General features: G+C 36.0%; 1 protein-coding gene, 1 long non-coding RNA gene and 2 pseudogenes across 2 annotated transcripts; 2 read left to right on the top strand and 2 right to left on the bottom strand.

Moving 5' to 3' along the window:
* Window positions 1-4,712: 4,712 nt before the first annotated feature.
* Window positions 4,713-245,832, top strand: LOC141277842 (uncharacterized). Its single transcript, XR_012329702.1, has 7 exons — window positions 4,713-4,860; window positions 69,835-70,023; window positions 198,051-198,170; window positions 208,066-208,122; window positions 218,209-218,436; window positions 243,661-243,778; window positions 245,519-245,832. It is a non-coding gene; the product is annotated as an uncharacterized lncRNA (long non-coding RNA).
* An 11,227-nt stretch (window positions 245,833-257,059) lies between these two features.
* Window positions 257,060-261,064, top strand: LOC101320850 (ubiquitin-conjugating enzyme E2 E3 pseudogene; annotated as a pseudogene).
* Window positions 261,065-298,435: 37,371 nt separating this feature from the next.
* Window positions 298,436-301,135, bottom strand: FOXG1 (forkhead box G1). Its single transcript, XM_019924315.3, has one exon. It carries the CDS (start codon window positions 300,803-300,805, stop codon window positions 299,351-299,353), a length of 1,455 nt encoding a protein of 484 aa, XP_019779874.1. The 5' UTR covers window positions 300,806-301,135; the 3' UTR covers window positions 298,436-299,350.
* An 88,609-nt stretch (window positions 301,136-389,744) lies between these two features.
* LOC101337172 (adiponectin receptor protein 1 pseudogene) lies at window positions 389,745-391,021 on the bottom strand (annotated as a pseudogene).
* Window positions 391,022-576,716: the final 185,695 nt, after the last annotated feature.

A 576,716-nucleotide genomic window follows, 5' to 3' on the forward strand; every position in this document is an offset into this window, starting at 1 on the left:
AAGAGCTGAAGTAAATATCACCAATATGGCAAAATGTTAATATAGATATCTGTTGTGCAACTGTCAGTTGTTTTTGTTTTTGTTTGAAATATTTCAGAGTAAAATTTAAAATATTTGAAAAGGAAGAACATTTCTTTCACAGTTTATTTGGCTACTTTAAAGAGAAATAATAAACAGCTTTGAATGGCTGTATATTAAATATTAATATATTTAATATATTTATTACATATTTAATTATTTATATGCTTGAAAGGAACTATTCATATTCTTTCGAGATACTGTCTATAATACCTTCATCAAGGTTATTTGCCGTTTGAGGATCACTTCTATAAGATGCTGGAAATGACAGTAAAAAACAATCAAAGTTCAAGCAATAGGAAAATTGGACAGCTTGGAAAGATGCAGCAAAAGGCAAAACCCTCTCTGACAAAGCGCAATTATTCCATTCCCTGTAAGTCCAACCAGAGATGGAGAAAATTCGCTATGTTTATCCTGTACATTTCTTATTCAATATTGTTTTAGTTTTTGTTTTGTATCATAAATGGCAGCTTAGACAGATGGCCCACAAGTAATATTTAAGGCTCCTGATGTGAATTATCATCAGAATTATAAACTTTCAGTTCTCTACTCATCAAATTCATGTGTTATTAGTTTGTAAATACTGGTTTTGTCGATAAATTTTTTTAATGCCAACCAATGTTGTTTCAGTTTTGGAAAGTTTCAAATGTAGATTCCACTATGTAATCATAGAATAAAAGTCATTATTTAGAACTAATAATAGTTCTCATATTCTCATAGACTTTCTGAGTGTCAGTCACTATGCTTTAATGATATTTCTTTTCCTTACAATACTGAATAATAATTTTGTAGTTGAGGATGTTGAGGATATTAATCAGTATTGCCCAGGGCACATCACTAGTATATAGGGTTTTATCTATTCAGATCCAGGGAGTGAGTGTTACAATATATGGCTGTATTCAGTAATGAGTTGGTTTTGTTTATTGAACAGATAGAAAGATGAGTGGAGGGTTGATGGATAGATGGATAGAGGGATGGATGAATATATAGCTTCAAACCATGGCTCTGTTTACTGCACCACATTGTTTTTCTCATAATTAGCTCTCATAATGAGCATGAGTATATTGGTGACTTGTTATCTATCTAAAAGGCTAATTGAATCATGAGAAGTACATTTTTAATCAGATTTCTAAACTGTATGAGAATCTCAGTGGGTAAACTGACACATCTATATACCTCAAACTGAAAATGTTCCTGTCAACTTATTGCTCAGTTAATTCCATCTAAAACTAAACATAAGATTCCCACTTATTTCCCAAATAAGGCATGTAACTCTTAGCGTGTATATCTTGTTTTACTCCATAGGTGGTTTTTCTTTTGATAGTATCTGGCTAAATATCATATACATATGATACATATAGTTGCTTAATATGTTTTTTAATTGATTTACTGAAAATTAGATGAATATGTAGCAAGACGTTCATCTCCAACTTATACCATTTACTCAATGTATTTATTCATTCACTTATTGAACAAATATATATTAAACATCAGGTGTATTATGTAGAATATGGTGGAGATCCAAAAGATACCATTTTTTACCCACAAAACTTAAGGGCTAGTGAGGGAACCAAACAAAAAAGTTGACAAAGAAAGAAAGCAATTAATAATTACAAATAATGCTAAGTTCCATGAAGAAAATAAACATTGTGGAATGATATATAATAAAATAAGAGTATGCTTACTCAGATAAGGCAGTTAGGGAAGGCTTTTCTGAGGATGTGTCACTGAGACTGATGGAAGTTTAGTAACCGCACCCACCTAGTTAGCAATAAAATACGGAACTAATGTCAATAGGGAAGATGTTTAATAAACTGAGAGATGGAGTTTCATAGACTTATTGATGGAGATTTTACAGGTTGTTCTTAACCAAGAGTCTGTAAGAGTCCTGCCAAAGTGCCACGTCCACATAACAAGCCAGAGACAGTGGGAGCTCTAGCCAAATGTGTTGCAAGATCATATTATGGAGAAGAATAAAAATCCTTGTAAGTATAATTTAAAATCCTTGTAAGTGTAACTGTGAATTGAGCAACTGCAGATAGATTAAAATATTTATACAACTAATATAAAAACCACATGTACATCATTATTTTGTATACCTGAAACTAATATGTTATATAGCAATTGTATCTCAATTTTAAAAAAGGAAAAAATAAAAAACCCATCTTATAAAAAGAAAAAACAAATATGATATAGCATACAGTGAGGCCTGTGCAGGAGGTATGTGAAACACAGAAGAGGAGCAGCGAAAGACGAACCCCAAAACGAAAATAAGAATAGGAGGAATTGACCTGAAAGTGATTGAGAGCCATTCCCGTAGTTTAATCTAATGAGGAGAAACTTAAATTTAATTCTAGAACATTATATTGCTTGCATTAACTTCTAGTTGCAACTTTGTGAATACACTGTCTTTGATTTACTTGGCCTCAAATGTATTCATGGGTTTGTATTTCAGGGACACAGAATTGGTGTGTTAATTAGGTTGTTTTGTTGACTTTCGGAGTCCTAAATTAACCTGTAAGGTTTTCATATAATGAAATAGTTGAAGACCTCTAGGTGAAATGGCCATGCTGATTCTAATAATCATTTCTTTTCTAGATTCTCATGGTAATAATCTAGGGAATAAAATGTTTAAAATGTGTACCATTATTGTGCAATTTTTAAAAAGTGTAGAATGTGACGCACAAACTAGAAATTCTAGTAAGTTGTAGTACAGCAAGAAGGAAGAGACGAGAGACTAACCCTCAGCTCTATCTCCTAAAAAATCAGCACAGCATCAGTTAAGATACGACTGGGGCAAAAGACTTAAAGTGACCTCTAATGAGAAAAGTGAGGACTGAGGGCAAGGGCAGGTTATGGATAGACTGAGTAGTACTAAAAATTATACCTTTCCCAACCAGAGACCAAAATATTCAATGCATCCACACAGAACAGTCTCAGGATTCTCACAAAGGAGAAATGGGGAAAAACCTGCATTGTGGGGCCCTCCATCTGATATAGCAGGATACTTTGGTGGGCATAATGCCAGGAAGCAGGACAGATACAACCATACTTTGTAAATTGTGTGGAGTTTAAGGCAAATTGGAAACTAGATATGAACCTCAACTTGTAGTTACCTATTGAACAAGATACATTCCATGTAGAAACACTCGAAACTTCTGATGCTTCTGTTCTTTTTGAAAAGCTATCATGATGACATTCATCGGACCACACTTTTCCAGTACATGGTGTCATCCGGATCAATCTTCTTTGATCACTCTTAACTGTCTGTCCCTTCGGTCTTGGTGTCCTCTCCTACAACCTCATCTCTTCTTGTTCCCCACATTCTTCTGGGTGAAGAATAGCCACATGGTTTCAACTGTTCTACATATAGAAATCTAGATGTCTTTCTGGAGCCACGGCATGTCTATGTGCACACACACACGCACACAAACACACCCCTGAATATCAATAGGTCTGAATATGAAATTCCTCCATCTCCATCCTATTCCCACTCACCTACATCTTGAATGCTACCTTTTATTCTGAATTATTCCAAATAGTATACACTTTGGCCTCTGGGCTTTGAACATATTTTTTCTCACTACTTAACTCAAAGCTTCCTCTGCCCTCTGTCCTCAGATTTTTCTCATCCCTAAGTATTTAGCTTAGGTATCACCTCCCCAAGAGACCTCCTCTTGCATCTCCTTCTGCCAAAGCAGATGTTTTGTATGCCTCCATTGGTAAGCAGACTACCTGCCATTATGCACCACTTACAATTATTATCATTGCTTTAAATGCTTTCCCCCTGCAAGAATGAGTTCCATGAGCACTGTAATGCTGTCTGGCAGTTCACAGTTGTGTCATCAGTGCCCAACATATTTCTTGTTTTGTTGAAGGTTCTCAATAAATATTTGTTGGGTGAATGAAGAAATAGAAAACAAAAGAAAATCACAATGAAACCTTCAAGAAAAATTTAGAAGATGACAGTCATAAACAAACATATCAATTATGGCAATAAATATAAATTAAAATCCTCCACAAAATGATTGACTCTTAGGTTAGACTAAAAAATAAATTCTAACTCCTGTTGTATAATCTACACCTAAAATAAGGTAACAACACAATTAAAACTAATTGATGAGCAAAAATACTTATCATGAAAAATAAAGAAAGAACGTAAAGTGATATTAGCATTAGGAAAAATAATAATTTAAGAAAAAGAGTATTAAATAGAACGGTAAAGTTTTCATAAGTTATAATCTACAATGACTATATAGCTACATTAATATTTGCATTCCAAATTAATATCAACAAAATATTTTTAAAATTTATCAGGTTACCAACCCTTTGTCGGGCCCCAACAACGGTCTTCCTGCAGGGTGCCGGGTGTTGTGAGCCAAAGGAGACCACGTTTGGTTCAGAAGCAAAGGAGAGCTTTATTCTTCGGTGAAAGAAAGGAGAGGTGCGAGCCCAAGCTCTGCAGCACACTCTCTAGCCGAAAGGCTGTGGGTGGGGCTACTTGATCGAGTTCTCTTCAGTGCGGGAGGAGGCGAAGTTCTCGCGGTCGGTCAGGTTGACACATGCTCAGAGAGCCGTGCGGTGTATCGTCTCTGCGCATGACCTTCCACCGCCATCTTGAGTTGCCGCGTCAGAGGCAGCGCTTCCGAGCTGAGGTGTCAGCGCTGCCGTTTCTCGCTAGGCGTTCTGTTCTGAAGTGCCCGGTGCGAGGCCTCTGCATGAAGCAAGCGCCCTGGGAACAAGTGAAACTAGTCGAAGCACAAAGGAAAAGAAAAAAAAGAGGTTAGACTTTATTTTATTACCCAGATTCTATTTTTATTTGCTGAGAACTGTTAATGGGCTTTGCTGGTGACAAAATCTCTCCGGGAGCCAGACCTGGAGTCTCCAATATTCTGGCCCTCATTCCTCCTTGAAATGTAAATTCCTAGGGAGATAGTGCACCTTAGGGGATGTACTTTGGACTGTAACTATTTGGTCCTCCTGAGGAGATGAAACATGAATCCTTTCAGATGAGAGCGGTTAACTAGATGAATGGTTGTAGATCTAAATCTCATACTGCTTGAAGTCTTAGAGGCCTAGGGCTTTTTACAGGACCACTGAGAAATCCTAGGAAATTTTATTTCCCAATTCCACCCCTTGTTCCTGAAAGAGTTTTAGCCCCTGGGGTATTTTACCAAGTGTATGCCACGACATCAGCTACTCTCTCTCACCAGCCAAACCAAGATTGAAATCAGCTGGCACCAAATCCTCTTGGCTTCTCTTAGGCAACATATAATCAGAGCTATAATCAACAGGACCCTTAGCAAAAGATGAGATGAACCTGGAGTGTCGGTCTCAATTGAACACTCCCAAATCTCAGATTCAGGTATCTGAGGCCCCCAAACCATTAGGGACTATCTTGGGAAGCCAGGTAGCTTCCTCCTTGTGTTTCTGTGTTAACCTCTTCTACCTGGCCCAAGGCACTGTAGGGAAGCAAAATTTGCCACCCCAAAATGTGTCTCTTTGGCGTGAGAATAATTTTAAGCTTATTATTTTTAAGAAATGGAAAACTCAGGAAGTCTTTTTACCACACTCTTAACTGTCTAAGGAATTAAGATAAAGAGCTTGAGCCAACAATAGCACTATTACCAGAGATATCTGCAAAGAATATGGACTAGGTGTGGTAAGGAGAACTCCAGATATTTGCAGGACTATCAGTCATTTGCTTTTCCATCTCCATGTGAATTGCCTTCTTCCACTTTGAAGTCCCAAACCACTACCCCCAACACTCTCATTTGTCTTTAGCTGAGGATGGTATTTAAGGTGAAAGCTTCAGCCATTTTGATGAGTTATTCCGTTTTTCTGGGTCTCTTCCATGTGTACATGTTATTAAACTTTGTTTTTCTCCTGTTAAAAAATAAGTAAAAAAAATGTATCAATAGGTGGAAACACATTTTTAGAAGAGATTGTAAGTTTGCACGCAGGTGTATATGTTATATAAATTAGGCAGGGTATATAAAACAATGTTATATATGAATATATATAATTTAGTGTAACAGAAAAACTACACTTTTTAATGCAGCCACAGTTACTTATTAAAATAATCATATTTTAAGCAACAAATATAATTTTAATACATTAAGAAGATAGATGATAAATGGTCACATTTTTAAGAAATAAAAAGGAGATTGTGATATAATAGCAAAAGTTTAAAGTAAGGTCAACTTGGAAATCAACAATCATTATTATAATTCTTGAATCAAATGATAAATTAAAATTGCAAAGTGAATATTTCAAAAATAAGGGCAATGAGGAAAGTACACATCAGAACTGTTATCTGAAAACTGGGTTTACCTCTTAGTGGGTGTCAAGCCAATAGACAACCAAGCCAAAGATCAGGAGAAGGAAGGATTTATTATTACTTGCAGCAAGTAAGGAGAACACATGGATCTTTCCCAAAGCAGTGTCTCCCTGAACAGCAAAACTGGGGAGGTTTTAACCTAAGGTTTTAAGCCCATATTCATGATGGGGCTTGAGCTGGAGAATTCAGTGTAGAATTGGGGCAAAGGTCAACAGAGTTCAAGTCTTAGTTGACTGAAGTCCAGAGGATCAGCATCATCATTTCCATCCTCCACCTGAGTGGTGCCTTTGTTCCTGCAGAACTCAAAGATATATTATTATGTATATCCCTTGAGGAAGAACTAGGACTCTGCTTTATCACTGCACTATTGTTTTTCTGTTCCTGCATTCCTCTATTCCCTTAAGATCATTAATTACTGAGACCTGTTTAAGGGCAAGCCTTGTGGCCAGGCTTAGATCACAAAAATGGCTTAGGCCAGAATTGATTCTCTTATGTTAAGAAAGCCATCCCTTGTTCTCTTTCTCTGGGGATACCCTAACCTATTGGCTTATAAAAGTAGTAAGATATAATTAAAGCTGTAAGCAGAGGCAAATTCACAGCCCAAAATGCTTTCAATGTTAGGCAAAAAATAATATAAATAAGTTAAAATTTTATTTCAAGATTTCAGATATCAAAACATGTTGATAGGAATATTAAGGAAAAAATTAATAAAGACAAAACCAGAAATAATAAAGTAAAAAATAGAATTGATAAATATATTTAAGAACTGATTTGAAAACAGCGTAGATAGAACAACTTTAAATAGGCAAAGCAAGAAAATTTAAAGAGAGAAATACAAATTCAAAAGAATTTAAGTGAGATGTAACAATCACAGCCACAGAGAGGATTAATATGCTAAGTGAAACTGTGATGGTAAATTTGAGCATGTAGATGAAAGAGAAAACCATCTGGAAAAACATGATGTGCTAAAATTTATAAAAGTAGAAAATCTGAAGAAGTTAAAACCATACAAGGCATCAAATGTATTATTTCCTTTTTCAAAGGTATGAGATAGATAATTTTACAAGTGAAATTTTTCACCTTTCTCATTTTCAAAGATGAGATTATTGCTATGCCTGTCTATAAAATGTTTCAGAACATATAACGTTTGCAAATCTTTCTAAATAAACTAAAGCTAACATATTACTATATCAAAGTCAGTATTAGCACAAAGAAAACTACCTTCTAAAATCATCCATGAATAAATAGAAATAACAAAGTAATATCAAATTAAACCTATTGCTTTTTAGAAAATTAATTCAATAAACAGAAGGTGTTAGTTTTACAACTGCAGTTCAGTACTAGGAAATATGTTAATAATATTATTTTTCAGTATATCAAAGAAGATGTAATAGGATCACCTCAATCTATGACAAAAAGGAATTTGGACTTTTTCCTAAACTTTTTTAGAAGAGCAGTTTGATGGAAAAATTATAAAAATGCATATCTATCTAAATTCAACAGTTAAAATTGTGGTGAATTTTGAAAACACTTTTCTCATTTAGAAAAGTGAGGAAAAGATGAGAATGAGGCAACTGCCACCATTATTTAAAATTCTTCTCAGTCTAGCCAAAGCAATGGCAGGTACTCACATGCAGGCGCGTGTACACACACACACACACACACACACACACACACAAACACAAACACACGCACACACAAACCTAAATAAGAAATGAACAAAACCACTCATACCAAGACACATTATTAAAGCCTAGAACACTAAAGATAAGGAGACATAATTAGACTAAAAGTAGGAGGTGGAGAGAGTTACAGATTACCTATAAAGGATTAATAATTTTAGGCTGGTATGAAGCTTCTCATGACAATGCCACCTGCTAACAGACGTTAAAACTTTTGAAGATTAGAGAAAGAATTGTTTGTTTGTTTTGTTTTGTTTTTTTGTGGTACGTGGGCCTCTCACTGTTGTGGCCTCTCCCATTGAGGAGCACAGGCTCCGGACGCGCAGGCTTAGCGGCCATGGCTCACGGGCCCAGCCGCTCCGCGGCATGTGGGATCTTCCCAGACCGGGGCACGAACCCGTGTCCTCTGCATCGGCAGGTGGACTCTCAACCACTACGCCACCAGGGAAGCCCGAGAGAATTGTTTTTAATCTTAAGTTTTCTACCCAACCAAACTGGCAACCAAGATGAAAGAAAAGTTAAATCATTTTCAGATCCATCGTGACGTCAAAATTCAATTGTATATATCCATTTAGAGAGGAAAAGCAACAAAGTAAAAAACTGGATAGAAGAGTCCCAAAAGCAATGGTGACTACACTTGTGGATCTTAATGCTCCTCCCTTGCCCTAGAGAATCTTCTCTTTTTCTCCCTTTCTGCAGTCCCAGCAAGCTGCAAACCTTCTGAAAAAAATGCCTCTGCACCTCTAGGTCTTGTGGAGGTTGGTGTCTTCAGTGGAGTCTCCTATTGTAGGGGGACCTTCAAGGTGGCTGAGGAGTAATGTGTAGAGATCATCTTCCTCCCCACAAATACATCAAAAATACATCTACATGTGGAATAACTCCTACAGAACATCTACTGAACACTGGCAGAAGACCTCAGACCTCCCAAAAGGCAAGAAAATCCCCACGTACCTGGCCGTGTGGCTGACAGGGTCTTGGTGCTCGGGCCTGGTGTCAGGCCTGAGCCTCCGAGGTGGGAAAGCCGAGTTCAGGACATTGGACCACCAGAGACCTCCCAGCCCCATGTAATATCAATCAGTGACAGTTCTCCCAGAGATCTCCATCTGAATGTTAAGACCCAGCTCCACCCAATGGCCAGCAAGCTCCAATGTTGGATGCCCCATGCCAAACAAGTAGCAAGACAGGAATACGACACCACCCATTAGCAGAGAGGCTGCCTAAAATCATACTAAGTTCACAGACAACTCAAAACACACCATCTGACCTGGCCCTGCCCACCAGAAAGACAAGATCCAGCCCCACCCACCAGAACACAGGCACCAGTCCCCTCCACCAGGAAGTCTACACAAGCCACTGAACCAACCTTACCCATGGGAGCAGACACCAAAAACAATGGGAATATGAACCTGCAGCCTGTGAAAAGGAGACCCCTAAACAAAGTAAGTTAAACAAAATGAGAAGACAGAGAAATATGCAGCAGATGAAGGAGCAAGGTAAAAACCCACCAGACCAAACAAATGAAGAGGAAGTAGGCAGTCTACCTGTAAAAGAATTCAGAATAATGATAGTAAAGATGATCCAAAATCTTGGAAATAGAATGGGGAAAATACTAGAAACATTTAACAAGGAACTAGAAGAACTAAAGAGCAAACAAACATGATGAACAACAAAATAAATGAAATTAAAAATACTCTAGAAGGAACCAGTAGCAGAATAACTGAGGCAGAAGAACAGATAAGTGACCTGGAAGATAAAATAGTGGAAATAACTACCACAGAGCAGAATAAAGAAAAAAGAATGAAGAATTGAGGGCATTCTCAGAGACGTATGGGGCAACATTTAATGCACCAACATTCGAATTATGGGGGTCCCAGAAGAAGGAGAGAAAAAGTAAGGGTCTGAGAAAATATTTGAAGAGATTATAGTCGAAAACTTCCCTAACATGGGAAAGGAAATAGTCATTCAAGTCCAAGAAGTGCAGAGAGTCCCATACAGGATAAACCCAAGGAGAAACACACCAAGACACATATTAGTCAAACTATCAAAAATTAAATAAAAAGAAAAAATATTAAAAGCTTCAAGGGAAAAGCAACAAATAACATAAAAGGGAATCCCCACAAGGTTAAGAGCTGATCTTTCAGCAGAAACAACAAGTGAGAAGGGAGTGACAAGACATATTTACAGTGATAAAAGAGAAAAACCTACAACCAAGATTACGTTACCCAGGAAGGATCTCATTCAGATTCGAAGATGAAATTAAAACTTTTACAAACAAGTAAAAGTTAACAGAATTTAGCACCACTAAACCAGCCTTAAAACAAATGCTAAAGGAAATTCTCTAGGCAGGAAACACAAGAAAAGGAAAAGACCTACAGAAACAAACCCAAAACAATTAAGAAAATGGTAATAGGAACGTACATATCGAAAATTACCTTAAGTGTAAATGGATTAAATGCTACAACCAAAGGACATAGACTGGCTGAATGGATACTAAAAAAAGACCCAGGGCTTCCCTGGTGGTGCAGTGGTTGAGAGTCCGCCTGCCAATGCAGGGCATACGGGTTCGTGCCCCGGTCCGGGAAGATCCCACATGCTGCGGAGCGACTAGGCCCGTGAGCCATGGCTGCTGAGCCTGCGTGTCCGGAGCCTGTGCTCCACAACGGGAGAGGCCACAACAGTGAGAGGCCCACGTACCACAAAAAAAAAAAAAAAGACCCATATATATGCTGTCTACAAGAGACCCACTTCAGACCTAGGGATACATACAGACTGAAAGTGAGGGGATGGAAAAAGATATTCCATGCAGATGGAAATCAAAAGAAAGCTTGAGTGGCAATTCTCATATCAGACAAAAGAGACTTTAAAATAAAGACTATTACAAGAGACAAAGAAGGACACTACATAATGATCAAGGGATCAATCCAAGAATGAGATATAACAATTGTAAATATTTATGCACCCAACATAGGAGCACCTCAATACATAAGGCAAATGCTAACAGCCAGAAAAGGGGAAGTCAACCATAGCACAATCATAGTAGGGGACTTTAACACCCCACTTTCACCAGTGGTTAGATCATCCAAAATGAGAATAATAAGGAAACACAAGCTTTAAATGACACATAAGACAAGATGGACTTAATTGATATTTAAAGTACATTCTATCCAAAAACAACAGAATATACTTTCCTCTCAAGTGCTCATGGACATTCTCCAGGATAGGTCATATCTTGGGTCACAAATCAAACCTTGGTAAATTTAAGAAAACTGAAATCGTATCAAGTATCTTTTCTGACCACAATGCTATGAGACTACATATCAGTTAGAGGAAAAATCTGTAAAAAACAGAAACACATGGAGGCTAAACAATACACTACTAAATAACCAAGAGATCACTGAAGAAATCAAAGAGGAAATCAAAAATTGCCAAGAATCAAATCACATTGAAAACACAATGACCCAAAACCTATGGGATGCAGCAAAAGCAGTTCTAAGAGGGAAGTTTAGAGCAATACAATCCTACCTCAAGAAACAAGAAACATCTCAAACAACCTAATCTTACACCTGGCCGCTGGGCCTGCGCGTCCGGAGCCTGTGCTCCACGACGGGAGAGGCCACAGCAGTGAAAGGCCCGCGTACCAAAAAAAAAAAAAAAAAAAAAAAAAAAGCTTTTGACAAAATTCAACACCCATTTATGATAAAAACTCTCCAGAAAGTAGGCATAGAGGGAACCTACCTCAACATAGTAAAGGCCATATATGACAAACCCACAGCCAACATCATTCTCAGTGGTGAAAAGCTGAAACCATTTCCTCTAAGATCAGGAACAAGACAAGGTTGTCCACTCTCACCACTATTATTCAACATAGTTTAGTAAGTTTTAGGCATGGCAATCAGAGAAGAAAAAGAAATAAAAGGAATCCGAATCAGAAAAGAAGAAGTAACACTGTCACTGTTTGCAGATGACATGATACTATATATAGAGAATCCTAAAGATGCTACCAGAAAACTACTAGAGCTAATCAATGAATCTGGTAGAGTAGCGGGATACAAAATTAATGCACAGAAGTCTCTTGCATTCCTATATGCTAATGATAAAAAACCTGAAAGAGAAATTAAGGAAACGCTCCTATTTACCATTGCAACAAAAAGAATAAAATACCTAGGAATAAACCTATGTAAGGAGACAAAAGACCTGTATGCAGAAAACTATAAGACATTGATGAAAGAAATTAAAGATGATACAAACAGATGGAGAGACATACCATGTTCTTGGATTGGAAGAATCAACATTGTGAAAATGTCTCTACTACCCAAAGCAATCTACAGATTCAATGCAATCCCTATCAAACTACCACTGGCATTTTTCACAGAACTAGAACAAAAAATTTCACAATTTATATGGAAACACAAAAGACCCCGAATAGCCAAAGCAATCTTGAGAACGAAAAACGGAGTTGGAGGAATCAGACTCCCTGACTTCAGACTATACTACAAAGCTATAGTAATCAAGACAGTATGGTACTGGCACAAAAACAGAAATATAGATCAATGGAACAGGATAGAAAGCCCAGAGATAAACCCATGCACATATGGTCACCTCATCTGATAAATGAGGCAAAAATACACAATGGAGAAAAGACAGCTTTTTCAGTAAGTGGTGCTGGGAAAACTGGACAGCTACATGTAAAAGAAGGAAATTAGGACACTTCCTAACACCGTACACAAAAATAAACTCAAAATGGATTAAGACCTAAATGTAAGGCCAGACACTATAAAACTCTTAGAGGAAGACATAGGCAGGACACTCTGTGACACCAATCACAGCAAGATCCTTTTTGACCCACCTCCTAGAGAAATTGAAATAAAAGCAAAAATAAACAAATGGGACCTAATGAAACTTAAAAGCTTTTGCACAGCAAAGGAAAACCTAAACAAGACGAATAGACAACCCTCAATATGGGAGAAAATATTTGCAAATGAAGTAACTGACAAAGGATTATTCTCCAAAATGTAGAAGCAACTCATGTAGCTCAATATCAAAAAAATAACCCAATCCAAAAATGGGCAGAAGACCTAAATAGACACTTCTCCAAAGAAGATATACAGATTGCTAACAAACACATGAACGGATGCTCAACATCAGTAATCATTAGAAAAATGAAAATCAAAACTACAATGAGGTATCAGCTCACACCAGCCAGAACGACCATCATCAAAAAAATCTACATACAATAAATGCTGGAGAGGGTGTGGAGAAAAGGGAACCCTCTTGCCCTGTTGGTGGGAATGTAAATTGTTACAGCCACTATGGAGAACAGTATGGCGGTTCCTTAAAACACTAAAAATAGAACTACCATATGACTCAGCAATCCCACTACTGGGCATATGCCCTGAGAAAACCATAATTCCAAAAGCGTCACATACCACAATGGTCATTGCAGCTCTGTCTACAATAGCCAGGTCATGGAAGCAACCTAAGTGTCCATAAACAGATGAATGGATAAAAGAAGATGTGGCACATAAATACAATGGACCATTACTCAGCCATAAAAAGAAATGAAATTGAGTTATTTATAGTGAGGTGGACGGACCACCTCACTCTGTATATCTGTCATACAGAGTGAAGTATGTCAGAAAGAGAAAAACAAATACCGTATGCTAACACATATTTATGGAATCTAAAACAAGAAAAGGTTCTAATGAACCTAGTGGCAGGACAGGAATAAAGATGCAGATGTAGAAAATGGGCTTGACACGGGGCGGGGAAGGGTAAGCTGGGACTAAGTGAGAGTAGCATTGTCATATATACACTACCAAATGTAAAATAGGCAGCTAGTGGGAAGCAGCCGCATAGCACAGGGAGATCAGCTCGGTGCTTTGTGACCACCTAGATGGGTGGGATAGGGAGGTTAGGAGGGAGACACAAGAGGGAGGAGATATGGGGATATATGTATATGTGTAGCTGATTCACTTTGTTATACAGCAGCAACTAACACAACATTGTAAAGCAATTATAGTCCAATTAAGATGTTTTAAAAAAAACTATATTACAAAAACAAAACAAACTGTACAAGAAAGAATGGAACTAACTTCCATACTAGGTCTAGAAAACAACTAATCCATATATAGTAAGGTTATAAGAGTTCAAGAATAATGATTTTGAAAAGAATAATAGATTGATTAGGGAACTGGATGGTATTAGACATATTCAGTTAGAAACTCTGGTAAAACATATTAAAAAATGGAATGAAATGCTCCAAATATGAAGCAAAGTAAAAAAGATTTGAGTTTGAACAGTTGGAATAATGTGAGAAAAGAAAAGACTATCAAGCCTGACTCTAGGAACATTCTATTTTGAGTGTTAGCGCTGTATCATCAACCCATAAGAAAGGAAATGCAGCAGAAGCACACATGTAAACAATATTTACAAAACCATGTGATGTCAATGCTGATTAGCAACTTTTGGTATTGATCTATAGAGAAGGTTAAGGAATTTAATTATGGTTGTAAAATAGAATGCAGATATTATTGATTTTGGCAACAGATAAGGGTAAAGTTGATAAAATGTTAGAGACAGAAGAGGAAAAGAAAACTGGGAGAATATAGTGTGCTAATATTCCCTTTTTTTCAAAATGTGGAGGTAATAATTACAGTCTGAAATTGATGAAATAATATGTTATATAAAATATGTATTTGTTATATATGTATTATTTATATAGTATATAATAAATATTTAATTATATTGTTTAAAATTTTTAACTGCCACAAAAATTTAAAATGGAAACTCAGGGTGTGGTGGATAAGTGATATAAGTGAGCTAAATCTTCATTCATCATGTTCAGAAGAACTAGCTAATATCTCAATTTAATAAATCAAGAACTGGTAATTAAAGCTTATTATTTAGAGCCATGAAAGATTCTACATGTAACTGGTTAAAACTGTCTTGAGCAGTAGAACTAAGGATACAGAAAAGCAGATGAGGAGGCTTGCTTACCATTAAATAGCCTTCTGTACTATTTTTAAAAGTATATTCATGTGTTATTCTGATAATTTTTTTAGAGATTCCTGGATCAGATAGATATTAAGTGAAAATTGCAGTGCATAGATACACACTAGTATTGTAGCCAGGTTGGAAGGGACTGAGTATACGGAGCCCCTTGTAAAATGATGCCTTATAACTGTGTGTTGCCACACATGTGTCTCCTCCAGCATTCACAAGGTTCATGTGAATAAAGAGTTAAAAATGATCTTATAGCCACAGGTTATCAATCACTAGGGAAATCGTAGACTAGGAACTTAACAACACTCTAAGGTCATCGTTCAAGCAAACAGTGCAGTAGGCACTTGTGTAATGCTATTATTCAATTGTTTTGTTGGAACTAAAATGTGACAAAAATAAGGGAAGCTGGAGAAACAAGTGCAGAATAAAGAAAGTTAATAATTGGTTGAAAACTGCAGTATAAGGCGGTAGGGGGGAAAAATCCAACAACCCCTAAAAACTTATTTTCTTTTCTTGCTTAAGAACAGGTCATGTCAGATAAACAAAGGCTCAAATCAATGCCCATATGACCGACTCACAGAAGGAATGAACATGAATTACAGTCTCTCATCTCCAGCTTTTAGTGACACCTCCATATGGTTTATCCTTCAGTGAGACCATGGAGTTCTGTTAATGAGCTTGCAAGAGTTGGCTGGTTAGTTGGCAAGAGTTACCTGCCATTAGCTATTTAGAGTTTTGTAAATCAAATTACAGTTTCTGAGAGACCCCTCCCCCTTCACCCTAAAACGTGAGTGAGTCATTCTCTCATTAGTGGCTTGCTTTCAGCAATTCGTAATTACAGATTGTGTCTCTGTTAATCGCTTGACAAATGATACTTCTCTGCCAACAGGTTTACTGAACTTAGTTTATTTTGAAATCATGTCAAATGAATCTGATGTAAAAGTTTGATTTTGATTGCTTACTTCAGTCCTCCAGATATGCAACCTGAATTTTAACTTTTCTTTCCCTCTCCAAAGGAAACCAGTGTAACTTGCATTTCACAAATAATTTCACTCTAGGAATATAGTCTTTGAGGTATGCTTAGATGCACATTACTATACGCTAGTACATATCAGTGTTTTCTGGCTAAGAGAGCGTTTGACAAGATTCTGTCCATAAATTGCTTTAATGTGCTTTCAGTTTCATAATTCACATCTCTTTCTCAAATCTTGTGCCCCCCCGCTACACCCAAGAGCTGGGGGACGGGTGGGTAGTGGAGTAAAGAATATAGCGTGCTACAAAAAATGTCTTTTAGTAAGCCTGGCAGCACCCTCAATTTTTCCAGGCAGGCCTTCATTTCAAACAAAAGACCAGAAATTATGACTGTCTGAAAATCTAAGAACAAGAGCAATAGAATGTATGCCCCAGCTTTATAAATAAGAAAAGCACTATATAGTACATAAGCAACTGCACTCACAAAGCTCTGGACTCTTTGATGTATTGGAGTCTATGTGACATCATATGATTTCAACACCTAATTTGCGTCCTTACCCCACCCATATATGGTAGCTGCTTGGATGCTGAAACAGTGAGTCTAAATTAAGCACATGCACTAACTTTGCAAAGAAACTACCAAGGTTCTAGTGTGTACTTTAGCAGACAAATAGATATACACTTAATCCCTTTAGTCTTAGTCCAGGTTGTGAGTTTTAGAAGCTCCCCTTTCCCCCCTGCTTTTTATTCCATTTGTATTGTTTATCTCAGCGCATTAAGGCCCCCATCCTTCCAATGACAACATCCCATGGGGCATTATCATTGTGAAGAAGAAAGTAAATGACTGCCTTTTGTTCTGGAGCATCTTGTTTGCAATTCAGATTGAACAGGAAAGGTGCTAATATCAAGAGGACAGAAGGTCAAGGTACTAGGCTCCTGAAAGTATATGATGGCATCTTTTTTTCACACAAATGAGATGCAGTTTAGAGCTATCTTCATTTAAATTGGCCCCAAATAAACCACAAACTTGTAAGATATCATGAGGACATCCATAGGAGAGAAGTAGCTATTTAAAGACTAAAACTTCAATTTCTTAAAATTAATCAGAAATCTGACAGTCATTGAATCACAATAGAGGAAAAGTTCCTTGTCTTACTGTGCAGTGTTAGAAAATAGATAGCTGATTGCTCTACAAAGAACAAGGTGGGAGGACATAAAAAGAGAATGAGTGACTCTTCTGAAAGGGAGAATTAATCTAGACTACATATTGCAAACACATGCTTTAAAAAATTAGCATTGTTTCAGTTTTTATCCATTGGTCAAACTTTTCCATACTTACGTATTAAATGGCAAAAATTGCCAGGTATGACAGACACACAGGTCCAGAGTCTCTATATATTTTCAAGGCTTGAATATAATAATTTGTACCAAATAGGTTCAAAATACTGCATTTCCCAAAGTCAGACTATCATAATAACATACTTCTTAGTGAATAGGCCCAAACAATCTCTGTTTTTATTTGGAAATGAAGTTGAACAAATGTTCTTGAAATACTTTTCATACGGTTTACCTCTAAGGTATCTAATACTGTTTCTAATTATCTTCTTTTTGATGGTTCCAGTGTAGACTTTTTTGATTTTTATTAGACTCAATTAATCACATCACTCTCAGACTATTGCTGAATTGCTAGTACAAAATATATCCCATTCCTTTTCTTCATTTGCTTATATTCAAATCTCTAAAGGAAATTTGTATTTAATACAAATAAAGGAACATCTCAAGGAAAAAGGGAGACTTACAGAATAAATCAAAGAACATTTGATCTTATTGGCCTGAAATTACACAAGCAGGTAATAATATTTCATCCCATTTCCAGGCTGAAATAATTAGGGAAATAAATAGATAATTGCCTCTGATGTTTCTCAATTCAGGTCTCTGTTAAGTTACCACCTGCTCAGAGAGGTGTTTCCTGACTCTGTTATCTAAAAGAGAAGTCTCCTTCCCTCCTTCCCTTGGTTAGTCTCTGTCCTCTTAAACTGCTTTTACTTTTTAGCTCTTTAACACCACCTGACACTGTTGTTTATTATTTGTCTCTTAATTTGAACTTAAGCTCCATGAGGTCAGTGACTTTGGTCCTTTGTGGATCCTTACGATTCATTAGGCCCAAAACAGCATGTGACACCAACTAGAGGCTCAACATACATTTGTTGAATGAGGGGATGTGTGTAGTCCATTTGGATATGTAAAATCAGTGCACATCATTTTGTATAGTCATATGTAAGTTTACCAAATGTTTGTCCTATGGCTCATTTTTCTGTTTGGACACCTAGATCTGCTACTGGTTTTGTATAAATGTAGATGGTGAGTGAAGGAATGACTGAACACCCCATCGTATTTTATGAACCCCATAGAAGAAAGTTATTTCAGGTTTTGATATTAGGAATATTCTCCTGAGTAACCGATTTGCTTTTGTTTAACTGATTAATTGATCAAGTTTACCTTTTTAAATTGGCTGCTGAAAAACTGGGCTTTATTACATGCATTTTTAATTAGCCTAATTAAGAACTCCGTTTTATGATCTCAACTGCTTTTTCTTATTACCTTCTCCTATTTCCTTTTTTTGTTTCCTTGCTGTGTTAGGTATTCAGGCAGTCAGAGTCATGGCCAGAAGTACTAGCTCTGGAATCAGCTGGCTGAGGCCAATCCCAGGGTTGCTCTTTACCAGGCTGACCTTGGGCAAGTTAATTAACATCTCTGCACCTCCATTTCTTCACTTGCAAAACAGGGATAATATTAGTACCTACATGACAAGCTCACTCATCCATAACGCTTTTACGAGGATTAACTGAGTTAAAACGCGTGAGGCACTTGGAACAATGCCTGGCACAAGTTAAAGGCTCGATGATGTTAGCTATTATTTCTATCAAGCACTTTAAATCCTTTCTGGAACACAGTGAGGCAAAATAAGTTTTTTTAATACTAAACATCTATGATGAGCCAGGTAATTTATTAAGTACTTGAGGAGGTAGAGATGAATAAAGTAAACACATAAGGACATTTTGCATGTGGTATGGGAACACAGAGGGAGACATGACTATAAACTGAGACGTCACAGAAAGCATGGCCTGAAGAATGAGGGGAGGAGTTGGGAGAGGAAACAGCAGCACACCCATGGGCTGGGAGGAGCATGGCTGTTTCTGAAAAGTCAGAAATGGCCTGGAAAGAAAGGAGGACAGAGATGTGGCTGATATGGTAAGCCTGGACTGGATCTCAAAACAATTGCTAAATTTTAGTTCCTGCATATTCAGATAGTCTTCCCCTCTTTCTGGATAGAGAAGAACCTTCCAACATTCACTTCCTTTCCTCAAAGCCAGAGGCCAACCTCACTAGGAAGGTAGCTCCTGTGATTTAGTCTGACTTGTTCCCAGGGTATAAGAGAAACCTCTCCCTTAAAATAGACTTGCAGTATAGCTGGTGCTCCTGATAAATGCAAAAGGTGCCATTTCAATAAGAGGTTAGAACCTTAACACTTTGCTTTGTGAGTGTGCTTTCATTTCACCCTCCTGCTTCTCACTCCACTAATCCACTGCCTCCAGAAACAAATCCAGGTGTTTCTTGAACTCTTTGAATCATCTCCTGTAGTAATTTATTCCATATGTTTATTGCTCTGTGTGTGAAATAATTTCATCAAGTTCCTTTTTTTTTCTTTGTTGCTGCATTCAAATCAGCCAGCAGTAGAATCCCGATCTATGAGTAACACTTTTAAAAACACCAGCTCCTGTGCTGAGGGAAGCCAAGGGATGTTGTAGCACATGAGCAGAACAAGGAGAAAAGAACAACAAGCAATTGGGACTTGATGACATTAGTTGCGGAGGAAAAGAGAATTTCAGGAATACCTAGCAGGGGTTGCAGGAGCAGCTCACTAAAGTTCCTACTCTATTTTGCATTTCCCCAGGGTGTCAATTTTATGAAACAAAGTGACGGGATGATTTCTATCACTTGAGAAGCTGTGTTAAAAAAATTTGATGCACTGGCAACAGCAAAAATTGTTATGGTAGGAATCAAATTGGTGCTTCCTTGCTGGAAATGAACGAAGCACTAGTGCCTGTCAGTTTATTTCTGAGCTCTGCATTTCAAATTTTAATTTGAGAGGGTGGGAGGAGGTTTAATGGAAATCTGAATCGCTGTTAGAAGAGGACTATATTTTAAACTTCGATTTCGTAGTTGTCTCTATGTTCAGAAGAAAATTATTCTTTATACTGAGAAGTGAAAGCACTGTCAGTTCTAAATCTATTAATGAGGGGGGTAAGGAGAGGGGAAAGACAGGGAGTGCAGTGTGTATAAAACGAATGGATTCTGTAATTAGTAAATAAAATTTATTCTTAGATCTATGTACTGCCTGTGCTGTATTATAGCATAAAAAATCTTAAATGATTTACCTTTTAAAATGATCAAAATTTTGCTTTATAATCAACTTCTGCTGATATTCTCAACAGTGAGGTTAAATTTACTAACAAACATTTCACTCTTATCCTTTTGGTTTTTTTTTTTTTAATATAAATTTATTTATTTATTTACTTTATTTTTGGCTGCGTTGGGTCTTCCGTCCTGCGCGCAGGCTTTCTCTAGTTGCGGTGAGCGGGGTCTACTCTTCGGTGCAGTGCGCAGGCTTCTCGTTGCGGTAGCTTCTCTTGTTGCAGAACATGGGCTCCAGGTGCGTGGGCTTCAGTAGTTGTGGCACGTGAGCTCAGTAGTTGTGGCTTGCGGGTTCTAGAGCGCGGGCTCAGTAGTTGTGGCCCATGGGCTTAGTTGCTCCGTGGCATGTGGGATCTTCCCGGACCAGGGCTCGAACCCGTGTCCCCTGCCTTGACAGGCGGATTCTTAACCACTGAGCCATCAGGGAAGCCCTATCCTTTTGTTAAGGAAACTCTTACTAAAATAATACCATTGTCATTTTTATCTGCTTCTCTCTCTGCCAGGGAGAGAGGGTACCGATGCAACAGAAATCATGGTAACCACTGGATTCATGTTGCACATGGAAAATTAAAAGAATGCTGAGATGCCAGTTTACTGTTGAAAATCTCACAAAACATATATCTAAGTGCCAGTTTACTGTTGGAAATCTCGCAAAACATACATCTAAGTCTTGATGCTTGAAAATTATAATCAGTATGAAAAATAATTATTACTGATTTGTTGAGCAACTTGTTAGTTAGGCACTGTGTTCAGCACTGCATATACATTATTTCACTAGACACTTTCATCAAAACCTCTATGATGCCATTTTAATTACTATCCCCATTTTACAGATTAAAAAACTAAAGCACAAAGTAAAACAGCTAATAAGTGGCAAAACTGGCATTCCAAACCAAGTCCATCTCCATCTGGAGCTTAAACTTAGTTAAATTGTGCTCAAAAGTGTATTGCAATAATATTATTTCAGAGATGATTCTTATGCAAATAACTGAATCTGGCTCATAACTTTCTTAAAATGTTCCTTTGAGGTTGAAATTTTCTATACTTGGTGTCCATCCAACTGTGTGGTGGCAGGAGGCAAAGAAAATACAGCAAGTTCTGGTAGAGGCAGGAAGAGACTTTAGGATTCTGTTTGGATTTTGAGACAGGCTGGAGCCTGGACCGGAATCCAAAGCCTGTTGAAACAGAGTTGTCTCTTTATAACAGCATGAAATAAGAATTTCCATAGACACTTAACTCAAGCACAAAACTTGACCTCGAACTAACTAATTGAATAAATAGACAAAATTTATGCTTATCTTTTGGTTTGCATTGATGTTTAGATGACAGACTTGATTGGGTTGGTTTTCACCATCCCAGTCCCAAACTGTGAGCAGTGGACTAGAACTCTCCAATCCCAAAGCGTGAGTGAGCATTTACTCTCTTACGTAACTACCGATTCACATTTGCTCTGTGTTCTGCTCCTAGATTAGAGGAGGTCATAGTCAGTGCTGCGGTCTATGCTGAGAAGTATAAATATGGCATCACGTGAGCTCCCAACAAAGGCAAGAGGGTCATTTCCCTCTTGTTTCTCTTCCTCTCCCCCTTCACCTATGGTACCCTGTCCTGACCCACATGTTAGCCCCGAGCTGTTCATGTGCTTTTGTCCAAAGTCTGGCCTAAATGAAGCTGGAATACTCAAAGAACAGAGTGGTGGAGGGGCCATTGTGTTCAGATATTCTTTACAGGATAAAACAGACAAAATTTCAGATCCTCATTTATGTTTCCTGTTCTAAAGAGTTACTTTGAAGGTACCTGGATCATGTTCTAACATCAGCAGTGTCTACCTTTTTGCGGAATCACTCTCTTGCTTGTCACTGCTGCTTCTCGTGCATGATTCTACTACTTCACCTACCAACCTATATTGCGTTCCTTTGTTTCCAAGCCAATCTCCTTCGCCCAACATTGATATTTCTGAGATATGACTTACCCAACTTATACCTCAAATACACAACAGAAGGGAGGTGCTCATTAAATGTTGTTCACCAAACCAAGGCATTCATTCATTCAAATGAAAACCTTCTTTTATTAAACATCCTAACATTTCCTTAACCATATTACACCAAAAAATAATTTATTTCCTCATGTGCTCAGCTTAGAAACTTGTAATTAAAATTCTGTAAGTATGTGCAGGGGCTTCCCTGGTGGCGCAGTGGTTGAGAGTCCGCCTGCCAATGCAGGGGACACGGGTTCGTGCCCCGGTCTGGGAAGATCCCACATGCCGTGGAGCGGCTGGGCCTGTGAGCCATGGCCACTGAGCCTGTGCGTCCGGAGCCTGTGTTCCACAACGGGAGAGGCCACAACAGTGAGAGGCCCGTGTACCGCAAAAAAAAAAAAAAAAAAATTCTACAAGTATGTGCATGTATATGTTTGCAACATTTATTAGAAATGGAAAATACAATCCACCATTTTCAGTTAATTGCACAGTGTTCATTCTTTAGCAAAATGTTTATTGATCGTCTACTATGTACAAGCTCCTTCTTAGGGATTGACCAGCAAAGTTAGACAAAGATCCCAACCTTCAGAGAACTTATATTTTGGTAAGGGAGATAGACAATAAAAATAAGAAATAACTAAATTAGATTGTATGCACGGTGGTAAGTGCTATAGGCAAAAGTAAAAATGGGTAATTAGGACAGCCAGGTGAGGGGATGATGTTTGGGGTGGGAAGTTAGGATGTGGGCAAGTTCAGTATTAAGTAGGATGGTCAAAGTAAGCCTTACTAAGTAAAGACGGGGAAGTTTACCAAGCACATATCTAAGGAAAGAGCATTCCAGGCAGACGGAAGACTTTAGGTGGAAGAGTGTCAATAAAGTCTCAATGCTGATGGAGCTGGATGAACTAAGGGAGAGCAACTGGACCGTAGGACAGAGAGGTGAGAGGAACAAGACCATTTAGAACCTGGAGGGCAATTCAAAAACTTTGCTTTTTAACCTGAGGGAAATGAGGAGCCACCAGAACATCTGAGTGACTGATGTGAGCTACTTTTTAAAAAATTAACTCTATATGCTGTGTTGAGAACAGACAGAGACAAGGGGATAAGCAAGGAAAATGGTTAGGAGAGCAAACATGTTGGCTTGGCAGTGAGGGTGGTGCCAGAGGAGGTGATGAAAGTGGTGCGATTCTGAATACATTTCAGAAGTTTCATTCTTAGATTGGTGGGCCTTTTACAATATAAACAACTCTATCACCTGTCATATTACCAAGAATTATCAGTTTTTACTTAAAACTCATTGCAAAAAGCAAACATAGTTAACATAGGAGATGTTCCTTTAATAAATAGGCATTTATTGTATAGGAACCTAAAACTACATCCTCAGAGAAAATAGCTTTAGGATTGGGGAAAAGAAAAATAAATACATACATTTGTAAATATACACACATAGGTGTTCACACATACATACATCTGTATTTGCATACATACATATATATATATACATGCATATACAGATATATATCAACAGGTAGAAATAATCAAGTACAATATCCACACATAGAAATTCCTTTATTATTTTGGGGGGTTTTTTGAGTGCCTCTTTGATGAGTGGAATTGATGAAACAAAAGTGCTGAACCCCTGAACACTGACAGGGTGATTTTCATGACAATCTATATTGCCTTAGCTGGGAAGAGCACAAAGCTTATTCCTAAGGATCTGAGAATAGGACAGGGCAGCTTTAATAGAAGGGCAAATAAACTTGGAGGACAGCCAGACAGGGAGAAGCAGAAGAGTAGGCACTGACAGGTAGGGAACTATACCCAGGAGTGTCTGGCCAGGCTTCATAGCTGGGTGGGAGGTGGATGGACGATGTACTTACCTGCTTGCCAGTTTGATGTCAGGTCATCTATGGAGGCACGTGGGCTAGGACAGGCTATCAGAGTTTGATTTGCTTCAAAAAAATTCCTTGGCTGGAGAGACCTGAGTCAACCTCCATGGGTGGAAGCTGTACTCTGAAACCAGGCAGGAATTGAGTGTTTGACAAATTTGTGGTAGTTTGACTATTAAAATCCCTGGTCACGGGTAATAATGCAAAGCTGCTTAGAGGGCAAAATGAAAAGCTATCAGAATAATATTTGCTTTCATCTGCGCAGATATAATGTCGAAAGCACACGATTGTTTGTGGTTTCTCCCTGGGAAGCATTCTGAATCCTATCAATTTCAGTTCCAGAGAGAGCACAGTAGAGCAGTGCTGAGGTGGAGAAAAAAGCCGAAATTTCTCTTGTCTGATTTAAAAACTATACCCCACAGTGAGCTTCTCTGTTTGTTAAAATCTCTAATTGGTGTTTTCTCAACTTGCTGCTTGGCTGGTTTCTTTTTATTGATTTCATTTTGGGCTTGTAAGGCTGTATTTGGAGCCCTTTCCAGAGTTTGTTTGGAAGCTCATTTTTAATTTTAATGAAAATGCATTTTTTTAAATGTATATTACACCACCCTGCCGATTTTGCTCAAATAAACCTGCTACTGTTTTCAGTGATTTCCAACCATTTTAGTGCCCTTAGTCTCACTTGCTAAAGGGACCCCTGTGCTATTCCTGGCAGAGTAACAAAATCAAGGAGAAAAATGAATGTTCTTCATTGCTTTTGAAGGCTCTTATACAACAAAGGAAAAAGATTCATTCAGGAGACTGCCTTGGGGAATAATACATCATGATTCAAAAAGGAGAGGGTTTTCCCCCTCATTTCAGTTCTAAACAACTTTGTTTCCCAAACAGAACTCTTTCATTATTCTGAAGAACCTTGATCCAAAGCCATCAGTCAAGGAAGAAATTAAAATCAGTTATCAACATTAGATTTAGACTTAAAATATGATACCCATATTTCAATAAATTTGGTAACTGAAAAATGTTCAAAATACATGTTCAATATTTTTTGTTTTTTGAGGCTCGGGGAGAGAGTTTGAACCCCATGACAGAATATAATGTCAGCATGACACAGATAACAGCATAAAGGGTCCATTTTTAAAACATAACAGCTCTGGGATTTTCCCCAATTCTGCCATTTTCTTGACCTCAAAGTTACCCTGTCATGGGAATCTCCATTATGTCAGGTGTCCAAACTGAACAATATGAAATCAGCTTCAACTCTTCTGTCTCTTCCATCTGCCAAGTGGTCCTGAATCCTGGACATCCTGTTTGAAATATCTGTGAAATCTAACCTCATTTCTCCTCTCCTATCACCACCTTAGATCAGGCCCTTACCATCTCTCCTACAGGTTATCACAGGAGATCCTCAACAATCTTTTTCTTCTCTAATCTATCTTTAATGTTGTCATTATTGTCTTTCTTAAACGAAATCTGATAATATCTCTGCCTTGTCTTTTTTTTTTTTTTTTTGCAGTATGCGGGCTTCTCACTGTTGGGGCCTCTCTCTCCCGTTGCGGAGCACAGGCTCCGGACACGCAGGCTCAGCAGCCATGGCTTACAGGCCCAGCCGCTCTGCGGCATGTGGGATCTTCCCGGACCGGGGCATGAACCTGCGTCCCCTGCATCAGCAGGCGGACTCTCAACCACTGCACCACCAGGGAAGTCCTCTGCCTTGTCTTTTAAAAAGCTTAATAGAAAAGAGAACAAATACTCTCCATTGTAACTAAATCAGGTTCAAATTTCCCCACCATTACAGGTCCTTCAGGAGCTCACCCTAACCTACTCTCAAGCTTCTTTTTTATGAAGCTTTCTCCTGTGAGCTCCTTTCCCCAGCTACATGGAAGGGATACAGGGCCTCAGAACATCCACCGCCCTTTCCTGCCTCTTTGAGCTTTTATACATGCAATTCTCTTTTTGAAATGCAATGTGACGTAAAGAAAAAATGACCTTGGAACAAGATCTGGGTCAGAATATCAGGTCTACCACTTACTAGTTGCTAATAGCCCTGCGTGAGTCTGAGCCTTAATTTCTTCAGCTGTAAATGGGCATAATAACATCCACTTACGAGGAATATTGAGAGGAATTCAGTGAAGTAATTTATGTGAACTCACTAAATAGAGTTGCCTGAGCGTATTAGGCATTTATACAATTTGACTTCCTTACTTGTAACAAAATTTGAGTTAAATGAAACCAAAAAAACAAAAGGGGGGGAGGGATAAAGAAAAAAGAGAAGGAAAAGGAAATTATCATAAAGTAAAAGGAATAGCTAATGGAACCCAAGGCTAATGGCCTCAGGAATACTTGGAGGTGGGCACTTAAACGCTGTGAAGATTATTTTTTTCACCTCACATCTCTGTTTCCTGGGCCGATCTAATTAATCTTTGCTCTTTCTGTGTACTGGATGCTTCTGTGATTAAGCTTAAATAGTAGGACATGGCTTATTGTATCTCCCAATTTTTATATGCATCATTCCAGACAGCTAAAAAATTCAAATGCCTTAAGTTCAAATGCCTGGAGAACTCTTTTGTACATCTTGGTTTAGGTGGTTACCAAAAAGAGCATCGTCTGCTGCTCCGAAGTTGTAGGCATGAGGAAATGTCTTTTTTGGAAAACACTGCTGGCAGTGATACCATGGGTGCGTCGCACATCTGTAAATGTTCTTTTCCTCCCCTTTTCTTCCCCAACTGTACTTTTATGCTGTGACATTGATATCAAGTTCAAATAACATCTCTTCTGAAATATTTTGCCCAGTTCCCTCCAATGCCCAGCAGTTTCCTAACATCACCATTGAACCTCATAACACTTTTCAGAACACTTAACATAAAGAAACAGTCAGTTTACAAAATGATGTCAGTCTTACACTTGGGTTAGTGAGCACCTTGAGGGCAAATATGTCATCTTGTTTATCTTTTTCTCCCAAGCACCAGGATAGTCCCTGGTGCAGAGTCATTCTCAATTCATGTTTGTTGAGTTGGTGCATCAGTATTTTGGGAATGTGTGCCCTGGTAGTTCCTCTGCCTTTTTTTCAAAGAATTACATCTTGCCTTTGGTTTTAAAGTCAGATGAAGATGTCATGGTGTTGAAACAGGAATACTGATCAAATTGCTGCTTAGACAATTTTGACTTATAAAATAGAAATTTAAAGTATTTTCCTTAAACTGTTTTCTTTTTATTTCCTTCTCTTATTCAAGGACACTGCTATTATTATTTCATCATCAAAGGCTGAAATCTTGGAGTCATACTTGATTAGTTTTTCTGTCACTCCTTACATCTGTTTATCAGGTTCCATCAACTTTTTCCTTAAAAATCCATTTCATTTCCTATATTTCCTTTTATTTTCTTTACAGCATGCATTTATTGTATCCTTCTCTATGTATAGTACAATTCTAGTCTCTAGCGGTACAAAGGGAAGGGAGATCCCGAGGGACTTACAATATGGTTGTTTTGTTATAAATCTCACTATGAAGCAGCATATGCCTAGGCTGAGCCTTTACTTTCTCTTCCAGGAATGCTTCAACAGCACACCTTCCTTATTTTCTTCTCCATTATGAACATAGACAACGCCTCCTTCCACAGCACATTGCTCTCCTCCCCACAAAATCTTCAGAGACTCCTAGTTTTCTCTCTCATCAAACTTGAACTCTTGTACCTGGCATTCTAGGCCCATTATAATCTTCTAGTATACCTGTTGCTCTCCTCCAAGCACACTTCTCTATATTCCTTCCCCTTTTTTCAGACATCACCTCACTTAACCTTGCTTACTCACTCCAGCCTCATTTCACTTCCTGTTGTTGTGTTCACTGATCTATTTCTTTTATCTGTGATACCCTGCTCCCTCCTCCAGCCCATCTGTATTACCTCTGGTCTCCTTCCTCCAGGCTGTCCTCCGGGACTATTTTCATTGGCTTCCTATTTTCTGACATTACATTAAAAGTCCATACCACAACTTTTAGCACTTGAATACTTCCTGTCCTGTATTACTCAAGAATTATTTCCTTTGTTAGTCTCTCTAAATAGCTGGTTCCTTGACCCCTTGACCTTATGCTCAGCTTTCCCCTCTATGCTCAGATATCATCTCAGTTGCTTTGTGGTGAAAACCTATAGACTGATAGATTACTGGCCCCAAATCTGACCTCTGTGGATTTAACTTCAGCTTAATTTTTCAATTTGTATTTCCTTAACTTAATATGAAATTTGGTCAAAGAGTATGTGAAAAGAACAACCTGAGCCAGGTTAAGTATTCATAGTCTTAATTCTCTTTCAGATTGTTCTAATATGTTGTTGCCAAAGCTAAGATAGAACTTCCCCTGCCTCACCACTATACTTACCACTATCCTGTGATTGAATTTTTATTGTCTTCCTACTACTCCTGAATTTCTTTTATATGTATTTTTAGTCCTTTTTAATATATGTATTAGCTGATCTTAGGGATGGTAATGGTTCTTGTTACTGTTTTTTGCTGGGTTTATTTTTTTAAACTTTGTATTAAATAGACTTTCTCAAATTGTGAAAGATAATTGTAGCAAGTCAAACTGTATATATATAAAACTTCTTAGTCTCCACAATCACTCTCCTTTAAGGCAAACTCTCTTCTCTCAGTAAAAGTAGAAATAGTTATGATTCATTCCATACATATCTCTATGCTCATGCAAATGTATGCAAATATTTTTATGTATATGCATATGTGAATACACACATATATACACATATATATATGTTTATGTGTGAGATTTTTTTTTCCTTTTTTATAGAATGAAATCACATATACACATTGGTCTGCAATTTCACTTTTTCTCCTTAAAAATAAAACATGAACACATTTCAGACTAGTACACAAACCTCATTATTTTATTTTGTAATAACTGCATAATATTATGGACACACCATAATTTGTTCAATTATTCCCCATGGATGACCATTAAGATTGTTTCTAATTTTTTGCTATTATAAAATAAAATGCTATAATAAACATCATTGGTTATAGGTCCCTACATACTGGTGATTTTGTTTCTGTGGGAAAGATTTCTCATCTTTATATCACAGGTAACTAGTAGCATTGCTAGTTTAAAGTATGTTCGTATTTTCAATGTCACAATAACAAATTACTGTCTTAAAAAGGGTTCCAATGATTTATAATCCCCACAAACTGAATGTTCATTATCTTTAAAAATTTTGCTACTCTGTTGGGCACCTTCTTTCCCCAGTCTACCAGTGAAGTTGAAACAAGATTTGGCTTCAATCTGCATGTCATATAGTATATGCCAAGTGTTATTCACTGCTTTTATTCCTGTAATTGGCAATAGACTCAAATTTATTTATTGTCTGTTGAGAATTGTGTAATTTAGGACTTAAAACTCAATGCTACTCAGTGGTAATCAATCCCCTATGGTGAATTTATGCTCCCAGACTTAAAACAGCAAAAGGGATTATGAAGAAATCACATATCTTATTAATAAAAAATTCTTTTGTACACACATACAGACATGTGCGCGCGCGCGCACACACACACACACACACACACACACACACACTAGTAGTTTTCTCTTGAGAGTATTTGGGATTCTCTAAATTTTACCACAAATCCTATGGAATCCATGATGATAATAGACACAAAGCATTGAGACCATTAAAAGGAGGAAGTCATATTAGCTCAGTATGAATCTGAGACCTGATGAAATTTTCTGACAACCGGTTCTACGTGTGGTTCTTCTCAGTGTGTTCCCATAGAGTTGAAGCCTACCCCACCAAGGCTAGTTATCCCGGCTAATATTTCCAACAGCTTTACATCATGAGAGCAAGTCTGGTGACAGGCATTCCTAGTGTTAATCTCAAGACAGTCAAGAATTTTCTAGGAAAAAATTTGTACTTTATTTCTTCAAATACAAGATGGAGATGACCATATTTACCTTTCTCGCGAAGATATGTAGGGATACACTACTTGAAATGGTTGCGTGGTCCTCTGATAAATGATGATATGTAGATGTAAAACATTTTTATAAGCACTGAAAATATTACATGAAAATCCTGCACATATTTTTTATACCCATTCTCTAAAATAGTAAAATATATAATTTCAAGTTAAATAATTGATAATCTTGAAAGCATTTAAAGTAATAATTTTATATTATTAAACTTAATACAATTACAATTAATCATTATAATAAATAATTATTAATGTATTTAATGGTTATAAGTTTTAAAAGAAATTAAAATAATAAGGATAGTTACTGATATTTGCTCAGTCAGAAATAAATTGACAGAAAAATAAACATACACTACAAATAAAAAACACAAGAAAGAATTAACCAAAAATACTTTCTTGGCTTCCAAAAGATAACCTCTAGTAGTAAAACTTTAATAGAAAATATTAATATTACATTTGTTAAAAAAACAAATATTTTCTTCCATTCATTTATTTAAACAAATGTTATTGAATAACATCTATGTGCCAGGCCTCAAGGAACTTGCAAGACTCTAGTTGTGGAAAACAAATTCAAAGAAAGAACTATAATAAAATGCCAGTTGTGGAATAAAAGTGTCTGAAAGTTACCGTGGTAGCACAAAGGTAGCACAAAGGAGAGTTTCACAGGCAGGGTGACACTCAACCCGGGTACGGATGGTTGAGCAGAAGGCACCTTGGCAGGAAAATGCGGAGAAGTCCACTCCAGAGAATAACATGTACAAAACTCTGTTTTCAGAGAATCACAAGTTATCTGGATGAGTCTGGAGCACGGTTTTCAACTGGGTATTATTTACCCCCAGGGAATATTTGGCAATATCTGGTAACATTTTGGGTTGTCACAACTTGGGGGAAGGGTGCTGTGAGCATGGAAAAGGGCCAGTGCTATTGCTAAACATCTTATAATACACAGACAGTCCCAAGGAACAAAAAGAACTATCCAGCCCCAAATGTCAGTAGTGTGGAGGTTAGGAAACCCTGGTCTGGAATATGGGATCAATGGTACAATGCAGGTCGAGAGGTCCCCAGGGAATTTTAATGTGTATTTGGATCTGTGATAAAGGACGGACCTACAGCCATACAGTTTTGGCACCACTGCAGACTCCTTCTTCCTTTGGAATCCATGTACTCCCTTCCATGACACTGCAATCTCCAGGTTCCTGTACTTTTTAGTCCTTTTCTACCTCTGTCTTCTTCTTAGTCTCCCTCTTTCTACCTTCATTCCCACATACACTGGGGTGTTTCAAGGGGCTCTGCCTTTGACCTGCTGATTTTATCACTTCACACTCTCTCCCTGGATGATGTCATTCCCTCTCATGGGCTCATTTACTACAAATATGTGAGAACTAGTATGGTGGAGTGGTAAAGAACACAGATGCTAGAACTAGGGTTCAAATCCTGGTTCCTATACCTACCATCTATGGGGCTTTTTGCAAGTTAGTGTGAAATGGCAACAATGATACTACTTATTTCATAAGGTTGTAGGGAGGAATAAGTTGAGCTAATATATACAGAGGACTTAGACCACATAGTAAATTCTATGTCCACATCAGACTTTTCTAAAATTTCTAAGCTCATATGACTGAACTGCTGGATTTTCTCTGTCCGAATCTCTTACCAGTTTTTAAAATGGAATTGAACTTATTATCTTTCTTGCTCCCTTTGCCATTGATGCTATACATTCTGCTATCGATGGCACCGTCACTATTAAGGAGACCTAGCAGGCACCCCAGAAGAGTCTCTCTCCCTGATGTCTCATCGAATTAACCATTAAGTTCTATTGATTTTATCTCCTATACACTTCTTTTTTTTTTAAATTTTATTTATTTATTTTTGGCTGTGTTGGGTCTTCGTTTCTGTGCAAGGGCTTTCTCTAGTTGCGGCGAGCGGGGGCCACTCTTCATCACGGTGCACGGGTCTCTCACTGTCGTGGGCTCTCTTGTTGCAGAGCACGGGCCCCAGACGCGCAGGCTCAGTAGTTGTGGCTCACGGGCCCAGTTGCTCCGTGGCATGTGGGATCTTCCCAGACCAGGGCTCGAACCCGTGTCCCCTGCATTGGTAGGCAGATTGTCAACCACTGCGCCACCAGGGAAGCCCTCTCCTATACACTTCTTGAACCTGCCCCCTTCTCTCCATCCCACTACCACAGATCTGTTAAGTCAACCTCTTGTTGTCTTTCACATTAACTACCAACCAGAATCCTAAATAATTCCTGACTCTGGTATTGTCGCTTTCTAATTATCCCTTCATGTAGCTGATGGAGTAATTGGCACTTCAGTAACTGCTCATGGTCTATAAAATAAAATCTTACTCCTTGGACCTAGAGATTATCATACTAAGTGAAGTAAGTCAGAAATACAAAGACAAATACCATATGATATCACTTATATGTGGAATCTAAAATACTACACAAATGAACATATCTGTGAAACAGAAACAGACTCACAGATATAGAGAACAGATTTGTGGTTGCCAAGAGGCTGTGGGGGAGGGAAGGATTGGGAGTTTGGGATTAGCAGATGCAAACTATTAGGTATAGAATAGATAAACAACAAGGTCCTACTGTATAGCACAGGGAACTATATTCAATATCCTGTGATAAACCATAATGGAAAAGAATATGAAAAAGAATATGTATATATATATGTGTGTGTGTGTAATTGAATCACTTTGCTGTACAGCAGAAATTAACACAACATTGTAAATCAGCTATACGTCAATAAAATTTTTTTTAAAATCTGAGCTCCTTAACAAGTCATACAAAGCCCTCCTTCATCTGAACCCTGCCTTCTTTACAACTTCATTGCTTGCCATGCTCTATCCTGAATCCTGATAAAGAATGAAATTCAAGGCATAGGTAATTCCACTTTTTCCCAATTCCTTCTGCCAGAAATGTATCCCTTAGCATAACCAACTTCTACGCATCTTTTACCCCTCACAAAAGGTTTATAATTTTCCTCTGTCGTCCCATAACATCCTCCTATTGAACTTTCCCCACATCTCTTTGAAGTGAATAGAAGTTTACTCCTTGTGGAAAGGGACTAGATATACTTGTGACAACATCTCAGTATGTAGTGTAGGGTCTGGAATAAGGTAGGTGCTTAGAAAGTGTTTGTTGACTGAATCACTAATTGGAGTCATCAGCAGATTCCCTGTGATTAGTAACATAGAAGTGAATGAGATAGCTTGATGAACTGAGAAGGGGCTGGGGCAGAAATACAGAACCATGGAAAAACCAGCATTTAAGGAAGGAGATGAGGAGAAGCAACATGGAACCTGAAGAAAAAGTTGTCAAGGAAGTAGTATACTAACCTTGAAAGAATATGACATGGAAGCTGAAGGAAGGCGGAGTTGCAGGAGAGAAAGTGGTCAGCCATATCAAATGCCACAAAAGGTATGCAAATGACCTATAAAGCACCCATGAGGTTAGACAGTTTCTGGAATAGTAAAAATATAATGGCATACCCAGAAATCTAACTGCTGTGTATTTAGAAGTAAATGAAATGTAAGGTTATAGAGAAATCAAGAATAAATTGCCTTTCAATATGAAGCAGTAAAATTAAAATAGAACATAGATAAACCAACTATTTTGTACACATCTTTAATTTCTATTAAGTGGCAAAACTCTTTATAATGGCAGTCAATAGTCATATGAATTATTATCTTTCAAACATTCAATATGTGACGAAAACTTCTCTGCTGCTGTCTCATTTGGGGGCTCTAAGCTTTTCTTTCTCAATCTCATTTAACATTGTTAGATCCCGTCTCCAGAGCCTCACTCTCCAACCCATTCTCCAAAAATCCCCAGCATTATTGCCTTTAAAACATCAAAGGTAATCTTGTCATTCCCAAATTTAAATATGTCCAGAAGTTATACAATATCTACAGGTTACGTTCTAAATTCTGTAATTCTGCATGTAGGGTGTGCAAAATCGACCTTTATCTGCCTCTCTGGTCTCATCTCTGGTCACTTGGGCTATACTCTTTCCTATCAGTGTCCAGTCTCAGGCATCCCACACACTCAGCACCTTTATAATTCACGGTAACTGTTCATGCTGTGCCCTCTCCTCTCCTCGTGCTGATCTTAGCACAGGTATCACTTCTTTTAGGAAGTTTTCAGGGGCTTCCCTATATGGAGTTAATTGTTCAGACCTATGCATTACAAGCACTTTGCTTAGCACACGGCACATTTTATTGCCCTTTTCAAGATGTCCTCCAATGGACTTGGCACTCCTAGAGCGTCCACTGAGCACAATACTTGATTAGCACTCAAGTTTTTGACTGAATGTATGAATGAACGAATGATTGGGTACAAGCTGCTAGAAGCAAGGGTAGAAAAACTCATTTGTTCCTGTTTATGTGAAACTGTTATATATATAAAATATTTTACAGCTGTATATTTTTTCTTAGATTGCTTTTCCTACTTTATAAAAGGAAGTGTAATTTCAGTTGCATGTGTGCGTGCGTGTAAAGCTCCATGGTATAGCCGCACTGTCTGTTCCTATGTCTCTGAGTATGAATCCAGGAAAGTGGTATCACTTATCAATCAATGAAGAAAAGTGCTGGGTCTTGAAGTGCTGACTCTGCACCTGGGAGGGCAGCCAAACTGACGGTACCCGTTAGAGGATTCAGAATGTTGATTTACTCTTGGGAAAGTCTTTGACATGAAGGTATAAATGAATAGAAAAATCTGAACCAGGAGACAGAGTGGTCCAGGTTTTAAATCACAGCATCTGACCAGATAGTAAAAATAACAATTATTTATATTTTCCAACAGAAGATATATGTTTATAAATACCGCTTAAGAATTGTTGCCTATAAAACTTTTAGTTCATGAGGAATTTGTGGAAGTTGAGTGGACTCCTGAATATTCATAAGTGTCTCTTTACCTGTTTGAGCAAATTTGGTACCTTCCCATGGAGCATATTCCATGAATTAGCTCAAGCCTACTTCTTGGAATCAGCATAACTGAGAAATAGAATAGATACACCTTCAAGTCTCATGACTATGTTTATTGTTTACAATGAGAATCCAAAATAGAAAATTTACTGTGCTGTGTATGAATTGGAGGTTCCATTGGTATTTTTGTCCTGGCTGCGATCAGCCTCATCAGCTTGGTTGCAGAGCCTAGGACCAAACCTCAAATCTTAGCACCTTCTATTTGTTTCCCAGAGCTTCTAGACTCAGTTGCAAGGCCCAGTGCTCTCAGCCCTGCCTCTAGGGCAGTGGTCCCCAACCTTTTTGGCACCAGGGACCCGTTTCATGGAAGACAATTTTTCCACGGACGGGGTGGCGGGGGGATGATTCATGCAGTAGTGCGAGTGATGGGGAGCGGCTGTAAACGCAGATGAAGCTTTGCTTGCTTGCCCGCCACTCACCTCCTGCTGTGCAGCCCGGTTCCTAACAGGCACCAGTCGGCAGGCCAGGGGTTGGGGACCCCTGCTCCAGGGGGTACTCGTAGTAGAAACCTATGAATTAGTTCTCTAGTGCCACTGGCAGAGTTGCCCAGTTCTTTCAAGATACTTGATCAAAATTTTCTAGTTATCCTAAGGTATCAAACTGATACGTAATTCTCAATATTTTAATTCATATAGCTTCTCCTTTCTGCAGTCCTATGAAGAAGCATGACACAGGTTCAGCTGTTATTTTTGTGACAGTCAGATGAACCTGTGCCTTACTTCAGAATACTGCAAAAAAGTTACTGAGTAGAAGACAGAAATAAGCATTTTTACTGTTTTTATGTTTATTTCTTTAATGTATTTCTGTAGTAGCTCATGTAGGTCGACGTTAAACAAAGAAACTCTGGAATAATCAAGATCTGTTCAACATAATGGCTTGTTTTATTTTACTATCTGTTGACGCTATACACTCTCACTTGTGTCAGGATTAATCCCAGCACTGCCTAAGGAAAGTCCTAGAGCAGAGCCATGATCCCCAAACTCTGAGCTGCTAGCTCTTGGAGGCAGGGCATGGAGTGTTTCCAAGGGACAATGAATCAAATTCCTTCACTGTTGTTAGTAGATTGAATAAAAAATGTCTCCTGTCTATTTAATAGATAAATTTATCGAGCTGTCTTTACATGTCACATAATAATTCTCATAAATTTCCTATGAGATAGGAAATGTTTTCTGCCCATTTGAACAGATGAAGAAACTGGGACACAGAGAGGTTAAATAACTTGCCCAAAGTATGTCAGATAGTAATTAGTGGATGTTAATGTAGCATGATTTGAACACATACCATCTTAATGTAGATTCCATGGCTATATACAAATACCATTGGATAAGTGAAAATGAAATTTATGTTTAAGTATTTCTGAATTATTGGAAGTTTTTATTGTATCTTTTGACATCACAGAACATGTATTACCATACCCAAATAGAACGAAAGTCTAGGATAAAGCTCATAACTTCTGAAAAATACCCGAATAAGATATCCTAAAGTTGTCTGTAATAGCTGCAAAGTACTTCCTGAGTGACTCTCCTGCCCACTGTCATCAGGTACTAAATCACATGTGCAGAATGAAACTCGTAAGACGAATCTCTATGTTATATAATTCTCCAAGGTAAATTATGAACTAAGCTTTAATGATCCTGGGGAATGATAGATATGGTCAAATTATGGTGCTATATGAAGACACATTAGACTGGACCAGGCATGAGGTCTACCTTGGGGAGCATGTGTAGTCTATCCTTGTTAAATTTAGAGAAGGTAGCAGTAAAAACATAACACGTAAGGCAGACAACTTGCCAGAACCTGCATGGATTCCTATTGCTTGTGCCTCTTTTTTTTTTTTCTTATGCCCTTTATCTCTTTTTCTATGACTCAATCTTTTCAACGTAATTCTGGGGGAAATTTCACTTTGATTTGCATTTCCGTCTTTTTCTAAATATAAAGCATCCTGATCTCCTTGGAGGAAAGGTGCTATAGGACTGTAATGTAGGGATAGACTAAAATTAGAAATATCATCACATTAACATCTTTCCCAATAGTTTGGTACTTTTGACAATGTACTATTTTAGTGTATCATGGGATTTCACAGTGATTGTAAATTAAAGCTTTCTTTATGAAGACTGAAAATGTGCCTGACTTGGTAAATTCTTGACTTTCTGAAAACTCCATTTAAGGGAATCAGTGTTCACTGTCTCTCTTTTTTTAACCTTAATAGGTTAATGACTGAAATGAATGATAGAAAAAAGAAAAGAAAAGAAATGGAAAAAGTATAAACAGCAGGCTAGTTCACTGAGCCAGGTGAATCGTGATAAATTTTTGGACCATCGATTCCAACTAATGTTTTTAGACATAGATTTTGTTTCAGACAAAGAACTGAGGCAGTACAAACAGGTTCGTGCCCTTTTTCTCACCCTCCCTGAGACCTGGCACTTAAGCAGCAAATGAAGAACTGAAGCTCTCTATTTTCTGTTATGTCTTGTCAGTAAAACAGGGCATCAGATGGATCAAGCAAGGATATTTTTTCAGCATGTGTATGTTTATTTTTCTGCCTACTTGAAGTAATCCATTTTACTTAAAATTAGCAATACATTCTTTGACTTTCAAACTTCCAAATTAGCATTTGGAAACATAAAATTGTTTATTGGCCTGCTTTGCAGGATAAATAAATGTCTGTTCAGCCCCATTAGTTTTAAACCCATGATTTAGGATTCTTTTAAATGTGCTAAAATTAACAAGACTTAACTCTGGGGGTACAGAAAATGACAATACGAAATAATAAGTCATGCTGAGAATTGGACAATTGACAAGATTTCAGTTTTTAATCTGGTCTCCCAGTTTGAGTGATCCTTCCTTTGTGGCAAGAGAACAGAAAAGATTTGCTTGTCAATAAATGTCGGCCATTGCTACACCACAGCAGACCTGGGTAAGTCTGAAATTTAGAAGGTAATGCCAAGCCAGGAGAATAGCTGGAAAGAATATGGTTTGATTTTCTAAACCATCGAGTGATTTGGTAATTGTAGTTTATATTGGCAACTGAATTCAAGATGTCACAGTTTAGTACATGGCTAAGGTCAGTTATTACTTCATTATAATTATCCAGGGGCATCATTATACTATGTTTGATTTTCTTTCTTCTCAGTGCTAAAGAACTATAAATCTTTCTCAGTCTGTATTATATGCATATTTATGTTAAGGTACCTAAAAGAAAATGTTAATTTGAATTTCTGTTATATGGCACTTAAAGGAATTCATAATAAAGTGAGCTTGGGCTTCCTGTATGTGAATTATGTTAAACACTCATATAGAGGAAATTCATAATATAGTTAATAATTTTACAGAAATAATTATCTAATGAAGAGAATGAACCACTTTTGGAACTTTACAATTACCCTTTACATTCAGCCAATTAATATAACAGTTAGAACTCATTCTTATCTATTAGTTAATATTGAGCCACTTGGAGACACTACTTCAAAACAATGTCTTCCTTTTTAAAAAAAAGTCTTCATTTTTGAAAAAAATATGCAGGATATTTCTATTTACGGAAGTACCACATTGTACAAAATTTAATTTGACTGGATTAGCAGATTGCTATTAATGTTATATAACTAATTTCCCTCATTTGTTTGGATAAAGTGGTAGCGGATTGCCAGTAGTCTGTGGTGTGAAGGAAATGGGATTTTTTCAGTGTAAGGAGAGTTCACAAACACAAGTTTAATCGATATTGCTAACACTTTTTAGCAACGACTTCAACCCCACCCCTAGTAACTGGCAAACTGAGTAGCAGTAGAAGCACATACTAGAACAAGCGCTGGGGCCAGGGACCCCGGGTTCTAATCCTGCCTCCTCTGCCCCCTTTGTGCTGCTGTGTCTGAGCCCTGTGCTTGGGCCTTCACCCATTCTTGCTGGGAATGCAAGGTCTCTGGAAATGTTCCTGCTTAGAGAACCCCACTTGATTTAAACTTAGCAGTAATTTTTCTGACTTTTAAACTTCCAAATTAGTATAAAATTGTGTACTGGCCAGTTCGACAGGACAAAAAAATTGTGTTTTCAGTCGGTCCTGACAGTTTAGGAGTCTACCACTAATGAGCTCTGTGCATCTGAACAACTCACTTAAAATCCCCAGAACTGAGTTTTCTTGTCTGTAAAATGGGGAATATAGTAAATCCTAGACATGCTATAGATCGTAAATATTATTGTACGTTTTGTTTTCCTTTTGAAAAATGTTCTGACTCTTCTGTACTAGAGTTGTGATGAGGCAATAAACAGTCAAAGACAGGAAAAAAAATTAAAGTGTTAAAAACAGAACTTTGAACAATCTGAGGTTAGGCCATCCCCTCTTGAAAAACCAAAATTTATATATGGGCCAATTTCAGATATAAAGATAAATAATACAGTCATGCTTCAAATAAGAAAGTATTCTCTTTTTGTTAATTAGAATTTTAAACTCTAAAGAGCATCCTAATTTAATGTTTATTGATGATACTTTAAAACAATATTTAAAATATTAATTATTCTAATAACTTATATTTACTGGAAGACATTCAAGCATATTCTAAATCATCCAAAATAAGAGGATTAAAGATATTTAGGATATGAGTATATTGTGTTTATTTCCCATATTCACCGTCTTTGAAATTGAATACATCACACATTATATATAATAAATCTCAGTTAAGCCAAATATAGCATTTACTTAATCAGAGTAGCTTATGTTCCAACCATTCTGAGAAAAATGAATTTTAATATTTTGTATATTCAAAACAGTGAGATTCTGTATTTAAAGATATATATGTATATATATTTTTGTGTGTATATATACACATATATACTTATATGTATATCCATATATATTTATAGTTAAAATGTATAAGACTCTATTGTGATTGAGGTAGTAGGAAATGAAGTTAAAAAAGTCCAGCTTTTTATTGTGTTGTCAGATATAGTGAAGCATAACTGACAGGTTTGCTTCTTTGATAGTATTTTCTCTATGCCTAGGGTTTAGACAGTACTTCCTTTTAGTCACATTTTTGTTAGTTTGTTTGTTTTGGCTTTTCCTTTTTTCTGGCTCTGTTAGTTTGCCTGTAACCCCTTTCTGCTGAGAATGAGATGTCTCTGGAAGTACTGTCATTTCCACAGAAATTCACAACAAAAACATTTGGATTTCTGTGGAATTTCTTATAGCAGTCGTTGTTCAGTGAGTAACATATGAATCATATATATACACATACAAAAACATATATAACTTTCTTTTAAATTTAACACTGCTTGGTTGCCAAAATGACAACTGCCATTTTTTGTTTGTTTGTTTTTTGTAAAAACAGCTGCACTTTGCCTTGAGGAATCTTGAATGGCATTTTTACCTTCCGAATTTCCTTTTGAGAATAATAGTGAACATTGAAAAAGACATAGCCCTTTATTAATATGCTTTAGTATATTTCAATCCACCTTCCCTAATACAACTCTAAAAATTCTCTTGTAGCATGTCAGTGTATAGTTTAAAGTCATCAGCAGAGTAAAGACACAGTTTCTAACAGTTTCAGTGACAGAGACTCTTCTTCTGGGGACGCCAATGCTCTCGGGTGACCATTTACAATGACATGATCTGCAAATGTTTCTCCGTGCAGAATGCCCCCACCCGTTGAAAGAAGAACGTCTCACTTTCTGTGACCATCAGACAACATGTATCACTCTTGTCTATTCAGCCTCTCCTTTGCAAGTGTCCTGACACATATATCGTAGCTCCAGGCTCTCCCAGAGGAAACTCCCTGGACTCCAGAGGGAGATCACACCCTGCAATTTTGTCAATCTGGGAGCATATCAATTTCCAGAAGCCCTCGATAGGGGGCAGTTCCCACCATATGTGCCGAAGTGCACCCTTTTCACTGCATCCTCCTCCATGATTGTCAGCACTGTTAATCAAATATTTCCCTGATATTAGTAGATGTTAGGAACCACTGACTCCATAGGGTGAACTCTGGATCTAAGAGCAGTTTTGTTCCATTTCTATAATATACAGAATAACTTTTGCCTTCAATTTCACTGCTATATTCAGTTTAGGAGAAATATGTCATTTTTTAGGAAAAATGTGATTTTTGGAAAAGGCCTTGATTTAATATATCCCTTCTTAGCGTCACTTATAAATTGCAGTGAATTAATTTCTTCTCATAGTTTTGGGAATAGTGAGTTGGAAGAAAGAAGGCCAAATATTTAAGGCAGCTCACTTTGATATTTTGGGTGTAGTCTTCTCTTTTTTGCAAGCAGTTGTGGATTTTGCTTATCAGAGTTAATAAAAATCAGAAATAACAATACTACGTGACATTTAGATATTATTTTGAATCTGTTAATGTGAGATCTATTTCAAATAAGTTGTACTTTTGCATAAATTCAAAATAATTTTTTCAGGAATAGACAAATTCTTAATGCTTTTAAATGAAGATTTTATGGTCATTAACATTTCATGTCTCCATTTATATCTGTTCTCAGATGTTCTAAGTACTAATAAAGCTGAGGAAATATAAAAGAAAATAGCCCTATCAATTTGTTGCAATGCTATCCTCTCTCAATAATAATAACCATGATTAAGAATTTTAACTCTTTAAAGTTGTGAATGATTTCTAGAAAATACTCACTATGACCATGCTAATTGCATTTGTTCAAGTAGTTATCTACATAAAGACACGTATTCTGACCACAGTGCTCTATTTGTTTTAAATTTCACACTCTATTATCAGCTGATTCTCTATATTGTAAACTCAAATTTAGGGTTTTCTAAGGAGTAGAGAGGGCACTATTCATTCAACATATATTTGCTGAGCATCTAAATATCCTATGGCAGGAATCTGGAACGCCTTAGAAATCCTGCTGGAATCAAGGCCAAGGCAGTCAAGGTCCTCACCATCACTTCTTTACCTTTGGTGAGGAGCACACACAGGCAAGTATCCAGGCAATCAAGTATTGTGTGATAAAGGGTCATGGAGGAAGTATAGGTTGCTGTGGCAACATATCCGAGAAAGAGGGAAAGAATTCAACTAGGACGTCAAAGGGACCAGGAAGACTGCCTGGGAGAAATACTCAAGTTGAGACCTGAAGGGAGAGTAGAAATGAACCAAGTACAAAAAATAAGGAGATGAGGAAGAATACAGTGTGTATGTGGCAGGGGATGGGGGGTGCATGGTGGGGAACTTTACAAGGATGGGCTAGATATTGATGAAGCTAGAGAATGAAGTAATGGAGCTTTGGGAATCACATTAAACAACTTGCAATTCATCCAGAGGACAATGGGAGACACTAAAATAAAGATGGTTCCTTAATCAGTATTAAGAAATGTTACTCAAGCTGCAGTGAAAGGATCATAAGACAGGAGGAAAAAAAAAAAATGAAGTGAGGCCAGTCAAAAGGTGGCTGCAGTTGGCTAGGTCAGAGATGACAGCACCCTGAACTAGGGGGTATCAGTCGATGTGGATTGAAACATATTCAGGGCACATTTAGGACTTGGCTGGTGTGCGGGACAGGTGGGAGGAACATCTAATGAGATATGCAGCTTTCTCTTTGAGCATTGGGTATTTGAGAAAGACAAAATAAGAGCCAGAGAAAGGTTAGAAGAGAAAGATTTATTCATCCAACTCATATTTATTTAGTGACTACTACTTTCCACTTACTACTGGACTAGGTGCTGGGAATATAGCAATGAAATGTAAAAGACAGAATTGTCTGCCCTCAAGCAGTTTACCATATTAAGTAGTGCTGAGTGCTAAGTAGAAAAAAAAAGCCAGGAAAGGAAGATGGGGAAGTGAATAGTAGCGGGGAGGGGACATTACAATTTTGCATAAGGTGGCCAAGAAAAACTTCACTGAGAAGGTGAGTTGAGTAAGGGAGGTGAAGGAGTCAGCCATGTGCATAGACAGGAGAACAGCATTCCAAAGAGGGAACAGCAAGAACAGGTTCTGATAAATACTTCTTAATTTAAAGTAGTCAAATTTATCTGTTTATCTTAAAATTTGTGTCCTATTTGAGAACCAGTTCCCAACACCAAAGTTATTAAAAATATTTTTTATATTATCTATGTATATTGTCTTCTAAATGCTTATTGTTTTGCCTTAAACATTAGGTCTAAAAGTTACCTGGATTTGATTTTTAAGTGTAGTGTAGGGTACTTTTTATCTTCCTAAATGTATACTAATTTTCCAGCTTCATGTATTGAAATACGAGCCTTTCCTCCACTGCTCAGTACTTCTATCTTCATCTTAAACATATGAATATGTGTGAATTTGTTTTGGGGTTCTCTGTTCTATTCCATTTGTCTGTTTATAGCTGAACCAATACCAGACTGTCTTACTGTGACTTTAGTAGGTCTTAATATCCAGTAGAACAGGATTTTCTACCATGTTCTTGCCTCATTTCTGTAGTGTAGTAGGTGTCACATTTGCCTCACACCCTGTTTTTTTTCAAGAGTGGCCTGGCTATTCTTGATCTTTGCATTTTCCTAGTACAGAATCATATTATCAAGTAAACCACCTGAGTTGGAGAAGATATGATAGGGGTGTGTGTGTGTGTGTGTGTGTGTGTGTGTGTGTGTGTGTGTGTCTGTTTGTGTATACACACAGCATAAAGGGGACTTATGTCCAGAATGTGTTATAATAATAAAAAAAAAAAACTACACATCAATTTTTAAAAGATAAACAATCCAGTAGAAACATAGTCAAAAGATTTGCAGTTATTTCATGAAAGAATAAATTCAAGTGACTAATAAATGTAGAAAAATATAGACAATCTCATTAGTAATGAGAGAAATGCAAATTAAAATAATGAAATTTCACTGTCATCAATCAGAATGGCTAAAATTTAAAAGCCTGATAATATCTAGTGCTGACAAGAATATGAAAGAATGAAAGCTTTTATACATGGTGGTGGGCATACAAATGGGAAAAATCATTTAAGGAAATATTTTGGCATCTTCTCTAGATTTAAAGGTGATGATTTACAGCAATTCCACTCCAGTTATACATCCTTGAGGAAGTGTGCATAAATTTACATTAGTAGTTCTCAACCAGGGGTAATTTTCCCCCCAGAGGACATTAGGCATTATCTGGAGATGTATTTTTTTTTCCCCCACAACTTGGAAGGAAAGTGCTACCGGCGTTTAATTATTTGGCCACGTTGTCAATAGTGCCAAAGTCAAGATAATTCTAATGTACATTAAGATATAGGTACAAGATTACTTATGAAAAATATTAATATTAGAAAAGGAATAAAAACAAATACCTGGTACAATAACAATAGATTAATTGTGGTATATTTATATATTAGAAAACTATACAGCAACAACCCAAATAACAAATTATACCTCACATAACAACTGTTAAAGAGTCTGAAAAATATAATATTGAGAAAGTTCAAAAATGGGAAAAGCTATTGTATAGTGTTTAAGATTCATATTTAAATGAGGTGATTACTATAAAAATCCCAATAGTGGTTACGTTTAGGAGGGAAGGAAGAGGTTTGTTGTGAAGTGTCACACGGGGGCATTCCAGAGTGTTGAAAACGTTCTATTTCTGAAATTAGGTGATATTCATGTGAGTATTTACTTTATAATAAGCTGCACATTTATAATTCATGTACTCTGTATGTGTTTCACAATTATAAAGATCATTAAAAGTTTTTAAATTTTTTGAGATAATTGTAGATTCACATGAAGTTGTAAAAATAATGTGTACCCATTACACAATTTCCCTCCAGTAACATCTTGTAAAAAAAAAAAAAGTATAGTACAATATCACAACTGGGAAATTGACATTAACATAATTCATTGAGCTTATTTTGATTTCTCCAATTTTCCGTGTAATTGTGTCTCTGTGTAATTAGTTCTATGTAATTTTATCACGTGTAGATATAAACACCTCTGCAGTAAAGATGTAGAACTGTTCTATTACATCAAGGATCCCTCATGCTTCCTTTTAATAACCATACCCTCCTCCCTCCTGCCATCTCTCCCATCTCTAACTTTTGGTAATCGCTAATATTTTCTCCATCTTTATAATTTTGTCAATTAAGAATGTCATATAAATGGAATTATACACTATGTAGCCTTTTAGGACTGGCATTTTTCCACTCAGCATAATTCCCTTGAGATTCATCCATGTGGTTGCATTTATCAATAGTTTGTTCCTTTATATTTCAGAATAATATTCTGTGGTATGGTTATAACACAGTTTATCCCATGAATAAAGCTGCTGTGAACATTTGTGTACAGTTCTTGTTTGAACATAAGTTTTTATTTCTCTGGAATTAATGCTTAAGAGAGCAATTGCTGGATTGCATGTGTAGTTCTATAAAGTAAAAAATTTTAAAAACCTGCCAGACTGTTTTCCAGAGTGTACCATTTTACATTCCCACCAGCAGTGTGTGAGTGATCCAGTTTCTCTGCATCCTTGCCAGTATTTGGTATTGTCACTATAATTTATTGAACCATTCTGTAGGAGTGTAGTGATGTCTCACTATGGTTCAGTTTATTATTCCCTGAAGACTAGTGATGTACATATTTTCACGTGCTTATTTGCCAACTGTATGAAAGATTTCTTTTTTAAGTTTTGAGGTAAGGATTTTCCTAAGCATGTTTTTTGATAGCCAGTGTGGCTAGAGATGAGATACTGAGAAGGAAAGCAGTAGGAAATGATGTCAGTGAAGTAGTGCGGCTTTTGCTCTGAGTGAGAGCTGATGAGTGAGTGGCATAAGCTGAATTATCTTTTTACTGGATCATTCTGTGTTGAGCATAAACCAAAGGGAGATAGAAGGTAAAGAGAGAGACTATTTATGAAGCTATTGCAATTAGCCAGTTGAGTAATATTGGTGACTTAGATGGGGAAAGTAGCAGTGAAAATGGTGAGAAGTGGTTGAATTCAGTACATATGTCAAAAGTAGAGTCTAAGGAAATTTCCTGATAGATGAGTGTGTGTTTAGAGAGGACTCAAGGATGACTCAAACTTTTTAGAGCTTCTTGTGGGACATTAAAGTGGCCATAACTATGAAACCAACAGAATATTTCAACAGTTCTCAGCAGAATTCAGTATTTTTCACGCAACTGGCTATTGCATTATTCCTGAAACATTCTCTTCTCTGGTTTTCCATGAGAGAGCACTCTACTGGTCTTCTCTACTGCAACGGATGCTCCCCTAAGATCTCTTTGCTGGTTCCCTCTTCTTTACTCCACTCTAATATGCTCAGAGTCTATCCTACATCCTCTTATCCTAAGTAAACCCTCAATGATTAGGTATCCTCTATAAAATAGAGGATAAAATCTATAAAATCTTGACTCCTAAATATGTATCTCCAGTTTAGATCAAAATGCTGAGTTACAAACTACATATTAGTTACATGGATGTGTTCAATGTATAAAACTTCAGCGAGCTGTACGCTCATGGTATCGGTCTCTAGTTCTACTTTATGTAAATTAAAAAGTGGATTTTCTAATTCATTTATTTCTCTCTTGCTAAAAATACTTCAGTGACTTCTCATTGTCTTTGAAATAAAGTCTAAACTCTAGATGTTGGGCCACAAAGACCTCTGTGGCTCCAGTGTACTTCAACCTCATGTCATATGACTTCTATCCTACTTTCTATAACCAGACTCACTGATCTTTGTTTACTTCCTTAAACACATTAACTTCTTTTCTGCCTCAAAACATTTTCACTTCATGGAAAACTCTCCAACAGGGATTTTTTTTTATTTTAACATCTTTATTGGAGTATAATTCCTTTACAATGGTGTGTTAGTTTCTGCTTTATAACAAAGTGAGTCAGCTATACGTATACATATATCACCATATATCTTCCCTCTTGCATCTCCCTCCCACCCTCCCTATCCCACCCCTCTAGGTGGTCACAAAGCCCTGAGCTGATCTCCCTGTGCTATGTGGCTGCTTCCCAATAGCTATCTATTTTACATTGGTTAGTATATATAAGTCCATGCCACTCTCTCACTTCATCCCAGCTTACCCTTCCCCCTCCCCATGTCCTCAAGTCCATTCTCTAGGTCTGAGTCTTTATTCTTGTTCTGCCTTTAGATTCTTAAGAACCTTTTTTTGTTTTTAGATTCCATATATATGTGTTAGCATACGGTATTTGTTTTTCTCTTTCTGACTTACTTCACTCTGTATGACAGACTCTAGGTCTAACCACCTCACTACAAATAACTCAATTTCATTTCTTTTTATGGCTGACTAATATTCCATTGTATATATGTGCCACATCTTCTTTATCCATTCATCTGTCGATGGACTCTTAGGTTGCTTCCATGTCCTGACTATTGTAAATAGAGCTGCACTGACCATTGTGGTACATGACACTTTTTGAATTATGGTTTTCTCAGGGTATATGCCCAGTAGTGGGATTGCTGGGTTGTATGGTAGTTCTATGTTTAGTTTTTTAAGGAACCTCCATACTGTTTTCAATAGTGGCTGTATCAATTTAAATTCCCACCAACAGTGCAAGAGGGTTCCCTTTTCTCCACACCCTCTGCAGCATTTATTGTTTGTAGATTTTTTGATGATGGCCATTCTGACCGGTGTGAGGTGATACCTCATTGTAGTTTCGACTTGCATTTCTCTAATGATTAATGATGTTGAGCATACATACATGTGTTTGTTGGCAATCTGTATATCTTCTTTAGAGAAATGTCTATTTAGGTCTTCTGCCCATTTTTGGATTGGGTTGTTTGTTTTTTTGATATTGAGCTGCATGAACTGCTTGTAAATTTTGGAGATTAATCCTTTGTCAGTTACTTCAATTGCAAATATTTTCTCCCATTCTGAGAGTTGTCTTTTAGTCTTGCTTAGGTTTTCCTTTGCTGTGCAGAAGCTTTTAAGTTTCATTAGGTCCCATTTGTTTATTTTTGTTTTTATTTCCATTTCTCTAGAAAGTGGGTCAAAAAGGATCTTGCTGTGATTTATGTCATAGAATGTACTGCCTATGTTTTCCTCTAAGAGTTTGATGGTGTCTGGCCTTATATTTAGGTCTCTAATCCATTTTGAGTTTATTTTTGTGTATGGTATTAGGGAGTGTTCTAATTTCATTCTTTTACATGTACCTGTCCAGTTTTCCCAGCACCACTTACTGAAAAGGCTGTCTTTTCTCCATTGTATATTCTTTTTTTTTTTTTAACATCTTTATTGGGGTATAATTGCTTTACAATGGTGTGTTAGTTTCTGCTTTATAACAAAGTGAATCAGTTATATATGTTCCCATCTCTCTTACCTCTTGCATCTCCCTCCTTCCCACCCTCCCTATCCCACCCCTCCATGCAGTCACAAAGCACGAGCCGATATCCCTGTGCCGTGCGGCTGCTTCCCACTAGCTATCTACCTTACGTTTGTTAGTGTATATATGTCCATGACTCTCTCGCCCTGTCACAGCTCACCCTTCTCCCTCCCCATATCCTCAAGTCCAATCTCCAGTAGGTCTGTGTCTTTATTCCTGTCTTACCCCTAGGTTCTTCATGACATTTTTTTTTCTTAAATTCCATATATATGTGTTAGCATACGGTATTTGTCTTTTTCTTTCTAACATACTTCACTCTGTATGACAGACTCTAGGTCTATCCACCTCATTACAAATAGCTCAATTTCGTTTCTTTTTATGGCTGAGTAATATTCCATTGTATATATGTGCCACATCTTCTTTATCCATTCATCTGATGATGGGCACTTAGGTTGTTTCCATCTCTGGGCTACTGTAAATAGAGCTGCAATGAACATTTTGGTACATGACTCTTTTTGAATTTTGGTTTTCTCAGGGTATATGCCCAGTAGTGGGATTGCTGGGTCATATGGTAGTTCTATTTGTAGTTTTTTAAGGAACCTCCATACTGTTCTCCATAGTGGCTGAACCAATTCACATTCCCACCAGCAGTGCAAGAGGGTTCCCTTTTCTCCACACCCTCTCCAGCATTTATTGTTTCTAGATATTTTGACGATGGCCATTCTGACAGGTGTGAGATGATATCTCATTGTAGTTTTGATTTGCATTTCTCTAATGATTAATGATGTTGAGCATTCTTTCATGTGTTTGTTGGTACTCTGTATATCTTCTTTGGAGAAATGTCTATTTAGGTCTTCTCCCCATTTTTGGATTGGGTTGTTTGTTTTCTTGTTATTGAGCTGCATGAGCTGCTTGTAAATTTTGGAGATTAATCCTTTGTCAGTTGCTTCATTTGCAAATATTTTCTCCCATTCTGAGGGTTGTCTTTTGGTCTTGTTTATGGTTTCCTTTGCTGTGCAAAAGCTTTGAAGTTTCATTAGGTCCCATTTGTTTATTTTTGTTTTTATTTCCATTACTCTAGGAGGTGGGTCAGAAAGGATCTTGCTGTGATCTATGTCACAGAGTGTCCTGCCTATGTTTTCCTCTAAGAGTTTGATAGTTTCTGGCCTTACATTTAGGTTTTAATCCATTTTGAGCTTATTTTTGTGTATGGTGTTAGGGAGTGATCTATTCTCATACTTTTACATGTATCTGTACAGTTTTCCCAGCACCACTTATTGAAGAGGCTGTCCTTCCTCCACTGTACATTCCTGTCACCTTTATCAAAGATAAGGTGTCCATATGTGCGTGGGTTTATCTCTGGGCTTTCTATCGTGTTCCATTGATCTATCTTTCTGTTTTTGTGCCAGTACCATACTGTCTTGATTACTGTAGCTTTGTAGTATAGTCTGAAGTCAGGGAGTCTGATTCCTCCAGCTCCGTTTTTCGTTCTCAAGGTTGCTTTGGCTATTCGGGGTCTTTTGTGTTTCCATACAAATTGCGAAATTTTTTGTTATAGTTCTGTCAAAAATGCCAGTGGTAGTTTGATAGGGATTGCATTGAATGTATAGATTGCTTTGGGTGGTAGAGTCATTTTCACAATGTTGATTTTTCCAATCCAAGAACATGGTATATCTCTCCATCTATTTGTATCATCTTTAATTTCTTTCATCAGTGTTTTATAATTTTCTGCATACAGGTCTTTTGTCTCCTTAGGTAGGTTTATTCCTAGATATTTTATTCTTTTTGTTGCAATGGTAAATGGGAGTGTTTTCTTGATTTCACTTTCAGATTTTTCATCATTAGTATATAGGAATGCAAGAGATTTCTGTGCATTAATTTTGTATCCTGCTACTTTCCCAAATTCATTGATTAGCTCTAATACTTTTCTGGTAGCATCTTTAGGATTCTCTATGTATAGTATCATTGTTATTTGCAAACAGTCACAGTTCTACTTCTTCTTTTCCGATTTGGATTCCTTTTATTTCCTTTTCTTCTCTGATTGCAGTGGCTAAAACTTCCAAAACTATGTTGAATAATAGTGGTGAGAGTGGGCAACCTTGTCTTGTTCCTGATCTTAGTGGAAATGCTTTCAGTTTTTCACCATTGAGGATGATGTTTGCTGTGGGCTTGTCATATATGGCCTTTATTATGTTGAGGAAAGTTCCCTCTATGCCTTTCCGCAGGGTTTTTATCATAAATGGGTGTTGAATTTTGTCAAAAGCTTTCTCTGCATCTATTGAGATGATCATATGGTTTTTCTCCTTCAATTTGTTAATATGGTTTATCACATTGATAGATTTGCATATATTGAAGAATCCTTGCATTCCTGGAATAAACCCCACTTGATCATGGTGTATGATCCTTTTAATGTGCTGTTGGATTCTGTTTCCTAGTATTTTGTTGCAGATGTTTGCATCTATGTTCATCAGTGATATTGGCCTGTAGTTTTATTTCTTTGTGACATCCTTGTCTGGTTTTGGTATCAAGGTGATGGCAGCCTCGTAGAAGGAATTTGGGAGTGTTCCTCCCTCTGCTATATTTTGGAAGAGTTTGAGAAGGATAGGTGTTAGCTCTTCTCTAAATGTTTGATAGAATTCGCCTGTGAAGCCATCTGGTCCTGGGCTTTTGTTTGTTGGACGATTTTTAATCACAGTTTCAATTTCAGTGCTTGTGATTGGTCTGTTCATATTTTCTATTTCTTCCTGATTCAGTCTTGGCAGGTTGTGCATTTCTAAGAATTTGTCCATTTCTTCCAGATTGTTCATTTTATTGGCATAGAGTTGCTTGTAGTAATCTCTCATGATCTTTTGTCTTTCTGCAGTGTCAGTTGTTACTTCTCCTTTTTCATTTCTAATTCTATTGATTTGAGTCTTCTCCCTTTTGTTCTTGATGAGTCTGGCTAGTGGTTTATCTATTTTGTTTATCTTCTCAAAGAACCAGCTTTTAGTTTTATTGATCTTTGCTATTGTTTCCTTCATTTCTTTTTCATTTATTTCTGATCTGATCTTTATGATTTCTTTCCTTGTGCTAACTTTTGGGGTTTTTTTGTTATTCTTTCTCTAATTGCTTGAGGTGCAAGGTTAGGTTGTTTATTTGAGATGTTTCCTGCTTCTTAAGGTGGGCTTGTATTGCTATAAACTTCCCCCTTAGAACTGCTTTTGCTGCATCCCATAGGTTTTGGGTCGTTGTGTCTCCATTGTCATTTGTTTCTAGGTATTTTTTTATTTCCTCTTTGATTTCTTCAGTGATCACTTCATTATTAAGTAGTGTATTGTTTAGCCTCCATCTCTTTGTAGTTTTTACAGATCTTTTCCTGTAATTGATATCTAGTCTCATGGCGTTGTGGTCGGAAAAGATACTTGATACAATTTGAATTTTCTTAAATTTACCAAGGCTTGATTTGTGACCCAAGATATGATCTATCCTGGAGAATGTTCCATGAGCACTTGAGAAAAATGTGTATTCTGTTGTTTTTGGATGGAGTGTCCTATAAATATCAATTAAGTCCATCTTGTTTAATGTATCATTTAAAGCTTGTGTTTCCTTATTTATTTTCATTTTGGATGATCTGTCCATGGGTGAAAGTGGGGTGTTAAAGTCCCCTCTATGAATGTGTTACTGTCGATTTCCCCTTTTATGGCTGTTAGTATTTGCCTTATGTATTGAGGTGCTCCTATGTTGGGTGCTTACATATTTACAATTGTTATATTTTCTTCTTGGATCGATCCCTTGATCATTATGTAGTGTCCTTCTTTGTCTCTTCTAATACTCTTTCTTTTAAAGTCTATTTTGTCTGATATGAGAATTGCTACTCCAGCTTTGTTTTGGTTTCCATTTGCATGGAATCTTTTTTTCCATCCCCTTACTTTCAGTCTGTATGTGTCTCTAGGTCTGAAGTGGGTCTCTTGTAGACAGCATATATAAGGGTCTTGTTTTTGTATCCATTCAGCCAGTCTGTGTCTTTTGGTGGGAGCGTTTAGTCCATTTACATTTAAGGTAATTATTGATATGTCTGTTCCTATTCCCATTTTCTAAATTGTTTTGGGTTTGTTATTATAGGTCTTTTCCTTCTCTTGTGTTTCTTGTCTAGAGAAGTTCCTTTAGCATTTGTTGTAAAGCTGGTTTGGTGGTGCTGAACTCTCAGCTTTTGCTTGTCTGTAAAGGTTTTAATTTCTCCATCAAATCTGAATGAGATCCTTGCTGGGTAGAGTAATCTTGGTTGCAGGTTTTTCTCCTTCATCACTTTCAGTATGTCCTGCCACTCCCTTCTGGCTTGTAGGGTTTCTGCTGAGAGATCAGCTGTTAACCTTATGGGGATTCCCTTGTGTGTTATTTGTTGTTTTTCCCTTGCTGCTTTTAATATGCTTTCTTTGTATTTAATTTTTGACAGTTTGATTAATATGTGTCTTGGCATATTTCTCCTTGGATTTATCCTGTATGGGACTCCCTGTGCTTCCTGGACTTGATTAACTATTTCCTTTCCCATATTAGGGAAGTGTTCAACTATAATCTCTTCAAATATTTTCTCAGTCCCTTTCTTTTTCTCTTCTTCTTCTGGAACCCCTATAATTCGAATGTTGGTGTGTTTAATGTTGTCCTAGAGGTCTCTGAGACTGTCCTCAGTTCTTTTCATTCTGTTTTCTTTATTCTGCTCTGCAGTAGTTATTTCCACTATTTTATCTTCCAGGTCACTTATCCGTTTTTCTGCCTCAGTTATTCTGCTATTGATCCCATCTAGAGTACTTTTAATTTCATTTATTGTGTTGTTCATCGTTGCTTGTTTCATCTTTATTTCTTCTAGGTCCTTGTTAACTGTTTCTTGCATTTTGTCCATTCTATTTCCAAGATTTTGGATCATCCTTACTATCATTATTCTGAATTCTTTTTCAGGTAGACTGCCTATTTCCTCTTCATTTGTTAGGTCTGGTGCATTTTTATCTTGCTCCTTTATCTGCTGTGTGTTTTTCTGTCTTCTCATTTTGCTTATCTTACTGTGTTTGGGGTCTCCTTTTTGCAGGCTGCAGGTTCGTAGTTCCCGCTGTTTTTGATGTCTGTCTCCAGTGGCTAAGGTTGGTTCAGTGGGTTGTGTAGGTTTCCTCGTGGAGGGGACTACTGCCTGTGTAGTGGTGGATGAGGCTGGATCTTGTCTCTCTAGTGGGCAGGTTCACGTCTGGTGGTGTGTTTTGGGGTGTCTGTGGCCTTATTATGATTTTAGGCAGCCTCTCTGCTAATGGGTGGGGTTGTGTTCCTGTTTTGCTAGTTGTTTGGCATAGGGTGTCCAACACTGTAGCTTGCTGGTCGTTGAGTGTAGCTTGGTGCTGGTGTTAAGATGGAGGTCTCTGGGAGATTTTCGCCGTTTGATATTATGTGGAGCTGGGAGGCCTCTTGTTGACCAGTGTCCTGAAGTTGGCTCTCCCACCTCAGAGGCAGAGCCCTGACTCCTGGCTGGAGCACCAAGAGCCGTTCATCCACACAGCTCAGAATAAAAGGGAGAAAAAGTAGAGAGAATTAGTAGAAGTATGAAGAAAGAAAGAAAGAAAGAAAAAGAAAGAAGGAGGGAAGGAAGGAAGAAAGGAAGATAGGAAGAAAGAAAGAAAGAAGCAAAGAAGGAAAGAAGGCAAGAAGGAAATAAAGGAGGGAGGCAGGGAGGAAGGAAGGAGGGAAGGAAGGAAAAAAGACAGAAAGAAAGAAGATACAATAGAATAAAATAAAGTATAATAAAGTTATTGAATTAAAAAATAATTATTTAAAAAAAAAAGGACGGATAGAACCTTAGGACAAATGTTGGAAGCAAAGCTATACAGACAAAATCTTACACAGAAGCATACACATACACCCTCACAAAAAGAGGTAAAGGGGAAAAAATCATAAATATTGCTCTCAGAGACCACCTCCTCAATTTGGGATGATTCGTTGTCTAAAGGAGGGGAAGGAAGGAAGGAAGGAAGGAAGAGTATAATAAAGTTATTAAAATTAATTATTAAGAAAAAAATTTTTTAAAAAAACCATGGACGGATAGAACCCTAGGACAAATGGTGGAAGCAAAGGTATACAGACAAGATCTCACACAGAAGCATACACATACACACTCAGAAAAAGAGGAAAAGGGGAAAAAATCATAGATCTTGCTCTCGAAGCCCACCTCCTCAATTTGGGATGATTCGTTGTCTATTCACGTATTCCACAGATGCAGGGTACATCAAGTTGATTGTGGAGCTTTAATCCGCTGCTTCTGAGGCTGCTGGGAGAGATTTCCCTTTCTCTTCTTTGTTCTCACAGCTCACAGGGGCTCAGCTTTGGATTTGGCCCTGCCTCTGCGTGTAGGTCACTGGAGGGCATCTGTTTTTTGCTCAGACAGGACGGGGTTAAAGGAGCCGCTGATTCGGGGGCTCTGGCGCACTCAGGCGGGGCGGGGGGGGGGAGGGAGGGGCACTGTGTGCAGGGCGGGCCTGCGGCGGCAGAGGCCGGTGTGACGTTGCACCAGCCTGAGGCCCGCCGTGTGTTCTCCCGGGGAAGTTGTCCCTGGATCCCGGGAACCTGGCAGTGGCGGGCTGCACAGGCTCCCCGGAAGAGGGGTGTGGATAGTGACCTGTGCTCGCCCACAGGCCCCTTGGTGGCGGCAGCAGCAGCCTTAGCCTCTCCCGCCCGTCCCTGGGGTCCGTGCTTTTAGCCGCGGCTCGCGCCCGTCTCTGGGGTTCGCGCTTTTAGCCGCGGCTCGCACCCGTCTCTGGAGTTCCTTTAAGCAGCGCTCGTAAATCCCTCTCCTTGCGCACCAGGAAACAAAGAGGGAAGAAAAAGTCTCTTGCTTCTTCGGCAGGTGCAGACTTTTCCCAGGACTACCTCCCGGCTAGCCGTGGTGCACTACCCCCTTCAGGCTATGTTCAAGCGCCAACCTCTCCCTGTGCTCCAACCGAAACCCGAGCCTCAGCTCGCCACCCTGCCCGCCCCGGCAGGTGAGCAGACAAGCCTCTCAGGCTGGTGAGTGCCGGTCGGCACCGTTCTTCTGCGTGGGAATCTCCCCGCTTTGCCGGCCACACCCCTGTTGCTGTGCACTCCTCCGCGGCTCCGGAGCTTCCGCCTTCCGCCTCCCGCAGTCTCCGCCCGCGAAGGGGCTTCCTAGCGTGTCGAAACTTTTCCTCCTTCACAGCTCCCTCCCACTGGTGCAGGTGCCGTCCCTATTCTTTTGTCTCTGTTTTTTCTTTTTTTCTTTTGCCCTACCCAGGTATGTGGGGAGTTTCTTGCCTTTTTGGAGGTCTGAGGACTTTTGCCAGCCTTCAGTAGGTGTTCTGTAGGAGTTGTTCCACGTGTAGATGTATTTCTGGTGTATCTGTGAGGAGGAAGGTGATCTCTGTGTCTTACTTTTCCGCCATGTTCAAGATCCCCCCTCCATTGTATATCCTTGACTTCTTTATCAAAAATAAGGTGACCCTATGTGTGTGAGTTTATCTCTGGTCTTTCTATCCTGTTCCATTGATCTATATTTCTGTTTTTGTGCCAGTACCATACTGTCTTGATTACTGTAGCTTTGTAGTATAGTCTGAAGTCTGGGAGCCTGATTCCTCCAGCTCCGTTTTTCTTTCTCAGGATTGCTTTGGCTATTCGGGGTCTTTTGTGTTTCCATAGAAATTGTGAAATTTTTTGTTCTAGTTCTGTGAAAAATGCCAGTGGTAGTTTGATAGGGATTGCATTGAATCTGTAGATTTCTTTGGGTAGTAGAGTCATTTTCACAATGTTGATTCTTCCAATCCAAGAACATGGTATATCTCTCCATCTATTTGTATCATCTTTAATTTTCTCTCATCAGTGTCTTATAGTTTTCTGCATACAGGTCTTTTGTCTCCTTAGGTAGGTTTATTCCTAGGTATTTTATTCTTTTTGTTGCAGTGGTAAATAGGAGTGTTTCCTTAATTTCTGTTTCAGATTTTTCATCATTAGTGTATAGGAATGTAAGAGATTTCTGTGCATTAATTTTGTATCCTGCTACTTTACCAAATTCATTGATTAGCTCTAGTACTTTTCTGGTAGCATCTTTAGGATTCTCTATGTATAGTATCATTGTTATTTGCAAACAGTCACAGTTTTACTTCTTCTTTTCCGATTTGGATTCCTTTTATTTCTTTTTCTTCTCTGATTGCTGTGGCTGAAACTTCCAAAACTATGTTGAATAATAGTGGTGAGAGTGGACAACTTTGTCTGGTTCCTGATCTTAGAGGAAATGGTTTCAGTTTTCACCATTGAGAACGATTTTGTCTGTGGGTTTGTCATATATGGCCTTTATTATGTTGAGGAAAGTTCCCTCTATGCCTACTTTCTGGAGGGTTTTATCATAAATGGGTGTTGAATTTTGTCAAAAGTTATTTCTGCATCTGTTGAGATGATCATATGGTTTTTCTTCTTCAATTAGTTAATATGGTGTATCACATTGATTAGTTTGCGTATATTGAAGAATCCTTGCATTCCTGGGATAAATCCCACTTGATCGTGGTGTGTGATCCTTTTAATGTGCTGTTGGATTCTGTTTGCTAGTATTTTGTTGAGGATTTTTGCGTCTGTTTTCATCAGTGATATTGGCCTGTAGTTTTCTTTTTTTGTGACATCTTTGTCTGGTTTTGGCATCAGGGTGATGGTGGTCTCGTAGAATGAGTTTGGGAGTGTTCCTCCCTCTGCTATATTTTGGAAGAGTTTGAGAAGCACAGGTGTTAGCTCTTCTGTAAATGTTTGATAGAATTCGCCTGTGAAGCCATCTGGTCCTGGGCGTCTGTTTTTTTGGAAGATTTTTAGTCACAGTCTCAATTGCAGTGCTTGTGATTGGTCTGTTTAGATTTTCTATTTCTTCCTGGTTCAGTCTCGGAAGATCGTGCTTTTCTAAGAATTTGTCCATTTCTTCCAGGTTGTCCATTTTATTGGCATATAGTTGCTTGTAGTACTCTCTCATGATCCTTTGTATTTCTGCAGTGTCAGTTGTTACTTCTCCTTTTTCATTTGTAATTCTATTGATTTGAGTCTTCTCCCTTTTTGTCTTGGTGAGTCTAGCTAATGGTTTATCAATTTTGTTTATCTTCTCAAAGAACCAGCTTTTAGTTTTATTGGTATTTTCTATCGTTTCCTTCATTTCTTTTTCATTTATTTCAGATGTGATCTTTTTGATTTCTTTCCATGTGCTAACTTTGGGGGTTTTTTGTTCTTCTTTCTCTACTTGCGTTAGCTGTAACGTTATGTTGTTTATTTGAGATGTTTCTTGTTTCTTGAGGTAAGATTGTATTGCTCTAAACTTCCCTCTTAGAACTGCTTTTGCTGCATCCCATAGGTTTTGGGTAGTCGTGTTTTCATTGTCAGTTGTTTCTAGGTATTTTTTGATTTCCTCTTTGATATCTTCAGTGATCTCTTGGTTATTTAGTAGTGTATTGTTTAGCCTCCGTGTGTTTCTGTTTTTTACAGATTTTTTCCTATAATTGATATCTAGTCTCATAGCCTTGTGGTTGGAAAAGATACTTGATACGATGTCAATTTTCTTAAATTTACCAAGGCTTAATCTGTGACCCAAGATATGATCTATCTTGGAAAATGTTCCATGAGCACTTGAGAAGAAAGTGTATTTTGTTGTTTTTGGATGAAATGTCCTGTAAATATCAATTTAATCCATTTTGTCTAATGTGTCATTTAAAGCTTGTGTTTCCTTATTTATTTTTATTTTGGATGATCTGTCCATTGATGAAAGTGGGGTGTTAAAGTCCCCTACTATGCTTGTGTTCCTGTTGATTTCCCGTTTTATGGCTGTTAGCATTTGCCTTATGTATTGAGGTGCTCCTATATTGGGTGCATAAATATTTACAATTGTTATATATTCTTCTTGGATTGATCCCTTGATCATTATGTAGTGCCCTTCTTTGTCTCTTGTAATAGTCTTTATTTTAAAGTCTATTTTGTCTGATATGAGAATTCCTATTCCACCTTTCTTTTGATTTCCATGAATATCCATGGAATATCTTTTTCCATCCCCTCACTTTCAGTCTGTATGTGTCCCTAGGTCTGAAGTGGGTCTCTCGTAGACAGCATATATAAGGGTCTTGTTTTTGTATCCATTCAACCAGTCTGTGTCTTTTGGTGGGAGCATTTAATCCATTTACATTTAAGGTAATTATGGATATGTATGTTCCTATTCCCATTTTCTTAATTGTTTTGGTTTTGTTATTGTAGGTGTTTTCCTTCTCTTGTTTTTCCTGCCTAGAGAAGTTCCTTTAGCATTTGTTGTAAAGCTGGTTTGGTGCTGCTGAATTCTCTTAGCTTTTGCTTGCCTGTAAAGGTTTTAATTTCTCCATCGATTCTGAATGAGATCCTTGCTGGGAGAGTAATCTTGGCTGTAGGTTTTTCCCTTTTTCAGGTAGACTGTCTATTTTCTCTTCATTTGTTTGGTCTGGTGAGTTTTTACCCTGCTCCTTCATCTGCTGTGTGTTTGTCTGTCTTCTCATTTTACTTAACTTACTGTGTTTGGGGTCTCCTTTCTCAGGCTGCAGATTCGTAGTTCCCTTTGTTTTTGGTGTCTGCCCCCAGTGGCTAAGGTTGGTTCAGTAGGTTGTGTAGGCTTCCTGGTGGAAGGGACTAGTGCCTGTGTTCTGGTGGATGAGGCTGGATCTTCTGTTTCTGGTGGGCAGGACTACGTCTGGTGGTGTGTTTTGGGGTGTCTGTGACCTTATTATGATTTTAGGCAGCTTCTCTGCTAATGGGTGGGGTTGTGTTCCTGTCTAGCTAGTTGTTTGGTGTAGGGTGTCCAGCACCGTAGCTTGCTGGTCATTGAGTAGAGCTGGGTCTTAACATTGAGATGGAGATCTCTGCGAGAGCTTTCACCCTTTGATATTTCGTGGAGCCATGAGGTCTTTATGGACTAATGTTCTCAACTTGGCTCTCCCACCTCAGAGGCACAGGCCTGACACCTGGCTGGAGTACCAAGACCCTGTCAGCCACATGGCTCAGAAGAAATGGGAGAAAAAAAGAAAGAAAAAGTAAAGAAATATAAAGTTATTAAAATAAAAATTAAAAATATCAAAAAGTAATTTTAAAAAAAGAAAGAAAGAAAGAAGAGAGCAGCCAGACCAAAAAACAAATCTGCCAATGATAACAAGTGCTAAAAAAGTATACTAAAACAACCAAAAAAACGAAAAAAAAAACGGACAGACAGAACCCTAGGACAAATGGTAAAAGCAAAGCTATACAGACAAAATCACACAAGTCCATCGCCTCAGTTTGGGATGATTCGTTGTCTATTCAGGTATTCCACAGATGCAGGGCACATCAAGTTGATTGTGGAGATTTAATCCGCTGCTCCTGAGTCTGCTGGGAGAGATTTTCCTTTCTCTTCTTTGTTCACACAGCTCCTGGGGTTCAGCTTTAGATTTGGCCCCGCCTCTGCGTGTAGGTTGCCTGAAGGAGTCTCTTCTTCAGCCAGAGAGGATGGGGTTAAAGTTGCAGCTGATTAGGGGGCTCTGGCTCACTCAAGCCGGGGGGAGGGAGAGGTATGGAATGTGGGGTGAGCCTGCGACGGCAGAGGCCGTAGTGACGTTGCACCAGCCTGAGGTGCGCCGTGTGTTCTCCTGGGGAAGTTGTCCCTGGATCACAGGACCCTGGCAGTGGCGGACTGCACAGGCTCCCGGGAGGGGAGGTGTGGAGAGTGACCTGTGCTTGCCCAAAAGCTTCTTGGTGGCTGCAGAAGCCGCCTTAGCGTTTCATGCCCGTCTCTTTGTCCACGCTGATAGCCGCGGCTCGCAGCTGTCTCTGGAGCTTGTTTAGGCGGTGCTCTGAATCCCCTCTCCTTGCGCACCCCGAAACAATGGTCTCTTGCCTCTTAGGCAGGTCCAGACTTTTTTCCAGACCCCCTTCTGGCTAGCTGTCCAACAGGTATTTTTGCCTGATTTCATCTTTTTTCAGCTTCAAGGCTACTTTCTCCAAACTAATCCACCATCTCTCCGATTATTCAATCACATCATTTTCTGAGTCCCATTCTAGTCTTTATAACCATAGAAACTGCATTTAAATTTTTTATTTGCTGGTTTATTTGTTGTCTATATTCATCACCAACATTTAAGCTCTTGTCCCTTGCTTATCATTGTATTCTCAGCATGTAGCAATTTGTTTAACACAAATTAGGCACCCATTGAAGACTTTTTTTAAATGAGTGGGTGTTTATCAAGCTCGGGAGAACCATGTGGAATAAAGCTTTGAACTTTTGTGGTCATTAACAAATAAATAAAAAGTTTTGGAACTATAGAAAATTGTGTAGAATAAGACTTAAAAGGGGCCTTGCCCAGATCTCTGAGAACCAGACAGATTTAAGGGGCAGGCAGAGGAAGAAAGCATAAAATATATGGAACTGGAGAGGCCACAGAGAGAACTTAGTAGCCAGGCCATACAGAAAACAAAAATAAATAAAACCAAACAAAATAAGACAAGCAAACAAACAAAAAACAGTAAATGTGGTATCACGGCAGCCAAGAAGGATGACAAATGCTATCAGCTATGGCTGAATTTCAGAATGAAGGAGTTGCCAGTGACCTTGCTAAGAATAGGTCACTGGAGCAGACAGATTGTAGGGGGCTGAAGAGTGAGGGAGAGATGAGGACCGAGGACAGTAAAAGGATGCCTCTCTTTCAAAACATTCTATTGTGCACAGAAACACGATGGGTCAGTAATTAGAGAACTAGGATACAAGGAGAGAATTTTTGTTTATTTGTTTGTTTTGTTTTAAGATGGAAGAAACTTAGCAAGTTTAAATGCTGATTGGAGAGCATCATTGCTCCTACAGAAGCAGAAAGGGAAGGGAACCAGAGCAGAGGTGGGATAATTAGCCATAGATGGAAGGGTGAGAAGAGTGGAGGTTGGAAATGTAAAGAGTTAAAGGTGTGAAATAAAACAACATGAGTATAGGTGCCCCTGGACCCTATGCTAAGAATTAGTATTAGTATGCAGGGAACACAAAAATGGGGTATAAAGAGGGAGGAGGAGAGGGAAGTACATCACAGTAAAGACACTGAAGTATAATGGTGCATGCTTGACACCAACAACATTATATTATAACAGAAATATCTACAATTAACCTGAGCTATTCATTTGGGAAATAAATATTTTGGTTTGACATTAACTCCTTTCTTTTTTAGTTGCCATTAATTTTTTTTCCCAGTTATTGGGTATTTACTGTGCATCTAGCTTAGATAGAACATTGTGGGACTGTTATATAATTGTTAAAAAATTATGTTCTGTTTAAATATGCTTCAGAGTGTTTTAGGTTAATACCATTATTACAAATGAGTCATATGAAATCATTTTAAAACCATGGGCAAATGTTTATTATAAAAATATAGAAGGTTTCCCTGGTGGCACAGTGGTTGGGAATCCGCCTGCCAATACAGGGGACACGGGTTCAAGCCCTGGTCCGGGAAGATCCCACATGCCGCAGAGCAACTAAGCCCATGTGCCACAACTGAGCCTGCGCTCTAGAGCCCGCGAGCCACAACTACTGAGCCCATGTGCCACAACTACTGAAGCCCATGCACCTAGAGCCCATGCTGTGCAATAAGAGAAGCCACCGCAATGAGAAGCCCACACACTGCAATGAAGAGTAACCCCTGCTCACTGCAACTAGAGAAAGCCCGTGCGCAGCAACAAAGACCTAGTGCAGCCAAAAATAAATCAATAAATTAATTAAAAAAATATATAGAGAAAATTCCAGTACAAGTAGTGTAATTTTATTTTTTTTAATATATAAATATTTCATATATAATATAAATAGTCTGTTGTGGCAGTGCTGCTAACTTATTTTCTACATATTTTCAAGTGTTTTCTAAATTTCTACAAAAATGAATAGATCTGTAAAATAAGAAAAATATTAGCACATATTCATAATTATTGCATTAGGAAAAGCATCTTGAGGTAGACTCATGTGGGCCAAAGGGCATGCATTTGTTTGCTACACATTACCAAATTTCCTTACAGAAATATTGCACCAATTTAGTATAATGCTAGCAAAAACAAACACTTATTATGAAGAAAGCACATGTGATTCTTAAAAAGAAAGATCTTCAGAGGTCATAGCAGAAAAACAAAAACAAAACAGGACAAAATCATTCAGTAAGAAAAGCCTCAGGATTTTCTTTTGACACTTCTTAGTGGTGGGAGTTGCACTTAAGTGAATCTCTAGCTAATGAGGAACAGAAGTTTGTATATGAGTAAGCCTTGCCCATTGGTGGCACAATCCTGAAGTTATGTTTAATACAGCCTTTCAGAGGATCTCCAGCAGGATTGAGACCAGTGGTCATTCATTAATTTAAAAACTCTTTACTGGCTTTTCTCCCTTCCCTGTCTTACCTTCCCATGACTTTACCATACATCCCAGGTTTACCTCCAAAGTTATGACCTTGCACCTAAACCTGGGTCTGCTTTTGAGGAAACCCAATATAAGACATATGGAGGAATCGCATTAGAAAATATAAGTTTTGCTTTTGTATTCTTTTTCTTTTCTGTTTCTAACCATGGAAACAGATATTCTAAGATATATCTAAGAATAGCTCACATCTTAATTGAGCAACTACTATATTCCTAGCACTGTGCTAAACATATTGCATTGGATTAACTTATTTAAATCTCACAGGAAATGCTAAATGTGGTACAGGATTTGTGAATAGACAGATATTTCATCTATTTATACAACTAATAATGATTGCCTACTGTGTGAAAGGCACTCTGCTTGATGATGACAGTCTGTGCCATTATGGAGCTTATAGAATAGTGGGACAGACAGATACACAAATAAACCAAAATTCAAATAGTTATTTAATTGCAATAATGAAAAGTTCTAGAGGAAAACGGCAGAGTGCCATGAGGCAGAAGTTTAAGCGGGGATTTAATGTCATCTTATGGAGGTCATTGCCTGACAGTGACATTTAATCTGAGATGAAAATGATGGATGAGAATTTATCAGTTGAAAATAGAAGGAAACACATTCTAAGTCGAGACAATAACGTGTGCAAATATCTGAGGGGGAGGAGCTTAGCACTTCTGAGGAACTAGAAGACTGTTGAGGGTAGACTGCGCAAGCAGAAAGGAAGGTGGCATGACAGGGAGCCTGAGATTTGGGAAGTTGACAGATCACATGTGGCCTTGCAGGCTATGAAAAACACTGGATTTCATGCCAGTCAGAATTCAGAGCCATTGAAGGATTTTAAACAGCATTAGGGTTTTTTTTTTTCCTGCTATTGTTGATACATTTCAGTTATAGGCTAAGCTCTTTGGCTAGCCTCAGAGAAAAAGCTCTTCTGGTCTTCTAAGAAAGGCTGTTCACCTGACTGCTAGAGAGCCAAATAGGGACCACAGACCTGTTTGGTTCCCAATGGATTGGCCCACTTTTAAAAGTTCAAATTCGTTGTTAGCTAACATCTGGATTTCCAGGATTTCTGGGAAAGGAGAATATCAGACAGTGTTAGGTTGGCATTTCTCATGACATCAATCTGTAGTAGACCTGATAAGAGGCAGTCATATTTAAATCGTGCACCCCAATGCTCATTGCAGCACTATTTACAATAGCCAGGACATAGAAGCAACCTAAATGTCCATCAAAAGAGGAATGGTTAAAGAAGATGTGGTACATATATACAATGGACTATTACTCAGCCATAAGAAGGAACGAAATTGTGTCATTTGTAGAGACGTGGATGGATCTAGAGATCACTTCATACAGAGTGAAGTAAGTCAGAAAGAGAAAAACAAATATCGTTTATTAACGTGTATATGTGGAATCTAGAAAAGTGGTACAGACAAACCTATTTGCAAAGCAGAAATAAAGACACAGATGTAGAGAACAAATGTATGGACACCAAGGAGGGAAGGGGGGTGGTGGGATGAATTCGGAGATTGGGAATGACATATATACACTACTATGTATAAAATAGATAACTACTGAGAACCTACTGTACAGCACAGGGAACTCTACTCAGTGCTCTGTGGTAACCTAAATGGGAAGGAAATCCAAAAAGGAGGGGATCTATGTATACATATAGCTGATCCACTTTGCTGTACAGCAGAAAATAACACATTTTAAAGCAACTGTACTCCGATAAAAAGAAATTTTTAAGTGGTACATTGTACTCTGGATTTCACAAGCTCCATATGCATCATAAAGCTACTGTATCACAGAGTATCATTGAGCTACTGATTTATGTTGCTGTCTGATCTTTGTACATAGCTGAGTTTGCAAAGCCTGCATTATAACATCTGGTAGTGCACACTCCTGAGTCTTTGAGTAAACTAGCTTCTGAACTAGATTATGGATTTATTATAGATGATGTTTAACAGGCTGTCCTGGAAGCACAATGTAGAACAGTTAAGAGCACAGGTTTTAGATTCAGATGCACTTGAATTCTGCAAGAGGCCCCAACCTACATGACCAGTGCCATTTCTAACCACTTGTCTTCCAAGCCTACACTCTGGTTACATCTAGATATTTGACACCCTTCTCTATGTCAAGTTTTTCATACCTTCCGAGCTTGTATCCTTGCTGTTCCCTGTCCTCTAAAGCCCTTTGCCACATTTCCCTGTTTATCCCTCAATATCTAGTTGAAATGTCACATGTTCCTGGCAAAGTTACTATTCTCCCCCTGCTCCCCTCCAAATTCCTCTGGGCTCCTGTAGGATTTGAAACATTCTGCCATCACAAAACTTACTACATCATAACTATTTATTTCTCACCCTGCTGGATTGCAAACTCCACAAGGCAGTATCTTTGTTTACAAAGCAAAGAAAATAAGTGGATTAATGAATAAAGTGCTTGTTTTTGAAGATGCTTTTACTTACTCTCGTAATTTGAAAGTTGCTCTTGCAGAACTACGATAGGAGAAGAAGGAAAAGGAATTGGAATAAAATATCCTAACTAGAAGGTGATGACAGGGAGATGAGAGGGAATATGTATTAAAATCCTGAAAGGGCCTTGAGGGATGAGGGCAAAAGTGAGGGAGAAATTAGAGCAGCTCAGCCAGGTGGGGCAACAGAGAGTGACAAAATGCCAAGAAGCTTGCTAGTGGTGTGTTCATACAATTGACCCAAAGTAGAATTCAGCAGGAACTTAGAAGCTGCAGCAAGTGAGAGCTGGGAGCATTGATGTGTAAATGATGTACAGTGTGAGAGAGAAGATGAGCAGGACAAGAAACTAGGATCACAGACCTTACCAACAATATCCTGAGATCTGGAAGCAAAAGCAGGAAAAGCAAACTGTGTGAGGGATCCAGGAATGCAGACCGATGAAGTTCATACACCTGAGAGCTGATAAGGAGCAGGGATTAGGAGATATTGTTCAGATGGTAATTTAAAACTTTGAGGTAGATTCTAGGTTCTTAGATTGGGGGCGCAATCACTGAGAAGTGTCTCTAATTCTATGAAATTATAGTATAGTAAGAAAGCCACACCAACAACTGGGAGTTGGGGAAGAGGAAAATAAGGTTTAAAGTTCTGTTTTTTAAATGGTACAGATTTTTCTGATTTTAAAACCACTGAAAACAAATAGTAGAGTCAAATATATTTTTCCTTCTTTTTGGGTGTTTTTAGGCTCAAATGAGATGATTATAATAATATCTCACACGTGTATTATTCTATAGTATTTACAAAATATGTTGGCATATATTATTATCGTTATCACTGCCTTATATAACTTGAACATTTAATGGTACTGCTTGGGTTGTTTTGTATCCTGTTAACAATAAAAACAACCCACAGTGCACACCCACCCACACCCACACACATATTTTTCTCATCCTACTCACTTAATTTTTGTCATGCTGTTTTTTAGCTTGTGCTACTTTATTCCATTTTATATACCTTTACAACTCCCTGGAAATCCTTTCTGGAACAGAGTAGTGGTACAAATATACAAGTGCCATTTGACATTATGAGGTTTATCTTCTGGAAGATTTTGATTATTTTAGCTATCATCCATAGATTTACAAAGGAAATAATGGCAACCTTGAAAAGGTTTATGAAAGATCTTCTTTCCAGTTAAACTTCATTGTTTATCTGAGGTTACCAAATGTAATAATAATCACCACAGAGATTTAAAATATTAGGAAATGTTAACAGGCCTCAAATGTTGAAATATACATGAGCACATGAGCTTTTGAACATGTTCAAAAATATGCTTACAGATTTCGTCCTTGCAGATGATTTCACCATATAATTTTTGGTCTTGTTACTCTGTATCATTACACTAAATGAAGATGATCCTTGTTCTTTATCACGGTTATAGGGCACAAGAAGAGAAAGCAGGAAACATCCCTGAGCCCTTCACCTCCAGTAAAGTCCCAGTATATCTCCTTCAAGGGTGTGACTGACTTAGTTGGTATTCTAAGCAAGAGTTATAAATAATTGTTAAATATCTTTACTCCATTGAGTTAGTAGCATTTGATGAGTCATGCAACACAAATCAACAGGGTATATACCTCAATGAACCAAAATACTGGAGCATGCCACCCATCTCATCAGGTTTGGAATCTAGACCAAACTGTCAAATCGAGAATTTTAAAAAAAAGGGAAGGTGGCTAGCAAAGTTGCAGAGATATTTAGGATACATAGACTAGATTAAGAAATCAAACAGCTTATGACCCTTACTAAACCTGCAAATTGAAACCATTAACATCTTCTTTGTCACAACATCGTGTTCAAATCTATATGACATCGCTTGGCTCCATTTTTAGTCAGCATAATTTTGGCTTCTATTCTTACATGGCTAACAGCCAAATTCATCTGTCTTCTGTGTCCAATCCCAGCATCTTTGTTTAGTTCCTCGACTGAGAGTCTGTTTTAAATAGCCCGAAACATTACTGTAAAGGAAGAGATTTTCCTGAGCAATTTGAAATGTCTTTGTCAAATCATATAGTTATCATCTGAAGCTTTGTTTTCAATTCAGTGGTTTGAAGAGTATAGCTGTCTTCCTGCAACTTGCTTAGAGATTTCCATGCCTCCTTTCACCAGAAATTGCTTTGATTAATATAATTCTCTTTCTGCTATGATTTCTCTTGCTATTCTCTGCCCTCTTTGAGGAGTGACAAATGCAGGTGCTAGAATTCTCAGGAGGGCTAAGCTGGAGGGCGATGTGTGCATCCCTATCTTTACTGTCACAAATTGCTTTTAAAACCTTAGTTTTTACATTTGTTTATAAAAACCTGGAAGATTATTTTGAAGGTCCTGGGACTGTTTGCCAGCAGCTCGATTCCTCCCCTTCTGACCCCTGAAGGCTGATTTTCTTGGCTCCCCTGCTAGCTGACTTCACTACTGGGTAGTAAAGATGAGGGATGGAGGGCAGGATGAGGGAGGCAGCTAGAACAGCCCTGTCTTAAGCAGTTTCACTGGGAGCAGCTTGTCTCTTCTGTGACTCCAGCTGCCACCATCCAGGCCCACCATGGTCTATCATCCAGCCCAAGAGGCACACAGGTGTTAATCTATAAGTTACTCTATCCCTATTGTTACCAGTTATTGTTCTCAGCTAGTCCATCACTTGTGCAGTTAATTCCCTGCATTAAATTCCCCTTCTTATAAACTATTGAAGTGGATTATGTTTTGCTGGATAGGCCCCAGTTGAACAAGCATCAGTTCTCAGCTAAATATAAATAGGAAGATTTTAAGTACAACAAATTTATCACTGGCAGTTGCATAAGAGGATTTATGAAGGCTATGGTATAATGGGGATAAATCTATTCATATTTATAATGCAAGTTACTGTTTGGAATAATCCTACAAAAAAGTTCCTAATAATGAGATTGCAGTTCAGAAGGGGATTAATTTAGAAATACTTGAGACATGTAAAACTTATTAAGAAAAACAACTGAGTCCTTTGTAAGATATTCTTATATGGCATATACAATCTTATTTACCTTTTCTAATTTCTAAAGTCAGATTTTGTGTCCAAGCATTTCCCCCTGAATTTTTTCATCCTAGGAAGAAAACCTCAATTGAACTGATATAAAACATAAACAATGACAATGAACTCTTATCTAACTATAACTAGATTTGAAAACTGATATATAAAGACTAAAAAAGACGTGCAAAAACTAAAAAGTCTATGCCTAATTAAATCAAATAATTACTAATAAAATAACTGGATCAAGTTCCAGAAATAGAGCTTTTTCCTTTGTAACTATTTGTTATTTTCCTAATTTGGCTCCAGATAATAACTGTTATATCACAAAGATCTTTGCCTTTTGAGGTATGTCACAATGTAAATGTGGTAAGCGTTAGGAAGAATTATTTTTCAATAATTTAATGCCTCCACGTGCCCTGAAAAGTACTGGCTCTGCTTTTACGTTTGTATCCGTGTCTTACCTATGGAATCATGAATTAATATGCCATACACTTTGTCAGCCTTTATATGTGATTCTTACATGTCATTTATTTGTATATACAGACATAATCAGAAAAAGTATTTCGTAAGGTATCCCTTATTTGGTCTTCCATGTGGAAGAGAGAACATTCAAACACACCAGTATAACACGTAAAGGCAAAGTGGAGAATATGCTTATTCCCTGACTCTCTCCCGGCCACAATCAACATGTTCACAGTATCCTGAATGGAGAAGACAATGGGAAGAGGCAGAGGGAGAGTGGCCAAGCAAGGTATTGATACGGACAAGCACTGCTGTGACCTTCTTAGTTCCTGTAACTATTTGAAGCTTTGCAAACAACATGAAAATGATTTTAAATGCTTCAGTTTCAAAATGATCATCTTTATATGAACTGGTTCCACTGGTGTGGTCTGGGTTGAGATCTTGAGGTAGAAAACTTTCCTGCACTCATAACTGAATAACTGCAGTAACTGACAAAACTATTCTTACAAGCTACCATGATCACTCATTTCTCTGTAAATCATAGGATAGATAAAAGTAAAACTTCCCTTTGATGTGGGTTTATATGATTATATTTCTGTTAGACTGACATTGTCAACAGTGATGTGACTGTTTTTCTAAATGATACGTAAATCAGAAACATTCAAAAACAAATATTCCTTTATAAACATTTATTTTAATGCCAGTAAAAGGTGCCAGACTGGTGGTCTCTCCTCTATTTGAAGAGCAAAGTGCAGGCACTAAGATCGTTCCATCCCATCTCACTACGTTCTTATCTTCAAACTTCTCCATCTCTTTGTTTCTTCTAGGTTTTATGACAGTAACCCTGCTCATGTTTGAATTAGAATGGTGTTTCTCGAATTCTAATGTGCATACAAATCACCTGGGGATTCTGTGAAATGCACATTCCACTTCAGTAGGTCTGGCCTGAGATTCTACAGTTTTAATGAGCTGCCAGATGATGCCCACGTGCTGGTCTTAAGATCACATTTTGAATAGTAAGTAATTAAATTTTTGTCTCTCTTCCCTAAAAACTGTATGTTCCTTGAAGACAAGAACTGTGTTCTTGCTTATCTCTGCTACACAGTAAAACATAGTGAATATATTTCAGTGATGCATTTATTACATGAGTGTTCTAATCATTCTCTGTCCCCTGAGAGAATATAAAGTTTTCTATAAATACAGAAAAAGAGCTAGAAAAACAAGTGTATTCCTATGTGAGATAAATATATCAAACATATTAGATTTAAATATATATATATATATTTATATATGGTTCTGGCTTTGAAACATTGGTATTGGGACTCCTATGGAGGAATCCTAGCTGAATGCTTTATCCCTAAACGCTAGTATTGTAAAGGTACACTGCAATGAAAAGTAAGTAATAAGTATGAAAAGTCTTGTCTTAGAAGGAAGATATAATTGGTGACATATTGAAGCATTAATTATTTTTACCTGTATATACCATTATATTTTAAGAATATAGAAACCTATAAAATATAAAGGATCATAGAATTAATAAATTGTAGCTCAACCAATCTAGTATTTTTCCTAGTTTTCAAATCAGAATTGCAAAACAGAATTTATGCCTTAGGGAAACCAAAATCTTCTGTATCAGAACTTTTCTGTGGAGGGGTATGAAAGAGGTTAGCATAGTCCACCTGATAGAGCTTTCTTTTTCTAATTTAATAAATTCCTGGATTCTTTTGACTTTCCACACAAAAGATGAAATCTGTATTAATGTTCTATGTGAATCGTGATTCCAGAACATCCTTTAAATTAAGGCATAACTTGGGGTACATGATGAGTGTACATACTTTCTCAATAGTTCCCTTTTCTGCTTCTTTTCCCCCACAGAGACCAACAGTAAATCCCATTGCTAACAGAAACCAACTTGATCACAGGGAATTCTGAGACCCACACTCCCTGTTGCCTTTAGTATTTCTTGACTTTTCTGATTCCTTCTCCCTCTTGCTCTCACTCCCTTTTCCCTCTCCTTTTCCCTCTCCCTGTCTTAGCAAAAAGAAAAAGAGGATATTGATATATAATCTATAGGGCTCTGGTCAAAAAGGAGGTGGAAGAAAGATAGTAAAGATTCAGAGACTGAAAATTGCTCTTTTACTTAATCTGTTAGTATCCATATGCCGGTTAGTATGAAGTTGAATTGTTTCTGTTGGAAAGTTGTTTTCTAAAATGCTAAGGTTTTGTGGATGTTGATGACTGAAGTACGACAGCTCATATGTACCGTTGAATACTCTGACAGCATGAAAAAATTTACTGGCTCCTGGATGTTTTATCTTAATGTACCTACAAGTGCCACATATATTACAGTTTCTTCATGCTTAAAAGGTTTTTCATTGTTGTAAAGGAGTGTTGTCTGTTTTCAACTCATGATTTCCTCGCTGGGGCTTTCTCCCCTGTCACCGAAGTAATTTACTTTCATAATAAGTCCCAATCACTGTTTGTGGCAGTATTTTCCTCTACATGTTTAAAAGTGATTAATTGATTTCTATCAGTCATTTTTATAGAATGTAATTCTTTACTGCAAATAAAAACAAAATGTATCTGTGCTATCACCAATTCATGTCTGAAAACTTAGAAACAAACTATATGACTATATTTGGAGTATTTATTCCAGAGCACAAGAATCACTATCCATGTATGCATATCATAACGCTATCAATGTATTAGCTTCTCAATATTTGATGTTGACAAAAATGATGAGGAATGTCCATATCTCATTAACATTACTCAGTAAATCATTTAGTTTTTAGTTCCCCCAATCTAAACTTTTTAGTAAAGTGAGTAATTTCTGAGATATACAGATAATAAGATCAAATAAAGTCCCATTTAGAATTATCTTGTCATCAGTTTTTAGAATTTGGTAACACAACTTCTATTCAAGGACGTAGTAATTAAGATCTTAGATATAAAACTAAAGTATTCTAAGCAGGAATGGGTTGGCTTATATCAAGATAAACTAAAAATCTCAAACACTCCATTTCCAAGATTACCTCATAGAAATAGAACAGCACTTAACAGCTAGGAAATTCTATCCCGTAGGATCACAAAAAAGAAATGGCTATTCAGATTGAAAGATATGGGGTACTGCTTTTTCCTTCCAATATGTCTGAATAGGTTTTATTTACAAAGACACTCCTCAAATAGCAGTATACATTTTACATATTCAAGAGTACTTATGAAAAAGGTAATTATCCAACATTTCCTTGACTCTTCAGGAAAAAAGAGCAAACAATGCTCATAATGTGGCTACAACATAAACTTTATTTCATTCACATATTTGAGGTAAATTGCTGAAAACAAATATGATTTACATTGCAAACAATTTTATCTTTACATTATTTAGACACAAACAGATGTTACTGAATGTCTGATTTCTGATAGCATAGAAGACTTTTAAAAATCTTTGTAATAAAATATTTGATGAGTTATTATAAGTGACAAGAACTACATCAGCCATGTAGAAGCCATTTTGATGGAGAAAAATGCCAAACTTTTCTGGATGATTTGTGGCTGAGCTGCCCTCTCTGCTGTGGATCTTTTTGTTGTGGAATTGACAGAGAATTAATTTTCCAGGGTGAGAGAGAAAGAGAAGAAAAGGTGTTTTGGTCAAATTAGGCAAGTATGGCTGTGAAAAATTTAGGATATTAGACTGCCATATTTGGATCTGGAACTATTCAAAACAGTAACTTCTGTAAGAAGTTACCAGGGAATTAACATTCCAAGCTGACTTCCTCCATCGCTGTGGCTATTCATACAGTCTTAAACTGATTGAAGAATTAACTGATTTAAGAATCTGGGCTCAAATATAGTATGATAGAAAGCCTCAGAATTCTTCCTACAGTCAAATGTTATATATTAATACTCATTTTATAACTTTCACTATAACTTAGTTACTCTGTGTGTGTGTGTGTGTGTATGTGTGTGTGTATAATTATATATTTAACCTATTGGTAAAATAGCATCAACAAAGATCCTGAATGGAAGAAATTTTACATAGTTTAAAAAAAAAAGAAAAAAAAAAGAAAGGGAAGGAGCCCTCTGACATTTAGTTCAACTAAATGACCCTTCTCAACTGGGGTATCCAGTGAATATTATTCTCGTAAGTATATTTTATTTTCTATAGTAAATCACAGAATTCATTAGATCAGTATGGTTGAATAATCTGAACTGGTCCTAGCACTTTCTTAATTCAATCCCTCTCTTCTATGAACTTACACAGCTGTTTAGTTCTTTTGTAAACAGGGAAGGCTAGGCACTCATGCACAGATCTTTTTAGCATATGAAACATATTGACATGAATATAACATATGTGCCAAAGCAATATTATTCAGTTAACATTTCAATGAAATGCAACATAAAATTTTAAATTACATATTTCTGCATGTGTTTGATCCTTGTTTACTGTATCTGATCCAGAAAAAAAAAACTCTTATTATGAAAAAATATCTCTAATATCTTTGCATTTTAATACCATGAGAAAAGAATGGTTATAAGCAGTCGTTTATTTCTAATTGCTCCAAAGTCATGAGGTATCAACACAGCAATTTTAGCTGATCAGGAATTTTGATACATATGGCAGATGTCCAGGAGAAGGGCAGTGACAGACACGAGTATGTCAAACACAGAAAGCAGGTAGGATCATTTCGTGTCTTGAAGCAGCAAAGCGGAAGACAGGTTCCCACTCTGGTTGAAGTACATCACCTTCAGCAAATCTGTCGCGTCTTATCACCTTAGTTCTTCAAATAGAACGCACAAGCTCTTTTCCTTTCTTAGGTAGAATGGTGTGATTATTGATTACTTGCTCTTTACAATAAAATACTCATAATATGTAGTATATTAAATTATATATTTTCTTTTAATCTTATTTCTAAGTCTCCATTAATGAAATATTTTTATGATTTAATACCTATCTTCTGTTCTCAGAAATATAGAACTATTAAAATCTAAATATTTATCTACTAAAATATTTTAGAAATATCTTTTGCCTTTTATTCATTGTGTAAGTATGCGGAGTTGTCAATCCTGTAACTGGAACATAGTGTTACACTTCTGTTTATAATTGCACAACAATTGTATATTCCACTAGAATGTAAATTTCATAACACTATGTATAACTGTCTTAATGCATACTTAAATGTCTTAATACATACTTAAACAATATATCCTTTCATTACTACAATTCTCTACATAAGCAAATATTTCAGAGTAGAGCACAAAAGAGTTTTACAAGTGGAGTTCCTAGAAGTCAAAAGTAGGCAGTTTTTTTTTTCTGAAATGTTAGTATCAATTTTCAGATGTTGGATACAGACTAAATGAGGAAGAAAACCTAGACAGGAACATGGAGTGTGTATTATGTCAACTGCATATGAAATTTCAGATTAAGGTTCATGTCATTTTTACATGCTCATGCAAACAACGATTCATATGTATGTCCTCTGGATCATAATACTTTTACTTTTCTTCCCTTACCTAAAAAGTAAAACAAACAAACAAAATAAAATTCAAACCATATATTACAATCTGACCCAAACAACAAGGAGGGGTGAGGAACTGATACCAACTAAGCACTTGACTCCCCAGGAAGAGGAGGTAAATTGTCTCTCTATGCATGAAAGAATTGAAGGGAGGCACAAGCATATTAGATATTTTGCAATATGCTGTAAAAGCTCCCATAGAAAGTGCTGCTGCAATCAGATCTCTTTTTCTTTCTTTTTTTATTAATAAAAGTGAAGTACTGGCTGGCTTCCTTGCTTATATGACTAGTCTGAGTCCCTAATCTTCAGAAGGTATCAGTCCTGCTGACTTAACTCACACTGGTTATCATTTAGCCCCTGTGCTTCCTGGAGGGGACTTGACAAGAAACAGGAAATTTTAGGTAAATGAAATTTATGCTGACATTCTCTGCAGTGGAGCTGATTTTAAAGTCTGATTAAGAGAAGGAAGGGCCTCTTTGGGGCAGGTCTCTGACTTATGTTATTTCTTGAACAATCATCCCTCAGGTTTTGCTGGCTCTAAGGGATTCTTTATGGCTTTATTTGAACACCAATAGGTACTAATAAAAAGCCTGAGAAATACCCCTTCTAGGAATTTCCAGCCCTGATGGGCCTGAGAAGTAAAATTTTTAAATGCATCAGGTTTAGTAAAAAAAAAAAAAATAATAATGATTCATCATTCATTCATCCTCCCTAGCAATCATTTGAATAACAGGAATTATTTTCAAAAAAGCTCCATGCAGTTTAATTGGATATTTTTCTTCAGGGAAGAGTTGAAATGGCAATTCGACTTCAGCTTCAGTCAAAAACTTCATGATTTTTCACTCAGTCTTTATTGCTCCATAGGGTCATTAGCTTGCTAAGGAGCTGCTGATGCCATTACACAGTTTTGTGCCGTGTGAAAGCAGGGACCCAAATGTTTGGGCAATTCTACAGTTGGACTAGAGTTTCTGGTTTGCTTCCTGGAAGGAGCTTTGTTACACCTAAAGTGAGGTGGCTTTAATGAAACTCCATTGCTGATGGCTAAAGGGCTTCCTGTGTCTAGTTAGAACTTGGAGAGGAGGTGAATTGAGACCCTTCTCACTATGCCCCGGGGAAGCATTGTTAGCATCCGGGAGAATTTGGTTTCTGGAGTTTTCGTTTGCACAGATTCCACACTGTGTTATCCACTGCCAGTGGGATAAAAGGGGTTTTTGAAGAGAATTGATACCATGATTCTCATATGAACAATGCTTCATGTGATAGGCATGACCAATCTAAAGATAAGTATTTCAAAAGGAAAGAAAAAGTTAATTCTGTTCTTTGGAGTAAAGCATACCAAGGGCGGGAAAATATTAGAAATGGAATAAATTTGTATCATAGGTATTAATTCATAAGAATAGCAACAGCAACAAAATATTCTGATTTGTGAAAAGCAACTTCAAATTTGTGCATTGTTGTCTCTTATTTATCAATGAAAATCTTGGTTTCATATAAACTTTTAATCTTGTCAAATTGCTCTCCATTTGAATAAGCTAACACACACACACACACTCACACACAAGCGTCTGTCTTTAGAAATGTTTGAGTGTTCACACAGAGAACAATGATTTAAAATATGTGGATTCCACATTTCTTTTAGGCTAGTAATCTACTGTACAAGTTTCACTAAGGCAGTTCTTTAATTCTTTCTACAAGATCCTAAGTAGTTTTAGATAAATTTATAGATAATTTCCCAAGTGTTACAGATTACTTCATCAGGAAGTACTTTTAGTAATTATTCTAATTTTTCAACAGTTAATTCCAGTCCAGTCATTCATTCCCATTGGATGTGCAGATTAACTAATGGTTGTTCTGCCTATGGCAACCAGTTACATTAGTGAATTGCCTTATGAAACTGTCCCTTGGTTCTTTTGCAGTTATATTTAAAATCAGTTATTCTCTTACTAATCATAATACATTTCCCCACCATCTTAATAAATTCCCCCACCATCTTTGGGGAAACATAATCATAAATACATTCCCTTGCTTTCCTCTCACTCATGAACATTGACACAGGAAAAAATGTAGAAACTGATGAGGGATTTGGAAGTCTCACTTATATTTTTTAGTAACAGACACATGTTTACATGTTGATGGTGCACATTCTCCATCAGCACTCATACATCTACCTCTGGTCAGATGTCAATATGATGTTTGCCCCACTGTGATAAACAGTGAGGAGAATAGATTCAAGAAAAAAATTATTTTCATATGTCTTTCCTATAGAGTCAAATTTGAACTCAGTTAATTCTGACTCTCCAATTCAGCATGGTAGCCAGGAGTTTCACTTATTAGAACTCCCTGCCCACTTCTAACATTTTGACGTATTCAACTCAAATAATGAGTCAAAAATCAAGAAGCAATTAAGCTGAGTGCAGTTAAATTCAGTCTTATATTCAGGTCAGAACAGAAATGAAAATTAGAGAAAGTGACAAATTTGACGGATCATTGAAAAAGATAAAGTCTAAGATTTTAAGTTTAACTGCTGTACAGTAATTTAAACCTCAAACTCTTATAGACATAATGTTTTGAAATATTGAAATGATTCTTTTCTTTTTAGAAAAATAAAAGATTTCAAGCAAGTATAAATTTCATATTTTTCTTACCTGTCCAACTTCTCCTGTACTTTATTCCCCATATCAGTGGTCATCTCCCTTTCAGAACTCTTCTTGATTATGCTCACTTACCATATTTTCCTCTTGTCATATGTCAACATGATTCAAATACCTGTCCTAATCACATATTTTCATATAATCACATGCTGTCAGGTACAAAGTTTCTTATAATAACTCCTTCATCTACTGTTTTAGAGTAACAAACTAATCCACTTACATTTTCTCTATATCCTTCGAATTTAGGGCTTTTTGGTTGCATAGGTAGATATATCTAAGCCCTTAAATATTGACATTGAAAGCCCACCAGAGAGGAAGGACTCTCACCTCTAGTCTTCAAGTTGGAACTCTGAAGGTTTATACTCAAGAATTAAGGACACACCAGAGCTAAACTAACTCTCACAAAACTGAAATCCAGCCACAGATCAGCTGAATCCACTGATATTAGGATCCTACCTGATGAAGTCTGATGTTCTTTCTCTAGACTTATACCAAGAAGCAGTCTCACAGAGTTGAGGGGTCAATAACTGGGTTGAGTTAGGGCAATCTGCCCATGGCCTGGCTGCCTACCAGAATCAGAAGTAAATATTCTCTGGGGAAAGAGTATGTAAGTCAGAGTCTGTGCCACAAATTGTCTCTACTGATTTTCATACACAATGTCTGACATTTAACAAAAAGTTGTCTGGTATACCAGGGCACAAAAACCAAAGGGCCCAAAACTAAGAGAAAAAATAGACAATACAATTAGATCCACAGGTGATCCAGATACTGGAGTTAACAGACAGGTTTTTAAACAAATGTAAATAACATTTTCAAGAAAGTAAGACATATTCTTGAAATTTTCAGAAGGAAACTGGTCTGTGTAAAATAAGCAAATGTATATGCTAAAGCAGAAAAATAACAATAATTTATTCAGAACTCAATAGATGAGTTTTATGGCAGATAAATTTAACTGTTTTACCTTCTGTAGAGTGATAATTTAGCCAGAGTTGGGCAAAGATTTCTTCAGCAGGACATAGCTTCTGTAGAAAAGAGGATTAGTAAAGAGAAATTTAAGTCAGGAGAAAATATCCAAACTGAAGCACAGAGAGAATGAAGAATGTAAAATACAGAAAACAATATAATAGCCATATGGGATGTGACTAAATGTCTAAATCATGTGTATATGTAGTATCAGAAAAAGAGAAAAACAGGAATAAGGAAAAGGAATATTCAAAGAGTCAATAAAAGAGAATGTTCCAAAACTAAACAATGACACTGAAACAAAAAAGAATTTGTACTATCAACCTCAAGAAGAATAAATACTAAGAAAAGCACACTATGATATATCATAGTCTAACTGCTGAAAATCGAAGACAAAGAAAATGTCTTAAAGTATCCAGAGATTCTGATATATTATATTCAAAGCAGTAATAGTAAGACTAATAACCTATTCTCAGTAGTTACAGTGGAAGCCAGAGAACAGTGAAATGACATCTTTTTCAGTGGGCCAATCTAGATTCTATCAACATAGAAGATACTCCTTATAAATAAAGGTTAGAGACAGTTTCATAAACTGAGCAGACCCATATTAAAAAAATATCTCAATAAGTTCTTCAGAAAGACATAAGCAAGGGTCTACAGAAAGAAATATAAAATAAAAAGGGTAAAAATGTGGGTAAATCCAAATGGCTATTGACTATCTCAATCAATAATGCTAATATCCCTCAGAGTTAAAAAATACATTTATCTAACACAAGATATAAGGCCTCAACACTAAAAATTACAAAACACCATTGAAAGAAATTAAAGAAGACAATCAAACAGAGGAATATGCCATCTTTACCAATTAGAAGACTCATTATTGTTATGTCAATTGTTACTCAAGGCGTATAAAATTCAGTAGAATCCCAATAAAAATTCCAGAAGATTTTTTGTGTGTGGAAATTTAAAAACTGATTTTAATGTTTCTATGGAAAGACATAAAATCTTAAAAAAAGCAACCTTGAAGAAGAAGAAGAAAGCTAGAGAATGTACACTACCAGATACCAAGACTTATTATAAAGTTAGAATAATTAGATAGTGTGGTATTGGCACAAGGATTGGCACAAAGGCATCACTACAATTCAGGGTGGGAAGTATAGTCTTTCTAAATAAATTGTGGTAAATTAATTGGATAATTAATTTGTCCAGTTAATGCATGGAAAACATAAATTCTTCCCTACTTTACACTGTAGACAAAGATTAGTTCAAAGTGAATGGATCATAGCAAAATGTGAAAACTGAAAGTCTAAATCATCTAGAAGGAAACAGAGGAAACTATATTTATGACTTTGAGATACGCAAATGTTTCTTATGTGGGATATAAAAAACCTAACCATTAAATAAGAATTAGATAAATTAGATTTAATTAAAATATATAACATCTGTTCATCAAATATATTGTTAAGAGAGTGCAAGGCAAGTCAGAAACTAGGGAAAGGTATTTGCAATGTCTCTGTCCAAGAAAGGGCTCGAATTTGTAATGTATATGGAATTCCAACCAAAAAAAAAAAAGACTCAATTTTAAAACGAGCAAAAAAACTCAACAGGCATTTCACAAACACAAAGCTCTCCAAATGGACAATAAGCATATAAAAACATACTTAACATCATTAAGCAGGGAAACTAAACCCACAATATTATGCCACAATATACCCACAAGAATGGCTAAAGAAGAATGTGCAATATCAAATAATAGGAAGAATGGATCAATTGTAAATTAACACGTCATTGGTGGGAATATTGGTTGGTACTAACACGTTTGAAATCTATATGGCAGTATCTACTGAAACTAAATATGCACCTAGTCTATCATCCAAAAATTCCACTCCTATGTGTATGTGTACCCAACAGAAAATGTGTGCTGATGTCCACCAGAAGACATATATACATGAACAGATTGATATATAGATTATAGCTAGCTAGCTAGCTAGCTAGAGTGAGATAGATAGATATATATATATATATACACATATGAACACACATACATACCAACAATAAAAAAAACTGGAAGGGGCTTCAGGGCAATAAAGATAGAGTTGATATCAGTGTAACTTGGAACAACTGAGTGACATGAATACATAAGCAGAATTGGTCATGCTTTCCAGTAGCTCTGGCGCTGGAATGCATAAAGCAATAAATCACCTCTTTGTGTCTACAAACCCCAAATTTAAGCTCATAGAAGAAAGAGAGGCAGACAAGATGAGGCCAGAATGAACAATTCAATGTGAAGATGGGCATGGAGATAGTAATAATTTTCCTACTCCATCTATTCCATATCCCACCATAAGACTTCCTCCACAAGGCCAATAAAAGCAGGGTAAAGTGGAAAAAATGTATTATCTGGGTGGGTGGGGGGAGAAGCACTGCAAAACTATTTTTAACCATATTAAAAATGTGAAAAAAAAATCTATCTGAAACCAGGTTGTTTGCAGTGATTCCCTCTCAGGGATACATTTCCAATATTGTACACTTCTATAGTGATGGAACTTTTTATAAGAAGCACTTTTTATATTATCATACAAGTTACAATAAGTTCTTTTAAAGACTAAAATATATGTAGAATTTCATGATAGCAAGAGCAAAGAAGCAGAAAATGATAAATGGTCTTAAAATGTTTCAAATGTTCTAAAGTCCTTGCATTGTCTGGCAAGTAGAAGTATCAATATACATTAGTCTTCGATAAGTTAAGATGAATATTGTAATCTTTAGAATACCCATTAAAAGAGTAGTGAAAAATGGGTATGAGTAATAGCATGGGAGAAACTGAATAATTAAAAGTACTTGAATTACCCAAAAGAAGGCAAAAAAGGAAAAATAAAAGGAACCCAGAACAGTTGGAACAAACAGAAAACAAATAGTAGATTAAACCCAAATTTGTCAGTAGTTATAAAAAATTTAAGTGAACTAAATACTCCAATTAAAATACAACAATTAAACTAGATTTTTAAAATATGTGCGGCTTACAGAAGACACACATTAAATGTAAGGTTGCAGGAAAATTGAAAGAGAAAGGGTGTAAAAAGATATACCATGTAAACACCAAAAGGAAGTACAACTGGTATAATTATATTTATATTAAACAAAGTAGACTTTAAGACCAGTAGTATTGCTAGAAATAAAGAAATTTTGCAATAAGTCCATAAAGACTTCAAAATTCTAAATTTTATGCACCCATACAAATAAAGAAGTCTAATTATGTAGACTTCTTGGCAAAGTAATAATAAAACTAACAAGGTCCAAGATTCTTTCTTATGAAGTAAAATACTTGGGATCTGTGGTAGATATTTTTCCTACACAAAATTTTTTTTTTAACCGCCTGTTGATTCAAAGCTATGTTCCAAAAAATAGAGGCTGGCATTCTTCTAAGTGCCAGATGCATAATGATATTATATATGCTTTTTGGTCTGATTTGTCTCACCATATTATAAGATCTTTGAGTGTGGATCTGGTTTTATAACTATTTGTATCTTTCACGTCATGTAGCAGAGTACTTACACATAATAAATGCTCAAAAAATAATAGCTGTTTAATTAAATAGATGAAACTTTGTGGTATTTTCCATGATACCTACTATCTTTCTCCTGCTATGGAGCTTTCAAAATCTATTTTTTGCTTTGTAATAATTAACCGTAATTAGACAACATAGGTGTTATATTTTCATATTACAGATGAATAGGTTATACTGATTGGCCATTAAACATCCAAAAATTAGAAAGGGCTTAGTTAACTTGTAAATAAACAAAAATGATTTTCAAATCTACTCTTTCTGTTTTCTTGCATATAGTAGATATCCAATACAATAGTTATTGTTAATTTCCATATATAGGTTGTCTGTATTCACCAAATATAAAAATTATTATCAATCATCAATCAGAATTTTAATAACATTTTTACAGCTATTCTACGTCTTCTGTATACCCAACATCTCCCTTTCAAAAGGAGATGTTGGTAATATATAAACCCAGTAAATCCTACCCTCATTTGAAAATCAGAAATAAAAAGAGGGTCAATAAAACCTTATTTTTCAATCCACTATTTTTCTCAAGAGTTTTAAATCTGCTCTGAAAAAAATAGTATGTTTTCATTATCCCTTTTTCATTCCTTGAAATTTTGCCAACGGGTTTCTGTTCCCAACAATGTTAATGTCCAACCTCCTAAACTCATGATGTCTTCTAGTTTTTCTCCTATCTCATTCTAGCCAAACTGTCCCTTGAAACTTTCCCCATTGCCGTAATTTTTCCTTGTATGCCTATTATACTCTATCTACTTTTTAGTTTACTAGGAAATCTCTTTTCCCTTTGTCTGGTCCTTCCAAGTAGGCAGACCTCCAAAGTTGAAGATAGAATTCCCTTCTCTTCTCACACTGCACAGACTGTCTCTGAAACCTCATCGACCTTGGCAACATCATATATTTATTTCTGTGTGAATGATTCCCAAATTTCACTTACAGCCCTGCCTTCTGAACATTGCTATATGAATGTCTTTCTAATTACTCACCAAAGTCCATTTATTCTACCCCTTAAAATACCTCTGGAGTCTTTGTAACTTTTTCCCCAGCATCCCTACTGTAGCTTAGATCTCAGTAATCTAATGTAAAGGTTATTTATTTATTTTTCTGGCCATTAGCCTTGCATCTCCAAACTAAGGTCAGTAGAACTTCACTTTCCCAAGATAAATTTTTTATAGAAGATTCATATCAAGAGATATTCCCTGAAGAAAAAAACTCAAGGATCAAAAATATTTGAGTAATGCTACATCTTGGTGCCTGTTTGCAACGAATCATAATGAATACTAGCACATGAAAGGCTCTAGGAAATGTCTTTAAGAATCCAGTATTTAATCATGTATTCTGTAGAATATACTTTGGCAAAAGCTGTGCTGGAGTTGCTAAAGTTGTTCCTCCATGCCCCTCATCAATAGAACCAAACCTCCTACCTCAGTCCTCTAAGGCTCTCATTCTACCACGCATCACAGTCCATTTAACATAGCATCGTTTCTTTTCTTTTTTTTTAATTAATTCTTATTGGAGCATAGTTGCTTTACAATGTTGTGTTAGTTTCTACTGTTGAGCAAGATGAATCAGCTATACATGTACATATATCCCCTCTTTTTTGGAGTTTCTTCCCATTTAGGTCACTACAGTGTATTAAGTAGAGTTCCCTGTGCTATACAGTATGTTCTCATTCATTGTCTATTTTATACATAGTATCAATAGTATATATGTGTCAATCCCAATCTCCGAATTCCTCCCACACCCCCGTTCCCCCCTTGGTATCCAGACATTTGTTCTCTACGTCTGTGTCTCTATTTCTGTGTTGCAGATAAGATCATCTATACCATTTTTGTAGATTCCACATATATGTGTTAATATACGATATTTGTTTTACTCTTTCTGACTTCACTCTGTATGACAGTCTGTAGGTCCATCCATGTCTCTGCAAATGACCTAGTTATTTTAATCCTTTTAATGGCTGAGTAATATTCCTTTGTATATATATACCACATCTTCTTAAGAGAGAGGAGTCTGTCTCATTCATCTTTTATTTTTCCGTGGTGCCGATCATGATCTACTCTGGCCATAAATAATGAATATTTTGGATTCACAATTTTGGATTGAATTTTCTTTACAGATTAATTAAAAGAGTAATACCTTACTATTTGTGAAATTTAGGGTGTTTTCATTAATATTTAATGATCAAGATATTATTCATGACCTTGTCCATGAAAGTGTCAGACATTTTGAAAAAGTTCTTAATCCAGGCCACCAAAAAAGCGTAGTATAAATTTCAGGATATTAAGCAGTTCTATACTGAACTGAATGAGTTAAACTTACTCCCAAAGCACCTAAAACTCCGTAAGGAAGCGGTTTACTTACTTTCATGAACACATTAATTAAGTGCTCTAGGCTTTTTTTTACCAAAAATAGAGATGATTCAGTCTCTTTCTGAAGAGACCATCTTCAGTTTCTGTCTGTTATTATTAGAACACTGATGCGGCTTATTTGTATCTGCCCCCCCCCCCGGGGGACAATGAAGCATATCACGAAGAGAAAATATTGACAAAATGGTTGTCTTCAGCTAAAATTGCCTAAGAAACAGAAGTTGCTGTCAAATAGGTTGATGTGTGCTGGCAGAGTTCCCTGAGAAGTTTGAATTGCCTCTTCCTGCAGTATGTCTAGTGTGTCAAGCTCTTAGTTTCATAGGGGTAGGTGTGGTCTATCACGCCTTTGAGCTAACTCAAGATAACCCAAAGCAACAAGTTTCCTGATGGTAATACTGTGATTATGTAGGCAGATATGGTAGTATGATAACGTTTCTAAGAGAAGCAATGTTAGGACACTAGAGATGCTTCTGTTTCTTCCTGAGCTATGCCATGACATTTCCCTTCTATCTACTGAAGATGCCGTTTCTATGCTATGGATTGAAAATGGCTGTACTTTTAAAAGACTAAGTCTTTTCTTATATGAGCATCTTTAGGTATTCAGTGGAAATTAAATCAGTTGGGAAAATGAGGTTAATTTCTCAGTCCTGAACATGAGAAATTAGATACTCAATCTTGCTGAATTCCTAATGGAATCTGTGACTCTAAATGTTTTATGCCATTACCTATTTACTGTAAAGCTATGGGAAGTAGGGAAGTTTAAATATTTCAGCAATTTATTTTGGAAAACTTTCTTGTGCATTTTAAATTCATAGAATTGCAGGGGAAGGAAAAATAGTTCTCCTGTAAATTAAGTCATGATGCTTTTGATGATCAGGTCAGACCAGCTGATAAGTTCTCGATAGGAATGCAGCACAGCAATTGACTGTCATAAAGATTAACATCCATTTGCTTAGCTAATGAGTTCCATATGTACAGCATATCCAAAGCTCATGCTTTAAAAGGTTGTATCCATTTTTATCATCACATCTGGAAGCACATCCAGTGTGGTATACAGCTGCATGACTGATTTTCATGTTTGTGGTTAGTAATCAGTCTCGTTAATTTTTAGTCATATTCCATATATATTGGTGTACTTGGAAATATATATTATTGGACATCTGGAAAAATTGACTTTTCAGGTGTTTATAAATGCATTTCAGCACTATCCTTCTTTCTCTTTCACCTTAAATGATTTTCTCTTGCTAATTTTGACATGTATAATATCTTACAAAGGATAGTCCTTCATAGGTGATAATGCAATGAAGGTTTGCACAGGGATTGCTTTAAATAGACATTTTCAATTGCAGAAGAGTCACATGACCCCATTTGGTCTTTTCCAGTGCTATTAAAGTAAGAAAAAAAAAAAGAAATGCATTCACAAAATGTTAAATTAAATGTTTAAAATTAGCCTTTGCTATATTTTGCTTTGAAATACCTGCATGTGTACTTTTAAAGATGTCTAAATGATGTGTCATGTTATGTTGAGTATCTTCTTTCAAAATAAATCCTGCCCCTCAAGGATATCTATATCCAAAGTAGCTATGCCGTAATGTAGACTATAATAGCCCTTCTGTGCTAAGAAGAACAGGGATAGAAATAGATACTGTATGACTAAATGCTGATTGACAGCTCCATCACAGGCATGGTACTTCTTTAGCTAAACTGCAATAAAGAGACTTCATATCATACCATTCAACAGATAATAAAATAGCGTAAACAGATGTAACCTTGTGGAAAAAAATTGTCTACTCCATTATAATGATAACAAATTGAACATTTACTTTTTAAATATCTTAGATAAAGATCACAAAAGTGTTTATTCACAAGGCAAACTTTCTTCTCAATTATCCTTTTAAATGTTGTTTCTAATAGAAAATAACCCTACATCTGGATACTCTTTAAATACATGAAGGCAAAATATTTTCTTAGAATATAAGAACTTCAAAAATGTAAATGCTGATTGAATGTCTCCAAATTACAGGTTGGAGACAGCTTAAAAGCTCCTGCAAAATGAAACTTCACTTTCTAACCTATCAAAGTTTACTGCATTGATTTATTGTCGGGGGGAAAAACCTGAAAAATTGTTGTCATCAAAAGTTTTCCAAGAAATAAGTAGGATGATTTCAAAAGCAAAGGGCTTTACTACTCATAGAATCACACATGGCGATGAATGGCATCATTATTATGAGTAACACAAACTCATTATCTAAATGTACCCTTAGAATTACAGAGCCCTCAAGAGCTCCTTATCGGTTGCAAGACTCTGTATAAAAATTTATGGAGTAGAAAATAACAATTTAAGCTCCTGGTGTTGACCATACTTAGTAACTTTGTCATGTATACAATATATGCCTCTGATTTATTTTAATTCTATTATGACTCCTAATAACCATATCTCTAACATCATCAAGAGTTACTACTGGGTCCACTGTGACCCACATAATCAGTATAATTCACCTTCCATCCAAAATGATGAGAGATTTGATGCAAAACACATGTGATTATGTCCATTTCTGATTTCATTTCACTCTAATGGCAATACTCATCCATGATCTTTTTGTTAATGCTAAATATTTCTTTCAACTAAAGTTAACAGGTTCTGAAGTTAAAATTCATATCTGTTTTGATCCACGTGAGGGAACTGAATTGAGACAGAGTAGAAAGGAGTGTAATTAATGGCATCCACACAGAATCCTTGGGACATATAGGGTTTCTGAATCTCTGATTTCAGCAATGCTGTCAGTGTTTTGGCTGGCAGCCTATAACCCCCTTTTAACCTGAGCCCGGCTTACTCAGCAAGCTATGGCAAATGACTGCTGAGCTGTTACTTTCTTATTTCAAAATACACCTCCAGTTGAGAGAGGGACACTCTCTTTTACATATGGTATGGGATTTTGTTTGGGAACTCAGTTTTTCTGTTATGAGTTTTTTAAAGAAATGTGCAGCAGCGGCAGTGGCAAAAAAAAAATCAGAAACTTTGGAAAGGAAAGAGAGAGGGTGAACTCACAGAGACTGAGATGCAGTACTTGTTTTGGCCAGGCACAGAGAAGTTGAGAAACACTGTAGGTGGGCCAACAAAATCTATCATGTAGGACAGGGACGACAGAGTTCTGAACTAAAGTCCTTCCATGTAGTCTGTCATACCACCACCATTCACAGCTAAACAAGGACAGCTTTATTCTACTCTTCCATGTGTTTACATAGCTAAAGAAGTAGTATTAGAGGGTTGGTGAAGAGAGGCAGGGATTATCCTGACCCTGTGTAGATAAGAGGGTATGTAAGGAGGAGGGAGGAGAAAGTAGTGATAAAAGTGATGAGCCATTTCCTAAAGAGTGTTGATTACAAACACAGTGACTACAAATTCCCCACACTGTCTGGGAAACACCTATGCTTTCAAACCTAATTGCTGAATAGTCAAGTAGAACATTCAAGCAATATACTGCATCTATTCATTCATTTCACAAATATTTATTGAGAACAAACTATGTTCAAGACATTCTTGTAGTGTTGTGAATATAGTGCTGAACAAGATGAAGACCTTGCCCTCTTGAAGCTTACAATCTAGTTGGGAAACAGATAGTAAATAAATAAATACACAATGTATTTCGAGCAGTGACTAATGCTATTAAGAAACATAAGAAAAGATAACAAAGGGCATAGATACTGACAATATGTAGTGAGGGAGGTGGACATTATTTCTTTTAAAAAAACTGTTTTTAATTTAATTTTTATTTTACGTTGGGGTATAGTTGATTTACAATGTCATGTTAGTTTCAGGTGTACAGCAAAGTGGTTTACTTATCCATATAAATATACCCATTCTTTTTCAGATTCTTTTCCCATATAGGTTATTACAGAATATTGGGTAGAGCTCCCTGTGCTCTCCCTGTGTGTGTCCTTGTTGATTATCTATTTTATATATAGTACTGTGTATATGTTAATCCCAACCTCCTAAAACATTTCTATCTTTTTATATTCCACATATAAGTAATATCATATGATATTTGTCTTTCTCTGTCTGACTTACTTCACTTAGTATGATCATTTCCACGTCCATCTGTGTTGCTTCAAGTGGCATTATTTCATTCTTTTCTTATGGCTGAGTAATATTACTTATGGCTGAGTAATATGTACCACATCTTCTTTATCCATTCCTCTGTTGATGTACCTTTACGTTGCTTCCATGTCCTGGCTATAGTAAATAGTGCTGCAATGAACATTAGGGTGCAGATAATTTTTGTATTATGGTTTACTCTGGATATTTGCCCAGCAGTGGGATTGCTGGATCATATGGTAGCTCTATTTTTAGTTTTTTAAGAAACCTCCATACTGTTCTCCATAGTGGTTGTACCAATTTACATTCCCACCAAAAGTGTAGGAGGGTTCCCTTTTCTCCAAACCGTCTCCAGCATATATTGTTTGTAGACTTTTTGATGATGGCCATTCTGACTAGTGTGAGATGATACCTCATCGTAGTTTTGATTTGCATTTCTCTAATAATTAGTGATGTTGAACATCTTTTCATATGCTTTTTGGCCATCAGTACGTCTTCTTTAGAAAAATGTCTATTCAGATCTGCCCATTTTTTGATTGGGGTTTTTTTTTTTTATATTGAGTTGCATGAGCTGTTTATATATTTTGGAGATCAATCCCTTGTTGGTCACATCATTTGCAAATATTTCCTCCCATTCTGTGGCTTGTCTTTTCATTTTGTTTATGGTTTTCTTTGCTGTACAAAAGCTTTTAAGTTTAATTAGGTCCATTTGTTTATTTTTGTTTTTATTTTCTTTACTCTTGGAGGTGGATTCAAAAAGATATTGCTGCAATTTATGTCAAAGAGTGTTCTGTTTTCCTCTCAGAGTTTTATAGTATCCAGTCTTAAATTTAGGTCTTTAATCCATTTTGAGTTTAGTTTTGTGTATGGTGTTAGAGAATGTTCTAATTTCATTGTTTTACATGTAGCTGACTAGTTTTCCCAGCACCACTATTGAAGAGACTGTCTTTTCTTCATTGTATATTCTTAACACCTTTGTCATAGATTAATTGACCATAGGTGCATGGGTTTATTTCTGGGCTTTCTATTCCTTTTCCATTGATCTATGTTTCTGGTTTTGTGCCAGTACCACACTGTTTTGATGACTGTAGCTTCGTAGTATAGTTTGAAGTCAGAGAGCCTGATGCCTCCAGCTCTGTTTTGTTTTGTTTTCCTCAAGATTGCTTTGGCTATTTGGGGTCTTTTGTGTTTCCATACAAATTTTAATTTTTTTTGTTCTAGTTCTGTGAAAATGCCTTTGGTAATCCAATAGGAATTGCATTGAATTTGTAGATTGTCTTGGGTAGTATAGTCATTTTGACAATATTGATTCTTCCAATCCAAGAACATGGTATATCTTTCCATCTGTTTGTGTCATCTTTGATTTCTTTTATCAGCATCTTTTAGTTTCCACATTACAGATCTTTTGCCTCCTTAGGTAGGTTTATTCCTAGGTATTTTATTCTTTTTGATGGAATGGTAAATGTGATTGTTTCCTTAATTTCTCTGGATGATTAGTGAAGACTGATCTAAGGAGATGGAATATGAATAGAAATGTAGAGGTTAGGCAGTGAACCATGTAGAGCTCTCAGGAAGAATTTTCAAGAAAGAGTGAATACAAAGGACCTAAAATCAAAATAAATCTGGTTTCTAGCATTAAAGCAAAAAGTTCACTTTGCTAGGGTGAGAATTAAGCATTGAATGAGTGGAAATTGATAGAAAATTAGGCAAGAGCCATATTATGCATGGCAATGGGTTTGACTTTTATCTTGATGAGAAACCATTAGAGATTTCTATGTAGAGAAGAGATATTAAACAGGTTTAAATTTTTAAATGACTCCAAGGATTTTGGTCTGAGCAAATGGATGAATAGTAGCGTTATTTGCTGAGGTGAGGAAAACTAGAGAGGAACACGTTGTGGGGAGGGGCAGGGGAAGGTGAAAAAAAAGTTCTAATTTAGATTAAATTTGTGATGTGTATTAGACAACAGAAAGGGAATGTTGAGTAGGTAACTGAATATAAAAATCTTGAGCCCAAGGGAGAAGTCTGTACTGGTGGAAAAATTTAGACATCAGCAGCATTTAGATGATATATTTAAGGTCATGACACTAGAAGAGATTGTGTAGAGAGTGACTGTAGACAGAAAAGAAAATACCAAAACTGATTCAGGGCTCTCTAACATAAAGATGAGGAGCCTGCAAAGGCAGACAATCATTAAGGAAGAAGTAAAGGAACCAGTGTGATGTCTCATAAACTGAGTAAATAAGAGTACGCCAATAATGAGACAGTGGTCAACTCTGTCACACGCTGCCAAGAGATCAGGTATGAGGAGGACTGGTCATTGGATTTGGTAAATGATAGGTGTCAATAATGTCCTGGATAAGGTTTCAGTGGCATAGTATGGATGAAAGCCTATTGGAGAGGCTGAGAAGAGAATTAAGTGGAGAAGTGGTGAAAGCAAGACATTTAGTTGGAGCCTCAGGTTCCTCATTAATAAAATGCAGAACTTGATCCATATAATCTGAGATTCCTTCTATCTAAACATTTTTCACATTTTTATCATGAGTTTGAGCTCTTTTATGTCCTCCATTTTGTCAAACCCTAAATTCCTGGTTCATTTCATTCCCTTCCATTGTAATGAAAGATGAGAGAGAAAAAATAATTGGACATTAGCGATTCCCCCCTCCCAGAACTAATTTTTCAGTTTCAGAGGTCAGGTGACATTTTTCATTACCTGATAGAATATGCTAATATTTTTAGGCTGTTATTTTGGATATTTGCCAGTAACAGGAAAATATTTTCATCTCCCGATGCTCAATATTTTCTTAATAAATTATTTTTTAAAAACTACTGCCTTAAGCCATCTCTAAAGAAAAATGTAAAAATTGGCAGCATTGCAAGAAACTTTAAAATATATCTAGTATAGCCTAAAAGGAGTTAATAAAATGCTTTTTAATTCTGATTCAAAATTGGACCAACAACAATTGTTGGACAATTGTTTCAACAGTTAGACATTTTAAATACAATTACCTAGAAGATATTCCTAACTGGTAAAATGAACACTCAAGCCTGTGAATTTTGAAAATTTTCTGAAGGGATTTTCCTTGCTTAGAGGAAATGGCATTTCTTGTTATTTCAAGTCAAAGAAACATATAATTCATAAATAAAAGTAGTGTTATGGAGTAAGTCAGATGTGTTCATATGAAAAAAAATAATCAATTGTCCTTTTGGTCAGATTGTACACATTAAGGACTTCTAGAGCTCAGGATTAACAAAGCAGTATTTTCTAATTAGCCAGTAGGCTGGCAGTCACAGCCCATCTGCTCTTCCCCCAACTCATAACACACTCTGTCTTTCTCTTCCAGCCCTGCATCAAGCTCCTCCTGTTCTCCACTTAGCATCGACTTCCTTTCTGCCCTGCTCCCAACCCATCCTGGTTTGGAGTTGTCAGCTCTGGTTCTTCTGTGACTCAGCACTGAGTTCCTCATACCAGATTAAGTTGAAATCCATTTCCAAGCCATTAACTCTGTATTTGCTTGAGCCAGGAGTCACAACCCCATCTAAACCCTCTGTATTTTCCCCTAGGTCTTGACCCATTCTTTTGTGGAGGTTGTAAGTCCTCCCTAAGTCAGTCACAATAAAGTCCAAATAAAGGTTAAATCCTGACCCTACTTGGATTTGAAAACTTTTCCCACTCCAGATGCACACAGAGAAAGACGAAGCTACAAGGACAAAATCCAATAGAACATCTCTTTACCTAGTCATGTGCAAGGATAGATTAAAGCTAAACATGGCTCAGATCAATCAGAAGTTCAGACTACTGAAAACTGCTCTTTGACTCTGGGAAACTGATGCAGCTTGCTATTAAGTGAAAATCTATGTACTGAGAAAACTACCATTAAAACATTTTTTTAAAGATACCCATCATATCTGATGCGACCATAGATTATGATAGAATCACGCAGTGTTCCTTCAAATATGATGGATAACTCTTATTTGGCAGTGAGAATACAGAAGAAAAAAATATTGCTAGTCTGTTTTGTTTTTAATAGCAAATAGTATGTATGGTGTTTTAATCCATTCATATTCACATATGATGTGTATTATTGCACTTTTTTCTTTTGCTTGCCTATATTTTAGTGGTTAGTTAGTGATAGTGACACCAAAACAAAGATTTGGCACATTTCTGGAGTGGACTATATAACTCAGCTCCTGAAATTTTCCATCTTACTTTGCCACAACGTCTTAAAAAATAAGAATCTGCCCTACTGCTCATAGCTCTTACACATAGTAAGAGGTTGCACAAGATTAAGATCTAATTATTAGAAGAAAATACTCTCCTAAGTTATAGGAAACTTTGTCTCCCATTTCCTTCTGATCTGACTTTTTTTGTATTTTACACATTGCATCATTTCATACTTGCATTTATAATTTAAAAAAACTATCATTCCCAGAAAGTATACAAAGCTTTTTCAAGATACTCTAGAACATTCTTTACCCAGGGTTGTTTTTTTTCCTTAAAAGAAAAAATCCAAGCTTCTTTTTGGCTGCTCCCTCGAGGAATATGTTTATACCAGCAGGATCTTTGAGTCCTCCTCACTTGCTGCTAGCTGTGATGTGGCAGATTGGGTCCAGATTCTGACTTAAATGTCTTGGGTGGAAAAACTCAGAAGGTGTATTTTCAGTGGGGCCTCCATACACTAAAAGCTGCTGCTTAAGTGGCAGTAAATGTAGCAACAAAATTAGAGCCTGTTAGAAAATAGTTTTTAAAAATGTCTTGAACATGAGCATAAATTATGAATAAAGATTAAGTGCCACGTGCTTATAAACCTTCTCTTTCCAAGCAATGTGATGTGTAATTTCTGATTTTAAAATAAGAAATGTCTTTATTTATTGCTCTTACGTCAACAAATATTCAATAATGTTGCTGCTCTATTACCAATACAGCCTACTCCTTTTCTGAGCTGGCTAAACTCTAACCTTGCCTCGGTGCTCACTCTCTTTGACCTACCCCTACAGAGCCCAGTAATCTCACAAAAATAAGCACTGGCTAATTAAAACCAAAGAAATACCATTTTGGGTTATATGCCAATCAGGCAATAATCTGGTAGTGACTCTCCAGACTTTGACAGACAGAAACATTTAGCTGTGATTGTGTATGATGTCATGCGAGTGAGTAAGGATCGTGTTGTGTTCATCAGTCTGTTTACATCAGGAGCTTATAAAGAAGAAAATCACTTTACTTTGTGATGATGACACTCTCTGTTTGACCTTTCCTAGCACCTGCAGAGAACAGATTATTCAGTGATCCCATCAAGCACATTCCTTCATACCACTGTCCCCACCAACTCCACACAACGTAAACTAAGTATTCAAAGAAAAGTGTAACTATCCAGGGATATATATTTAAATTATAAAGCTTGTTTGTTTTTGAAGTCTAAGATGTCATTGATTTTGCAGTAGTAGAATTGCTTCCTTCTCTCATTTGAACTTGAACTTTCTGGATTCATTCTAAGGCAGCAATCTAAATGATGGAAATTATAGATACTAATAACTGGTGACATTATTTTTTAAGTCCAGGGAAAAAATAACCTAATGAGAAAGCAAGAAGACATATTTGTATTGGTAGATTATTTTTGTGGTATCCATCCAATAGACGGATTTTATTGAATATATCTACTAATAATCTTCTCTTTTATTATGTATAGAAAACCTGCACTTCATCAAATTACTTCTGCCAGTTTTCTATACATACAGTAAACGATTTCAGAAATTAACTCAGTAGAGCTCTTTGTTAAAATTTGTCATTTATCTATTAAAATTCTTCAGCTTTTGTCAGACAATGTACTTAGCTCTGTAATAAGAGTCCCTAAAGATATGCGTGTGATTTGTCAAAAGAGAGGCAAAAAGTGTATAAAACTCTAAAATGTCAGCAATCAAGAGATTTAACAGACTTCAGTAAATTTACATAGAATGAATAGAAATCTTTGATATTAATAAACTTAGCTCGGGGGAGTACAATAGAGGGGGCAAAGAATGATAATTTGAAGACAATTTAGACATTACTGCTTCCAAAACTAAAAATTTTTATGGATAAATGTGTGATAGAGTTTAAGTAACATAAATGTAACTGTTTATTACCACCCCAAGTTTTCAAAATATTTTTTTCTGAAATGTACCAGTAAAGTATATAATTGTTCACTTAGTTTATTTTCTCTAACAAAGGTTTTAATATTAAATGAGACAAAGTAGCACAACATCATAAATCAATTATACTTCAATTAAAAAAATAAAGAAAGTGAGACAAGGCATATCATATATTAAAAGATTGTCTGGCAAAGAGTGGTTAGGAAGCAGCTTTACTGAATCCCAAAATATGTTGTACTAGTATACTAGGACTGCCATAAAAAATACCACAGACTGGGTGGATTAAAAAACAGAAATTTATTTTTTCACAGTTCTGGAGGCCAGAAGTCTAAGATCAAGGTTTGATACCTTCTGAAGCCTCTCTCTTTGGCTTGCAGACAGCAGTCTTCTTGCCATGTCCTCGCCTGGTCTTTCCTCTGTGTACATGAATCCCTGGTGTTTCTTTGTGTGTCTAAATTTCTTCTTATAAGGACACTAGTCAGATTGGATTAGGCCCATTCTAATGGGTTCATTTTAACTTAATTGCCTCTTTAAAGGCCTTGTATCCAAAAATAGTTAAATTCTAAAATACTTGGGCTTCAGGGACTTCCCTGGTGGTCCAGTGGTTAAGAATCCACCTTCCAATTCAGGGAACGTGGGTTCAATCCCTGGTTGGGGATCTTAAGATCCCACATGCTGCGGGGCACTAAGCCTGCGTGCTCTGGAGCCTGCGTGCCGCAACTAAGACCCAATGCAGCCAAATAAATAAATACTTTAAAAAAATAAAGTACTAGGGCTTCAAGATATGTATTTGGGGGAACACAATTCAGCCCTTATGTGTTCTGGAGTTAGGAGGCTTATAGCCAGGATCTTGGCAGTGCCCTGAAACAAGGTCAAAGGTGGGACTCTCCTGCTTACATATGGGTAGGACCAAAAGAAGTCCTATTCACAGATATCAGTGAAAGGGAAGTTCATCTGGAAGATTCTAAACCTATAAATGCTTTGATCCAATCCCTTCCTTTCCCTGAGAGAAGAGAACATTGCAGGGCATGAGAGGAATGGTCAGAAGTTTGGATTACCCTTTCATAGCTTCAATTCGAATCCCACATTTCCCATTGACTACAAAGAGTCTCTGAGCATGAAATTCTTCATGTCCTTCACCTTTTTTTTTCCTAGACCCTTCTTTCCGCGATGCTTTTCCTTTTTCTTTCCATTCAGAGTGCCAACAAGCGTATCACTGTGGGACAGTGGCCATGTTGGTGTGTGAGAGTAGGGCAGGGTCATGCAAAATTCAGTCTGTGGAGAGAAGAAAGATCTTCTTTTCTTTTGTTCATTCCTTAACTGCTTTCTTGAACTGAAATCACATGAAAAAATATATTAGTTAATAAATGGAACATGCTAACATATTTTCCCTTAGAACCAAATTTCTGATTTTAGAATGTTATGGAACAGGAAAAAGAAAAGAATGAATAATGTTGGCAAAAATTACTCTGGCATTTGAAATTTTATATCAGCACCATTATCTTAAAAGTTTTACATTGGGCTTAACTTCTCCATCTTAAAGCCTTCCTCTTATAAAACTAATTTATTTGTAAGTGGCTGAACAAAAGTGACTACAGCACCACCACCACTACCACCACCAACAACAAACACACAGAGTTTACTGTGTGCTGGGCATTTTATTTAACATTTTACAATACTAAGCCTTTTGTTCTCACATCAGTCCAGTTAGGTAGATAATGTTATTATGTCCATTTTACAGATGATGAAACTGAGCCACAGAGAGGTTAATTGATTACCCAAGGGAATAGTAAGTGGCAGAGCCAAGAACTGCACCCAGGGAATCTGACTCCAGGGCCCAGATTTTCAGTCATTACTTTATGCATTAGTAACAGAAAGACATATTCCTGTGACTAGTATTCATGACAAATGGTAATTCTAATTTATGAAACAGGTCTGCAGTACGATTAACAGAATAGAGAGGCAATTTTTTCAGAAGGAAAAACATTTTAACTGAAAAACTGAGACCATATGGTCAGGAAATACATGCCTTTGCACTAAAGCCTCCCTCTCTGGTGCTGTTTACTGATGTCCTGTTTGGATATTTGCCGACAACTTTTGCATATCCTATTTGTCCTAATACATATAAAACAATCAGAACATAAATTATCCCTAGATATTTCAAGTCTAGGGCTTAGAATTATAAGGCTAATTTCCTTAATTAGCCTTATAATTCAAAATATTTTTAAATGAAATTAAAATAATTCAAAATATTTTTAAATGAAATTTCTGTCTTCTCATGATTATGCAACTTACCAAGGCATTTTATGTGTGTCCTTAAACATGTTTATTGTCTGAATGTTCAAGTTGTTGCTTTACTGACCAGTATATTGGTTATTAAAAATATATATGGCACAAAGATTGACCTTATTCTTTGCTCAGCGAAGCTATACTGATGGATAAGACTCTAGCTAGTAAAAACATAAAGGAGATTGACATATAAATTAAGTCTTTCTTACTGGGTTGGAGCTATGTATCAGAATATTCCAGAAGGTTCACTGGCCAGTTTGAGCAGAGTCTGTTACTACTCCATGCATGCCTCTACATTTCCCGGCTTCCTTTGCAGTTAGGTTGGAAACATGTGACAAGTTTTAGGCTATAGACTGTCAGCAGAAAGATCAGTTCTGGTTCTAGGCATTTAGGAACAAGTATGCCTCCTCCATTCTTCTCTATGTCTGCAGTGACCTTAGAGTCTATATTTCCAGTGCAGCCACTACAAGATGACAGAGCCTTCTACGTACTCTTGCTAATCCACACTGGACATGTAAGATTGATGCGTTAAGCCACTGAGATTTGGGGATTGATTTGTTACCGCAACATAACTTAGTCATGTCTAACAAAAATGAAGATGACTTCATTTGGACAACTGTGGAAGGTGGGGTGGGATGAGGATTTACCATGCCCTTGTATAGGCAAACTCAGTGAACATTCTGTACATATTTCCCACACCTAAAAACACATCCCTTAAAGATACAAAAGAGTATACTTTTTAACTTATTCCAGATTTCCTTTTCAACTCAAATAGCTGATATTTTCGGATGGATATTATAAAATGTATAATTACAGGTACAAACGTAAAGACAAATTCAAGCGAAAAACTACTTGGAACAAGAAAAATTTGAGCAAAACTTGCATGGCTTTAACTACCAGTGCCTAACAAAATTTCTTCCTTGCCAATTTCACATTCATTCTATGGCCAATTATTGTGCTGAAGGGTTAGCTTCATTTCAGTGGCTGCCGTGGCACAGCAGCCAGATCCCCTTTTAGGACTCGGGTATTCATTCCTCCAGTTGCCAGGGGTTTTCCCTGCTGAGAGTTCACAGCTTAGTCCCTCCCCAGGAACTGCACCCAACTGAAGACCACTGCCTGCTCAAAATATGCCCCCCCGCCCAAAGTAGCCCACTTCCAGTGACTCGTGAAACGTGGCGGGTACAAAGGCCTTGCCTCCGTTTTGAACTGTGATCCTAGTTTGGAAGCTCCCCAATCTGAATCCTTATTCTTTTTAATTGCCTAAGATGAATGGCCTTATTTGTAATTCTTATTTGAATTCTCACAAATAACACTTTTAATATAAAATTATATTAAATAAGCATTGAATTAATTTTAGTTTTCTAAAGAAGTTGCAAAAATAGTATGGAATTCCTGTATACTTTTCACTTAGTTTTCTCTGTTAAAATCTAAACTGAGGCATTTGAGCAAAAAATCTATTTGAATCAGGAAGCATCCAATCTAGCAGATAGAAAGGAACACCAAGGAACTGTACAAAATAAAAGAGATTTTACAGGCAGGAGGGAGAAGGAAGTTGAAAAAAGTGGGTCGGTTATTGCAAAGTTACTTTCCTTTAGGGGGTAGCAGGGATCTTTCAGGCAGATGGCCTATCGAGTGTTGATCAGGCAATTCCTGACTAACTAGTTTAAGATTCCATTTCTGGGATAGCCAAAACTGTAATTAAGTCTTAGTTTGGGGATGTGGAGCTTAGCATAAGCAACTCCATTTTTGTACTGTTGTCATGTTTTTAACATCTCTAACGTTAACATCTCACATTACCGTGGCATGGTTACCAAAACTAAGAAATGAACATTGGTATATAACTATTAACTAACCTCTAGACTTTCTTCAGATTTCTCCTGTTTTTCCATTAATTTCCTCTTTCTGGTCTGGATTGTACCCAGGATACAACATTGCAGAAGATAACTGTCATTTTTATTTGACAAAGTTAGTAAAACACATTGATGCACATATATGTGTGTATATATACAAATAACTTTAAAGTGATTAACAAATACAGGAAATATTTTTCTAAAACCTATATAAAATAGCATACCATCTAGCACTAACTAGCTGTGTGACTTTGTGAATATTTCTTCACTTCTCTGAGCCTCGATCAGCATATCTACAAACAAGATGGGGTTAAATTTGATGATATCTTGGGTTCTTTCCATTTCTTACATTATATGCTTTGATACTGTTAAACATGACATGAAATTTTGCAAAGCACTGTAAAGAAATATTTCCTGTTAGAAAATTACAATTGGAACAGAAGTTTTCTAATTCAGGTAAATGAAGTGGGCATACTTCTCTAACCTTGATGGAGTTCGTTGCAATTTTTATTGTTAATTTGAATTATTAAAAAATACCAGGTAGTTCCTTGAGCAATGAGCATAATCAAAGATTGAGATAGAACAATAAGAAAGAATCTATACAACGAAGAAGATATTTGAAGTAATTCTTAGGAGAGCTTAGTGCATAAAGGTCCACAACTCATTAGTTAAGTATATTTATGTTGGGTCAGCAAAGAAGCACCCTGGATTGGTAGAGCTGGTGATTAGAAAGCCTCAGAAGATGCCACATTCTGATCAACACTTAATTATTTTTTGTAAATATGAAGCTAGTTCAGCAGGTCAAAATGAGAATAATTATTATTCTGAAGAAGAACATTAATTCCTTGAAAATAAATTATGCTAATCTTTAGGCATGTTATTGCAAAAAAAGAAAGAAAATACATAAAGAAGTGCAGTACATGCTTTAATTCAAATCCCTTACATTATGAGAGTCATTTAATGAAACCCTACTTGTAACAGATAATGGTAATTTGTTAATAAACATTACCTTAAATACGAACACTAAATGGTATTACAAACCTTGTTTGAAAAGAAAGACTGTAATATAAAGAGTGATTGCTTATTTAAACATATTCTAAAATTATCAATGGATGTTTTAAGCATTTTCATCTGAGTCTATTTATTTAGAAAAATAATGTAGTGGATTTAGATTACAATACAAATTAATCAGATTACAGTAGAGTTCAGAGTTTAATTTTTAGCAATGAGCGTGCATTGTTTTCCTAGTTTGTAAAAAGCATTTTAAATGTTGCTCCTTTTGCATAATGAAAACCTTATGGAAAATATATATTATCCACGTACCTGTATGTGCAGGTCATGAATTTTTTGAAAGTCAATCATTTGGATACAACTTTGCTAAAAGCTTTCTGTCATTTGGAAATGGACACAATGTTCATGAATATGACGGAATTTTATTTAATTAATAGAATAATAGTATTTATGTGTTCTATATAAGGTGTCCGCAAACCCCGGGCCATGGACTGGTACTGGTCCGCTGCCTGTTAGGAACCGGGCCGCACAGCAGGAGGTGAGCGGTGGGCGAGCGAGCGAAGCTTCATCTGCCGCTCCCCATCGCTCCCCATCGCTGGCATTACCGCCTGAACCATCCCCCATGCCCACCCCCCAACCCCTGGCCGTGGAAAAATTGTCTTCCACGAAACCAGTCCCTGGTGCCCAAAAGGTTGGGGACTGCTGCTCTAGATAACCTACCCAATCCACAAAATCTATAGTGAAATTTTTTAGGTGCCAGAATTTCTGAGAAGAGTGTGTGTGTTTGTGTGTGTGGTTGAGAGCTCTGCAGCCCTTCAGATGTAGGCATGAGCTTCTTTTTAGCTCTGGCTGTTTTCAGCTCGGAAGAGGAATGTGGTCTTAAGTTATGGCCATGGTTCTTTCTGATGATTCTTCTTCTGGGAGAACCTGGAGACGATCGGAAAGGAGTCAGGCTTGCAGCTACTGCTCTGACATAGTCAACCCTTGCAATTCAGTTATTTTGATCAAACCAAATAAGGGAGACCTTTCATAGATTAAATGTCTGTAGCATGATTGGCCCACCTCAATTACCTAAGCATCGCATAGAAACAGTTGTTGGCTATTTCAAAAGGGTAGGTGATATTCAATTCTTTCATATTTGGCTTTGTAATCCACGATATTATTATTTTTCCAGCACATTTGCTTTCCTAATTGTGTTTTGCTTGGATTCATATTAAAAAGAGTTTGTCTCCCCTGAGCACACACCAGCTGGGTAGTGGGAGGAAGGGGCCTCAGAGCTAACCAAGCAGTGGGGCAATACAGCTCTAAGATTCAAAATTAGTCATGAATAATTCACAAAGCAGATAACCCACCCATGGATAAACAAAAGGTACTGGAATCATCCCAGGATTATTTTATCTCCTATTCTGATCCTTAGACTACTAAATTTTTAAAAACTTTTTTCTCCACTGGTTAATAAATATACTAAGATATTTTATTTTAAAAATTGAAAGCTCTTTAAAAACAAAAATATTTATTTTGTTTATTCTTGGTTATATTTCTTGTTTATTTGAAAGAAAGATCTCACAGATGTATGTGTAAATAGATACTAAAGCATGAGGTTAATGTGTTTTCGAGATCATGTGGATGTTGGATTTTCATCTAATTTCCCATTCAAGTAGAAGACAATTGTTTTGCCCCTCTGTGTTTCAGTTACTTCCTCCAGATTGTAGATGAAAATAACAAAACCTTTAAAAGATATTGTGAGATTTAATAAGGTAACATAGGTATATGATATCAATAAACAAAAGGTACTATAAGTCCTTTGACTTTTTTCTTTGCATATTTCCATTGCCCTATATCAGCCTCATTTAGGGCGCTAGAATAATTGTTGCTATAATTATTATTTACTATTCACTGAACAACAGCAGTATTCTTGGTTGGTACAACACAACACATAGAGGAAAATGCACTTTCTGTCCTGGGGAGGGGTAGTGAGCTACAGAAACAATAGAGAAATCTCAGAAACACAAATTGCTCTTCAGTAGTGAGTTACTCTATTCAAAACAAAAAACAAAAAATTGTGATGGCTGCTTTTCTGTCCCTCTTAAAAGTTACAAAACTTTATGAACAAAATTAACAAGGCAAAAAAATTTTAAATATATATAATAAAAGTGCAAATTAGTAAATAAAACATTAAGCCCTTATAGTGTAATGGACAAAGGGCATGAATAAATAATTCAGAAAGGAGAGAATATAAATGGCTAAGAAATATAAAATGTTCAAATTTTCAAGTAATAAAGAAATACAAATTAAAACAGCAATAAGGTACACAAGATACTTAAAAACTACCTATTTAATTATAAATATTCAGAATAGATATAATATTTAACACTTGCAGTGGGATGGTATAATAGGCCTGCTCAAATACCAGTGTAACAAAGATTATAAAAGCACCTGTGGTATTTGACTTAGTAATTCCATTTCTAGGAACCTAACTAAACAAACTAAATGTCCAAAAATATGGTGGTATTTACAGTAAAGAATTATGTAGTCATATAATAAGTTATTATGCAGTGTTTTAATAAAAAGGAGGATTTTTTTTTAACCCAGAAAAGTTACTATGTTAAAATGTTAACGGAAAAAAATCAGGAAACACATAGAAAAAGACAGGTGCTGTAATGACAGCAAAGATGGGTATATCAAATATGTTGGGTGTGTGGATATTATTTTCTTTATTTTTCCAGCCTTTTTACATGCATTGCTTGACTAAAAGATAATCTTCAATAAAAATTGAAGAAGAAATTTTAATTATCAGAAGTTTTTGATGTCTAATAAATTATTATATTATGAAAGATCAGATCAAGTTCATTTACATATTTATATCTGCGTAGAATAATGAATATATTTAGTGGGGTTTTTAAAAAGTAAATATGATTGTGCCACTCACAGCCTAACTCGACCAGTGGAACTTCCTAACATGACCTCTGAAGCAGCACGTCATCTGCCCCTGCCTGGTCTCATCTCCAACTAGCCCTCACCTCCTATGTTCACTGTTTACCATCCACACCACCTTCTTTCAGTTTCCAGAAAATGCCAAACTCCTTCTTCCCTCAGTGTTTTCAGGTGTGCTCTTTTCTTCTTCCTGAAACACTCTTTTCTTTTTCCTTAGCTGACTCCGTTTCAAACTTTAAGTCTAAACTTAAATGTCACTCAGAAAGACTTTCCTTGAAACCAACATAAATCAGGTTCATCCTACCACGCCCATTCCCCATTCTTTTCATTCATAGCACTTACTGTAACTTGGAGGGAAAACAGTTTTAGAAAATTCATTAGAGATATTTTAGAGAAAAAAGAACCCAGTCAATTGAGTGAACATCGTAATAGTCTCTTTCCCTATTAATTTCCATGAGTTGCAGGATTTTATAAACTATTTTGAGAACACAGCAGTCTCAGTATATGAGAGTATATAATGTAAAAACATTGGTGATTTTCAGTTTTCATGACTGAAATGAGTGCACGCAAAGGAACATTTTAGGAATTATACTTCAGAGATATCCAAATAAATGGCAAGGCCTAGAGGGGGGACATTGAAAAAACTTGGAATCAAATTATATTATCTTACTGTTTACTCAAGATATGTTTGGATGGTAAGATTAAATGCTTTCCAGTAATAGGTAATTTTGATGCCTTAGAGCACAATATTTCCTGTGACATAACTCTCGGTAAAGATGGAATCACAAAGTACTTTGCAGATCCTCAACACGAATTCCACCTGCTGATGGCCATATGCAGTTTTCATGTAACTCAAAACCAGGGGTTTATATGCATAAGTCAATGAAGAATCAGTGTAATACTTGAATAGGAATATCAGCAGTGTACTGAGGGGTTAAATGTACTAAAAAATATGAGTATTATAATGGTGTCTTTCCTCTCTTCTTTTTATAAAAATGAAAGAAATACGAGAGACAGTAAGCTGAGGCAGGTCTGCAAGATCCATCTTACTTATTCCCATTTCTTCTCCCACTCCTATCTTCCTATCAGACTTGGAGTTGGGATCTTATTATTGCTAGTCTAAGAGAGATCACCTCTTCATAGTCAATTCTGGAAATTCATTCAACGTTAATTTATTTTTTTAATAGATCTTTATTGGAGTATAATTGCTTCACAATACTGTGTTAGTTTCTGTTGTACAACAAAGTGAATCAGCTATGTGCATACATATATCCCCATATCCCCTCCCTCTTGAGCCTCCCTCCCACCCTCCCTATCCCACCCCTCTAGGTCATTGTAAAACACTGAGCTGATCTCCCTGTGCTATGCAGCTGCTTCCCATAGCTAACTATTTTACATTTGATAGTGTATATATGTCGATGCTACTCTCGCTTCTCCCCAGCTTCCCCCGCCCCACCCCATGTCCTGAAGTCCATTCTCTATGTCTTTATTCCTGCCCTGCCACTAGGTTCATCAGTACTAATTTTTTTTTGTATATTCCATATATATGTGTTAGCATACGGTATTTGTTTTTCTCTTTCTGACTTACTTCCCTCTGTATGACAGACTCTAGGTCCATCCTTAAGCATCCTTTCCTGGCTTGAGGATTACAGTGAACATAGTAAGTGTTGTCGCTGTTTTAGTTGGCTTACATTCTAATTAGAGAATCGGAAAAATAAAAGTTACCAAATAGGCTTCCCTGGTGGCGCAGTGGTTGAGAGTCCACCTGCCGATGCAGGGGACACGGGTTCGTGCCCCGGTCCGGGAGGATCCCACATGCCGCGGAGCGACTGGGCCTGTGAACCATGGCTGCTGAGCCTGCGCGTCCGGAACCTGTGCTCCGCAGCGGGAGAGGCCACAACAGTGAGAGGCCCGCGTACCACAAAAAAAAAAAAAAAAAAAAAAAAGTTACCAAATAAAATTAAAGAGAAAATTATAATAAGTGCTACTCAAGAAACAGAGGGATCAGATAGAGAATAGTGGGTTAAGCTTGCAGGGTTACTTAAGTTCAGGGCACAAAAACAGTGTGTCAGTTATTAATTTACTGCCTTATAAGTCTGGATGAACACTTCAGTAGATTCTCTTTGCTAAGCAACAGAATTCCTTTAAGAATTTTCCCTTTAAATTGAGCAGGATGTTAAGCTTTCCCAGCGGAGGGTGCTGGGGAGATACTGCAGAAAGAAGAGTCTTCCTCTAATTTTTGGCAGGAGGTTGCGGGTGTGGCAGGGGAGAGATGGCTGGTGGTTAGATTGTGACAGTGTGAGGGTATCTCATAGAGCTCGCCCCAGTTAAGGATCCAGAAAACTGTGTCTCTGTGACCTTACAGCCTTGGCTGGCAATAACCTTTCCTCAGCTGTCTGGACCGGATCCCTCATGAGACTAAACATCACAATGGTTTGTCTCCCCGTTAAATAGTTTTCAGGCACCCGAGCATCACACACCTATCAGTCATTCCTCTGTAAACCTTCCCCCCAACTCTTCATGGCCCTCCGGCTCTGAAGGCCTTCTATCATTGCTGACTGCCATACTCCTATTCCATGTTCAGTCACCCATTGCTAACCATCTTCCCCCTTCTATATTCCAGAGGGTTGCGTTTTGTTCACCTAGCAAGTCCACACCCACTATAGTCTGGATACAGCAGCAAACTTCTCTGCTGTCTGGTGGTCAAACCATACTTCTTCCAGTGAAGTCTGAACCACTTCCAAGTATTTCCTTTCTTAAGTACCCTTCTTCGGCCCTAGCGCACCATGTAGAACTTCTTTATATAGCACAGTTATTCTTTTATCATAGTTAATAGGTCTTTAAATTAAGCACCCCCTATTTAACCTACTGTGTGTTTTTATCATGATTGGACCCAAATTGCTATAAGGTGGCCTCTCTGCAACTGAAGGATAAGAAGCAGCTCACCATGTGGAGAATGGCAGAGAATGTTTTGGGCAGATGCTAACATGCAGGGAAACGTGGGCAGAGGAGAATCTGGTATGTGGGAGATGACAGGGGTCAATGTGTCTGAAAGATGTTGAATGATTAGGAAATCAAAATAAGTGAGGTGTGAGAGAGGATATGCCACAGAAAGAACTTTAGTTATATTCTAAGTTCAATGGAAAATTTTTAAATGGAGTCATGTGAGATACAGAGAACAAACTAGTGGTTTCCAGTGGGGAGAAGGAGGGAGTGACAAGACAGGTGTCAATGTATAAATAATGTTGCTTCAACTCATGACCAATCAAATCTTTGGTCCAGTCCTTCTAGAAGCTTTCAATTTTAGATTTAATTAGAACAATTCTATCCAAGTTTCTTGTGTTTCCAATCCCAATAAGAACCTAAGATCATATAAGAATTTGGATTTAGTTATATCTGAGACTCTATAAAGACCAGTGTGCTTGCTCATCTTTCAGCAGACTCATATATCTTGGTTTATCCCACACCACTCACCCCAACACCCTGGCACCTTCTTTTATATATAATTGTGTGCATGGATTGTACCAGGCAAACCATGATTTAGGGGTTCCATAAATCTAAGTTCTGGGCTATTATATATCAACCAAAAATTCTCATTCTTCTTCCATCTAACTCAAAGCATGTAGATTCCTTCTCCATTCTGTACCCAGACAAAAAAGACCCTTATTTAATTTATTCATATATATTTTAAAAGGCTGAATTTTTCATAATCTTCAAAAACAGAATTTCAGGATTTGGTCTTGTATCTCTTTCATGAGAACATTCTGATGCTATACTAAATAGTCCTCTGCATCATTGCCTTACTTCTTTCACAGGTTATGAGTACTTTCATATATATTATCTCATTTGATAGCAGAATATCAGAGATTGGAATCAGATTAAAGATGATGAACTAATCCAAGCTTTTCAATATACAGATAGGAAACTGTAGCTGAAGGCAAAATATTTTTCAAGGCCACATGGCTATAAACTGTTGCACTCACATCAAGAACCTTTGTCTCCCAATAGGCAGTGCAATCCACCTTCTACCTTGCTGCCTTTTCCTTGATGGCCTATATTAAAGTGAAGGCTATGCCTACTTCTCTTTTTTTATAGAGCTTGTAACATAATGCTGCTCTTTATTACCCGCCCCCCGTGTTCTTTCCAAACAGAGAAAAGCAGAAAGAGCCAAATAACATAAGACTCATTTCTACCCTCAAACAAGTTAGATGACCACCCATAATGCAAATTAAAAGTGCAGAAAAGTGGATCTGAAAAGTGGAGGGTGTGGAATTTCTTTGCCGCAAATTCCCTGGGAAGAGCACTGCAACTACCTAAGGTCTATAGGAATTCCCTGGTGATCTTGCTAACATGCAGATTCTAATTCAGTATATTTAAGATAGGGTCTGAGATTCTGCACTTCTAACAAGGTCCTAGGTGGTACAGATCCTGGAGGCCTGCAGACCTCACTTTCAGTAGACCTGGCATGAAGTTGAGACCCTCAGAACTGGTGCTTGAGGGCGCCCTCTGCTGGCAGCAGCTGTGAAGGAAGCATACAAGCGGTTAAATCTTCCAGTTGTCAATCCACGGAAGAGAAACAAGATTTAAGGATTAGGGTTTATAAAAAAGATCTTCTTTTATGTTAATTTTATGTGTCAACTTGTCTAGGCCATGGTGCCCAATTTTTGCTCAAACACCAATCTCCATTTTGCTGTAAAGGTATTTTTTCAGATGTGATTAACATTTAAATCAGTGGACTTGAGTAAAGCAGATTACTATCTATAATGTGGGTGGGCCTCATCCAATCAGTTGAGAGTCTTAAGAGAAAAAACTGAAGTCCCTTAGAAAGGAAGGAATTATGCCTCCAGACTGCCTTCCAACTCAAAACTGCAACATCAAGTCTTGCTGGTCTGCTCTGCAGATCTCAGACTTTCTAACCCCCATGATTACATAAGTCAATTTCTTAAAATAAATCTCCCTCTCTATTAGTTTTGTTTCTCTGGAGAGCCCTGACTAATATATCCCAACATTTATAGGATAATAGTTTCCCAGCATAATACTATTATCAAGTACTAACAAATATAAAGTGAAAACACTAAAAATATTGATCCTTCAGTTATCAAAAATATTTGATCATCTATTCAGTGCCAAAGTCTCTTCCAGGCCTGGGGGAAATAGAAGTAGGGAAGACAAAGTCCCCACCCTCATGGAACATATGTTCTAGTGAGGGAGACGGACTATAAATAATATAAATGTAGACAGCAATAAGTGTCATGAAGAAACATAAAGGAAAGATGAAAGTAGATAGTAAGGGGCTCTCTGAGGAGGTAGTATTTGAGCAGAGACCCTTCACATTAATTCGCCACCCGACCAACAATATCTTTAAGTATTTGCCATATTTCATGTGATTTTTCCAGATGCTAGAGATAAAAAGATAAATAATATCTGCCTTTAAGAAACATGCCCACAGAACATGAAAATCACCCACACCCTCAAAAAAAGAGGGTATTTTATAAAAATTACACCAGAAAGGGTAGCCTGGACTGTAAAATAGCCAGAGAGGATACACAAAGGTTGGATTGGATAAATCCTTTAAGCCAGGTGAGCAGTGAAAGAAATACATAGTGTATGTTGGGATTCAGACCTTAAAATAAGTTGTTTTTTGAACATACTAAATTACCTAATTTATTTTGCTCTCGGCAGTATTTCTTTGAAGATCTAATTTCAGCTCTCATATAACAAATGCTATCTATCTATTGATCCTTCCAACTTTCAAGTCTCAACATTTGTTCTTCTGTTGTTTCTTTATGACTGGTAGCTATTAAGGCTGTCATTACACAGTTCTCCTCTGATACCCATATGAAGTGCAGTACATAAAAGAAGGCATTGTTCAGGGGGTTAGAGTTGATGTTGGTTGGTCCAAATTATGATCTTCTCTACTTACCTCAACCTACTTATTAAGTCAATATAACAAGTTTTCCACATTTTTGTTTTTATTCATAAGATCGGAATTTACTTTTTATATTAAATAAATAACAAGAAGTCAAGAATAAAAAGTATAAAGGTAGATACTAATAATATAGCTATTCAGAACAATATAATAAGACTATAAGTCTTAAATATAAGCTTCAGGTGGATTTTAAAATTTGAAAGTGAATGTACCTTTATGCATAACACATAGTTTTTTGGTAAATGTTTAACGAGAACCTGGTTTGGGAGAGATGGAAGAGGGCTAATGTTTGTCAAGGTTTTTACAAGATCTCTCATTCAGTCCTCACAATGTCATAGAAATGCTGGAATCTGGGTCTATCTCATGCCTGTTCAGCTATAAATTCCGTGTTTTTTTCCTACACCTTATTGATTTCCCTAATTTGTGCAAGAAATTTAACTGTTCTCTGTTTACTCTAGTTCCCCTCCACTCAAGACAGAACGACCTTTAGAAAATGCATATCTCATCATATGACCTGGTCCGGGACTTAAAACCTCCTCTGACTTTCCATCATGCCAAGGTTAAAGGGAAAACTCCATAACGCGATCCATGAGGCCTTGCATTTTCAAGCCCCAATATATATTACTCTTCAGGCTCATCTTATGCCCACTCACACCACACCTTTCTGCTTCTGCCATGTGTGGGTCAGTTTTTATGATCTCTCCCACAGAAACTTTACACATGCCAGATTATTTGTCTGAAATATTCTTCCCTTCACTCTGAATCTAATTAACATCCTTCAGATCCTAGCTCAGGCATCCCCTCATCAGGGCAGGTAGATAAGGAATGGGGAGGAGGTGATTGTGGGAGTTTGGTAGGGAAGGCCAGCCATGACCGAGGGAACAGGAGCTTCCATGTCACCACTGGTCAATCAAAGTTGTAGGTCTCTACTCTGTATTTCTCAGTCTCCTTTGCAGGAATGTCTTCTTCTGCATACCCCTTAAATAGTGATGTTCTCAGGAATTCAGCCTTCATTTCTTTTCCCTCCATGTGATTTCATGAGCAATCATATTCTTCAAGAATGTTTTAACTATCAGTTGTCCACTGATATATCCCATTCAACATTTATTCAATAAGTAGTTACTAAAATTCTTCCAGGTACCAGGTCCTATGTTTGGTGCTAAGGATGTAAAAATTACTGAATATAGACTCTGTCCTCAAAAAGAAAACAGCCAGGTTGGAGAACCACACAGATTTGATAAAATTTATGGTACATGAGGTAAGCACAATGAAGGATGTGCAGAGGTTATTGTGGGGCATCTAACCCTGCTTAGAGGCAAAGTGTCTCCTTTCCTAGATGCTGAGTCGTAAAGAGGAATTCTGGTTGTGTATGTGAAGGAAAGCTTTCAGGAAAAGGGAACACAAGAGAAAAGATCTTGAGGAGAGAATCAGTCACATTGGTATTGCTGGAAATTCAAGCCTGGAAGGGATGTTAGAAGACTTATGGGGCAAGTCACGGATTAGAGCACGAGCAGCCTTGAATCCCATGTAAATAACATTGTGCTTTATTCCATAAGTGATGAGGAAGAACTGAAAGTTTAAAGCAGAACAATTCCATAATCCGATTGCATTGCAAATGCAAGACTCTCACGTGTTGAGGAATAATGGATAAAAATGGTTAGACAGAAGATAGAAAGACTCTTGTATTACCGGAGTGGTAGTGAAGTGGAGAGATTGACATAGATTTATGAAGTACTGTATTTCTTCTAATGTAAGACCCCGTAAACCAGACCATAAGACACAACACTTCTTTTTGTACCACTAAGAGGGAATGAAATCTCTGCTAATCAAACTATAACACTACATCGATTGTTGCTTGTTGAGATGTATCCTGATTTCAGAGCTGTTAAAATGTGAAATCTGCATCTGTAATCGATGAAAAACAGTACTTGGCAGGCTTAAGTTTGGAGAAGAAAAGAGAATGAACAAAGAAGGTCTTCCATCTTAAGTGATGGAATAGAAATTGATATAGGTAAATTAGGCAGAAAATACAGGGTATGAGCTCGTTTAGGGTAAAAATGGTACATTTCATTTCAGACTTGTGTTTGATGCTCTTGTGTAATTGAGAATATATAGTCTGAAGTGCAGTTACAAGTCTGGGCTGGAGATAGAGACTTGGAAATAACCCACATGTAGGTTGGGTATGCTTGAAATCATGATCCTGGATGAAATCTCACCAGACGTGATGTAATGCTTAATAAGAGTTACATAAGGGCCAAACTAAATGAGAGACAGAGAAAGAAAGAAAAAGAGGAACAAGAAGAACGAAGTGAGTGTAGTGTCATGGAAGATAAGGGAATAGAAAAGCGTTAAGAGAGAAAATGATCATTAATATTCACTGAAAAGAATTATCTGGTAAGATAAAGACTGAAGGATTCATTGGGTTTGATCACTATTGAGCTCACCAAGAATAGTCTCTGTAGAGTGATGGGGACAAAAGCTAGGTTGCAGGGCGTTGGAGGATTAATGTGGAATGAATAATAGTCATCTGAGATGAAACCAATTGTTCATTAAGTGTGCATGAGAGGGAAAGAGAAAAGGGACAGAGTTTGCCAAAAGATATATGATTAAGGGAATAGTTTTAGTTCAAGGGAATTGGAAACGTTTTTAGACTATGGAAAGAAACCACTAGAGAGAAAGAGGCTAAGAGACTAGGAGAAAGAAAGCAGATGTTCAGAGGACGAATGGGTAGTTGAGATAAATCATTCCCAATAGCTTTAATTATCTCCCTAAAATAGGGGCAAAGTCTTTTGCTATATAATATTGGTATTGGGAAAGTTTCTGATTAGGACAAATTAAAAGCATTTTCTAACATAATAATCGACTTTTCCTATGTTTTTAAATGCAGAGTTAACCAAACTCCAGATAGCAAAGACATAGCAAAGCTAGAGGGACTGCTCTGATAGAGATGCATCAGACAGATGGGCTTTATTAAATGCTGGGTTTCAGCTGCATAGCACAGGGAGATCAGCTTGGTGCTTTGTGACCACCTAGAGGGGTGGGATAGGGAGGATGGGTGGGAGACCCAAGAGGGAGGAGATGTGGGAACATATGTATATGTATAGCTGATTCACTTTGTTATGAAGCAGAAACTAACACACCATTGTAAAGCAATTATACTCCAATAAAGATGTTTAAATAAATAAATAAATGCTGGGTTTTATTATGTTTACACCAGGCATAAACCATGAACTGCCAAGCCATGAACAACCGAGAACAATAACCCAGGGTTATGCCTGAAATGGTAGTAAGACAAAAATGACAGAATGGTGAAGAGGGCATTGAAGATGACTTATCCTTTCCATGTCACCTTTACTACACAGTGTTTCAGATAAGATAATGCAATGAATACAATTATTTTACCTCCAGAGAGAGCACTAAGAAATGTTCAACTGACTACCGGAGCATTAAGAGAGACTTTTAAAATTACAAAAAAGCAGCTTGACCTTTTGACTTTCTATCATGAAAAATGAGTAATTAGAGTTATTCACCAATTCTAAGAATGAAATGATAAAATGAATTTCTTAAAAATATTCTAAGATTTAAATACTGTATTACCCATGAAAATTTTGCTGGAAATGCATCCTCTAGAATTCTTGAATATAGTAACCATACTGATATCCTCTGCTCTGTTGAAAGGTAAATTCTTATTTTATACCTACTGGTAGGTAGTGGGTAAAGTTCATAATATCAGCAAAAACAATTTTGCTTTAAATAAATCCCCACTAAGTATTAATGAAGACATTAAAGTGATGGTTTTCCTGAGCTCTTCAAAAATTTATTTTATGATCAGGCTTCCCTGGTGGCGCAGTGGTTGGGAGTCCGCCTGCCGATGCAGAGGACGTGGGTTCGTGCCCCGGTCTGGGAGGATCCCATATGCCGCGGAGCGGCTGGGCCCGTGAGCCATGGCCGCTGAGCCTGTGCGTCTGGAGCCTGTGCTCTGCAATGGGAGAGGCCGCGACAGTGAGAGGCCTGCGTACTGCAAAAAGAAAAAAAAAAAATTTATTTTATGATCAATTTAATTATTAAATTAAATATTTTATATGCAATAAAAGAATATTTTAAACAATAGAATTCAAAATGAAAATATTTTATAAACAATAGCTGAGAATCACAATGACTTCTACATAAGTAAGGTAAAGACTTCTTTTCTGCATATATTCAAGATTAGGTTTAAAAATATCTATTTAGGCTTTTATAGATATTGGTTAAAGGACCAAGGTTGAGAAGTTGCATTATTTAATCTATTGAAGGTGATAGCTGTGTATTACATGAATGTGTAGTTTTGGACTTTTGAACATTTATTAACTTGCTTACAAGTCTATAATGGCTTTGAATAGTGCGCTCTGTAAGTATATATTTAGTCATTTCAAAAATGCATATTATTATTATTTGGTAGACTTTATACTAAAGCATGATAAAAGAGGTATTGTTTTCTCAGTACTGTTCTGGGCCATGCCAGGTATTTACAAGCGCGCCTCAAACATATTATTTACTGGTATGAGGCTTGAGATTTCGTGTGTTTACAAAATATGCATTGCTGCCCCAGTATAAACTCTATAGACATTTTTCAGATATATTTATCTAAGTAACGAAAACCCTGATTCCTGTTTGGTTCAACCCTACATTTACCTTTGACCTTGCCCTAGACTGTCTTCTTGAAAAAAATCTAATCTTGACAGCAGTCGATTACTTAATTGCCACCTCATTTCCTGCCTCCCCTTCAACTGATCTCAGAAAGATGTCTACACCTGTACATTGGCATCCTATTTCCAGTTCACAGTTAGTTTCCATCTCCTAAAGTTCAGCCTTTCAAGATCTCACAGCACTGAACTAATTACCAGCAGAGTGCCTACCACCATACTATCTCGAGTTTGTTTTGTAAGATTCAATATGCCTGCCTCACAATCTGCCCTTCTCCCTGCCTTCTTATTCTCCCATTGATTTTAACAGAGCCTGCATTCTCTAATTCACACTGTGAAAATTATCCAAATTTTCTATTAACTTATGTTCATTAGTAACTTGGAATCATTGAATAAATGACAAAAAATAGCAATTTATAAGGGCACCTAACATCATAGAATTTTGGAGTTCTACATACCTCACAGGTCATTTAATGAGATCCTTTCATTGAACAGATGTGGAAAGCTAAGGCAAAAAAAAAAAAGTGACCTTTATTCTATTATTGATGAATGAAAATACCAGGTCTAAAATCAGCTCTTCCTAGTACTTCATTGTTGTATCTACTATAGTTATTCATCACAAAACTTTAGATATACATTCTTTTCATATATTGTATTTTATATGGCCTAAGATAACTTTGATTCCTGATGACACTTCCACCATGCTTTCTTGAGTCTGGACTCCCCACTCAAATTTTCCTTGCTTTTATGGCATGGGGAAGAGACAGTGTGATCAAAGATGCAATGAAGAAAAAATGTAAGATATATTTTAAAATATATTTGGAGAGCATCAGAAAATGAAAAATAGGAATAAATACAAGTAGAACGTTTGACGAAAAAATGGGGAAACTTATGTTCTTGTTAAATCAAAAGGTGCTTTGTGACCGCCTAGAGGGGTGGGATAGGGAGGGTGGGAGGGAGACACAAGAAGGAGGGGATATGGGGATATATGTATATGTATAGCTGATTCACTTTTTTATAAAGCAGAAACTAACACACCATCGTAAAGCAATTATACTCCAATAAAGATGTTAAAAAACAATACTTTATTTGTCCTTTGGCCTCAGATTCTTCCATCAGTGGCTCTTAGAGAATTCTCTAGCACATTTCCTAATGTTTGTTCATTGGCAATTACAAATCTGATAACTATGAACTGTTCATGTTGGGATGTATTACGTTGGCTTTTGTTTCTTTTCATTCTGTAGTCTATTCTCTACCTTAAACCACAAAAATCTTTTTATCTGTGTGTTCTGGAAATGAATTTCTCTTTCTAGGAATTAAACCAACATTTAAGAGATTGTAAGCCTACTATATGTGTGTGTGTGTGTGTGTATACATATATATATATATAAATACACTACATATACATATATATGCATATTTAAATATATATACTCTCTCTTTACATATATACTCCATATACTTTATAAATATGTGTGCATAAAGAAAGACAGAACATCTTAGCCTTGATTGATGCCTACAAATGGCCATTTTTCACACCTATGACTGTAATAGTACAAATTAATATAGACTCAAACAGTTAAAATAAATCGCATTGGCATTAGCTGTATCGCCAAGTTTACTTTTCACTAATTTTTCTACTAATTTTAATATTTAACCACATCTAATTAAGTTAGGCTCAATTTTACATTTACATCTTGACAAATTAATGTTGCTAAGTAAAAAATATAAATACAGTAATTTAAATTTGTGTTGCTTCTTTACACAAAACTGTAAAAAACAGCATTTACCAAAGGCAGTGGAAATTCACGATTGTTGTGTTCGAGTAAAAGTTTTGGAATTCAAGAAGCACTTAGTTGCTGCATTAGGCCATTTAGGATGTTTCAACGTCTCAATTGACTGTAATTCCAATCTGCTCAAGTGCCCTGTTAATGACCTTCCATCTCCAAGCAAGCAGAGGAATTCAATGTTTATACTAAAAAAAAAACAAAAAATCTCTACCACAAACAGATTGAAGGACAGGTTCTTTTCATTCTATCTTTACTATGGCAGGAGAGAGTAAATTGTTACCACGACATCAATTGAGAGGGACTAACCTTCAGTGGCTCTTAATGAAAGCCCTCATTGACAAAATCAACAGATCCAGGTATAAGAAAGCCACTTAAGTGTTTTCCATTTCTTATTGTCTAACATTGAGTAATTATATTCATGAAGTCTAAACAAGTAGTGAAATTTACCACACTTGCACTTTAACTTTGGTGACATGTAGTAAACAGGTCTCTAGGCTTCCTGTAGAAGTGTCACTCCAATATATAAATATATTCACATTTCTATGCAGAGTGAAAAAGTCATAACATCTGGGGATGCTGTTACAAAGAAGTCCCTTGTTCAACCCCCATGCCCAAAATAATCTAGAAACCCAAAATACGCCAATATTTAAAGTGGTACCAAACTAAGAAGACAGCAAAACTTGTTTCAACTTCTCTTAGAGTAGAGAAAAGAGGCTATGCTGACTGTTGGAATCTCATGTAAAAAGCCATTGTGCTTCAAAGACAAGTTGAGGTATTGCATTTAGTATACAAGTCTTTAATGTCAAGCTCTAGGCATCTGATGTCATCTCTCCTTATGAGCATAAAAAAGGCATTTTGCATCTTCTAATATATTTATTCTCAGGTGATTTATTTCCAGCAGTGTACAATATGCTCCTTCTAACCTACAGGAAAAACATTTCATCTTATTTTGTACAACATGATTTTGTATTCAAAGAGGCAAAAACCCTGGAGGCAAAATATCAGTAATAATGACATAAAGTCCTGCAATGTTTCAAGAAAATGTCAAAAACATATATAAAATTTTATACTTTTTCTGTTACAATATTTCTTCATGGATTTAAACAATGGTGTAATGCAATTTCTTTATAGTATAAATAAATACACTGTGAGTGTAACTCAGATTTATCATATTAACATTCTCCCCCTACATTTTCCACATAGAAAATGAACAGATAAATTAAAAAAATAAGGAAGGATAGTGTAGAGCAATACATTATCTAAACCAGGGGTCCCCAACCCCCAGGCCATGGACTGCTACCGGTCCATGGCCTGTAAGGAACCGGACCACACAGCAGGAGGTGAGTGGTGGGCAAGTGAGCGAAGTTTCATCTGTATTTACAGCTACTCCCCATCACTTGCATTACTGCCTGAGCTCCGCCTCCTGTCAGATCAGCGTCAGCATTAGATTCTCACAGGAGCATGAACCCTACTGTGAACTGCGCTTGCGAGTGATCTAGGTTGCGCACTCCTTACGAGAATCTAATGCCTGATGATCTGAGGTGGAGCTGAGGCAGTGATGCTAGCGCTGGGGAGTGGCTGCAAATACAGATTATCATTAGCAGACAGGTTTGACTGCACAGAGACCATAATAAATCAGTTGCTTGCAGACTCATATCAAAACCCTGTCAGTGAGTGGCAAGTGACAATTAGTTGCATCTTACGGAGTAGACTGGACATAAGCAACACACTTCAGATGTCATTGTCTCCCATCACCTCCAGATGGGACCATTTAGTTGCAGGAAAACAAGCTCAGGGCTCCCACTGATTCTGCGTTATGGTGAGCTGTATAATTATTTCATTATATTTTACAATGTAAAAATAATAGAAATAAAGTGCACAATAAATGTAATGCTCTTGAATCATCCCGAAACCACCCACCTCCTCCTCCCATCCATGGAAAAATTGTCTTCCATGGAACCAGTCCCTGGTGCCCAAAATGTTGGGCACTGCTGATCTAAACCCTTCAGAGCAGAAGAGGTGAACTAATTCAGTCTTTTCACTGCCTGAACAGTGTGTTTTCCTCTATACCACAGATAAAAGTGAATCTCAAAAAATACAATACAATGAAAAATTGTCACAAGGAAGTTTTACAACAAATGAATGGTGCCCGTATGAACACAGTAAAGTTTGTTCAGGCATTTTGTGTAGACCACTGCCGAATTTTCACCTGACTAGGAGAGGAGGAGTTGATCTGTGTGGCTGGAGAGGAAAGAGGAAGGATGGGGGAGGGAGGACGTGCTGGTGAGAAGGAGAAAGGGAGAAAGTAGCACAGGATGTAACTAGAGAAATAGATTTGAACCAGACTAAAAAATCCCTTGGGCTTGAGGACATGGGGAGGGAGAAGGGGTAAACTGGGATGAAGTGAGAGAGTGGCATGGACATATATACACTACCAAATGTAAAATAGATAGCTAGTGGGAAGCAGCCGCATAGCACAGGGAGATCAGCTCGGTGCTTTGTGACCACCTAGAGGGGTGGGATAGGGAGGGTGGGAGGGAGATGCAAGAGGGAGGAGATATGGGGATATATATATATATGTATAGCTGATTCACTTTGTTATAAAGCAGAAACTAACACACCTTTGTAAAGCAATTATACTCCAATAAAGATGTTAAAAAAATAAGGCTCAAAAAAATTTTTAAATGCCTTGCATGTGACTTTTCTGAGGTTTAGATTTTATCTGTAAGTCACAGGGAACCAGTGGTGGTTTTTCAAGGTGAAGAGTTATTCTTGGCTTTTATCTTTCTGTCTCAGATTCCACCAGCAAATAAGAAGTGTCATGAAAAGAGTGTCTCTGTGATTTAAAGAGTTTAATGACTATTTTAGAGAAAGTGGGTATTATGATGGTCAGTGGGAAAGTTTCAGTAGAATTGGGAGAAAATGGAAAGCAAAGGAAAAATATCTTAGAAGGGGAAGTGGCTTGCGCAAAATTTGATCCCAAAGAGCAAGTATGCATTTAAGCAATGAGAACCAGAGGTGGGCTTGAGGTTGCAGTCACACTCTAAAACATAATGGTTAAGAACACAAGCTTTGAAGTCATCTAGACTTGAGTTCAAATTTCAGCACTAACACATGCTGTTGCTGAATAACCCTCAGCAAAAGAAATGTACTTCCACTGATTTATGCAAAACATAAAGAAAGGAAGGAAAGGAAAGGAAAGGAAAGGAGAAGGAGGGAGGAAAGGAAAGGAGAAAGAGGGAGGGAAGGAAGGAAAAGAGAAAGGAAGAAAAGTGGGAAAGGGAGGCGGTGGAGGAAGGAGAGAAGTGGAAGGAGAGATAGAGAGAGAGAGAGAGAGAGAAAGAGAGAAAGGAAGGGAAGGGAAGGAAAAGGAAGGGAAGGGAAGGGAAGGGAGGAAATGAATTTATCCACAGAAGTGAGGTAGTAACTAAAGTATTGAAATGGAATCTTGCTCCAATGGCAGGAACCTGGAATCTCTGGTGGGTCTGTAACAGGAACTAATCACTAATAAATATTCTTTCCATCTGCTGCCATCATCAATCTCTTTATTATTACTCTCAAAATTTTTATTCAGGAAGAGTATCTAAAAAGTCTTGCTCCATCCTTTGGCTGAAGAGGGTAAATCACCTCGAATGGTAGACCTTCTAGGATACAAAGTTGGGGAGCTAATACCAGAAGATAGGGAATGAGTACTGGATGGCAAAGCTAGTAAATTTCCAGAACTACAAATATAACTTATAACTTATTCTTACTAAGTCTCTGTTTCTTCATTAGTTTAATGGGAATAATATTAGTACATACTTTAGAGGGTTGGGATAATCAAATAAGACAAATGATATAAAGTGCTGAACAATTTCTTGCAGAGACTGCATAACCAATGCTATTAGCAAATTTTATCATGCTAATATTGGAGATGATCCTGGTTAAGAAGGATTAAGATCAGATTATAGAAGGATATAATGTTAAGCTAAGGATTTTTAACTTTATCTTGTAGGTAAAGGGCAGATTTTTTATTTATTTTTTATCAATGTATAAATACCCTCAATATTGCACAAATCATAGGTATACAACTTGATAAATTTTCACAAATGAGCATACCTCTACTGTCTAAACAGCATGCAAATCAGAACCCCAAATTTCTCCTTCTACATGGGGCAAGTTTTAAGCATGGAAATTCATTTACAAAAATAATATTTAACAAAGGAATCTGTCAGTGGGGTGCAGATCAGAAACAAATTGACAAACTAAATATTTGGATAAAGTTATATAAATATCAGAGACACATAAAATAGCTTTGAGTATGGATGACCAAGAATGAGGATGCCATTGACACAATTAGAAATTCAGAAAAATTCCAAATTTTGGAAGGAAAATAAATGTATTTGTTTTTATTTTTATGTATTTATTGTTTTTTAAATTTATTTGTTTTTAAAATATTTTCTTACTGTAAAATCAAGCACATACGCTCATTATGAAAATAAATGGAAAATACAATAAAGAGAAAGTAGAAAAATTGCCAAGAACTATTCTTTATCCTATGGTGTATACTATCCCAGGCCTCTGTGTCTCTTTCTCTCTCACTCCATATATATATATAATTTATATATACATATATATATATATATATATAAAAAATATTGTGTTACATTCTATATACTGTATCATTGCCTACATTTTTTATTCAACATAATATAAACTTAACACAAACCTACCTTGACTATAAATGTATCAAGAACATCTTTTCACTTCAGAGTTCTGTAACTGCATTTATTTGGCTATATAATATTTTATTGTATGGATTTGCCATAATTTTTAAATAATTCTCTTCTGTGACACAATTACATTATTCTTGATTTTCATTTATATAAACAATACTGTGAATATATATATGTGATATAAATCATACATTTCTTACCCTAAAATATATACTGAGAAATGAAATTACTGGGTTATATTCACTGCAGTATATTAAGGCTTTTGTCACATATTGCCAAATTTCATTTAAGAAAAGTTTTGTCAAGTTACTCTTCTGTCAGCAGTATATGAGTGACCATTTCCTTACACTCTTGCCAGTACTCTGTATTATAATTTTTAAAATAGTCTGACAACTTGATAGGTTGTAAATGGTATGTCTTTTTTGTTTTGATTTGCATTTCTGTGATAACTAGTGATTGTGAACATGTTATGTTTGTTAGTTATTTTGCATTTTGTGCATTTCCTGTTTATGCCTTGACATTTTTTATTGGAGTATATATTAATTTTGGTTTTAGACATGTAGACTTGGATGTAAAAGTAGGATGATGGAGAGGAAGTGACTAATAAATATGTGGAGATATTCTTGTGGTCTTGGGAGAGAGGTCAGAAAAGGAAATGTGAATTTAGTTTTAGCACAGAGCAGGAATACTTAAAGCCATGAGCGTGAATATTTTATTAAGTGCATAAAAAGAAAAGAGCAAAGAGCCAAAGACTTATTCTTGAAAAACATCCACAGCCTTGAGTACAAAAATGAAGCAGAAGGACTCAAAGAAGTAGATGGAGAATGAAGACAGCATTGTTTGTGGAAACATGGAAAAATGTTTTTCAAGGAAGAATATCAGATGTTACAGACAGGAAGAATGGGAAATAAGAAAATGGGTTGACTGGTAGTGAGAAGATCATAGATGACCTTTGAGAGTGAGGTAGCCAACAGTTGAGCCTATTATTGAATGTTTTCTTACATTTAGAGTTTCTTTCTTCATTGACTTTGGCACCGTCCTATGTGGTCCTGTGCAGTTGTCACAACTGGGCAATGAGTTTGACAGAAAGATGCCAACAGATCTTTGCAGAGTGAGAGACACAGTATCAGTCCCAGCCAGGGAACATATTTCCTGATGTTCAGAGACCCTTAGCATGAGTACTGTGTTAAGCGTTCAAGAAGATCCCTTTGCCTTTCTCATGGGCCTTTGTTACCCTCCTGACTCCCCAACTCACTAGTTACATCCTCTGCCTACCCATCAGGTGGATGAAACTATTAACAATTACTGGTTTTTCCTAATTATTTAGCATAACAGAAGGAAAGTTCAGTTTCTAAGTCATATGACCACAGGAATATAGACCTAGAGCCTGCAGGTTTTCAGGTTTTTTATATTCCATTCCACCATAATTAATCATATAAAAAGGGAAGAATGATATTTTCCCTGTGTTTCACTTTTATATTTCCTTGCCTTCTTTCTCTTTACTTCTTTCATCTTTCCTTTTTAAAAAATATAGTGCCTATACTGAGTTACCAGATATTTCGCATAGACACAAGCACAAAAAATTCAAGTTTCTGAAAAATTCCAGAAGAAGTTTAAGAAATTTTTGAATGATAGCATTAGTAATTGCTTCTACTTTTTTTTATAGTTCCTCACTCCACTCTATTTCTGAAACTCAGAATTTGCACTATATAGCAGAAAAAGCACATGCCCAATCTGAATTCAAGTCCAGCTTGCTGTTTAATAACTCTGTGACCCTGGAGAAATTAACTAAACTCTCTTGGCCTCAATTTTTTTATCTACAGTGTAGACATAAAAAATTATCTCACAGAGTTATTAGAAAATATGTAAATTTGTTAGCACAAGGATTGTTCTGGATAAACATCAGTCCCCAACCTCATGTGAATCTAGCTGAAAATTCAAATAACAGAAGCCTAAATATTGAATTGTGTCAATATAGTATCATAATGCATAAACAACTTTTAAACTGTTTTAAATTGTATGATTATTCCTTCAGTCTCTTAACTTATAATATATATTCCTCTTAAATTCTTGACAGTTTTAAAATAACTGTCAATGTTTTCCATTCTCATACTGTATGATATTTTTATACATGAGGTTCTTGAAGAGTTTTTTTGCTTTTCTAACAGCAACCTCTAATAAATTTGAGCTCCAAAAAGTTACTAAAATTGGTCAACTCTAGTGTCAGACATGGCAGAAAGAATTACACCTACTTCCTATGCAATACTCCTATGCCATCAAAAGGAAAACTTCATCTTTTAAACTGCAAAACTATGCCAGCTAAAAATTATATTGATGCTGAATATGAATAAGTTCATTCATTTATAATTTACTTAGGTCATATATCTAATTACAGATAATTGGTAGCTACAGGTAAATTAATCATGAAACAATATAGTCAAAGTTAAATGGGTAGTCTACAGAAAATTATCTTGCAGCCCAAACCTGCATGCTGTCCTAGAAGTATGAGGCTGAACGGGAGCAATGTGGGAGCAAACTGGGTTCATTGTAGTAGATGCAGCCAGCAACTGTTCTCTTGGTCTGTTTTAACTCCTTCCTACCATTTATGGGGTAGGTGGGATTGTTAGAGGGGGCTGCTTGAATTCATGAGTTTGGACTCAGATTTGTTGTTTGAAATGTACTGTCATCTTAAGTTTGAAAGTAAGGTAGAAAAGAGTTAGAGGTCCAAGGTAACCCTTAAGTTGTGTGCGGAAAGAATCACACGGATGAGAGTCTCTTTAATACTTAAGAAGGACTGGGGTCTCACCCAAGCAAAAGCAACAAAGGAGGTGCAATGACAAAAAAGTCTTAATACTGTGAACTGCCCTTTCCTGCAATTTGAGAGTATATCAAGAGACTTTTTTTTTGTCCTGCTTGAAATCAGCTTTAAAGCAGGGTTGAATCCAAGCTCACAGTTCATAATCATCCATCTCCTTCCCCCAAATAAATGGTTTTTTATAAAAAGGGAAATTGACTATCCCTTTTTATTCATGAATAGCATTTTATAAGTTGACAGAAGCTAGATCTATTTTGTTTCTAATTTTATCTTTTTAAAGGTTGGGTCTTAAAATACATGTTTGGGTTTTTCTAATTCTCAAAATTACCTTATTTCCTTTACATCTTATAGTGAGTTCCTTTTTTTATATATATTCAGTTATTTATTTGGCTGTGCCAGGTCTTAGTTGTGGCACGCGGGATCTTCGTTGCCACGTGTGGGATCTTCATTGCTGCATGCCGGATCTTTACTTGTGGTATGTGGACTCTTAGTTGTGGCATGCGGGATCTAGTTCCCTGACGAAGGATTGAACCCAGGCCCCCATCATTGGGAGTGCAGAGTCTTAACCACTGGACCACCAGGGAAGTCCTCGTGGGTTCTTTTTTTAATGAAATGTATGGTAAAGTTTAATAAGGTCAACATTTCTCCCCAATTAATGAATTCATAATAAAGATCTGGGGAAAAAAATACTATAGAGGATGTGTGTCTGGAACTAATTATCTATTAAAAGGCATAGGTTTTATGAGTGGAGGAAAGAATAAAATTACTATCAGTAGGGAAATGAAAGAAGGGAAAGAGGAAGAGGGAAGAAGTGAAAGGAAAGATGGCAGAAAATGGAAAGGAAAGAAGAAAATGAACATACGCATAAGCACAGAAATATGTATATGATGATTAGTGGAGAAAGAAGCACCTATTTAAACTAGAGCAGAAATTTTATTTTAGGATTTGTTTTCTGTTCATAGATTGGACTGGAGAAGGAAGGAAAAAGGCTTCAAGACTAACTATATCTTCCAAATAAAATATAGGGCACTCAATTGAATTTGAATGTAAGATAAATTTTATTTTTCGATTTTTAAAAATTTATTTTATTAAGTATTGTTGATTTACAATGTTGTGTTAATTTCTGCTGTACAGCAGTGATTCAGTTAACATATACATATATTCTTCTTCATATTCTTTTCCTTTATGGTTTGTTATAAGATACTGAATATAGTTCCCTGTGCTATACAGTGGGACTTGTTTATCCATTCTATATATAATAGTGTGCATCTGCTAATCCCAATCTCCCAATCCGTTCCTCCCCCCCCACCCCTCCCCCTTGGCAACCACAAGTCTGTTCTCTATATCTGTGAGTCTGTTTCTGTTTTGTAGATAAGTTCATTTATTTCATATTTTAGATTCCACATATAAATGATGTCACATGGTACTTGTCTTTCTGATTTACTTAGTATGATAATCTCTAGGTCCATCCATGTTGCTGCAAATGGCATTATTTCTTTTTTATGGCTGAGTAGTATTCCATTTTATATATACATAGATACACACACACACACACACACACACACACACATCTTCTTTATCCATTCATCTGTCAATGGACATTTAGGTTGATTCCATGTCTTGGCTATTGTAAATAGTGCTGCTGTGAACATAGGGGTGCATGTATCTTTTCAAATTATAGTTTTGTCCATATATTTGCCCAGGAATGGGATTGCTGGATCATTTGACAACTCTACTTTTATTTTTCTGAGGAATTTTCATACTGTTTTCCATAGTGGCTATACCAATGAATGCAAGATAAATTTTAAATATATTAGTATAAGTATAATCCACAAAATACAGGCATATTTTGTCTATGCAATATTAGACTAAAAAAAATTTTCTTTTTAATCTGAGATTCTAATTTAACTGGGTCCTTATTTGATCTGACAACCCTAAATAAAACTAGAAAAAAAATCAGTTTGTCTTTTAAAGTTAATTGAATTATATTGTATAAATACATACACTTCTAATGGAATTACATTAACAGCTGTAATTTTGATCTAATTTCAAGTCTTGCATGAACATCAGAATTTTGCTTTGTCATTAATACAGGAATAACTCTCCTTTTATTTCTTTACTTAGAGAAAACTCAATTTCAGGAAACTTGTTTTTAGATTGTATATATATTATATTGGGGTTTACCATCTACTAAATCTTTTTTTTAATAATGGAAACTGAAAGCCCAAACAAAAAAATCACACCATGTGAAAATGACATGAAGCTGGAATTCTGCATTTTTGTTAAAGCATTTTGTTAAAAGTGAAACAAGATATTACATGAATAGCCCTTTGTCACAGAAGTGAATTTTGATAGAGCAGGTATATAATACTATTAATCACTTCAATAGTGTTATAACCCAGGCTTTCCAAGTCAACTTTCTTGATTTAAGTAACATTTATAAAAGGCTACTTGACTATCAACTAGCTCTTATCAAACAATGCTTTGATTAGAGAAATTGGAGAAATAATTCATAGGACATTCACAGGTGCCTCTTCATATTCTAAGTGGTATCAGTGCTTTCTATTTTCACTTGGTCTCTGACCTGCAGAGGATTGAAAAGAAATGTTCATAAGTCCAAGCAAGAAGTTTGGCGTTTGCATATCTCTAGATCCCTTAATAGAAACATCATCTATGTTGTATTCTCCAAAAAAAGATCAGAGTAGTGTAGCCCCTAAATTATATGATTATGCGATGCCAGCAAAATCCCCATCAGAAGCAAAATAGCTGTTTCATCCTTCCAGGAACCTGCCATCACCCTCATCTGAAATTATTTCCAGAGATAGAAAGCAGAGGCATACATATTGTCCCTAGATGTCCACTATTAAGATATGCCCACATAACAACTGTGGGGAGGGATAGCCTATAGCTTTTTGATCATGAACACAGTGACTTAGCATATTACGTTATAAGGGTGAGCCAGGGGGTCTGTGGATTACAGGAAGTAAGGAAAGCATTCCAACAAAGACCATGGAGCTCATGTGTGGAGAGGGGAGGAAAGGAAAGGCCTGAATTGACCACTGCAATGAGGAGTCCTGAGCATATGGAGTCAACATAAATAAAGCACTGCAGAAGACTTGAATTAGCTGAGTCCCCGCAAACATCAGAACTCTTAGTTAACCTAGGGTCATGTCTTACTACTCTCTCTAACTCCATCTAACCTGTCATCTTTCCCTCGCCTTTTATCCTTGATCCTCATGTCACCTCTACCTCTGTCATATTTACAGCAGAGAGAAAGTAGGCAAGTAACCATGCTGAAATAATTCTTTAATCAGATCATTAAGATCACAGAGCTAGTAAGTCAGTGTTGAAATTTAGATCCAGGCCTGCCTGATGCAAAGCAAGCACACTTTCTGTTACACACTGCTGGAGAGAGGGAAGATAAGGAATGAGAAAGATTGTGGAATTTTTATAGAGTATGTCTCTAGTATATTAACTGAGATTCATTCATTCAATTTATATTTATTGAACACTTACCCAGCCTCAATTTATTAGGATTAGGTTAAATTCTTAAGAAAATGTAATCATATAAATTATAGTGGAGCAGTATGTATTGGCTTTCATTCCTGCATTGGTCCTTCTCTTTATACTACTTTATACTACATCTTATAGACTTTTTACTTCTATTCACTCTGTTCAATATAACCTTCACCAATTTTGTTTGATTATATATACATTTTGATATTGGTTTTATAATGAAAACTAAAAGCTGTTTTTTTCTGCTTTCATTTTTCTTTGTATCACTCCAGATAAAAACATGTTCCAATATAAATTTGGATTATTACCCAAAATATATTAGCATTTCAGGTTTCTCTGTTTTACTCGTAAAGAGCTTTAAAATGTACTTCTGTGCTTCTTTAAAAGCACACTCTTAAATATAGGCCAACCTTTATCCTAGTAATAAAGTCCTGTCCTCTGAATAGGACCTGAACCTCCCCCTAAAATACCCAGTACCCTACCTGGAAGTACCTCAGTCATTCCTCTGGGTGACATTGACTAAGTAACTTAAAATTTTTAGGCAACAAGTAACTTTTACTGCATTGAACCTGATAGTGTTGACTGTATCTCTTTATTTTCAGGCTTATGTATTGACTTGGAAAGCATTAATTTTTAAATTTTTTTTCCTCAGTTACAGTACATATACTTGGTCTTCTGGTCTACTTTGTTAGAACAATCAACAATAACCACTTGAAAAAAATATCTCAGTGGTTGCATAGTACATATATCTCAGGCACATTTTCTTTTCTGTCTTGAACCCACTCTCTGGTCTCTCTTTTTTTCTCTTTATTTTCCTTCTCTAGAGAATTTTTTCTGAAAGAAATATTTCAGAGGCCATCTCTGATAGCTCTCCTGAATTTCAGCATAAGTAACTAAGGATTCATGATAGCCTCCAGCTTATAATTACTTTTCTCAATAGAACTCTAATCGTTGGCTGTTAGTATTCCTACTGCATTTATTTAATATTGGAGAATAATTTGCTTCAATATAAAAGAAGCTGAATATTTTATATCCTTCATTTATAAGAACTGAATATTCAGTTCTTTAGGATTTGACACATCACCATATGTCTTTTTTTTTCAGAATTCATATTATTCATCTGTTGTGTAGTTGCTATGTAGCTTTAGAGTTAGATGTACAGCATGAGTTAAACCTACCAAAGTTCCCTTGTTTTTATTTATTTATTTATTTATTTATTTATTTTTGGCTCTGTTGGGTCTTCATTGCTGCATGCGGGCTTTCTCTAGTTGCGGTGAGCGGGGGCTACTCTTCATTGCAGTGTGCAGGCTTCTCACTGTGGTGGCTTCTCTTGTTGTGGAGCACAGGCTCTAGGCGCGCGGGCTTCAGTAGTTGTGGCAGGTGGGCTCAGTAGTTGTGGCTTGCGGGCTCTAGAGCACAGGCTCAGTAGTTGTGGCACACGGACTTAGTTGCTCCACGGCATGTGGGACCTTCCTGGACCAGGGCTTGATCCTGTGTCCCCTGCACTGGCAGACGGGTTCTTAACCACTGTGCCACCAGGGAAGCCCTCTCTTGTTTTTAAAAAAGTTTTATTGAGATATAATTCACTTGCTATAATTCTCCCATTTAAATTATACAATTCAGTGGATTTTAGTATATTCACAGATATATGTAACCATCACCCCAGTCAATTAGAACACTTTCATCACCTCAGAAAGAAACTCTAAACCCTTTAACTATTACCCGCACTGCATCCCGTCTTCATTCACCTCTACCCACAGCACTAAGCAACCACTAATCTGCTTTCTTTCTCTCTAGATTTCCTAATTCTGGACTTCCATATTAATGGAATCATATAATATGTGGGCTTTTGTGATGGGCATCTTTCACTTAGGGTAATGTTTTCAAAGTTCATCCAAACAGGCACATGTATCAGTACTTCATTTCTTTCTATGGCTAAAAAGTATTCCACTGCATGTATATATTACATTTCTTCTGTCGATGGACATTTAGGTTGTTTCCATCTTTTGGCTGTTATGAATAATGCTGCTATAAACATTCTTATATATAAGTTTTAGTGTAGATATATGTTTCCATTTCTTTTGGGTTTGTATCTAGGAGTGGAATTGCTTGGTTATATGGTAACTCTATGTATGTTTGAGGAACTACTAGACTGTTATCCAAAGCTTCTGCACCATTTTACATTCCTGCCAACAGAGCTTGAGAACTCTGATTTCTCCGTATTCTCATAAGCACTAGTTAATATCTGACTTTTTGATTCTAGCTATCCTGGTAGGTATGAAATAGTTTCTCATTGTGGTTTTGATTTGCTTCCCTTGCTTGCTAATGATGTTGAGTATCTTTCATGTGCTTTTGGCCATTTTTATATGTTCCTTGGAGAAGTACCTATTGAGACCTTTGCCCATTTTTGTTAGGATTTTTGTCTTTTATTATTCAATTGTAAGGGTCTTATATATATTCTAGATACAGTCCCATATCAAATATTTTTTTGCAGATATTTCCCCTATTTTCTGCAATGTCTTTTCACTTCCTTGGTGGTGTCCTTTGAAAGCACAAAACTTTTTAATTTTGATGAAGTTCAATTTATCCTTTTTTTCATTTGTTGCTCATGCTTTTTTTTTCATATCTAAGAATCCTTTGCCAAGTCAAGGTATTGACTATTTACCCCTGTAATTTCTCCTAAAAGTTTGATCATTTTAACTCTTACACTTGGGATTTTGATTTTTTTTTTGAGTTAATTTTTATATGGTGTGAGGTAAGGATCCAACTTCATTCTTTCACATTTAGATGTACAGTTGTCTCAACACCATTTGTTGAAAAGACAGTTTTTTCCCTATTGAATATTCCTGGCATACCTGTCAAAAATCAGTTTACAATAGACATATGGGTTTATTTCCAAACTCTCAATTCTGTTACATTGATTTATATATCTATCCTTGAGCCAGTGCTACACTGTCATGATTACAATTGCTCTGTAGTAAGTCTTGAAATTGGGAATTGTGAGACCACATACTTTGTTCTTTATCTGTATTGTTTTGGCTAGTCTGCATCTCTTACAATTCCATATGAATTTTAGAATCAGCTTGTCAATTTCTACAAAGAAGTCAGCTGGGATTTTGATAGGGATTGCATTGAATCTGTAAATCAGTTTGGGAAATACCACCATCTTAACAATATTCAACCTTCTGATCCATGCTTTAAAGTCTTTTTCAACTATATTTGTGTAGCAGATTTTTTTTTCCTATTTGCTCTTGCAAATGTGCCTGCCCTGCCATCTTACAAAAGTGCAGAAATATTTCATTCCAGTGACACACTTTCTCTCTTCACTGCTGTCATTATAGGGAAATTGATTTATATACTTTCCTAGTTTGAGATGTAAAGAAAATTTCTGGGCAGAGTATTAGTTATAAAAATCCATCACCACCTCTTTTACCCAGAAAACCTTGTACGCTAAAGATACATACAAGGATTTGTGTTGGATTATTAGCTATCCATATGCATAAGCAACCAAAGGTAACAAGTGTCTACCTGCTACCTCACATTGTTTCTGCATTTCAGTATTTTCTTGCACACTTGTGTGAGGATTACACATATGTAGGTTACCATAGAAATTAGGTGGGGGTTGTATTTAAACTATTGTTCCGTTTATGTTTCATAAAATTTACTATTATGAAAGTATTCTACAGGTTTTACATATTCCCAAACTCTACAGTGCTCTCTTATTCCTATGTAAATCTCTCATGTTCACTTTTGTATTGTGCTAGATTTAATAATTTGATGTCATATGCCAATACCTGCAGAAATAAAACTTGAAATTATGGCTTTCAGTTTCCATTGTTCATCCATGAATTTAATATGCAGTTGGGTTTCTCACTTGAATTGTAACTCTGAAAGCATTGTAGCATGCCTACTTTTTCCATCAACCTGACACATAAGTGTGAAATTACATGTACTTCTTTTGAGCCTTCCATAGATGGTCTGAAACATACCGGAGAGATCAGAAGGAAAAATCATGATGGTTTTGCACATTGTGCAAGATTGTATTGCAGCTAATGGCACTGGCAAAGTTGGTGGTCTGATAATTAAGTAAGAATCAATCCACAGCTCGTGTGTTTGCATACAGTAGTTCTCAATGAGAAGTCCTAAGTGGTCACTTGAACTTTTGTGGCTGGGAGCCAAATTCTTCTCTAAAATATGCACAGGCAATTCTTGCTGCCTTCAGCAAGCATAAATCTTGACTGAGTGGAATATTCTCCTCTTTTCTTCTCTGAAGAAATAATACAAACAATAATTTTTCAACACCCTAGGATACGTTTGTAGAATAGAAAGGATAGATGTAAATAATGGTGAAGGCCAATTCTCGTGCCATTAACTGAAAGTGAAAAAGGAACCAGATGAAATGACTGATTTATCTCTCTTTTATGCAAGCTTATGTTTAAATAATTACATCTCAGTTGCTTAAAATGCTTTCTTCGACTGACTTGAAAAGCAGCTCCAAATTCTTTCATTTAATTTTAGCCTTAAACAACTGTGTTGTTGCTGATAAAACATCATCTTAAACTGTGGGTTTCCTACTTCATTATCTGAGTAAATACAAGTTACAAAACCCACTTACGTGCATGGAGTGGATAAACTCAAACAAGTTTTGATCTAATCTACAGGTCTTTGCTCTTTTTAAATGTCTGTGACAAAGATCATTTTAACTTCTTGGGTTACTTCTTTCAGCTCTTCTGGTTACCCTTGAATAACTACTTCAATGTGGTAAACAATTTAAGCATAACACTTTGAGACACTGGTCTTGCACTTTTCATTGTATATATTGATCTTCCTTTAGAAAGTAGTTTCAGATTTCACTCCAAATGATAAATCGAAACAGAGAATTTTAATTTTTATTATTGATAGAGGAAAAAGAAAAAGTAAATGAATGATTAAAATGTATTCAGTACTTAGTGGAAATAATACCTCAAATGTTAGAATTTATATTATAGTAACTTTATGTATTATTGCATGAAATAAGTAATTGAACAAAATATTGAATGGTTGCATAGTAATATAAATATTTAGTTTGCAGAATTAAAGTCCACTCAATTTTCTGATATGTGAAATGGGGATAATGATAACCCATAAATTCTTGGATCATGGTGAGTAGTAGGCAGGATAATACACAAATTTTCATTTGGAATATTATGTCATGTGCTCTGGTCTCATTAGAAAGAATAAGTCTATCATTTTAGAATACATTTCATAGTAAATCCTTATAACACTAGATAGGCTGATAAATTTTGCTAGAATCCTTCAACACAAAGGCAATTTTGAAATTTGCAAAAGAAGCAAATGCTACCTTAAAAAGTACATTTTATGCAATCAGAAGTAGTAGAACGAAAACCTTATCTGTAGGTATTCAAAAAAATATGCAGAGGCCAATAAATTGTAATGATATCTTGTAGTAAGATATAGGCATCTAAATTATTTTATCATGCCATAACTTTGCTGCATAATATTTTCTTACTTTCAATGTCTCATCTTCTTTGATACCTCCCCACTCCTTGCTTCTTCTCAGTTTTAAAAAAATATCTATACAATCACCATTCATTGAGCTCTACTGTGTACCAGACACCATTGATGAGCTCACTGATTTTCCCAGGAACCACTCAGACACAAAAGTATAATGTGACAAGTGCAAAACACACATATTTATACATACATATGGGTTCAAACTAATCAAGGTCTTCCCAACTCCCTCCATCCCCCATGCCCCGAACCATTGCAAGATGGCTGGGAAATATGGACAAACAAATTTAATGTTTGGTAAATATTATTCAGAAGGGAGATGAAAGCTGGGCCTTAAGGACTGAGTCAAATTTTGACAAATGGGATTGTGAATAAAGGACATTATAAGTAGGGGAAAGAGTGAAATCACAAAGGCAATAAAACCTCATGGTATTTGATGTAGAAATGCTCGTCATTCCCTCTGTGGCTGAGACTAATTGTTATTCTGCCAGTATCTGTTCTTTTCTTTTTCTATAGTAGTAGAAGCTTTAGCTGAGCCTAGATTAATCTATCTAAAGAATTTATTGTGTAGTCTCTTTAACATCTATGTATCACCATGCGAGTAAGATAAGAACTTACTAAAGTTCTAAAGAACTAAACATAAGATAATATGATATATGCAACATGTGGGATGTGCTCCTAAAGGGAAGGAATACGTCATCTTCTTCTCTCTTCTTTCCATCACACTTGCCTATAGATACTTTGGGAAGTCATTTCAGTCACATGTATGAGAACAAACCCTAGCAATAGCAGAGCAAGAAGACAAAGAATAAGAATCCCTGATACCATTAAATCGTCATACCTTTCCTGGCTAGTTACCGGAAGGAGAGAAATAAAATTCTATCTTGTTTAAGCCATATTCTTTTTTTGAAGGGTGGGGGATGTTGGTCAATAAGCAGTTGTGCTGCCCTGGGATTGATACAGAGGCCATAGATTTATTTTAAAAGTGTTTCTTTTAATAGTGATTACACTGGGGAGTGGATCTGGGCAGGGGTGACTTCAGTTCTCCTTTGAAACACTTCCGTATTTTTTTTCTTAAGCCAGTTTCTTTTGGAATCACTTTCTACAGCAACCAAGACTGTATCCCTTATACAGTAAGTCCCCTACACATGAACGAGTGCCATTCCGAGAGCACTTTTATAAGTCCAATTTGTTCATAAGTCTAACAAAGTTAGCCTAGGTACCCAACTAACACAATCGGCTATAATATAGATTCTTCTAGGTAATATCCATTCTCTCTCTCTCTCTCTGTGATATCTTTATAGCTATGAATAGTTTTGCAATGAATATACAATTAAAAATTTAAAGCTTCGAATGCAAAAAAAAGCCCTGCTTTGAAGTTGATTACACTTCCAATATCAAGTTGTGAATATATAGGTTAAATAGTACATTTTATTTCAAAGGTACTGCAGAGGGTTGTAAATTTCTATGCTGTAGGAATGGTGTACAATGGAACAGGTTACACAGAATAACCATCATATTTCAGTAGAATTGTGAGTGGTCCTGTTTGAAAACATATCTATATATCAATATGAGATGACTCCATTACATGATAGAAAATGTAAAAAACATATTGTTTTGTTGGGTAACAGGAAGGGAGGGTGACCAATAACTAAAGAAAATGAAAAAAGGAAATAAGGACCTCCTTCCCAGCAACCTTGTAGTGAATTTTGCAGGATACGAGTCACAAATACCAGAACAGATAACTACACTGCAGGGTCTTCCACAAAATCTACTGTGGAAGAACAGGAAGTATAGAAATGTCAGGGAACCCAAGTTGGAAATGAGTAGCTAAAACACAGAGATGTCCCATGTATTTGGGCTTTAAGAATGAACAGACAAACACAAATTTTGGAATTTGACATTATAAAGTTGGGGAACTTCCAACTTCATATACAATCACTGAATGAATATCTCTTCATATTAATTAAACATTAATTGGGTATTTAATATTCCATGAGATTAATTACCTAGAGAATTTCATGAGACTATGCATTGACACAAGTACTGTGAATTCTACAGCAATAGTAAGGAAAGTGGTCATATTATAACTATAAAATTTTTATGAGGATTAAGTGAGCCATTCCACATAAATTGCTTAACATGGTGGTTAGTATATAGTAAGTACTTAGTAAACTTTAAAAAACAATCCAGGTTATGAACCAGGTTTAGAGTTTGGAGCATCGAAGAAAAGAGATAGAGAATTGGATTTTTTTCAGCAAGTTAGGGACAAAGTTGATTTGTACTACTCTTACCACCTATCTGTGAATCAATCTCCCACCTCAATGCATTGTTTTTATCATTTTTTTCCACTGGAAATGATACCTAAATATTAATGTATATTTTTTCTAGTGGCTGTTTTAAGCCCTCATTTTTTATTAGCTGCAAACAGAAAAATTTTCATGATGTTCCAGAGTAAATCATTACATAATGTATCAAATTTGAATTTCAACTTTTTCATGCTGTTTCATACTCTTGTCCAGTAAAAAAGCCACAAAAAAAATAGTGAGATGCTCTCAGTTTAGAGAAGCATAATGTACAAAATGTCATCTTATGAAAGGTAGGTTTCATGTACATTATATTAAACCACAATATTAGGTCAATTTTTAAAAATAATGGCAATGTTATAAATGTATTACAACATTTAGCTTTAGTGTGCTTGTCTATAAAATAGGGATAATAAATAATCCTATGACCTCAATCCCATTCCTGTCATCTAGTTGTCTACCACTACCACCTACCTACTGACGTATCAGGCGGTTCATGTGGAGATAAAATATGCTAAGGGACATTTGCCAGTACGCACTTTAGCAATAGACTAAAAGCACATTGACTCTGAAGGGGAAAAAAAAAAAAAAAACACTCAGATTTTACATATTTAGGTTACACATATACCCTAAACATACATTATGTTTCTCCTTTTATCACCCCATGTAAAAACTGTTCTATTTCACTCAAATATTCTGTAGCTTCCCCATAACTTTCCTTCCTCCAAAATCATGCTGCTTTGCTCACATTTCTAATAGTTCCACCCTCAGAAATATCATTCATGCAGGTAGTTGTATATCATTTAATTTCCCTTCCTTCTTCCATTGCTCCAACATACAAAAACCAAAACAAAAACTCTATTGCATCTGTGAGCTAAACAGCAACTTTGTAATATAAAAGCTAGTGATATGCCTGCATACTAATAAAGGCAAACCACATGTTCTGAAATAAAATTAGAATAATAAAGAACCACTAAATCAGTATTCCACAAACCTCAGTGAACATGAGAAGCTCTGAGGAACTTGTTATTAAAGCGTATTCTCAGGCCCTAGCCCAAGTGCTTCTAATTTATTCTCTCTGGTTAAGTTCTAAAAATTTGTGTTATTAATCATTGCCGTCCACACCGATAATTCTGATGCAAGTGCTTCAGAGGTCACTCTTGAGAAACACTATACTGGATTATAAATTTTGTGAAGGCATGGATATCTTTACCTCTGCATTCCTAGAGTGACATCTGGAATTTAGTAGACCCTCAAAAAATGTGTGTTCCTGACCTCCCCAGTCTTTGCCATCTCAGCAAATGGAAATTTCATCCTACCAGTTGCTGAAACCCAATTCTTTAAAGTAATCCCTGATTCCTCTTTTCCTTGCACATTCCATATCCAATTCATCAGCAAATCGTATCAGCACCACCTTGGAAACAAATTCCTAATCTTACCTCTTCTCGCTATATCCCCCATCATCACTCTTGTGCAGGCCATCACCATCCCCAGACTCCAGCCTCTCAGCTAGCCTTCCAGGTTGTACTTTTGCTCCCTATATTCGTTTCCTGTAACTGCTATAACAAATGGCTGTGAACTTAGTGGTTTAAAGCAACATAAGTTTATTCCCCTACAATTTTGGAGGTCTGAAGTCCAAAATTAGCTCTCATTGGGCTAACTTTAAGGTGTTGGCAGGGTTGGTTCCTTCTGGAAGTTCTGGAAGGAGAATCCGTTTCCTTGTCTTTTGTGGTTTCTAGAGGTCACCTGCATTCCTTGTTACGTAACCCTTTCCTCTCATCACTCCAACTTCTTGTTTCCCTTCTCATACCATCTACTACTCACTCTGATCTCCTGCCTTCCTCTTATGAGGACCGTTGTGGTTACATCAGCCCATCCTGATAATACGCAGGATAATCTCCCCATCTCAAAATTCTTAGTTTAATCACATCTGCAAAGTCTTTTTTTGCCACATAAAGTAACATTCAGAGATTCTAGAAATTAGGAAATGGACATTTTGGGGGGAGACAATTATTGAGACTATCACACTCCCTTAAAATTGATTCCTGTAAGAACTGCCAAAATGAAAAAAAATCAGCTGATAATCAGTCATAGGCTCCAAATCTTCCATTTGCTTGACATTTTACACAGCATGAAATATGAAGCGTTTACTATAGTCCAAAGGCTCTGCATGATCTGACCCTCTATAATCTCGTCCACACTGCCTAACACCGCAAATCCTTTATTAACTGTGTTCCAGACACATCGGCCTCTATCTTTGCTGTTCCTCGAATATCCAAACACACTTTCATCTCAGGGCTTTTGTACTTGCTCTTCTCTCTGCCTGGAAATCTTCTACCTTCAGATATTCACATGCTTGGCTTTCCAAATTCATTCAGGTTTATGATTAAATGTCATCTAATTGCAGGTCGTCTGTGAGTATCACATGGAAAATAGCAACCCCTACTCTCAATCATCCAACCCTTGTCCTGCTTTGTTATTTTTCATACCACTTTATGTCCATATGAAATAATGTGTATTTGATTGCTTATTGTCTTCTCCCCACTTCAAGTACAGTGTTTTGTTGTTACTATTATTCACTGTTGTGTTCCTAGTACCTAGAATAATGTCTGACACAGAGATATACTCAAATATTTTTCTTAAATAACTAATGAAGGAATAAATGTTGAATGAATGATTTCTAAACCAGTGTCATTGGCTACCCTCTTAAAAATCTTCATATTCTTTTTGCTATTGTCTCATTCTTTTCTTATTAAATGTGAAATGTAAGGATAACTTATCATCTCCACAATAAAACCAAAACCATTTTCTAATATTTTTACTTCAAATGCATATTACAAGACAGATATAACATTACAGGCTTGCCTAGATGACTGTTGACACTGTTTCTATAAGAAAACCTATCCCAAATTAAAAATAAGTGACCTTTCAATAAATTTTTAAAATATGGTCTGTTTATAAGTTTGTAAGACTATTGGCATATACCTGATTGGAGAAAACATGTACAATGTGTATTTATAGTCTAATCAACGAGCATATTTGAATTCATGGGAGGTTCCTTATACGAACCAACTGTGTTAAATAATAATAATAATGTTTAGAATTACTGTAACACTTTACCAACATTAATTACTCTTCATACTATCATTGCATTGTCATCTCTCCCTTACAGATTTAGAACCTAAAAGATAAGGAAGTGACTTGCTTAAGTCACTGAGGAACCTGGTGTTGAGATCAGAACTCAGTGTTTCCTGGCTCTTAGAATGTGTGCTGCTACCACTAGGCCACACTCTTCTCTCGAGAGAGAAGACGTGTCAGCAGGGAATTGTACTGCAGCGGAGATGTGAAATGGAGCTCTTACATACCTATCTAGGGGGAAGGTGCTACCAGTGCTAACAGAGGCAAACCATATGACACCACTATATGTAGAAATCCCATTGACTATCCCTGCAAAGTAAAGCTGGGAGAGATGAAAAATAATCTACACCACTTAGAAAACACAGCCACCCCACAACCTTGGAAAAAGTATATTAAACGTTCTTCATTTGATTTGGCCTCTAATAATATGGATAATTACCTTATAACTCACTTGCTTACTTCTTGATTGTTTTGCAGATCCAGAATGTATAAGTAAACCATGATCAAGTTGACTCATTAAACTGCTCATTAGATTTTGCTTACATAGAGAAAGTAGTAGTTTAGCACTCTTTCCCATTAATAGCATGCAAAAGACTTAAGGCTATAGTCTAACTTCAACTATTAAAATTATACACAGACATGTGATTTTATTAAGCAGTGATTCTTTATACTTTTCCTCTTAGAAGACACCCACACTTCTTTAAAAATAAGTTGGGCAAACAGTAACTGTGAATGTGTTTTTGTTTTCTTAAGGAATATCAATGGGAGTTGTACACACAGATCAAGAGCTGTACACATGTTATTATCTCCAGATAATTAATATTTGTGTATTATTTCCCCTGGGCTGGCTATGCATGAATACAGAGGCACAGGTAGTACTGATCACAAAATACAATGCTAGCTAGTTCCCAGGATGCCTTTGTGAATACTCCCTGCCAGTGGTTGAAGGGTCTAAGGAAGCGCCCTGCTGAGTCCCCTCCGGTCCTCCTCAGGGAGTATGCGCTCATTCTATCTTCTACTGGGAAAGCAGCCAAAGGCAGAAGCAGGAAGGACAGCCCTGTATTCCTAGAGAGAGTAAGGTGCCAACAGTCAGGAATGGAGAAGAAAAATGTGAATGTTATAGAATAAGGATAATGGAAACAGTGATTAAAGCCTCCATCTTTCTATTACAGTCAAAGAGGGAAGTCTCCCTCCTGTGACTGGTAGATAAGGTAACAGAATCCAGTTGCAGCCTTATGTTTGCACTATACACATGAAGTAAGTTAGAGAAAGGAAATCACTTAAAGGATATAAACTATGGGACAGGGACTGAAATGAACTTATTATCTGGTAGTGTCTGTGTCCCACCTCTGCAAGATCTCATAGGCTGGGTTTTCTGCTTGCTTTTGACCTTGGAAGTTAGGCCAGTAATTTAGTGTCTATCACTGAGGGAGGAAAACTAGCTATTTTAAAAAAAGAAAATAGGAGTTATTTCAAATACTTATTTATATATACAGGTTCATTAATAGAACAAGCTCTACAAGATATTTGGTTCGTATGAAGTGGGAAAAGCAGATGGTGGATGGAGGAGATGTCTACTTTTAAATGAGCTTTTTTAAAATGAGAGAGTTTGAAATATGTCCAGTGGCAAATTACCCTTCATAGAATACTACCTTGTTGGAAAATATAACTAATTATGTGTCATATATAAGTTCACCTGAGCATGACTGTCTTTTAACATCATTATGGTATAGAAAAAAATATGACTGCACGGTTATTTCTCAGTGTTTACATTAAAGGAGAGGTGATTATTAAATCTAGTTTGGAAATTATAACATTCCTTTAAACAGCTGAAAACATTTCACTATTGTAAGAACATTAAATAGAATCTAAAGGATCATTATATATACAAATATATCAATGCTACAATAGAAGTGGCTTTTTCCTTTAAACACGTTGCTTAAAAAATCCATAAAATGAAGGAAAATTAATATTTAAAAATTCTTTTTAAATTAAAATCTCTCAGTTCCATGATAACAATGTATTACAACGTTAAGCAGCAATCACATGTACAATTAAAGCAGTAATTACATGTATATTTAGATCATCCATATACAGTCCTCAATTTATTTAACAGAAAACAGAAAACATTGCAAAAATAAGAAATTTTGTGATGTTTTTCTTCATTTAATTCTGAGCTTTAATCCCCCTCCCCAATTGTAATTTATAAACTCTATAATGTTACCCCAACCCAAAATCCAGGAAAGGAAATATTTGGGATGCTGAGAATACATTCAAAGGAGGTAAAAATATTAGCTGTGTAATATTTCCAAGGCAATCAAAAAATGAAGGCACTGGTATTTGAAAGTGGAAAGTAGCCACAATTTTAGGCTTTTAAATGAAAAACTCTAAAAGAGAGAATGTAAACTTGAAAAACTATCCATAGGAACTAAAATGTATTTTCTTTATTTTGACCTTTTCTGTAGGATAGAGCACCAAAGTCATATTCTGTGTCTGCTGATTTGAAATTTTGTCTCTTGTGAAATCTAAAAGGAGCTGCTGTTCTGTGGTCTGGCCTATTTGTATTCATGATTAAAGAGTACTTCAATACCATGAGGCTAGACAAAGGTCACTGGAAGAGATCCTTTCTGTGGAAAAGATGGTTCTACCAACCTTCATAATGATGGCAGCCTGGTTGGTGGATCTCAAGACAGTGGTCTCCAGGAATAAACTGTCTCAAACTATATCTTGTGATCCAATAAGCAGACAATGTAAAAAGACTTTGAAGTCTGAGACCAGAATTCAAATCACAGCTCCTCATTTTTCAAAATAGGGAAAGATATCTAACCTCTCAATGCCGCAGTTTCCTTATCCGAAATAAAGTGGATAATAGCAGAATATATTTAATAAGTATTTTTGAGAGGATCAGATCAGATGATTATAGAAAGGTCTTGGCAATGAGGCTTATTTAAATATTGTTAAATTCATGTTGATGCTCTTACATGAAATTCCAAAGTTTGCTTAAGTATAATCATTTACAGTTCAGGACAGCCCTTATTATTTCCTGAATGAGTGGATTGTCAATATAGCATAATATGGTATGATACAATACAATATAATATATCAAATAATGCTAGACCCAGAAGAAACCAACACAATCACATAGGAAGTTGAGGCCCAGAGATGTGAAGTGTCTTATGCAAAATCAAAGTTTTTTTTTTTTTAAGTGTAACAGATAAATTTCTAAAACTAAAATTTATATCACTTTTTTTTCCCCTCAGAATCATTAAATAATTTGAAAGTTTGCTGTTCCATGGGACTTTGTGTTAACTCTTTCTACTCAGCCTGTTTTTATCAAAGTAATCAACCTCTGTATAAACTGACTGATGGAACAATTTACTATTTCTTGTGAAAGACCTGTGCTTGTGTTAATGATGTCAGATGGTGGGGTTAAAAACAGCCAGCAGAGATGCCCACTGGCAGCTGAGATATTCTCATATTATTAAACACATCTATAAAATTATCTTAGGGAAGTAGAATTAATATTCCCACATGCATTGGAAAATCTAAATTGTTAATAGCTTCCCCAGGGCTTTGATTCTTTCTATGACACCTTCAATGATTTTGTTGCTGTTTAAATATTATAAACTATCACAATATATCCTCATAAAAATGAAACTCAGTGCTTTGAAAACCTCAGTTGCTTTAAAATAAAGGATGATTATCTGCTTAACAATTAGCAAATGATTGAACCATATAAATCAAGTTCACAAAGATAAAACTGTGGAGATTAAATTATACAGACCAGAGTAATCAAATAATCTGGATAACTGCCAAGTTTCTCCTTCATTTCATTCTTTTATCTAATGCTGCATTCTGTATTATCATCACATATTAAGTAGAAACAGATTATAACACATTCTAGTTTGAAGAAAAGTAAATTCATGAATGATACACTTGATTAATAAAAAGATAGATAGAATGTAGATTTTACAATAAAAGTAAATTTTTAGTAGAAAAATTAGCACAGGCATTAAAAGGATTGTGAATATCTTGAATGTGGTACATGTCAGAATGAATGTACATTACAATATTAGTGTTCAGGCTTTAGATGAATAGCATTTTCATTGGATTATAAATTGGGATGTAACTGGATTGGGGAGGCAACCTAATGAGCTTGATAGAGAAAAGTATGATTTAAAAGCTCAAGCAGACTCCGAGGTTGGAACAAAATGAGGGCACCTGAACAGGAGAGAATCCATTAAGCAGTCAATCTATTACCAATAGGTTGATGGATAGATAGATGGAAGGACAAGGATTCATGCTCCCCATGACTGTACCAATAATTGATGTTCATTCCTTATAGCCACTATTTGATAAATCATTTCTGGTTAGATCAAAATATTTTACTCCTATCCAAATAGGGAGAATAAACTTTACAATGTAAATTTCCAGTATAGATACATAAGGCATCATTTTTACTCCAACTAATTCCAATATTTTTTACTTTTCAAATTTGTTGTTGTGAGTTTTTAATGTAAAGGCTTTTTTAAAATTTACCTAACATTTTTCAGTGCTGGCATTATCCATCATAATATAAGGGCTATTATAGAACAAAAAAGAGAATGTTTGTTTGTTTGTTTGAGCTCTAATAATCCTTAATCAGTGAATTAGAATCAGTGAGAAATAGGTGGACCTTTTGAAATACATATTCTTCCAAGATTAATTAGTTGTTGTGGCTATAGAGATGAACCACATAAAAACATGTCCCAAAGCCCTGCAAACAGATAACACAAAGTGTTAAACCCAAATCTCAATATATTTTCCTTCCTTCTCTCATTCTTTCATTCCTTCCTCTTTCCCTTCTTCATCTCTTTGTGCTCTGTACCTCTTCCTTTCCATCCTTCTCACACTTGCTATCACAAACCTCTGCTGGATAAAGTTGAATAACATAAGATTCTTTCAATAGAATGTTCACAGTTCATCGGAGATAACAGACATATAAATAATATGTTTACAAAGAATAATGATTGCACAGAGGAGACAGTGGTTATTAAATGAGTCTGAAGGAGGGCCAGGAGAGGCTGCAAAAGCAGCCAATATGAGTTGGACATTGAAAGATGTCACCAGGTGAACATGTCAGGCAAAAGAAACAATTCTTACAGTCTTCTCAGGGAACAGAATTAATTGCCTCTTCCTTGTACTACATTCATCTGTATGAACCTTTCAGGATTTACATGCTGTCCTACCACAGTTGCCATCTGTATCATATTTCTAGATTCCACATATAAGCGATATTATACGATATTTGTTTTTCTCTTTCTGACTTGCTTCACTCTGTATGACAGTCTCTAGGTCCATCCACAATTGCCATGTAACCAATGTGGTAGCAGTTGGGTTAAGCCTTACTCATTCAAGACAGCATATACTTTGGGGATCCATTTTCTTCTAGTAGTAGGGCTTATTGGCTTCCTAGACTGCTCTTCCCAGGAATTGAAGCTTGTAAAGTAAACAGAAAAGAGAGATTGATTACTGTTTGTAGCTACGTGAGAATCAATCTAAGTAATGCCATAGACTAAGAAGAAACTTGGGGGGAAAGTTCACAAACGTCAGGGAGAGTTAATTTTCCAGGACTTGGCATTCAAGTAGTCATTGCCCTTCCTTTCTGAGAAAAGGTAAAAGAAGGAAGAAACTATTAAGTGCCAGAATTTTAGAATATAACTTTGCACATGCTTTATAATATACTATGTGAATCTAAAATCGGCTCAAATCAAACGCAACTCAGAGTGAGAGAGGTTTTTTTAATTTTATAAGCTAAATTGCCTACTCTACTCCCAATTTCACCCTGCTCTGAATAAATGTCAATGATGGAGGATGTTGGTGGTGAAGATTTTAGATAACTTTATAAGTAATGGTACAATAAGACAACTTACAACTAAAACCTATAACAGGGTCTGGAACATAGTAAGTGCTAAATAAATATTTATGCATGAATACATGTATGTTCATCCCCATAGGGCTAGAAAAAGAAGTTTCTGGTGCTATCTTGTCTCTTTTGACATTGATTTTCTGTCAGCTCCATGGAAGTGAATGGAGAAGGGAGTAAGCTAGCAAGCTTTCTGACTACTTGAAAAATAAGGTTTCTTGTATTCTATGTTGAGATTAAGATTTTCAGCTAGGTGGTACTCAGGGGATAATTAAATTATAGGAATTGGGTAATAGAAAACATGAAGGGGTGAATATATTTTATTCAATATATATAAATAAATAAATATAAATGTATGTATAAATATACATATAATAATAACACACATATGTTATATATACATAACAGGAGTTTTCATATATGTAAATATAAAAATATATATATAATTTTATACATAAATATATTACACATTATATATTATATGTGTAATTGTATAAAAAATAACTTTTTATATTATAAATATATATGTTTATTTACTTATAAATAGAGAGAGAGATTCCAAAAGACCTGTTTTGAAGTACATCAAATCCATAAAAGGCAGTCTTCTTTTTCTTTTATTATATGTACAAAAAGATTTTGGTGATCTTAAACTGGTTCTAAAAATGATCTCAAACTATTTAACTTCTTTTTAAACTAATAATTTTAGGGATTATTTTAAAGAATTGTCTTGGGCCAAAGTTAGATAGATGATAGGTAAGTAGATGGAGTTTTTTTCGGACATTGATATAGGGCATTGTAAAAGGAATTCTGATTTGATTATAGAGGTTGAAATGATATATAATATCAGGCAAATTAAACAGTCTTCTTAAAAGTTTAGTTACCTTCATGTAGAGGATGGTTGTCTCAGCATATGAAAAAGCACCACTTTTCTATTATTTTTCCCCAGTGATGGGAGATTGAGCTTAGTGTATGGAGAAAATTTTCACAAAGGAAACAGAGCCTTGATTCCTAGCAAATTGATGTTTTTTTTATTTGCATTAAAGTCATATTACTCCATTTTCTCATTCAGCAAACAGTTTTTGAGCTCTATAGATAAAGTTAACTTTTTTAATTTTTAAAAGTAACATTAACTTGGGATTTTACTTTTTATTCAGCCACCTCTCGGATGGAAGCCATGTAGTTAAGAAGAGTGTCTAGGACTAGAGTGAAAGTTCATTTGGGGGATGCTAAGAAGTCTTTGAAGAGAAAACAGCATACAAGGATCATGGCTAACCAATGAGTCACTCTCTTTGGGTTGATAGCCTTGTTTTGATTTTAAAAATAATAGCAACCATAATACTAATACAGTAGGTTAACGCTAAAAAAGGAGATTCTTAAAGGGTAAATGTTTTCAAAGTGAACAAAGCAACACCACCAATTAAGATTGGGGCTAAAATCTGCAGCCATGAATGCAACTTCTGGTACCTTGAAGTTATTTGCCTAGGAGGCTTTCTTGGAGGTCACTTTGAAGAGGTTTCTATCCAGCAACAAAACTTCATGAAAGGAGCTGATGTGAATAATCCAGATAGATAGCTCTAGGCAACATCTTGTGCTTTCTCCTTTATATTTTATACTGAGAAAGAGAAGATGTAAACAATCAATTATTTAAAATTCAAACATTTTGCTGTCTCTCTCTCTCTCTCTCTCTCTCTCTCTCTCTCTCTCTCTCTCGCTCTCGCTCTCTCGCTCTCTCTCTCTCTCTCTCTCTCTCTCTCTCTCTCTCTCGCTCTCGCTCTCTCTCTCTCTCTCTCTCACACACACACACACACAAGAAAAAAATGAGAAACAAAATAAATAGGAAATGACCCAGAATTCTTGTTCTCTAACTAAAGCCCTTAGTTAAAATATATGGATTTAGGAGGCTAAGTCATCAGGGTAGAAAACCTTGCTTTCCCATTTATTATGTGATAATTTTCTGTGATCCCCAGTTTCCTCATTTGTCTAAATGAGGCTAATGGTATTTTTAGTATTGTTTACATGAATTAAAAGCAGTGTATGTTGAAAGATATACACAGTCCCTGTACCTCCTAGGAATTATTATTTGACCAGAGGTCTTATCTAATAAAACAAAAGGTATCCATCCAACTAATAATATTTTCTTAGAGAAGCAGGATATATCCAGCAGAGCTAAGAGATTATTTTTCCTGTTCCTACACAGACATACATTTATCAGCTAAAATCTATGGTGTAATAAGTTAACAGTGGCTGGACATAAAAATTAGTATGTGAAAACTCTTCATTTGTTTGATTTCAAAGTTCACTCATGTGTTGTTTTAAATTCATACTAATCTACAGCTGTATTAATCACCTGAGCTTTTGAACGGTTTTGTAGAAAAGAATTTTACAGAAGATTTGCATTTTACCCTGTAGATCCTTTTGTTAATTTCAGTTCATTTCAGAAAATGCCTAAAGTCTTTAATGAAGTACTATCTTCATTTATTAGTGCACTGTAATTTGGTGAACTTCAGAAGCTTAAAGTACAAGGGTGACATAATCAATTATAACTGTTTTAGAAATGTTTTTGTCTTAATGTTTTTTTTCAAAAAAGCTCCAAGGTAATAATAGCACTTTTCATCAGCAAAATACCTTATAAAGGTTAACTAATAGGAAAGGAGTGTTCTCTGGTTGTTCAACAAGAAATTGAGAGTTCAGAGAACTGAGTTCTATTTCTGGTCCTTCTATTGACTTCAGTGATTTTAGATAAGTCACCTAACATAGGCTGTGCTTTTCATATATAATGTTTCTTGCTTTAAAAGAGGTCAAAGAAGTACTTCTTGACGATTTCTGTTGTGTATGGAATAATTAGATAATCCCGCCCCCATCCATGTCAGCCTGTTTCTTACTTGTCCTTTCTTTTTTATCTTCCAGTTTGTGTATCTTTCAGTATTTTACATATGGGGGATGGGGCAGGTAATGTTGGATAATACTCTGAAATAAGGATTCCAACTTGGAGACAGAAGCACATGAGTTCCAATTCTGATTCTCCTTTTAATTAGCTGTATAGCCTTGGGCATGTCACTTCATTATTCTCAACTGTGTCCTTGCAATTAAAGTATAGTTAGTGATATCTGCTTCTCAGGGTAGTTCTAAGGAGTCAATTAAATTATATTTGATATACATTGTATCTCCTTGCCTAACTAGGCTTCTGATTGGCTTCCCCAGTTGGTACACTCTTTATAAAAATCTGGTCTTTACAATGAACCACGAATACTTGAAATTTCACCTACCTCTTCTCCAAAAAAAGAAAAAGAAAAAAAACAAACAGACAGACACACATATGCGGCTTCTCCTTATATTTTTTTGATCTAATTTCTTGACCATTTCTCTCTCTCTCACTAGTTCCTTTTTAGCCACACTGGCAACCTTGCATTCTCTAATATTACAGAATTACTTCTACCTCAGAGCATTTGAACTTGTTGTTCCTCTTTCCTGCAAACTTCTTCCTTCAGACATTAATACGGTTTACCCTCCCACTTCCTTCAGGTTTTTGCTTAAACCTTATGATGTGAGTGAGTCCTTTTGTGACCTTGCTATTTAAATTTGCCATGTGTTCCTCACTTCACCCTTCCAGTACTATCTCTCTTCTTTACCTATTTTCTCTTCTCTCTTCTTTAATTAATTATCCATTATTGTATACCATACCAACTTACCCCAAAACATAGTGGCTTAAAACAACAAACATTTACTTTGTCACATTTTCTGTGGGTTAGGATTCCTGGCATAGCTTAGCTAGGTGCCTGTGTTTTGAAGTCTGTCATGAGAATTCAGTCAAGCTTATAGCTGCGGTTATGGCCGTTTGTAAAGGTTTGCTCAAGGAAGAATACATTTCCAAGTTCACGCACACGGTTCTTAGCAGGACTCAGTTCCTTGTGGACCGTTGGACTGATGGCCTCAGTTCTTTGCTGGCTGTTGACCACAGGCCTCCCTCAGTTCCTTGCCATGCACACCTTCCCATAAAGCAACTCACAACGTGGTAGCTGGCTTTCCTCAAAGAGTGCAAGCAAAAGAGTGAAGAAGAATTCCAAGATGGAAGCCACAGTATGTTTGTAACCTAATGTCTGAAGTGACACTTTTGCCATATTCTATTAAAAGTAAGTCACTAGGTCCAGCCAACATTCAAGGGAAGGGTTTTGCACAGGTAGGTGAGCACAGGGAAGTGAGGATCATTGCAGGCCATTTTAGAGGCTGCCTACCACATCATGCAAGTAGAGAATTTTGTCTGTTTTTGTTCACTGTTATATTCCAAGAGTTTATAAAAAATGCCTAGAAAATAGTTTGTTTTCCGTATATATTTATTGACTTAGTGAGCCTAATCCAGAATCTGCACATAGTTAGTGTTTAATAAATGATTGCTACTATTATCCATTCTTGAATATGCTTTTTAATAGTCATTCCTATTATTCCTTTTTCTGTTAGATTTGAATACCTATAACGTCACTGAATTAGACAATAAGAAAGAGCACTCTAGGGTGCTTGCTCTAAAATTTTCATGATTTGGAAACAATACATCTCCTCTGGTTATCAGACATGCAAAGAATAGGAAAACCAGAATGACTACATGAAAAACTGTGAGACCAGTAAGAAAGAAAACTAAAGATTGATAGTATCCATCAAATTACACTGTACAGCAGTTGCTGGAAAATGAGGTTCATGGGAAAAAATTGGGGGAAATTATTGATTCTTTCCTGGTATACAGTTCTATGTTTCTATTATTTTTATTTCTGGAGAGTCAAAATTGCTGTTACAAAATAAGTACTTATTCCTAAAGGCTCTTCTCCTTCATGAAAACAGGGTCATGCCCTTACAACAGACATAGTTTACTGGGGATTTTATGCCTTTTAATACCATTGAGCTGAGACCTGAGAAAATCATAAGAATTAGAAATTAGCAGTAGAAGAACATCCATAGCAGAAAGAACGTCTTGTTCCCATTTGAAGCTAGATGAGATTCAACTGAAGAAAAGTGCACAGTTTGATGAGTTCAACACCTGTTTCTCTTGTTTTTAACTGTTCCTGTGAGTAAATGAACAAATGACAGGAGCCGAAGAAGAGGAGGAATGTCAGTAAAGCTCTGACTAGGGATGGGGTGCTGTCCTGTCCTTAATGGCAACAGTGGAATGACAGAAAGCCAGCTTCTCCTATGCCAGCCTTAGGATACCAAGCACCTGTCCTGTGAGAGAGATCCTGTGTGTGAACCAAAATAGCAGGCCCTGAGGGGAAGCTGAGAAATCAGACCTCAAATGGTTCCTGCGACTGTTTCTGAGGGAATAGGAAAACAATCTCCTTTGCATTTTCACTTTGGTTCACCTTTGCTTTTTGTAGCTATTACTTCAGGTTAATAATCTGGGTGCTTCTCATTTATGAAAAGGAAAGGAGGTAGTCGTATGTTCAGGAACTGACACTTCTACCTTTCAGTTATGCTGGAACTGTGACTACTTAAAGACCTTGTTATCAACAGAGCAGATGAAGGTGTTTTTGTTTTTCTTTTTTTGCCCCGAATGACCATTGGCCCCAAGATATGGACACCAAATTTTATGCCCAAAGTAGCTGGGTGTTCATGGTTGAACACCTACTTTTCTGGGATCACTGAGTGAGCTAAATCAACTGCACAAACAACCCCACTCCAGTACTGATGTGGCCTGGGTACAAGCTTTCACTGGAAAGGAGTGGGGGCTCTCACTGACTGTAACCCAGATGGAGGGAGTTGGTAGGGTTGAAGCCCCCTTCGCTTCCTCCGTGGACCCTAGACTACAAGGAGTGTTTCTCTAATATGTCTTCCTTTAGAGAAACAAAAGCCTAGAGGAGATTAAGTGACTTTTCTTAGAACGATACAGCTTATTAACACCTGAATTGTAATTTTAAACAAGCAATCAGGAAGTGCTAGAGAAAAAAATATTTAAATGATCGTATCAAGAATAAAAATAAATATTCTATCAGCCATGAGATTATAAAGATGACATTTTTTTCTTTGATATTATCTAGAAGTTAAACTGATGAGTGTCGAAAGAGAATACACTTAGTTTCTCAGCAAACAAGTGAGATATTAGATCGTTTTAATTATATTAGAATAACTCGTGTATGAGCTACAATAGCATTTGTGCAGCAGCGATGGGATTCGCAGAAGTATAAGTGCAGGGGAGTTGAAGGCTTTAATTAGAATTGAAAAACAGGAACACTGCTGTACCATTCCTTTTAGAATAGATCCCAGCTCCATTTAATTTAGAATTAGAAGATTTTCAAAAGAATGAGACAAATATGGTTAGGCTAGAGGGTAGCAAAAAAGTGTAAAAACAGTCAGCAAGAATATGCTAAATAAAAGCTGTATTTACATTAGCACTTAACAGAGTAAACAAGCAAAAAGATTGTTTTACTAATAAAGACAAAGGTAACAATGCAGTTGTAACAATTCAGGTTTTTAAAACTATATTTCAATCATTTAAGAGGCATTAATGAAAACTGCTGTTAAAACCACATATAAACAACTGTGAAAGCAAAGAGGTAGTGAGTGTGCTCTAATGGGTAGAGCATTGAGCTAGAAATGCCTGGCCTTGAAAATTATATTCAGCTGGGCCTCTGATTCTTCATGAGACTCAGGGAAAGGCACTTTATTTCTCAGTGCTGCCGTTGTCTCCTCTGCAAAACAGAGCCCATGAAAATCTTAACTATATATAACTCCAAAATATACTATGTGATATATTGGTTCAATTTCAGATATGCAGAAACTTGCAAAAAAAATTATCTAAATACTTTGTACCAATTTATTTAGTCCTGCTACTCTTTCTTCAAAATAAGGCCAGGGAAGCTCCAGTATATCAAACAAATCAAAGTCGAGTTGCTCTTGTGGAATTGAGGAATGTGCAGACCACCACCCTCTCACCCTCTATACCCTCATCTGTTCCCCTCTGGCTGCTACGAAAGGGAGTCCAGAGATCCCACAGCTCTGTTGATCACAGCTGAAAAATTCTCATCTTCATGATGTTACCAGCTAGATATCGGGGGTGATTCAAATAAAGAGCTGGTTTTTTCTCCACTTTTCATTCAGCTTCTCATGTATACGGTTTTAATGGAATGATAATTTTAAAGTACATTAAACTATAAAAGGCATTGTACAGATTCAAGCTTCAGTATCTCCACTGTTTTTCTTCTCAATCAAAAGGTAAGTACAAAACAAAATTATTGAATCCTGAATTCAATATATTTCAATTTGTTAGGTAAGACCAAACAATAAACATCTCCAGGCATGCATTCCTATTTTTAAGGAAGTCAATTCAAAGAAAGGTTGAGTGACAGTAAAAGCTCTCCACACTAATAATTGAAAGATCTGTGTTCCTGGATTCTAGCTCCAGTTCCTTCATTTATTGTCCATATAGTTTTGAAAACTTCATATAATCTATTTCCTCCTGTGTAAAATGGGAATCATATCCAAAAGATGGGCTTAATAGAGATAGTGTTACAATGATTAGCAAAGTCAAGGCCCTCTTTGGTTATTTCAGTAAGCACATAGCATTTTGATCAAATCCTTTATCAATGGGAGAAAGAAAAGGAGAGAAAAAAATACATTATTCTCTACCAATAGATTTCTAATATGGAGATTCCCCATGCCTCTCTGAACTAAGACTGATTCTTGCATTCATTATTGTTGACTGAAAGAAACAAGACCATCAAGTGAAGCAAGAAACAAGAATAGTTTACCTGAGAACAGTAGTGTGCTTGGAATCCCTGTACATCTGAGGGGAAGACATTTTAAGTTATAAGATTTCATTCTGTATTCAAATTTTTAATATGTTATTTTTCACCAGTTCCTCCATACCATCTTCTGACTCTCCACTGACTCACAGCCCCTCAAGTCACCCCCTCTTCCTCTTGCCACCTTTATTTTCTTCAGTGAACTTTGCAGCTCATGTATCACAGCTTTAATTGGGTTCTGGATTTTCTGCAAACCTACAGTTGACTTTTTCTTAATTTTGCCCACACAGTTACAGGATAAGTTACGGCCATATAATATACTAAAATGGGGATAATGGATAAGTCAGGTAAAAGAATTAATGCATATTCCATTAGATAAGAAGCTATTAGATGAGTAGCAGCAAAGTGGGTGTTGGCATTTTTACACTTCTCTACTTAAATCCTGGAAAATTAAAATCATCAAAAGAGAGAGCAGTTTGACTGTCAATACTATATTATTACTCATGTCCTGACCAACTCTTCTTTATATAACATTCACTTTGTTATAATTATGACTAGAGAAAAGACATTGCATTAGCACTCTCTTTATCAGATCTTAAGAGTATTTTAAATTAAATGCCTTAAAATTGTTTGAATGCAAAAATCAGTTAGTTTGGTTATGTAGATGACATCTTTGTCATTTGAAAGTATGAAAACAAAAATTCCTAAACTTTACACTTAAATATGCTCTTTTCTTCAGTTGCAAAGAAAATGCAACACATTATTTTTTAATATACACAAAAATTTTCACCATGTTTTCTACAAAAACACTTCACAGCTTAATATATTGGCTACTTGTAAATAACTCAGCTGAAGATAAAAGTTCTCAGGTTTAATTTAAGAAGTACATTTAAGATCATAGTGATTTTAGTTATACATTGGAGTAATTTATTTTTCTTAACAATGGCATGCTAGGGTTAACACTGGCTGTAGATATCACCGCATAAGACTTCAACTAACTTCTTAAACCTCTACCCTACACATTAGTTCCTAATTTCAGTTATTTAAAAATCCTGTTGTTACTAAGAGGAAACTCTACAATTGTGTCAAATACTTTAAGAAATACGAGTGCACCCAAACTTGAAAAACAAATATTGTTGTTTGAGTCTACTGGTTTCCATTATTACCTTATATAACGTCATTATTAACATAAATACTATGGTTAAATGTGGAGAAACTATATCAGAATTCAGTGTAAGCCGTGGCCAAAGATAGTGTTGCTCAGTTTGACCCAAAAGCTTACTGTGACCAAACCTTGAAAAGATTACTGGATTTTTTTCTCTCCGGTTTCTTTAAGCAAAGGTCCACTGACCCAGAGTTGTTTTCACATCTTTTTCTGCCCTAACAATATTACATTTTCACATCATTCTTCCTTGTTGTTCACATTTAGTAGATCATTATAATAGGTTCAGTCAAACATGACCTTCTAACCTGAACACTTCCAAATGAAGGAGAAAGACATTAGCCACCTACTTTCCATGTTACTGAGGAGCAACATCTGGTGAATGATGGTCCCTTTCCTAATTGCATAGTTCCAGTCAACTTGCATAAAACATAAAAAGCATATGCATTCCACTAGTCACCTTGGAATAGAATTTTTGGAGGACGGCAGCAGTCTTACACTTGCACTGTTCAATGCAGCACCTAGCACTTCCTGGGTGCTTAATAAATATTGAACAACCCAGCAATCAAGCCCTCCAGGCAATGGCTGCAGTTGTTAGTTGACACATATGCAGACTCTACACAGTAGGAATTGCCAATCAAACAGCCAGATCTGAACACACAGAAAATAGCAGAGACGATAATGGCAGCATCACCTTCAAATAAAGGACAATCTATATGTATATATTGTGCTACATATGAATTTAAAAGTATTCATAGTTTCCTTTGCATTCCACTGTGCATTTACATAGCTCGCTGCCTGTGAAATTAGCCAAATGCACACTCTTCAGTGAATACACTTAACAAAAGGTCAACGGTCTCACACTATCTTTTTAAATAAGTCATTCCTTTGCCTGACCTAAATCCAAAATTGTCCTGGGTACAGGATGTCTAACCTTTCTGTGCCATCAAAAGTGGAATTCCCTCCAGCTCTACATACTTACAGTTATACTCACTTATGAACTCCACAGGCCTGAGAGTGCAGTGTGTGAAATATGTCCCTTCGCTAACAGGTCTACTTAAGAATGAGATGCGTAAACTTTACCTTTAGCACAAAGTGGTCACTTTGAAATTTACACCTTTATAATTAAAAACTATCATTTGGATTTCAGACAATTAAGATACCATCTAGTAAATTATATTATTGCCCTTTTTACAACGTCATCTTCCTGGTGGCCTCGGAGGGTTAATGACTCTCAGTATCCCTAGGTTTAGCTTGTCCTAAGGGATCTGACCCAGTTTTTAAAAATAAAAATTAAACCCCATGTAAAAAGCAAGATAAATGAAGATATGACTGTAGTGAAGTGATGGAAAAAGGCTTGGCATGCCTGTCGTTTCCTTCTCACCTACATATTCCTGTGATCCTTGTTCTTGTGTCAACCGTTTAGTGAATACTGCTTGAACTGCTTAAAATTATACATTTAATGTCAGCTTTATGCTCTAAGGAATATTTAATGTGAAACATCATTCACTTTTGCATAGAAATTAGCTCTGCAGTGTGAAAACTGGCTTCAGGTGAATTCTACTTTAAAAAAAATGCAAGTGAAAACGGGAAGAACCTGAAAGCAAGCACCACAGTCATAAGAGAATCACCACCAGCAGCTGGAGGGTCCAGTATATTCAGAAAATTGTCTTATATCCAGATGAGTGGAGTCTATTTACTCTACAAAAAATTACATGCAAACTAGGTAAAATAAGAGTCCTGGCATCTCTAAGGCATGCACAGAATTTTTTTTCTTCCTTAGATTCTCAGGAACACTGTGAACTTGATTCACCCTTTGACATTTAAGAAGGCACTGAAAACACACTCAGCACAGTGAAGAGCTTGTCTTTTATTTGCTCTTTAATGCGTCTTGATACACTATTATTCCTCCTGACCAGCGGGTAATATTGAGTCACCTCACCCAAACACAACGCTTGGCTGACTTGGATCATTTGTTCAGTATTTACTGAGTGCTTATGATGTGCCAGGGATGGTAACAATTGCAAAGTGTAAATGAGGATGATATGCCCCCTCTGCTCCTAGGAAAGGTACACTCCAGAGGAGAAGTTAGACGTGTATAGATCATTAAAATGCAACATGGTAAAGGCTAAAATAGAGGCATGAACAAAGTACCGTGGAAGCACAGAGTAGGGAGCAGCTAATCAGGGATGGCAAATGAGAAGACAGAGTAAGTAGGTTCTGAGTGGAGTTGAAAGAATGAACAAAGTAGGGTATACATTCCAAGGAGAAAGAGTATTTATTCGTGACCTCTAATACCTTCTTCACTAGTTCTTTCAGAATATCTCCCTGAGGGGCCACAGAGATTTCCCTCTCAGGTGGATGGTGGTGTAGTTATTCTTCACTCTAAAAGGTAAAAATACCTAGGATATCTCTGAAGGACTTGATATTAATCTGTTTGTCACTTAATAGGAAGTGGATTTCTACCAATTCCCTAATGTCAGGAAAAGTGGTAGAGGTCACTCTGAGCTTGGCACTAGGTATAGAAAGATGATTAGAATTTGACCTGGAATTCCAACATTAACTGTTAAGTGCAATTATAGAAAGATGCACTGGGGGCAATGTGAACATGAAGGAAGGACAATTAGCCCATCTAGGAAGGCATCAGGGGAGGAAGGTGTCTTAAAGCACATGATGTCTGACTTGAGTCTTAAAGGAGGATAAGACATAGACAAACAAAGATGGAAGGGGAAACCAGGCAGAGAAAGTAGGTGATGTAATACACGAAAGCATCAGACAGCACTGTGTGTACCACGCTGTTCAAAAAGTTAAGTATCATAGAACATAAGGACGAGAGCAGAAGAGAGAGGTGAACCCGAGGAGGTGAATTGACATCAGATGCTTGAGAGATAGTACGTGCCTTTGGAAAGAACTTGATGTTAAATTATAGTCAGTGGGCAGACATTTCACAAATAAAGCCAATATCTTGAAAGTTTAGTCACTTGCCAAGGTTGCAGAAGAAACAAGTAGCAGAGCCAGAGGTCAGATTCAGGTCTGTTATCTTCTAGAGCCCACCTTCTTGACCACTACTCCATAAATAACTATCCTAGAATTAGGGGGGTATTTTCAGATCTTCCATTAACTCAACTTTCCTTTTCATTACTCTTGTTATCCATCTATGATAGGGTGGGAGGAACAGAGTTGGGGTGGGGAAAAAAACATGCTAAACCAGGAACGTGTTTGGGATTAACAAAAAGGAAAGGGAGGTGTGAAATTGTTGGGAAGAAGTCCTTATGTGATATCAGAAGCCAGTGATTTTATTTTCCTGCTAAAGCAACAGAGTATTATGAAATTAAAGTCATAATTGGGCCCAAAATGCTAATAGGTGCAGCTGTATAACCCAATCAGTAAACAAAGAAGACTACAAACAGAGAGAAAGGAAATAGAATGTAAGAATGCATGGGAACTGAATACGCAGTCTAGATAATTTGAAGGGGAAGAGGGATGGATGTATTGTTAGCATAAAATATATAAAATAATGCTTCTCAGATGGAAGGAAATTATTTTTATTCCCTGGCAATGATATAATCAGAAATATTGGATTTAAATTGATAAAGAACACTAGTTTACATAATTGAAAGCACTTTAGCAGAAAGGCCAACTGCAGAATATAAGAACTTTAATATATGTGGAAGGAAGAAAACACTTAAAATTTTCAATTTGTAGTTTTTCAGACTAATTGGATGCATTCCACACATACTAGAATCCTTCGTCATTCAGCAGGGGCTAGATGACTTTAACAGGGTCCCTTTCTGTCCTAACTTTCAATGATGCTCTGACACCACATCAAGTTTCACAAAAATACTGTCCAAGAAAATGGTTTGCTGCACTCTTTGAAAAAGCAACATCGTGTCAATAATAGCTGACAATTTAAGGAAACCATGATTACTCTAAAATACAAAGATAACCTATCCCTCCCTTTTCCTCCTTCTCTCAATGAAATATGGGAGGGAAAAAAAGGTGTTGAAGTTAAAACACGAATTTATGAATCTGTAAGAGCTACATATGCTCTTTGAGCTTGTGTTGGTTAGTTATCTCTTCTGTCCAGAAATTGGTCAGATTGTAAATCTGAAAGGATTAAAGTGTCTATTTAAGGAATACAGATAGAGTTTTAAAGCTTCCAGTTTGAACACAAAACATGTGTTATTAAGCTGGAGTTTGTCAAAGAGGAACATCCTCCTGAAACCAATTTGCTACGGATTTATTTGAAAATGTACTGACAAATACAGCATTCCAATCTGTGCATACATATTCATCTATTTATTTAGGAAAATATTGCAGGTGACACTAAGAGAAATTTGTATTTTGGCATTGATCTTATCATTTCTTAGATGCAATGTGTTATATACAGAGCCTAGGTCAGTTGGACTATAAATCATTCCCCAAAATAGTTATTGAATGCCTTCCATTTAAAGGCATTGTTAGGGATAGCAGAGCATATGATGACGTACAAGACATCATCTGTATCCTCAAGGAACTTATAAAAATTGGAGAGAAATTGTTAAATACATTTAAAGATTTTAATGTAAAGTAGTACAAATAACTGCTATAGAAAATAAGAGTCAGCAAAAGGATCAAGACAATTATTCTTTACAGTACAGTTCATAGTGTGCTTGAAATGACAGTGATTTGATCCTGTACACATGAGTCTCAACTAGACTTCAGTTTTGCTTGAGCATGCTCATTTTCCACAGTTTCCAAAAGAACCATTTTGTATTCTCCTCCTCAAACCATCTGCATTCCTCCCCAACTCAACCCCATACTTCATTAACAAAATAGAGGTCCTTATAACTCAGACTGCCTCACTCTCCTGCTTAAAACTATATAATAGCTTCCACTGCTTTAAAATAGAATTCAAGCTTTGACCATGGCCTGCAAAGTTGCAGATATTTTGTCACCTGCCTGCCTCTCTTCCCTTTTTATACCTCTTTCTCTTTAGCCCTCTTGGCTCCAGCCTCATCGAACTGTTTTGCTTCCTTGCATGGGCCCTCCTCACCGCTGTCTTATGTCTCTGCACCTGCAGTTCTGTCTGCCCAGAACATCCTTCCCTGCGACTTTCTCATGGTCAGCCATTTCTCATCGTTCAGTTCTCAGCTCAAATGTCACCTCTTAAGAAAGACGTTCCCTTAACATCTTATCTAAAGAAGCTCCCACTGTACTCCTTCCCCTAAATAAAACATTTTCTACCATGTAAGCTTAGCTTTAAAGAAAAAAAAAAACAGTTCCAAACTAAGGTTTTATTGGAGTAATTTTGATATATTCACTTCACGTTAAAACATAGGAGTAAAGGGCTTCCCTGGTGGCGCAGTGGTTGAGGGTCCGCCTGCAGATGCAGGGGACGCGGGTTCGTGCCCTGGTCCGGGAGGATCCCGCGTGCTGCGGAGCGGCTGGGCCCGTGAGCCGTGGCGGCTGAGCTTGCACATCCGGAGCCTGTGCTCCGCGGCGGAAGAGGCCACGGCAGTGAGAGGCCCGCATACCGCAAAAAAAAAAAAAAAAAAAAAAAAATAGGAGTAAATATAGTAAAAGTTATTTTACTATATTTGCTATGAGTACATTATTTCAAGATTTGTAGATGTGATATTTCTCTTTAGTCCCCAGTATCACATCAAAGTCTTTTCTCAAAAAATTTTATGCCAATCATTTATATCTTACTGTTTTATAGATTAAAATTATGTATATTTAAGGTGTACAACATGGTGTTTTGATATACATGGTGAAATGATTACTACAGTCAAGCTAATTAACATATCCATCTCCTCCCATGGTTACTATTTGTGTGTGTCCCTGTGTGATGAGAGCACTTGAGATCTAGTCTCTTAGTAAATTTCCAGTACATAATGCAGTGTTATTAACTATAATCACCATGTTGGACCTTATATCTCTAGAACTTATTCTTCCTACATAATTGCAACTTTGTACTCCTTTACCAACATCTCATTTCCCTCACCTCCCCGCCCCTTGTAACCACTGTACTACTCTCTGCTTTTATGAATTTGACTTTTGTAGATTCTACATACAAGTGAGATCATGCAGTATTTTTCTCTCTGTGTCTGGCTTCTATCTTGTTTCTCCTTAGCACTATGGCTCTTTGAAACTATCTTTAGTTGCTTACTTTTGCTTTGCCTGCCTTGTCCTACTGAATGGAAGCTATATTGGGAAAAGGATCTGTCTGACACCCTCAGTACCTCACCCTATGCCTGGCACATGGAGCTCAAAAAAATACCTGCTGATTGAATGAACCAATGCATAACTAAAAGAATGGCAAAGCTTAAAGAAAGATGTGCAAAAGAGAGAACTAGAAAGTGTGTTCTTTGTAGGTTAATCCTTACACAGGCATTAGAGTGGTATAGGCTTCCAACTCAAATATTCAGGTGTGTAGAAAATATTCCACCTTTATTGTCAGTCCTGTGCATACTTATTCTAAAGCACTAGATAAATCCAATTTATCTGTGGTTTGAGTTGATAGAGAAGTAGAAAGATTAAAGGATACTTATAAAATGATACTGACTTTAATTTACATAATTTCCACCCACTAATTTTACATCCATGTATTCTTTTTTGTAACATTTTCCTGCTGTCCAGCTGACTTGGACAGATCATCCACCAATAACAAATTTTTGAGGGTGATACAGCATAATTACATGTTCATAAATTTGTTAAAGAATGTAAACACAGTTGAGTAGCTAACATTCTCTCCATTATCCAGCAATCAATGGTGTGACACTCTCTTGTAAGACCTTAAAACATAAGTAGATTCTAATTTACCCAAGCTATGCTACCACAAAGCTAAAAGAGAATACTTACTGTTATAGTATATACTAGGATTTATTGCTTTCTTAATAGGAGTAAAGTTTACATTCAGTGAAATATGTGTTCCTTTTAATGTTTCTTAGTTTAATATTTAACATTTCTTTAATGTGAACTTAGGGAGAGAAAAAAGAAATCTAAGGGTCAAAATCAGAGCAAGTAGGCAAGATTATTAAAATAATTCTTTACATTTTTCTTTGCACACATTAAATTTAACATGAATCTCAGCAAAGCTTCAAAAAGTGAGTACCTCTTAAGAGACTTTTAGTTACTTTTAAAACCATTCTCTGGGTTTATGTAGCTTCTTTAAAATTAAGGTGGCTTAGGGAAAAACTCCTACCATTCCTGAAAAGAAGCTTTTTAAGTAAAAATCTTTTTTTCTTAATTTTATTCTTCTAGCTATTTCCTTTAATGTACTTACTGATATAATGCAGGATAATGTCGCTCATAAGTTCTGCACATGTAGTTATGGACTGATAATTTCATAGGTTAGAACATTCGGTCAGAACACTCATTTGATTATCATGTCCTCTATCCTATTCTATAATTTTTCATATATCCATATGTCTATCTAAACACAAAAGATAGTGGCTGCTCTCTGCTGAGAGATGAAACGGAAATCTCCATTACAATACATTGTCTCCTGTATGAATGCTCTACATTTTCAGCTGTCTTCACTGTATTAACTGATGTCATCTTGTGAATTTTCAGCCTTGTCTAAACTGCTCTTGCAATGACACTAATAATGAAAAGATACATCATGAGCAGCAGTTATTAATATATAGTACTAATTACATAAAACACTGTTTTGTCTAGTACTACTATATTACATGAAAAACTGCCCTATCATGTTCATTTAATGTCAACATAGTCTGTACATGGAGAAATATATTTTGAAAGGGAAGTTGGTTAACTCTTTTTAACGTCTTATGAAAAGTGGTTTTGAAATTACTATATATCACCAACCAAGCCATTATATAAATTTGCTTTTGTGAATGAAAATCAATCTGAGAAGCAAAAGTTTAATAATACAAAATGAACGAATATGAATTATTCAAAAAAGAGCAGGCATTTAATGTTTTCCTTTAATGAAAATGCTGATAATAAAAGTGGAAATGTCTTACCAATTTGGAGCTTTTTGTACTTCCCACTCATGTAACTATAACAAAATGCTCTGTAATATGAAAAGAACTTGGAAACCACCATATTTGAAATATACTGAATCAATACATGCCTTTGTTGGCTAGAATTTTTCTTGCAAATTCAAGCCTTTTGCAGTCAAGAGATAAGATTAGAAAGGGAGACAATGGAACCAAATTTTACTAATCAATAACTAACAGTAGAACATGAAATGTTTAAAGTTGTGTTAGGGACCCTGGTGAAATGTGTAAAATGGTCATGGCCTTTAAGAAACTGTTCTTTTAGTGAGCTAATCCTCCACTAGCAAGGCTGCAGGGGGGACTGCAAGAAGACACTCCAGTTTTTGGCACCAGAATTCCTTTATGCTGTCTCCCACTTCTCTGTCCCACTAAGTCTCACTGTTGGCTTTCCTGGTTTCCCCACCCTTAAGTTTACCCCTTAGATCTTGGTCCCTGCACACCCATACCCTGTGGTTTGGCCAAGTCATTTCAATTACTTATCCTAGCAGATCTCAGCATCCTGAAGGGCATGATTTCCAGGGTCTACCTGGTGACTTTATGAACCTAATCATAGGCAAGAGGAGAGGTTGTATCCTTCCTCATCCTTTCACTTCTTCCTTATGGGCCCTCTCCAGCCCAAACTGGTTCAGTGGTTCCTCAACTTGGTCCTAGCTGGTCCTTCCTATGATAGAGAGGAGCAGAAAAATGCATGTAGCTCTCAGCATGGTGGAGCCCTCTGTAGAGGGCTGTAGGTGAAATGAAGGGCTGTCTCAGGAGCACTGCCAGAATATGTGGTGGGTAATTGATTAGAGCCTGAGGAATTTTCAGTGACTCAAACATACTTTGCTGATAGAGAGGAAATGTGTCATAACTGTCTGCAAATGGCATATGAGGCACTGGACAAAAGTTCTGCAGAAAAAAAGGGGACAACCAACAGGACTTCCGTTTCCATAAAAAAGCTACTTATGATATATGTTTTAGATTAATTGCTGTATTTTTGAGTCTATAGCAAAGGATCAGCATCTATCTCAGGTTGAATTCAGGTAGAAAGAAGAATAAAGCAAATATTGCTTGAGGAACTATGAGCCTAGACAATTTTGTATCTCTAGTTCTTAGCAGTGACCTGGCTTCTGTAGGATATCTATGAAGTTAATAAATGCTACATGAAAAATAAGTGAATGAAGACAAGGCAGTCTAAGAAGAAATAATTTCAACAAATAGGGTGTTTGAAGAAAATGTTTTTCAAATAAAAAATAGAGAAATTGCAAAAGAGATAATTTAGATAATAAGAAAATAAAGCAAGAATAAGGTAATATGATCTGTGTACATAGAAATAAATGCAAGTGTAGTTTTAAAATCAAGGAGCAAAATATAGAACTGCCTACAGAAATGAATGTGGCATAATGTTCATTTTCATCCTATGAGCAGATTAACAATAACTTTTATTTATTCTGTGCACTCTGAAAGACTGAGCTCTGAGGAGGTAGATTCAGTAAGGGCAAAGAATCTGTGAGTCACTAAAAAAAAAAGAAAGAAAAATTAAAGAGTAAGATGGATCTTGATTAGCCTGAGAATGTGTGTCTCAGAAGTAGACCACAAAATTCAGGCTCTTTAAAAGTAATAACAGTTATACTGCACACTTACCTCAAAGGCTGCTGCTTATAGTAAAAATTTTAAAATTCAGAGAATATCTCAAAGTAACTAAAAATTATAACTTTATCAGTCTGATAAGTTGTCTGTCAGGACTGATTCATTTGCTATTTATTGTATTTGCTCATTTGCTATTCACTGCTATTGGTACTTTTATCATCATAACAGCATTAATTACCAGAGCATTAAAATAAAATGCCATTGTAATTCTATATTCAGGGCATAAATTGCAAAGTGACATCCATGCTTAGCAATTTGTCTACCAAACAGAAGTCCATTTATACTTTCAAGACCTTTCCTATAAATTAATATATTAATTATTTTGTTATCCAATTAATATAGATATTAAAGTATCTTCACACTTTTAAAAAGTTAGAAATTTGCCATTCTATCATCTAATTAGAACCAGAATTCCATCATTAATTGAATTTTGATCTTATAAGTGAGGAGAGAGAAAATAGTTTGTGTTTGGAGAGGAGCATTATCTTTTTCCCACTGGAATACATTTAGTTAATCCTATTCTCTATCTAACCAAGTATAAATTATCTTCTCTAGTGGTTTTTTTTCAATATGACTTAGAGGTGTTCCTAAAATTAAGTACTACTATAATTCATCTCTCTGTTATGGCCACCCATTATAAATGTAGAATCTAACACATTCACTGTTCCTCCTAAGATGTTCTTTATTTTGGCGTCCATTCCTTTTGCAAACATGACCCATCAGCATATTATTTATCTTTTGTCTGACTCTAATCTTAATGCAGTGATACAGCTGACTGTCAGATAGTGGGGTATCGCAATAGGACTCACTTATTGCAGCTTTCATTTTGTGAGTGATCCCTTGGGTGCACCATAACCCCTGGACTTGGGAAACCCAAGAGCACTGTGTCAAAGATGCACATCCATTGGGCCAAGAGTCCAGATCCAAAAGAATATGAATAGCAAACTCAGCAACTTCAAACTGATACCCACCCACTATCTAAATGCATTCTATCATGTACACTTTAACCACCTCTTATTTTTCTGTTAGTAATTACCAAACCGTGGAGTATGAAAGAATCACCAAGTTCCACTGCCAGACGTTCTGATACATAGGTCTGTGGGTAAGGTCCAGGAGCTGCATCTTTACCAATGAGTCGTGTAATGCCAACACAGATGATTAATGCTCAGCACATTGAGAAATATCCTGATACTCTAGAAGATAAAGGGTTGTTACTGGAATACATCCATTTTATGAGGATGTGCAAATGAGTCATAATTTGTTCAGAATCTTGTGAGACTAAACTACAGCTTGATCACATTGCTCAAGGATCAGAATAAGCTAGCTAATAGGAAATGCTGCAGAAAGGCATGTGGTCCCACGGTGAGAACCAGAGCCTCTGGACCTGAAGGAAAGAGCAGAATTCAGAAGAATTTTCATAAAGACCATTCCCTTCTCCATATACTAAGGTACTTAGGCCTTTCTGAAATTAGTTTTAAAACACAGGGATGGGCAAAGACTCTCGAGAAGTGACTCTTATTTGTGACTCTAAACTTCTGCAAGTAATTTTGAGGAAACAAAATATGTTTAAAGTTTTTAAGTAATATTAATTGACAAATATTACAGGACTCTATAGAACGTAGTGTGAAGACTTACACCAAGTGTGTGTGAATGCACTCATCAGTCCTGCCACCTCACCTTTGTTTTACAGGTACAAGGACCTAAAAAAGAAGACATCACCACTTCACACTATGAAATGGTCCAATTATACCTTGTTACCTGTATCAAAAATTGACAATTGCAGAGACATAGAAGTATAGGTTTACAGTTATATGTTGTTAATTGATTTATGTGTGAATATGCTAATACCATCCTGATTTTGTTTCACGATTTCTAATGAGATTGAGCTTGAATACTTACTGTTTATGACCTAAATTATTTTAAAGTAAGTTTGAAAATCTACAGCTACTATTCCACTTCCCCTAAAACATAAACAGTATCTAACCATAGGCTAAGATATGTGTATGTGTATCCTGGCAGAAGTTAAAATAAATTTTCTTATAGTCTAGATAAGTTAAATGAATAAGTATGACTGAGAAGTAAGAAAAAAGCAGTTCAGTATGTACATAATTATTCATTTAATTTCTGGAAGAAGAGAAGTTACTGGCAATTTCTCCTTTTAAGAACTGGATAGATGTGGGCAGCAAATAAGGAATCAACTAGTACATTCCAAAGTGTTTTCCCCAAATAAACTACACATTTTAATGCATGTGTGTGTGGATACATAGATATATAGATATAACATATTTGCATATGTGTGTGGCTATTTAGATATATACAGTATTACATTATATATAGTCATATTGATCATTATATATTATTTTATAGACTACATAATCTTATATGGACCACTAACAGTTTCTTTCTTAAAATCTTGAGCCAGATTGGCCCCAGTCACCAACCAAGGCATAAAGAAAATAGTAATGTGCAAAAAGAATTTTCACTCAAATTATTTTGGAATAAATATTACTAGATATTTTAGAAGCAGTGTTAGGAAGGAAGTAATATTATGATTTGTTTTTCTCTCCCTTTTATGAAGAGATTTGACTTCCTGAAGCCCACTAAGCAGGAAAGAGAAAAAAAGGAATCAATTACTGCCTAAATGTGCTTTTAAAAAGTCTTTAAAAAACTAATTTTGGGGCTTCCCTGGTGGCGCAGTGGTTGAGAGTCTGCCTGCCGATGCAGGGGACACGGGTTCGTGCCCTGGTCCGGGAGGATCCCACATGCCGTGGAGTGGCTGGGCCCGTGCGCTGTGGCCGTGGCCGCTGAGCCTGCGCGTCCGGAGCCTGTGCTCCGCGGCGGGAGAGGCCACAGCCGTGAGAGGCCACAGCGGTGAGAGGCCCGCGTAACGCAAAAAAAAAACCCCAAAAAACTAATTTTTCCTTTGTGGAATAATCCTTGAATTCAAAAGAACTAAACAATGAAACTGGCAACATAAAGTATAATAATGTTGTTAGTAGCTGAAATTTTTTTTTTAATACTTACCTATTTGGTATTTACAAGGTTGTATACTTGGATGGCAAAGTAAAATATATTTGAACCCATAAAACCTCACTTTATTTCTTTAAATTTATGCTTCAATCTGCAGTGTGGTGTATAATTTATAAGTGTGTGAGTTAGGTTTGTATGATTTGTGTCTCTGTAGCCAACATTCAACTGCAACTTTTTTTATAATATAAGAGAATCATAATAACTGTGAGAACTTTTACACGTAGAGTGCTGTTCTATGTTTATCAGGCTATACATTTTCCTATCCCCATAGATCCAGTTAATTGACTATGCATGTGATAGCACTGAGTAAATAATTGTTGAATGAAAAAAATAAGGGGAAGTTATTATACTTACATAAAGGAGACAAGATTAATATAAATGAAATATTCAAGAATAAAGATGTCAAGAATATTTAATAAAATATACCAATTAGAACCGAATATATATGCGACATTTGGCTAAAGATAATTATCAATATAAAGGATTGTTCCTTGAATTAGGTAGCCAAACTCTCAGAGAGTAGGCCTAGGAAAACTTCATTTGGAAAGTTATTAATTGAGGGACAAGCACAGTTTTTATAGAGAACAATGAGGAAGATGCAAGTAAGGGCCATGGGGGCATGATAACTTGAGGTGACCCACTGCAGACAGAATGATATTAAAAGCTTGGTTGTCAAATGTAGAAATTCAAATATGACAGAGTCTTTGCTGGCAGGAGCAAAATTAAGATCTAGAGTAGGGGCTTCCCCGGTGGCACAGTGGTTGAGAGTCCGCCTGCCGATGCATGGGACATGGGTTCGTGCCCCGGTCCGGGAAGATCCCATATGCCGCGGAGCAACTGGGCCCGTGAGCCACAACTACTGAGCCTGCGCATCTGGAGCCCGTGCTCCACAACGGGAGAGGCCACAATAGTGAGAGGGCCGCGTACTGCAAAAAAAAAAAAAAAAAAAAAAGATCTAGAGTAAAGCAAGAAATAAAGGCAGTTGAATAAATGGGAAACAAATTTGGGAAAAGAAAGGGGGAAAAAGATTTTATGCCATTTTGAAATTAAGCAGAAAAATAATTCATCAATTTTGGCTTTTGGAATTGGACGACCCATGGCCCATGACCTGAATTTAAAAGAACGTTACAGGGGTAAAATTACATGGTGTGGTGGATAGGATTAATTGGAACATCCATTTCACATTCCTTCTACTGTATTATATTTTCCAGACTTTCTTGAAATAAGGTCTAGCTGTGATCTGGTTTCAAATAATCAGAGGTACTCACATGAGATTTGAAGGCAGAAGCAAGGTGGAGCTATGCTTCCACTGTATCTTCTGGTTTCTTGGGGGGGGGGGGGGTTGTTTGTTTGTTTGTTTTTGACAAGCATGGTCATGATGACATTGGACTTCTCTGTGGCAACATTAGCAGAGGTCTCAGTGTTACGTTATCAGCTTCACAGGTCTTGAGAGCTAAGGTATAGGGCATTCATTTTGGCACATTTTCTCCTATGATAAGAATATATAATATGGAATTTGAGGGTGAGTCCTCTTATAAAAATTTCCTTATTCTTCTCACAATTTTGACCTTTCCTGCAGTAGAGGCCTTAATATCCAAAAAAGCAATGCTTCTATCAGATAACACACTGGTTCCTAGAAGTAGAAGTAGAAGGCCATCTGTGGCTCCTTATGACCTAAAAGTCATGGGGGAAAAAAAGAGTTTTCTCTGTTGAATAGGAAGATTAGTTTTGATTTTTAAGGGGACATAGGGCTACTCTTAAAAAGTTTGTCAGCGAGGATTATGTATGTGTCTGGAATGGAGGGGATATTTTGAGATGTGTCCTTATATTCCCATATCCTGAAGCAAAAAGTTCATGTACAATTCCAGCAATCCAAGCATGACTACCAATGGCTCTGGTCCAACAGGAATGAAGGTTTGCTTTAACCCACCCACCATTTAATGCCAGACAACTGAAGCCAATGAAAGCATGGAATTCAAAGTAGAAAAAAGATGCTATAAACACAAATAGGGTCTTATAACGTTTTGGAGAAAAAAAGGCTGCAGTAGTCTCTTGTTCTTTATGTATTTATTTCTGTTTAAACATATTTCCTTTTTTTACTCCATTTCTCTCATTTTGTACTGTATATTTTTCTTTGATAACTTTGTAAGGTATGTAAATGGGAATCACCTCAGAAAGGATTCTATGACTAACAAGAAGTTTGGGTTTCTTCTCCTGGGTACAGTGTAAATATGTTTTTATTTGTATGGAGGAATTGTTGCATTTTATTGGGTGGAAATCAATTGTTGCTCTTGCTCCTGTTGGGAAACATGTATGGGAAGATAGGCGTGAATGGTCAGGGAACAGACAAACAGATGGACAGCAAGAATTATTGTGCATTGCTGCTCAATAACCATTCACCCTCTTTCTAGTATACTTAAACTTCTGAGGTTGAGAAACCAAAATCTACATTTCTAAGTCTCTTTTGAAGACAGGGCTCAGAATGTGGTTTAGATTTGGACAGTTAGTTAAATTCATGTGGTATTTGGAAAGAGGAATATAGTGGAGATCACAGGTCTACATTTCTGTTGGTCATCACAATCATAAAGGCCCTGGATTCTTCTCAATCAACATTTGCAAGGATCCCAGTGTCTCATAATTAATTTGTGCAATTGAGAGGGCTCAGGACATCCATTTTTGCCTATGCCAATATATAGGTATAATGTGGCTCTGGAGTCAACAGTGCATAATTTTCCAACCTAAGGATTGCAACAGCTAAACTAATACATTCCTGGACCCTATGGTTGCAATGACAGTGCCATAGATTCTTAATTATAACAAAGGTAGAGATTTGCCTGGTGATTTACTTCTATGACACTGGAGTCTGCCCTCCAGGCTTTCCAATAAGTTTGTATGAACTTAATTCCTGTATTAAATCCTCTCCTGCTTAAAATAGACAGAGTAGTTTCAGTTATGTACAATTTAACTCTGACTCAAACAGATGGTATATTGAGAAAGAAGCACAATTGATCAAATTAAACCATTATATGTGATGAAAATCCATTCTCCCTGAACATAACATGAACTGGAGACAGTCATGTATAGGAAGAAGAGATAATTTCAATACAAAGATATGGACTGATTTATCAAAAACCAAATGTAGTTTATAGGTTTCAATAAGTTTTTGCTTTTTGCTTTTTTATTGTCTTATAGGCATAGCTAGGTAAAATGACTTCACCAACAGAACTAGTTCATTTCTAATCTGAACCTGGGCCATTAGCATTATTTATTAGACCACACATACTTTTTATTTGAATTTCATGTTAGTTTAATAGTCACAGTTGGTTACTTGCCACTTATATGCTTCTTATAAACTATATATTTATCAACAAATTTTGACACCTGAAAAGCAATGATGAATATCCATATGGATGTTTTCACAGTATAGAAATAAAAAGATGTATGTCATACAAATGATAAAATCTAACAGTTTAAGAGAAGATGACCGTATCTGTAAACAGAAAGAACACTCATAATTAGGTTCAGCTCAGATCAAGCATTAAATATTTATATATTGATTTAATTTTTGTTGTACTATTTTTCAGGTCAGACTGAGATATTTAAAGAGACAGACACAGAGATGCAGTCATAGGTCATGCACATTTCTGAAATAGATTACTGAGGCTTATTACTAAGGTCCAATCTAGGTACAGGTAGGGTAAGTTATCCACAGGTCACTCAGAAGAGCAAATGTCCAATCAACCTAAAAGCTAATTATGTTGTGTAGATTTTGTCTGGATCTCCTGCTTCTGTTTCTTTCATTCTCAAGCATGACAAAAACTTGGAGTTGTGCAATATTCATACACTACTGAGGCACATAGAATCACAGATATTTGAACAATTTGGTTGGATGGAGCATATATTAACTTTATTTAGCTTTGCAAACCTGACCTGTAACAGAATTGGCTTTCAGATTTAAATAGGAATAGAAGTCAACATCCACCTTCAGTTGCAATTCAGAATCTGTTTTCCACGAATTGTGAAGACCCATATTACTGATAATTTTAGCATAGAAATAATTTTGGTCAGTGTAAATTGTGTACATTTAAAGACAGTTCACCCCTGCCCACCATACTGCTCACAAGGCCCAACATGAGGGAGGGGGTGAGCACCCTGCCTCCACAGTTCTGCTTCCATGGCCCCGCCCAGAAACATACAATCCTAGAAATATACAATCTTCTAAGACTGACTCAGTAAGAAATCAAAAATCTTAATAGATTGATTACTAGTAAGGAGGTTGAAACAGTAATTTAAAAATCCCAACAAACAAAAGTTCAGGACCAAATGTCTTCACTGGTTAATTCTACCAAACATTCAAAGAATACCAGTCCTTCTTAAACTCTTCCAAAAAGAAGAAGAGAAGGGAACTCTTTCAGACTCATTTTATGAGTTCAGCGTTATGCTGATACCAAAACTAGACAAAGACACCACAAAAAAAGAGAAAATTATAGGCCAATGTCTCTGATGAAATAGATGCAGAAATCCTCAACAAAATATTAGCAGACAGAATGTGACAATACATTAAAAGGCTCGTATACCACAATCAAGTGGGATTTATTTCAGGGGTGAAGGATAGTTCAACATCTGCAAATCAATTGCAATACACCACATTAAAAAGTTGAAGAATAAAAATCATATTATCACCTCAATAGATGCAGAAAAAAGCATTTGACAAAACATATCCATTTGTGATAAAAAAAAACTCTCAACAAAATGGGTATGGAGGGAACGTACCTCAACATATAAAGGCCATGTATGACAAGTCCATAGTTAATATTATACTCAGTAGTGAAAAGTTGAAAGCTTTTCCCTCAAGATTAGGAACAGGGCAAAGATGCCCCCTCTGCCACTATTTTAGCATAGTATTGGAAGTCCTAACCAGAGCAATTAGCCTGGAAACAAAAAATAAAAGGCATTCACATGGGACAGAAAGAAGTAAAACTATAACTATGCCGTTGACATGAATTTATATATAGATAACCCTAAAGGCTCCACCAAAAAGCTGTTAGAACTAATAAATGAATGCAGTAAAGTTGAGGGTACAAAATCAATATACAAAAATCTGTAGCATTTCTATACACTAACAATGAACTATCAGAAAGAGAAATTAAGAAAGCAATCCCATTTAAAATTGCATCAAAAAGAATAAAATACCTAGGAATAAATTTCACCAAGAAGGATAAAGACTTGTACACTAAAAACTATAAGACATTGATGAAAGAAATTGAAGAAGACACACAACCATGGAAAGATATTCCATGCTCATGGATTGGAAGTATTAATATAAAAATGTCCATGTTACCCAAGGCATCTATAGGCAATCTCTATCAAAATTCCAGGACATTTTCCTCAGAAATAGAACAAACAATCCTAAAACCTGTGTGGAACCATAAAAGATCCCCAAAAGCCAAAGCAATACTGAGAAAGAAAAACAAAGCTGGAGGCACCATGTTGCCTGATTTCAAACTATATTACAGAGCTATAGTAATCAAAACAGTATGGTATTGGAATAAAAACAGACATATAGATCAATGGAACAGAATAGAGAGCCCAGAAATAAACCCAAGTATATATGGTCAATTAATTTATGACAAAGTAGGCAAGGATATACACTGAGCAAAAGACAGTCTATTCAATAGACGGTGTTGGGAAAACTGGACAGCCACATGCAAAGAATAAAACTGGACCACTATCTTAAACAATACATAAAAATTAACTCAAAATGCATTAAAGACTTGAATGTAAGACCTTAAACCACAAAACTCCCAGAAGAAAAGACAGTAAACTCCTTGATATTGCTCTTGGTAATGACTAAGTAAAAAGACAACATACTGAGTAGGAAAAGAAATTTGCAAGTCATGTCCAATCAAGGATTAATAACCAAAATGTATAAAGAACTCACCCAACTCAACATCAAAAAAAAAAAAAACAACCAATTTTAAAAATGGAGACAGAGGATCGGAATAAACATTTTTTCAAAGAAGACATACAGATGGCCAACAGACACATTTAAAGATTCTCAAGATCGCTAATCATCAGGGAAATACAAATCAAAACCACAGTGTGATATCACCTCACACCTGCCCAGAACAGCTATTATCAAAAATATAAGAAATAACAAGTGTTGACTAGGATGTAGAGAAAAGAGAACCCTATTTTTAGTTTTTTAAGGAACTTCCATACTGTTCTCCATAGTGGCTGTATCAGTTTACATTCCCACCAACAGTGCAAGAGGATTCCCTTTTCTCCACACCCTCTCCAGCATTTATTGTTTCTAGATTTTTTGATGATGGCCATTCTGACCGCTGTGGTTTTGGTTTGCATTTCTCTAATGATTAGTGATGTTGAGCATCTTTTCATGTGTTTGTTGGCAATCTGTATGTCTACCATATGACCCAGCAATCCCACTACTGGGCATATATCCTGATAAACCATAATTCAAAAAGATACATGTACCACAGTGTTCATTGTAGCACTATTTATAATAGCCAGGACATGGAAGCAACCTAAGTGTCCATCAACAGATGAATGGATAAAGAAGATGTGGTACATATATACAACACAATATTACTTAGCCATAAAAAGGAATGAAATTGCATTATTTGTAGTGAGGTGGATGGACCTAGAGTCTGTCATACAGAGTGTAGTAAGTCAGAAAGAGAAAAACAAATACCGTATGCTAACACGTATATATGGAATCTAAAAAAAATGGTACTGATGAACTTAGTGCCAGGGCAGGAATAAAGATGCAGACATAGAGAACGGACTTGAGGACATGCGGAGGAGGGGGAAGCTGGGATGAAGTGAGAAAGCAGCATTGACATATATACACTACCAAATGTAAAATGGATGGCTAGTGGGAAGCTGCTGCATAGCACAGGGACATCAACTCGGTGCTTTGTGACAACCTAGAGGGGTGGGAGGGAGGCTCAAGAGGGAAGGGATATGGAGATATATGTATACATATAGCTGATTAACTTTGTTGTACAGCAGAAACTAACACAACAACGTAAAGCAATTATACTCCAATAAAGATGTGAGAAAAAAAAAAAGAGAGAACACTAGTGTACTGTTGCTTGGAATGTAAATTGGTTCCATCACTATGGAAAACAGTATGGAGGTTTCTCAAAACAATTAAAAATAGAGCTACCATGTGATCCAGTAATTTCACTTCTTGGTATTTATCAGAAGTAAGTGAAAACACTAACTTGGAAATATATATGCACCCTATGTTGATTGCAGCATTATTTACCATAGCCAAGATATGGAAGCAACCTAAGTGCCCATCTGGAATACTATTCAGCCATAAAACAGAATGAACTCCTGCCATTTGTGATGACATGGATAGATCTTTAGGGTACTATGCTAAGAGAAATAAGTTAAACTAAGAAAGACAAATACCATGTGATTTCAGTTATATGTGGAATCTGATAAACAAAACTAACTAAACCAGGCTAAACTCACTGATACAGAGAATAGATTGGTGGTTGCTGAAGAGGTGGGTGATTGGGGGGTGGGTGAAATAGGTGAAGGGAATTAAGAGGTACAAACTTACAGCTATAAAATAAAGCATAGGGATGTAATGTACAGCATGGTAACTATAGTCAATAATATTGTATTGCAAATTTGAAAGTTACTAAGAAAATAAATCTTAAAAGTTCTCATTCACAAGAAAAAAATTGTAACTCTGTGTGGTGACAGATGGTAACTAGACTTATTGTGGTGATCATTTCACAACGTATACAAATGTTGAATCATTATGTTGTACATCTGAAACTACTATAATGTTGTGTGCCAATCAAACTTCAATAAAGAAAGAAAACAAATGTTTTCTAAACAGCTGATTTGCTGGGTTTCAAAAAGTTTATTAAAAAAATTCAAACTTCCAAGAAAAAAAGTCACTTCTAGTATGTTATTTACTTACTATTTTGATATTTTTACAGCCCCCCAAACCTCAAAATCCATTGAATCTTAACCAAATAATACTGAAAATATTAGTATAAAAGACCAGCAAAATGGTAACAGGAAAAAAAAAAAACAGTTCACCAACATCATAACTGCAGAACATCTATATTTTCCATCTTTCCCATATAAGATCTAATGTGAAGTGTCCACTATAGTTATTTAGAGTTGCAAATAATGATTTATTATATCTTTATATATGAATTTATATATTCACCCTTAATTTATGTAAGGCTGACCTTCTTTCCCTGTCCTGGGGAGGACAGGCTCATACGTATGTTTGGGAAACAGCAGTTTTTTAAATATTTAATTATAGGTACAAATCTGTCCTCTGAGCCAGGCATAACACTTGTGAAAGATTAAAGTGTTGATACATTATTTATCAAGCTGATATCTTCTTTTGTTACGTATTGTTGGAAGTACAGCATAAGAAAAATGCTATAATTTCAAAAAAGGGTGAAAATCAATCAGAATATTTATTAAAAATAGAAGAATAAAATATTTTTATCTAAACAAGTCAAAAAGTTTCCCCCAAAAAAGCTAGCCCACAGATAGAAAATAATTAGCTGTTGAATTAATGAAAAGTGTATCATTAGAAGACAATTTATACATGATGGATTCAGGGACCTTCCCTTTACCCAAAGCTTTGTTTCCTTTTTAGAGGATTTTGGCAGCTTGTAGGATAGAAGTAAATTTTATGATAAAAATTACTTCTAAATATATTGGAGCAAACAGTACTCACTGTGACTTCATGTTTTCTCATCCCTCTGTGTCCACAGACAGCAGGAAACCCTCTTGTTGACTAAGGCAGTGTTTGATAATAACCTTTCTCTCCTTGTTATTTTACTTGGAGTGTTCATCATTTGAGAGATGTAATGTGTTGGGAATCTCCTACAGTCTACTTCAATTGCCAGGCACCATACCTTCCATATTCTCTCTGCACGCCATTTTTTGAAATCCAACTTTCCAGCTGAGTAGATTGAGGCACATACTATTTTCTGAGTATCCCATGAATTTCACGTATGGAATTGGCAACAAAATGTGTGCTGACCTATCTACCCTCCCCCCGATCCCCTGCATATAGTCATACAGAATGAGAAAAAACATTTTACACTTGATGTTTTCCTCCTTTATCCATAGTGCCTCCAAACACTTAGAAAATTAAATAACATATTCAAAAGAGAAAACAAAATTGAAACTAGAAGACAAAAGTAAGTCACATAAACTTCCAGGAAGAGCAGTAGCTTTTTATATAAGATTTTAAATAAGACTAGGAGTAAGTAAATAGAGAAATGCCTTGGAGGCATTTAAATTTTGGCACTAAATGTGGTGTAATTGTCTGAATAATTATGTGACAATTCAGTTTTTGGCTAGCTGGTCAAAAGAATAATGCTGTTGAAAGAGACATATCTAGACTCTCTTAGGGTAACAAAGCATAATTTTGAACTAGATCCTGAAGTCAAGATATTGCTAACATAAGGCACTCCTAAATTTTCAACACACAACTATTTGTTCATACAGCTTGTGGGAAAAAGACAAGATTTCTTCCTGAGTTTTTACTCCATTGCACATAAACACACAAACATGCATAAACAAACACATATACACACTCACACATATGTACATATTAACACACACACCTAGATACACACATAAATATGCATATATTTGACCACACGTAAATATGTACACAGTACACTCATCCATCTATACACACACACACACACACATACACAAGTATACACAGACTTGCTCTCTCTCAGAAGAACATATGGCAGGATATCAGCCTGGCCCTAGGTTTATACCTTCTATGAAACATTTATTCCTCTCCTCCTTCCACCCTCTCTAGATTTTACATAGCACTAAGATCAAGAATCAGCAAACCTCAGCCTATGAGTGGAATATGGTCTGCCACCTGTTGTAATATGGTCTGAGAGCTAAGAGTGGTGTGTACATTTTTAAATCATTTGAAAAAATTTTAACATGATATGTTAAAATTGTATGAAATTCATATTGTAGTGTCCATAAATAGTTTTCTTGGAACACAGCCATACTCATTTATCTCAGATTATCTAAGGCTGTTTGGGCTACAACAGGAGAGCTGAGTAGTTGCTACAGAGACCACATGTGGCTCTCTCATCGCTTCACACTGCTACTCAGGACACTACCAATCACAGTGATGCAGTTACAAATCCACAGTGTTTCAAGTGCCACAAATGTCTCCATCCTATGACCTTTTACTATTTTTTAAAATTACCAGTATATATGCATTATGTTGAAACAGAAGAAGAAAGGTGGACTTCTTATGTTGTATTTTTAAGACATACTAGAGTATGGGTTATTTTGTTATTGAATTAGATCAATAAATAACAAATTAATAAGGCATCAACATCATACTGGAAGTTCTAGCAAGAATAAAATGCAAGAAAAGAAATAAAAGACATGCAAACTGGAAAGGAAGGAATAAAATGGTCCTTATTTGCAGATGATATGATTGTCTATATAGAAAATCTCATAGAAGCTACAAAACTATATGATAAATGAATTTAGCAAGGTTACAGAATAAAGACCAACATGAAAGGTCAATTTTACTCTTATATGCTAGAAGGGAACAATTAGAATCTGAAATTTAAAAACCAAAAACCCTTAAAATAGCACCCACCCAAAAAATACTTGGGTATACACCTACTATACAGAAAACTATAAAACACTGATTAAAAAAAACATAGAATATCTAAACAAATGGAGAGATATTGCACATGCACAGATTGGAAGGCTCAATATTGTTAAGATGGCAGTTCTCCCCAATTTTGTCTATTGATTCGATGTAATCCCCAGTCAAAATCCCAGCAAGCTTTTTTGCTGACATCAATAAGCTGATTCTAAAATTCATAGTAAAAAGCAAAGAACTAAAACAACCAAGACAATTCTGAAAAAGAACAAAATTGGAATATTCACATTACCTGATTTCAAGACTTATTAAAAGACTACACTAATGTAAACAGTGTGGTACTGGCAAAAGGATAGACACATAAATCAACGGAACAGAATAAAGAGCCCACAAAAATATAGTCAATTGATTTTTGGCAAAGGGTAAAATGTAATTCGGTGGTTAAAGATAGTTTTTCAACAAATGTTGCAGGGAAAATTGGATGTGAATATGCAAAAACAATGAACATAGACACATATTTAACAACTTAAATAAAAGTTGAATCAAAATAGATCATAGACCTAACTTAAAATGTAAAAATTTTAAATTTCTAGAAGAAGATATAGGAGAAAATCTGCGTGACCTTGAGTTTGGCAATAGAGTTTTAGATACAATACCTAAAGTACAATTCATGAAAGAAAAATAATTGATTGAATTGAAAAACTCTTGGACTTTATCAAGCTTAAATATTTTTGCTCTGTGAAAGATGAAAAAAATGAAAAGACAGATCATGGACTGACAGAAAATATTTGCAAATGATATACTTGATGAATGACTTTCATCAAGAATACATAAAAACTTTTAAATTTCAATAATAAAACATTTTAAAAATTTAATAATAAAAACTAATTTTAAAATGCCAAGTTATATGAACACTTTACTGAAAATAATATAAGGATGGCAAATAAGCATATGAAAAGATTCTCAACATCATCTGTCATTATACACATGCAAATCAAAACCACAGTGAGATTCCACTACACACCTATTAGAATCGCTAAAATCCGAAAAATTGACAGTAACAAATGCTGACTAGGATGTGGAGCAATAGAAACTCTCATTCATTTCTAGTGAGGAAGGAAAACAGTACAGTCACTTTAGAAGGCAATTTGGCAGTTTCTTATAAATTAAACATAGACTTCCTACACAACCCAGAAATTGCACTCCTAAATATTTACCAAGTGTTTTGTATGTTTAGATCCACACAAACACTTCTTTTGTGAATGTATATTGCTTCCATGTCTTAGCAGTGGTAAAGTTTTATTGTGTTATATATATATATATATATATATATATATATATATATTTAGGTCAGGGACAAAATGTAATTTTTCTGAATGAGAAGAACCACCCTCAACTACTGTTACTGAATACTGAATGAGTTTGGAATTAGCTATTGCTGGAGATTTGGTAATGTTTATTACAGAATTCAACTTAAAATTACAAGGCCAACAGTGTTTTTACATGAGAAACATATAGTATGGTAAAATTAATTCAAGGACAACTAACATTATTTGGATTACAGGTAAATCAAGCTGCTTTATACACTTCTTGCAATAACAAAAGTTAAAACAAGGTGTGAGATTATCCATTTCCAAAAAATATTTTAGTGGTTCTATTTTATTTTTTTTTATATTTTTATTTTTTGTGGTACGCGGGCCCCTCACCGCCGTGGCCTCTCCCGTTGCGGAGCACAGGCTCTGGACGTGCAGGCTCAGCGGCCATGGCTCACAGGCCCAGCCTTTCCGCGGCACGTGGGATCCTCCCGGACCAGGGCACGAACCCACGTCCCCTGCATCGGCAGGCGGACTCTCAACCACTGCGCCACCAGGGAAGCCCTAGTGGTCCTATTTTATGAATGCAACTGTAGTTTCAGTAGCATTTTTCAGACCTCAATTCACGTGCCACATCTGTCATTGGACATTTAGGTTGTTTCCATGTCCTGGCTATTGTAAGTAGTGCTGCAATGAACATTGGGGCACATGTGTCCTTTTGAATTATGTTTTTTTCAGGGTATATGCCCAGTAGTAGGATTGCTGGGTCATATGGTAGTTCTATTTTTAGTTTTTTTAACCTCCATACTGTTCTCCACAGTGGCTGTATCAAATTACATTTCCACCAATAGTGAAAGAGGGTTCCCTTTTCTCCACACCCTCTTCAGCATTTATTGTTTGTAGATTTTTTGATGACGGTCATTTTGACCAGTGTGAGGTGATACCTCATTGTAATTTTGATTTGCATTTCTCTAATAATTAGTGATGTTGACCATCCCTTCATGTGCCCCTTGGCCTTATGTATTTCCTCTTTGGAGAAATGTCTATTTAGGTCTTCTGCCCATTTTTTGATTGGGTTGTTTGTTTTTTTGTTATTGAGCTCCATGAATGGTTTGTATATTTTGGAGATTAATCCTTTGTGTATTGCTTTGTTTGCAAATATTTTCTCCGATTATGAGGGTTATCTTTTTGTCTTCTTTATGGTTTCCTTTGCTGTGTAAAAGCTTTTAAGTTTAATTAGGTCCCATCTGTTTATTTTTGTTTTTATTTTCATTACTCTAGGCGGTGGGTCAAAAAAGATCTTGCTGTGGTTTATGTCAGAGTGTTTTTCCTATGTTTTCCTTTAAGAGTTTTATAGTATCCTGTCTTACCTTTAGGTCTTTAATCCATTTTGAGTTTATTTTTGTGTATGGTGTTAGGGAGTGTTCAAATTTCATTCTTTTACATGTAGCTGTCCAGTTTTCCCAGCACCACTTATTGAAGAGACTGTCTTTTCTCCATTGTATGTTCTTGCCTCCTTTGTCATGAATTAGGTGACCATACTGCGTGGGTTTATCTCTGGGCTTTCTATCCTGTACCATTGATCTATATTTCAGTTTTTGTGCCAGTACCATACTGTCTTGATTACTGTAGCTTTGTAATATAGTTTGAAGTCAGGAAGCCTGAGTCTTCCAGCTCCGTTTTTCTTTCTCAAGATTGCTTTGGCTATTCAGGGTCTTTGGTGTTTCCATACAAATTGTAAATTTTTTTTTTTTCTGATTCTGTGAAGAATGCCATTGGTAATTTGATAGTGATTGCATTGAATCTGTAGATTGCTTTGGGTGGTATAGTCCTTTTCACAATATTGATTCTTCTAATCCAAGAACATGGTATATTTCTCCATCTGTTTGTGTAATCTTTGATTTCTTTCATCAGTGTTTTATAGTTTTCTGAGTACAGGTCTTTTGCCCCTTAGGTAGGTTTATTCCTAGGTATCTTATTCTTTTTGTTGCGATGGTAAATGGGATTGTTTCCTTAATTTCTCTGGGTGATATTTTTTAAGACGACACATGTAAAATCTCCTCAAAGATCAGCTTTAACAGATGAATATTTGCAATTGATATTGGTGATAGGGAATACTAACTGAACTGAAAATCAAGCAAAATAATATCCTAAATTGAATTCCATTCTTCTCATTAGTAGACCTGAATTACAAAAAGTACTCAATCATTATTACTATATTTTTATTTATATTTTAATATTTGCCAATAAAAGTGTGGAAGTTTGTTTTCTCTTGTTTATGAGTACCTACATAATAGTACCTACATTTTGCCTCTTGGCTCACAAAGCCAAGATATTTACTATCTGTCCTTTTACATAAAAAGTTTGCCAACCTGTGCCCTAGAGTATTTGACACCTTTGCCCTCCTGACTAGAACTGTTACTACTCTCTAGGGACCAGAAAAGAATATAATTCTCTTCTCTGGATGGGAGTTAAGGGGGTATGGAATGGGTTTCTTTTCTCAGTGGCATATATTCTGATATCAAAGTTGATAATTTGGAATATATTTTTCCATAAAATAACTGGAATTAGTTTGTATGAAATAGGTTTATTACTGTCATTCCAGCCCATTAAACAGTAAATGTGCTTTGGTAGACCTGAGTACCTAAACAGCATTTTAAGTAGATTTCCCAAGAAAATGAATACTGGATTCCTTACAAATGACTAGTAACCACACTTTCATAACAGAGCTCTACTGCAATTCAAAAACTACCTATAATTTTTTAAGTTTCCTTTAAATAAGATGGCATCATGGATAGTTTACACTAGTCCTCATCCAGTTTCTAATTCCAGTGCAGTCTTCTAACTTCCCTGGCTTTTACTGTCAAAAAGCAACTTTTTCACATTAGTGACTGGATGGTCACATCAGCAAACAACACTGTTAAATATAAATCAGTTAATGTTGATAAAATGCACTAAAAATTATAAGCATGATATTAGGTCATTTATATTATCATATCTAAGTAGAATTGAACTGCTGGGGTGAAATGATGCTACTCTTCATTCAGGTAGCCAGATTGACTTCCAGGCAGGAAACCACCTCACTCCCTTAAGGTGGATAATTACACACTGGAACCCACATGAGTCTCATTAATGAGCAGGTCAAGGTAATAAACAGAGCCACCAACATTCTTATTAGGCTAATACAACTGCACTTGGGATAAAAAATAATGCCACATTGAGTAAACCTGATAATCAAGAGTCTTGAGTTAAGCAAAAGTGTTAGGCTGGGAATGTGAAAGAAAAATATAAAACCAACGACAGAAAAATAAGCATACATGTAATAAAAATTACTTATTTATTCATCTATCCATCCACAAATCTAATTATTTTATAAAAGTTTTTCTTATTTCCTGTAGATACAAGTCAACATCCATTTTTAAAATTTATTTTACATTTTATAGTCATTTGTTCATTTGACAAATATTTATTGTTTTTACTAGATTCTAGGCAAGTTGTTGAGACATATAACCATATCATCAATATACAATTGGGAAACAGGTAATAAATGTCTAATTATGGAAATATATGAATGGAGGGTAATTAATTTCTTACATTGAAGAGCTTTTACACTTTAAGATTATTTTACCTACATTACATCATTTGTGACCTATAACAACCCTCTTAGATAAGGAAGAATTATTTACTTTAAATTTGAGAAAATTGATACTCTTAAGTTAAATGACTTGTGAAATGTTCTACAGTAAACTCAAATCTTCTGATTCAAGGTCCAGAACTTTTTTCACTATATCAAATCTTTTTTTTAACATTTTTATTGGAGTATAATTGCTTTACAATGGTGTGTTAGTTTCTGCTTTAGAACAAAGTGAATCAGTTGTACTATATCAAATGTTTTTTATTCTTTTTGATAATATTGATTTTGAATAGACTGCTGTCTCTTCAACCTCAACACTTGAATAACAACTTTATCAAATTTTTTCCTCACTATTTGAAGAACCATAGTTTCCTTGTTTTTAGTACCTCTACAGCATCTTTGAAGTCCTCTTCATTCACCTTCTCCTCAAATCAAATGTAGCAAATGCTACTGCCTTTATTATGATCTTACATTCAATACCTTCTTCTCTGTCCCTTTGGTGAATTGCTCCTCTACATTTTCACTTATTAACTTTACTACCGTGTTGGAACCCTCTCTTTCACTACAACTCAGCCTAAATGATTTTGGACATTTTGTGGGAAAAAAGTATTAATAAAACTACAATTTCTAATATTCAATAAGTGTGTAGTATGTGCTAGGAATTGTGTTAATCACTTCTCGTATATTATCACTTGTAATCCTCAATAAACCCCTTTAAGGCAGATATTCTCACTCTTAAAATAAAGAGGTGGCCCCAAAATACTGTGGTTAATAACATGAGCTCCATAGCCAGACTATCAGGCTATGAACCCTACTTACCTCACCCTTTACCTTCTATGAAAATCCTGGTTTTAATCCTTTTGGACTTTGCCAGCTCTTCTTCTGAAAGAGGACAGGTGTGTGTGTTTGTATGTGTGTGTATCTTTTTATGTGCATGTGCAAACATATGAGTATATGTGTGTGTTCATGTGTATTTAAATGTATGTGTTTGTGTGTGTTTGTATGTGTGTACTTGTGAGTGGATGTATATGTTTTATGTGCATGCATGTGTTTTTGTGTGATTGAGTGAGCACTCAGGAGGAACTAATGTCACCCTTCTTCCACAAAGCACATGTATAGATGGTGAGTTGTGTGCTGTTAATTTGGAGATGCCCATGCATTAGCTGTATCTTGGCTTCAGAATTTAGTTCAAAGTACATCATACAAATGCACCATAAATTTGAAATCGGTGAGGAAAAAGTGGAGCTACCAGCTTCCAGTATTTCTGCCTCTAAACTGTTGGTTTCCATGTATACCATGATATTTAGTTGTTTATAAAGACTCTTGTTATTTTATAATTTTATTGCCTTGGATAATTTTTTATTTTCTTGTGTTTAGGTATGTAATAATTTTATTTGCAGGAAGCTTTTTCTCTATATATATTTTTTATTGTTCTATATTTATATCAATTATTTTCCTTTTTTTTTTTTTTTTTTTTGTGGTATGCGAGCCTCTCACTGTTGTGGCCTCTCCTGTTGCGGAGCACAGGCTCCAGACACGCAGGCTCAGCGGCCATGGCTCACGAGCCTAGCCTCTTCGCGGCATGTGGGATCCTCCCGGACCGGGGCACGAACCCGTGTCGCCTGCATTGGCAGACAGACTCTCAACCACTGCGCTACCAGGGAAGCCCTATTTTCCTTTTTGAATAGCTATGGCTCAGTATGTTTTGGTTGTTGTTAAGTAAATTCCTATTTTTAAAAGGAATAACAATAACCATAATGTTTTTCCATTAAGTATAATGTTAGCTCCAGGTTTTAAATATGTACTTTGTCATGCTAAGAGAGGAATACTCCAAACATAGTTTTTAGTGTTTTAATCAAGAATAGATGCAGAATTTTAGCATTTCTTATCATCTATTGAGATAATTATATAATTTTTTACCATCTTTCCTACTAATGTGATGAATTATATTAATAACCTCTCCTGTGCTATACCAGAATTTCTTGGCTGCACTAAATCCTACTCAGTCATAATGGAAACATATGGTTTAATTTAAACTATTTTACTCTTTGAAGTGAGCTAAAGTGTTATTTCTAATTTTAATATCTCTATTTACAGGTGAAGTTACCTGTGGCTTTCTTTGGATTGGTCTTTTTATGTGATTTAATATTTTTATTTCTAAATGTGATCAAGATAAGATATATATCCTTTCTATGTACTAGCATCATTTTCTGTTTACAGAAATAATGTCCTTAATAAAAGGATATTTTTCCTTTGGAAAATTAAATAACAATTCTTCAGTAAATCTATTTGGGTCAGGACTAAAGCAGAAGCATCTAGCGCAGTTTCTCAAATGTTGTCCTAAGGGGCACCTTCTTCAAAATCATTTCAGGAGGTTCTTAAGTATGTCCAACTCAGTCTTACTAACAGGGCCACTTCATGAGTGGGCTTTAGGCACTTTTTCCTTCGTGGGCACTTTTCTCCGTAGGAAATATTAAAATTTATATTTCACTTATGTGTTAGTCTAAATACAAGTATATTAATATTATTATATTAATATTATATATTTTAATATATAATTATATTAATATTGTATATTTTAATATATAAAATATTATATTTTTATATAATTTATATATTTTACACTTTTTCTTTGACCTAATAGTTCATAACTGTTTCTTCTGTTTTTTTTTTTTTTTTTTTTTTGTGGTACGCAGGCCTCTCACTGCTGTGGCCTCTCCCGTTGCGGAGCACAGGCTCCAGACGCGCAGGCTCAGCGGCCATGGCTCATGGGCCCAGCCGCTCCACGGCATGTCGGATCTTCCCGGACCGGGGCACGAACCCGTGTCCCCTGCATCAGCAGGCGGACTCTTAACCACTGCTCCACCCTCTTCTGATTTTTTTAAAAAAAACTTTCATAGGCCCCTAAGAGTGTGTGGGCCCTAGGCCCTGTGCCTCTTGAGGCTAATAGGTACATGAGCCCCACATACTGGATAGAGTCTTCAGGTGTAGGAGCCAGAAATGTGCATTTGAACAAGCAGTTTCTGGGGTTCAAGTGCAAAATGATGTAGTGACCAATCTAAACTTTTTCACTAACTGTCAACTAGTAGCAGCTATTTCTATTAGTTAATAATAGATAACTAACAGGGCTAGTCTCTTAACCTCTTCAGATGTTAATGGTTTTGTCTGTAATGTCTCTATATTCCTCATGCTACAAATTTTTATGAGGAGTACTTCATTGAGAACTGATGACTTTCTCATCTCCTTATGTATTCTTTAATTCAACATCCAGGTAAATGGATGCATCAGAAACTGTGCCAAGCAGCGTATGAGGCACTAGGAATACGAGTCACTGAATAAGATGTATTTGGTCCCTAACCCCTTTGGACTTATAGTATAGTGGGGGAAAAAAGACATACACTAAATAAATACAACTGTGGATGTTAAAATAAGAAAGTATGGGATGATAAGAAGAAGACTTAATCTAGTCTGGAAAACCAGTGTCTGCTTGACAATGAGTGGAACTTGGCAGGTCAGGGATGATGTTGAGGTTACAGATGGAGAAAACACTATACTTGAATACATTAAGGCAATGGAATATGATGCATTTGAAGATTTAAAAGACAAGTAGGATGGCTGGAACAGAAAGGTAAAGAGGAAGAATAGCATTTCATGTGCATTGAGAAGTTCCATTGTTTGTTTTATTTCATTCCAAAAAGAATCCAAGATGACTGGTTTAATCTGTTCTTATTGTGCCCAATCCGTTTATTTAGGCAGTATTCACTCAGAGCATATCATGTTACACATACTGCTACAATAAGCGTTCTAATGGGCCTTACAACCTTTGGGTGAGACAGACATTAAACAACTAATTAGGCAAATAATTATGTAATTAAGCTTTTACTAAGTGCTGTAGAAGAAAATCACAGCCTGTTATAAGGACATATAAGAAGAAAAACTGACTGAGTCGACTTGAACGCTGAAACCTGGAAGGTGAATAGAAATCTGTCTGGATTTCTAGAGAAATGTGAAAAAGGCCTTCTAAGAGAGAGAATAACATGGGGTAAGAACATGAAATAGAAAGAGCTTAGCAAGCTCTGGTTGTATTTTGTAAATTTTTAACAGTTTCGTCTTTTCATATTCATATATAGCTAAGTCATGTTATACTGTGGAAATAACATTTGATCAATAATCATAGAACTAGTCTTGATAATGCAAACAACTAGCTATTCAATTAATTAAACTCTCTTCATGTGTAAACTGTATATTGGACTAGATATTTCAAAGACTATTATATCAATAAATTAACTGTTGTAAAGCATTTTCTATGTGCCAAACACTATATTAAATTATTTCATTTATTCCTACAGTAACCTAATGAAACAGGCATCTTTTTCTGTGTGTATTTTTATGAGTGTCTGCTTTAATTCTTTTGTGTATGTATGTACCCAGGAGTGGAATTGCTGAATCATGTGATAATTCTATTTTTTTATATTTTGAGAAACTATCATACTGTTTTCCATCTAAGCTGTACTTTTTTTACATTCCCACCAGCATTGCATAAGCGGTCCATTTTCTCCACATCCTTGCCAACACTGGATATTTTCTTTGTTTTGGTAATAGCTATTCTGTTGGGTGTAAAGTGGTATCGTATTGTGGTTTTGATTTGCATTTCCCTAGTGATTAGTGGTGTCCTTTAGCGATATAGACATTCCTTAGAAATAGTCTGGTTTCTTTCCATAATGTTTTGGTTTATTTTCCACTATTTGCTTTTATTTTTCTTGTTTGCTGCTCTCTATAATGTTTCTACTTATATTTACAAGTATATAAACTGACATACTGATTTTGGATTAAAGATCTCAAAAATTATATTTCTGTTTCCTTCTAGTAGTTTTTTGTTTTTCCTTTTATGTCTTTTGTTACTGTTATTTGGAATATATAGTTCAATATTGCTAGGTTTTTTAATTTGTACCTCTATTATATAGTCAACTTTTGATTTCTTTTAATGTTCAAAACAATGAAATCTACCATACCATACAGCATTATATATAACTCCTTCTCTCCATTTTTTTTTTTTTTTTTTTTTTTTTTTCCCTTACGCGGGCCTCTCACTGCTGTGGCCTCTTCCATTGCGGAGCACAGGCTCCCGACGCGCAGGCTCAGTGGCCATGGCTCATGGGCCCAGCCGCTCCACGGCATGTGGGATCCTCCCGGACCGGGGCATGAACCCGTGTCCCCTGCATCGGCAGGCGGACTCCCAACCACTGCGCCACCAGGGAAGCCCTCTCCATTATTTTTTATAGGTAAAATAGATGATCCTAAAATATTTCTCCCATTTGATTTTAATAGTATCCCTTAAAGGCAAAAGATTGCTGGAATTTGTTTGCAATTCAGCCAATTATTTTTCTCTTCCAAGAGAACTGTCTCTTTATATTTAGTGGAATAGATACATTTATGTCACTTCCGTCATAGCTATTGTTTTATATTGTTATCCCTCTTTATTTCATTTTTTCCTACCATTTTTCAAGTTCTCCTACTATTTATATATTTAGGACAGCAGTTCCAAATATTTTAGAGTTTATTTCTATTAACTTAAAAAACTTTGAACTCTGTCCCCAGAAAGATAAGGAATCTAGCATCTTGAATCTATCATATTCACCTCAAAACCCATTTTGAGCTTTTTATATTTATATAATATTTAAACACCTAAAACTTAGTCTAAATTAAAATTAATTTTACTTTATTGCATTAATCTTTCTTTTATTAATGTTATAATTCCTTTATCTCTTGTAGATGTCTCATTTATTTTAACAATTCCATTGTCTCTCTACTGATCTTTAATCTGTGAGACTTTAATGTTAAATTGTCAAATTAATTTTTATTCTAAATTCAATAAGAAAAACTGTATTCCTGGGTACTGTTTTGTGGTCGATAGTCCCACTTCTCTTAACGTTAAGATTTTCTCTTATCATATTCTTTTATTCAAAGTTAATGAGTATCAAAAACATGATTTATCTTTTCTATCTGTTAAATGATTTCACTTTTTTTTGCAATTTATAAAGATTACTACTATTGTTTTTAAACCTAACAACTTGCCAGATAGTTGTCTACAGCAGGGGTCCACAAATTATAGCCTGAGCCCAAATCTAAAGTCAAAATTAAGTTTAAACAACTAAGCCATACAACCAATAACCAATGGGATCTGGAACAAAATGTGGCATCTGTTTTTTGGGAGGCAAAATTTGTGATCATTTTTCACAATCATAAACCAGAAAACAAAAATTGTGAGTCTCATTTTGGATTGAGGTATAATTAGGCTGGATCCCCAATCAAATGTCATATTTGAAGGGAATGAAATGGCTAGTAGAAGTGATTTGTTTATCTTTGAATTAGCCTCCTTTTAATGAGTTTAATGAAGACTGCAAATATTCATGCATATAGTGTTTATTATATATGTATATAAAAATAATCAAAGCAATTATTTCAGCATGTGTGTGTTCATGAAACAAGTCATCCAGGATCTTAAGAAACAACAGACACGTTGTTTATTTTTCCAAGAAAGGAGAAATGAATGTAAATTATTAAAAATATGAAATGTTTAACTACTCTAATATTTATGTATTGTCTTTTATTATCACTTCTGTAAATAAACAGTGTGAATGGTAATGGTTATAAATAAAGTACAATAATGACTACTGAAAGTTTTGTTCTGCCCCGTGGAATTTGAGGGTGTTTGAAAGAAGTAAAAACAAATCTGCATTATGATGCTATGTGTCCATAGGTAGAAACTCAACAGAATAATCTTTATCCACCTGCCACAATATATGACTATACATATACTCCTATATGTATGAATGTGGAGTATATGATTTGAATATAAAATACTTGCTTAGTGTTTATAAAAATTTCTTTAAAAACTTTTAGTAAATAAAAAGTAGATATTACATAAATTAATACTAATCAGAGCCATTATTAAGCTATAGACTTTTAGTCCCTTACTCTGTTTTTTTCACAAGAAAATATACATAAGTTGTCAAAACTACTCTTTAAAAAATTGTTTTGGTTCTTTCTTTTTTCATTTATTTTTGTCAGTTGTGTGAAATTCTGATCTTATAGTCTATTTCCTGTTGCTATTAATGTAAGTGCTTTTGTGGTCAAATTTCCTTTGTTCTGCCATAATACGATGAGCACATTTTATTTAGCATTTAATTCCACCTTGGTATAACTCTTTATCTTGGCCATTTTTTTCTTGCAAACTATGATCTTCTTGAGGGTAGGAACGGTGCCTAGAATGGCATCTGGTATTAAGAAGAATCACAATAAATATTTCTTTAATTAGGAATTAATCAAATATTTTATTAACTTCCCTCTTGATTATAACAAGCATGGTTAACAAATATCAAGTGGCTAGAATGTATCAGACACATTGAGTAACACATTGACAACAATACTGTGAGGTAGGTACCACTACTACAAATGTACAAATAAGAAAAGTAGTGCAGATAAGAAAAGGCTTAACAGTCAGTAAGTGGCAGAACCAAGAAATGATGCTACATAGACTTATCCTCCTTAATCACTGCCCTGGGCTTATACATTAGAACACCTTCTCACATAGGCCTTATCTACACAGACAAGGTGAAATGATGAGTGGAGGTTACTCTGAATCATTTCATTAAAACACTTTCATCCTGGAGAAAGGGAACATTCCAACTCCCTTGATATATGACTTTATTTAAATGTACCATACTGGAGCCCTATTCATGTCTACAAAATAGCAATAATCAGAGTGTCCTTCAATGTTACAAGAGTGATGGTCAGAGAAAGAAGGGGACCTTAGGAACATTTAAGTATTAGGAAATATAATACCTGAAATAAAATCTCCTAAAAATAGCTATGTCATCAATTTACTATGCTACTGTGTGCTTAGCACAATATCCCAAAGAATACTGTCAGTTTTTATAACCTCACCTTTGAGGGTCATAAGAAAAATAAAACATATTTGTTATAATATCAATGTAAAAATAATCAAAGTTCCTAGAAATTATCCAGTTGGAAAAATAAAGAACGATTTGTTTTTGTCACAGCAAGAGTACACTGAATTATATTTTAATTTCTCAGTGAAATATAAATGACTCCAGGCATTATTCCAAATAAACTTTATAATAATTGCAATGCTCATCCTTACTGGTAAATACAAGAGTAAGTTCATAAAAATCAGTTCTTCTTCGTGACTTATCTAAGATTAAAATTATTCCATCATTGATATCTAATGTACATACACCAGCTTATTTGGCATTTTCTCTCATGTAACCTTCAGAAATTTGTAAGGGTACCTTCCACAGAACATGTCACAATTATAAAAGCATCTCCACACACTTTCTTTGGAGACATATATTTCTGTCAGTATGAGACCTAAATATTCCTCCTCTGAAGATTTATTACTATATCCATTTCAACCAGAAATGCTATATCTTTTCATTTCTTTGTGTCCTTTCTTATATCATTACTTTCTTTCAAGCCTATAATAAACTTTGTGATTATTGTTCTCTATGGGAATTTTCCCATTGCCTCATTGATACTGTAGCCTATAATGGTAACTCCGCATTTCTTAAGCATTTATTGGTTTAAAGGCATCATTCACCAAAACTCTTTAAATTAAACATTATGATACTGCCCTCACCTAAAGAAATAGTATCTCCATCCTTATGTTGTTCTACTGAACAGAGTGCAGATATAACCCATATCTGTCCAGAACTCAGTAGGTGAAAAGCAGTTAGTTGAGAATGTATTTGGGGATTGGATAACACAATCAATTAACTGTGTATTTATACCCAGGATTTTTTAATGGAAAGGATAATAGGTGTTGATGTATTTTTGACAGTATTCTCATTGCTAAGAGGAAAAAGAATGAATAAAGAACAGCAAGTTTGGAGGAAGATGTAGAAAGAGCACTGAGTGGGAATGAGAAGAGAGAAAACAAGTTCAATTTTTCTAATCTAAATGCTAAGAAGTTCATGTGCGGCAAACTGAATATTTATGTATCCTGCATATTTATATTAAATGTCTCTATAGGAGATGAAAAAGCACTGTGCCAGATGCTTTGGAGGGATATAAACTTGGGTAAGAAAAAACTCCTATTCTAGACTCTAGGAATCAGTGGTTCAGAGGCTGAACACAAATAGCTAAAATATCAATAGAATTCAGCAAGTGAAGCTGATAATCTCTCTTTACTTAAACCTTGAGATTTGACATTGTAAGTAGGTCACAAATATGAAAAAGCTAAAAGAATATTGAAAATTCAGAGGAAAGGGGTATTACATCCTGCTCAGGAAGAATTCAAGGTAGGAGGCACATGAACTCACCCTTGAAGAGCCAGAAGAGTACTACAGTGTTTAAAAAAGAGAAGATGTTGTATGAGCAAATAGAAAGTAAAGAAAAAGACTCGTTTAGAGAAAAACAAAATTGTTAAATTTAACTAAGAGTGTCAAAGGCATAAAGGGGCTACTTACTGTGAAATGTGAATAGCCTTCAAGTTATAGGCTTCAAGTTATAGTGGAAGGCCTTAAATGCTTTAATGAATTAAAGGTTTTGAGTAAATAAGTAATACATTCAGCAGATAACTGAAGAATCACATTTAGATCTGGAGATAGTGATTTGGAGACTATGTAGGCATGATAACTATACATAGAGAAAATACAGAGAGAAGGTAGCAAGCATTGAAAGAAAAGAGAGGAAGGCTGAGAACAAGATTCAGAATAAATATCTGTTTACCAGGGCAACAATAGAAAAGGATACAAAGAAGGAGACATAAAAATAATTACTAATTAGTGAATGGAGGATAGTATAGGGCAGAATATACTTCAAGTGCCTTTTATTTTAAAAATAGGAGATGAAATACTTTGTAGTCTATGTATGACGAGAATAAGTTTGGGTTTTAAAGGTTATACAAACTTCTGAGTTCACTGTGGTGGAAAATTTAATGGGGAATAAAAAACTTTCTGAGAAATAAAAATGTTATTGTGTTGATGTGGATCATGATGAAATTAGCTAATATGCATTGTAGTAGACTTTATGTATATGGTTAATAACATTTTTAAATACAGCTGTCCACCTTGGACATGGAGTATAACACATGGAAGGTGGATATTATTTGAGGTAATGTTGGTAATAATAAGAATTCTGAACATATAAAATAGGTAGAAGAGATAATAGACTCTATAATGCTGAGTTTTGTTGAATAATTGATAATAATAAAGTTTCCAGATAAGCAAAAGTAGAGCAACAGATTGTGCAAATGGAGAAGCTGAAGTTCATAGTGAGGATGAGAAATAGGTTCTACAAAAGTGAAAGAAATGAAGGAGCTGGGATAGCAACCAATAAATATAGAGGCATTTGCCCTCTATGCATTGCATAGGAGAGTTAGTTTAAAGATAAGCAAAGAGTCAACATGGTGGGATAAAAAATTAATCACATTAAACTGCAAAATGTAAAATCACTTAATGACTTCCAATATCCCCAGTGATAGAAATGGCTGAGGTGTAGTTATTTAGAGGCTACATAAAATCTGGAGTAACTCACCTCCTGCCAGGTACAAAGTGTCCTTAGAAAATGGTTAAGTTATGGTTGATTTGTTTTTTGAATGAATGATTATGTGGAAGTTTGACTGCCAAATAGATATTCTCAGGTATCAAAAATGGACACTAGGTAAAAATAAGGAGATTATTCAACTTAAAATTTATTTCCAAATCAAAGCCATTTGAAAGAGTATAAAATTGCCTTGAAAGATTTCTCCTTGTATCCAAAAATAGCCTTCTAAGTGTGAATCCCAGTTTAGATCTTCGAATACCTGGGGAAGGGGAGGAAAGAAAAACTGTCCTGCAAATAAAGTGGAAAAAGTTCTTGCTCTATACATTTGAAATAATAGATACAGCCTGGTGATTGTGTGATATTGTATTGCATGGAAACATTTTGTTTTAGAGTGTTTTTCAATTATTTTCAAAAACAGTATGCATTTTTTAAAGTGTGTCAAAGCAATGAAAGCTTCTTAATAACAGAAACTGGAAACTGCCTGACAAAGTGAAACATTTTAATGATGTCAGCTTTTCTGAAGCAAAACCCAGGCATTGTTAAAATAGAGACAATTTATCTTTTAATTCAATTCTAGTCAATTTTAAGCTATATTCTTTCATAATTCTAACAATAAAAGGTAGTTTGCTGAATTAATATTACTTTAAAAGAATATTTCTTTATCTTTTTCCTACTGCATTTTTACAGCAAAGAACATTTAACACAGTTATCTTTGGTGAATTATACAAAATTAGTATTTTACCATTCCAGAAGTCACACACATTTTGGTCTCCATTCAAGATACTTGAGAGCAGCATGAAATTAAATTCTTAGTAATAGAAGACTACTTCAAAATGGTGGGGAATCCAGAAAAAAAGAGATAGGCTTGAACAAATTGCATGAAATAACAACTTAGAACAAATTACATAAAATAATTCAATAAACAACCAGCATGATATTTTGGTGATGTAATCTTGGGAAAAGTAATTTTGGTAGGGAGAAGATGCACACAGCAAAGCTTAGGTCTAATAAACTCACTGAGAGCTTAGATTCAAAATTCTACTTATGAAAACTGGATTCTGCCTTTAACACTGAGCAAGTGAATATATAGATATACAAACAAGATATAAGTAGAACTTAAGAGTTTATAATAATTGGCTCTCAAAATTGAGGACCTATATTCATTTAATCATACAAGTATTTGTTTAGGTCTGCTGTACATCAGACACTATGGTTGGCCTGGAAGCGGTCAAATTTAGTAATCCATGAATTCTACTTTCAACTTGCTCATATTTTAGTAAAGGAGAAAGACAAAAAAATATAATTTAAATTTCTGTTTAGCTTCCTGATTACTTTTATTTGTTATACTTATATGTATATGTAAAATATAGTATACCGTGAAAGTAAAATACTAGATATATATGAAACAATACAGTGTAGAAATTACATCTATAGGCTATAACTGCTAACAGTCTGGGCTCAACTCCCAGTTCCATTGGTAATCAGTTGTAAGTTACTTTAGGTTTCTCATCTGTAAAATAGTATATCTACCTCAAAGCTGTTATAATGTGGGTTAATGGAATAATGCATTCAATACATATATTAAAGTACATTTGGTATTTAATAATTGCTTGATAAATGTTGGTTAAATAGAGGTAGTGTTATGTTACAGGTGATGAATAGAAGCTTGCCAGACAGATTGTGGAGGAGTTACTGTGCAAGAAATAGATGTAGAAAAATAATATGGCAAATGTGGTGACACCCTTGATAGCCCTCTTCTTTCTGTCAAACTTGAAAAACCGGAGTTCCTCCCTTCATTTTTCTCCATATTTTTTTCCTAGAACATTGCAATTATTCCCTTGGTCATAAGTGCCAGCAAAATGATGGCATTTGATTATTTTCAAATTTATATCTCTAATGCAAACCTCCCTTTTAAACTCCAGGGTCGAATCTATAATGTCTCACCACCCAGTTCATAAACTGGCATCAGTATCCACCCAGGAGCTCAAGCCAAAGGCAATCATCCTAATTGCTTCCTTTCCCCCATTCTCCATGGCCATTCATCAGTAAATCATCTTGGTACCTGATTTTATCCCCACAACGTAGCTCCACTGCAACTATCCTCTCTGCTGGCCTTCTTCAATAGCATCCTTGTTTTCACAATTTCCTTCCAGTCCTTCCACTAAGAAGTCTGTCCTTATCTTTGCAAACATAAATTGGGTTATATAATGCCCCTGCTTAAAACTGTCCAGTCGTCTCATTATAGCTAATAAAAAATCACCACCCATTATCAGATGAAGGTCTAATAAGATCTGTTCTCTGCTTAATTTCCCAGCTACCTTTAAAGCTCTAGACACACAGGCCATCTGAGTTTTGTGAAACAGGCAAGAGCTTTTTCTTTCCAGAGATCCTCTGTCTGGAATTCTTTGCACACAGTCTTCACCATAGTAGCTCCTTCTCAGTCTACCAGTGTCAATTTAAAATACACCTACACAGTGTAGACATCCTTAGCCATCTGGTTTTACGTATTGTGTATCTATCACTTCCTAGTTATTCTCTCTCATAATACCCTGTTCTTTTAATTCACAGTAAGCTCATAAACTTAAGACAATATCTGCTTTTCTTAAACTGCTAAGGTTCTATGCCACCCAATTAATATCATACCTATTCATTCATTCAACAAATATTTATTGAAAAGCTACCGTGCGCTCAGCATGAAGTTATATGTAACATAGTTTATGTTTCAGAGGGATTATTTGAGCAGATAGATAAAGATGAATTGCAAAAGAGCAAGAGAGGGACAGGAGGACTTGCTAGTCCATAACACCAGATGAGAAGTGATGATCTCCCTGACTAGGCTGATTGCAATGGAGATTCAGAAAAGTGGATGGGTTTAAACTATTTACTCGGGTAGAACAAATAGGAATTGCTGATGGAATGAATGTGAAAGTAAGAGAAAGTAAAGAATGAAGAATTACTCCAAGGTTTTTTACTGGAGCAATTGAACTGATGATGGTAAGGTCAAAACAGGGAGTGAAATTGTTTTGAAAGAAAGATATCAAGATTTTCATTTTGTACATGTAAATTTTGACATGCTTTTTAGACATACAAGTGGAAATATCAAATTAGCAGTTAAAATATTTGTTGGAAATCCATGTGCAATGTTTAATATAAATATAAATTTGGTTGTTATCAACATGGAGATAGTATTAAGTGCCAGGCACTATTGTAAGCATTTTGTTTATATTATCTCACTAAATACAGTAGCTCTATGAAGTAGGTACTGTTATTACTCCCATTTTAGAGATGACAAAACTGAAACACAAAAAGAAGAAGAGACTTGCCCAAAGTCACACAGCTAGTAAGTGCTAAGTCTGGAATTTGAACACAGGGTATCTGTCTCCAAAGTCCATGAATAGATAAGAGAGGTCCCAAGATAAAGCTATCAGATGACTGGGAAGTATAAGTCACCCAAAACTGACAGAAGAGGTAGAGGAGCTAGTAAAAAAGAATGAGAAGGAGTGGACAGAAGGAAAATCAAGACAAAGTGGTGTCACAGTAGGGATGAATATTTTTCAAAGGAGGGAGAAGCCATTCCCATTGAATTCTGCTGAGGGATAAAACAAGGTACGGAATGAGAAGGATCCCCCTGAATGCGACAAGAAAGAGAGTGTTGGGCTGCAATCTCAGTAGAGTTGTGGGAATGGAGAGTGCCTAGAAGGTGAGTGTTGGAAGGCAAGGTTATTGCATAGAAAGTTCCTTTGTGATGTTAAGACATGTGATGATATAGAAAGAATAAAAGAATAAATGAATGTAAGAATGTAATTGGTAACATGGGAGCACAAAAGAGGGCATGAAAAATGAAGTTAGAGAGGTGTTAAGTACCACATCACAAAGGTCCTTATATTCCTGAATCTCACCATGAAAATAATCGCAGTAATTGCTATTTTGCAAGCAAATGTCTCAATTTATTATTTCAGAATGACATACGCTGCAAGGAAATCAGACCATCATTTTTAAAGTATTTAATGGGAATGCTTAATAAATGATAATATTTAGGAATTTTAATCTCTCATTTTTGCATATCCAATTTTTGTTAAGAATAGATAATTGTTAAATCGTGTGTAGGTTTTTAAAAATTGTAGTTCAGCTTACATATAGTGAAATGCATGGATGTGAAGTACATCATTTGTAGCTTTTGATTTATTATTTATTGTATTGTGTCAGAAATGTTAAGTAGGGGCTTTCCTGGTGGCGCAGTGGTTGAGAGTCCGCCTGCCGATGCAGGGGACACGGGTTCGTGCCCCGGTCCGGGAGGATCCCACATGCCGCGGAGTGGCTGGGCCCGTGAGCCATGGCCGCTGAGCCTGCGCGTCCGGAGCCTGTGCTCCGCAGCGGGAGGGCCCACGGCAGTGAGAGGCCCGCGTACCGCAAAAATATTTTTTAAAAAAAGAAATGTTAAGTAATTCAGACTGTGGTCAATCTCATGTCTATTCAGAATTATTTCTCATCTATGAATTTACTCTCAGACCTCTCCACAAAAAGAAAAAGAAAAAAGAAAAATTGAGAATAGAGTGATTAGCACTTTGAAATTTGTTAGTGCTACACAAATGTAAGATAGTAATGTAAGATAACATGGACCAGAATCACTTTTATAGTAAAACTTCTTCCTATGAAATTATGTAAAAACTGTTCTAATAAACTACATACATGTATGTAAAACTTTTATGAAAGCATCTAAAAGTGATAAATATCTCGGTAGAAAAAAATAGCTAAAAATCCTAAGGAAGAAAGTAAACTGTTATTCACTGATACATTGTAAAGAAAATTTAGGGGCTTCTTACTGTTGAACCATTTTTAAAGGTCTTCTTGCTAGACTATTGCTGCTAATACTCCTACCTTTGAACTTAAATGGTGACTATGAGAATGACATGTTTCCAGTGACCTCACCCTGTTATGCAATGATTAATCATCATGAATACAAGTTAAGATCAACCCATGGGAAACTTGTCTTCTCCCATCTAATTTGATTAATGAGTTTTATGGCTGAGATGAATTGTGAAGAGAAAGTTAAAAGTACCTGAAGCAAAGTACAATTGTGGTCCATCTCACATGAATTTTTAGGGAAATAGAAATGATACTAAACATGAAAATTTTATAGTTAGAAAGGGACAGGATTATCCAAGGTGGTTATATATGATCACAAAAAATTGCAATATTCTCTGTGCTCTGAAAATAAATAACTAATAAATTCCCTACTATTTACTTTCTTGTTGATAGCTACTAACGTACTCTAGTAACCAGTGAGAGAGTGCTGCTTCTTTAAATTGACATTGTCGGTCATAAGACAGTGTAATTCTTTACTTAAGTAACAGTAGAATTGCATTTATGACACATAATTAAAGAATGGCCCATGGCAGCTTTTTAGACCTTAATGAGTCAGTGAAAAATATAATAATCTTTTAAAACAGTCAATTGAATGTAAAGCACAGCTTCAGTGATTTTTAAAATGTCAATAAAGATCTACAAATAACAGACATACTCTCTTTGTCACGTTGCGTACAAAATCCTTATTAGCTTTAGAACTTATAATACTCACTTTTTAAAAATATGACAACTAACCTTCATTTCTAGGGATCAGATGCATTCCTGACCTAAGTTTACAGATTTTTCCTAATATATTTTTTATACTTTGAATGTTGAAGTTCTTTTGACATTTACTTGTGAAATAAATTTTTTTCTTGAAATTTCCTTACTTCCAAGTTTCTGGTCTATTTGACATTTGTGTGTGTCAGAATTCACATTTTAGTCTCGTTATTCACACACACACATCTTTTATGATCTCACTTACATAGAAACAAAATGGAGAACACAAACTATTGCTAGTACCTAATATGTTCTCTCTTGGGCTTTGGACTGCAATATAATTCTATCCAGAAATAATGACCATTGTATTAGTTTACTAGGACTGCCATAACAAATTACCACCATCTTAGATGGCTCAAAGCAACAGATATTTATTGCCTCACAATTCTAGAGACTAGAAGTCCAAAATCAAGATATTGTCAGGTCCATGCTCTCTCCAAAGGCTCTAGAGGAAGATGATCCTTCCTTGCCTCTCCCTAGCTTCTGGTGGTTGCAATCCTTGGCATTCCCTGTAGATATATTACTCCAGTCCTCTACCTCTGGAATCACATGGCATTCTTTCTGTGTCTCAGTCCAAATTTCCCTCTTCTTAGGAGGACTGCATTCACTGGATTAGGACCCACATAAGGTCAATTTGGCAGAATCTATATGAACCAGTAAACTTTCTTTTAATCCATCCTAAATAAAAAGCCACACATACACACAAGAGGACATGTATGCGGATGTTCATTGCAAGCACTCTTTATAGCACAAAACTGTAAATAACTTAAATGTCTATCAATAGCAGTGTGGCAAGTAAATTATCACCTATCCATGCTATGAAACACTGTGCAACAAATCTGTGCCCTAATAAAGGATCTTCAAGATATATTTTTGAGTAAAAATAGCAGGTTGGTGGCACTGTATTACTTAAACTTATTTTTTCTGGAAATAAATACAGAGCAGGGTCAGTTTGTAGACCTCTGCAAATCTGTGATAATTAAGATCACATGAACAACGTGTAGAAGAATATTTATCTTTCTGTCCCTCTTAGCAGAGTCATTGATCCATCTCATACAAAAGTGGTGTTAAGTCATACGACATAAAGACAAGGGATGACAGAACAGAAAACTCACTTATCCCGCTAGATTATCTGTCATTAAACATCTTTCCAACACTTACTCACATGGCAATAAAAGGTTTTATGTAAGCATTAGTTAAGGGTTTATGTTGCATTCTTATAGGTTGTCCCAAAGGCACTTCCAGTTCCTGGACTCCAAGGTAGAGAAAAGGTGTGAACAAATTTAAGTTGTTCTAGTAGGCTTATCCACAAGATCACAGAGCTTTAAGGGTATCAGTAATTGGACAACTATGCCAAAAACCTGCCTATGGCTTGGTACAATGAATAAATAAATACCTGAGGAACCCAGGCTGTAAGTGACAGACTTTTGAGATGACAAATCTAAAGAGCTACTGTGAGGGGAATGTAATCTTTCTCTGTTGGATAAATTTGTAAAGAGAGAGAAAGAAGACCAACAGAAAAGCACATTATTCCTCAGTGGGTCCATATCAAAGAGAGAAAAAGTAGGATGAGGCCCCATCTCTAGGACTATATTTAGGGCTGTCATGAATGCCTTTGCCTTTGACATTTGGGCTCATGATAATGAAATTTATATGACCCCATCTGTTATAAAGTTAGTTAGGAAAATGACCTCGTGTCATTTTTATGCACAGAGGATTTGGGGGAGAACGATTATAATAAACACATGTGATGTCATAAACACCAAGTGTCACAGCTCTAACTAAAACTATATATAAAAACACAGAATTCCCACCAAGAGTTAAAGCCATAAAAAAGTAAAACAAGAAATTGTATGAATAAAAGACAAATTATTTATACATGAAGTATTATAGCTATTTAATAAGCTATATGTTTCATAAAAATCCATTAAATTAGAAATCTTCAGAATTTGTAGGATTTTCAAATAAAGGACCAATTTTTTTTCTATTCTTACCATAGGCATCTTTCCAATGAAGAAACCCCATCAAAGGTTTCCTCAAGTGTGGAAGTAACTCAGAAGTAAAAACACTTTGGTCTAAAAGCATTCCTCTGGCATATCTTTGTGACAAAGTCTTCCAGGTAAGTAATGAATGCATCTTTTGAAGAGGTGGAAAATTTCAGTACATTACACGTCTGTTAATCAATTAGTTCATTTTGTATAATGTCTTCTACTGACCAATCCAAAGAGGTCCAGATGTTCTAATATCTGATCTCTGAGAAAACATATCCAAAATACAAATTGGAAGTTTTGCCTTACATTCATCCAAAATATTACCCAACCAGTAGATTTTACTCATTTCTACATTTCCTTTGAACGTGTTGAATGAAATATGTATCAGAGGAAAAAGAATTGCCTCACTAAATTAAAACGTTAAAGATTGAGGGTATGGTTTCCTCTCTAACTGAATAAAGCTCTCATTAACGAGTGGAGTTAATGTTAAGTGATTTTCACAGAAATTGTCCAAGTCAGAGAGGAAACTGAGGACATTTTAAGGAACTGAGATAACTCTGTATTGATACAGCAAACCAAATAATAATGTGGATAATGGTGGAGGTATGGCAATAATAAAGACCATAATGTATCAAGGGCTAAGTGCCTGATACTGTGCAAAAGCACTTTATATAGATTTGGTCCTCATAACGACCCTAAGAAGTGGATGTTATGTTCTTCATTCTATATAGTAGGAAACTGAAGTTTAGCAAAGTTAAAAGGCTGGCCTAAGTTCACAAAACTGTTAATGTTGATACCAGGACCCAAACCCAACCAACTTGGCTCCAAAGCTCAAGTTCTTTAACAAATACAGAGTTGCTAAGAGTGGTTTCAAATCAAGTGTCTCTGAAAAACAATTCAATTCAAACTTGACTTATATTTATTGATTATACACTCTCTGCCAGTCTGCTCTAGGTGCTTAGGATACAACAGTAACTATATTTTTTAAAAATTCCAGACATCCAATTCGGGTCGCAGAACAATTTTAACTTGACAAAAACTAGTCCCATATGAACACTTGTCATACAGGAAAATATAGTGTTGCCTTTTATGTTTTGAAAGCTGAAAGATGTTAACCATCCTAAACAAGTATGTAGAACAATATGAGAGCTTTGTAACACTTTACTGGGACCATGACTAATGTTTAGTGGTTTAAGGAAAATATATCCATTTAAAATGATACAGCATTCTAATCAAGTAGCAAAATTAAAAGAGGGAAAGGATAATAAATATTGTCATTTCCTGAAGTTTGGTAGGACTTTCCTATTTCTTTCAGTTTCACTTTTTAATCCTGAAGGCATTACTTCAGTGTGTATAGATTTATGCTAATCATATACCACAGCCATGGGTTCTTCTATCAATATGAAATGTTTTGTACTTGCTGTTTTTGTGCATCTTGTATTGTTATGTGCAATATACAAAATAATGTGTCTAACTATGCCATTTATGCTTTTGAAGGAAAAAGCAAATTACTTACTGAAGAGAATGGCATTTGCATGCATGTGTGTCAGCTTTCAAGCCATTTCCTTCTACAAAATATTGCTTTCTACACTTAGAAAATGCATCCATCCATCAGTTACAAACCATTTCAAAGCACTTTATGAATCTACAGAGCAAAATGTACTTATCTTACATTGGCAGTGTCCCAGCTGTTACAAAATTGCTATTGTCCTAATACTTACAAGGCAATTTTAGCATCAGTTAATAATTTTACAGGATAGATAACTTCTAAAGCATTATAAAATGACAGACATTAAACAATAGCAACTTAGCATTTTTTGAAACAGTTCATGACAGCTTAAAAACTAAAGTGATTTTAATGTATAGTCTATGCAGTTTTAGTTTCTCATTGACAATTCCTTTAGAAGATAAAAATGTGAAAATCCTTTTAAATAGTGGGTGAAAGAATAAAACAAATTTATCTTTAAAAGATATTCAGTGAAAATCTCAATTAGGAATAATGTCTCAAATCTTCCTGTACAGATAGTAGGTGACAAGAATTTGAATTTATTTAGGCAGAAAAAAAAAATGATGGTATCACTTAATGGTAGGGTACCACAAAATAAAAAGGCATATCTATTCATTAAAGCTAATATAAAAAGAGAAATACCATGAACAGCATTTTATATAAATCAGTATGCATTATTTCTTCCTAAACACTGTTTTCTATCAGTCTTAGTTTAAAAGCTTCAGTTAAAGGAAAAATCTGGATAATTGTAACACATGTGTTCTCTCTTACTCCCTTTATTTAAGTTGTTGGGATAGCCACACAACCCTTTTTTGGCTGGATATTTTACCGTTCACCTTTCATAACTAATGCTTTGATGATACAGAAAGAAAAATAGCTCTAAACAAATTATATTAATTGGTAGTTCGATGCTATACATGTGCAGTCTCTTCAAGGAAAAAAATACTTTTGATAAGCACCAATGTGCAACAGTGGTTATTTTCATAAATGGACTTATTAAATAAAACCAGTTATTCCATGAATGTTCACAAAGGCCAAGTGATTGACCACATCATCAAAACACAACCTAAATTCCCCTGGTACGCGATTACCATCTTCTTCTCTATCACTGAGCACATTGATATTGCATGGGCTCATTGGACACCAGCTACCCTGGAAAATCAAGTACAAGTTGAATTTTCAAATGATGTAATTCATGTTCACACATTTAATTTTCTGTAGGATGTTACATGTATGTTTTAATACTGCCATTGTCTCAAAATTATAAAACGAGAAGTTTGCATAATTTCAGCCTTTTTCATGGCACCAACATACCTAAAGAAAAGTGTTAATTCAAAAAGTCTCAACTACTTTTGCAGTATGCAATACAAGCTATTATTAAACAGTTGTGTACTGTAAGACATACATATCCTTATTTAACTCCTACTAGAAGGTGCATATAGTAAAACAGATCAAATTGCCAGACAGTCTATACTACCAGCTCCACAGAGGTAGGGAAGATGTCTCTCACAGATTGCTTCATTCCTGTCATCACACACCCTGCCTGGAACATAGTGGGTGCACCATAGGCGTTTGTTTACTGACTGATTGACTGAACTGGTCTGATTCTATTAACTATTTCAATCCTACATTAGCTATTTTTTAAATTCACGTTTTAAATATCAAGCTCTTTTCTCAGCGTACATATAGAGAATAGTTCTTGAAAAGAATACACTTGACTCTGACTTAGAAATCAAACAACCACTTCTTGTCAACATTAATTGAGAAATATAAATATTTCTATTAAAATTATTCTATTATATACTTACATGTCACTTACAAACCTATATCTTTAATAAACTTATTCATATTAATAATATGAAAGACTCATATCTACAATGCAAATATAGAAGATGAAGGTAATATATTAGATGCTTCTTTCCTTTTACCTTCATATATCATCAAACTAATAACAGACTTACTTAAATTATCAAATATTTATTTACTGTGGGCTTGGCTAATATGTTTATTATTAACTAGTCTTGAATATAACATGTTATATATAACATAACTGAATAAAAAATATAAATAATTCTTGGTACTGAAAGAATAACATTTTAATTGAAGTTCCACTTTCAGAGTACCATTAAGCTCAATCATTTTTGAAACTCAGCCTCAAAATGCACATCTATCTCCCTAATTTTTAGCAAGAATGTATTTAATGACAGTGGTACTGAATTACCTCTGAATGAGTGAATATAGAAACAAAGAAAAACTTATTTATTTGGAGAGAATGCCACAAGGGCGGGAGTATGAAATTTGGCAAGCCCCAGTTTTCACAAACAAGGAAGCAGCCTAAGACTTTCCATCATCTTTTATTACTGGGCTCTGAGATATTTCAGACACTCCAGCATGCAATCTTTGAAGTGTGTTTGTAATAAAATCTCTTGAATTGATCTTGAGTAGGTTTCCACTTTCCTCGTCACACCATTACATGGCCATCCTCCATTGGCACCATCTATGTTTAACCAAATGTGAAGACTTTCTGATGCTGCTCTCAAAAGAGATCAGATATTTGGCCTGCAGGGCAACGAACCTGAGTTCATATCCTAAATTAAACCTGGACACAGTACCTGGAGATGAGACTACCCCACAGGAGGATTCTACAGTAGATTTTTAAGCATATGACAAAGAATTTCAATAGATATTTATCATGTTGCTGAATCACTAAATCTAAAAACTTGTTGCTAACTTAGTTTTCTTTGCCAACTTCTCATACACACCTGCATAGGATGAATTATTAATATAAACAAATTACTTTTTGAAGTTGTTTGTATTATTCAGACACACATCAACCACTTTCAGCAAGAAACCCTGAAGAGCAAAATATGACTAAACAGGGAAATTACTTAAAGGAGGCAATAGCATGATGTTCTACATTTTGAGTATGACTCTAGATACCATGCTATTTCCAAGAAATTGGTCCAGAATGAGCATACCTGAAATGTCCTCCTAAGATTTCCCATTGTTTTGATTGGTCTAGTCTAAAACACGCAGACCCAAATCTATGGAAAAATACAGACTATTCTGATTTCTGGGATATCCTATACACTAAAGTCAACATGATCCTGCACCTCTGGAGTTTGCTAAGAGTCACTGCCCAGCCCATCTCAGACCCATTTCACTGAAACTGCCACTTTGAACAGCTGCACTGTAGCTATTGTCCACTGATGGGAAAGTGTCTCTTCTTGATGTGAATGCAACTTGTTAGAAATAAATGATCTACCTTGTTCGAATTGACCCACAGTTTTAAGTTGGCCCTCACACCACAGTAGCACAAGCTCAGACCTCCTGTAAATAATATCAATAACTCGATGAGGGTATCTAGAAAAGCCTAGAATGACTTTATCTTACATATGTTCAATAAGGTGTTAATATTTCAGCATGCACTCTAGAGCTAGAATGCTTGGATTCAAATCTTAGTCTAGCATTTTTACTGTGTGTCACCTTTGGAAGATTGCTTAGCCTCTCTCAACACATTTCCTTATTTTAGTTTTATCATAACTCTACCATATACTGTTTCTTCAACATGGTAAGTAACAAACCATCTCTTCCTAAGTTTAAGTCTGTTAACATAGTAATGGCAGATTTTTTCCTTCTTTGTAAGTAATGATGTTTATAATGGTTAAATGTTTCTATTGTATCATTTAACAAGAAAAAAAAATTATTCAATGTCTACCAGAGATGTAAGATAGAGGGACTGTGTCTCTCAGTTGAAGGAGCACCTGATAATAGTTCTGGGATTAGTATTGCTATTCTCATACATGAACAGTACCTAGTAATGCCAAAATATGTTGTTGTTGTTGTTATTTTTCTCATGCATCACCACGCATAATTGGGCAAGAGAAGTTCCTAAGAAATTACTAAATTTTTTGTCTTTTAAGATATAAAAAAAAATCTCACTTGCAACTACTCATCCTAAATTAAATTGTCTAAAAGTTGTACTTTTACAGTAATTTGCAACTCGAAAATAAGAAAAGTTGAGAAAATCACTATTGCCCATATGTAATGTAATAGTGAAAAACGACAGAAAAGCTTTTATAAAAAATAGCTATATACTCAAGACTGCTTGTGAAAGCAACAGATATCTTCAAGACAAGATATCCTCTTTTTTCCAATGAATTAAATCTGTTTACCATTTTTGTTCTGTATAAAAATAAAATTTTCAATAACATTGAAAAATATAATCTTGTAAAGAATGCAAGTCCATTCTTAGCATCTTAGCACATACAAAAAAATCATTGGTTAAACGCACATAAAAATTAGAAAATTAAATCATGTTATTTTCAAAGTAAACAAGATTTTCAGAATTCACTCTTTCCTGTACCTGTACCAAATGCCTGTACATTTGACTCTAAGTCTTTGATTTCTCAACAAATTCTAATATTGCATGAGTTATATTCAACTATAAAATCTTCACACATATTACTCCATTTGTCCACACTCATCTTTTGATCCTATCTTAGATTTAAATAAAACTTTCTTTAAACTCCTCACCTTTCAAAGGATGGAGCTAGGATTCTTACAATAGCAATAGTGTTTTCTCCAAGAATTTCTTGAAACATGAAGGTTCAGATCATGAATAGCTTTTTCAATCATATGCTCTCAAATTGTAACATTTTATTTATCATATTCCCATAGAAAATTTCAAAGTTATTTATGATATGTATGGTATTTAAGTAGAAGGAGCATATGATGATTTTCCATAGCTGAGAACATTTATAGTACAGAAGGGCAAAGTGGCAAACTTAAGGTTGGCTGTGGGCAAACTTTTTTTATAGGATTGACTAACCTTACAAAAACAAGTAGGAAGGAGAATCATGGGCTTTGCTCTTCATAGATCACTATCCCACACTTCTTTAGTACTCTATTCAAAGTGATTTGTGATTAATCTACTTCAAACAATCAGCAGAATATACACTGACCAGTTGGTGTTTTTTACATGCTATGGGGATACAAATGATGTGTAAGAGATCAACCTGGCCCTCAGGGACATAACAGTATAACCAGGAAGATAAAATTAAACTTCAGGGAACTAACTTGGGAAGATCATTAGGTATTAAAATGTATAGAGCAGTCTGTAGATCTTCCAGAGGTAATATTTTTAAATACTTCTCAGTGCATCTTGAGAGGTACTCATTTATGAGTTTCTTTCCATGCAACACTTTTGCTACTTCATCCAAGTAAAGGATAAAGTGAATGTCATGTAAGGAAGAAGAAGGGTAGGAACCAAGGCAGTTTCTGTCAGATGGAGAAATAAGAAGGCCCTCTATCTCCAGGAGAAAAAGCCAAGAAAGAAAAAAAGAATGAAGGAAAATGTGTGAAGTCAATCATGAGTGTACTTTCTTACCATTCCCCCATTCCCCAGAGAGCAGGTGAACCAGGAGTGGTACATAACAGAGGGTGTGTGTGTGTGTGTGTGTGTGTGTGTGTGTGTGTGTGTATTGAGTCACAAGGAGTATTTATTTCAATTTGGCCTGAACATTAACTTTACTTTTGGTAGTCAGAAATCATTGTTAACTTCAATTGATAACGTTTTTCAGACCACTGGAACTAGCTAACCTTGATGCATGTTGAAATAGTCTCTCAAAACACTTGGATTATCTTAGATGAGACAAATTCACTAGGGTAAACTGTGAAGTTTTTTGAAAGATTTTTTTTATTGAATTCAGACTTCCAGAAAAGTTGCACAAATTATACAAAGAATTCTTGTTTACCTTTCACCCAGTTTCCCACAATTTTGCATCTTATATAACCATAGTTCAGATATTAAAACCAAGAAATTTTATATGTGGAAACTAAAAAATAAAACAAATGAACAAATATAACAAAACGGAAACAGACAGATACAGATAACAAGCTAGTGGTTACCAGAGGGGAGGGGCTGGGGGGGTCCAAAATAAGTGAAGGGAATTAAGAGGTGCAAACTACCAGGTATGAAATAAATAAGTTACAAGGATATATTTGTACAGCACAGGGAATATAACCAGTACTTTGCAATTACTCTATATGGAGTATAATCTATAAAAATATCAAATCACTATGTTGTACACCTAAAACTAATAAATATTGTAAGTCAACAATAGTTCAATTAAAAAAAGAAATTAACATTGATGCCATATTATTAACTAATATGCAGGCCTTATTAGAAATTTGCCAGTTTTTCTGCTAATATCCTTTTTATCTGGTCCAAGGTTCAATCCAAGATCCCATATTGCATTTAGTTGTTTTGGGGGTTCTTCAGTCTGTGATAGTTCCTCATTATTTCATGTTCTTGACACTTTTGAAGAGTTCATGCCAGTTATTTTTTAGAACATCCCTCAATTTGTGTTTGTCCAGTGCTTTCTCATAATTAGGTACTTGTTACTATTTTTTGACAAAAAACAGAAGTGAGGTTATGTCCTTCTCAGTACATCATATAGTGGAATATATGATGGCATTATATCCTATTACTGGTAATGTTAACTCTGATCACATGGCTAAATGGTGTCTGTCAGGCTTCTCCTTTCAATGTTAATATCTCCCCCTTTGTAATTAATAAGTATTTTGTGTGGAAATACTTTAAGGTTATGTAAATATCCTATTTCTCATCACTCATTAATTTTAGCATCCACTGATGGTTTGAGCAATATGTATATAGGTAGATAGATTTCACAAATATTACTGTGGTGTTTCAATGAGGTATCACCTCACACTGGTCAGAATGGCCATCATCAAAAAATCTACAAACAATAAATGCTGGAGAGGGTGTGGAGAAAAGGGAACCCTCCTGCATTGTTGGTGGGAATGTAAATTAATACAACCACTATGGAGAACAGTATGGAGGTTCCTTAAAAAACGAAAATTAGAACTACCATATGACCCAGTAATCCCACTACTGGGCATATACCCTGAGAAAACTGTAATTCAAAAAGAGTCATGTAGGGGCTTCCCTGGTGGCGCAGTGGTTGAGAGTCTGCCTGCCGATGCAGGGGACACGGGTTCATGCCCCTGTCCGGGAAGATCCCACATGCCGCAGAGCGGCTGGGCCCGTGAGCCATGGCCACTGAGCCTGCGCGTCCGGAGCCTGTGCTCTGCAACGGGAGAGGCCACACAGTGAGAGGCCCGCAAACCGCAAAACACACACAAAAAATATTACCGTGGTGTTTGTTTAATGGTGATTTTCCATTTCCCTTATTCCTTGTAGATTTATTAATTTATATTCTCCTGTAAAGGAGAGTACTCTCTTTATTTACTTTTCCATTTACAGATTTATGTCTGTATAGTCATCCATGATTATTTTTAATCTAGGGGTTGTAATTCAAACTAGCATTATTTGGGTTGTTCTCTAATTGGCCCAACTTTGGTCGTTGGGAGCATTTTAAACTTGGTTTTCGTGGTGAATTTTTGAGATGCCTCCATCATTTTGCGGATACTTGTATACATTCTGTTCCTTAAGACATTCCGGTCTTATCTTGTATTTTTCCTGCCCTGGTCCTTTCCAGCACCAGCTATTTCTACAAGGAGTCCTGGTTCCTTTTACTGGAATGACATTTAAACTCCAAGATCTAAATGTTAAGTGTGCTTATTGTTACTGGGAAGTCATTGTTTCTAGGCCCTGTCAGAGAATAAAGCTAGGAAATAGATGTACGTGTAATAACACATGAATACACACAACTATTTATTTCTGTATCTATCCATCCTGTGTGCATATATATATATAATATATATATATATATAAACTACTAGTCATACTGATATGTTTTATTCCAATTTAACATGACAGAAATTGTTTTACTCTTATTTTCATTTGTAACCTCTTCCTCTGACGATGAGAAAAATGACACTCATTAACAATATATTTGGTTTTTGTTCAAACCTAATATGAATATAAAATAGTTTTAGAATTGCTAACTTACACCCGTGTTAGAAACAAATTTACTAAACACAGAGTACAACATTTTTGGAAAACTTGTTTTTTGTTTGTCTTTAGGTTTACTATATTTAGTCAAAATATTGCTTTCTAAAGTTACTTATGTGGGTTCTTTTATCCCCACCCTCATCAGTGTGGTTATTTTATTCATTTATAATAAAATTAGGTTCACTTGTTACTGTGTTTCCACTTTGAGTTCTCCTTACCTCCTGGGTTATTTAATCATTTATTTATTTGAGAGGTATATAAAACAATATCATGATCCTTAGAGTAAGAGCTATAAAAAACGTATCCTCACAAAAGTATTACTTCTCCCTCAATCCTATACCATGTTCCCATTGCCTCTTTATTTCTACCCCTTTTCCACTCATTCCTGTATGTAACCAGTCTCTTTAGTTTCTGTTTGATCCTTACTATAAGTCTTTTCCACAAATGAACAAATACATGTATATTCTCTTATTCTTCCTTCTTGCTTAAATGGTCCCATACTATAAATACTTTTTGCACTTTGCTTTTTCCACAGAACAATATATCCTGAAAATGTCTTTCTCATTCTTATTTACAGATGCACGGTACTCCATTGTGTAGAGGTACCATAGTTTATTCAACTACTTTCTTATGTGTGAGTATTTAGGCTGTTTCCAATATTTCACAGTATAATAAAGAAATTTTTAAGAGATTTCCAGTGAAAGATTTTGTTTCTATATCCTCGAGATAAGACAAGAAAACTTCAATAATCTTAGACAAACTCCACAGCAAACAGGGCACTGAGAGTGATGCCTCAAGAGCTTAACAGGATAGGAACAGTCTGTGATGGTAGTGCATCAGATTCCTCGCGGCCCATACCTGATGTGTAGGATATCCACAGGCTCAACTGCTGAGAATACAAGTAGATCAAAGTAGGACTGGGTCCATGGCAAAAACTGAAAGGTGCAAGTGTTTCATGACCAGAAACTACAACCAAGTTCACAGTCAGAAGGAGTAGATTCCAGAATAATGTTCAAAAGGGATCAGTTCTCAGTGGACTCGATTGAAGAAAAAAAATGACTGGGTGAAATGAGGGTCCTCCCAGCAGAGGGAGCAGGACCTAGAGAATGGTATAAAATACATTCATCATAAGTTTCCTCTGGAAAGCTTCCATCTTGGATGGGAGATGGGGAAGGAGAGACTCTTGGAGGAATTTGGAATTTGAGGAGAAGCTAATTTTATCAGGGAGTTTGAATTTAAATTTCACTGAATGTTACCTTACAGAGACTATTGTATTAATTATGTATTACTGTGTAGTAAATTACCCAAAAACTTAGTGGCTTAAAACAACAAACATTTATTATCTCAAAATGCCTGTGGCTCATTAATTCAGGAACTGCTTAGCTGGGTGGGTCTCACATAAGATTGCAAACAAAATGTCAGCCAAAGCTTCTGTCATCTGAAGTCTTGATCGGGGCTTCAGAGTCTGCTTCCAAGCTCACTCACATGGCTGTTGGCAGGAGGCCTCACTTCCTCACTAGCTATTGGCTAAAGGCCTCAGTTCCTTGCCACATGGGTCTCTCTGTGGGCTTTTTGAGTGTCCTCATGGCAGGGTACTTGGCTTCCCTTAGGCTGAGTGGCACCAGAGAAAGAGCAAAGAGGAAGCTAAAATACCTTTATGTTCTAATCTCAGAAGTTACACATTATCAATTCCACCATATTCTTTTCTTTAAAAGTAAGTCACTAGGTAAGCCCACATTCAGGGGAACAGAATCAGGCTCCACCTTTTGAAGGGAGAAATATCAAAGAATATGTGGACATATTTTACAACCATGACAACTGTTTTAATCTGGAAGAGATGAAATTAACAAACTAAAATTTATTTCTCTCATCAGCAGGGCTTTGGCTTCAAAACAAAATCATTACATAATAAAGGAAAGTACTTTTATTTAATGCATTATATGTAAATTGTCACCCCTGCTACAGGCTAAAAATAGATCACTATGACCAGAAGTGCTGAAAAACACCATTTACATTCTCAAATAACTTTTTAAAAGCTGAATCTATACTATCTCTATGATGTCACTAGTGGCATAACCTCTTCCTTTGTCTTTACCACTAATAAGATTGGAGAAAAGTTTAGATTCTCATTTCCACAATTCTTGAATTCTGCAATATAAAGTACCTTATTTAGGTTTAATAATAATAAACCTTAGTAAAAAGATATGTATCCAGATATACCTTGGTTAGAAACTCATTTCTAGTTATTAGTTTTGTGTGAAAGTTTCTTTATGCCTCAGTTTTCTTATGTGCAAATAGGGATACCAATACCTCCTTCATAGTATTGATGTATCACTAAAGCACCTAGCACAGTACCAAGAACATGGTGGATACTCAAAGAATGGTATTATCACTCCATGCCACACAAATAGAATTATATTGATATGGTTTTAGGATTGAATTTCTTAACCTTCATTCTGTTTAGAACTCTGCGAAGTGTTATACATAAGTATCAAGGATGTACAATCAGATGATGTTGGGAGATAAACTTTGCCATCTTCATCAAGTGTAATATTCATAATCAGTGAAACTAATAAAATCAATTCATCAATACCTAGGATTAGAATACAACTTCTGAATTACCAAAGGAGATTTCTGAGAGTTAAGAGCTCTGATACTGGAGTCACATAGGCTGCATTAAAACACTGGTTCCACACTTACTAAATGTAGGTAGGACTTTGGGCAAATCAGTAACTTCTCTGGGCCTCAGTTTCATTATCTATATCACAGAAATAATAGTACCTTCCTCATAAGGTTTTGGGAAGGTTAGTTAATATATTAAAGTAATTAAATGAAAACCTGGAATATAGTAAGTTCTAAATAAATGTTAGCTATTTTCATTAATATGATTATGATTATTACTATTATAATTATTACATTCATTTGCTTTTGTTCTTCAGAGAAAAAAAGAGTTTTGAAAGTTAAAAACAAAAGAAAATACTGCCATTAATTCCAGGTGATGTTTTAAGATAATTTCCTGTTTGGATTTTGTGCATTATTTTAAGAATGACAAGGAAAGATTTTATTTTTAACCCTTAGTCACTTGGCAGAGAGAAGAATCTCAGAAAGAACCCAAATGTTGTATGTAGGTAAATTTCAGAGCTAGAAAGGTCAAAAGCTGTTTCAATATTTCTGAATCTGGATGAAGATGTATAATTGTTAATCATTTTGAGGCCAAGCTGAACAGAGTGCCTTAAGGGAAAAAGAAGGACTTGTAGGGAATTCCCTGGTGGTCCAGTGGTTAGGCCTCCACACTGTCACTGCTGAGGGCCCAGGTTCAATCCCTGGTCGGAGAACTAGAATCCCACAAGCTCTGTGGCGCAGTCAGAAAAAAAAAGAAAAGAAAAGAAAAGAAAGAAAGACTTGTAACTACTTTTGTGGTGGTGTCCTAGAGTGATCATGATGCTCCCTGCCTCTGCAGCCCTCTGTCTTCCATGTGCTAATCAGTGACCAGCATTCTCACAAGATTCTTTACCCAATTACTTATTTCCAATGATATACTAAACCCCTCAACAAGGAAGAGTTGAAATTCCTGAATTTGAGAGAAATTGCCATGGGGCTAAGTTGGCATAGTGTAGCCAAGAAAACTTACTTCAAAATCTAGGAAAATAACACTAACTTTTCTCCACACCGTATATTTTGAAAGCTTGATTCAACCGAGAATTTTACACAAAAACAAAAATCAGCTTAAAATATGCACTAATTTATTACTGAAAAAATATGGAACTTAAGCAGAGAAATTTTAAAAGTCGCAACTTTCCGTGATATAGTGGTAGCCTCTCCTGATTGACAGAGGTCTAGTAATCTAAGTGAATATCACCCCAGTCCAACTATGCCTTATGGGAAAAATTTGTCAATATCCAAATATCACTAGCCTGTGACTATGAGAGTGGTCCCATTTACAAAAACACTCAGATTGTTGCTAGGTCTCAGCACATATACATTTTATTGTACACTTCATCTTTTTCTCAAAATTCCCCTTCTGACATTCTCAAGGAGGAGTTTCACTTGTTTCCAGGAACAAATTTTACTTCTATTTTTCATCTCTGCTCACTTCACAGAAGTCAGGTACTCATAAGCCACTTGAGGAGGGTGTCACACCACCATTACTGCTTCCTTTCTCCACCATTCCCACCCTGACTGTCCCTCAGAATGTGGATTTTGCACAGAAGTCTACGGAGACTGGGGAGTCAGAGATAGCCCTCTGCCCAACTCCAAGTGGAACTTTGGCAGTATTACCAAGATGATATGGTTGGAATTAATTTGTACTAAAATGTTAATGACTTCTGTACAATGTTTTCATTGTAAATGAAGTAATTTAGTGCCGTAGTTTAATAGAAAAATGATTTTTTTTTCTTGGCCACACCATGCAGAATCTTAATCCCCTGACCAGGGATCGAACTGTGCCCTATGCAGTGGTAGCACGGAGTCCTAACCACTGGACCACCAGGGAATGCTCTGATTTTTAACGGAAAAAAAGTTTTCACTGTAAAGCTACCACAAGAGATTGTGTGGATGGTGTAGTCTTCTGGTGCCTTTCAAAATGGAGAACTGACCTCATTATTACAGAACTGATGAAGTATTATAATTCTCAGCAAAGAGAAAAGGAACTTAAAAGGCAATTTTTAAAAGTAGAGAGGTGAAGATTCATCTTTGCCTCTTTTAGTAATTAGACAGCCTTTTCAGTGAATCCATAAACTCAAGTTTTTTTGTTTTTTATTCTAAGCTTTAAAATGGGCATATCAATCTTTGCCTATTTTAGGTGGTAGGTAATAATAACTCCAGATAATGAGTGTAAAGCACATTTTATAGATATAAAATGTTTCACAAGAGAAGGTTGACCTCTTGACTTTGCTGAAATTTGTATACCATTTCTTCATATGCCTTTATTTCATAAACAGGAAGGAAAACACTTATACCTTAAACTATAATTTCCTTATCCTAAGGAAACTGTAGTTTCCTTATACCTTAAACTGTAATTTCCTTATCCTAATCCTATGTTAGTCATTGAACTAACATAAAGCACCCTGACTGTCACCTCTGATCTGTAGTGATGGAAAGAATTACTTTGCTTTCAGGCAGAATTCTTTAAACTCCAAAGTAGGTACTATCACACTCTAAGTTTGAATCTATTGAATAAAAAGAAGTTTCAATGAATTCAAAAGTAAACTCAAGGGAATTCCCTGGCAGTCCACTGGTTAGGACTCCATGCTTCCACTGCCAGGGGCGCAGGTTCAATCTCTGGTCGAGGAACTAAGATCCCGCAAGCCGCGCGGGTCAACCAAAAAAAAAAACGAAAAGAAAAAAAATAAAATGAAATCAGAATCTTTGATATTCAAAAGGAAAGAAAAAGTAGAGTCAAAATTCTTATCCATTCTACTGAAAATATATGATTTTTCTTAATTCAAATGATATTTATTTAGCCTGTGACTCAAGTAAGCTCCCTGTTGGATAGAAAAGAAGTTATATTCTTCAGGAAAATAAGTGGAACAGAGGTCTCTCTAGTGCAACAGTAGCTGACAACAGGAAAGTGACAGGCACAGAGGTGACTAACAAAGGAGGCTAATTTCAAAACTAAGATAAAATTAAGGGGAAGACCTGGTAGCCCAATGAATAAAAGCTATTTTGTGAAAAATAATTACTGCTCATATAAAATAAAGCTTTTATGGAAGTAATTCTTACCTTATTAATTTTAGTACACTATAACTCTGCAAAAAATATTTTTTACATGTTAGTCTGGAGTAGGTTCTTTATGAAGAGAGCAAAATGTTCCCAATTTCATTTCTCGTCCTTCTTGTGTGCACTGCTTATCACAGAAGGAGGTGTTCTCACTCTGAGATCTTTCTGTTTAAGAAAAATAATCAGTGTCTCAGACAAGAAATGGACCCATTCTAGGAATTGCACCACCTAGACATAAGTCATCGTATGTGACTTTCAAGTTTTTTTAAGAGGCAACTTGGATTGCTGCCCATTCTACTGAAATGAAGAGGAGGGAGGAACCACACTTTTTCTGAAGTCCTTGGTGTCTGAAACCACAGCATCAGTTTGAAGTATTTCAAAATTTAAATTAAAAAAAGCAAAACAGAAATACAGTAGAACTCTGTGGTTGATGAGATATGGCCGAAATGAATGTGTTATCATAATCATTTGCACCTTTCTGTAGACTCACCAAAATCTTCTTATCAACTTATATTTAACAAACCTCAACTAGTTCAGTGCCTACTGAAAATTTCATCCAGTGTTTATCCTAAAGACATAACATTGATATTTTTAAAGTACAAAATAATCTATTTCACAATATTCTATAAAATAATCAGTGAGGTTGTCTAGAAAAATAGTTCATTTTATTTAAGATGTCTATCTATGAACTTGAAACCTAGATTTTGTTTTATGATAATTCACATTTTATCTGAAATGTTCACGCTAATCATTTTAATTTTTGAAAAGATGTACCCCCGTCAAGAAAACGCAGAGATTTGGTATCAGATGATCTTGAAAATACAATGCCTTTGACTGTTTAAAGAGATAGAAATTTTATTAGTAGGCTTTTAATCATTGAAAACAATAAGGAGAATATCTTCTATTCATTTTCAATAGGACAAGGCAGTATTAAAACAAGACCATTCCATCAGAGAAGCTTGATGATTTTCTCAGTGTTTTAAATTATGCATATGATTGGTGACACAAATACATGTTTAAGTGGTTGCAAATTTAAAAAATCAATATTCCCAAAGAACTAAAATTATGCCCAGTCATAAATAACAAATTAATTCACCTGCATATTTTGATCTACAACTTACCCTATGAACATGAACATTTTATAAAAGAGAAGTATCTTTTCACATCAACTTATGTTCATTATATTTCACACAAATATAGTTCAAGTCAAACACAAACCTTTTCAAAGAGGAAAAAATTAGAACTGTTCACTGTTCTTTTCTTTCCCAGATGATCTGGTGTGAGATGTGGACTGCCATGTTGCACCAAACCCACAGCAACCAGGACCCATTGTTCCCAAGGGAAACGTAGCCTATGCAGGAATGCAATAGTATGCACTGCAAGGAATGTGGAAAATAGCATATGTCACTACTGTACGGCACACAACAGACAATTATGATTCAACTGTCCAAATTATAATCAGTTTGACAAATGTCCACAAGCGTCTTCATTCTATTTTATATTTTCCCTAAGACAAGGCAATCACACAACCAGACAATTCCATCAGGGAAGCTTGTTAGCTGCTTAGTCTGTTAAACCCTGGTTGCCATAGCATCTAGAGTTGAAAAAGCTGCAGATTGGCATGAAAAAGCATGTCGACAATTGCCCTGTCACAGCATGCAAGCCAGGTCTGCTCAAAGGCAGCACACTACAAGTTTTCTTTCCCAGTTTGCACTACCCCATGCTGTTTAATAATATCCATTTACTGGTATTGGGATTGATCTAGCACAGTGTAAAATTCACATCTAGTGAGACTTTGCTTTTCACATGGAGTGAAATTCTTTAACAAATGGGAGTATGGCAATTAATTTAGAAATGTAATACTGTATATACTAAGTATATTTAGATTTAATAGAGAAACTGTCCAAAATTTTAATGCACAGTTCTGTAAAGAACCAAACAGTTTTACTTGGCAATTTTTCAGTTGACTTTCTAGTCATTTCTGAAGCCTAGTCATACTTCGCAGATGACAGACAGCATTCAAAATTCAGTAGTACATTTTAAATATGTTTTAATCATACCATAGTTGTTTCTTCTTTATGTGCATGGTATAATTTAATTAAGGATATACATTTCTAAAATAACTGTAATTTAATTAAAGATTAATATCATGAACATTAAAATTATAGTCTAGAGAGCAATGTGCATCCATTTTTTCCCAGAGGGATCATATACTTAATGGTGATAAATTACCATGTATTAATAAGAAAAATTGTGTTTCTACCAAAGGGTATTCACATCCCTGCCAACTCTCAGATTCATACGGTATATGGATTTTAAATAAAGCATGTTTACAAACAGCCATTGTTAACTTACTGGAACTATGAAAATGTGAAAATGTCTACATAAGTTGTGAGACTTACAAAATAATTTTTGTTCAGAAGTTTATATTTGTGTTATTCAGTCTTCTTCCATTATCTCCTTATATTCTAATTTTTCACTTCAGTTTAGTTTTCGTTCAATGCTACAAAGAAAAGAAACATTTTAAGATACTTACTTGGGAGCAAATTAACTTGGCAAACCGATAAGTATTTCAAATACAGGTATTTTTCTATGTTTTCTACTATACTTGTTCTTTCCATTAATATCCACTGCTTTGCTCTCAAAATGTCACAAAATCATATTTAATTAACTAGAAATGACCTCATTTTTTTGAACTTTACATAGGAAAAAAGTTGATAGTTTACCACAGTACAAGAAAGGGAAGTTAATATTTACACTAAATTAGAGATATTGAAGTAATGACTATTTTTCATATTCCTGAACTATTGAAGACCTTTTTTTTCCTAAACAAGATTATCAGAGATTTTTTAGACAGAATGATCAAAGCATAACACCTTGAGTTTTATACATACATATAAGTGTATATATATATCAGTATGAAAATAGTGTTAATGAGTGAGCCTCTTCAGTAAAATTCAGTATGAATTTAAATCCGTCATTTTCTAGGAATTCTCAAAAATCTCAAAATCTTGGGATGAAACTTGGTTCACATATGGTGTCCATGAATGTGTTTTCTTATACCACATCTTCCAGTTTTTTAAAAAAGAGGAAAGCTGTTTACTTGTTAAAGGTCTTTTTATAAGCTTTGATGACTCAAAAACACCTTCATTTTAACACATGGAATTTGGCAAAGAACTTAACCATGTTACCATTTGGAAGACTTTGATATTTTGAAAAAGAGAGAATTAAAAACAACAGAGATTGAAACTTAAGTTGGCTTTTGTGTATAGAACATAATTTTCTCAAGTATATTTTCTAGTATAAGGATTTGCTATTGAAATTTATCTGCCAGAATACTATAACATATCAAAGCTATAGTTATCCTGAGTGAACAATGGTGAGTAGAGCCTCAAACTTTACCCTGGTGTATCAAGTTAAAAAAACAAAGATTCTTGGTATAGCATTACAGTAATCTAAATAGATAAATGTGTATGTCAAATAAAAAGCTTAACAAAAGGTTGAAACAAAATTTCTTCTAATTACGCTTTTCCAGAAAGATTGTATTTAAACTTTTGTTTGCTTCTCATTTCCTTAATTCACATGCAATACAGTGCAGTGCAGTTCTTCAAGTTGGATTAAAGGAGTTACCACTTCTTAACAAGTCTTAAGGATATGTATTTTCCTACAGTCCTCAAAGTATTCGGTTTGCAGAATTCCACAAACTGGGTAGCATGGAAATGAAAGTTTATGCTTTAACTCAGAGTACATTTGCTTTAGTTGCGATATCTCAAATCTTCCCTGTAACCCAAATGCTGCTTTTATCTATGATTTACAAACAAATGTTGTTCTTTATAACTGTGCGGTGTTCATATTCTCCATTCCCACTACTTAAAAAATATGTAAAAACTGCATTTTTTATAAGTAGTTTATTTCATGTACATTCTTCTACTCTAAAATTGGAAATTACGTTATCCTTTCTGAATTGCTTCAGACATATCATTGGATATCATTATTACTTTTGGACCTCCTCTACAAATAATGTACCTTTCAGTCATTATGATTATTGCCAAATGGAAATTATAGAAGAAAATGTTGATGAACCTAAAAAGACATCCATAAAATGAAACAAGCAAACTCGACTTGTGGCAGAAAATAGGTGGTATCTTGCAATGCCATTAGTTCCTTTCATAATACAAAGGGTAAATGTCATACTAAAGACACTAAACTGCTTTATTTTGTAAAACAAACACACCCTTATTCCCTAAGTGAACTACTACCTTACACAAAATGTAGGTTTCATGTAAGCACATACATTCTTGTGTAAGGTAGTTCTTCTTTTTCTGGGTGATTTTGCCTTATTCTGAAATTTTCTTCACCTGACTGAAAGCACATTAACTGCTAGATAGGCATCACACTGATGTCTCCATGCTGTAGCATAGAGCCGTGAATTTGCTACGATCTGTTTAATCAGCAGTATATTGATTTTCCGCAGCTTTCCTTCATTTTAGCCCCATAGCAGGCTTCTGTAATTTCCTTTGGACAAAGTGTAACCAAACTGTGCTAAGTGATGTTGATTTGCAGGCAAAAGTAAAGGGGTAAATATAAATTAACAAGCTATAAACATTTTACAAGTGGGGAGTCAATAAAAACAGTGTCTGCCGTTTCTTTTAAAAAAATGATTTGAAGCAGATTGTTAACAAACGTGTCCAAAGAAACTGACATGAGTCTGAGAATAATTTTTGTGCTTTGTGATTAAGAATTGATCAGTCTAAAAGCCTTGGATGCAACTGAATCACCAATAAGCTGCTGGCCTGAAAAGGCTCAGCAGGGGCTGGTATTTGTTTGTTAAACTCCCATGATTCCAAGTAGATAATTGGTCTGTGAAGTTCATGGCAGAATCTGAATTTGCTTTCTTGCTTCCCAGCTGGCTGAGCGCTGGTTTATAGACTTATGTGTACAAATTTAGCCAGCAGCAAACCTCACATCTTTAATATAAAAGGTGTTTTGTTGTGTTTTTCAGGTGCTGAGTGGAAAGCCCACACTCCAGAAGCTCATTAAAAGGGCCAAGTTACAGTACAGGTTTATTTCTGTCACAGCGTTTCTGAAAACAGTGACAAGGATTAATATGTTTCTTTAGTACTGGAAAAAGCCCGACACAATCCCCTGTGAATTTGATCATCTGTTTCATTGCCTGTATAAGATTCAATCTCCTATTATATCCTGAAGTTCCAGCTGTAAACTAATGCCGGTAAGAATTCATAAGCTATTGCAGAAGCCTGGGGCAAAACTAATTGTTTTATTCAACAGTCACTTATTTATTTATTATTTATTTCATACCACTCTCTTATCATCTTTTTCCACTGTTCCTCCTCGAAATCAAGATGATCTTGGCTCTTTGTCTCCATGCACAGAGCAAATATAGAGACATGGGAAGTTCATGTTGCCAGGAGCTTTCAAAAAAGTTGCTACAGATCAGTGTGTTGTAGAAATGTGGCCCGATCTAAATTTCTTATAAAGCTATTCTACTTTCCTTAAAATGGAAATTCCTTATTAAAAAAGCAATTATCTGCACAAACATTATAACCTTTGTGTTTTGTATAATCATGTGACATTAGGCTCTATCTGCTAGTGGTTGCTGTGTTTCTGGGACATGATTTAACATGTGGTAAATGCAAATCCTAGTAAAGTGCAAACTATGTTATAAAATGATTCTGTTTTACATCAAAGTAGATAGGCAAATAGCTATTTGCTATTTTCAAAAATTAACAAAGCTATAACAATATGCTGTATGGATACCATAAAAAGTAATCTTTTGAATTGAGGAATCTCTGTCTCTAAATCTCTCTCTAAGTCAATCTCTCTCTCTCTTTCTCAATTCAGTTGTAGAGTAATATTCCTTACCTACCAGTTTTTGGTTATGGCAAATTACATGCTACATTAAAAATTTAGATACAAAAATTTATATTCAAAATTTCAAACTTTAATGCAAGTACATAATAAGACACAAACAGAAGGATTCCTAATAGTCCATTTGTGTACACTTTATAAAAAGTTGGTGGAAATTAATGCAAGATTAGACAGAAGAAGTATATTCAGAGAATGTTTGAAATTAGACATTAAGCTTCCAGTCTTAATAGAAGTTGAGTGCTAATTCCCTATACATCACAGACATTTTAATCCATAATAACTGACTGTAAATACAGTATGAAGCTAGCTAGAGCCTTATTTACACCTGCCAATTTGCTGCCCTCCAGCACTAAAAACAAAAACAAAATTGTAGCCCAAGAACTGCCAAGCAAAACACACCCTGCCCCTCATGTACACTCCTTTCTATTTCCACAAGCAGAACCTCTTGCTTCTTGTTTTCCATCAACAAATTCAACTATGGGATTTGAAATAAAGTTAAGGAAAAAGACATTTGCGTGACATGACAACAACAAGTAATTGTTAAAATGGTCATTTCTTTCAAACATGTGTCCCCTTAAAACATTGTAAGCGCTTGTAAGCATTTCATGGCACTTTTAATTGAGAAGTAACACATGTGCTATGCAATGCATATGTTGCAATGGCAGCCACTTATTTTTACTGAATAGCTACAAAATTTGCACTCAATTTTATTCATATAATAAAAGCCCATGTTATGCGTTAAAAAGAATATATCATGGATATTTTGATTGATAAAGTTGCATTTCCTGTTGTTTTTCATCCCCTGTGCCTTCCTATCATATCTCATTTACATAAATAATGGCAGCCCAATTATTTGTTTCTACTTTTTTTAGAAGCTTAAAGCATTTGTCAACATTTTAGTGAGGTTTTCCCTACGACCTTAATTCAATGAAAATAATTTCTGCTAAATGCTAGACAGTGTTTTACCCTTCTATTGTGGATAGCAGTAATTTGCATATTATTACATCTATTACTTAACTTGTATATATTAAAATAGTAAAATAAGGCATATAACAATGACTTGCATACATGATGATATGAATAATTTGTTTATCAATAACATCTTTTTTTCAGTGAGCTCAGTACTTGTTATTTGATATTGAACCCTATCCTTATATATTCAATACATTGAGAACAAATGAGACTCATACATTAGAACAGAGTAGTAGCTACCAGAGGGTAAAGGGTGAGGGTGCAAAAGGGGATAGATGGAAACTAAATTTTGGGTGGTGAATACACTGTAGTGTGTACAGAAGTTGAAATAGAATGTTGTACACATGAAATATAATGTAATAAACTAATGTTACTTCAAGAAGAAATAAATTTTAAAAAAACGTGTACATCTTAATTAGCTTTTTAAGGTTTTTGAAAACAAATTTTATTTTTATCACATAGAAAAAACTGAGGGTTACTCCTTGGACAAAAATAGGTGGCTAAGCCAATATTAGATCTCAATACCCTTTTGACTTTAGATCACATCTTAATATTTCATGCCAAAGGTTTATGAATTCCAAGGCTGGTAAACACATATGTGGAGATTTATGTTTTATTGGCTAGATTGTAGGATCCTTAAGACAGGGTAAATGTCTCATTTAACTTTAACCAACACTAAATACGTATTTAGCATTCAGTAAATGTTCATTAAATTGAATAAACTGAGGCTTTCAAGACATAAATTGCCAATGGATGATATCTTAATAGAGTATACAAATTCTTGTCACTTATGGCAATGATGATCAGTTTTTCAGGTCAACATATTGCAATTACAAATTGTTGCACAGACAATATTTATTGTGCCTTCTAATGGGAAATTAGATGAATAAGAAGATATGGGGATATATGTATAGGTATAGCTGATTCATTTTGTTATAAAGCACAAACTAACACACCATCGTAAAGCAATTATACTCCAATAAAGATGTTAAAAAAAAAAAACAGTAGACAGTGTCTGGCATGCTATAATTGGATGTTGCTTTACTCCTATAAATTAAAAAGATTATATATCTTAGAAAAAGGTGAAATTTTAAGAATTATCTTTTTTTTGGTAAGTCTGTATAGTATCCTATGAAACATTAGTAAACATGAAAATATTATAGATACAAGAAAAATGCTATAAAAGGCATGATTGCTATAGATTTATGAGAGAGTGCTAGTAAACCCATATCATTCGTTAGAAATTGCATGTAAAAAATATAAAGTTTCGATTCTGTGGCGAAGTAAACAGCATGGCCTTATATTTACCATGGAAATCTATACCAAGAGACTAAGACAGACATAATTTGTTAAAACAAACTTTGAAAAATTTTTCTACCAATTTCTGTTCTCATATTAAATCCTAGAGTAGTCAGGCATTGAATTAAGTAAAGTAGGTCTATGATAGAAATCTGAGGCATATTTCTAAGGAAAGAATCTGTGCCAACAGTGTCAATCAGACACTTAAAAAGTACTGTTTATTTAGGATGATTAATGACTATCTAATGTCTTTGTTGATTTTTCTTTGCAGTTAAGTGGTGGTCTCAAGTTTATTTTGGTAATAAAGCACTGTTCTGGGAAACGAATTCAAATCTTCAGTTCTCATCTATTTAACCTTTAGATTTTTGTTAAGTGGAGATTATGCTTTGTTCCCTCAATTTCCTTTATTCTGCATTATACTACATCTTTTTCATTCAAAAATGTCCAAACTAGTGAATTAGATACATATTGTAATGTACTGAAATCTGTAGCTACCCTTAGTTCAAGCAACTTCAGAAAGTTAAAATAAGTTAATGATCAATTGTATATGAAAAGAGTATTGCAGATCATAGTGTAATTGTGCCCACAGTGAACAAAGTGAATGATTTGTGCTTTCTCAGCTTGTTCTCAGTTGTCCACTAGTTTGTAAATTCTTTTACGCCTGAATATCAAACACATGACTCTATGTAATTATTTTAGTCTCCATGCAAAAAATAAACATCCCAATTAATATAGGTGTCATCAGTGTAGGTGATATATCCTGGGGAATTGTAAAGCTAAAATAACAAGAAAATAATAAATATTTACATAGAGTATACAGATAATTTACCTCATTATAACCAACAATAATACCATAGATATGGCACTTAGACTGAAACTACTTCTTTATTTCCAAATCACAGATTGTCATTTTTGTTGAGCTATTTGTTTGGAAATTTAAAATATGGTTATCTGACTAATTGATTCTTCTTACAGGAAGCTGTTCCTTTGGGTGGAAATTATAACATCAGGGAGAAGATTGGCCCAAGTGAATTTCCAAGGTTTAGCCAACAATATTTATTAAGCTCTTATGGTATAACAGAACATTATACCAGGTTTTGTATGGGAATAGTCAAAAAATGAGTGTAGGGTACAGGATTCCTCTCCACAGAGCATTTTAATATGTATTAGAAAACTAGGACGTTCATCAAGAAGACTTAGATGGACACTTTCATTAACCAGAGTTATATAACTACCACGAAAAGGCCAAGTGGAGGCATGGTCATAATCAGGTGGGATTCATCATGGAAAAAATTCGTTTTAAGCCAGGTTTTAAAGTAATTAAGAACTATTGAATGGAAAGAGGAGGGACTTAATAAGCTCACCAGAGGAGAATTAAACGTCATTTGACAAGCACTGAGTGCCTTCTGTATGCAAGGCATTATGCTCTGGACTTTATTGACTTGCAGAAGACTCAGAGGCATACCTGCCCTCATGATCTCTCCATCTAGTGATGGAGACAGAGAGGCTAGCAACAATGGCATGTGCCAAGGCTCAGGAGCAGAAGCATACCTAAAATCTTTAGAGAACCAAAGACTTGTGTTTTTGCCTGCACTAAAGATGCCACATAGAAGAATAAAAATTGGCTAGTTTACGGAAGTGCTGGAGTGGGTCAGTTGGCAAATGATCTTGAAAGCACATGCATCAGCTAGAAACAGTTTCAGTCATGAGAGCTGTGAATCAAGCTCCAAAATGCCATCAGTGGTCCAGGTTCCTTCTTTCTTTCTGTTCAATGATTCATAGTGTGAAACTCTAGAACTAAGAAGGGGAAATACCATGGGCCTGAAATTCCCTCTAGCATGCGCCCATGTGCACGCACACATGCGCGCACACACACACACACACACACACACACACACACACTTTCTCCATCTTAGTTAACTGGCACCCCATTCACCCAAACTATAAATATAGGAACCATTTTTTCTTCCTTTCCTCATCACTTGTAGCAATTCCTATAAGCATTACATCCAAAATACTCCTGCATTTAGCCATTTGTTACCATCTTCACTACTACCACCCTAGTTCAAACCTCCAACCTCTGTTACTGGGTTTATTACAATAGTAATTTACCTGATCGCCCTGAACTCTTATCCCTTACAATGTAATCTCTTCTGATAAACCAGAGTGATCTTTTAAAGAATATAAGTCAGATTATTCTGCTCACATGCTTAAAACTGCTTCCAAGCTTTCCACTACAATTAGAATTAAAACCTCAGATTCTGTATCATGGCCTGCCTACCTAGCCATAAATGATCTAACCCCTCAGCACTCTTCCACTCTTTCTCTTCACATTGACACACTCCTTATACTTTATATACTTTCTTTTTTTCTTGTACTTTATATGCTTATACTTCATATACTTTCTGTAGCCATTAAGATCATTCCTACTTGAATGTGTTTACACTTACTGTTTGTCCTTCCTACAATACTCTTCCCTCTAGATAACTACATCCATATATCTGGCTCCTTATCTTTCAGGTCTCAGAGGTCTTCAGAGTACAGTCTGTCTAAAGTGATCTCCTTTCACCCAGGCACCATCCCTATTCTATCTTTTTTTCACTGTAACTTTCACTATCTAAAATATGTATCTTTTAATTTATTATGTATTGTGTCTGTCCAGTAGAATATAAGCTCCATTAGGCAGGCACATTATGTCATATGTGTTCTTGTTTCCCTGCACATAGAACAGCTCCTGCTTCAAAATAGGCACTCAGTAAATACTTGTGGAATGAATAAATGATTAGGATGGCTTTGGAAGATGTCCACAGCATTGTCTTTGACATGAGACAAGTTTAGGACTAACTGATGAGAACCAAGGAGAAATAGTAACATTTTTTTTGCAGTAGGAATAGTAATACTGTAGGAGGAAAACAAAATTAGTTATAGGATGTCCTGGGACATTCGTCCACAGTACACAGAAGGCAGAGAAATGGGGCTATTCAGGTTTGGGAACTGAACTAAAAAAGAATAACAGGATCAGAGACTGTAGAGTCTAGTAGGATGACTATACAGCCCAATTTACTCAGGACAGTCCCAATTTACATCTATTGTCCCAACTTAATTATTAACTATGCCTCCCTTTCATTCTCAAAAGAATGTTCCCTGGATGAAAAATTATATGATCAACCTAAGTTTAGGATGCCAAAGAACTATCCATGGAGTTCCTACCAGCCAGTGAAGACTAAAAGGAGAATCCTTGGTACTTTTGTACCATGTCACTTGCTCCTCTGAAATGTAGAACAACTCAGAATGTTTTCCAAAGGCATAGGCCTCAAAGGGATCAACATGGACTTTTCCACCAGCTGCTTCAGTGACTGTGCAATAAGCAATCATCCAGGGATCTCAGCCTGAGCTATGTGAAAGTATTTGGCAAAAAGGAATTAACACTGCTACTTCTGATGCAAGAACAGCAAGTACTTCACTGAATCATCAAGTCAAACCAAAGATGGAAGGAGTCCCAGAATGCCAGCTGGGCTAGGTTCCCGCTTTAGTAAGCTAAATACAAAAACTTGCTCAGGTCTCAAATGGCATTTATTTAACATACAGGTAAAATGGGCCACATGACGACTAAATTACAGTGAACAAACCGCATAACTGTGGCAGCTTTTCTACTGGATTTGCAGACATGAGTCTAATAATTTTTATTCAATTTTCTGTAGACTTCTTCCAGCTCTGAGTTTAGAGAGAAATTTTTTAAAGCAGATTTAACAGGTTTTCTCTGATAAACTCTGTTACCATTTTTGTCATTAGCAGAATTAGTGTAGTAGTTCACAAGCACAGGTACTTGCTTGGAGGTTTACGTATGTTATATCAGTTAATCTCTATACAGACATGCCTCAGAGATATTGTGAGTTCAATTCTAGATCACTGCGATAAAGCAAATATCAAAATAGAAGCAAATCACATGAACATTTTTGGTTTCCCAGTGCATATGAGTTATGTGCACACTATACTATAGTCTATTAAGTGTGCAATAGCATTATGTCTAAAAAATGGACCTATCTTAATTTAAAACTACTTTATTGCTAAAAAAAAATGCTAACCATAATCTGAGCCTTGAGTCATAATCTTTTTGCTGGCAGAGGGTCTTCCTTCTATGTTCATGGCTGCTGACTGAGCAGGGTGCTGCTGAAGATTGGGGTGGCCATGGCAGTTTCTTAAAATAAGACAACAATGAAGTTTGCTGCATCAGTTGACCCTTCCTCTCATGAACAGTTTATCGGCAGTAGGCAGTGCTGTTTGACAGCATTTTACTCACAGTAGAACTTCTTTCAACATTGGAGTCAATCTCTCAAACCCTACCTCTGCTTTATCAACTAAGTTAATTTATGTAATATTCTAAATCATTTGTTATCATTTCAACAATCATCACAGCATCTTCACCAGACGTAGATTCTTTCTCAAGAAACCACTTTCTGGGCTTCCCTGGTGGCGCAGTGGTTGGGAGTCTACCTGCCGATGCAGGGGACACGGGTTCGTGCCCCGGTCTGGGAAGGTCCCACATGCCGAGGAGCGGCTGGGCCCGTGAGCCATGGCCGCTGAGCCTGCGCGTCCGGAGCCTGTGCTCCGCAGCGGGAGAGGCCACAGCAGTGAGGGGCCTGCGTACTGCAAAAAAAAAAAAAAAAGAAAAAAGAAAAAAAGAAAAAAAAGAAACCACTTTCTTTCCTCATCCATAAGCAGCAACCCCTCATCTGTTTAAGTTTTATTATGAGATTGCAGTAATTCAGTCACATCTTCAAACTCCAGTTCTAATTCCACTTCTCTTGCTATTTCTGCCACATCTGCATTACTTCCTCCAGTGAAGTCTTGAACCCTTCAAAGTCATCCATGAGGGTTAGAATCAACTTCTTCCAAATTCCTGTTAATGTTGATATTTTGACCTCTTCCCATAAATTATGAATGTTCTTAATAATATGCAAAATGGTCAATCCTTTACAGAAGGTTTTAAATTTACATTGCCCAGATCCATCAGAGAAATCAGTCTGTGCCAGTTATGGCCCTTCTCCAATAGTAAGACTTGAAAGTCAAAATTAATCCTTGATCCATGAGCTGTAGTGTGGATGCTGTTTTAGCAGGCATGAAAAAAACGTTAATTTCATTGTACATCTCCATCAGTGCTATTGAGTAACCAGGTGCATTGTCATTGAGCAGTAATGTTTTGAAAGGATTCTTTTTTTCTGAGAAGCAGTTCTCAACAGTAGGCTTAAAATATTCAGTAAACCATGTTGTGAATAGATGTGCTGTCATCCAGGCTTTGTTGTTCCGTTTACAGAGCACAGGCACAGTAGACTTAGCATAATTCTTAAGGGGCCTAGGATTTGGGGAATGGTGAGTGAGCATTGGCTTCAACTTAAACTCACCAGCTCCATTAACCCCTAAAAAAAAGGACAGAGTCAGCCTGTCCTTTGAAACTTTGAAGCCAGGCATTGACCTGTCCTCTCTAGTTATGAAAGTCCTAGATAGCATCTCCTTCTAATAGAACACTGTTTCATCTACATTGAAAATCTGTTGTTTCATGCCAACAGGCACATGAAAAGATGCTCAACATCACTAAACATCATGGAAATGCAAATCAAAACCACAATGAGATATCACCTCATACTTATCAGAATGGCAGCTACCAAAAAGATAGCAAATAACAAGTGTTGGCAAGGTTGTGGAAAAAAGGGAACCCTGTGGCGGTCCAGTGGTTAAGACTCTGCTTCCACCGCAGGGGGCGTGGGTTCGATTCCTGATCTGGAAACTAAGATCCCACATGCTGCTCAGCTCCACCAAAATAATAATAATAATAAATAGAAATGTAAATTGGTGCAGCCAGTCTGGAAAACAATATGGAAATTCCTCAAAAAATTAAAAATAAAACCACCATATGATCCAGCAATTCCACTCCTGGGTATTTATCCAAAGAAAATAAAAGCACTAATTAGAAAAGAGATATGCACCCCTATTTCACTGCAGCATTATTTACAATAGCCAAGATATGGAAGCAACCCAAGTGCCTATCAAATAAATAAATGGATAGAGAAAATGTGGTATACATAGACAATGAAAACTTAGTCATAAAAAATAATGAAACCTTGCCATTTGGAACAACATGGATGAACCTAGAGGATATTATGCTAAGTGAAATAAGTCAAACAAAGAAAGAAAAATACTGTATGATTTCATTATATGTGTAATCTAAAAAACAAATGAACAAACATAACAAAACAGAAACAGAGTGATAGATACAGAGAACAAACAAGTTGTTGCCAAAGGGGAGGGGAGTGCAAGGAGAAAAGAAATGGGTGATGGAGATTAACAGATACAAACTTCCCATTGCAAAATAAATGAGTCACTGGTATGAAATGTACAGTGTGGGGAATGTAGTCAATAAATATGTAATATTTTTCTTTTGTGACGTATCGTATTAGACTTATTGTGGTGATCATTTTGAAATGTATAGAAATATCAAAATACTATGTTTTCCATGCACATATGGTCACCTTATTTTTGATAAAGGAGGCAAGAATATACAATGGAGAAAAGACAGCCTCTTCAATAAGTGGTTCTGGGAAAACTGGACAGCTACATGTAAAAGAATGAAATTAGAACACTCCCTAACACCATACACAAAAATAAACTCAAAATGGATTAAAGACCTAAAAGTAAGGCCAGACACTATAAAGCTCTTAGAGGAAAACATAGGCAGAACACTCTATGACATAAATCACAGCAAGATCCTTTTTAACCCACCTCCTAGAGAAATGGAAATAAAAACAAAAATAAACAAACGGACCTAATGAAACTTAAAAGCTTTTGCACAGCAAAGGAAAGCATAAACAAGAAGAAAAGACAACCCTCAGAATGGGAGAAAATATTTGCAAACTAAGCAACTGACAAAGAATTAATCTCCAAAATGTACAAGCAGCTCATGCAGCTCAATATCAAAAAAACAAACAACCCAATCCAAAAATGGGCAGAAGACCTGAATAGACATTTCTCCAAAGAAGGTATACAGATTCCCAACAAACACATGCAAGGATGCTCAACATCACTAATCATAAGAGAAATGCAAATCAAAACTACAATGAGGTATCACCTCACACCAGTCAAAATGGCCATCATCAAAAAATCTACAAACAATAAATGCTGGAGAGGGTGTTCTGCACTGTTGGTGAGAATGTAAACTGATACAGCCATTATGGAGAACACTATGGAGGTTCCTTAAAAAACTAAAAATAGAACTACCATAGGACCTAGCACTCCCACTACTGGGCATATACCCTGAGAAAACCGTAATTCAAAAAGTCATGTACCACAATGTTCATTGCAGCTCTATTTACAATAGGCAGGACATGGAAGCAGCCTAGTGTCCATTGACAGATGAATGGATAAAGAAGACATGGCACATATATACAAAGGAATATTACTCAGCCATAAAAATAAACGAAATTGAGTTATTTATAGTGAGGTGGGTGGACCTGGAGACTGTCATACAGAGTGAAGTAAGTCAGAAAGAGAAAAATGAATACCATATGCTAACACATATGTATGGGATCTTAAAAAAAAAATGGTTCTGAAGAACCTAGGGGCAGGACAGGAATAAAGGTGCAGATGTAGCGAATCTATTTGAGGACATGGGGAGGGGGAAGGGTAAGCTGGGACGAAGTGAGAGAGTGACATGGACATATATACACTACCAAATGTAAAATAGATAGCTAGTGAGAAGCAGCTGCATAGCACAGGGAGATCAGCTCAGTGCTTTGTGACCACTTGGAGGGGTGGGATAGGGAGGGTGGGAGGGAGACGCAAGAGAGAGGAGTTATGGGGATATATGTATATGTATAGCTGATTCACTTTGTTATACAGCAGAAACTAACACACCATTGTAAAGCAATTGTACTCCAATAAAGATGTTAAAAAAAATAAATAGAAAAAATAAACTAGAAAAAAAAACAATGTATTAGAGTTCCAGTTACCCTGTGTTCTTGCCAGACTGGAATTGACATTTTAAAACATTTAAGCTATTCTGATAGGTGTGAGGTTGTATGTCATTGTGATTTTAATTTGCATTTCCCAAATAGCTAATGGCTGGTTATGTTGAGCATCTTTTCATGAGCTTATTTGCCAGCGATATATCTTCTTTGGTGAAATGTCTGTTCTTATGTTTTGCCATTTAAAAAATTTGGTTTATTTGTTTTATTACTGTTGAGATTTGGGAATTTTTAAAAATATATATATTTTGGATACAAAAAAATACTATGTTTTGTAACAGAAATTAACATAGTTTTGTAGGTCAATTGTACTTCAAAAACAAACTCATAGAAAAAGAGATCAGATTTATGGTTACCAGATGTGGGGGGTTGAGAAGGAGAAATTAAATGAAGGCAATCAAAAGTACAAACTTCAAGTTATAAGATAAATAAGTACTAGGGATGTGATGTACAACATGATGCATATAACTAACACTGCTGTGTGTCATACAGGGAAATTTTTAGGACAGTAAATCCTAAGAGTTCTCATCACAAAGAAATTTGTTTTCTATTTCTTTAATTTTGTATCCATATGAGATGATGGATGTTCACTAAACATATTGTGGTAATCATTTCATGATGTATCTAACTGAATCATGTGGTACACCTGAAACTTACACAGTGCTGCATGTCAGTTATACCTCAATAAAACAGAAAGATACATACATACATACATAAAAGTAAATCTGTTGTTTAGTGTAGCCACTTTCTTTTTTTTTACTGAAGTATAGTTGACTTACAATGTTGTGTTAGTTTCAGGTGTACAGCAAAGTGATTGTTTTATATATATATGCACATATATACATTGTATATGTATATATATGACACACATATATATAATTCAGATTATTTTTATTTTAGGATTTTACAAGTTACTGAATATTGTTCCCTGTGTTTTACAGTAAAATCTTGTTGTTTATTTTATATATAGTAGTTTATGTCTGTTAATCCCATACTCCTAATTTATCCCCCCTTCCTCCCATTACCTCTGGTAACCGTAAGTTTGTTTTCTATGTCTTTGAGTCTGTTTCTGTTTTGTATATAGATTCATCTGTATTATTTTTTAGATTCCACATGTAAGTGATGATATATAGTATTTGTCTTTGTCTGACTTCTCTTAGTAGTATATTCTCTAGGTCCACCCACATTGCCACAAAAGACAATATTTCATTCTTTTATGGCTGAGGAACATTCCATTGTCTATATATACCACTTCTTTTTTATCTGTTCATCAGTTGATGGACACTTAGGTTGCTTCCATATCTTGGCTATTGTAAATAGTGCTGCTATGAACATTGGGGTGCATGTATCTTTTTCAAATTAGTGTTTTCCTTTCCTTCGTATATATACCCAGCAGTGCAGGATCATATGGTAGCTCTATATTTAGGTTTTTTGTTTTTTGGGGTGTTTTTTGCGGTATGCGGGCCTCTCACTGTTGTGGCCTCTCCCGTTGAGGAGCACAGGCTCTGGACACGCAGGCTCAGCGGCCATGGCTCACGGGCCCAGCCGCTCCACGGCATGAGGGATCCTCCCGGACCGGGGCACGAACCCGTGTCCCCTGCATCAGCAGGCGGACTCTCAACAACTGCACCACCAGGGAAGCCCTATATTTAGTTTTTTAAGGAACCTCCATACTGTTTTCCATAGTGGCCACACCAGTTTATTATACATTCTCACCAACAGTATAGGAGGGATCCCTTTCCTTCACACCCTCTCCAGCATTTATTATTTGTAGACTTTATGATGATAGCCATTCTGACTGGTGTGAAGTGGTACCACATTGTGGTTTTGATGTGCATTTCTCTGATAATTAGCAATGTTGAACATCTTTCATTTGCCTGTTGGCCATCTGTGTGTCTTCTTTGGGGAAATGTCTATTTAGGTCTTCTGCCCATTTTTTATTGGGTTGTTTCCTTTTTTTATAGTGAGTTGTATAAGCTGTTTGTATATTTTGAAATTTGACCCCCTGTTGGTCTCCTTATTTGCAAACATTTTCTCCCATTCTGTAAGTTGTCTTTTCATTTTGTTGATGGTTTCCTTTGCTGTGCAAAAGCTTTTAAATTTGATTACGTTCCATTAGTTTATTTTTTGCTTTTATTTCTTTTGCTTTTATTTCTTTTATTCTTTTGCCTGATCTAAGAAAATTTTGCTATGGATTGTGTCTGAGAATGTTTTGCCTATGTTCTCTTCTAGGAATTTTATGGTGTTGTGTCTTATATTTAGGTCTTTAAACTATTTTGAGTTTATATTTGTACATGGTGTGAGGAAGTATTCTAATTTCACTGATTTACATGAGGCTGCCCAGCTTTCCCAACACCACTTGCTGGAGAGACTGTCTTTTCTCCATTGTATATTCTTGCCTCATTTGTCAAAGATAATTGACCGTAGGTGTGAGTCCTGACCAGACCTCATCTCTGCCCCCTCCTACCCAGCTGTTGTGACACCTTCTTTATATCTTTAGCTGTGGAAAAGCTTTTCTGCTAGTCTTCAGGTTGCTCTCAGAGATAGTTGCTCTGTAAGTAGTTATAATTTTGGTGTGCTCAAATGGGAAGTAAACGCAGGATCTTCCAACTTTGCCATCTTGATCCTGTCTCCTGGTTCGTCAGTTTTAACAACACAGCGTATGATGTTAAGAGAAGACCAGGGGTGGGGCTTGGGCTGGGATGGGTATCTGAGGCTCTCTAAACTTTGTGAGTGGCTTTTCTGTAAGCTTAAAAATGCTCTTAAAAAAAGTAAATATGCACCTGATTATGTATGTTCACAAAAACACTTTATGCTGGCTGAGACAGTGAACATAAATGTAATCTTGTTGCAGAATTTGTCAGAAAATATGGTGAAGATCTCAGATGTCTTGAACTTGAATAACTCACTCTATATAATATAGATATAGATAAATATATAGAGACAGACAGACAGAGAGAAGGAGAAAATTACAAAATTCTCCCCAAGATAATCAAATCATGGCAAATGAAATGTTGAACATAGGCCAAGCACAAGAGAATCTCAATAATAGCTTCTTTGTATGACCTTGGAATCATACATCTATGACCTTTGACTTCTCCTACACCTCTCATGTGCAATTAGGTACAAAGTCTTGTCAATTCTTCCTCAGTTTTAAATTATTCTGTTTAAAACACTTCTATTACTTTCCATAGCCAGAAAAATTCCAAACTCTTTAGAATTGCATTGAAAGTCCTTCAAGCCTCTGAATCTAATCAACATTTTTAGTTTAGTATGTCCTCTTATAGACTTGGGTTCAGTCAGACCAGAACAGTCACCATTGCTGAACATGCCATTCATTTCCATGCCTAGTCTGTAACACTGATTCTCATACTTTGGTGTGCATAAGTAGAGTATGGGGAAGAGCTTATTAAAAATGCACATTTCAAAGAAAAAAAAACACAAAAATGCACATTTCAACAAAACAGAAACAGACACATAGATAGAACAAGCTGGTGGTTTCCAGAGAGAAGGGGGGTCGGGGGAATGGAGAAAATAGGCGAAGGAGATTAAGAGTTACAAACTTCCAGACATGAGATAAATATATCACAAGGATAAAATGTACAGCGTAGGCAATAAAGTCAATAATATTGTGGCAATTTTGTATGGTGACAGATGGTAACTGGACTTACTGTGGTGATTATTTTGTAATGATAAAAATATCAAATCACTATGTTGTACACCTGAAACTGATATAATATTGTATATCAAGAATAACAATAATAAAAAATGGCAAAAATTCAATGAAATAATGTAAAACAAGTTGGGACATCTGGTCTCTTATCCTGATTTAATAAAGTATTTGTGTTCTTTTTGAAAAAAAATAAATAATGAAAAATACAAATGCACATGTCAAGTCCATGTACTGCATTATGACCCAAAATAGTCCAAAGGACCTTCCTGCTATAGAACAACCAAATATTTGATAGAACAGTTTTCTATGCATTGCTGAGGTCACAGGAAATAAGGGAAATACTAAGGGCACCCCCTACAGGGGAAAATATCTGTTTGCTGAACCTGGAGTAGAGTCAGCAGGCAGCAAGCAAATCAGAACCTTGAAGCTTTCCCTGAAGGTAAATGCCAGTATTAGCACTCTCATCAGGAAAGTCTCAAGTAAGCTTCAAGGAAGAAGAGCTGAGCCCCAGGCTCTTGCATTAGCTAGGGGCTCTAGAAGCTTAAGTAGTTTCAGGTTGATAGTCTCCTTACCATCAGGAGCTAACTACGAGAAAGGGGGTCTGAAACTCAGACTCTTGTATTAGAAAGAGACTCTAGAAAAACCCTGAAGTGATCTTAGGCTGTTAATCCCCTCCTAAATAATTAAATGCTTACTTAGTGAAGGAAAAAAGACAAGGTTGGTACTTTTAAGGAAATTAGGCTTCAACCATAGAAAGAAAGAAGTATAATCTGCTCTAATAGGAGAAGCTGAATGCTTACAACATGTTATGTTTGCATAGAGGTGTCCAAGGTTCTCACAAATTAAGATGAAATATGACCTCTTAATCAAGTATCTCCAAGCATGTAAAAAAACAAGCCATCATACATGAATCAGTAGAAACCTCAAAAAACAGATTTATTCCCAAGGATTTCAGATACTGACATTCTGAGAATCAAAATATAAAATTTCAACTAATGAAATGTTTAATAAAATAGAATGGGCAATCTCAAAAATACAGAAGAGTAACAAAAACATGGACAAAGATTTGAAAGGGGACGAAGTTGAAATTTTAGTGATAGAGAATATAATTTTGAAGTTAAAAACCAAAAGGGCATGTTTAAAGGCAGATTAAACTAAGCCAAAGTGAAGTTAATGAGTGAAAAGATAGATCTTAAGAAATTATCTAGAATTCAGTACAGAGAACAAAAAGATGAAAAATATGAATGATAGGATCCAAATATAGAGACAGAATTAGAACTACATCATATATTTCATTGAAATACTGGAAAAAAAGAGAGAATGGATGAGAGGTACTTTTGTAGAGATAGTATCTGAGACTTCTCCAGAACTGATGAAAATTATGAATCCACCAATGTCCATCAACAGGAGAATGGAAAGTAAATAGTGTTAAGTTCACAATAGAAATTACACAGCAGTGAAAACAAATGAATAACTACAAAAATCACCATAAATGATTCCTAGTAACATAATAAATTTTTTTTAAAAAGGAGCAGAATATGATATACTAATTACTTCATTCTTTTTTATTGAGGTATATTTGATGAATAATAATATAAAAGTTACAGGTGTACAACATAATGATCCACAATTTTTAAAGATTATATTCCATTTATAGTTATTATAAAAGATATAATATTTTGGCTATATTCCCTATGTTGTACAATATATCCTTGTAGCTTATTTATTTTATACAGCATAGTTTGTACCTCTTAATCCCCTACCCCTATCTCGCTCCTCCACACTTCCCTCTCCCTACTGGTAACCACTAGGTTGTTCTTATGCCTGTGAGTCTGTTTCTTTTCTGTTATATTCACTAGTTTGTTTGATTTTTTAGATTCCACATATAAGTGATATCATATAATATTTGTCTTTTGCTATCTGACTTATGTCACTTAACATAATACCATCCAAGTCTATCCATGTTGTTGCAAATGGCAAAATTTCATTCTTTGCTATGGCTAAGTGGTATTCCATTGTGTATATATATGCTACACCTTCTTAATCCAATCATTTGTTGATGGGCACTTGGGTTGTTTCCATGTCTTGGCTACTGTAAATAGTGCTGCTATGACCCTAGGGAGAATGTATCTTTTTAAATTAGTGCTTTGATTTTTTTCCAGATATATACTCAGGAGTGGAATTGCTGGATCATATGGTAGTTCCATTTTTAGTTTTTTAAGAAAACTTCATCCTGTTTTTCATAGTGACTACACCAATTTACATTCCAACAAACAGTGTAGGAGGGTTCCCTTTTCTCCACATCCTTGCTAACATTTGTTATTTGTGTTCCTTTTAGTGATAGCCACTCTCACAGGTGTGAGATGCTATCTCATTGTGTGGGGTTTTTTTAACATCTTTATTGGAGTGTAATTGCTTTACAATGTTGTGTTTCTGCTGTATAACAAAGTGAATCAGCTATATATATACATATATCCCAATATCCCCTCCCTCTGTCTCCCTCCCACCCTCCCTATCCCACCCCTCTAGGTGGTCACAAAGCACCGAGCTGATCTCCCTGTGCTAGGCAGCTACTTCCCACCAGCTATCTATTTTACATTTGGTAGTGCGTATATGTCCATTCCACTCTCTCACTTCGTCCCAGCTTACCCTTACCCTTCCCCGTGTCCTCAAGTCCATTCTCTACATCTGCATCTTTATTCTTGTCCTGCCCCTAAGTTCTTCAGAACCATTTTTTTCCTTTAGATCCCATACATATGTGTTAGCATATGGTATTTCTTTTTCTCTTTCTGACTTACTTCACTCTGTATGACAGTCTCCAGGTCCACCCACCTCACTATAAATAACTCAATTTCGTTTCTTTTTATGGCTGAGTAATATTCCATTATTACTCATTACAGTAATATGTGCCACATCTTCTTTATCCATTCGTCTGTTGATAGGCATTTAGGTTATTTCCATGACCTGGCTATTGTAAATAGAGCTGCAATGAACATTATGGTACATGACTCTTTTTGAATTATGGTTTTCTCAGGGTATATGCCCAGTAGTGGTATTGCTGGGTCCTATGGTAGTTCTATTTTTAGTTTTTTAAGAAACCTCCATAGTGTTCTCCATAGTGGCTGTATCAATTTACATTCTCACCAACAGTGTAGAAGGGTTCCTTTTTCTCCACACCCTCTCCAGCATTTATTGTTTGTAGATTTTTTGATGATGGCAATTCTGACCAGTGTGAGGTGATACCTCATTGTAGTTTTGATTTGCATTTCTCTAATGATTAGTGATGTTGAGCATCCTTGCATGTGTTTGTTGGCAATCTGTATATCTTCTTTGGAGAAATGTCTATTCAGGTCTTCTGCCCATTTTAATTGGTATTGTTTGTATTTTTGATGTTGAGTTGTATGAGCTGTTTATATATTTTGGATATTAACCCCTTATAAGTCATATCATTTGCAAATATTTTCTCCCATTCAGTAGTCATCTTTTCATCTTGTTGATGGTTTCCTTTGCTGTGCAAAAGCTTTTACGTTTAATTCGTTTCCATTTGTTTCTTTATGCTTTTGTTTATTTAACTTTAGGATACTGATCCAAGAAAAATATTGCTACAATTTATGTGAAACAGTGTTCTGCCTATGTTCTCTTCTAGGTGTTTTACGGTTTTGGGTGTTACATTTAGGTATTTAACGCTCCAGACCTCACTCAAAGTTGGTGGCATTTTGTGTCACCCAGTATATACACCAGAGAAGTACACCTATATGTGGAATTTATTGCCTACAGAACCGAAGAAAAATAATAGGTGATGTGCTTCCTACTTTGTGGTAAGGGGGCCAACATTAAGGAATTTTTCTCCCTGGAGGGGAATTGTGGCTTTTTCCTGGCCACTGTATACCTGAAATCTTCACTGGCATGGTCCCTGAATCTTCATGGGGTTTATATCTCACCCTCTGGAACATAAGCGTCTTACCAAAGTCTCATGTTATTAGCCATCTCTTGTTTGTCTGGACCAATCAGTATGATGTCACTGATGTAATTTATCAGCATGATGTTCTGTGAGATGTCAATATAATCCAGATAATTTTGGACTATATGATGACAGTGGGTGGAAGAATTAATGTAACACTGAGGTAACACTGTAAATCAATACTGTTGTCCATAATGTGTGAATGCAAGCTATGTATGATTTTCTTTGCAAATTAGAGGAGCAAAGAATGCGTTTGCTAAATTTTTAAGCACATACCATACCATATATTTAGGCATTGTTAATCTGTTCTAACAATGATACCAACTCCAGCACAGTATCTGCAATCATCTTCAGTCATTCTCTAGTACCCATCCAGTTTCTATCAGGGCCAGCCTGACTAATTAAATAGACTTATAGGGACAACCACACCTGCATCTTTTAGGTCTTTAAATGTTGCATTTATCTCTACCATATCCGACAGAGTATGATATTGTTTTTAATTTACTATGTTGGTGGGGAGAACTGAAGGGCATGGAATGTTTCAGAGGTTTTCACTTGGCCTTCTCCACTGTGACAGCACTTGCCCCACAGGCCAAAGGACAAATATGTTGATTACTCCAACTGCAAGTATATTAATTCAAATTATACATTCAGAGACTCAGAAAATGAGTACTGGAGAGATCCACAAACATAGTGGAAACACTGTGAGTTGACCTCTAAGCCAGGATTCCATTTATTACATACTCCTCTGAAGTCTCCATTCTAAAAGGGGAAACTTGCTGAAAGTTTAAGTTTCCACATATTTATGTCAACTCAAACTCTGGGTCTAACATTACTCAAAATTAGGAATAAGAGGTCTGCATATTCCCCTTTCTCCTCTTTACAGTCATCCATGTAAACTGCTAGAGTTCCCTCTTCAGTGGAAGACAACAGAATCCAGTTTCTACAACGTATCAGCCACAATGTGGAACATTGTTATTTTAAAAAAATAGTAGATATTTTTTAAGTGACCAAAAGTGAACAGCAAAACTAGTCAACAGAACCAGAGTACAAGGTGAATCAAACACTGGAATCAGTAAACAATAATTTTGAAGCAGCTATTTTTAATTGGTTCAAGAATTTAAAGGAAAATTTGATCATAAGTGAATGGATGAAGAATCTCAGCTGAAAAATAGAAACTACAAGAAATGGGAATTCTGGGACTTCCCTGGTGGCACAGTGGTTAAGAATCCACCTGCCAATGCAGGGGACATGGGTTTGATCCCCACAGAACATCCCTCTGTGGCACGTTCGATCCCACATGCCACAGAGCAACTAAGCCCATGCGCCACAACTACTGAGCCTGTGAGCTAGAGCCCACAGGCCACAACTACTGAGCCCTCGTGGTGCAATTGCTGAAGCCCACACACCTACAGCCCACGCACCTCAATAAAAGAAGCCACCACAACGAGAAGCTCATGCACTGCAACGAAGAGTATCTCCCGCTTACCGCAACTAGAGAAAGCCCATGTGCAGCAACAAAGGCCCAACACAGCCAAAAAATAAATTTAAAAAAGAGAGACAAATGGGAATTCTAAAACTGAACAGTACAGAGTCTGAAATTTAAAATCCCCTCTATGGGGTCAAAGATTGTAGATGTCAAGAGAGAGTTTCACTAAACTTTAAGATAGAGCAATAGTAATTACTTCAATCTTAATTGGTGCTAGTGTCCTAAAAGGTATTTTCCTCCATCACATAAACTTTGAATCCAATAGAGATGACCTACTGAAAATAAAAATAGAAGCCGTTGTTATTTTACAAATGCTTACATAAACACAGACACATGCAAACCTACACTAAAAGGGTAAAAATGTGTTATTATTATTAAAATTAAAACTTAGGTCTATTAACTTCATTCCATTTCTGTTTATTTTATCTAAATAAGAACATCTTATAATGTCAAAAATATTTTTTCGGACTTCCCTGGTGGCACACTGGTTAAGAATCCGCCTGCCAATGCAGGGGACACAGGTTCGATCCCTGGTCCGGGAAGATCCCACATGACATGGAGCATCTAAGTCCGTGTGCCAAAAATACTGAGCCTGTGCTGTAGAGCCCGCAAGCCACAACTACTGAGCCTGTGTGCCACAACTACTGAAACCTGCTCACCTAGAGCCCATGCTCCACAAGAGAGGCCAACGCAGTGAGAAGCCCACACACCTCAACGAAGAGTAGCCCCCGCTTACCGCAACTAGAGAAAGCCCATGCACAGCAACAAAGACCCAATGCAGCCAAAAAGAAAAAAAATAATAAATTTTTCGATGTAGATACACAAAAGATACAGAAAAAGATACAGAAAAATAAAGAGAAGAAAATAAATATCACCAAAGGACAATGTCAATTAGCATAGATACACAAAAGATACAAAAGGACAATGTCAATTAGCGTAGATACACAAAAAGATACAAAAGGACAATGTCAATTAGCGTAGATACACAAAAGATACAAAAGGACAATGTCAATTAGCGTAGATACACAAAAAGATACAAAAGGACAATGTCAATTAGCGTAGATACACAAAAGATACAAAAAAGATACAGAAAAATAAAGAGAAGAAAATAAATATCACCAAAGGACAATGTCAATTAGCGTATTACATTTTGATAGATTTATTTCTACTCTTTTGTCTAAACAAATATTTTTATTAAAGTAGGATCTTTGTGTAAATAATATTATTGACTGATTTTTCATTTAACATTTTTCATGATCATTTTCCTATGTCATTAGCATTCTTTTAAAATGTAATTTTAATTACTTTATATATATCAGAAATTATAAACCTATCCCTCTATTGAACAAATGAGTTGATTTCATTTTTCAGTATTGCAAATATCATTGTAGTAGATTTTGTTGCACATAAATCTGCCTGAATTCCTTCTTATTTATTGAGAAAACTTAGAATTGGGATTAGTTATATTATTTTATTAGTTTTCTAGGACTTCTATAACAAAATAATACCGATTGGGTTTCTTAAACAACATAAATGTATTATCTCACAGTTTGGGAGGCTGAAAGTCTGATACCAAAGTGTAAACAGGTTTGCTCCTTCTGAGGGCCATGAGAGAAGGATCTGTCCTAGGCCTCTCTCCTTGGATTGTTGATAGAAGGCCATCTTCTCCCTGTATCTTCACATTGTCTTCTCCCTGTGTCTGTGTCCAAATTTCTTTTTCTTATAAGGACACCATTCATATTGGATTAGGGCCCACTTTAATTACTTCATTTTAACTTAAACCCTCTCTAAAAATTCTATCTCCAAATACAGTCACATTCTGAGGTAGTGGAAGTTAGAACATCAACTTTTGTATTTTTGAGAGTACACAATTCACTCTGTAACAAATGACTCTGAACATTTTTAAAGGTGTGAATACATTTAACCAAACAGGCCTCTATAAATTGCATGTCTATCCAGACTCAGAACTGGAAGACTCACATAAAGCAAAGTTACTCCTCTGGTATTGATATTTCCCTCTAAATGAATACATGGAAATTAATTCCTTTTGAAAATGGAGAAGAGGTCTATATCAGGCAGCTTCTCAATGTTTGGAGCATATTGAGAGTTTACTTACTATACATGTAATTTAGTAAGAGCTCTTGCAGAAATACCACCTGGATTACTTCTCTGTTCTGAGATACATAGATTATAATCACATTATCTGAATGTTTAATATTAGTTTGTCTTAAAATAATATATATATACACAATATACTTTACCGGTATGTTATGGCTTTTTACAGAAGAGACATTTTAGATCAACTTCTCAAATGTTTCTGCCATATTTTGAAATGCTACTTGCAATCAGGCAATAAACTGAAAGGCAACTAAAGAAGTCCAACACAGCTGCTGGAATAATCTTCCATAAATGTTGTTTGGATAACATCATTCCCTCTCTTAGAAAGCTACAGTGGCTTTCAACTTCTTTTTGTTCCAAATATGAACTTCTAAATATTTGCTACAAGGTTTGGAAAAATTCAAAACCACCTACCAAGACTAGTGTTTTCTTTGTCTGATGATTCACAATCAGTTCCCATTCTATCAAACAACAGCTACTTAACTTCCAGGGCATGTGTATCTCACTCTCATGGTTGACTTTCATGGGGCTACTCTTCATTGCAGTGCACAGTGTTCTCATTGTGGTGGCTTCTCTTGTTGCCGAGCACGGGCTCTAGGCATGCGGGCTTCAGTAGTTGTGGCACACGGGCTCAGTAGTTGTGGCTTGCGGGCTCTACAGCACAGGCTCAGTAGTTGTGGCTCACGGGCTTAGATGCTCCATGTCATGTGGGATCTTCCCGGACCAGGGCTCGAACCCATGTCCCCTGCATTGGCACCACCAGGGAAGTCCCTATAGAGCATTTTTTGACCAGCTAAACTGCACAGCCCAAGATCAGGAAAACTTTTTCTCTGCTGAAGCAGAAGAAGTAAAAATATTCTCAGGAAGTCATCTCACATGGCAACAACTGAGGCTCCTGGAAGCGCCAACAAAACTAAAGGTGAATGTAGTCTTTCTAACATTGATAGAATAAGATCAAATACAGACAAATGGAACAGAGAACAAAAGACATTCCTGAGCAATAGAAGTTGGCTGGGGCATGCAGGACCTTTAAAGAGGCCCTGAGAATATTAGGCACTGAAAAGAGAGGGAGGGGAGTCAGACCAGTTTCACCAGACCTACAAAGCACCAGGCAGAGACTTCCCCAGCTAGATGCCTCCCACCAGAGATTCTGAAAGCTTCTAGTCATGTGCACTATTACCCCTATGGTATACTGCATAAGTCTCATGACACCATCATGTTTAAAGCAAAAGAATGACTATGACTGTGACTATGTTTAAAGCAAATTCACATCCTCTTCTTTTTTGTAGAAAACAGTCTCTGTGCACGTGTGTAAATATTAAAGGGAGAAATCTGTTCAGATATGCTTCCTGAAGGATACAGAGTACCAAAAGCATTAATATGTTTTTGAAATAATATATCCTATAATTTGAGTAACTTGAATTTTTAATCATTTTTTTTCTTTTTAACACTTTAAATGTTAAACACTTAAAAGACCAACTTATTTGGGGACAGTTTAATGGTATATAAAAAAACTTTAAAGAATTTACATATCATATAATTTGATAAAATTTTAATCATCTATATCTTTTCTTTGAACACTTTTAAGGATAAATATTTTAATGGATAAAGTCATTTGGGGGCAAATAGTTTATTTTATTTTATTTATTTTTTGCGGTACGTGGGCCTCTAACTGTTTTGGTCTCTCCCATTGCGGAGCACAGGCTCCGGACGCGCAGGCTCAGTGGCCATGGCTCACGGGCCTAGCCACTCCGCGGCATGTGGGATCTTCCCGGACTGGGGCACGAACCCGTGTCCCCTGCATTGGCAGGCAGACTCTCAACCACTGCACCAGCAGGGAAGCCCTGGAGGCAAATAGTTTAAAAATAAACTTCAAATGTAGCCACAAAATATTCATGGTTGAGGGAGGAAGGGGATCTGGTATGGACCTTTATTTAAGTGGATATTCACAGCAGTTCTGGATAACCTGTGTATGTCAACAAAAGGCATATTATCTCTTAGAAAGATAAACTATCACTCTTCATCTCTAACTCACATACCCATTAGTCTTTGCTTTACAAATTTTAAACTAGCTTTTTCATGCTCTATGTAATTACCTCTTTCTCTATCTCTCCTCTACATCTCCTCTCTCCATTTTCTATGGCCCCATTCTTTGTATTTCCTTTTCCTGGAGGATTTCTCTGCATATGCTCCAGGAAAAGTAGTACCTCATCATATAAATGGAAACACAAAAATTGGCTTCAACCTAACTCAGTTAATCAAAAGGACAAAAGAGTTCATGGTACTTATCCTAGAATTTTGGAAGAAGAAAAAAAATTCATGAGGTGAGAAGGAAGGAAAGAAGGGATATTCTTAGAATATATTTTGTCTATATATATTTTTTATATATCGACTATCAGTATCCACTGAAATGATTTCTTTCTTTGGAGAAAAATGGAGGGAATAGAAAATTATATGACCATATTTTCCCAGAGTGCTAAGTAAAAGCACACCGGAAAAAGAGAGAGAGAGAGAGAGAGAGAGAGGGAGAGGGAAAGTAAAAAGAAACACTACCTCGGTGTTTTTTTTTTCAGTTCAGCACCTTGCTCTTGTGCTTGTTTTAGAGATTTTTGGAAAGCTAATGGTTAGAGCATTTTTAAATAAAAATGAGTTGGGAAAGTAAGACATCAGTAGACAACTGTTCTGAATTGTCTTTAGCTATCAAGAACCTATATAAACTTTTTTTGGAAAAATCTTAAAAATGTTTATCACTTTAAAAGGACAAAAAAAGAAATATTGAGATGTCAAAGTTTCACATGGTATGTACCATCAATGTTTTTTGTGTTAAAAGATAACATTACACTGATTTATGTGAACATACCATTGTAGCAACAGACTGTGGCATCAGTTGGAAGCAAAAGAAGTTGGAAGCAAAAAGAAGACAAAGTGGTTAATGTTCTGAATACCTACAGTGTAATTAAGTGAATGGTTTAATTTTGAATACACTTCAAGTGGGCACATGTCCAGTCAATTGAATTTCCTTTTCTTTTTTTCAGATGCTAGTGTTTATCTCATTCACCAACATGATCAGTGTCCAAACTTGAAATTCTGCTGAAGTGAATGACGTTGAAATTTTCTTGACCTTCCTCATCCTATACATTCGTATTCCAAGGGGTAAGTATTATCATCCAATGAAAGTTTATATATAAACTGTTTCCACTCATTTCTGAATCTGATACTGATAAGGCCGTGGGCTTTTGATCCATAAAATAATGTTATGTTAATTTTATCAACACTTTCTAAATTAAACCAAAAAACTTTTATTCCCCTAACTGAGGTTTCAAACTAGAAATCTGAAGCTTTTGAAGCAAAAGCCCCTACCAGAATTATTACTAAATAGATTCCTTAAGTTATTCCATACATTTCCTTCCTCTACATTCCTGATTCTGATGCTAAAAATAAGCCAAATAATTCATTTCCAATTTATTAATTTTATTAAAGTTTATTAATTTCAGCACCCTATTAGAATTCTCCCAATCTTTCAATAAAGACACATAACAAACAGTAACCTATTTAACTTTTATTAAAAGTTTTAAAGTGCAATTAGACATATATGTATATAGTCTTATAGATATGTAGATATACTATAAGAATTCAAAACTTTATATATATAATATTATATGCTATGATATTGTAACACACATTGTTCACTCTACCATGGAATGAAGTTATATTTATGGAAAGGTATTTAGATTACTAAAATTCTGTTGCTCAAAGTAGAATATTCCAAACGCTGGGATCAATTATTTTTTCCCTACATTTCCATCCATTGCTCAAAATCATACTATATTTTATTTTGCTACATATTTAGAAAATTATTTCTTGCAGAATATTTTTCTTTCCTGGAATATTCTGGAGGCTGCAATTAATTTTCTTTATTTTTTTATATGTCAAAAGAAACATGTCTTTATATTCATTACTAAGATCATTCAGAGCTTTGTAGTTATATTATTTGATATTGTGCATTTTTGGAAGATATTCCTTTCATGTCTATTTGACTTCCAGTTTAGTTTGATTGTTTTATAGGCTTAATACATAGTTGTCAAGCTATTATTCCTTTTTGTTGCATTCCTGGGATAACCCAACTATTTTTTATCTTTATCTTTCTTTTTCTTGCATTCATTTTTGTTTGTGTGTTTGTTTTGCTGCAGTAAATCCTTCAGTAATCCTCCTGACCCAAAGCCTATATAGCATTGAGATTTCTAAGTCATCACCTTTTGGAAAATATTTTTATTTTGACATTTGGTTAGTAGTTTGGCTTTATTTCTTTGCCATATTCCTTAGCAAAGGGGAAAAACATGGAAGTTCTGGAAACCAGTAAACAGTTGCAAGATATGCATTGTTTTAGAGGTAAATTGTAAACAACTAAACCCATGTGGCAGACCAAATCATGGCACCCCAAAGATGTCAATGCCTTAATCCATACAACCCGCAAATATATTAAATTACATGCAAAAGATTTTTCAGGTGTTGTTAAGGTTACATCTTGAAATAAGGATATTATCCTAGATTATTCCAATGGGCCCAGTCTAATCACATGAGTCCTTAAAAGCAGAGAACTTGGGCTTCCCTGGTGGCGCAGTGGTTGAGAATCCGCCTGCCGATGCAGGGGACATGGGTTCGTGACCCGGTCCGGGAAGATCCCATATGCCGCGGAGCGGCTGGGCCCGTGAGCCATGGCCGCTGAGCCTGCGCGTCCGGAGCCTGTGCTCCGCAACGGGAGAGGCCACACAGTGAGAGCCCCGCGTACCGCAAAAAAAAAAAAAAAAGCAGAGAACTTTCTCTGGCTGACATCAGAAGAGCTATAGCAAAAGTCAGACTGTAAGGACTAAATGTGCCCTTGTTGGTTTGAAGATGGAGAAGCAATGTGATGAAAAATGTGGGTGGACTTACGGAGAGGCTCCCAGTTGACAGCCAGCAGGGAAGCAAATCCTCAGCCCTACACCCATGAAAAACTGAATTCTGCCAACAACCTAAATGAGCTTGGACTTGGATTCTTTCTCATAGCTTCCAGATAAAAGACCAGACCTGCTGAGGGAGGGAGACGCAAGAGGGAAGAGATATGGGAACATGTGTATATGTATAACTGATTCACTTTGTTATAAATCAAAAACTAACACACCATTGTAAAGCAATTATACCCCAATAAAGATGTTAAAAAAAAAAAATAAGACCAGACCTGCTGACACCTTGATTTTGACCTTGTGAGACCTAAAGCAAAGAAAATGGTTGAGCCCAAACAGACTTCTGACCTATACAACTGTGAGATAATAAATGTATATTGTTTTAACCCACGAATATTAATGTGTTAATTTGTTATGGCAGCAGTCTAAAACTGATTCTTTGGAAACTTCAAGAATCTAGAGTACCAACAAAGAATTTATAACAACTAAAAAAGAAGATACAACAGCCAGGAAAATGGAAAACTTTCACAGGGAGATATGCTAAATCTAATTAGCACTCCTCTCTAAGGGCTTGTTGCAAGTTGTTTCTCTGGGAATAAATGAAACTGAGTGCTCAGAAGATTTATTAAGATTTATTAAGTGCTCTCAGTGTCCACACTGCAGAAGGAAACAGAAGGAAGAAGGATTGTGCAGTGAGAGAAAGTGAGCTCTCACACAGTCTAAATGAAGGCCTCAGTCAGCCCTGCAGGGGGTTCTGAAGCTGGATAGCCCTTATTCCAAGACAGGATGAATGGTTCAGGTCTTTATATCTATACTTCAAATAGTTACTGGGTGTTGCAGCCCCAGTAAAGATTGTGACCTTGAACAAGGATACTCATTGCACCTGAAATAATCCCTCCATTTAGGTAGCTGACAGCTGAGAGCTTGATGCTAGTAGCACTTATAGCAGCAGAAGGAGTAAGGCCTTCATTCCAGAAGAAGGATCTTGGCATCACATCACAGCATCCACTACATGGTTGCTATTACCAATTCACCTGCAGTTTGTGTTGAAACACAATATACTGTGTCTTATGGTTAAGAGGTTATTTTCAAAACCAAGATCCATGATCTGTTTATGCATAAATTAACTCAATCAACAGATTTTTGTTATTAAGTAACAAAAATGTCCCAGGTACTATGCTTATTTACATAATTACTTATTTACATGCTTTGTAAGATTTTGATTCTTTTCAGTTTATTGAGGCTTTCTTTTATATCCCAGCAATTGCTCTATCTTGGTGAACATATTCTGTGCAGTTGTAAGAATGTGTATTCTACTCTTGTTGAATATCAATTAGGTCAAGGCAGTTGATAATATTGTTCAGATCTTCTAGATCTTTACTGATTTTTTTTCTAATTGTTCTATCAGTTGCTGAGAGAGGGTTGTTAAAATTTCTAACTATGATTATGGCATTATCTCTTTTTAATTCTGTCAACTTTTGCTTGAGTCTGCCCTGGGCATAAATCAGCCAAGGACTTACGTAAATTTTACAAACAAATTTGGAGATATCCTTTCTCTGGTTGTCTTATTTCCAGGATATTTTCCTTATTTTCCAGTGCCTATGGTTGCCCTGAACTCTGCCCTCCAGTTATTCAAACATGTAAGCTTGTGAGTTTTCTAAAAGAGTGTTTTCTAAAGGAATTTTTCTAAAGGAATGCTGCTGGTCCAGTTGGAAAAGGCTTGAAGGAAGATTTATGTGTATCCTTACGGCAATGATGCAAAATCCTTCCTCAGTGGCAACTGGCTTCCCTTTCAATCAAGGACCTTGAGTCTGTGAACTGACATATCTTGAAACTGGGTGAGAGACTGTGGTAACTCAAGTTAGGTTTTTGGATACCAGACTTAGAGTTTTTCCCATCGTATAGATCAAGAAATAATCTGTTAGGCTATCTATTTCATTCCTAGAGACTCTGTGATCAATTAGCAAACTGTGAAAGATCTCTATGAGGAAGCACATTCTTATTGGGAGTCTTTACTAGTTGACAGAATCACCTTATCTTTGAAAATTAAGTGTGGCAACAGGGGAGGTTGTGGTATATCTTTAGGACAGTAAGCATCCCCTTCCAAAGCATCTTTTCAAGTGTGATTATCACCAATTTTTCAGGCAGAAAAGGCTAGCCTCTTTGAACACCAGAAAGCAAGCTACTTTCCCTGATGAGGGAGTCTCAGAATGGCATGTGGGTTCAAGATTGTCAGTTTCACTTAGGTCCAACCAGAAGTCCCCACTGCAAGTTTCAGAATTCCATCTTTTCCACTTTCACGTGAGAAACCTAGCAAGAGTGTCATTGTAATTCAGCAACTCACACAATTACATTTTGCATTTGATTTTCACCAATATCACTCCTGTAACTACAAGAATTAAGATAGTTTGAGGAACTTCATAGAAAATCTCTGGTTGTGAAGTTATGAGTTAAATTTAGAAGTAATTGAGTTAAGATTATTATTTTCTCTCTATAACTGCTCAGGTGCACACAACGGTATTTCATCCCACATTCCAGTCATTATAGAATTCATTATTCCCATCTGGTTAAGTGTAACAGCCGCTTGAGTTCCCAAGAAATGTGCTTTAGTTGGCACTTCATTACAATTAACCGCAGTTGGTAGCTTAATTAATTGTGATGCCACTACAAGCCATGGATTACTAGCATCTATTTCCCATTGACAAGGAGCTCAGCACTGTGCTAAAGCTCAAGGGCATGGCCAAACAATCTCAAAATCCCATCTTCAAGAGTCTACCTCCTGAGATCTATTCCACTTCTTATACCAATTCTGAATCAATCTGGGTCCAATCAGGATAGAAACAACACAGTGATTCAAACAGGAGAAGTTTAATATAAATAATTACTAAGCTATGATAAAAGAGTAAATCTCCCTAGGGTTATGAGAGAGTACCTAAAAGAAAAAAAAATACTTGGACTGGAGGGTCTTTCTGCAAGAGTGAGGTTCAGACTTCACTGGAGAAGGTACAGCTGCAGAGCAGGTGTTGAAGGGTGAATTTGGAGCTGCGATGCGATAAATTGATATCAGGGCATCTCCTATGCTTTTCCTATCCACTGTCTCCTCTTTCCAATCAATTTAGTCACTGTTTTATTGGACCAATGTTATGGAGCACTTATCACGTCTCAGGTGCTCTTTTCAGTTCTGGAGATAACACCCTGGGCAAAACAAAGCCTCTGCTCTCATGTCATTCTATTGGGATAATAAACCAACAAACACATCAAATAATATATTCTCAGATTATGATATAAAAAAGTAAAGCAAATACAAATATCATGTTTCTCAACACTTTTTAAAGAAAAAAAAAGCAGACTAAGAAGGTGACTGTAATTTAAAAGATATGACCTTTGTAGATAGAATGGTCAGCAAACTTTTCTGAAGAGGTAACTTTCGAACAGAGACCTACTACTCACCATTAGTACCTACCAACTAGCACTCTTCCAGTTATCAATTGAAAGTCACAGTTGAATCATGTCATTTTCTTCTCAAAAATCTTTCATAACCCCCTACTTATATGTAGATTAAGCAGATCAAAGCTGCATTCAATAATAAAAGTGATCAGGACAGATCTCCAGTCCTAGAAGGGTCATGATATGCTAAGCAAGATATAAAGACAGAAGCCTAATTGTTTGGAATGAGTAAGTCCAAGTAGGGTGAAGAAAACCCATGGGAAGGTGAGCCCATGTTATACTTGGGCTAGAGCCTCCTATGGGTCATTTCCTTTGCCCACAGATAATACAAATCATAAATGGAAAAACCGCACTTCTTGAAATGGTCCATCAATACCCATGACTGGGGTTCAGTGTATGGATTCATTTGTCATTCACACTAAGCTCTGTCCTCCCACTGATATCCATTAGAAATAAAATGTTTTAATTTCCACCTAGTACTTTCTCTCTTGCTCCTTTTTTTTTTTCAGAACCTAGAAAACTAAAAATCGACTCTCTACTGGTCTCCCTCAGAGGCACAAACAGTAGATTGTGAGAGATCAAGTATCTTGCCCAAGATCACATAGGTTTATTGGTGGCAGCCAGGATTCAAATCCTATTTTTTGTGCTACCGTAATTCTCAGTTTGTGCATAATAAGTTAGTCTGGGGAGATGCTGAATGAAAAAATGTTTATGATCAAATAAATTTGGTAATCACTACATACTATGGTACCCTTTTAGAAATTTAGATTGTACATTTGCATACTAAAAGCTCTGAGAAGTCTAAGATTTGAAGGAAGAAAATTTTGTTTAACTTTATTCATTCATTCATTTAACAAATACGTATTGAAACTTTACCAAGTTCAGGGCATTCCAGGCAAAAGAAAGAGTACAAAGACCCCAAGGCAAGAAAAAAACTGGCTTGTGTGGGGAACTTACAAAAGGCTGATATGACTGAAGTGTAGTGCTGGCATGAGAACAGTAAGATACGAGGTTGCAGAAGTTGGCAAGGAATTAGTGGATGACCAAAAGAAATTTGGATTTTTATTCCCAATAGAATCAGAAGCCACTGAAAGATTTAGCTGAACATTAAACTTATCTGGTCACAATCCTCTTTATTCCATGAAATTTTCATAAACATATGCTTCTTTATGTTTTGTTGACCCCCTTTCACTGGTAGAAACTGATTATGACCAAGATAAACTCCTCCAGGCTGAAATCATTTCATAGACACTGTAAACCCTAGCATAGACATAGTAACTACTCAGTAAATGATGTGTGGAATGGATTAAAATCATGAAGGGATGGAAAGCTATGACATTTGATAAATGTCTGAAAGAACTCGAAATGTTTCATCCTGCCATCTGGAAGATTTATGATCAGAGAACAAGACACAAACCTTCAAATGTTTGCAGTGATACTAGAAGACAAATTAGACTGACTTTGTAAGGCTCAAGAAGGTGTGCTCCTAGTCAGGAGCACTGAATTCTAATACAGAGAAGCAGACAATAAAATGGACATGTCATTGAGGCAATAAATCTCTCATCACTTGTTTTCAAACAGAGATCAATAAAATTATAGGGAATATCATTTATTTATCAATCAAAGCCTGGATTACATACTTTGAAAATCTCTTTCAACCCTAAGATTCTGGGATTCCATTTGGAAAGGATTGGAGGAAGGAAAATGAGTAGATGAAGAAGTAGGTGTGGCTAGAGAAAATTTTAGACAACAATTTTTTTTTAATTTTGCAGACCTTTTATCTAATTAAGGCAGAGTAAGGAGAATTACTTGAAAGAATGAAATGAAGGAAAGGAACTTCCAATAAAATGTGTCAGTATAAAGATATTCTTATTATACTCCTCACTCTGACACTAACATTAAACAAAAAAAGAAAAAAACTAGAGAAAAAATGTTCATCATCAATAAAGTCTCTAACACTCCCAGAATTCCAAGTCAAAACCTGTAAAATCTGTCAATAAAACTAAAGGAGCCACCTAAAAATTTGTAGAATTCTTGAAATATTTCTATAATACACAAGAAAGCACTAATAGTAGAAAATTTTAGGGAGTAAGAATTGGGTTTGTGGAAAGATGGGGAAGTAGGGACTTTTATTTTTCACTTTGTATGTTTCCCTACTCTGAACATTTTTAGATAAAGATGTATATATTTTACATTTTAAAAACAATTTCAGAAGGATAAAAGTGGTAGAAGTAAATTTGTACTGAATATATGGTAGATGCTTTCAAGGAGACGTGTATCTTCAGAGTTATAAATCTGAGTACATGACAACTTAAAATAGTCCTCTAAGAGGAAAGCAAAGGGATAGCCAATATAAAATGTACTCTCCTTCTAAACCCTACAATCCTACAAAAAACAAGCCCCGTGATACCTGAACTTTTAATTTGATTGGAAGAATTAGATTCACACCACTCTGTAGAAACACCTGGAAGCTAATAAAATATAACATGTACTCATTAATAAAAGTCCAGCCCTCCCATCAACAATAAGCATAAGTCCATGAGCATGGTTGTAGGTATAGACTGAGCAATAGCTGAGAATCTAATTATATCTTCTTCTTAGACACTAGAGTTTAGGTATGTAGTCTATGAGTAGCACCTTAACAGTCAGATTTCAATGGGAAAAAACCACAAATGAGTGGATAGATATTTTTCCCAAATTCCAAGGTTCAGGTAGATTTCAGTTGAAAAACGCATTTTGTCTTCTGCTAAATTTGTTGCTTTGGAAATATTATATTGAATGCCAAGCCATATTTTAAAGGGAAATTTTCTTTTAATGTCACTTACAATAAATGACCTGGAGCTTTACAGAAGTAATGCCATTGGCCTTCCTTTTTTAAGAAATCTACATTCCACCCCAAGCATCTGTAGGCTACAGAGTATTATCAGACAACTAATACATCCCAATCAGACTGAATTTATTTATAGACAACGTTCTTTTTGCAATGTTAGATGCCTCATTAACTTGATTCAGCTTGTGCATAGCAAAAATATTCCCTCCCTCTTCAGATTTTTGATAGAGTGAATTATAATTTCTTGTCTCACTCATTATAAACCTTTAGTTTGGAGGACATTTCAAAAATGTGTAGTGCCACTTATGTAAATCCTGGATTACTTGGCCTGGATTAATTATGTGCTTTATTTATCTTTATTTGGGAGGAATATGGAGTGGTATAGTGCCCATTCTTATTTTTCGCTTCACATGGAAAATAAGTTAAAATTTAATTTTGCTATAAACCTCCTCCCAGAAGAAATGAAATGTAAATTGCGTTTGAGTAGATTCCATTATACACATTATTGTCAAGTTAATGGGGTATGGGTGGGATAGTTGGGGTTTTAAAACTCCTAGAGCCTTAATAATTCGATGTACTTTTTAGATACGTTCATCTGAGAAGAAAACCAAGGAGATACTGCGAAAAAATGATCATATATAGCTTCCATATTATGTTACACATATTGAAATTGTGAAATTTCCTTTTGAATATCACTATGCAACTTTGGGTTGTATGCTCTTTTAATTTGGCTTGCACTTCTACAGCGTGGGGGAAAAAAGGATTTTTCGTTCCAAATATTCCACTACAACTGTTTCAGACTCATCATTTTTAAAAACCAGATTTAACAGGTTAAATTGAGCTCGGGAAAAAGATGATGATTAAAAAGCTAACCTCCATTTCTCTTAAATTCAACCTACCATGCTTTCAATGAAATTTCACACAAATAAATAAGAATACCTAATGTTTGATGTAAAGTAGCCACAAATTAGACTTGGAAATATTCCACATTTTGTTTTAAATAAATGGAGTTTTTTTTGTGAAGAACAAAGAAACATTTTTCTTAAATTACAGCCTGCAGTGTTTTAAATTTCCTCTGTATGATTTATTAACCTGTTCTATATACTGGAATATAACAAATATGAAATATCCAATATATGTGGTTTTCCTTGTTTGCCAGATGATAGAGAATGTATCAATACTTACAATCTTGTAGCTCTGATGCTATCACAATTAATTTAGCCAAAATTGATCATATAACAACAACAACAAAAAAAAGGTGGTTTCATTGCTGAGTCTTCACACTTGAAAACGTGTAGCAGAAATATGAACACCTTAAGCAAGTTTCAGAACTTCTGTTTTTAGTCAAAGAAAAATGTAGAAATTCTTTCCCTTCTGCAAAGCCGATCTTGTTTTTTTTCTTTATTATATGTATTCTAAGTAAGCTTCTATTCAGAAGAAAAAATTAAAAAGAAATCTCTAAATATGAAATACCCCATGTGATTGGAAAAGAAAAAAATACCAAAAAAAAAAAATTTTTAAAGCATCTCTACCCACTGTTTTGTCATGAAAGACCATGACATTAACTAGAAAAAAATTTCCCCTTCTAGGCCACAAATAGTCCTGGATCCACACTGTTTGATAAAAATTCTGATTCTCCAGAGTTCCCTGGTAGCCAAGTGGTTAGGATTCCCAGCTTTCACTGCCCTGGCCCAGGTTCAATCCCTGGTCAGGGAACTGAAATCCTACAAGCTTCATGGCATGGCCAAAAAAAAAAAATCTGATTCTCATAAGGGATTGGGAATTTATGCAGAACAGTATGACTTAACGTTCATCAGATGGAGTGGTTTTCTTTGTGATGGGAATGGGAATGGAGAAGTGAAAGCATTTAAAATTAAGATGGAGTTCCTAAACTTATAAGATCGGTCTAGTGTGCCAAATGTATGCCGAATGACATGGAGCATGGTTTAAGCATACATAACTGGCCTGTTGTTGAGCTGTCTTTTTCAGAATACATAAATGAAAAGTTATTTGTAAGCCAATGTTTTGGTCCTAAAGAAGTTCCAAGTTTACCTGTTAATCAGGTTTTAAGGCTTCAGGGTACGAAGGGTAAGCCCAAACTAAAGGCCATCTCTTATTCCAATCACAGTTAATGTCAGCTGTGGGAGGCCGCCACCCTTGAATGCTTTATAATCAGCTTGAGACATGAAACTGACTCATTTCTGGAAGTGTGGGGGGCTGTTCTTTCACTCTCTTCAGTGCATGAATGCCACCATAAAATAAGATTAAAAGCTCTGGGATTTCCCCCGCTGCTTCCCTTCCCTATTTATTAGCTTTTCATGGTATGTGGGCTTATACTGTATTTATGTTTTCTCTGCTTCAAATTATCTCACTCACAATTTTGCATCGGACAGCCCGCTTTGCTATACTTCTAAAATAAGACTTATTTTCCTATTATACTCTATTTTATCATGTTATTTTTAAAAGATTAACAGCTTAAATATGAATAGATATAATACTTAAACTCATTAGAGTCACAACATCTTTGTTGGTGCCCCACTCCATTCAATGTCATCTCTTGGGAGAAGATTACTTGTGAGCTTCTTCCCCACTGTCTAAAGGTAGCTGTAAACTTGTCCTCTAAAATACTATTATTAGGGAATCACACTGCAATTATAGACTTTCTTCCTGAAGCTTCTGAACTTCAAGCTATAGTGTTTTATTTCCTTCTTTGAAAAGTGTCTTGGCCTCCTAAATTATGGACACATATCTTCCAGGATCTTATAGACATTCACCTTACTTAAGTTATTGCTCCCTTGTATTTTGAAAAATCTTACTCAAGTTTTAAAGGAGGAAAATGCTTAATGTACTCAACCAACTCTCAAATGGATTAGAAAAATAAACTACATATACATACGTAGATATATATAGTTTTTACATATAAACTATATAGAGAGAGAAAGACAGAGAGAGGCTGAGAGGGTGAAACAGAGGGAGAGACAGAGAGACAGAGAGAGGTGATATAGAAAGTGTGGTAAGTGTTCATTTAAAAACCAGTAGGGAATTCCCTGGTGGTCCAGTGGTTAGGACTCCACACTTCCACTGCAGGACTGTAGTGGACACGGGTTTGATCACTGGTCAGGGAACTAAGATCCCACATGCTGTGTGGTCAAAAAAATAAATATATAAATAATAAAATAAAAATCAATAAATCTTAGAAAAGAATATCTAGGAGTTTTCTGTACTATTCTTGCAACACTTCTTTAAGTTTGAAGTTATTTCAAAATGAAAAAATAGGGAATTCCCTGGCAGTCCAGTTTTAGGACTCTGCGCTTTCACCACAGAGGGCCCAGGTTCAATTCCTTGTGGAACCTAGGATCCCACAAGCCAGGCGGTGCAGCCAAAAAAAAAGAAAAAAGAAAAAAATATATTAGTTTAAGTATGACATTGGCAAGTATGTAGCAAATAATTTAATAGTTAATATAGCAAATAATACTATGATGACAACAATCATCCTTTATAATAAAACTAAAAATATAACATAAAGTGAGGCAATGATTGGGGTGTAGAGTACTTACACTAAATCCCTTCTCTTTCATATCAAGAGTTTAAAAAATTACTGTGTTATTTTATATCAAGACATAGAATGATAAAAGTGTGTTTGGTGAGGTTGAGATGAGAAGGATCAGAATAAAGTATTCAGAATTGGTAGAAGTGGGTGTATGCAGAGAGGTAAGAAGGAGATTGATTTTATTTATATACTTACTTATTTTTACTGAGATAGCACTGGTTTATAACATTAAATAAGTTTCATGTAGATAACATTATATTTCTACCTCTGTATACACTACAGCCTGCTTATCACCAAAAATTTAGTTTCCATCCATCACCATCCAGTTGACACCCTTTTACCCATTTTCCCTCCCTGACCCCTTTTCCCTCTGGTTAACACTACTCTATTCTCTGTATCTAAGTGTTTGGTTTTGCTTGGTTTGGTTTGTACATTTATTTTGTTTCTTTGATTTTTTTTTATATTCAGCATATGAATAAAATCATAAGGTATTTGTCTTTCTCCATCTGACTTATTTCACTTGGCATAATATCCTCAAGGTCCATCTATGTTGCCACACATGGTAAGCTGTCATCTTTTTATGACTAGTATTCCACTGTATATACATATATATACATATATATATACATATATGGAATAATATATGTCACATCTTTAACCTTCCATCTGTTGATGGGTACTTAGGTTGTTTCCTTATCTTGACTATTGTAAATAATGCTGTGATAAATATAGGGGTGCATATATCTTTTCGAACTACTCTTTTTGTATTCTCTGGATAAATATCCAGAAGTGGAATAGTTGAATCATGTGGTAGTTCTATTCTTAATTTTTTGAGGAATCTCCATACTATTTTCCACAGTGGCTACACTGACTTACTTTCCCACCAACAGTGTATGAGGGTTCCCTTTTGAAGGAGACTTACTTTAAATAAATAAGGCATTGGCAATACACATACAAACAGTCCTACTTAAGTAGAAAGGGTTTAACCATATGGTTCATTAAAGGTCTGCAAGTAGTCACAATCAGAACTGTAGATGGAGATAATCGTACTTGATCAATGACAAGACAGTAACAAGCAATGAGAAGTTATAAAGCAATCAATGGAGAATAACAGAGGAGACAGGACAGATGCATAATACCAGAGAATTTTAAAAAAGAAAACCTGAAGCAATTGACTCTGTCAGCTTAAGTTGCTTTCACATTCCTCTTACCCTTGGTGAGAGTTATTCTGACTGAGCCAGACCTGCAGACTTAGAGGGTTCACTGGAAATAAAAATTAGAAAATTCAGTCTGGCTTGGTAGAATGCAGAAAGGGGATCCAGTAGAGTGTTTAGTAAGGGTTTATCTAAATAAAGTTTTTATTTTGTAATAGTTTTAGATTTACTGAGAAGTTTCAGATGTAGTACAGAGAATCCCATACACCATATACCATTTCTCCTATTATAAACATATTTGTGTGGTACATTTGTCACAATTAATGAACAAATATTGATACATTATTATTAACTAAAGTCCACATCTTATTCAGATACCCTTGGTGTTTACCAAATGCTCTTTTCTCTTCCACAGTCCCATCCAAGATATCACATTAATTTGGTTGTCAATTCTCCTTAAGCTCCTCTTAGCTGTGATAGTTACTCAGACTTTCCTTGTTTTTGGTGACCATGACAGACTGTAGGAGTACTGGTCAGGTATATTGGTCAATGTACTTCTATTGAGATTTTTCTGATGTTTTTCTCATGATTACACTGGTGTTGTGTGTTTTGGAGAGAAAGATCATAGAGGTAAAGTGTCATTCTCATCACATCACATCGAGAATACATATTATCAAGGTGACTTGTCACTGTTGATATTAATCTTGGTCACTTGGTTGAGGTAGCGTGTCAGGTTTCTCCACTGTAAAGTTACTCTTTTTTTCCCCCTTTCCATTCCATACCCTTTGGAAGGAAGTCCCTATGCATAGCCCACACTTAAGAAGTGAGGAGTTAGGCTCCATCTTCTTGAGGGTAGAGTATCCAAATAAATTATTTAAAATTCTACTGCACAGGAAATGTGTCTGTTCTCTCCCATTTGTTTATTTACTTAATTATTTATATCAGTTTGGACTCATGAATATATATCTTGTACTTTGGGTTATAATTCAATACTATTTTATTTTGTTGCTCAAATCATTCCAGCTCTGTCTATTGGGGGGTCTTTCACTTGGCATCTGTGTCCCTTTGACATACTCACATCACTGTGTGTGTGTGTGTGTGTGTGTGTGTGTGTGTGTGTGTGTGTGTGTATGTGTGTTGAGCACTTTCTTTCTTAACACTACAAGGTTCTCCCAGATTATCTTGTATATTTCCTGCCCCAGGCTTAGAATCAGCCATTTCTCCAAGGAGCCTTAGTTCCTTTAATTAAAGAAGGGTTCTAGAAACCAAGATCTGGGTGCTAAGTGTACTTGTTGCTACTGGGTGTCCTTGCTTCTAGGCTCTCTCAGCTAACAGAATAGGAAAATATGTGGATGTATGTTAACCTTTGTGTGTGTATATATATGTATATATAGATAGAGAGAGAGAGAGAGAGAGAGAGAGAAAGAGACAGAGACCGACAGACAGTCACATACCTTGGAGATATTGCAAGTTCAGTTCCAGAACACTGCATTAAAGCAAATATCAAAATACACTAAGTCACATGAATTTGGGGGTTTCCAATGCACATAAAAGTCATGTTTATACTATTCTATAGTCTGTTAAATGTACAATAACATATCTAAAAAACAATAAATATGTATCTTAATGGAATAATACTTTATTGCTAAATAATTTAACCATCATCTGAGCCTTCAGCAAGTCGTGGTAGTGACATCAAAGATATCTGATCACAGATTACCATAACAAGTTATATAATAATGAAAAAGTTTGTAATACTGCGAAAATTACCAAAATGTGACACAGAGACACAAAGTGAACGAATGCTGTTAGAAAAATGGTGCTGATAGACTTGCTGGACACAGGGTTGCCACAAACCTTCAATTTGTAAAAAAGCAGTATCTATGAAGCACAGTAGAGTGAAGCACGATAAAACAAGGTATGCCTGTACTTATAAATATTTCTCTGTGTTTCTGTCTGCATCTATAGTAAGCTAAAAATGAGTTTATGCTGATATCTCCAACTATATTCTATTACCAAACAAACCTTTTTTTTGTTTGTCTGTATCCTCCAGCTCGAACACTGAGAAACTTGCCTCCCATGATCCACCATTCATCTACCTCACTATTCAATTCTAGTATATATGCATAGTGGCTTCAGAATTGTTAACCCATAGCCCCATGGGAATCAAAATTAAAGTACACTGTTTATGTGCAGTTTCTTCCTTTGCCTTTAGTCTAATGTCTCCACTCGTTTCCAAAACTACTTAACCCAGAAATTTTCTCCCCATTCCTTCAGTGAGGTTGTTTTATAGATGTTATACAATTAGATTGTTTTGTCACAGTATACATTACATTCTGGAATCTACCAACCTTCTAAATGATTTTTTTACTTGCATACATTAAAGTTCATTCTTGTGCCATGGATTTTGACAAAGGCAGAGTGTCATGTATTCATCACTCCAGTATCATACATAATACTTATCTCCACAAACCCCTGCCTCAACCTAAACCAACCTGCCCCCAAACACAGTCAGTTTTTTGAGCCATGCCCTCAAAAAAATAGTAACTCCTCTGGAAAGAAATCTTAAGGGGCACAATCTCCTCCTACTTTCAATGTTCCACACTCCCCAGCACAAGCCTCCTTGGCTTTTTTTCCCCCTGCTCCCTCCCCTTCCCTCCCCCAGCTACCTCCATTACCTAAGGAAGGGTTTTTTCTCTCTCTCTCACCCTCACATTGTAGGAGTGCATGAGCAGGCCCAGGTGCACCATCACATTTTTCAAGAAATAACTTCACAAGATTTCCAATGATAGGCAAAGATTGAATGATAAGAACCCCAGAACCAGGAGAGGTAGTTCAGATGCAGACCATAAAGACACTGCTGCTCCAGAGCTTTAAGAACAAGAAAAAACACTCTTTGACATAAATTGTAGCAATGTTTTTTTGGATCTGTCTCCTAAGACAAAGGGATGAAAGCAAAAGTAAACAAATGAGGCCTAATTAGACCATTGATAAAATGAACAGACAACCTACCAAATGGGAGAAAATATTTGCAAATGATATGACTGATAAGGGGTTAATATCCAACATATATAAATAGCTCTTACAACTCAACATCAAAAAAACAAACAACCGATTAAAAAATGGGTAGAAGAACTGAATAGACATTTTTCCAAAGAGGAAATGCAGATGGCCAACAGACACATGAAAAGATGCTCAATATCGCTAATCATCAGGGAAATGCAAATCAAAACCACAATGAAATACCACCTCACACCTGCCAGAATGGCTGTCATCAAGAAGAATACAGATAAGAAATGTTGGTGAGCATGTGGAGAAATGGGAAGTTGGTGGGAATGTAAATTGGTGCAGCCACTGTAGAAAACTGTTTGGAGGTTTCTCAAAAAACTAAAATTAGAACTACTATATGATCCAGCAATTCCACTCGTGGGTATATATCCAGAAAAAACAAAAACACTAATTCAAAAAGATATGTGCATCCCAATGTTGATAGCAGCATTATTCATAGTAGCTAAGATATGGAAGCAACCTAAGTGTCCATCAACAGACGAATGGATAAAGAAGATGTGGCATATATATATACACACACACACACACACACACACACACGCGCGCACGCACGCACACAATGGAATACTACTCAGGCATAAAAAAAGAATGAAATTTAGCCATTTGCAACAACATGGATGGACTTGGAAGGCAATATGCTAAGTGAAATGAGTCAGACAGAGAAAGACAAATACTGTATGGTATCACTTATCTGTGGAATCTAAAAAATAAAACAAATGAACAAATATAACAAAACAGAAGCAGACTTATATATAGAAAACAAACTATATATGGTTACCTGTGGGGAGAGAAAAGGGGGGAGTGGATTAAGAAGTACAAACTATTAGGTATAAAATAATATACAAGGGTATATTGTACAATATGGAGAATATAGCAAATATTTTATAACTGTAAGTGGAGTGAAAGCATAGAATATAAATCATTACATACATACATACCCCAAAAATGTGAGAGAGAAAAACCTTTTACCACACAGCAAAAGAAAAAGTCTGAACTCCCCAGCAAAACCACTGCAAATTTTCCACTACAGTAGTGCAAAAAGAATTCGGAAGGAGCCAGCTGAAATCACCTTTGACCCTCCTCCTAACCGAAGTGCTGGACCTAAAAGAGATAGCACCTATGAATAGAGACTGACTATACTTGGTCCATCAGGTCCTGTGTATGAAAGTGGTGTATTTTTTCTAAATATCACATGTTCATCCAGTTATTCATTTAAGCTGCCAAACGTTACTTTTCACACCACAATCTATCACTGCAACATCAACAGTCAAGGAGTCATCTGTTTGGGTATCCTCAAAGACAGCTAGAGTCCTGCTTTACTATTTCAAAGATTTTGTGGTCAATTTGTTCCCTTTGACATTGACAGACTGCAACTCTGTAGATCCTCCGGTTGGAAGCATAGCTGCTCAGTATTTGACCAACAAAGAAGAACATGACAAGAGATAGGCAACACAATTCACATAATTTGTATGCAGTGAGAAAGAGCAGAGGCATCTTCTCGCTGCGCAGCAAATCTTTATAGCCTTTACAATATGGACTTCTGTGTATGTGTTATGCTGCTGATTCTACTCTGGGCCTTTATCCTCTGCAAAGTGGGAGACTGCCCCAAAGGGCAAATGCTGTCAAGAATAGAACTTTGTAACTGTAGATAATTTATGTTTAAACACCTACTCGCAAGTCTTGCTTCTTTGGGATATTAAAATGCATTTTGTAATATACTAAAGATACTGGTCTTGATTTCTACCAAATATTATAGTGCATTTTGGCTTAACTCATTATCTGTATGAAGTTATAAAAGTAGCCATATAGGAATTAGATCATTTGTAGTAAACCCATGTCAATTTCTGAGTATGTGGTTCACACTGTTGTGAAAAAATGTCTTACGTTTTACTTTCATCAATTTGTAATTAGAGGATTTTCTTTTACCCTTTTGTAGCTCAGCGAGCACCTGACATATCATCTCAAATACAATAAATATGCTTCTGAAGGCAAAAAAAAAAATTAAGGGTTTTTACAGCAGCTCTACAAAATATAGGATCTGAAAAACCATATTGTAATTACTTCTTTACATGTTTATAACCTCATGAGAGCTTACCTGTCTTATCATGAATACCCATGCCCAGCACATACCTAGCAATAGTAGGAACCCAATGACCATTTTGGAATAAATATATTAATACCAGTTTATCCTAATTAAAATAACCAATACATAGTTTTCATTCTGAAATTTTTCTGATTTTTCAAGGTTTTTAATTGAAAAATATAGAAAGATAACTAAAACTTTGAGATTCAATATCTGTTCTATAGGCATATTTATAATTTAACACATTCACTTAGCTCTATAGAGTCCTAATAACACAGAGGGGATTCTGCATAACCATAATGAATATTTCATCATATCTTTGCCTGTGTATTGAAAGTGTGAACAATTTTTTAATAGCTTAGATTTCCTCTTTTACAATGCTGCAAGAAATTTTGAATAAAGAAGTTATATATTTTTACATCCAAAACAAAAAATGTTCACAAATTTTATTTTCTACAATTTGGACTATGTTACTCCTATAGGCAAACAAGGTCAAGCTTATAATTTTCATAAATGTAATTTTGCAAATTTTATAAAAGCCAGAACTCGTTTTACTTAATGTAATGAACAGGTGATGGTGACATGCATAATGCAATTTTCACAAATGAAGGTAAACGTTAAGTTCGTATTTCTGTATTCAAGAAAAATATGAACTAACTCAATAAAGATGAGCAATGTTAACCTTAAGGAGTTAATCATCAGAGTGAATGAGGGAAGATAGTATAATTAGCAATATATGAAGGTAGTCATTAAGGTGAACCAAGGCACATAATATAGTTTGCAACATAATGTAAACAAAAGCCAAAGTTCCCATAGCAACACAAACTTTTCTCCAGTGTACACATACTGTATTTTGGATTACCAGTTAGAGTTCTAAATTTGTAGTTTCTTTTTTTTTTTTTTTTTTTTGCGGTACGCGGGCCTCTGACTGTTGTGGCCTCTCCCATTGCGGAGCACAGGCTCCGGATGCGCAGGCTTAGCAGCCATGGCTCACGGGCCTAGCAGCTCCGCGGCATGTGGTATCTTCCCGCACCAGGGCACGAACCCGTGTCCCCTGCATTGGCAGGCAGACTCTCAACCACTGCACCACCAGGGAAGCCCAATTTGTAGTTTCTTATGCAGGTGAGTAATAAGGGTATGTCAACATGGTTCTGAGAACAATAAGATTTATATATTCAAATTTAGATGTGTTTAAATTTGCAAGCTTCACACTTAGTTTTCTTTACAGTTGACATCCCCTAAACTTACGGTGGCATTTCAGGTTAATGCCATGAAATTACATTTATCTCATTTGTGGTAATGTTTGTAAGTACCTTTATTATTTAAGCTTGCATGTGTTAGGATGCATATATTTTGTGGTGTGTTTTAGAAACTTTGATGATTAAATGTAGTGGTGTTAAAATATAAGATTATATAAATATTAGGAAATATAATAGCTAGCCCTAAATTATTTCACACAGCAATAAAATAGTAGATACCATAAAATGGTATTCTTTGCTCAACATGGACAATTGTATTAATACTCTTTCTTCAAGGAAAATTTTTTTCTTCTACAATTCTCACTCAAATAATCCATTCCATTATAGCTGTCTTTACTTTGTTTTTCTTCTTTATAAAATAAAACAGGACTGTTTAAATTTACATTTACAAAGTTTATACAGTCACTTGTATACTAATTCTCATAAAATTTTTGTGAATGTGCCAGTTGGGTGGTAACTACAATTACTTGTATTTTATGTATGGAAAAAGAGACAAAAACCCAAGATCACACAGTAAGAGCAAATACTATAGTTACTCAGCATAAACAACTTTAAAATTTACATATTATATATGTATATATGAATGGAAAGTGGAAGTAACTAGGAGAAAAATCGTGTATTTTATTTCATATTTACATATTTTATTCATCTAGATATAAATCCTTATTCATTTTTATTAAGACTCAATCAAATGCTTAGAATATTCTGGAGAATCCTAGTGGCTCTTTATTTCAAAGAGAAGTCAACTTTTCAAGGTTTGAATTATTGACAGATTTTGCTCATTGTAAAATGGAAACAAGTTAAAAGAGGTGTTAGTTTTACTAATCTATCCATCCTCAATTTGAATGTCCTCAAATATTTGTCTTTTGAATTACATTATGATAGAGACAGAAGGATCAATCATTAAGTGAAGGTTAGTGTGAAGTCTCAAAATTAAACCATTCTGGAATTCAAACTCTCTGTGGCACTTGACTGAGACACATAATGAAGTATCTGACATGTGGGAGATAATATGATTTGTTTACAATTTGAATAGGTAGAATAAAACTATAAAAATTGGGGGCTTCCCTGGTGGCGCAGTGATTGAGAGTCCGCCTGCCGATGCAGGGGACACGGGTTCGTGCCCCTGTCTGGGAAGATCCCACACGCCGCGGGGCGGCTGGGCCCGAGAGCCATGGCCGCTGAGCCTGCGCGTCTGGAGCCTGTGCTCCGCAACGGGAGAGGCCACAGCAGTGAGAGGCCCGCGTACCGCAAAAAAATAAAAATAAAAAAAATTTTAAAATAAAATAAAATTCCTCTTCAATTAAAAATAGAACAAAATAAATAGTAGTAAGAAGGTGTAGGGATGACATCAATATTTTAGCATTTTCTAGGACCTGGAGATGTTCTCATTGTGGAACAAATATAAATGGTTTCATTCATTTTGCTATTAAAGTGAAAAATCATGTGTCAGAATACAAATCTTAAAACAATGATGTCCAATTTCAGGGGGAAAAAAATCATCCCTTTTGAAGATAATGATAAATATTCAAGTTTTCCTCTATGAAGATAATATTTTTTGTCTAAGTCAACATACTTTACCATTTTTAAACTTTTCTTATCACATTTTTGACAGCAGTTTTTCCAATTTTGACAGCTCTTTAAAAGTAATTTTAACAGCCGAGTGATTTCTCTTCTAAGCAAAGTCAGATTATGTGAAATGTCAATGTAAAAACTATACACTCTGACACATAATCATTTTTAGTTGAATTTACTTATTAATTTTGCTTGCTATTACTAATAAAACATAAGTGCTTAGCTAATTGTATTGCTTTTTGAAATGCTTTAATGGTATTAAAACTGTATCCTCTTTACCACAAAACGTCTCACTTTATCACAATTAGCTACCCTTCCAAAAATGGAGAGGAGGGAGGAGTAGCAGTGCTAGGTAGAGAAAAGGCAATTGAGAGACTCAGCAAAGTGGCTAAAGTGCAAATACAAGCCTACATTGGTTAAACCAGGATGGAGATATATCTGAATTCCCTAGGGGGAAACTCTTGCAAAACAGGGGCATCTCCCTTCTCCCCTTCCTCACATAGCCCTATATTCCCAGCTCCCATTGCTGGGATTCTGATATATGCCCAGGGCAGGTGGATAGAGAATATTTTTTCACATGCCCACCCTCCCAACTGATTGAAAACCGCTGGAAACAATTTAAATAAAAACTGACAATTTTTTTGACCGAATTAATCCAGTTAATTTCCTCAGTCCTTTATTTCATGATCAAAGTGTTGAAGGAGGTGAAGTGATTATCTGGTGAATATAAATAAATGGGTTGTCAGTTCAAAAATTATCTTCTCTTTGTAGTATTTGCTCTAGTCGCTTGTTTCCTGATCAATACTTTGGTGACTGAAAGCTTGTTTCTCTATAGAATGACTTTGTCATAATTTTAAAGAAAAAAAGTTTTACAGAAGAGGATTTCATTTTAGTTGATGATCCACCATCTAACCACTATTCTAAATGGAATTCCAGTAAACTTAGCAAAATTTTAAAAAGTTAGATTAGTCTTATTAGATGAATTCATTGAGGATTATACATTGACTAGATTAATAAATTGAATTCTAAACTGTCCTATGTTCCTCATCATTGTAGAAACGTTCCACTTCATGTTGAATGAGTAGACTTGCCTTAGACAAATTAGGAGCATTAATTACATTTTGAAGTCTAAACAAGTAAACAAACAAAAAAACCCAGTCAAAATTACAGGCAAGATTCAACAACTCAGTAGCATCATTCAATAGAAAGTGGAAAACAATGGAGAAATAACTTTAAAATTCCAAGAGAAAATTATTTCCAACCACACTATCAATCAAGTGTGAAAGTAAAGTGTAGACTTTTTAGATAATTTCTAAAATAATTTACCTTCTAGTCAACCTTTCTTAGGAAGCTATTAAAGATGCACTCCACCAACTCCAAGAAGTAAGCAATGAAATGGAGTCCAGCAATTCAGCAAACAGGAAATCAAACTCAGGAAAGAAACAAGGTAATTTTCAAGGTGATGAAAAATCTTCCAGGAAAACAACTATGCAGTAGTCCTAAACTGCTGATTGTACAGGCTAGATCAGAAGAATAGACATATCCAAGAAAATAAAATATAAAGAAAAGAAATGAATATGTTGCCTGATGTGTTTGAATATATGGAAACAAGTTTTACAGTTTTGGTACAAAATTGGCTCTGAGACAATGGTGTAACAAACAAATGTAAAGCAATGTAATTATGAACCAAACTAAGAAAAAGTTGTACAAGAAAGTTAATGTAATCAAAGGAAAAGAACACCTAAACCATGAACAAAATTTACATTGTCAGAAACATGTAACAACAGAATACTGTTTTTAATAGCTTTATTGAGATATAATTCACATACCGTAAAATTCAGTCTTCCAAAGTATACAATTCAGTTTTTAGTATATTCACAGACTTGTGCAACCATCACTACTATCTAAATTTAGATGAAGCCCCATATGCATTTGCAGTCACTCCCTATTCCTTCCTTCCCCAACCCTGGCAGCCAATAATCTACTTAGTATCTCTATAGATTTACCTATTCTAGACAGTTTTTATAAACGGAGTTATACAATATGTGGTCTTTTGTGACTGACTTCTTTAATTTAGCATAAAGCGTTCAATATTCATCCATACGTTAGCATGCATCAGGACTTCATTTTTTTTTCACTGCCCAATAACACTGATAGGACAGCCCAGAAGAATCAGAGAGGAAAATACATTATTTCCTCAATCCATCAGACACCATACAACTAGTAAACAATTTAAAAATATTAAAATTTAATACAATGTTTTCTTTACACAGCCCTCCTTAAATCTTTATTTATTCATTCATTCATCCATCTATTCACTTATATTCAATATATAGTGATATATTTACTATATCACCTAAGATACTTATCAGCTTATCTTAGGCCTTGTTATAAGCACTGGAAATTATCACAGACAAAATAAGATAAAAAAGACAAAGCCCTGGCATCATGGAGCTTTCTAGTGGGAAAGTCAAACAATGAATAAGCAAAATAATATATAATGCACTTGTTAAATAGTAAGGAGGAAAATAAAACAGGGAAGAGTCATAGGAATCATGGGGGAAGGGTTGAAATTTTTGATCTTACAGTCTGTAAGGACTCATTGACATCTATGTAAAGGAAGTGAGGAGTGAGCCATGTGCATATGTGTGTGTGGCTGGGGGGGAAGGGAAGCTTTCCCAGCAGATGGAACAGGAAATGCAAAGGTCCTGTGACAGGAGCAGTTTTGGTATAACTGAGAAACAGTTGGGAGACTAGTGTGCACAGAGAGAATGATGGGGGAAGAGAGTAAACGGCTGGAAGTCACAAGGTAAGGAAGCGCACAGGTAATGCGGAGCCCTGTATATCGTTGTGAAAATTTTGGCTTTTAGCCTGACTAAAATAAGAACACAGGAGGAGGCTGAGCAGAAAAATGAAATTATATGAGTTAGATTTGAACATTTCCTTCCTTGCTACTGGTTGAATAAAAACTAAAGAGAGACAAGGGCAGAAGCAGAGGCTGTTGTGATAAACCAAAGGAGATATGGAGAGTGGCTTAGACCTGAGCTGTGGCCATGAGGGTGGCAAGAAGTGGGTGAATTTGGGATACAATTTGAAAATAGCACCAACATAAATTACTCAAAAATTTGATATTGTATGTGAAATAAGAAGGCAATAGTGATCAATTTGGTCAAATGTTAATGAGAGTCCAAGTAAGATGAGGCCTGAGAATTGACCACTGGATTTAGCAACATGGAGTTCATGGTTGACCTTGATAAAAGCAATTTCACTAGAGTTCTGTGGCTAAAAATCTGTTTGGAATGGATTAAAGAAAGAAGAGGGGGGAGAAATTGGGAAACACATGTAGAAACCTCTTTTACAAGTTTTGTTTTAAAAGGAATGAGAGAAAAGGAAAGGTTGTAAGGGGAAGTAGAGTCAAAAGTGAGGTTTTTTTTTTTAGGAAAGCAAGAAATAGCAGCATGTGTATGTGCCAACGTGAAACATCCAGTATCGAAGGAAATATATATGGCGCAGAAAAGAGAAGAGAGAATGATTAGTCCCACATCACAGAGTCAGTGGGAAAGGGATAGAATCTAGTACAGCAGTTGAGGGCTAGCCTTTAGGAGTATGGTAATTAAAGGTCAAGTAAATTTGCACAGAGAGTTAGGTCAAGAGATGTAGAGGTAGGGGAAAGTCCCTTCCACTTGCTTCAGTTTTCTTAGTGGAGTAGAAATCACAGTCAACAGCTTAAGATGAGTATGAGGAAAGAAGTGTTGGAGATTTGAGGCAAGAAGATTTAGAATAATCCTTTTAGTCTTATTAATGAACTAGGAAAATGTAGTATGATTTCTAGACAGTATGAAGGACCTGCTAGTGAAAAGTGATCCTAAATTTAAGGTGAAATTAGTCAGCATTGATTTGGATTTTTTTTCTCTAGCTGCATTCAGTTGCAAGTGGGCAAACACTGAGCAGGTTAGAGTTTGATTTAACATAGGTGGTGCTTTATCCAACTGATCATAATGAATCAAGACTGGGACAAAGGAGTGGATGGTATCTGCTAGTGAGAGATTATCACTGATCCTTAGAAGGGCTTTAGAATGTCATACCAGCTTAAAGATAAGACATATATTTAGCATTTTTAGATTTCATCAATTCTAAGTTTTATGGTATTCCCTAGCAGGACAGTAAAAACACAAAGTTTTATGTGAACCTTTTCCTTTTGTGGTTCTAGAAAAGGTGCTTTTATTCTCTGCTAGTGTTTAAACTGCAACATTTGAAAACCACAGTCCTTTATTATCAATAAATGTATTAGGATGTGGGCTTCTCTAGAACAGCAAAACGTTAAAAAAATTAAAATTAAAGAAACAGTAATGTTAAATTATCCCTGAACGCACATTATTTAGTTCCTCATTAACTTAATTGTTTTCCAGTAAAAGTGAAATGTGCAATATGCAAATTAAATAATATTACATGTCAGAGTTTGAAAGAAATATTCATTTAACATTGGAAGAGGTTTTCTTTCCCCAGGAAATCTTGTTCATTTATTTTGCAAGAAGTTTTGTTTGTCGCTATTTGTTCAAAACATAATACAATTGTGAGACCCAGTGCCTGCTGGCAAAGTTGGAATAGCTGTCAGCAGGAAATGGCAAACTAATAATAAGTGCTGGTAAAATATTTATATTATAGTTTACTAGGAAGCTGAATGTAGTTTTGTATTTCATTAGTGCTCGAAGCAATACATAGTAACATAGTTGTGCTCCAAAATAAGTGAATAGAATTCTAAATACTATAGTAACTTATCAACTATCTGCTGGGAAGAGAAAGAGTTAATAATAATAAAGCCTTTTACAAGTTGAAATTTAAGAAATTTTAAACGAGGTCCATAGGGCAGTAATTAGCAGCATCTCACATTCAGTGTTATTGGACACTAGGCTGCTGGATCAACCACTTCTCTATGAGGCCTAGTAATTTAGCTCTGGCTCATAATTTTCAATAACAGAGCTATTCAAGAGGGAAGGGTGGTCCTAAACCACCAGAGGACTCAGAAGTATGGTGATGTTCAAGTACAACACTATGTTTATGTACTCCCCAAAGTGTATCAAAGCTCAGATCCAGAGAAATAAAAGAAAAGTCAAACAAAACAAGCATTAGACTACGTAAAATAAGGTATGGACAAGGCAAACAGGTGAGGCATTGTTTAGGTGGCTAAGGTAGATCAATATCTATTCTTGCAAGCCAGGAATCCTGCCTGCTTTCCTCTGGCGCTCTGCAGATCATCTTACGGCTTGCAGACAGACTGTCGCCTAAACCCAACTGACAGACAACTTATTTCACCCCTGTAAAAATCATACCCATCTTCTTTCTTTGTGGTTCACTGAGGGGAGAAAAAAAATATAACTGTCAAAATAAAATAATTACCAGATTGGTTTACCACACTTTAACATCCCTTTTCATTCACCTACTTATAAAAGAGTGGTTCCTAATTTCTCTTTCATATATAATTTTAATCTACTCAATAAAAGGTAAGTATATTGTGAGGATAACAGTGTGTGCGTGTGTGTGTATGTGTATGTTGAGGCGGCCAAATTTATGCAAATAATAAACACGTGTAAAGTGTCTTGCACAGAATAATCACTCAATAATTATTAGCTATTATCAATATTCCTATCATAATTTTTAAAACGTTAACAGAGGGATGCACAAAGAATCAATTAGAAACTGAGGAAATAGACGTTTATAATTGTAATTCATAGGCTAAAGAGGTAATATTTCAGTAATTTTGAAAACATTTAACAAGCTCATGGTAGCTGAATTTTGAGTAAATAACAGAAAATCATATTATGTTTTGTGACATAGTACCATCAGTTTTCATTCTTCTGACAAACTACAAGTTGAGGCATAACTATTAGCCATCTTAGCTTTCCCATATGTTTTAGTTCTGATGGGAAAATCAAAACCAGATATGTTTTCTCAAAAATAAGTATTATACTTTAGTTATGGCAAAAATAACCAACATATAAAACCCGTCTTCTGGCTCTATAGGACTTTAAAAAATTATTCAAACTTCCTTGCAAATTGAGCATTATAGAAAATGTTTACTTTACATATATAATTATTATTGTGTTATTGTTTTTCACTTCATAAGTTTAACCAAAAAGTTAGGAGAATGCCTTCACTGTAGTAAAAGCAATAGTAATTGCTATAATAACAAAAGCTTTGTGTAAAGGAGAAATTACAACAAAGACTACTTAACAAAATAACAAAATATAAAAAGTTTGCACAATCCTCCTAATTCTGCTTTGGCAAAAGGAAGACATGTTGTATGTTTTACTCCTGAGTATAGCATTTACTGACTTGTAATTTTTCATATGTGTTCAATAACTTACAGATTTCATCTTATCCAGATTTTTATATTAAAAGCCATCCTGCTTTTTTTCACCCTCTGGGTTGACTAATGAAAGGAGTGGCAATTTTAATAAAATATTAAAATACCAAAGTCAAGACAAATCCTTATTTTAGTGTTTGTAGAGATTTTGTCTTAATCTTGAAAGTGGAAAAGGTCATATTTTGTAGGCTGGCCCATATCATATCTCTGAGTAATAAGAATATGTCTTTTCATCACTGCTACAGTTTTCTGCTTACCTCTTTATGGTGGAAGAAATGTAATTTACTTGTCAGATTGAAATGTTTGATATAAATTCTTATCCTACCTTTTGAACTAGCATTTCTGAAACACTGCATTGTAAACAAATGGCATGTTTAATTAAACAACTACTTTACTACTAACTGAACAAGAGAGTATGATTATATTAATTTAATAGAAAGCCATGTGACTAGAATTTAAAGAAACCATTTTTAATTCAGCAAGAATATATGATTATACTAATTTAAAATCAAGACACATAATTGGAATGTAAACAAAATATTTTAAGTTCCTGTCTTCAGGATATCAAGAGTTTTCTTCTAAAAGTTAAAACTAACATGGTTTAGAAGATTTTAGTTTACATTAAAATTTCTTCTGTAACTTACTAATAAATTTAAAAGTCAATTGATAGTTTACTATGATGCTAAAAACTCATTTTAAATATAAACAATTGTGATTTTCCAAGGGATTCATTTTATTGATACTTTTCTATAGGATTGATTTTTTCACAGCTGCAGGTTAGCAATTCTGAAATATACTATCTCTGTTCTAACAAGAATGAAAATATGGTGAGGTAAATTTAGCTGAATAACTAGGCATACTATAATGTACATGATTATATATGTGCATATGCATGTGTGTTTATGTGTGTGTATATAAATATATATATATATTTAATATATATCTATAATTTTTGAAAGTCAAGGATTAATTTTGCCTTCAAATTTCAAAATATTAAATAGTAGATTTGCTGTAATCATTCACAGGCATTTGATGCTGAAGGTCAATCCATTTTTACTCATTTGTGCAAACAAAGAAAAATAAAAAATCACTGGGTTCTGACCTAATCAAAGCCATAAATTGTTTTTTAAAACATGAATTGTTAGAATCTTAATTATCTTATTTGTGTTTCTTTAGATAGATAAACAGATGAAACTTTTCTGATCCAGATGTGACAATCTCACCGCTGTCATTTACCTTTCAAGGATCATAGAACTTTTGCTTTTAACACATTCCCTCGAGTACCTACATGTTTTCATTATAAACCGGTAGTTGAGAAAACATGTCAGATGCTAAATTCAAAATCCACTATGCAGGAAACATGGGGAAATGTAACAAATGTTTTGGAAGAAAATGTCTTGAAGTCAACTTACGTAAAATCTTTAATGGTTTGACAATGAATTATAATTAGCATTTATGTTACAACTGCAAATGCTAAACAATTTCTGCCTAACTATTATAGGGTTGAAAATATTTTTGTCAAATATGCATAAAATCTTAAAATATCTACATTCTATAATATAAAAGTTTAGCGATACAAACGCAGAATTTGTAATATCAATTTAAGTTATGAAAAAGGAGCAAAATAGTTTGAAGTCTAGAGCACTTAAACCCTTTTAATACTTAATACATTGTATGAAGTCTCATAAAGAATATGTAGTACTCAAGGTAATAATTTCTGATATAAATATTCAATAACCTGCATGTCCAAGTAGACTGAAAACTTAGAAATTCTTCAAGAGGCTCACATTCAATAGAGTAAATTAAATGAAAGCTTTAGGATGTTTGTGTAAAGGTTAAAATAACTCAAGTTACTTTCTTAGTAAATGCTTCCTCATATTCATCAATCATTATTCTAAAGTATGAAGAAAATGATTTATATAACACAATATAATCAATGAAATGTTATATGCAAAGGTAGATAATGCAAGACAACTGAGTTTTTAATGCATAATACTTAAAATATTTAATCATGGCTTTATATGACTACACACAATATTTCTATTTAATAAAATAATAAAGCTGCTTTTTTTACTTTTTTAATGTGTAGTTGCAAACATTTTCTCTCACAGAATTGTTCAATTAAATAATATGCATTTCCAGTTAAAGAACTAATGTATTTATGGATATTCATTTTTCAACATTTATTTATTTAATAAAGGCTAAAGTTGGTCAGGCTAGCATGGAAACAAAAATTATGATGTTATTTTGAACTCTGTAACCTTATACAATTTGCAAACAGGTAATTATATGAAAAATTGTAGGATACACTAAAAAAGCAGTTGGAAAACAACAAATATTTCATGAAAGAATTATTAATTAGTGTTATAACCACTAAAAACAGAAGTATGTGCATGAATATATAATCACCTAAAGAATGTCAGTCTAACTTCATTTAATTAGTAAAATGGTCATTTAAGAATGTCTCAAAAAAAAAAAAAAGGATGTCTCACAAACATATCCTTTGATTAAACATGAATAATAAGGGATAGTTTGATATCTAATAAAAATAGCAAAATATAAGACCGATTTCATATATGCATATTAGTTATGAGAAAATGTGTAAAATATTTATGCCTTCCAAAATGGTATCAGTATAATCAAAAGTACTCTTATTGGAAACGAACCCATTAATATACACAGCCAATCTCTAACAGATTATTGGTATTACTAAAATGTGAGTGTTGAGTGCTAGTTGCTATCATTTGTGACTTGTTGGATAAAGTGTAAAGTAAGCAGGAAGTTTGAATCTATTTATTTAACCAGGATGAAAAACACCATCATGAAAACATTAAAAGTCTGTCTTTCGGAGAGTGCCTAGGAATCCACGTGCTAAATGTGTTTTAATATAAGGAAGCCTCTCATCAGTAAAGTGGAACTTCAGAAAAAGTCATATTTTGGAGTATCATAGCAAAGTTTGCCCTGTGTGTAGGTTACTGTCACAGCAATTCTTCATAGGGAAAATTCTAAAATCTAAGGTTGTCAATCTGCTGTTTTTTGAGTACCATAGTCACTTAGAAATAGCAGTTAACAAAATAACCTCTTAAAAGCATTGACTTTTATACTTCATTCTAACAAAACAATTTACTATTTACTTATTTTACAGTTAATCTCCATGCTAAATCTGAAAGTATGCTCTCAATAATAACTATAATAAAAGAATGTTGGGATAATGACACAAGATGATAAAAGCAAGGAAAATGCTCATTTGAGGATAATCTCTTTCACATATACAAGCTTTAAGTAAAAATAAAGTAGGATAAATGCTCCACAAAAAGTTAACCCAGAGAATTCCTATAGAACAAAATTTATCAAAAAGTGGTAGAAAGCCTTCCTAGACACCAATCCCTGTTGATAAAGGCTTTCTAATGGAGATACATAGCTCTATAAAATTATGCTCAAATAAATTTTGTAGGCAAAGAGCTCCTCTCCATTTTTAACTAACTGATGAAAAATTAGAGAAGAATCCTAAGACTTAGTTTTGTTGGTGGAAATGTTTGGTTGGTTGGTAAGGCAGAGATAATGCTATGTGTTCAGCAAACCCATTTCTTATTCCTCCTAAACACAATACTAACTTATATTCTCAAACCTTCCCTGCAATTAGATTGGGCCTAACATGACTGACTTCAGGCCAATGGAATAGGTATTATCTTTTAGAATCCTCAAAAAGCTTTCCTCCCTCCCTACCCAATGCAGAGTACCAGTGGAGGACTCCATGGCTCTAGAAGATGGCAGAGCCATTCATGGGTCCCTGAATGACTGAATGAAACTGGATGGAACAAAGAACCACTCCTGCTCTCTACCCGACCCGCAAGGAATATGACATAAAGGAGTAATAAATCTTGATGGTATTAAGCCACAGAGACCTGAGAAAGGCTAGAAGATTATTCATTCATTTTTTAATCTGTTTCTCAAATATTATGAATAATAAAGAATTAAAGGGGATCAAAATAAAATTTGGTACTTCAGAGGAAAGCAAAAGTGGTAACTGTACTGGATCTGAATATTAGAGTAAGCATAGTTCTTAGAAACTATATGATTTCAAGTATTCTGCAATTGGTCCCTGTCAACGTCTTGCTTCCCCAATCGTGTGCTGAACTTATGTCATCTTATTATGATATTATTATTACTCTTAATGATAAATGCTTAAAGCATTAGCTACCATTCATTTCATACCATACTCCGGGCTGAGTGCTAAGCACTTTATATGAATTATCTCATTTAATTTCAGAGTGACTGTATGAGGGAGTTTTGACAATATACTCATTTTACAGAGGAAACTGATGTCCATAAAAGTAAAGATGATCTCACAGCTAGTAAGTGAGGACTCAAAAAGCCTTTTTGACTCCTATTAATATATAATATTACTTTGAAGGTAATATTTGGTCCAAACCAATTATTGTTTGATCAACTGTAATTTACTTCAACTACTATCCTTCACACAAAGAGAATCAGATAGTTGTATTGAATATGTTCATTTTGTAGGTCACAGGAAAGACTGACAGGAAGGATTGACCTTAGAAGGTATAATTCTGGATCTGCCCCTCATAGTAGAAACCTTACACTCTGATTTTATCAACATGCCAAAAATGTATTCATCTATCAAAGGTAGATATACAGTAATCATCAAATCAAAACACTAATGTTTTGACCCAGAAATCAAATTATTCACTTATGATGAATAACTTAAATGAATAGATCTTCATTGAAGGCCTGGGATATAATTACTCACCTAAAGGTAACTGCTGTTATAAGTGAAATATTTGAAATTCATGTGATTAGTGTATATTCTAAGAACAAAGATACTTCGGAAGCCAAATAATAATCCAAATATTGCTTGGAAGACATGGATTCAGAAAGAAGATATTTTTGTGGATAGAATGTTTAACAGCATCAAGTTTAAAGAGCCTGATACACATTCACAACAGGAATGGCCTTTCATTGGGATTGAAGTCCAATGGAATTGAATCCACTCCCTCATCTCTGAACCGTACTTGCATAGGCTTTGCCTACTTTGCTTCTGGCTTTCCTTTATCTGCTTTCATGGCTAAAATTCTTTCTGCAGATATGTCAATACCTTCAATTAGTTTATGTCAAACCCTGCTGCACAGGAATTTGTCTGTTCTTTTAAGATAACTTTGCACACACTCATGCTGATTTGTTTTGTGTTGATCTTGAAATTTAACAATCGAAAGGCAATCTCATCTTGTGTCCTTTATTTCAGATTTCTTGCTAATACCTCTCTATCATAATCTGTAAGAACAAAGCACCATGACAAGAGTTGAAAGAATTAATTCCAGGATAAGATAATGCTCACTGAAAAATCTTGGCTATTTGTGAGAAATGAGTGAGAATAAATAATAGCAGCTGTTCTCTTCTTTCACTTACGGTAGAAGCAGTATATCCACAGGATTCAGTTAATCATCTTAACCACCTTGATTACTGGGGTAAAGCTCTCCAAACTCTTCCTGCAAGAGGCACCATTTTTCTCTTTATGATGGTACCAAACCCCATACTAAGAACTTTAGCTCTGGGAGGAAGTGTGGCCCAGAATAAATCATAACTGGCATACAATGTCAGGGAAAGATGATGCTATGCCACCTGTACCCTGTCAATGAAAAACTAAGCTCGTTCAAGCTTTATGCTGCTATGGTGCCATGCATTTCAAGAGCAAAGTCCAGTGCCGCATTCCTACTGTTCCCTTATCCACCTAGGCAAATGCCAAGAGGAGCAGTTTCCCACAAATAAGTGTGTGGGAGATAGTAAATACAGTAATAAGGCTAATTAACCTACCAGGGTGCTTCAAGACTGGAATGATTCAGTCAGACAGAAACAAACGATTTTTATTCCTTTATTATTATTTCTTCTTTATCTGTGGAGTCAGAGGGTGGGAAGAGGACCAAGAATTCAGACATGGGACAGATCTGGATGAACTTAGGAACCTATCTAGTAGTTGGCGTATACTGTAGAAAGAAGTGTTCCAAAAACAAAAACAAAAAAGAATGCTGAAGCAACTTTCTCCGGAGATGCATCATGTGCAGGGAGTCCCAGACGCATTTTTGCCTGGATCCAGCTACTTTTCTTTGAATTGAATTGGAGAACACGTATTTGGAAACTTCTGATTGATAACAGCACACCAATAAATATATATCCTTTGATTCAAAGTGAACAATTGTGCCATCAACCTTCATTGTACTGACCCATGAGAAACCTCTGAAAATAACAACATGGAAAGGACAAGAAAATAGATGATCAGTACAAAAAAGGCAAAACTTCTTAATAATAAGAGAGAAATAGACAAAGATAAAAGTTAATTTACAAAAGCAAAAACAATTTTAAACAATATTAATCCTTTATTTGTAATTTTAAAAATTGTTGTGGTGTTATAGTATACTGTATACCAAATTTTATTTTTATTAGTAGAACTAATTGCATTCATAATGAAAGGAGGGAAATTCCATTAAAGTAAGCATTGTCTATGGTGTCATTGTAAAAATTTGATAAGATCTGAATATTCAAGCTATTTCAGTAAAGCAAAAAAGAACACGTGAAAACTTGCTGTGTTTAATTGAGCATATGCAAAGTTACCCTCCCCAAAAATGATGAGTAAGGAGATTAAAAGAAAAAATGTCAAAAGAGTGATTTTAAAAACATTATCTTACAGATCCTAAAAATCTTACTCAGTTAAATTACTCAGTTCAGTGCTTAGCCACTGCCAAAGATAAGACACAGCAAACTCACTAGCTGTCACTTGATTCTGCTTAATAACAGTTTCCTATAGGTAACAACAACCTGAACCATATAAATGGAGAGAAATCAGAAATCAAAAATTCTATAAGGAAAAAGAAATATATTCCAAAGGAAAAAAATGAAAGAAATATCTAATTAAACACCTGAAATAAGAGATAATTACTGTACTGTCTGGCAGAACTAATGAATGGGGAAAAAAATCAGAGCCGACTTAAAGTTTTATTACATCTTCACTACCACTGAATCATAACTTGAGGTACTTGTCCAAAAATTTTTCTTTTGGACAATGACTTTTGTGGTTTTTTAAAAACACTATAGCTAAATGGTATGTGCATAAATAAATAACAGACCATTAAACTTTTCCTAAGACGCTTAAAGATTACTTTCAAGAAACAATCTCAATTATAATAGTGGAGGAATCTTCCATTGAGAATAACATGTTAGTCCTATGTAGTTGTACTCTTGAGAGGCAGGATTTCACTTTCAAGTCCTAAAAAGTCATCATCGTGAGGCTCTACTTTAGTCATGTAACAGCACATTTGATCCATTTTCTTTTCCATTATCTTTTCAAAAGGAATAAGGTACTAGCCATACTCACAATCTTTTCTTTAAATTTATGGGAAACATGGTGCCTACTGTTCATTATTTGAGTGGGACACTTGGTTTGTCTTGTCTACAATAATTTAATCGGGTTATACACAAAGATGAAGGCTTTACGATTTTTTTTTTCAATCAGAAAAGAAACCGTCAGATACTATGAATTACCTGTCCTGTTTCATAGGTAGCACCTGTATTACTGCCACACATCTGTGGAAGCACAGTATCAGCCAACTGTTAATCAAGGATCACTTCCCATCAAAGTGACTGATGATCCACTGTTAAAACAGCTTATAAAAATAACTTCTCCTTCGAAAAGGTGCTTCAGGGTTTTCAGACACATCTCACTGTTCCTGATAGTTTAATGCATGTATGAAAGTTAATTTCTCATTAATATTTAAAGAAGAAATGGCTTCAGAACAAATTTTAAATGATCCATTACATTTTAGAAATAAAATATTATTGGCATTATTTTCATCTCGATTACAAGGAATAATAATGTCCAAGATTAAGATTATCTTTTAAAACTGTTAATGAGCCCTGGAAATGTGAAAAAGATATGGATTAGGTAGATGTAATGAGGTATGATTAAAGGGTGCAGGCACTGAAGGGTGTTGGAGAAATTCTTTTCAGAAAGAGTATAATTAGTGTCTGATAAAAGTACTTAGTAGATAAGATTTTTGAAGAAGAAAGGTTAAGATAAACACATACTTTATGACAAACCTGCTGAATTTTCCCCCTTTGGTTCTCTTACAGACTCAATATTATTTTGAAGTTTCATACATAAATAATGTTTGTCGAATACTTGATGCAATTTTATGAGACAATTAGAGTGTTTTAATTGCCAGACACGAGAGCAGAAAATGTGTTGAAACATCTTATTCCATTTTCAGTGTACATTTCTTTGTTGATTTATGTAATGTAGCTAATAATACGCAACGTACCCTAGTTTTTTTTTTTTTTTTTTTTTTTTTTTTTTTTTTTTTTGCGGTATGTGGGCCTCTCACTGTTGTGGTGGCCTCTCCCGTTGCGGAGCACAGGCTCCGGACGCGCAGGCTCAGCGGCCATGGCTCACGGGCCCAGCCGCTCCGCGGCATGTGGGATCTTTCCGGACCGGGGCACGAACCCGTGTCCTCTGTATCGGCAGGCGGACTCTCAACCACTGCGCCACCAGGGAAGCCCAACCTACCCTCGTTTTAAACAAACAAATGAACTTCTAAAAAGCAAGCTTTCTGTAAGTTGCTAAGCAACTTCAAAGGCACATTTTGTTAATTTAATAAATAACATTTAGATGACAAATCCTTAAGGAAGATTTTTAACTCCATTTTATAAAAAGTAGAAAATCCAAGCAGTTACCCTTCTGATTTTCCTATTTCTAAGGCCTCATGGCTAAGAAGAGACACTGCCATTTTCAGAGGTACATTTGACTCACTAAACAAAACATTTCTTCAATCGAAATTGTTACTATAATAGAAGTTAGGTTCTGGGACTCCTTGTGTAGTTCTCCAGAGTTAGAGCTCAGGCTTCACTCCCACAACTGAAGGTTTCTCAATCTCAGTACAATTGATATTTGGGAACGGCTAATTCACTGTCATGGGGGTCTCTCCTCTGAATTGTAAGATATTTAGTAACATCTATCCCTGGTCTCTACTTACTAGATGACAGTAGTAGCCCCACAGTTGTTACAACTAAAAATGTCTCCAGACATTGCCAAATGTGCCTGCTGGGGGTGGGGAAGGTGTGTCAAAATCACACCCAGTTGAGAACCACTGAAACTGAATAGTGGGTAAATATGTTAAATGAGAAAGATATCTTGAGCTTTAACTGGTGATGAAGATATCCTGAAATTAGTCACCATCAGTCAACACCTAACATCCCCTAGCACTACCAACAATGAAGATTAAAGTGGTAATGCTTATTCCAGTGGTCTGGGGCTCTTACTTTATTCAAGACTCATTACTGATTTTATCATTTAAATGTAATTTCCATTGTATAAAAACTGGGGAGAAAGGGCTTAATGATGACTGTCTACAGTCACTCTGTAGTAATGTCCCATTCCAGAACTGCACCAAAATCTTTTCTCATACTCTTTCTCCCTCAATTTTCACTATGCTCAGTTGCTGGCTAGAATCATTTTAAATATAAATCTCCATTTTAATCATGCCATCCTCTGCTCACAGGGCCACCACAGGTCTCCATCACCTCTACTATCAAATACAAACTCCTCTGCATGATCTTTAAGGTTTCCTACAAATTACCACCAAACTCCATCTCATCAAATATCTTTCTCATTCTCCATTTATGCCACCTTTACCCCCCTTGAACACAAACAGCTTGCATTTCCAATCTTTCTATGTGGCACATTAAGGACAAATTCATTTTCTCCATGAAAGTTTTCCTAATTAATCCTTCCTGTATTTCTTATCAGTATCATATTTCTGTTAAAAGAATGACACGACTGCAAATTAATTTGTGAGGCAATTGTTTGCTGAATGTTTTCAATATTCCAGACACTGAATACTGCTTAGTAGCTGTTTCTATCAATTTACATTCACATTATTTATGCCCAGCTAGATTGTAAGTTCCCAGATGAGAAGAACAGGTCTTATTTGTATCCCTCAGATGCCTATTAATAATGATGCTAAATACACTTTAACTTTGATTAGCAATTATAACCTTTCAAATTACTTTCATGGTTATTAGCTTATTGGTTATATATTTTCACTATTTTACAGTCAATGAGAGTGGGACATTAAATGCCCTAGGGACTAGTCTATAGATTACACAACTGGTGCTTAGCAGAATATGCATTTAATATATGTTGACTGATTGAATCCAGTCTCACAAGTTCACAACTATGAAATTTCTCTCCTGGTTACATAAAGTTCTTATAGCATTTTTTAGAAAATGTTATCGTAAAGAACAAGAACAGTTGAATGATGCAGAAGATACAACATAGGATTGAATTGTTTGGCAAGGATTAAACTATAACATAGCAGGAAAGCAAAAGAGAAATCTTAGTTTCTGCCTCAAATTAGCTATAAGAGATTAACTTCATAAGGCCTTGACCTCTTACCACAGAAAGTAAAACTTAAAAAAAAAAAGCAAAATGGAAAGGAAAAGCCACAGAAGGGCTGATAAACCCCACATTCTAAAAATCACAGCATTTTATCTCTTACGTATGAAAAAGTTCAAGAAAACACTTTCAATATCTTAAGAGATTTCCTCCCACTGTTTGGGGGAGTCCCTAAAAAACATCAAAATGCCCGTAAAAACCATTTATTTATCAACCTCTCAACTGAATTTAACAAAACACCGGAAGGCAAAAGTCAGCTGCTTTCTGAGGATACCTACTATCCCTAAGCACCATGTACCTAGCGGAGCAGCATCATTTATTCAGTAATTCTTTCAGCATTTATTGCAAGCCTACTAAGTGCGGACACTGCCCTAGGCCCTTCGGGAAAACTGGCCTAAATCTCAGTAGCTGATGTGAACGGGTGCAGGGAATTCAGAAAGGGGGGGGAGGGGGGCGGGGGGTGGTGATCTGAAAAGACAAAAAAAAAAAAATCTTCAATGGGCTTTTTCTCTCAACCTCTGGCCCTCCTCCACTGTGCCCCCCTCCCACACCCCCAAGTTTAAGGAAGCAAAGAATTAAAGTCAAAATAAAAAGAAATGAATGGAACAGGTAAACTTCCCAACAGCTACGGGAAAGTTATAGAAAACAGCTCTCAGGGGTGTCCCTCAGCCCGGTGACTAGGCGGGAGCGCAGAAGCCCACGGGACGGAAGTGCTGGGGAGAGGAGGTTCAGGGCCCCCGGGGGAACCGGAAGTGCAGGACCTGGAGGGCGCGGGAGAAATGGGCCTGGGCAGGGCTTGACTCAAGCACCGAGACCTTACGAGGCCTCTCAGGGGGTTCTCTGACCACCAGGCCTCATCGCGGCACAGCAGGCTTTCTGCAAAATAGGCATTTTGGAGCTTTTCCGAAGAGGTTCCTAGAGGTGGCGGTAACCTTGACGTGAGGTCTGCAGCGAGGGTCCGCGCTCCTCTCCCAGCTTTTTCCTGGGCAAATCAGCTCCCCCGACACCGGTACGCGGAGGGGAGCGGACGCCCTGGGCCCCCAGTCGCGCGGGCGGGGTTGGGGTGCGGTCCTGTCTGGCGTCGCCCGCGCGGCGCCCCCTTCCCGAGGGGGAGGAACACTGGAGTGGGCGGCGGGGTGGGTGTTAGAAAGCTGGCCCTCTGGGGGTCCGGGGTTTCAACGGGGCCACTGAAAATGTGTCTGAGGCAGGGCTTGTAGCGGGGGCTTTGTTCTGGCCGCCCTCTTTTCTGAGGCCCCCGGCCGGGGCGGCGGAGCGGCTGATGGACCCGGCAGAGGACCGACTCGGGCCTCGGCGAACGCCCCGGGCTCGCGCGGCGCTTTGCAAGCGGCGGTGGGGGCGGAGGGGGCACCGTGGGGCCCTTTTCAAACTAAATTGTTAAGAAGAAAGTTGGCTCTAGGGTTTTTATCCGGGATATGGAAAAGAAGATAGAAACTCGGAGTCTGTCTCTGTTGGTCTTTCTCGACCCCGAATTAATTCTGAAGCTCTCGGCCTGGCCTGCAAAGGCGGAGGGGTAGGACAGGGAGCACCTCTCTTTTCCTCCCTCTCCATTCCCCACCCCCAGCCCCCGGCCCGTCCTCCCTCTCTCCAGGGACCGGCTCACCCCCGCCCCTGCCTTCATCCCACACACTTCATTGGACCGTCTCAGGAATCCCTGACATATTCCACAGAACACAGAACGACTAGAGCGCTCCACTGCACTCGTTCCCAGCCCTGGGCGACTTACATCAGAATAAGAGAGCTAGAGAGTTTCTTGCTGGTCTTAATATAATTAAAATGCACCAGCCCTGTGTATTCCCAAAGGCGCGAGAGGGAAAGTGTTTGAACTCGGCGCTGATGGTTAATGGATCTGCACAACAGGGCTTGTAAGTTCAATTTTGAGATCTCCCCAACCAAGTCGTCACTGGGAAGAAATAGCTTTCGAGATGATTTTTCATCGCATTAAATGTAGGACTCCTCCTCACTCTCTACTCTCTTTGAATGTCCAAAGATGGAACGGAAACTCTAGGTTAATTTCCAAAGGTTAGTGACCCAGAGGAGCCCTGACTCCCCTCCCTGCCCTGCCTGCTCTCGGTCATCCTGGGAATGGGGAGAAACCCTGGGATCTGTAGGACCCTAACAACTCCTGATTGCTAAAAGGGGGAGGAGGGACGGAGGAGAGAAATGGAAAGGGAGAAACACACATTTGTGTTCATTTACACATTTCCTGTGCAGAACAAAAAAGTCCCACCATCAGCAAAAGAAGTCTTTTCCTCCAAAATAGCAGCCAAAGAGGGAAAATTAGAATATGCATAAATTTCTTCATTTTCATTTGCACAGAGCACGATTTCCGGCAGATTTGTATTTAAACTGCTCGATTAATCCCAATTTCTGAACAGTATTTTACTTAGCATCTTCCCAAAACTCACCTAAAGAGTATTGCTCTCCTCCCACTACCCTGTTTTGAAGCTTCCTTCTTCCCTAGTTTCCAACTGCCAATGAGACTTTCATTGATAAGACTGTCACTTTATTTTTTCTGTCCATCGTCTTCTTTTCAAAACTGGACTGATGCATTGGATTGCACTTTAATACAAGCTGGCTACTGTCTGTGAAGCCATAACTGCAAATGAGAGCCTAATATGAAGGCTATGTTTTTGAAATGTGTACCCAAAAGAAAATAAACATGATAGGACCAATAGACTTTTGCAGCTCCCCTCTTGGCGTGGAATCCTTTCCTTTTCTACACAGGTCACATCCTTCCACCATTAGCAATAGTTAGGAGGCTTGGACACGTCCATCCCCCCAAACTTCTCCCCCCTCCCCCATTTTTAAGGAGTGTGATAGTCACACAACACTCTTCAAAGGAGTATTACTCATCATAAACATTCAAAGAGTATCAGTCCATTAAATCCCCCCCACAGACCATTTTTAAAATATTTGTTTTGCCACTTGTGCAACAGATCTGGCTGTATCTGCCTTGAAAAATTCTTTGCTGGAAAAAAATGTTAGCATCATTTGAAACCATTCCTTTTGTGAGATATAATAGCTTGACTTGGACTTACCTCTCCTGTCTTTGAAACTGTATATTTCTTTTATTTAATTATAGAATGTGAATGTTTAAAGAATGAAATTACTACATCTTGGCTTACTGAAAACATATATAGATCTTAGTGCCACTCAGTCCAAAATTCCTCACTCTTGCACACCCCAAAACAGAAAGAAACTTATATTTGCTTCATAATACAGCCTAAGCAGAATGTCGTGGTTCTGGCTTTCCTTCGGTGTGTACAGATCACAAATAAACACCAATTATGGGTGGTTAAAAAGTTAGAAATGCTAATATTTGTTTAGTTCTTAGTTTCTACTTAAAAATAAATGTATATTTGAGCCATATGTAGCATGGTATATAAAATACATATGCATAAGCATTAATATAGGTTGGCTAAAGATGTTTTTACGAAACTGGGATACAGAAGCCTACTAATTTTGTTAAATGGGTGCATAAACGGAATGCAGGTGAATGTCTGCATGACTTTTACTACTTTGTGAAATATCTGCTTTTATTGTTTCTTTACTTTCTGTCAAATATTCCCATTACAAATGTATTGACTTAGTTTCTTCTAGTTAGGCATGTCTTCAGTGACTCAGAGGTTCTCAGTTACATACAATTAAATCCAAATTGTTTGAAACTTCTTAAAAGCCATACTTTGGGGGTGTACATAACAGGATTGAGGGCTACTTTTACTGGTGATGTTGATTTCTTTTAATTTTCTTACTGAAACAAATGATAATTGCCTTTTAATCAAAGGAACAATTCAAATGAATAAAAAACAGTAACTGAGAACATTTTCCATAAAATATTATTTTAATTAGAGTTGGATTTTATATGGAAAGCACCAGTTTGATTTCAAGTTGCAGAGTTGTACTTCCAGAAGAATTGAAGTGAACTTAGTAGTTATTAGTTATTTTTAGTGCACAGAGAAAGCCTGGGGGTACCACTGAAGAGCAGAGCAATATACAGTTCCAGCCAAAGCTGCCTTTCTCTATTGCAGACTGAGCATCACCTCAGTGAATTTATCCCTAGAAATGAAAGCTCCTCATTCTCTGCTGATCTTTCGTGAAAAACAATCTCATGAACTGGAATATTTTCATACATTTTTAAGTGAAAAGACTAGACGGAAATGAAAAAAGATTGTTCAACCTCCCTGCTATGAAAGGTGAAGAGATAGATGCACAGTACAACCAGCAGGGAAGTTGCGTCCTTCTTTTTTCCCCCCTCCCTTTCTTCCTTCAGCTACCGTTTGGTTTAGTTATGGATTGTGTGTATACAGCAATATCTAAAGAAAAAAGTTTTTTTGAGGACAAAGTGGCTATTGATAGTTATGCCTTTCTTTTTGTAATTGTTTTTTAACAAGGTATGAAGATCTCATTTTCTTATAAATTTTCAGGGCTACATTAATTTGCAGGAACAGAACAATGCAAAAACGTTTTATGATCACCCTTCCTTCCTCTCAAACTGTCCTTCTGTTGCTAAGGTTGTTTTCCATTTGGCCCTAGCTGCTGGGCTGCCGAGGAATTTCTATCTCATTCTCTGCTCTTCTCTCCCACAACCACCCTTTCTCTCCTAACCAGCTTTCTTTCCCCTTCAAAATGAAAGCAGTTACCAAACAACCTGCTTTAACCCCAACATCTGCCTGAAAAAAAAAAAAATGAGTCTAATTCCCTCCCCATCTACTTTTTATTTTCTTTCATTTCCTTTTTCTTGGGGGTGGGGTGCACAGGGGGCTCAGGAGATAGGGAGAACATTGGGCTGACAGGAGAGTTAGATGCCTGCAAGTACAGACTCACTGGCAGATTCTTTCCAGCCTAGTCTCAGGAACTGGTGGCTGTTCTTGAACCCAGAACAGTAAACCTTGGCAAGTTTACAATTGACAAAAACACATCTCCCTCCTCCTAAGGAGATGGGTCAGCTTTACCAGCTAGTGTCCCACTGGCTGCTAACATCTTCAACCTGGTCTCCTCCCTCCACTTCTACTCCCTACACTTTATTGTCCCCTTTCCATCCCTCCATCCCTAAAGGAATCAAGAGTTCATCCAGGGGGCCCTAATTTCTAAGTTTTGTTTCTTGCCCAATGACCCGAGTTCCTCAGGGCCAGTGTTCTCTTTGGATTCATGAAACCTAAGTTACTTTGCCCCTCTCAAACTCCTTAGCTTTGTGAACGTGACTCCCAAATACGACAACTTGCCTATTCACCAGCAGAACTCCAGACAGAAGGCACCAGGTCCTTCTACTCAAGAATCCCTTCACATGTCTGCCTCTGCTCCCAGCCTCCTTCCCAGGTTGATTTACTTGGGAACAGTGTCCGAGGGGAACATGCCCATAGCAATGAAGAGGAGTGGGCACAAAAGTACTCAATGACATTAAAAAGACCTACCATATTAGACCAAGGGAGTCTCTATTAGAACACGAGTTGGACAGGAACAGATCATCCATCTAACAGTGAAACAAGAAATCAGAGGAATGTCCCAACTGCAGCCGTGAAACACAAATTTCAGACTGAAATGGATTCCATCTTCATCCTGTTGGCCAGAGAAATTATTTTTAAATTGTTTCTGCTATTATTGTGTGCATTATTGTTAACATTTTATTTTTGTCATTATTGCTGCAGTTTTTTTTATTTTTGTTGTTGTTGCTGCTATTATACTACTCAACAGAAGTTTAGAAAGATTAGTCAGATTAATTAGTTTATTGGTAATTTAAAGTAGAAAACTAGTAATTAAGCCAAAAACTAAAAATGATCAGGGATGATTCATACCAATGCAGGATTTGGGAGGAAGAGAATCTAAATTTTGGATATAAAATTTGGCAGCTGTGAAATAAACAGGACTTGGGGATCAGAACCATGATAATTGGAATATTCTTAGTCACTCCATCTCTCTCCCTGCCCTGCTCCAAATTCAGCTAAGATCATTCTGTGATTTGTTTGATAGAAGGAAAAAATTATATTTGTTTTTGTTGACAAAGAACAAAGACCCCAGGCTTGTTCTTCATGTGATTTGCATTTGCACATGAATTTGCTCTGCCCAGGACTATCCAAATGTCTAAGATCCCTCCCCTCCAAGTTTGCCTCCTTCATCTCTTTGCTCTTGTTACACACCTCACTGAAGAGGGTGCATCATATAAGACAGGTATACAGTTTCAGCCCTCTCCACAGACACATTCCATGGAATATAAATTCAATAATGCAATTCTCTCCACAAATAGCTCTCTGCTCTCTTTCAAATATAATTAATGTTTTGATAGTGTAGTTCTTTAACTACATATATACACACAAAAACAGACATACCCTCTAGCTTTGCTGTTTTTGAATCTAAGACAGAAATGGATGTGGCTCTTTCAGTCACTACAAAAATTCCTCAACTCAGTCAGCCCACAGAGAAGAAATCTGTTTAGGTAATAACTGCACAGTCTGTTGTGTGTCCAAAAATATTTAAAACAATTAAAAAATGCAAGCCCCTAGTTTTTGATAGTCATTTTTGTCAAATTTCCTAGTAATTAAAGGATATTCTGAATTGATATTCTGATATAGACATTCACCAGATAACAGTCAAAATCAACAAAAACACTGTCCTAAACTACTGGTTGTCTTTTCCAAGTTTTGATGATGGAAACTGAATTTCAATACCTTCCATTTACCCAACTGGGACTAAACTGACAGAGATGTATAAAAACTAGCAACCATAATAACAAAACTGCAACGACTTCCATAAGGAATTGCTTACTCTGTCAAATACCTCAGTTATATGTTTTAGGTGGGTAAATTCATTTAATTGCAGTCAGTTGTATATTGACATATTCGTATGTGAAATAGATGGTCAGAAAGACAGGTAGATGACAACATATCCAATAGCAGTTAAGTGAGCAAATGCTGCTGAACTCCCATATTCAAATGTACAATATCCCTAACATTTTATTTCTACCAGCTGACTAAAACTATAAGAGGACAAATAAACTTTCAGAGTGTAGGACATGATATGTTTTCAGTCTTTGAAGAAAAATATGTAATCTATAATATTTAATCCAATGAAAATATAAACCTTAATCTCCCTATATTGTTACTGAGTTGAAGGAGCTAGTTATTTGGAACTGATTCACTGATTTCCAAGCATCTGGGCTATTTTGTTTGATTTGTGAATGTATATGAGGTGCTGGCAGGGGGAAAATTTTACACATTTTCTCTTCTCCACAAAATTTTCAGAGAGGATATGTAAAAGGAATTTTTTAAAAAATCTTTTGAGGTTTTATTATCTAACTCTTCATGTGGTATTTGATGTTTGGAATTGTGAAAGAAGGTAAAAGAATGAACAAGGAAAGGAGCACATGTGGCTGATTTCAAGTAAGTAGATCTTTTTACTAGATGCGAAAGAAACAAAACTATTTCCCCAATACAGTTGTGCAAAAAAAGGGGAGAGTTGATTTGTGACGAGCTCACTGTGCTTTGTGTTATTGTTTTAGAGGGTGGTGGCCCATCAAGTTTCCTTTAGTATTGTTTTCTCCAAACCGTTTTCCTTGAAAGCAAATGTGGGAACTACTTATCCCTTCATTCCCTCTCAGGCTAACATATAAACAGCAAATATTTCAGTTAAATTTTCAATAGAAAAGAGTCTTTACAGGTTGGGAGCTTCCATCTTAATACAGGACTAAATTATCAATCCCAATTGTTTAGATGCAGTTAACTTGATATTTGCCTCTAGTGAGTTTCTGTGTGTGTGTGTGTGTGTGTGTGTGTGTGTGTGTGTGTGAGATTTATACAACACTGATCAGCAATGATGTGTGACCTATCAAAAAGAAATCTTCCGTCAGACTTTTTAGATTTGTTCTGATTTCTTCCTTGTTTTCTTTCTTTCGATTTGTTTTTGAGGCAGTGACACGACTACTTCTCTGATTCGCAAATGAGGTTTTGTTTGGCTCAGATTAATATTAAAGAAGATCACATACACGGTTGGAAAATATTGTTATTTTTCTTTAATGGAGAAAATTGGACTCCCGCGTGTCAGATCTGTGGTTTTCTGAAGGGCAATGGAAATGGTACTGACATCACTTTGCACTTTAACAATCGGATTTGGTCAGGGTACAAGTTGTTTGTTTAACCCGACAGCTCGGTGCACCCCGTCACACGCTTTGCACACTCATTAAAACGATTATTCACGACCTGTCGAGTGTTTTCGGGTTCATTCACAGGAAAGGCTTGGAGTGAGCGAGAGCAATTCAAGTCAACACTGTCCACTACCCTGATGCACGTGAAGACGAGCTGGTGCGTGCGTAAAAAGATGGAGGGAGGGGTGGGTGAGCATGCTTCGCTCTAAGTCCCAGTCCCGTTCATCTGCTGCTCCGGAATCTCAGTCTCGCAAGAATGCCGAGAGTGCTTGGTTCTAACGGGCCATATCGCTGTGTTAACTTAGAGGGCTTGGCACGGGACGGAAAAATAAAATAGACCAAATAAACTCAAAGCTCTCCCTCTGCTCCTCCCTTCAACCTTCTGCAAAGCTTAAGGAGCCGGAGCTCGCCCACCTTCTGCCTGCAGCCGCCTGACTGCCAGGCTCCACCTCTCATAGTGCGGATGCTGAGGATAAGTAGTTTCAGGAAAACTCGCCAGGATGAGGAGAGTAATTCCATTTCTCAAGGCCCTTTCGTTCTTAAGAAAGAATTCGGTTGATTTCCCTCTCTATATTCTTTGCAGATACAGGGGAGGGGGGAAACGTGGGAGATGAAGAATAGAACTGTTATCCGTATTTGGTAGATGAATTGCAAATTATTAGTGAAGAAAGATTCATCCTCCGAATTGCAATAAAAGACCTATAAAGCCAGAAGTAAATAGCCCTCGATGAATTCAGCCACTTTTGTTTTTCTATTTCCAAATCATCTTTCAACATTTTGTAATGACAGTAAGAGAAGCACAAACACACATGCATCTCAATCTCCCACTATTGCCTTGTACATATAAAAGGCACACCCGTGGTCTTCAGTTGTTGTATTTGTTCAAAAGAATCCTGATGCCATAACATTCACATGTGAGCTGTTAGTTCAAGAGAAATGCCAATCTTCATAAGGTATAATCGTATATGTACACTTAATAATAGAATATATGAGTGTATATATGCATATAATATGTAGTGAAGAACCCTAGAATATCCTGTTCAGTATAAGTACCCCTGGCATAACTTAGAGGTAATAGATGTTTGAAAACATTGCCATTTCTATATTCAAAACCCGTTGCTCCTTGATTTTTCATAAGATAGCATTAGTAAACCCAATGGCCACCTTATTGTCATGAGGGTAACCTAGTCATGTTAACGGAAAAATATGCGTTCATCAGTTTCATTCTATCATATCTAACATCATAAAGTCATGTTTTCCTAGTTTATTAAAACACGTAAGTACAATGTTTGAAGAGAAGAATGGAAGCTTTTGAGTAGCGCGAGATTTTAATCAGAGACAGGTTCCTAATTGCTAAAAAGCAAGTACAAATAAGTAATTTCATAAGCTCTTTGGATTACCACAATTCACTACCAAGTTTACATAAAATTCATCTGTCAAATGTGTTTCCTATATAAGCTCTTTCATTAAAACCAACCTGCGATAATAATCAAGAGGCAGATGCTGAAATATGTAAGTAAATAACTGAAAGTCTCTGCATAAATAAACACAAATCAATGCAGTAATAGACAACACTATCGATGCAGGAATGATCGATTTTAGTCTTCCAACCTGCAATCAGAGCTCCCAATGTATAATTAAAAGTATATTTTTCAACTCCACTACTACTACTACTACTACTACTACTACTACTACTACTACTACTACTGGAAATAAATAAATAAATAGATAGATAGATAGATAAATAAATAAGCCCAGCTGCCACTTCTACCTGATTCTACTTTATTTCTTCTAGAGTATTTTTGATGGGGTGGGAGGCGTACTCTACTTTTTCTAAGAAAGCTTTGCCAAACTTAAAACATCATTAATTATAAAAATTATAAAAGTATTAAATAATAAAATTACCACCTTATTCATGTTCTGAATTTTCAACCTTCATCATAGCCTCTAATTATTCAGCACATTTTAATGGGGGAAAAACACACGAAGTACTCATTATTTTTAAAGATTTTTTTCAACTACTATAGTACCTTTGGCTTTAAAGGTTCTTTGGGCCTTTTGTTAAAATAAATGAGAAAAAAATGTTATTTCCTCAATATACCCTGGAAGTTCTCATGCCTATGCCTGCATATGCAAGCAATCTGAAACAAGGAAGGAGGGAAAAGCATCTGCGTTATTCCAAAATTGTTTCATAAAGTGATTGCAAAACAAACAAGTGTCTGACTCAAAGAAATAAATATACTTTGGATTTCTAGAAATTCACATCTGAAACGTTTCAGATTTTGCTTAAAGTTAAATTTCCTTTTTGAGAATATTTATGGAGGGCAGAATTAATTTAGATTAGCAAGCACCGGTGTATGATGAGTTTAAGTATTTAGGTTCTGTAGAGTAATGAAAATATGGTGTTCATATTTTTTTCTTAATCAACAAAGATGCTTATTTACGTTCATCCTTGAATTGGTGTGGTCCTTCTGAAGCACAGGCCTCTAAAATTTTTTTTTTATTTATGAAATTCAGCTTCTTTGAAAGTGATTTTTTTCTTACATATCACCAGCACATAAATATCAATTTTGATTATCTTTATATTATTATGTGACCAAGCATTCTCTGTGACTCCTCTCCTCTCCGTCCAGAGAAAAGAATTCAGGGGCAACCGGACCCGAAAGGAAAATATCATCAGTTATTGTTTAGGGCTAATTTAACAGATAATTTAACTTCAAACAACAATGATCAGGTCATTAAATTTCAGAGCAGTGAGAAAATGAAAGAACTGAGAGATAGCTCTCCCTAACCCCACTACAGTTTTTAGTCTTCCTGCTTAATCAACGGAATCAACAATGTCTTGTCATAGAGGTGGGGAGCAAGATAGGTTTACACCTTAAATGCATTCTGATTCAAAGGATGAAATAATAAAAGGAGGAGAAAAGGGGGAATAAAACTAAGGAAAAAGGCCCTAATTCAGGGAGTGCTGGCTGTGTAGGAAAATTCAACCTAAATGGAAAATGAATGTCCCAAACATTCAGTCTGGCGAACACTCTCTTTCATTCGGACACTGATCTCCAAATCTTTGCAATGTGCAATGTGCCTTCCTCCCATGCAGCTTTTCCGAAAGGCCAAAGACAAGGGCACAGGCACACGCCACAGAAAGGACATGGGACATCTTATCTCCCCTCCCACTCTCACAAACATAATTTTGAGAGTTACTTGCTATTTTAAATGCCTTTTTCTGATCAAAAAAATTCTGGAATTTCTGCCTACCTCAAGTTTTGATAGAGGGCCAGGTGAGGATGGTGTTGAAGCATGGAAATTGTCCTATGCAGGATGTGGAAAGGGGCAGTCGGAAAAGGATGAGCTCTATTCTGTATGGTCCTTTCCTTCCTGTTGTCTTTCCAAGGCTGAAGATCATTGCCTGAGAAACCCACACACAGGCAGATTGCTCTGCCTACCTAACCCCCTGCCTCCCTTTCCCCAGCCCAGGAAAGGGTTGCCCTTTATAAAGGCCAGCTTTATAAAGTGTTGAGGGAATTCCTACCCCAAGGCTATCTCTTTTCCTCTAAGAATCCTTCAGCTTGGACCACAGGTTTGGGCAGAAAAGGAACATGGGGTAGAAAGCGAAATAGAAGAAGAGTAGAGATTGGAAAGGGAAAAAGATGTCTACTACAGAGAAACCAGTTCTATCAACTAGCAGATAAGTGCTGAGGTCTGAAACCACACCAGGTAAACAAAAAGAAACAACTTTCAGGGGGAAGAGGGCGGGTGGAGATGAGTGAAGAAGAAAGGAAAAAGGTGGGGAAGCGCGCCGGCCAAGCTTCTGGAGTCAATTTTCCTGGCATCAGCCAGTGTGAGCTACCAAAATCTTAAGCTCTGCTTGTCCTGGGCAAGAGCGCCCTCACCTTGCTGCTCTCTGCTCAGCGCCCGGCTCCCCCTCTGCGGGCATCTCGGCCGCAATGTCCCGGGAGCGCCTCTCCACCGCGGCCACCTCGCCGCTAGCGCCGCCGCGACTCGGCAGCCTAAGTCCCCTTTCGACACGATTCCAAAATCCGAGAAAACCACGCCGCCGGGTCCCTACCACGACGACTTCAAGTCCCGCCATCGTGCCCCTCTCCAACTTAAGCCTGAAGTCCCTGAGGTGTCGGAAAGTCTAACAGGAAACCGCGGCGGGGGCCCCAAACGCGCATCGGGCCGAACCAACCTATCTGTCTGGCGCGCTCGCAGCCCTCTCGGGACAGCCGGGCTCTGGAGCTTACACCGCCGTCTCGTAAGTGTGCATTAAGAATCAATTATTTGCCTGAGATCCCAAGGCCGGGAACTGGGATATTCCCAGCAGGGACGAAGTCAAGCCCAGAACGGAGCTCATTTCCCTACGCCTTCGAATAAGGGAAGAAGAGCCTCCAACCTCCGACCCGTGCCGCTCTCTACTTGGAGCAGCTCCGCTAAATCCCGCAGGGACCCTCGCCCGACCCAGGCCAAGGAGCTGGGGGCGGACGGCCAGCTCTGGGGAGGTTGGCAATGTTCGTGCGAAAATAGGGGAGGAGGGGCAGTCCACCAAAAAAGAAAAAAAGAAAAGAGAAGAAAAGAAAACTCTAGAATGAGGCAAGTCCTTGGCTCTGGAGCAAAGACCTTTGTCTCAAATAGGGAGAGCAAATACCTACGGGTTTGAACCCTAAGTCTCGTTAGTGTATTCTCGCAGTTTCTGTAAGACTAGGAAATCCTACTTCCACGAAATAAATTATTTTGCACTTTGGAACCTATTTCAGTTTCCCACTACCCCTGCTCCATATAAATTCATCTCCTTTCTTCTCCATCCCTTTTTGCCATATCTACATCCTCTTTACTTAGGGATCCACCTTGACTTACTGCCGCCTTGGGAAAAAATCATGCATTCTTTCAGCTACTTCTGCTGATAGCGCGCCCTCTAAGAAAATTTTTCAAAAAAAAAGAGGCGTCTTTAGCTCTGGACCTGAAAGTCGCGGTTTAAGCCTTAGTCAAAAGGAGACTGTCGGGCACAGACCCCACCGCACCCCACCCACCGTAAAGCACTTTCACTTACCGATCTTGGGGTAAGAGCGCTCTCAGTCCTTAAGTCTTTTTTCCTCGGCATCCTTCGGGCAACCTCAGGCACAGTCTTGGATGGAGGGGGGAAAAAAAGCAGAAATCGGAAGGCAGAAAAGAGACTCAAAACATAACACTACCTCATCTATTCCCCTGAGCCACCTTGGCCTGCATCCTTGGGAAACGGTCCCGGTGAACTGACCGCTGGAGTGGGGAAAAGGTCGGTTTGGGGGCCGAAAACTAAGAGGTGGATTATTTTAACTACTCGTGGTTGGGGGGAGGGGAGACCCTGGAGGGAGGGTAGGGAAGGGGAAATGATTGGGATGAGAAAAGAAAGCCTTAAAAAAAATTTTTTTTTAAAAAGCACGCAAAAGAAAATCAAGCATGAAGTACTGTGAAAGATAGCGCCTTTGAACTCTTACAGGTTGGTAGCTCTTAGGAAGAATGCAGACGTGTGTATGCGCGAAAGGAGAATCTAGACGACCCCAATTCTTTCCATATCTCCAGGATCTGGCCTCGAGTAGGGGGGAAAATAAAAAAAAGAAGGGAGAATTTTAATTCCAGTTTCACCTACCCTGCTTGTTGGAATGGCTGCGCAGATTTTCATGTTGGAGAGTTCCATCTGTCTGGCAGAAGCTGGAGTGGTGTTGGGGGCAGGTTATCTGGTGAAGTGGGAATGTACAGGAACCCCGCCCTCTAGGCACGGTTACACAAGCCCAGCAACCCGTCCCAGCCAGTTCTAAAACCTCTAATGGTCTTCACCTTCACCCTTTGTTAGCCTGTTTCTCAAACAGGCGTTTAGTACCAAACACAACCAGCCACTTTAGCTATTCATAAAATTAATTTCTCAAAAGCAAAGTTATTTCAATGCATGCAAAGTCTTCAACGATGTTGTAGAAAACACACTTTTAAAAGACCACATTTATATATTTAGAGTTCTAAATATTTTGGGTTTATCCACCTACTTGGGTGAAATAACCACCAATTTACATATACATAATTAAATCACAACACTACAAGTCTCATTTTTTATCTCTCTACCCTCGATTTTATGCGAGTTATAGAAACCACATGAAATCTTCCATGACCATAAAGATATCTGTATTAAATCTTGTTAGTTCTGGACTTCATGTTCACTTGATTTCCAATTTTGAAAAAAGTGGAAGAAACATATTTGGAAGAATCCTTTCACTGCTCTAGCTTAAGTAAGTCGTTTTCTCAATGTTTTATAGATTAATAATTTGTATTAACTTGTATCAGACAAACTCAAATAAAATACTTTAAACCTGGAAATAAATTGTAATTTGGGATTTCAAGTTTTAAGTTGTGATCACTGAGCACTTTCAGTTCCAAATCTCAAAAAGAGCAAACTTCATCTCATTAAAAACAATTATAAGTATGAAAGAAGAAAAGCTTCAAAAAGTTTCAAAGTGTTTTTCTGGCATAAGCTAATTTTAACTGGCAAAGGTTGGGGAAAACAAATATCAACACAACATTACAACCAATTTGTTGCAAAAAAAAAAAAAAAACCAATTAAATGCCAAGCTAGATTTCTGTGTTTTTGAAGACGATAACTTGAGGGATGATAGGATTGATTGAGATAAATGAAACGTTCACATTGGGCTTCAGGAGGCCTTCACACGGTTCTTTCTCTCTGTATATCCCCCTTCCTATCTAGTATGCGTATTAAACAAACTATTCTTACTTCTAATCACATCGTTATATATGTAACTCGGACATGTATCCAAGTAGAACTTTTCCACTCCAGTCCTTAGTTCCTAATGAATTCAAAGAAGTCAATTTTACTCCCAACCTCAAAACATTTTGCCATTGAAATTCTATTTCTCAATCATGCAACAAACAATCACAAGTAAGTATGGTTATTTAATATGGACAGAAAAAAATACTCAAGGGGGAAATCTTTCTTCTATATCTATGTCCCCTTACCTCAATATGAGTCCAACTCTCTTTTTAACTTTTGATAGTCAAAAGACTATATTTCTTTTGTCCCAGTATATTCTTATTCCACTAATAAAATCCATGGTAAAAGGGAACAATACACCATCACCTTTTTCAGTCTAAACACATGCTTGTGAGCTGTTTTGGATTACAAATGTGTAATGGGGATTTCCTTTGCCTAACCGTATTCACTTGGACTCTATTACTATTTTAAATATCAGCCATACATTTGGCTTCTAAAACAATTTAATTTATTTGTGGAATTTTCTTTCATGCTTCACTCTAAAGAATTGTTAAATTTCAAGAAACTTGGACCTCTGGTGAAACTGCTCTCATACGAAGAAAATAAAATTATGTCCAGTCTGCTTAAAGGAGATAATTAAACTAGCTGTCTCGGTCTATTTTGGTCCATTTCCCATTTGTGTATATTTGGTTCCAGCTCTTTTAATTTTTCCTGGCTCTTATCTGTCTTTCTTAGACCTCTCTCTCTCTCTCTCTCTCTCTCTCTCTCTCATTCATTCTTTCCTTTTGGTAGCAGGCGATTTTTTTTTTTTTTTGGCTTTAAGATTCTCTTTCCCTTTCCTCCCTCTAGCTCTCTCTTCCTCTATCTCTCTATTCCACAGCCCACCCATCCCCATGTTCCAATATTAACTATTCTGTATTTCTATTTCAAATCTGTTTGAGTCAGGCTCCTTCTCTCCTAGGCTTTTTTTTTTTCTCTCTTTTTCCTGACCAACTCTCTAAGTGTTTGCTGATAACATCTTGGGGACAGATTATTTTTCATTGGGCCCTTTGTAAGAAGTAGCCAGCTTATTGCATTACTGCAGAACACATTTCAGACTATACAATTGTAACAAACGAACAACTTGTCCTCCACGGACTCACCACAGGATCCAATTAGTTACTAAACCTTTTAGTTAGGTTTTCTAATTATTTTCTGGAGTCATAGCAATTGAACTGCTGAAACAATTCAAAAAAAAAGTTTTCATTTTGCTTCAGGTTTATATATATGCATATATATGCATGCATACGTATATTGCAAGTTAAAACAAAATTATGACTGTAAGCAAAAGGACAGATTTCTAGATAAAACTACACAGACATATTTAAAAGTGAATCAAATAAATACCTCTATGACGTAAAAATGAAAGAAAAGGAGAGAGAGGCATTTTACTTCTTCTGAACATCTAGAATTGTAAATTGTTATAAGTTAAAAATAAAATATAAACATTGATCTGCAAGTCATTACAACAGGTGATCACTTCAGCAAAATCTATATTGCAACTTCAGCACATCTTTATTAGAACTCTTTCATTGTGGGTAAACAGCCACAAAAATAAATGCTGACTTAGAAAGTATAAATACAAATATTTAAACAAAAATATTTGCAGCATTCATAGCGCAAATTGTACCTGAACTGAAGGGCTCTGTGTGTCTATATATATATATATATATTACATATGTGTGCATTATATTCACTTCTATCTAACCATATACATATATTTATTTATAATTTGCCAAGTGCTATAAACAAGATACCTGAAACAAAATATATAAAAAGCATTCTATCAACTGATTTGAAAATAAACACAAGGTAAATAGCTATGCACATAAAATAATCTCTTTTTGCTGTATATCTACAGAAACTTAAAGATATCAGCTGAAAAGCCTATATTTTGTTTAAAGCTAGCGTTTATTAAATAGCCTGCTCCTTGTAAAATTTGACTCCACAATGGAAAAAAATATTATTTTCATTTTAAAAGTCTTAGTTCAAATGAAAGGAGCAGTTCAAATTTTAGTTGGCTGAAAAAGCCTTTGAATTCCCTAGAACTTTTAATGGTCTTTCAAAAATTAGCTCTACTTAATAAAAGAGACAAAAGTATCAAGATATATATGAATTTAGCCTATTTTTTTATTTCTGTGTGTTCATAGTAAACATTTTTGTAAGTGACAAACACGGGCATATGACCACAGTATCACAATCAAGAAATTTTAAGACAACATTAACAATCACTCAAATTTATGCGGCATCTGCGCAACACAGGTTACATATTTGCAAGGTTTACCTATAAGTACAATAGGTATTAACATTTCACTACATTTAGAAAAAATAAAAGTGACCTGTTAGTGACCACATACATCAAAATATACACAACACAAACTGAAGGCAATCATTAATTTTGTCCCCTTCCGATTCTCTGATTCACTTGAATAGGCAGTGCTGCCAACTGAAACAACTTTCTTTTTTTTTTTCTTTTTTTTTTTAATACTTAGTATACCAAGTGCATTTTCTAGAACCCAATCTTTGGTCTAAAAGTAAACAAAAGAAAAAAAAGTTTTTTTAAAAGAAAAAACAAAACAATAAATGGCCAAAATAATTTCTTGGGTACCTTTACTACGAATGCTTCTTAAATACAAATTACAGTTTAACATTTTTAAACTCTCCCCATAATTTAGGTTGTTCTCAATGTCTGCATCCACCATAAAGATCCATGATAATTTATAATACTGCACACATGGAAATCTGGCGGCTCTTAAGGACAGACTTGTCAGGTTTGAATGAAATGGCAAAGCAGTCACTATTTAGATACACATTCTACTATAATTTTGACTTCCAAACCTTATATTCTACAATGTATTCTCCCCACATTGCACCTCGCGGACACTCCACACCTTGTTAGAATAATAAACAACCCTAAGACTGAACAAACGTACAGAAATGCGGGGGGGGGCTTAATAAAAAATACCTGGACTTATTTTGTAATTATCATTTACAATGCAAATGTGTGTAAAACGTTCACTTACAGTCTGGTCCCAGGGATGTTAATGTATTAAAGGGTTGGAAGAAGACCCCTGATTTTGATGTGTGAAATAATCAGACAGTCCCCCGGACAGTCCCGTCGTGAAACTTGGCAAAGAGGGTCTTAAAGACTCACAGGGCAGGGTCGAGGGGGCCTGCGGAGACGTGGACGAGGACGCGGCCCGGGCGCTCATGGACGTGCTGCTCTGCGAAGTCATTGACGGGTGCGGGACGTGGGGGAAAAAGTAACTGGTCTGGCCCGCGAGCAGGTTGACCGAGCAGGGGTTGAGGGAGTAGGTCCCGGAGCAGGGCACCGACAGGCCGCAGGGCACCGAGGCGGCGAGCGCGGCGGCCGTGAGGTGGTGCGTGGCGTACGGGATTTCCCCGTTGACCAGACGGTCCACGCTCAGGCCGTTGGCTGTGGAGAAGGAGTGGTTGTTACCCAGCGAGTTCTGAGTCAACACGGAGCTGTAGGGCATGGGGTGGCTGGGGTAGGCCGACGTGGTGCCGTTGTAACTCAAAGTGCTGCTGGCGCGGGGGTGGTGCAGGGACAGGAAGGGCGACATGGGCCAGTAGAGGGAGCCGGCGCGGTCCATGAAGGTGAGGCCGGTGGAGGTGAGGCGCGCCCCGCGCTTGAAGGCCAGCTTGGCCCGCGACGTGGTGGAGCGGCGCCGCAGCTTGCCCGTGGTGCCGCCGATGAACACGTCGTCGCTCGAGGGGTCCAGCATCCAGTAGTTGCCCTTGCCCGGGTCGTCATAGTGGCGCGGCACCTTCACGAAGCACTTGTTGAGGGACAGGTTGTGGCGAATGGAGTTCTGCCAGCCCTGCTTGTTCTCGCGGTAGTAAGGGAAGTTCTTCATGATAAACTCGTAGATGCCATTGAGCGTGAGCCGCTTCTCGGGGCTCTGCCGGATGGCCATCATGATGAGCGCGTTGTAGCTGAACGGCGGCTTCTCGTACTTGCCGTTCTTCTTCTCGCCCTCCTTGCCCCCCTCCCCGTCCTTGCCGCCCTCGCCCGCCCCCTTCTTCTCCTCCCCCCCGGCGCCGGCGCCCTTCTCTTTCTCGTCCGGCCCGACGGGCGCCAGCTCCCCGGGCCCGCCGCCCGGCTCGCCCTTGCCGCCCAGCCCGTCCGCTTTGGCCCCGTCCAGCGCGGCAGCCGGGGGCGGCGGCGGCGGCGGCGGCGGGAGCAGCAGCTGCTGGGGGCCCTTGTCGTCGTCGGCGGCAGGGGCGCCCCGTGCAGGGGGCGGCGGCGGCGGCGGTTGCTGCTGTGGCGGCGGCGGCGGCGGTTGCGGGGCGGGCGGCGGCGGGTGGTGGTGGTGGTGGTGGTGGTGGTGGTGGTGCTGGGGGTGGTGGCTGTTGTGGTGGCCGTGGCTCGCGTGGTGGTTGTCGTTCTGGACCGCCTCTGGCACCAGGCTGTTGATGCTGAACGAGGACTTGGGGATCATTTTCACCTCTTTCCTATCTCCCATGTCCAGCATCACCCAGTCGTCGGGGGGAAACGGCGGCGGCGGCGGCGCGGGAGCGGGGCAGCGGAGCGGCGGGCGGCGGCGACCGTTGGGTGCCGAGCGGGGCGCGGGCTGCGCGGGCGGCGACGGCGGCGGCACTGAGCGCTTCGGCAGCAGCGCAGTTGGACCGCAGGCTCCGGCGCTGGCAAGTCATGTAGCAAGAGCAGCAACCACCCCTCAGGAATTAGAAGAAAAAAAAAAGGGGGGAAAGAAAAAAGAAAGAGAGAGAAAAAAAGAAACAACCACCGCCCCGGGGGTGAAGCTCCCTCGCTCCCAACTCTACTTCTTGGTCTCCCCCCCCCACCCCCCGCTCCCCCCCCTGCTGCTTCCTCCTCCTCCTCCTCCTCCTCCTCCTCCTCCTCTCGCAGCAGCAGTCACAGCAGCAGCAGCAGCAGCAGCAGCCCAAAGGGGGGGAGAGCCGGGCGGCGGGCGGGCGCGTCCCGGAGCGGCCGCGGCGAGGATGGGGAGACAGCGATCGAGGCGGCTATAGCCACAATTAATTTTCCGAGCTACAGGCGCACACTAGGGCTGTAAAAAAATTTTTGGTTTAACCTTTCCTGCCGCTGGGCCAATCAGAGCCGGCGGCGTGCGGGAGCGTCTCTCCTGCCGTCGACCAATCGGCGGGTCCGGACCCACCCACCCCCGCCCCACCCCGCCCCGCCCTCCGGCTCCCGCCCCCTCGGGCGCTCGCCTCCCCCTCTCCGCGGGCCTCGGCCTCGCGGCCGCGCGGAGCCGCGTAGGGATACGCCGCTGGGAGCACGCTGCGCCGCGGCCCTTCTCTGCGCCCCCTCCACCCGTTCTACCCCGCGGGTCTGCTCAACCGAAATCCCCCTCTTAGGGCAAATATCTCACATTTCCGGCTTCCTTTTCATGTAGTGGGTCATTTTCGTTTGAGCGTCAATATTTGTCCTTATTGATTAAAGTTTGTATCCAATTTTATGTTTAAAAGCGGGGGCGGTGGCGGCGGCGGCGGTGGTGGAGAGAAGAGTGGGAGTGCAGGGAGAGGATGCAGGGAGAGGGCAGGAAATGGAGGAGGGAGAGGCGAGGCACTACTTTCCCGAGTCGGCGTTGCAGGCCCGGGTCCGGCATTTCGGAGCCCGTAGGAAAACTGTGCCCCTCGTAGGTAACACTCCTCCGAGGTTTCGGAGGGTTGGGGAGGGAAGGCCCACCTCTGGCGTGGGAGGGAGGTCTCCTATACCTTGGGGGAGGAGGGTCCGGCAGAGGTTTGGAAATGAAGGGATAAGGAGGAGGAAGTGGGCTGGCGAGCGCGGGGCCAAACAGGGTTACTTACTCGGTTCCTGCGGCTCGGGCGGCGGCGAGCTCGGGCGCCGCCGGGAAGCCAGGCCTGGGGCTCCCGGCGCTGCGGCGGCGGGCGAGGGCGGCTCAGTGGTGGGCGCGTTTGATGGCTTTCCGAAATGAGGGGTGCTCAGAAAGAAAACAATACCAAACAATCTCGAAATAAACCAGGTAACACATGCTCTCTATGTGCGTCTCTTCCCCTTCTCTCCCGCTCCAGACCTTCGCTCACGCTCTGGGTGACTCGGTGCCGTTTTCTCCTCGCCGCTCCAGCTTCTCCTCAGCTTCTAATCCGAATTGGAAGCGAGTAGCCGCGAGCTATCACCCTGGAAATGTTTTCATTTTGCTTGTTGACATTGGAGGGAAAATAAGGGTGGGCGTCTATTTCTTTCCGGTTTTTTTTTTAAGGCTTCCTATTTTCACTCCCTCTTTTCTTTTTCTTTCCGTTTCTCAAATGCTTTTAATTTGTGCGGGCCTTAATCCTGAAATAACCGCATGCTTCAGCCGGCCCTTTCCCATGCTGAATGCTGCTGGAAGGCGCCTAGGAGCCTTGGGAACGTGGGTCCCACAATTCCAGCTTCTTGGGCTTTAGGACTGGGAAGGTTCGGTTGAGGGTTGAAGTGAGTGGGGAGATTGTGATTCGGGGGCTTTAAAGGGATCCCGTGGCCAGGGGCAGGGCTAAGGCCCAGCATTTCCCAGGGATTGGAATTTGGTGCAGGGCATACTGATCAAAGGCTGTTTCATCCCACATGGGCACGAAACATACCACATTTTACGGAGGATGTAGCCTGAGAGGAGAGGGAGGTGGAGGAGAAGCATAAATGAAAAGCACCTTTTCACTCTGTAAGGTAAATAATCATAAAATGTAAACCTTTCTTCACCTCGATAAACTCTCAAATTATCTGACAGATTTGGTATTTACGAAAACGAAGGAAGAAAAGCGGTGCTTATGTACGATGTTAAATTTCAATTCTAATATAAAGAATGCAATTGATGAATACTCAGGTTAATAGGGAGTTATTCCACTCTCCCCATCCCACCCCTACCTTGAAATTATGAGAGAGAGAATAAACTCTGAAGAGAATAATAGACAATTATAAATAGATAATGATTTTTAAATATGGATCTATTAGGAATGCCATAAAGGAGCTTTGAACATTGGACTAACCTCAACTATCCATTCACTGTATGTGTGTGTCTTCCCCCTATTTCTACATAAGTCCTTCCTTTAAAACAAACTATATTTACATGTGGGAAAATTCAAGGGTTCCAGCTATCGCCGTTAGTGGTGACATGGCCCCAGACTTTGACTTCTAAGCTCCTGATTTCTTACAGAGCCGGGTGAGCTCATGGGTTTTGCGGACTCGGCTGGAGAGATCTGTGGGCCTTCCTCTTTCTGCTCACTTTTCCTCCTCCCACTCTTCTCCCCTCCGCAGGCCTGTTATTCCTCCTTTTCCTCAACTCGCATTCCTGCCTCCTCCCCTCTTCCCGCCTCCTCCCCCTCACTCCCCCCACCCCTCTTCTCCTTCTATTCCACTCCCTCACTCCATTCCTCCACCTACTCCTCCCCATTTCTCCCCCCACAGCCCCCCTTCTCATCACCACTTATAATGGCACACAAGGGCTCCCTCTGAGGTGGACGGCCCGGTACGTTTTCGTAGTCGGTCTAGCGTGAAATGATTCGGTGTAACCGGATTCTTGGGAAAGGACAGGTTACGTAAACATTTACTGATGTGGAGTAACTATACTATTTGTACTCTGATATGCAGGAAGGAAAGTGTTGATTAACACAGAAGAAAAAAAAGCGAAATTAGCTGATTGCATGCTCATAAGTGCAAGCTGTCATTGAACTGCTTTTAAAATAGACACAGCTGGGTGTTTGTGTTGAAAAATTTCTTGTGTTTTTGCTAATACTGAAATAAGCATGATTTTGTATACCAAACATTTTCAGATCATTAAAATTTGTAATCTGTGCTGGTTTTAAACACAAAGAAAAGAAACAGAATCATTTCGATGTAAAATTTGCTGATATTATATTAACTCAATCAGGTCTGTACAAATTGTGCATTGTGCCTCCTAAAATCTGTTTGATCAATTTAATACACAAAGTGCCAAACGTGGGTATTGTTTGTTAACATTGGACATTTTATTCAAATCCAAGCTCAGCAGCAAACTGGAGGAGCACTCCTTGAATCCAACACCAGCACTGACTGATGAATTTTTAATGTTTTAAGGTGTTTCTTAGGTCAAAGCTGAGTGTTCATTGTTTTGTAATCCTGCATAAAATTTTAGCAGGTGAAAATAAGTTTTTCTTCTGTTTACTTTCAAATAGCAAAAACTGGGGTCTGCTAATGAGAGCTGGAATAATCTGATTTTATGTGCCAGGAGCTTATATTGACTGGGAAAATGTTTTGCATGCAAATTAAAAATGTGTTATATTATTTTAAGGATTGCATGGATGCAAGTCTTAAAATAGGATATTTGTGTAGGAATAAATAGATTCCAGTTTAATATAATCATATTAAAGATATATTCTCCCTAATGACAAAGGTTATTTGCAGTTTGGGGGGGAGGTGAGTTTGAATTCCTTTTAATAATTTTAATTAGACTTTATGGTGAGATAGAGTGATATATATATATATATATATGTATACACACACACACACACACACACACACACACACACATATATGGGCTTGTTCAACAAAACATGCACTGTTTACTCAGCAGCCCACATTTGTCTCAGCAGTGGCTTCTTTTTAGAACTGCTACTAGATGAAATGGAGGGGGAGGGGGCTCTTGGACAGAGTATTGTGCAAGTTGAAAGTCCCTGGATGGAGCTTTGTATATCCTACCGGCCAATTTGGGTGCAAATTGGATTTGAACGACTGCCCACATCCACCTCAGGCCTCTTTCCTAAACACAAGAAGCCCTAACTCTGTATTTCCACCTCATTCAGTCTCTGTGATTACCTTCAGAAGACAGAGGGCATCCGGTGGTCTCAGATCTGAAAAAATTCTTTATCACTTTAATATTGTCTCATCATCAGCTTAATCTTGATCTCTCAAACACACAGATCTATAAATGTACACTGGTAACGTCAAAGTCAGAGCAAATGTAATTTTCTGGGATATAATGGTAAACTTCTCCTCTGTCTGCCTCCCCCTTCACCCCCCAAAAGAGGACAGGCCTTGTAAAGAGTGAGCAGTTCCAACAGAAGAATTCCTTGGGAAATGAATTAGATTATTCTGTCTCTAGTTTTAATTAATAGCCAAGGCCCCACAGCCAACTGCAGGGAGCAGCACGTTTAGCTTCTCCATCTGGCGGTGCTACACTGAGTCTTCCTTAGGGCCTATTTCCCGCTTTTGGTTGGTGCCTTGCTTCTTTTTTCCTTGTTACCTGCTGGTTAAAGGAGGGCGAGCCATTTTTGCCTAAAATCCACCCTGCTCTCGGCTCCCTGGATAGGGTGTCCTTGGAGCGGCGCCCACCGCCAGGCTCTGGGTAAAGCTCTCTTCCTGCAGATGCAAGGGGAGTCCCTGACCCTGTGATGTTTGTGAGTGAGCGGAACCCTTGCAGAGGCATCCAGGTATTTCCAGAGATCCTGTGACTATCAAGGTCTGCTCTCGCTGAAGCCAACTCGTCCTTAATCCCTTCCTAACAGCAGGTAATGGTGCTAACATTTAGTGATTGTAAGTTACCCTTCAGTGTGTTGTATCCTTGTTCTGTGGGTTTTGGTTACAGGTTATACGATTAGGTTTGCGAGAACAGTAGTGAACTAAACTTCTCAGTAAGAGGTCTTCACACCAGGGAAGTGTTACTTTTCTGCAGCAGCCTTGCCTCGTCACTCATTAGGGAGCTGCAGGTTGTCAAGCGGCTGCTCTTAGAGCACGCGCACGCACCCTCAATATCCCCAGGGACGCGCACACGTGCACGCGCACACCACAAACACACACACACACACACATATACACACACACACACCTCACTAAAACTAAATTAAGAAGCCGATGATTAAGACAAGCGTCTACTAGGCCTGTCATTTCAGCATCCTTCCATCATAACATTGTGGCACCGGCAATTTTGCTTGAGAACTTTGAGAAAAAATAATTCATGGGAGAGCCTCGTATTTGAGAGTCGAAATGTTTAACTTGTATAAGCTGGGGAACCACTTCGGAAATGAGAAAGTCCAAAGTTAAAAAAAATTTTTTTTTAAGTAAAGAAGAAGAAGAGAAGGAAGAGGAGGTCTGGATAGAGACCCTGGGACTCCCCAGGCAGGTTGCTGTGACTCTGCCAGAAAGCTTCCAAGCTCTCTGAAGGCGAGCACATACTGATCCAAAGGAATCGTCTTGAGACCTGCAACAAAATACACTTGGGAGAAGCTTCTTCCCAATATTACCCCCACAGAGAGCCAGGCGTGGAGAAATCCATGAGGATGGTCCTTCGACCACCCCAGGGTCGAAGGACTTTTATAAAGTCTCTCTGAACAACCTCTCAGTCGAACACTCTGCACATCTCTTGTAAATATAAAATGTCCAATAGTCGTTTACATGTTTCCTGTTATTTGCCAGCTGCTTGGGATCTCTGAGGGTGGACAATTTGCAGAGGGAGTTGAGTCCCTGATAGTGTGAGGGCAGGCCCGTTCCATTTTTTGACCTGATCCAATTAGGAGAAATAGTCCCACACCTTTCGGGCAATCGTGCCCTGAGAGGCCAATTTCTCGTTTTCCTCCAGAAGCCCTAGGAAATGGCGCAGCCCATCCTTCAGAGGGGTCAGGAAATGCTAAAGGGAAAGACAAAGAGTGGAAGGGGTGATGGTAAACGGGAATGACGGAAGCTAGTTCTCAGGTCCTTATATTTAACCCTTCAGTCTATCTGAAAAGGGAGGAAGTGAGAGTTGGCAAAAGTCAGCACACAAGACAATGCTACCTTGGATTTTTCACCAGTGGGACATGGAAAGAGGGGGGAAAATGACTTCATAAGTATACATCGGCCTGAAAGAAGAACTTACAGGCCTCAAAATGCTGGTCTCCTAGAGTTCGAGCTCCTTACTGTCCCATCCCTGTTCTCCTTAATTAGTTGGAACTTCAATTTGATTTCCCGTAAGACACCGAATAATCTACTTTGGGAAATGCTAACAGCACTCTTTGGAGAATGTGGGGCATCGAGTTTCCTCTATTCTGAAGCACCATCCCAAAAGGTCCCCCAAACTCCAGTCGTTGTGAGGAAAGATGAAGCGGTGCGGCTTAGTGACAATTATTAGGACGGTCAGCTCTGAACCAGTCACACTCTCAATAGTTAAAAGTACACGAAGAGCACCGAACAATAGAGAAGATTGATAGTATGTTTTAGACAATGCTCGCAGCCACTGACGGTCGTCAGGAATGATGAGGGAGAAAACTGCCTGCGCTGGGGTGAGCAGGCCAGGAGGCAAGCAGAGACCCTTCCACCCCAAAGTCCCCCTTCGCATTTGAAAAGTCGCATGAGACAAAGTAAACTGTTTACTAATCGAATACGTCCGCTTCCTTTCTAAAAACCCAAGTGGACAAACCAATGAGCCAGTTTTTACTTCGTGTCTGTCTCATACCCACCTGTCTCCTCACTCTCGAACTGCAGTTCCCGTAGGTCTTCCCCTCCCCCTCCAACTTGAAGCAGTGGAAAATATGTTGGAGCAGCGTTTCGAAAAAGGTCCTGATCCTCTCCCTCCCTCGCTAACCCCTCGAGGCTGTAACGGCGACGGATCCCTGCGAGGAGCATCACGGAATCCGGGCTCCCGGGGCCTGCGCTCCGCTCCTGCCTGCTAGCACCCGCGCGCCTACCCCGCGCTCCTTTGTCGCCCGCGCCTGCCCAGCGCAGTCCTGCTAGAGGACTTGCCTTTAGGTTTTATTTCCGGATTTACCCCTCTTAGAGTTACCTTTTCAGCCCAGATGTCTCGTGTTTGCACATCACGCCGGAAGCACGCATACAGATCAATATTTTTGGGCTAAGAGGTCATCTGCCACAGTGAACGTGGAAAAAAAATAGAGCCCAGTTAAAGGTTTTAAGCTTATTATTTGTATAAAGCACAGCTCAGAGTTAAAAGATTGGGGTGCGTGCAGGTGAAGTTAATTTGAATATTCAGTTACATAGAAGGGGTGTTGGACCCAGTGGGGGAGAGCAGTTATACCCCTATTTGTCTCCTGCCCTTTGGAAGGAGCCGAAGGCAGGGAGGAGAGGAGCGGCCAGGGTAAGCTAGATGCAGGATGGCTTCAGGAACAAATTACCGCTATGATGTGCAAACAAAACAACCCTACTCTTCCGTTTCAGAAACTACAACAAAGGTAGTGGGGAGGGTCACTTTTATTTTAAAAACAGTCCTAGGTAGGTTCTTGTTTACCAATTTTAGTATCTTTCTTCTGAGCTTGTCCTAAGACACGCAGGAGAGAAAGTAACGTTCAAGAAGAAAGCCGGGTCGGCAAGTTTGGCTCCCGAGCGTGTGAACTATGAATCACCGCGGTGAAGATCTTTTTTTTTTTTCCTCACCCTTTTCTTTTCTCCTGGAGCGTGAACTTGTTAGATAAGATAGATGAGGCCACAAGGATGTGGAATCGCTGATAAAGCCCGGCTTCTTGAAGAGCAGCCTGTGAGGCTGCTGCGTTGCCTCGGACGGAGCTGAGGGGCGCGGGGCTCGTTTCGGCGCTGCCCCAACGCAAGTCCTCGCGGCCGCCCGCGGGCTGCACCCCGCGCTGGGATCGCTGCCCAGGCAGCCTATCCTCTGGCCTTAGAGGAAGCACCCCAGAAGACAAAAGAACGGCCCCAGCTGGGCTGACTATCTGCTCTCCGGAACACAAAACGGGGCCCGTAGGTTTTCCTGGAATAAGTTCGAAGTCCGGACCACAAAGCAATCGGAGGGTGGGAGACACTAAATTTTAAAGAAGTCTGGAATCAGGCGTGAAACACTATTTTCCCCATTGATTAGAAGTGGTTCCCTTTCCCTATTTATATATATATATATATATATGCACATGCTATTGATTACACACCGCGATTTACTTGAAAAAATGCTTAGCGTATCTTTAGCACACGCTCCTCAGTCTTTCAATTAGCACTGGATTTTGCCCCGGGATTGCTCCCTAGGGCGGACAAATGGAGCCAACTCATCTCCAGCGACTTTTTTTTTTCGCCCACGTGCGTATCCACGCCAGAGCTTTAGAAGCAGTTTAAAATCCCCAGCCTTGGTTTCACTTGATATTGTTGTTGTTGTTATTGATAAATATTGGGTCATACACAGCCACTTGTCAGAGCCTTTGGCTCCATCTCGCAGCTGCAGCTCCTAGCGGGGCGTTTGAGTCTTGTTCTAGGAACTGGAGGGATTTGTTGGGAAAAGAATTGCATAGTCTCTGCTCCTTCAGTTGTGGAGATGGCCCCTTAAAATCCTACTTCTTGTCTGTCTACTGTCACGTTTATTTCTTTATTTGTTCATATATGTGAACACTGGGTAGACGTGTGTCTCTTTTCCCCCCGTATCTTCTAATTGAAATTATCGTCAAAATAAAAAGGGATAAACTATTGACCCCAGTTTTCTTAAGTATATCTGAAACTAAAAAGAACATAGGTGGGTGGACAGATAATTTTTGTAATTGCTGGGGGATGGTTGAGTCGGTAGGACGTTTGGGGCTTGTGTAATTGGAGTAATTTATACAGTTTATCTTTCAACTGTGCTGTATATACTCTTTCCCTTGATACTGCACACGAACTGAGCCCATGGTCGGCTTGTCTTGGCATGTTTGAAGCCCCAGACACCCAACAGTATCATTACAGGAAAGAGACAAAACCCTAAAGACTCGAGGCAGGGAGGCGTCTGCCTTGAGGTGAATGGGGAGTTTGTCTTGGCGCTGGACTTTTCGGGTAAGCGCACCCACTGGCTCAGACTGCCTGGCAGCGCAGCGTTAAGGTCTTCCCCGCGCAGAAGTGCAGGGAGGGGGTGGGGAAAGAAACAGCTGATTTTCGACATTTCAAAGGGACTCTTTCTATTTATCAGTGTTACCGAAGTGTACGTTACTGGAGAAACAACAAAACAAGCATAGAGCTGCAATTTTCAAGAAAATAGGATCCCCAAATATAAAAATAAAAAAGTAGCAGAGAAGATGTATAATTCAATCAAATTACACAAAATTGCTTGAAAATCCAGAACAGTAGCGATCCATTATGCCTCTGTTTTATTAGTGACAAGTACAATTACTCTAAAATAAAGAACATGGTGAATATATAATTGGCTGTAATCATGTTAGTGTTTGAATAAAAATGACGGGAACATTTAACACTTTGACAACAAAATGTTCAGAAATAACTTATTTATTCAAACAGTTTTTATTTTCCACCAAGTGAAGGAGAAACACAGTTTGCTTAGGAAAATCAATGACTTTTCCCTGCAATAAATAAATATCCAAAAGGGGAAAAAAACAGCCCCACACCTCTATATTATTACTATTATTATTTTTAACCAGCAAGAAGCTTAATCCTGTGTTTGGAGTCACCACCGCCTAACGGTTGTTGGGTACCGACGTCCGCCACCTAGAGGAAAAGCTCTGCAGCTCACCCGTTTTCCGGCGGTGACCTCGGGAATCAAAGTTAATAAATATTCCTTTGCAAATTGCTCTCCAAACTAACTTACCCTCCCCCACCCCTCAGTCCCCTTCCGCCCTACAAAATCGTCACAATATTTTCTTAGTAATTGCTCTGTGCAATTGACAGAAGTGCCGAGTCCCCGGCAGCGCGGTCCTCTCCCAGCAAAGAGCCAGAGCGCGCTGGGGAAGTAGGTCAGGGAATATTTGCGTCTGGAGAGAGAATCTACTTTCGACCAAAATTCTTCTAGAGCAGCCTGAATTCGGGTCTCATAAAGCAACAGCTGATGCTGGAACCCCACATTCCAGTGCTTTTTTTTTCTTTTCTTTTTTTTTAGGGCGTTCTTAGGGAAAACACAGCCCGGATCCCTCTGTCCGCCAGTTGCTTACCGCGGGGCCCCTTTTCCCGAATTCTCCCCGGTCCACATGGCCCTCCCCGCCGCAGACACGGAGTTGTGAGGTCCGGGCTCTCTCTAATCGGTCCTTCGAGACCAACGGGACCTTTGATTTTCCTAAATAGGTTGTAAAGGCATTAAGGGGAAGACCATGTTTTGAGGGGTCACCCCTGTGGCCCTGGAGGCCGAACCAGGAGAAATCCCACATCTTTACACTGAATCCTGGAATTTCGAGAAACTTCCGCAGTGTGCTGGGTAATTTGAGGACGGACCCGAAGAGACTAGGGACCTTTTCTGCACTTTAGTTTTGGTGGATACTATTGGCTTCTCCCGCAGAAAAAGCCAGCCTTACATCCGGGTCTTGCCTGGCTGTTCTCAAGGAAGTCTTGGGGAAAAGAGATGCTAAGCGAGTGTGAGGAGCTAAAAAAAGAGAAATAAGGAAGGTGTTCGGGGCGCTCAGTGGCTGCTTGATAGCCGAGCAGCGGACTGTGCATGTCCGCGCGCCGGCCCTGCAGGCGTTTCTCCCCGCCCCACGCGTCCAAAGTTTTGTTTTGCTTTGCTTTAATGTACCTAGAATACTGTTCAAGCTGAAAGTTTGCTAGAAAGCCGAAGAAGGAACAAGCAAGCTGAATTCGTTTTGGAAAACAAAACATCATCAACAACAAAAAAACCCACCCTGATAAATAATTGGACTTCAGCTGGGTTTCATTCCTTAAGTTTTCCCTTCCCTCTCTTCCTCCCCTCTTTGCTTTCCTTTCTCAGTTTCTCAACTTCCCCGCCCCCCATCCCCATCCCTATCTTTATTTCTGTCTTTATAACCTATCCAAATCCCTATCTCCAAATCTCTCTATGTGTAAGAGAAAAGCAGCAGCGTGAGGTGGGTGGAGGTGACCATTTTTACGCTGAATTTCGGAACCTCCCTATTTGTCAGTTCTCAGCCCCGACGCTGCTGGAGTTTAAAGGAGACATCCCAGAGATGACTCTTCCTCTCATTCTTCCCAGAGGCAACTTCAGAACCATGGACCTGTTTACCTACTGCAGAAATTTTTTTTTAAAGATAGTCGAAATATAGATATAGGTACATCTCCTCTAAAACGGATGTCCCAGTACATACCTCCCCTATGGAGTGAGGCACGCCCCAATACCCTAATAACTCAAGTCCTAAGAATTGTTCCGTTTTGTTTTATATAAAACTAGTGCTTCCACTCTCAACTCCCAGGTCTGTCACTCCTCTCCCGCATTATATTAACAGGCGATGTTAGCCTTCCCCTACGTGTTCAGGCTGCTAATGCGGTCCACTTAACGCAACAAAAATGCTCATCTGTGGAGATTTCCCCAAGGCTAGCCGCGATGCTCGCTCCTTTCCTTTTCAGGGCAAGTCCTTTCCTCCCTCCCCCTTCTTTGCTTGAGGTGGGGGCTGAAAAAGGGGTTCAACAACCGCGAGCGAGGGTGTGAGCGCTCCCTCCTCTATCTCCTGCCTGCCAATTCACCCAAGAGATAGTGAATTTTTGGTTTTCTCTTGGGAACAGAAATATCTGGAAGCTTCAGCCGTGCCACCTGGTTGCCTCTTTCAGTTAATTTGCCTTCCTCTTTCTTTTCTTCTCACCTCAGTCTATGAAAGCAGTTCAGGATTGCTCTCACAGCCTCCTCTGCATCCTTTTAGCTCCTGCCTTCTGAAGGAAACTCTGCTGGCTTTCTCTTCTGTTTCAGCAGGAAAGCTGGGTTGGAGATGCACTCTGTAGCAGAGTGTTTGTGTATTGTGTACGTTTGTCTAGTTTTAATAACTTTTTGGAGGAGACTTTCCTGGGCTTGCTGACATTTCCTCCCCCCCTCCCCCGCCTCTCTATGGAGGAGACTCCCTGGAGGAAGGAATCACCTGAGCTTAGCTGATGGCCTTTTGTCAGTTTCTCTTACTCTTTAAAGTCTGGTCTGCGAAAGTCATGTGTCATCATGATTCATATGTATCCAGTTTCCAAGGAGAAGGACATCAGGGAGAAAGCAAAATAAAACTAACTTAACATATAATAAGTATTATTAGTTAGGTTTTGGTTTAAAAGATGATTGCCTTCATTGCTTCCATCTGGAACACTGTAGATTTTTTTTTAAAAACCCTATAAAGTACAGACATTAGAACAGAGCTTTCCAGCTCTGGCTCAACCATGCTCTTTTTCTTACGGATCCTTAGGCAAGTTACTTCACCGTTGTAGTTTTCGTTCTTCATCTGAAAAATAAGTGATCTGCATTCATTAATATATAAGATATCATCTACTCACCCAAATCCCCAAAACAGTAAAAAACAATTACCCAAACTCTAAGAATCTTTTTTTTTTTTCTTTTTCTGGAAGTACTAAGAAAATCTCATTCAAACGGCAGCAGCGACATCTAGTGACCATAGTGCTCAATAGTAACAATGACAGTGTGGGAAGTTTACCAAGGAATGGGTTTTCAGAGTGAGACATCTTGGTTTTTCTAATAAATCTTAATTGTTTGGCAAAGAGTACTCTTTTGATATCAAAGAGTTCTTACTGAGTTTAGATTATGGCAATGACTTAAAGAAAGAAAAAGATGCTTAACGACCTCAAGTGTGCATATAAGGCAGTTAAAATTTATAAGAACACTCTTCTAATGTTTTAAATTCCAGGTCAAGAGACTAGTTCTAAAAAATAATTTTGTGGGTTGTGCTTTATTTAACTAATTTTCCAAATTAAAATCAATTGTATTACTGCACAAATACTTAACAAAATTGGAAAGAGGTAGAAATTTCCAAGATTTCCTTTCATCTCGACCAACCATTTAGTTGATTTGAGATTGCCGTCTAGTCAATATCAGGGAACATACTAAAAATAACTCCCTCCTTTAAGTCACCACATATATACTCTGTCCATAACACCTTTGCTCAAAGTATTTCGAAATTCAAAGAAATGGGATTCCCATTACTGGATGGACTCCATCTCTTTTTGTAGCAAAGATTATCTGGGCACCGGTGAAGTCTTAGCAATGGCAGAGAGACTATAAAGCCCATGACGTTTCAGAATAACAATGTTAGCATTTTCTTGGCATTTCACACTTTAGACAGAGGCAAAGAAGAATTCAACTTATTCTCTGTGACTTTATAAGCTGGCCAAGTGTGTGGGTGTAGTTTGTTCATGCACTCAGTGAAGTGTGTGTTTCAATTCCTATTAGCAAAGCAGATGATGACTGTTGGAATATATGGATCCATGTTTTATAACTTTAAAGGAAGCCAATTTTGTTTATTATATTTTATTTTTGACCAGTACTTTATGCACTTTTACTATGTAATTTGGCCACTGATTGACTTGCTAGCTAGTTTAGCCAGGTAGTATTTTAGTGTAATAAGACTCTTAGTTAACCCCGGGGAGAACTTGAGCTAGTCACACCACTTTCTTGACCTTAGTTTCCTTAAATATAAAATGAGGAGGTTGAACGCTCCACTGTCCCTTATTGCTCAAACCAACCATAAATCAATAAGTCGTCAACCCTCATTTGCAAAGACCCTCTTCTGGTGCCTCTGTGGTCATCTGTGACTCTTCAATGTCAATGCTGAATTCTCCAGTTAGGCATCTCATCAGAAATTAGAATGGAAAGAATTGACGAATCCCACTTCTTCATGTCCTGCCCACCTCCCGGTTTGTCTGATTTTTAGAAATGACAAAAATCTTAGACTTTCCAGTCAACATTTACCAATTCACTGGCATGCTCTCAGCTCTCTTGTCCATCCAGAAAAATCACAGTGTGGGAATGGGACAAAACTGAACACAAAGCTGGGGCAGCTGTATTTGAACATGTATCCAACATGTTCCCATATCCCCATGGTAATGGTTATTTATTAGTATTAGTATTATTATGAACCAGAGCCAAAGTATTCTGGCTGCAAACAGCCTACGTTTCCTTCCTGCTTCTGTGGCCCTATGAATAAATTTCTTCAGGAAGGAGGTGGCAGTAAAATGTCTCCCATTTTTATCTGGCTTGGAATATCATTACACACATTTAGCAAGGAGAAGATCGTTCACAGGAGGCAAATATTACCCCATGATGCAAATATGCTTGGCATTTAATATAGGTTCCAGGGAGACTCGGAGCGATACTGACATGGATTGACAGAAGGGCCACGGTTCATTATAAATAAAATTCTGAATCTCTCAAAGGTTTATTTTTAAGATGCTTTCCTCCTTTCTCATCTCACTAGATGTCTTCCTGCTCTTCATACGACTCAGTCTGGTAATAAAAATACCCTATCTTTGTATAAAATTAACAAGGCATATTTTCTTCTGTGAATTCCTCTCAGATTCAAGAGACAGGTATTATTTTACTTTAGAAGTGAGAAAACTGACCTAGAGAGGCTAAATTACTCACCTAAGCTCATACTGCTGGGAAGACCCAGAACAGGAGCATGAATTCTGGCCTGGGATAGGCTGCATCTCACTTCTGCTTGTCCTCAGGGTTGAGGTCCTCACGCTGGGAACCAGGCTTGCAGACCGACCTGCTGCTGTTCCTTAGGCCTCACCAAGATTCCACTGCATATATTTGAGAAGTCTCAAACTTTTAGGAGATTCTTGGGACCCTTGTAACATGGTAGAATCTGTGCTTGCTACTCTTTTTTTTTTTTTTTTTTTTTTTTTGCGGTACGCAGGCCTCTCACTGCTGTGGCCTCTCCCGTTGCGGAGCACAGGCTCCGGACGCGCAGGCTCAGCGGCCATGGCTCACGGGCCCAGCCGCTCCGCGGCATGTGGGATCTTCCCGGACCAGGGCACGAACCCGTGTCCCCTGCATCGTCAGGCGGACCCCCAACCACTGCGCCACCAGGGAAGCCCTTGCTACTCTTCATTCATGTATTTCTCCTCTTAATGCTAACAATTTTATATTAATATATTATTTATATTGTTAATATTTTCTTCCTAACGAATAATCTTTGTGAAATGATAGCAAAAATAATATAAAAATATATTATTTATATTTTCTACTAGAGGGATAATCTTTGCAAAAAGATAGTATTCAAAACATGTTTGTTGGTGATCTTGGGATCCAAGATGTTGGAATTGGAACGAATGTAAGACATCGTCTGATTCAGCAGCTCTGGAGAGAGATCACTCTCAGAATCAGTGGCTCCTGGGAGCTCTGCTGAGTCCAAGTCCAGATTATTCTGAGTATCCTGGCATTGTTTCCTGCCCATCTCCCTTACTTCTTGGCTTCATACATTAATGTATTTGGGAATTCCATTCTTGCTGGCTATCCTGTGGGCTGGTTTTCCAAATAGGCTGCCTCTTCAATAGCGGGCAGTAGATCTGCCTAAGGACCCTGCTCTCAGCTGGGAGCTGTTATCTTCCTCTTGAATGTATTTTCTCTGAAGTAGCTCTGTGCTGCCCTCCACTGGCACTCAGCCGCTAGAGCTAGCTAGCCTTCTGCGTCTCCGCTAACACACTGCATCTAGGGCTCCAAACGCGATATGAGAGCACTATTAACCACACTATGTATGGTTTTTAATAGCATGAAAAATAGGACCCAGGCCCCTTCGTGTCCACTTATACCCTGTGTTCTCACTTTCTATGAGTTTGCTGACGGGCTGTGAATGAGTGTATTTGACATTCACTAATTTCAAGTATTTGTGCTAGAGTATTTGGAAGGGATTACTTGAAAGTGTATAACTTCTATTTAATCATCAAACTGAAATACACTTCAGCTGACATGATACTAGGCCACAAATTTCTGAGCGTGCTGTACTTACTCAGTCTTAAGGAATATTAAACATTTTATCTTTAACGTATATATAAAGATATAGTGAATTATATGAAATTCCTAAATGATATGTACATTTTTCATTTATTCAACAAATATGTATTAGACACACAGTATGTGCCAGGAACGCTTCTTGGTGCTGAGAATACAGCACTGGATAAAGAATATATAAATTATAAAAACAACCGCTGCCTTTATTGAGTTTGTTTACTAGTTGGGGAAGATAAATACTAAATGAATTAATAAGCAAAATGCCCTTTAAGGGAATATGGCACTACCATATCTATTTCCTACCGGAAATACACTGTAGTGATTCCATGTTTTTAAGAATATCGGTATTAAGATCAAGACAGGCATAACCAGAGTTAGATACGGATTTTTGCTACAAATATTTATTGTGCTATTCATAAATATATTGTGAATATAGTATGGGCTTGTTAAAGCAATTGATGCAGACGAGTGTATGAATCCCTCAGCTGTAAAGATGGTTCATCTTTTGAGTCTATCACAATCTTCTCTCCTATTAGACTGTCTGGCAACTGCCACCTTGTCACCCCCCTGTAATAGCTGTCGTGTAAGTCCCTGCTATTGCTGCCTTGATAATGGGATCTGTTACTGTCTTTCCTTTTTCCTTTGTTTTTATTATGTTCTCTTTCTTTCTTTAATAAATTTATTTATTTTATTTATTATTTTTGGCTGCGTTGGGTCTTCGTTGCTGCGCATGGGCTTTCTCTAGTTGCAGTGAGCGGGGGGCTACTCTTCCTTGCGATGCGCGGGCGTCTCATTGCGGTGGCTTCTCTTGTTGCAGAGCACGGGCTCTAGGCACGTGGGCACAGTAGTTGTGGCACGTGGGCTCAGTAGTTGTGGCTCATGGGCTTTGTTGCTCCACAGCAGGTGGGATCTTCCAGGACCAGGGTTTGAACCCCTGTCCCCTGCATTAGCAGGAGGATTCTTAACCACTGCGCCACCAGGGAAATCCCTATGTTCTCTTTCTATGTCTTTTGCTTTCCCCACAGATAAGCTCAAATAGATGTCATTGGCCCAATGGAATAAGTTTTTCCTTTCTAATGTGGCAGAAGTACCAGTCGCAGCGAAGCAGGTATAGTTACTTTGTCTTCTCTAATCTACCAGGTCTGTTGGAAACGAATGTCTGTCCCGGGTGAAACACAAGTGGTTTGGAAAAAAAACAAGCCAAAATACCAAAGTAATGTTGACATTAGTTACAGGTACAACTTTTAAAAATGTTGTATTGGTTGAAGAGTTCTTCCACGTTGTCAGGGACCAAGGGTCACAACAAGCTGCTTGTCCTTCCTCAGGAATAATGCCATTGCCCTCACCCAGATGTGAGGTGAGCCATCGCCAGAGATGTATAAAGTACATGTCAGAAAAGCAGATTCTAACTCTCCCAGTCAAGTGTGAAACTTAGATGGTTCCATACCCTTATTTTTGAGTGAGCTTAGCTGTCTAGCTTCAGCTCGGCTAGAGCTGGCCTTGACACATACCCAATGTCTTTGGCCATAGGTTCAATAATTACTTTATATATCATTAATGGCTAACTTGAAATGTCATGTGTGTAACATGTTTATACAGCTGCCTGGGCACCTTCCTTTTACAAACTCTATGAAACAACACTTGTGTATGTCCTCCCTGTCCTTTGCACTGGAAACTAATTCTTGTTGGTTAGGATAAGTAGTTTGTTGTTTTTGAGAGAAGAGCTCTGAACTTAGAGAATGTTCTTAAATTTTAGAGGGTTTGGCAATTTGGTGTTTACATAATCAAGGTTTTACATTATTGATTTGAAGTGATCAAATGGAAGAAGTGAGGGGATGGTACGTTTAACTGAATTGAATACATTGTAAAGTGCACCATTATTTAATAGACCATAAAGAAAGAAAACGTGCTGTGAATTTATCTGACATGCCATGAATTGTGAGATGCATCCACACCTCAGAGATGTTCAAATATGTATGTCTCACTATCACGTGAAATGCAGTAAGTGTTTCTTCATCGCTTTGAGATGGATTCATCTCTTCCATAGCTTCTTGGGAAGACACATCTAGTAATAAAGGCATTTTGACTATAGTAACATGAAGAACCAAAAACTTGACAGCAAAAAATCCTTATAATATGACAATTATGTATTTTAGTGTTTTCGTAGATGGTTTAAAAATGATTACTGAGACATCTTTAATTCTTAATAGGAATCTGAGAAATCTCAGGATTTCTAAGTAAGATGTTTATATTAAAAGAAAAAAAATAGTCCATATTTTGGAAAAAGCTCCATAATTCAGAACTGATTCAGGGTTGTTGGATGAGAAGTTCAACCTTCCCTTGGAGGGTTTTTCTGATTGGAACTTTCTAGTTTTGTTTTTATGGTGCAGTCTCATGGTATTGTCTTCTACTAGGAAGACATGCCATCATTTCACTGCAACATGTGGGTCAGGACAGCAGGTAAGAATCTGAAGACTCAAATGTCCTTATATATGAGTTAGAAGTGTATATTTTTCTTTTCTTTTCTTTCTTTTTTTTTTTCTTTTTTTTGCGGTACGCGGGCCTCTCACTGTTGTGGCCTCTCCCGTTGCGGAGCACAGGCTCCGGACGTGCAGACTCAGCGACCATGGCTCACGGGCCCAGCCGCTTCGCGGCATGTGGGGTCTTCCCGGACCGGGGCACGAACCCGCGTCCCCTGCATCGGCAGGCGGACTCTCAACCACTGCACCACCAGGGAAGCCCATAGAAGTGTATATTTTTCTTAATAAATTATTTGATATAATATCTTTAATTTTTTGCTTACTTCTGATTTTAGCTTAATACAGACTTGCTGTAAAAAATGAGTTAGACCTAGCTGCCAGGTCTAACTCTGAAATTTATTCTCAAGAGCAAATGAGATGTAATAATGGGGGTTTACAAATAGAAAAGTTAATATTCTGATTTCACTTCTGGATTTGGTTTATGTTGGGACTCTGAAAGTCATGCAAATACCCCAAAAGATAAGAATATTTGTTGTCACCAACTACTTACCTTGATTGATCGGAAGTCCTCATGTATTCTACAAATATGTTGAATTGTTTGAATATTGTACTGTTCCTTCAGTACTCAAAAAAAATATCACCAGAAAATCTTTGCAACTTCAAAGATTTATATACTTTATATGGTGTTTAAAACTTTTCATGCATTTTAATAAAAACTGAGTCATTTTTAAAATATGAGGTTTTGGTATAAATCCACACATCAACTTGGAAGGCATAGTTTTAATGCAGCTGCTGTACATTTTCTTCACAGCTTACTTGTAATGTCATTAGTCATTGTTAGGTCTATTAGTCAGAAGTTTCAAATCTGTAATATGGTTGTCATACTTAGTAATTATTTTTTAAAATGCTGAAATACAATTTAGTGTGTTGAAATTCAGCTTTATTCACAGATTTCCCCTTCTGTTCTTTTGCAAGAATCAATTTGTATAATGTCAAAATAACAGTGCCTCTCTACACTCTTAAGCATTTTAGATGTGTCATCATATTAATTTTTTGCCCTTTACTACTTCCATTAATTAATTCTGCCCTTTAACTTTTGCTGATCAATGTGGACTAAATTGTAATTGCAACATTTCTATGAAATAATGCCAAATTAAGGCTGATAGTGGCATGCTGTGAGTTAGTGAGGGATTTTAACATTTTTGAGCTTGGTATGTTGATATAAAACCAGATAGACTGAGAATCAACTTTTAAAAATTTTTAATTAAAAAAAATGTTTGAATTAAAAATAATTTTATTGAAGTATAGTTGATGTTCAAATTTATATGTTACAGGTGTACAATATAGTGATTCACAATTTTTAAAGGTTATATTCAACATATAGTTATTATAAAATATTGTCCATATTCACCACGTTGTACAATATACCCTTGTAGTTTATTTTATACATAATAGTTTGTACCCCTTAATCTCCTACCCTTATATTGCCCCTCCCCCTTCCCTCTCCCCAGTGGTAACCACTAGTTTGTTCTCTATATCTGTGAGTCTGCTTCTTTTCTGACTGAGAACCAACTTTTGATTTATGTTTAATTCTAGGTGTGAAGAATTTTGAATATTATATTATGGTTAAAATTTCCTTGCAGTGTCTGCTAAATATTGGTGGTTTGGAGACATGTAGCTTTACATGATCACTATCCCATTAGAGAGTTAAAATGTGCAACGGGGAAATGAAATAATTAAATATCTCATGAATGTTTATATTAATTCTCACATGGATTGAAATATTGACTTTAATCTAGATTACCCAATATGGTTGATTGTTTATTTTTTAAGTGAATGTATAATCATTACTTATGCCGCACCAGATAATGTACGAGGAGATGAGGGTAGAGTGATGAATAAAATTTAGTTTGTACTCCAAAAGAACACAGAGTCTGGTGGAGGAGACGAACACATGGTCATATGTGTACAATAAAGTTAGGTGCCACATTGGAGGTATGCACTGGGTACTGTGGAAGCACAAAGGAAAGTCACTTTGATCTTCAGGTTTAGGAAAGATATGCCACCCAAGCTCTCTCTTCAAAAAATGTTTTAAAAGTTATAAATGGAATACATGGACATGTAACAACAATTTAATAATTTAGAACAGTTTGTGATCAAAGTCACAGAACCATTTCTATTCAACAGTTATTTGGCTTCCTAAAGGCAAGCTCTTTTAAATATTTTTGAATGCATTTCCTTTGGTGGTTCCTCCAGAATACTAAATTATATGATTATACATTCTCTGTGTGTTTTAGGGTTATTTATCATTTTGTTACTTCTGCAGGTTACTTTTTTTTTTAACATCTTTATTGGGGTATAATTGCTTTACAATGGTGTGTTAGTTTCTGCTTTATAACAAAGTGAATCAGTTATACATATACATATGTTCCCATATCTCTTCCCTCTTGCATCTCCCTCCCTCCCACTCTCCCTATCCCACCCCTCCAGGCAGGCACAAAGCACTGAGCCGATATCCCTGTGCCATGCGGCTGCTTCCCACTAGCTATCTACCTTACGTTTGTTAGTGTATATATGTCCATGCCTCTCTCTCGCCCTGTCACAGCTCACCCTTCCCCCTCCCCATATCCTCAAGTCCATTCTCCAGTAGGTCTGTGTCTTTATTCCTGTCTTACTCCTGGGATCTTCATGACATTTTTTTTCCTTAAATTCCATATATATGTGTTAGCATACGGTATTTGTCTTTCTCTTTCTGACTTACTTCACTCTGTATGACAGACTCTAGGTCTATCCACCTCATTACAAATAGCTCAATTACGTTTCTTTTTATGGCTGAGTAATATTCCATTGTATATATGTGCCACATCTTCTTTATCCATTCATCCGATGATGGGCACTTAGGTTGTTTCCATCTCCGGGCTAGTGTAAATAGAGCTGCAATGAACATTTTGGTACATGACTTTTTTTGAATTTTGGTTTTCTCAGGGTATATGCCCCTGCAGGTTACTTTTGTGATAATAAATAATACCCTGATACACTATTAAGAATTGATATTATCACCTGTACTGTTCTGTTCACCTTTTTACCTTCATCACTCTCCACCGTTTACCAGCTACCTTTTTATTTTGTTAAGATTGAAAAAGAATAGATATATGTATAACTAAATCACGCTGCTGAACACCTGAAACTAACACAATGTTGTAAGTCAGCTATATTCCGATATAAAATAAAATTTTAAAAAATGTGACAGACAGCATCTTTATTTTATTTATTTTTTATTTTTTTTATTTTTTTGCGGTACGCGGGCCTCTCACTGCTGTGGCCTCTCCCGTTGTGGAGCACAGGCTCTGGACACGCAGGCTCAGCGGCCATGGCTCATGGGTCTAGCTGCTCCATGGCATGTGGGATCTTCCTGGACTGGGGCACGAACCCGTGTCCCCTACATCGGCAGGCAGACTCTCAACCACTGCGCCACCAGGGAAGCCCCGAGACAGCATTTTTTTAAAATCCTGGAAAGAATTTTTTTTAAAAGCTTTTTGAATAGTGAAAAAAAAAAGATTGTTATCATTTGTAATTTGATATGAAACAGCAACAAAGTCTTTCATTCTTTCTCCATAAATTGACTCTGAAAGTTTACATTTTTATAACTGTGCTGTGTCATGTACTGTGCTATGCTGGGATGGTTTTTCTTTTCTTCTTATCAATTGATTAAAATCATGCCAAAGATTTATTTTCTCCACATTTGAATTGTGGCTTTTTACACAACTTTTTTTGTTTGAACTATAGTTGATATCCAGTATTTTGTTAGCTTCAGCTCTACAGCAAAACGATTCAGTTATATAAATATATATTTATATATGTAATACATATATATTCTTTTTCAGATTCTTTTTCATTATAGGTTTTTACAAGATATTCGATACAGTTTCCTGTGCTATATCTAAGATCCTGCATGTGGTGCAGGATCTTAGTTCCCCGACCAGGGACCGAACCCATGGCCCCTGCATTGGAAGCACGGAGTCTTAACCACTGGACAACCAAGGAAGTCCCTATTTGTAGACATTTTATGATGGCTATTCTAACCAGTGTGCGGTGATACCTCATTATAGCACAACTTTGTTTTTTTGCCCTTTGGTTAGCAACTGACTTTTCTCTCTTGTTTTTAAAAAAAAGTAATATGCATCTTACATTTTCATATATTTCCCTTATATCTACTCAAGCAGAGACCTTTTCCCAAATGCCTTCCTCCTGGCGCCATCAATCTTTCTACTCTAATCTGAATCAGTTGCTTTCTAGGGCTACTGTATAGCCTCTCTCCAGCAATTTCCTTCATTGCTTTCCTGAGTGGGATCCATAGTTTCTAAATCCCGTTTCTTCTCTTTCTCTTTCTTTTTTCCCTTTTTTGTCCCTTACTGTTCTAGTCAACATTGCAAAGTAACTGTTTGAAAAAAAACGTATAGTATTAGCAAATGTCTGTATTCTGCTCTCACTGTGTGAGAGTTTGTGTGTGTGTGTGTGTGTGTGTGTGTGCACGCATGTGTGTGTGTGTGAGAGAGAGAGAGCAGAAGAGAGAAGGAGAGAGAGATTAGATATTGGACTGGGTATATCATTTTAGAGTCAAAAAATTTCACCGTTAACTGGAAGGCATTTATCAATTTTCTTGACATCAGTATTGGTGATAAGTCTAAGTCAACCCATTCTCATTCTTTTTTAGATAACCTGTTTTTAATTTTGGAAACTTTTATAATCGTCTCTAGGTGTGAGTTTTAATTACTATCATTCTACGTGTTATTTTGCACTTTAAACACTCAGATCTTTCAGCTGTGAAGAATTGGTCTGTTATTTCTCTATTAATTTCTTCTCCATTTTCTGCATTCATTCTTTTTAAAACTTCTGTTATTCAGATGTTGGACTTCTGTGATGGTTCCCTGTAACCCATCTTTTCCTTTGTGCTTTCTGACTCTTTGCATTTCTACTTTACTTTCTAGGAGAAGTGCTCGACTTCATTTTCTAAGCATTTATTTTTAATTCCATTTAGTTAATTGTCTATTCTGCACTTTTCAGCCTCTAACAATCTGTTGATATCAGTCATTTGCTGATAATATGTCTCCTACATTCTTCTCAGTTATGTATTAATTCTATTTTTATAGATTTCTGTTTTTGCTTTAATGGAGTCTCAGGAGAGATGAAGAATAAAGGTGTATCACTGAAACCTAGTATGAGTTTGTGGGGGAACTGCAAGCAGTAACGGATTAAGGTTAAAGTATTAAACTAGGAATAGCAGGACAAATGACTAAAATAATTGCTAGGCATCATATCACGAGGGCCTTGTAGATACACTCTACTAAGCATTTTAGATTTTATCTTACAGGAACTTAATGCTTTGATTGTGAAAGTGGTAAGATTATATGAGGAAGATATATTTAGAGACTAGAGGCAGGGAGGAAAGTTAGAAGGTTGAAAGAGTTCATATTGGTAATCAGAATGTGATTACCAATATGACTAAGACTCTGTGCTCCCAATGCAGGGGGCCCAGGTTCGATCCCAGGTCAGGGATCTAGATCCCATGTGCCACAACTAAGAAGTTCACATGACTCAGATAAAGATCCCGCATGCTGCAACTAAAAGATCCCTCACGCGCTAATGAAGATCCCACGTGCTGCAACTAAGACCTGACACAGACAAATAAATAAATTAATAAATTCTAAAAAATAAAGTGAGTTTATAATGTAGGTATTATTTTTCTTATTTTACAGATAAGGAAACTGGCTTAGAGATGTTAAATATCCTAGATTACTGTCAATTTAACAAAATGATCATTTATCAATGAGCAAGTGAGGTGAACTTCAGGGAGGAGAGTGATTTCCTTATATGAATCCTAGAAAAAAAACATAATAGGTGGTTAACTGCTGGCATGTAAAACTGATTTCTACCATAAATGTAATCACACATCTCCTGTTAACAATGCTATGTTTCTTTCTTTGTTGGCTGATTATTTAGTCTATCTATTGATTTCTTTTCTTTTTATTATCATTTTATTTGCAGTAGAGTCAATCAATTCTAGGCAAAATTGAAAAGTAGATGGATTATATCTTTTTGTCCTAAGAAATACCTCACTCATTTCTACTTTTCATGCACCCTATCCTTCAATAAAAACTATTTTTGGAAAAATAGATGAAATCAATCATTTATAACTAGATATAAATTCAAATTGTTTTTCCTCTTCCTCCTCAGATTATCTGGAATCTTATTTTCCCTTTAATAGATGTTTAACCCTATTAAAGGAAATCTAGGCATTTTTGAGTAAGCAAGTTAGACTTTGGGAAATTGGGAAGTGATCTTTTCAGGGATTCCTGAAATATCATAAATTAGGTTCAGAGTAATTTACTTATATTTCATACAAACCATAAAATAAAATAACAACTTATTATTAAATATCTGCTTGTTGGAAAATGATTTAAAAGATATTTTTAAATGTCACATGTCTATCTTTTGTTGATCACCAGACAATGACCTAAAGTAATTTGGAAGTTCCAAGCTTTTATATAAAGTCCAATCATGAAATTTGATTATATACAGTTGTTGAATTTAGGTATCATTGCTATACTTGGATTATATTGGTAGAGTTGGCTCTTAGTTATACACTTTTAAAGATTGCTTATATTTGGATATATGGATGCTTGGCTACTCTCAATTAGATCAGACCTACACTGATCAAGAATAATGATGGGAAGTACTGATGATGTATTTCTTGGGCAGCTTCAGTGAACAGGATATACTGGTCTCTATTAGTCTGAGACTAGGATGCTCTGACAAAGAGGACAAAGATTCAATAAATTAAAGAAGATGTAATTTGATTTCTCCTTTAAATAACAGTCCAAACTGAATGATTCAACTCTGCTCCATGAGGTTATTCAGAGATACAGTTTCTTCCCATTGGTTGCCCTCATCCCTTAGGGTTGTCATCCTCTGTGTGGTGGAGATGGAGTCTCTGTGAATCCCAGATGATAAGGAGAGAGACAACATGGTGGAGGCATACTCATGGATTTAAGTAACCTACTTTTGTTAATAAGGATATTGATCTACCATTGATATTCTGAAGCCGTTATCAGTCAAATATTAACATTTATTTTCAGCCTTTGGGCTACTTAGTTTTCTACTTACAAATTTTATCTGTTCTTAAAAATTGCAAGTAACACTGCTTGATGATGAGGGAAGAGCATTTTCCCTAATTGCACAAAAAATAGATTCTGCCTATTGTGAGATTATTTGAATGTTTAGGTCTTTGTAAGTTGAAAAAATGAAGTTGTAAAATTTGTGTTAGGTAAATCTCTCACTTTAAATTGGATTCAAGACATTATCATGGGTGCCAATAACTGTAATAGTGTGAATCCTTGAACTCTAAGGTTTAGGTTTGGATCTAATTGACAACTACACTGTCAACTCTTGTAAGTGCATGAACCATGTTTTATTAATCTCTCTATACCTAGTTCTTGGCATATAGTAGATAATCAAAAATATGAAGTGGATACTCAATAATTCTTTAATAGGTTCATATTCAATATTAATATATAAGTAATTATTAATTTTTGTCCTGTGTTATGTGGTAAACAGGAGCCAAAGATGGGTAAGACAAATGGTCTGGTTAACAGAGGAGAGGAGATTAGAAAAGGGCAAACAGAACTGTAATATAAAATGGGTTAAACTGAGTATCCTGAGATAAATGTAAACAATGTACAACAGAGGTTCAAGGTGTAGAGAGTTTGGAGATTTAGGAACAACTTCAGGAGGATGTGACATCTGAGTTGATCCTTGAAAGGTGGTTGTGTAACTGCATGGTAGATTGGAAAGATTGTCATAGCAGAGAGCACATTACATATAGGATCAGTGCAAATCAGACTATTTTTCACCTCTGAAGTGCCATAGCTATTCCATGGAACTTGATTCCTAATATGTAATAACGATTTTGTACTAAGGTTATTGCCCTCATTGACTTCACTAAAATATAAACTTTTTGAGGGCTATATGTTGATAAATCTTGTATCCTCTGCTAAATCTATGAGTGCTCTGCGCATAAAAGTATTTTACAAATTTACTCTATATCTTTCAAATTACCAAAAATTCTATAGTTTTGCTAATTATGTTAGATCCACCAGCTGAATATCGTCTAGTGACCTCAGCTGACTCCATGTGGAGTAAAAGTATCACCCATTCTAACCGTATCTGATTTCTTGACCTGATTTCATTAATCACGAAATATAATAATTGGCCATTGTAAAACACCAAGTTTTAGGTTAGTTTATCACATGGCCACAGATAGGTAGAGCAGGCCATTATGAAGATTAATTATGAAGATTAAGTGAGTTAATTTATATAAAAACTTAGCCTAGTATCTGCTACATAGTAAAAATTTCACAAACATTTGTTGCTATTGTAATATTATTGTACCTAAACCACAATTATGAAATCTGCATTTAGGTGTGTACGTCTGTGTGTGTGTGATTTGCAAAGAGAAAATGAACTCAAAATGAAAGGCAATAATATGATACAGTTTCATATAAAATAGGCTTTGTTAAGTAGTCATTCTATAAGGAATTCTTGTTTTTCTCTGGCTAAGCATTAAATAATGAGGTTTATTTCCTTCAAGGTGTTTTTTTTTTTCCTAGGCTTTTTCTCATATCACTTTATATTGTCCATCTGAACAGCCCATCTGAATGATCTTCAGTACTTCCTTGGCTTCAGTTTCCATCATTTGTTAATGAACCCCAAATATTTATTTTTAGCCCATCTTATTTTTGAACTTCAGATGTGAATATTTAACTGCTTACTGAAAATCTCCCTCATGGTAAAAATTGAATCCATCAACTCATCATCTTTTCTCCTCAAATTTCCACTCAGGTATTTAAGTCAAAACCTGACTTTAAAAACCTGGTTTTAAGTAAAGAGTCTGGCCTAAGACCACAAATCACATTGGTTGTATGTTCATTAAAATAGGACCCTGTCAGGGCTTCCCTGGTGGCGCAGTGGTTGAGAGTCCGCCTGCCAATGCAGGGGACACGGGTTTGTGCCCTGATCCGGGAAGATCCCACATGCCGCGGAGCGGCTGGGCCCGTGAGCCATGGCCGCTGAGCCTGCGTGTACGGAGCCTGTGCTCCGCAACGGGAGAGGCCACAACAGCGAAAAAGAAAAAAAAAGGACCCTGTCTAAAATGGTAATTGAAAAGTTTGAGGCCTTCATAACCAAACTTATATACTATGGTACTGACACTTTTAGGTGCATGAAACAACAATGCATATAAATAGTGAAGAACGCATTATAAAGTATTTGCTATTTGGGATATGCTAAGAAGACTGTAATAGTTTGGTAAGTCTTGGGATTTAGACCTTTTCTAGTTTTAGTTTGTTTTTCTTGCTCAAATCTGTTGAAGCTTGTGACCATATACCTTAATCCAAATTTAATCTGAAGGATGTCAAACAGGCATATACCCTTCATTTGTCTACATATTTCTTAACGCTTTGGTACCTTTAGCAGAAATAAAGCCCATTGCTTTTCCCAGTTGGCACACAACATCTTTCCTCTCCTCTCCATAACCTTGTCAAGAGCAGCCTTTATTCTACACTAGCCATGTGTCTAGTTCCACATAAGTACTCAAAATCTTAATATTTCAAATCAACTTTAATCAGATATTTGTACTTAATTATTTCCTGTCTCCTAGTATCTTTTTTTCCGTATCATTTTTATTTGTATTTTAATACCACTTTTGGTAATTTGTGGTGCTCTTATCTTTAATCCCTGGAAATAATTTTAGCAAAAATTTCAGTGACTTAAATTTGGGAAACACTGCATCTTTCTGTTGAAGATTTACCATATATGCTAACATGCTTAAACTCCGAAAAGTAAAGGCTTGCAGGAAAATTATATCAATGCTTGTTTAGTTTGTTTAATCCAGGGGTTGGCATAGAACTTAAAAAATGTACATTTGTCATGCTATTTATTCTTTAGTTGAAGAGACTTTAGAACTTAAAAATTGATACTTTAGTTAACTTCATGAATGCCTTTGCTACTGCATGGACAAAGTGGGAGAGGAAATCTTTCATACGTATACTTTCCACTTGGTTAGACTACATGAGAGGCTTTTTCTCTTTCTTAAATTGCTTCCTTAGTTGTTCACTTTCACCTCAGATGATTTCCAAAATTCCTTGATAATCAGTCTTAGGTGGGTTTACTTTCTGAAGGTGAGATTCTTCCCTTCCACTGTCCCCATTCTTAAATTGCTAAATCCGTGTGTCCTATTTCTTTTGACTCTTTGCCTTCTTCTTTTCCTTTCTTACATTGCAGTCTTTGTCTTGCCAATGCTCCTTCAGCATTATAGTATATTAATATTTTTGTGTTCCCACAATGATTTCATAAAAGTTTATCCATTAGAGGATAGCTGTTTACCTCAGAATGCTTCATTTGACAAATTATTTTGCATAGATTTCCTTTAACCTGAAATCTCTGCACCTCAGATGGGTCCTAAAGATCCTTGACTTTTCAGAAATGTTTCAGTTGCATAAAAAGAATGCTGCCTATCATGGCTGTAGAATGGATCTGCTGGCCATGGAGGACCAATGCATTGCAAGGGATTGGATCTTGTGTACACTCTCTTTCCCCTCTTGCTACAAGTAAACACTGTACTACTTGAGTCTGGTGTATTATCTGTGTGCAACTTTGAATATGGCACAAGTCTCTTCCCTAGGAGTTACTTATAAGCCTTTTAAGCTTGGTTGCACTCATGTTATTTTCTATCCTGTGGCATAGACTGACCACCCAGTGAATAAAATAAAGCTTCTCCTTCCCAAGCCTCACAAGAATTGTGCCATGATTTGTAGGTGAGAAGAGAATTACAAGCCATTAATCATTCATCAATACTGATTACCACTGAGAATGGCTACTTCAAGTCTACAAGCTTATTGCTACTTCTGTAACATTCTTAGGCCACAGAACATTGGCCAATCCATCAATCAGCTCAGATTAGCTGATGTGCCTTTGGTCCAACTTCCTAGATGGACCACATCACCATTCCTCTCTTATGTCTCATGGTCTCCCTCTCAGGAATTCTTCCAGGAATCAGGGGTGAATTTCCTCATTGTTCTGGATCCTCAGACCTCTCTAATTTCATGTTTAGAGGGATCTCCACTCCATACCCACTCTTGCAATGTTTGGTAATGATTACCATTAAAACTAGAATCTGAATCATTACCAACAAAGATATTATTTACATTTCCTTGAACCAGAAGGCATACTCTTTAAAACATTCCACGAGGGAAGGGATGGGATACCATCTGTCTAGGATGGCAGAGAAAGGGGAAAGTAACAAAACGGTTAATTGTCCACATCAAGATTATTTGAACATTCATATTCTGCCAAATTTGTATTTAGGTGTGCATGTTATTTTCAATAATTAGAGTGATACAAATAGATCTTAAGAAATAGCTAAAAACTAAAAAGAAATCCACGTTTTTTTCAAATTGGAGTCAAGGAGATATGGAAATTCTTCCCATTTTAAGTGCTCCTTAATTAATGGCATTTCTGTGGTTGAATTTATATCAACAAAGAGAGTTGGAGATTAAGGCAATTAATCAGCAAATTCAGCTTAAAAATAGCAATTGAAAAATAAGTGAAATTTCCTACAGAATTCTAGGGTTTGGTATCTATACAGATAAGATTCATTAGGTGGATGCATAACTCTCTTCTTTACTCTCATGAAAGATTGTTCTCTGATTGTCACTGTGTATAAAGTAAAATAAAGATAGATTATACAAATATTCTGATTGATTAAAAGATTAAAATTGTGAGTCTTCCTAGAAATATGTCAGGATTCAAGAATATCTTATTGCAGTTTTCTTCCTACTGTAAATAAAGGATCAACCAACATCTTCTAATAACTCACAACTACCTCTTTTCCTGTTAGAACATGTCATCCAGCACTTTTTGATTACATGTTCTCAGGTAATAGCTGGGACAGATTGACCAAAGGAGAGCAATTTCTTTAATCAGGATAACATAATGATTCCATCACAAACTTTAGATAGGACTATGGGTATTACCATTTTGTTGTTGTTGTTGTCTATTAATAATGCTGTATCTTTAGTGGAATTGAAGACAGCTTTCTGTAGACCTCAATGCAACTTTGTAAAAGACCATAACAATGCCTTTAGAATAAAATCCATTTGCTGTTCTACAGGGAAGCAAGTTTTCTAGTAATTTGGCCATAATTCGAGGACAGGACCCCTAAGCAATGGGATGTGGTAAGCAAAAATCTGAATTTTCTGCCTGGCTAAAACCAATGACCTTGAGCTTCTCCATGATCTTGAGTTGTTTTGTGGGCATTGTTTTCCTTACCTATGAAAAGAAGAGTTTGTCCAATATGTTCTGAGGTTCTTTCAGTTCTAAAATTTTTTGGCTAATTTACCTGGAACACAAGAGGTTCCCTGAATCTGGCTAGTGTGCAATAAATATTTAACGATTATAAAAAGTATTTAACTTCAAATGGGGAGAACAAACATATGGAAATACTGTGATATCTCAACCTTTGTGATTTTGGGAGCAGAATCAATGTGATTAAAATTACAAACCCAATGAATTCCCTGTTTACTTCAGTCAAAGAGAAATAGTTGTTGTCTAAAAACAATCTGAACTACTCCTAGAGTAATGGAAATAAAAACAAAAAGAGACAAATGGGACCTAATGAAACTTTAAAGCTTTTGCAAAGCAAAGGAAACTACAAACAAGACAAAAAGACAACCCTCAGAATGGGAAAAAAATATTTGCAAACGAATCAATGGACAAAGGATTAATCTCCAAAATATATAAACAGCTCATGCAGCTCAATATTAAAAAAACAAACAACCCAATCCAAAAATGGGCAGAAGACCTAAATAGACATTTCTCCAAAGAAGACATACACATGGCCAAGAAGCACATGAAAAGCTGCTCAACATCACTAATTATTAAAGAAATGAAAATCAAAACTACAATGAGGTATCATCTCACACCAGTTAGAATGGGCATCATCAGAAAAATCTACAAACAACAAATGCTGGAGAGGGTGTGGAGAAAAGGGAACCCTCTTGCACTGTTGGTGGGAATGTAAATTGATACAGCCACTATGGAGAACAGTATGAAGCTTCCTTAAAAAACTAGAAATAGAATTACCATACGATCCAGCAATCCCACTACTGGGCATATACCCAGAGAAAACTTTAATTCAAAAAGACACATGCACCCCAATGTTCACTGCAGCACTATTTGCAATAGCCAGGTCATGAAATCAACCTAAATGCTCATCAACAGACGAATGGATAAAGAAGATGTGGTACATATATACGATGGAATATTACTCAGCCATAAAAAGGAACGAAATTGGGTCATTTGTAGAGACGTGGATTGATCTAGAGACTGTCATACAGAGTGAAGTAAGTCAGAAAGAGAAAAACAAATATTGTATATTAACGCATATATGTGGAACCTAGAAAAATGGTACAGATGAAACTGTTTGCAGGGCAGAAACAGAGACACAGATGTAGGGAACAAACATGGAGGCCAAGGGGGGAAGGTGGCAGGGGAGGTGGTTTTGGTGGGATGAATTGAGAGATTGGGGTCAACATATAGACACTAATATGTATAAAATAGATAACTAGTTAGAACCTGCTGTATAAAAAACTAAAATAAAATTCAAAAAAATAATTAAAAAAAAATCTGAACTAAGTGCAAGCAAAATACCCCATATACTAGTTGTAAATATATATTGATAGTAAACATTATTATTTCTATCTTTGATAAAATGCTGAATTAGTGGTTTGAATGTATTAAAAGCAATGAATGTATTTAAAAGAAGTTTTTTAGCTAGTTGAGCAGTTTATACTTTGTGACTATAACCAGTGTGTTTAGTATTTTAAAAATATATATCAGGAGGGAAAGGGATCAATTACAACTATTTACAAAGTAATTCTTTCTGAGAATGACCTTAAGACTAGCAGAAAAGATTTTCCACAATAAAGATATAAAGAAAGAACTACAACCAGATGGGTAAGGAGGGTGGAGATGTGGTCTAGTCAGGACCCACACTCCCATGTAGGTGACCATAAGCAGGAAGGATATCTCAATCATGGAGGTCCTCCTGGAGGAGTGAGGAGGTCTTCCTCAAACCCCACATTGAACTCAGAGGCAACAGTTTGAAAGGGGTCTGGGTCAGACCCACTTGCTGACTTGGAGAGCCTCCTGGAGAGGGACAAGGCAGCTGGGCCTACCCCTGGGGACTGAGATGCTGGTGGCAGCCATTTTTGTGATCTCATTCTACCTTGCTGACAATGACACTGGTGGGCACCATTTTGGAATCCTCCCCCTAGCCTATTAGCACTGGGGGCCTGCCACACTCACTAGCATATCTGTAGCAATCACATGCCACTAGGCCTTGCAGCCAGCAATGCTGGAGTGCCTATCCTGTCCACCAGCATGCCTGCAGCAACCGCACAAGGCACGGGCTTGCAGACAGTCAGTTCAGTGCACCCACAGCAGTCAGCCTTTGCAAAACAGAAGGGAGTATGTAGCCCTTAAAGGAGACACACCTGGAACATCTCTCTCTGGTGGCCAGAGGGGAACCTGCTGCTGAAGCTCATAGAACATCTCCTACATAAGGCCACTTCTCAAAGACTGGGAGACATAGTGCATAATACATACATAACACATAGACCTAAACAAAGAATTAGGCAAAATGAGGAGAAAGATAAATAGATTTCAACAAAAAAACAAGACAATATCTCAGAGAAAGAACTAAATGAAATGGAGATAAGCAATCTATCTGAAAATTAGTTCAAGGTAATGATCATAAAGATGCATACCAAACTCAGGAGAATAATGGAGGGACACAGTGAGAACTTTAATAGTGAATTAGAGCCAAAGAATACAACAACGTAAACACACCAGAGAAAATACACCAGAGAGAATCAACTGTAGATTAGATGATACAGAAGAATGGATCAATGATCTGGAACACAGAGTACTGGAAATCACCCAACTGGAACAACAAAAAGAAAAAAAATTAAATGAGGATAGTTTAAGGGACCTCTGGGACAACATCAGCAAGTCTATCTGATAGAATCATATATCATTATGTATTTGTATGACCGCTAAAAGCTAAAATAGAAAAAAAAGAAGTATATATATATATATATATATTTTTTTTTTTTTTTGGGGGGCGGTACGCGGGTCTCTCACTGTTGTGGCCTCTCCCGTTGTGGAGCACAGGCTCCGGACGTGCAGGCTCAGCGGCCATGGCTCACGGGCCCAGCCACTCCACAGCATGTGGGATCCTCCCGGACCGGGGCACAAACCCGTGTCCCCTGCATCGGTAGGCGGACTCTCAACCACTGCGCCACCAGGGAAGCCCCTAAAGAAGTATATTTTTAATTGACATTTCTTACACATATACAGTGAATTGACAATTCTTATGGGTATAAAGTTACTAATAATAGTTTACATTTCTTGAGTACCTGCACTGTTCTAAATACTAACCTTTATTTATCCTTTAACCCTTTTAACAACCCTATGAGAAATTTAGTATTATTATCATCCTACCCATTTTGTAAGTGAGGAAATTTAAGACCAGAGAAGTTTATTAATTTTCCCAAAGGTACGCAGTCAGTAAGTGGTAAAGTGAAGCTCTTAACCAACTGTAATATTGGCATCCTTTGATGATTTCTGAAAACACGACTAAATTATGTAAAATGTATTAATACATCCTTGTTTATTTATAAATTTACTAACAAAAATGGACCTTTTCATGTGCTCAAACAAAATTTTCTCCTTCATTAACATCTGCAATTGTAATTTCTATTTCTTTACACTTTGTAAGATAAAAAGCTGTAGTATCAACTTTTTCTTTTTCTAATCTGAGATTGCAATTCCGTTATATGATTTCCTCTTATGTGTGCTAGAATATATCAATACCTTTTATCTTTTGCTTTGAATATGAGGGAGCTAATTTCTGATGAATTTCTCTGAGCTGAGAAGTACTATGCTCTGTATGAAGTCATAAGTAGCCCATATATGTCTCTTTTCATTCTTTCAGGAGGTCTTATTTAGTTTTGTTAGCATTATCTCAGCCCAGAATGTATTGCATTTAGAAATCATTGAATCATCTGTTTTACTCAAGTAGCTGACATTCAATCACACATTAATATTACTTAATTTCTTATTCAGAGGTTTAAAACTCTCTTTTATTATCTTTCAAAACCTTAAAAGGGATTGACAATTATAATGATGTGTCTTGTGATACAAAGAGTAATAAATTGTAAATAAGCCATGAATAGGAATGATATAAAAGAATGATATAAAAAAAAAAATGGGCTGAGAAAAAACCCCAGTCAGATGGTATACAATAATTTCTTCTTGGGCTTCCCTGGTGGCGCAGTGGCTGAGAGTCCGCCTGCCGATGCAGGGGACACGGGTTCGTGCCCCGGTCTGGGAAGATCCCACATGCCACGGAGCAGCTGGGCCCCTGAGCCATGGCCACTGAGCCTGTGCGTCCAGAGTCTGTGCTCTGCAACGGGAGAGGCCACAACAGTGAGAGGCCCGCACACCGCAAAAAAAAAAAAAAAAATGTCTTCTTTCAGTCAAGGAAATAAATGATTGTTGCAATAGAATCTAACTATTCTAAGACCCTTTAAGGACAATTTCTATTGCAAAGTGAGAACATTTGAAGTTCCATTTGAATAAGGCAGCACTTCTGGCCTGTGAAAGCAGATAAGCTTTCAGGATTCTCCTTGTGGAAAAGACAAGCCTATGAAAAAAAAGGCCTATCAATAGACATATCTTAGCAGGAAAACACTTAGTTTCTTAATGCTGGGCAAATAGGTATCTGTCTTTGATTTAATGGCTGTATTTCTATAATCACTGATTCTCAGAGGGTCACACTGATACATGGTTAGATGAGAAATTATACAGATTTCAGTGAATTCTTATTGAAATCTATACTTTAAAAATGAAAAAGTTTTGATTTGATCAATCTGAAAGTCCTATCCAAACTTACTCAGAATACATGTGAAATTACATCATGAAAATTTGATAATTTGGGGCTAAAATTTTGCTTTTCAGAGTTGTAAATAGCTTTTCTGAACTCTAGAAATCATATTGCTCAATGTTTTTGTAAGTGATAAAGAAGGTTATTTAGGAAGTAATACATATCAGTTAGAAGGCTTTGTGAAGAAAGTGATTGAAAAATTGACTTAAGACGGCTTAAAAATAAGAAAATTTATTATCTTCCAGGGATGACATCAAAGTGGATTGATTCAGCAGCTCAACCTTGCCATCAAGGGTCCAAGTTCTTTTAGCCTCTCTGCTGTGCTAACTGCAACACCAGCTTTACACGTCACTGGCTTCCTTTATGATCGTGAGATGGATGCTGTACATTTTTTTGTTTTTGTTGTGTGTGTGTGTGTGGAAGAGAGAGAGAGGCTTTTTGTGAATACTTTAATTAAATTGGGATTATTTAAGAAAGAGAAGAAAAGAAGAAATGATGCTGGGTGATCATCAGTGTCCAACACAGGTAAGCAATGTAAGAAAACAGAACCATGTCACTATGTTTTAATGATAATTTTTGTGGATAGCATATTCTAGTATAATCTGACTTCATTGCACTAATATTATTGTGTACAATATTGAAAGCCATATTGAAAAATTTTTCAAAAAGAAAACCTCCAAAAAAGAGATTATTTTTCCTTTAAACTATTATTTTTCCTTTAAACTATTAAAATAAAATAATATTAATAATAGTCTAGTTTTAAGTAGGATGCTACATTCTTGGTGTTTCTTTTACTGTTATGGTTAATTACATGACTATATATTACATGGATTATATTATATTATTAATTATTATATTTAATCAATTAATTATTTATTAATTATGTTTAATCAATTTATTATATTATTAACTATTGCTTAATTAATTATTATTAATATATTATTATATTATATTATAATATATTATATTACGTGGATTATATATTACATGGATAAATTCCTATTTATTGGGAACATTTTTTGGAATTCAGTTATAACCACTTAACACATAAGCTCTAAATTCTTAATTATACAGATGCAAAATGGAATTTTAAAATGTAAAGTAATTTTATAAATTTGTAAGCCTTTATTGTATATGGCAGAGATTGTTACTTATTCTCACAAGCTTGAGTTGGACCATGACTGCTTAGAATAAAGACTGCTTCGCAGCCTCCCTTGCAGCTAGGTGGAGCCATATCATCAAGGTCTTCCACTGGGATGTAAGCAGAAGTGATGTGTGCAACTTCCAGTTTATGCTTTTAAAGGGAAAGTGTAACACTTTATGGGTGGTAGAAACAACAGGAAAGAAGGAACCTGGACACTTGGTGACTTTAAACAGAAGATCTGATGCATCAGCCTAGATACTTCTACCTTGTACAAGCCATTTTTAATTTAGGCTGAACCTACATCCCAGTACCATAAACTATCTAGAAGTAAGGTGTGGCTCTCTGAGACTAGAAACTGAATTACAATTCTTCTGGGTACAATATAAAATACGTTGCTTGGTTTTAAATATTTTTAGGAGGAAGTAGCATCATATGGAGCTCCCAATATTTTTATTTTGATATTGTAGTTCTTTATGAATGCAGCAGATTTAACTGTTTTGAATGAATTTACTCATTTTAAGCAATTAACATCCAATCACTTTACTTAAAATAATCAAACCATTTGTGTATATATATATATATATATATATATATACAGCATACACCTCCACTGTTTACTGTCTCAAAGCATTTTAACAAGCTATTGTGCTGGCAGAATTAATTAGATCTGAAAACTGGTATAATAAAAACAATAAAAGCTACAAGAATGCATTAAAATAGAATACCAAAATAATAGAATCTAAGGTTTTTAAAGTTGTGTTTGACTAGTCAAATGTTCCTTAATAATTAGATGCATCAGAGTACATTGTTCATTATAATATTAAAAGGAATGTAATAAAATGAAAATTGAGGCAATAGAGAATTCAGTATGCATAATTATTTTAAACTTAAAATCTTCCCCATAATGAACATAGCTAAAAACATAAAAGACAAATGATAGAGAAATTAGAAGCAATTATCAAAGGAATTCTCAGCAGAAATTTCTGATTTAAATTAAAGCCTATGATTAAAAATCTTCTGCCTTTTTGTCCTTCTCCACTCTTCCCACAATCACTACTGCTGCAGCACCTTGTAACTTAATTTCTTTTCCTCAAAGACAGTCTATGCTTGATCCATAGCAAGAATGAACATATCAACTTCAGGTCTTTCTGGTTTTTGTTTCTACATGCACTAATGCTTAACTTTCAAAAGAACAAAGATGGAAATGCTATTGAACAGAGGCCATGAAAAATGGAATTATTTTTCACCTGCATAACTTTGTTAATTTTGTAAGTGAAAATTTTGTAAGTGAAACAGGAGATCTTTTCTTTCTTTTTTTTTTTTTTTTGAGGTTTGAAATGTAGCACAATGTGTTTTGGTGGTTTTGAGCATCTACTCATGGAGTGTTCTAGGTGCTGGAGACACAACAGTAAACAAAATCACTTGTTATTATGTTTACATTCTGGTGATTAAATTAATACTACACCATAAAACAAGTATGGGACAATTCAAGAAAGTTCTTTTTTTTTTTTCGGTACACGGGCCTCTCACTGTTGTGGCCTCTCCCGTTGCTGAGCACAGGCTCCGGACGTGCAGGCTCAGCAGCCATGGCTCACGGGCCCAGCCACTCCGTGGCATGTGGGATATTCCCAGACCAGGGCACGAACCTGTGTCCCCTGCATCGGCAGGAGGACTCTCAACCACTGCGCCACCAGGGAACCCCAATTTCATACATATTTAATGTATGGTGCCTATGAACATAATTACTATGCTACATTGTTATACAGCAAGAAATAATTCTGAGTTTCTGGCATACTTGAGATTGTCAATAATTCTGTATATAGGAAGGTTATTTTAGAATTCAATCCTGAATTCAGATTTTAGAAGAACCAGTTCACCAAGTAAAAAGCACAGAGGCGTTTAAAGAAAAAACCCACATATTTAGGGTATATAAAATATATTAGAGAATATACATTTATTATAGCTAAGGAAGTACAAAGATGCTTGTCTTACTTTAAAGGTAATTGTGTGAAAAAAGTAGCATTCAAAGGTATAAGAATATCTTTTCCACATCTGAGGTATATAATTAACAAACTTCTCTACACTTATTCAGAAAAGAAAGTAATAAACCACTTGTAAATAATGGTAGTCTTGCATTCTATATACTTAAATGTCAATAATCTGAACATAAATTTTCTCCTGTTCTTAGTTACACAGGTGTGTTTTTGAGATAATGCAGAGATAGGTATCATTACCATTGCTGCAGTTCCATTTTCTATAGATATAAATATATTAATGTAAAACATGGAGGATAAATGAAGAGTTCCACTACTATAGAAAACTGTAGTGCATGGAAATTAAATCAATATGCAGCTTTAAAAAACACAACATGGTGACAGCAGAGAAGTGAAATCTGACTGCATTCCAGGAAAAAGACAAAAGTAGTAGGTGTCTATTAAAATAACAATCACAGTGAAAAGAAATAAGAACATATTCTTTCCACATTTTGATTGCTTGATGTTCTGCCCTTTGATTTCTCAGGATTAATAACTCCAGTAAGAAGGAGGCTTTTGTAAAAATGTGCGAATAAGGGCAGACCTTAAGAAAATATACAAAGTGATTTTTCTCCATCATTTGAAATGGACTTGGTTTTACCTTGTAAATTTCTGAGCAACTGGAGTGATATATTCACAGGTCTCCTAGGTTAATTCAGTGCACAGTAACTAATGCCAATGATAACAATTTCCTTTTGAGGACAATTCTGGTATTTAATAATAGATGAACCATGAAACAATACATATATCCAGGCATTAAATAGGGAGGAGTAAACTCAGCCCTCGATATTTAGGAGTTCAGGTGATATCAAAATTATGTTACCAAAAAATCTCAATGGTCAATTTAAAGGCGGTAGTAGATGATGCAAGAGTGAGAAAAAAGATCAGAGAACAATATTATTAATATAATAAAAAGGATTATGTTAAAAATTAATAACAAAATACAATTTATCTAAATACAGCTTCTAACTGAACTGTATTCTTAACAGTACTGATTTAAGGGTTGTGTCAATAAAAAGGGAGATCTAGGATCCCTGTATTAAAAAACTTGGTCAGATATTATACATGATTAATATACTTTTAAGGTATACAAGGGTATTTAATAAGTTTATGCACACATTTTATGCACACTGAGGTATAAGGTAGCTCTCAAATTACATTTGGTTATATTTTTGAATTTTGAGGTTAAATTGGTTGTTTGAAACTTACAATATATTTTTTTCAAATAAAAATATTATAATTGAGATTTTATCTTTCGGCCCAATTCAGAAAATAATTTAGTCCATAATGTCGCCTAAATCTTGTCAAACAGAAAATAAGTGAAAACAATTAAGTTGCATATGTATAAATTAAAACTGAAAACTAAGTTCACAGAAGGAATCATTTTTATTTCCTTTGCATTTTAGTGCTCAAGGAGAAGGAATTTTTTTGTAGAATTAAGTGAAGAAATCTGTGGAATTTCTGAAAGAACATGTGGGCATTTTTATAGACTTTTATAGATCTATTGAAGACAGCTATGGTTTCTTTATGAATATATTATGCCATTTTCTAACTTATATTTCTCATATTCTTTAAAACGTGTGGATTGCTGGAACTCTTCTATTCTGTACTAATTTGCTAAAGCTGCCATAACAAAATACTACAGACTGAGTGGTTTAAACAACAGAAATTAATTTTCTGACTATTCCAGAGGCTAGAGGTCCAGGGTCAAGGCTTGATTTCTTCTGAGGTCTTTCTCCTTGGCTTTCATATTGCTGCCTCCTTGCTATGTCCTTACATGTCCTTTACCCTGCGCGTGCAAATCCCTGCTGTCTCTCTGTTTCCACATGTCCTCTTTTTATAAGAATGCCAGTCAGATTGTATTAGGGCCCACCCTAATGACTTTAACTTAATCACCTCTTTGAATACAGTCTTCAAATACAGTCACAATCTGAGGTAGTGGGCTTAGGGCTTCAACATATGAATTTTGGGGAAACCCAATTCAGACCATTATATTCCACTAACAGAATTAAGGTTAATTTGGATTGCTAGAATACTTTTAGCCCTTATTAATTAAGAGATGGAGAACAAGCAATTGGGGAGAAAATTGAAGTGGGAGGAACCATGAGAAGGGGGATATTTTTGTTATTTGGTTAAGAATGGAAAAATATTAGGAAATAAAAGAGTATGCATGCGGGACTTCCCTCGTGGTACAGTAGTTAAGAATCTGCCTGCCAGTGCAGCGGACATGGGTTCGAGCCCTGGTCCGGGAAGACCCCACAAGCCTTGGAGCAACTAAGCCCGTGTGTCACAACTACTGAGCCTGTGCTTTAGAGCCTGTGAGCCACAACTACTGAGCCTGAGTGCCACAGCTACTGAAGCCTGCACGCCTAGAGCCCGTGCTCTGCAACAAGAGAAGCCACCACAATGAGAAGCCCACGCACGGCAACAAAGAGTAGCCCCCGCCCATCGCAACTAGAGAAAAGCCCGCGCGCAGCAACGAAGACCCAATGCAGCCAAAAATAAATAAATTAATTAATTAATTAAAAAAACAAAGCGTATGCATGTGTGGAATAACTGAGCCCAGGGTGGCCTTTAGCAGGGGATCAGGGATGTTAGAGAGATCTTTGCATCAGTTTCTTTTTGCAGGTAGGTTGCTGTGTGAAGGGAACAGATATGCGGTGAACTGAAAAACCTGGGGTAGGGACATGGAGAGAAAAGCAATGTGCACCCCACTGTTTACATTTACAGGTAATTCACAGGTTGAGCGTTCATTATCTGGGAGTTTTAAACTACCTACATCAAGACATCATCCACTTATATTTTTATTATTTATTTATTTTAAAAATCCATTATTTTTATTGAGGTATAATTGACATATAACATTATAGTAGATTCAGGTGTACAACATAGTGATTCCACATTTGTATATACTGCAAAATGATCACTAAAATAATCTGGTTACCATCTGTCACCATACATAGTTACAAAATTTTTTTTTGTGTTATGAGAACTTTCAATATCTACTCTTCTAGCTACTTTCAAACATGCAACAGTGTTATTAACTACAGTCACCATGCTATAAATTTCATCCCCATGACTATACACTTTGTAAGTGGAACTTTGTACCCTTTGACCCTCTTCACCCATTTCGCCTCCCCGCCCCGCCCCCCAGCCCAATGCTTCTCTCTCAGACAACCAACAGTCTGTTCTCTATCTGTGAGCTTATTTGTCTTTCACATGTAAGTGAGAGCATACAGTATTTATCATTTTTTGTCTGACATTTCACTTAGCATAATGCCTTCAAGATCTATCCATGTTGTTGCAAATGGCAAGATTTTATTCTTTTCTATGGTTGAATAATATTTCATTGTGCTGTATACCAATTTTTTTTAATGCATTCATGAACATTTAGGTTGTTTCCATGTGTTGGCTATTGTTAATAATCCTGCAATAAGTATAGGGGTGCATAAATCCTTTTGAATTAGTGTTTTTGTTTTCTTTGTATTAATATAAATACCCAGAAGTGGAGTTGCTGTGTGTCATATAATAATTCTGTTTTTAATTTTTTGAGAAAACTCCATACCTGTTTTCCATAGTGACTGAACCAGTTTACATTCCTACCAACAGTGCAAGGGTTTCCTTTTCTCCACATCCTTGTCAACACTTGTTATTTCTTGCCATTTTGACAACAGCCATTCTAATGGGTGTGAGGTGATATCCCACTGTGGTTTTGGTTTGCTTTTCCCTGATGATTAGTGATGTTGTTCATCTTTTCATGTACCTGTTGACCGTCTGTGTGTCTCCCTTTGAAAAATATCTATTCAGGTCCTCTGCCTGTTTTTAAATTAGATTGTTCTTTTTATTGAAATTGAGTTGTATGAGTTCTTGGTATATTTTGGATATTGACCTCCTGTCAGATATATGATTTGGAAATACTTTCTCCCATTTTGTAGGTTGTCTTTTCATTTTGTTGATGGCCTCCTTTGCTGTGCAGAACCATTTTGGTTAGATGTAGTCCTACCTGTTTATTTTTGCTTTTGTTGCCTTTGCTTTGGTGTCAGATCCAAAAAATATTGCCAAGACCGTGACTTACTGCTGACATTTTCTTCTAGCAGTTTTATGGTTTCAGGTCATACATCCAGGCCTTTGATCATTCTCAGTTAAGTTTTGAATATTGTAGAAGATAGTGGTTCAGCTTTATTCTTTTGCTTATGGCTGTCCAGTTTTCCTAATACCATTTATCAAAGAGGCTGTCATTTCCCCATTGTATATTCTTGGCACCTTTGTCATAAATTAATTGACCATATAACCCTGGGTTTATTTCTGGACTCTCTATTTGGCTCCATTGATCTCTATGTCTGTTTTTATGCCAATAACATACAGTTTTGATTACTATTGTTTATTATATACTAAAAATAGATTATTATATACAGTTTTTTCTTCCAGTTTAATTGAAATATAATTGACATTCAGCACTGTATAAGTTTAAGGTATACAGCATAATGATTTGACGTACATACATCATGAAATTATTACCATAATATGTTTAGTAAACATCCATCATCTCACATAGTTACTACGTTGAAGAAAAAATTTTTTTCCTTGTGATGAGAACTTTTAGGATTTACTCTTTTAACAACTTTCATATATAATGTACAGCAGTGTTAATTATCTTTGTCATGTTATACATTACATCCCTAGTACTTATTTATCTCCTAACTGGAAGCTTGTAACTTTTGACGACCGTCATCCAATTCCCTCTCCCACCACTCCCTCCCTCTGGCAGGCACAAATCTGATCTCTTTTTCTATGAGTTCGTTTGTTTGTTTTTGAAGTATAATTGACCTACAGCACTATGTTAGTTTCTGGTACACATGTAGTGATTTGATATTTGTACACATTTCAAAATGACCACCATGATAAGTCTAATCTGTGACCATACAAAAATATTACACAATTATTGACTATATTCCCCATATTATTTGTTTCATAACTGTCACAATTATTTTCTATATATTGTTTTGTAATATAGTTTGAAATCATAGAATATGATGTCTCCAGATTTGTACTTCTTTCTCAAGGTTAATTTGGCTATTTGGGGTCTTTTGTGGTTACATACAAATTTAGGATTTTTGTTCTATTTCTCTGAAAAATGTCATTGGGATTTTGATAGGAATTGCATTGAATCTGTAGACTTCTTTGGATAGTATGGACCTTTTAACAATATTAATTCTTACAATTCATGAGCATTGAAAGTCTTTCCATTTATTTGTCTTCTTCAATTTCTTTCATCAACGCATATTTTTCAGTGTACAGGTCTTTCACCTCCTTGGTGAAATTTATTCCTAAGTATTTTATTCTTTTTGTAAATTATAATTGTAATTTTGTAAAATTTGTAATAATTGCAATTGTAAATGGGACTGTTTTCTTATCTCCTCTTTCTGATAGTTTGTTATTAGTATATAAAAATGCAACAGATTTTTGTATATTAATTTTGTAGCCTGAAACTTTACTGAATTTGTTTATCAGTTCTAACAATTTTTTAGTGGGATCTTTAAGGTTTTCTGTATATAATATTATGTCATCTGCAAATAGTGACAGTTTTACTTCTTCCTTTTTCAATTTAGATGCCTTTTATCTCTTTTTCTTGCCTAGTTGCTCTGGCTAGGACTTCCAATACTATGCGGAATAAAGGTGGCAACAGGTGGACATCCCTGTCTTCTTCCTGACCTTAGAGAAAAAGCCTTCAGCTTTTCACCATTGAGTATGATGTTAACTGTGGGCTTGTTATATATGACTTTATTAAGACATCATCTACTTAATAAACGAGCAAATCTTGCTGTATCTGAGATTTTGGAAACAGATGTACCTGTGTTTGAAAGTTGATTTTGTTGCCTACTAGTCATGAAAACTTGGGCATGTTATTTTACCTCTCTGAGTCTGTTCTCTTATCTGTAAAATGTGGATAATATTGTATGTTAATTGTGAGGATTAGGGGAATAAAGTATGCATAGAGTATCTGCATTACATTGAGTCTTCATAAATGGTAGCTACACTAATAACAAAGATATTAATAATAATTCAATTCTTGTTTGATTGTTACACATTACACAAGCCGAGAGATGTGGTAGATTAAAAAAACCTGATCCTTGGAAATAAACAGACACAAATGTAATCATGTGCATTTAACAGATGTGTTAGTTTCCTAGGGGTGTTTTTTCATAAATTACTACAAACATGGTGGCTTAGAACAACAGAAATTTATTCTTTTTCAATTCTGGGGGCCAGAAGTCTGAAATCAAGGTTTTGGCAGGTTTGGTTCTTCTGGAAGTTCTGAAGGAGAATTCATTCCATGCCTGTCTCCTGGCTCTATGGCTCATTGCAATCCTTGTTATTCCTTGACTTACAGATTTATGACTATAATCTCTGTCTCTGTCTTCATATCTGCATGTCTGCTCACTTTTTCTTCTAAGGACAATTGTCATTGAATTTAGAACCCACTGTAATTCAGGATGATCATCTCAAGTCCTCAACTTAATTGCTTCTGCAAGATGCTTTTGCCAAATAAGGTCACATTACAGGTTCAGGCAGACACATCTTTTGGGAAGCTACCACTCCATCCAGTATAATAGAGATATAATACAATTTAATGAAATGTTGAGGATAATTTAGCTAATAATATACATTTGACAAATGATTTAGAAATCACTTTTTTAGCACATTTAAGGTTTGATATTTAAAATAAAGGCTAAAATTAAATTAATGAAGGTAAATCATTTGCTTTTTCAAACATGAATAAATTAGGGGAATTAGACATTTATTTACATATAAATTACAATATGTGAAATCCACTACAAGTGGGAGAAAGAATTAGGATAATAACAGCTAGTGATAATGACAAGTAGTATTTAGTATTTACTACATGCTTAACACTCATTTCTTGAAATGTACTACCTCAAACAATCCTCATAAAAATCATAGGGTACACAATAGTGAGACCAAAATAGCTATACAAAGCTTCTATATTTGGAAAATTATAATGACATTGGCAGGTAGACCAAATTTGGGATAATTCATAAATATCTTAAATTTGAAATTTTGTTGAATAGGTAATGAAAGCCTGGTAATGACTTGTTTATAACTGTGACAGGCCAACTGATTGCATGGAGTTTTAATCTGTGGAAGAAAATAACAAGATGGTTTGTTTTGGAGAAAGTTTGAGTTGGACCTAGTTGCTGGAACATGAGGCAATAAATTAAGATGAAGCCTTGTTCCTTCTTCATTTAACGAGAGAGCTCTTGGAAGGCATAAGATTTCTTCTGGGTATTGGTATTGTTGAGAAAAGCAGAGCACTTGATGAAACAGTGGCACACAATTGTTTCTTGTCTAGTACCTGGTGAATATGATGAAACCATTAGCTGAGGGAAATATAATTGAAAGGATAATGCTATTATTTTTGGTGCCAAATAAAAAGGTTGTAATATCTCTTAATGTATTGAAATAACTATTCTACTTAAGAGGAAATGTCTTCTCTTCGGGAGATGGGACAACTTGTGACTCTAGTGGTTAACACTCAGTATTAGAAGTGGTGGTGGGGGGCAGCCACAGTAGAGCAGGGTCCTCAAAAGAGCAGTAGGTTTAGGACCTGGCTTGGCATAAATAGAGCCTGCAGAGGTGTAGGAGTTGGTGATTGGTAGCAGTGTTAATTAATAACAGCAGTATTGAAGGCTAACTGGAGTAAGATGTTAATTAGATAAATTGTGATTTTGCACTGCCTTTTTTGTGTAAGGAGAAAATTGTCACTTGCAGATTGCAGAATTGATCTTGGCAGAAAACTTTGGTGTCTGTTGGAGCCAAAACTCTTCTGATGTTGCATACTTTTGAAAAGGGACCAGTAGAGCTAAAAATTCAGAAGAGTTTTTTTAAATCATGTAAGAAATACCTTTTTCCCAAAGACTTGAAATTGGAGTTCCCAAAATAACCATGACATCATATTATTAAAATGTTTAAGCTCATCATGTATAGTGACCAAAATTGGTGAAAAAACACAATCTTTCTCATTTGATTGGTTTCAACCTATTTGCAAAGTTACAGAGTACCACTTTTATCATAATATAAAGCCTCTTAGAAAATGAAAATGGTATGTCTTTGGGATATAATCTTCTCTCTCTTTCCTCTTATCAAAATATATTAAACTTGCAAATCAGGAAAACCAAAACCAATGTGATTCTCTTTGGAAAATTTTGATCTGAGTAAAAATGGAAGGTAACAGAAAGATCACAGCACATAGCCACCTGGAACTCTAAAGGAAAGCTTTACTTGTTCTTACACATTTATTGCATTTTGAAACAATTCATCATTAGGACTTATAACAGAAAACTGTTATAAAGGACAATTGTTAAATAGCTATTTTAGGATAGATAATTAATTGCTGACCCTACCACATACTTGTTTTTAATTTTAGTGTTTAAATGCTCTGTAGGAAACATAAACACCTACAGATCCTTTTTTAGTTTGGTAAGAAAAATTTGCTTTCTTTTGTTTATTTTTCCCAGGTTACCTCTGAATCACATTTAATGCTGCTAATTCTCAATCCATATGTAAATATGAAAGAGGAATATATGGGAAAGGGTATTTCTTGAATTCAAGTTTGGAATCCTTAAATTTCTGTCTGATCTAAGAGGAAAGTCTGATATTTAGAAGAGTGGGTATCTTCATTATAAATCTGAGATATTATATATAAATTTTTGCAGGGAAACAGGATTTATGTGAGGTGAGTGACAGTTATCTTGGGATAAATGTTTTTCTTTCCAAAATTGCCAACTTCTTCTGGTCTTGTGGGTTTTTTTTTTTTGGCAATGTGCCACAGTAATCTTGATGTGACCAATGCAGAGTATCCAAAGAACACTACTTGTTCACTGTATATACATACCTAAGAACAATACTGTATCTACATACCTATGACCATAAATTACGTGGCAGTGGCTGCTAGCTTATGGAAATGGGTCACATAGCACTTCAAGTCTTCCTGTATGGACCTTGAAATAAGTGTGAAGGAAAATAACCGATTTTGAAATTATTTCTTTTCTACCCAAAACCCCACATAATAAATATCCTCTATTAAAATAAGGGCATTCTAATAAATGTTTGTATCCTATAACAAAATTTCAGAGTCTCAAGCTTAAGAATCTTTGGAACTTAATAACCTTTTTTAATATTGAGCAAAAACTCTTTGTTCATCTTCACAAGCAGACTTAGAAATACAGTTTATGATGATAAGATATAGAGTTAGTATAGGTTTAATTTAAATTTTAGATTGCGGAGTATATAAGCCAGTCTTTCTCAGCCAGGTGACACCAACATATTAGATTCATTAAACACCAATTGCGGGAATTCCCTGGCAGTCCAGTGGTTAGGAGTCTGTGCTTTCACTGCCGAGGGCAGCGTGCATTTGATCCCTGGTCGGGAACTAAGATCCCACAAGCCACCGGGCAGGGCCAAAACAGAAAAAAAAAAAAAAAAAAAAAAAAACCCACGAATTGTGTATCAGGAACTGTAGCAGCTTATTTTCCCTAAGTTGTTTCTTAGTCCAGTGAGAAACAAACCAGATTTCTAAACAACCAAAAGAGAGACTCAGTTGCATTTATTATATGGCGGCTATTAAAGTGGAAATATAAGCATTTAAAATAGATATTTTAAGCCACAAGTGTGGAAACAAAAAGTATTCTAGTTAGATGTGGATTTTTTTGGAAATGGTTAGAGATTTAGTTCTTAACCCCCCTTTTTAATCATCTAGAATTTAAAACCAATTGACAGAAATAGGAGTTGGGCAAACAAAAAGTACTATTATTACCAAAACTGTTTTGGGTATGAATTTTTTGTTTTGTTTTGAACGCCATGGGGGACACCTGTTGGCCTGGCCGAGGCGTGGTCGTATTGATGCAGTGTAGGGTTTTCTAGGGAAGGCAACAAGGCACAGGTGGAGCCCGCTACGTGATTTCAAGTGTGCGTGGGGTAGGACGTGTGGGTCCTGATGGAGGGGCAGGAAGAGGATGGGCTGGGATTCCCTGAGGGCCAGCAGCAGCTCAGAGAATGGTGCAATCAGGCCTGAGGGGTTGCAGCTGCGACGTCTCTTCCCAGAGGAAGCCTGATCTCGCAGGATTTCGTGAGATTTACCAGGGGTGGCAGGGGTATCCTGGGATGGAAGCGCTCGAGTCCCGGGGTGCCGGAGGTCGCTGGTCCAGACTTATCCCTAAGAAGTCGTGAGGGGGAACGGGCTCTGGCCCAGAAGCTCTGCAGAGGAGGGACTGACTGAGGTCAGGAATCATGTTCATCAATGGGTTTGCTAGTCCTTCCTGTTCCACAGCTTTAGACCTTAAGGCAGCCATGGAAATGGAAAGATTGAGCATGAAAGCTAGTTGGTACAGTGGAAGAAATGTGACTCAGCAAATCAAGAAGAACTCAGAGATCTCACCAACCAATCAGAAGACAACAGAGAAATGAATTGAAGGTAAGTTTAACTGAGTGTTGCTAAATTAAATGGGTTATGTACTATATAAGTTACTGTTTTCATCCATAAATGTGTTAATTAACTATGTAGGAAAAGAAGGCTGTAGTGTGTAGGAAACAATTAGCCAGTAGGACAAGACAGGATATGAGTGAATTTTAAATTGTATAGTTTAAACCATCAAATACATGAAATTTCAAGGATGGGAGAAATCAATGAAAAATAGAATAATACTGGATTACAGTGGATATAATTTAGTGACTGTCTACTATTTTAGATGATTTCTGTACCTTATTTCTGTCATTAAAACTACAGTATCACTTTTAATTCTCATGATAGCAGGGAAGGAGTTTTTCTATCTCCATTTTTTAGATGAAGGAGGAGTACCAGAAATTGTAAATGAATTGGGAGAGAATATAAAGTGGCAATTAAGATCTTGTGTGTAGATTCAGACTGCCTGGTTCACATCCCAGCTTCGTTATATACTGAGTCACACTGGGAAAATTAGTTCACCTCTTTAGGCTGCAGTTCCCTCATTTGAACAAGGGGGATCTATGTGTTTTACACCTGGAGTGGAAAAAAGTAAATTATAATCCTTGGTTATCAGGGGGAATCATAGGGACTTCCCTGGAGGTCCAGTGGTTGAGACTTCACTTTCCAGTGCAGGGGGTGCAGGTTTGACCCCTGGTCAGGGAGCTAAGATCCCACATGCCTCACAGCCAAAAAACAAAAACATGAAACAGAAGCAATATTGTATCAAATTCAATAAAAGATTTAAGACTGGTCCACATCAAAAAAAAAAAAAGGGGGGGGAGGGGATCATGATCACAGTATCTATGTCATTACTTATGAGGCTTAAATGATTTAACCCTTAGCTCAGTGTCTGGAAAATAGTAACCCCTCAACAAATATTATTATTAGCAGAGCTCATTCTGTTTAATGTGTTGAGACATGGATAGAAAGCAAAATCTGTATCTGCACAACTACCATGCCCACACTGCTGTTAGACAAAGCTGCTTTAGCGTATACTACATGGAGGATAATTAATAAATGTTTCTTGAACTGGTTTAAACTCAGGAGTCACTGGGAACATAAATTGAATGTTCCATCACAGCACCTTTCCATATGTTGCGAACATAACTGAGGACACCCTCTACATTAGGGTACCTTGCTCTGATGAGTGTTAGTTCCTTCTGAGTTGCATTGTCTGTCGCAAAATAGATAAACTCATGTATGAGGGCAAAGAAGACAGAAAGGAATGATGTCTGATTCACAGCATTCTTTTCTTGAATTTTCTGAGACAACTCTTAGCTCCTCTCATGTGGATGTCCCACGCACTGCAGGATGTTTAGCAGTCTTAGCCTGTATTTAAACACAAGGAACACGCTCCAGTCAGTGTGACACCAAGAGCACTCCCATACATTTTTAAGTATACCACAAAGCAGTGGTACTGACCCCAACAGAGAATCTCTGGTCTAAAACAGTGACTCCCAACCTTTTGTTCATTATTGTCCCCCTAAGGAGCCCTTCTAGACCATTTTTGAATTATGTTCATATCTTGTTTCTGTGAGTGAGTACTTTTCCATTTGTAATTTCAGTCCGTACATGTCTTTACTATAAATCTCTTTCTGTGCTATCTTGAGTTTATCTCTATACCTTGAGACTATGCTAAAAAACAAAACTGACATCTTTGTGGCTTAACACATAAAAGTTAGTTTCTCTTTCCCATAAAGTCTGCCGTTATATGGCATGGCACCCTTCTAAGGGTAGACTTAGAAATCTAGGCTGTTTAAATCTTGTGGCCTTGCCGTCTCAGTAAGTAGGTTCCACTGTTGCCACAGCAGGTGAAGGGAGAGCAGAAGGTTTATATGTTGGCTTTTCAATGCTTTAGTCTAGGATGAACACACATTATTTCTATGCACAGTCTGTTGGCCAGAACTAGTGCAGTGGCACTGCCAAACTGTAGGAGGGCACTGAAATGTGGATGAGCATGTGAATAAACAGTGTGTAGTAAATGCCTCTGTCACACAAATAAATGAGCCTAAATGAAACAAACTGTTGATACAGATTATAATCAGCATACACTGTACAATATGGTGATAGATTATAGTCTTTTGTTAATTTTATTGAAAGATTCTGGCTCTTATACTTGGTCAGATTGAATGTTCTTTTAAGAATACATCCCTTCATGTAGTTGTTATTTGAGAGAAGAAAAATTATTTGTGAATTTGGGAAAGGAATTTGTTTTTATATAGGAAGTAACATGAAGAGGGTTGTAGTAATGGAAGTGGGGTAAGTGGTTAAGGAACACAAACCTAACTACTGAAGTGAGGATATCTTATAAATTTCATTGTGTGTTTACTTATACGTTTAGATACTTTACTAGAAACATAACAGTAAAACACTATAATTCCATACTCAATGCATTTGGATATTTATGTCCTGCTTATTTTTTCTACAGAGGAATTGAGGTGGTTTAATTATACTTGCTATCTTATTTGTTGGATGCACGTCATTGATCAACATAAAAAGTTTAAAGCAGTTAGATGAATTTACTGAAAGAAGCAATAAATAAGAAAATATTTCAAATAATTTTTATGAAACCAGGTTTTTGGGTTGTTAAGACTCTTACTGATAATAATGAAAATAGTGATAACGATGATAATCATAGTTAACACTTACTGAGTACTTGTAACCTGCCAAACACTGTTCCAAGCACTTTATTTGAATTATCTCTTTTAATTTTACACTAGTCCTTCTGGGTAAGTTAGTTAGTATTTTAAAGACAAGGAAATTGAGGCACAGCCGTGGTAAGTGACTTGCCCAGGTAACTTGATGCACATGCATATAGGCATGTATGCAATTTATGTATGGATGGAAATTAAAGTTACCTGTACACCCCTCCATCCTCCTCCTACTGATAAGGCCCTAATTTGCTCAGATTCCCAAAGTAGAAATCCAGGGCTATGACATAGGTCTCCTGACTCCTAGATTAGGTTAAAAAAATCATGCCTTATAGCCAAACAGCTGTTACTTAATCTGTTGAAAATATTTAGATTGCCCTTTCAACTCTTTGGACAAAAAAAATTTGTTTTCTGGGTTATAATACTGCTATGGAATAGGAATTAGGGTGAAGTGTTAGGCTTTCATGAGATGTGAGCTCTAGAGGCAAATAGCCAAAAAGGATGCTAGCTCTAGTGCAATACTTCATTTTGAAATATTAGAGGAATAAGAGAAATCTATAACTCATCTAGACTCTTGTGAAGGCTTATATTGTTAAAAGATAAAATAATATGTCAAATTTTGTTTTAATTGGCTCTCTGTGAAAATGCTTTTGTGTCATATAGAGTACCCCAAATAATTACAGGCTAAATGGAAATAATGTATTGATATAGGTGCTCTAGAAGAGTTGGTACAGATGAATTTATTGAATATTCAATCATTCACCCATATTCCTTAAGGCAAAACTTTGGAAATGTATTATTAGTTGGTACTATTAGCTGGTAATTTGGGTGGGTACGCTAAACAATTATGGTTTTTGTTTTTGTTTTTGCGGTATGCGGGGCCTCTCACTGTCGTGGCCTCTCCCGTTGCGGAGCACAGGCTGCGGACGCGCAGGCTCAGCAGCCATGGCTCACGGGCCCAGCCGTTCCGCGGCATGTGGGATCTTCCCGGACCGGGGCACGAACCCATGTCCCCTGCATCGGCAGGCGGACTCTCAACCACTGTGCCACCGGGGAAGCCCCTAAACAATTATGTTTTATAGCCCCATTTGTTTTTGATATTACCTACCATATTTTTAAAAAGTTACATATTAAAAACAAGGAATATACAGAGAAAAATATAACCCATTATACTGATAATATAATGTATTATCAGTAAGGATTAACAAGATTAATATTTCCATTTCTTTTCTAAATTCATAATCTTTACTGAAAGATATGAAGTCACCTTTCCACTCCTTCCCAGTACTATATTCTCCTTATGTCTCCTCCAGAGTCAACCTCTATTAGGAATTTGGAATATTTTCTTCCACTTTCTCAAATTAAGTCTTAACTCCTTATGTTTATGCATAAATAAATACATTTAAAAATTATATAGATGGTAACATAGTAAATATCTTTTTAACTTGCTTTTTTAAACTTGTTGATATGTTTAAAATCTATTTTCATACATTTCGATCTAGTACTTACATGTTAATTGACCTTTCCTTGGATATATCTTCCTGGAAGAAATGGAATTACTGGCTCGAATGATTGTGCTTTTAAAAACTTCATTAGATAATAGTGAATTGTTCTCCAAAGTGGCTGTAGTAATATATATTCTCCCATTAGCATACAGAGAGTTCCCATGATTTCCCACATATTTGGCAATATGTGGTAGTAATACATTATAAAAATTGCTTTATTCCCCCAACTTCTAATTGTTTTCAATTTTTAAAATTGATTTACTATATATCTTTAATTTTCTTGGCAACCATATAAGTTTGTTTACTTTTTACCAGGCAGCATTTTTATTATGGTAAATGGATGGCAGATATGTTTAAGAAAACTATTCTTAAACATGTTATACTCTCAAGTAATAGAATTAAACTTGATAACTATTTTATAAATAAAATTACCATATCTGTTTAAGATTAATTTATTCTAATTAATTCAATGACCTACATTAAGTCCAAGTTATAGTCTAAATAAATTATATGCTTGTATATTATAAATGAACATGTATATCATGTATATTGTCTATAAAATCCATCCATCTATAGTTTATAATGTACAATATAGGCAGGTTCAATTTCCAGAGTGTTTACTTTGTCTTTCCTGTATACTTTGCCTCCCACTGCTGTCCTTCAAATCATTGCAGTTTGCCCTGAAGATAAATTCACAGCTAGAACTTTTCATTTAGTTAATTGGTACTTTTTTTTTGCCACTGAGTTCTCATTCAACTGGGTAATGAAACTGAAAATTGCTTTGCTCAGAATCTCATTTAACAGACAAACCATAAACATGGCAGTACATTACTTAAAACTAATATGGAGATAAGATAGCCCTTGACCTTAGATCAAAACGTCATGCTTGAGGTAGAACTTTTGGTATGGCAACATGAGGAAGTCAACAAATTCTTTTCTCAAGAAGCAACTAGAAGCAAACCAGACGTTTTGTCAAAAACAACCATTTCAGAGCTCTGGAAATCTCCAGAGGCGTATAACAAAGTGAGACGTGTTAATTCATGAAAAATTACTGAACTTTAGGAGAGATCAGTGGGAAGTTGTGACATTCTTGCCTGGGGCTATTCCCTTGCTTCCCAGTTTGTATAATGCAGTTATTGTACCAGGGTGGGGCAGGCTAGGAAAACCAGAATCTTTACTTTTGCAGGGGTCTTTTTTGATTTGGAATGGAAGGTGAAAAACCTGTACTCAGCAGTGTTGTCAGTAAAAGTAGTGAACTTGATGGCAAGCTACCAGGGAAGGCCAATAGCTCAGCTAGCCTGAGGTTGCCATTCTGGCTGCAGCAAGCAGCAGACAGAGACCTAGACAAAATTTTAACAAGAACAACCAGGAAATGAGGTAGTCACAGGAGGGCTTGATAACCTTCCTCACATCCCTGGAAGACTGCGTAAGTGTTCATGAGAGACTGAACAGAATACAGACTTTTCACATATCGTAGGTGGTCTGCGAAGCCATGTAAAATGAAAAATTTACTTAGAGGGGGTCAACAACAGATTTGAGATGGCAGAAGACTCAATGAACTTGAGGATAGGTCAAAAGAAATGATCCTGTCTAAGAAATAGAAAGAAAAAATATTGAAGAAAAATGAACAGGGCCTAAGAGAGCTATGGGACATCATTAAGAATAAGAGCATTTATGCACTGAAAATACAGAAGGAGAGGAGAAGAAAAAGAACAGAAAAATATTAGAAACGATGGCTAAAAACTTCTAAAATTTGTTGAAAAATATTAGCATGGAGTATTACGTAGCTCAACAATCATCAAGTAGGATAAACACAAAGAAATACGTGTTTCAAAATAAAACTTTTGAAAGACCAAGAGAAAATCTTGAACATATCAAGGGGAAAAGATAAAGGAATAACAGTTAACGGAATGGCTGATTTCTCATTATGAGCAATAGAAGCCAGAGGGCAGTGGCATAGTATATTCAAAGTGTGAAGACAAAACAAAACCCTTGCTACTCAGGAAATCTACATCCAGCAAAATTATCTTTCAAGAACAAATGAGGGCAAATAAACACATCCCTAGGTAAACAAAGACGGAAAGAATTTGTATAAGCAGAGCTTTTGTACAAGAAATACTAAAAACTTTTAGTTATTTAGACTGAGAGAAAATGACATGGCGAGGAAACTCAAATCTACGAAAAGAAATTAAAAGTACAGGAAATGGTAAATAGACAACATAAATATATATTTTTCTATTTCTTTTTCTTAATTTTATAAAGAATATAAGACTTTATAAAGCAAAGTATGATGGTTTAAAAATATATATAAATGAAATATAGATGACAACTGCAGCACAATGGAGAGAAGAGGATATAGAGCTATACTGGAGCAAATTTTCTATATTTTACATGAATTAAGTTCAGGAATTACTAACCTGAAGCAAATTGTGATAAATAATCCATACACAAGTCTCTAAGAAAATAATTTAAATAAATGTAGTAATATATCAAGATGCATTAAAATATTAAACTAGAAAGTTTTATGTAACACAAAAGAAAACAGTAAAGGAGGAACAGGGAAAGAAAGACATGACAAAAAACTAACAAAGATGTAAAGCAGTCATATCAATAATGACATTAAATGTGAATAGGCTGAGCACTCATATCAAGAGGCAGAGATGATCAGATTAGATAAATAAATCAAGATCCAACTATATGCTCTCTATAAGAGACACACTATGGATTCAGGAGAGTGATGTCATGGTGGTGTGAGACACTCCCTTTGTCGCTTCCCTTTAGTCTACAACCAGTAAAACATCTATAACTCAACAAAGTTGAGTTCCTCTGCTCAACACACCAGGATGCCAGAGTTCCACACACCTGCATGTCTGAAGGTGGAGGGACTGGAAAATGTAGAGAAGGAGGAACTGGGGAAACAGTGGAGGCTGTGCACAGGATCCTGGCCTCCCAGACATAGAGGCTGAGCCCACAGCCCCAGAGAACCTGGTAGCGGCAGGGGAGGTGGTGCTCATAACTGTGGCCACAGGAACTGGGCAGCAGTGGCACTGAGCCTGTGACCCTGGTCCCTCTAGTTGCAGAGGGACCTGTGACTCTGGTCCCCCTGACAGAGGTGGTGCCCGTGAACTCAACAACCCCAGACGTGGCAGAGGCTGCGACCCTGGCTTCCCCCCTCCCTTCTCCTGTGGTGGTGGTGCCCATTACCCAGGAAACCCCAGACACAGTAGAGGCACCCACCACTCCGGTGCCCCATGTGGTGATGCCAGCCACAGCAGTGACACTGGTAGCAGCAAGTCACCAGTGACCCCAGAGGCACAAGCAGGGACAATGAGGGCAATGGGCAACACTTCTGGCTGAGGCGGGGGAGGGTGGAAAGAGCTGATTTTCAAACATAGCCAGAGGCAGCTCAGGTAAAAGAAACCAAAAACGTGTGCTATACTGCCACCTAAAATATTTACTACCTGATCCTTTATAGGAAAAGTTGGCTGACTCGTAAGGCAAAAATACATTGGGAGAGGGGTGGCTAAAGGCATCGATACTGGAAAACAAGGAATAAAACTGTTCTTATTGATATGATCCTATAGATAGAAAATCCCCAAATTAACTACTAGAAGTAATTAACAAGTTTAGCAAGTTCTCAGGATGTGAGATCAGTATTAAAATATCGAGTGTATTTTGTTCATAGCAATGAACAAAGATTCTTAAGAACATCAATGTGCCATGCTTTGGAGTCAGCCCTCCATCATTTGATGGCAGCTCTCTTGACCTGATGGCTGTTGTAGCTCTTAAAATGGTTGTACAAAGCCCCTAATTCCTAAATTAAACCATTGCAGAAGGAATTCCACAGAGTGGCTCCTGTTCTTCTATCCAAATTCTGATGGATACAGTAAGAAATCTGCATTTAGAATACTAAGTACAATGGGGAGGAATCGAAGGGTTTAATAAAGATTTGATTCATGTTTTTGTAATGTTATTCTTTTTTACATCTAGTCAAGATCCTTTGATTCTAAAGCCTTAATGGCATGCAAACTCTATTTCTGACTAGGTATTTGCCCAGTCTTTATCTTTGGACACAAATTCTTACTCATTGATATGGCAACTGGGTATTCTTTCCTTGGCTTGAGGCCCTGAATTCCAAACTCATTTCAACTAATCAACATTGTATTTGATTTTAGCTCTTTGTCTGAGCATCACACAGTTTACTTTTTTTCTGGCCTAGCTCCTCTGAGTTCTGCCTACCACTGATCATGACCAAATGCTAATATACACAGCATTGTGAAATAGCAATATTGTTTTCTTACTTTTGTTTCTCAGAAGACTAGTTCCTTTGAACCTGGTTAAAAAATTGTGTTCTGGAAACTATATATTTCTTATGAGCAATGATTTTTATGACAGTATACGAGCTCATCTCAGATATTACTACATGAAGACTACACCTGCCAATAATTAGTGCAATAAAAATGATGGTTCTAAAATATGATTACCTTTCAAGCCACTTTCATGAGTCAAAAGATCTTTGAATTATGATAGACCTTGAGCTTACCTGATACTTTTTTCAGAAAAAAATCAGTCCTTACCAGAATTAATGAGAAAAATGATAGTGCTTTGCCTGATAGACCAATCAGAAGATGCCCGACTTTTATTCCATTTCAGTAGTAAACTATAAATGCCTACAAAACCGAAAGGTTAACATGATAGAAATATGGAGAACCATTACCATTGCTTTTAGCTACAGATAGTACTCAATGTACTAATATAGTAGTTAAATTGTATTTGTTCTGTTCTGCATCTATGTACAAGCACCATTTGTCATAAGCAGTCATACTGACAATCTGCAAAACTGATTAGAAGGCCATTGGGCTGGCAAATAGGAGTACATGCTTTAGCCTAGATGGGCAAAATAATGCATTGCAAAACTAAGGTCTTTATTACAGAGGGAAAAAATGTTACATATGACCAACTGAAAAAAACAAATAATTTAAAAAACAGCCAGAATAAATAAAAACAAATCAAAATCCTGATGCCCCCGACTTGTAAGGTATATATGAATTAACAAGGTACTATAGACTGAACATTTGTGTCCCCCCCAAAATTCGTATGTTAAATCCTAACACCCAGTGTGATATTTGAGTTTGGGCCTTTGGGAATTGATTAGGTCATGAGGGTGGAGCCCTCATGAATAGGATTGGTACCTTTATAAAAAGGATCCCATGGAGCTCCTTTTTGCTCCTTCTACTATGTGAGGACACAGCAAGAAGATGGCCGTCTGTGAACCAGGAAGTGGGCTCTTACCAGGCACTGAATCTGTCTTGATTTTGGACTTCCCAGCCTCCAGAATTGTGATAAATAAATTTCTGTTGTTTATAAGCTGCCCAGTCTATGATATTCTGTTATAGCAGTCCAAATGGACTAAGATAGAAGGTATACAGGGAATTTAAAGATTGTTATTTGACTAATTTAGAATAAATACTTGGATATAGAAGATATAGTACAATTTCATTTTATGTGATACCATTTGTGATAGGCGGAATTCTAAGATGGCCCCTAAAGATCTGGCCCCTGGTAAACACACACCTTATCCCAATTATTCAGTCAAACAGTAATTCAGGTGCTGCTGTGAAGGAATTTTGAAGATGCAATTAAGGTCCCAAATCAGCAGACCCTGAGATAGAGAGATAATCCAGGTGGGCCAGCTTTAATCAAATGATCTCTTTAAAGCAGAGATTTTTCTCTGGCTGGTCACAGAAGATGAAGTCAGAGATACAAAGCATGAGGAGTATTTGATCTGCTGTTTCTGAGCTGAAGATGAAGAAGACTGCATGGCAAGGAATGTGGGCAGCCTCTAGGAGCTGAGAGTGGTTCTGGCTGATAGCAAGCAAGGAAATAGGACTTCAGGCCTACCATAGCAAGAAGGTGAATTTTGCCAGCTCCGAGAAGGAATTGGCTTTTCCCCAGATCTGTCACACGAGAACTCAGCTTGGCTTACACCCTGATTTTAGCCTTGTGATACTCTGAGGAGAGTACCTAGCCAGGCCGTGCTGGATTTCTGACCTACAGAACTGTAAGTTAGTAACTGGATGCTGTTATAAGCCTCTAAGTGTGTGATAATTTGTTACATGGCAGTAATAACTAACACTTCACTTAATTGGAAATAGCAGTTACCATTTTATTTCCCTTTCTAAGGGCCAGGTCTGAAATAATTTCATGATACTTATTAACCTTTATGAAACTTCAGATTGAAATATTCTATACCATAGTTCACTAATTGAGGGCAGATGGGGATGTATTAACGCATTTTATAGCTCAGCATTTTCTTCAGGGCAGTACTTCGGCAATTTGTTCCCCCGGGAAATCTATTTTAACGAAGTAACCTTGGTACTAATCCTGAAATATATATATTTCAGTCAAAGCTTAACATACTGGCTCAAAATATATGATTGTTTATTCATTGGAGAAGGATTATAGCTATCAGAACAGGAAATACTCTCATTATATGCTCTAAATATAATTGTAAGACCTTCACTGTTTTCATGGATGTGACAATATCAGTCTGATTAACTACTGCAACTTACCTCCCTAGGGTGTATGACACTGATTATTCATCCAGGGTCTATGTTGGTGACATTGACAGCCATTACTCATGATGACTGATATGAGTCATAAATGTATGATTGATGGAGCGCACTGCCAGAAAGTTTCTACATGGATCCACAAAGCCTGTAGTTATTACCAAACATCTTTTTGATTTACATTTGGAGGTGACTCATTTGAATTGGTGCATAACTACCAATGACTCTCAGAGAAGAGCATGGAAAAGTACAGGCCTACCTATAATCTAATTTAGTCTCAATCAAAGCAACAATTCAAGTTTAGTCTCAATCAAGGAAATCTCCAATGATTCGTACCCATTTCCAGGACCATGAAGTTTTGGTTTCCTAGGCTGATTTGTACAGCAAAGTGCTTTGTGACCTTGAACAAGTCTTTAAGTATCTTTTCTTCTAAAATAGTAACAGAATTGAAATATCTGAAGTTGTCTCTTGAGGTGTTCTGGGAATTCATTTTTTAAACAGCAGTGAGAGACTTAGAGGGACTTAGATATTTTTTTACTGGTGTTGAATCAGGGCTGAAAAAGAAAATTCTTGGCAATAAATGGTGAAGGTATTTCTCAGAGTGACTAGAACAAGGTACTAAAATACCGAGAGTATAGCCTGATAGGAATTTCACAGCCCATTTAAAATTTTTTGTTATAAAACTTTTGTTATAAAAACTTTTGTTATAAAAATTTTCAAGTGTAACATTTTCAAGTTGAGGAATAGTGTAATGAACATCAATTTCATTCAAACTCTTAAACCAGTTTCAATAATTATCAACTCATTTTAGATCTCGTTAGGAGTATGTCATCATCCCAAATTATTTTGAAGAAATTCCCTACATAATATTATTTTATCTCAGAGTCCAAATTATCAGATAAAATACAGTGAATTCAAATGTATTTCCAAATGGGTTTCAATCTAAAAAAAATATTTTATTAATCATTACTGACTTGAACCAATAAAAATCAATCAAAATTTGTAACAACAACAAAAATACAGAACCAAGAGGGTCTTTTGAAATGTAGAAAATAATCAAGTAGGCAGTACTAAAGATTTATTTATCATGTCGCAGTGTAGAATTATGCAAGGGACACCACTAAAAAACCTGAAAAACTCTTTCAAGGCAAGAAATAAAATCTAGTCCAACTATTGCAAGAAAAAATGAAATGCTTTTAGTAAATTTTGACTAATGAGACTTAACTACTTTAAATTTTAATTTTAGCATTTACTTCTTGGATTTTATACCTATTTGCTTGCTTACGAATATTCCTGACCTATTTTATCAACTGTAACTTGGATAGCACTTTTAGAATTGTAGTTTTAAATTAAATGCATTCCATGTATGTAGACAATAGGAGCTGCATACTTTCTATGCTGCATTGAAAATGCAGTTTTCATAGCATATTTTAGTGTGACTTTTCTATCCTTAATAAAACCTATTTCACAATGGTTTCAACTTTAAAAATTTGTTACTGAAGTTTTATATGCTTATATATATTCTTTCTATCTTGATGTCAGTTTAAATCTTCCTTCCACATGCGACGACTTTATTAAGATTTCCAAAATATGAACTCAAATCAAAGTGACAGGAAATAGGACTTTTAGAAAGAAGACTAGTGTAGAGGCACCTGCTGTCTCATGGAAGAAAATGACAAAATAGCATTTAAACTAAAGGAGACAGATCATGGTCAATATTGAACTAGTTAAATGACATGAAATTGAAATAAAATCCACATAGGTAAGGTACAGGAATAAAACTTTCTTTACTTTTCTGTAAAAATTTCACTTTGTGGGAGGGAGTTAGAGCAGCTGACCTGCCATCTATCCTGCATGGGTGCAGAGGGAGACCTTTTAGGGAAGAGAAAAGAATCAGGTGACCTGATCTAATTTCAGTTGGAGTTCTGAATAAATATACTAATGTATTTTTATCTCTGAAATGTCCTTAACAGAATGTCCCTCACTAAGGATGAGCTATTCTAAGTAAAACCCAAGGGCTAAGACTTGGCTTCCTGGAGAATGTCACATAGGCTTTTCAACACTCTGGAGTATAGAATGAACATGTTTTATAATCTAAACACTTTCTTCAGTGTGAAGAACTCCCTGAATCTCATCTATTCTGGGCATATCCTGGATAGGGAAGGAAAGATATGGGGAACTGCCTTTGATGATTTAGACTTCGGTTTGCTTTAACTGAACCTCCTTTTAAAAAATTTTTATTTTCGTATTATTTTTTAATTGAAGTATGGTTGATTTACAATATTATGTTAGTTTTAGGAATACAGCATAGTGATTCAGTATTTTTGCAGATTATACTTCATTATAGGTTATGACAAGACACTGGATGTAATTCCCTGTGCTATACAGTATATACTTGTTGCTTATCTATTTTATAAATAGTAGCTTATATCTGTTGGCCCTCCAACAGATTTGGCCCTCCCTGTTCCCCTCTCCTCTTTGGTAACCACAAGTTTATTTTCTATATCTGTTTTGCATATACATTCATTTGTATTATTTTTTAGATTCCACATATACGTGACATCATACAGTGTTTGTATATTTCTTTTTCACTAAGCATAATATTCTCTAGGTCCATCTACATTGCTGCAAATGGCAGTATTACTTTATTCTTTTTTATGGTTGAGTAGTATTCCAGTGTGTGTGTGTGTGTGTGTGTGGTGTGTATACACACACCACATCTTCTTAATCCATTGGTCTGTTGATGGGCACTTGGTTTGCTTCCGTGTCTTGGCTATTATAAATAGTGCTGCTATGAATTTGGAATGCATGTATCTTTTCAAATTAGTGCTTTTGTTTTTTCCAGATACATACCCAGGAATGGAAATTCTAGATCATATGGTAGTTCTATTTTTAATTTTTTGAGAAACATCCATAGTTTTCCACAGTGGAGGTACCAATTTACATTCCCACCAACAGTGTACAAGGGTTCCCTTTTCTCCACATCCCCTCCAGCATTTGTTGTTTGTAGACATATAGATGATAGCCATTCTGATAGGCATGTGGTAATATCTCAATATTGTTTTGATTTGCATTTCTCTAATAACTAGTAATGTTGAGCATATTTTCATGTGCCTGTTAACCATTTCTGTGTCTTCTTTGGGGAAATATCTATTCAGGTCTTCAGCCCATTTTCTGATTTTTTTTATATTGAGTTGTATAAGCTGTTTGTATATTTTGGATATTAATTACTTGTCAGTTGCATCATTTGCAAATATTTTCTCCCATTCTGTAGGTTGTCTTTTTGTTTTGTCAGTGGTTTCCTTTGCTATGAAAAAGCTTTTAAGATTAATTAGATCTCATTTGTTTATTTTTGCTTTTGTCTCTTTTGCCTTAGGAGACTGATTCAAGAGAATATTGCCATAATTTATGTCAAAGAGTATTCTGCCTATGTTCTCTTCTAGGAGTTTTATGGTTTCAGGTCTTTAAACCATTTTGAGTTTATTTTTGTATATGGCGTAAGGTAATGTTCTGATTTCATTGTTTTACATATGGCTGTCTAGTTTTCCCAGTGTCACTTGTTGAAGAGACTGTCTTTTCTCCATTGCATATTCTTGCCTCCTTTGTCATAGATTAGTTAACCAAAAGAGTGTGGGTTTATTTCTGGGCTCTCTACTCTGTTCCATTGATCTATGTGTCTGTTTTGGTGCTAATACCAGCTGTTTAGATTACTGTAGATTTTTTAGTATAGTCTGAATTCTGGGAGGGTTATACCTACATTGTTCTTTTTTTTCAAGACTGCTTAGGCAATTTGGGGTCTTTTGTGTTTCCATATGAATTTTAGGATTACTTGCTCTAGTTCTCCAAGAAATGTCACAGGTAGTTAGCACAAGGAGATCAGCTTGGTGCTTTGTGACCACCTAGAGGGGTGGGATAGGGTGGGTGGGAGGGAGACGCAAGAGGGAGGAGATATGGGGATATATGTATATGTATAGCTGATTCACTTTGTTATAAAGCAGAAACTAACACACCAGTGTAAAGCAATTATACTCCAATAAAGATGTTAAAAAAATGGATAGGGATTGCATTAAAATGGATAGGGATTGCATTAAAATGGATAGGGATTGCATTAAAATGGATAGGGATTGCATTAAATCTGCAGATTGCTTTTGATAGTATGGCCATTTTAACAATATTAATTCTTCCAATTCAAGCACACAGGATATCTTTCTATTTCTTTGAATCATCTTCAATTTCCTTTATCAGTGTTTTATCGTTTTCAGAGTATATGTCTTTTACCTCCTTTGTTAGGTTTATTACTAGATAATTTTTTATGTGATTTTAAATGGGATTTTTTTTTTTACTTTCTGATATTTCATTATTAGTGCATAGCCATGCAACATATTTCTGTATATTAATCTTGTATCCATGCACTTTGATGAATTCACCTAATAGTTTTAATAGTTTTGGGGTAGAGATTTTAGGGTTCTGTATGTGAAGTATCATGCCACCTGCAAGTAGTGATAGTTTTACCTCTTCCCTTCTAATTTGGATGCCTTTTATTTCTTTTTCTTGTCTGATTGTTGTGGATAGAACTTCCAATACTGTTAGGTAGAAGTGGTGAGAGTGAGTGTCCTTGTTTTCCTTAATTTGGCAGAAAGGCTTTCAGCTTTTCATCATTGAGTATGATGTTGGCTGTGTTTAATAGCCTTTATTATGTTGGGATATGTTCCCTCTATACCCGCTTTGATGAGAGTTTTTATCATGAACATATGTTGCATTTTGTCAAATGCTTTTTCTGCATCTATTGAGATGATCATGTGATTTTTATCCTTATTAATGTGGTATATCACATTGATTGATTTACAAATGTTCAAGCATACTTGAAGCCTTGGAATAAATCCATGATCATACACCTTGATCATGGTGTATGATCTTTTTTATGTATTGTTGGATTTGGTTTGCTAATATTTTGTTGAGGATTTCTGCATCTATCTTTATCAAAGATATTGGCCTGTATCTTTCTTTTTTTGTAGTGTCTTTGTCTGGTTTTGGTATAAGGGTAATGGTGGCCTTGTAGAATGAATATGGGAGTGTTGCCTCCTCTTCAATTTTTTGGAGCAGTTTGAGAAGAATAGGTATTAGTTTTTTTCTAAATGTTTGGTAGAATTCCCCTGTGAAGCCATCTGGGTCCTAGACATTTGTTTCCTTTTTTTTTTTTTTTTTTAATTGCAAATTCAATTTTCCTTCTAGTGATTGTTCTGTTCAAATTGTTTCTTCTTGACTCAATCTTGGCAGACTGTATGTTTCTAGAAATGTGTCCATATCTTCTCCCCTTTCATTTATTATTTTGTTTATTTGGGTACTGTCTTTTCTTCTTGGTGAGCCTGGCTAAAGGTATATAAACTTTGTTTATCTTTTCAAAAAACTAGCTCTTGGACTCATTGACATTTTCTTTTTTTTATCTCTATTTTATTTATTTTCTCTCTGATCTTTATTATTTCCTTCCTTCTGCTGACTTTGGGCTTTGTTTGTTCTTCTTTTCCTAATTCTTTCAGGTGGTATGTTAGGTTATTTATTTGATGTTTTGCTTGTTTCTTGAGGAAGGCCTGTATTGGTATGAACTTTCCTTGAACTGGTTTTGCTGCATCCCATATATTTTGGAAAGTTGTATTTCCATTTTCATTTGTCTCGAGGTATTTTTTGATTTTCTCTTTGATTTCATCATTGACCCATTGGTTTTTTTAGTAGCATTTTGTTTAGTCTTTGCATGTTTCTTTTTTTCCCTTTTTTTCTTTCTGTAGCTGGTTTCTACTTTCATACCATTGTGGTTGGAAAAAAATCTTTGATATAATTTCTCTTCTCTTAAATTTGTCAAAGCATATGTTGTGTGAGGAACTGGATAACCTCTATCCTTTTCATATATGAAAGCTAGAAATGTAGACAGAGAAACCAGCATATAACATGTGCATTTCATGCCGCCATACTTTCTCAGAATGCCAATCAGGTAGTTACCTTTTTCTCAATCTCGTCTCTCTAAAGGCTAGAGACCCAATCATGTGTGTCCATTGTTACCTGAGCACCAGTTCAAGTGAAAAGATATTTGGTGGAACAAAGCCAGATTCAAGCATTTCTCCTTTTAATGGTAATTAATGATTCTTAGAAAATAAAACAATATAATTGAAATTTCAAACAAAAATGAATACTATGAGTAATCCTCCTATTTGTTTGGGATTTAGATAATCAATTTCTTCTTTTTAAATAAGCTTATTTATTTATTTTTGGTTGCATTGGGTCTTTGTTGCTGTGTGTAGGCTTTCTCTAGTTGCGGTGAGTGGGGGCTACTCTTCATTGCAGTGCATGGGCTTCTTATTGCGGTGGCTTCTGTTGTTGCAGAGCATGGGTTCTAGGCACGTGGGCTTCAGTAGTTGTGGCACACAGGCTCAGTAGTTGTGACTCGTGGGCTCTAGAGCACAGGCTCAGTAGTTGTGGCACACAGGCTTAGTTGCTCCACAGCATGTGGGATCTTTGCAGACCAGGGATCGAACCCGTGTCCCCTGCATTGACAGGCGGATTCTTAACCACTGCACCACCAGGGAAGCCCAGACAATCAATTTCTAGGGATATACTGCCCATTGTACAAATTTTTATAACTGAGTTTTACTTTTTCCCTGAACTCTCTTTTCATCCTGTGTGTTGTGCAGTTTATTGTGGGCTATTTCCTACAGAATATACTTCTAGATATTGCACCACACTGTGCTTTCTCATCTCCTACTTGCTTTTTCTTGCCTTTTCTGCCAAACACACCTTTATCATATTACAGCTTACTGCCATTGGGCTTTTTCCTTTCTCTTTGTGTTTCCATCTTCTGCACTAAAAGCTTTTTTTACTCTTTGGTTTTACTATTCTAGAGCTGGTGTCTAAAGGCCTTTAAGAATAAGAATCAGAGACTTCCCTGGTAGCAGGATGGTTAAGAATCCGCCTGACAGGGCAGGGGATATGGGTTCGAGCCCTGGTCTGGGAAGATCCCACATGCCGTGGAGCAACTAAGCCTGTGCGCCACAACTACTGAGCCTGTGCTCTAGAGCCCATGAGCCACAACTACTGAAGCCTGTGTGCCTAGAGCCCATGCTCCACAACAAAGAGAAGCCACTACAATGAGAAGCCCGTGCACCCCAATGAAGAGTGGCCCCCGCTCAGTAGCCTCTGCTCACTGCAACTAGAAAAGCCCATGCACAGCAACAAGACCCAATGCAGCCAAAAAAAAAAAATTATAAAAAAAAGAATAAGAATCAATTTTTGATATATAATCCAAGAAAATCACAATCCTAGGCTTTATTGCATTTTGCCTTTAATCTTCTTCTGCTCACTTGAAGTGAGTTATACAAGCTCCTGTTCTTTAAAATCAGATGGAATCAATTGGAGGAAACAGCCCCTTGCTATCAGGTTTTGATTTTAGAAAATTCATGGAGGATATGATCTACCTTTCTATTGTAATTTTTGCCTCTAGTTCTATCCTCATCTGTCTGGACTGCTGTGCTAGATTAGTTTTTCTAAGACTCATGTGATTTTCATTTTCATGCCCAGAAATGGAGAGCAGCTTCTCCACACTGGGAGAATAAATTCCACACTTGTGACTTGCCATTCAGGGCCCTATAGTCACCTTACATTGATCTTAACCATAACCTGCCTTTCCACTGTTACTTCTTTCTTCTTTTTCATATATCCTTTCATGAATTCACTGCATCGTTCGTTCTTCTCTGTACACACAATGTATTCTTTAGCTCCAGGGTTTTGGATTACTTTTTTGGCTTCTGCCTGGACTGTCGTTTCTTTTAATCTCTTAATAACCCATGTCCACTTTATTTTTCATGATTTAATTAATTAATTATTTTGATATCTACAGAGACACAATGTATTTATCATTTTAAAATTATTTTTAATTAAAGTATAATTGACACACAATATTAGTTTTAGGTGTACAACATAGTGATCTGACATTCATATACATTACAAATTGATCACCACGAGAAGTCTAGTAACCACCTGTCACCATGCAAAGAAGCATACAATACAAATATTGACGATATTCTCTATGCTGTTTTACATCCCTGTGACATTTGTTTTATAACTGGAAGTTTATGCCTCTTAATCCCCTACACCTATTTCACCCTGCCCCCAAACACCCTCTTCTCTGGGGACCACCAGTTTCTCTGTATCTAATAGTCTGTTTCTGTTTTGTTTTATTTGTTCATGTTTTGTTATTAAGATTCCACACAAAAACATCATATGGTATGAGTCTTTTTCTGTCTGACTTATTTCACTTACTATGGTACCTCTAGGTCCATCCATGTTGTCTCAAAGGGCAAGATTTAATTCTTTTTCATGACTGAGTAATATTTCATAGTATGTGTATACCATATCTTCTTTATCCATTCATCTGTTGATGGACACTTAGGTTGTTTCCATATCTTGGCTATTGTAAGTAATGCTGCAATCAACATAGATGTGCATATATCTCTTCAAAATAGTGTTTTTGTTTTCATCAGATAAATATCCAGAAGTGGAATCCTGGATTATATGGTAGTTCTATTTATAAGTTTTTGAGGAAACTTCATATTGTTTTCCATAGTGGTGGGGTCAATTTAAATTCCCACCACCAGTACACGAGGATTCCCTTTTCTCCACATCCTTGCCAACACTTGTTGTTTCTTGTCATTTTGATAACAGCCATTCTGACAGGTGTGAGGTAGTAACTCATTTTGATTTGCATCTCCCTGGTGGTTAGTGATGTTGAACATCTTTTCATGTATCTGTTGGCCATCTATATGTCTTTCTTGGAAAAAGTCTATTTAGGTCCTCTGCCTCTTCTTTTTTTTTTTTTTATGTTGAGTTATATGAGTTTCTTTATATATTTTGGGTGTTGACCCCTTGTCAGATACGTGATTTGGAAATATTTTCTCCAATTTGGTAGGTTGTCTGTTCACTCTGTTGATGGATTCCTTTGCTATGCAGAAGCTTTTTAGTTTTATATAGTCACACTTTTTTGTTTTTTACTTTGTTGCCTTAGATTTGGTGTCAGATCCAAAAGAAAAATTAATGCCAAAATCAAGGAGATAACTGCCCATGGTTTCTTTAGGGGTTTTATGGTTTTTGGTCCTACATTCAAGTCTTTAGTCATTTTAGTGAATTTTTGTATGTGGTGTAAGATAATGGTCTGTTTTATTCTTTTGCATGTGGCTGTCCAGTTTTCCCAACATCATTTATTGAAGAAGCTGTTTTTTCCCCATTGTATATTCTTGGCTCCTTTATTGTAAATTAATTGACCATATAAGCCTGGGTTTATTTCTGGACTCTCTGTTAGGTTCCATTGATCTATATGCCTGTTTTTATGCCAAGCATTCTATCTCTATAGCTTTGTAATATAGCTTGAAATCATCAAGTGTGATACCACCAGATTTGTTCTTTCTCAGTAAGGCTTTGTCTATTCATAGTCTTTTGTGATTCCATACAGATTTTTAGAGTTGTTCTATTTCTGTGAAAAATGCCACTGGAATTTTGAAAGGGATTGCATTGAGTCTGTAAATTGCTTTGTGTAGTATGGACATTTTAACAATATTAATTCTTCCAATCCATAAGCATGGAGTATCTTTCCATTTATTTGTGTCATCTTCAGTTTCTTTCAGCAATGTCATATTTTTCAGTATATGGGTCTTTTGCCTCCTTGGTGAAATTTATTCCTATTTATTTTATTCTTTTTAATGCAGTTATAAATGTGATTGTCAATCTCTCATTCTGATAGTTTGCTCTTAGTGTACAGAAAGAAGTGCAACAAAATTCTGTATATTAATTTTGCAGTGGAACTTTACTGAATTCGTTTATTAGTTCAAGTAGTTTTTTTGTTGTATTTTTAGAGCTTTTTGTATATAAAATCAAGTTATTTGCATATAGTGACAGTTTCATTTCTTCCTTTCCAATTTTAATGACTTTTATCTCTTTTCTTGTCTGATTGCTGTGGCTAGGTCTTCCAATACTATGTTGAATAGAAGTGGTGAAAGTGGACATCCTTGTCTTGTTCCTGATCTTAGAGGAAAAGCTTTCAGCTTTTCATCATTGAGTGATGTAAGCTGTGGGTTTGTCATATATGCCTTTTATTATGTTGAGGTATGTTCCCTCTTTACTTAGTTTGTTGAGATTTTTATCATAAATGGATGTTGAATTTCATCAAATGCTTTTTCTGTATCTGTTGGGATGATCATGTGATATTTATCCTTTGTTTTGTTAATGTGGTGCAGATCACGCTGATCTGCAGATACTGAACCATCGTTGCATTGCTGGAATAAATCCCACTTGATCATGGTGTATGATTCTTTTAATGTATTGTTAAGTTTGCTAATATTTTGTTAAGGTTCTTCATCTATGTCCACAAGGATGCTGTCCTGTATCTTTCTTCCTCCCTCCCTCTCTCCCTCCCTCCCTCACTTCCTTCCTTCCTTCCTTTTTTATCTTTATCTGGTTTTGGTATCAGGATAATGTTGCCCTCATACAATGATTTTGGAAGCATTCATTACTGTTCAATGTTTTGAGAAAGATAAGTATTAACTCTTCCTTAAATATATGATAGAGTTCACTTGTACAGCCATCTTGTCCTGAACTTTTGTTCAGAGATTTTAAATTACTGAATCAATTTCACTACTAAAGATTAGTCTGTTAAGATTTTCTATTTCTTCCTGATTCATTCTTGGAAGATTGTGTGTTTCTAGAAATTTATCCAGTTTTTCTAGGTTGTCCCATTGTTTGGCATATAATTGTTTATTGTAATCTCTTATGATCCTTTGGATTTCTTTGGTGTCAGTTGTAACTTATCCTCTTTCATTTCTTCTTTTATTTATTTGGGCCCACTCTATTTCTTAATGAGTCTGGCTAAAAATTTATCAACTTTGTTCATCTTTTCAAAGAAACAGCTCTTAGTTTTATTGTTTTTTTCTATTGTCTTTTTAGTCTCTCATTTATTTCATCTCTGGTCTTTATTATTTCCTTCCTTCTACTAACATTAGGTTTTGTTTTTTCCTTCTTTTACTAGTTTTTTTAGGTTTAGGTTTAGGATTGTTTATTTTAGATTTTTCTTGTTTCCTGAGGTAGGCCTGTAGTGTTATAAGCTTCCCTCTTAGAACTCCTTTTTCTCTGTCCCATAGATTTTGGAATATTGTGTTTCTATTTTTGTTTGTCTCAAGAATTTTTAGATTTCCTCTTTGATTTTCATTGACCCATTGGCTGTTTAGTGGCATATTGTTTAGCCTCCATATATTTGTGGTTTTTCCAGTTTTCTTCCTGTAATTGATTTCTAGTTTCATACTGTTGTGTTCAGAAAAAATGTTGGATATGATTTCACTTTCCTTAAATTTGTGGAGACTTGTTTTGCTCCTAACATATGATCTATCCTGGAGAGTGTTACGTGTTCACTTGAAAAGACTGTGTATTCTGCTGTTTTGGGGTGGAATGTTCTGTGTATATTTATTAAGTCAATCTGCTGTAATGTGTCATTAAAGGCTAATGTATCCCTTTTGATTTTCTGTCTAGATGATCTAAACATTGATGTTCACCATTGGTGGATAGGTTGGGTGGGGCTGGTCCTCAGGGGAATGCCAGGGCAAGGCACATGGTGTTAGCTCAGTGGAAGAAGAGTAAAAACAAAGAGGAACCCTTCAGCAATTTTGGTCCCTAGGGAAAGTCCCACAGATCCCTGCCTCTCCAGGATGTGCCCTAAAATTAGTTAATGAATTTCCTTCTTGTGTGAACCAACCTGCTGCCTGTGCACTGGGACTTAGAGTCAGTGAGTTTATGCATGATCCCTTCAAGAGTGCAGTCTTGGTTTCCCATAGCCCTCTAGCTGTCCCAGACACAAGCCCCATTGGTTTTCAAAGCCAGACATTATGGGGGCTTGTCTTCCCAGTGCAGATCCCCTGAACTTGGGAGCCTGATGTGGGGCTTGGACCCCTCACTCCTCAGAGAAGACTTCTGCAGTTTGATATCCCTTCTGACTGTGAGTCACTACACTGGGGTATGGGTTCTGAGTAGCCTGCATCTCTGCCTCTCTTACCCATCTCAATGTGGCCTTTTATTTATATTTTTAGTTGTAGAAAATCTATTCTGCTAGGCCTCAGTTTGTTCTCAAAGATAGTTCTATATGTAGTTGTAGTTTTGGCATGTCCATGGAGGTGACCTCAGGATCTTCCTACTCTGCCATCTTGATCTGGACATTTTATGATTTATTTTAAATACCTCTGTCTCCCTAAGCCTGCCCTTCCTTCCTTCCTCCCTTTGTTCCTTCCTTCTTTCTCTGTCTCCATTTTTCTTCTTTTACATTCTCTTTCTTCTCTTCCCAAGAATCAGGCCTTAGTCCCTTTATTCTCTGTGTGTAAGTTGACAGAGCTTTTTGAATATTCTCGCTCTTCATATAGTATAAATTGTTTCCCAGAGACTTCTAAATCTCTCAAGTAAAGAGATCATGGAAGTCAAGCTCAACTGTTGCAACAGATATGCTGTGGCAGGTTCTGTAATATAAAAAGAGCTCAAAAAGTAACTGTTGAATGAATGAATAAAATATGGAATATCAGCTAAGTGCAGTCTGAAATCACTGTAAAGAATTATTTTGGTGCATATTTTATTTCTTCTAAAGTTCTTAGAAACTAGGGTGGCTTTCATTCAACTTTGTACCTTCTAAGGCTCCTCACTTAGTATTTTACATGTAATGGCTTAAACAATTTTTTAAAGTAATGGATAATGTTTCTTTTACATTTGCACTAAAAATGCATAGCTGTGAGATGTATCACAGAGTAAAATATGGCTGATAACTGGTATGTAGTCCAAAGTTCACATTTGGGTAACTTTATTACTGCTTGTATATTATAGTTTAAGTTTTGCTAAATGGTTATCTTTATTCTTAAGGGATAGGTATCTTTTGTAGCCTTCTAATTTTAAAATTTCTATTTTAACTAACTGTTGGCATTTGGCATTTTGCAAAATGGTTTTTTGTTTATATGATTCCTATCATAATGAATGATTTTTTTTAAACAAGTGAAAAAAAATTAAATACTTTCACAAAAATTAATATAATACAAAGCAACAGTCACAAACAATAACAAAAAATGTTATCGATATTTTAAAAGAAAATAAATGTATTTATCCAGGGTCTTTATGCTAAGTATTATTTATACTCTGTGTTTCTTATGATTATTTATATGCTAAAAAGACATATTTAAAATTTTCTCTTCTTGTAGCAGTAGATCATTATTTTACATACGATTTCATCTAATAATACATGAATGCTATTAAGGTGGGTGAGCTGTAGGAACAGCAATAAAGATGACCTAGAAGAAAGTGTTCACTTAGTGACAGGAGAAGCTGAAAGAGTTTCAAGATTTGTAGAAAGAATAAGACCCAGAAATTTGCTGAGGGTGGGAAAACTTGAGGTGAGACAGGTGTGACAATATTAGCATGATTCTTTATAATCATGACTTGAATGGTATGTTGTTGTTACTCGACAACTGGAATGCATTTGTCTTATGTATCTAAACAGAATATTCATGTTAATTTTGAAATCAAGGGTTTTAAAATTATAAGGAATATTTCTCTTGAGGATTACATACTTTCCAAGGAGATATGAATGAAAAATTAATGAATATGTGATGTGCAATTCCTTAGTTCAGTGAATGGTATTCTATGTTACTCAGGCCAGAAGAAGCTGTTGTTTTTTTTTTTTTTTTTTTTATCCTGAACATCAAATCCATCAACAAAGCCTTTGGATTTTACTTCCTCAATATCTTATAAATCTTCCCACTTCTTTCACCAAAATCACTGTAGTCTACATTACCATCATTTTCATCTGAACTTCTGAAATAGCCATTAAACTCATTTTCTTACATATCTTTTCCCTCTCCTCCAATCAGTTTTTTTTGCAGTGCGGTTACTGCACTTTTCAAATGGCAAACCTTGTAACATTATATTCTTGTAAAAAAATCTGTCAGTGGCTTCCACTGCTCTCAGAATAAAGACAAAATTATTTCACATGTCCTACAAAGGTCGACAGGGTTTGGTCTCTTTATCCAGTATTATCTAGCTGCTGATAGCTCAAAAATCTATAAATACAGCTCTGGTTTGTCCCATAAACTTCCAGACACATATCTAAGTGCCTAAATGTCTAAAACTGATTATCTCTCTCCTCCCCAGATTTTGTAGAGTTTGGTAATATATTGATATTTCTTTCAAAGTGTTCAGGCATTTTGTTTAGCCTGTCACTTTTTATGGCATAAAATATCTTATATTTTCTTATTGTTTTGATAAATCTTATCTCTATCTACGATAAGGATAAAACCTATCTTTAGGTTTGATAAAACATGAAAATCGTTCTTACAAATGACTTTTGCACACCTTTCAGGAATGTAAATGGTTGAAAATCAGTTATCCTATGCAATAATCCCATTACAGAAATAATAATCCCATTGCATAATATTATCAGTGATTACCTGAAGATAGTTACAAGTAATTTTCATTTTTATCTCTTTGCACATCTATATTTTCTGAATTTACTACAATAAACATGTTTTGTTTCTTTAAAAACAATGATGACTATTTTTAAAAGGTCAATGTTTAAATTGAGTTAAGAGTATTGGCAATAGAATTAAATATTAATGAAAACTTTTTGGAGGTAGCTATCGTAAAATCTGTATAAAATATGAAAAAACAGGGCTTCCCTGGTGGTGCAGTGGTTGAGAGTCTGCCTGCCAATGCAGGGGACACGGGTTCGTGCCCCGGTCCGGGAAGATCCCACATGCCGCAAAAAGGCTGGACCCGTGAGCCATGGCCGCTGAGCCTGGGAGCGGCCACAACAGTGAGAGGCCCACGTACCGCAAAAAAAAAAAAAAAAGAAAAAACATAAAGGCACTGGAAAGCATCTAAAATTAGATAGAATCTGGAGGAGGTTTTACTCTTGAAAAACTAACTGCACAGGGTGAAATTTGAGAGTTTGTAGCTATTTTTCCTGTATGTTCTCCTCAACCGCTGTTTATAGCAGCAGAAAACTACTGGCTTATCGGTGGAGATGACAAAAACAAAACAAAACAAAACAAAACCAGCTTAGGGCTGAAAGATTTCTGGAAATTTAAGAGGGAAATCTGTGAGAGAACTACAGAATGCAAAAGACCCAAAACTGAGAATAAATTGCCTAAATCTCTGACAGCTAATTTATGTGTCTTCAGGGAAGAACCTAGTGGGACTATCCCAAAACAGATAGAGATCAGAGAGGAAATTAGCCTTGAAAGATAGGACTGCACTGGATGAGATTTGTGAGTTTGCTGCTATTTTAACTGAATATATTTCCAGAACTATGCACAGCTTGGAGGTAGACAGCTGAAGCCTTACGGGCTTGAGGCATCAGAGGACAGAACTTGAAGCTGGAAGAGTGGTTAAAACTTAAGGGGAGAATCCCCCAAAGCAATGTGATCCTAGAGGGGGTAAGCTCCCAAATCTGTGTATATACTCTGCTCAAATACTTGGCTGCCTGCTGCGCTGTGCAGATGCAGGGGACACTCTCAGGGTTCCAGGTTAAGAAATGTAGCATTGGGAAGTTGTAAAAATTAAGCAGAGATTTGTAAAATGCAGGGTAGACAGAGTTTGCACTTTGAGTCTGGAGTAGGTAATTGCCTATTATAAAAGCAGCAACAAAACACAGTAGAAAAAAAGAAAACAATGGCAAAAACAATAATGAAAAACAATCTTCAGAAGAACCCAACAGATTATAATATCTACATTGTCTGCGTTTTAAACTAAAAAATCACTAGGCTTTCCAAGAAACAGGAAAAGACGACCTACACGTAGTGGGAAAAAAGTAATCAATAGAGATTGACTTTGAGTGGGTCCAGAAGTTGTATTTAGCAGATAACAAATTCAAAACTGTTACTATAAATGTGCTCAAAAATTAAAAGGCACATATGATTAAATAATAAAGAAAAATTGGTCATCTGAGTGAAGAATTAGGGAAAAATCAACAGAGAAACTGAAACAATTAAAAGAAGATATTCTAGAGCTGAAAATTACAATAACTAAAAGGAAAAATTGACATATAGGCTCAACAATATTTGAGGGTGGGAGAAAAAATAGTAAACTTGAAATTAGATCAATAAAAATTAACAAAAAATAGGAAAGTTTATTTTTAAAAAAACTGAGCAGAGACTTAGCTGTGGGACAATATCCAGTAGTGCAATATATATGCAATTTATGTTTCAGGATGAGAGGAGGGAGAGAAAAGTCAATGATCAAGAAAAATATTGAACGCAGACAGAAAAGAATAACAAATTACATGCAAGGGAATAGCAGTACAATTGATGATTGACTTCTCATCAGAAACAAGAGTCTAGAAAACATTGGAATGACATGTTCAAATTATTGAAATTGTCTGCCAAGAATTATATATCCAGTGAACCTAGCATACCTGCTCTAAAATTTCCAAAGGAAGTTCTTTAGGCTGAAGGGAAAGGACACAGATGGTAACTTAGATCTACAAGAAGAAATAAAGTACACAGGAAATGATACATACGTCGATAAATATAAAACAATAATGTTTTTCTTTTTCTATCTTAAATTCTTTAAAACACATGTGGTGGCTCAGAGCAAAAGTTAAGACACTGAACTATTGGGTTTATAATATATATAGATGTGATATATATGGTAACAGTAACATAGGGGATGGAGCTATCTATAGGTGTACGGTTGCAAGTTTCTAGTATTTTATGTTAAATAATTGAACATAAACTCTAAGAAGATTGTGATACATTAAAGATGGATTTGTAATTTTTGGCAAAGACTAAAATGAAATAAGGAGATAGAGTTAAGAAGCCAAAAGAGGAATTAAAATGGAATACTAAAAATAAGTTCAAGTAACAAAAAACAAAGCAGGAAAGGAGGAAAAAAGATGAAAAAATAGATGACAAATAGAAAATATACGGCAAAGTGGCAGAACTAAATACAATCATATCAATAATAGCTTCAGGTAAAATGGCCAAAACACTCCAGTCAACAGAGTTTTAAAGAGGCAGTAAAAATCAAGAACCAGAAGCAGCTTTATGCTGTCTACAAGAGATACAGTTAGACACAAAGACACAAATATAAGAGGTAGGAAAAATATATACTGTGCAAACAGTAAGACTAGGAAAGCTGGAGTGGCTATGTTGATGTAAGAAAAATACTTCATGACAAGAAGGGTTACAAGAGACAAAGAGGGACATTTCCTAATGATAATTGGGTTAATACATTAAGGAATTATAATAGTTTATAAATGTAAATGTACCTAATAACAGCTTTAAAACACATGAAGCAAAAACTGACAGTCTTAATGGATAAATAGAAAAGTAGACATTACTGGTGATTTTAACATATCTCTCTCAGGTATCAAAAGAACAATTTCACAGCAAAGAATTAGTAAGGTTATAAATTATTTGACTGATTCTTTGAAGCACCATAATGTTGTATAGTTTTAGGTTTTTAATTTGGTCTATCACCCAGTTTGGGTAACTTTATTTTGGTATTGAATGTGAGATATGAAGAGAAATTCAATCTTCTGCATATGCTGAAAATACATTTAAAAGAAAACCATTTGTACATTGAATTGCCTTTGTATCTTTATGTAAATTAACTATATATGTGTGCATATATTACTGGACTTTTTTTTTTTTTTTTTTTTTTTTTGCGGTACATGGGCCTCTCACTGTTGTGGCCTCTCCCGTTGTGGAGACGCGCAGGCTCAGCAGCCATGGCTCACGGGCCCAGTGGCTCCACAGCATGTGGGATCTTCCCAGACCAGGGCACGAACCCGTGTCCCCTGCATCGGCAGGCGGACTCCCAACCACTGTGCCATCAAGGAAGCCTTATTACTGGACTTTTTATTGCACTTCCTTGATGTATAGTCATATAGTCTTTGTTTTTTGAAAACCACATACCACATGCCTACTACATGGTAAGTATGGAAATCTGGTTGTGTAAGTTGTACAGATTTTTCTTTTTCAGAATTGTTTTGGCTATTCTAGTTCCTTTGCCTGGACATACAGATTTCAGAAAAAAATTGTCAAGTTCTAACAAAAAAAATAAATACATAAAAACTGTTGCAGTTTTGATTGGAATTACATTGTACATGAGTTTGGGAAGAAAGGACATCTTAACAATATTGAGTATTTCAATACAGGAGTATGATATATATTGCTCCGTTAATTTAGGTCTTATTTAATTTTTTTAATTAGAATTTTATACATAAAGATCTTACATGTATTTTGTAAAATTTATACCTGTGGTATAAGGTATTTGGTGCCATTGTAAATTATAATTTATTTTATTTTATTTTATTGGGGTATAGTTGTTTTACAGTGTTGTGTTAGTTTCTACTGTACAGCAAAGTGGAGTTCCCTGTGCTATACAGCAGGTTCTCAGTAGTTATCTATTTTATACATACTAGTGTATATATATTAATTCCAATCTCCCAACTCATCCCATCCCTCCATCCCCCCTTGGTGTCCATATGTTTGTCCTCTATGTCTGTGTCTCTATTTCTGCCTTGCAAACAGGTTCATCTGTACCATTTTTCTAGATTCCACATATATGTGTTAATATATGGTATTTATTTTTCTCTTTCTGACTTACTTCACTCTGTATGACAGTCTCTAGGTCCATCCACATCTCTACAAATGACCCAGTTTCTTTCTTTTTTATGGCTGATATATGTACCACATATTCTTTATCCATTCGTGTCGATGGGCATTTAGGTTGATTCCATGTCCTGGCTATTGTAAATAGTGCTGCAATGAACATTGTGGTACATGACTCTTTTTGAATTATGGTTTTCTCAGGGTATATGCCCAATAGTGGGATTGCTGGGTCATATGGTAATTCTATTTTTAGTTTTTTAAGGAACTTCCATACTGTTCTCCATAGTGGCTGTGTCAATTTACATTCCCACCAACAGTGCAAGAGGGTTTCCTTTTCTCCACACCCTCTCCAGCATTTATTGTTTGTGGATTTTTTGTTGATGGCCATTCTGACTGGTGTGAGGTGATACCTCATTGTGGTTTTAATTTGCATTTCTCTAATAATTAGTGATGTTGAGCATCTTTTCATGTGCCTCTTGGCCATCTGTATGTCTTGTTCGGAGAAATGACTATTTAGGTCTTCCGCCCATTTTTTAATTGAGTTGTTTGATATTTTGATATTGAGCTGATTGTATATTTTGGAGAACAATTCTTTGTCTGTTGATTTGTTTGCAAATATTTTCTCCCATTCTGAGGCTTGTCTTTCTGTTTTGTTTAGGGTTTTCTTTGCTGTGCAAAAGCTTTTAAGATTCATTACGTCCCATTTGTTTATTTTTGTTTTTGTTTTCATTACTCTAGGAGGTGGATCAAAAAGATCTTGCTGTGATTTATGTTAAAGAGTGTTATTCCTGTGTTTTCCTCTAACAGTTTTACAGTGTCTGGGCTTACATTTAGCTCTGTCATCCATTTGGAGTTTATTTTTGTGTACAGTGTTAGGAAGTGTTCAAATTTCATTCTTTTACATGTAGCTGTCCGGTTTTCCCAGCACCATTTATTGAAGAGACTGTCTTTTCTCTGTTGTATATTCTTGCCTCCTTTGTCATAGATTAGTTGACCATAGGTGCGTGGGTTTATCTCTGGGCTTACTATCCTGTTCCATTGATCTATATTTCTGTTTTTGTGCCAGTATCATACTGTCTTGATTACTGTAGCTTTGTAGTATAGTCTGAAGTCAGGGAGCCTGATTCCTCCAGCTCTGTTTTTCTTTCTCAAGATTGCTTTGTATATTCTGGGTCTGTTGTGTCTCCATACAAATTTTAAGATTTTTTGTTTTAGTTCTGTGAAAAATGCCATTGGTAATTTGATTGGGATTGCATTGAATCTATAGATTGCATTGGGTAGTACAGTCATTTTCACAATATTGATTCTTCCAATCCAATGGTATATCTCTTCATTGGTTTGTGTCATCTTCGATTTCTTTCATCAGTGTTTTATAATTTTCTGAGTACAGGTCTTTTGCCTCCTTAGGTAGGTTTATTCCTAGGCATTTTATTCTTTTTCTTGCTATGGTAAATGGGATTGTTTCCTTAATTTCTCTTTCTGATCTTTCATTGTTAGTGTATAGAAATGCAAGAGATTTCTGTGCATTAATTTTGTATCCTGAAAATTTATCAAATTCATTGATTAGCTTTAGTAGTTTTCTGGTGGCATCTTTAGGATTTTCTATGTATAGAATCATGTCACCTGCAAAGTGATGATTTTACTTCTTTTCCAATTCGGATTCCTTTTATTCCTTTTTCTTCTCTGATTGCCATGGTTAAGCCTTCCAAAACTATGTTAAATAATAGTGCCAAGAGTGGACATCCTTGTCTTGTTCCTGATCTTAGAGGAAATGCTTTCAGTTTTTCACCATTGAGAATGATGTTTGCTGTAGGTTTGTCATATATGGCCTTTATTATGTTGAGGTAGGTTCCCTCTATGCCTACTTTCTAGAGAGTATTTAATCCTAAATGGGTGTTGAATTTTGTCAAAACTTTTTTGCATCTATTGAGATGATCGTATGGTTTTTATTCCTTAATTTGTTAATGTGATGTATCACATTGTTTGATTTGCTTATATTGAAGAATCCTTGCATCCCTGGGATAAATCCCACTTGATCAACGTGTATGATCCTTTTAATGTGTTGTTGGATTCTGTTTGCTAGTATTTTGTTCAGGTTTTTTATATCTATGTTCATCAGTGATATTGGTCTATAATTTTCTTTCTTTGTGATAGCTTTTTCTGCTTTTGTTATCAGGGTGATGCTGGCTTTGTAGACTGAATTTGGGAGTGTTTTTCCCTCTGCAATTTTTTGGAAGAGTTTGAGAAGGATCAATGTTAGCTCTTCTCTAAATGTTTGATAGAATTCACCTGTGAAGCCCTCTGGTCCTGGACTTTTGTTTGTTGGAAAAGTTTTAATCACAGTTTCAATTTCATTACTTGTGATTGGTCTGTTCATATTTTCTGTTTCTTCCTGGTTCAGTCTTGGAATGTTATACTTTTCTAAGGATTTGTCCATTTCTTCCATGTTGTCCATTTTATTGGTATATAGTTGCTTGTAGTACTCTTTTACGATCCTTTGTTTTTCCACGGTTTGTTATTGTAAGTCTTTTCCTTCTCTTGTGTTTCCTGCCTAGAGAAGTTCCTTTAGCATTTGTTGTAAAGCTGGTTTGGTGGTACTGAATTCTCTTAGCTTTTGCTTGTCTGTAAAGGTTTTAATTTCTCCATCGAATCTGAATGAGATCCTTGCTGGGTAGAGTAATCTTGGTTGTTAAGTTTTTCCCTTCCATCACTTTAAATATATTCTGCCACTCCCTTCTGGCTTGCAGAGTTTCTGCTGAAAGATCAGCTGTTAACCTTATGGGGATTCCCTTATATTTTATTTGTTGTTTTTCCCTTGCTGCTTTTAATATTTTTTCTTTGTATTTAATTTTTGATAGTTTGATTAATATGTGTCTTGGTGTGTTTCTCCTTGGATTTATCCTGTATGGGACTCTCTGTGCTTCCTGGATTTGATTGACTATTTCCTTTACTATATTAGGGAATTTTTCAACTATAATCTCTTCAAATATTTTCTCAGTCCCTTTCTTTTTCTCTTCTTCTTCTGGGACCCCTATAATTCGAATGTTGGTGCATTTAATGTTGTCCCAGAGGTCTCTGAGACTGTCCTCAGTTCTTTTCATTGTTTTGCTTTATCCTGCTCTGTGGCAGTTATTTCCACTATTTTATCTTACAGGTCACTTATCCATTTATCTGCCTCAGTTATTCTGCTATTGATTCCTTCTAGAGAATTTTTAATTTCATTTATTGTGTTGTTTACCATTTTTTTTTTGTTCTTTAGTTCTTCTAGGTCCTTGTTAAACATTTCCTGTATTTTCTCCATTCTATTTCCAAGATTTTGGATTATCTTTACTATCTTTATCCTGAATTCTTTTTCAGGTAGACTGCCTGTTTCCTCTTTATTTGTTTGGTCTTGTGGGTTTTTACCTTGCTCCTTCATCTGCAGCATATTTCTCTGTCTTCTCATTTTGTTGAACTTACTGTGTTTGTGAACTCCTTTCCTCAGGCTGCAGGGTCATAGTTTCTCTTAATTCTGGTGTCTGCCCCCAGTGAGTGAGGTTGGTCCAGTGGCCTGTGTATGCTTCCTGGTAGGGGGTACTGGTGTCTGAGGCTGGATCTTGTCCCTCTGATGGGCAGGGCCACGTCCAGTGGTATGGTTTGGAGTGTCTGTGAGCTTAATATGACTTTAGGCAGCCTGTCTGCTAATGGGTGGGGTTGTGTTCCTGTCTTGCTAGTTGTTTGGCTTGAGGTGTCCAGCACTGGAGCTTCATAAATTATAATTTTTATTTCAATTTCCAATTGTTCATTGCTGCTATATAGAAGAATATTGGTATTTTCAGATTGTCCTTGTGTTTTGCAATCTTGATAAACTTGCTTTTTAGTGCTAGTTGCTTTTAAGATTCTTTTGGAATTTCCCGGGTAGATGGTCTTGTTTTCTGAGACTAGGGACAGTTTTCTTGCTTTCTTTCTAATCTGTGTTTTTTCTTTTTGTCTTACTTTATTGCACTGAGTAGGACAACCAATGAGATGTTGGCTGGGAGTGGTGAAAGCAGAAATCCCTGCCTTGTTCCCAATCATAAAAAAAAGAAGCATTCAGTCTTTTACCATTAAGTATATTTTTAGCTGTAGTTTTTTTTGTAGGTGTCCTTTATCAACTTGATGATGTTCCCTTCTATTACTAGTCTGCTGAGAGTTTTATCATGAAGGGGTGTTGAATTTGTCAAAGGCCTTGTCTGTGTCTATTGAGGTAATTATAGGGTTTTTCTTCTTTCTGTTGATATGGTGAATTACAGTCAATCCTCATTATTTGTAGATTCTGTATTTGTGAATTTGCCTGCTTGTTAAAATTTATCTCTAACCCCCAAATCAACATTTGTGGTGCTTTTGCAGCATTTGCAGACATGCACAGAGCAGCAAAAAATTTGAACAACCTAGTGTGCATGGTCCCAGCAAAGGTCAAACAAGGTGATGCTTTACCTTCTTGTTTCAGCTCTCATACTGTAAACAAGCATCATTTTCATGGTCTATTTATCACCACCTTCTTCACTTTTTTGTGCTCTTTATTGATAATTTTACTGTTTAAAATGCCCCCCAAGCATACTGCTGAAGTGCTATCCAGTGTTCCTAAGTGTTATGACATACAGAAAGAAAATACATGTGTGAGATAAGCTTTATTCAAGCATGAGTTACAGTGCTGTTGGCTGTGAAGTCGGTGTTAATGGATCAACAATATACTAAATAAGGTGTCTTGAAACAGAAATGCACATAAAACAAGTTTATATATTGATCTATTGATGAAAATTCACCAATGAAACCATTTGGGCCTGCAGATTGCTTTACTGGAGAGTTTTTAGGTATAAATTCAATCTCTTTAGTAAATGTAGAAACAGTTTATCTATTTCCTCTTCAGTGAGCACTGGGAGTTTGAGTCTTTCAACGAATTTTACTATTTCATCTAAGTAGGTGAATTTATGGGTGTAGAGTTGTTTATACTACTTTCTTATTAACCTGTCATGATATTGTCTCTTTGCTTTCTGACATTTGTAATTTGCTTATTTTCTCCTTTTTCTTGGTTTGTCTGATGAGAAGCTTATCAATTTTATTGACTTTTTTCCCAAGGAACACACATTTGGTTTTATTTATTTTCCCTCTCTTTTTTTTTCTATTCTCAATTTCATTGATTTCTGCTTTTATTTTTATTTTCTTCCTTTTACTTGCTTGGGATTTAGTTTTGTTTTATTCTTGGGTTTCTTAAAGTAGAAATTTTAGAATATTGACTTAAGATATTTTCTCTTATATAATACAGGCATTTAATGTATAAATTTCATTGCAAGCACTGCTTTTGCTTCCTGAATCTCCCAAAGTTTAATGTTATGCTTTCATTTTCATTCAATTAAAAATATTTTTAACTTCCCTGTTATATCCTCTTTGGTTCTCATGACCCATTAGAAATATATTAATTTCCAAATATTTGGGGTATTTTCCAGATAACTTTTTATTATTGATTTCTAATTTTAATCCATCATTATTAGAGATCACACTTTATATAAATCAATGTTAAATTTTGTTAAGGTTTGATTTTTGACCTAGAATATGGTCTGTCTCTGAAAGTATTTATGTATTTGAAAAGAGTTTATATTCTGCTTTTATTTAGTGGAGTGTTTATAAATGGCAAATAAGTTGTGTGGATTAAAAACATTATTCATATCTTCTATGTAGTTACTGAATTTCTGTCTACTTGTTCCATTAATTACTGAGAGACGGGTATTGAAGTCTCCAACTGTAACTTTGGATTCTTCTATTTCTCCTTTCAATTTTATCAGTTGTGCCTCATATTGTGAAGCTCTGTGGTTAGGTCCATAAATACTTAGGATTATTACTTCATTTTGGATATGACTTTATGATATATAAATATGACCACTCTTTTATTTTGATTAGTGTTTGCATGATATATCTTTATCCATACTTTTACTTTAATGTACTTTGATGTGGTTGGATTAAAATCCATCATCCTTTTAATATTTTCTATTGGTTTCATTGGATATTTGATTCTTTTTCCCTCTTCTGACTTCTTTTGGATTAAGTATTTTTTATGATTCCATTTTTACTCTGTTATTTGCTTGTTATTCATATGTCTTTTACATTTTTCCCAGAGGTTGCTTTAGAATTTACAATATATGTCTTTAATTTATCTGAATCTATCTTCAAGTAATATTAAACCACTTCATATGTAATATACGGATCACAAAAGGGGATACTTTACATTTCTTCATTTCCTCCACAATGCTATTATTGCAGAAACTTATGCTTGTACATATGCTACAGATGTACAATACAAGGCCCCTATTTTTTTGGGGGGGGTTTAGTAATTTATCTTTTAGAACAATTGAAAATAAGAAAAACATGAATTTTATGTTTACCTTCATTTATGACATTTCTTTACTTGTGTTCTTTATTTCTTGAATGTAGATACAGTTTTCTCATTGGTATCATATTTCTGGCTGGAATATTTCCTTTAGCTTTTGTTACAATACAAATCAGCTGGCAGTGAATTCTCTAAAGCTTTCTTTCCCTGATAACATCTTTAATTCCCTTTTATTTTTGAAAAATATGTTCAGAGTATAGAATTCTTAGTTAACGGCTTTTTTCTATCATTACATTAAAGATATCACTGTACTGTTTTCTGGCTTGCATTGTTTATGACGAGAAGTTTACTGTAATTCTCATCTTTGTTCCTCTATAAGTTATGTGCCTTTATTTATTATTTTAAAAACATTTTTTATTTTATATTGGAGTATAGTTGATTAACAATATGTGTTTCAGGTGTACATCAAACTGATTCAGTTATACATGTACATGTATCTATTCTTTTTCAAATTCTTTTCCCATTTAGGTTATTACAGAGTATTGAGCAGGAGTTCCCTGTGCTATGCGGTAGGTCCTTGTTCATCATCTATTTTAAATATAGCAGTGTGTACATATCAATCCCAAACTCACAATCTATCCCTCCCTCCCAGTCTTTCCCCTGGTAACCACAAGTTGGTTCTCTAAATCTGTGAGTCTGTTTCTGTTTTGTAAATAAGTTCATTTGTATCATTTTTTGTAGATTCTGCATATAAGCAATATCATATAATATTTGTCTGTGTATGTGCCTTTAGTCTTTGGCTTTTTTCAAGGTATTGTCTTTTTCTTCCCTTTTGAGTAGTTTGAATATGAAAAGTCTAAGTGTGCATGTGTTTTATATTTATCCTGCCTAGTGTTCACTGAGACTCTTGCATCTGTGTTTTGGAAAATCTCCAGCCATTATCTCTTCGAATATTTACTTTTCCTAGTTTCCTTTCCATCTGCTTTTAAGATTTTAATGACATAGATGCTAGGCTATTGATATTGTCTCATAGCTCTGTATGCACTCCTCTGTTTTTGTTGTTTGTTTTGTTTTTTTCCTTTCCTGGTCTTTCCTGTTTGTGGCTCAGTCTTTGTTATTTCTCTTGATCTGTTTTCAAGTTCACTGATTGTTTTCTTTGCTGTATCAAGTCTACTGATGAATTTGTCAAAAGCATTCTTCATTTGTTTCCATGTTTTTCATTTCAATCATGTGCATTTAAATCTTTCTTTTAGTTTCCTTTTTCTGCTGAAATTTCTTACCAGATCATGAACATTCTCTACCTTTTGCACTGAAGCCTTTTACGTACTTATCATAGTTATTTAAATTTTTCTGTGTTATAGTTCTCATATTTAGGAAGTCTTGTTTTGTTGATTGTTTTGTCTCTTGAAAGTGATGTTTTTGCTTCCTCTTATGCATTTAATTTTTTGTTGAAAGCTGACATCTTGTATAGGAAAACAGAGATGGAGGGGAATAGATTTTTATGCCTAAAAATGAGTGCACTTTTTTTTTTGGCTAGGCCCCAGTGCAAAGGGTGGAGTCAGTCAGGAATTGTAGTGTGTTTGGCTTATTTTGTTGCTATGATTAGCCTCTGTACAACACAGATTTCAAATTCCTCTCTCAGTTCCTTGTATTTAGGATGGGGGCTGATTTGCCACAATGTTTTTCTCAATATTTGCTTTTTTCTCAGCTTTAGGTCTTCCCTTCGAACTTGTACATCAGATAGAGACTTTCTTTACCCTTTTGCCCCTTTCCAGGCAGAAGACTGCTGCTTCTCAATGCTTGCTAGTCTGGTGGTGGAGGCAGGAAGAGAAAGACATTCTTCATTGTTCTGGTTCAGCATCAATCTTAGGCAATGTGTCCCTGAATTCTGGTTGGGGGGCAGGAGGGCTTTCTCACTGATCCTCCCCTCTTTCCCCCAGTTGTAGTTTCCAGCCCAGAATTAATTTTTATTCACCCTCAGGGGTAGAGGGATTGTCCCTTTTTCTTCCTTCAGATACACCAGTACTATAAAGAGAACATCTCCACTAACCCTATAGGACAATAGGATCTGCTGCCCTTTACCCAGCAGTTTAAGGCTTTTGTTCCATAAGGAAGATAAGGGAGAAGAATCTGGGCAGAGCATCATGCTTCGGTGCAGTACTTTGGCATGTTTTAAATTTTTGTATCTGTTCTCTTTCACTCAGCAGGATGTTTGCAATACTTTCACATTGTTTTGGGTATAGTTTGTTCATTATTATTGCTGAAGAGAATACAGTTTATCAGTGATCATTATACTGCTATTTATTTAGCGATTCTATTGGATAGATTTTGTTAGATATTTGAGATGTTTCCAGTTTGGGTCTATTATGAATAAACCTGCTATATATTCTTGTACATGAGTTTTGGTGAACATATATATCATATTTCTGTTGAGTATATTTATATCTGTGAGGTACATTGCTGAATCAAATGCTATGCATATAACTGGAGGCTTTAGGAGGCCCTGCCTAACAATTTTCAGAGTCCTTATGCTGATATACACTCCTACTTGCAATGTAAGCAAGTTTCAGTTTCTCCAAATCTTTTCCACCTTGGAATTTTCTCTCCTTTTCATTTAGCCATTCTGGAGAATATTAAATTGTTTTAACTTTCCTCATAACTCATGAAATTGGCCAACTTTTCACATGTTGGCTATTTGGTTAGCCTCTTTTCTGAATTGCCTAATCAATTGTTTTATTCATATTTCCACAACTGGTATTTTGTTTGTATTTCTATGACTGGTACAGAATACAAAGATCAGATGTGGACTATATATGTACGTCAACTGACTTAGGATTCTACAGTGTAGTAGATGGGGTATCTTTTCAATAAATGTGAGTGGTAGGATTATGGATGACTTTATTTTAATTCTTTTATCTTTTTATTTGTTTCTAAATGTTCTACAATGAACATATATAACTTTAATCAGCAAAAAGGTTTGAAAACTAAAAATTAAGTCTTGTCATGATGTAAACATTTTTTGTTGATATATATTGATATGGACACTAATTTTGATCCATGAATTGACTCAGTCAGCAACATGTTAAAATCTGGCTAGAGGCTTGGAATTTTTTAAATGACAAGAGGAGGAATTACATATCTTTTATTCAGTATTCTTTCTACAGTGTTTGTGATAGCATGAATACATGAATGAATGGGTAAATAATGACCTAGAGAAATCCCTTTTGTGTTTTTTTTTCTTTGAATGCCAAGTGTCTTCTGTACTCTTTTATTATCATCATAGTCTTTGCATCAAGATACATAGCAATGATAGCAGGTTTCTTTTTAAAGCTTAGTATCAAATATCTTTCCCCACTTTAATTTTACATTACTCTGCCAAGAAAAAAATTAAAACTCGAGTTATTTGAAGCCTGGACATACTTCCATGATTAGCCGGGCTGTGTAAAAGTTGGTGGCTTTGTTCTTCGTGCTGTGTGAGCAGGTCCAGGCCCTAGAAAGATGGGACGAGGCTATAATTGTTTTTCAAAAGTGTGCTACAAAAACGGATGGCCTGTTATAAGCCAGGTTATGAAGTCAAGACCGGGGTGAGGTAGGGACAGTTTCTTCCAGAAACAGAATTTCTGAAGAGTCCCAGTCCATCGTTTTCCGCAGGATGGTTGGAGGAGGGGTAAAATCTCATCATGAGCTTCAAAGCTATGTCTCTGTGAGGGGACAGTAGTTGCCTTACTGAGGGGGGCACGGCTGCCCATCCCCAATGTTGTCAGCGAGGGAATGGAGAGTTTATTGCCCAGTGAGTGTGAAGTGGGCTGAAGCTCGGTTGGTACTGAATTCTCTAAGAGGTTTCTTCTAGAAACAGAAAACTTAGACTCTTCCTCTCACTTCAGCAAAGAAATTCTTTTAAAACCACTTGGCAAGCTCCTCCTGTGCCCCCGCAGGGCGGCTCAGAGAAGGGAGGGAGTCGTCAGTAAAGCCCCTTTTCAGGCAATATCGGAACTCCTGAAGGTTGGAGACCCCGTAGAAATGGATGAAGGCGGCTGCCACCTCCAGGACGTGGAAGATCTGATGAGGCTGGAACCATATGTCGAATTTTCCAGGCAAGAAGCGCTCAGGAACCCATGTGGCATAAAGGCCAGCTCCGGTGATGTACGTCACAGCCATGAGGAAGAACCAGCCCATCTGGCCCGCCGTGGTGGCCTTGACGAAGCCCTCCGCGATTGTAAAGTGCACGGTGGGCACGGCGCCGCTCAAGCCAAGCCCCAGGAACATCCCTGCTCTTGTCTGCTGGTGCTGAGGAGAGGCAGACTTGTCCCACTGGGCCACAGTGATGGCAGAGATGCCCAGGACACAGACGCTGGAGAGGGAGCTGAGCCGTGGCTGTGGGAGCAGTAGAAGGAGTAACAGAGCCGGGGGACAAAGCTCCCTGTAATCAGCAGGGCAATCCCTGAATAAGCCAGTTGGGAAAAGGGCTGGAAAATAATCCAGTTTGTCACTGCTCTGAGTGACAACAGACGGTGTGAAAGAGCCAGGAGAAGCTGAGGCAGAGCCCCGCGCCCAGGAAGAACATCGCGAACACCACCTTCTCCTGAAGGGGGGCCATGAAGTACATGTTTGGTCTGAGCATGGTCAGGATTCCCAGAAAGTGAAACGGCACAAAACCAAGCAGGTGGGTCCAGAAGTTGCCCGTCTCCGTGTGGATGCGGAAGATGCTCTTGAAGCAGGCCCAGAAGGAGGGCATGGGCGGCCTGTGGCCGTGCAGCAGGTAGTCGTTGTCCTTCAGCCAGTCGGGGAGCACTTCATGCGGGATGACCCTCCAGCGCCCCTCCTAGACCTTATGCACAAACTCCTCCATCTTCTCCATGCCACGGTGGGCTTGCAGGGGAAGTGTCAGCACCCAGCCCTCCTCCTCTTCCTGAGGCACTGGGTGTGCCTGCTTTTCTTCAGCTTTGCTTGGGCTGGTGACGCCCCGCCGGCCTTGCTCCTCTAGCAGGGGGCCCGGCTCAGCCAGCTCCACTGTGTCAGCCTCCCTATTCCTGGCAGGAGCCCCACTGCCCTGGGCCACCACAGGTCCTTTGTGAGAAGACATCTGGCTGGTACCTCAATGCCCTGCGGCTTCAGCTTGGGGAAAGGGTGGGGTCTCTCGGCCCCAGGGGGCAGAGAGTTCCCTGTAATGGAAGACAGGCGGTGGGGGGGTGGGGGGGTGAGCTCTGCTGGGGGCTGCAGACCCCGTGCTACATCCCATGGCGCTGGAGGTGGCCTGTGGCCAAGCAGCCCGGATCCAAGAAATCCCCTTTTGTGATTAATAATCTCGATATTTACTACTCATAAGTACTATTACAATTTTTATTTTTAATGTACTGCTAAATCATTGGCTTCAAAACTATGTTAGGAAAAAAAAAAGAAAAAACTATGTTAGCTTACTTTTAAAGGCTAAATATATGGGTTATGTAATTTTTGAGGGCATTAACCGAAATGTTAGTTGTCTTCTTGGAAAGAAATTATATTCTCAGTGAGTCTTTCCAAATGTTATATTAAATAGTGTAACATTTTGAATAGAGAAGAGATTGATTTTTAATTTCTGATGGCTGATTGTTTTTATTATCTTTGTTCACCTCACTATATTCCTATTAAAGATATGTTTTTGCCTTGTTTGGAATATAATTTACTAGGATTCATGTTAAATATTATGTAGAGTTTAAAAATAGCAAACTTTGAATGTCAATTTTACAGAATGTGAAACTCCTTTACAACATTGTTATGAAGGATAGGATGTACCTTTATAAGCCTAATACAAATATTATGCAATTTTTAAGCAACATGTTGATATATCATAGGGGATATTTACTGTAATGTTCTCCCCAAAGTCAATTAAAAAAAACACTCAGTTTTTATATTAGAATATGAAAGGCCATGAGAAAAGTGGCTGGATTCGTTACTTATGAATTATCTAAATGGAACACATATATACCATCCCACCAAAACAATTTCATCTGACTTAGTTACCGTTAGAATAGCTTAAAATACAATTTACTAAGTGATATGTCTGCAAACCCACTGATTGTAGACATTGTACTATGCAAAATGTAAAGCTAAAAGTAACTAATGCTCTTCAGAAGTATGGTAGCCTTTGCAAATTGTTTGGAATTAATTTGTTTTGAGTAAATGGAAATTAGTCTGTTAAATGAAGCATACGAAAAAGGATTACAAAGGGGTAGGAGACTATCTCACCAGGATAGTTAAAACCCACACATTTGTATGAGTCAGGAGAAGTACGGTCCTTTAAAAATGATCTTATTCGTTCCAATTGCCTGAGCTTTGTGCCTCCTGATGTGATCCGGAGATTTGGCAAAGGAGAAACATATTTAGAATCTTACTCATTAGAATCCTGAACTCATCCGTCAGCCTGATTGACAAGGTCTTAGACAAAGCATTTTGCCTGGCACACAACCTGTACTGAGATTTTCCTGTGGCTATAATGTAGCACACCTGACAGATGTTTGAGTCATTTAAAACAGCAGGAAGTACTCATAAACACCACAGACTGGCATTCAACATGATAGGGATTATTTTTCTTTTGTCTGCCTGAAGTTATATGGCCTATAGTCAACAAAGGATTTAGGTATAACTAGCTAAAACATAGGGTGTGATATCATTTTTATGCAATATTTCTCTCGCTGTAAAGCTTACCAAGTGGCCTAGAAGCTGAGATACTTTTTGACACAGGTGAAACACATTTTATATGTTTCCCTTTTCATGATCAGAACTGGTTTAGAAAAGTGTCAAGGACATTATTTGCTCATGGATTAAAGATAATATATCACCTATTTATTTTCTTGATAGTTCCTAAATGATATAATGGACTTTCCTAAATCCATGTTAATTTTTCACTTCAATCAACATGGCGGTGATGAAGTAGAACAACTACAAGGACACTTTTTCACAATTGCCAATAACAATGTGTCTGAATTAGAAAAAGAAAGGCAAAAATAAATATATACCATCTGTAGCTTAAAAAATTATATGTCCTAAGGGATGGAGATGGATGCTATCAATTTAAATGTCATGCTTGCACAGAATGAAGCATGGCAATTTTAAATTTGGCTTTATTAAAGTTTCTTTTTTAGCTCAAGTATCTCATTTGGTAAATAGCAATTGGAAGAAATGCTCACTGATAAAGTTTATTTAGGTGCTTTGGGAGCAGTAACAGGCAGGGGGCACAATACTTTCAAAATAGCATTTTATTGCATTTACAAATTATTACCTAATCAAAATAACCTTGCAGTCGACAACTACATAGGGACTTCAAAAATAGGGAAATTAACACTATCTTAAAGGAACAAATAAATACCATAATTGAACCATGGTGCTTCCCTGGCATATATAACACTTATTTTAGAAGTTGTTTTTATAAGCATGAGTTTGTTGGGAAAAGATTCTGGTTCTGTTCTGCAGAGGTCATGGCTTTTCTTTCAGTTTGCTTTAGGGTTCAGTGATTTGCTGGATACAGCTGCATGTGCAGATGCAGACACTGTTTCATCCTAGGATATAAGCAGAGTTTAGTATTAATGTGTCAAGGTAAGTCTGTAGAAGTTAATGAACACATTCTATAAGGCTATGCCCAAACACGAGGAAAAGTTGGAATTCTGAAAAACACATATATCTCAGAAACGTCGAAATTAGTCAATTTATCTTTCCAATGTTTTATTTATTCCTGTTGCTAGCTACAGTTTACTGTATTTTCCTAATACTCATACTCTAACCCCTATATATCCAGGCTGATGACCCATACTGACATTTGATTTTTGGTCCATTGATGGTGATATTTTGAGCAAGATTTTTTTTTTTAACATCTTTATTGGAGTATAATTGCTTTACAATGATGTGTTAGTTTCTGCTTTACAACAAAATGAATCAGTTATATATATACATATGTTCCCATATCTCTTCCCTCTTGCATCTCCCTCCCTCCCACCCTCCCTATCCCACCGCTCCAGGCGATCACAAAGCACCGAGCTTATTTTAGCTAGCTTCAGGATTAGACGTTCTGCCCTGCTAGCTACTTTGGAAAGGAGCTTCTTAAAACCATTGTAATCTAATGGATTAGATATGTATATCTTAGATATGTATATCTGTGCTTTTGTTTTCATTTTAAATAAATTCACTCAGAAGGGGAGAGAGCAGAGCTTTGAAATAATATAAATGAGACCTACACTGTGAGCACTGACTATGCTGGTCCCCTCAAGTGGAAAGATTTTCCTTCAGATTTGAACTAAATTTCCATTTCCTTAGGGAAGCTTGACCTGACCTTTCTGACTAGCTCAAGTCCCCCTCTTATGTGCTTTCAAAATACCATGTAACACTCCTTTTTCATGAGTGTCACCATTGCAGTTTCACATTTATTTTTTGCTTATTTGATTAATATCTGTCTCTCCCACTAAACTCCAAGCTCTGTAATGATAGGGATTGTGTGTGTCTGTTTTTCTCATCCTTTTATCCTTGGTACTTTGCATGTGATGGGGACTCAGTAAATGATTGTTGAACAAATGCATTTTATAAAGCACCTACTTGATATTATTTATATAATTTTTAAATGTTTAATTATAATTTTGAAATATTCTTAAAGCATACACTACTCTTCCAGCATTTTGGTGGTGTATATTGTATGGTTTTGGCAGACCAGTGAATAACAGCCTCTTTCCCTCCCTACTGTGGAATCATTTGAGAGATGCATCCAAAATTCAGACATGGATTGGAGGACATGGCTTAAACGTGAGGCATGATTGTGTTACTAATTCCTCATCTTTGCTCATTTCAACCTCACCAGTCACAGTCAGGTTCCTACTTGGGAACAAAGTGGACGAAAAATTATCTTTGATCAATGGATAATGTTCAGGCTTTAAGTTAGAAGACTGAGCTATCTGTGAATTATAAAATAACATACATCAACTAGAAGAATGAAATAAACTTCTCTGAACTTTGATATTTGAACCTTAAAAGTTTCAGATACAATCTTCACTTTTTCAGTATCACAGCAGATAACAACCTGTTCCCTGTTTTCTGCCATCCCCTCCCATGACATTGAAGTCATAACTATCAGCAAGCAATATGTACACCAGGAACAGTGTTAGTACTTTACATCTACAATCTTATTTTGTCTGGGAGTGAGTAGAGTGTAGATGTTAAGAGCAGTGTAGCATAGAGATTAAGATCCTGGTTAAATGATGCACTGTGTAGAATGTGTTTAGTAGTACAGCACCTGATAATATAGTCCTCTATAAAATGTAAGTCACCATGATGACGATGATGATCACTATAGCAAATGGAATTTCCCATTGTTCAGTTTACTCAATTACGGCTCAGTGCTGGGCTGTTCTCTTCTATAACAGTCCCACTCTTCTGGGTGTTAAGAACCTCTTCTTTATCTTTTGGGAATCTTGGAATATTCTGGACTTTCAAAAGAGAGTGCACATGAAGACAGTGGCAGTCTGCATAGAGCTAGCAAAGACTCAGGTAGGCACCTCTTGACCAGAGGCCCACACTGTTCAGTGAGGAGATGAACAGCTGGCATGACTTCTCTGGGCAAACATTAGTGTTCCCTGGTGCTGGCTTCAAAGATTAGGCCCTTGAAAGTGTTTCTGAGTCTCTGTATGCTGACCCCATTCCTCTCCACCCATGCCTCTCGCATTCATTCCCTCCACTTCCACTTTTGACTTCCACTAAAGTCTTACCCTGTCTGCCAGCTTCCTCTATCCCCCCTCATAAGCTCAGGTGACTCATCTGTTCTCCAAGGAGGTATGGGTAAGAATGATCTAGGTCTTCGTCTGGTCTCTCCAGATTTACTTCCTTTGGCTGTAAAAAGCTCTTTTTCCTCCTCCATTTCCTCCTTCTCCTCTTCCTTCTTTATTCTAAAAAGCCTGTTCTGGAAGTTAAAATAAAAACAAAAACGAACATTGATTATATCTTGATCCATTTTTTTCTTTCACTTTAGAAATCATACTTCTCCCTAAAGCAATGTTGAAGCCTTCTTCCTACTGGGGAAAAGTCATCACTTCCCCTTATGGAAGTGGGAGAAAGAAATTAATATGAAATGATATTCCAAGACATTATTTTTTTTCAAAACAACACTATCAATTAAACACAGTTACCCCTAGTTTGTAAGCAAACAAACAAACCCTAATACACTGACAATGCAAGTATCTTGCTCATGGTCACAGCCAGAACTAAGCCCAGGAACTCTGGCTTCAAAGTTCATAACAGAGTGTTTTTCCAAAGAAGAAGCACTAAAATGCTCTCCCTTGCCTCAGAACCTTTGCACATACTGCTTTCTTTTCCCACAGCCTGGCTAACCCCTACTATAGTGGTCTCCAAACGGGCTGACATGTGTATCCCAGGGTTTGAATGGAATGATTCATTGAAATGTGGGAAGAAAATATTACCACTTCAATTTCTGTCTACAAAGTAGAAATAAGTAAAACTTTTTAAATGTGTACTCTGACTTGACACTGGTGTTCTCGGTGCCCTTGAGGATGTTTAGAAGGAGAGGACGTTCCGCAGTGAGGGGAGAGCATGGCAAAGCCCTGACTCTTGTTCATACAGTGTGTGGTACAAAATGTTTTACAGTTTAACCATGCCCAGTTAAGTGGATTTATGGCTGTACTCTCTCATTCTAAATAAACCAATCCTCACAAAATGGGCAAAGGTCATAAAAATTGTCCTGAAAAAAATAACCCCCAAGACTGAAGAGAAAACTATTACTCCAAGCACAAGCAAATGACAGAAAAAGAACAAAGCTGCCATGTCACCTATTGTGAGTATCAGCAAAGTAAGTTGACACACAGAAAGCATCCGAGGAGATAAATTAATACATATTCACCGTGCGTTACCAGAGACTGAGCTGTGATGGAATTGGGTTCCAGTAAACAAGCATCACTCTGCACCTTCACATCATCCTTCGAAAGCTAAGGCTGGTGCTCTCCTCTGCTCTGAGTCACCACTGAGTGGTGGTGTCCTGGCTTCTCAGTGGACTCACTCTTCAGCATAGTGAACACTTCCTCCAGTCACTTCTGTCCAAAGCCCCAGTAAGACAGCAAGAATGAGCAAGAATTTCCTTCTCTCGCACTCAGTAAGGGGGCTAGGTCCAGCTTTCCTTGCCCTGTCTACTTCAGTCATTCCTGTTCTTAGGCAGACCACAAAATGGATAGCTGATGGGTAAGAGAGGTGGTGAGGGTTGGAAGGGTTAAAGGGAGAAAGTGGACTCAAAGCTTCTCTGACACAGCCCTCATTACCCCCTTTAGCAACAACGATCACTTGGGGAATGGCCGTGGTAGTCTTTGGCAGCCTTGCGTGCTGGCAGCGCAGGGTCACCTTATGACGTGGCAGTGGAGCGCAAGGCCAAAGGCAGTGTCAGCCAGGAGGTTGTCACAGGAATCCAGGTTGGGCTAAAGGTGACCTCGAACAAAGTAGAGACCATGGATGCATTTGAGAAATGAAGGAGATAATCTCCTGTTTCTGGCTTAGATACTTGCAGACTTGGTGATGCCATTAAGAGAGTGGTCGCTGAAAAAGAGGGACACATTTGTAGGGTAAAAAAGATGAATATAAGGTAAGAATTAGTCACTTTATGATTCCACACTAAATTCAGGTCTCACCTTGATTTTTGTAACAACCTCCTCCCGTGACCTCTGTTTCCTCTCTTGGCTCTCTGCATTCTATCCTCAACGTTGAAATCAGAGTGATCTTTCAAAACTGCCAATCAAATGACGTCAGCCTCTGCTTAACACCCCCAATGACTGATTAGCCCGACTTCCTGATGCAGCTGTGTCTTCTCTAGCATTGCCTCTTGTCACGTTTCCCTGTTCTCTTCACACTGATTCAATTCTTAAGATGCATCACATTTCTTAGTCTTTAGATATTTGCATATGTATCCCATCTGATGTGAATTATTATTTGCTTTTCATTTATATCATTATTATTTTTAAACGTTGAGTCTTATAGTTTTTATTTAAATATAACTTCCTGCTGGAAGTTTCCCTGCCTCCCACTCTTCTCTCAAATATGGATTAGATTCCCTCCTATGTGCCCCCAGTTCATCTCGTACTTCCCCTATTATGGTACATGTACTGGAGCTCCATAATCCCAGACTACAATATGTCAAGTCATGCTCCATTTCTGTTTTGTAACCAATATCTCTTAGTGCCCGATAGAGATCCTATTATATAGTAGATGCTCTGTTAATACTGTCTAGTGGGAATGAATGGTGAATGATTTGTACGGTGTTATTCTATAAACATAATTCTGAATGTGTATTATAAATAATTTAAGTTAAATGAAGAGCTTGACAGTTTTACCAATGTAAATGGCTAATCTTGATACTTTGACCCATTGGGATCTTGCTTTTGCCCATCAAGAGTATTTTGACAATTATTTAAAATAATGTGTTAATAAAGCTAACATCTTCAAATTGCAGTCTTACCATCTTTTCTGAACCCGTAACAATATAATGAGATCTGAGAAAGCCTGAATTTCTGAAACTTTGATTAATACAAATACATCTCCTTCAAATTATATTTACTCATGAGTATTATAATGTTCTAAAAGTAGACTCTTTTCTCCTTAGCTGTGACTAGTCATTTATCATTTTTCATCTGCAGAGCATGGTTCTCCATGCTAAGTTAATTATCATTTCCTATAATTTCTGTATAACTGAATATCATCCTTATTCTCTCTAGGTCAGTTTGAATTCTGCTGTTATCTTTTAAAACCTTCTTATTGAAGCCATCCTGCACATGGCCATCAGAATAATCTTCTTAATATATTCAATGAATTTCTTTCAGTACCTACAGAGCTTGGTTTCAAAATTTAATGCAGGATAAATTTTCCTTCCAAATAAACACTTGTAGAATCATTTTATAAATCAGATGTGTGTGGATGTGGATGGGTGCTTGGCAAGTAGCCATCCCTGGACGAAAAAGGAGATACTAGTTTTAGGAACAGGAGAATCAGGAAGAGAGACAAATGAGCCACAGTGTTTATAGAGTTAAGGCAGGGGAGGTTTGAGCAAGAATCATGAGATGTGAAACTCTGGGGAAGGGCAAGGATAAAGCTAATTTTCAAGATATTTTGTGGTATTATGCAATGTAGGGCTCTCATTCTTCACTGTTTCTTTAAGAAAAATTAATGTGTTGAACCAACATTTCACGGGTTATGGATTACACTTCTCACTACCAAAAATACGTGTTGAAGCTCCAGTCTCAAGATCAGTAACAAAAGCAGCCACCCAGAAAGTATCTTTATTTTTGTCATTCATCTTCTCTTGAATATTCAGTAGAGGCCGTTATTCCCTCGCAGGAATGGAAGTTCAGGCAGGTCCATGATTTTCAGATCTCTTTTTGGAAAAAATTATGGTTATTTTAAATTTCAAATATAGCTATTATCCTGTAATTAAAAGTACCTAGTACCATGTTATAATCAAACTTCGAATCTGATTTAAAGTTAAATTTCTCCCCAGTTGGGGTCTTTTGCAGATACAAAGTTTAAGAAGGGGACTTGCTCCTTTTTCTCTCTTTGTAAGCCTTTGTTTTCACCCTTCCTTTCCTATTTTACTGACTTTCCCAACCCTGTTGAGGCAGGGGAAGAAAGGGTGGGAAAGGGAAGCAGGGAGGAAATAAGACTTTATTATTTTAAGCAACAATTTGGGGTGGTTACACAACAATAGATAACTGATACACACCTCTAGGTGATTTTGCTGTTTAGGACCTAGAAGAATCACATGTCCATGTGCATACTTTGTCGTGACAAATTTTGGGAATGCAGGCTGAATTCCATGCAACTATCTCTTCTTCCAGATGATCTGTCTCTTCCCTTCTAGATTTTCCAGACAAGAGCTGGGTGCCAGTCTATCATATCCTCCTAAGAAAAGGGGCATATCTCTCCTCAGAGTTGCTGTGGAAACTTCTCTCATTAGGCTTTGGTTTAGGACATATTATCCTATTTCTCCCGCTTCAAATTGTTTTTTTTCCCCATGGAGATAAAAGATACAGTATTGTATATGTGGCTTTTGACTACTGGCTTATAATCCTTATCTATAATTCTGAAATATAAGAAGTTGTAAAAAAAAATAGAGAATGAACAAACATCTCTTTATATATCTACTATATATATCTCTTTATATATCTGTATATACAAATATATATAGATATAGATGTCTATCTTGTGTATTTATTTGAAAGTAATACCTCTCTTAAACTAACATGACGCTATTTATAATCTTATCCCACTTGGTGGGAATATGCATACATTTTGCTGCAGAAATACTGATATGTAGTATCCATGGAGGGTGTTATATAATATACAGTGTACTATCTCTCTAAAACTAAAAAGTTAAATTATGAAATATATATTTGTAATAGTTAATTTTATGTGTCAACTTGACTGGATCATGGGGTGTCCACATATTTGGCTAAACATTATTTCTGGGTGTGTGTGTGAGGGAGTTTCTGGGTGAAATTAGCATTTGAATTGGTAGACTGAGTAAAGCAGATTGCCCGCCCCGATTTGGGTGGGCATCATCCAATCCTTTGAGGGCTTGAATAGAAGAAAAATGTGGAGGAAGAGAGAATTTGTTCGCTTTGCCTGACTACTTGAGCTGAACATCAGTATTCTCCTGCACTTGGGCCAGGCCTTGTACTGCGGCTACCGGGGTTCTCAGGCCTTCAGGCTTGAACTGAAACTGTACCACTGGCTTCCCTGGGCCTCCAGCTTGCAGACAGCAAATGATGGGATTTCTCAGCCCCCATAATTACATGAGCCTATTCTGTATAATAAATTCTTTTCTTCTTCCTTCCCTTCCTTCTTCTCTCTATCTCATATCTATCTATCTATCTATCATATATATATATCTATCATACACACACACACACACACACACACACACACACACACACACACACACACACACACACACACACACACTCTATCCTATCCTGTTGGTTCTGTTTCCTCTGGAGAACCCTGACTGATACAACATCCTTCCTGAAATATTTCAGAAAAGAGGCTCTGCAGCTCTACAGAAGCAACGTTTTTTCTTTGAGTCTTTGCATCCTGATTGAACACCTCATTTTGGTGTCTGATATCTATCGTCTTATCTTGCTGGTCAAAATGCCCATTTTAACATTTTGTTACATATAGATTAACTTTTTTCTTCAAGTTACTAGCATTGCATTTATATTTCTTTTAGAAGAGTTACCATGTATATGGCAGGTTACAAAAAGACCAGTTTTATTAGACATTGTATAGGCATGATTTATTTTCTCAAAGAAATTATCTTCTTAAGGGATCAATATACTTCTTTGTATCTCTTTTACATCTTAGCCTATTCCGCCCCCAAGATGTTAAATAAAAATTGTCAGTCAGATTAGGGTTAGTCCTAATTCATGTTATGAGTGAGTCAGTGGGCTCATACTGCTCAGTGGACCTGCTCCAGGGGCCTTTGGTAAGGATGAGGCAGTATCTGTGGGTCTCAGGGTTGTTGAATGCACCTAATCTAGTGGATGCTTTCTTTTAATCTGTATTAAATACTGAAATTCATGATTTTCCCTGAAGAAAAAATCGACACCGATTGTATGAAATACATAGATGTTTTGGAATTTTTGCATAACTTAAGCTTTTCCCCATTAGCATCAGGTAGCCACAGCCACTGTTTATTTCATGAAATTAATTTCTATGCCTTATTCCACAATCTAAAGTTATTATAATTTTAAATAAATAATGGATCCATACTTATGTACAAACCTCTCACTGAACTTTGCAAACATTTTACTTAAGCATTTTTTTTCACATCTTTTTGTTACAATTTTTTAAAAAATTGACTGTATCTCCCATTAGACTATAAGGTGTTTGGGGGTGCATTTAACTTTTCTTAATAGCTTTCTCACATAACAGGTGTTTGATATTTATTAGAAATAAATAATCTGTATCCTGAGCTGCGCTAATTCAGCTCCACATGGAAAAACATATCTCACTTCTATTCACTTTCCCTTCCCAACTTAGGCACACATCCAACACTATCTTCTGCCTTATCTATGTTTAGTTTAATTATCTTTTAATTTTTAAGTAGAGCTTTACAGTTTTCAAATTTTCATATATGTCATCTCACGTGACCCTCACCTCAACGAGACAGATTCACACATAAGGAAAGGTATCAACCACTAAATAATTTTCATTAAGTGATAGAGCTATTGAATATAAAGGAAAAGCTAGAGATCAGTGTTTTCAGTACCATTATGTTACTTTACAAAGCATAATGTCTCATTATCTTATACCCACAAAGGTTCCTGTTCCTGTTATTTTTTTCTGCTCCAGATCATGAAGGTGATTACAAAGGAGTGTGTCATTGAAATGCATTTTTACTTGGTTTATGAATTTTAGTGTAAATATTTAAAAAATTAATACACTGGAATATGTGTTCCCTAAATATTTTCTCTACTTCACTACTAATGGAGTTGAAATTTAAATTTAATAGATATAGAAAACATATAATTTACTTGTGAACCAAGTAGGGTGGCTTTGTGAGAATCCTTTAAAGGAATAGTTTAGAGGAATATGTTTAAAAATCTTTTGGAGACTCTTAAAAATACTAAAACATACTGTATTTTCCAAGTTTGCCACAAGATGGCAGCAAATTCATTTGTTTAGTTTTTTAAACTGCTATCCTTTCCCCTGGTTGAAAAATTAAACCCGTTTGTGTTTCCTGAACATTGCTGCAATAGATAATGAGCTAATAGGAGATTGCAAATACAGATTTAACATCCCTTCTCCAGCCAGAATTCTCCCCTTCATTATCATTTGTACCAACACCCTAACAGTTTCCTATAGTGAAAACATTGGCAGCATTATTTATTTTTCTCCTTCATTTTCTGGGGATGTATCTCTAATCCTTGCCATGAAGCAAATTCTTTGTTTTTTGTGTTTCATGTTAAACAGATTAACCTCCTTCTCTCCTCTGTCCCTTTCATAGAAATTGCTTTTAATTAAGCTTTGTATGTGGTTATTATAGAAACTACCTGGCTTCTAGACTTCAAAATGCATTCAAAATATTCTAAGAAAACATTATTACTTAGAAGTAAAATATTAAGAACTACTATAATTATATCACTGCCTTGATTCAACCCTTACTATCTCTAAAATTAAGGCCTTCAATCCTTTCTTCCCCCTAACTTTTTTTCTAAGCATTTTATTCACAACTCAATTAAGGTAAGTTTTAGTATTGTTACCAACATGCAGCTTATTTATTCTCATTACCATCTTCACACGTATAATTTTTAGTATACCATGCATTTCTACTACCTCTTTGCTATTTCATCTCTTTCTTACAAGTTTTTTGAAAAATTGCCTCTTTTTGAAAGTATACCTTACCCCAGAGTAGAAAAATATAACCTTATTGTCTTGTTCTAGCCTCCCTAGAACTAGTTTGCTTGTAATATATATCTCTATTTACATATAGATTTACATAATATTTTATGATTTTTTGAAAAAATTTTTAATCTTTTATATTTTTAATTTATTTGGTGTGATTTCCATTGTTCAGACGTATCAGACCATTAGAGAATAAAATTTAATATGTTGATTTCCACTTAATTTGTTCCTCAATGTCATCTATACATCTGTGTACATTGTAAGTTACTTAGTACTTATTTTCATGCATTTATATGTATCAAAATATAACACTAAGCTTTATAGAACATCCTAAAATCTTAATGATTAAAGATTCAAGAGTTTTTATTATATAACTTTTATTTTCTATGTATGAAAACCTGAATAACAACTTTTGCCATAAAACCAAACTAATTATACTTTTACAGTATGACGTATAGATATTTTATATGAATTAGTACATTAATATCATACAGAGACATAGGGCTTTGAGAGATTACCTGATGAGTCTACTATGGAAAATCACATTCAAACTTTCCACAGAAGATATGCCTTCATCTAGTCTCAATGGAAAACATAGAGAAAATTCTACAGTATCTGTCAGTTATTATTTCTGTTACATCCCTTGACACTTGCTGGCTAAATGTTCTTTGTTTTTGCTCAAGGCAGGTGTTTCAGTTTATATAATAATGTGTTAGAATTTACCCAGGGCTAGATGTGGCTTTGCCTTATTATAATATCGTATTTGATCCAATACCTTGACAACCAGTCTGTTTTAATCCTAGGGACACTTTGATTCTTGTGATGGATAATGTTTCTATCTTTGCTTTTTTTCCTTTTGCAGTAGCAAATTTGTTTCACTTTTTTTGTGTGGTTTTATGGCCAACAGACATTTATTTATATATTTATTGAATTTTTTTTTTTGATACAGCAGGTTCTTATTAGTCATCAGTTTTATACACATCACTGTATACATGTCAATCCCAATTGCCCAATTCAGCACACCACCATCCCCACCCCCCCGCGGCTTTCCCCCCTTGGTGTCCATACATTTGTTCTCTACATCTGTGTCTCAACTTCCGCCCTGCAAACTGGTTCATCTGTACCGTTTTTCTAGGTTCCACATACATGTGTTAATATATGATATTTGTTTTTCTCTTTCTGACTTACTTCACTCTGTATGACAATCTCTGTGTCCATCCACGTCTCAACAAATGACCCAATTTCGTTCCTTTTTATGGCTGAGTAATATTCCATTGTATATATGTACCACATCTTCTTTATCCATTCATCTGTTGATGGACATTTAGGTTGCTTCCATGACGTGGCTATTGTAAATAGTGCTGCAATGCACATTGGGGTGCATGTGTCTTTTTGAATTAAGGTTTTCTCTGGGTATATGCCCAGTAGTGGGATTGCTGGATCACATGGTAATTCTATTTTTAGTTTTTTAAGGAACCTCCATTCTGTTCTCCATAATGGCTCTATCAATTTACATTCCCACCAACAGTGCAAGAGTGTTCCCTTTTCTCCACAGCCTCTCCAGCATTTGTTGCTTGTAGATTTTCTGATGATGCCCATTCTAACTGGTGTGAGGTGATACCTCATTGTAGTTTTGATTTTCATTTCTCTAATAATTAGTGATGTTGAGCAGCTTTTCGTGTGCTTCTTGGCCATCTGTATGTCTTCTTTGGAGAAATGTCTATTTAGGTCTTCTGCCCATTTTTGGACTGGGTTGTTTGTTTTTTTAATATTGAGCTGTTTATATATTTTGGAGATTCATCCTTTGTCTGTTGATTCGTTTGCAAATATTTTTTCCCATTCTGAGGGTTATCTTTTCATCTTGTTTATGGTTTTCTTTGATGTGCAAGAGCTTTAAAGTTTCATTAGGTTCCATTTGTTTATTTTTGTTTTTATTTCCATTACTCTAGGAGGTGGATCAAAAAAGATCTTGCTGTGATTTATGTCAAAGAATGTTCTTCCTGTGTTTTCCTCTAAGAGTTTTATAGTGTCTGGTTTTACATTTAGGTCTCTAATCCATTTTGAGCTTATTTCTCTGTATGGTGTTAGGGAGTGTTCTAATTTCATTCTTTTACATGTAGCTCTCCAGTTTTCCCAGCACCACTTATTGAAGAGACTGTCTTTTCTCCATTGTATATCCTTGCCTCCTTTGTCATAGATTAGTTGACCATAGGTGCATGGGTTTATCTCTGGGCTTTCTATCTTGTTCCATTGATCTATGTTTCTGTTTTTGTGCCAGTACTGTATTGTCTTGATTACTGTAGCTTTGTAGTATAGTCTGAAGTCAGGGAGTCTGATTCCTCCAGCTTGGTTTTTTTCCCTCAAGACTGCCTTGGCTATTTGGGGTCTTTTGTGTCTACATACAAATTTTAAGATTTTTTGTTCTAGTTCCGTAAAAGATGCCATTGGTAATTTGATAGGGATTGCATTGAATCCATAGTTTGCTTTGGTTAGTATAGTCATTTTCACAATATTAATTCTTCCAGTCCAAGAACATGATATCTCTCTCCATCTGTTGGTATCATCTTTAATTTCTTTCATCAGTGTCTTATAATTTTCTGCATACAGGTGTTTTGTCTCCCTAGGTAGGTTTATTCCTAGGTATTTTATTCTTTTTGTTGCAATGGTAAATGGGAGTGTTTCCTTAATTTCCCTTTCAGATTTTTCATCATTAGTGTATAGGAATGCAAGAGATTTCTGTGCATTAATTTTGTATATTGCCACTTTACCAAATTCATTGATTAGCTCTAGTAATTGTCTGGTGACATTTTTAGGATTCTCTATGTATAGTATCATGTCATCTGCAAAGAGTGAGAGTTTTATTTCTTCTTTTCCAATTTGTATTCCTTTCACTTCTTTTTCTTCTCTGATTGCCATGGCTAGGACTTCCAAAACTATGTTGAATAATAGTGGTGAGAGTGGACATCTTTGTCTTGTTCCTGATCTTAGAGGAAATGCTTTCAGTTTTTCACCATTGAGAATGATGTTTGCTATGGGTTTGTCGTATATGGCCTTTATTATGTTGAGGTATGTTCCCTCTATGCTCACTTTCTGGAGAGTTTTTGTCATAAATGGGTGTTGAATTTTGTCAAAAGCTTTTTCTGCATCTATTAAGATGATCATATGGTTTTTCTTCTTCAGTTTGTTAATATGGTTTATCACATTGATTGATTTGTGTATATTGAAGAGTCCTTGCGTCCCTGGGGTAAATCCCACTTGATCATGGTGTATGATCCTTTTAATGTGTTGTTGGATTCTGTTTGCTAGTATTTTGTTGAGGATTTTTGCATCTATATTCATCAGTGATATTGGTCTGTAATTTTCTTTTTTTGTAGTATCTTTGTCTGGTTTTGGTATCAGGGTGATGGTGGCCTCGTAGAATGTGTTTGGGAGTATTCCTTCTTCTGCAATTTTTTGGAAGAGTTTGTGAAGGATGGTTTTTAGCTCTTCTCTAAATGTTTAATAGAATTCACCTGTGAAGCCATCTGGTCCTGGACTTTTGTTTGTTGGAAGATTTTTAATCACAGTTTCAATTTCATAACTTGTGATTGGTCTGTTCATATTTTCTATTTCTTCCTGGTTCAGTCTTGGAAGGTTATACCTTTCTAAGAATTTGTCCATTTCTTCCAGGTTGTCCATTTTATTGGCATAGAGTTGCTTGTAGTAGTCTCTTAGGATGCTTTGTATTTCTGCGGTGTCTGTTGTAACTTCTTCTTTTTCATTGCTAATTTTATTGATTTGAGTCCTCTCCCTCTTTTACTTGATGAGTCTGGCTAATGGTTTATCAATTTTGTTTATCTTCTCAAAGGACCAGCTTTTAGTTTTATTGATCTTTGCTATTGTTTTCTTTGTTTCTATTTCATTTATTTCTGCTCTGACCTTTATGATTTCTTTCCTTCTGCTAACTTTGGGTTTTGTTTGTTCTTCTTTCTCTAGTTCCTTTAGGTGTAAGGTTAGATTGTTTATTTGAGGTTTTTCTTGTTTCTTGAGGTAGGCTTGTATAGCTATAGACTTCCCTCTTAGAATTGCTTTTGCTGCATCCCATAGGTTTAGGATCGTCGTGTTTTCATTGTCATTTGTCTCTAGGTATCTTTTGATTTCCTCTTTGATTTCTTCAGTGATCTCTTGGTTATTTAGTAACGTATTGTTTAGCCTCCATGTGTTTGTGTTTTTTTCCCTGTAGTTGATTTCTAATCTCATAGCATTGTGGTCAGAAAAGATGCTTGGTATGATTTCAATTTTCTTAAATTTACTGAGGCTTGATTTGTGACCCAAGATGTGACCTATCCTGGAAATATTCTGTGCACACTTGAGAAGAAAGTGTAATCTGCTGTTTTTGGATGGAATGTCCTATAAATATCAATTAAATCTATCTGGTCTATTGTGTCATTTAAAGCTTCTGTTTCCTTATTTATTTTCATTTTGGATGATCTGTCCCTTGGTGTAAGTGAGGTGTTGAAGTCCCCCATTATTATTGTGTTACTGTCGATTTCCTCTTTTATAGCTGTTAGCCGTTTCCTTATGTATTGAGGTGCTCCTATGTTGGGTGCATATATATTTATAATTGTTATATCTTCTTCTTGGATTGATCCCTTGATCATTATGTAGTTTCCGTCATTGTCTCTTGTAACAGTCTTTATTTTCAATCTATTTTTTCTGATATGAGTATTGCTACTCCAGCTTGCTTTTGATTTCCATTTGCATGGAGTATCTTTTTCCATCCCCTCACTTTCAGTCTGTATGTGTCCCTAGGTCTGAAGTGGGTCCCTTGTTGACTGCATATATATGGGTCTTGTTTTCGTATCCATTCAGCACGCCTGTGTCTTTTGGTTGGAGCATTTAATCCATTCACGTTTAAGGTAATTATTGATATGTATGTTCCTATGACCATTTTCTTAATTGCTTTGGGCTTGTTTTTGTAAGTTCTTTTCTTCTCTTGTGTTTCCCACTTACAGAAGTTCCTTTAGCATTTGTTGTAGAGCTGGTTTGGTGGTGCTGAATTCTCTTACCTTTTGCTTGTCTGTAAAGCTTTTGATTTCTCCATTGAATCTGAATCAGGTCCTTGCTGGTTGTAGGTTCTTCCCTTTCATCACTTTAAGTATATCATGCCACTCCCTTCTGGCTTGTTGAGTTTCTGCTGAGAAATCAGCTGTTAACCTTATGGGAGTTCCCTTGTATGTTATTTGTCATTTTTCCCTTGCTGCTTTCAATACATTTTCTTTGTCTTTAATTTTTGCCAATTTGATTTCTATGTTTCTTGGCATGTTTCTCCTTGGGTTTATCCTGTATGGGACTCTCTGCACTTCCTGGACTTGGGTGGCTATTTCCTTTCCCATGTTAGAGAAATTTTCGACTATAATCTCTTCAAAGATTTTCTCAGGTCCTTTCTCTCTCTCTTCTCCTTCTAGGACCCCTATAATGTGAATGTTGTTGTGTTTAATGTTGTCTCAGAGGTCTCTTAGGCTGTCTTCATTTCTTTTCATTCTTTTTTCTTTATTCTGTTCTGCAGCAGTGAATTCCACCATTCTGTCTTCCAGGTCACTTATCTGTTCTTCTGCCTCAGTTATTCTGCTATTGATTCCTTCTAGTGTAGTTTTAATTTCAGTTATTGTATTTTTCATCTCTGTTTGTTGTTTAATTCTTCTAGGTCTTTCTTCAACATTGCTTGCATCTTCTCGATCTTTGCCTCCATTCTTTTTCCGAGTTCCTGGATCATCTTCATTATCATTATTCTGAATTCTCTTGCTGGAAGGTTGCCTATCTCTACTTCAGTTAGTTGTTTTTCTGGGGTTTTATCTTATTCCTTTATCTGGTACATAGCCCTCTGCCTTTTCATCTTGTCTCTCTTTCTGTGAATATGGTTTTTGTTCCACAGGCTGCAGGATTGTAGTTCTTGCTTCTGCTGTCTGCCCTGTGGTGGATGAGGCTATCTAAGAGGCTTGTGCAAGTTTCCTGATGGGAGGGTCTGGTGGTCTGGTTCACTTCTAATAACTGTGTAGCAAGATATAGCACTGTATTGGCAGGTAAATTTTATCCTTAGATTTTTAATTTTCCTATCCGATTCCTTCTGTATTCCTTTTCCTAATCTTTCTCAGTTATTTTTACTTTTTCTTCATATGTATATTTTGTAAGTAATTTTAACTCTTTTATATAATGAAATAGCCACAAATAAATAACTTTTTGACACATAAACATGGTGTTCTATGGCACTAGGGAGGAATGTGCAGGTCCCAGACTCTAAAGTGCTTTATAGATGTAACACATCTATACATATACTGAAGAGCCAGGAGAATCAGGATCAGCCATAATCTACACTAAAATAAAATAAAATAGTTGTAGTCCCCTGCATAAGGACCCCACTGATAAATTAGTATTTCCCTAAGAATTGCATTTACTAAGCAAAAAGAAATGGTATTGAAAAAATTTCCTGACCTTACACTTTCCCCAAACTACAACATGTAATGCACACCCAACCTCAGACTTTTGTTTCTGGCAACGTGGTTGAGTAGATAGTCTGAAAGCTTCCTGCTACAAAACATTTAAAATATACATATATGTAATTTAGCTCATGGAAAAGTAAAGGACCACAGGGGCCCAAAGAAAGAGCTGAAAACCAAAATAATAAGCTGTCCCTAGTACAGAGATTGTCTTGTGAGTATTGCCAGTCCAAAGATGATTGGGTTTTGGTTGCTGCACTTAAAGAGGAGTCAAGGTGGACTTCCCTGGTGGTGCAGTGGTTGAGAGTCTGCCTGCCGATGAAGGGGACACAGGTTCGTGCCCTGGTCCGGGAAGATCTCACATGCCACAGAGCGGCTAGGCCCGTGAGCCATGGCTGCTGAGCCTGCACGTCTGGAGCCTGTGCTCCGCAACGGGAGAGGCCACAACAGTGAGAGGCCCATGTAACGCAAAAAAAAAAAAAAAAAAAAGAGGCGTCAAGGACTTAGGATTGAATGAGGTGACACTTGGACCAAGCCAGTGCCCTTAGAGTACTAAATTCTCCATGAAAGAACTGATAAGAAAAAAAACCTTATGGGAAACGAAATCTTTATATGTTTGGAAACAGCACACTTCTTTATAACTCAGAGAAGAAATCATAATGGAAATTAGATAATATAACTGAAAAATAAAGAAAACACAATATATCAAACATTATGGGACATGGCTAAAACAATGCTTAGAAAGAAATTTATTGCAAAAAAAGGTTGAAAAATACGAGCTCAGTGTCCAACTTAAGAAGTTAGAAAGAGAACAACAGAATAAATCCAAAGTAAATATAAAGAAACAAGACTGACAAAAAGAGAAGGCACAAATAAACAAATAAATAACCAAGGTGACATAATCACTCACAAAGCAGACATTAAAAATATAGTCATCTTATTGCCAATAACTTTAAAAACTTGGGTGAAAGAAACAATTTATTAGGAAAATATAACTTCTCAAAATCTGACTTAAGAAGTAGAAGGCATGAAAAGATCTCTGACTACTCAATAAACTGAAACAGTATTTAAAACATCTACCACTAATTAACTTTACCTATCTCTTTGACCTTTCTCCCCATCTACTAAGCAGACTAGTTTTACAGACAAATCAAATATTCAAGTAACAGATAGCTGCAGTATTGCCATATGCATACCGTTTCAGAGACTGGAAGAAGCGAGAAGATTGCCCAACTTTTTTAATAGAACAGTTTAACCAAATCTGATAAGATGGTAAGTGAAAAATTATAAGCCAGGCTATTGGATCAATTTAGAAGCAAAAAAAAAAAAAAAATCCTAAACCAATGAATTAACAACCAAAATAAAGTCTAAAAAATTTCATCATGCTTATATGGGTTTTGTCTCAAGAATGCAAAAATGATATACTGTTGGGAAAAACATTAATGAAATTCATCACCTTAACAGATTAATGAAGAAAAAAATCACAGGGTTATCTCAATAAAAACAAAGAGAAGTCAACAAAATTTAATGTTCTTTTATGATAAAACTTTTTAGAAAATTTGGAAGAGAGGAAAACTTCCTTAATCTATCAAATTTCACTCATAGTGGTGAAACATTAGAAGCATTCCTTTTGAAACCAGTTATGAGGAAAACATGTCCTATTTTGCATTTTACTGGCCAGTCCAGGAAGCTCAGAGATCGAAGTAAGTAAATATATGGCTTGAAAAGGAAGAAACAATACTCTCTATATATGAGTAATAGACAACCCAAGAGAATTTACAGCTAACTTATTAAAAATAATCAGCGATTTAAACAGGTTTATTACATATAAGATCCAGAAAATACTTTTGAAAATGTAATTTTAAAAGGATAGCATTTACAATAGCGACTAAAATGTAAAGCAGTAGGAATAAATCTAACAAAAGATATAGAAGGCTTTTATGGAGAAATTATAAAACTATTGAAAGTCATTAAAGAACTAAACAGAAAAAGATACTGTGTGCAATAGAGTCAAAACACTAAAGATGTAAGTCATCTCCAAGTTTGTATATAAATTCAATGCAATATTCCAATAAAAATCTTACCAATATTTTCTTGGAACCTGAGAATGGTTCTAACATTCATTTACAATGAGAAAAGAAACTGAGACAGCTATGAAGAAGAACTTGGGGAGACGCCCTACCAACATATAGAGACATTTTAAAGTAATAATAATTAGGGAAAGGCAGTATTGATAAGGGCATAGATTAATAGACCAATGGAGACAAATAGAAAGTCCAGATATAGAATTGTATGTGTGTTTACATGTCTGAAGCTGATAGATGAGAAATGAGGCTCTGCAAATCAGTGGAGAAGAAAGGACTTTTTATAAATTACCCTTATGGAAAAAAATGGGATCATTACCTTTCGTTATAAGCAATAACAACAACAATTCTCTGTTGAATAAAAACCTAAATGAAAACAAAACTTAAAGGCTTTGTGAGGAAAACAAAGAAAGATCTCTATTTTGGAGTAATGAAGAATTTATTAAACAAGGAACAAAGCTTAGAACATATAGGACACAGTTGGTAAAATGGACTATGGCAAAATTAAACACTTCTGTGTATTAAAGGTGTGTGAAAAAGAGAAAAGGCAAATGAATAGACTAGATGAAGATATCTGTAGTGCATAGAGCTGACAAGGATTGCTGCCAAGAACTGTCAATGTTTTCTATAGTGAAAGAGTCAAACATTCCAGTGGGAAATGGGAAAAGAATATGAGAAACAAGAGGATGACATCTCACAGGCCAGAAAATACATGAAATGATATGCAACTTCATAAATATCATTTATGAAGGTTTATTACGTATAAGATCCAGGTTTATTACATATATAAGATGTACATATAAAATGCTGATTATTAACCCAATAAGGTACCATGTTATGGTTTACCCTGAAGTTAAAAGTCTAATGTATTGACAAAGGTATGCAGTAAGGGAGACTTGCACTTAGTACTGCTATGATTGTAAATTGGTAAAATCATTTTAGAGAGAGAGCAGTTGGTTATTACCTAATAAACCTGACAATGCTGGTACGTTCAACCCATAAATTCCTAGAGGTAGTAATTTCCAGATATGTGTCCAAGAGACAGTATTGTGTATGTGCACAAGAGATATGTACAGGAATGTTCAGAGGTCATTGTTTAAAACAGGAAAAGTTTGAGATAATGTAGATAACTATTCTCAGCAGCATAAATATGTCGTGGAAGAGTCATATGATGGAATGCATTAAAGCAATGAAAACAAATGAACTAGGCTAGAACCATTTGTATCATTATGGGTAAGTCTTCCAAACATAATGCTGAGTGATAGAAGCTTCTTGGAAAAGAATATACCCAATATTATACCAATTGTTTAATTTTAAGAATATATGTAAGTAGTAACAACATAAAGGTACACATGGAAATGATACATTTTTAATTCAGAGTGATATTTACTTCTGAGGTGGAGGGAGGGGAATATAATTTGGAAGAGGGGCACAGGGCATTTCAACTGTATTTATATTTCATTTCTTTAGCTGTATTTTGGGTTCATAGGTATTTATTGCTTTTTGCTATTTTTGTATTTTCAGATATGTCTGAATTATTTAATTGAAGAAAGTCTTCAAAACAAAAACAACTAAAATTGGCTCGTTACAATATGCCTGTTAAGTATACCCAGCCCTTCTGAAAGGTGCTTATTTTTGATGACTAAATATTATATACCAAATTAAGATAAAATTATGTTTCTAGGGAAAGACAAGTGCCCCAGAATCATGAATGCCAACTTCCTTTGTAATGGGAAATTTAATACTAATAAGTCTACTTGAAGCAAAGCAGAGACTACAGATGTTGGGCACCTTGTGTTTGTGTGCTCAGAGAGAGAGAGAGACAGAGACAGAGACAGGGATGGAATAAGCTATGAAATGATGAACACCATGATTACGCTCACAGCTTTTATTTTTAAAAGACTCAAAATCATCCACAAATATCACATTTAGATTGCATTTCTACCTGTTTCTTTCTCTCTCTTAGTCTTCCTCCTCTGTCCCTGCTTGGCTCAAGTAATAATTTTCAAATATCTATCCAATGTTTTGCATGTCAAAACTTAATGCTAGAGCTGGCAATCCTCAAGGAAAATGCTGCAAATCCTTCTTTCATTAACTCTTTAAATTACATATTATATAAATATAAGCATAAAATGACATATGACTAAGAACACAAATGACTACTCTGCAATTTACAAATTTCTCTTTATTGCCAAATCCATTGTTTTTTTCCTCAGTGCATCCTCTAATGTAGATTTAAAAAATCCATTTATTGAACAAAAAAGCCATACAGCCCAAATATATCTTTATTATTTTTTTAAGGATAGAGCTGATTGTAATTCAGCTAGGAACCTTTGTGAAGATTAGCTCTATTCCTGAAGCTACAATTTTCGCAGCAAATGCTTTCTTATTCTTAAGAATAATTTATCTAACTTCTGTTATAAATGTGATATTTCTTTTCTTATATGTGTACCAAGGGCTTAACAAAAGCTTTTATTATCAGTTATTTTATCTATATTCAAAGCCTTTAAAGAAACGCTTGATGCTTTTATTTTATATGAGACTTCCCATATATTAAATTAGGTATTCTATGTAAACATTTTTCATCTTAGTGAAGGTTAGAAAGCTGAACTGATTCCAATCCTGTATTGATATTTTTGTGATTTATTAGAATCTATTTACCAAGTGATAATTTCACTATATCATTTAAGTATAAGGATTCTTTTGTAATTTATACACTAATGATGATATTATGACCAAATAATCCTTTATAGGCTTATTATTAATCACCCAGCTGCAGACAAACACAAAGCTCACTGAGGAGGCAAACTTACCTATTAAGTATATTATTGGATCATGTTCCCTCAAGGTGATTAAAGTTTGTGTGTGTGTGTTTATGACAAATATCTTTTATGTATGATTTTTAGAGTTTGCCTGTTTAAAGATTTGGAGATTATATATAAGTTCTAAGGCACTCAGTTTTTCTGATTTACATACTAACGATCAGGGCCTAAACGTTCAACACCGCAGGACGTTTCTTTGCAGAATTTCCCAGTTCACCCACTGGTGCAATGTTTAAAACTCATTATGCCTATCAAAATCGGCTTGTTCATGGACTGCATGGGTCCTTCCTTCTGAGGGTCCTAAAACAAACAGGGAAACATCTCCTTTCTTCTCAAGTCTATGTGCGGAAAGTCAGTGTCATAAGTATCTCACAAAAGTTATCATTTGAAGGAAGCCGTGATAGGGAACTTTGCTGAAGCACCTATCATTTTGGTCCAAAGTCATTTTCCAAACCCCGTTTCTGAGAGAAGGGTCCCTATTGCTGTATTTGCTTTTTCTCAGATCCTAAGGCTATTGAAGGAATGGTGACATAACAACCTTTCTCCTTCACAACACAAGGTTGTGGGCTTAAGAATCATTTCTGATGACCAGGTCACCTTTGAATTACAAATAAACCCCATTCATTCCCTAATCTCTGTTTTACTTCTAACTTTGGGCTTTAATGGGGGTAGCAATTAGAATTCCTGATTTGGTCTGGGAATGTGAACTGTATATATAAGGTTCCCATAGTCAATTCTCCTCATGTGGGACTTCAGGCTGTCATGATTTGGAGCTGCCATTATTCCACATCCCTTTCCATTTAAACTCTTTTGGGGAACACTGGACACCCTTACTCTCCTCTTCGGTAAGATCAGTTCAACTCTTGGGCGACCCCAGTCAAAGTTGTCTTTGAATTACAGCCCCAGAAGGACAACTCCTTCACAGCCTTCTTGGAATTATTTATAGTTTCACTGCAAACAATCGTTAGTCATAACATATATAGCTGGGAATTAAGTTTGCCTATCCTCTCTGTAGGTAACCAATGAGTCCCTTATTTCCTGACTCTTTTTAAAAAGTTTATTGAAATATAGTTGACTTACAATGTTGTGTTAGTTTCAGGTGTACAGCACAGTAATTCAGATATATATATATATATATATATATATATATTAGATATATTAGATTATATATATATATTAGATTCTTTTCCATTATGGTTTATCACAGGATATTGAATATAGTTCCCTGTGCTATACAGTAGGTCCTTGCTGTTTATATATTTTGTTTATAGTAATGTGTATATTTTAATCCCAAACTCCTAATTTATCCCTCCCCCACCCCTTTCCCTTTGGTAACCATAAGTTTGTTTTCTATGTCTGTGAGTTTATTTCTGTTTTGTAAATAAGTTCATTTGTATCAATTCTTTAGATTCCACATATAAGTGATATCATGTGATATTTGTCTTTCTCTATCTGACTTCACTTAGTATAATAATCTCTAGGTCCATCCATGTTGCTGCAAATGGTATTATTTCATTATTTTTTATGGCTGAGTAATATTCCATTGTGTGTATATATCATATCTTGATCCGTTCATCTGTCAGTGGACACTTAGGTAGCTTCCTTGTCTTGGCTATTGTAAATAGTGCTTCTGTGAACACTGGGGTGCATGTGTCTTTTTGAATTATAGTTTTCTCCAGATATATGCCCAGGAGTAGAATCACTGGATCATATGGTAATTCTATTTTTAGTTTTTTAAGGAACCTCCATACTGTTCTCCATAGTGGCTGCACCAACTTACATTCTCACCAACAGCGTAAGAGGGTTCTCTTTTCTCCACAACTTCTCCAGCATTTATTATTTGTCAACTTTTTGATGATGGCCATTTTTCCTGACTCTTGTAGTTGTTAGTTAGTTGACTGATAGTCTAGATATGTTTCCAAATTTGTTCCTCACATGTTTACTAGGCTGTAAGAGCTGTCTAAAATAGGTGACTATTAAAACATACACCTTGAACAGGATCCCTTCCTATTAGAGTGTTCTGTTGACCACAACACAGAGTTGTAGGTACTTCAAGCTTTCTATGTTTGGCAACTCTATGTTGTCAAAAGAAAAAGCAATCTGGAAATCATCTTGCCAAACCTGACTGTATAAAAAGAAATGAATGAGTACCCTAATGTAGGTATATGTAAAAAAAAAAACAAAAAAAAACAAAGAAAATAATGAGAAAGTAAACCATACACTCACACAATGGATGGTAAGATTGTGACTCAAGTATTCAGCAACTAGTGATTTCAAAACTGGCATCACAGGAAAGAGAGACTTAATTTCCCTCTGATTTAATTTTCTCTTCATTAACTTTGGGTTTATTCTGGGAAAACATTATTTTAAATTCTTGCCAAGTCTTAATTTTGTACCATGTGCCTGAATTGACTACTAAAAAGTAAAATAAATAAAACTATAAAAAGTAAGTCCACATGCTTAATACATTATTCTTCTTAAGGAATAGAACTAGGAAGGATGAGTTATAGTTCTGTAGAGAACATTAATTTTAGCTCACAAGCTCAGGTAGCAAGAGCTACATGACATCACTTTCTTTAAATCAACTTAAATCTTTTCTGAGGGCAATTTAACCCCAGTTGTTACTGAGATTCCCATTCCTCTGCAAAGCTGTACAAATTCTCCGGTTTCTATGAGATACTTAGACATGATAGAATCTCCTCTTGTTGTAGGTCCCCCCTGATTACTTCTGAGATGCCGATGGTGGCAGTCTGGATGGCCCCTTCAGATCCCCCAGGGTTATGTCTTCTCTCCCACTCCGATAACAGGGGAATCTTGTTACGTGCACCACACAGCTTTCACCTCTCCTAAAAACTGTCACCTCCCTGAAGGACTGACAGAGGCTTTCTAGGGGATTGTACGTTTCTTACCATTTCCTAATTTCAGGGCCATCTTTTTCTTCTCTCTTGTGGCTCTCAGAAGAATCAATTTTCTCTCTTCTCTGTCTAGCACACTTGGGATAATCTCTTCAAGGAATTTAGACTTTTACAAAAGGCAGCGAGAAATGTTTATTCTCAGAAAAGCTTCTGCTTTCAGCCCAGCAAAAGTCCCTAAGCAAAAAAGATCAACCTCATTGAAAAGGATGAAAAGAAATATATAGTAATAACAAATATGATTTCATATTTTAATAAGCTAATCTGCTATAAGTATATCTGGGATGTTCAATTATATTCAGTGAAATTCCCTAATCAACTTGTTTGTGAAAGAGAGCCAGATATTTCTCAAAAGCAGTGATGGTTGTGATGTGCTGGTGCGAGTCTTCTTGAGAAGGGTTTATGGATTAACATCTCTAGAAGCCTATAAAACTGCAGTAATGGATTCAAGTTTCTGTTTGTCTTCTGTGTTAGAGTGTAAAGTCCTCGGGCGTAGGGTCAGGGAAGGGTCGGTACAGCTATTTGTTGTAGGCACCAGTTCAGTGCTTGAGACAAAGCAGGCCTTCAATGAACCTTTGTTGAAAGAATGAATGAGTCAATGCAGCTAAGTATGGGTTTAACCTACCAATATTAGTTCTCAGTTCACAGCCTATACATAATGATGCTCCTAAGGACTTTCAAGATGATGAGGCAACTTCTGAATCATCAGATACAATTTCAACTTGAACCATTTGTCGTAAATTGTATATACACTTTAATTCTAATTCCTTAATATTGATAATCAATATTTGGTGGAGTTTTATGACATTTTGCCAGAACACTCAGTTAATATTTCATTAACTACGATGCTCCTATGACCTAACTATCCTCTTTTAGTGGGACTTGCATCCACAAATGTTTGAGATTCACTTTCAATAGGACTGAAAATACTAAAATGCAATGGTGAAGGGACATTGCATTTTCAGTAGCTATTTTGTATTAACTTTTTTTTTTTTTTTTTTTTATGCGGTACGCGGGCCTCTCACTGTTGTGGCCTCTCCTGTTGCGGAGCACAGGCTCCGGACGCGCAGGCTCAGCGGTCATGGCTCACAGGCCCAGCCGCTCTGCGGCATGTGGGATCTTCCCGGACCGGGGCACAAACCCATGTGCCGTGCATTGGCAGGCGGACTCCCAACCACTGCACCACCAGGGAAGCCCAGTGTTAACTTTTTTTAAAAGGTTAATTTAAATCTCATGATTAGCAATGAATTGGCTTCTACTTAATCACTAAATATCATAATAGTTAAATTTTGCAGATTGTTCAGATCTCTAAAGAAAGGACAACTTTACACGAAGAAAGAAGTTTATTACATTTATTAACTCTCTTGCCTCTTTTTCAGAGTTCCTTGCAGAAGTTCTAAGTCTATTTTATACCCTTGCTCCCCCCATCATGAAGGGTCTTTTACCTATGAAATGATCTACTCCTTTATAACTGTAAGCAGCATCTGTTATATAATCATATATTTCATATGCTATCAGTAGCATTCTTTATGCTATTAAGCCTATGATGGATTAGACAACTGGTTTCTAGATTGTATTAATATACTTTTAAGTAAATTTAATTCTCTGAACAGAACACTTGTGCTTTATGTGGATTATTATTATTTTTAGGTGTTGTCTTGTTTTTCTGAATGTCATTACATGTGCGATGGGTTAATTGGAGTCATTCAAGAGTCCAGAGATGTTTTCTGGTCTATTTGAAGGCATGGTTTGTAAATCTGGGTTCTCTGTTTTCACTCCTGATTTTCGTTCAGAAATTATTTAACTTGAATGTGATATGTGTCTTCCATCAAGCCTACGTTGAGGCAGTGTGCAGTGTTTGGTATTCTAGGCATGCTTCTCTACTAGCTAATGCGAGAACATCCTAAGTGTGAAAGGTGGGGCTTCTAAATGTAGTTAGGTTGTTGTGAACATTAATGTGCTCATGTTTTCAAATCATGTTTGCATGTTTGATAAATATTTAAATTTCAAATATTTATCATACAAGTCAGAACCTGGATATCTTCAAACTTTTAAAAGTGTGATTCTCATCCCTCACTTTCTGAGTATCTATTAATTACTCTCCATATTTAGAGGACATTATTTTTTCTTGAAAAAGATCATTTGGTGAAAACTACAGCTTTGGTGAGTATACATGATTAAGAAAGAGAGATTGAATTGCAGGCTACTTTTTGTTTTGTACTCTTATTAATCAAATCGTAGCACTTTTTCTTTTATCACCCATGTAGGACTGCAAAAGGAAGGTAGTTACACACTTCGAAACAGGGATTAGGCCGGGGCCTTGATGAGTGGTGTGGGTGCCGCTGCTTCACTTAATGTGCTGCTTCCTACGTGCCAGGAGATGGAAAGTGTTGCCATTCTGTGGCATCACTCAGCAGGTGCAAATGAAGTATGAAATGAAAAATCCCAGCCCACACAATGCACAGAGAAAAAACAGCACTTTGTAGTCACCTGTGTCAAGCTATATGCTGTCATAGACAACTCAGATCCAGCTAGGCAAGTGCCCCAAATCTCTCCATCTCTGACCCCTGCAAGAGAAATTGGGTTTCACTCTGTGCTACCTGGGTTATGTTGATGCCCCTCTAAGATTCCCCATCCTTCCAGAAGAAAACCAGTTAAAGTGTTTAGGAGCTGATTACTTCCTTAACAGGGAAGAATGATGTGACGGTGGGGGCAGGTGCTATTCGGAAATGTGGGTGATTCTCAAAATGGATAATAAGCTGACTCTGAAATTAGGGTCCACATGAAATTATCATGCCTTTTTTAACATATGAGAAAATGTTGTAGCTAATATATTTGCTTGTTCCATTGTTTAAAGGTCTGAAGGGAACCTACCATCCATCACTGTTGATATCTGTTGTAAGGATGAGTCAAATATTTGGATAATAAAATTATCTTAATTCAGATAAATTAGTATCACCAAGTTTTAGAATATTTTTGTCTATCTAATTGATCTCAGTCTATTCATTTTATATTATCAGTCAGAGCTAAAACTTAATGATAATTTTAAAGAATACAAATATTAGTACCTTCTGGAGTCAAGCCTGGATGTTAACTACAGTATATTGAAAAAGATGTCTCTGCTTATTTTTTTTCTTCCAGGTTTATTGAGATATAATTGACATATAGTATAGCACCATATAAGTTTAAGGTATACAGCTTAATTATTTGATTTATCTACATCATGAAGTGATTATCACAAGATTACTGAACATCCATCACCTCATATGGGTACAAAATTAAAAAATAGAAACATTTTTTTTCCTGTGATGATAACTCACAGGATTTACTTGCTTAACAACTTAGATATATAACATACAGCAGTGTTCATTATACTTACTGTACATTATACTGTACATTTACATTGCATATTATATCCCTAGTACTTATTTATCTTATAACTGGAAGTTTGTACCTTTTGACTGCCTGCCTCCAGTTCCCTCCTCTCTACCTCTGGTGACCATAAATCTGATCTCTTTTTCTATGAGTTTGTTTGGTTTTGAAGTAGCATAATTGACCTATAACACTATGTTAGTTCCTGTTACACAACATAGTGATCGGATACTTCTATACATTTCAAACTGATCACCAAGATAAGTCTAGTTACAGTATGTCACCATACAAAGATATTACATAGTTATTGAGTATATTCCCCACACTGTACATTTCATACCCGCGACTCATTTATTTTGCAACTGGATTTGTACCTCTTAATCTTCCTCACCTATTTCTTTCCTGCCCCGAGTTCCTTCCCCTCTGGCAAGCACATGTTTATTCTCTGTATCTATAACTCTATTTCTGTTTTGTTACGTTTGTTCATTTGTTTTTTTAGATTCTACATATAAGTGAAATCGTACAATATTTGTCTTTCTTTGTCTCTTTCTCTGACTTATTTCACTTAGTATAATACCCTCTAGGTCCATCCATGTTGTCCCAAATGGCAAGATTTCATTCATTTTTATGGCTGAGTAATATTCCATTGTATGTATCTACCACATCATCTTTATCTTTTCATCTATTGATGGGCATTTAGGTTGCTTCCATATCTTGGCTACTGTAAATAATGTTGCAGTGAACATAAGCGTGCATATATCTTTTCTAATTAGTGTTTTTGTTTTCTTTGGATAAATACCCAGGAGTGGCATTTCTGGATCATATGGTAGTTCTTTTTTTCGCGGTATGTGGGCCTCTCACTGTTGTGGCCTCTCCCGTTGCGGAGCACAGGCTCCGGATGCGCAGGCTCAGCGGCCATGGCTCACGGGCCCAGCCGCTCCGTGGCATGTGGGATCTTCCCGGACTGGGGCACGAACCCATGTCCCCTGCATCGGCAGGCGGACTCTCAACCACTGGGCCACCAGGGAAGCCCCATATAGTAGTTCTATTTTTAATTTTTTGAGGAACCTGCATACTGTTTTCCATAGTGGCTGCATCAATTTCCATTCCCACCAACAGTGCACAAGGGTTCCCTTTTCTCCACATCCTCGCCAACCCTTGTTATTTGTTGTCATTTTGATAATGGCCTTTCTGACAGGTGTGACAGGTGTGAGGTGATATCTCATTTTGGTTTGATTTGAATTTCCCTGATGATTAGTAATGCTGAGCATCTTTTCATGTGCCTGTTGGTCATCTGTATGTCTTCCTTGGAAAACTGTCCATTCAGATCCTCTGCCCATTTTTTAATTGGGTTGTTTGGTTTTTTTTTTGATGTTGAGTTGTATGAGTTCTTTTTATATTTTGGATATTAACTCCTTATCAGGTATATCATTTGTAAATATCTTCTCCCAGTCAGTAGGTTGTCTTTTCATTTTGTTGATAATTTCCTTTGCCATGCAGAATTTTTTTAGTTTTTATGTAGCCCCATAATGTCTCTGCTTATTTGGAGTCCATATTTTTTGTAATTTGAATAGTGGATACTAAAAAATGAGTAGCACAGTAATGTATATAGCAAAATTTGACTAATTTTAACAATGAGGAGGAGATAAGGGAGACTGTTAAAAGATAAAAGCTAGTCTGTTTTAATCAAAATAAGAACTATAAATAGTTTAAAAATCAATGCTGTTTTATTATGCTAAGATGGAAATGCCAGTATAAAATGTTAGATAAATGAAAATATAAAAATAGATGTGAGCAATATTGTAGATGCACAATTTCACATTGAGTATATATTGAGGGAATCTCTGGCTTTCTCTCTAAGCCTAAATTTCCTTATCTTTATAAGAGAGTAATAGTAATAAAACAAGAGCCATATGATAAGGTTTTGTAGGGATTAAGGATAATAATCCATGTATAGCAAAGTGCCTGACCCATAATAAGTACTGGAACAATAACAGCAGCAACTGCATTCACTTATTAGCAGCTCTCAAGAAATCTCAGAGAGAATACGTAAGTTTAAACTTTACAGTTTACGTTTGGCCACAATTATCATGTAGTCTCAATCTGAATAAGTTAGCATTTATAGATTTTTATGCATATACAAGTCTAATTGGAAAAACGTATCTGGAATAAGGTCTTTAAAAGTGTAAAACTGAGATTAGACATTATTGTTGTTTAGTTCTTATATACAAAATTAAATACAATCATTGTATATACTTTGCGGGCTACCAAATTCCTTTGCTTACAGAGATACGCTATTCCACAGAATGATTTATGCCCTTTGCATTCACTATAATCTGGAATCCCATTCCGGAAATCAATTGAACATTTTCTTTTGGTGACCCTTTTTCTACCAAATCCAATGGCTTCTTGTCACACAGTGTTTAATACTTTTAACCCGTAGCTTTCTAGTTGGTGGTTCTTGCATTTTGGGTGGGCCAGCAAAAATAGCCCATGTCCAGCATAGTCAAATATAAGACATATTAAGGAAGTCCAATCAACTAGATTTGTGACTGGTTAGAAGTATAGAGGAAGAGAGAAGTAGAAGTCTAGATTGACTCCCAAAGTTTTAATTTTGCTTCCTAGAGAGGTAGTGGCCCATTTATCAAGATAGAGCATACAGGAGGTGCAATACATTTGGTAGAAAGTTTGCTGAGTTCAATTTGGAGATATTGTTTTTGAGTCAACTATGGTAAATATATCCAATAGACATTGTAAATATGGGTCTATAGATCAGATCTAGGTTATAGTAGTAAAGTTTAGAATTATGAATGTGGGTTTCTTTTTTTATTTTTGAATGATTATTGTAAACCACATGGTTGGTAAGTGTTAAGAACATAGATAGGACAGATTGTAGATTTATATGCAACTTCTGGACAGCAGCGCTAACTTCATTCCTTTCTTGGGAACTCTTCCGTGACACATCTTGTGTCTTGGACACCACAGTGTCACTCAGAAAGAATCTTTTAAGGTAAGAAGAAGCAGAACTCTGGTCATTACCAATACTAAAGAATAAGTAGAAAAAGATCAGCAAAGGGAACTGTCAAAGATGGAGGAGAACTGGGAGAGGGTGGCATTGTGGAAGCCAAGTGAAACAGAGTTTCAAACCTTAACTGTCAAATGTTACTGTAAGGTCGAGAAAGCTAAATGAAAGATGTGTATTTGTTTCAATCAAGAAATGACTGGTGGGCTTCCCTGGTGGCGCAGTGGTTGAGAGTCCGTCTGCCGATGCAGGGGTTGCGGGTTCGTACCCCGGTCCGGGAAGATCCCACATGCCGCGGAGCGGCTGCGCCCGTGAGCCATGGCCGCTGAGCCTGCGCGACCGGAGCCTGTGCTCCACAACGGGAGAGGCCACAACAGTGAGAGGCCCACGAACCGCAAAAAAAAAAAAAAAAAAAAGAAATGACTGGTGATTTTTTGCCAGAGCAGTTCATTAAGCTGTTGTGGATGGAACCTCACTGCAGTGGGTTGAAGAGCAGTGAGTAATCAGGAGGTGGGTACAGTAATCCTGGAGTGTTCTAGAGAGGAGCAGTGCTATGGAAATAAAAAAAGGAGATACATGTAGCTGGATGGAAGGAAGCTGGGAGTAGAAATTGTATGAAGATGAAAAAAGACTTGGCATATTTTCACTCTGTGTTGAAGTACCCAGAAGAGAGTAAGACAGGCTGCAAATGAGAGAGAGCAAGAGAGTGAGTGTCTCTTAGGGAACATAAAGGGCATATGTGAGGAATGTGAGACATTAATCTTGATTAAAAGAAATAAACCTTTCTTTAGGAGGGAAGAAGGTGAATATTTGATAGGATTTGCATCTGATCACACTGATCTCTAGAGTAATAAACATGATCATATCTTGAGAAGGAGGTGGTATCAAAAAATGGTATGAATTTCACTCTCTCCTGGCTAATAGGGAAGATAGACACGATAGAAACATGCAGGTAAATAAATAAAGATAGGTGCTATGAAGAAAAAGAATGGGGTACTTTGAAAGAGAATAACAGGTCGCATAATTCAGATCAAGAGTTGCGGAAGGCTTTCAATTCAACAGATACCTAAAGAATAGCAGGAATTGGGGGGGGGATGAGAAGGAGAGAAATATTTGAAGAAAAGAAGTATATGTCTAAACTTCACTGTTAAATAGATGTTATTAGGTCCATTTTATGTAGAGAGTGAAGCTCAGTGAGGTTCCTTTTCCAGTGTCTCAGGACTAGGTGGTGTTCGAATTCAACACCCAGGTCTGTCTGATGCCACACACTGTGCTTGATCCCATTTCCTAGGCTGCCTCTCAAGTACCTTGTTTTAGGACACACTTAATTGAACCATGTCTTAGTTCCAGCTGCTATAACAACATACCATAGACTGGGTGGCTTATAAACAACAGAAATTTATTTCTCACAGTTACAGAAGGTAGAAGTTTAAAATCAGGGTGCCAGCATGGTCAAGTTCTGTTGGGGGATCTCTTCTGGGTTGCAGACCGTCAGCCTCTTGTTGGATCTTCACATGGGGATAAAGGGAAGGGAAGCAAGCTCTCTCATAACTCCTGTATGGGCACTAATCCCATTCTTGAAGGCTCCACCTTCATCCCAATTGCCTCCCAAAGGCGCCATCTCCTAATACCATCACACGGATGGGTAGGGTCTCAACATATGAATTTGGGGGAGATACAAACATTCAGTCCATAACAGGTAGTGTCTTCCTTTTCTCATTTTGGTCAGCTTTGTTTCCACTTCTAAGGCTGGATATCACTGAGACCTGTATCTATAGATTTTTATCTTCCTGCATTTTACTTATTTCTTCCGTGACGTCATCTATGCCCACTGCTATAACTATCACACTCCTGATTCCTACCTTTATATATTCAGCCCTGAGCCATACTTTAATCTCATTTTTCCAAATATTTTTAGAAGAATCCAAGTAAATGATCTGACATCACCTCAAATTTCATGTGTTCTGAATTGAACTTGACATCTCTTTGTATGCCCAAAAGGCTGTCTTAATTTGTCATCAGTTTAAACATCTTGAAACCATTTTTGTTTCTTTCTTCTCTTTAAAAAAAAAACATATCTGTCATGAAGTTTACCAGTGAAATGGAAATTACATTTCTTCTCCTCTCTCTGTACACAAGTTCAGGCTGAAGGAATTACATGCTGCAACAGCTCTCCGGCTTGGAGTTGTCATTCTCAAATACAGAATTCTTAGGCTTTCATGGCAATTTGTCATGTCGGTGCCTTCCTTGCACTGGTTTTTATATTTCCTTGCCACAAAAGTCTTTCATAAAAATTGGATCTTCACATCAAGTGCTTGTAGAAAATCTATCTTAATAGATTCTAGGGTAGATGGTATTTTTTTGTCTAAAATTGTTCCGTGCCCTTGCTGAGGTTTCTCTGTGGGTGGAGCATATGTCCTCACTCTACTGACTTTAATCTTGGCCATGTGACCCACTTTGTCCAATGAAATACTGGGAAAAGTTCAGTGTGCTGATGCTGAGTGGACTTTAGGCATTATGTGTATCTGCTCATTATCCTGTGCTCCTGTTCTGAACCATGAGAAGAGCAGTATCCTAGGTAATTGTTTCTTTGGCCAGACTCCTGGAGTGAGAGACACTTGGATCCAGATCTGAATTGAACCTCTAGAAGCAGAGCTGCTCCAGGAAATCTGGGATACATGAGCAAGATGTATATGTTTGCTCTTTGCAAGCTACTGAGATTTTAAGGTTGTTATGCATCATAATCATAGAAATAGCTGACTAATATATAGCCATGCTGGAAACCAAGTCTATAATAATAAACCCAATCATAACTCTGAAGTTTGCTTTCTTCCTAGCTATTGAGATTTGGGTTAAAAGCTCTGAAGAAGTGTTTGATCATAGTTTTATAAAGTTTTTGTTCTATGTGTTGGAAAAGCTGGGAATGTTTAGTTAAGTATCAAAATAATTTCAAGTTTGTTTTTGGTGACATATTACCATTCTGAGTAAAATTTAAGTTAGTAGAAATAAACCATTAGAAATTAAATCTTTTAATATTAGAAATTAAGTAGAAATTGGTAGAAATACATTTGATAGAAATTAAGTTTTTTTCTGAAAAGACTTTCTTAACTTTCTAGTCTTTCTAGGATCCTTTCTAAGGCCTGATTACCGATACCCCACAACAGACATTGGCACATTTTCATGTGACCCTTCAAAGATCCATGGAATAGTGTCACTATCTTTGATGTGTGATTATACCTTTCTAGAAAATCTTGCCAGGTTATTGGGCTTATAAATAATTCTCTTGAGCCAGTTGAGTTTCTTCAGATATGGATCTCTCAACCATCAAGATCTCCGTTGGAAAAAAAAAAAAAAAAAAAAAGATCTCCATTGGGAAATAGATACAGAAAAGCCAAGGGTGCACGTCGGTGGATTTATTTTAGTATTATTTATTTTCACAGTATATTGAGAAGCCCCAAAATCATATACCATATACCAAATCTGATAACCCAATTTAAAGTTGGAAAGCACTGATGGCCCAGGTGAGGTAACATCATTAGTTGTGAAATGCCGTTGAGGATCAGTTGAAAGACAAAAAATCCAGGCATATTAGCGTTTCACAAAAGCATATGAAGTAGATTTTAGAAATGAATTGGAAATCAGTAATCCAAAGAGCTTTCAGTAGGGAAAAGTAGAAATTATTTCAGGAATCTCTTGGAGGCTGGCTTGAAACATTGTGTCAAGAAAGGTAAAATGGAAGATGAGAGGTGGAGAGCATATTAGGACACTTAAAAATGTCACATCCTGTCCCCATTTGTTCAAATGTGACTCACTTTATGACTGAACGAGCAGTTTTTTGGTGTCAAGTTAATATCTATTTTTTCTCATTTGTAGAGAATCTAAGTGGAAAGAGCCTCATTTCTTTTGATAATGTAGCCTCAGGGCTAAATCAACTGACTGTCTATTTTTGTAAAAAAAATGTTTTATTGGAACACAGCTACACCTGTTTGTTTATGTGTTGTCTATGGCTGCTTTCACACTGAGAAAAGCAGAGTTGAGTTGTTGCAATAGAGATCGTTCGGCTGACAAAAGGTAACATTTTTACTATCTGGATTTTTACAGACAGAGTTTGCTGACCCTTGCTCAAGCCCCATGCCTTCTATACTTTCTTGGATTGTGTCCTAAGGGAAATTGCTTCTCGGCCTTTTGGCTAAGATCGTGTGTCCTAAGGGAATAACTATATTTTACATCCCTACCAACGTCTATGAGCACACACAGCATATCTTGGAAAATATTTCATGTAGTAACTTCTACTTGTTATACTTCCTCCCCCATTTAATTCTATTCTCTTTCATTTTTTGAAAAATGATGTTTCAATTTTTACTGCTCACACTATCCTACCCTCATACTCAGGACTGTGAAAATAATATTTTCTGTAAATATCAGTGTCACTCATCTCTTTTAAGAGTTTTGAGTTTAGTTTAGCAATACATTTAACATAAAACAGAAATTGTGTTACCTTTGCTAATATCAGCAGGAAAAAGAAAAAAAAAATTAAGTCAGCCCTCCGACATACTATTGTAGGGGAAAAGATTGAAAAGGACAACATGCAACCTGTGGGAACATTGGGATCTACTAACTTAATGACCTAAGATTGTTTTCTAGGCTGCCTCAAGAACTTAATTAATTTCAAATGGGTGTCTTACATTCCTGAGAATTTGGCTCAATTCCATTTGTTATTCATATGTTCAATTTTTCACTTGTAGATTGGGAGCAAGAGCTTAACATATAATGCGTAAAGACAGGACTCCAAATAAGATGCACACTTGAATCACTGTCAAGCAAATTCTTTACTTTTTTTTCATTTCTTTTTCAATTCACTCACCTATTGAACACCTATCCATTGAGACCATTTTTTAAAAATTCTAGACACGATGTTGCCAGTCAGGCTAGAATGGTATCTTTATGAAGCCTGCTGTACAATATGAGGCAAAAATTAATCAAATAACCACATAAAACTGCATTTGTGATAAAAGCTATGAAGTTGAGATACAGGTGCTATGAAGCATATAATAGGGCAATTTGACCTAGTTGGGGAGGTCAGTTGAGACTTCCATGAGGAAGTAATGATTGAGCTGATAGGAGGAGGAATTCGTGAGCTGAGGAGCACAGGGGTGAGTGGACGCTCATAGTACAGAGAGTCTTCACAGAAATGTACTCTCACTCTCTCCTTGAACAGTGCTATTGTCCCATTTCTTCAATCTTTACCTCTGGTGGCATTTTAAATTAGTTGTTTATCTTTCTCTCCATTGCCTTTTGTCTGTGAAATAGAGAGAACATAGCCTAAAAACTCTATTATGTATCTATTCAAATATTTCCATGTAAGATGCATTCACATTTGTGGAAATTGTTCTTGTTCATTGGGATAAACTCCTAGACAGTTTTCTTAAACAGCTCTATAAATCGTCATGAAGACCTGACCTTGGTTTTCAATCAGCCTATATTTATGGTTTGAAAATGCTTCCTTGTGAGGCTGATAGGTTCAGAGTCACTGGCCATGGATTTATGGTTGCATTTATTATGAAAGGTTTGGATTCTGGAATGCTAGCAGTTGAAAGCCACTGCAAGGATGGATTTTCTTTATTTGCAAATGAAGCAACTGACAAAGGATTAATCTCTAAAATTTACAAGCAGCTCACGCAGCTCAATATCAAAAACACAAACAACCCAATCCAAAACTGGGCAGAAGACCTAAATAGACATTTCTCCAAAGAAGATATACAGACTGCCAACAAACACATGAAAGAATGATCAACATCACTGATCATTAGAGAAATGCAAATCAAAACTACAATGAGATATCATCTCATGCTGGTCAGAATGGCCATCATCAAAAAATCTACTAACAATAAATGCTGGAGAGGGTGTGGAGAAAAGAGAACCCTCTTGCACTGTTGGTGGGAATGTAAATTGATACAGCCACTATGGAGAACAGTATGGAGGTGCCTTAAAAAACTAAAAATAGAACTACCATATGACCCAGCAATCTCACTACTGGGCATGTACCCTGAGAAAACCATAATTCAAAAAGAGTCATGTACCACAATGTTCATTGCAGCCCTATTTACAATAGCCAGGACATGGAATGAACCTAAGTGCCCATCGACTGATGAATGGATGAAGAAGATGTGGCACATGTATACAATGGAATATTACTCAGCCATAAAAAGTAACAAAATTGAGTTATTCGTAGTTAAGGTGGATGGACCTAGAGTCTGTCATACAGAGTGAAGTAAGCCAGAAAGAGAAAAACAAATACTGTATGCTAACACATATATATGGAATCTAAAAAAAAAAAAAAAAAGGGTTATGAAGAACCTAGGGGCAGGATAGGAATAAAGACACAGACATAGCTAATGGACTTGAGGCCACAGGGAGAGGGAAGGGTAAGCTGGGACAAAGTGAGAGAGTGGCATGGACATATATACACTACCAAATGTAAAATAGATAGCTAGGGGGAAGCAGCCGCATAGCACAGGGAGATCAGCTCGGTGCTTTGTGACCAGCTAGAGGGGTGGGATAGGGAGGGTGGGAGGGAGATGCAAGAGGGAGGAGATATGGGGATATATGTATACGTATAGCTGATTCACTTTGTTATACCACAGAAACTAACACACCATTGTAAAACAATTACACTCCAATAAAGATGTTAAAAAACACCCCAAAAAACATGTGCTCCCAGCCCCATCCCCCATTGAGGAAAAAAGAAAAGAATGGATTTTCTTGTTGAGATCTGAAACTTTTTTTTTTTCCCTCCATCCATAGAAATTTTCTTTGGAAAAGCAACTGAAAAGCAAATTATATATTTTTTAACTCATTTAAAAGATACTCTTCTGCTCAGTTTCCGTTCCTTAATATATTGCATGTCTAGGACTTCTTTTCATTTTGCTAACATGAGGAATGAGCCAACACATAAATTTCAGTTTACACAGTTTTTTTTTTTTTTTTTTAGCCATGCTCCTATGTGATGAATGTGGGATAAGCAAGGCTGTTGTATAGCTGTTTTGCTTGAGACGAAGAACAGAATTTTACTGTACAAAGAAATATTGAAAATGAAAATTCAGTGCACAAAATTACAGCAGGACTCTCAGTGCAAAATCTATATAGGCAGTAGGATAAAATACCAAAATTAGAAAAGTGATGTAATAGTACCAGTAAGACTGCATTCTGAATATTTATTTTTTCCGTATAAAGTGGTGACATTCTAATATTTTGATTACTTAAGTAATTAAAGAGATATAAGAATTTGTGAGGAATAGGCTCCTAATGTGAAGGTTATTAATATCCACTTAAATAGGGAGAAGGTTCAGTAAATGTTTTTTTCCTTTCTCCTGTACCCGGACTGCCTACTTTTCAAAGGAAGTGCAGAGAATTGCAGTTCAATGCAACTTCCAAATAGCTGAGCAGGAGTAGAACAAATTCAGTGATCTAGAAATGTGCTGTTTCTTGGGATCATTGCACTTAGTGTGTTATTTCCTCATATATGAAGTTAGTGTTCAGAAAGTTTTCCTTAAATGAGTCAAGACTGGTTTTTGCACCTGAAAAGAACAATGCAAGACAGCATTACAGACCCGTAATTCCTCTCTGAATTCCATGATGCTCAGACTGTCATGGAGGCCTCAAACCAGCAGATGGCGCTCGGCTTCTATCTCAAAAAAGATACGAGTAGCTTGTTCTTGAGCCTCTACTTATAACCATTCATTTTAAGGGATGAAAATCTGTGTGCAGAGAAAAATCTTTGTTAGCACAAAGCCTCTGTATTTGTGAGAGACAAAATTACATTTCGATTTCATTCAGAGACTAGCTGGTCATCTCTGAATTTTGCAAGTTAACTCACAAGAACATTAAAAAAACCCCTAAACCCTCCATTAATTGGTTAACTAGGTACAGTCATTTGCTTTCTATCAGCCCACTGATGTTTTATATGGGAGCATGGAAAAGGCAGCTGATATTTTCATGCATTTTGAAGAAAGAATAAAATGGCTGGTTCTCTCTGCCTTGCTTGTTTGCAGACTTTGTAAGCAGAGGAAATGGATACTATGCTTGTTTGTAAAACCGGATCCAAACAAAGGAAGAGAGCCAGGGTGCTTTCCTATAACGTTGACATGTGTACCACACTCTAGGAAAATGATGAGGCTGCAAAAGAAGGTTTTAGCTTAGCATTTCAATTCTAAAATGGATGGTTCTATTTAATTTTCTACACACAATATCTCTCCTCACCAAAGAATAGATGAATATTACTAATCTCACTTAAGTAGCAGCTTTAAAAGGCCACGGCCACAAGGATATTTCTAAAGCAGATTGTAGTCATTTCTGTGGGTATAGAAAATTCCCTATCCACACGGAAAGTGATTGTGTTGGTAATCTCATGCTATTGCTTTAGTGGGGGTCCGCGTCATTCTTCGCTCCACGTGAGCTATATAGACAGTTTTTTTTTGTGGCCACTGGGTTCCCGGAGTTGTGTTATGAAATGTGATTCTGGAGTTGTCTGCTGACTGGTTGCCCTGTAGAAGGTTAGAAGGAAGAGTTTCCTCAACTTCGGGATTAAAAGAACAAGAAAAAGCAAGACATGCATTTGCTTGTACTACAATGAAATGAAGTCATGAACCAAATATATACTAGATTTCTGTATAGGTATAGGTTTTTACTCTCTAGCACTGTGCTATATAAAATATCTACACTGATTGCAGCTTTAATATTTGCATTTGGTTTGTATCTTGTTATAGAAAGAGTGTACATCTTTGTGGTATATTAAGCTGCTTCTTCCAACATGTGTTGATTAAACATAAGAGATGGCCTGAAAGAGTGCTTTTCTAAGTCTTTGCAATCCTAGGAGGTGTTATTGGGGAAAATAGACCCAAAGTGGACATGACGGGCAAATGTAAATCATGATTATACTTTATTCTACTTGCTTTTTTATCCATTTTCAAACCCGCACCAGGTGCCACCTTACACTAGGCACAATAAAGGGTACCGAGAATATCAACAGGGAATAAAAGAGGTTTCTTGTCACAAAGAGGCAGATGTGAATAGTACTAGTAATGGTGCAATATGGTATGTACTGTCAAAGAACTGGAACAATTGTCCTTGATTGAATTATAGTTATTAGCCCTGAGGATTTGACTTAAAGATAAACCTACTACCCAAAACACGTAAACGTCATTTCCCTTACAGGGAAAGTATAAGCCAGGAAAAGTGCAAGCTTAGAAAGAAAGAGGAGGAGTTTCTTTCTTTTGTCCAAGAGATGATTCCTCTTCTGACCAGCACAGGGATGAGGAAGGAAGGGTGACAGGCCAGTGAACAGAAGCTGACCAATGTGCTGCTGTTCTCACATCCTGCCTTTATAGTGCGGTTTAAAAATTCAGTTTGGCTAATTATGTCTTTCCAGAATGCAAACATTTTCATATCCAAACACCTGTGTATTTAAAGGTTTCAAGGGGGCTTCCCTGGTGGCGCAGTGGTTGAGAGTCCGCCTGCCGATGCAGGGGACGCGGGTTCGTGCCCCGGTCCGGGAAGATCCCACAAGTTGCGTAGCGGCTGGGCCCGTGAGCCATGGTCGCTGAGCCTGCGCGTCCAGAGCCTGTGCTCCGCAACGGGAGAGGCCACAACAGTGAGAGGCCCGCGTACCGCAAAAAACAAAACAAAACAAAAAAAAACCACATTTGCCGGTTTAGAGAGTCCATGCATCTTCTTTTTTCCATTTGGAAAGATATTTGAGAATTTGCTATATCTCACAACTGATTTTCACTACCCATATCCTGAAACAGAATCATACGCATTTTAATGAAATGTTAACATAAGAAAATTGAGTAATGTATATATCTGTGGTCTTTACAATGGATAAGTAACCATGTGCTATAATTTTATGACAGTTATTAATAAAAATAGATCTTAATTAAAAAAATGAAGTAGCCATCATAATGTGAACATTCAACTAGATATATAAATTTAAATTTAAAAATATATTTTATATATATTTAAATATACAGAGGGAGACAGAGAAAGACAGACACAGAAAGAGAGAGGTAGATAGAGTTCAGTTCATAAGCTGGTATGAAATTTGCTCCATGATTTTGATAAGTCAATTGTATTTGCCCTTGTGTGAAATACTTTCAATAAACTTTATTGGTAAAGCACTTGGAGATCATTGGTTGAAAAGTGCAATTGACTGTGAGTGCAGGCTTCAGAGCCTTACAATTGAGAGTCATCATAAATTTTATCTTTGCTGGCATAGGAGCAGAGATTATTTTTATACAAAAGGGTGGCTTTTTCATTTTGTAAACACCTTAAGCTAGGTGCTTCAGTAATGAATCTTAGACCAGTAGAAAAGTTGGTGACAACAGTAACATATATATGTGTGTATATACCAGTGCTCTTGTAGCTTTCTCTACCTGCCCTGGAATAAGAAAACACTAATATTTTGCCATAATTCTTTATGTGTCTTCTATATTTGTGGAGGATTACAGGAGATAAAACCATGCAGGTTTATTTTGGGAAAAAAGGATGATATTTATTTGAGAGGTCTTCCCTGATAACACAAATTTCTACCAACTTCTTAATGTTAAGCAAGTATTCTGGTATGACAGTGAATTTATCAATCACCGGAAGGGAAGTTTTATTGTTGTTGGGAATGTTGTTTCATCACCTACCAGCCAGAAAGAGAAGAAATCTTAAAGGTTAAAAGTAGAAGTAAATTAAACTTTTCTCAATATCAACTTAACGTTTTTTGATCAGCGAAAGTTCTCTAAGCAGGTGGAGAAAAGGCACTGAAAGAATTGGAAGCTGAAGGAAGAGCACTGATGAAAAATACATCACAAATGACGAATAAACTGTAAATGAAATTGGGTGCCTTTCAGGTGGGAGCTGCTAACAGGCTCTGAGGCAGCGTTTGACCTCTTTTAATGGAAGTTTTACAGGAGGACTGGAGGTGACGAAGGGTCATTCACCTGATGTCACTGCCTCCTGAGCAGTACTCTTGGTGGGCCACTCGGATTGTGTTGAAGGATGGCGGGGAATGTGCATCAGTCAGCAGGACAGAAGTCAGCTCCCTAGCCAACCTTTTCCTGCAGCAGTTCAGAAACTGTACAAAGTAGGGGAAGCCAGACTGTTTATTTGACTTGTGTTTTTTTATTAAGATATAATTTTTTTAAACATCTTTATTGGAGTATAGTTGCTTTACAGTTGTGTGTTAGTTTCTGCTTTAGGTCTTACATTTCTTTAGTGCATTGTTTTAAAGCCCATTTGCCACATTAATCCACTAAGAATATCAAAATAAAATACATTTTCATCCTAAAATATATTTCTATGCATGATGTGATAAAAAATTCACTTACAAGTCACCCTGGTATCAGAGAAATAATAGAAACCAATCTTTTGCAAATATAGTTCGCTCTTGTGGATAAGAAAAGTTGGAGAGAATAAAAGTCATTAAGGCTGTGTATGAAAGATATATTAGAGTTACATTTATATCATTGATTACACTGTTTCTCAATTATACAGCCTGGAAAAAAACATAAGCAATTAATCATGGTAGATTACACTCATTTTGTATTTGGCCAGCAGTAGCAAGTAGTTATTAAGAAGTCTGAGTTCCAATTGTATCTCTAAATAATACTTTGTAATATCTTTTGCTTATGTGATTTCTGTAATACCCTTTGGTAAGTGTGATTATTTACACCTAGAAAAGATTTTAAAATAGCTCTCATTCACTTTTTATAATTATACTTTTAAATAGATTTTTAAATATATTTATATTCTTAAATATGATGCCATTACCAGCCCTGCCATTTGTCTTACTTAGTCTGGATATGCATAATTATAAACCACACCAATTACAGCCACCATACACGCATTATCAACTGGGTAAACATTTAGTAGTAAAAATAAGATTTAAATATTCAGATAAAATGATTATACCCCTAGTTTATATAAAACAATGATTATACTTTGCAAATTTTTACAATTTTTATTTTACAGGAAAGTATTATTTATATATTCAATATATTATATAATTCAGTATTGATAAAGAGCAAATCTTCTGTAGCAACTTAATTTCTCAGATTTTCTTAAACAATGGGAAATACTAAAAATAACCTCTTTGAGATACTGGCAGGACATATTAACATTTATGTGACTTACTTGCAAGTATTGAAATGACCCACTGGTAGCCAAAGAAGATGTTGTATTTTGTTTTTTTATAAGAATTTAATATGCTAATACCATATTATCCTCCATTTGAACTTAACAGAAAATAAGAAATTAAATAATTAACAAGGCTATAAATTATTTTAGATTAAAGCAATTTGAAACAAATATTTTTGTCTGAGGAGCTATAAACAACTGACATATGGTTTGAAATGACTGGATCTGTAATGAAATGTTTCCATGCCCATGACATTTGGGAAAGAAAATTTAGCCATACATTTTTGCACTGATTATGAACTTCATCAAACTGTGGTCCTTCGGATGGTATCATGATTTATCTAGCCTTCTTTATCTGTTGATTGTGCTATTTTCACAATGGTATCTTTCTGATAATTTAAGCAGTGTCCAAGAAAAATGGAATATCTTTTAATAGACTAAGCTCCTTACAGTAGCTTTGTATTTCTGAAACTTAGTTTAGTGCCTCTGTGTCATAAGTAGTGGGTTCTGAACACATGTTCTTTGAATGATTTTATCCTAGTTAATTAAAATTATTCCACTCAAATTCAAATAGTCAAAGGAACACATTGAAAGTGATGGTAAATATTACTAACCCTTACTCTCATCATAGGAGAGACTTGAAATGATACAGGGATGGGGAGGGGGAATGAGAAAGAGAAGACAAAAGAACAGAGAAAGAGAGAGGGAGGTAAGCAGGTAAGGGCAGGTACGCAGGCCAACTGGGAGGAGTTGGACATGTCCTTCAGGAATAGGTGAAAATTCAGTTTGTTCAGCTGGGGACCAGTGATCAGGCTAAAATGGTGAGCTGGGTGTTTGAAGTTTTCAGAATGCGTTCAGGGTATTTTTAGTGGGTGCTTACGGAAGGAGAACCTTCCTTAATTAATGAAAGGCATTCAGTAATTTTTAATTTTAATTTGTGATGAGTAAACATGACTTGGAAAGTCCTTGGCTTACTTTTGTCCAAATGTCATGTCCTTAGACTTAAAAAACAAAAGAAAACATGGATCTTGACTGCTAAAACTCACTGAGAATCTCTGTTAATGTCAGGCCAAGAAAGACGGACAACGGTGAACTAGACATTTTACAGAAAATAAGCAATTTTATTTTCATTCAGTTTCTGATTTTCATCTGCTCATTTCTATTTTTCCCAGTCTTGGAAACATGGGACAGTGCAAACCAGCACAATGAGAATTTAGGATTCCTTCCCTTTTGACTTGATTCACTCTTTCTGCTCTTGCTGCAGAATGTTGGTATTCTCTGAACCTTAGATGAAGCTCTCTTCTGCTCTCACAGCTCTTTGTACTTTCACTTCTCACATCATCAGTTTTCACCTCTTTACAGTTATTTCCAAGTTTGCATCTCAGATTCATTCTTTCTACCTCCCAGTCTATTTTGAAAAGCTCTTGTTCTGTATTTACAGATTGACTTTGTAAGAACGTAAAATTAAACATTTATAAATGGAATTCATTTTTGTAACCAAATCTCTGCTTTCTGATTTTTCTAATTTCATCATTTTATCTACTTAGACTCAAACCTCAGATTCCTTTTTGACACAATTCTTTTGACATCTACTATTTCTTTTATCCTCTTATTCTCTACTTCGTGCCTGGGTTGTAAAAACAATCTTAATTTGAATCCTTACCTCTTTCAAGTATCATTCTTTATGTCATAGACAATTAGATTTCCTAAAACTTTCATCAGGATATTGAAAGTCATTTTCACTTTGACTCCAACTTATTTTTCTAGTCTTAAAATATATTTTAAGTTCTTCACTCCTGGGGCTTCCCTGGTGGCGCAGTGGTTAAGAATCCGCCTGCCAATGCAGGGGACACGGGTTCGATCCCTGGTCCGGGAAGATCCTACATGCCGCGGAGCAACTAAGCCCATGCGCCACAACTACTGAGCCTGCGTGTCACAACTACTGAGCCCACAAGCCACAACTACTGAAGCCCACGCGCCTAGAGACTGTACTCCGCAACAAGAGAAGTCACCGCAATGAGAAGCCCGCGCACCGCAACGAAGAGTAGCCCCCACTCGCCACAACTAGAGAAAGCCCATGCGCAGCAACGAAGACCCAATGCAGCCAAAAAAAAAAAAAAAAATTGTTTATTCCTGACAGAGCAGCTTGTTTACTTAATAGGTACATTTTGCCTCCATATCTCTGTCTTTATGTGCATCATCCCTTCTGTGTAATTATCCTGACACCCTTCTCTGGTTCTATTAAGACAAATGAGTTTAAAAAGTTCAGCTCATTTTCTGACTCCTTGAGTTTTCTATGTTCAACGGAGAGTTTTGCATTTTCTGTATTTTGATACTTTTCACATTAGGCAGGTCGGTTTATCTGCTGTTCTCCAACTATTCTTGTGTAAGTAAGTCTCTGTAAAGTCTCCCAAGCTCTTCTCTTTCCTGCCTTTAAAGTTCCTCCAGTCTACCAAAATTAAAAAAAAAAAATTAAGGTCATAAGTGAAGCGCTCTGGTCTAGACTTAAGTTACTTGATGTCCGGGACTGTGCGTTATTTATCTTTGGGTCTCTAGCATTTAGTGTAGTCTCTGGCATGTCAAAAGTGCTTAATGAATATTTGTAAAAAAATTAACAAATAGACCTTCATAAGAAAACCACCCAGAATACTGCCTATTAGTGCTGTTTTTCCGCATCCCAAACATCATCATATTTTCCTATTACATGACCCATGTATCTTTTAACATATATAACCATATAGAATTAGTTCTATTTTCATATAAATATAATTTTCTTCACTAAATTATAGGAACTTGAGAACTGATTGTTTTATATGCTCCATAGTGTGTGCTTTGCAGAGTAGGCTCACAAAAATTATTTTGGAAAAATTATTTTTTCATGATATGACTCATTTCATGTATTACATATTTTAGGTATATAGGCACATGAAGACTTTAATATGTCCAGAATTTTGGAGACACAGATTTATTTGTTTTAATGCTGCTACTTCATGAAAAATTATTGAGGCACCCTCGAAAGTAAATAAGATATAAACAATGATTTAAAAAATTGAAGAAATCATAATCAAATAAAAGAAGCAGGGGAAAGCTACTCTTAAACACTGTAGGATGAATTAATTATTGAAATTTGAATTTAATTTTGATTCATGAATTAAGGTAAAAGGAGAAAACTAGAGGGCATGTAGTTATTTTATTCTGATAATTTTTTTTTTTAAAGATATTGGGGGTAGGAGTTTATTTATTTATTTTTGCTGTGTTGGGTCTTCGTTTCTGTGCGAGGGCTTTCTCCAGTTGTGGCAAGCGGGGGCCACTCTTCATCGCGGTGCACGGGCCTCTCACTGTCGCATCCTCTCCTGTTGGCGGAGCACAGGCTCCAGATGCGCAGGCTCAGTACTTGTGGCTCACGAGCCTAGTTGCTCCGCGGCATGTGGGATCCTCCCAGACCAGGGCTTGAAGCCGTGTCCCCTGCATTAGCAGGCAGATTCTCAACCACTGCACCACCAGGGAAGCCCCCTGATAAAGTAACTTTAAAGATACTTTATCTCATAAAATAAAGCATACATGTTCTTCTGGGTATTGTACTTTTTAATTTGTTACTGAATTCAGGAAGGTATTTATTTTACATCTTTATAAAGGAAAAATGGGTAACTGAAAGATAATATAATTTTCAACTATGGTCTGGCAAAAGATGCAAGTGTTCAAAAAATTTCCTCTTTTGGTCCTCTAGAAAACTTGATGGCAACTACAAATATGTGGAATATCCTCACTGAAAGGGTTGGTTTGAAAAGGGTGTTGACTTAAGTAAACCTGGAGATGAGTGAAGACTGTAAGACTGTTGGCAAAAGCATTCTAAGATAAGCACATTACAAGCACATAAGCTCTCTACTCTAGTTGATAAACTTGTTTCCTGTGGCAGTGTGGTCTAACAATTCTGAAACCTCTATACATGTATTCTGGAATTGAAAAGTTAAGGAATGGATGACTGAAGGTAGGATCCAGGTTTTTCACTGTTGCAGTGGGACATTATAGACAAACAAATGGCTAAGGATAGAATGAACTATGAGGTAATGGACTAGAGTTGAGGCATCAATATGAACTCATGTTTAGCTTAATATAAATACAGATGGGTACATAAAGAAATATATATATGAACAACAAGCATATTAGGACAAAAATATTGGTTTCTAATACCATCCTCCAATAGAACGAACCAGAACTTCTTGGAGAAATGGCTGATTCTGGGGCAGGGAATATATAAGATGAGCCTGGGTCATCTTGCAATGCTGGAAGTTAAGAAAGTGCCAATACATACAAGCATACACCTGTGTACTCACGCAGTGGTGGGAACATGCCAAAAGGACACAGGAGCCTCTGAAAGATCTCCCAACGGCCAAAGCTGGAACAGTTTGAACAACAAAGTAAAGTGTTATTGGATCATATTCCAGAGTATAAAACAAGTATCTATGAGTTTACCCTGATATAAATACATCATTAAATATATAAATTAATGGAAGATAATAGACAAATATCCTCTTGCAGAAAAATCCCAAATAATTTATTAGATACTCTGCTCTTAATGAGGTGGAACTTTATGCTTCTTACATATGGAAGTGATTTCCTTTCTAAGAATTCTATATGGAAAAGCTGGTGGGGGGTGGTGGAAGAGTAATGATAGTGGAGAAACCTGAGCAGAAATACTACCTCAGGCAGGTGATCAAGGTCAGAACATCAACGGTGATGCCATGTTGATAGTATCCTTAATATGATGTGTTAAGAATGGCAACTTACCTCTGTGGTTTTTCTCCTCGGTACCCATAACCTCAGTCTAACCATGAGAAAAACATCAGGCAAATCCCAACTGAGGATTATTCTACAAAATACCTGACCAGCATTTCTAAAAACTGCCAAAGACATCCAAAACAAGGAAAGTCTGAGGTACTGTCACAGACGAGAGCCTAAGGAGTCATGATGGCTAATTATCTTAATGACTAGTATCAATATTGATTCATTAATTATGATGATGCAGCATACTAACGTAAGATGTTAATATTAGGGAATACTGAATGTGGGGTGCGTGGGAACTCTCTGTACTATCTTTGTAATATTTTCTTAAATTTAAAACTATTCTAAAATAAAGAGATGATTAAAAAATAAACCTTAAAGCATAAAAGTAATTCTGATCTCAAGAAACTTGAGCAGTCCTAGGTTATGATTCAGATTTGCTAATATATGATTATAGTATTACAGATAATATCATAGGGTATAAATGGATATTTAGCATGTCCGTAAGGCACTCTGAAATACTAGATGCATTAAGTGATTTTTTTCCAGGGCTGGATTTCAGCCAATTCATGGCAAATTTTACTATTGAATTTGCCCAAAGACCTTCTATTCTACATTGATATATAAAGATCCTATAAAGGAAAAGATAGACAAATTTGATTAGGTAGACATTTAAAAAAAGTCAAATAAGGTAATAAACAAAATGATAATGCAAAGGGAAAACTAGTAGAACAAACAAGAACGTGTGAGATAAGGAACAATTAAGTTGCTTAATTTATGAAATGTTCCTAAAATTGATACAAAGATTCTGTTAGAAAACTGTGTGAAGAATATGATTAGACAATTCATAAAAGAATAAATATAATCAGCCCAAAGCCATAAAAATATATTTAACACTACTAGGAATTTAATAAATGTGAATACAAAAACACAAATATAATTATTTGTATTCAAATAACCAAAGATTAATACTCAACACTGATAAATATGCATTGAAATGTGTAAACTCATATCATTCTAGATAATTCTAGGAGGTCTGCAATTGATTCCATAACGAAAAAAAACCTACTACACTACTGGTACTAGTACTCTCCCAAGTACCATAATCCTTTTCTTGCCATAGCTCTTAAGTGTTTAGAAGTACACACAACCTTTGGGATTTTTAGTATGTATTTAGGGGAGTTTTATTGCCTTTCTCTTGTTAGGCTCTTTGATACGGAATGTAGACTCCCCTAAAATCTCCCCCAAAAAGCCATTTTAGTATGAGCCATGCATCTTAGGATGTAAGGCATTGCTGAGAGTCATTTCCAACTGCAGTTCAGTTCGTTTCTGGAAGACTTTTTGGGTATAGCCCCTTGCTTTCTGTCTTAAGGGTAGATAGTTGAAGGGGTGTGAACTGGCTTCCTTTTTTCAGGTTGTCACTATTGTTTCATTAAATAAAAGCTGGGTGAATTTTTTAACCCAAACAAACTACTTTAGGCTTAGTTAAGATTTCTTTCATACTCTGTCCTTAGGCTGTTTCTCAATCTTACTTTTTAATCTGGATGTGAATTTTTGTATTTCCCTGCATTTTTATAGGCATTTTGGTGGGAACTTGGATAGGCTGTTTTAGGTACTGCTAGCCAGATGCTGTTATGGGTTGGATGTTCTGCTAGATAGTTTTATTTGATTATAAATGCTACTCCCTATAATCTATCCAAAATAGTTCATAGAAGAAATCTAACTCCAAATTCACCTCCTGCATCCTTGCCAAATAGTTTAAAAACATAAAATCTTGAAGTTTCAGATTGCATTTTCCTTATTTGTGAGTTGACCCTATCTTCACCTTAATACTCTGTTTTGGCATCTCTCCCAGACCTATTTTCCTTTTGCCAGTTTGGCTTGCCATAGATCTTAACTTTTATAATCAACTCCAAGAACTATCCCATCAATTTTTGAAAGTTGCTCAGTCTGCACTTTTTCCCAAGCCTGTTCCATTGCATATTCCCACCAGACTGTGATTTCAGTTCATTTGATGGGGAAAAAAACCTATTGAATTAAATAGGAAATGTCATTTGCAAGGATTTAGGCCTCTCTGAGGTATATACAGGCTTCCTTATCCAGGCTATTTTGCTACAGTGCTTAGAATAGAAAATTAGTGAAAGGTCATAGATGTATTAAAATCCAATGACAATTTCTTTTTATGTTCAAAAAAATTACTCTGACAACTAATTTCCAAGACGTTCTACTACTTTCTTCTGCTAACTCAACTCTTGAGTATGGTACCCAAAGATGGTATTTTTTTTATTATTATTTAAAAAAAATCATTTTAGGAAGTTCCAAGTCTATAGCTTCTTGCTGGAGACTTCTTAAATTTTTTTCTCTCTGAATATTTCAAAATATAAATAATAGAAAAAAATCATTTCAATCTACAACTAACCACAATATCTTCTGCCCCCAAGGGAAGAAGATTGAATTCTGTAGCAAAGTACTTTGATGGTTTTTGTTTGTTGCAAAAAAATAAGGTTCATGGAATTATCTGTAAGGTCACTGCAAACAAAGGCAAGGCTAAATTGACTACCTAAAAAACAAATTGGGTATTTCAGAATTGCGAGGTTTACAAGAAGAGGACAAATGGGAGCAAACTCTTGAGGGATCAAGAGGCCAAAGGAGATTGAGAACATCAGGAGAGAAGTCGATTTGTAAGAAAAGGTCTACACTGGCTATGGCTGCGGGGACTTTGTTTCAAGACCAAGAGTGAGTAACATTCCATCTTAAGTTATACTCTGTGCCATGCAGAGATTTATTCTATCACTAAAGCTGAAGGAAAAATTACTAAACATAATGCTTTGTCTGAATCTTGTGGGGAATTTAGAGTAAAATGTAACTATCATAATTCAAGTCCACAGAAATTTTCAGAAACATTGTGGAGGATGTGAAAAAAATTTATTAATATTTTAAAGGACAGAAACAAAGCTGAAGACCCCTCCAAAGTTCAAAACTGGAACAATTTAACAACAAAATAAATATTGCTTATATTCAATTATAACCCAAAGAATATAAAAGATATACATGAGTTCACATAATTAGTTAATACAAGAATGAATAAATAAACAAATAAATAAAAGAGAAGGAACCCGTCTTCTTTAAAGAAGCATTCCAAATAATATATATAGATACTCATATCCAGGAGGAGAGCTTAATTTCCCTCCCTTTGAGTTTGGGCTAGACCTAATGAATTGCTTACACAGCATAGAGTAAGGAAAGGGAAAAACAGTAACTCTACAGTATAGAAACCTGGTAGACATAATCTTAACCAGGTGATCAAAGGTAACATCAATGGTGATAAATCATGTTGATATCATGTATCCCTTGCTATAATGCAATGAGAAGAAGACCTCACTTCTGCGGTATTCTTTTCCCAAAACCAATAAGCCCAGTCAAATCATAAGAAAACATCAAACTCAAATTGAGCGTCATTCCATAAAATATCTGGTCAGTACTCTTCTAGATTATTAAGGTCATGAAAGATAAGACTGAGAAACTGTTACAGACATGATGACATTGATGGTTAAATGCAATGTGGTATCCTGGGTCGGATCCTGGAAGAGAAAAGAGACATTAATGGAAAAACTTGTGAAATCTGAGTTAGTCTATATAGTTTAGTGGCAGTGAACCAATGTTAATTTTGACAAATATATCATGGTTAGGTAAAATGTTAACATTAAAAGAAAGCTGGATACAGTGTATGAGGGAACTCTTTATACTATCTAAAATAATATCCTAAAATTCTCAATTAAAAATTTATTTAAAAAAATTAAAGGATTATGTTACTCAGAATAAACTGCTTTAGATTCACTACAGTAGAACTATTTAAATTCTAACAATTCAAAAATATATATTAACCTAGTGACTACTGTAGGCCTGGGGCACGAGAGTGCAAAAAAGACAAAAATTACCAGCTTCACGGTGCTTATAGCTCAGTGGAGAGAGGCATATGATAAAACAACAAAAGGAGCAAATACATAAATTTTATTGTATGTTAGGAGGTGACAAATTCTATCAAAAATGATTAAGCAGGGAAAGGAGGGCTTTGCAGTAAGCAGGGCAGAATTCAACGTTCTAAAGGTCATTCTCATTGAAAGGTGATATTTAAGCAAAATCTTAAAGAATGTGAGGCAATTAACCACACCAGTATCTGGGAGAAGAGAATTCTATGTGAAGAGAACTGACAGTGTGAAAGTCCAAGAGTGGAGACATCCCAGGCACATATTTAAAGAAAAGCAATTGGCCAGAGTCTGTGGCCAGTAAGGAGAGAAGAGTGCTTTAGATGAACAGGGGTGAGAGGGACAATGCAGGGCACACTGGCTGTTGTGAGAACTTTGGCTTTTACTCTGAGTGAGCTGAAGAACCATTTGAGGGTTCTGAGAAGGGGTATGTTGTGATCTGACTATGGTCTGAAAGGGATTAATGTGCCTGCTCTGTTGAGGGTAGATAGTGGGTGAGAGAGGGTGGTGGCAAGACATACCAGTTTTTTGTTCAAGATGTATTTATTGAGCATCTACTATGTGTCAGGCTGGGGATATAGCAGTGAGAAGGATCTGTTCTCCCCTGGTGCTTACTTTGTGGTGGGGAGAGGTAGATGAAGTCAAAAACTAGCAAGTAAAAAGACAAAGTAGAGGACAATGCTTGTAAGATATACCAGTTTTTTACTTTCCTTATAGTCATTTTTTGAATGTTCTATTCTGCCAACCTCAAGCTTAACTTTTTTTTTTAAATAAGGCTAAATGCATTTATTATTTGTTTATTTATTGCATTATTGCCACTTTTTTTTAGGGGTCTGAGAAAATAAAATTATTTTTGGTTTAAAGCAGAGGTCATCATCAACAAATCTTCCCCCCCCCCCAGTTTATTGAGTTATAATTGACAAATAAAATTGTAAGATATTTAAGGTGTACAATGTGATGTTTTGGTATAAGTATACATTGTGAAAGAATTCCCCCCACTGAGTGAATTAACAAACCATTTTTATAAAAAAACTAAAAGTTAAGAGTGATGGTTTAAAATTGTCTAAAATCTTACATTTGATCCAGACAAGATATTCTAAAACCTCTAATCTAGGGGAGAGAGGGAGGGAGAGAGAAAGAGAGGGAGAAAGAGGATTTAATTTCTTACATCTGTTCAATTTGCAGTGTGTCAGATACAAGTATATAAATAATATAATTTACTAGGCATTTCTGGGTAATGCCGTAATTCCTACTAAAATTAGCTGTTGGGATCAGACATTAAAACAACCTCATTTCTTTTTGACTGAAACCTTAAAATAAATACTGGGGAATTAGTCATGAAATACAAATTTGACAGCTATTCCATAGATTTAGAAATTAGCAAAAAGAAAACAAGCATAAATTTCTCCTTCCCTTCCCCCTCCCCCTCCCCCCTTTCCTCCTTCTTTGTAAATTTAAAGTCAGCAAAATTTAAGTTCCTTTGTTGTGATTTGATAAAACAATTTGGCCTTACAAATTCCAAAAATAATTTGGTCCACCTATAAGGAAAATTTAGGATGAAATCTCAAGTTATGCTCTGTTGCCCTCTCAATAACATTAAATTTTTCTCCCATTTTTCCTTTGCCTTTAAAAGTTTGTATCAAATTCATTGCCTAGATATTAAAAATCACATTAATGTATTAATAACAAAATTTTCTCCCAAGTGATGATATCATATATGGAATAATCTTGTACAATTATGACTTAAATATTGAGCTGTGTGCAAGAGTGTGATATGAACACATTGAAACTTATTTTTGAATAGTCAATATTATAAAAACATCTGTGCTTATCATTGACTACTTAATAATCATTTTTAAGTCAAGAAAATGTACTTGAGTTGCTACTTAACTGATTTTCAGTTAGCATTATTTTTAGTTATAGAATGAATTGGAAAAGCAAATACTTTTGTGTTCCACTTTCAAATGTGATACATCAAAATAAGAGATGTTTTGACAGAAAAAAGAAATCTTGTTCAGCCCCTGTCAGCATCAGTCAATTCTTTCATTTATTGGAGAACTTGAGGAATGTTTAGTGAAATGCTGACAAATGGACTTCAGAGCATATCTAATTAGTATTTTTTTTTCTTCCTGGACTGTGTGGAGAAGGTAAGGTAATTACAGAAACCTGAAGTTTAGTCTTCAAATTGAAGCCCAACTTAAATGTAGTTCAAAACCTTTATCCCTTTAAGCCCACTTTCTCTTACTGCCTTTTGATTTCTATGGTGGTTCATCCATATTAATGTACCTAATGACAGACACCCTGAAGAGGTGAGAATGAATGCTTTTCCTCTGACATATCAGCAGAGGATGATGGTACAAAGCGTGTCTTTCACTGTGTATCTGCATGGACTCTGGGTCTGAGAGAATGATATATACTTCTACTTTATGCCTGCAAGATTCAAAAGGCCTTTTCAAATATTCATGTCCTTTTTTTTTTTCCTTTTTATTCTCTACTGGTATGTGTTATGTGATGAGAAGAATGTCAGAGTCTCTGGAGTTTTATTTTTAAGTTTTAGTCTTGCCTGAGGGGGAAAATATATTGAAAATTTGCTGGTCAAGCTGTTCACACTTTCTCATAACATGTCTAATAATTGCAAAGCAGTTTGTTCAAATAATTTAGGCAGGCCTTGAATAATTACCACGATAGACTCTGAGGGGAGTTATTGGACAGTGTCTGGCATTCCATCGGTAACACCTGGGGATAACTTTCCTTTTGTGTTGCCTGTATAACCAAGGAGAAGTCAAAGGAGATACAGAGATGAGGGATTTTTTTTTTTTTTAGCTGAATTCTGATCAGTCTTCACTGATCTTGTTTCAGCTTGGGTTATAACTTCCTCATGTATGATGCATCAAATTAATGGGATTTGTATTGCCACAGGCACTGTTGCCATTTCGTAGGCTGTGGCGGGCAAGTGGAAATGCTGATTAGAAACATGGTAATGCAACTACCCCTACCTGCTAAACCCAAACTTGGAGTGAAAGGGCAGTGCATTTGTGGTTTTATTACTGGGGCCACTAGTTGTTGCTGTTGTTTGTTCTTTTTATTTTCCATGGGTTTGAAAACTTAACATATACATTCATATTTTAGTATGACATTTAGTCCTTTTCTTCCATCAGATTTCTGGACCCAATTACTTTTTAAGATTTTCCTTTTAATTTTTATCAGCTTCTAAGCCTCACCTTTCTCCATCATCAACCAGAAAAAAAAGAATAAAATCACCAGCTGGTGAAAAAATCATTTGAAGGATGTTAGCCAGATTAACTTTTACATAATAATTATGAATTAATAACATTTTTCCTCCTCAGTAAAATCCATGTATTTAGTTAGTTTCAGGGAAAAGAGAAGAGGAAAGAGAAATAAATTCACGGTGACCCATTTTTCCTACCCCTTACCCCGACCTCTTACAATCATCATTCAATTCTCTGTATCTATGAGCTTTTCATTTTTAAGATTTTTTTTTTAGTTTAAGTAAATTGAATAATAAATTTTAAAAATGAAAAAAATGAAACACTCTTGAAAGCAATGAAAGAAAAATAAATCACTTGAGATATATTTCTTGTTCATGATCAAAAGGCACAATATTATTAAGATGTCAATTCTTTATAAATTGATTTAAAGATTCAGTGCAATACCAATAAAAATCTCAGCAAGCTATTTTGTAGCTATCAGCAAACTTGTTTTAAACATTTAGTAGTCTAGAAAATGCTAATGAAAAGCAAGTAAACAAACTCACACTTCCCAATTTCAAGATTTATCATAAAGCTACAATAATCAAGAATGCATAATATTTAAAAATGAATAGACATATAGATAAATGAAGCAGAATAGAGAGTCCATGAATAGACCTATGCAAATACAGACAACTTGACCTTGGTCAAAGGAATAAATGCACATTAACACAGAAAAGATAGTCTTTAGTCAACAAATAATGAGGGTACCAATAGATTACCACAAGGAAATAAATGAATGGAGACACAAACTTTGTACCTTAGACATAAATTCACTCAAAGCCATTCATTGCCTTAAGTATAAAATGAAAAACTATAAAAAAAATACAGTGGTATTCCTAGGATAAAATCTACATTAGTTAGAGTCTGATGATTACAAAAAATACAATCCATGACTGATACTGTAGACTTTATTAAATTTAAAATGTCCACTCTGTGAAAGATGGTATTCAAAGAATGGAAAGACAAGCCACTGACTAGGAGAATATATTTTGAAGACACATATTTAAAGAAAGATATGTATGTGAAATATTTAAAGAACTAGTAAATCTCCACAATCAAAACAGACTCCCCAAATTAAAATAAATAGGGCAAAAAACCCATAGTGAAATGATTCACCATGTTATAATAAAATGGTCATGGACTCATAGCCTTTAAAAGCTACCCAACACAAAAGGGAAGAGGAAACTGTAATATAAAACTATAATTTCCCAAGTATTAAAAATATCACCTACATTCTGAGTGAAGTAAATAACTTGTCAACCCCCTCTTCATTATGGGAACAACCACACTGGGATATAACATGTGTTGGAAGAAGTGATTAAAAATGATCTAAACCAGTGCACTAAAATTTTAAACAACTTTTCACTATAGACACAGAAAAAGCATTCATTGGGAACAGCAATAACATCCATTTATGAAAAAATACCTTTGACATGCGATGAAAACATAACCTCTGGATATACATTCTCTCTTTTAGGTTTTCAGTGGGAATTGTGCCTAAGTGATTAGGGCAGGATTTGGTCCAATAAATAGACTGAAAATTTTGTAACAAGTGGTGGAGTAATACATATTAATTCTGAACAGATTGACACTGTAATTTGGGATAAAAACCATAATGATTACAGAACGCAGTGTAAGTCAAGTCTGATGGACTGGAACAGATGTGTCCACCTGTTTAGAGCCCAGCTCTGCGTCACTTGGGATGCATAATATGACTGAGGTCCGTAACATTAGCTATTTAGAAAGGTATACAGGTTAGGAAAAAGGAGAAATGTCAAATTCTGAATCATTCTTTTGTTCTCCTATGTAACTATTGAGGTCAAAAAGACAAGAGAGTACACGAAGGAGAAAAATAAAAGAGAAGGTCCAGAGGAGATGTAAACCTCATTACATGCCTTTCATTGGAGACAATTTAGAAAGCTTCATAAAGGGCATTTCAAGGACAGAAGGATGGAATAGATTCTGTTTTCATTTTCCTAAAATTGATAAATTTTGTGTAAATTAACTCAATCTGATTTTTTTTTTTAAATGCTAAAGTGAATGAAGAAAGATGGAAAGAAGTATCCACATTTCAACGTTCGTGCCTAGGGGCGCTCCACATATCTGACACCAAGTAAGATTAGGCTTTTGCGAATAGTTATCATTTGAAATCATAGGGAGAAGACTTTTTTGATGGAATATGCCCCAGGTCTAAAGTTTATACTGTATGTCATTGGGGGTAATTTTATTTTTCTTAAGATAGAAGGAAATATTTCTAGTATGATAATACATGTCTTTTTATCATAAGAACGTTTTAATATGTGGTAATAAACATCATTCATTTTAAAGACTGAATATTATAGACGTTACTATTAAAATATCCTTCCTGTCTCTGCTCCTTAATCTTTCTTATTTAAATTTATTAACAAAACCAAGTACATGTGTGCTATTCTCCTTTCCTTTCCTTTCTCTATCAGCCTCTGGGCATTTAACCAATCCTTAACCTATAGTTTCTCTATCACTATAAGGATAACAAAAACATTAAAAATTTTTAGTATATAGAAAGCAGTCTTCCAACTCATTTGTAATCTTCAACTGTGTTTGTAGGAGGTGTTTTATATTAAGAAATTCAAATAAATTTATTTTACTTCCAGTAACATTATTTTTCTTGGAATGAGGTATTCAAGTTTCATAATGTGAAAGATACAAGTCAGTTTAGTAAACTAAAGAGATATTCTTGGCAAAAAGCTATCAATTGAGTAAAACCTGTCAAACACTCAAGAAACTTTTTCAGTTTTACCTTCCCTTCCTGCCCTTTTTTATATGTGGAAAATCTAGGGAAAGATCTTTTCAGTCTGTATTCACTACCATACTTGACAGAAACTTGAACAATCTAAATATCTCACTGGGTAAATGCCATTATGGGCTTCTAAAAAATGGTTTGACTTCTCACACTCAAGGAGGTGTATAAAATCTAATATGTATACAAAAAGAAGACAAAACATATAAATAGATGAGACATATGCAAGTGTTCCATTACAAGGGGCAACAGAATGGCTGATTTGGGAGTAACTGAGTATTTGCTAGAGATTCCTGCTTTAAGCTCAAAAAGTTAAAAGGGTTCAGAAAAATGATGTGTTTTATATGATTCTGCACATAGTACGTTTTATTATCTTATAAAAAGTGTTACTGCCTTATTTTACAATATTTAATAAGTAAAATTATATAGAAATAAATGCTATGTCATGACCTAAAGGATTAAATTACTATTAAATTATGCATACAATATATTGTATTAGAAGATGACTAAGACTTTTTGTGGCTAAATCAGTAGTTTTCAATTCTGGCAGTGCATCAGCTGGGAAATTTAAAACAATACTGATGTGTCAGTCCCCAGCTCTCCCTCCTGAGATTGTGATATAATTGACCTGAGGTGGGGACCAGGAATAGAATTTTTAAGATCTCTCCAGGTCATTTTATTGTGAGTCAGTGTTGAGAAACACTAATCTTGATTTATCTGTTTTTAAATCAGTGAGTTCTTGTGAGAAAAATAGAAAATAAAATACCTTCACATTATACTTGTGCAACATTTTACAGCTGTAAAAAAGGGTTTAAAACCTAGTGGGGACATACTGACTAATTAAAGATTAAAATAGAGGTAAATAAGATTTGGAGAAGATCATTGAAGCGAATTTGGGGGGGGTGCCAAGAAATGCATTTTAGGGAAAGAGATTTTAAATCTTTGGAATGAAACACAAGTAGGCTTTTTTTCAATCTTCTTTTATGTTGTAGCATGTACCAGAACTTCATTCCTTTTATTGGCCAAACAATATTCCATGGTGAGGATATACCACAAGAAGACAGTAACCAAATACTACATATTACATGATTCCACTTATATGAAATATCCAGAATAGGCAAATCTATAGAGTCAGAAATTAGATTAGTAATTTCCTAGGACTGGGGTAGGGGAAGTATGAGGAGATTGGAGAGTGATAACTAAAGGGTACAGGATTTCACTTTGTGGTGATGAAAATATTCTAAACTTTAATGTGATGGTTGCACTTATCTATGAATGTACTAAAATGCAGTGAAGTATACAGTTTAAATGGGTGAATTGTATGGCATGTGAAATATATCTCAAAGCTTTTTTCTATTTTTTAAATAAGAAGGCTTGCCAGTTCAGGTGGGTAAGAGGGAGATATGGCAGACAGCCTGGAGAGCTTGCTGAATGGCAAGTAGCTGATGATGGTTGGCATATAGGGTTCAGGAAGGGGTCTCAGAAGTGTTTAGAAATGAAGCTGGAGAGATAAACTGGGTAAGATCATGAAGGATGTAGTAAACCTTTAAATTTTTCTTCATTTCAATTGTGGTAAAATGCACATAACATAAATTTACCATCACAACCATTTTAAGTATATAGTTCACCAGTGTTAAATATATTCACATTGTGGTACAACCAACTTCCAGAACCTTTTCATCTTGCAAAACTGAAACTCTGTATTTATTAAATAACAACTCCCCATTTCCCACTTATCCCTATCCCCTGGCGACCACCATTCTACTTCCTATTTCTGTGAGTTTGACTACTCTAGTTAAATCTAACTGAATCATGCAGCATTTATCTTTTTGTGACTGGCTTATTACACTAAGCATAATGTTCTCAAGGCTCTTTTTTTAAGGCTGAATAATATACCATAGTATATATATAACATGTTTTATTTATCCATTCATTCATATGATGGATACTTGAGTTGCTTCCACCTCTTGGCTAATGTGAAAAATGCTGCTATGAACATGGTTGTACAAATATATTTTTTGAGACCCTGCTTTCAGTTCTTCTGAAATCAGTAAGCCTTTTTTGAGGAGTTTAAAATGTATCCTTAGATTCTACATATAAGCAATATCATATGATATTTGTCTTTCTCTGTCTGGCTTACTTCAGTTGGTTTGATAATCTCTGCACCCATCCATGTTGCTGCAAAGGGCATTATTTCATTCTTTTTTATGGCCGAGTAATATTCCATTGTATAAATATACCACATTTTCTTTATCCATTCATCTGTCAGTGGACATTTAGGTTGCTTCCATGTCTTGGCTACTGTAAATAGTGCTGTAATGAACATTGAGGTGCATGTATCTTTTCAAATTCTGGTTTTCTCCAGATAAATGCCCAGGAGTGGGATTGCTGGATCATATGGTAGCTATATTTTTAGTTTTTTGAGGAATCTCCGTGCTGTTCTCCATAGTAGCTATACCAATTTACATTCCCACCAACAGTGTAGGAGAGTTCCTTTTTCACCACACCTTCTCCAGCATTTGTTATTTGGAGACTTTTTGATCATAGGTGTTCTGACCAGTGTGAAGTGATACCTTATTGTAGTTTCGATTTGCAAATCTCTAATAATTAGCAGTTGAGCATCTTTTCATGTGCCTTTTGGCCATCTGTTTGTCTTCTTTGAAGAAATGTCTATTTAGATCTTCTGTCCATTTTTTCATTGGGTTGTTTGGTTTTTGTTTTTGATATTGAGCTGCATGAGCTCTTTGTATATTTTGATTAATCCCTTGTCAGTTGCATCATTTGTAAATATTTTCTCCCATTCTGTATGTTATCTATTTGTTTTGTTTATGGTTTCCTTTGCCATGCAAAAACTTTTAAGTTTAATTAGGTCCCATTTGTTTATTTTGGTTTTTATTTCCATTACTCTGGGAGATGGATCCAAAAAGATATTGCTGTGATTCATGTCAAATAGCATTCTACCTTTGTTTTCCTCTAGGAGTTTTATAGTATCCAGTCAATCTAAAAAAATGATACAAGTGAACTTATATACAAAACAGAAATAGACCCACAGACATAGAAAACAAACTTATGGTTACCAAAGTGGAAAGTGGGGAGGGGATAAATTAGGATTTGGGGATTAACATATACACACTTCTATATATAAAATATATAACCAGTAAGGATCTACTGTATAGCATGGGGAACTATACTGAATATTTTATAATAACCTATAAGGGAGAATTTTTTTTCTTCTGAATATGAAAAAAATATATATATATGTATATATAACTGAATCACTTTGCTGTATACTTGAAACCAACACAACGTTGTATATCAACTATTCTTCAATTTAAAAAAATAATAAAATGTATCCTGAGAGTAATGAGCGGCAATTAAAATTTTTTAAAAGCAGGGAATCACACAGTTGGAGGACACTAGAGGAGGAACAATAATGGGAATATTTCAGTATTACAGACATGCAAGTTAAGATTCAAGAAACCTAGGCTCCTATCTTCCAGTATTGTGTGTGATAATGAAAAGAACCAGAGCCAGAGCCAGAGATAGACAAGAGTCTTCCTAGGATCCCAGTCAACTCTGGGGATTGGGGATGTTGTCTGCATGTACTAGACTGTGCCCACTCAGGAGAAACCAGAGGAAGATTTAGGGTAGATTTAAAAGCATTCTCCAAGCTGCAAACAGATCCATCAACACAGCTCACTGGCACGACCTCTGACCAAACACTTATTGCACAACAAGCTACTCTGAACCATGAGAAATTCTTAGTAATCCAGGCTTAAAAATAATATCAGTCATTTCTAGCAATCAGGAAGACTGTATGCCCAAGACTGTGCCCTTTCAAGAGTGATCAGAGAGGGTACCTCTAAGGTACTAGTTCCTGCTTGAACTTGAGACAAAAAAATGTAAGCTCTCTGTACTGTGATAGCAATCTCCAAGCCACACATGTTCCCAGTGGTAAAGAGTAAAAATATAACTGGCTAAGATGGCAATTGACCAATAAGTGGCTTATGTAGACCCATGGGTAATCACTAGGTAGCCAGGAGGAAAAATCTGAATAGACACACCAGAAATTCCTACTATGGCAGAAATAGACTTTCCATAATTAGTTCAGCCAAGTCATTAACAAGTAAATAAATTACCAAACAAAGAAAAACTACCTACTTGGGGGAGGGAATCAGTATTTGGAGATATCTAAATTGTCTACTTATCAACGAAAAAATTATGAGACATGCAAAGAAACAGAAAGGTGTGATCTATCCATAGGAAACAGCAGGCAATAGAAACTGCTTTTGAAGGGGGTCAGAATGATGGACTTAGCAAAGACTTGAAAACAGCTAATATAAACATGTTCAAAGAACTAAAAGAAATCATGTTCAAATAAATAAAATGGGTTATGATAACCATATATCGTCAACTAGAGAAGATCAGTAAAGAGACAGATTATTAAACTTATTTAAATGAACCAAATGGAAATTTTGAGTTTAAAAGCAAAACAGTGATGAAAAAATTACTGGATTGGTTCAAGAGTTGCTTTAAGCTAGCATAAGAAAGAATCAGTGAACTTGAAGATATGTCATTACAGATTTTGCAATGTGAGTAACAGAGAAAAGAAAGAATGAAAGTTATTAACATAGATTCAGAGAAGTGTGGTACACCATTAACTACATCAACATATGTGTGGAATATTAGAAGAGAGAGAAAGGGACAGAAAAGAAATATTCAAAGAAATAATGGCTGTCATAATTCAAAACAATTATTTTGTTTAAAAGGTAATTGTGTAGGTAATTTAAAAGGCAATATAATTGCATACTTCTCTATTCTTCCCTTTACATGTGAAATCTAAAAAAATGATACAAATGGACTTATTTACAGAACAGAAACAGACTCACAGACTTAGAGAACGAACTTACGGTTACTGGAGGGAAGAGTTGGAAGCAGGGATAGATTGGGAGTTTGGGACTGACAAGTACACACTACTGTATTTAAAATAGATAACCAACAAGGACCTACTGTATAGCACAGGGAACTCTGCTCAGTATTATATAACAACCTAAATGGGAATAGAATTTGAAAAAGAATAGATACCTGTATATGTGTAACTGAATCACTTTGCTGTACACTGAAACTAACACAACATTGTTAATCAATTATACTTCAATATAAAATAAAAATTAAAAAAAAATATGAAGAGACCTAAAACAAATAAAGAGATCAAAATACTAATTTAAAGACGTCGCACAAGAAAGGGCCAGACTCAGATACTTCACTGGTGAATTCTAACGAACATTCAAAGAAGAATTAATATCAATCCTTCACATACTCTTGCAAAATGTAAAAAAGAGGGAACATTTTCTAACTCATCATATAATGCCATTTTTACCAATATACTAAAACCAAGGACATCATAAGAAAAGGAAACTATAGGCCAATATCCCTTGTGAATATTAAGATATATTCAGAACTCCTCAAAAATACTATCAAACTGAATCCAGCAAAATGTAAAAAGAGTTATGCCCTATGACCAAGTAAAATTTATCTTAGGAATGCAAGGTTTGTTTAACATCTGAAAATCCATTAGTGTAATACAGCAGTCTAATAAAGGATAGAATCCACATCCTCATCTAAATTCAGGTTTGATTACTCAAGTCCACTAATACGCAGATTTTTTTCAATAAATATATACTGGAGTGCTACATGATCTGCAGACAGTTGAATCCACTGATGCATATGGAGCGACAACTGTGAAGTTACATGCAGATTTTTGATTGCATAGAGGTTTAGCACCCCTCACCCCTGAGTTGTTCAAGTGTCACCTATATAGGCAGAAAATATCTGAAACCATTCAGCACAGTTTCCTGATAAAACTGCCCAACAGCTTAGGAACAGAAGAGACTTTCCTCAGCCATCTACAAAAATAGGCCATCTACAAAAGCCCACAGCTAACATTATACTGAATGGTAGAACACTGAATGCTTTACTGGTAAGATCAGGAACAAGACAGGAAGTCTGCTCTTGCCACTTCTGTTTAACATTCTACTGAATATCTTAGCTAGGGTAATTAGGAAAGATAAACAAAGAGCATGCATATTGTAAAGGAAGAAGTAAAACTATCTTTGTTGCAGATGGCAGGGTCTTGTATATAGACTATCCTGAAGAATACACACACACACACACACACACACACACACACACTATTGTAACTAATAAACAAGTTTAGTGAGACTGTAGTATATAGATCAATACACAAAATCAATTGTATTTCTATAAAATAGGAATCAATGTTCTGAAAATAAAATTAAAACAATTCCATTTATAACAGCATCAGAAAGAACAAAATACTTAAGTATAAATTTAACAAAAGAAGTAAAAAACATGTACCTTGAAAATTATAAAACATCATTACCAGAAATTAAAGATCTAAATAAGTCAAAAGACATCTCATGTGTTTGAAGTGGAAAACTTAGTACTCTTACAATGGCAATATTCCCCAAATTGAACTACAGATTCAATGCTCTCCCTATCAAAATGCCAGCTGGCTTTTTTTAAAAAACAGAAATTGATTTTTCAAATCTGTTACGGGACTTGTATCCAGAACACATTAAATACTACTGTAACTCAACAATAAAAAGACAAATAACCCAATTTAAAAAGAGCAATGGATTTGAATAGATATTTCTCTAAAGAAGATGTACAAATGGCTGCTAAGTATATGAGAAGATGCTAAAAATCATTAGTCAGTAGAGAAAATACAATCAAAACTATAAAGAGATCCCACTTCACATGCACTAGAATGGCAATAACCAAAAAGACATGTAATAAATGTTGACAAGTATATGGAGAAATTGAGAGCCTTATACATTGCTGGTGGGAATGTAAAATGGTATAACCACTTTGGAAAACAGTTTGGTGACCACTTAAAAAATTAAACATGGAGTTACATAATTACCCAGCAATTCCATTTCTCCCCAAAAGGAATGAAAACATACATCCACATGAAAGCTTATATACAAATGTTCCTTGAAGCATTATTCATAATAGTTGAAAGGTGGAAACAACTGAATGTCCAAAAATAGCATAGTATATTCATACAATTGCATGCTATTTGGCAATAAAAATAAATGAAGTGCTGATACATGCTGCAACATGGATGAACTTTGAAAAATCTTACTAAGTGAAGGAAGCCAGTCACAAAACACCAGTTATTGTATTATTTCATTTATATGAAATGTCTATAATAGGTTGAATCTATAGAAACAGAATATGACTTGCTTAGGGCTCAGGAGATTGATGGGAGGTGATGGCTAATGGGTCTGAATTTTTTTAGGAGGGACTAAAGTGTTGTAAAATTGTGGTGATGGTGATACAATGCTGCTGGTACACTAAAAGTATCCAATTGGACACTTTAAAGGGGTTAATGGTATGGAATGTGAATTATATATCAATAAAGCTGTTAAAACGATCATGTTTTTATACAAACTAATGTATTAGTAAAAAATGCATAAAATAAAACAATTTTGGTATAAAACAATAGCAAAAAAGACTAGGAAGAAATATAGTATTGCAAAGTTTTTGTACTATTAGCCAACAAATGACAAAAAGTTAGAATCATAAAGAATACTTAGATAGTCCAAAAGTTGTCAGGAAAATAGACAAAATGAAACAAAGAACAGAAGGTACAAAGAGATAACAAATAGCAAGATGTATTACTTGATTTCAAGACTTACTATGAAGCTCAGTAATTGAAACAGTGTAGTTTGGCATTAGTATAGAGAAATACATCAGTGGAAAAGATTAGAGAGTTCAGAAATAGACCTACACAAACATGTGCAACTTAATTTTGACAAAAGTGAAAAACAATTTTGTGGGGAGACAACAGTTTAAAAAAGAGTGGTATGGGATAATTGGATATAAATATGCAAAATAACCCACTTTTTTTTGCGGGGGTAGGCGGGCCTCTCACTGTTGTGGCCTCTCCCGTTGCGGAGCACAGGCTCCGGACGTGCAGGCTCAGCGGCCATGGCTCACGGGCCCAGCCGCTCCGCGGCATGTGGGATCTTCCCAGACCGGGGCATGAACCCGTGTCCGCTGCATCGGCAGGCGGACTCTCTACCACTGCGCCACCAGGGAAGCCCAAAATAACCCACTTTGATTGATGCCTTATATCATATGTTAAAAGTAGCTCAAAATGAATTATAGACCTAAATATAAAACCAAATGTTATAAAACTTCTAGAAGAAATCATAGGAGAAAAATCTTCATGACCTTGTATAAGGTAAAGATTTCTGAGACGCCACAATCGAAAGCACAATCAATAAAAACTTCATCAAAATTTACACTTTTATTTGAAAGACACTATGAGGAGATTGAAAAGACAAGCTACAAACTGAGAGGAATATTTGCAAAGTATGTATCTGATATATGGCTTTTATACAGAATGTGCAAAGATCTCTCAAAACTCAATAACAACAAAGAACTGATTAAAAATGGGCAAAATATTTGAGCACACACTTGACCAAGATGATGTACAGATGGCAATAAGCAAAAAGGATGCTCAACATCATTAATGATTAGAAAAATGCAATTTCAAACTGCAATGAGATACCATGACACACCTATTAGACTTGATAAAATTATAAAGACATCATATGCCAAATGGTGGCAAAAAATATGGAGGAACTGGATGTCTCTTACATTGCTTGGATAGAATAAAACATGGTAGAACCATTCTGGAAAAGTTTGGCGATGTCATAAAATGTTAAGCATCCACCTGACATATATTCTAGGCATTTAACTGGAGGCATTTCATTTAATGAAAGCCTATGTCCATGTAAAAATTTTTATGTCAACACTCATGATATTTTTATAGCAGCTTATTTTTAAATAGCTAAAATGGGAAAAACTCAATTGTCCTTCAACAGATGAATTGATAAACAAATTGTGATTTATGGATACAATGCTACTCAATAATAAAGAGAAATGAACTATCATAAAACAACATAGATGAATCTCAAAATGATTTTGCTGAGTGATAAAGGTCAGAAAAAAGCAATAATCAAGATATTATCTAACAAGAATAAATTAAACTCAGGACTTTATGAATATACGTGAAGTATTAGTTGAGAGTAACTAAACCACACTATACCATAAAAATGTTTTGCTATTTCTTTACTTAAACTTTATTAAGTTAACATTGAACGTTCATTTCTCTTTTTTTTCACTTGTACAAAGACCTTAAAGATAAGCTTTGCAAATATTGGAATATTCTGTTTTCAAGGCAAACCTTTTAGTAGGTGTATAAAGTGTATTCGTTAGAAACCTTCTGTCTTCAGTAATAAAAATGAAGTTGAATTAAGTGAAGTTAAGCAAAAAAAAAATTGTTTCAGAAGTTATAGGACCAAAATTAAGAGGGAGAAATAGATGTGGAAAGAACAAAATATACCAGCAGGTTCTCATCAATAATTTAGAGTAATAGAAGTACCAAAATTCCTGCAGACTGTGCACTTGGCAATACTCATTGCCTGGCTCTTTGGCAGTCTTAAAGTATAGCACTGCCATGGAAAAGTGTCCCGCTAGCTACTTCTGGCTTGGGAGACAGGATGAAATTGTGTGGAGAGGAAGGCAATTTTTTCAGAATAGTTTTGAGATTTAAAAAAAAAAAGTGAAGCAACTATGGAGTGAAACAGAAAGTAAAGGGGGAAGATGGCATGATTTCAAAGAGTGTTGTTGTGTTCTCCATATCCCCTTGCAAAGAGTAGGAGAACTTGAAATAGAGAATTGAGTTATTTTGAATTTCCTCTTTGACATTAAAACTGTGCTTCTTTAGTGTAACACAGTCTCGAAGAGATTCTTCCCCTTTGAATTACAAACAAGAGAATGATCTGAATGACTATTTTCCCAGTCTTCCCAAGGATAATACATAACAAATTACATCCTAATTCATTTATAAACATGAAGGCCTTAGTGCATTGATTGGGGCTTGATTCTTACATGAAATCCCGGTTGAGAATGGTCTAGAGTGAATCACAGGCTTTATATAGAATAATTTCACAGAAACCAAGGGCAAAACTACAGCCAGGCTTTTGCAGTCTGACATTTCCTGGCAAAAGAATCATGTTGATCAAGTTTTTATCAGGTCTTTTTTTTTTTTTCTTCGAAGAATTGGTGTCATGCAGCAAAAACTGGCTATTGGGGGCTCACTTCTGTCAGAGGAACAATTTGTAATGGCTTTATGAGCCAGTGTCCCAGAAGGTCACAGAAGAGAATAGAACCTGTGTGTGTGTGTGTGCGTGTTTGCTGGAGGGCTGGTCTTGTTTCTTCCTCTTATTAAGTTATACATTTGCTACTCGTCCTGTTTATTTATGTCCCATATTCATCTTTGTTCCATGTAGTCTGGACTTACAGGACGCTTCGCCTTTTCAAGGCCCTCATGTTCAAACTTCTTATGCACCCTTAGAAGATATACTTTTTTCATTGTACTCTGCAAAATGAGAAGTGCCAGCTTTCCTTATAATCCAAAGAATTATTTCCTTCTATTCTATAGTCCTGTAGTCTTCTAATTTGAACCTTTGATCCTGGTTCTGCAAAGGGAAGGGCATATTTATTTGTTTCCTACTTTACATTTATTTTTCAGTAGATAATTCATGGACACAGGATAAAATTTTAAAGTTGCAAGAAATGTGTCATGGAATTTGTGTCTCCCTCACCCTTATTTCCTAACTACTCAGTTATCCTTCCTAGAGGTAATCAGCATTACTAATTTCTTAAGTAACCTTTCAGATATTTTATGTACGTGGAGGTACATTTTTCCATGAATAATCTTCTCTATATCTGTTTTCTTTAACAAATGTTAGGTACTATAAATAATACTTTGCACACTACTTTTTTCTCCCACAGTACAGAGCATTTTAACCTTCCTGCAACAAAATTAACTTCCTGAGCAAAATGTATAGTAAAAAAATGACAAGAAAACTTGTTATTTTAATACTGACTATCTTCCCTGGTTGCCACGTTTTGGCTTAACCAAAAAAGGAAATATTTATATATATAGGTAATATGACAACCTATTATATTAACCAAATGCACAGGATAAAGAAGATAATTCATTATATAACTTAAAATAAATTCTTGAAAACACGTTTAAATGTGTTTTTTCATGTAGACAAGACTTTGCTAAACTTTATTAGGAAAATAGATATATTTACACAGAGTTTTTATGACTAATAACTTGAAGTTTTTTTTACCAACTAAGAGTTTCAGCAGTTTTTAGCATACTGTTCATTGGTAAGCTTTCTTAGTTTCAGTTGGTGGTTTTGGTTTCTAAGAGTTCCTCATTTATGCCACAACAATATGAGAACATAAAGCTACTTATTTCCTAACTTGAACATAGTTCTGAATAGAAAACTATTCTTATCTTATAATATTAACTCTTAGAATTCATAAAAGAAGGCTTTTATATTATTTTGGGGAAAGAGTTGTAAGCTGTAAAAAAAATATAGTTATTCCTATCTTCGGCTCTTGGAATCTGACTCATTCATTTGTTTGGAAGGAATAACCTGGGGAAGATGGCTTTACAGTACCAGCACTTGCAAAATAGGATATATAATTAGCTTGAGATGAAATGACTTTGTTTTTTTCCATAAAGCCAACATTATACCAAATAACAATAAATGTTACAAATGTTTCTAAGTCATTCCATTTTATTTTTAGTTTTATAATATTTACTCGTAAATTAAATTTTACTTCTTAAATGAAATAGTTTTCTAAATGAGAAGAAACACCTCCTGTGGTTGTTTCTAATTTCATTTTCTGCTAACATAGCTGTTGGCACTAGAAATGAAGAACAATTTTCAGAGATTACTGTCAACCATGTAATTTCTTGGCAAATATATGACAATTACTTTCTGTGTAATTACAGTGTCATTCCATTGGATCCTGCAGCTGAGTCAAAGAAGAGATTTACTAGGCAATCTTGTCTATTACTCCACTTGTGGTTGTTTCCTTATGTCAGTGTTCTGGACACACCATACATTGTGACTCCACTTAATACTGCAGTCAGGTCAAAGCCATAACATTCAATAAAGGCAGCTAATTTTCTTTTGCTACTAGATTATTCCTTTGGATTAAGACTAAGCTATATATTTGGGTTTGCTTTTATTACTCATTAACATTTCAGGGGCACGCAATAATGAGTGTTGAGGATCGTCTTCAAAGAATCAAATAGAAGTTTTAAACCAATGAATTAACATAAACAGAAAATAAAGACAAAGCCATTAAAAAGGGTAATAATTTTAACGTTAGAAAAGATTTATATTTGACACTGAAAACTCTTCCAAATTTAAAGTGCTTTTCTAGAACATTTTCCATTTAAAATATGTCTCAAAACATCACTCAGTTTTTCAAATGGAAATACAAAGGAAATGCATAGTTCTTCACAAGCTAGAATGAGTTTCCTATAAGAGAGTGGAGAAGCAGAAAAATGTGTTGACATTTTTAGTTTAATGAAAATCTATTTTTTGGCTTAGTTTTGCGTAAGCTAAATGTTGAAATCCCTGAATGGAAAATTTTTTGGAAAAAGTATCACAAGTTTAAATAGAATTTCATGTAATTTTCAGATGCTTTTCTTTCGAGAAATGACATTGATGTTAAAAATTTCTTAGTTCCTAGGAGTGGGGGCTTGGTCTATATGACCCACTCACTCTTTTTTTCTTTTTATTGGAGTATAATTGCTTTACAAAGTTGTGTTAGTTTCTGCTGTACAATGAAGTGAATCAGCTATATGTATACATATATCCCCTCTGTCTTGGACCTCCCTCCCACCCCCCCATCCCACCCATCTAGGTCATCACAGAGCACCAAGCTGAGCTCACTGTGCTGTACAGCAGGTTCCCACTAGCTATCTGTTTTATACATGGTAGTGTATTTATATCAAACCTAATCCCCCAATTTGTCCCACCCTCCCCTTCCTCCCTGTGTCCACATGTCTGTTCTCTACATCTACGTCTCTATTCCTGCCCTACAAATAGGTTCATCTGTACCATTTTTCTAGATCCCACATATATGCGTTAATATACAACATTTGTTTTTCTCTTTCTGGCTTACTTCACTCTATATGACAGACTCTAGGTCCATCCACATCTCTACAAATTACCCAGTTCTGTTAGTTTTTATGGCTGAGTAATATTCCATTGTATATATGTACCACATCTTCTTTTTCTATTCATCTTTCATTGGACATTTAGGTTGTTACCATGTCTTGGCTATTGTAAACAATGCTGCAGTGAACATTGGGGTCCATGTGTCCTTTTGAATTATGGTTTTCTCAGGGTATATGCCTGGTAGTGGGATTGCTGGGTCATATGGTAGTTCTGTTTTTAGTTTTTTTCAGGAACCTCTATACTGTTCTCCATAGTGGCTGTATCAATTTAGATTCCCACCAACAGTGTAGGAGGGTTCCCTTTTCTCCACATCCTCTCTAGCCTTTACTGCTTATAGACTTTTTGATGATGGCCATTCTGACTGGTGTGAGGTGATACCTCATTGTAGTTTTGATTTGCATTTCTCTAATAATAGTGATGTTGAGCATCTTTTCATATGTCTCTTGGCCATCTGTATGTCTCCTTTGATGAAATGTCTTTTTAGGTCTTCCGCCCATTTTTTAATTGGGTTTTTTGTTCTTTTGGTACTGAGCTCCATGAGCTGTTTGTATATTTTGGAGATTAATATCTTGCTTCATTTGCAAATATTTTCTCCCCCATTCTGTAGTCTGTCTTTTCGTTTTGCTTATGGTTTCCTTGCTTTGCCAAAGCTTTTAAATTTAATTAGGTCCCATTTGTTTATTTTTGTTTTTATTTTCATTACTCTAGGAGGTGGGTCAGCATAGACATTTATTTATTTATTTATTTATTTATTTATTTATTTATTTATTTATTTATTTATTTATTTTGCGGTACGCGGGCCTCTCACTGTTGTGGCCTCTCCTGTTGCAGAGCACAGGCTCTGGACGCGCAGGCTCAGCGGCCATGGCTCACGGGCCCAGCCGCTCCGCGGCATGTGGGATCTTCCCAGACCGGGGCACGAACCTGTGTCCCCTGCATCGGCAGGCGGACTCTCAACCACTGCGCCACCAGGGAAGCCCTCAGCATAGACATTTAGATTTACTTAAATGATATAGGCATTATGGAAAACCTTTTAATTATGATGTGAAAGTAATCTGGAGATTTGATCGATTTACTACATTTGGATATATTGGCTGAATTTCCATAATATGAAGAAACATGAAGGAGAACATGGAATTTAAAGTAATATGTGGATATTTTCATCAGCATTTATTAAACTATCTGATTAATTTTGAAAGTCTCCACTTAATTTTGCCAGAATGCACAGAACCTAGAGGAAAAAGTCTTTAATTTTTACAAATAATCACTTCTTAGAATATATATTGCTCTATTTCATTTTAAAATGCTGTTTGTTTATACCACTAAATGATTAACTATCAGCAACCCCTTTTTGGAGATTAAAAATGTCAAAAATGAGGAAATTATTTTACCAAGATGTGTGTATATTAACCACATTGTAGTCAATTTATAAGCATAAATCATTTATTCATTTCTTCACAAGGAGTTTTTGAGCACCCATTTGATTCCATGCATAGTACAACTTTTGAGGTGGAGGCAGAATACAAATATGAATAGGAAGCAAAGAACACAGTGGCAGAAGTGATGGTCTGTTGATTCCAGCTCATAGTGACTCACAATGTCCACTGTGAGCATCTCTTCTGAAGGCTATGTGCAGTGACATCCTCTTGGTATCGTGAAATTGGCAGCAGTGGAAGTATGATCATGGTGAAAGTGAGCAAATGTTGAAGAAGAGGATTTTTTCCTTCTTTCTCTCTCTATCTCTCTTTTTTAAAATTCTTCTCAGATGTGGCAGGAGTCAGTTGTTAAATGTTTTCTAGGATACCATTAGGTAAAGGGTATAGTTTCTGTGATCAGATATACCTGATCAGCCCTGTTTCATCCTATGTAAACTTAGACAATTTACTTAACCTTTCTTAGACTTTTTCCTTATCTGTAAAGTGCAATTCATATCATCATTAACATCACGTGTTTGTTATGAGGATTAAATGAGGAAATAACTGTAAAATGCTTAGCGTGGTTTGGTTCATAGAATAATTTTTTTTCATCACAGACCACAGACCTGTCAGAACAATCAAATTCATGTTATATAATACAACAGATGTTATAATAAGGTAGACTGAATCAATAAGTATTATTGAAGTATCTTCAATATCTTCAGTTATGTAGAAAGTTAAGGTAGTGTGGAGAAGGGGGTGTTCAATTCTGTCAAGGAAGCTGAGAAGGACACATGGAAGAGGCAAAGTATGGATGGGACTGTGATAGATGTACCAGAATTTGCTAAGCAAAGAAAGAAAGTGAGTGATGTGAGGAGAAGCCTGGGCAATGGGAACAGTGTGTAAGTGGCACAGATGTAGTATAAAGATATTTGGTAAAATTGATAGTACCTTCAGAGGTGCATGTGTGTGCTTTGATTCCAGGTGAACTCTGGGCAACCTGAATATCTTTTGAGAAAGGCTGTTGACAGTAAATGTTATCTCCAATATAATTTTGCCTGGAATATGATGTCTTTCAGTTTTCCCTCTGCTCCATAATTCTTAGATTTAAGAGACGGAGAGTTTTCCCACTGGACACTGACCACCAGGATCATATGTACAATTATAAATGGAAGTGCTAAAAAAATTAGGTCTTCAAAATGATTTATAAACATGAACTAATCCACTATATTAAGTGTCAGGCTAAGTAGTTAAGCAATCCTATTTACTTTTATAATTGGGAACTTTGAAAAAAGAATAACATATAGTCCTTTAAATTGAAAAAGTCAATACATTTCAAATTTGTATTTAGCAAACACAACATATTCCTAAATTGAGTATTTCATTAAATGAAGCTGAGGAAATAATATTGTTTAAATATTATATTTATTTCATTTTAATCTATATTGAAGTTACAATGTTATTTCATTCTGGTCATAATAAAACCATAACACATAATGCTGCCATTAGAATCCCTTCATACTTTCTACAGGGTTATTTCAATCTTCAGTATCATCAATAAAAATTTAATAATCAAAGGAAAATTTTTTCCTCTTAAGAGAGAATAGAAAATAAATTAAAAGTAATGAACAATCAACCACATGTTTTTATTGATTGAAGTCTTGCTAAGGTATCTTTGGGACAATTTTCTTCCTTCGGACTATTCTTTCTCAAGAAAATTCATTCTTTATTACTAAAATATTTGAAGTACTGAAAGTATTAGAATAGTGCTTAAAGTACAGTAATATATTTAAAGTACAATAATGTATTTAGGCCATAGATATAAAACCATTTGATTATAATATAGCCTTTTGCATTTATTATGGGTACAATGGGTTAAATGTATGTGGGTGATGGGTTTCAAGCTACATTTTAAGAAAAACTTGATGGTTTATTTTCACTGTGGAGCTGCAGTCCCTGAATATGTGGTCATGGTTGGTGTGCTAAACCCTTGCTTACTCTGAACATGATTAAGCTACTCTGTCTCTTCTATCCTGGCTACTCTCAATAAAAATAAGGTCTGTATCCAGTTGGTCCATTGAGAAGGACAGTTCAGTGATCTCTCCAGGGCACAAGACCTATAGGGCATGTCTCAAACCCATAACATACATACATTGATTCTCAGTAAAAAGTGCTACCTCTTTTCTGGTTGGCTTTCACCTCTTCATCCCCCTTTTTTACTGCAGCAAACTCGACTTGGAGGGTGAGAAATTGAAACCCTTAACTCTTTTCACCACTTGGCGGGGGCGGGTGAGAACCTCTTTTTTTTTTTTTTTTCCTGCAGGGCGTTTTTTTTTTGTTTTTTTTTTTATATATAGGCTTATATCTCTCAATGAAGCAACACTTACCTAAGGGAAAAGAATCTGATCCAGCTCAAGTTCTGGAATCAGAATTAGTCTTTTATCAGATCAAGAGATTTGGATAACATATGATCCATCAATTTAGACTCTATAAGCAAATATATTTGCATTGATGCAAACAAAGGAACCAGTAAGGGAATTAGAGATTTCTAGAAAAGAATCACATTGATTTCACATACCAGAATCCACTTTGTGAAAACTTTTCAAAGTAAAATCAAGGATATGCCAAAACTGAGCTGACAATAAAAGTAATTTCTCAAAATCAAACACTTTGAGAGTTACAAGAAAGTACTTCTAGTTCTGACCCTTAGGACCTGTCATTACTATGAGAGGCTGTAAAAAAGGTTTGGGAGAAAGATATTAAAGAAGTAGAGGTTGATAAGATAGAAGTCTCTACAGCTGTTATAAAAGTAAATCTTCCTAAACTAGAGCCAACTGTAAAAGAGAAAGATTTACTATTGGCTGTCTCTGTCCCTGCTGCTGTAATGGGGACCATTAGCTATATGTTGTGAAAGCAGCCACTCAGGAAGATGGGAGACATTACTTTTTAGATTGATTTTGGAATTCTCAGGGCTATTGTTCTACATTCTTGAGAAAACTTTCATGGAAAGAGCAGCCTAAGTTTTAGACTTAGCTTTTGTGACTTCATTACTGAGGCTGTATAGTGTGGTGGTTGGCTTTGATTTTAGATATATATAGGTTTGAAAAGCAGTTCTACTAATTATTGTGTGTTCTTGGAGAGGTTGCATTACATTAAAAATTTCAATTTCATAACTAAGAAAATGATAATGATGATGATAATAAATACTTATATCACTGAGGATTAGGATATGTTAATATAACTTCCTAAAATAATTAGTAAAGCACTTGGCATATATTTCACAGTAAATGGTAGCTTAAAATACAGAGTCAGATCATGGACTCTCAGTGCCGGCCATACTAATTGGCTATTCTATTATTTTCATATTGTAAAGAAATATACCTCGTTTTGCATTCATTTGAAAAATTGTTAGTCTGAGAGTTAACAAACATACTAAAGGAAAAAAACCAAAAGGTTCTTTAGTTCTTCATGCATTTAAAAGTCCTCCGGAAACACTCAATGCAGTGAGCCTTCAACAGATATTATTCATTGATTAAGCGCAAAGAAACAGAAACTTAAATAGAAACAGTAACTTAGTTTTGATTAGGGGAAAAGAGATTTAAAGAGGGCAAGAGCAAGGTGGAAACAAAGGACAAAAAAAAATCCCCCCGAAGTTTATTTGTACAACTAGACTAAAGATTGCAGCAGTATGAGTCTCTGAGTGAAAGAAGCAGGAAGTAAAGTACAGTTGACCCTCGAACAACATAGTTTTAAACTACGTTGTTCCACTTGTATGCCAGATTTTTTCAATACATACAAACTACAACACTAACTGATCCAGGGTTGGTTGAATCTGTGGATGGGGACCTGAGGATACAGAGGGCCAACTGTGGATGGGTGCCCCTAACGCCTTCAGTTGTTCAAGGGTCAACTATACTGGATTCATCCATGCTCTTTACATGTGTTACCTCACTTAATTCACACAATATTTCTATGAAGGAAAGATTACTTTCTAATTTTACTAATAGAAAACAAAGACCCAGGGAGGTTTGTGTACTAAAGTCCTATAGGAATAGAGACAAGATGGACTTAACCGATTTTCTGACATCCTTCTTTGGCTTTTATGGTAATAGTTTCGGTCACGGCCACATAGGGTTCCCAGTTTTAGTTGAAATTGAAGTAATGGAGGAAGCTTGTACAGAAATGATCACTTTCTCTTTCTGGAAGAGCCCAAGAGAATCTAGTGAGCCTTTTCTCTCTAGCACTCAGGCATGACTTCAAGGAGCTGGCCCCCCAATTAGACTGCAAGAAGATACAGTATCATTTCTCAAACTCTTTCAGACCCTTAAAAGTGTCAAGCAGTGTGTGTGTGTGTGTGTGTGTGTGTAAGAGGGAGAGAGAATAAGAGATGAGGGGAGCATTCCCTTTTATTTATGTCACCTTTGTTCTAATTATTACCTGTATACTCTAGAGAGCAATAAGCTATATGTTCTTCATCTTGATTTTCTTACTTTGATGCTTTTCTAACAATTATTTTCTCTTATAGAACTGCTTGGGTAGATTTGTGCTATAGTGGGTTGTTAGATTATAGTAGTGCTAGGTGTCTAGGGTAAAGGAAATGGATCCTATGCAAAGGAAGACCTTTCAATCAGAGTGCTAAACACTTTTAGTGTTAGTGAGGCAAAAATATGATTATCAATTTATCATGTTATAATGATTCATCTCACAACAATTAATATCGCAGAGCAAACAAATATTAAGGCTGCCTCTTTGGCAGAAGATAATGTGCTTCTCATCACTGTATATACTAGAAAAATAGCATCTTAAATGATCAGTTCTGAGCTTTACAAAATAATATTAAAAAGTATCTTAAATACAAGACATTCATTATTCTTGTTCAATGGGGAATTTTCCTCATAGTAACCACTGTAATGGACACTTTTTATAGCTTTCTTCCATCCCTCAATTTTCTTCCTGTGTTTAGAAAATTCCCCCACTATTACAGTTCCAGCTTCTCTCTATGAAAGCTAGAAAAAAATTTGTCAGCCTCCCCTATAGCTAGAACATGGTCATGTGACCTAGGTTTGTCCAATCAGAAGTACCTGTTTCAGAAGCTGGTGACCCAAAGAGGCAGGTTCTGCACAGAGTCCATTCTGGGAAAACTGGCAGATGACATGTGCAGTTTCCATGGTCCACAGTGTCGGACATTCCAGGAAAGTGTCAGTGCCTGTAATCAGAGTTTGGCAGTGAGTAACAGAAACTATACCTAATGGTGGAAATTGTTACCTCTCATTGATATTTTATAATTCATTGAATTTTTATTAAACTTAGAGACTTTAATAAAAGTACAAATGTATACCTCGTGTATAGGTTATAAATTACAATGACCATGTGACCACCCAGAAGCCCCCATTCTCCGGCTATGCCAAATAACAGCTCTTTGAGCCCAGGACCTTTCAGTCTTCCATAGAATTCTAAGTAAACAGATTATTTTCCCAGCCAGCAATCATTTTTTTTTGAGATTTTTGTCTTTTAGTTTTATTAATAGACTTTATTTTAAAGAGTTCTTTTTCACAGAAAAATTGAGCATATAGTAGAGCACTCCCATGTTATAACTTCCACCCAATACACAGTTTCTCCAATTATTAAATATTTTACATTAGTATGGTACATTTGTTAAAATTCTAAACCAGTGCTGATATTAACTAAAGTCCATGCTTTATTCAGCTTTCTTTCATTTTTACCTAATGCTTCTCTAGGATATCGCATTACATTTGATTGTCATGGCTCTTTCGGCTCTTCTTGGCCATAAGTTTCTCAGACCTTTCTGGTTTTTTGTTTCTGATGACCTTGATAATTTATTATTTTATTATTTTTTAATACATCTTTATTGGAGTATAATAGCTTCACAATACTGTGTTAGTTTCTGTTGTACATCAAAGTGAATCAGCCATATGCATACATATATTCCCATATCCTCTCCCTCTTGAGCCTCCCTCCCACCCTCCCTATCCCACCCCTGTAGGTCGTCGCAAAGCACCGAGCTGATCGCCCTGTGCTGTGCTGCTGCTTCCCACTAGTACTAGTTAGATATATTGTAGGATGTTGTTCTATTGGAGTTTTTCTGATGTTTCTCTCATTACTAGACTGGGGTTATGGGCTTTTAGAAGGAAGATCACAGAAATAAAGTGCCATTTTCGTCACATCGTATCAAGAGTGCCTACTATCAACATGATCTATGACTGTTGATGTTGACCTTGATCACTTGGCTGAAGAGAGTTTGTTAGGTTTCTCCAGTATAAAGTCACTCCTATACTGTACTCTTCGGAATTTTCTTTGAGAGTCACTATGCACAGCACACTTTTAGAGTGGGAACTCATACTTCCCTTCCAGTAGGGTGGAGTATCTGCATAATTTATTTGGAATTCCTTTGCCTGGGAGATTTGTCTGTATTCCCCCATTTATTAATTCATCCTATCAGTTATTTATATTAGTATAGGTTAATGGATATCTGTCTTATACTTTAGATTTTAACCCAATACTACTTTCATTATTTTGCTCAAATTGTTCCACTTTAGGCCATTGGAAGTTCTTTCAATTAGTTCCTGTGCCCCTTTGACATACTCCCATCAGTGTGTGTTTGCATTTATTAAAGCACTTCCTTAACTTCTGGCATTGAAAGATGCTCCAGGCTCATCTTATGCATTCCCTGCAAAGCCTTAAAATCAGCCATTTCTCCAAAAACCCTGAATTCTTTTATGGAGAATGGTATTGGAAACCAAGATCTGTGTGCTAGGTGTGCTTTTTGCTAGTAGGGTGTTGTTTCTTTCAGGCCCTTTTGGGTAACAGAGCAGAGAAATATATGTGTGTATATTGACCCATGTATATACAAAAGTCTATAGGTATTTCTGTATGTAACCATCTGCATTTATATTAAGGTAAACATAAGATCTACTGCTATCTCCAGTTCTAATCCAAACATAAGATCTACTGCTATCTCCAGTTCTAATCCAAACATAAGATCTACTGCTATCTCCAGTTCTAATCCAAACATAAGATCTACTGCTATCTCCAGTTCTAATCCATTACCACATGGATCATTCTAGTCCTCACCCCTTGCTCATCTATAAATTTCTACTCCACTGTGAGATGCATAGATCCCACCATCTGCCATACGTTTACATACTTAACTGTTCAGTTCTAGTATACATGTATAGCAGTATAAGAATTATTAACTTATACCCATGTAGGAAACAATTTTATTGATTAAAGTATAGGACTTATGTGCAGTTCCTTTTGCCTTTAGTCCTATAGACTCCATTTGTATCTCAAGTTGATTAGGTCAGCCCCTTTCCCGCCACACTCTTCAGTACGGTTGTTTTATACATTTGTTATAGTTAGATTCACTTATCACAGTGCACATTCTTTCTTGGGATCCCGTGACCGTCTAAATGATATATTTTTCAATTTGTGTACATCAAGGTTCACACATTGTGTTGTAAAATTTTATAGTTTTTGATAAATGCATAATGTCATATACCTAGCATTACAGTATCATACACAATATTTTCATTGCTGTAAAAAATGCCTTGTACCTCACCTGTTCATCCCTCCCCCAACCCCAAAATTCCTGGTACCCCTTATCTTTTCTCTATATCTGTAGTTTTGCCAAAATCCCATGTAATTGGAATCATAAAGTATGTAGCTTTTTCACACTGGCTTCTTTCACTTAGCAGTGTAAACAGTATGCATTTTTCTCCATGTCTTTTTGTGGGTTGATAGTTCATTCTTTATATCACTGAATAATTCACTTACATAGATATACACAATTTGTGGATACATTGACCTATTCAAGGACATCTTGGTTGTTTCCAGTTTTTGGCAATTATGTATAAAGCTGCTGTAAACATTCTTGTTCAAGTGTTTTGTTGTTGTTGTTGACATAAATTTGCAGCTCAATTAGGTAATTACCTAGGAGTGTGACTGATGAATTATATGGTAAGACTATATTTAGCTTTGTGAGTAACTGCCAAATGGTTCTCCAGAGTGGACTATTCTGCATTTCCTCCAGTAATGAATAAGTTTCTGTTTCTCTGCATCCTCTCCAGCATTTGGCATTGCCAGATTTTTAAATTTCAGCCATTTTAATAGGTGTTTAGTGGTATCTCATTGTTTTAATTTGTGATTACCAAATGACAAAAAGTGTTGAGCATCTTTTCATATGCTTATTTAACAGCTGTGTATATTCTTTGCCGAGGTGTCTGCTCAGATTTTTTGTCCATTTTCTAATTGGGATGTCCATTTTCTTGTTATTTTAGAAGGTCTTTGCATATTTTGGTTGCTAGTCTTTTATCAAATGTGTTTTGCCATATTTTCTCTTGGTTTGTGCCTTGTCTTTTCATTCCCTTAACAATGTCTTTCTTAGAACAGTTTTCAATTTTAGAATGTCAACGTACCAATTTTTTTCATGAAATGTGCTTTTGGTTTTATATTTTAAAAGTCATTGCCTAACAAAGTCAGTAGATTTTCTCACATGTTATCTCCTAGAAGTTTATGCTTTTGCATTTTACATTTTTGCTTATGCTCCCTTTAAGTTAGTATTTTTTGAAAAGTTTAAGGTCTGTGTATTAATATGTGTATGTGTGTGTGTGTGTGCGTACATATTTAGATTCCAGATATAAGAGAAATCCTATGGTATTTATCTTTCTCTGTCTGACTTACTTGACTTAGCATAATGCTTTTGAGGTTCAGCCATGTCGTCACAAATGGCAAGGTTTCATTCTTTTTTATGGATGAATAATATTTTGTTGTGAATATATACCATAATTTCTTTATCTATTTATCTATCAGTGGACAGTTATGTTGTTTCCATATCTTGGCTATTGTAATTAATGCTGCAATGGACATGGGGGTACATATATCTTTTTGAGTTAGTGTTTTTGTACTTTTGGGTAAATACCCAGAAGTGGAATTCCTGTTTCATATGGTAGTTCTACTTTTAATTTTTATTAATTAATTTATTTTTAATGTTTTTATTGAAGTATAGTTGATTTACAATGTTGTGTTAATTTCTGCTGTACAGCAAAGTGATTCAGTTATATATATCTGTATACATATATGTGTGTATATATATATTTTTTTAATATTCTTCTCCATTATGTTTTAATCTCAGGATATTGAATATAGTTCCCTGTGCTATACAGGAGGACCTTGTTGTTTAGCTATTCTATATGTATCTATTTCTAATATTTTAAGGAACCTCCATACTGTTTTCCATAGTGGCTGCACCAATTTACATTCCCACCAAAGTGCATAAGGGTTTCCTTTTCTCCACATACTCACCAGCACTTCTTGTTTCTTGTCTTTTTGATGATAGCTATTCTAACTGGTATGAGTTGATATATCATTGCAGTTTTGATTTGCATTTTCCTAATGATTAATGACATCAAGCATCTTTTCATGTATCTGTTGACCATCTGTATGGCTTCTTTGGAAAAATGTCTTTTCAGATCTTGTGCCCGTTTTTAAATTGAACATTTGTTTCTTGTTTTTTGCAACTGAGTTGTATGAATTCTTTATATATTTTGGCTATTAACCCCATATCAGATACATGATTTGCAAATATTTTCTCCCATTCAGTATGTTGCCTCTTAATATTGTTGATGGTTTCCTTTGCTGTGCAGAAGCTTTTCATGGTTTCATTTCCATAGAAACTTTACAATCAGCTTGTCGACATCAAAAACATTGAGTCTTTTAATCCATGAACACAGAATTTCTCTTTATTTATTTAGATCTTTGATTTTTTCTTCAGAGCCATACATAGATCTTGTACGTATTTCATTAGGTTTATACTTAAGTTTTCTCTTTTTTTGATGCTAATGTGGTATTCTCTTTTTAATTTCAAATTCCAGTTGTTTATTTTTGGCATATGGAAAAGCAAATGACGTTTCTGTATTAACCTGTATCTTGTGAACTTGCCATACTCATTTATTAATTCTGTAATTTTTTTTTTGATTCTTTGAGATTTTCTATGTAGACAGTCATGTTATCTGTGAACAAAGACAGCTTTAGTTTTCTTCCCAATCCACTTACCTTTTCTTGTCTTTTATTATTGCATTAGCTAGGATTTCTAGCACAAAGTTTAATAGGAGTGGTGAGAGGAAACATGTGCTTTGTTCTTGATTTTAGGAGGGTAGCATCTAGTTTCTCACAATTAAATATGATGTTAGCCATAAGTTTTTTGTAGATATTCTTTACAAAGTTGAAGAATCTCCTTCTCTTGCAAGTTTCCTGATAGTTTTTGTCATCAATGGGTATTGGATTTTTGTCAAATTCTTTTCTGTATCAATTAATATGATAATATGATTCTTATTCTTTAACCTTTTGATGTGATGAATTACATTGATTTTCAAATGTCTAATCAGCCTTGCTTACCTGGAAAAAATTCCACCTAGTTGTGGTGTTTAATTATTTTTATACATTATTGGATTCAGTTTGCTAGTATTTTGTTGAGGATTTTTGCATCTATGTTTATAAGAAATACTGATCTATATTTTTCCTTCCTTGTAATGTCTTTATCTGGATTAGGTATTAGGGTAATATTGGCTTCAGAATGAGTCAGGAAGTGTTCCTTTTCTTCTTTTTTCTAGAAGAGATTGTAGAGAATTGACACTATTTCTTCCATAAATGTAGAATTCAGTAGTGAATTGTATGTTTCAGTTGCTTTCTTTTTTGAAAGCTTATTTATTGTTGAATTAATTTCCATAATAGTTATATGCCTCTTCAGGTTATCTATTTCTTTTTGTGTGAATTTTGGTAGTTTTTGTCTTTCATAGAATTAGTCAATTTCATCTGTTATCAAATTTATTGGCATAGAGTTGTTCATAATATTCCTTTATTATCCTCTTAACAAGAGTCCATGTGATCAGTAGTGATGGCCTCTCTTTCATGTCTGATATTAGTAATTTGTGCCTTTTCTCTTTTTTTTTTTTCTTACTTTTCAAAAGAAATTTTTTTAGCCTGGCTATAGATTTATCAATTTTATTGATCCTTTCAAAGCACCAGCTTTTGGTTTCATTGATTTCTCTTTTGATGTCCTATTTTCAATTTTATTTATTTCTGCTCTAATTTTTATTATTTCTTTTCTTTTCCTTGCTTAAATTGCTCTTCTATCTCTAGTTTCCTAAGGTGGAAGCTTAGTTATTGATTTTGGATTGTTTACTTTTCTATTATATGCATTCATTGCTATCAATTTCCTTCTAAATACTCTTTTTCCTGCATCCCACAAATTTTGATAAACTATATTTTCATTTATCTTGAAATATTTAAATAGTTCTCTCAAGAATTCATTGACCCTGTATTATTTAGAAGTGTATTGTTTATTTTCCAAATATTTTGGTGTTTTCTAGCTATCTCTCAGTTATTGATTTCTAGTTTAATTCCACTGTGGTGTAATAAGATACGTATGATTTATATTCTTTTAAATTGTTAAAGTATGTTTTAGGGACGTTAATATGGTCTATCTTGTGAATGTTCCAAGTGAGCTTGAGAAGAATGTGCATTCTGCTATTGTTGGATGAAGTATTCCAGAAACATCAACTAGATCCAGTTGATTAATGGTGTTGTTCAGTTTAACTACATAATTACTGGTTTTCTGCCTGCTGGATCTATCAATTATGGAAAGAGGGATGCTGAAAACTCTAATAGTGGATTTGTCTATTTCTCCTTGACTTCTATCAGTTTTGCCTCACGTATTTTGATATTCTCTTGTTAGGTGCATATATGTTAAGGATTGTAATGTAATTTTGGGGAATTGACCCCTTTATCATTACATAATGGCCCTCTTTATCCTGATAATTTTCTTTTTCTGTAGTCTCCTTTGTCTATAATTGATATTGCTACTTCACTTTCCTTTTAATTAGTGTTAGCATGGTATATTTTTCTCCATCACTTTATTTTTAATGCATCTATGGATTTATATTAAAAGTGGGTTTCTTATAAACAACATATAGTTGGGTCTTGTTTTTTAATCCAATCTGAAAGTTCCTGTCTTTCAATTGGTGTATTTAAACAATTCACATTTAAACTGAATACTAATACAGTATTAATATTTACCATGTCTGTAACTGTTTTATACTTGTTACACTTGTTCTTTGTTTTTAATCTCCTCCTCTATTTCTGCCTGGGCTCTGACTGTCAAAAGTGTTTCTTAACCTTTTTTTTCTCCTTCTAAGTGAGACAAGAGGGCTATATTTTGCTAACTGCTTTTCTTCCAGGAAGATAAAACTCTTGTAAAGTCCTTTCCCCCCGCAGTGTAGCTCTTTGTTATGGAGGATACTCTGGGCATAAATGGTTATATTTCCTCTTCTCTTACTAGAAACAGAAGGATTTTTCTTGGTTCTTTACTATGAAAATCTAGTGGGGTTCCTGGAGATAAAATCCATGAAAATGTAAGGGTTCTCCTAGGCTGGGTCACAGGAATTTCTTACTTTCAAGGTAATCCACACTCAGCCTCCAGAAATTTGTCAAAATTACTGTTTAAGTGTTCCTACAAGTTTATGGCTCTAGTAGCTTCTGCTGTAGTTCAGGATGTCTTGGCTGATTTTCTGTATTCACCTGTCTCTCTAGATTTCAGGGTGGCAGTTTACCCTGTGACCTTGATTCTCTGACGGTTCTAAGAAAAGTTATTGATTTTCAGTTTGTTCAGCATTTTTCATGTTGGAAGGATGGGGGTAATGAGTTTCGAGCCCCACCTATTGGAGCTGAAGGTGAATGAGCTCAGATCTTTAGCAGTATCTTTGAGATTATTTCTTCTTAAACTTTTATCTTTTACTTTAAGCTGTGTATTCTTTCAAACAAAATCAGTGATACCACCAATCATGTGTAAATCAACTTTGCAGTCAGAGAGAAATAGTACATTGTAATTCCTTTTTTTTTTTCCAAACTAAACTCCAGACTTTATTTGAATTTCACTAGTTTATCCATTAGTGTCTTTTGTTTGTTTCAGGATCTAATTCAGGATACCAAATTACATTTAGATGTTATGTCTTAGTCTCTTATGATCGGTGACAATTTTTCACAAGTTTTACATAAAGGAGTATGTTGGGGTGTCTGTTGCTTTTTCAGATTATTTAAAAGTTATTAATTTATTTAAAGAGTTAATATATGTACATAGTAAACTATTAAAAACATAAAACTATATACAGTGAAAACAATCTTCTCTCATCTCTTTCTTTAATCCATAAGTTTCTTTTTCTGAAATAATTTTTGCTGCCAGTTTATTATACATTTTTAAAAAGATATTTTCTGGATATACAGTATGCATGCTCCTTTATTCCTCTTCAAAAATTGATAGCCATCTCTAAATACAGTTCTACTCTTTTATTTTGTGTCATTTGACTCTACTTTTTGGCATTACCCAGCAAAATAGGAATATTGAGAACTTGGAACTGTCCAAAGAATAGTAAATGCCCTCACATTTATTTTTGGCCAGAGCCAACCATGAGAGCAGCAGACATTCAAACATTATTGTGTCTTACCTTGGGAACAAGGTAGGGAGAAGAGGAAAAATAAGATGCTATCACTGCTTCCTACTTTATCACTGCACTCTTATAATTAGCTTCTAGAGCTTGGATGTTAAAACTACTTAATTCATTCAATTCAGAGTGGTTCATTAGTATTATTTCCACTGGAGTAACATTTAGCTCTTTCCATGAGTTTGATAACCAAGAGCAGGTACAAACAAGAAGTTTCCCTGAAATTTTTGTAACTTCTGCAGAGTCTCCTTTAAGAGTTTCTCTACTTCTTGTCCTTGGCTGTGAAACCATATTTATCACAGTTGATTTCACCTCATTTGACCATAGACATAAATCATTTTTAAACTGATTTAATTGGTGTCTCCAATCCTTTAGCCATAGTTTCTCCATTCCTGCTTCTGTATATTGATTTTTTTTTTTTTTTGCTCAACTAGATTTCAAGCAAATTTTTTTTTCTAAACATCTTTATTAGAGTATAATTGCTTTACAATGGTGTGTTAGTTTCTGCTTTATAACAAAGTGAATCAGTTATACATATGTTCCCATATCCCATATACATACATACATATATATCTATATATATGTATATATATATATATGTCCATGCCACTCTCTCACTTTGTCACAGCTTACCCTTCCCCCTCCCTATATCCTCAAGTCCATTCTCTAGTAGGCCTGTGTCTTTATTCACGTCTTGCCCCTAGGTTCTTCATGACTTTCTTTTTTCTTAGATTCCATATATATGTGTTAGCATATGGTATTTGTTTTTCTCTTTCTGACTTACTTCACTCTGTATGACAGACGCTAGGTCCATCCACCTCACTACAAATAACTCAATTTCGTTTCCTTTTATGGCTGAGTAATATTCCATTGTATATATGTGCCACATCTTCTTTATCCATTCATCTGTCAATGGACACTTAGGTTGCTTCCATGTCCTGGCTACTGTAAACAGAGCTGGAATGAACATTGTGGTACATGACTCTTTTTGAATTATGGTTTTCTCAGGGTTTATGCCCAGTAGTGGGATTCATGGGTTATATGGTAGTTCTATTTGTAGTTTTCTAAGGAACCTCCATACTGTTCTCCATGGTGGCTATACCAATTCACATTCCCACCAGCAGTGCAAGAGTGTTCCCTTTTCTCCACACCCTCTCCAGCATTTATTGTTTGTAGATTTTTTGACGATGGCCATTCTGACTGGTGTGAGATGATATCTCATTGTAGTTTTGATTTGCATTTCTCCAATGATTAATGATGTTGAGCATTCTTTCATGTGTTTGTTGGCAATCTGTATATCTTTTTTGGAGAAATGTCTATATAGGTCTTCTGCCCATTTTTGGATTGGGTTGTTTGTATTTTTGTTATTGAGCTGCATGAGCTGCTTGTAAATTTTGGAAATTAATCCATTATCAGTTGCTTCTTTTGCAAATATTTTCTCCCATTCTGAGGGTTGTCTTTTGGTCTTGTTTATGGTTTCCTTTGCTGTGCAAAAGCTTTGAAGTTTCATTAGGTCCCGTTTGTTTATTTTTGTTTTTATTTCCATTTCTCTAGGAGGTGGGTCAAAAAGGATCTTGCTGTGATTTATGTCATAGAGGGTCCTGCCTATGTTTTCCTCTAAGAGTTTGATAGTTTCTGGCCTTACATTTAGGTCTTTAATCCATTTTGAGCTTATTTTTGTGAATGGTGTTAGGGAGTGATCTAATCTCATACTTTTACATGTACCTGTCCAGTTTTCCCAGCACCACTTATTGAAGAGGCTGTCCTTTCTCCACTGTACATTCCTGCCTCCTTTATCAAAGATAAGGTGACCATATTTGCAAGGGTTTATCTCCGGTCTTTCTATCCTGTTCCATTGATCTATCTTTCTGTTTTTGTGCCAGTACCACACTGTCTTGATTACTGTAACTTTGTAGTATAGTCTGAAGTCAAGGAGCCTGATTCCTCCAGCTCCGTTTTTCTTCTCAATATTGCTTTGGCTATTCAGGGTGTTTTGTGTTTCCATACAAGTTGTGAAAATTTTTGTTCTAGTTCTGTGAAAAATGCCAGTGGCAGTTTGATAGGGATTGCATTGAATCTGTAGATTGCTTTGGGTAGTAGAGTCATTTTCACAATGTTGATTTTTCCAATCCAAGAACATGGTATATCTCTCCCTCTATTTGTATCATCTTTAATTTCTTTCATCAGTGTCTTATAATTTTCTGCATACAGGTCTTTTTTCTCCTTAGGTACGTTTATTCCTAGCTATTTTATTCTTTTTGTTGCAGTGGTAAATGGGAGTGTTTTCTTAATTTCACTTTTGGATTTTTCATCATTAGTGTATAGGAATGCCAGAGGTTTTGTATCCTGCTACTTTACCAAATTCATTGATTACCTCTAGTAGTTTTCTGGTAGCATCTTTAGGATTCTCTATGTATAGCATCATGTAATCTGCAAACAGTGACAACTTTACTTCTTCTTTTCCGATTTGGATTCCTTTTCTTCTCTGATTGCTATAGCTAAAACTTCCAAAACTATGTTGAATAAGAGTGGTGAGAGTGGGCAACCTTGTCTTGTTCCTGATCTTAGTGGAAATGTTTTCAGTTTTTCACCATTGAGGATGATGTTGGCTGTGGGTTTGTCATATATGGCCTTTATTATGTTGAGGAAAGTTCCCTCTATGCCTACTTTCTGCAGAGTTTTTATCATAAATGGGTGTTGAATTTTGTCAAAAGCTTTCTCTGCATTGATTGAGATGATCATATGGTTTTTCTCTTTCAGTTTGTTAATATAGTATATCACATTGATTGATTTGCATATATTGAAGAATCCTTGCATTCCTGGAATAAACCCCACTTGATCATGGTGTATGATGCTTTTAATGTGCTGTTGGATACTGTTTGCTAGTATTTTGTTGAGGATTTTTGCATCTATGTTCATCAGTGATATTGGCCTGTAGTTTTCTTTGTGACATCTTTGTCTGGTTTTGGTGTCAGGGTGATGGTGGCCTCATAGAATGAGTTTGGGAGTGTTCCTCCCTCTGCTATATTTTGGAAGAGTTTGAGAAGGATAGCTGGTTAGCTCTTCTCTAAATGTTTGATAGATTTCGCCTGGGAAGCCATCTGGTCCTGGGCTTTTGTTTGTTGGAAGATTTTTAATCACAGTTTCCATTTCAGTGCTTGTGATTAGTCTGTTCATATTTTCTATTTCTTCCTGGTCCAGTCTTTGCAGGTTGTGCATTTCTAAGAATTTGTCCATTTCTTCCAGGTTGTCCATTGTATTGGCATAGAGTTGCTTGTAGTAATCTCTCATGATCCTTTGTATTTCTGCAGTCTCAGTTGTTACTTCTCCGTTTTCATTTCTAATTCTATTGATTTGAGTCTTCTCCTTTTTTTTCTTGATGAGTCTGGCTAATGGTTTATCAATTTTGTTTATCTTCTCAAAGAACCAGCTTTTAGTTTTATTGATCTTTGCTATCATTTCCTTCATTTCTTTTTCCTTTATTTCTGATCTGATCTTTATGATTTCTTTCCTTCTGCTAACTTTGGGGTTTTTTTGTTCTTCTTTATCTAATTGCTTTAGGTGCAAGGTTAGCTTGTTTATTCAAGATGTTTCCTGTTTCTTAAGGTAGGATTGTATTGCTATAAACTTCCCTCTTAGAACTGCTTTTGCTGCATCCCATAGGTTTTGGGTCGTCGTGTCTCCATTGTCATTTATTTCTAGGTATTTTTTGATTTCCTCTTTGATTTCTTCAGTGATCACTTGGTTATTAAGTAGTGTATTGTTTAGCCTCTATGTGTTTGTATTTTTAACAGATCTTTCCTGTAATTGATATCTAGTCTCATAGCATTGTGGTCAGAAAAGATACTTGATACAATTTCAATTTTCTTAAATTTACCAAGGCTTGAATTGTGACCCAAGATATGATATATCCTGGAGAATGTTCCATGAGTACTTGAGAAGAATGTGTATTTCATTGTTTTTGGATGGAATGTCCTATAAATATCAATGAAGTCCATCTTGTTTAATGTATCATTTAAAGCTTGTGTTTCCTTATTTATTTTCATTTTGGATGATCTGTCCGTTGGTGAAAGTGGGGTGTTAAAGTCCCCTACTATGATTGTGTTACTGTCGATTTCCTCTTTTATGGCTGTTAGTATTTGCCTTATGTATTGAGGTGCTCCTGTGTTGGGTGCATAAATATTTACAATTGTTATATCTTCTTCTTGGATTGATCACTTGGTCATTATGTGGTTTCCTTCTTTGTCTCTTGTAATAGTCTTTATTTTAAAGTCTATTTTGTCTGATATGAGAATTGCTACTCCAGCTTTCTTTTGGTTTCCATTTGCATGGAATATCTTTTTCTATCCCCTCATTTTCAGTCTGTATGTGTCCCTAGGTCTGAAGTGGGTCTCTTGTAGACAGCATATATACTGGTGGTGTTTTTGTATCCATTCAGTGAGTCTGTGTCTTTGGGTGGGAGCACTTAATCCTTTTACATTTAAGGTAATTATCGATATGTATGTTCCTATTCCCATTTTCTAAATTGTTTTGGATTTGTTATTGTAGGTCTTTTCCTTCTTTTATGTTTCCTGCCTAGAGAAGTTCCTTTAGCATTTGTTGTAAAGCTGGTTAGGTGGTGCTGAACTCTCAGCTTTTGCTTGTCTGTAAAGGTTTTAATTTCTCCATCAAATCTGAATGAGATCCTTGCTGGGTAGAGTAATCTTGGTTGTAGGCGTTTCTCCTTTATCACTTTAAATATGTCCGGCCACTCCCTTCTGGCTTGTAGAGTTTCTGCTGAGAGATCAGCTGTTAACCTTATGGGGATTCCCTTGTGTGTTATTTGTTGTTTTTCCCTTGCTGCTTTTAATATGTTTTCTTTGTATTTAATTTTTGATAGTGTGATTAATATGTGTCTTGGAGTGTTTCTCCTTGGATTTTTCCTGTATGGGACTCTCTGTGCTTCCTGGACTTGATTGACTATTTCCATTCGCATATTAGGGAAGTTTCCAACTGTAATCTCTTCAAATATTTTCTCAGTCCCTTTCTTTTTCTCTTCTTCTTCTGGGACCCCTATAATTCGAATGTTGGTGCATTTAATGTTGTCCCGGACATCTCTGAGACTGTCCTCAGTTCTTTTCATTCTTTTTTCTTTATTCTGCTCTGCAGTAGTTGTTTCCATTATTTTATCTTCCAGGTCACTTATCCGTTCTTCTGCCTCAGTTATTCTGCTATTGATCCCTTCTAGAGAATTTTTAATTTCATTTATTGTGTTGTTCATCATTGTTTGTTTGCCCTTTAGTTCTTCTAGGTCCTTGTTAAACGTTTCTTGTAGTTTCTCTATTCTATTTCCAAGATTTTGTATCATCTTTACTATCATTATTCTGAATTCTTTTTCAGATAGACTTCCTATTTCCTCTTCATTTATTAGGTCTGGTGGGTTTTTACCTTGCTCCTTCATCTGCTGTGTGTTTTTCTGTCTTCTCATTTTGCTTATCTTACTGTGTTTGGGGTCTCCTTTTTGCAGGCTGCAGGTTCATAGTTCCCATTGTTTTTGGTGTCTGTCCCCATTGGCTAAAGTTGGTTCAGTGGGTTGTGTAGGCTTCCTGGTGGAGGGGACTAGTGCCTGTGTTCTGGTGGATGAGGCTGGATCTTGTCTTTCTGGTGGGCAGGTCCATGTCTGGTGGTGTGTTTTGGGGTGTCTGTGGCCTTATTATGATATTAGGTAGCCTCTCTGCTAATGGATGGGGCTGCGTTCCTGTCTTGCTAGTTGTTTGGCATAGGGTGTCCAGCACTGTAGCTTGCTGGTCGTTGAGTGAAGCTGGGTCTTGGCATTGAGATGGAGATCTGGGAGATTTTCACTGTTTGATATTACATGGAGCTGGGAGGTCTCTTGTGGACCAGTGTCCTGAAGTTGGCTCTCCCATGTCAGAGGCACAGCACTGACTCCTGGCTGGAGCACCAAGAGCCTTTCATCCACACGGCTCAGATAAAAGGGAGAAAAAATAAGAAAGAAAAAAAGAATGAAGGAGAGAGAGAGAGAGAGAGAGAGCGAGAGAGAGAGAGAGAGAGCGAGAGGGAGAGAGGATAAAATAAAATAAAATAAAGTAAAATAAAATAAAGTTATTAAGATAAAAAATATTTATTAAGAAAAAAATTTTAGAAAGTAAAAAAAAAAAAAACTAACAAAAACGAATGGATAGAAGCCTAGGACAAATGGTGAAAGCAAAGCTATACAGACAAAATCACACACACAGAAGCATACACATACACATTCACAAAAAGAGAAAAAGGTGGAAAAAATATATCTTTGCTCCCAAAGTCCACCTCCTTCTTGGGATGATTCATTGTCTATTCAGGTATTCCACAGATGCAGGGTACATCAAGTTGATTGTGGCGATTTAATCCGCTGCTCCTGAGGCTGCTAGGAGAGATTTTCCTTTCTCTTCTTTGTTCGCACAGCTCCTGGGGTTCAGCTTTGGATTTGGCCCTGTCTCTGCATGTAGGTCGCCTGAGGGCATCTGTTCTTTGCTCAGCCAGGATGTGGTTAAAGGAGCAGCTGATTCGGGGGCTCTGGCTCACTCAGGCCGGGGGGGAGGGAGGGGTACGGAGGCGAGCCTGCGGCTGCAGAAGCTGGTGTGATGTTTCACCAGCCTGAGGTGTGCCGTGCATTCTCCCGGGGAAGTTGTCCCTGGCTCACGGGACCCTGGCATTGGCGGGCTGCACAGGTTCCCGCGAGGGGCAGTGTGGATAGTGACCTGTGTTTGCTCATAGGCTTCTTGGTGGCGGCAGCAGCAGCTTTAGCTGCTTAGTCTCATGCCCGTCTCTGGGGTCTGCGCTGATAGCCGCGGCTCCCGCCTGTCTCTGGAGCTCCTTTAAGCAGCGCTCTTAATCCCCTCTCCTCGTGCACCAGGAAAGAAAGAGGCAAGGAAAAGTCTTTTGCCTCTTCGCCAGCTCCAGACTTTTTCCCGGACTCCCTCCCGGCTAGCCGTGGCACACTAGCCCCCTTCGGGCTGTGTTCACGCAGCCAACCCCAGTCCTCTCCCTGGGATCCAACCTCCGAAGCCTGAGCCTCAGCTCCCAGCCCCGCCCAACCCGGCGGGTGAGCAGACAAGCCTCTCGGGCTGGTGAGTGCCGGTCGGCACCGATCCTCTGTGCGGGAATCTCTCCGCTTTGCCCTCCGCACCCCTGTGGCTGTGCTCTCCTCCATGGCTCCGAAGCTCCCCCCTCTGCCACCGCAGTCTCCGCCCGCAAAGGGGCTTCTAGTGTGTGGAAACCTTTCCTCTTTCACAGCTCCCTCCCACTGGTGCAGGTCCGGTCCCTATTCTTTGTCTCTGGTTTTCTTTTCCCCTACCCAGGTGTGTGGGGGAGTTTCTTGCCTTTTGGGAGGTCTGAGGTCTTCTGCCAGCGTTCAGTAGGTGTTCTATAGGAGCAGTTCCACATGTAGATGTATTTCTGATGTATCTGTGGGGAGGAAGGTGATCTCCGCATCTTACTCTTCTGCCATCTCGAAGCTCCCCCCAAGCAAATGTTTTTGTTGTTATTGTTTATTTTTGTTTTATGAAGGGTCATATTCATGCATTCTTATGTGTTTGAGGCTATCTTTCTGCTGGTTTTATAATTGCAACATTACTTGGATTTGTATTACATTTTTAAATTATATGCTCATCCTCAGAATATGTAGACATTGATTCCTGTCTTCTGGCCTTAAATACTTCTTCTGGATCTTCACTGGGCTAGAGCTTGGTACTGATTATTTTGAGCAATATTTTCCCCAACAACATGGCAGTTGTTGGGAAAAACTTTCAATTGACAGATTTGAGTCTTTGTTTCAGGAAAGTTTTCTTCCCTTTTATTTTAGAATACTTTATCTCTTCTATTTGTTTTGTTTCTTCTGTATACTAATAACTTCTTCAATCATGTTTTCCATACCTATCATCTTTTCTAAGATCATTGTTTTAATTTTTTCTTACATTTGGTTTTATTTGATTTTCTCTGGATTTTCCATTGCCTATTATTCAATATTCATTTGTATTTATTATTTTACTCTAATATATCTCTATTTATTTTTATTTTTTCAAAGCCTAAAACTGTGCCTATTGATTTTTCATTCAATAAATATTACTGAGTGAATCTGATTAAAATAGATTCAGGAACAGAGATTTATGTATAAAAGACTACTTAAAGTGCTTTGAGGAAAAATGACTAAAAAATGGTCTCTGATCTTCCAGATAGGGAGATAAACCACAGGCAGTATGGCCTTTGCATTCAGAGGTAAGGTACAACTTGACAAGACAGTAAAGATCATATTTTCAATTATGCATTCCATCTTTTTTGTTTGATGTTATTAGTTTTTAACCACATATGTAATGAAAATATATACTGTTCTTATAAAGGTATATTTATTGACTTATTTTTAATGTAATTTTAATGTAATTACTTTAATGTAATTTTATATTTTAGTTTTCTTTTTAGTTTGATGTCACCGTATTCTCCATCCACATCCCCAATCCTAGAAACTCATGTTAAAAACATATTATGTGCATATAATTATTTTTCCCCATGCATCTATATGCATGTAGAAGATTTGTGTCATTGTTCTACAAAAATGGGATATTTCAGACAGTTTCTGAATTATGTTCTTTTTTCTCAGTAGTATCTCATGGAGTGTTCTCTAAATCAATTAGTCTAGTTATAATTCATTCTTTCAATGGCTACAAAATATTTCATGGTCTGGATATAAAGTAATTTATTCAACCACTTCTAAATGGTTAACATTTACTTTATACCCAGTTGTTTTTCCCACTTGAAAAAGCTGCATTATTGTTCTTACTTACCCTAATTTTAAATAATTTATTAGTATGGAATACATTCACAAGAATGAATTTGCTGGGTCAAAGGGTCTTGCAATTTTTAATTTTACTAGATTTTGTCAGACTGCTTTTGATAGAAATAATAACAATTCATATTTTCTTCAATAGTATGGGAGTATGCACTCTCCATATTCCACACAATATATCCTAACACTTTTTAACATTTTAGTCAGGCTAATATGTGCAAATGTTTCTTGTTGCTACTTAATTTATTTTTTTCTGATTAATGAGATATTCAGACATCTCGTCTTTTTCTTTGGTTTTTGGCCACTTGAATTTGCTCTTCTGTTTTGCCTCATTGTATCGTTTACCCACTTATCTATTGTGGGTGTTTTATTTATTTCTTTGGTCCTATTTTTGTAATTTGTGTGAACATTTTTTATATTATAGACCTTAATCTTTTCAATGAGCTCTCTGTATTATAAACATTTGTCTCCAAAAACAGCTGCCTATCTTTTGCTTTGCTTACACTGTCTTTTGCTGTCCCAACTTGAATTTTATCTATTGTAAGAGATCTACATAGAAAAATAACTTCTGTTTTCTGTTTTGGTTAAGAATATATCCCTCATTCCTTTTATTGTACAGACAACTAAATCTTCTTCTAGGATATTTTTCTTTTTTTATATGTATATTATTATTTAACGATATAACTTAACGATCTTTGCAGTGGGATAGATTTTCATCAAAGAATTACACAATAAAATATAAAATTTCGGTCATGATATAATTGAGTTGGTTTCTGATGAATGAACTGGAGTTGACTAAGAAAAGAGAGGAAAGAACATTTCATGTAGAAGGAACACCTATATGTAAATGTCTTATGGAGGCAAATTTCATATAGAGAAATGGGTAAGAACCAAAATATACAGGTCCTTGTAAATCACAAAATTGAGTCTCACCTTAATCGTAAGAGTATGGGAAGCTAAGGAAAAAATTTAAATGGTGGTGGTAGTGGTGGTCATGGTGAGAGAGAGGAAGAGTGGAGGGGGGAGAATTAAACTTGCATTTCACGTAGATAACTTTGGCTCCAGTGTGGAAAATGGATTAGATGTACAAAAGGGCATATAGATAGACAGTAGGTAGTTGCTGATGAGTGATGATTGCAGTTGGCCTAGAGTGGTGATGGTGGAGAAGATGAAAAGTTAGCTTTTAAGAGATATGATAGAAGTAAATACATTGCTGTTGATATGTTAAATATAGAAGATTGAGCAGGTGTAGGAGAGGTAGCAGGGATCCTTGTGTCATTAGGTGATTGTTGGGCCATTCTGGTAGTCCATTTGGGTTTGCTGATGAAGAATTTAGCAATGTTTGTTATGTGACATTTTTTAGCAGTGATTAGCTACTTCAATGTCGATTTAGAGAAGGTGGTCAACTAGACGCATTTAGGGTGAGTTTTTCAGATGAATGTGATAAAGAGACAAAGGAACTGAGGCAGTAGATACTAATGGCAAAACTTTTTGAAATGAAATAACATGAAATCTAAGTTGGTGAAGGATAATAAAAGTAAAGAATGCAGTAGGCAGGGGTTGTGATCACATTTTGTGATTTTATGATTAACTTGAGAGGATATACTATAAAGTTTTACATTTTAATCATAACTTATATTATCTAGTCCCCTCATTTTTGACTGATCAGTGGTATTTATTTATTTTTTATTGGGTTATAATTAACATACAATATTATATTAGTTTCAGGTGTATAACACAGTGATTCAATATTTTTACACATTATGAAATGACCACCACAATAGGACCAATTACCATCTGTTATCATACAAAGTTGTACAATATTATTGACTATATTCCCTCTGTGTACATTACATCCTCATGATTTATCTATTTTGTTGTTGTAATTTTGTACCTCTTAATCTCCTTTACCTATTTTGTCCATCCCCCAGCCCTCTTCCCTCTAGCAACCACTGGTTTGTTCTCTGTATCTATGAGTATGTTTCTGTTTTGTTTCACTTGTTTGTTTTGTTTTTTAGATTCCACATATAAGTGAAATTATATGGTATTTGTTTTTCTCTTCTGACTTATATCACTTATCATAATCCTATCCAGTTCCATCCATGTTGCTACAAACAGCAAGAGTTCTTTCTTTCTAATGGCTGAATAATATTCCATTACATATATATCACATCTTCTTTATCTATTCATCTACTGATTGGCACTTAGGTTTTTTCCATATCTTGGCTATGGTAAATAGTGCTGCAGTGGACATAGGAGTACACACATTATTTCTATGGATTAGGTAAAACAGTTACATCTCCTGGTCTTGAAGGAGTGGTCTTGTGTGGGAGCATTCCCTGTGTAGATTACTTAGGCAGGCCAGCTGGAGCTGAAGAAGTTGTGGGCCAGGGGCTGACCCTAGGGGGCATTGTGCCTGAGGCCACCTTGGCAGGGTGGCTGGGGTTGGAGTAGGCCCTGGCCAGTTACTGGTCTGAAAATTCCTTGGTGGGTGGCTGGAGCTGGAATAGGTGCAAGCTTGGGGGAGTGCTGGTGGGGACTCAAACAATTGTGCTCAGCAGCACCTTAGAACCTGGAGAGGGCTCCAACAGTGCCCTGCACATTTGGTGGAAGCTCTAAGGCTAGTAAATAAATTTTCTTTCTGTATATTTTAGATACTCTTTACACTGCTGTTTTTTTCACTGTGTCCCAGGGTGGGCAAACCTCCATTTGGGCTCCTCAGCAGTATTCCTCCTTACTGAAGTTCACCATATCAGGGGTTTCCCATGGATACCATCTCAATCTTTTATACCCAGTTCTACGTGGTCCTTCTATTGTTCTGTCAGCCATTGGGTCATCTTCAAGAGGAATTGCTTTATATGTAGGTGTAGATTCATTGTGTCCATGCGAGGAAATGAGCTCCAGGACTTCCTATGCCACCATCTTTGGGATTTATTCTTAAACGCTTGCCTGGTATTCCTTCTAAGTTTGATCTCTGATGTTGTATGGATTCTTAATAATGCTACTAGGGATTTTTAGCCTAATCTCCCAGAGATTCTGATACAGCAGATCTTAGGTTATGGTAAGTTTTAGGAATTTCTCTAGCAAGCAGTTTTTAAAAACATACCATCCTTTTCATGGTCCTGTAGAAATTTAAGTACTAGTCTCTCTAGATAAGAAAACTGACATTAAGAGAGCATGACCATCTCTAGATGTATAGAGGCAGAGAGACAGTGGTGGTGGGGATGGTATTCCGATTCTCTTGAGAAAGGTGCCCTTTCTCCATTGGAAAGAACCAAGATGCTCCACGTACTTTTTAAAAATATACACTGCAACTTTATTTCAATCGCACAAAGTTAGTGTGTAGGAAATTTAAATAAAACAGTACAGTAAAAATAGCAGAGAATCAAAAAATCTGAAAAGGAAGTACACCTAAAGCATGAGAATTCAACATTCATTAGTGTTTCATCTTCAGTTTTGATTGACACTTGATGCTTTCAAATTTTGAAACTAACTTTGAGGTCACAATGACTATTCTGAAGAGATTTCAGCAACAGCACTGAGATTTGTCCATTCAGTTGGTTTGCAATTGATTTGTTAGCCATTTACATAGTGTATAGTACACATTTGTCACAGGTCAGATTACAGTGTTGAAGGAAAAAAGTACCTTCCTGTAATTAGAGAGGATCCCCTAGGTACTTTTATAAAAAAAAAAACCCAAACAAACAAAAACAAAAAATGTTGCAAAAAAACCTGTAGGGGGTGAGCTGTACAAAAGAGGTATACAAAACTTCTAGGCCATTTGCAAGGATTATTTTGCTACTGAAGGAACACAAAGGTGTGCCTTCATATCTTTATAGATAGAGGTACTGGGTGCTAACCTTCTGTCTTCCCTATGACTTTGCTAGGATAAATGTTTACTTTTACATGGAATTATCTACTTGCTTCCCTTTTGTATCAGTTCCATTCTGCATCATGTGGGACATTTAATATTTCCCACTTCACATCTTCCTCCCTTGGTAGATTGAGCTAGTGAGCTATGCAATAAAGAGAATCTTTGCATCTTATGGTTCTAACTTTTAAGATCTAAATATACAATGAATTTGATTCTGGAGTCTGAAGAAAATTGGTTAAACCAAGCCTGAGTAAACCTTGAGGTAGTTAAGATCAAGAATCTTAAGTTACTACCACAATTCTGCTTCAGTTAAAATCTGAGAACTCTTCACAATACCCAGAAGCTGGGGCAAGATGAGGGTTTTGAGAGAGCTCTTTTATAAGAAAGAGGTTAGGATCAGCATTTATTATGTGAATTATGTCAGAATAATTTTGTAAATGCAAGACCCTCATAACAATGCTAGTGTTAAAGAAAATTACATAAATAAATTGACATATATAGGCTGCAAGACTAGAAGGTTAATAGGGCTTCTAAATCTCCTTTAATATGTACCTTATCACATTTCATTCCTAATGCTTGCTCATTAATCAGGCTCAGGTAGAAGCTGAGGTGGAAGCTGCACTGTTAAAAGTTTGCTCATGCTTGCAAAAATTAACAACTCTCTTTTAGGTTCAGAAGTTTCTAAAAACCCATTTAATGTGTATGAGTAAAGAGTTGTTATTACCTTCAATTGCTAACTTGGAACTTTAATCAGTGCCAGATATAAAGATTTATTTTACACACCTAGCTTCTCATGCAGGGAAGATTAAACAAAAATCTACAAATTAATTAGGAAGTCCTGTTTTACTTCTCTGTTTAATTTGCTCCTAATTTTTTGGTCCCATCAACAAAGTTCTGCAACCTTTAGTTCTGTGAATGTTAGCCACTGCAGAATCATCAATAAAACAAATTCACCATTTCAATATTTCACTCCAAAAAGGTCAATATTTTCTCTCAAGGAAAAAAAGTGCATACTGATGACAATAATAAGGAAGACAAAGTAGAAAAAGAGTCGTTGAGAAAAAACCGTTATTAGGCCCCAAGTCTGATTTAAGTGCTGTGGGTGGCATTTTACTCTCACCTCATTTCAAGACCCTGCTGGAGAATTGTACAAGATGTTGTTAAAAAGGAGTAGTTAAAAGTATCAGGTCATTAGGATTTATGTCAGTGCTGCTCTGAGAGGAAAACATTTTTTTCCCCAAGTCTGAAGTGTTGTTTTGGCCCATTGTCAGCTGGAAAACAGATGTCTTGTAGGTAAGATGTTTGTTGCACTATATCACCTAGTGGAAGATGGTGCTTCATTCTACCTAGGGGAATAGAGAATTGTGTGTCTCGAATTTAACCATCTATGGTTGACTTTTTTCTTATTTCTTTTTTTTGTATACAATTTATTGTACACCAGCTGCTTATTCAGGACATAGGGTTCACTGAGTACAGCATCAAGTAACTAAAATTCATATGCTTGCTTTGCTTTAGTAGTACAAAATCTTAAATATGTAGCAATATGCTATTTATGCATTTAGGCAATTGATACCTAACATGTAAAAATTAGTGTTTGTTATGAATACCAACTAAAAATTCATTCATTTGAAAATTTTGTATTTTCATAATCCTTTGTATTTTAGGCAATTTCTTTCATGTGTTTTCTCCCAGCATTGTTAAGAGTCAGGGATGACTCTTTCATTACAATTCTTGAGTCTGTCTTGAAGTTTCTTTAAATTTTTAGATAGTGAAAAACATTCAACCCAGTGCAGATGGCCATAAAACCATTGTTTGAAAATATGCTATAACAGTGTGCTCATTATGTTACCATGAATTTTAGCTTAAAAATGTATACCTTTTTTTTTTTAACTCAAGAAAAAATTAGGACTTCTGCAATATGCAATCTATTTTGCAGCCTAAGAAAACTGATAATTAGGAATTTCTTCTAATGACCATCATGCTTAAAGTGAAGTAAAGCGAATACCAGTTCACTTTATTTCTCATCCTTAGCTGGAATCTTTCTGCAGATTTTAAGTTGGAATGGTGAATACACCAGATGGAACCTAGTAACAGTACTTAGCAAAGAAGTAATGAACTGACAAAAGTCAACACACTTTCAATGTAATAATAACATCTTCAATTTACTTCTTTCTGTGATGCTTGAGTGCTAGGACTAATGACAGCACGTGTAATAAATATGAAAGAATTCAGCAATTTTTAAATATATTAACTCAAACAATCCATTTTGCATTTTTCTTTAATTCTGTGGCATATTTAAATTAATTTCAAATATTTTGAACTAAGACAAAGTATTGATTATTTTTTTCTAACATTATTCACATTTATGAAGTCTAATAAGCTATGTTTGATTAAAACAAAAAATCCTGGTTTCTGTACTTGGAAAACTTATCATATTTCAGTTCATCATGAACTGTAGCTCATAGCGATTTGTCAGAATATGTGAACTTGAATACCTCCAAAAGATTTCTCAAGAAACAATATTATCCTTCAACAAGTGAAAAATAAGTATCAATTGAATTGGAGACTTAAAAAAAATTGTAACAGGAGCTTCCCTGGTGGCGCAGTGGTTGAGAGTCCGCCTTCCAATGCAGGGGACACGGGTTCGTGCCCTGGTCCGGGAAGATCCCACATGCTGCGGAGTGGCTGGGCCCGTGAGCCATGGCCACTGAGCCTGGGCATCCGGAGCCTGTGCTCCTCAACGGGAGAGGCCACAACAGTGAGAGGCCCGCGCACCACAAAAATAAATAAATAAATAAATTACAACAGGATTATTCTCCTCAAAATTCATGTATTATTTATGGAAATAGTTCATTTCCATTAACTATGGAAATAGTTGTCTTGGTTAATTTTCCACTGGAGAATTAATTTTATATAATTAATAAAATTAATTAACTTTGGAGAAATAATTTTATATAATTCCTATAGTGAGAATTACCATCTAAGAATAGTTGCCTTTTGTAAATAAATTTAAATTTCTACAAATACCTCATAATTTAAATATATATTTTTACTGACTTGAGTAACTTACCCAAAATCCAGTGTATGCTTTTGAGTGCTGGGGAGTGACAGTGGTAGCAAAAGCTTACCATAAAATTCTACCTGTAAATTGCAAGACATAAACATGTTGAAAAAAGTCTTAATGATTTAACAGTTTTAGACAGAAGATGGTAAAGAACATTCTTATAATATTGACTTACTGACAAGTTGGAGAGCTTGGGAACTTTGTAATACAAAATAGTCATTCCATATAGAATGTAGATTGCTAGCTTGAAAGACAATGGGGATTTAATGGTGCAATTGCATTTACATTTCTCAATTGTTGAACACTTTAATTTCCACTTTTAAAATGTTAATTCCAAATCGGACAAGAAGACGTAAAGCTGTCACTGTTTGCAGATGACATGATACTATACATAGAGAATCCTAAAGATGCTACCAGAAAAGTACTAGAGCTAATCAATGAATTTGGTAAAGTGGAGGGTACAAAATTAATGCACAGAAATCTCTGGCATTCCTATACACTAATGATGAAAAATCTGAAAGTGAAATCAAGAAAACACTCCCATTTACCACTGCAACAAAAAGAATAAAATAGCTAGGAATAAACCTACCTAAGGAGACAAAAGACCTGTATGCAGAAAATTATAAGACACTGATGAAAGAAATTAAAGATGATACAAATAGAGGGAGAGATATACCATGTTCTTGGATTGGAAGAATCAACATTGTGAAAATGACTCTACTACCCAAAGCAATCTACAGATTCATTGCAATCCCTATCAAACTACCACTGGCATTTTTCACAGAACTAGAACAAAAAATTTCACAATTTGTATGGAAACACAAAAGACCCCAAATAGGCAAAGGAATCTTGAGAACGAAAAATGGAGCTGGAGGAATCAGGCTTCCTGACTTCAGACTATACTACAAAGCTACAGTAATCAAGACAGTGTGGTACTGTCACAAAAACAGAAAGATAGATCAGTGGAACAGGATAGAAAGCCCAGAGATAAACCCATGCACATATGGTCACCTTACCTTTGATAAAGGAGGCAGGAATGTACAGTGGAGAAAGGACAGCCTCTTCAATAAGTGGTGCTGGGAAAACTGGACAGGTACATGTAAAAGTATGAGATTAGATCACTCCCTAACACCATACACAAAAATAAGCTCAAAATGGATTAAAGACCTAAATGTAAGGCCAGAAACTATCAAACTCTTAGAGGAAAACATAGGCAGAACACTCTATGATATAAATCACAGCAAGATCCTTTTTGACCCACCTCCTAGAGAAATGGAAATAAAAACAAAAATAAAGAAGTGGGACCTAATGAAACTTCAAAGCTTTGGTACAGCAAAGGAAACCGTAAACAAGACCAAAAGACAACCCTCAGAATGGGAGAAAATATTTGCAAATGAAGCAACTGACAAAGAATTAAACTCCAAAATTTATAAGCAGCTCATGCAGCTCAATAACAAAAAAACAAACAACCCAGTCCAAAAATGGGCAGAAGACCTAAACAGACATTTCTCCAAAGAAGATATACAGACTGCCAACAAACACATGAAAGAATGCTCAACACTATTAATCATTAGAGAAATGCAAATCAAAACTACAGTGAGATATCATCCCACACCAGTCAGAATGGCCATCATCAAAAAATCGAGAAACAATAAATGCTGGAGAGGGTGTGGAGAAAAGGGAACACTGTTGCACTGCTGGTGGGAATGTGAATTGATACAGCCACTATAGAGAACAGTATGGAGGTTCCTTAAAAAACTACAAATAGAACTACCATATGACCCAGCAATCCCACTACTGGGCATATACCCTGAGAAAACCATAATTCAAAAAGAGTCATGTACCAAAATGTTCATTGCAGCTCTATTTACAATAGCCCGGAGATTGAAACAACCTGAGTGTCCATCATCGGATGAATGGATAAAGAAGATGTGGCACATATGCACAATGGAATGTTACTCAGCCATAAAAAGAAACGAAATTGAGCTATTTGTAATGAGGTGGATGGACCTAGAGTCTGTCATACAGAGTGAAGTAAGTCAGAAAGAGAAAGACAAATACCATATGCTAACACATATATATGGAATTTAAGAAAAAAAAAATGTCATGAGGAACCTAGGGGTAAGACAGGAGTAAAGACACAGACCTACTAGAGAATGGACTTGAGGATATAGGGAGGGGGAAGGGTAAGCTGTGACAAAGTGAGAGAGTGGCATGGACATATATACACTACCAAACGTAAAATAGATAGCTAGTGGGAAGCAGCCGCATAGCTCAGGGAGATCAGCTCGGTGCTTTGTGACCACCTAGAGGGGTGGGATAGGGAGGGTGGGAGAGAGGGAGACGCAAGAGGGAAGAGATATGGGAACATATGTATATGTATAACTGATTCACTTTGTTATAAAGCAGAAACTAACACACTATTGTAAAGCAATTATACTCCAATAAAGATGTAAAAAAAAAAGTTAAATCCAAAAAACCCCACTTTGCTCTGAAATTGGTATGCTCGTTTCTTTGACTATGAATGATATATTTGTCATTATTTATTTAAAGATAGGAAAGAGCCCACAATTTTATGACTTTCTAGAATATATTATTATAAACTTAAATATTATTACTGGAGGTTTCCTATTCAAGAGCAAGATGATAATTTTTAAAGATGCTAAATAAACATTGATACCTTATAAATATCAATTTTGGGTTTGTTCCAATTATAAAATGAAGAGCATTCTGTTTATAGAATTAAGTTGGAAAATTATTCATTCACCCTTATCTGGGAATTAAAGACATCATAAGAGACTCAGAAAAAATCTTGTACTTGTGCAAAAGACTCAGAAAAAATCTTGTACTTGTGCATTTGTATTAATGATTAATTATAATAGAAGAAATAATTGTCCTGCTTTTTAGGTTTCCATACTTGAAATATTTTGCAAAGGCAATTACTGATGATTCTTGCAATACTGCTACTGGTTCAAAAAATTCACTGACAAATATCCATTGCTTATTTGACAGTGTATTAAAGAGACAACAGGTGTGTCACTGTACACCATCAGAAAAATTGATTATCCTTCCACTGCCTTGCACCTCAGTTGTCTTTTATAATTTATGTCACCTCAGCTTATAGCACCATCTTGAGTACTACCTTTCTCCAGCTATATTCATTTTATCATTTGCTTCCAACAAACCTGCTTGATATATAGATTTTTGCTATAAAAATCGATCTTGTAATACATGTTTGCCATATGTAAGTTTTCAACTGCTTTGCAGCTATCGATTGCCAGTCCTTAAGAACTTACTACTTACTTTAGCAACAACATCACAGGTTTGCTTAAAATCCCAAATAGCCTTTCATATCTTGTGCTAGAAAAAGACTTTGCAATATTTTCATTTTCATTATAAAACAGGGTTTAGTGTTCATTCAGAATATACTCAAGCCCATTTATATTTCTCCTGCCAGAAACCATGAATCCAATCTATTGTGCTGTTCCTTTTCCCTGGTGTACTTCTCTTCAGTACTGCATCAATCTATAATATACAACAAATGCAATCATCCTGAACACATGGAGTCTGATTAGATAGTTGTCATACCTACATACAGTTTGATTCTCACAGAGGAATTTTACACACACACACACACACACATATATTTTCTTGAAAATGAAAAGATTAAGCAACTTGCCTGAAGCATTTAGCTGGACTATAATTACATTTTCAAAAGGTCCAGGTATGCCTTTGAAAGATAAACTATTTTCATTCTGGGAAAATTTTACCTTATAGTTTCACTGGAGGTGCCAAAAAATGTGTTGAAAAGAAACAAATATGTTGCTATAAAATTGCTTTATAAACAAGATTGTAAAAAAAGGCTTTAAAGCTGTAATTTAAACCATAGTTTCATAGTATCCAGTAATCATGTGGCAAAACATATGGAGAGAGCACTAATTTTCACAATTTAATCTGTAAAGTCTGGGACATTTAAAATTTGCTTTATACAAGTAAAAATAGTTTGGATATCATATTTGAAGTTTTAATGGCCATTGAGAATTTATTTTGTGTCATATTAATTATTGCTCATTTTAACTTAATTTTGGATTCTTCTGTATATGTCTGGGACTTCACAGAATCTATAACATAGTGAATGTGTTGGAGTTTATTTTGGCCATTAAAATATCCCAAAGCTCTTAACTTATAAATACTTTTTCTTCTACTAGGATGCATTTCCCTTCTTAACTAAATTTGATTTCGCTCTTTAAGTAATTTTTGTGACTATGTCCTCTTTTTCATAAGCCCCAAATACATAGATTTTGGTCATATCTCTGAAAAACAGGTTTTCTAATGTTGCCTTATGGAGGATTAGGAGGTATTCAGATATAGTGATTTCTATAGAATTATTAACATTTTATAGACTGCTGCCTTAACATTCATATGAAAAGGACAGATGATTTGCAAAGTGAAGATAGTCTATTTGTCTCTTTTTCTTAGCAAATAAATTTTGATTAATATATAATACCTTGCCTATTCCTAGATATGAATCTTATATGTAACTTATTCCAAAAGCTAATAAGTATTATTATTATTTTCATTATTATTATTATTATATGTATCTAGAAGAATGAACAGAATCTGTGTCTGGAAAGGAAGTATAATTATCTCTCTGCATATCATGTTTGCTACTGTACTTCCACATGACACTCATGTCTTAAGTGCAAGCAAAACCTTGCAAGAGAGGGGGCAGCTTAGTTCTTGAAATTTAATTCTATCCCTTCCAGGTGGCCAATGAAATCACCAAAAGACAACATGGGGAAAATCTGTACTCACCCTTGAATCTAGGTTGCAACGTATATGCAGGAAACATCAAGCATAACTGTATATCTAAAATATAAGGAACATACAAAGAGTCAATTTGCAAATCTGCTCTAAACCAAAAGCAGTGCAGGTAGGTTCAGGGGAAACACATATGCTTGAACCCTGTAAAAATGTTGGACCATGACATTGATGATGAATATAATATTTGGCTTGCCTTTATTTAAAAATAAATATGTTAGAAAACTACAGTATTCATAACAGTATGGTATTGACGTAAAAACAGACACATAGATCAATGGAACAGAATAGAGAGCCCAGAAATAACATTGCTCATATATGGTTAATTAATTTATGATAAAGGAGTCAAGAATATATAACAGGGAAAGGATACTTTCTTCAATAAATGGTGTTGGGGAAACTGGACAGCCACATGTAAAAGGATGAAACTAGACTACTATCTTACATCATACACAAAAATTAACTGAAAATGGATTAAAGACTTGAATGGAAGATCCAAAACCATAAAACACCTAGAAGAAAACATACCTGGTAAGCTCCTTGACATCAGTCTTCATGATGATTTTTTGGCATCTGACTTCAAAAGCAAAGAATAAATGAGACTATATCAAAATTAAAAGCTTCTGCTCAGCAAAGAAATCCATCAAAAATTAAAAGGCAAACTACTAAATGAGAGAAAATATTTGCAAATACTATATCTGATAAGGGGTTAATATACAAAATATGTAAAGGACTCATATGTCTCAATAGCAAATAAAGAAGCAATCCAATTTAAAAATGGACATAAGATTTTTGAATATACATTTTTCCAAAGGAGGCATACAGATGGCCAACAGTTACATGAAAAGATGTCCAACATCAGTAATCATCAGGGAAATCCAAAACAAAACCATAATGAGATATTAACTCATACCTGTTAGAATGGCTATTATCAAAAAGACAAGAAATAACAAGTATTGGTGAGAATGTGGAGATAAGGAGACCTTAGTATACTGTTGGTAGGAATGTGAAATGGCAGAGCCATTATGGAAAACAGTATGGAGTTTCCTCCCAAAATTAAGAATAGAAAGTGTTCATTACAGCATTTATAATAGCCCTTAGCAATAACCTAAGTGTCCAACAATGGATGAATGGATAAAGACGATGTAAATATATATATAATAGAATACTATACAGCCATTAAAAAAGAAGGAATTTTTGCCATTTGTGACAACATGGGTGGACCTTGAAGGCATTGTGTTAAGTGAAATAAGTCAGAGAAAAACAAATACCATATGAACTCACTTATATGTGGAATCTAAAAAAACGAAAGACAATAAACAAACCCCAAAGTTATAGATACAGAGAAGAGATTGGTGGTTGCCAGCAGGAGCTGCTGGATGGGTGAAAGGGTGAAAGGGACCAAAATGTACAAAATTTCATTTATAAAATAAATATGGGGATGTAATGTACAGCAGTGGCTGTAGTTAATAATACTGTATTACACATTTGAAAGTTGCTAAGAGAGTAGATGTTAAAAGTCTTCATCACAAGAAAAAAATTTATATATGATGTAACTATGTATGGTGATGGATGTTACCAAGACTTATTTTGGTGATCATTTTGCAGTGTATACAAATATTGAATCATATTTTACACATGAAACTAATATAATGTTCTATGTCAATTATACATCAATAAAAAAGAAAGAAAACAATGTTATTTCAAAAATATAAAATACTTAGGGATAATTCTGACAAAAGATGTAAAGATCTTTACAATGAAAAGTAGAAAATAATGCTGAGAGAAGAGCTAAATAAATGAAGATATATACATTATTCATAAGAAACAATGTAGTTAAGAAGTCTGTTCTCCCCAATTTGATCTATAGATTCAATGGAATCACAATAAAAATCCCAGGGTTCTTTTTATAAAAATTGACAAGTTGTTTCTAAAATTCATATGGAAATACAAAGACCTGAAATATTCAATCAACTATGAAGATGAAAAGAAAAATTGAGCACTAACTCTACCAGATTTCAACAAATTATATGTTGAAATAATCAAAACAGTGTTGTATTGGCATAGCAACAAACAGTTGGATCATTGGAACAGAAGAGAAAGACCCTGTAGCTTCTTCTTAATTTTACTCAGAACCTTAAAGTGCTCAAAAAGTATCTTAATAAAGTATCTATATTTTTAAAAGTCCATTGTCTGTATATCTGTGGGTGTATATGTGGTCTTTCTCTTCTGTTCCAGTGTTTAATATCTTCCCCATATTTCCTCTACCCCTGCAAAAATAATAAACAAACAAATAAATACACTGGAGGTCCATTAGGTCCATTAGTACTGTAAGTTATTAATTAAATTGCAAAACACAAATAAAAAATGAAATAAATGATTCTTTAAAAGTAATGTGATAAATTTCTAATTATTTAATGAAAAAAGGAGCAAACATTATGTTTGTCACATAAACAAGTTGAGAATTGAGAAAGCATGACTTTTACAGATACCAAGTTAAAAATTGCATTTATAAATCATACTTAATGGTGATAAATGAGATGTTTCCCTTCAAAGATCAGGAACAAGGCAAGGGTATTCCTTCTTATCACTCCTACTTAATATTGTATCAGAAGTCCTAGCTAATACAATAAGACAGGGAAAAGAAATAAAAGGTATACAGATTAGAAAAGAAGAAATAAAACTGACTTTGTTTACGGATGGCTTGGTTGTCTATGTAGGAAATCCCAAAGAATCAATAAAAAAAACTCCTAGGATTAGTAAGTAATTATATCAAGGTTGCAGAATACAAGGTTAGTATACAAAAATTAATGCTTTCTTGTATACCAGCAACAAATAGTTGGAGTTTGAAATTAAAAACACAATGCCATTCACATTAGCACCAAAAAAGAAAGAAAGAAAGAAAGAAAGAAAGAAAGAAAGAAAGAAAGAAAGAAACACTTAGGTACAAATTTACAAATTTAACAAAATATGTACAAAGTCTATATGAAAAAACTACAAATAGGATATAAATAAATGAAGAGATATTCTGTGTTCATAGATAAGAAAATTCAATATTGTTAAGATGTCAGTTCTTCCAACTTGATCTGTAGTTCAAGGCAATCCAAAAAAAAATCCCAGCAAGTCATTTTGTGGATATGAACGTACTGATTCTAAAGTCTATGTGAAAAAGTGAAAGGCCCAGAATAGCTAACACAATATTGGAAGAGAGGAACAAAGAGAAAGTCAGAGGACTAATACTACCTCACTTCAACATGGCCTATAAATCTACAGTAATCAAGATAGGGTGGTATTGGCAAAAGAATAGAAAAGAGATCAATGGAACAGAATAGAGCCCAGAAATGTAACCATATAAATATATTCAACTCACTTTTGATGAAGGAGGAAAGGAAATTTAATGGAGAAGGGATAATTTTTAAATAAATGATGCAGGTACAACTGGATGTCCATATATAAAGGAATTAATCTAGGTACAGACCTTATACCTTTCACAAAAATTAACTCAAAACAGAACATAGATCTAAATGCAAAGCACAAAATTGAAAAAAAATTATAGAAGATAACATAGGAGCAAATGTAGATGACGTGGAGATTGGCAATGACGTTTTAGATACAACACCAAAAGCACAATCCATGAAAGAAAAAATTGATTAGTTGGACCTCATTCAAATGAAAAATTTCTGCTCTTTGAAAGACGTAGCTAAGGGAATGAGAAGACAAGCCACAGGTTGGTAGAAAATCCTTGTACAACACATCTGATAAAGGAATGAGAAAATAAATTACAGACTGGGAGATAATATATTCATCTGATACATCTGATAAAGGACCAGTATAAAAATATACAAAGAACTCTTAAAACTCAACAATAAGGAAACAAGCAACTCAATTAAAAAACACACAAAGATCTAAACAGAAACCTCACCAGAGAAGATATACAGATGGTAAATAGAACTTTAAAAAATGCTCACCATCATATGTCGTTAGGCAATTGTAAATTAAACTAAAATGAGATATCACTACATACCCATTAGAATGGCTAAAATCCAAAATCCTGATAATGCTAAATGCTGAAGAGGATGTGGAACAACAGGAATTCTCATTTGTTGCCAGTAGGAATGCAAAATGATACACAGCCTCTTTAGAAGACAGTTTTGCAGTTTCTTACAAAGTTATACACTTACTACATGGTTGAGCAATTGAATATCTTGGTTTTTACCCTAATGAATTGAAAATTTATGTCCACCTGAAAACGTGCGCATGAATATTTTTTCACAGTGTTATTCATAATTGCCAAAACTTCAAAGTTACCAAGATATCTTTCAGTAGGTGATTCGACAAACTGTGGCCATACATTGGAATATTATTCAGCAATAAAAAAACAAGCTATCAAGCCACACAGAGGAATTCAAACAGAATCCAGTGGTGCCCCTGAGATGAGAAAACAGATTTATGAATTTGAGGAGTTCTATTGGTTAGAATTTTCAGGGTATGATACAGGAAAGGAAGGAAGTACATGGAGAAGAAAGAGGTGACAGTGAGAGAACTCAGGGAATCTGCAGATTTACCTAAGTCCTTGCCATCTGCAGCACAGAAATCTACATTTGAAATCTAGGTCATATCATGCTACTGAGACTTGGTAAAGATGGAGCACATGACTATGCACCAATATAAACTGACCATGTAATGGGAACTGCTCATCTGGATCTGGGTGCTATCAGACTCACAAAGTCTTTTTCTGTTGTTATTCTTAAAAGTAAACATTTCTTTGATCTGTATCATATAACTAATACTGTTATAGAAACTTGCACTTACATTATCTTACTTTTCCTTGAAAATACCTTCTCTAATCTATGTCTTCATGTTCCTTTTCTTATCGATCTTTATTTTCTCCTTGAGCATTCTTCTGCTGTCGTTGTTTCTTTCCTTTCAGTAACTATCGATTGGACTCCTATTCCATACAAGGCACTGTGGTAGGATCTTTAAGGCAGGAGTGGGTAACTTTTTTGGTAAAGGTCCATATTATAAATATTTTTGACTTAGTAGGACTTATCATGTCTACAGCAATTACTCATCTCTACGTGAAATTTTCACATGACTGTGAAAGCAGTCATAGATAATATATTAAAAAGATGGACATAGCTGTGTAGTAAAACATTATTTACAGAAATAGGCAGCTGGATGAACTTGACTTTGTGGGACTTGGTTTTCTGACCTCTGCATTAGGATATTCAAGTATATCATGCCTTTATGAAACTTGCAGTATATTAGAAGACATCTATGTGTAAAAACACACTATATTGCAAAACATAGTGAAATGGGTGCACAAACAAGGTTTCAAATGATGTGTTAGGGAAGTAAAGAAAAGACACAGAAGTTAATTAGCAAGGACTTCAAGTAGAAATTTTCATGTAAGTAGACCATAAATGACAGTGAGAAAAAAAATGATGTTGCGGTGAAAGAATTTGACTATCCATCGGAAAGAAGAAAACAAAATGGTGACATTTTAGTCATTCCCTATTCATTTTGATGAACTTATTGGCCAGAGCGGCTTCTGATCATAAAATTTAAACCTAGTATCAATTCATTTGTGATGGGGTTTGGAGAGTATTTGTCAATTTCCTGTTGCACTTTAAATTTTAGATTATTCCTAAATGGAAAGCCCACAAATGAATGAAATTATCCTTATCTAGCATGTGTAGAACACCATATTATATTCTGGATGATTAGCAAAATAATTCAGCATTTTGTAAAGTATTGGCAAAAACTAGGTAAAATCACTCATTGCCGTGGTAGTAGATTTGCCTTCTATATTTCATAGAATAAGTGATCAAATGGAATGGATTGTCAGTCTGGGTGCAATATAGATATTCAGAGATTTGCTTTAGGATATATAAATGGATAGTCATTGTATGCATAGGACTGTATTGAATTAATTTCAATAACAAAAGGCAAAAGTAGGATAATATCATAGATATTAGTTTTAGTTTATAAAATGTAGTCATTTAATAGCTTAAATTTAAGTTGATAGAATTTTAAAATTGTAAGGAATATAAATTTTATCTACCTTGGCCAGCTGATTTTTAGATCTGAGAAATATTTTACAACTCAAAGTCACTCAACCAGGAAACAATGGTGGTGAGAACTCATGTCAACTACTATTTCCTGACCTTACATTCAAATTTTGCAAAAAGATATTGATTTTCAGTACTATCATTAATCAATAATTATTACAGGGAAGACTGAATATGAAATGGCAATGTCTGTGTTTACCACATTTAAAAAATGTGAATTTTGTCTTAAAATTCATCGAAAATATTCTCTTCAATTTAAAATTGAGCTCCGTCATCTTCTTTTGCTAAAAATATTTTCCTGGGTTTGGTAATTACTGGAGTCCCATATTTACCTCCCAGTTCTTCTCTGGGCTCTAGGAAGTACCTAGTGTAGCACAATTGCCTGCTCCATGATGTGCTACAGTCTATGGGGCTTGTCCCTTGAAGAGTGCTACATGGATATGGAGCAGGGAAGACTGGAGACATACAGTCAACAAAGTTTATGAGCAGATATTGCCTAGGTATAGTTTTTAATTGAGGAGGGGCAGATGTTTAAGGAGGTTGTCTCTGACCACTGTATCAGAATAAGGCACTTCACTATGTAAAAGTAATAACATTTTTACTAAATATTTGTAGTTTTTCATCATATACATATATTCAGTTATCTTTGAATACTATATTATTTTTCATTTAGACTTCTGTGAATAACAAAAAATTGGGTATTATGTGAATTATAGAATTTTTAGAAAGCCAAAGGAACACAAAACATTTTCAAGAGTTAAATCAAGTGGAAGTCTATAATTTTCAGTACATTGAGAGTGAATACAAAGGATATAAATTGTAATGTTTTTGTGGGCAATTTTGGCCAAATATTTAAAAAAATAATTACTATAGACATACTTTCTCTCATTTTAGAATAATACAATTATATAGATAACTTTTCTTTTTGTTTATTGTTTCTAAGATTCTGGAATGGTTATTTTCTTGGTTGGATGGATAAACCTAATGATAGTGAATGCAAAGTCTTGTTTGTTTTTCTGTCAGTTTTGTAGGTTTTTCTTATTTTTGCACTTAAATGATATTCTTTTCCTCTTTAATGAGGCAAATTATATAAGTATATAAAATATACTTTAAAAACTTTAAATGATTCTTTGAGTGCAGCCAGTTGGAAACTATTTTACCAGAAATGATGAGTTTTTTCATATTTTATATAGTATTTTGGTAAATGAAGTAAGGGCATTTAAAATTATGCTGTCTACCATATTGCTGGAAATGGAAGTTAAACTACAGATTTGTTTTAACTTAAAGAGTCGTGTCTAGATTCAAAAAAGCTTCTGTTCGGTTGGTAGTGGAGGAAGATTTGCTGTGTTATATTAATACCCTGTTTTCTGTTACTTCTCACAGCTACCAATGAATTTGTATTGAATTCATTTATCTTTTAATTTCAGAAGATACATTCCTCTTATTTTATTTTTTCACAAAGTTACCCTATAGGTTACTTGAGACAAATAGTATTATCTTCATCTGGCCAATGAGAAAACTGAGGCAAATTAAGATAAACTGATTTGCCTAAATTTACCTAACAAACTTGATAATAAATTTGAGATTTAAATACAGGTCTTTTGTATCTCAGCATAGTTAGTATCCTATTAAATATGCTCTAAATTGTTACTTCAGGAATTGCATCCGTATATGTAATTTTTTAATACTCTAGTCATTTGAATTATGTGACTACAGCAGAGAAACACTGAAATAAAAATTAAACTTTTATTATTGAAAATAATTTTTGTTCAAATTCATATTATTTATTCTAAATTCACAGCATTGAAGGTCCATTTATTTTATTTTCACCTTTTGCTGATCCCAACTTTTCCCCCCAACACTTTGCTTCTTTCCTAAACTCATCCCACAGTGCTCAAGCCCTCTCATTCCTAAAAGAGTAGTTGATATTACTCTGCTTAATTAAGGAGGTAGAAACCATTCTATCTCAGGGTTTCTCTCCATCTTTACTTGTTCTCTCCTTTTAGAGAAAAATATTCCTCTATTCTATTATATTATACAAAATTAAAACTTCCAACTGTCCTCTTCATCTCATAGCTGCAGGTAGTTTGCTACTTCAGTTTTCTCCATTCTGCTTTTGAATGTTCCCATCCATTAATTCTTTCCCTTCCCAAATGATCAATTCTCATCTATCCTAAAAAATATTCCCTCAAACAGGCTTCTTTCTGAAACTATCATACTACCCATTTCCTTTACTACTTTGCTGCCAAAGTTGTCAAGGGTAGGTTTCTCTGCTGAATCCTTTTCATATTCACTCATTCCTTAAATTTGTTAAGTATTCTGAGTCACAGAATACTTCTAGCCTTTAAAAATTAGGTAAACTAATCCTGGAAAAATGTACACAATGAGCAGCTTTTTCATAAAATTTCAGGTATTCGATGTAATGAAGCTCAATATAGACTCCATAGATAAGCTGTTTTTAAGTTTTACTTTGCAAAAGAATTGCCTAGAGGGCTTGTTAAAATGTAAACCAGTGTCTTATCCTAAAATATTTTTCCTAAGATTTTCCTTGAACGTTTACACTCAATTCTGAATTACATCATCCACTAATGGCTTTACGTATCACATCTTGAGAGACAGAGTAATGTAATAGATTGTATATGGGATTTAAAGCCAGTTAGAACTTAGTTTGAATGTGAACTCCATGTTTTACCACTATATTAGTTGTCTTTCACTAGGTTATGCTGCATAAAAAACAACCCCTGAGACTTAGTAGTTGTTTACAACACAAAAATTTTATTTCCTTTCTTATATTTTATATCATATGTATTCTACTCTGTTCACATGCTTTATTTATACTGGATCCAGTCTGAAGGAGAAAACCCTATCTCCTGGAAAAAGGAAAAGGACAACAATAAATTCATGTGATTGGTCTTGAAGTTTCTAATTGAATATAGCTTACGTATATGTCTAGAGCAAGTCATATAAACAAGCATAATGTTCATGATCTGCAGAAGCATATTCCTTCCTCAGGGAAGCATAGCAAATCTTATGGCAAGGGGCAGGTATATATAATCCTTTGGCAAGGGGCAGGTATATATAATCCTTCTACTGGAAAGGAGTCGGGAACAATATACAACCTATAAAAATTACTTTTATAACAGTAGCAACTTGCTTGTATTTTTTTGGTCTCAGTTTACTAATTGATAAATTGAAGATAGCAATAATCATTCCACAGAGTTGTCATTGAGAGTAAATCAGTATACATGTTTAAAATGCCTGCCTTAGAACTTGATGCATTGTAAGTGTTTAATAAATATTGGTTAAGTACATTCTTTTTTTCCAATTATTCTAATGATTTTTATCTTGAGCTCTAGGACCCAGATTTTTCATTGTTTGATGTTTTATTTTCACCATACCATTCCAATATATCATAATCCACAGGCCCTTAATTCCTCATTATCTTCCCTGACAAAACATACTTTTTTTTTTCTTGTTTCAACCTCTGATAAAAGTAACTTTGACTTCTTAGTCACCTAGGAGCAAAAACTAACTATTCTTCCATTGTCTCCAGCCAATACGCCAGGTCCTGTTAATAGGCTGTCTAGTACCCATTCTGATTGCTTTGAACATAATTCAAGAGCCCATTGTGTTTTCTATGTAATATTTAAAAAGCCTTTTAAGTTGAGAACTTACATAATGACCAATTCTACAATTTATAATTAACCAAATTTTTTATATTAATCTATAAAAAAGTTTATATTACTTTTTGTTTCATGGGCTGCTTCAGCAATTATGAGCATTTAGTTTTGGAACAAGAAATACTAGTATTTTAAATTTCAGATACAACATGTATCTTAAATAATAAATAATTGATAAATAATGGAGTGGGTTTTTTCACTTCCATCATATTTTCAATCCAGTGCCCTTATGTTGGAGTTTCTTTTTAATTTATGTGATTTCAATTAAATGAAAGTCAACTTTAAGAATATTCTTAAATTCAAACACTGATCACTTCTTTTTTAAGGAAAAAAAAGAGATTTTTTTCCTTTTTGATGAGAATTCTTAGGATCTACTCTCAAAAACTTTCATATATATCATACAGCAGTGTTAACAATAGTCATTATGTTGTACATTACATCCCTAGTACTTATTTATCTTATAACTGGAATTTTGTACCTTTTGACCACCTTCATCCAATTCCTCCTCCCCCTACCACATGCCTCAGATAAAGACAAAACTGGTCTCTTTTTCTGTGAGTTGATTTTTTGTTTCCTTTCCTTTCCAATTCCACATATAATTGTGATCACACAGTATTTGTCTTTCTCTCCCTCATTTCACTTGGAATAATGCCCTAAGGGTCCATTCATGTTGTCACAAATGGCAAGATTTCATTATTTTTTATGGCTTAATAATATTTTGTTGTATAAATATACCATGTTTCTTTATCCATTCATCCATTGATGAACACTTAGGTTGTTTTCATATCTTGGCTATTGAGAAATACGCTGCAATGAATGTGGTGTGCATATGTCTTTTTGAATTAGTGTTTTTGTTTCCTTTGGATAAATACTCAAAGGTGGAATTGCTGGATCATGTGGTAGTTCTATTTTCAGTTTTTTGAGGAACCTCCATATTGTTTTTAATAGTGGCTATACCAATTTACATTCCCATCAACCATGCACAAGTGTTCCCTTTTCTTCACATCCTCGCCAACACTTGTTTTCTGTCTTCCTGATGAAAGCCATTGTAACATGTGTGAGTTGATATCTCATGTGGTTATGATTTGCATTTTCTTGATAATTAGTGATATTGAGTGCCTTTCATGTACCTGTTAGATATTTGTATATCTTCTTTGGAAAAATATCTATTCAATCCTGTGCTGGTTTTTAATTGAACATTTGGTTTTATTGCTATTGAGTTATATGAGTTTTTTATAAATTCTGGATATATTATCCCCTTATCAGATATATGATTTGCAAATATTTTCTTCCATTCAGTAGGTTGCCTTTTATTTTGTTGATGGTTTCCTTTGCTATGCAGAAGCTTTTTAATTTGATGTAGTCTGCTTTTTAAAGTTTTCTTTTATTGTCTTTGCTTTTGGTGTCAGATCTAAAAAATCTTTAAAAAGACTGATGTCAAGGAGCTTACTGCCTATGTTTTATGAGTTTTATGGTTTAAGGTCTATCATTCAAATCTTATTCTGAATTAATTTCTCCATATGGTGTAGGATAGTGGTCCAGTTTCATTCTTTTGCATGGTGCTGTCCAGTTTTCCCAATGTCATTTATTGAAGAGACTGTTCTTTCCTCACTGTATATTCTTGGCTCCTGTGTTATAAATTAATTACTCATATATGCATGGGTTTATATCTGGGCTCTTTATTATTTTCTGTTGATCTATGTTCTGTTTTTATGCTAATTTCATACTGTTTTGATTTAGTTTGAAATCAGGGAACATGATGCCTCAGCTTTGTTTTCTTTATCAAGATTGTTTTGGTTATTCATGGTCTTTTGTGGTTCATACACATTTTAGGATTTTTCTTCTATTTCTGTGAAAAATGCCGTTGGAATTTTGATAGGGATTGCACTGAATCTGTAGATAGCTTTGAGTAGTATGGGCATTTTAACGATATTCAATCTCCCAGTTAATGAGTGTGGAATGTCTTTCCATATATTTGTTTTTTCTTCAATTTCTTTCATCAACATCTTATATTGTTCAGTGGGCAGGTCTTTCACATCCTTGCTTAAATTTATTCCAAGATATTTTGTTCTTTTTGATGTATTTGGAAATGGTATTGTTCTATTAGTTTTTCCTTCTGATAATGTGTTATTAGTGTATAGAAATGCAATAGATTTTTGCATATTGATTTTATATCCTGCAACTTTACTGAATTCATTTATTATTTCTAACTGTTTTTTGGTGGAGTCTTTTGGGTTAGGGTTTTCTATATATAAGATCATGTCACCTGAAAATATAGTTTTCCTTCTTCATTTCTGATCTGGATACATTTTATTTCTTTTCATTGCCTAAATGTTCTGGCTAGGACTTCCAATGTGATGTAGAATAAGAGTGGTGAGATTGGGCTTCCCTGTCTTTTTTCTGATCTTAGAGGAAAGCTTACAGCTTTTTGAATATGATGTTAGTTGTAAGCTTGTCATATATGGCATTTATTATATAGAAATATGTTTCTTCTGTACTCACTTTGTTGAAAGTTTTTTTCATGAATGGATGTTGAATTTTGTCAAATGCTTTTTGTGCATCTATTGAGATAATCATATGCTTTTTATCCTTCAGTTTGTTAATGTGGTGTATCAGATTGATTGATTTACAGATGTTATACCATCCTTGCATCCCTGGAATGAATCCCACATCTATTCACATGATATATCACGTTGATTAATTTGTATATGTTGAACCATCCTTGCATTCTGGGGATAAATCTCACTTGATCATGGGATGATCATTTTAATGTGGTGCTGAATTCAGTTTGCTAGTATTTTATATAGCATTTTTGCCTCTATATTTATCAGGGATATTTGCCTGTAGTTTTATTTCCTTGTAGTGTTCTTTGCTGGCTTTAATATTAGGGTAATTCTGGCCTTGTAAAATGCATGTGTAGTGTTCTTTCCTCTTCAATTTTTTTAGAAGTGTTTGAGAAGAACTGGTGTTAATTCTTCTTTAAATGTTTGATAAAATTCAGCAGTGAGGCTGTCTAGTCCTGGGAGATACTTGATTACTGCTTCAGTCTCCTTACTAGTAATTGGTCTTTTCAGATTTTTATTTTTTCCTGATTCAGTCTTGGTAGGTCGTATGTTTCTAAGAATTTTTCTGTTTCTTCTCGGTTGTCCAGTTTGTTGGCATATCATTGTTCATAGTAGCTCTCATGATCCTTTGTATTTCAGTGACTTTAGTTGTAATATCTTTTTTTCATTCATAATTTTGTAGATTTGGTTTCTCTCTCCTTTTACCTTTGTTAGGCTAGCTAAATGCTTGTCTATTTTGTTTATATTTCAAAGAATCAATTGTTGGCTTAGTTAATCTTTTCTATTGTTTTCCGGTTCTCTATGTCATTTGTTTCTTTTCTAATCTTTATTATTTCCTTCCTCCTGCTAACTTTGGCCTCATTTTATTCTTCTTCTTCTAGCTCCCTATGTCATGTAGTGAGGTTTTTTCTTTGAGATCTTTCTTGTTACTAATATAGGCATTTATTGTTAAGAAATTTTCTCTTTGAACTGCTTTTGCTGCATTCCATAAGTTTGGGTAATGTTGTGTTTCCATTTTTGTTTTTCTCAAAATACTATTCTATAGTCCCCTTAATTTCTTCTTTGATTCATTGGCTGTTCAGGAGAATGTTGTTTAATTTCCATGTATTTGTGAATTTCTGATTTTCCTCCTGTTATTGGTATCTAGTTTTATATCACTGTGGTCAAATAAGATACTTGGTATGATTTCAAACTCTGAATATTTTAAGACTTTTTTTTGTGACTGGGATAGACAATAAAATATTGTCTATCCTAGAAAACATTCCATGCATGCTTGAGAAAAATGTGTATTCTGCTGTTGTCAGAGTATTCCATATCTGTTAGGTCCATTTGGTCTATAGTTTTGTCAAATCCACTCTTTCCTTTTTGATTCTCTGCATCAGCTATCTGTTGTTTTGATAGAGTATTAATGTCCCCAACTGTTACTATATTGCTGTTTATTTTTCCTTGTAGCTCTTTACTTTTTGCTCCAGTGGGTACATTGGGTACAGTATTTTTATGTCTTCTTGATCGATTGATCCCTTTATCATTATATAATGACTTCTTTGTCTCTTGTTACCATTTTTAGTTTAAAAACCATTTTGTCTGATTTAAGTATAGCTAACTCTAATTTTTTTTGAGAACATTTGCTTGAAATATCTTTTTCTATACCTTCATTCTCAGCCTATGTATGTCTTTAGGACGAAAGTGAGTCCTTATATGAAATATGTTTCTACCTTGGAGTATATAAGCCCCAAGGGTAAAGAATTTTGACAAATGAGAAAGTTAACAGGGATATGCAAAAATAAACATATATACATAAATACATGCCCTCTATAAGTCTATAAACATAGAGGAAGTGAAACAGCTATTAAATTTCATTTAAAGAACAATTCTATTAGTTTATGTGTATAATACTGATGGTATAATGTACAGGATTCCTAAATATGAAAAATATGAATAATTCATTTGATTGATCCATCTAAAAATTGGTATATTAAGAAAAAGGGGAAAGATAGTATATGAATTAAAAATGTCTGGAGAGATCGACCCATTTTATTGTTTAAAATAATAGTAACTAAAAAATAAAATAAAATAATAGTAACTATGGAAAAACGAATTAACTTAATGTCTGCTATTCCTGATACCATAGCTGGGACAACACAGAGGGCAAAATGACTATAGCAAAACCAAATCTCTGAGGGAAAAATGTTTGTAAAGCCTGTTGAAACCTTCCAGTGCAACAAAAATTATTGTACAGCGCTTCCCTGGTGGCGCAGTGGTTGAGAAGTCCGCCTGCCGATGCAGGGGACACGGGTTCGTGCCCCGGTCCGGGAAGATTCCACATGACGCAGAGCGGCTGGGCCCCGTGAGCCATGGCCGCTGAGCCCGCGTGTCCGGAGCCTGTGCTCCACAACGGGAGAGGCCACAGCAGCAAGAGGCCCGCATACCGCAAAAAAAGAAAAACAAACAAACAAAAACAAAAAAATTATTGCACATTTTATAAGTAATCAATAAAATCCAGTTTTGGGGGGAAACGTGGGAAAACAATTTGGTGACTTGGTCATCTTACGAATTGGTCTTTCAGTGAATCAGTTGTTTGGCAAACTATATTCCTTTCTGCCAGAAAATTGTCTTTAACAAAATGACTTTCAGAGAATTAGCCTGCTGTTTTTATCAGCTGTCCTGTGTTTAATCTCTTGCTTATCCAATGCACTCTGCTCAGTATTGCCACTCCCCATTGAAAAAACCTTTAATCAGCTGACTACTATCTATCTAATTCTCTTAAATGGCATTCAAAGTCCTGCAGGTTATAGACTCAAGCCTACCATCCAATCATAAGCTTCCATACACTGTCTATATTATGTCACTTCAGACCCTTACCAGCATCTTGTCCATGTCTGGCAGTGTAGTTTTTCATGCTATTTTCTAGCCGGGAAGGATGTTGACCCTCTTCCTGTCAAATGATAGTCCGGTTCAGATGCACTCTTCTATTTGTGTTCATAGTACTTTTTAAAAAAATATATATCATACATAGCATTTGAGAGGAAGATAGAACAAAGGGAAATTAAGACTGCTCTGGTCAAGCCCCAAAGGATGACAATGTGTGGGTAAAACTATCACAATCCAGATTTTCTCAACAGATTTGTTTAGCTGTTGTTCTAGAAATACAACTTAAAAAAAAATCTTTTTATCTAGAAGTAATCTGCACATAACTGATTAACACCAAATAACTTTACAGGCAGCTGGTGCTTGAAAAATCAGGTGTCAGTTTATTTTCATTGGAAAAGAGATTCTTGGTTCAAAAAAGCTGGTTATCATTTAGCATTGAGGATTAGGCATACCTTCCTAAGGAGAATGTTTACTCCACTGTTGCTACATTAAGGCAGGAACTGAGTATGTAGTTTTCTCCAGATGTCCCAGAGTTGGGCAAAATGTCTTGCATGCAGCAAGTGCTCAAAAATATTTGTTGAATGAATTAATGAATAAAAATGATTAAAAGGAACACTAATTAATGCCATTAATGCTTGCAAGTGACAAGCCAATTTATTGCCATATGTGTTGATTAGAGTTTGAGAACAAAGGGATTGAAAATTTATTGAGGTCTTCTCTTTCTTCTTCCTCTTCTTCTTCTTCCTCTTCCACTCTTCTTCTTCTCCTTCTTTTCCTTCTCCTTTTTCCTCTTCTTCCTCCTCATTTTCTTCTTCTTTGTCTTCATCTTTTTTCTCTTCTTTGTCTTTATCTCCCCTTGCCCTCTGGTCCATCCTCTTTCTCCTCTTTCTTCTCCTTTTTAAAAAAATCTTAAGGTAAAGCAACTGTATAAATTATACTGCTCCACAATAGCAATATTTCTTCCTTAAAAACTAGACTTGCTTGTCTAGAATCACAGCTGCTTCTTCCCCATGGCAGAAGTAGATAAACATTAACATGCTTTTGGTCCTTGCCCACATTTTTTCCCTGGATCACTTATAAACCATTAGTCAACTATCACTCCTTCAATACAAATGATGGTTAACAACAAAGAAGAAAACCTTAAGTATTCAACAGTTCCTTTAGATCAGAAGTCACAAATTTTTTGTCCCTGGGCCATGCTGTATATTTTGCCTTTGTGTGGTTTTCTTCTTATATTTGATTTGGTTTTCAGTGCACTTTAAAAGAAATATAATTTTGTAATTATTATGCTAAATTGCACCTCATGCAATTTAACATTTACTGTTTTATACCTCATACATATTTTGTGTCATGTACTTAATAGTCTTTGAAGTTGTGATTACAGCTTTCAGTCATTACATTGTAGACATGTATTCCTGGATACACACCTATATAATGTCAATATTAAGGCTAGCATGTGCTATAGATGACTAGCTTCTCCACCCATGCTCTGGAGAGATGCTAGTAATAGAATTCCTACATGTCTTTCCTTACATTTATCTATAAGGTATGTGATGCTAGGACTGTATTTTAATTAAAAAACAAGCTCTTTGAGAGCAAGGATATGTTTTTATTACATTTTTACTCCAGAATATCTAGCACAGTGAATTTTGTATAGTGGAAGAAAACAAATGTTTGCTGTCTTCCTTGAAACTTAAGTACCACAGACAAACATGATCATTGCATTGTAGATTCTGAATTAGAAATTTAAATATGAAACTTGGCTGAAGAGACTGCAGGAGATGTGTAATATCTTAGATAAACAAAATCCAATCAAGTGGCTGTATGTTACTCACATAGCAATTATATTATTGAGCTCCCACTATGATGAAGATTTTATGGAGGAACTGGGAGTAGAGTGGCTAATAAAAGATCCATAAGTTTCTGCCCTTAAGGAACTTATATTTTATTAGAGGAAACAGGCAGTAAATATACATACATATATATGATATATATATATAAGTGCTATGATAATAATGCTATAAAGAAAAATACAGCAGAGTAGGGGGATAGAGAATGTTGGATACTGTTTTAAAATTGTTATTAAGAAAGATTTTATGGGTAAAGTGACATTTGTGAGGAGTTTTAAGGTAGTGATGAAAAAAGCCATATCTGGGGGAAGGTCATTCCAGGCAAAGGGAATAGCATGGGACAAGGAGGATTCTTGCTGTGCTCAAGGAGCAGAAAGGAGTTCTGTCTGAAGTGGATGGATAAAGGAAAAAATATTAGATGAGACCAAAGAGGACTGGGGTGCTCAAATATGTAAGTGCTTGTAAGCCATCATAAGGATTTTCAGTTTTGGAATTGGAAAGCCACTGGAAAATTTTGAGCAGAGATGTGACAAGAATCTGACTTACATATTAGAAGGATTACTCTGCCATGAGAATGGAATATACATGAGGTGTGGAGCAAAGGCTGAAGCAGAGAGACCAGTTATTATTGCAATATTACTCAATAGAGAATTGATGATAGTAGTAGTGGAGGTGGGGAGATGTGGTTGTATTCTAGATATTATTTGAAGGAGAATCTGCTGTCTTAGATAAGACTAGATGTCTTACCTGAAAATAAGAAAGAAGTCAAGGAGAACCCTGAGGTTTGTGGAGCGACTCAAGACAGTTGCCATTTCCTGAGATAGTGGAGACTGTGTGGATGCAGGACTTTGAGAAGAGCAAGTTTTGGGGGGTAGATCAGGAGTTTATTTTTGGATACAGTAAGGTACCTATGTGAGGTACTTATTAGACATCTACATGATGATTTGCATCTATGACTCTGATGGTCAGAAGAGAGACCCTGACTGGAGTTATAAATTTGGAAGTAATTCTCAAATATATGATATAAATGAGATGTGATTACAAATGGTGTGAATGGAGAAGAAAAAAGACCAAAGAATGAGCTCTGAGTTAAGCTAACATTTAAAGTGAGATGAGAAAAAACAAGCAAAGACCGAGAAAGAGCCACAATGGCACTCTTTCATGAAGGAGAGAATTAACTCTCAGTTACTATTAACAGGTAAATTAAGATATGATTGAAAATTAACCTCAGAATTTAGCAAAGTTTTAGTAGAGTGGGGAAAGATGAGTACTGATTGGAGTGGGACCAGAGAATGAGAGTGAAGAAATTGGAAAAAGCAAGTACAGCCAACTCTCATGATTGAAAAATTTGAATTGTGATACTTAAGACTAATCCATGGATTAGTATTCCACATATGTTTGGAATTGCCTCTAGGAGAATACAGTCAGTTTTTTAATGAGAAATTGTTTAGATTATATCCACAGTGAAATGGAACATCAATCAAGTTGATGGAAAAAGAGCCATGGTAGTAGAGAAAAAAGTGCTTGAGTCTTGATTTCAAATAGTCTTGGAGGAGGATACCACCTATGTGACTTTAGAAGTTAATTCACATTTCTGAATTTATTTCATTCAGCTCTATTATGGGGTACATTGCTTAGTATAGCACCCAGAATGTAGTTGGCACTTAAATAGCAGTTATTGTATTTTTTTCATTTTCCTAACAAAATTACCTTTCTTCAATTATTCCTTTTTTTTTAAAATGGTATCTTACCTATGACATTCCTCCATTGATTAAGCTAGTTAGCAAAGTTTTAAAAATTGCTTAACTGAGCTCCATTCATCAGTTATATAGCAAGCTAGAGCATCAGTGAAAGGAAGAAAGTTGTCTCTTCTTCCTAATTCTGCATATCAGGTTGCTAGTGAAACAAGCTATCTTCTATTGCTTAGTGATTCAGCTTTCACTTCTCTAAGATGCTTGAAACTTGCATACGGTTAGGTCATTGTATGTCACAGTTTCTTTTTCTTTCTTCCTTTCCCTCCCTCCCTCCCTTCCCCCCCCCCCTTTAAAAGCAACATTTTAAAGGATGCTACTGATGTAATATTTATTATTAAATTTTAGCTTTTATATTCTGCTTTTTCTTTTTCTCCTCATATTAAGAAGAAAGAGCTGGAATACATTTCAAGCTAAAGAGAAAATTCAAGCTGGGCTGTCTTTTTCTTTCAAGAAAATTAACAGAGTACCAATGAAGCCCTTTATCTACTGAGTGCAGTCTTCATTAATTAATCCTTTTTATCTGTGACAGTTAAAGGTAAATCTAGAATATTTGGCCTCCTAGAAATGATTTCTAGTTTTACTCTTACTAGCTAAAATATATTCTTTCAGCCATATGTTATCTTTTTTCCACCATGTATAAATTAAATCAAATTGTATTGGGCTATTTCTTTCCTTGCGTTGACATTAAAAAAAGACAGGCATTTAGATAAATACTTTTTCATATTATTAACTTAATATTTTTGAGAGTGACAGAAAGAAAATGGAGTATCTTCCTGTTACTCCTCATTTTCATAATAGTGGAAGGTGGAATTCATATGGCATTATAAGTAGAAATTTTCTGCATCACTAGGAACATGGCTTAAAGTATAATGCCTCCTGGACAAGTCAGAAGAGCATTCTAATAAGAAACAATTCTAGTCATATACCATGCACTATCTGCACAATTTCTCTCCCATTTCACTAAATAAGCTTTCCACAAAAAAGGAATACTGGTGTTTAGTTCATCTGTTCCCCCTACCTATTCCTCATCTCATACCATGTATATATTCTGACCATTTGCTTTAGAAATAATTTATTGAACCTTTCAAACCAAACATGGAGAAACAAGATAGACTCTTGAGAACATAGAATTTAATGTTTTAACTATTTTTTGCTTAGGCATCAGCTGCTTTTTAATGCTAATTTTTTTTTTCATGTAAGGCTGTGCTGTTAGACTATAACCTGCCAAGAACCACTAATGGGAAAATATTCTAGTTAGCTGGATACTTCCCCATTTATAGTCACTTTTAACAAAAAGTGACAAGCATGTCACATTCCATCAGGTTACATCAGGTTGTGTCTCAAGAAAACAGAGAACGTAAGATAAGCCAGTTCAAAACAACATCCTTCATCTAGAAACACAGAAAAAAAGGAAATATCAACCACTTAGGATTCAAGAAAGAAAATTATAATGTATCTATAGATCAAATACACTTCTCTGTGTTAATACCACTTAAATTTTAAATGACTGTTGGCTAACAACTATAATTATCTTTCCATTTGTGTGTAGTAAAGTGATTCTATTTCTATTTCTTAAAGTATTTATTTGCTTAATATAATGTATTTAGGCAGCTCTATTAAAAACATAAAATTAATTATGATGGTGGTTCCCTGGTTTTGAGGGAACATGCTCTCTGGTGGATTATCTAGAACTGTGTTGTCCAATATAGTAGCCACAAGTCACATGTGAATATTAAATATTAATTAAGTTAACTTCAGTTTCTCAGTCTCATTAGTTACAATACAAGTGCTCAATAGTCAGGTGTAGTTGTTGGTTTCTATACTGGACAGCACAGACATAGAACATTTTCAGCATCACAGTGTCTTACTGGACAGTGCTAATCTATACTGTACAGGTAAATTGTATTCCCATTATGTCTCTAATTGCCCCCAAACATTGAAACTGTATATAAAGTACTCCAAAAAGTGGTTTCAGGGTAAAATACCCATTATAGTAATTTTATAAAGTAAAATTTTATAAAGTAAAATTTACTTTGGAAAGATTTTAGGTTTTTTAGAAAAGTTGCAAGTATACCCCCTCACCTAGATACCTAGATTTAGCTTCTCTTGATGTTATCTTACATTACTGTGGTACATTTGTCAAAATTAGGAAATAAACACTGTTAAATTACTATTAACTAAACTGTAGACAATTCAGATTTCACCAGTTTTCCAATTAACACCATTTTTCTGTTTTAGCATGCAATGCAGGATACCACACTGCATTTAATTGTCATGTCTTCTTAGTCTTCTATGGTCTGTGATGGTTTTTCTGTCTTTGCTTGTTTGTTATGAGCTTGACAGTTTGAGGAATACTGGCAAGGCATTTTGTAGAATGTTTCCCAATTTGAGTTTGTCTCATATTTTTCTCATCATTAACTGGGGTTATGAATTATTAGAGGTGAAGTGACTTTCATATTACCTGACATGAGGGGTACATGATAGCCACATGAGATTATTTAATCTTGATCACTTGGGTAAGGTAGTATTTCCCAGGTTTCACCAGTAGCATAAAGTTACTAATTCTCCCTTTTCATAACCCCTCCATTTTTCACACTTGGAAAACAAGTCATTCAGTTTAGCCCACACTCAGGGTGGAGGAGAGTTAATCTCCAACTCCTACAGGGGGAAAATATCTGCATATTTTTTGGAACTCTTCCATAAGGAAGATGCCTATCTATCTATCTATCTATAATTCAATACTACTATTATTTATTTTATTGATAAACTTATAGCAGATTTGGCCATTGGGAACTCTTTTAGGGTCACTTTTGTTCCTCTTTCACAAGCCCCCATCCTTTTATTTTTTTGTGCTCTTTGCTTTCTAGTACTACAGGATGCTTCAAGTTTATTTTGTATTTCCCTACCCTTGTTCTAGAATCAACCATTTATCCAAGAAACTTTGAACACTTTTACTGAAACATGCTATTTAGAAACTAAATCTGGGTTCTGGGTATGCTCATTACTATCAAGTGTCATTGCTTCTAGGCTCTCTCAGCGGATAGAGATTTGTAGTATGTGTATGTCAACAAACCTGTGTATAAAAACATATCTGTGCTTGTTTCTGATCTATCCATCTATTGTCTATCTATCTATCCATCTATCTATCTATATATTAAGCTAAATGAAAATTCATAGTGATACCTCCAAATCTAATCCAGTACTAAAGAGTTCATTCTTCCTTCTATTCATGCTTTTCTATAACTTCCTTCTCTGACAGTAGATCTAGTATCCATTTATTTAATTTTTTGTAGCCAATGTGTATGTAAAACAGTTTTATAATTGTTAACCCATACCCCATTCTTGTGGCTTTTTATTTATTTCTTCACTTGGGATTTATTTAATACAATACATAAAGCAGTTTGTTTCAGCTGGATTGACTAATATTTTCCCATCAATTTATTTTTATTGAAATACATTTGACATGTAATATCGTGTAAATGTAAGGTATACAGCATGTTATTTTGATACATTTATGTAATCTATTATTGCCATTGTAGCAATAATTAGCATCTCTATCACTGTTACATAGTTATCTTTTCACTTTAGTGGTTGGAATAATTAAGTTCTAGTCTTTTAGCAAGTTTGATGATTATAATACAATATTGTTTTGTTTATTCACTGTACTGTGCATAGATATCTAGGACTTATTTACTACCCATTGCAAGTTTGTACTCTTTATACCATCTATCCTATACCCATTTCCCATCCCCTGGTAACCACCATTTTACTTTCTGTTTTTTACGAGTTTGGCTTTTTTAGATTCTACATGTGGGTAAGATCATACAGTACTTGTCATTCTCTGTCTGGCTTATCTCAGTCAGCATACTGTGCTGAAAGTCCATCCATGCTGTGGCAAATGGCAAAATGTCCTTCTTTTTCATGGCTGAATTTTATATGTGTGTGTGTGTGTGTGTGTGTGTGTGTGTGTGTGTGTGTGTGTGAGTGAAACTTCTTTATCCATTCATCCATCCATAAATGGACACTGAGGTTGTTCCTATATCTTGACTATTGTGAATAATGCTTCAATAAACATGAGAGTGTTCTTATTTCCTTTGAGTATATACCCAGAAGTGGAATTGTTGGATCATCTGGTATTTCTATCTTTAGTTTTTTGAGGAAACTTCATATAGTTTTCCATAGCTGTTGAACCAATTTACATTATCTCCAATAGTGTACAAGGGTTCCCTTTTCTCCACATCTTCACCAACACTTATCTCTTGTCTTCTTGATGATAGTCATTCTAACAGGTGTGAGATGATATCTCATTGTGGTTTTGATTTGCATTTCTCTAATGAATAGTGATGTCAAGCATCTTTTCATATACCTGTTGCTCTTTCATATATCATCTTTGGAAAAATGTCTGTTCAGGTCCTTTGCCCATTTTTTAATCAGATTTTTTTTTGTTATTGAGTTGTATGAGTTCTTTATATATTTTACATATTAAGCCCTTATCTAATACATGGTTTGCAGAAATTTTCTCCCATTCTGTAGGTTGTCTTTTCACTTTGTTAATCGTTTCTTTTGCTGTGCAGAAGCTTTTAAGTTTGCTAATATTTTTCTGGGAATTTTTACGTCTATATTCATCAGGGATATTGGCCTATAGTTTTCTTTTCTTGGACTGTCTTTATCTGGCTTAGGTATCAGGGTAATACTGGCCCTGCAGAATGAGTTTGGGAGTGTTCCCTCCTCTTCACGTTTTTGGAAGAGTTGAGAAGGATTGTTAGAATTCTTCATTAAATGCTTGGTAGAATTCTCCAAAGAAGCTATCTGGTCCTGGGGTTTTCTGTTTTGAGAGGTTTTGATTAATGATTAAATCACTTTACTCTTTTATTACTCTGTTCAGATTTTCTGTTTCTTCCTGATTCAGTCTTGGTTGGTTGTGTGGTTTTTAAAATGTACTAATTTCTCTCAATTACCTAATTTGTTGGCATATAATTGTTCATAGTAGTCCTTTATGATCCTATGTGTTTCTGTAGTATCGATTGTAATGTCTCCTCTTTTGTTGCTAATTTTATTTATTTGCATCTTTTTTTCTTATTTAGTCTAGCTAGAAGTTTATCAATTTTGTTTATCTTTTTAAAAGAAAAATTTTAGTTTTATTGATTCTGTTGTCTTACTGGTCTGTATTTCATTTATATCTGCTTTTTATTATTTCTTCATTTATTTCTGATCTTTATTATTATTATTTTTTGGCTAACTCTGGACTTAACTTGTTCTTCTCTTTTTAGTTTCTAATTTACACCTGTAGTGTCTGGAGGTGTAAATTATGTTGTTTATTTGAGATCTTAATATCTTAATGTATACACTTATTGGTATAAATTTTCCTCTCAGAACTACTTTTTTGCATCCCATAAGTTAAAGTTGTATTTCCATTTGTTTTGAGGTAATTTTTTATTTTCCTTTTGATTTCTTCTTTAACTCATTGGTTGTTCAGAAGTGTGTTATTTAGTTTTCACGTACTTGTAGATTTTCCAGATTTCCTCTTGTTGTTGATTTCTTGTTCATATCATTGTGGTAATTGACTAAATTTCTGATTAAATTATTATACATAGCTTCTGAAATTAGCTGAAAGTAAGTCTGACAGGACTTGTACATATAGCTGGCCAAAGTGCTTATGTTTACAAAGGACATCAAGAAAAGACAAAAAGAAAAAGAGAGGGAAAGGGAGAGAGAGAATGAGAGACTATAATCAAGGATGTATGTAGAAGGATTTTACAGACCTGTAAGCATAATGTTAGGAAGGCTAAAGTCCAAAATAAAAACACATCCATCAAAAATACTTAGGACAAACTCATAAAATTATAAATCTGTATTCAGAGCAAGAGGTACAAAGGCTTTAGGACTGACAAAAAATATAAATGGATGGTGGAGATAAAGCAAAGCATTCGTTTTCTTTCTCTCTTTTCTGCTGAGATCAGCAAGAAAGAACAAAGTATTGGTTAAGTGAAGTAGAAGCTAAGGTTTGGTAAAGTAATTAGAGACTGCCATCTAGTTCACAGCGTAGGATATGGAGATCTTTCAAGTGAGGTCACTAGACTGTTGCTGATGACTTTGTAAGAACTGTGGAGAATAGCATACATACCAAACATTGGTGACAGGCTAATCATTTGTCAGTGTTCGAAAACATGAAGGGATTAAGTGGGTTTCATAATTTAAAGGCTTCTGAATGTGATGTCAATCTTGTGGATATATCTAGAATGTAGTATGTGGTTGATGTATATAAATTTTAGTTAAGGAGTAATAACTGTTTTTCTAGGCTCAGTTAGAAAAAAATTGAAAATGTCCAGGTAGAGATTTCATAACCACTTTTGAGGTTGTAGAGAGGATTCATATGTTAAATAAACACTGGAATAGAAGACATCTGAATTTCCTTGCAATAGTGTATTCCAGAGAAAATCAAGAAGACTTTACGTTTATTAAATAACATGCCTAAGATTGGTAGAAAGTGCAATAAAGTTGTAAGTTACTTACTGATATAAGGAAAATAATTATTTTGGAATTGAGGTACTGTATTATTTTTACTTATGAAATTATTGCTAACATTTTTATATTTGCTTATGGACTCCTTGATTTTTATATTGCCCTAAGCAGTTTTACTTAACTTTGACATTTGTTTATATGTTTAATGTCTAAGGCATCAAACCCATTGTATTTAAAAATCATATTCAAGAAACTAAATATTTCTTCAATGTTTCTTTAAATGTTCAGTCTTACTAATAATTTCACATTAAAATCTCTATAATTTTTTTTTGCTTTTGTACATACAGTTACAAATGTGGCTCTAAGACAATGTTTCGTTAACTAAGTTTCTTATTAGTAGTTAATTTACATCTTAGTATGTTATACTTTAGTATGTTATACTTTAAGTTTTATTAAAATTTTCCATAGTTTAACAAATTCAATATGGCTTCAGGCCTAATAAATCATGGCTGACTTCTCTAAGTGGTCTCTATCAGTGTCACTTTGCTGACTTTCTTCTTTTTTGTTGCAGTTGTTTTGAAGGATTACCCATGTAGTGTTATTAATCTATCCCTTCCTTCCTCAGAGAAAGATAATCTTTATCTATATCTGACTTTATCTATCTGGTATAAATTATATCAGAAAAAAAATTGAATGATAATTTCAGTAGTCGTGGAAGAAAAAAGTTAGAAACTTTTTTTAAAAAACACCCCAAAATAAAAGGAAACATACCATGAATTGAACTTTGTAAGCAAAAGCTTAGACAGTTATATTTTTAGTACTTTTAAGTCATGACTGTGTACCAATGTATTAGAACTTTTCGTCATTGTTGCCAGTGAGATATGTCTTCTTCTCCCTTTTGTTCCAAGTAGATATATAGGTTCTCATGACTGCTTTCCTTACGAGTTTTTAATGGTCGGAAAACACAGGCTACTAAATAGCATGGATTTTTCTGAATTTTCTAAAATCCAGTGTAACTGGCTTATTCAATGTGCCGTGCTTGGTATGGAAAAAATGAACAACTTTAGTTGGGCTCCCATTACTCCTTCAGTCCCTCTCCAGAGACTCATTCTTTCTTCCCTATTGCATAAAAGCTTTGGAATCCTAAGGATTTCTCATGACTTTGAGATAATATAAAGAAAAGTTTGAAATAATAAAAGTCTAGTCCAGCATAATATAACTACAGCCTGTACATTATAATTTCAAATTCTGAAAAATTAATCAAATAAATCTTTCTTCTCTCTCTCAACCCAGGCTTGATGTAGTCTTAGAAGCCTTCAGTGAAGTTTGGGAGGCAGGATCAGCTTTCTCCTTCTTAATTCCACTTCATCTGTATGAGCTAAGTCCTGCATTTGGACATTCTAATGGGGCATAATGGGGAAGAAAGGAGGAGTGGCACTGGTACTCTTATAATATGATATTTATGGCAGAAGCATAATTCTTGGCCTCTTTTCTTGGTTCTTTGGTGTATTAGTTACCTAAACAGATGGGCATTTATTTGTTTCAGGAAATAAGAAGTCTGAAGGTAGGTAGTTTAGAAGATTAAAAAAAGCCAGTTCAGTGATACCATTAAAAATTCAGGTTCTCCTTATCGTTCTACTTCTCCATCCTTATGTGTTGACCTGTATTTTCATACCTGTTTCCTCCTAGCAGCAAGACATTTTGTACTTCAAGATTTGCATCTATATTACAGATAAATATGAAAGGAAACTACAGAAAGCCATGGAGACATATTATTTTAGTTTATTCCTGTGTTAGTGACAAGAAAAGGGGATATTTTATGAACTTTGTGATACGATTTTTTAAAATAAACATTTAATTGTAGGACAATTTCAGATTTAAAGAAAAATTGCAAAGATAGCAATTATATAGAAAACTCTATATACTTCACGCTCAGTTCCCTTACTATTAGCTTATTAAATTAGTATGCTACATTTGTTATAATGAATGAAGCAACATGGATACATTATTATTAACTAAAGCCCATATTTTATTCAACTTTCCTTAGTTTTTACCCAGTGTCTTTTTGTTGTTGTTGTTGTTGCTAGATTCCATTCTGCACACTGTATTACATTTAGTTGTCATGTCTCTAGGCTCCTCTGACCTGGGCAGTTTCTCAGACTTTCCTTGTTTTTGATGACCTTGAAAGTGTTGAGGTGTATTAGTCATGTGTTTTGTAAATGCCCCTCAATTGGGATTTGTCTGGTGGTTTTCTCATGATTAGGTTGTGGTTAGGTGTTTTGGGGAAGAAGCTCACATAGGTAAAGTGCCATTCTCTTTAGAGCATATCAAGGGTACATTTTATAAACATGATCTGTGACTGTTGATGTTGACCCATCACCTGGCTGAAGTAGAATTTTTCAAGTTTCTTCACTGTAAAGTTATTTTTCTCTTTTCATACTGTAATCTTTGAAAGGATGTCATTATGTGTAGGTCTTACTTAAAGCGTGGGAGTTATGCTCCACCTCTTTAAGAGTGGAGCGTCTGCACAAATTAACTGTAATTTTTCTGCATGGGAGCTTCGTCTCTCCTCCCATATTTATTCATCTCTTCAGTCACTTATTTTTATCAGTATGGATTCTACATTTATTTTATTCTTTGGATGATCATCTAATGCTACTTTGTTGCTCAGATTATTCCAGTTTTGGTCATTAAAAGTTTTTTAGTTGACTCCTGTTTCTCTTTGATATACCACTATCATTGTGTATTTTTTTATTGTGTTTTGAGCACTTTTTTACTTTCTGTAACTACAGTATGCTCCAGGAAATTTGGCATATTTCATGCCAAGTCTTAGAATCAGCCTTTTCTCCAAGGGCCATAATTCCTTTTGTTGGAGCATGGTATAAGAAACCAAGTTTTGTGATCCTCCAGTGATGGGTCTGGAAGTAAGGACAGGAAGAAGATGAATTCTTTAACAATTTCAAAGAAAATCAAGAAGGAAAATAACCTTCTCTTACTTAGAGGGCATTCAAGTTTCTACTTACAGGCAAAGTAGAGGTGGTGGTAATAGGCATAGGAACATAATATTGGCATAGGAACATAATATTAATCCCCAAAGTACTTAAAAATTATTCCAAATTTTTTTGACATCTCTGAAAATTTATCAAAAGTAAGCCTACTCATAATTGATAGCATCATTTCTTAAAATGACATCTCCTTGCCCACTCCTCAGTATCTTTCCTATCTTACGGATTCACTGAAGTCTCTCTAAGCTTTACTACCAAATTAACAACTAATGACATACAAAACAAAACAAACAAAACAATAATCCTCCATCTCTCCTAAAAACAGATTTAAGGCTCTTTCCCCCCACTATTTCTCCACTTTTGTTCTGTTTATAGTTTTTCATTTATTTTTTAGTATTGGAATATACTTCTACCCATATCTTTGAAAAATCCTACGTCCCAGCTTAGAGGGTTGTATACCTTTATGCTTTCTATTGATTCTAAATCACACAAGCCCCTAACTAGACTGGCTGGCCAAGAACCTCCCTTGAATGATGGAAGAGTGCAGTGAAGTCAGGAGACAAAAACAAAATTATTTTTAGGAGCTGGCAGTGGAGGGTAGGAAGAATAGATTGCAGATGTGTAATTTAATAAAGTTTGTTTTGCCCCATCATAACTTAAAGTTTGAGAAGTTACTGTTTCTTAGGTTACATCTGTGACTTGATACACAACTTCTTTAGCTCAAAAATGATATCAAGTGAACTGTTAACTAAAGAACAATGATGAAAAATGTACTTAATTAGCGCCCACAGTGCCTGAAGAGTACAGTACCTAAAATTGCCACTAATAATTAGTCAAGATGCAAATACTCAGTTTCAATGTTTACTAATGTGATCTACAGCACTTTGTTTAGATATTGATAATGACATAATTAAATGAAAAGCTGGCTCACTTTTGTTACATTATAGAAAATAGCACTCCTCCTTTCTATAGTGGTGGTTGACAGCATGTTCATTGGGGGTAGAATATTGCTTATAAATCTAATTAAAATCCATTTGTTTTCTAATTTCTGTTATAGGGTTTCAGACTAAGCAAATTTAAGGGGCTGATATTTGAGTCATTATTTTTGAAGAGAAAGGTGGGGGGATGAAAAATAATTTTTAAGTGCCTATGATATTTTGAAAAATAAATTAATTTTAATAATACTACCTCTATTTTTATAGGCTTTCTTATAATGTCCCTTCATTACCCCTCTGGCTATTCATTTCTTGATATGCCTGTGTCTGTTGCAATGTTTCCTTTGGGACAACTGTGTCTTAATATTTTAGCAACTGCACAGCCATGTAATTATCTGTAAATAATTTAACATGTATTTCATTCATGTGGAAATGATCCAATTAGCCAAAGTGAGGAAAAATAAAAACTTCCAATGAAATGTTAAGCCACTCACAGTATGGCTTTATTTATTATATTATTATTTTAGTTCTTCAGTGTTAGCTAATTTAAAATATTTTCTATTTCAGATGGTCTGCTAAATTCCTCCAACTAATTTGAAGCTATTAATACTTATTTTCTCTTTCTTAAAGTGTTTGGCAGCAAAACAAATCTTTGCCTATAGTTGTTGTGGATTTGTACATAGGTTAGCTAAGACTGCTTTAACTGTAGCTAAGACTTTATCTTTAACAAGTTAATTGGCTCACCCCCATCCCCAGAGATATAGATTATATCATTCACCACGAATATAGATTTCCTCACACATCTACTTATCACTAGGGTAATGATAGGAGTGCGGCAGTGGCTCAGATAATTAAAAGCCATAGATTACCCAGTACTCCCTTCCACTAATATTAGTTGTGAAGATCTTAGAATTTATAGAAGGAGAGAAAAGAGATGATTTTGGAGACGTGTGTAGTCAGACTTATGCCTGCAGAGTCTATGATGTAGATGTTCTGTCTATACATAGTTCAACATCAACTGAAGTTAAATGAACAGAGTCTTCCCTTTTGTTTGTTTTTTTCCCCTATGATTTATAAATAAGTTTGATATCAATAGGTTAAATGAATTAAATTCAGTTCTGAAAACTAGCTTATCAATAAGATAAGCTAGTTTGTTTAAGAAAAAAGAAATAGAGTGCTTATTTCCAAGTTTTATTTATCCTAATTAAGTCAGTTGAGTCCCAAACACACCATCAAAACTAACATCAAGATAACCCATTCATTTAAAAGTGAGGTTGATTGCACAGCCTTGAACAAGAGCTCCGGCTCATTTATATACTTACTACAATGCTCAGCACTTTCTCTCATCATGAACGTGGTACTTGATGTACCAGCTAACAGTCTGACTTTACTACATGGTCTTTTAGGAAAGATTTTCTCCAGGTAAAATGTTTTTTAAATGTCTGTAAAATACTAAATAAGACCGAAAGATGAAAATGTGTAGGTTAAGTGATAGCAGATTGAAATTCATGATCATACCTTGCTGTCAGTATTGCAGGTCATGCTAATATCTTACCTAACACAGTAGGTACATATGTATCTATGTGTAAATGATTTTTTCCAAATTAAAATTACCCAATGTTAAACTATTTTGCAAATTAAGTTGTAAAAATAAAATGTTTAATAAACAAAACAGGGAGAAAATGGCAATACCATTGAAAATATATTGAGCTTTTGTGTCTCAAATGTAAATTTTCTTTCTTTCAATAGTTTTTTAAATAGAAAATTTTATTGAGATAATTGTAAACTAACATGCAGTTGTAAGGAATAATACTGAGATATCCCATTGTATTCTTCACCCAGGGCCCCACAATGGTAAAATTTTGCAAAACTATAGTATAACATCTTACCAGGATTTTGACATTGACACAATCTACTGATCTTACTCAGATTTTCCCAGTTTTACCTGTACTTGTTTCTAAACGTGTGTGTACATTTAGTTCACATGTATAGATTTGTTTATCCATTACCGCAATTAAGATACTGAACAGTTTCATACCACAAGGATCCCTCAGGTAGCTCTTACCCTTTTATAGTCACACCCTTCTTCTTTCCCTATAGCCCCACTATCTAACCTGTTGCCTAACTCCTGAAAACCACTACTCTGAAATTCTGTCATTTCAAAATGTTACAAAAATGGAATCATACAGCATGAAACCTTTTAAGATTAGCTTTTTTCACTCAGTATGATTTTCTGGAGCTTCTACAAAGTTGTTGCATGTATCAGTATCGTTTCTTTCCATTGCTGAGGAGTATTACATGGTATGTGTATGGCACAGTTTAACTATTCACGTGTTGTTTTCAAATTTACATGCTGAAGAATATCTGCTATTTCCAGTTTTGGGCCATACAGGTTTTGGCTATTCATGAATAATATTATGATTAAAGCTGCTGTTATGAATAAGAATTCTATATTAACTTACAGGTTTTGGGATGAATATGTTTTATTTCTCTGGGTTAAATACCCAACAGTATAACTGCTGGATTGTATGGTGATTATTTACTTTTATAAGGAACTGTGTAACTGTTTTCCAGAGAGGTTGTACCATTTTGCATTCCCACCATCAATGCAGGGATGTTCAATTTCTCTGAACCCTTCCTGTTTTCACTACTTTTTGATACTTTTATGATTTACTATTTTTTATGATAGGTATAGAGTGATAGCTCACTGTGGCTTTTATTTGCATTTTCCTAATATTGAATATATTTTCCTGTGTTTATTTGCCACCTGTATATCTTTTTCAGTGAACTGTCTCTTCATATTTTTTTTTTTTTTACCCATTTTCCTATCAGGTTGTATTTTTACTGTTGAATTTTTAAAGTTTTTAATATATTTTAGATACTTGAACTTTGTTGGATATGCAGTTTGCAAGTATTTTCTCCCATTATTGTTGCTTGTCTTTTCATTCGCTTCACATGAGATTTTTTTTATTACTTATCTCCATGATATTTTATTTTTTATTTTTTTAAACATCTTTATTGGAATATAATTGCTTTACAATGGTGTGTTAGTTTCTGCTTTATAACAAATTGAATCAGTTATACATATATATATGTCCCCATATCTCGTCCCTCTTGCGTCTCCCTCCCTCCCACCCTCTCTATCCCACCCCTCTAGGTGGTCACAGAGCACCAAACTGATCTCCCTGTGCTATGCGGCTGCTTCCCACTAGCTATCTGTCTTATGTTTGGTAGTGTATATATGTCCATGCCACTCTCTCACTTTGTCTCAGCTTACCCTTCCCCCTCCCCGTATGCTCAAGTCCATTCTCTAGTAGGTCTGCATCTTTATTCCCATCTTGCCCTTAGGTTCTTCATGACCATTTTTGTTTTTTCAGATTCCATGTATATGTGTTAGCATACAGTATTTGTTTTTCTCTTTCTGACTTACTTCACTCTGTATGACAGTCTCTAGGTCCATCCACCTCACTACAAATAACTCAATTTCGTTTCTTTTTATGGCTGAGTAATATTCCATTGTATATATGTGCCACATCTTCTTTATCCATTCATCTGTTGATGGACACTTAGGTTGCTTCCATGTCCTGGCTATTGTAAATAGAGCTGCAGTGAACATTTGGGCACATGACTCTTTTAGAATTATGGTTTTCTCAGGGTATATGCCCAGTAGTGGGATTGTTGGGTCTTATGGTAGTTTTATTTTTATTTTTTTAAGGAACCTCCATACTGTTCTTCGTAGTGGCTGTATCAATTTACGTTCCCACCAACAGTGCAAGAGGGTTCCCTTTTCTCCACACCCTCTCCAGCATTTATTGTTCGTAGATTTTTTGATGATGGCCGTTCTGACCCGTGTAAGATGATATCTCATTGTAGTTTTGATTTGCATTTCTCTAATGAGTAATGATGTAGAGCATTCTTTCATCACATGAGATTTTACAGAGTAAAAATTTTTAATTTTGGTGAGAATCAATTTATCAGTTTTTCCTTTAATTATCATGCTTTTTGTGTCAAACCTAAAAACTCTTTGACTAGCCCTAGATCCCAAAGATTTTCTCCTATGTTTTTTCTAAAGGTTTTATAGTTTTACATTTAGATCCATAATCATTTTGAGTTAATTTTTGTATAAAGTATGAAGTTTAGATCAAAGTTCACAATTTTGCCTATGGATTTCTAATTTTTCTATCACCACTTGTTGAAAAGCCTATCTTTCCTTGATTGAATTGTGAAGTCTATCTTTCCTTGATTGAATTGTTTTAATATCTTTGTCAAAAATTAGTTGGGCATATCTACCTGGATCTATTTCTGTATTCTTTATTTTGTTCTATTGATCTATATATCTGGCCCTCCACCAGTACCACACTATTTTGATTACTTTGGCTATATAGTAAGCCCTAATATCAAATAGAATGATTCCTCCTTCTTCTTCTTTTGTTTATTTATTATTTTTTATTGATGTATAGTTGAATTACAATCTTGTGTTAATTACTGCTGTACAGCAAAATGACTTAGTTATACATACATACATACTTTTTCATATTCTTTTCTATTATGATTTATTGCAGGATATTGAATATAGTTCCCTGTGCTATATAGTAGGACCTTGTTTTTTATCCATATCTATATATACCAGTTTGTATCTGCTAATCCCAAGCTCCCAATACATCCCTCTCTCACCATCCACCCTTGACAATCACCAGTCTATTCTCTATGTCCATGTTTCTGTTTCTATTTCATAGATAGGTTCATTTGTGTCATATTTTAGATTCTACATATAAGTGATATCATATGGTATTTGTTTTTCTCTCTCTGACTTCCTTCATTTAGTATGATAATCTCTAGTTTCATCCATGTTACTATAAATCCTCCTTCTTCTTTGTCAAGATTATTTTAACTAGTCCAGGGCCTGTATCTTTCCATATACATTTTAGAACAAACTTGTCTACACCCACAAAAATATTTGCTGGAATTCTGGTAGAAATTTTATTAAACCTATAGATCAATTTGAGGAGCAAATACATTTTTCCTCTTTTGAGTATTCCAGTACATGAACATGAACTATTTCACTATTTATTTAAATCTTCTTTGATCTCTTTCATCAGCATTTTCTAATTTTCAAATTAAAGATCCTGTACATATTTTGTTAAGTGTATACCTAAGTATTTAATTTTCTTTGGAGTGATTGTAAATAGTGTTTTTTTTTTTTTTTTTTTTTTTTTTTTTTGCGGTACGCGGGCCTCCCACTGTTGTGGCCTCTCCCGTTGTGGAGCACAGGCTCCGGACGCGCAGGCTTAGCGGCCATGGCTCACGGGCCCAGCCACTCCGCAGCATGTGGGATCTTCCCGGACTGGGGCATGAACCCATGTCCCCTGCATCGGCAGGCAGACTCTCAACCACTGCGCCACCAGGGAAGCCCTAGTGTTGTGTTTTTAATTTCAGTTCCTATGCGTTAATTTTTAGTACACAGAAATGTAATTGATTTTTGTGTGTTTATCCTATGACATTGCTGAAGTCACTTATTAGGTTTAGGAATTTTTTTTGATTCTTGGTTTTTGGTAAATACCTTGAGGTTTTTTTCTATGTAAACAATTATGTCATCTTCAGATAGAATAAGAAAAGCAAAGGCTTATGTTTCAGTTCTATACCTGTTGACTGTTGAGGCTTACTTTTTTTTTTTGAGGTCAAAGTTTTTAAAATTTTAATTTGTATTTGTATCAGGGGCTATTAAGGGACAAGAGAAGTGGTGGAAGCTTGATGTTTGGCTGGGGTGATGGGACTTAACACTCATGGCACAATCATAGAACAGTCCAGAAAGTGTTTAGTAGATAGCTGAAGAGTGAAAGCTTTTAGGTGAAATGGTCACTGAGTGTTGGAAGCAGTTTCAGAGAAAGTGGATGAAGTGACCTCACTTTGGAGTCCTTAAAAATAGCTGGACCTTCATCACTGAGGGTATCTCTTAGAGAGCCCTGACTAAAGGCAGAGGGAGGAATAGATTCTTTTCAGTTCAACAAATACTTCGTAAGTGCCCCTTCATTGTCAGGCATGGGACAAGGCGAAAGCATCAAGGGGCTGTCAGTCCATGGGGGACACGGTGGCCAACAAGAGTTGCAACTCAGAGTAGATGTGCTCTGACCAGTTCTTGCATCCTTCTGTGACTGCTGCTTTCTGTAAATAGATGGCCACTGTCTAGCCCCCGGGGGTTGTAGTCTATATCAAAGTCAAGGATTCTGAGAGTAATGCTGTGCTGTCATGGAGAACCAAGACTAGGCTGGTTCTGTGGCCCCCAGAGTTGGGGGAGAGCTGGTGGCATGGCGGCTCTTTCTGGGAGTCAAGGTTGGGCAAGGAGTACTCATGGAGGGTCTGGGTCACCATGTAGCAGGGCTACTGTTGGGTAGAGAATATTTAAGCTTTGTACAGGAAGATACACTGATTGACATTTGGGGCCTCTTCCTACTCTGAGACTTCGTGATTTCATAATAAAGTTTTAGGCAAGGTAGTATTCATTCATTTACTCATTCAACAAACTCAAAGGCCAGGTACTCTTCTAGGTACTGGAGAAAAAAGACAGACCAGGCTAGGTGTCTGCCCCTAAGGAACTGTACTCTTAAAAAATTTTTTTAAATTTAAATTGTGATAGAAAAAGCATAATATAAAATTTGCCATCTTAACCATTGTAAGAGTATTCAGTGGTGTTAAGTATATGCACATTGTTGTGCAACAGATCTCCAGAAATTTTTCGTCTTTTAAAACAGACTCTGTACACATTAAACACCAGCTCCCCATTTCCTCCTCCCCCCACCCCTGATAACCACCATTCTGTTTTCTGTTTCTGAATTTGACTACTTTTGATACCTCATATGAGTGGAATCACACAGTATTTGTCCTTTTGTGATTGGCTTATATCACTCAGCATAATGTCCTCAAGGTTCATCCATGTTATAGCATGTGACAGGATTTCATTCTTTTTTAAGGCTGAGTAGTATTCCATTTTTGGGTGTATACACCATATTTTGTTTATCCATTCATCCATTGATGGATGTTTGCTTCCACCTCTTGGCTATTGTGACTAGTACTGCTATGAACATGGGTCTGCAAATACCTCTTTGAGACCCTGCTTTCAGTTCTTTTGGATATATACCCAGAAGTGGATTTGCTGAATCATATGCTAATTCTAGTTTTAATTTTTCGAGGAAGCTCTTCACTGTTTTCTTATAGCAGTTGCACCATTTTACAATCCCACCAGTGGCACACAAGAGTTCCAATTTCTTTATATCCTCACCAACACTTGTTATTTTCTGTGTTTTGTTTTTATTTTTGATAGGAGCCCTTCTAACAGGTGTGAGGATTATATTGATACTCTCGTAGAGGACCAGGCATGTCAACAAATGAAACAGGTAAATCTGGAGCTGGGAGAGGACATGAGAGGGCGCCGTGGGGCACACAGAGGCAGGGGTCAGAGCTAATTAGTGATCCTGCTATCAGGAAAGGCTTCAATGAGGAGGTGCCCCTTGGGCTGAGATGTGGAAGATGAGTGCAGATCACACCCCTCATGGCATGCCACTGATTTTCTGTGAGGCCTTGGCCAAGTCAGTTCATTTGTTTGAGGCTCCATTTCTCCATTTCTGACAAGACCGGCTGGGCCAGGCAGTGGAATGAGGAAGGCATAGAACTGTGAGACCTCCTTGTGACTCAGGTACTTTGACTGCTGGGTAAGGTCAAGGGTGTTTCCAGCCTAAGTCCCTCAGAACTACTGCCTTCAGGTCCCTTGCACAGAGGATTTTTCGTGGCTGGCCAGTTCACTCCTACCTCCTCATGTGCACTGTGCATTCGCCACCTCGTCTGCCTTTGCTCCCAGTGGTTGCCACCCGTGGACAATGGCTGGTGGCTCCTGTCACCTCACCTGCAGGTGTGGGAAACTGTGGGATCTTGGCTTTCAGGGCTGGCTGCCAATTGTGGGTGGGGGACAGTTGTCCCACATGACAGAGAAAAACATCTGTGGCTGGAGAGAGAAGTGGGGTTTCTGTCTGAGTCACTGGAGCACAGGGAGGCTCACTTCTTTTTAAGCTGAGTCCCTCACATAAAGTTTAAATACATGTAACTTTACATAAGGAGACACAGCTCTAAGAAAAGTGTTTAATAAATAAATCCAAATCCAATTGGAAAATAAATGCTACATAAATATATTAAAAGGTTATTTTAAAAACTCAACAGAATGTTTCCATTACATTAAAAAGTTCAGGTTCCATGGACTTCCCTGGTGGCACAGTGGATAATACTCCGTGCTCCCAATGCAGGGGGCCTGGGTTCAATCCCTGGTCAAGGAACTAGATCCCACATGCATGCCATAACTAAGAGTTCGCATGCCGCAACTAAGGAGCCCATGTGCTGCAACTAAGGAGCCTGCCTGCCACAACTAAGACCTGGTGCAACCAAATAAATAAATATATATAAAAAATAAAGGTTCCACTGAAAGCAATAAATACCTAGGAATAAACCTACCTAAGGACACAGAAGACCTGTACTCAGAAAACTATAAGATATTGATGAAAGAAACCAATAAAAGCAAAAATAAACAAATGGAACCTAATTAAACTTAAAAGCTTTTGTGCTACACAGAATACCTTTGACAAAATGAAAAGACAACCTACTGAATGGGAGAAAATATTTGCAAATGACATGACCAGTAAGGGGTTAGTATCCAACATATAAAAACAGCCCATAAAACTCAACATCAAAGAGAAAAAACACCCCAGTTAAAAAAGTGGGCAGAAGAACTGAATAGACGTTTTTTGCAAAGAGGAAATGCAGATGGCTAACAGGTACATAAAAACATGTTCAACATTGCTAATAATTAGAGAAATGCAAATCAAAACCACAATGAGATATCATCTCACACCTATGTCAGAATGGCTATCATCAAAAAGAACACAAATAACAAATGTTGATGAGGATGTGGAGAAAAGGGGACCCTTGTACACTGTTGGTAGAAATGTAAATTTGTGCAGCCACTGTGGAAAACAGTATGGAGGTTTCTCAAAAAACTCAAAATAGAACTACATATGACTTCGCGATTCCAGTCCTGGGTATATATCTGAAAGAAATGAAAACACTAATTTGAAAAGATACATGTACCTTAGCATTCATTAGCAGCATTATTTACAATTGCCAAGATATGGAAGCAACCTAAGCATCCATCAGTAGATGAATGGATAAAGAAGATGTGGCACACACACACACACACACACACACACACACACACACACACATATTCGTACACACATATATATATTCACATAAACACATACACACACACAATGGAATACTACTCAGCCATAAAAAATAATCAAATTTTGTCAATTGCAGTAAATCTGAAATGGACTTGGAAGGCATTATGCTAAATGAAATAAGTCAGTGAAAGACAAACACTGTTTGATATTACTATATGTGGAATATAACGAATTAGTGAATAAAGCAAAAAAGCAGCAGACTTACAGATATGAAGGACAAACTAGTGGTTATCAGTGGGTAGTGAGAAGTGGGGGGAAGTATAGGGGTAGGGAAACAAAAAGGGTTATTGTTGGATTATGTGAAGTCGTGTGTGAAATTTTTGAAATCTGTGAAGCACTATAGAATTTAAAGAATCTTTCAATAAAAAAGAAAATAAAAAGCTAACAATCCACATAAAAATAAAAAATTAACAGAAAACAACAGTCTTGAGTGCTGGGCATGGGGTGTGGTGGGAGAGGTCTTCTTCTGTTTTGATGTTCTGTTCCCACAACATCTCATCCATAGCCTGGCCTGTATAAATTAATTGATCATTAAATGAGGTAGTTTTACAGCAATAAAAACTACCTTGTTGAAGACAAAAAATTACTGTTCTAGATTTATCTTGAATTGTGACTAATATGATGAAAAAATTTTAAATGCTAAGTAATCAGAGACATTAAATATAGGTTTAACAATAAGAATTTGACAATTCATAGGCCAAAACTTAGTCAAGTACTGGTAATTTCATATGGTTCAACCATAATATTTTTTTTTCCAGTTTGGGTTGTCTGACACTTTTCTAAATTAAATTTTAAGGAAAGAGGAAATGTCACACATATGTGTATACCACTATCTGATTTTCTTATATTTCTGTGAGGTAACTCTATTATTGTAACCTAATCTTTGTTTCACTCCATTACTTACACAGTTCTTCACTTTTAATATAAACTGGGTGATAGAGTTATGTTTTAGTAGGGATATTTACAAGAGAATTCTAAAATACAAGATATTGATTTATTGTGGTTTTTAAACCAACTAAAATGGTTCTTTTGGTATATAACCTCTCTTTTTTTTTCTTGTTGAAATAAGAATACAAATATTTTAAAAATAATCATATTCTTATGAAAGAGTACATGGAAAAATTAGTTTTTCTTTAACCAGAAGTAAGTTATGCTAGAAAAATTGATGGATTTTCTTGAGAGCATTGCAAATGAGTTGTCAGGAGGTACATATTTAGATGAAATATATTTAGAATCTAGTAGCACCTTAGATACAAGATGATGACATCTTAACCATAGAATGAATTCAGATTGCTTAGATATGAGCAAGGGTATAAGGACTGAAAACCAGCACTAGAATCATAAGATAAAGATAATAATAATAACACCTTCCACATAAAGCACTTAACTTCATCAAAACACTTTCACTTGCATTATCCCCTTTGACTCTCAACAGTATATTTTTTAAAATAAAAATGCCATTTTTATGAAACTCATTTACAGTTCTTCTTAAACCTGACACTGTAAAAGCAAAACAAATTTACCTATGCATTTAATCATATCACAGTGGTTCATGAAAACAATAGACTTAATTCCAGCCATTTCTTCCTATTTCTCCAGTTCTTCCTTTAATCATGTAGGCAATTTCCCCAGCCTTCTTTGTATTTAACCGATTTTACATGCTCCTGTTTTGGTCTATAATCTACAAGACATGTTTTTTTGTGTGGGTGGGTATATGAGATCTTTTCTATAACTCCTTTATTTCTACTGCTATATTTTCTACTTCCATTTCTTTTTTTACTTTTGTAAAAATTCATGGGAATTTGTAGTTCTCTGCTTTTCTTCTCCTTCATTAATTTCCTTAGATGTTTCCTCATTCCTCTCAACAAAAGCTGTTCTTTATAGGCATGGCTTGTAATTATATTTTCTGAAGCAAGCCACACTCTAACCTGGGATATTTTCAACTAATTTCAGTTTTTCACTGCTCCAGTCACTCTAAATACAAATGTTATTTTTTGTGGGAGCTCCATTTTACTGTTTTCCCTTCCTCTTAGTCTGCTCTTTTCCTATTCTCACTTAACTGTATCTTACTGAGCCAACATTGAAAGTCCACATTTTTCATTTTCAGTCTTCTGGGTCTGTGAGATTGGTTGGGCTCTATGTGTCTCCTGTTGATATCTTCTTGTTCTTGGGCAATCAGCATTATGTGTCCTTGCTTGTGCTACCCCTGGTGATGAAGTGTCATTACCCTGTCAGTATTCTGAACATGATATTCTGTGGACTTCTTCAACCACATTTTTAGCAAGTCCTTGGCTGTCCATTGCATCAGTTAATAAAACTATTCTTTACCTCTAAATCAAGTCATTTAGCAGGTATTTAACCCAACAGGGTTAAGTTAATGTTGTCTCATTTCCAGTTATATTTCTTTTTCTCTCAACCCTTCTTTTTCTCTCTCTCATCTAAATCCCAAACAAATCTGCCTCTTCTCCTGAGGCTTTTACTATTTCACAATATCTTTTAACCATGTCACTGTGTCCCCTGCTTTTGCTGCTTGTTTCAGACTTTATTCATTAAACATCTTAGTTCTTTGGATTTATCAAAAATATTCTTAGCTGTTCTAGTTTTTTTTTTTTTTTCTACTTCACATGCTTTCACTGTAAATCGAAATGCTCTGACAATGTGTAACTGTTAACAAAATTTCTTGCTCCTGGGAAATTGAACTAGGTTAAATATATCCCTTGAGTTCACCCATTAGGTCCCCACCATGTATTTCTTTCCTCTGTAGATATTATAATTCCTTGTATATATAATCCCCACCATATTTTTCATACACAATTATTGTGTCCTTTAAAAGTGCTTATTTTTTTATCCTTTTACCCCACTTACTTTTAATTTTCCTCTGCCAAGGTCAGTGGAGGTTTCCTAATAACCCAATACAATGAATTATAGTCAGTACATATCTTGACCTCTGGGCCCTCTTTGCTCTCTTTGAAATAATTGCTACCTTTCCTTTTTGATACTTCCCACTTCTCTGATCATTATTTCCTATTCCCTTTTGTTAGATTGCTTTTCTCAATGGGTCTCATAAGTGTTAATATTGATTGTGACTTTCTTCTTTTTTCTTTCTTGTTCTTCTGTTCTTTTCACTTTATAATCCTTGGACAATGGTTTTAATAACACCTATAGACTGACACTTTCAAAATCTTGATCTCAACCAGCCATACATTTCTCTCCCAAATATTTATAGGTAGATATCTATATATCTCTACACAGTTTTCAAGCTCCAAATTTTTAACACAGTTGAAACTGAACTCCTCTCTCTCTCTCTCTAAACCCTTTTTTCCTCTTTGTACCTTATCTTGGTGAATGCCAGTTTATCAGCCCATTTATTCCAGGTCATATTTTTTTTTTGCCTTTCTCTTACATTTATGTATAATAAACGATACTTGACAGTTTTTGTTTATTCTACATTATAAAAATCTCTTTTAAAATGTTTCTTCCTCTTCCTCTTCATGGTTAGTTAGTTCAAACTTTTATCAGTTCCCTCATGGACTATTGAGATATCCTCTTTACTGATTTCCCTGAACCCTATTATGCCCCCCTAATCCATTGTTCATTTCCTGTTTTACAGCAATTCACTAGCTCCTCATTGCTGTGTTAACGAGTTCCCAAGACAATTCTTACACATCCAGTTGCAACAAGGTCTACTTAGACTTGTGTTTAAAACTGATTATAAAATGTTGCTACTCAAACTAAGCTCCACTTCCAACAGTACTGATGACATCTGAGAACTTGTTCAGAACACAGACTTTCATGCCTTGCTCTGATACCTCTTAGATCATAATTTGTATTTTAATAAGATCCCTGGTTGTGTACAAGTACATCAAAGTTTGAGAAGCACTGTGTGGCAGTTCTGTTCCAAACTGTGCCAATATGTATGTGTTGTAAGTCCTGGGGGTACCTGGGTATTCTTTTTTTTTAATTGGTTTATATCATTATATAAATTATATATATATAATATTATATTTCCACTTCTGTACATACCACAGCATGTTGTCCACCAAAGATTTACTTTTCATCCATCACCATACAGTTGACCCCTTTTACCCATTTCACTCTCCCCACTCCCTTCCCTTCTGGTAACCACTACTCTGTTCTCTGTGTCTGCTTTTTTTTAAATAAACTTATTTATTTATTTATTTTTGGCTGTGTTGGGTTTTTGTTTGCTGCGCATTGGCTTTCTCTAGTTGCAGTGAGCAGGGGCTACTCTTCGTTGCGGTGCGTGGGCTTCTTATTGTGGTTTCTCTTATTGCGGAGCACGGGCTCTAGGCTCGCGGGCTTCAGTAGTTGTGGCGCGTGGACTCTAGAGTGCAGGCTCAGTAGTTGTGACACATGGGCTTAGTTGCTCCATGGCATGTGGGATCTTCCCAGACCAGGGCTCAAACCCATGTCCCCTGCATTGGCAGGCCGATTCTTAACCACTGAGCCACTAGGGAAGCCCTATGTGTTTAATTTGCTTTGTTTGGTTTGTTCATTTATTTTTATTTTATAATATTCCACATATGAATGAAATCATACAGTATTTGTCTTTCTCCATCTGACTTATTTCACTTAGAGTAATATCCTTATGGTTCATCCATGGTGTTGTAAATGGCAAGATTCCATCTTTTTTTACGGCTGAGTACTATTCCGCTGTGTACCACATCCTCTTTATCCATTCATCCATCAGTGGCCACTTATGATGTTTCCATATCTTAGCTATTGTAAATAATGCTGTGATAAACATACAGGTGCATGATTCTTTTCTAATTATTGATTTTGTACTCTTCTGATAAATATCCAGAAGTAGAATAGCTGGATCATATGGTAGTTCTATTTTAATTTTTTGAGAAATCTCCACATTGTTTATCATAGTGACTGCACTTATTTACATTCCCACCAACAGTGTATGAGAATCCCGTTTCCTCCACATCCTCTCCAACACTTGTTACTTTTTGCCTTTTTGGTAATAGCCATTCTAACAAACAGGAGATGATATCTTATTGTGATTTTGATGTGTATCTCTCTAATAATTAGTAATGTTGAAGGTCTTTTTATGTGCCTGTTGGCAATCTGTATGTCTGCTTTGGAAATATGTCTACTCAGGTCCTCTGCCCATTTTATTTATTATTATTTTTTTTGTGTGGTATGCGGGCCTCTCATTGTTGTGGCCTCTCCAGTTGCAGAGCACAGGCTCCGGATGCGCAGGCCCAGCGGCCATGGCTTATGGGCCCAGCCGCTCCGCGGCATGTGGGACCTTCCCGAACTGGGGCACAAACCTGTGTCCCCTGCATTGGCAGGCAGACTCTCAACCACTGCACCACCAGGGAAGCCCCCTCTGCTCATTTTAAAATCAGGTTGTTTGCTTGTTGTTGAATTATATTAACTCTTTATGTACTTTGGTTATTAACTCCTTATAAGTTACATGATTTACAAATATCTTCTCCCATTCATTATGTTGTCTTTCATTATCTTGATAGTTTCCTTTGCTGTGCAATAGATTATATTTTGATATAGTGCCATTTGTTTATTTTTGCTTTTGTTTCCTGAGGAGACATATCCAGAAAGATATGGCTAAGACCAATGTCAAAGGGTGTACTGCCTATGTTTTCTTCTAGGAGTTTTATGGTCTTAGGTCTTACATTTGAGTCTTTAATTTATTTTGATTTGATTTTTTGTTTATGGTGTGAGATAGTGGTCCAGTTTCATTCTTTTGCATGTAGCTGTCCAATTTTCCCAGCACCATTTGTTGAAGAGACTATCTTTTCTCCATTGTATGTGTTATTTTGCTCCTTCATTGTAAATTAATTGTCCATATGTGTGTGGGTTTATTTCTGGACTCTGAATTCTGTTCCATTGATCTGTGTGTCTGTTTTTCTGCCAATACAATGATGTTATGATTACTATAGCTTTTAATATAATTTGAAATCAGGGAGTGTGATACCTCCAACTTTGTTCTTTTTTCTCAGAATGGCTTTGGCTAGTCAGGGTCTTGCATGGTTCCAAATAAATACTAGGATTTTTTTGTTCTAGTTTTGTGAAAAGTGTTATTGAGATTTTTATAGGTATTATATTGAATCTGTAGGTTGCTTTAGGTAATAATATGGATTTTAACAATGTTGATTCTTCCAATCCATGAGCAAGGAATATGTTACCATTTCTTCATGTCTTCCTCAATTTTTTTCAACAGTGTCATTTAGTTTTCAGTATACAAGACTTTTACCACCTTGATTAAGTTCATTCCTATTTTATTCTTGTTTTACAATTGTAAATGGGATTGTTTTCTTAATTTATCTTTCGGCTTGTTTGTTGTTAGTGTATAGAAACACAACAGGTTTTTGTATATTGATTTTGTACCCTGCAATTTTACTGTATTTTTTTTATTACTTTCAACAGTTTTTTGGTGGAGTCTTTAGGGTAGTCTATATATAAAATCATGTTATCTGCAAATAGTTACAGTTTTACTACTTCCTTTCTAATTTGAATGTCTTTTATTTCTTCTTCTTGCCTAATTGCTCTGGCTAGGACTTCTACTGCAGTGTTGAATAAGAGTGGTGAAGGTGGGCATCCTAGTCATATTCCTGATCTTAAAGGTTTAGCTTTCAGTTTTTCAGTGTTGAGGATGATGTGGCCTGTGGGTTTGTCATATATTCTTTTTATTATATTGAGGTACATTCCTTTTATACCAATTTTGCTGAAAGTTTTTACCATAAATGATGTTGAATCTTGCTAAATGCTTTTTCTGCATCTCCTGAGATGACCATTTTGTTAATGTGGTATATCACATTGATTGGTTTGTGGATGTTGAATCTTTTTTTGCATACCTGAAATAAATACCACTTGCTCATTGTGTATAATCACTTTAAGGTATTGTATTTGCTGCGCTAATATTTTGTTGAGGATTTTCTCATCTGTGTTCATCAGAGATATTGCCTGTATTTTTTTCGTGTGTATGTTGTCAATGTCTGGTTTTGGTATCAGCTTAATGTTGGCCTTGTAAATTGAGTTAAGAAGTGTTCCCTCCTTTTCATTGTTTGGAAGAGTTTGAGAAGAATAATTATTAAGTCTTCTTTAAATGTTTTGTAGAATTTACCAGTGAGGATGGCTGGTCCTGGACTCTTGTTTTTTGGAAGGTTTTTGGTTACTTTTACAATGTCCTTACTAATGATTGTTCTATTCATATATTCAATATCTTCATGATTCATTCTTGGGAGATTGTATGCTTCTGGGAATTTATCAATTTCCTCTAAGTTGTCCTTTGTATTTCTGTGGCATCTGTTGTTATTTCTCCTCCTTCATTTCTGATATTATTTATCAGAGCCTTTTCTCTTTTCTCTCTCTCTCTCTCTCTTTTTACTGTAGATAAATTCTTTTTTATATATATTAGTTAACAAGCTCTGAAACCAAATGAATATTAAACTCATTTGTTCATTCAACAAATATTAGACAATGCACTAGGGTAAGAAAGTAGGTTATGGAAACACACAGAGAGACAAATATATACATATATATAAGCTATACACTGGGAAAAGACCAAACAATATCTAGAAATAAAATAAACATAGAACATAAAATGGCAAATGTCTCACTGTGGTTATTTAGTATATAGAAATTTAAAATCATGGTCTTATGGTAGAGAGAAAGAATTGAGCTATAAAATCACTTAATATAGGACCTGGACCCAAACGTAATGCCGAATAACTACATGAATTTAAGCAAATCATTAAAATTTTCTGGCATTTGATCAATATTTGTAAAATGGGATGATAAAAATACCTCCCACCTATAATTCATTACATTTCTAGAAAAAAAAAAGTGTGTATCTCACTAAGTCTACTACTAAAAGCACGTGTACAATGCTTGTGTGACAATTGGGTATAAGTGATAAAATGTATGGCTTATATAGTATTTCCCCCGTTAACATACCTCTGAGCCTGTTCACGAGATCTGATTAATTTTCTCCCAACATGAATGACTAGGCGAATATAAATGACTAGGCCTAGCACCAAGGAACATGATCTGGACCTGGGGTAGGAGTCAGCATCCCAGCATTGCTGGGCAAATATTTTGATCATTGGTGCTTTTAATTGGAAGATTTGCAATCAAAGGGGGAAATGATCCAAAAATCTGCATGTATTGAAGTATAGGGAAGTCATTCTGGCTTATACATGATTTAACTTAAATTTTACTGACCACAGCAGCCTGTTTTGTGGCTTTTTAGACATGTATTTTACGTCTGCTTTGGCCATTGAGAAAGGGAATGCATTTGAAAGTCAAATGAAGTAGCTGTGGTTCAGACATCCAAGGTAAAACTAGGTGGCCATTGTGTACGTGATTTTAGACACATTCCTGAGTTACTGAAAGGTTGAGTCTTCTGAACTGTATTGCAGATCAGGCACGTACGGTATCTCAGAATGTGGTTACTACCTGGATTTTGCTTGTCATGATCTCTCCTGTGTTGTGCCTGTTAGATGTCTTATATTTCATCTCTAGTCTGAGTGGAGGAAATTTCTTTGAGGACTGAGCAACACACTTGCCTCACTGCAAAATGAGTCTAATTGCTGAGTCTAGAGCAAGACACCATTGTCATCATCCTCAGAACTTCCATGAAAAATCTGGCTAATGCAACAGCGTGGGGACTACTGACAGTGTGTGTGGGGAGGAGTTATCACCACCTTCCTATCTCCCCTGACAATTTTCGGGGGGTATTCTCACCACCTTCCTACATCAGAAAGAACCCCCATCAGTAAATATTACTGTACAACTGACTGCCCATGAGCCCTGCTGGGCTATGCTGTGTGGAATGGAATAGGCTGGCTTTTGGACGCAGAAGTCCAACTAGCGGGATTAACTGTTTTTGTCCGGAGAAAACTAATGGGTCCACCCCTAATGGCACTCAGCATAGCATGGGGTGGCAGACCTGCACTGTGCCTGCTGACTCCTGGCTAAGCCAACAGAGCGTTTCTTTTAGAGCTGGGGCATGCCACTCCCCATGGGGGTGGCTGTGTGTTTGTGAAAAACAGGGGTGGCATTACCTTCTGTCTGTATTGTCTTTGTGGCATCTGGTTGCAGCGCCTGTCACATACCTGACCCCAGGGATATTGCGATAGAGGGGCAGACCAAGATTGTAAGGGTCATGCAGGGTATGTAGGGGTGCAATGTATGGTCAGGCCACTCAGGATGTCTGTTCACTTGCTCTCTGTACATCCCCTGCCTGACCAGTGCCTGCTTCACCTATACCCTACACACATGACTGACCTTCCTGTGTACTTACCCCAGGCCCCAGCTAGTGATTGTTCTTATCAAAGGGGCAGTGAGGGGTATGCCCCTCTACTGGTTTCCCTGGTAACTAATGAGCCCATCTGACATCAATTTCCCTTTAACTGATAATCTCCCCTTGCCCACCGGGGCGGAAGCAAAGACTGCCACCATGTCCTGCCTGCCGTCTGCCGCACGTGGTGGGGTGTTGCTCCAGGACCTTGCTTCACATGTGTAAGATCCCCCATCAATTAAACCATTGATGTCTCTGTTGTTGACTCCGGGCTCTTTCTTCAGGCTTGAAGCTGGGCAAGTACAGGCCTTGTAGGCCTGTGGGGTGCAGCCCAACATATATATATAATAGATTGCATTTGCTAACCCCAAACTCTGACTGCATCCCTCCCCCAGCCCTCCCTCCTTTGGCAAACCACAGGTCTATTCTCTATGTCTGTGAGTCTGTTTCTGTTTTGTAGATAAGTTCATTTCTGTCATATTTTAGGTTCCACATGTAAGGGATATCATATGGTATTTGTCTTTCTCTTTCTGACTTACTTCACTTAGTATGAGGATCTCTAGGTCCATCCATATTGCTGTAAATGGCATTGTTTCATTCTTTTTTATGGCTGAGTAGTATTCTTTTGTATATATGTACCACATCTTTATCCATTCATCTGTTGGTGGACACTTAGGTTGTTTCTATGTCTTGTCTATTGTGAATAGTGCTGCTGTGAACATAGGGGTACATGTATCTTTGAGTTATAGTTTTGTCCAGATATGTGCCCAGGAGTGGAATTGCTGGATCATATGGCAACTGTATTTTTTGTTTTTTGAGGAAGCTCTCTATTGTTTTCCATAATGGCTGCACCAACTTACATTCCCACCAACGGTGTAGGAGGATTCCCTTTTCTCCACACCCTCTCCAGCATTTATTTGTAGACATTTTGATGATGACCATTCTTACCGGTGTGAGGTGGTACCTCATTGTAGTTTTGATTTGCATTTCTCTAATAATAGTGATGTTGAACATCTTCTCATGTGCCTGTTGGCCATCTGTATGTCTTCTTTGGAGAAATCTCTATTTAGGTCTTCTGCCCATCTTTTGATTGGGTTGTTTGTTTTTTTGCTGTTGTTGAGTTGTATGAACTGTTTGTATATTTTAGAAATTAATCCCTTTCAGTTGCATCGTTTGCAAATATTTTCTCCCACTCCTTAGGTCATCTTTTCATTTTGTTTATAGTTTCCTTTGCTGTACAAAAGCTTTTAAGATTGTTTAGGTCCCATTTGTCTATTTTTGCTTCTCTTTCTATTGCTTTGGGAGACTGACTTAGGAAAACATTGGTACGATTTATGTCAGAGAATGTTTTGCCTATGTTCTCTTCTAGGAGTTTTATGGTGTCAAGTCTTATATTTAAGTCTTTAAGCCATTTTGTGTTTATTATTTATGGTGTAAAGGTGTGCTCTAACTACATTGATTTACATGTGGTTGTCCAACATTCCCAACACCACTTGCTGAAGAGACTGTCTTTTCCCCATTGTATATTCTTGCCTCCTTTGTCGAAGATTAATTCACCATAGGTGTGTGGGTTTATTTTTCAGCTCTCTATTCTATTCCATTAATCCATATGTCTGTTTTTGTGCCAGTACGATGCTGTTTTGTTTACTGTACCTTTGTAGTACTGTCTGAAGTCTGGGAGGGTTATGCCTCCTGTTTTGTTCTTTTTCCTCAGGATTGCTTTGTCAATTCTGTTTTTTTTATGGTTCCATATAAATTTTAGGATTATTTGTTCTAGTTCTGAGAAAAATGTCATGGGTAAGTTGATAGGGATTGCATTAAATCTGTAGATTACTTTGGATGGTATGGCCATTTTAACAATATTAATTCTTCTGATCCAAGAGCATAGGATATCTTTCCATTCCTTTGAATCATCTTTAAGTTCCTTTATTAATGTTTTATAGTTCTCAGCATATAAGTCTTTTCCCTCCTTGGTCAGGTTTATTCCTAAGTATTTTATTTATTTTTTGGTGCAATTTTAAAAGGTACTGTGTTTTTACATTCCCTTTCTAATATTTCATTGTAAGTGTAAAGAAATGCAACCAGTTTCTGTATGTTAATCTTGTATCCTGCTACCTTGCTGAATTCGTTTATCAGCTGTAGTAGTTTTTCTGTGGAGCCTTTAGGGTTTTCTATATATAGTATCATGTCATCTGCATATAATGACAATTTTATCTCTTCCTTTCCAATTTGGATACCTTTTACTTCTTTTTCTTATCTGATTGCTGTGGCTAGGACTTCCACTACTATGTTGAATTGGAGTGGTGAGAGTGGGCATACTTGTTCCACATTTTAGCAAGAAGGCTTTCAGCTTTTCACTGTTGTTTATTATATTGGCTGTGGGTTTGTCATTAAATAGCTTTTATTATGTTGAGATATGTTCCCTCTATATCCACTTTGGTAAGAGATTTTATCATGAATGGATGTTGAATTTTATCAAATGCTTTTTCTGCATCTATTGAGATGATCATGCGGTTTTTGTCTTTTCTTTTGTTGATGTGGTGTATCACATTGATTGATTTGCATATGTTTCATCATCCTTGTGAACTTGGAATGAATCCAACATGGTCATGGTGTATGATCTTTTTCATGTGTTGTTGGATTCAATTTGTTAATATTTTGGTGAGATTTTTGCATCTATATTTGTCAGAGATTTGGCTGTAATTTTCTTTTTTGGTGGTGTCTTTGTCTGGTTTTGGTATCAGGGTGATGATGGCTTCATAGAATGTCTTTGGGAGTGCTACTTCCACTTCAATCTTTTGGAAAAGTTTGAGAGGGATCAGTAAAATTTCTCCTTTGTATGTTTGGTAGAATTTGCCTGTGAAGTCATCTGGTCCTGGACTTTTGTTTTTAGGGAGTTTTTTTCACTTCTAGTGATCAGTCTGTTCAAATATAAGAGGACTTTTGAACTCATGTATAGTATTTCAGATGATCAGTGTATACACCAGAGCAACTGTTCTTGAAGTGTGGTTCCAGGACCAACAGCATTAGTATCACCTATGGACTTATGAAAATGTAACTTATCTCACCCACCAAAGTTATATGGATATGTAACTTTTTTGATGGGGACTTTGATCTTTGTTTTCATAATCCCTCTAGGTTATTCTGATACATAGTAAAGTTTGGCAATCACTAGTTTGCTGAAGTCATTTGATTCCATTTCTCTTGCTAGTGATTGATTTAGACATGGGCATGATATATAGTATAAGTCAGTTGAGATGTAAGAGGAATATACTAGGGAGGACTTTGGTAAAAATATTCTTGCTCTTATAAAATAATGAGCAAGAAGGAATAGACCTTTTCATGGCTGGCTATTGACATGTTGCAAATTGTTGCAGGTCTATCTAGCTATCAGAATAGCACTGATACTGAGGTTCATTTAGCTGAAATATCATAAATACATAGGTTCCTGATGATGTCATTGAACCAGTGAAGAAACCAGCCTTGGAAATGTACTTGCTCTGCATTTTTTGCTAAATGAAATAATAAATACTCTTATTATACAAGTCAGTTTAAGATGGATTTTCTTTCATCTACAGATGAAAATATCTAAAATTATATAACATGAGTTTCCTTTATAGTCAATAATAAAATGATAAATCTTATTTAAAAAGCTACTAATGCATACACACTTTTTTATGGAGTTTTGTATTCTCTCTATACAAATAATACTTGCAGTCAGCCAGTGTATAGCAGTCTGTAGGTTTTAATAGAGTAAACAGCCACAATTTAAAAAGTATATGAGAAGCTAAAGATAAAAACACTTAACATAAAGTGGATAAGATTAGCCACCTATGAAAAGCTTCTGAAGCATACAAAAATCCATAAAGTAATTCATATTTGTGATTGGACTAGACTAGGGATTCTACTTTAATCTCCTGAGGGGTTTAAAGTATGTCTGTGAAAAAAGGCAACACTTGAAGTGTAATTAATAAAAAAATAATCTGTAATGAAAACATGTCCTTTATATGGAAGTGTGTGAATGACAGAAGATGTTGTTGAGTAATAAGAAATATTGGGAGGGGGTAGTAAGATCTTGTTAGCATTAATTCAGCTCTTGTATATGATCGACACTACCATTAAAAATTCTTCAGGCTTTACCATGGATGGGATCAAATAACAGGTAAAACGGTTAGATTACCTTTTTCCATGACTTCCCAAAGGCATAACTACTTTATAATTCTGAGTTTGGTATTTTCAGGTGTCTTAGTTTTTAGAAAAGTGTTGTAGAAAACAAATTGATGCAGTTTGGTAACTAGACATATATATTCCATATTCTCAGTGAAAAAAAATGTAGCATTCAGGTGTATGAATCAATATTTTGGGAGTTTGGTTAATGCAACTCACTCACCTACATTCAAAACCACCTCATGGTGATAAAACTTAGCTTCTGTGATGCAAAACTAAGAATCAAACTTAGATTATATCATGCCCTACTGCAACAAATACCTCTTGAAGGCTTTTTCTTTCTCTCTTGCTAATTAACTGCCTGAGTGTCATAACTACTCTATAATTTCATTTCTAGTGGAGGTTCTGAATACTTTATAAGAGCAGTTTAACAGTTATAAACAGAAACAGGAAATAGTTTTCTTTTGTAAGTAGGGTCATAACACCTCAACTGCTACTATGAATTCTTAGAACACTTACTAATGCTTTATACTTGCCTTGTCTTGCTAGTTCTGATATCAAGGGATCAGCAATATGACCAAAAGTTTTCATGTCTTTACAAGACACTTTTTCTGACTGGTGGTAATAAAATATGAAAAGCAGTATGATGATAATAGTATCATGCTTTTCAATTAATATGGATAGCAATATAGCTTATAGACAATCTACCTCATTATTTCTCCAAAAGGTATTTATATGTGTGATACTGTTGTGAATGTGAGAGATATATTGTAAAGTTTATCCATTACTTAAAGTTCTGTAGACTAAGTTTTCAGTAAACCCACAATGAAAGAGTCTTAGTGGTACTGAATGAAACTTTATTTTCTCCTTCTTGCATTCTTATGGATAATTCTGAGAATTATATGGAAAGCATCAGCTGCCATTTCAGGTGTTTTCTTGACCCAGGATAGATAGTGTAGATTGTTTATTATAGTTTATTCTATAAGAAGGTAAAAATCTGGTCTTCATGTGGGGAGAATGGAATTCATTATTATTTCTCTCATAAGATTAATTTCAGTGTACTTTTTTAAAAGTTTAAAATCTTAATGCCCATTATGGCACTTTTTTGATAGACTTTCACTATACTGGAGAGGGAGATCTTTTTCCATTTTTGACATTCTTTTCTTCAAGTGATTTGGTTAAGCAGGAAAAAAGAATGAGGTAGTTTTGACACCTCATCCCCTATTCTATTAACCAAACTACATAAGCCTCTCCTTTACTCAGTTTGATTTTCCTTTATTGAATTTTGCTTTCTGCAATGTTCTCATTTCCCTTATTAGATTAAATCAGATTGTTCTTACCCATCCAACATTATCCCTTTGGGAGAGCAAAATTCAGTCTCCCGAGAGAAAATGTAAAGAAAATCTACTTAGAGAAGATTACTCAGCTACTGTTATTATCCGTTTCCAATTTCCTTTCTACTTTACAGAGTAAGTTTGACTCATTCCCTGATGGCAAACCTTCCTCCCTTCTACTATGTAACAAGAATGAGGGCAGGTCATCTATAATAGATGACTTCTAATGTAAAGTGTGGAACCTCAGGATTGATAAGACTTGTTATATATGATAGGTCAGGGAAACTCTTAGGTTATTGCTTGTGCTTTCAGCTACTGCCTTTTGAAACAAAACAAAAACAAACAAACAAAATAACAAAAAAACACTGTCCCACTCAACCAAGAATTATTTAGGAAATTCTATTAGTGTACCATTTAGCTGACCCCCAGGTGATGCTCTTTTGGTGATTATGATAGAACTGCTAAAGATCTGTCACAACAAGGATATGAGAACAGAGCAACTTTATCTGTATTGCTTTGCATTCTATTTCATTTCTGCATAGATTGAAGAAAAAGCTCAAGACACAACCTCAGTGGAAATTAGGTTTCTGTTCTCTACAAACTGCCCTTTAAACCTCAAAATAGAGATTTCCAAGAAATTTCTCTTTTCAGGTTTTCAAAATTGCTGAGAAGCAGTTAACTTTTTCACTGTAGTACCAACATTTTTTTAAAAAGTCTATTCTGGTCCAAAATTTTAAAAGTATATGAAAAGCCTAATGAATCTTGGAACTAAATTCTGTCTCTGTGTGTGTGTGTGTGTGTGTGTGTGTGTGTGTGTGTGTGTGTGTGTGTGTGTTCTAACCTAGCAACTTAAATTCTCTTCAGGTCACCCTGTCAGCATCAGTTCTGTAGCCTGGATTTAGTTGAATCAATCCTAATTGCAATTCTGCACAGGTCTGGTCCTTTGTGGAGATTGCAGATGAATGACAGTGCAGTGGCAGGGAAGATAAATATTCTGGCAAATAAGATCCCAGCACTCCACAGAGGATGGAATAAATTACTTTACCAATAGAGTGGTGGTAATATGTTGGAGAAAAAAAGTGAAATCGAAGCCAGTTTAATACTAGGTTTGTTAAAGTTTACAATAAAGCATTTTAAGCTTATGTAAAATACTGATGGTGATTCATTTTTATTTAGAACACATTCCATTGCTCTCCATCATGAAAAATAATGGCAGACACTAATTTTGTTTATGCAGATGACAGCCTGGGCAATTTTAATTCATGTAGCATTCTCTGGTAGCTCAAGGCCTGATGGTAACTGTGGTATAGCATATTGATTAGTAATTTGATAAATATACAAAATGGCACATTGAGCTTTAGGTGCTTCATGCAAAATGTATTCAAATGACCTTGACTAATTAGAGTGCATAGTTGTGAGGCAGTACCATATGAACAAGAGCTAGTTTGTGGGTCTAGAGATTTATATTGTTTTATGACAGAGAATAGGAAGAGACTGCATACAAACACTAAACTTCTATCAAGGAAGAAGACTTATAATAAGTCATCAGGAGAAAGATCTTTTTCTTTTTTTTTCATTGTGAGAATTATTACCCTTATCCTATAAAATTAATTCAATGATTTTACATCTAAAATGTATTTCACAGATTTTTAACTGGATCCTAGATAAAGTATAAATATGTACTTTACTAGGATTAAATAATCAGGGAAAGTTTTTTAAAGCAATCTTAAAATAATTATTTTATATTATACTTAAAGATGAATATAAATTCTTCATGTTGATTATTTACCTCTTTACATCTTATAGCTGCCCGAAATGTAAAGTTCCAAAATAATATGTTATCCTTATAGACTATACATCTACAGTTTACCATCACATATTATGTTAGGTGTCTTGTAATTATATCTCAAATTAAACTTTCTAATTAGGCTTCAGAGATGAAGTTTAGGTTTTTACCATATTCTTATGAAAAAACTTTTTGGTAAATAAAAGTGAAGCGCTCTAAGAATCCATAGATACAACTCAAAAATTTCTTAGAAAAACCTTCCTGTTTCACTTGGCTATAAATTCCATGACAACACTGAGTAGTAAATTAAATAGCATATCATACACAGGCAACTCAATTTTTATCCCCTGCCATATAGTCTAGGCATTTCTTTGAAGTGTATTGTTCTTATAAACATCAATGGAAGCTTCTGGAAGCAAAGTAAGGTACTGAGGGTTGAGATTTTTATATAAATATTCAAAATCTCTGAATTAAGTTTAGGCCCAAATGAATTATTCTTAGCAGCATAGGTGTACCTCCAATTGTGCAGAGATTCTTCAGGATGCATTTCAGTTGCTCTGAAAGATCTCAGGCACAACTGATTAATTGTCTACCATTTCAATGCACTCTTCTTGTGTATTAGAAATTTTGTAGGTTTGCTTTAATTTGGGGTGAAATATACAGACCACAAAGAGGAGTGTGAATTAAATCCTCCAATAACTTAGCTCAAAGTCAGTATCTTTTTTTTTAAATTTCAAATGCCAGTTAAATTCAACTATCCACTCAGAGCCACTCTAAATGAATTTAGGTTTTGTCAAATACAAGCTTCCTCTGAGTCTCCAAAATCACACTTCTCCTCACGTCGTTTCTTAACAACTTCAGAGAGCTGCCAGAGACTATGTCAATTTGGTTTTCATTGTGAGAGGTATGATTTTGAAAGAATAGATTTCTAAAAAGAGTTTTAAAAAGCCTTAAGGAAAATTTTTCTAGGAGACTGATATTCTCTTTTTTCCACCCTATTCCCTGTAATAATTATTGAATATTTTAAAACTAGGGAAGGCTTAAAATCTCCACACAGCCTAAATGTTTAGTAGTAAATGATAGGTTTATGCATATTAATTATAAAAGATAACTATTACTCTAAATACTTTATATATATATAATCTTTAAGTAAATTAAAATAAATAAATAATAGGTAATAATATTCTTTTGGGACTAAACATTGTCCAGGTGTTTTATCATGTTTGTAACTTTAAAATACAAGATCAGACATATAATCACCTGTGAAAAGCAGTATTGTAGGGGTTAAAAGTAATTCCATGACAAAATTATGCAATTATTATAATAATCATGTAAGTGGAAATTTTTGAAAAATTTAATGAATGATTGAAAAGATGAGTCATGTGTGGCTTCCCTGGTGGTGCAGTGGTTGAGAGTCCACCTGCCGATGCAGGGGACACGGGTTCGTGCCCTGGTCCGGGAAGATCCCACATGCCGCAGAGCGGCTAGGCCCGTGAACCATGGCCGCTGAGCCTGCGTGTCCGGAGCCTGTGCTCCGCAATGGGAGAGGCCACAACAGCGAGAGGCCCGCGTACTGCGAAAAAAAAAAAAAAAAAAGAGTCATGTGAAGAAGAAATTAGGTTGAGTTGTCCTATGAAGGTGAAGGTAATTTAGTATCTCTCTTAAACAAAGAACATATCAGGATGATAACCTCTATGTTAAGTTAATTATAGAAGGTACTCAACTAGAGGCCTTTAGTCCAGCCTAAGTCTCTCCCACCCCAGCTGAAGCAGAAAATCTTTGCAGAATTGATGATTAAACAAAATCACCTTTTCAGTTATGTCATTGGATACAATGTTAGGCAACCTGTGAAGATTTGAAAATCAGTATTTATTAGAATGTAGTCCATCAACTGGGGTGCTTGTGATAAATGCAGCTTCCTGCCTTACTCCAAGCTTCTGAGTCAGAATCTCTGGGGCCAGAGCCCCAGAATCTCTGTTTTTAAGGAGCATTATGAGTGAGTCTGATGTACTTTAAAGTTTGAGATCCACACAGTAAATACTTATTATCTGAAAGATTTCAGTTTATAAGGTAGCATATAGGACAGATTATCTCTATTGATTTCTTCCAGCACCATCATTCTTGAGAGATCAAGACAGTGTTACTGAAAAACCATAAATCTGAAGAGCAGTGGCTAACATTTTTATAAAGCAGTTGAAGAAGGTAAGCTAATATAAAACTCCTGAATTTACTACAACAAAGTATACATATTGTAATTCCTTCTGACAGAAGACCATAAATGCCTACTTCCTTTTATTTTGAGAAAGAAGTAGTAATTCATATCAAATTTTGTACACCAGTTTAGTTCCCCCTTTACAAGTTGCTGTCACAGAGAAGGGGGACCTCAAAGGAGGTGTGCTAAATATAAATGCCTTAAATAAAATAAAAATCTAAGGCACAACTTACCCATATTGAAATTACCAAGAGAAATCCATTCACATATCTTGTCTTATCCTTACTTCTAAAGAATACGTGGTGGTGGTAGTTATACTTTAAGCAGAAATTGGAAATACGACTTTAAAAATGGCTAATCCATGCCAGATTTACTCCTTTATTTGCTCTTAGATATTTATGACCACATAAAAAGAGTCAGGAAGGGAAGAGGCAGAGTACTTTCAGAAATGTTGTCTTTGTTCTCTTATCTTTTCTCTATTCTCTCCTATAGAGACCTTATTTATTTGCATAGCTTCAGCCATCACCTCTATGCAGATACTCTCCAATCTACATCTACAGTCTCATTCTCTCCTGAGAGATGGTATCACATTCCCAAAGAACACTAGGGATTTCCATTTGCTTATCTTTCTCTTACTCAGCATGTTTAAAACAATACTCAAGACTTTCTCTCCCAAACTGACACCCACTCTTGGCTTGCCTATTTCTCTTAATGATGGCACTATTCTTCAAAGCATACAGCCTCTAAATGTTGGACTAAATTTTGTATTTTTCTTCTACCTGGCCAACCTCCACCAATCCCCAATAAAATCAGTCACTACTTCCTGATGATTTTTTTCTTGGTTCCTTTAGCATTTGTACTTTACTCTCAATTCTTGCTTTCCTGACCATATTTCAGGTCTTAGTCATCTCAAAGTCATATGCTGTTTATATGTACATATATCTATTATATGAATGTGTCTATGTGTGTGCATGTGTATAGTTATATGAGTCAGTCTTGACTCCCCTCTTTGCTTTACCTCCTATATCAGTTCTGTTTAAGTTTCTGTTGGCTCATAACTTATCCTTCAACATTTTTACTGTTATCGCCCACCTGTATTACCATCTCTTATTTCAACTGCAGTAATATTCATCTTAATGGTTTTATATGTTTCCATACTTGCACTTATAATCGAGTTTCCATATAATGGGCATAATTTTTATATCCTGCATCAAATTTCCTGTAGGCTTTCAAAATAAAATACAATTTTTTGTCTTTATCTACAATTTGCTACATGATTTCCTCTTTCCTACATCTTGCTTGACATCATGTCAAGTCGCCTCCTTGAGCGTTTTTATAGCCACACTGGCTTTCTTTTGCTTTTGTAAGCCCAGCAGACTCATTTTCATGTCAGAAACTGAAAGGTCCCCTCCAGAGATATTTCCACGATTTAATTACTTCTTGTTATTCAGTTCTTGTATCAACTGATGTTTCTTCAAGACATTTTTAATGACCATCTCTTCTAAAGTGGTTAACCCTGCCCCTAGAGTCATTCTATATTCCATTTCCTGATCTTATATTTTTGTAGCACTTATCAATGATGAAAATGTATCTTCATTATCATCATCTGTCTCTCCAAACTTCAGTGTTTAAGTTCCAAGGAAGAGGAGCATCAGTATCTAGAATAACACTTGACATGCATCAGGCATTTGAAAGCAGGGGGTTTCACTAAGCATATAAAAAAAGGAAGATGGATATTATGGGGTCTGAGTTAGAACTATAAGATCTCCTCCTTCTATAAAGTATCTCCATATATTCTTAATCCTGGGTTTGATTTTATAAACAAATTTAGCAGGTTTCCTTATGTCTTCTAAATCCAGGTTCGTTAGAGGTGTCTTTATACAAGGTGAATTTCTTTACTCATGTGACATAATGAAAACATTCTCTAACTTAAAAAAAAAGAAGAATTTCTAAATACTCTATTTAAAAATTCTCCCTCATGAAAAGCTATTTCAGGAAATATAAGTAAATATTAAATAAGAACAATTAAATATTTTTATTCAGAAACTGTGTACATAGTATCTATTAGTAATAACACATTTATATAGTAATACTATGTGCCAGGTATTCTTCTAATAACTTTACATATATTAATTCATTTATCTACAACTACTCTTGAGGAAATTACTATTACTCTTCTGTTTTACAGATGAGGAATTGATATACAGAGAAGTTCAATAACTTGCCCTAAGATATAACTGGTAAGTTCAGATGGCTTCAGAATCTTTGTGTTTAACCACTATGCACATTGCCTTTCTGTTCTTATACTACAATAGGACAAAATGAAAGAAAACCAGGGTTAGATTATATGAAAGAATAATGAAGCCAACAATGCAGAAACTAAAATTTGGTGCAGTAAATAGCAAACTAAGAATACACAAATAAATTTGGGAAACACTTCTCAAATACATAGAAAATGGAGAAAAATAGTGAAAAAGAGTAGAGTGGAGATAGTGGACAATGGAGAACAAGTCATGAAGATATAATCATAAATAATAGCTATTACATAATAAGCAAAATGAGAATATGGAACAGGAATCATAATTAAAAATATTAGTAGGAAAAAATAGCAGCAATTAAACATATTCCAAATCTCACAAAGACGAGGTAGATTCTGGGCAGGGTTCACTGTGTTACAAGATAATTAAAAGAAAAATAATACAACACTCATCTGCACACAAACACACACACACAACCAAAAGTAAAGACTAGTAAAAAAATTCTGAATTAAAAATAAGGTTACTTAAAGGAAAATAAAGGCAGACAGAACTTTTTTAAACAGCAAATGACAGACGAAAATGAAATACTGTTTTTATAGCTTTGAGTGAAAAATGATTGTGATCCAAGAATGTTTTCCATCCAGCTTAGTTACCAGTAACATCCAGATGTTACATTAAAAAATGGCTCAAAAGACATTTACAATGTGATTACTGATTGACATATCAAAATAACTCAAGAATGAAGGTAGCAAAGGTATAAGAAAAATGATATACTTTGAAATTAAAAATATAACTACTTAATAAATACCATTAAGCTCTACTTAAAAATATATGGGTGCTGATAAGTATAAGTAATACCTATAACTTTGTAAAATATTTAATATGAACAAATTAAAATTATAAAAATGCTTTGTTCAAATATGTTCAAACATATTCCCATTTTTGGCTTGGAAATATTATGATTTAATAATCTGACCTAATATTTCCTCAGTTCTTATGAAATTTACAACAAAACCTATTTTGCCTTACACTATTCTATAATTGTTCTTTTTATCCTGTGTACTATAAAAATAATAGACTTTGTCTACAGGTGTTTTAATATATTTTAGCATGCTCCAAACAATAAGATGACAATATGGCCCAGACAATAATTATTTTTCATATTAAAAGAAACCTGGAGATAGTGGTTCTAGAGTTGGGGTAGGGGTTAAATGCCATCAGGACTTAGGATCAATCATATGGTGTTTAAGAGTATAGGCCTTGGGCTTCCCTGGTGGCGCAGTGGTTGAGAGTCCGCCTGCCGATGCAGGGGACGCGGGTTCATGCCCCGGTCTGGGAGGATCCCACGTGCCGCGGAGCGGCTGGGCCCGTGAGCCATGGCCGCTGGGCCTGCGCGTCCGGAGCCTGTGCTCTGCAACGGGAGAGGCCACAACAATGAGAGGCCCGCGTACCGCAACAAAAAAAAAAAAAAAAAAAAAAAGAGTATAGGCCTTCGTATATTCAGAAATTGGCCCCAATTCTATCTAGATTTGTGGCCCTGGGCAGATTACCTAACCTCTCTAAACTTCAGTTTCCTCATTTATATAGTAATTAGGATAATGATAGCATTCCCTTAATGTTTTTGTAAAAATTAATGATAAAATATTTGGCACACAGTAAGCAAGCAACAAATGATAGCTATTACTATTATTATTAATATTTTTGCTATTGTTATTATTAGATAAATATATTGCTGAGCTAAAGATAGTTAATTAGTGAATAATGTAGTAAAGACCAAGCAAGGAAGCAAAAATTTAAAATCATTGATTCAAATTCTAGAAATATTGAAAGTTATAGCTTGGTTTCAAATATATATTATTAGAAATTAATAAATAAATGAATTGTGTTGGTATGGAATAATGAAAATCAGAGTGAACTATATTATCTAACTCTAATTAAATTATATATGGAGGGAGAAACATATTTTATTAACTATCAGATAAGGTTAATTAAATGAAAGTTAATGAAGTTTTCCTGTCAATTTCATTAAAGATGCTTAAATGGTAGAGAATAATAAATCACAGTAATGGAAAGAAGTCCCAACCAAGGAAGTATACTACCTGACTTGGCTAATTGGGGTGATAGCCCATATTCTTTCCCTTAATACTACTTAATGGAAGTTTCTTATGTCACTATTTCAAGCCCTGCAATATCTCAAGTTTCCCGTAAATAAACATTAGTCTTCAGAGACAGTCATCTTGCCTTTACAATAACAATTTTACAATTTTTCTTAATAATAGGATTCTGATATATTCTGGGGAGCAATATGCTCAGTTAAATGACAATTTTCCAGCTTCTCTTATAATTCAAAATGGACAGTGAAATATGAGTAGAAATTATTGGGTATTACTCTAATGAAAGCTGGTTACAGTTGTTGCCACACAGTTGGCATATGTGCTATTCTGGCATCTTCCCCAAACCACCTGTGCTCAGAATTCAGACAGGATTTCTGGAACTCAGCAACCATCTAAGACTATAATACTGCATTAAAAAGAAACTTCCTGGGCTGAGAATGGTAAGATAGCTGGAGACTGTGTCTCTGATAACCCATGGAGCCACTATACCAACCCAGAATCATCTACTTTTTGTGTTAGAAGAAAAAGATTTAAACGTTTATCTTGTTCAAGCCTTTGCTACTTATGATCTTAATTCCTAGAATTTATTTCACATATTTAAAAGTCCTAAAGTGTAGAACTAAATTACAAGATGGCAGATGTTCTATCTCTCTGAAAACGTACCATGTCTTTATGTAGTAGTATTTTATTTCCATTGCCTCTTTCTCATTCATTTCATTGCCAGTTTCTTTCTCTTGTTAAATTTTTGAATGTTGATTTCTTCATCTCTGTAAATATATATTTCACAGTGCTGTGATATTGTAATGACATAATTATGTGAGGATATTCTTGTAATTATTAATTTAACTTGAAAACTATAAGATTATGAGAATTGGAGATGGTGGTGGTTAAGATAAATGTGGGGAAGATAAAGTGTTCTCAGTCAAATATCTTGTTTTATTCCTCTTTCACCCTAAGACAATGTTACCTAAACCATTTAAAAACTAACCCATTAATGTATAATTAAAATTTGAAATAAAAGTTTAAAAGAGAACAAGGCAGGGAATGAGAGGAAAGGGAAGGAATATCTTTGGATGACTTCCACAGGATAGTTACTATGATAGATGCATTTACATATACTTGCTTATCTAATCTTTACAAACCCCCTGAAAGATAGGTATCATTATGCTTACACAAAAAATATTAGGATGTTAAGTTTCAAATATGTCAGTTAATTTGCCTAAGGTTATACAGACAGAATTTGAAAACAAAGTTCTTCTCTCCACTATATGACTTTAAATATTAGATCAGTTTGGATATAATTATAAATAATTTCATGTCCTAGCAGATATTCTAGCTAATTGTATTTTATTTGGTTATAATAAATTCTTCAAAGTAAAAATTTTTATAAAATATAAATTGTATATCTCATTTCTAGTCTAATCAATATACTCTACAATTAGTGGCTAATATCTGTTTTTCACAAAATATTTCTGACTAGCTAATTCTTTATGAAAGTTTTACTCTAGTCAGAAAAGAGAAATGGATAAATCTGAGTTAGACTGTCGTGCAATATCAAAAAATGTGGCTACCATTCAGTTTTCTAAACCATCACTTTTATTTACTGTCTGATAGTCTATGTAGTTACAGGACTGCACTCAGGATTTCCTGAATAAGTCAAGTTTTGGTTACCTGATCATCATCATGTTATTATGACAATCCAAGAGCAAGATCTTTCTGTCCAAAAAGGCATGCCAAGATATTTAGAATATTTCATGAAAGGGAACTAAGTAAATTCTATGGCTTACAAAACTATTAAAATGAAATGTCTTAAAAATATTGTTATAAAACACATGGTATTTTATAATCTACAAGTGCTATTACATACAATTATCTCATTTAATTCTCACAATCCTATGAAATATACATTCTAATTGTAGAGATGGAGAAATGACTTTTTGAAGATCACATAGTAAGTAACTGATAGACAACTTGAATACAAGTCTTTTGACCAGACTAGATCTTGAACATTAAGTTAATATGACAACCTCCAGAAGCAATGATACTTTGTCAAACATATTCAGCTCTAAAGTATTTTATTTCTATTAATTCATCTTAGAAAGTCATTTCAAGACTGTTCATTTATGCATCAATTTATTAATTCTTTCATTGAATATTTATTGAGCACCTACTATGTGTCAAGCACTGATATAGGTATTGAGGATACAGGAGTGAATAAATGAGACAAAAATTCCTGCCCTCATGGAACATACATTTAGTGCAGAGAATACAGAAAAATGAATAAGAAAGTGAGTGTTATATTTGTATGTATAGCCATTCAGAGCTCAGGCTCACTAGTCACACTGCCTGGTTTCAAGTCCCAATGGCTCTAACATTGCAAGGCATATAGTTTGCTGCGTATTTTCTAATCTATAAAATGGAGATAAAGTAGTAATCATCTCCTTATTTTCAAGAGAAATTAAACTCAGTTGTCTTTGAAGATTGAGTGAAATAATGGAAGTTAAGTTCTAGAAGAATGGTTTGCTCAAAATAAGTGCTTGATAAATGTTAGTTATTATTTAACAGGCTTGTTAGAGACTTTTCTTTCCCTTTTCTTTTTTCCTTTGATGTTTCAGTCATTCATTCAACACATAAAAGAAGGTCTAAAATATTGCCTAGAATGTTCCTTCTACTATAATATAATCTGGTGGGGAGTACTATTAGACAGCCAAACAGTGATGAACTGTTATAATAGAGGTAATCCACAAGGCCCTACAAAGACATGACCTAAGAAACTCCTAATCGCTTGCACTGGTATTAGTTTCTTAAGATGTCATAACAAAGGACCACAAACTGCTTAAGACAACAGACATTTATTTTCTCAATAGTTTTGGAGGCTAGAAGTCCAAAATCAAAATGTTGGTAGGGTCATGCTTCCTCTCTAACCTATAGATGAATCCTTTCTTGCCTCTTCTTTGTTTCTAGTGGTTTGCTGGCAAACTTTGGTGTTCCTTGGCTTGTAGATGTATCACTCCAACCTCTACATTTGTCATCACATGGCATTTTCTCTGTGTGTGTCTTTCTTCACAGCGAGATCTTATAAAGACACCAAATATATTTGATTAGAGGCCCACTCTATTGCACTATGACCTCGTTTTCACTAATTACAACTTCAATCACACTCTTTTGAAATAAGGTCATATTCTGAGGTATGGAGGGTTAGGATTTCAATGTATCCTTTTTCCGCGGGGTAGGGGGGAGACACAATTCAACCTATAAGAGAGTTCAAGAGTCTTTCTGGGGGTGGTGATATTTAAACTGATAAATAGATAAACATGAAATAATGCTGAGCTTTTTCTTTCATATTAAATAAATTAATATATCTGTATTGTTTCCCAATAGTAATTTTTTTCTTTGTCTCTTACGATAATTGGCACATTGGGATAATAAAGTGTTTAAAGAATAATTGCATGGTTTTTTTTAATAAATAAACTTTATTTTTCAGAGTAGTTTTAAGTTCACAGCAAAATTGATCAGAAAGCACAGAGAGTTCCCATATATCTCTTGTCCCCACACATGCAAACCTCCCCTGCTGTCAACATCCTACACCAGGATGGTACATTTGTTACAACTGTTGAACCTACGCTGACACAAAGTCCATATTTTACATTAGAGTTCACTTTTGGTGTTGTCCAGTCTATGAGAAATGACAAATATACAATGACATGCATCTACCATGGTAGGCTCATACAAAATAGTTAGCTACCTTAAGAACCCTCTCTGCTCCATCTATCCCTCCCTCCCTCCCCTCTAACCCCTGACAACCACTGATCTTTCTATTGTCTCCATAGTTTTGACTTTTCCAGAATGTCATATAGTTGGAATCATATAGTAAGTGGCCTTTTCAGACTGGCTTTTTTCACTTAGTAATATGCATTAAGCTACCATGTCCTTTCATAGCTTGATACCTCATTTATTTTTAATGTGAAATAGTATTCCATTGTCTCTATGCACCATACTTTATCCATTCACATACTGAAGGACATCTTAGTTGCTTCTAAATTTTGCCAATTATGATAAAGCTGCTAAAAATATCCATATATAGGTATATGTATAGACATAAGTTTTCAATTCATCTGGATAAATACCAAGGAATGCAATAGCTGGACTATATGGTAAGAATATGTTTAGTTTTATAAAAAAGTACTAAGTTGTCTTTTAACATTTTTGCAATCCCATTTGCATTTCCACCAACAATGAATGAGAATTCCTGTTGCTCCACATTCTCATCAACATTTGGTGTCATCAATATTCCAGATTTTGGCCATTCTATTAAGTGGGTAGCGGTATCTAATGGTTGTTTTAATTGTGTTTCCCTAATAACATATGACTTGAGGCATCTTTTCATGTGCTTATTTGCCATCTGTATATCTTCTTTGTTGAAGTGTCTCTTAATGTCTTTGGCTCAGGTTTTTATTTAGACTGTTTTCATATTGTTGAATTTTTAAATTTCCTTATATATTTTGTTCTTTATCATATGTGTCTTTTGCAAATATCATCTCCCAGTCTGTATCTTCTTATCTTCTCTTTCCCTTGATATTGTCTTTTGCAGAGCAGAAATGTTTAATTTTAATAAAGATCAGCTTATCAATTATTATTTTGTGGCTTGTGCCTCTGGAATTGCGTCTAAAATGTCATCACCATACCCAAGGTCATTTAAGTTTTCTCCTGATTTATCTTGTAGAAGTTTTATAATTTTGTGCCTTACATTTAAGTCTGTGATCTGTTTTGAGTTAATTTTTGTGCAGAGTGTAACATTCATTGTTTTGCATGTGGATAGTCAGTTGTTCCAGCATCGTTTGTTGAAAAGACTATCTTTGCTACATTGTATTGTGTTACTCCTTCCTCAAAGATAACCTGACTATATTTATGTGAGTGTACTTCTGAACTCTCTATCCTGTTCCATTGATCTATTTATCTATTCTTTCACCCATATCACTGTCTTGATTATTTTAATGTGTAGTAAGTCTTGAAGTTGTATAGCATCAGTCCTCCTTCAGTATTGTGTTTGATCTTAAAGATCATTTGACTCTACATACAAACTTTAGAATCACTTTGTTGATATTTACAAAACTACTCTCTGGGAATCTGATTTGGATTGCATTGGATCTACTGATCAAATTGGAAAAACAGACATCTTGACAAAATTGAATCTTCTTATTCATAAACATAAAATCTCTCTCCATTTATTTAATTCTCCTTTGATTTCTTTATCAGGATATTGTAGTTTTCCTTGTATAGACTATGTACATATTTTGTTAGATTTATACCTAAGGATTTCATTTTTCTTAGTATTGTATTTTTAATTTCAGCTTCCACTTGTTCATTGCTGGTATATAGAAAAAGAATTGACTTGTTGCATCCCATAAAGTTCTAGTTCTAGGAGTGCTTTTTTGTTGATTCTTTTGGATTTTCTACATAGATAATCATGTCATCTGTGAACAAAGACACATTATATTTTTTATTCCCAGTATGTATACATTTTATTTCCTTTTATTAACTTATTGCATTAACTAGTACTTTTCAATAGTACAATGTTGAAAAGCAGTGGTGAGAAGGGACATCCTACTTTATTCCTGGTTTTAGTGGGAAAGCTTCTTGTTTCTCACCATTAACTGCAATGTTAAGCTAGGTTTTTCATAGGTGTTTCTTAACAAGTTAAGGAAGTCTCTCTCTATGTCTATTTTACTGAGAATTTTTATCGTGAGCAGGTGTTGAATTTTGTCAAATGCTTTTTCTGCATCGACTGATATCATCATGTGGTTGTTCTTCAGCTCATTAATATGAATTATATTAATGGATATTTTAATGTTGAACTAGCCTTGCATACCTAGGATAAATCCTACTTGGTTGTGGTATTATATTCTTTTTCATATGTTGTTGAATACAATTTTCTAATATTTTGTTGAGGACTTTTTCATCTATGTTCATGAGAGATGTTGGTCTATAGTTTTGTTTTCTTGTTATGTCTTTGTCCCGAGTTTTGGTATTAGGGTAATGCTGGCTGCATAGAATGATTGAGTAATATTCCCTCTACTTCTATATTCTGAAGCAGTGAATTGTATATGTAGTTGACCTTCTGTATCTGTGGGTTCTACATCCATGGATTCAACTAACTGCAGATAAAAATTATTTTTAAAATTCCATAAATTTCCCCAAAGCAAAACTTGAAGTTGCTGCACACTGACAACTATTTACATAGCATTTATACTGTATTTGCAACTATTTAAAAGCATACCTCAAAGATATTGTGGGTTTGGCTCCAGACTACTGCCACAAAGTAGAAAAAAGCAAGTCATTTGAATCTTTTGGTTTCTCAGTGCATATAAAAATTATGTTTATACTGTAGTCTATTAAGTGTGCAATAGCATTATATCTAAAAAGTACATACCTTAATTAAAAAATACTTTATTGCTAAAAAACATTGACCATCATCTAATCCTTCAGCAAGTCACAATCTTTTTGCAATAGTAACAAAGATAACTTATAATGGATCACCATAACAAATAGAATAATAATTAAAAGTTTGAAATATTGTGAGAATTACCAAAATGTGCCACAGAGATACAAAGTGAGCAAATTCTGTTGAAAAAATGCCACTAATAGTCTTGTTCAATGCATGGTTGCCACAAACCTTCAATTTGTAAAAAATACAATACCTGAAAAGTACAATAAAGTGAAGCACAATAAAACGAGGTATACCTGTAGATAACATTTACATTGTATTAGGTATTATAAGTAACCTAGAGATGATTTAATATATACTGGAGGATATGTGTAAGTTATATGAAAATACTATACCATTTTATATAAGGGACTTTAGCATCCCATTTTGGTATTCTTGGGAGTCCTGGAACCAATCCCCCGGATACTGAAGAACCACTGTAATTGTAGAGAATTGCTATAATTCTTTCTTAAAAGTTCGATAGAATTCACCAGTGAACCATTTTGGGCCTGATTTTTTTTGTTGGTTTGTAAGATTACTAAGTTTTTTAATAGATAGAGGCCTATTCAGATTGTCGGTTTCCTCACGTGTAAGTTTTGGCAGATTGTGTCATTCAAGGAATTGGTACATTTCATATGGGTTATCAAATTTGTGGGTGTAGAGTTATTCATAGCATTTGCTATTATCCTTTTAATGTTTATGGAATCTGTAGTGGTGTCCCTTCTTTCATCATTAATATTAGTAATTTGTACCATCTCTCCTTTTTTTTCCGTAGTTAACCTGATAGAGCCTTATTACTTTATTTATCTTTTCAAGGGACCAGCTTTTGGTTTCATTGATTTTCTCTACTGATTTCTTGTTTTCAATTTCAATGACATCTGCTCTAATTCTTACTATTTATTTTCTTCTATTTACTTTGGATTTAATTTTATCTTTTATTTTCTAGTTTTCTAAGGTAGAAGGTTATTAATATTAGATCTTTCTTATTGTTTAATACATGCATTCAGTGCTATAAATTTCCCACTAAACACTGCTTTCACTGCATCCTGCAAAATCTGATGTTTTTTTCACTTGGTTTAGGATATTTTTAAAAAATTTCTCTTGAGATTTCTTTTTTTGACCCATATGTTATCAGAAGTATATTGTTTAATCTCCAAGTATTTGGAGATTTTCTAAGCTATCTTTCTGTTTTCAATTTCTAGTTTAATCCTACTGTAGTCCAAGAGCAGACATTGTATGATTTCTATTATTTTAAATTAGTTAAGGAATGCGTATGGCCCAGGATGTCCCATATGAGCACGAGAAGAATGTGTATTCTGCTGTTGTTCGATGAAGTACTCTATATATGTCCATTATATCCAGCTGATTGATGGTATTGTTGAGCTCAACTATATCCTTATTGATTTTTTGCCTGCTGACTCTGTCCATTTCTGATAGAAGGGTGTTGAAGTCTCCAGCTGTAATAGTGGGTTCATTTGTGTCTCCTTGTAATTTTATCAGTTTTTGTCTTCGTATTTTGATGCTTTGTTTTTAATTGTATACACATTAAGTATCATTATGTCTTCTTGGAGAACTGACCCCTTTATCATTATGTATTGCCACTCTTTATCCCTGATAACTTTCCTTGGTATGAAGCCTGCCCAATCTAAAATTAATATAACTGCTCAACTTTCTTTTGATTAATGTTAGCGTGGTATATCTTTCTTCATCTATTTACTTTTATCTTTTTTAACATCTTTATTGGGGTATAATTGCTTTACAATGGTGTGTTAGTTTCTGCTTTATAACAAAGTGAATCAGTTATACATATACATATGTTGCCATATGTCTTCCCTCTTGCGTCTCCCTCCCTCCCACCCTCCCTATCCCACCCCTCCAGGCTGTCACAAAGCACCGAGCCAATATCCCTGTGCCATGTGGCTGCTTCCCACTAGCTATCTACCTTACTACGTTTGTTAGTCTGTATATGTCCATGACTCTCTCTCGCCCTGTCACAGCTCACCCTTCCCCCTCCCCATATCCTCAAGTCCGTTCTCCAGTAGGTCTGCGTCTTTATTCCTGTCTTACCCCTAGGTTCTTCATGACATTTTTTTTTTTCTTAAATTCCATATATATGTGTTAGCATACGGTATTTGTCTTTTTCTTTCTGACTTACTTCACTCTGTATGACAGACTCTAGGTCTATCCACCTCATTACAAATAGCTCAATTTCGTTTCTTTTAAGGCTGAGTAATATTCCATTGTATATATGTGCCACATCTTCTTTATCCATTCATCCGATGATGGGCACTTAGGTTGCTTCCATCTCCGGGCTATTGTAAATAGAGCTGCAATGAACATTTTGGTACATGACTATTTTTGAGTTTTGGTTTTCTCAGGGTATATGCCCAGTAGTGGGATTGCTGGGTCGTATGGTAGTTCTATTTGTAGTTTTTTAAGGAACCTCCATACTGTTCTCCATAGTGGCTGAACCAATTCTCATTCCCCCAGCAGTGCAAGAGTGTTCCCTTTTCTCCACACCCCCTCCAGCATTTATTGTTTCTAGATTTTTTGATGATGGCCATTCTGACTGGTGTGAGATGATATCTCATTGTAGTTTTGATTTTCATTTCGCTAATGATTAATGATGTTGAGCATTCTTTCATGTGTTTGTTGGCAGTCTGTATATCTTCTTTGGAGAAATGTCTAGGTCTTCTGCCCATTTTTGGATTGGGTTGTTTGTTTTTTTGTTATTGAGCTGCATGAGCTGCTTGTAAATTTTGGAGATTAATCCTTTGTCAGTTGCTTCATTTGCAAATATTTTCTCCCATTCTGAGGGTTGTCTTTTGGTCTTGTTTATGGTTTCCTTTGCTGTGCAAAAGCTTTGAAGTTTCATTAGGTCCCATTTGTTTATTTTTGTTTTTATTTCCATTTCTCTAGGAGGTGGGTCAGAAAGGATCTTGCTGTGATTTATGTCATAGAGTGTTCTGCCTATGTTTTCCTCTAAGAGTTTGATAGTTTCTGGCCTTACATTTAGGTCTTTAATCCATTTTGAGCTTATTTTTGTGAATGGTGTTAGGGAGTGATCTTATCTCCTACTTTTATATGTACCTGTCCAGTTTTCCCAGCACCACTTATTGAAGAGGCTGTCCTTTCTCCACTGTACATTCCTGCCACCTTTATCAAAGATAAGGTGTCCATATGTGCGTGGGTTTATCTCTGGGCTTTCTATCCTGTTCCATTGATCTATCTTTCTGGTTTTGTGCCAGTACCATACTGTCTTGATTACTGTAGCTTTGTAGTATAGTCTGAAGTCAGGGAGCCTGATTCCTCCAGCTCCTTTTTTCGTTCTCAAGATTGCTTTGGCTATTCAGGGTCTTTTGTGTTTCCATACAAATTGCGAAATTTTTTGTTCTAGTTCTGTGAAAAATGCCAGTGGTAGTTTCATAGGGATTGCATTGAATCTGTAGATTGCTTTGGGTAGTAGAGTCATTTTCACAATGTTGATTCTTCCAATCCAAGAACATGGTATATCTCTCCCTCTATTTGTATCATCTTTAATTTCTTTCATCAGTGTCTTATAATTTTCTGCATACAGGTCTTTTGTCTCCTTAGGTAGGTTTATTCCTAGCTATTTTATTCTTTTTGTTGCAATGGTAAATGGGAGTGTTTTCTTGATTTCACTTTCAGATTTTTCATCATCAGTATATAGGAATGCCAGAGATTTCTGTGCATTAATTTTGTATCCTGCTACTTTACCAAATTCATTGATTAGCTCTAGTAGTTTTCTGGTAGCATCTTTAGGATTCTCTATGTATAGTATTATGTCATCTGCAAAGAGTGACAGCTTTACTTCTTCTTTTCCGATTTGGATTCCTTTTATTTCCTTTTCTTCTCTGATTGCTGTGGCTAAAACTTCCAAAACTATGTTGAATAAGAGTGTTGAGAGTGGGCAACCTTGTCTTGTTCCTGATCTTAGTGGAAATGCTTTCAGTTTTTCACCATTGAGGATGATGTTTGCTGTGGGTTTGTCATATATGACCTTTATTATGTTGAGGAAATTTCCCTCTATGCCTACTTTCTGCAGAGTTTTTATCATAAATGGGTGTTGAATTTTGTCAAAAGCTTTCTCTGCATCTATTGAGACGATCATATGGTTTTTCTCCTTCAATTTGTTAATATGGTTTATCACATTGATAGATTTGAGTATATTGAAGAATCCTTGCATTCCTGGAATAAACCCCACTTGATCATGGTGTATGATCCTTTTAATGTGCTGTTGGATTCTGTTTGCTAGTATTTTGTTGCAGATTTTTGCATCTATGTTCATCAGTGATACTGGCCTGTAGTTTTCTTTCGTTGTGACATCCTTGTCTGGTTTTGGTATCAAGGTGATGGTGGCCTCGTAGAAGGAATTTGGGAGTGTTCCTCCCTCTGCTATATTTTGGAGGAGTTTGAGAAGGATAGGTGTTAGCTCTTCTCTAAATGTTTGATAGAATTCGCCTGTGAAGCCATCTGGTCCTGGGCTTTTGTTTGTTGGAAGATTTTTAATCACAGTTTGAATTTCAGTGCTTGTGATTGGTCTGTTCATATTTTCTATTTCTTCCTGATTCAGTCTTGGCAGGTTGTGCATTTCTAAGAATTTGTCCATTTCTTCCAGATTGTCCATTTTATTGGCATAGAGTTGCTTGTAGTAATCTCTCATGATCTTTTTTATTTCTGCAGTGTCAGTTGTTACTTCTCCTTTTTCATTTCTAATTCTATTGATTTGAGTCTTCTCCCTTTTTTTCTTGATGAGTCTGGCTAGTGGTTTATCTATTTTGTTTATCTTCTCAAAGAACCAGCTTTTAGTTTTATTGATCTTTGCTATTGTTTCCTTCATTTCTTTTTCATTTATTTCTGATCTGATTTTTATGATTTCTTTCCTTCTGCTACTTTGGGGTTTTTTTGTTCTTCTTTCTCTAATTGCTTGAGGTGCAACGTTAGGTTGTTTATTTGAGATGTTTCCTGCTTCTTAAGGTGGGCTTGTATTGCTATAAACTTCCCCCTTAGAACTGCTTTTGCTGCATCCCATAGGTTTTGGGTCATTGTGTCTCCATTGTCATTTGTTTCTAGGTATTTTTTTATTTCCTCTTTGATTTCTTCAGTGATCACTTCATTATTAAGTAGTGTATTGTTTAGCCTCCATGTGTGTGTATTTTTTACAGATCTTTTCCTGTAATTGATATCTAGTCTCATGGCATTGTGGTCAGAAAAGATACTTGATACAATTTCCATTTTCTTAAATTTACCAAGGCTTGATTTGTGACCCAAGATATGATCTATCCTGGAGAATGTTCTATGAGCTCTTGAGAAAAATGTGTATTCTGTTGTTTTTGGATGGAGTGTCGTATAAATATCAATTAAGTCCATCTTGTTTAATGTATCATTTAAAGCTTGTGTTTCATTATTTATTTTCATTTTGGATGATCTGTCCATGGGTGAAAGTGGGGTGTTAAAGTCCCCTACTATGAATGTGTTACTGTCGATTTTCCTTTTTATGGCTGTTAGTATTTGCCTTATGTATTGAGGTGCTTCTATGTTGGGTGCATAAATATTTACAATTGTTATATCTTCTTGGATCAATCCCTTGATCATTATGTAGTGTCCTTCTTTGTCTCTTTTAATAGTCCTTATTTTAAAGTCTATTTTGTCTGATATGAGAATTGGTACTCCAGCTTTCTTTTGGTTTCCATTTGCATGGAATATCTTTTTCCATCCCCTTACTTTCAGTCTGTATGTGTCTCTAGGTCTGAAGTGGGTCTCTTGTAGACTGCATATATAAGGGTCTTGTTTTTGTATCCATTCAGCCAATCTGTGTCTTTTGGTGGGAGCATTTAGTCCATTTACATTTAAGGTAATTATCAGTATGTATGTTCCTATTCCCATTTTCTAAATTGTTTTGGGTTCGTTATTATAGGTCTTTTCCTTCTCTTGTGTTTCTTGTCTAGAGAAGTTCCTTTAGCATTTGTGTAAATCTGGTTTGGTGGTGCTGAACTCTCTCAGCTTTTGCTTGTCTGTAAAGGTTGTAATTTCTCCATCAAATCTGAATGAGATCCTTGCTGTGTAGAGTAGTCTTGGTTGCACGTTTTTCTCCTTCATCACTTTCAGTATGTCTTGCCACTCCCTTTTTGCTTGTAGGGTTTCTGCTGAGAGATCAGCTGTTAACCTTATGGGGATTCCCTTGTGTGTTATTTGTTGTTTTTCCCTTGCTGCTTTTAATATGCTTTCTTTGTATTTAATTTTTGACAGTTTGATTAATATGTGTCTTGGCGTATTTCTCCTTGGATTTATCCTGTATGGGACTCTCTGTGCTTCCTGGACTTGGTTAACTATTTCCTTTCCCATATTAGGGAAGTTTTCAACTATAATCTCTCCAGATATTTTCTTAGTCCCTTTCTTTTTCTCTTCTTCTTCTGGAACCCCTATAATTCGAATGTTGGTGCATTTAATGTTGTCCCGGACATCTCTGAGACTGTCCTCTGTTCTTTTCATTCTTTTTTCTTTATTCTGTTCTGCAGTAGTTATTTCCACTATTTTATCTTCCAGGTCACTTATCCGTTCTTCTGCCTCAGTTATTCTGCTATTGATCCCATCTAGAGTACTTTTAATTTCATTTATTGTGTTGTTCATCATTGCTTGTTTCATCTTTATTTCTTCTAGGTCCTTGTTAACTGTTTCTTGCATTTTGTCCATTCTATTTCCAAGATTTCGGATCATCCTTATTATCATTATTCTGAATTCTTTTTCAAGTAGACTGCCTATTTCCTCTTCATTTGTTAGGTCTGGTGCATTTTTATCTTGCTCCTTTATCTGCTGTGTGTTTTTCTGTCTTCTCATTTTGCTTATCTTACTGTGTTTGGGGTCTCCTTTTTGCAGGCTGCAGGTTCGTAGTTCCTGCTGTTTTTGAAGTCTGTCTCCAGTGGCTAAGGTTGGTTCAGTGGGTTGTGTAGGCTTCCTGGTGGAGGGGACTAGTGCCTGTGTTGTGGTGGATGAGGCTGGATCTTGTCTCTCTAGTGGGCAGGTTCACGTCTGGTGGTGTGTTTTGGGGTGTCTGTGGCCTTATTATGCTTTTAGGCAGCCTCTCTGCTAATGGGTGGGGTTGTGTTCCTGTTTTGCTAGTTGTTTGGCATAGGTTGTCCAGCACTGTGGCTTGCTGGTCGTTGAGTGAAGCTGGGTGCTGGTGTTAAGATGGAGGTCTCTGGGAGATTTTCGCCATTTGATATTATGTGTAGCTGGGAGGTCTCTTGTTGACCAGTGTCCTGAAATTGGCTCTCCTACCTCAGAGGCAGAGCCCTGACTCCTGGCTGGAGCACCAAGAGCCTTTCATCCACACGGCTCAGAATAAAAGGGAGAAAAAGTAGAGAGAATTAGTAAAAGTATGAAGAATGAAAGAAAGAAAGGAGGGAAGGAAGGAAGGAAGGAAGAAAGAAAGAAAGAAAGAAAGAGGCAAAGAAGGAAAGAAGACAAGAAGGAAAGAAAGGAGAGAGGGAGGGAGAGAGGAAGGAAGGAAGGAGGGAAGGAAGGAAAAAAGACAGACAGAAAGAAGATACAGTAAAATAATATAAAGTATAATAAAGTTATTGAATTAAAAAATAATTATTTAGAAAGAAAAAGGGACGGATAGAACCTTAGGACAAATGTTGGAAGCAAAGCTATACAGACAAAATCTTACACAGAAGCATACACATACACCCTCACAAAAAGAGGTAAAGGGGAAAAAGTCATAAATCTTGCTCTCAGAGACCACCTCCTCAATTTGGGATGATTCGTTGTCTAAAAGATGGAAGGAAGGAAGGAAGGAAAGAAAGAAAGAAAGAAAGAAAAGTATAATAAAGTTATTATAATTAATTATTAAGAAAAAAACTTAAAAAAGAAAAACATGGACGGATAGAACCCTAGGACAAATGGTGGAAGCAAAACTCTGCAGACAAAATCTCACACAGAAGCATACACATACACATTCACAAAAAGAGGAAAAGGGGAAAAAGTCATAAATCTTGCCCTCGAAGCCCACCTCCTCAGTTTGGGATGATTCGTTGTCTATTCATGTATTCCACAGATGCAGGTACATCAAGTTGATTGTGGAGCTTTAATCCGCTGCTTCTGAGGCTGCTGGGAGAGATTTCCCTTTCTCTTCTTTGTTCTCACAGCTCCCAGGGGCTCAGCTTTGGATTTGGCCCTGCCTCTGCGTGTAGGTCGCTGGAGGGCGTCTGTTTTTTGCTCAGACAGGACGAGGTTAAAGGAGCCGCTGATTCGGGGGCTCTGGCGCACTCAGGCCGCGGGTGGGGGGGGGGAGGGAGGGGCACGCAGTGCGGGGCGGGTCTGCGGCGGCAGAGGCCGGCATGACGTTGCACCAGCCTGAGGCTCGCCGTGCGTTCTCCCGGGGAAGTTGTCCCTGGATCCCGGGAACCTGGCAGTGGCGGGCTGCACAGGCTCCGCGGAAGAGGGGTGTGGATAGTGACCTGTGCTCGCCCACAGGCCCCTTGGTGGCGGCAGCAGCCGCCTTAGCGTCTCCCGCCCGTCTCTGGGGTTCGCGCTTTTAGCCGCGGCTCGCGCCGTCTCTGGAGTTCCTTTAAGCAGCGCTCTTAAACCCCTCTCCTCGCGCACCAGGAAACAAAGAGGGAAGAAAAAGTCTCTTGCCTCTTCGGCAGGTGCAGACTTTTCCCCGGACTCCCTCCCGGCTAGCCGTGGTGCACTAACCCCTTCAGGCTGTGTTCACGCCGCCAACCCCAGTCCTCTCCCGGCGCTCCGTCCGAAACCGAAACCCGAGCCTCAGCTCGCAGCCCTGCCCGCCCGGGCAGGTGAGCAGACAAGCCTCTCGGGCTGGTGAGTGCCGGTCGGCACTGATCCTCTGTGCGGGAATCTCTCCGCTTTTTCCTCTGCACCCGTTGCTGTGCTCTCCTCCGCGGCCCCAAAGCTGCCCCCTCCGCCTTCCGCAGTCTCCGCCCGCGAAGGGGCTTCCTAGTGTGTGG

The sequence above is a fragment of the Tursiops truncatus genome, chromosome 2 (genome assembly GCF_011762595.2).
Source record: "Tursiops truncatus isolate mTurTru1 chromosome 2, mTurTru1.mat.Y, whole genome shotgun sequence".
NCBI classification, from domain to species: domain Eukaryota; kingdom Metazoa; phylum Chordata; class Mammalia; order Artiodactyla; family Delphinidae; genus Tursiops; species Tursiops truncatus.

Coding starts and splice junctions, on each gene's coding strand:
- FOXG1 (XM_019924315.3), bottom strand. CDS start 300,805: ATGCTGGACATGGGAGATAGGAAAGAGGTGAAAATGATCCCCAAGTCC.